The 487,108-nt window shown below is 50.6% G+C and overlaps 280 protein-coding genes and 1 non-coding gene across 281 annotated transcripts in view; 139 read left to right on the forward strand and 142 right to left on the reverse strand.

Moving 5' to 3' along the window:
• Window positions 1–266: 266 nt before the first annotated feature.
• On the reverse strand, window positions 267–1,169 carry BCR37DRAFT_250240 (uncharacterized protein). Its single transcript, XM_040866616.1, has one exon. The coding sequence runs from the start codon at window positions 909–911 to the stop codon at window positions 441–443; it is 471 nt and encodes a 156-aa protein (XP_040726532.1). The 5' UTR covers window positions 912–1,169; the 3' UTR covers window positions 267–440.
• On the reverse strand, window positions 1,013–1,599 carry BCR37DRAFT_250157 (uncharacterized protein). Its single transcript, XM_040866615.1, has one exon. The coding sequence runs from the start codon at window positions 1,406–1,408 to the stop codon at window positions 1,115–1,117; it is 294 nt and encodes a 97-aa protein (XP_040726533.1). The 5' UTR covers window positions 1,409–1,599; the 3' UTR covers window positions 1,013–1,114.
• Window positions 1,600–1,790: 191 nt separating this feature from the next.
• Window positions 1,791–2,810, reverse strand: BCR37DRAFT_386140 (uncharacterized protein; the record flags this gene model as incomplete). Its single annotated transcript, XM_040870416.1, has 1 exon — window positions 1,791–2,810. The coding sequence occupies one exon, from the start codon at window positions 2,808–2,810 to the stop codon at window positions 1,791–1,793; it is 1,020 nt and encodes a 339-aa protein (XP_040726534.1).
• An 853-nt stretch (window positions 2,811–3,663) lies between these two features.
• BCR37DRAFT_345024 (major facilitator superfamily domain-containing protein) lies at window positions 3,664–5,220 on the forward strand (the record flags this gene model as incomplete). Its single annotated transcript, XM_040867596.1, has 1 exon — window positions 3,664–5,220. One exon carries the CDS (start codon window positions 3,664–3,666, stop codon window positions 5,218–5,220), a length of 1,557 nt encoding a protein of 518 aa, XP_040726535.1.
• Window positions 5,221–5,597: 377 nt separating this feature from the next.
• On the forward strand, window positions 5,598–6,763 carry BCR37DRAFT_377501 (peroxisomal adenine nucleotide transporter 1). The gene has a single exon (XM_040868844.1). The coding sequence runs from the start codon at window positions 5,712–5,714 to the stop codon at window positions 6,699–6,701; it is 990 nt and encodes a 329-aa protein (XP_040726536.1). The 5' UTR covers window positions 5,598–5,711; the 3' UTR covers window positions 6,702–6,763.
• A 94-nt stretch (window positions 6,764–6,857) lies between these two features.
• BCR37DRAFT_344839 (uncharacterized protein) lies at window positions 6,858–8,021 on the forward strand (the record flags this gene model as incomplete). The annotated part of the gene is made up of 1 exon (XM_040867589.1): window positions 6,858–8,021. A coding segment is annotated over one exon (1,164 nt), but the record flags the coding sequence as incomplete, so codon positions are not given.
• A 554-nt stretch (window positions 8,022–8,575) lies between these two features.
• BCR37DRAFT_345373 (WD40-repeat-containing domain protein) lies at window positions 8,576–10,279 on the reverse strand (the record flags this gene model as incomplete). The annotated part of the gene is made up of 1 exon (XM_040867620.1): window positions 8,576–10,279. The coding sequence occupies one exon, from the start codon at window positions 10,277–10,279 to the stop codon at window positions 8,576–8,578; it is 1,704 nt and encodes a 567-aa protein (XP_040726538.1).
• BCR37DRAFT_250351 (uncharacterized protein) lies at window positions 9,928–11,660 on the reverse strand. Its single transcript, XM_040866618.1, has one exon. The coding sequence runs from the start codon at window positions 11,307–11,309 to the stop codon at window positions 10,302–10,304; it is 1,008 nt and encodes a 335-aa protein (XP_040726539.1). The 5' UTR covers window positions 11,310–11,660; the 3' UTR covers window positions 9,928–10,301.
• Window positions 11,661–11,957: 297 nt separating this feature from the next.
• Window positions 11,958–13,330, reverse strand: BCR37DRAFT_391536 (Dihydropteroate synthase-like protein; the record flags this gene model as incomplete). Its single annotated transcript, XM_040871023.1, has 2 exons — window positions 11,958–12,813; window positions 12,849–13,330. 2 exons carry the CDS (start codon window positions 13,328–13,330, stop codon window positions 11,958–11,960), a joined length of 1,338 nt encoding a protein of 445 aa, XP_040726540.1.
• Window positions 13,331–14,142: 812 nt separating this feature from the next.
• Window positions 14,143–14,760, reverse strand: BCR37DRAFT_386146 (uncharacterized protein; the record flags this gene model as incomplete). The annotated part of the gene is made up of 1 exon (XM_040870417.1): window positions 14,143–14,760. The coding sequence occupies one exon, from the start codon at window positions 14,758–14,760 to the stop codon at window positions 14,143–14,145; it is 618 nt and encodes a 205-aa protein (XP_040726541.1).
• Window positions 14,761–14,916: 156 nt separating this feature from the next.
• BCR37DRAFT_344923 (pterin-4-alpha-carbinolamine dehydratase) lies at window positions 14,917–15,243 on the forward strand (the record flags this gene model as incomplete). Its single annotated transcript, XM_040867592.1, has 2 exons — window positions 14,917–15,041; window positions 15,084–15,243. 2 exons carry the CDS (start codon window positions 14,917–14,919, stop codon window positions 15,241–15,243), a joined length of 285 nt encoding a protein of 94 aa, XP_040726542.1.
• Window positions 15,244–15,370: 127 nt separating this feature from the next.
• On the forward strand, window positions 15,371–16,959 carry BCR37DRAFT_250304 (uncharacterized protein). The gene is made up of 2 exons (XM_040866617.1): window positions 15,371–15,504; window positions 15,553–16,959. Exon 2 carries the CDS (start codon window positions 15,583–15,585, stop codon window positions 16,468–16,470), a length of 888 nt encoding a protein of 295 aa, XP_040726543.1. The 5' UTR covers window positions 15,371–15,504; window positions 15,553–15,582; the 3' UTR covers window positions 16,471–16,959.
• A 489-nt stretch (window positions 16,960–17,448) lies between these two features.
• Window positions 17,449–18,123, reverse strand: BCR37DRAFT_386148 (uncharacterized protein; the record flags this gene model as incomplete). Its single annotated transcript, XM_040870418.1, has 1 exon — window positions 17,449–18,123. One exon carries the CDS (start codon window positions 18,121–18,123, stop codon window positions 17,449–17,451), a length of 675 nt encoding a protein of 224 aa, XP_040726544.1.
• A 1,399-nt stretch (window positions 18,124–19,522) lies between these two features.
• On the reverse strand, window positions 19,523–20,812 carry BCR37DRAFT_335685 (glycoside hydrolase; the record flags this gene model as incomplete). The annotated part of the gene is made up of 1 exon (XM_040867195.1): window positions 19,523–20,812. A coding segment is annotated over one exon (1,290 nt), but the record flags the coding sequence as incomplete, so codon positions are not given.
• A 627-nt stretch (window positions 20,813–21,439) lies between these two features.
• BCR37DRAFT_250142 (ergosterol biosynthesis ERG4/ERG24) lies at window positions 21,440–23,253 on the reverse strand. Its single transcript, XM_040866614.1, has one exon. The coding sequence runs from the start codon at window positions 23,136–23,138 to the stop codon at window positions 21,708–21,710; it is 1,431 nt and encodes a 476-aa protein (XP_040726546.1). The 5' UTR covers window positions 23,139–23,253; the 3' UTR covers window positions 21,440–21,707.
• Window positions 23,254–23,274: 21 nt separating this feature from the next.
• Window positions 23,275–28,679, reverse strand: BCR37DRAFT_412452 (uncharacterized protein). Its single transcript, XM_040872226.1, has 2 exons — window positions 28,194–28,679; window positions 23,275–28,158 (listed from the first exon to the last, which is right to left on the reverse strand). Exons 1-2 carry the CDS (start codon window positions 28,605–28,607, stop codon window positions 23,347–23,349), a joined length of 5,226 nt encoding a protein of 1,741 aa, XP_040726547.1. The 5' UTR covers window positions 28,608–28,679; the 3' UTR covers window positions 23,275–23,346.
• An 8-nt stretch (window positions 28,680–28,687) lies between these two features.
• Window positions 28,688–30,626, reverse strand: BCR37DRAFT_250139 (chaperonin Cpn60/TCP-1 family). Its single transcript, XM_040866613.1, has one exon. It carries the CDS (start codon window positions 30,396–30,398, stop codon window positions 28,755–28,757), a length of 1,644 nt encoding a protein of 547 aa, XP_040726548.1. The 5' UTR covers window positions 30,399–30,626; the 3' UTR covers window positions 28,688–28,754.
• Window positions 30,627–31,004: 378 nt separating this feature from the next.
• BCR37DRAFT_345094 (uncharacterized protein) lies at window positions 31,005–32,036 on the forward strand (the record flags this gene model as incomplete). The annotated part of the gene is made up of 1 exon (XM_040867601.1): window positions 31,005–32,036. The coding sequence occupies one exon, from the start codon at window positions 31,005–31,007 to the stop codon at window positions 32,034–32,036; it is 1,032 nt and encodes a 343-aa protein (XP_040726549.1).
• A 26-nt stretch (window positions 32,037–32,062) lies between these two features.
• On the reverse strand, window positions 32,063–33,073 carry BCR37DRAFT_333590 (glycoside hydrolase superfamily; the record flags this gene model as incomplete). The annotated part of the gene is made up of 1 exon (XM_040867107.1): window positions 32,063–33,073. A coding segment is annotated over one exon (1,011 nt), but the record flags the coding sequence as incomplete, so codon positions are not given.
• Window positions 33,074–33,840: 767 nt separating this feature from the next.
• Window positions 33,841–34,703, forward strand: BCR37DRAFT_339613 (uncharacterized protein; the record flags this gene model as incomplete). The annotated part of the gene is made up of 2 exons (XM_040867336.1): window positions 33,841–33,933; window positions 33,972–34,703. Coding segments are annotated over 2 exons (825 nt in total), but the record flags the coding sequence as incomplete, so codon positions are not given.
• Window positions 34,704–35,276: 573 nt separating this feature from the next.
• Window positions 35,277–35,350, forward strand: BCR37DRAFT_t12. Its single transcript has one exon. It is a non-coding gene; the product is annotated as a tRNA-Asn (tRNA).
• Window positions 35,351–39,948: 4,598 nt separating this feature from the next.
• On the forward strand, window positions 39,949–41,155 carry BCR37DRAFT_251096 (uncharacterized protein). The gene has a single exon (XM_040866621.1). It carries the CDS (start codon window positions 40,176–40,178, stop codon window positions 40,851–40,853), a length of 678 nt encoding a protein of 225 aa, XP_040726552.1. The 5' UTR covers window positions 39,949–40,175; the 3' UTR covers window positions 40,854–41,155.
• Window positions 41,156–45,435: 4,280 nt separating this feature from the next.
• Window positions 45,436–47,317, forward strand: BCR37DRAFT_377525 (uncharacterized protein). The gene has a single exon (XM_040868845.1). The coding sequence runs from the start codon at window positions 45,849–45,851 to the stop codon at window positions 47,214–47,216; it is 1,368 nt and encodes a 455-aa protein (XP_040726553.1). The 5' UTR covers window positions 45,436–45,848; the 3' UTR covers window positions 47,217–47,317.
• Window positions 47,318–49,586: 2,269 nt separating this feature from the next.
• On the forward strand, window positions 49,587–51,276 carry BCR37DRAFT_377528 (notchless-like protein). Its single transcript, XM_040868846.1, has one exon. It carries the CDS (start codon window positions 49,717–49,719, stop codon window positions 51,220–51,222), a length of 1,506 nt encoding a protein of 501 aa, XP_040726554.1. The 5' UTR covers window positions 49,587–49,716; the 3' UTR covers window positions 51,223–51,276.
• BCR37DRAFT_377529 (Glucanosyltransferase-domain-containing protein) lies at window positions 50,737–52,726 on the reverse strand. The gene has a single exon (XM_040868847.1). It carries the CDS (start codon window positions 52,655–52,657, stop codon window positions 51,230–51,232), a length of 1,428 nt encoding a protein of 475 aa, XP_040726555.1. The 5' UTR covers window positions 52,658–52,726; the 3' UTR covers window positions 50,737–51,229.
• Window positions 52,727–53,099: 373 nt separating this feature from the next.
• On the forward strand, window positions 53,100–56,891 carry BCR37DRAFT_355636 (chromosome segregation protein sudA). Its single transcript, XM_040868189.1, has 2 exons — window positions 53,100–53,388; window positions 53,425–56,891. Exons 1-2 carry the CDS (start codon window positions 53,188–53,190, stop codon window positions 56,830–56,832), a joined length of 3,609 nt encoding a protein of 1,202 aa, XP_040726556.1. The 5' UTR covers window positions 53,100–53,187; the 3' UTR covers window positions 56,833–56,891.
• Window positions 56,892–56,938: 47 nt separating this feature from the next.
• BCR37DRAFT_250985 (uncharacterized protein) lies at window positions 56,939–58,151 on the forward strand. Its single transcript, XM_040866620.1, has 2 exons — window positions 56,939–57,102; window positions 57,139–58,151. The coding sequence occupies exons 1-2, from the start codon at window positions 57,044–57,046 to the stop codon at window positions 58,043–58,045; spliced, it is 966 nt and encodes a 321-aa protein (XP_040726557.1). The 5' UTR covers window positions 56,939–57,043; the 3' UTR covers window positions 58,046–58,151.
• BCR37DRAFT_250936 (uncharacterized protein) lies at window positions 57,932–59,538 on the forward strand. The gene has a single exon (XM_040866619.1). The coding sequence runs from the start codon at window positions 58,258–58,260 to the stop codon at window positions 59,089–59,091; it is 834 nt and encodes a 277-aa protein (XP_040726558.1). The 5' UTR covers window positions 57,932–58,257; the 3' UTR covers window positions 59,092–59,538.
• BCR37DRAFT_251430 (uncharacterized protein) lies at window positions 58,704–60,256 on the forward strand. The gene has a single exon (XM_040866622.1). It carries the CDS (start codon window positions 59,148–59,150, stop codon window positions 59,982–59,984), a length of 837 nt encoding a protein of 278 aa, XP_040726559.1. The 5' UTR covers window positions 58,704–59,147; the 3' UTR covers window positions 59,985–60,256.
• Window positions 59,569–61,688, reverse strand: BCR37DRAFT_377534 (integral peroxisomal membrane peroxin-domain-containing protein). Its single transcript, XM_040868848.1, has one exon. The coding sequence runs from the start codon at window positions 61,647–61,649 to the stop codon at window positions 59,985–59,987; it is 1,665 nt and encodes a 554-aa protein (XP_040726560.1). The 5' UTR covers window positions 61,650–61,688; the 3' UTR covers window positions 59,569–59,984.
• Window positions 61,689–61,766: 78 nt separating this feature from the next.
• BCR37DRAFT_407703 (putative aldo-keto reductase) lies at window positions 61,767–62,760 on the reverse strand (the record flags this gene model as incomplete). The annotated part of the gene is made up of 1 exon (XM_040872123.1): window positions 61,767–62,760. The coding sequence occupies exon 1, from the start codon at window positions 62,601–62,603 to the stop codon at window positions 61,767–61,769; it is 837 nt and encodes a 278-aa protein (XP_040726561.1). The 5' UTR covers window positions 62,604–62,760.
• On the reverse strand, window positions 62,720–63,749 carry BCR37DRAFT_377536 (uncharacterized protein). The gene has a single exon (XM_040868849.1). It carries the CDS (start codon window positions 63,396–63,398, stop codon window positions 62,949–62,951), a length of 450 nt encoding a protein of 149 aa, XP_040726562.1. The 5' UTR covers window positions 63,399–63,749; the 3' UTR covers window positions 62,720–62,948.
• On the forward strand, window positions 63,661–65,324 carry BCR37DRAFT_377539 (uncharacterized protein). Its single transcript, XM_040868850.1, has 6 exons — window positions 63,661–63,773; window positions 63,810–63,859; window positions 63,895–64,580; window positions 64,618–64,700; window positions 64,769–65,225; window positions 65,264–65,324. The coding sequence occupies exons 3-5, from the start codon at window positions 63,947–63,949 to the stop codon at window positions 64,847–64,849; spliced, it is 798 nt and encodes a 265-aa protein (XP_040726563.1). The 5' UTR covers window positions 63,661–63,773; window positions 63,810–63,859; window positions 63,895–63,946; the 3' UTR covers window positions 64,850–65,225; window positions 65,264–65,324.
• On the reverse strand, window positions 64,777–65,377 carry BCR37DRAFT_377542 (uncharacterized protein). Its single transcript, XM_040868851.1, has 2 exons — window positions 65,264–65,377; window positions 64,777–65,225 (listed from the first exon to the last, which is right to left on the reverse strand). Exons 1-2 carry the CDS (start codon window positions 65,335–65,337, stop codon window positions 64,985–64,987), a joined length of 315 nt encoding a protein of 104 aa, XP_040726564.1. The 5' UTR covers window positions 65,338–65,377; the 3' UTR covers window positions 64,777–64,984.
• Window positions 65,378–65,438: 61 nt separating this feature from the next.
• On the forward strand, window positions 65,439–66,427 carry BCR37DRAFT_251510 (uncharacterized protein). The gene has a single exon (XM_040866623.1). The coding sequence runs from the start codon at window positions 65,491–65,493 to the stop codon at window positions 66,361–66,363; it is 873 nt and encodes a 290-aa protein (XP_040726565.1). The 5' UTR covers window positions 65,439–65,490; the 3' UTR covers window positions 66,364–66,427.
• A 413-nt stretch (window positions 66,428–66,840) lies between these two features.
• On the forward strand, window positions 66,841–67,548 carry BCR37DRAFT_251512 (uncharacterized protein). The gene has a single exon (XM_040866624.1). It carries the CDS (start codon window positions 66,998–67,000, stop codon window positions 67,445–67,447), a length of 450 nt encoding a protein of 149 aa, XP_040726566.1. The 5' UTR covers window positions 66,841–66,997; the 3' UTR covers window positions 67,448–67,548.
• A 4,694-nt stretch (window positions 67,549–72,242) lies between these two features.
• BCR37DRAFT_377552 (uncharacterized protein) lies at window positions 72,243–73,415 on the reverse strand. The gene has a single exon (XM_040868852.1). The coding sequence runs from the start codon at window positions 73,068–73,070 to the stop codon at window positions 72,336–72,338; it is 735 nt and encodes a 244-aa protein (XP_040726567.1). The 5' UTR covers window positions 73,071–73,415; the 3' UTR covers window positions 72,243–72,335.
• Window positions 73,156–74,421, forward strand: BCR37DRAFT_251573 (Endonuclease/exonuclease/phosphatase). Its single transcript, XM_040866627.1, has one exon. The coding sequence runs from the start codon at window positions 73,380–73,382 to the stop codon at window positions 74,181–74,183; it is 804 nt and encodes a 267-aa protein (XP_040726568.1). The 5' UTR covers window positions 73,156–73,379; the 3' UTR covers window positions 74,184–74,421.
• A 5,532-nt stretch (window positions 74,422–79,953) lies between these two features.
• BCR37DRAFT_251542 (uncharacterized protein) lies at window positions 79,954–80,827 on the forward strand. The gene has a single exon (XM_040866625.1). The coding sequence runs from the start codon at window positions 80,342–80,344 to the stop codon at window positions 80,678–80,680; it is 339 nt and encodes a 112-aa protein (XP_040726569.1). The 5' UTR covers window positions 79,954–80,341; the 3' UTR covers window positions 80,681–80,827.
• A 398-nt stretch (window positions 80,828–81,225) lies between these two features.
• Window positions 81,226–81,989, forward strand: BCR37DRAFT_251617 (uncharacterized protein). Its single transcript, XM_040866629.1, has one exon. It carries the CDS (start codon window positions 81,448–81,450, stop codon window positions 81,883–81,885), a length of 438 nt encoding a protein of 145 aa, XP_040726570.1. The 5' UTR covers window positions 81,226–81,447; the 3' UTR covers window positions 81,886–81,989.
• BCR37DRAFT_251583 (uncharacterized protein) lies at window positions 81,955–83,477 on the reverse strand. Its single transcript, XM_040866628.1, has 2 exons — window positions 83,475–83,477; window positions 81,955–83,433 (listed from the first exon to the last, which is right to left on the reverse strand). The coding sequence occupies exon 2, from the start codon at window positions 83,059–83,061 to the stop codon at window positions 82,024–82,026; it is 1,038 nt and encodes a 345-aa protein (XP_040726571.1). The 5' UTR covers window positions 83,062–83,433; window positions 83,475–83,477; the 3' UTR covers window positions 81,955–82,023.
• On the reverse strand, window positions 83,458–85,671 carry BCR37DRAFT_251546 (uncharacterized protein). The gene has a single exon (XM_040866626.1). The coding sequence runs from the start codon at window positions 85,471–85,473 to the stop codon at window positions 83,854–83,856; it is 1,620 nt and encodes a 539-aa protein (XP_040726572.1). The 5' UTR covers window positions 85,474–85,671; the 3' UTR covers window positions 83,458–83,853.
• A 72-nt stretch (window positions 85,672–85,743) lies between these two features.
• BCR37DRAFT_251721 (uncharacterized protein) lies at window positions 85,744–86,366 on the forward strand. The gene has a single exon (XM_040866634.1). The coding sequence runs from the start codon at window positions 85,843–85,845 to the stop codon at window positions 86,317–86,319; it is 477 nt and encodes a 158-aa protein (XP_040726573.1). The 5' UTR covers window positions 85,744–85,842; the 3' UTR covers window positions 86,320–86,366.
• BCR37DRAFT_251672 (uncharacterized protein) lies at window positions 86,333–88,021 on the reverse strand. The gene has a single exon (XM_040866632.1). The coding sequence runs from the start codon at window positions 87,856–87,858 to the stop codon at window positions 86,347–86,349; it is 1,512 nt and encodes a 503-aa protein (XP_040726574.1). The 5' UTR covers window positions 87,859–88,021; the 3' UTR covers window positions 86,333–86,346.
• On the forward strand, window positions 87,996–89,595 carry BCR37DRAFT_377572 (regulator of chromosome condensation 1/beta-lactamase-inhibitor protein II). The gene has a single exon (XM_040868853.1). The coding sequence runs from the start codon at window positions 88,092–88,094 to the stop codon at window positions 89,535–89,537; it is 1,446 nt and encodes a 481-aa protein (XP_040726575.1). The 5' UTR covers window positions 87,996–88,091; the 3' UTR covers window positions 89,538–89,595.
• A 115-nt stretch (window positions 89,596–89,710) lies between these two features.
• BCR37DRAFT_344939 (uncharacterized protein) lies at window positions 89,711–90,554 on the forward strand (the record flags this gene model as incomplete). Its single annotated transcript, XM_040867593.1, has 2 exons — window positions 89,711–89,900; window positions 89,944–90,554. 2 exons carry the CDS (start codon window positions 89,711–89,713, stop codon window positions 90,552–90,554), a joined length of 801 nt encoding a protein of 266 aa, XP_040726576.1.
• Window positions 90,555–90,593: 39 nt separating this feature from the next.
• Window positions 90,594–91,973, forward strand: BCR37DRAFT_251661 (uncharacterized protein). Its single transcript, XM_040866631.1, has one exon. It carries the CDS (start codon window positions 90,769–90,771, stop codon window positions 91,585–91,587), a length of 819 nt encoding a protein of 272 aa, XP_040726577.1. The 5' UTR covers window positions 90,594–90,768; the 3' UTR covers window positions 91,588–91,973.
• On the forward strand, window positions 91,973–93,704 carry BCR37DRAFT_251687 (uncharacterized protein). Its single transcript, XM_040866633.1, has one exon. It carries the CDS (start codon window positions 92,359–92,361, stop codon window positions 93,406–93,408), a length of 1,050 nt encoding a protein of 349 aa, XP_040726578.1. The 5' UTR covers window positions 91,973–92,358; the 3' UTR covers window positions 93,409–93,704.
• BCR37DRAFT_251644 (ADP-ribosylation factor family-domain-containing protein) lies at window positions 93,534–94,324 on the forward strand. The gene is made up of 2 exons (XM_040866630.1): window positions 93,534–93,740; window positions 93,817–94,324. The coding sequence occupies exons 1-2, from the start codon at window positions 93,659–93,661 to the stop codon at window positions 94,278–94,280; spliced, it is 546 nt and encodes a 181-aa protein (XP_040726579.1). The 5' UTR covers window positions 93,534–93,658; the 3' UTR covers window positions 94,281–94,324.
• A 43-nt stretch (window positions 94,325–94,367) lies between these two features.
• Window positions 94,368–95,468, reverse strand: BCR37DRAFT_345200 (glycosyl transferase family, a/b domain-containing protein; the record flags this gene model as incomplete). The annotated part of the gene is made up of 2 exons (XM_040867607.1): window positions 94,368–95,189; window positions 95,241–95,468. 2 exons carry the CDS (start codon window positions 95,466–95,468, stop codon window positions 94,368–94,370), a joined length of 1,050 nt encoding a protein of 349 aa, XP_040726580.1.
• Window positions 95,469–95,622: 154 nt separating this feature from the next.
• Window positions 95,623–97,972, forward strand: BCR37DRAFT_377576 (condensin complex subunit 2/barren). The gene has a single exon (XM_040868854.1). The coding sequence runs from the start codon at window positions 95,633–95,635 to the stop codon at window positions 97,895–97,897; it is 2,265 nt and encodes a 754-aa protein (XP_040726581.1). The 5' UTR covers window positions 95,623–95,632; the 3' UTR covers window positions 97,898–97,972.
• Window positions 97,973–98,060: 88 nt separating this feature from the next.
• Window positions 98,061–99,504, forward strand: BCR37DRAFT_251748 (uncharacterized protein). The gene has a single exon (XM_040866639.1). It carries the CDS (start codon window positions 98,394–98,396, stop codon window positions 99,219–99,221), a length of 828 nt encoding a protein of 275 aa, XP_040726582.1. The 5' UTR covers window positions 98,061–98,393; the 3' UTR covers window positions 99,222–99,504.
• A 93-nt stretch (window positions 99,505–99,597) lies between these two features.
• BCR37DRAFT_391568 (uncharacterized protein) lies at window positions 99,598–101,799 on the forward strand (the record flags this gene model as incomplete). The annotated part of the gene is made up of 1 exon (XM_040871024.1): window positions 99,598–101,799. The coding sequence occupies one exon, from the start codon at window positions 99,598–99,600 to the stop codon at window positions 101,797–101,799; it is 2,202 nt and encodes a 733-aa protein (XP_040726583.1).
• A 40-nt stretch (window positions 101,800–101,839) lies between these two features.
• On the reverse strand, window positions 101,840–102,696 carry BCR37DRAFT_251745 (ML domain-containing protein). The gene is made up of 2 exons (XM_040866638.1): window positions 101,929–102,696; window positions 101,840–101,890 (listed from the first exon to the last, which is right to left on the reverse strand). Exons 1-2 carry the CDS (start codon window positions 102,429–102,431, stop codon window positions 101,881–101,883), a joined length of 513 nt encoding a protein of 170 aa, XP_040726584.1. The 5' UTR covers window positions 102,432–102,696; the 3' UTR covers window positions 101,840–101,880.
• A 47-nt stretch (window positions 102,697–102,743) lies between these two features.
• On the reverse strand, window positions 102,744–103,723 carry BCR37DRAFT_377579 (uncharacterized protein). The gene has a single exon (XM_040868855.1). It carries the CDS (start codon window positions 103,504–103,506, stop codon window positions 102,808–102,810), a length of 699 nt encoding a protein of 232 aa, XP_040726585.1. The 5' UTR covers window positions 103,507–103,723; the 3' UTR covers window positions 102,744–102,807.
• A 420-nt stretch (window positions 103,724–104,143) lies between these two features.
• On the reverse strand, window positions 104,144–105,219 carry BCR37DRAFT_377580 (uncharacterized protein). The gene has a single exon (XM_040868856.1). The coding sequence runs from the start codon at window positions 104,776–104,778 to the stop codon at window positions 104,527–104,529; it is 252 nt and encodes an 83-aa protein (XP_040726586.1). The 5' UTR covers window positions 104,779–105,219; the 3' UTR covers window positions 104,144–104,526.
• Window positions 105,210–105,745, reverse strand: BCR37DRAFT_391570 (phosphatidylinositol/phosphatidylglycerol transfer protein; the record flags this gene model as incomplete). The annotated part of the gene is made up of 2 exons (XM_040871025.1): window positions 105,210–105,222; window positions 105,264–105,745. The coding sequence occupies 2 exons, from the start codon at window positions 105,743–105,745 to the stop codon at window positions 105,210–105,212; spliced, it is 495 nt and encodes a 164-aa protein (XP_040726587.1).
• Window positions 105,746–105,824: 79 nt separating this feature from the next.
• BCR37DRAFT_252046 (clathrin light chain) lies at window positions 105,825–106,873 on the forward strand. Its single transcript, XM_040866641.1, has one exon. It carries the CDS (start codon window positions 105,942–105,944, stop codon window positions 106,626–106,628), a length of 687 nt encoding a protein of 228 aa, XP_040726588.1. The 5' UTR covers window positions 105,825–105,941; the 3' UTR covers window positions 106,629–106,873.
• On the reverse strand, window positions 106,677–109,072 carry BCR37DRAFT_251739 (ABC multidrug transporter Mdr2). Its single transcript, XM_040866637.1, has one exon. The coding sequence runs from the start codon at window positions 108,921–108,923 to the stop codon at window positions 106,725–106,727; it is 2,199 nt and encodes a 732-aa protein (XP_040726589.1). The 5' UTR covers window positions 108,924–109,072; the 3' UTR covers window positions 106,677–106,724.
• Window positions 109,073–109,140: 68 nt separating this feature from the next.
• Window positions 109,141–110,718, forward strand: BCR37DRAFT_402155 (uncharacterized protein; the record flags this gene model as incomplete). The annotated part of the gene is made up of 2 exons (XM_040871890.1): window positions 109,141–109,225; window positions 109,271–110,718. The coding sequence occupies 2 exons, from the start codon at window positions 109,141–109,143 to the stop codon at window positions 110,716–110,718; spliced, it is 1,533 nt and encodes a 510-aa protein (XP_040726590.1).
• A 31-nt stretch (window positions 110,719–110,749) lies between these two features.
• BCR37DRAFT_251924 (uncharacterized protein) lies at window positions 110,750–111,535 on the reverse strand. The gene is made up of 4 exons (XM_040866640.1): window positions 111,427–111,535; window positions 111,351–111,381; window positions 111,155–111,223; window positions 110,750–111,110 (listed from the first exon to the last, which is right to left on the reverse strand). Exons 1-4 carry the CDS (start codon window positions 111,427–111,429, stop codon window positions 110,782–110,784), a joined length of 432 nt encoding a protein of 143 aa, XP_040726591.1. The 5' UTR covers window positions 111,430–111,535; the 3' UTR covers window positions 110,750–110,781.
• A 2-nt stretch (window positions 111,536–111,537) lies between these two features.
• BCR37DRAFT_377585 (t-SNARE) lies at window positions 111,538–112,737 on the forward strand. The gene has a single exon (XM_040868857.1). It carries the CDS (start codon window positions 111,670–111,672, stop codon window positions 112,684–112,686), a length of 1,017 nt encoding a protein of 338 aa, XP_040726592.1. The 5' UTR covers window positions 111,538–111,669; the 3' UTR covers window positions 112,687–112,737.
• Window positions 112,538–114,610, reverse strand: BCR37DRAFT_251735 (PP-loop family-domain-containing protein). The gene has a single exon (XM_040866636.1). It carries the CDS (start codon window positions 114,311–114,313, stop codon window positions 112,694–112,696), a length of 1,620 nt encoding a protein of 539 aa, XP_040726593.1. The 5' UTR covers window positions 114,314–114,610; the 3' UTR covers window positions 112,538–112,693.
• On the forward strand, window positions 114,611–115,878 carry BCR37DRAFT_251734 (uncharacterized protein). Its single transcript, XM_040866635.1, has one exon. It carries the CDS (start codon window positions 114,908–114,910, stop codon window positions 115,739–115,741), a length of 834 nt encoding a protein of 277 aa, XP_040726594.1. The 5' UTR covers window positions 114,611–114,907; the 3' UTR covers window positions 115,742–115,878.
• A 793-nt stretch (window positions 115,879–116,671) lies between these two features.
• Window positions 116,672–117,422, forward strand: BCR37DRAFT_377588 (uncharacterized protein). Its single transcript, XM_040868858.1, has one exon. It carries the CDS (start codon window positions 116,719–116,721, stop codon window positions 117,316–117,318), a length of 600 nt encoding a protein of 199 aa, XP_040726595.1. The 5' UTR covers window positions 116,672–116,718; the 3' UTR covers window positions 117,319–117,422.
• Window positions 117,423–117,564: 142 nt separating this feature from the next.
• On the reverse strand, window positions 117,565–118,284 carry BCR37DRAFT_377590 (uncharacterized protein). Its single transcript, XM_040868859.1, has one exon. It carries the CDS (start codon window positions 118,183–118,185, stop codon window positions 117,778–117,780), a length of 408 nt encoding a protein of 135 aa, XP_040726596.1. The 5' UTR covers window positions 118,186–118,284; the 3' UTR covers window positions 117,565–117,777.
• Window positions 118,285–118,797: 513 nt separating this feature from the next.
• On the forward strand, window positions 118,798–119,718 carry BCR37DRAFT_340065 (mitochondrial carrier domain-containing protein; the record flags this gene model as incomplete). The annotated part of the gene is made up of 1 exon (XM_040867352.1): window positions 118,798–119,718. A coding segment is annotated over one exon (921 nt), but the record flags the coding sequence as incomplete, so codon positions are not given.
• A 421-nt stretch (window positions 119,719–120,139) lies between these two features.
• Window positions 120,140–120,521, reverse strand: BCR37DRAFT_252272 (bola protein). The gene has a single exon (XM_040866642.1). It carries the CDS (start codon window positions 120,423–120,425, stop codon window positions 120,177–120,179), a length of 249 nt encoding a protein of 82 aa, XP_040726598.1. The 5' UTR covers window positions 120,426–120,521; the 3' UTR covers window positions 120,140–120,176.
• Window positions 120,522–120,617: 96 nt separating this feature from the next.
• BCR37DRAFT_402157 (PHF5-like protein) lies at window positions 120,618–121,006 on the forward strand (the record flags this gene model as incomplete). Its single annotated transcript, XM_040871891.1, has 2 exons — window positions 120,618–120,638; window positions 120,686–121,006. The coding sequence occupies 2 exons, from the start codon at window positions 120,618–120,620 to the stop codon at window positions 121,004–121,006; spliced, it is 342 nt and encodes a 113-aa protein (XP_040726599.1).
• A 17-nt stretch (window positions 121,007–121,023) lies between these two features.
• BCR37DRAFT_377594 (uncharacterized protein) lies at window positions 121,024–124,873 on the reverse strand. The gene has a single exon (XM_040868860.1). The coding sequence runs from the start codon at window positions 124,611–124,613 to the stop codon at window positions 121,068–121,070; it is 3,546 nt and encodes a 1,181-aa protein (XP_040726600.1). The 5' UTR covers window positions 124,614–124,873; the 3' UTR covers window positions 121,024–121,067.
• On the forward strand, window positions 124,784–126,481 carry BCR37DRAFT_377595 (Abscisic acid G-protein coupled receptor-domain-containing protein). Its single transcript, XM_040868861.1, has one exon. It carries the CDS (start codon window positions 124,847–124,849, stop codon window positions 126,374–126,376), a length of 1,530 nt encoding a protein of 509 aa, XP_040726601.1. The 5' UTR covers window positions 124,784–124,846; the 3' UTR covers window positions 126,377–126,481.
• A 25-nt stretch (window positions 126,482–126,506) lies between these two features.
• Window positions 126,507–131,327, forward strand: BCR37DRAFT_365615 (uncharacterized protein). The gene is made up of 2 exons (XM_040868270.1): window positions 126,507–127,420; window positions 127,472–131,327. Exons 1-2 carry the CDS (start codon window positions 126,839–126,841, stop codon window positions 131,159–131,161), a joined length of 4,272 nt encoding a protein of 1,423 aa, XP_040726602.1. The 5' UTR covers window positions 126,507–126,838; the 3' UTR covers window positions 131,162–131,327.
• Window positions 131,328–131,534: 207 nt separating this feature from the next.
• Window positions 131,535–132,587, forward strand: BCR37DRAFT_334633 (Pre-mRNA splicing Prp18-interacting factor-domain-containing protein; the record flags this gene model as incomplete). The annotated part of the gene is made up of 1 exon (XM_040867148.1): window positions 131,535–132,587. A coding segment is annotated over one exon (1,053 nt), but the record flags the coding sequence as incomplete, so codon positions are not given.
• A 169-nt stretch (window positions 132,588–132,756) lies between these two features.
• Window positions 132,757–134,412, forward strand: BCR37DRAFT_345167 (ribonucleases P/MRP protein subunit POP1-domain-containing protein; the record flags this gene model as incomplete). The annotated part of the gene is made up of 1 exon (XM_040867604.1): window positions 132,757–134,412. A coding segment is annotated over one exon (1,656 nt), but the record flags the coding sequence as incomplete, so codon positions are not given.
• Window positions 134,413–135,362: 950 nt separating this feature from the next.
• Window positions 135,363–136,044, forward strand: BCR37DRAFT_377600 (uncharacterized protein). The gene has a single exon (XM_040868862.1). The coding sequence runs from the start codon at window positions 135,474–135,476 to the stop codon at window positions 135,774–135,776; it is 303 nt and encodes a 100-aa protein (XP_040726605.1). The 5' UTR covers window positions 135,363–135,473; the 3' UTR covers window positions 135,777–136,044.
• A 309-nt stretch (window positions 136,045–136,353) lies between these two features.
• Window positions 136,354–137,109, forward strand: BCR37DRAFT_391586 (uncharacterized protein; the record flags this gene model as incomplete). Its single annotated transcript, XM_040871026.1, has 1 exon — window positions 136,354–137,109. One exon carries the CDS (start codon window positions 136,354–136,356, stop codon window positions 137,107–137,109), a length of 756 nt encoding a protein of 251 aa, XP_040726606.1.
• Window positions 137,110–137,198: 89 nt separating this feature from the next.
• BCR37DRAFT_334645 (uncharacterized protein) lies at window positions 137,199–138,164 on the reverse strand (the record flags this gene model as incomplete). The annotated part of the gene is made up of 1 exon (XM_040867150.1): window positions 137,199–138,164. A coding segment is annotated over one exon (966 nt), but the record flags the coding sequence as incomplete, so codon positions are not given.
• A 4,613-nt stretch (window positions 138,165–142,777) lies between these two features.
• BCR37DRAFT_345191 (TAFII28-like protein) lies at window positions 142,778–143,098 on the forward strand (the record flags this gene model as incomplete). The annotated part of the gene is made up of 1 exon (XM_040867606.1): window positions 142,778–143,098. The coding sequence occupies one exon, from the start codon at window positions 142,778–142,780 to the stop codon at window positions 143,096–143,098; it is 321 nt and encodes a 106-aa protein (XP_040726608.1).
• On the reverse strand, window positions 142,780–143,788 carry BCR37DRAFT_355706 (nuclear movement protein nudC). Its single transcript, XM_040868190.1, has one exon. It carries the CDS (start codon window positions 143,698–143,700, stop codon window positions 143,173–143,175), a length of 528 nt encoding a protein of 175 aa, XP_040726609.1. The 5' UTR covers window positions 143,701–143,788; the 3' UTR covers window positions 142,780–143,172.
• Window positions 143,789–143,799: 11 nt separating this feature from the next.
• BCR37DRAFT_377608 (uncharacterized protein) lies at window positions 143,800–144,442 on the forward strand. The gene has a single exon (XM_040868863.1). The coding sequence runs from the start codon at window positions 143,868–143,870 to the stop codon at window positions 144,270–144,272; it is 405 nt and encodes a 134-aa protein (XP_040726610.1). The 5' UTR covers window positions 143,800–143,867; the 3' UTR covers window positions 144,273–144,442.
• BCR37DRAFT_345218 (RNA-binding protein) lies at window positions 144,403–145,019 on the reverse strand (the record flags this gene model as incomplete). Its single annotated transcript, XM_040867609.1, has 2 exons — window positions 144,403–144,783; window positions 144,828–145,019. 2 exons carry the CDS (start codon window positions 145,017–145,019, stop codon window positions 144,403–144,405), a joined length of 573 nt encoding a protein of 190 aa, XP_040726611.1.
• A 98-nt stretch (window positions 145,020–145,117) lies between these two features.
• On the forward strand, window positions 145,118–145,507 carry BCR37DRAFT_377611 (uncharacterized protein). Its single transcript, XM_040868864.1, has one exon. It carries the CDS (start codon window positions 145,191–145,193, stop codon window positions 145,425–145,427), a length of 237 nt encoding a protein of 78 aa, XP_040726612.1. The 5' UTR covers window positions 145,118–145,190; the 3' UTR covers window positions 145,428–145,507.
• An 8,938-nt stretch (window positions 145,508–154,445) lies between these two features.
• On the reverse strand, window positions 154,446–154,845 carry BCR37DRAFT_377622 (uncharacterized protein). The gene is made up of 2 exons (XM_040868865.1): window positions 154,751–154,845; window positions 154,446–154,724 (listed from the first exon to the last, which is right to left on the reverse strand). The coding sequence occupies exons 1-2, from the start codon at window positions 154,756–154,758 to the stop codon at window positions 154,478–154,480; spliced, it is 255 nt and encodes an 84-aa protein (XP_040726613.1). The 5' UTR covers window positions 154,759–154,845; the 3' UTR covers window positions 154,446–154,477.
• A 490-nt stretch (window positions 154,846–155,335) lies between these two features.
• On the reverse strand, window positions 155,336–156,073 carry BCR37DRAFT_332475 (uncharacterized protein; the record flags this gene model as incomplete). The annotated part of the gene is made up of 1 exon (XM_040867062.1): window positions 155,336–156,073. A coding segment is annotated over one exon (738 nt), but the record flags the coding sequence as incomplete, so codon positions are not given.
• A 1,138-nt stretch (window positions 156,074–157,211) lies between these two features.
• On the forward strand, window positions 157,212–158,138 carry BCR37DRAFT_377646 (uncharacterized protein; the record flags this gene model as incomplete). The annotated part of the gene is made up of 4 exons (XM_040868866.1): window positions 157,212–157,469; window positions 157,543–157,709; window positions 157,800–157,941; window positions 157,992–158,138. 4 exons carry the CDS (start codon window positions 157,212–157,214, stop codon window positions 158,136–158,138), a joined length of 714 nt encoding a protein of 237 aa, XP_040726615.1.
• A 1,015-nt stretch (window positions 158,139–159,153) lies between these two features.
• On the reverse strand, window positions 159,154–161,313 carry BCR37DRAFT_377663 (uncharacterized protein). The gene has a single exon (XM_040868867.1). It carries the CDS (start codon window positions 160,884–160,886, stop codon window positions 159,507–159,509), a length of 1,380 nt encoding a protein of 459 aa, XP_040726616.1. The 5' UTR covers window positions 160,887–161,313; the 3' UTR covers window positions 159,154–159,506.
• A 202-nt stretch (window positions 161,314–161,515) lies between these two features.
• Window positions 161,516–162,076, forward strand: BCR37DRAFT_391594 (uncharacterized protein; the record flags this gene model as incomplete). The annotated part of the gene is made up of 1 exon (XM_040871027.1): window positions 161,516–162,076. One exon carries the CDS (start codon window positions 161,516–161,518, stop codon window positions 162,074–162,076), a length of 561 nt encoding a protein of 186 aa, XP_040726617.1.
• A 98-nt stretch (window positions 162,077–162,174) lies between these two features.
• On the forward strand, window positions 162,175–162,961 carry BCR37DRAFT_252692 (yeats family-domain-containing protein). The gene has a single exon (XM_040866643.1). It carries the CDS (start codon window positions 162,273–162,275, stop codon window positions 162,927–162,929), a length of 657 nt encoding a protein of 218 aa, XP_040726618.1. The 5' UTR covers window positions 162,175–162,272; the 3' UTR covers window positions 162,930–162,961.
• A 32-nt stretch (window positions 162,962–162,993) lies between these two features.
• Window positions 162,994–164,503, reverse strand: BCR37DRAFT_402160 (uncharacterized protein; the record flags this gene model as incomplete). Its single annotated transcript, XM_040871892.1, has 3 exons — window positions 162,994–163,730; window positions 164,007–164,346; window positions 164,483–164,503. 3 exons carry the CDS (start codon window positions 164,501–164,503, stop codon window positions 162,994–162,996), a joined length of 1,098 nt encoding a protein of 365 aa, XP_040726619.1.
• A 171-nt stretch (window positions 164,504–164,674) lies between these two features.
• Window positions 164,675–165,550, forward strand: BCR37DRAFT_345050 (uncharacterized protein; the record flags this gene model as incomplete). Its single annotated transcript, XM_040867597.1, has 1 exon — window positions 164,675–165,550. A coding segment is annotated over one exon (876 nt), but the record flags the coding sequence as incomplete, so codon positions are not given.
• An 8-nt stretch (window positions 165,551–165,558) lies between these two features.
• On the reverse strand, window positions 165,559–166,207 carry BCR37DRAFT_252708 (benzodiazepine receptor family protein). The gene has a single exon (XM_040866644.1). It carries the CDS (start codon window positions 166,045–166,047, stop codon window positions 165,568–165,570), a length of 480 nt encoding a protein of 159 aa, XP_040726621.1. The 5' UTR covers window positions 166,048–166,207; the 3' UTR covers window positions 165,559–165,567.
• Window positions 166,208–167,451: 1,244 nt separating this feature from the next.
• Window positions 167,452–169,408, reverse strand: BCR37DRAFT_377669 (putative splicing factor 3a subunit 3). The gene has a single exon (XM_040868868.1). It carries the CDS (start codon window positions 169,085–169,087, stop codon window positions 167,570–167,572), a length of 1,518 nt encoding a protein of 505 aa, XP_040726622.1. The 5' UTR covers window positions 169,088–169,408; the 3' UTR covers window positions 167,452–167,569.
• A 109-nt stretch (window positions 169,409–169,517) lies between these two features.
• BCR37DRAFT_377670 (uncharacterized protein) lies at window positions 169,518–170,130 on the reverse strand. The gene is made up of 3 exons (XM_040868869.1): window positions 170,031–170,130; window positions 169,846–169,985; window positions 169,518–169,794 (listed from the first exon to the last, which is right to left on the reverse strand). The coding sequence occupies exons 1-3, from the start codon at window positions 170,050–170,052 to the stop codon at window positions 169,741–169,743; spliced, it is 216 nt and encodes a 71-aa protein (XP_040726623.1). The 5' UTR covers window positions 170,053–170,130; the 3' UTR covers window positions 169,518–169,740.
• A 264-nt stretch (window positions 170,131–170,394) lies between these two features.
• BCR37DRAFT_377673 (terpenoid cyclases/protein prenyltransferase alpha-alpha toroid) lies at window positions 170,395–171,169 on the forward strand (the record flags this gene model as incomplete). Its single annotated transcript, XM_040868870.1, has 1 exon — window positions 170,395–171,169. A coding segment is annotated over one exon (564 nt), but the record flags the coding sequence as incomplete, so codon positions are not given.
• A 2,088-nt stretch (window positions 171,170–173,257) lies between these two features.
• BCR37DRAFT_386211 (uncharacterized protein) lies at window positions 173,258–174,247 on the forward strand (the record flags this gene model as incomplete). The annotated part of the gene is made up of 1 exon (XM_040870419.1): window positions 173,258–174,247. The coding sequence occupies one exon, from the start codon at window positions 173,258–173,260 to the stop codon at window positions 174,245–174,247; it is 990 nt and encodes a 329-aa protein (XP_040726625.1).
• A 1,293-nt stretch (window positions 174,248–175,540) lies between these two features.
• On the forward strand, window positions 175,541–176,573 carry BCR37DRAFT_377674 (terpenoid cyclases/protein prenyltransferase alpha-alpha toroid). The gene has a single exon (XM_040868871.1). The coding sequence runs from the start codon at window positions 175,692–175,694 to the stop codon at window positions 176,256–176,258; it is 567 nt and encodes a 188-aa protein (XP_040726626.1). The 5' UTR covers window positions 175,541–175,691; the 3' UTR covers window positions 176,259–176,573.
• A 1,145-nt stretch (window positions 176,574–177,718) lies between these two features.
• BCR37DRAFT_377675 (uncharacterized protein) lies at window positions 177,719–178,057 on the reverse strand. Its single transcript, XM_040868872.1, has 2 exons — window positions 177,883–178,057; window positions 177,719–177,798 (listed from the first exon to the last, which is right to left on the reverse strand). The coding sequence occupies exons 1-2, from the start codon at window positions 178,010–178,012 to the stop codon at window positions 177,737–177,739; spliced, it is 192 nt and encodes a 63-aa protein (XP_040726627.1). The 5' UTR covers window positions 178,013–178,057; the 3' UTR covers window positions 177,719–177,736.
• A 275-nt stretch (window positions 178,058–178,332) lies between these two features.
• On the forward strand, window positions 178,333–179,605 carry BCR37DRAFT_377676 (uncharacterized protein). Its single transcript, XM_040868873.1, has one exon. The coding sequence runs from the start codon at window positions 178,500–178,502 to the stop codon at window positions 179,466–179,468; it is 969 nt and encodes a 322-aa protein (XP_040726628.1). The 5' UTR covers window positions 178,333–178,499; the 3' UTR covers window positions 179,469–179,605.
• A 209-nt stretch (window positions 179,606–179,814) lies between these two features.
• BCR37DRAFT_402162 (thymidylate kinase-domain-containing protein) lies at window positions 179,815–181,269 on the reverse strand (the record flags this gene model as incomplete). The annotated part of the gene is made up of 3 exons (XM_040871893.1): window positions 179,815–180,208; window positions 180,249–180,466; window positions 181,228–181,269. 3 exons carry the CDS (start codon window positions 181,267–181,269, stop codon window positions 179,815–179,817), a joined length of 654 nt encoding a protein of 217 aa, XP_040726629.1.
• Window positions 181,270–182,585: 1,316 nt separating this feature from the next.
• BCR37DRAFT_345165 (peanut-like protein 1) lies at window positions 182,586–183,789 on the reverse strand (the record flags this gene model as incomplete). Its single annotated transcript, XM_040867603.1, has 2 exons — window positions 182,586–183,631; window positions 183,681–183,789. The coding sequence occupies 2 exons, from the start codon at window positions 183,787–183,789 to the stop codon at window positions 182,586–182,588; spliced, it is 1,155 nt and encodes a 384-aa protein (XP_040726630.1).
• Window positions 183,790–183,989: 200 nt separating this feature from the next.
• BCR37DRAFT_391606 (programmed cell death protein 2) lies at window positions 183,990–184,844 on the reverse strand (the record flags this gene model as incomplete). Its single annotated transcript, XM_040871028.1, has 1 exon — window positions 183,990–184,844. One exon carries the CDS (start codon window positions 184,842–184,844, stop codon window positions 183,990–183,992), a length of 855 nt encoding a protein of 284 aa, XP_040726631.1.
• Window positions 184,845–184,939: 95 nt separating this feature from the next.
• BCR37DRAFT_386217 (signal recognition particle receptor beta subunit-domain-containing protein) lies at window positions 184,940–185,665 on the reverse strand (the record flags this gene model as incomplete). Its single annotated transcript, XM_040870420.1, has 1 exon — window positions 184,940–185,665. One exon carries the CDS (start codon window positions 185,663–185,665, stop codon window positions 184,940–184,942), a length of 726 nt encoding a protein of 241 aa, XP_040726632.1.
• Window positions 185,666–186,030: 365 nt separating this feature from the next.
• On the forward strand, window positions 186,031–186,867 carry BCR37DRAFT_345173 (uncharacterized protein; the record flags this gene model as incomplete). The annotated part of the gene is made up of 1 exon (XM_040867605.1): window positions 186,031–186,867. The coding sequence occupies one exon, from the start codon at window positions 186,031–186,033 to the stop codon at window positions 186,865–186,867; it is 837 nt and encodes a 278-aa protein (XP_040726633.1).
• On the reverse strand, window positions 186,735–187,664 carry BCR37DRAFT_377681 (uncharacterized protein). Its single transcript, XM_040868874.1, has one exon. It carries the CDS (start codon window positions 187,604–187,606, stop codon window positions 186,893–186,895), a length of 714 nt encoding a protein of 237 aa, XP_040726634.1. The 5' UTR covers window positions 187,607–187,664; the 3' UTR covers window positions 186,735–186,892.
• A 44-nt stretch (window positions 187,665–187,708) lies between these two features.
• On the forward strand, window positions 187,709–188,561 carry BCR37DRAFT_253095 (uncharacterized protein). The gene is made up of 2 exons (XM_040866648.1): window positions 187,709–187,951; window positions 187,991–188,561. Exons 1-2 carry the CDS (start codon window positions 187,787–187,789, stop codon window positions 188,354–188,356), a joined length of 531 nt encoding a protein of 176 aa, XP_040726635.1. The 5' UTR covers window positions 187,709–187,786; the 3' UTR covers window positions 188,357–188,561.
• Window positions 188,562–189,587: 1,026 nt separating this feature from the next.
• BCR37DRAFT_391611 (uncharacterized protein) lies at window positions 189,588–190,079 on the forward strand (the record flags this gene model as incomplete). Its single annotated transcript, XM_040871029.1, has 1 exon — window positions 189,588–190,079. One exon carries the CDS (start codon window positions 189,588–189,590, stop codon window positions 190,077–190,079), a length of 492 nt encoding a protein of 163 aa, XP_040726636.1.
• A 1,136-nt stretch (window positions 190,080–191,215) lies between these two features.
• Window positions 191,216–192,611, reverse strand: BCR37DRAFT_412518 (uncharacterized protein). The gene has a single exon (XM_040872227.1). The coding sequence runs from the start codon at window positions 192,596–192,598 to the stop codon at window positions 191,549–191,551; it is 1,050 nt and encodes a 349-aa protein (XP_040726637.1). The 5' UTR covers window positions 192,599–192,611; the 3' UTR covers window positions 191,216–191,548.
• Window positions 192,612–195,655: 3,044 nt separating this feature from the next.
• On the reverse strand, window positions 195,656–196,672 carry BCR37DRAFT_377688 (uncharacterized protein). The gene has a single exon (XM_040868875.1). It carries the CDS (start codon window positions 196,437–196,439, stop codon window positions 195,948–195,950), a length of 492 nt encoding a protein of 163 aa, XP_040726638.1. The 5' UTR covers window positions 196,440–196,672; the 3' UTR covers window positions 195,656–195,947.
• A 612-nt stretch (window positions 196,673–197,284) lies between these two features.
• On the reverse strand, window positions 197,285–197,654 carry BCR37DRAFT_377690 (uncharacterized protein; the record flags this gene model as incomplete). The annotated part of the gene is made up of 1 exon (XM_040868876.1): window positions 197,285–197,654. A coding segment is annotated over one exon (248 nt), but the record flags the coding sequence as incomplete, so codon positions are not given.
• Window positions 197,655–198,082: 428 nt separating this feature from the next.
• Window positions 198,083–199,242, reverse strand: BCR37DRAFT_377692 (uncharacterized protein). The gene has a single exon (XM_040868877.1). The coding sequence runs from the start codon at window positions 198,996–198,998 to the stop codon at window positions 198,513–198,515; it is 486 nt and encodes a 161-aa protein (XP_040726640.1). The 5' UTR covers window positions 198,999–199,242; the 3' UTR covers window positions 198,083–198,512.
• An 877-nt stretch (window positions 199,243–200,119) lies between these two features.
• On the forward strand, window positions 200,120–200,744 carry BCR37DRAFT_377694 (uncharacterized protein). Its single transcript, XM_040868878.1, has one exon. It carries the CDS (start codon window positions 200,502–200,504, stop codon window positions 200,703–200,705), a length of 204 nt encoding a protein of 67 aa, XP_040726641.1. The 5' UTR covers window positions 200,120–200,501; the 3' UTR covers window positions 200,706–200,744.
• A 242-nt stretch (window positions 200,745–200,986) lies between these two features.
• Window positions 200,987–201,646, reverse strand: BCR37DRAFT_377696 (uncharacterized protein). Its single transcript, XM_040868879.1, has one exon. It carries the CDS (start codon window positions 201,566–201,568, stop codon window positions 201,056–201,058), a length of 513 nt encoding a protein of 170 aa, XP_040726642.1. The 5' UTR covers window positions 201,569–201,646; the 3' UTR covers window positions 200,987–201,055.
• Window positions 201,647–201,973: 327 nt separating this feature from the next.
• Window positions 201,974–202,771, reverse strand: BCR37DRAFT_377698 (uncharacterized protein). Its single transcript, XM_040868880.1, has one exon. It carries the CDS (start codon window positions 202,351–202,353, stop codon window positions 202,069–202,071), a length of 285 nt encoding a protein of 94 aa, XP_040726643.1. The 5' UTR covers window positions 202,354–202,771; the 3' UTR covers window positions 201,974–202,068.
• BCR37DRAFT_377699 (uncharacterized protein) lies at window positions 202,484–203,482 on the forward strand. Its single transcript, XM_040868881.1, has 3 exons — window positions 202,484–202,822; window positions 202,859–202,988; window positions 203,182–203,482. Exons 2-3 carry the CDS (start codon window positions 202,883–202,885, stop codon window positions 203,427–203,429), a joined length of 354 nt encoding a protein of 117 aa, XP_040726644.1. The 5' UTR covers window positions 202,484–202,822; window positions 202,859–202,882; the 3' UTR covers window positions 203,430–203,482.
• A 1,647-nt stretch (window positions 203,483–205,129) lies between these two features.
• Window positions 205,130–206,692, reverse strand: BCR37DRAFT_337647 (P-loop containing nucleoside triphosphate hydrolase protein; the record flags this gene model as incomplete). Its single annotated transcript, XM_040867270.1, has 1 exon — window positions 205,130–206,692. A coding segment is annotated over one exon (1,563 nt), but the record flags the coding sequence as incomplete, so codon positions are not given.
• A 349-nt stretch (window positions 206,693–207,041) lies between these two features.
• Window positions 207,042–207,869, forward strand: BCR37DRAFT_407781 (uncharacterized protein; the record flags this gene model as incomplete). The annotated part of the gene is made up of 1 exon (XM_040872124.1): window positions 207,042–207,869. One exon carries the CDS (start codon window positions 207,042–207,044, stop codon window positions 207,867–207,869), a length of 828 nt encoding a protein of 275 aa, XP_040726646.1.
• Window positions 207,760–208,839, reverse strand: BCR37DRAFT_377703 (SURF1 family-domain-containing protein). Its single transcript, XM_040868882.1, has one exon. It carries the CDS (start codon window positions 208,747–208,749, stop codon window positions 207,892–207,894), a length of 858 nt encoding a protein of 285 aa, XP_040726647.1. The 5' UTR covers window positions 208,750–208,839; the 3' UTR covers window positions 207,760–207,891.
• A 159-nt stretch (window positions 208,840–208,998) lies between these two features.
• BCR37DRAFT_345324 (mitochondrial 39-S ribosomal protein L47 (MRP-L47)-domain-containing protein) lies at window positions 208,999–209,523 on the forward strand (the record flags this gene model as incomplete). The annotated part of the gene is made up of 1 exon (XM_040867615.1): window positions 208,999–209,523. One exon carries the CDS (start codon window positions 208,999–209,001, stop codon window positions 209,521–209,523), a length of 525 nt encoding a protein of 174 aa, XP_040726648.1.
• Window positions 209,524–209,709: 186 nt separating this feature from the next.
• On the reverse strand, window positions 209,710–212,416 carry BCR37DRAFT_391618 (Nup93/Nic96-domain-containing protein; the record flags this gene model as incomplete). Its single annotated transcript, XM_040871030.1, has 2 exons — window positions 209,710–212,212; window positions 212,253–212,416. The coding sequence occupies 2 exons, from the start codon at window positions 212,414–212,416 to the stop codon at window positions 209,710–209,712; spliced, it is 2,667 nt and encodes an 888-aa protein (XP_040726649.1).
• Window positions 212,417–212,521: 105 nt separating this feature from the next.
• On the reverse strand, window positions 212,522–213,229 carry BCR37DRAFT_345063 (uncharacterized protein; the record flags this gene model as incomplete). Its single annotated transcript, XM_040867598.1, has 1 exon — window positions 212,522–213,229. One exon carries the CDS (start codon window positions 213,227–213,229, stop codon window positions 212,522–212,524), a length of 708 nt encoding a protein of 235 aa, XP_040726650.1.
• A 110-nt stretch (window positions 213,230–213,339) lies between these two features.
• BCR37DRAFT_252858 (uncharacterized protein) lies at window positions 213,340–215,008 on the reverse strand. Its single transcript, XM_040866645.1, has one exon. The coding sequence runs from the start codon at window positions 214,859–214,861 to the stop codon at window positions 213,380–213,382; it is 1,482 nt and encodes a 493-aa protein (XP_040726651.1). The 5' UTR covers window positions 214,862–215,008; the 3' UTR covers window positions 213,340–213,379.
• Window positions 215,009–215,166: 158 nt separating this feature from the next.
• BCR37DRAFT_338327 (exosome complex exonuclease RRP40) lies at window positions 215,167–215,835 on the reverse strand (the record flags this gene model as incomplete). The annotated part of the gene is made up of 1 exon (XM_040867296.1): window positions 215,167–215,835. A coding segment is annotated over one exon (669 nt), but the record flags the coding sequence as incomplete, so codon positions are not given.
• A 78-nt stretch (window positions 215,836–215,913) lies between these two features.
• On the forward strand, window positions 215,914–217,362 carry BCR37DRAFT_252860 (uncharacterized protein). The gene is made up of 2 exons (XM_040866646.1): window positions 215,914–216,116; window positions 216,160–217,362. The coding sequence occupies exons 1-2, from the start codon at window positions 216,090–216,092 to the stop codon at window positions 217,300–217,302; spliced, it is 1,170 nt and encodes a 389-aa protein (XP_040726653.1). The 5' UTR covers window positions 215,914–216,089; the 3' UTR covers window positions 217,303–217,362.
• Window positions 217,363–218,548, reverse strand: BCR37DRAFT_252861 (nicotinamide mononucleotide adenylyl transferase). The gene has a single exon (XM_040866647.1). The coding sequence runs from the start codon at window positions 218,323–218,325 to the stop codon at window positions 217,423–217,425; it is 903 nt and encodes a 300-aa protein (XP_040726654.1). The 5' UTR covers window positions 218,326–218,548; the 3' UTR covers window positions 217,363–217,422.
• Window positions 218,549–218,627: 79 nt separating this feature from the next.
• Window positions 218,628–219,630, forward strand: BCR37DRAFT_253790 (uncharacterized protein). Its single transcript, XM_040866651.1, has one exon. It carries the CDS (start codon window positions 218,743–218,745, stop codon window positions 219,457–219,459), a length of 717 nt encoding a protein of 238 aa, XP_040726655.1. The 5' UTR covers window positions 218,628–218,742; the 3' UTR covers window positions 219,460–219,630.
• Window positions 219,631–220,165: 535 nt separating this feature from the next.
• BCR37DRAFT_253788 (uncharacterized protein) lies at window positions 220,166–220,747 on the forward strand. The gene has a single exon (XM_040866650.1). The coding sequence runs from the start codon at window positions 220,321–220,323 to the stop codon at window positions 220,636–220,638; it is 318 nt and encodes a 105-aa protein (XP_040726656.1). The 5' UTR covers window positions 220,166–220,320; the 3' UTR covers window positions 220,639–220,747.
• Window positions 220,748–221,093: 346 nt separating this feature from the next.
• On the forward strand, window positions 221,094–222,440 carry BCR37DRAFT_334772 (uncharacterized protein; the record flags this gene model as incomplete). Its single annotated transcript, XM_040867157.1, has 1 exon — window positions 221,094–222,440. A coding segment is annotated over one exon (1,347 nt), but the record flags the coding sequence as incomplete, so codon positions are not given.
• A 1,329-nt stretch (window positions 222,441–223,769) lies between these two features.
• BCR37DRAFT_332157 (stress-activated map kinase interacting protein 1-domain-containing protein) lies at window positions 223,770–225,101 on the forward strand (the record flags this gene model as incomplete). Its single annotated transcript, XM_040867052.1, has 2 exons — window positions 223,770–224,399; window positions 224,451–225,101. Coding segments are annotated over 2 exons (1,281 nt in total), but the record flags the coding sequence as incomplete, so codon positions are not given.
• Window positions 225,102–225,250: 149 nt separating this feature from the next.
• Window positions 225,251–226,585, forward strand: BCR37DRAFT_407782 (putative N-carbamoyl-L-amino acid hydrolase; the record flags this gene model as incomplete). The annotated part of the gene is made up of 2 exons (XM_040872125.1): window positions 225,251–225,882; window positions 225,926–226,585. Exons 1-2 carry the CDS (start codon window positions 225,280–225,282, stop codon window positions 226,583–226,585), a joined length of 1,263 nt encoding a protein of 420 aa, XP_040726659.1. The 5' UTR covers window positions 225,251–225,279.
• Window positions 226,586–227,560: 975 nt separating this feature from the next.
• On the reverse strand, window positions 227,561–228,373 carry BCR37DRAFT_386239 (uncharacterized protein; the record flags this gene model as incomplete). Its single annotated transcript, XM_040870421.1, has 1 exon — window positions 227,561–228,373. One exon carries the CDS (start codon window positions 228,371–228,373, stop codon window positions 227,561–227,563), a length of 813 nt encoding a protein of 270 aa, XP_040726660.1.
• Window positions 228,374–228,711: 338 nt separating this feature from the next.
• BCR37DRAFT_330764 (HSP20-like chaperone) lies at window positions 228,712–229,158 on the reverse strand (the record flags this gene model as incomplete). Its single annotated transcript, XM_040866993.1, has 1 exon — window positions 228,712–229,158. A coding segment is annotated over one exon (447 nt), but the record flags the coding sequence as incomplete, so codon positions are not given.
• A 542-nt stretch (window positions 229,159–229,700) lies between these two features.
• Window positions 229,701–232,107, reverse strand: BCR37DRAFT_402172 (mannosyl-oligosaccharide glucosidase; the record flags this gene model as incomplete). The annotated part of the gene is made up of 2 exons (XM_040871894.1): window positions 229,701–232,046; window positions 232,069–232,107. 2 exons carry the CDS (start codon window positions 232,105–232,107, stop codon window positions 229,701–229,703), a joined length of 2,385 nt encoding a protein of 794 aa, XP_040726662.1.
• Window positions 232,108–232,271: 164 nt separating this feature from the next.
• Window positions 232,272–233,033, forward strand: BCR37DRAFT_409536 (uncharacterized protein; the record flags this gene model as incomplete). Its single annotated transcript, XM_040872155.1, has 1 exon — window positions 232,272–233,033. One exon carries the CDS (start codon window positions 232,272–232,274, stop codon window positions 233,031–233,033), a length of 762 nt encoding a protein of 253 aa, XP_040726663.1.
• On the reverse strand, window positions 233,033–234,102 carry BCR37DRAFT_377710 (cyanate hydratase). The gene has a single exon (XM_040868883.1). The coding sequence runs from the start codon at window positions 233,637–233,639 to the stop codon at window positions 233,163–233,165; it is 477 nt and encodes a 158-aa protein (XP_040726664.1). The 5' UTR covers window positions 233,640–234,102; the 3' UTR covers window positions 233,033–233,162.
• On the forward strand, window positions 233,949–235,659 carry BCR37DRAFT_253779 (uncharacterized protein). The gene has a single exon (XM_040866649.1). It carries the CDS (start codon window positions 234,259–234,261, stop codon window positions 235,549–235,551), a length of 1,293 nt encoding a protein of 430 aa, XP_040726665.1. The 5' UTR covers window positions 233,949–234,258; the 3' UTR covers window positions 235,552–235,659.
• A 97-nt stretch (window positions 235,660–235,756) lies between these two features.
• BCR37DRAFT_386245 (uncharacterized protein) lies at window positions 235,757–237,052 on the forward strand (the record flags this gene model as incomplete). The annotated part of the gene is made up of 1 exon (XM_040870422.1): window positions 235,757–237,052. One exon carries the CDS (start codon window positions 235,757–235,759, stop codon window positions 237,050–237,052), a length of 1,296 nt encoding a protein of 431 aa, XP_040726666.1.
• A 110-nt stretch (window positions 237,053–237,162) lies between these two features.
• BCR37DRAFT_377712 (uncharacterized protein) lies at window positions 237,163–238,942 on the forward strand. Its single transcript, XM_040868884.1, has one exon. It carries the CDS (start codon window positions 237,310–237,312, stop codon window positions 238,813–238,815), a length of 1,506 nt encoding a protein of 501 aa, XP_040726667.1. The 5' UTR covers window positions 237,163–237,309; the 3' UTR covers window positions 238,816–238,942.
• An 85-nt stretch (window positions 238,943–239,027) lies between these two features.
• Window positions 239,028–240,302, reverse strand: BCR37DRAFT_386247 (uncharacterized protein; the record flags this gene model as incomplete). Its single annotated transcript, XM_040870423.1, has 3 exons — window positions 239,028–239,060; window positions 239,125–240,113; window positions 240,170–240,302. The coding sequence occupies 3 exons, from the start codon at window positions 240,300–240,302 to the stop codon at window positions 239,028–239,030; spliced, it is 1,155 nt and encodes a 384-aa protein (XP_040726668.1).
• Window positions 240,303–241,243: 941 nt separating this feature from the next.
• On the forward strand, window positions 241,244–243,093 carry BCR37DRAFT_377714 (uncharacterized protein). Its single transcript, XM_040868885.1, has one exon. It carries the CDS (start codon window positions 241,328–241,330, stop codon window positions 242,780–242,782), a length of 1,455 nt encoding a protein of 484 aa, XP_040726669.1. The 5' UTR covers window positions 241,244–241,327; the 3' UTR covers window positions 242,783–243,093.
• A 254-nt stretch (window positions 243,094–243,347) lies between these two features.
• BCR37DRAFT_253978 (uncharacterized protein) lies at window positions 243,348–244,782 on the reverse strand. The gene is made up of 4 exons (XM_040866652.1): window positions 244,357–244,782; window positions 244,166–244,318; window positions 243,724–244,126; window positions 243,348–243,685 (listed from the first exon to the last, which is right to left on the reverse strand). Exons 1-4 carry the CDS (start codon window positions 244,629–244,631, stop codon window positions 243,428–243,430), a joined length of 1,089 nt encoding a protein of 362 aa, XP_040726670.1. The 5' UTR covers window positions 244,632–244,782; the 3' UTR covers window positions 243,348–243,427.
• Window positions 244,783–246,597: 1,815 nt separating this feature from the next.
• Window positions 246,598–247,369, reverse strand: BCR37DRAFT_254008 (uncharacterized protein). The gene is made up of 2 exons (XM_040866653.1): window positions 246,790–247,369; window positions 246,598–246,743 (listed from the first exon to the last, which is right to left on the reverse strand). Exons 1-2 carry the CDS (start codon window positions 247,149–247,151, stop codon window positions 246,635–246,637), a joined length of 471 nt encoding a protein of 156 aa, XP_040726671.1. The 5' UTR covers window positions 247,152–247,369; the 3' UTR covers window positions 246,598–246,634.
• Window positions 247,370–247,894: 525 nt separating this feature from the next.
• On the reverse strand, window positions 247,895–248,221 carry BCR37DRAFT_333907 (uncharacterized protein; the record flags this gene model as incomplete). Its single annotated transcript, XM_040867121.1, has 3 exons — window positions 247,895–247,923; window positions 247,969–248,095; window positions 248,135–248,221. Coding segments are annotated over 3 exons (243 nt in total), but the record flags the coding sequence as incomplete, so codon positions are not given.
• Window positions 248,222–249,021: 800 nt separating this feature from the next.
• On the reverse strand, window positions 249,022–250,063 carry BCR37DRAFT_377720 (uncharacterized protein; the record flags this gene model as incomplete). The annotated part of the gene is made up of 2 exons (XM_040868886.1): window positions 250,016–250,063; window positions 249,022–249,973 (listed from the first exon to the last, which is right to left on the reverse strand). A coding segment is annotated over exon 2 (430 nt), but the record flags the coding sequence as incomplete, so codon positions are not given.
• Window positions 250,064–250,243: 180 nt separating this feature from the next.
• BCR37DRAFT_377721 (uncharacterized protein) lies at window positions 250,244–251,615 on the forward strand. Its single transcript, XM_040868887.1, has one exon. It carries the CDS (start codon window positions 250,295–250,297, stop codon window positions 251,297–251,299), a length of 1,005 nt encoding a protein of 334 aa, XP_040726674.1. The 5' UTR covers window positions 250,244–250,294; the 3' UTR covers window positions 251,300–251,615.
• A 1,473-nt stretch (window positions 251,616–253,088) lies between these two features.
• Window positions 253,089–253,916, forward strand: BCR37DRAFT_377722 (uncharacterized protein). Its single transcript, XM_040868888.1, has 2 exons — window positions 253,089–253,169; window positions 253,190–253,916. Exons 1-2 carry the CDS (start codon window positions 253,122–253,124, stop codon window positions 253,445–253,447), a joined length of 306 nt encoding a protein of 101 aa, XP_040726675.1. The 5' UTR covers window positions 253,089–253,121; the 3' UTR covers window positions 253,448–253,916.
• A 101-nt stretch (window positions 253,917–254,017) lies between these two features.
• On the reverse strand, window positions 254,018–254,650 carry BCR37DRAFT_377723 (uncharacterized protein). Its single transcript, XM_040868889.1, has one exon. It carries the CDS (start codon window positions 254,309–254,311, stop codon window positions 254,111–254,113), a length of 201 nt encoding a protein of 66 aa, XP_040726676.1. The 5' UTR covers window positions 254,312–254,650; the 3' UTR covers window positions 254,018–254,110.
• On the forward strand, window positions 254,568–255,165 carry BCR37DRAFT_377725 (uncharacterized protein). The gene is made up of 2 exons (XM_040868890.1): window positions 254,568–254,690; window positions 254,729–255,165. The coding sequence occupies exons 1-2, from the start codon at window positions 254,664–254,666 to the stop codon at window positions 254,885–254,887; spliced, it is 186 nt and encodes a 61-aa protein (XP_040726677.1). The 5' UTR covers window positions 254,568–254,663; the 3' UTR covers window positions 254,888–255,165.
• Window positions 255,166–255,269: 104 nt separating this feature from the next.
• On the forward strand, window positions 255,270–256,821 carry BCR37DRAFT_377726 (uncharacterized protein). The gene has a single exon (XM_040868891.1). It carries the CDS (start codon window positions 255,360–255,362, stop codon window positions 256,434–256,436), a length of 1,077 nt encoding a protein of 358 aa, XP_040726678.1. The 5' UTR covers window positions 255,270–255,359; the 3' UTR covers window positions 256,437–256,821.
• Window positions 256,822–257,148: 327 nt separating this feature from the next.
• BCR37DRAFT_377727 (uncharacterized protein) lies at window positions 257,149–257,582 on the reverse strand. The gene has a single exon (XM_040868892.1). The coding sequence runs from the start codon at window positions 257,482–257,484 to the stop codon at window positions 257,158–257,160; it is 327 nt and encodes a 108-aa protein (XP_040726679.1). The 5' UTR covers window positions 257,485–257,582; the 3' UTR covers window positions 257,149–257,157.
• Window positions 257,583–258,503: 921 nt separating this feature from the next.
• Window positions 258,504–258,879, forward strand: BCR37DRAFT_391642 (uncharacterized protein; the record flags this gene model as incomplete). The annotated part of the gene is made up of 2 exons (XM_040871031.1): window positions 258,504–258,713; window positions 258,763–258,879. The coding sequence occupies 2 exons, from the start codon at window positions 258,504–258,506 to the stop codon at window positions 258,877–258,879; spliced, it is 327 nt and encodes a 108-aa protein (XP_040726680.1).
• A 1,012-nt stretch (window positions 258,880–259,891) lies between these two features.
• BCR37DRAFT_386255 (uncharacterized protein) lies at window positions 259,892–260,650 on the forward strand (the record flags this gene model as incomplete). Its single annotated transcript, XM_040870424.1, has 1 exon — window positions 259,892–260,650. One exon carries the CDS (start codon window positions 259,892–259,894, stop codon window positions 260,648–260,650), a length of 759 nt encoding a protein of 252 aa, XP_040726681.1.
• A 673-nt stretch (window positions 260,651–261,323) lies between these two features.
• BCR37DRAFT_386256 (uncharacterized protein) lies at window positions 261,324–261,781 on the reverse strand (the record flags this gene model as incomplete). The annotated part of the gene is made up of 2 exons (XM_040870425.1): window positions 261,324–261,710; window positions 261,749–261,781. The coding sequence occupies 2 exons, from the start codon at window positions 261,779–261,781 to the stop codon at window positions 261,324–261,326; spliced, it is 420 nt and encodes a 139-aa protein (XP_040726682.1).
• Window positions 261,782–263,195: 1,414 nt separating this feature from the next.
• On the reverse strand, window positions 263,196–264,026 carry BCR37DRAFT_377731 (uncharacterized protein). The gene has a single exon (XM_040868893.1). The coding sequence runs from the start codon at window positions 263,781–263,783 to the stop codon at window positions 263,535–263,537; it is 249 nt and encodes an 82-aa protein (XP_040726683.1). The 5' UTR covers window positions 263,784–264,026; the 3' UTR covers window positions 263,196–263,534.
• Window positions 264,027–264,165: 139 nt separating this feature from the next.
• On the reverse strand, window positions 264,166–266,272 carry BCR37DRAFT_377743 (uncharacterized protein). Its single transcript, XM_040868894.1, is given in 9 exon segments — window positions 264,166–264,351; window positions 264,402–264,440; window positions 264,487–264,519; window positions 264,563–264,589; window positions 264,634–264,635; window positions 264,660–264,822; window positions 264,871–265,188; window positions 265,723–265,802; window positions 265,814–266,272. The coding sequence occupies 8 exon segments, from the start codon at window positions 265,780–265,782 to the stop codon at window positions 264,205–264,207; spliced, it is 789 nt and encodes a 262-aa protein (XP_040726684.1). The 5' UTR covers window positions 265,783–265,802; window positions 265,814–266,272; the 3' UTR covers window positions 264,166–264,204.
• Window positions 266,273–266,279: 7 nt separating this feature from the next.
• BCR37DRAFT_377778 (uncharacterized protein) lies at window positions 266,280–267,115 on the forward strand. Its single transcript, XM_040868895.1, has one exon. The coding sequence runs from the start codon at window positions 266,320–266,322 to the stop codon at window positions 266,644–266,646; it is 327 nt and encodes a 108-aa protein (XP_040726685.1). The 5' UTR covers window positions 266,280–266,319; the 3' UTR covers window positions 266,647–267,115.
• A 3,980-nt stretch (window positions 267,116–271,095) lies between these two features.
• On the forward strand, window positions 271,096–272,199 carry BCR37DRAFT_386259 (uncharacterized protein; the record flags this gene model as incomplete). Its single annotated transcript, XM_040870426.1, has 3 exons — window positions 271,096–271,448; window positions 271,485–271,887; window positions 271,915–272,199. The coding sequence occupies 3 exons, from the start codon at window positions 271,096–271,098 to the stop codon at window positions 272,197–272,199; spliced, it is 1,041 nt and encodes a 346-aa protein (XP_040726686.1).
• Window positions 272,200–274,911: 2,712 nt separating this feature from the next.
• Window positions 274,912–275,338, reverse strand: BCR37DRAFT_254462 (uncharacterized protein). Its single transcript, XM_040866654.1, has one exon. It carries the CDS (start codon window positions 275,288–275,290, stop codon window positions 275,048–275,050), a length of 243 nt encoding a protein of 80 aa, XP_040726687.1. The 5' UTR covers window positions 275,291–275,338; the 3' UTR covers window positions 274,912–275,047.
• A 39-nt stretch (window positions 275,339–275,377) lies between these two features.
• On the forward strand, window positions 275,378–277,010 carry BCR37DRAFT_377788 (uncharacterized protein). The gene has a single exon (XM_040868896.1). It carries the CDS (start codon window positions 275,549–275,551, stop codon window positions 276,623–276,625), a length of 1,077 nt encoding a protein of 358 aa, XP_040726688.1. The 5' UTR covers window positions 275,378–275,548; the 3' UTR covers window positions 276,626–277,010.
• Window positions 277,011–277,339: 329 nt separating this feature from the next.
• On the reverse strand, window positions 277,340–279,416 carry BCR37DRAFT_377790 (uncharacterized protein). Its single transcript, XM_040868897.1, has 2 exons — window positions 279,153–279,416; window positions 277,340–279,062 (listed from the first exon to the last, which is right to left on the reverse strand). The coding sequence occupies exon 2, from the start codon at window positions 278,931–278,933 to the stop codon at window positions 277,437–277,439; it is 1,497 nt and encodes a 498-aa protein (XP_040726689.1). The 5' UTR covers window positions 278,934–279,062; window positions 279,153–279,416; the 3' UTR covers window positions 277,340–277,436.
• A 176-nt stretch (window positions 279,417–279,592) lies between these two features.
• BCR37DRAFT_377791 (L-Aspartase-like protein) lies at window positions 279,593–281,669 on the reverse strand. The gene is made up of 2 exons (XM_040868898.1): window positions 281,202–281,669; window positions 279,593–281,154 (listed from the first exon to the last, which is right to left on the reverse strand). Exons 1-2 carry the CDS (start codon window positions 281,311–281,313, stop codon window positions 279,782–279,784), a joined length of 1,485 nt encoding a protein of 494 aa, XP_040726690.1. The 5' UTR covers window positions 281,314–281,669; the 3' UTR covers window positions 279,593–279,781.
• Window positions 281,492–282,508, forward strand: BCR37DRAFT_397474 (kinase-like domain-containing protein; the record flags this gene model as incomplete). Its single annotated transcript, XM_040871731.1, has 1 exon — window positions 281,492–282,508. One exon carries the CDS (start codon window positions 281,492–281,494, stop codon window positions 282,506–282,508), a length of 1,017 nt encoding a protein of 338 aa, XP_040726691.1.
• An 8,043-nt stretch (window positions 282,509–290,551) lies between these two features.
• On the reverse strand, window positions 290,552–291,652 carry BCR37DRAFT_254594 (uncharacterized protein). The gene has a single exon (XM_040866657.1). It carries the CDS (start codon window positions 291,460–291,462, stop codon window positions 290,707–290,709), a length of 756 nt encoding a protein of 251 aa, XP_040726692.1. The 5' UTR covers window positions 291,463–291,652; the 3' UTR covers window positions 290,552–290,706.
• Window positions 291,653–292,015: 363 nt separating this feature from the next.
• Window positions 292,016–292,201, forward strand: BCR37DRAFT_377820 (uncharacterized protein; the record flags this gene model as incomplete). The annotated part of the gene is made up of 1 exon (XM_040868899.1): window positions 292,016–292,201. The coding sequence occupies one exon, from the start codon at window positions 292,019–292,021 to the stop codon at window positions 292,172–292,174; it is 156 nt and encodes a 51-aa protein (XP_040726693.1). The 3' UTR covers window positions 292,175–292,201.
• A 149-nt stretch (window positions 292,202–292,350) lies between these two features.
• On the reverse strand, window positions 292,351–293,287 carry BCR37DRAFT_254581 (SCA7, zinc-binding domain-containing protein). The gene is made up of 2 exons (XM_040866656.1): window positions 292,907–293,287; window positions 292,351–292,864 (listed from the first exon to the last, which is right to left on the reverse strand). Exons 1-2 carry the CDS (start codon window positions 293,145–293,147, stop codon window positions 292,611–292,613), a joined length of 495 nt encoding a protein of 164 aa, XP_040726694.1. The 5' UTR covers window positions 293,148–293,287; the 3' UTR covers window positions 292,351–292,610.
• On the reverse strand, window positions 293,288–294,178 carry BCR37DRAFT_254569 (uncharacterized protein). The gene has a single exon (XM_040866655.1). The coding sequence runs from the start codon at window positions 293,972–293,974 to the stop codon at window positions 293,429–293,431; it is 546 nt and encodes a 181-aa protein (XP_040726695.1). The 5' UTR covers window positions 293,975–294,178; the 3' UTR covers window positions 293,288–293,428.
• Window positions 294,179–299,153: 4,975 nt separating this feature from the next.
• BCR37DRAFT_377826 (uncharacterized protein) lies at window positions 299,154–299,574 on the reverse strand (the record flags this gene model as incomplete). Its single annotated transcript, XM_040868900.1, has 1 exon — window positions 299,154–299,574. A coding segment is annotated over one exon (165 nt), but the record flags the coding sequence as incomplete, so codon positions are not given.
• BCR37DRAFT_377827 (uncharacterized protein) lies at window positions 299,375–299,758 on the reverse strand. The gene has a single exon (XM_040868901.1). It carries the CDS (start codon window positions 299,741–299,743, stop codon window positions 299,417–299,419), a length of 327 nt encoding a protein of 108 aa, XP_040726697.1. The 5' UTR covers window positions 299,744–299,758; the 3' UTR covers window positions 299,375–299,416.
• A 1,974-nt stretch (window positions 299,759–301,732) lies between these two features.
• BCR37DRAFT_377828 (uncharacterized protein) lies at window positions 301,733–302,241 on the forward strand. The gene has a single exon (XM_040868902.1). It carries the CDS (start codon window positions 301,850–301,852, stop codon window positions 302,069–302,071), a length of 222 nt encoding a protein of 73 aa, XP_040726698.1. The 5' UTR covers window positions 301,733–301,849; the 3' UTR covers window positions 302,072–302,241.
• A 2,411-nt stretch (window positions 302,242–304,652) lies between these two features.
• On the forward strand, window positions 304,653–304,964 carry BCR37DRAFT_391652 (uncharacterized protein; the record flags this gene model as incomplete). Its single annotated transcript, XM_040871032.1, has 1 exon — window positions 304,653–304,964. One exon carries the CDS (start codon window positions 304,653–304,655, stop codon window positions 304,962–304,964), a length of 312 nt encoding a protein of 103 aa, XP_040726699.1.
• Window positions 304,965–306,575: 1,611 nt separating this feature from the next.
• Window positions 306,576–307,574, forward strand: BCR37DRAFT_386267 (uncharacterized protein; the record flags this gene model as incomplete). The annotated part of the gene is made up of 1 exon (XM_040870427.1): window positions 306,576–307,574. One exon carries the CDS (start codon window positions 306,576–306,578, stop codon window positions 307,572–307,574), a length of 999 nt encoding a protein of 332 aa, XP_040726700.1.
• A 1,820-nt stretch (window positions 307,575–309,394) lies between these two features.
• BCR37DRAFT_254759 (Alpha/Beta hydrolase protein) lies at window positions 309,395–310,775 on the reverse strand. The gene has a single exon (XM_040866658.1). It carries the CDS (start codon window positions 310,675–310,677, stop codon window positions 309,616–309,618), a length of 1,062 nt encoding a protein of 353 aa, XP_040726701.1. The 5' UTR covers window positions 310,678–310,775; the 3' UTR covers window positions 309,395–309,615.
• Window positions 310,776–311,791: 1,016 nt separating this feature from the next.
• BCR37DRAFT_254772 (NADH-ubiquinone oxidoreductase complex I, 21 kDa subunit-domain-containing protein) lies at window positions 311,792–312,649 on the forward strand. Its single transcript, XM_040866660.1, has 2 exons — window positions 311,792–312,351; window positions 312,396–312,649. Exons 1-2 carry the CDS (start codon window positions 311,915–311,917, stop codon window positions 312,460–312,462), a joined length of 504 nt encoding a protein of 167 aa, XP_040726702.1. The 5' UTR covers window positions 311,792–311,914; the 3' UTR covers window positions 312,463–312,649.
• Window positions 312,601–314,014, forward strand: BCR37DRAFT_254762 (uncharacterized protein). The gene has a single exon (XM_040866659.1). It carries the CDS (start codon window positions 312,837–312,839, stop codon window positions 313,938–313,940), a length of 1,104 nt encoding a protein of 367 aa, XP_040726703.1. The 5' UTR covers window positions 312,601–312,836; the 3' UTR covers window positions 313,941–314,014.
• BCR37DRAFT_254778 (DAD family-domain-containing protein) lies at window positions 313,962–314,556 on the reverse strand. The gene is made up of 2 exons (XM_040866661.1): window positions 314,093–314,556; window positions 313,962–314,050 (listed from the first exon to the last, which is right to left on the reverse strand). Exons 1-2 carry the CDS (start codon window positions 314,452–314,454, stop codon window positions 313,984–313,986), a joined length of 429 nt encoding a protein of 142 aa, XP_040726704.1. The 5' UTR covers window positions 314,455–314,556; the 3' UTR covers window positions 313,962–313,983.
• Window positions 314,557–314,623: 67 nt separating this feature from the next.
• BCR37DRAFT_377838 (Rdx family-domain-containing protein) lies at window positions 314,624–315,349 on the reverse strand. The gene is made up of 2 exons (XM_040868903.1): window positions 315,273–315,349; window positions 314,624–315,218 (listed from the first exon to the last, which is right to left on the reverse strand). Exons 1-2 carry the CDS (start codon window positions 315,335–315,337, stop codon window positions 314,909–314,911), a joined length of 375 nt encoding a protein of 124 aa, XP_040726705.1. The 5' UTR covers window positions 315,338–315,349; the 3' UTR covers window positions 314,624–314,908.
• A 142-nt stretch (window positions 315,350–315,491) lies between these two features.
• BCR37DRAFT_397483 (uncharacterized protein) lies at window positions 315,492–316,607 on the forward strand (the record flags this gene model as incomplete). Its single annotated transcript, XM_040871732.1, has 1 exon — window positions 315,492–316,607. One exon carries the CDS (start codon window positions 315,492–315,494, stop codon window positions 316,605–316,607), a length of 1,116 nt encoding a protein of 371 aa, XP_040726706.1.
• Window positions 316,608–316,659: 52 nt separating this feature from the next.
• Window positions 316,660–317,364, forward strand: BCR37DRAFT_344853 (uncharacterized protein; the record flags this gene model as incomplete). Its single annotated transcript, XM_040867591.1, has 1 exon — window positions 316,660–317,364. One exon carries the CDS (start codon window positions 316,660–316,662, stop codon window positions 317,362–317,364), a length of 705 nt encoding a protein of 234 aa, XP_040726707.1.
• A 1,724-nt stretch (window positions 317,365–319,088) lies between these two features.
• BCR37DRAFT_345089 (acyl-CoA N-acyltransferase) lies at window positions 319,089–319,568 on the reverse strand (the record flags this gene model as incomplete). The annotated part of the gene is made up of 1 exon (XM_040867600.1): window positions 319,089–319,568. The coding sequence occupies one exon, from the start codon at window positions 319,566–319,568 to the stop codon at window positions 319,089–319,091; it is 480 nt and encodes a 159-aa protein (XP_040726708.1).
• Window positions 319,569–319,717: 149 nt separating this feature from the next.
• On the forward strand, window positions 319,718–320,263 carry BCR37DRAFT_391662 (ADP-ribosylation factor family-domain-containing protein; the record flags this gene model as incomplete). The annotated part of the gene is made up of 1 exon (XM_040871033.1): window positions 319,718–320,263. One exon carries the CDS (start codon window positions 319,718–319,720, stop codon window positions 320,261–320,263), a length of 546 nt encoding a protein of 181 aa, XP_040726709.1.
• Window positions 320,264–321,511: 1,248 nt separating this feature from the next.
• Window positions 321,512–322,816, reverse strand: BCR37DRAFT_377841 (uncharacterized protein). Its single transcript, XM_040868904.1, has one exon. The coding sequence runs from the start codon at window positions 322,495–322,497 to the stop codon at window positions 321,553–321,555; it is 945 nt and encodes a 314-aa protein (XP_040726710.1). The 5' UTR covers window positions 322,498–322,816; the 3' UTR covers window positions 321,512–321,552.
• A 1,537-nt stretch (window positions 322,817–324,353) lies between these two features.
• BCR37DRAFT_377843 (uncharacterized protein) lies at window positions 324,354–325,513 on the reverse strand. The gene has a single exon (XM_040868905.1). The coding sequence runs from the start codon at window positions 325,094–325,096 to the stop codon at window positions 324,794–324,796; it is 303 nt and encodes a 100-aa protein (XP_040726711.1). The 5' UTR covers window positions 325,097–325,513; the 3' UTR covers window positions 324,354–324,793.
• A 230-nt stretch (window positions 325,514–325,743) lies between these two features.
• BCR37DRAFT_377844 (uncharacterized protein) lies at window positions 325,744–326,366 on the reverse strand. Its single transcript, XM_040868906.1, has one exon. It carries the CDS (start codon window positions 326,273–326,275, stop codon window positions 326,042–326,044), a length of 234 nt encoding a protein of 77 aa, XP_040726712.1. The 5' UTR covers window positions 326,276–326,366; the 3' UTR covers window positions 325,744–326,041.
• A 318-nt stretch (window positions 326,367–326,684) lies between these two features.
• Window positions 326,685–327,873, reverse strand: BCR37DRAFT_254919 (uncharacterized protein; the record flags this gene model as incomplete). The annotated part of the gene is made up of 1 exon (XM_040866662.1): window positions 326,685–327,873. The coding sequence occupies exon 1, from the start codon at window positions 327,672–327,674 to the stop codon at window positions 326,688–326,690; it is 987 nt and encodes a 328-aa protein (XP_040726713.1). The 5' UTR covers window positions 327,675–327,873.
• Window positions 327,874–329,211: 1,338 nt separating this feature from the next.
• Window positions 329,212–329,943, forward strand: BCR37DRAFT_254928 (uncharacterized protein). The gene is made up of 2 exons (XM_040866663.1): window positions 329,212–329,288; window positions 329,329–329,943. Exon 2 carries the CDS (start codon window positions 329,407–329,409, stop codon window positions 329,767–329,769), a length of 363 nt encoding a protein of 120 aa, XP_040726714.1. The 5' UTR covers window positions 329,212–329,288; window positions 329,329–329,406; the 3' UTR covers window positions 329,770–329,943.
• Window positions 329,944–330,116: 173 nt separating this feature from the next.
• BCR37DRAFT_386279 (uncharacterized protein) lies at window positions 330,117–331,139 on the reverse strand (the record flags this gene model as incomplete). Its single annotated transcript, XM_040870428.1, has 1 exon — window positions 330,117–331,139. The coding sequence occupies one exon, from the start codon at window positions 331,137–331,139 to the stop codon at window positions 330,117–330,119; it is 1,023 nt and encodes a 340-aa protein (XP_040726715.1).
• A 1,749-nt stretch (window positions 331,140–332,888) lies between these two features.
• On the reverse strand, window positions 332,889–333,390 carry BCR37DRAFT_377845 (uncharacterized protein). The gene has a single exon (XM_040868907.1). The coding sequence runs from the start codon at window positions 333,257–333,259 to the stop codon at window positions 333,062–333,064; it is 198 nt and encodes a 65-aa protein (XP_040726716.1). The 5' UTR covers window positions 333,260–333,390; the 3' UTR covers window positions 332,889–333,061.
• A 671-nt stretch (window positions 333,391–334,061) lies between these two features.
• BCR37DRAFT_377846 (pyridoxal phosphate-dependent transferase) lies at window positions 334,062–335,431 on the forward strand. The gene has a single exon (XM_040868908.1). It carries the CDS (start codon window positions 334,198–334,200, stop codon window positions 335,380–335,382), a length of 1,185 nt encoding a protein of 394 aa, XP_040726717.1. The 5' UTR covers window positions 334,062–334,197; the 3' UTR covers window positions 335,383–335,431.
• A 148-nt stretch (window positions 335,432–335,579) lies between these two features.
• On the reverse strand, window positions 335,580–335,807 carry BCR37DRAFT_336199 (CCAAT-binding transcription factor (CBF-B/NF-YA) subunit B-domain-containing protein; the record flags this gene model as incomplete). The annotated part of the gene is made up of 1 exon (XM_040867218.1): window positions 335,580–335,807. A coding segment is annotated over one exon (228 nt), but the record flags the coding sequence as incomplete, so codon positions are not given.
• Window positions 335,808–336,038: 231 nt separating this feature from the next.
• On the forward strand, window positions 336,039–337,590 carry BCR37DRAFT_254937 (dolichyl-di-phosphooligosaccharide-protein glycotransferase subunit). The gene is made up of 2 exons (XM_040866664.1): window positions 336,039–336,270; window positions 336,315–337,590. The coding sequence occupies exons 1-2, from the start codon at window positions 336,114–336,116 to the stop codon at window positions 337,493–337,495; spliced, it is 1,338 nt and encodes a 445-aa protein (XP_040726719.1). The 5' UTR covers window positions 336,039–336,113; the 3' UTR covers window positions 337,496–337,590.
• A 60-nt stretch (window positions 337,591–337,650) lies between these two features.
• Window positions 337,651–338,193, forward strand: BCR37DRAFT_377849 (cytochrome b-c1 complex subunit 8). Its single transcript, XM_040868909.1, has 3 exons — window positions 337,651–337,706; window positions 337,753–337,951; window positions 338,017–338,193. Exons 1-3 carry the CDS (start codon window positions 337,685–337,687, stop codon window positions 338,066–338,068), a joined length of 273 nt encoding a protein of 90 aa, XP_040726720.1. The 5' UTR covers window positions 337,651–337,684; the 3' UTR covers window positions 338,069–338,193.
• Window positions 338,100–339,679, reverse strand: BCR37DRAFT_377850 (cytochrome oxidase assembly protein-domain-containing protein). Its single transcript, XM_040868910.1, has one exon. It carries the CDS (start codon window positions 339,609–339,611, stop codon window positions 338,154–338,156), a length of 1,458 nt encoding a protein of 485 aa, XP_040726721.1. The 5' UTR covers window positions 339,612–339,679; the 3' UTR covers window positions 338,100–338,153.
• Window positions 339,680–339,754: 75 nt separating this feature from the next.
• BCR37DRAFT_377851 (SCA7, zinc-binding domain-containing protein) lies at window positions 339,755–340,885 on the forward strand. Its single transcript, XM_040868911.1, has 2 exons — window positions 339,755–340,388; window positions 340,431–340,885. Exons 1-2 carry the CDS (start codon window positions 339,833–339,835, stop codon window positions 340,682–340,684), a joined length of 810 nt encoding a protein of 269 aa, XP_040726722.1. The 5' UTR covers window positions 339,755–339,832; the 3' UTR covers window positions 340,685–340,885.
• Window positions 340,886–341,102: 217 nt separating this feature from the next.
• Window positions 341,103–341,288, reverse strand: BCR37DRAFT_377853 (uncharacterized protein; the record flags this gene model as incomplete). Its single annotated transcript, XM_040868912.1, has 1 exon — window positions 341,103–341,288. A coding segment is annotated over one exon (153 nt), but the record flags the coding sequence as incomplete, so codon positions are not given.
• A 363-nt stretch (window positions 341,289–341,651) lies between these two features.
• On the forward strand, window positions 341,652–343,376 carry BCR37DRAFT_254942 (uncharacterized protein). The gene has a single exon (XM_040866665.1). It carries the CDS (start codon window positions 341,842–341,844, stop codon window positions 343,249–343,251), a length of 1,410 nt encoding a protein of 469 aa, XP_040726724.1. The 5' UTR covers window positions 341,652–341,841; the 3' UTR covers window positions 343,252–343,376.
• Window positions 343,377–343,925: 549 nt separating this feature from the next.
• Window positions 343,926–344,784, reverse strand: BCR37DRAFT_255022 (uncharacterized protein). The gene is made up of 2 exons (XM_040866666.1): window positions 344,671–344,784; window positions 343,926–344,615 (listed from the first exon to the last, which is right to left on the reverse strand). Exon 2 carries the CDS (start codon window positions 344,566–344,568, stop codon window positions 344,101–344,103), a length of 468 nt encoding a protein of 155 aa, XP_040726725.1. The 5' UTR covers window positions 344,569–344,615; window positions 344,671–344,784; the 3' UTR covers window positions 343,926–344,100.
• Window positions 344,785–348,788: 4,004 nt separating this feature from the next.
• BCR37DRAFT_377859 (uncharacterized protein) lies at window positions 348,789–349,256 on the reverse strand. Its single transcript, XM_040868913.1, has one exon. The coding sequence runs from the start codon at window positions 349,201–349,203 to the stop codon at window positions 348,796–348,798; it is 408 nt and encodes a 135-aa protein (XP_040726726.1). The 5' UTR covers window positions 349,204–349,256; the 3' UTR covers window positions 348,789–348,795.
• A 129-nt stretch (window positions 349,257–349,385) lies between these two features.
• Window positions 349,386–350,714, reverse strand: BCR37DRAFT_377860 (nucleophile aminohydrolase). The gene is made up of 3 exons (XM_040868914.1): window positions 349,925–350,714; window positions 349,544–349,880; window positions 349,386–349,498 (listed from the first exon to the last, which is right to left on the reverse strand). The coding sequence occupies exons 1-2, from the start codon at window positions 350,549–350,551 to the stop codon at window positions 349,755–349,757; spliced, it is 753 nt and encodes a 250-aa protein (XP_040726727.1). The 5' UTR covers window positions 350,552–350,714; the 3' UTR covers window positions 349,386–349,498; window positions 349,544–349,754.
• On the forward strand, window positions 349,395–349,724 carry BCR37DRAFT_345355 (Tim10/DDP family zinc finger-domain-containing protein; the record flags this gene model as incomplete). The annotated part of the gene is made up of 2 exons (XM_040867619.1): window positions 349,395–349,498; window positions 349,544–349,724. The coding sequence occupies 2 exons, from the start codon at window positions 349,395–349,397 to the stop codon at window positions 349,722–349,724; spliced, it is 285 nt and encodes a 94-aa protein (XP_040726728.1).
• A 7-nt stretch (window positions 350,715–350,721) lies between the features above and the next one.
• Window positions 350,722–351,867, forward strand: BCR37DRAFT_255325 (proliferating cell nuclear antigen). Its single transcript, XM_040866669.1, has 3 exons — window positions 350,722–350,878; window positions 350,920–351,311; window positions 351,360–351,867. Coding segments are annotated over exons 1-3 (792 nt in total). The 5' UTR covers window positions 350,722–350,876; the 3' UTR covers window positions 351,758–351,867.
• On the reverse strand, window positions 351,844–352,132 carry BCR37DRAFT_391674 (mitochondrial distribution/morphology family 35/apoptosis; the record flags this gene model as incomplete). Its single annotated transcript, XM_040871034.1, has 2 exons — window positions 351,844–351,866; window positions 351,910–352,132. The coding sequence occupies 2 exons, from the start codon at window positions 352,130–352,132 to the stop codon at window positions 351,844–351,846; spliced, it is 246 nt and encodes an 81-aa protein (XP_040726730.1).
• A 605-nt stretch (window positions 352,133–352,737) lies between these two features.
• On the forward strand, window positions 352,738–353,877 carry BCR37DRAFT_345340 (uncharacterized protein; the record flags this gene model as incomplete). Its single annotated transcript, XM_040867617.1, has 1 exon — window positions 352,738–353,877. A coding segment is annotated over one exon (1,140 nt), but the record flags the coding sequence as incomplete, so codon positions are not given.
• Window positions 353,878–355,314: 1,437 nt separating this feature from the next.
• On the reverse strand, window positions 355,315–357,219 carry BCR37DRAFT_255164 (uncharacterized protein). Its single transcript, XM_040866668.1, has one exon. It carries the CDS (start codon window positions 356,948–356,950, stop codon window positions 355,532–355,534), a length of 1,419 nt encoding a protein of 472 aa, XP_040726732.1. The 5' UTR covers window positions 356,951–357,219; the 3' UTR covers window positions 355,315–355,531.
• An 18-nt stretch (window positions 357,220–357,237) lies between these two features.
• BCR37DRAFT_377865 (uncharacterized protein) lies at window positions 357,238–358,327 on the reverse strand. Its single transcript, XM_040868915.1, has 3 exons — window positions 357,684–358,327; window positions 357,417–357,633; window positions 357,238–357,366 (listed from the first exon to the last, which is right to left on the reverse strand). The coding sequence occupies exons 2-3, from the start codon at window positions 357,471–357,473 to the stop codon at window positions 357,250–357,252; spliced, it is 174 nt and encodes a 57-aa protein (XP_040726733.1). The 5' UTR covers window positions 357,474–357,633; window positions 357,684–358,327; the 3' UTR covers window positions 357,238–357,249.
• A 103-nt stretch (window positions 358,328–358,430) lies between these two features.
• Window positions 358,431–359,448, forward strand: BCR37DRAFT_255162 (uncharacterized protein). The gene has a single exon (XM_040866667.1). The coding sequence runs from the start codon at window positions 358,605–358,607 to the stop codon at window positions 359,262–359,264; it is 660 nt and encodes a 219-aa protein (XP_040726734.1). The 5' UTR covers window positions 358,431–358,604; the 3' UTR covers window positions 359,265–359,448.
• A 209-nt stretch (window positions 359,449–359,657) lies between these two features.
• BCR37DRAFT_377867 (uncharacterized protein) lies at window positions 359,658–360,267 on the forward strand. The gene has a single exon (XM_040868916.1). It carries the CDS (start codon window positions 359,700–359,702, stop codon window positions 360,129–360,131), a length of 432 nt encoding a protein of 143 aa, XP_040726735.1. The 5' UTR covers window positions 359,658–359,699; the 3' UTR covers window positions 360,132–360,267.
• A 1,449-nt stretch (window positions 360,268–361,716) lies between these two features.
• On the forward strand, window positions 361,717–362,046 carry BCR37DRAFT_377871 (uncharacterized protein). Its single transcript, XM_040868917.1, has one exon. The coding sequence runs from the start codon at window positions 361,828–361,830 to the stop codon at window positions 362,008–362,010; it is 183 nt and encodes a 60-aa protein (XP_040726736.1). The 5' UTR covers window positions 361,717–361,827; the 3' UTR covers window positions 362,011–362,046.
• A 59-nt stretch (window positions 362,047–362,105) lies between these two features.
• Window positions 362,106–362,618, reverse strand: BCR37DRAFT_377874 (uncharacterized protein). The gene has a single exon (XM_040868918.1). The coding sequence runs from the start codon at window positions 362,591–362,593 to the stop codon at window positions 362,345–362,347; it is 249 nt and encodes an 82-aa protein (XP_040726737.1). The 5' UTR covers window positions 362,594–362,618; the 3' UTR covers window positions 362,106–362,344.
• A 707-nt stretch (window positions 362,619–363,325) lies between these two features.
• Window positions 363,326–364,128, forward strand: BCR37DRAFT_377903 (uncharacterized protein; the record flags this gene model as incomplete). Its single annotated transcript, XM_040868919.1, has 4 exons — window positions 363,326–363,330; window positions 363,511–363,703; window positions 363,755–363,931; window positions 363,982–364,128. 4 exons carry the CDS (start codon window positions 363,326–363,328, stop codon window positions 364,126–364,128), a joined length of 522 nt encoding a protein of 173 aa, XP_040726738.1.
• A 1,416-nt stretch (window positions 364,129–365,544) lies between these two features.
• BCR37DRAFT_386292 (uncharacterized protein) lies at window positions 365,545–366,990 on the forward strand (the record flags this gene model as incomplete). The annotated part of the gene is made up of 1 exon (XM_040870429.1): window positions 365,545–366,990. The coding sequence occupies one exon, from the start codon at window positions 365,545–365,547 to the stop codon at window positions 366,988–366,990; it is 1,446 nt and encodes a 481-aa protein (XP_040726739.1).
• Window positions 366,991–367,128: 138 nt separating this feature from the next.
• BCR37DRAFT_377916 (uncharacterized protein) lies at window positions 367,129–368,447 on the forward strand. Its single transcript, XM_040868920.1, has one exon. It carries the CDS (start codon window positions 367,486–367,488, stop codon window positions 367,783–367,785), a length of 300 nt encoding a protein of 99 aa, XP_040726740.1. The 5' UTR covers window positions 367,129–367,485; the 3' UTR covers window positions 367,786–368,447.
• Window positions 368,448–369,465: 1,018 nt separating this feature from the next.
• BCR37DRAFT_407859 (uncharacterized protein) lies at window positions 369,466–370,372 on the forward strand. Its single transcript, XM_040872126.1, has one exon. The coding sequence runs from the start codon at window positions 369,754–369,756 to the stop codon at window positions 370,207–370,209; it is 456 nt and encodes a 151-aa protein (XP_040726741.1). The 5' UTR covers window positions 369,466–369,753; the 3' UTR covers window positions 370,210–370,372.
• A 769-nt stretch (window positions 370,373–371,141) lies between these two features.
• BCR37DRAFT_377918 (uncharacterized protein) lies at window positions 371,142–371,677 on the forward strand. Its single transcript, XM_040868921.1, has one exon. It carries the CDS (start codon window positions 371,344–371,346, stop codon window positions 371,596–371,598), a length of 255 nt encoding a protein of 84 aa, XP_040726742.1. The 5' UTR covers window positions 371,142–371,343; the 3' UTR covers window positions 371,599–371,677.
• Window positions 371,678–372,909: 1,232 nt separating this feature from the next.
• BCR37DRAFT_377919 (uncharacterized protein) lies at window positions 372,910–373,819 on the forward strand. The gene has a single exon (XM_040868922.1). The coding sequence runs from the start codon at window positions 373,375–373,377 to the stop codon at window positions 373,807–373,809; it is 435 nt and encodes a 144-aa protein (XP_040726743.1). The 5' UTR covers window positions 372,910–373,374; the 3' UTR covers window positions 373,810–373,819.
• Window positions 373,820–374,015: 196 nt separating this feature from the next.
• Window positions 374,016–375,469, forward strand: BCR37DRAFT_377923 (acyl-CoA N-acyltransferase). The gene is made up of 2 exons (XM_040868923.1): window positions 374,016–374,151; window positions 374,196–375,469. Exons 1-2 carry the CDS (start codon window positions 374,091–374,093, stop codon window positions 375,416–375,418), a joined length of 1,284 nt encoding a protein of 427 aa, XP_040726744.1. The 5' UTR covers window positions 374,016–374,090; the 3' UTR covers window positions 375,419–375,469.
• Window positions 375,466–376,503, reverse strand: BCR37DRAFT_391679 (uncharacterized protein; the record flags this gene model as incomplete). Its single annotated transcript, XM_040871035.1, has 1 exon — window positions 375,466–376,503. The coding sequence occupies one exon, from the start codon at window positions 376,501–376,503 to the stop codon at window positions 375,466–375,468; it is 1,038 nt and encodes a 345-aa protein (XP_040726745.1).
• Window positions 376,504–376,832: 329 nt separating this feature from the next.
• BCR37DRAFT_386296 (uncharacterized protein) lies at window positions 376,833–378,039 on the forward strand (the record flags this gene model as incomplete). The annotated part of the gene is made up of 2 exons (XM_040870430.1): window positions 376,833–377,004; window positions 377,048–378,039. 2 exons carry the CDS (start codon window positions 376,833–376,835, stop codon window positions 378,037–378,039), a joined length of 1,164 nt encoding a protein of 387 aa, XP_040726746.1.
• A 37-nt stretch (window positions 378,040–378,076) lies between these two features.
• On the reverse strand, window positions 378,077–379,944 carry BCR37DRAFT_391681 (CTP synthase; the record flags this gene model as incomplete). The annotated part of the gene is made up of 2 exons (XM_040871036.1): window positions 378,077–379,863; window positions 379,908–379,944. The coding sequence occupies 2 exons, from the start codon at window positions 379,942–379,944 to the stop codon at window positions 378,077–378,079; spliced, it is 1,824 nt and encodes a 607-aa protein (XP_040726747.1).
• A 244-nt stretch (window positions 379,945–380,188) lies between these two features.
• On the reverse strand, window positions 380,189–381,153 carry BCR37DRAFT_377927 (sorting nexin-3). Its single transcript, XM_040868924.1, has 3 exons — window positions 380,852–381,153; window positions 380,786–380,807; window positions 380,189–380,717 (listed from the first exon to the last, which is right to left on the reverse strand). Exons 1-3 carry the CDS (start codon window positions 380,924–380,926, stop codon window positions 380,368–380,370), a joined length of 447 nt encoding a protein of 148 aa, XP_040726748.1. The 5' UTR covers window positions 380,927–381,153; the 3' UTR covers window positions 380,189–380,367.
• Window positions 381,097–381,816, forward strand: BCR37DRAFT_391683 (Pre-mRNA-splicing factor Cwf15/Cwc15; the record flags this gene model as incomplete). Its single annotated transcript, XM_040871037.1, has 1 exon — window positions 381,097–381,816. The coding sequence occupies one exon, from the start codon at window positions 381,097–381,099 to the stop codon at window positions 381,814–381,816; it is 720 nt and encodes a 239-aa protein (XP_040726749.1).
• A 185-nt stretch (window positions 381,817–382,001) lies between these two features.
• Window positions 382,002–382,418, forward strand: BCR37DRAFT_391684 (uncharacterized protein; the record flags this gene model as incomplete). Its single annotated transcript, XM_040871038.1, has 1 exon — window positions 382,002–382,418. The coding sequence occupies one exon, from the start codon at window positions 382,002–382,004 to the stop codon at window positions 382,416–382,418; it is 417 nt and encodes a 138-aa protein (XP_040726750.1).
• Window positions 382,419–382,923: 505 nt separating this feature from the next.
• Window positions 382,924–384,030, forward strand: BCR37DRAFT_391685 (galactosyl transferase GMA12/MNN10 family-domain-containing protein; the record flags this gene model as incomplete). Its single annotated transcript, XM_040871039.1, has 1 exon — window positions 382,924–384,030. One exon carries the CDS (start codon window positions 382,924–382,926, stop codon window positions 384,028–384,030), a length of 1,107 nt encoding a protein of 368 aa, XP_040726751.1.
• Window positions 384,031–384,093: 63 nt separating this feature from the next.
• BCR37DRAFT_377931 (galactosyl transferase GMA12/MNN10 family-domain-containing protein) lies at window positions 384,094–385,373 on the forward strand. Its single transcript, XM_040868925.1, has one exon. The coding sequence runs from the start codon at window positions 384,213–384,215 to the stop codon at window positions 385,275–385,277; it is 1,065 nt and encodes a 354-aa protein (XP_040726752.1). The 5' UTR covers window positions 384,094–384,212; the 3' UTR covers window positions 385,278–385,373.
• Window positions 385,374–385,470: 97 nt separating this feature from the next.
• BCR37DRAFT_355866 (glutathione S-transferase-like protein) lies at window positions 385,471–386,497 on the forward strand. Its single transcript, XM_040868191.1, has 4 exons — window positions 385,471–385,610; window positions 385,770–385,909; window positions 385,951–386,079; window positions 386,121–386,497. Exons 1-4 carry the CDS (start codon window positions 385,511–385,513, stop codon window positions 386,451–386,453), a joined length of 702 nt encoding a protein of 233 aa, XP_040726753.1. The 5' UTR covers window positions 385,471–385,510; the 3' UTR covers window positions 386,454–386,497.
• A 56-nt stretch (window positions 386,498–386,553) lies between these two features.
• BCR37DRAFT_377934 (pyruvate dehydrogenase E1 component subunit alpha) lies at window positions 386,554–387,859 on the forward strand. The gene has a single exon (XM_040868926.1). The coding sequence runs from the start codon at window positions 386,569–386,571 to the stop codon at window positions 387,808–387,810; it is 1,242 nt and encodes a 413-aa protein (XP_040726754.1). The 5' UTR covers window positions 386,554–386,568; the 3' UTR covers window positions 387,811–387,859.
• Window positions 387,860–387,881: 22 nt separating this feature from the next.
• On the forward strand, window positions 387,882–390,821 carry BCR37DRAFT_255744 (Retinoic acid induced 16-like protein-domain-containing protein). Its single transcript, XM_040866670.1, has 2 exons — window positions 387,882–388,732; window positions 388,871–390,821. The coding sequence occupies exons 1-2, from the start codon at window positions 387,944–387,946 to the stop codon at window positions 390,638–390,640; spliced, it is 2,559 nt and encodes an 852-aa protein (XP_040726755.1). The 5' UTR covers window positions 387,882–387,943; the 3' UTR covers window positions 390,641–390,821.
• Window positions 390,683–391,307, reverse strand: BCR37DRAFT_345301 (rer1 protein-like protein; the record flags this gene model as incomplete). Its single annotated transcript, XM_040867614.1, has 2 exons — window positions 390,683–391,065; window positions 391,115–391,307. 2 exons carry the CDS (start codon window positions 391,305–391,307, stop codon window positions 390,683–390,685), a joined length of 576 nt encoding a protein of 191 aa, XP_040726756.1.
• A 222-nt stretch (window positions 391,308–391,529) lies between these two features.
• Window positions 391,530–394,788, forward strand: BCR37DRAFT_377938 (uncharacterized protein). Its single transcript, XM_040868927.1, has 3 exons — window positions 391,530–392,070; window positions 392,123–392,183; window positions 392,231–394,788. The coding sequence occupies exons 1-3, from the start codon at window positions 391,594–391,596 to the stop codon at window positions 394,726–394,728; spliced, it is 3,036 nt and encodes a 1,011-aa protein (XP_040726757.1). The 5' UTR covers window positions 391,530–391,593; the 3' UTR covers window positions 394,729–394,788.
• Window positions 394,769–395,209, reverse strand: BCR37DRAFT_391692 (uncharacterized protein; the record flags this gene model as incomplete). The annotated part of the gene is made up of 2 exons (XM_040871040.1): window positions 394,769–395,136; window positions 395,182–395,209. 2 exons carry the CDS (start codon window positions 395,207–395,209, stop codon window positions 394,769–394,771), a joined length of 396 nt encoding a protein of 131 aa, XP_040726758.1.
• Window positions 395,210–395,308: 99 nt separating this feature from the next.
• Window positions 395,309–395,989, reverse strand: BCR37DRAFT_377940 (uncharacterized protein). The gene has a single exon (XM_040868928.1). The coding sequence runs from the start codon at window positions 395,794–395,796 to the stop codon at window positions 395,626–395,628; it is 171 nt and encodes a 56-aa protein (XP_040726759.1). The 5' UTR covers window positions 395,797–395,989; the 3' UTR covers window positions 395,309–395,625.
• On the reverse strand, window positions 395,959–396,897 carry BCR37DRAFT_407901 (uncharacterized protein; the record flags this gene model as incomplete). The annotated part of the gene is made up of 1 exon (XM_040872127.1): window positions 395,959–396,897. A coding segment is annotated over one exon (777 nt), but the record flags the coding sequence as incomplete, so codon positions are not given.
• Window positions 396,898–397,014: 117 nt separating this feature from the next.
• On the reverse strand, window positions 397,015–397,742 carry BCR37DRAFT_407905 (uncharacterized protein). The gene has a single exon (XM_040872128.1). It carries the CDS (start codon window positions 397,613–397,615, stop codon window positions 397,244–397,246), a length of 372 nt encoding a protein of 123 aa, XP_040726761.1. The 5' UTR covers window positions 397,616–397,742; the 3' UTR covers window positions 397,015–397,243.
• Window positions 397,743–398,228: 486 nt separating this feature from the next.
• On the reverse strand, window positions 398,229–399,131 carry BCR37DRAFT_377941 (uncharacterized protein). The gene is made up of 2 exons (XM_040868929.1): window positions 398,407–399,131; window positions 398,229–398,357 (listed from the first exon to the last, which is right to left on the reverse strand). The coding sequence occupies exons 1-2, from the start codon at window positions 399,034–399,036 to the stop codon at window positions 398,289–398,291; spliced, it is 699 nt and encodes a 232-aa protein (XP_040726762.1). The 5' UTR covers window positions 399,037–399,131; the 3' UTR covers window positions 398,229–398,288.
• A 7,006-nt stretch (window positions 399,132–406,137) lies between these two features.
• Window positions 406,138–406,438, reverse strand: BCR37DRAFT_377949 (uncharacterized protein). The gene has a single exon (XM_040868930.1). It carries the CDS (start codon window positions 406,359–406,361, stop codon window positions 406,149–406,151), a length of 213 nt encoding a protein of 70 aa, XP_040726763.1. The 5' UTR covers window positions 406,362–406,438; the 3' UTR covers window positions 406,138–406,148.
• A 524-nt stretch (window positions 406,439–406,962) lies between these two features.
• On the reverse strand, window positions 406,963–407,853 carry BCR37DRAFT_377950 (uncharacterized protein). Its single transcript, XM_040868931.1, has one exon. The coding sequence runs from the start codon at window positions 407,568–407,570 to the stop codon at window positions 407,388–407,390; it is 183 nt and encodes a 60-aa protein (XP_040726764.1). The 5' UTR covers window positions 407,571–407,853; the 3' UTR covers window positions 406,963–407,387.
• On the forward strand, window positions 407,796–408,430 carry BCR37DRAFT_255835 (uncharacterized protein). The gene is made up of 2 exons (XM_040866671.1): window positions 407,796–408,268; window positions 408,312–408,430. The coding sequence occupies exons 1-2, from the start codon at window positions 408,020–408,022 to the stop codon at window positions 408,381–408,383; spliced, it is 321 nt and encodes a 106-aa protein (XP_040726765.1). The 5' UTR covers window positions 407,796–408,019; the 3' UTR covers window positions 408,384–408,430.
• Window positions 408,431–408,463: 33 nt separating this feature from the next.
• Window positions 408,464–409,207, forward strand: BCR37DRAFT_407914 (uncharacterized protein; the record flags this gene model as incomplete). Its single annotated transcript, XM_040872129.1, has 1 exon — window positions 408,464–409,207. One exon carries the CDS (start codon window positions 408,464–408,466, stop codon window positions 409,205–409,207), a length of 744 nt encoding a protein of 247 aa, XP_040726766.1.
• Window positions 409,208–409,552: 345 nt separating this feature from the next.
• On the forward strand, window positions 409,553–410,084 carry BCR37DRAFT_377953 (uncharacterized protein; the record flags this gene model as incomplete). The annotated part of the gene is made up of 3 exons (XM_040868932.1): window positions 409,553–409,717; window positions 409,746–409,906; window positions 409,928–410,084. The coding sequence occupies 3 exons, from the start codon at window positions 409,553–409,555 to the stop codon at window positions 410,082–410,084; spliced, it is 483 nt and encodes a 160-aa protein (XP_040726767.1).
• Window positions 410,085–412,708: 2,624 nt separating this feature from the next.
• Window positions 412,709–413,733, reverse strand: BCR37DRAFT_255847 (uncharacterized protein). The gene has a single exon (XM_040866672.1). The coding sequence runs from the start codon at window positions 413,410–413,412 to the stop codon at window positions 412,873–412,875; it is 540 nt and encodes a 179-aa protein (XP_040726768.1). The 5' UTR covers window positions 413,413–413,733; the 3' UTR covers window positions 412,709–412,872.
• BCR37DRAFT_377957 (uncharacterized protein) lies at window positions 413,265–413,943 on the reverse strand. Its single transcript, XM_040868933.1, has 2 exons — window positions 413,502–413,943; window positions 413,265–413,457 (listed from the first exon to the last, which is right to left on the reverse strand). The coding sequence occupies exon 1, from the start codon at window positions 413,781–413,783 to the stop codon at window positions 413,511–413,513; it is 273 nt and encodes a 90-aa protein (XP_040726769.1). The 5' UTR covers window positions 413,784–413,943; the 3' UTR covers window positions 413,265–413,457; window positions 413,502–413,510.
• Window positions 413,944–414,021: 78 nt separating this feature from the next.
• Window positions 414,022–414,471, forward strand: BCR37DRAFT_377958 (uncharacterized protein). Its single transcript, XM_040868934.1, has one exon. The coding sequence runs from the start codon at window positions 414,055–414,057 to the stop codon at window positions 414,316–414,318; it is 264 nt and encodes an 87-aa protein (XP_040726770.1). The 5' UTR covers window positions 414,022–414,054; the 3' UTR covers window positions 414,319–414,471.
• A 112-nt stretch (window positions 414,472–414,583) lies between these two features.
• Window positions 414,584–415,798, forward strand: BCR37DRAFT_377959 (uncharacterized protein). Its single transcript, XM_040868935.1, has one exon. It carries the CDS (start codon window positions 414,883–414,885, stop codon window positions 415,774–415,776), a length of 894 nt encoding a protein of 297 aa, XP_040726771.1. The 5' UTR covers window positions 414,584–414,882; the 3' UTR covers window positions 415,777–415,798.
• Window positions 415,799–416,910: 1,112 nt separating this feature from the next.
• On the reverse strand, window positions 416,911–417,228 carry BCR37DRAFT_391696 (uncharacterized protein; the record flags this gene model as incomplete). The annotated part of the gene is made up of 1 exon (XM_040871041.1): window positions 416,911–417,228. One exon carries the CDS (start codon window positions 417,226–417,228, stop codon window positions 416,911–416,913), a length of 318 nt encoding a protein of 105 aa, XP_040726772.1.
• Window positions 417,229–417,380: 152 nt separating this feature from the next.
• On the reverse strand, window positions 417,381–418,249 carry BCR37DRAFT_255909 (uncharacterized protein). The gene has a single exon (XM_040866675.1). The coding sequence runs from the start codon at window positions 418,033–418,035 to the stop codon at window positions 417,559–417,561; it is 477 nt and encodes a 158-aa protein (XP_040726773.1). The 5' UTR covers window positions 418,036–418,249; the 3' UTR covers window positions 417,381–417,558.
• Window positions 418,222–418,891, reverse strand: BCR37DRAFT_256489 (uncharacterized protein). Its single transcript, XM_040866678.1, has 2 exons — window positions 418,405–418,891; window positions 418,222–418,347 (listed from the first exon to the last, which is right to left on the reverse strand). Exon 1 carries the CDS (start codon window positions 418,801–418,803, stop codon window positions 418,465–418,467), a length of 339 nt encoding a protein of 112 aa, XP_040726774.1. The 5' UTR covers window positions 418,804–418,891; the 3' UTR covers window positions 418,222–418,347; window positions 418,405–418,464.
• On the forward strand, window positions 418,739–420,436 carry BCR37DRAFT_255852 (ferritin-like domain-containing protein). Its single transcript, XM_040866673.1, has 2 exons — window positions 418,739–419,348; window positions 419,396–420,436. The coding sequence occupies exons 1-2, from the start codon at window positions 419,022–419,024 to the stop codon at window positions 420,395–420,397; spliced, it is 1,329 nt and encodes a 442-aa protein (XP_040726775.1). The 5' UTR covers window positions 418,739–419,021; the 3' UTR covers window positions 420,398–420,436.
• Window positions 420,437–420,475: 39 nt separating this feature from the next.
• BCR37DRAFT_345292 (uncharacterized protein) lies at window positions 420,476–421,516 on the reverse strand (the record flags this gene model as incomplete). Its single annotated transcript, XM_040867613.1, has 1 exon — window positions 420,476–421,516. One exon carries the CDS (start codon window positions 421,514–421,516, stop codon window positions 420,476–420,478), a length of 1,041 nt encoding a protein of 346 aa, XP_040726776.1.
• A 110-nt stretch (window positions 421,517–421,626) lies between these two features.
• On the forward strand, window positions 421,627–422,616 carry BCR37DRAFT_377967 (uncharacterized protein). The gene has a single exon (XM_040868936.1). The coding sequence runs from the start codon at window positions 421,702–421,704 to the stop codon at window positions 422,503–422,505; it is 804 nt and encodes a 267-aa protein (XP_040726777.1). The 5' UTR covers window positions 421,627–421,701; the 3' UTR covers window positions 422,506–422,616.
• A 268-nt stretch (window positions 422,617–422,884) lies between these two features.
• On the forward strand, window positions 422,885–424,885 carry BCR37DRAFT_402199 (ABC1 family-domain-containing protein; the record flags this gene model as incomplete). The annotated part of the gene is made up of 3 exons (XM_040871895.1): window positions 422,885–422,912; window positions 422,991–424,730; window positions 424,764–424,885. 3 exons carry the CDS (start codon window positions 422,885–422,887, stop codon window positions 424,883–424,885), a joined length of 1,890 nt encoding a protein of 629 aa, XP_040726778.1.
• A 345-nt stretch (window positions 424,886–425,230) lies between these two features.
• BCR37DRAFT_333854 (uncharacterized protein) lies at window positions 425,231–425,923 on the reverse strand (the record flags this gene model as incomplete). The annotated part of the gene is made up of 2 exons (XM_040867118.1): window positions 425,231–425,643; window positions 425,686–425,923. Coding segments are annotated over 2 exons (651 nt in total), but the record flags the coding sequence as incomplete, so codon positions are not given.
• A 1,340-nt stretch (window positions 425,924–427,263) lies between these two features.
• BCR37DRAFT_345263 (uncharacterized protein) lies at window positions 427,264–428,658 on the forward strand (the record flags this gene model as incomplete). Its single annotated transcript, XM_040867612.1, has 1 exon — window positions 427,264–428,658. One exon carries the CDS (start codon window positions 427,264–427,266, stop codon window positions 428,656–428,658), a length of 1,395 nt encoding a protein of 464 aa, XP_040726780.1.
• Window positions 428,659–428,734: 76 nt separating this feature from the next.
• Window positions 428,735–430,012, forward strand: BCR37DRAFT_344968 (FAD dependent oxidoreductase; the record flags this gene model as incomplete). The annotated part of the gene is made up of 1 exon (XM_040867595.1): window positions 428,735–430,012. The coding sequence occupies one exon, from the start codon at window positions 428,735–428,737 to the stop codon at window positions 430,010–430,012; it is 1,278 nt and encodes a 425-aa protein (XP_040726781.1).
• Window positions 430,013–431,783: 1,771 nt separating this feature from the next.
• BCR37DRAFT_377973 (uncharacterized protein) lies at window positions 431,784–433,053 on the forward strand. Its single transcript, XM_040868937.1, has one exon. The coding sequence runs from the start codon at window positions 431,828–431,830 to the stop codon at window positions 432,587–432,589; it is 762 nt and encodes a 253-aa protein (XP_040726782.1). The 5' UTR covers window positions 431,784–431,827; the 3' UTR covers window positions 432,590–433,053.
• Window positions 432,996–434,013, forward strand: BCR37DRAFT_391705 (uncharacterized protein; the record flags this gene model as incomplete). Its single annotated transcript, XM_040871042.1, has 2 exons — window positions 432,996–433,131; window positions 433,550–434,013. The coding sequence occupies 2 exons, from the start codon at window positions 432,996–432,998 to the stop codon at window positions 434,011–434,013; spliced, it is 600 nt and encodes a 199-aa protein (XP_040726783.1).
• Window positions 434,014–438,272: 4,259 nt separating this feature from the next.
• On the forward strand, window positions 438,273–438,437 carry BCR37DRAFT_340766 (homeobox KN domain-containing protein; the record flags this gene model as incomplete). Its single annotated transcript, XM_040867375.1, has 1 exon — window positions 438,273–438,437. A coding segment is annotated over one exon (165 nt), but the record flags the coding sequence as incomplete, so codon positions are not given.
• Window positions 438,438–438,669: 232 nt separating this feature from the next.
• On the reverse strand, window positions 438,670–439,481 carry BCR37DRAFT_377977 (uncharacterized protein). Its single transcript, XM_040868938.1, has one exon. It carries the CDS (start codon window positions 439,375–439,377, stop codon window positions 438,814–438,816), a length of 564 nt encoding a protein of 187 aa, XP_040726785.1. The 5' UTR covers window positions 439,378–439,481; the 3' UTR covers window positions 438,670–438,813.
• A 112-nt stretch (window positions 439,482–439,593) lies between these two features.
• Window positions 439,594–440,262, forward strand: BCR37DRAFT_344954 (Rof/RNase P-like protein; the record flags this gene model as incomplete). Its single annotated transcript, XM_040867594.1, has 1 exon — window positions 439,594–440,262. The coding sequence occupies one exon, from the start codon at window positions 439,594–439,596 to the stop codon at window positions 440,260–440,262; it is 669 nt and encodes a 222-aa protein (XP_040726786.1).
• Window positions 440,263–441,152: 890 nt separating this feature from the next.
• BCR37DRAFT_255869 (Isochorismatase-like protein) lies at window positions 441,153–441,860 on the reverse strand. The gene has a single exon (XM_040866674.1). It carries the CDS (start codon window positions 441,752–441,754, stop codon window positions 441,161–441,163), a length of 594 nt encoding a protein of 197 aa, XP_040726787.1. The 5' UTR covers window positions 441,755–441,860; the 3' UTR covers window positions 441,153–441,160.
• Window positions 441,861–442,016: 156 nt separating this feature from the next.
• On the reverse strand, window positions 442,017–443,552 carry BCR37DRAFT_335916 (AFG1-like ATPase-domain-containing protein; the record flags this gene model as incomplete). Its single annotated transcript, XM_040867205.1, has 1 exon — window positions 442,017–443,552. A coding segment is annotated over one exon (1,536 nt), but the record flags the coding sequence as incomplete, so codon positions are not given.
• A 237-nt stretch (window positions 443,553–443,789) lies between these two features.
• BCR37DRAFT_409567 (TIP41-like family-domain-containing protein) lies at window positions 443,790–444,692 on the forward strand (the record flags this gene model as incomplete). The annotated part of the gene is made up of 2 exons (XM_040872156.1): window positions 443,790–443,879; window positions 443,937–444,692. Exons 1-2 carry the CDS (start codon window positions 443,844–443,846, stop codon window positions 444,690–444,692), a joined length of 792 nt encoding a protein of 263 aa, XP_040726789.1. The 5' UTR covers window positions 443,790–443,843.
• Window positions 444,693–444,997: 305 nt separating this feature from the next.
• BCR37DRAFT_255957 (glutathione S-transferase) lies at window positions 444,998–446,760 on the reverse strand. Its single transcript, XM_040866676.1, has 2 exons — window positions 445,487–446,760; window positions 444,998–445,446 (listed from the first exon to the last, which is right to left on the reverse strand). The coding sequence occupies exons 1-2, from the start codon at window positions 446,267–446,269 to the stop codon at window positions 445,303–445,305; spliced, it is 927 nt and encodes a 308-aa protein (XP_040726790.1). The 5' UTR covers window positions 446,270–446,760; the 3' UTR covers window positions 444,998–445,302.
• BCR37DRAFT_345221 (CTD kinase subunit gamma CTK3-domain-containing protein) lies at window positions 446,467–447,202 on the reverse strand (the record flags this gene model as incomplete). The annotated part of the gene is made up of 3 exons (XM_040867610.1): window positions 446,467–446,799; window positions 446,841–447,017; window positions 447,059–447,202. Coding segments are annotated over 3 exons (654 nt in total), but the record flags the coding sequence as incomplete, so codon positions are not given.
• A 269-nt stretch (window positions 447,203–447,471) lies between these two features.
• On the forward strand, window positions 447,472–448,938 carry BCR37DRAFT_331604 (WD40-repeat-containing domain protein; the record flags this gene model as incomplete). The annotated part of the gene is made up of 1 exon (XM_040867027.1): window positions 447,472–448,938. A coding segment is annotated over one exon (1,467 nt), but the record flags the coding sequence as incomplete, so codon positions are not given.
• A 15-nt stretch (window positions 448,939–448,953) lies between these two features.
• Window positions 448,954–451,405, reverse strand: BCR37DRAFT_256822 (uncharacterized protein). The gene has a single exon (XM_040866679.1). The coding sequence runs from the start codon at window positions 451,147–451,149 to the stop codon at window positions 449,152–449,154; it is 1,998 nt and encodes a 665-aa protein (XP_040726793.1). The 5' UTR covers window positions 451,150–451,405; the 3' UTR covers window positions 448,954–449,151.
• Window positions 451,232–451,698, reverse strand: BCR37DRAFT_256238 (uncharacterized protein). The gene has a single exon (XM_040866677.1). The coding sequence runs from the start codon at window positions 451,605–451,607 to the stop codon at window positions 451,314–451,316; it is 294 nt and encodes a 97-aa protein (XP_040726794.1). The 5' UTR covers window positions 451,608–451,698; the 3' UTR covers window positions 451,232–451,313.
• Window positions 451,699–451,922: 224 nt separating this feature from the next.
• BCR37DRAFT_377986 (mitochondrial and cytoplasmic arginine-tRNA ligase Rrs1/Mrs1) lies at window positions 451,923–454,182 on the reverse strand. The gene has a single exon (XM_040868939.1). The coding sequence runs from the start codon at window positions 454,039–454,041 to the stop codon at window positions 452,182–452,184; it is 1,860 nt and encodes a 619-aa protein (XP_040726795.1). The 5' UTR covers window positions 454,042–454,182; the 3' UTR covers window positions 451,923–452,181.
• Window positions 454,183–454,258: 76 nt separating this feature from the next.
• Window positions 454,259–456,441, forward strand: BCR37DRAFT_377987 (uncharacterized protein). The gene has a single exon (XM_040868940.1). The coding sequence runs from the start codon at window positions 454,599–454,601 to the stop codon at window positions 456,231–456,233; it is 1,635 nt and encodes a 544-aa protein (XP_040726796.1). The 5' UTR covers window positions 454,259–454,598; the 3' UTR covers window positions 456,234–456,441.
• Window positions 456,442–457,922: 1,481 nt separating this feature from the next.
• BCR37DRAFT_377991 (uncharacterized protein) lies at window positions 457,923–458,192 on the reverse strand. The gene has a single exon (XM_040868941.1). The coding sequence runs from the start codon at window positions 458,099–458,101 to the stop codon at window positions 457,946–457,948; it is 156 nt and encodes a 51-aa protein (XP_040726797.1). The 5' UTR covers window positions 458,102–458,192; the 3' UTR covers window positions 457,923–457,945.
• A 3,110-nt stretch (window positions 458,193–461,302) lies between these two features.
• On the forward strand, window positions 461,303–462,801 carry BCR37DRAFT_407931 (uncharacterized protein; the record flags this gene model as incomplete). Its single annotated transcript, XM_040872130.1, has 2 exons — window positions 461,303–461,692; window positions 461,713–462,801. 2 exons carry the CDS (start codon window positions 461,303–461,305, stop codon window positions 462,799–462,801), a joined length of 1,479 nt encoding a protein of 492 aa, XP_040726798.1.
• Window positions 462,802–463,499: 698 nt separating this feature from the next.
• Window positions 463,500–464,283, reverse strand: BCR37DRAFT_257006 (uncharacterized protein). Its single transcript, XM_040866680.1, has one exon. It carries the CDS (start codon window positions 464,132–464,134, stop codon window positions 463,733–463,735), a length of 402 nt encoding a protein of 133 aa, XP_040726799.1. The 5' UTR covers window positions 464,135–464,283; the 3' UTR covers window positions 463,500–463,732.
• Window positions 464,284–464,767: 484 nt separating this feature from the next.
• BCR37DRAFT_377994 (uncharacterized protein) lies at window positions 464,768–465,235 on the forward strand. Its single transcript, XM_040868942.1, has one exon. It carries the CDS (start codon window positions 464,818–464,820, stop codon window positions 465,157–465,159), a length of 342 nt encoding a protein of 113 aa, XP_040726800.1. The 5' UTR covers window positions 464,768–464,817; the 3' UTR covers window positions 465,160–465,235.
• Window positions 465,236–466,305: 1,070 nt separating this feature from the next.
• BCR37DRAFT_377995 (uncharacterized protein) lies at window positions 466,306–466,711 on the forward strand. The gene has a single exon (XM_040868943.1). The coding sequence runs from the start codon at window positions 466,353–466,355 to the stop codon at window positions 466,566–466,568; it is 216 nt and encodes a 71-aa protein (XP_040726801.1). The 5' UTR covers window positions 466,306–466,352; the 3' UTR covers window positions 466,569–466,711.
• Window positions 466,712–467,213: 502 nt separating this feature from the next.
• BCR37DRAFT_257024 (uncharacterized protein) lies at window positions 467,214–468,815 on the reverse strand. Its single transcript, XM_040866681.1, has one exon. The coding sequence runs from the start codon at window positions 468,734–468,736 to the stop codon at window positions 467,360–467,362; it is 1,377 nt and encodes a 458-aa protein (XP_040726802.1). The 5' UTR covers window positions 468,737–468,815; the 3' UTR covers window positions 467,214–467,359.
• Window positions 468,816–469,573: 758 nt separating this feature from the next.
• On the reverse strand, window positions 469,574–470,352 carry BCR37DRAFT_377997 (uncharacterized protein). Its single transcript, XM_040868944.1, has one exon. It carries the CDS (start codon window positions 470,289–470,291, stop codon window positions 469,812–469,814), a length of 480 nt encoding a protein of 159 aa, XP_040726803.1. The 5' UTR covers window positions 470,292–470,352; the 3' UTR covers window positions 469,574–469,811.
• A 2,411-nt stretch (window positions 470,353–472,763) lies between these two features.
• On the reverse strand, window positions 472,764–473,628 carry BCR37DRAFT_257034 (uncharacterized protein). Its single transcript, XM_040866682.1, has 2 exons — window positions 473,409–473,628; window positions 472,764–473,362 (listed from the first exon to the last, which is right to left on the reverse strand). The coding sequence occupies exon 2, from the start codon at window positions 473,357–473,359 to the stop codon at window positions 472,880–472,882; it is 480 nt and encodes a 159-aa protein (XP_040726804.1). The 5' UTR covers window positions 473,360–473,362; window positions 473,409–473,628; the 3' UTR covers window positions 472,764–472,879.
• A 120-nt stretch (window positions 473,629–473,748) lies between these two features.
• BCR37DRAFT_378000 (uncharacterized protein) lies at window positions 473,749–475,273 on the reverse strand. The gene has a single exon (XM_040868945.1). The coding sequence runs from the start codon at window positions 475,105–475,107 to the stop codon at window positions 473,908–473,910; it is 1,200 nt and encodes a 399-aa protein (XP_040726805.1). The 5' UTR covers window positions 475,108–475,273; the 3' UTR covers window positions 473,749–473,907.
• A 1,565-nt stretch (window positions 475,274–476,838) lies between these two features.
• BCR37DRAFT_257050 (uncharacterized protein) lies at window positions 476,839–477,717 on the reverse strand. Its single transcript, XM_040866683.1, has 2 exons — window positions 477,484–477,717; window positions 476,839–477,437 (listed from the first exon to the last, which is right to left on the reverse strand). The coding sequence occupies exon 2, from the start codon at window positions 477,432–477,434 to the stop codon at window positions 476,955–476,957; it is 480 nt and encodes a 159-aa protein (XP_040726806.1). The 5' UTR covers window positions 477,435–477,437; window positions 477,484–477,717; the 3' UTR covers window positions 476,839–476,954.
• A 106-nt stretch (window positions 477,718–477,823) lies between these two features.
• On the reverse strand, window positions 477,824–479,347 carry BCR37DRAFT_378003 (uncharacterized protein). Its single transcript, XM_040868946.1, has 2 exons — window positions 478,245–479,347; window positions 477,824–478,203 (listed from the first exon to the last, which is right to left on the reverse strand). Exons 1-2 carry the CDS (start codon window positions 479,179–479,181, stop codon window positions 477,983–477,985), a joined length of 1,158 nt encoding a protein of 385 aa, XP_040726807.1. The 5' UTR covers window positions 479,182–479,347; the 3' UTR covers window positions 477,824–477,982.
• Window positions 479,348–480,826: 1,479 nt separating this feature from the next.
• BCR37DRAFT_257073 (uncharacterized protein) lies at window positions 480,827–481,795 on the reverse strand. The gene is made up of 2 exons (XM_040866684.1): window positions 481,558–481,795; window positions 480,827–481,511 (listed from the first exon to the last, which is right to left on the reverse strand). Exons 1-2 carry the CDS (start codon window positions 481,572–481,574, stop codon window positions 480,857–480,859), a joined length of 672 nt encoding a protein of 223 aa, XP_040726808.1. The 5' UTR covers window positions 481,575–481,795; the 3' UTR covers window positions 480,827–480,856.
• A 102-nt stretch (window positions 481,796–481,897) lies between these two features.
• BCR37DRAFT_378005 (uncharacterized protein) lies at window positions 481,898–483,422 on the reverse strand. Its single transcript, XM_040868947.1, has one exon. It carries the CDS (start codon window positions 483,254–483,256, stop codon window positions 482,057–482,059), a length of 1,200 nt encoding a protein of 399 aa, XP_040726809.1. The 5' UTR covers window positions 483,257–483,422; the 3' UTR covers window positions 481,898–482,056.
• Window positions 483,423–484,520: 1,098 nt separating this feature from the next.
• BCR37DRAFT_378006 (uncharacterized protein) lies at window positions 484,521–486,098 on the reverse strand. Its single transcript, XM_040868948.1, has one exon. The coding sequence runs from the start codon at window positions 486,023–486,025 to the stop codon at window positions 484,685–484,687; it is 1,341 nt and encodes a 446-aa protein (XP_040726810.1). The 5' UTR covers window positions 486,026–486,098; the 3' UTR covers window positions 484,521–484,684.
• A 41-nt stretch (window positions 486,099–486,139) lies between these two features.
• BCR37DRAFT_378007 (uncharacterized protein) overlaps window positions 486,140–487,108 on the reverse strand; it is a 1,152-nt gene continuing 183 nt past the window's right edge. The window contains exon 1 of the mRNA XM_040868949.1: window positions 486,140–487,108. This exon is cut by the window's right edge and continues 183 nt beyond it. Within this exon, the coding sequence (XP_040726811.1) occupies window positions 486,277–487,086 (810 nt within the window). The 5' untranslated portion in view covers window positions 487,087–487,108 and the 3' untranslated portion in view covers window positions 486,140–486,276.

A 487,108-nucleotide genomic window follows, 5' to 3' on the forward strand; every position in this document is an offset into this window, starting at 1 on the left:
CGAGGGCGCACACATGGGGGAGATTTCTGTGTTGCATAGGAACTGTCCTTCGAATGGCTTTTCAGGGAACGGTTGGACGACTTCTGCAGTGACTCGACAGGAAACTTGGGTGCCGCCAAGCTCTACATGGACGAGGCCGTAGCCTTCGCCAAAGGATATTTTGAGCGGGCGGAAAGCATCGGCTGCGCGTCGATCGAGCCGCAGGCCTTGTTGGAGCGCATCAAGCAGGAATGTCTGCTCTGCGAGGGATGGCTCCAGGTCACGCGGCATGGAGCACACGGACTTGCTGGGTCTGGCTACTGTTGTAGTCTTTTGTCTCTTGACTCGTTTCTGTCGCGTTTTGAAGCAAAATTTGACTTCAGATGGAAACGGCGCCAGCGCAGGAAGAGAGGCAGTAGGCTCCCTTGTCGGTGATGTACAGCATGCGCATGATGGAGACTTCACATGATTGTGCATGACGCAGCAAGCACTACGGCAGCCGCAGCGCCTGTCATGGCTGCTTTGTGGCTTTTGCTCAGGCCCCTCACAGGATTGCCATCCTCATCCAGCGCTGGTGGGACATGCATCCGCGTATCCCTGACACCATGCAGCTGATGTACACCCGGCCGATAGCTCATTGCGCTGTGCGGCTTGCTGGGCATCAGGAATGAACGCCTGCTGCCCTGAACGATGGGGTTCTCCGGGTGAGACCTGCTTGTACAAGCACGCACGGCATCTTCAAAAGGAGACTGCGCAGAGGGAGCAGGCAGTACAGCAGGTCGTTCAGAGAGATGTCTCGGTGGCGGCCGTAGCCTGGACGGCTCGAGCTGCCTAGAGCGCGTGTGGCGTGACTGATAGGGAGGAGCAGTGAGGGCTGCAGCGGCCTCGTAGTCTGGCAGCTGGGTCCTGATGCTCGCCGAGTCAGAGTCCATGACTGTGCATGGCAGGTTCTAGCAGCTATACAGTAAATTGTCTAGCCACTCTTGTAGTCCGTAGCTGAGAGCTTTTAGAGCAGTGAGAGCAGTGAGAGAGTCTTGAGTCTTGCTCTGAGCTTGATTTGCACAGTCACATTCTAGCAGCTATATCCATCATCGACCTCGTAGCAGTAGTATCATCACCCTCATCAACACGAATCTCATCTCCTTCTGCCTCTTGCCTTTCCCCATCCACTCCGGTGTTCCAGTGCTCCCTGCGTGACTGCTGCGTAAACACATTTTCGCCTGCGCCGACGACACCGCGACCACGACAAGACAAGACACAGCTCCCCCTTCCACGCACAGCCTAGACGACAGCCAAGGATGCAAATCTTCGTCAAGACCCTCACGGGCAAGACCATCACCCTCGAGGTCGAGTCCTCAGACACAATCGACAATGTCAAGTCGAAAATCCAGGACAAGGAAGGCATCCCGCCTGACCAGCAGCGTCTCATCTTTGCTGGCAAGCAGCTCGAGGACGGCCGCACGCTCGCAGACTACAACATCCAGAAGGAGTCGACTCTCCACCTCGTCCTCCGTCTCCGTGGAGGTATCATCGAGCCATCGCTCAAGGCGCTCGCTTCAAAGTTCAACTGCGACAAGATGATCTGCCGCAAGTGCTACGCCCGTCTTCCACCGCGAGCAACAAACTGCAGGAAGAAGAAGTGCGGACACACATCGCAGCTCCGTCCCAAGAAGAAGCTCAAGTAAACTTGTTGCCTACGCTTATGCTACTGGCAGCTCAATGGCCTATTTAGCAAAAACTCTATGCATGTCTATCGTTGCCCTTTGCTTGCTGATTTGAGTGAATATTGACTACAAGAAGAGACCCTTGGACTACAAGAAGAGACCCTTGATCCAGCTCATCCATGATCGAGTGCTTTGAAAGCCATGCATCACCCGCACCTCCATGACGCTCTCCCACTTACTGACGCTTTTACTGCCAGAATGCCGCTGATTCGGTGCAAAGGCCGTGACAGGCAACACAAGCACATCCTTGACTTGCTTGGGCCGCTGCAGGTTGTGAAAGGTAGAAGGCTCAACGCCCAAGTACTCCAGCACAGCCGTGGTAAAGACACCGGGTCCCGTGTTGCGCACAAGATCCAGCTTGCTCAACTCGAGTCGATTGAGCGGTGTTTTACGCTCTTCTGCCAATGCGCGCAATTGCTCAATAGCTAGCTCTGCCGCGCGTTCGAGTGCAGGATGACCAGGTCGTGCCATAATGGTCCATTGTACAAATTGGAAGTTGAGAGCCCATCCCCATTTCGCCACCTTGCTCTCATCGAACGTAGGCTCATCCACTTCAATACCAATAACAAGAGAGATGTCCCGCTCAGAAAACTCTTCGGGAATCCAGCCAGACACTGGACAAAGCGCAGTCGTGTCAATGTCAGTATAGACACCGCCAAGTTGGTGTAACACAAAGTAGCGAAAGAGATCTGCCCTGGCAACCGGCGACAGGAGCGACGTATACGCATCATAGGCATGGGAATAATGCTTTCGCACAAACTTGAGCGCTTCTGCATCGGTAAAGTGCTGGTGATCGTCTGCAGGATTGGCATAATACCAACTCAATACGGCAGGCGTCGCATCATTGTGCGGTGAAGTCTGGTAGATGACCTTTGGGAAGCTCAAATCAGGCTGCGTCGCCGTCCGGTGCGTGTCAATGACATTGGCTACACCGGTTGCGAGCTCTGGTTCTTTGGCCTTGCCAGTCTTGTCTAGCTTCTGCGGTGGGTTCGCATCGTGCGTCAGGTTCGTGCCGCCGGCCTTGGGCTTGGCAATATAAAAGATGAAAGCAAGAAGAGCAAGAAGGATGAGAGAAAGACCTCTTGGCGAGACACGCTTCCGTATCATAGATTACAAGCTTGTTGTGGTAGCAGGAAGACAATTTGGAACTTTGGCGCTATGGTGACACTGTTGTACACGACTCGCGGAAACGGGACTGCCACAGTAGCCAAGGCTCAGCCTTTATGAACATGTTCACGTATGCAAGGCTCAGATACTGGTCCATGGGAATGATAAAGCACCTTCGACGTTCGTCAAAGTTTAGCAAGCTCACGCTCAGCTACAGCTGCAGGCTGCAGCTCTTCAACCAGTCCTTTGTTCCATACCTCACATACCAACGGGAGCGATCCTACTGGCCCTGAAAGATCGCATCAGACTTTGTCATGCAATGTGAACACTGCAATCGACTTCTAGGCCGCAACCAATGCCAAATTGGGGCCATGCCGCCTTGGAAGCCCAAAGTCTTTTTCTTGAGTGATGACTGCACTTAGCAGTGAACATAGCAATAGTGGCAGAGCATAGCCTCCATGCTCAGACGGTGTCAAGACTCAAGCATAGACCTGACCTTGGTTGAGATGCCGTTGCCCGAATTTCCCGGAATTCAGTCCATATTTTAGGCTGCAAACTTCGCTCGAGCAGATCAACCTTGGCAGTTCTCCATGTTTGGTTGTGAATCAGGGTCGATGTGCTCCTGTCTCCTGGACCCTTCACCTCCTCCGCTATCGCTACTTTACTATCAAGCTGGCCAAAAGTGCCGTAGTTGAGTCAACTTCCAGTCTGCTGCTCAGTTCAATCGCGGCCCATGGCGTCTTTTAGCAAGGCCGACCTGCAGACCATCACAGCAGAGCTCGAGCTGTCGCATGTCGTATCCCGGCAAGGTAATGTCTTTGCCAACTCTCTGCCAGCGACGCCTAGTGCATCAATGCCGCAGTCTAGACGAGCCTCTTTCGATGAAAACTTGGAGCTCGTAGAGCCCAGCCCAGTGAATGATCCGATTGACGATGGCACGAAAAGACTGATCCAAGCAAGACCTGTCCAACTTCGCTCGCAAGCCCACGAAGTGCTCTTCATCTTGATTTGTGCATCAGGCTCTCTTCTCACAAACATCGCTTTTGGCAACATGACAGTCTCGTTGCTCGATGTCCAAAAATCACTTGATTTGGATGAAACTGAGCTTCCTTGGCTTCAGGGTGCGTATGCTTTGGCAAATGGCTCTTTTGTGCTTGTGTTTGGCGGCCTGGCAGACTCTCTCGGTGCAAAGCGTGTCTTCATCTGCGGCTGTCTGTGGCTAGCAATTTGGTCTCTAGTTGCCGGCCTAGCAAGCAGTCCCATCCAGCTATTTGTGTCGCGCGCCATGCAAGGCATCTCTGGTGGAGCACTCGTCCCTTCTGGTCTTGCACTCCTCGGATATGTCTACGAGCCTGGCCGTCGCAAGAACCGCGTCTTTTCCATTTACGGTGCAGCAGCACCCATTGGCTTCATCATTGGTGCAGCTGAGGCAGGCGTGTGCATTCAGGTCGCCAACTGGCGCTGGACATTCTACATCAACAGCATCCTCGTAACGCTTGTTGCCATTGCAGCATGGTTCAGTATTCCCCCAGATGAACATCCAGTCGGCAACTTGCGCCGTTTCGATTGGCTTGGCTCGGGTGTGGCCATCGCAGGCATTGTTCTGGTCGTCTTTGGTCTGACAGATGGTCCGGTTGCTCATTGGACACCCTATACCTACGGCCTCTTGATTGTTGGTGTGCTCCTGCTAGCACTCTTTGTTTGGATCGAAAAGAAGGTCTCAGACGACCCAGTCATGCCACTCGAGATGTGGTCTACTCCTAGCTTTGGCTGGTTGATGGCAGCCACTGTGCTTGGCTGGGGCGGATACGCTTGCTGGCAATTCTACGCTGGTCTCTTTTGGCTCAAAGTTACGCAAGCCTCTCCACTCCTGACTGCTGCCTACTTCTCCCCCAATGCCGTTTTTGGTGTTGTAGCCACCATGGTCTGTGCAAGCACGCTGCATATCCTACCGGGTCACTACATTTTTGGCATTTCGGGCATGTGCTTCTCTGTTGGTCCTGCCCTGTTTGTGCTACTCAGCTACAAGCCGCATTTGTCGTATTGGGCAGCTGGCTTTCCAGCACTCATTTTCACGACATTCGGGCCTGATCTCAGTTTCTCTTCAGCAAGCATCTTTGTTACAAGTCACGTTAAGCGCAAGTATCAAGGAAGTGCTGGATCCGTGCTCAATGCGATTTTGCAGGTAGCCATGTCGTTGGCTGTTGGGCTTGGTGGTATCGTCGAGTCGCAAGTGGTGCAGGCACGAAGAGACCCACTCAACCCGGATTGGCAGCCGAGTCTGGACGATGTTTTGGCATCTTATCGTGCTGTTTGGTGGTTTAGCCTGGCCTTGAGTCTAGCGAGCTTGCTCATGACTTTGCTTTTTGTACGCATCGAAAAGACGAGTGAGAAGAAGCACCTGGCTTGAGATTGCAGCTGAATGACGTAGATATCAGGAGCATTGATATAGACGACAGATACGTGTCTACACGAAGATGTAAGTCAGCTGCGGTTGAGATATGACGAGGTTGTGACGCAACACGACCGGATTCGAAAAGAAGCCGATGTCGTACTATGACCCGGAGTATGAGCTAAGACTGAGCAGGCTTGTAGAGTAGCAGTAGCTGTAGTAACGGCGGGCGGCCGGGTTGCCGAACCTACGACATTATATTGAGCTGATCTGCAGTTGACAAAGAAGGTGCTGAGAGCAATCACCTACGACGGCCTGAGACTAGCTGATCTGAGCCAGCCCCAGGCCTCAGCTTGCAGCCCCAGCCTGCCTGCAGCAGATGTTGTTTGTGGTGTTCGGCGTCGTCGGCCTGTGCTGCCGACTCCTCGCCGCCTGTTCTCCGCAACTCCACACCAGAGACCAAGCACATCCATATACAAAGCCTCGACCAAGCTTTTCTCTTGCTCAGTATGCCCGAACAGTCCCTGCCTCTTGTTCTCGAGCCTCTCTCCCCCTTCGGAGATGCGCTCGCAGGCTCCCTCGGCGCAGTCTTTGCCAATGCTGTGGTCTACCCACTCGACATCATCAAGACCAGGCTCCAGGTCCAGCGCAGAAGCGAAAAGGCCGCAGAGAATGACAAACGTGCAGATGGTGCGGAAGCAGTCATTGACGGAGACCACTACACCTCGGCCTTTGATGCATTCCAGAAGATGCTTAAGCGCGAGGGCGTCCGAGGCTTGTATGCCGGTATCGCGGGTGGCCTGGTTGGCACTGCCTCGCAGAACTTTGCCTACTTTTATTGGTATACCTTTGTGCGCGATACCTACACTGCGCGTATCCCTGTCATCTCAACGGCTATGGAATTAGTGCTTGGAGCGGTGGCAGGAGCCCTTGCAACCATTTTCACCATTCCCATCAGTGTCTGCACAACTCGCCAACAGACAGCCAGTACACTGCGTCGCAAGTCTCTCTTTGGCACAGCAGCAGAAGTTGTAGATGAGGATGGTATTGCAGGCCTTTGGCGCGGATTGAAGCCTTCCCTTATTTTGTGCGTCAACCCAGCCATCACCTATGGTCTCTTTGCAATTTTGAAGAAGCGCATTGTGGGCGAACTGGGCAAGCTGACGCCTGGGCAGGCATTCGGTATCGGAGCTCTCTCCAAGACCGTTGCAACGGTCGTAACTTACCCCTACATTATGGCCAAGGTGCGCATGCAGCACAAGAATGAAGACCCAAAAATCGCCGCTCAGCAGAGCAAGCTGAGTGCGCTTGGCATCCTTGGCAAGATCTTGAAGGAGGATGGCTTTATCGGGTTGTACAAGGGCATGGATACGCAAATATTCAAGGCCGTCTTGACGCAAGCAATTCTCTTCTACTTCAGGGAGTTGTTTACGCGGTACACGATGGTAGCCTATGCGCTCGGCAGGCGGCTGGCCCAGCAGCGGGCGTTGAAGAAGTAGAGGTAGATACTTGAGTAGATAGTGCGTCGGGAATAGATAAAGTGACACAAATATTGAGCAACCTCCCGTTTTCTACACCGCCGTCTACATCTACTTCTGCATCTACTTCTACATCTCGATACTGCTACTTGCACTTTAGCTCATGGCCCTGCGCCCATGTTCTCTCAGATCATAAATGACTACGGCGACCGCGAGTCCTGGCACAGGTCGCTGGTCGATTTGCGCCGGTCGCTGCCTCTGCTTGCTGCGCTGATTGCGCCGTTGTCTGTCCTGCTCGATATTCCTGCGCTCTCTCAGCCATGGTATGGCAGCGAGTCAAAGCGCATCACAGACGACAAGGTCAGCTTGATCCTCTCCGCCTTTTCCTTCTTCTTCAACCTCATTGCAAATGTCTTGCTCATGCTACGTTTCAGCGTCAAGACGGATCGCGCAGTCACCCTGGCGACCAACTGGTCCATTGTCTTCTGGATCCTCAAGCCAGTGATTGCGATTATCAACCTCGTCATCTTCGGCATCTACAGAAAGCAGACAGATGGAGCAGTTTACCTTGAGGGCTTCTGGTGCGCCGTCGTCTCTTGCGTCTTGGCAGCCTTATCTGCGCTTTGTCTCTTGATCAACTTTGGCTTTGAGTTCAACAAGCGCGTCCGTACGCTCAACAAGGAGACACGCAAGAAAGGTCGTGGCTTCATGATCAACGTGACGCTCTTTGTCTCAACCCTTGCTGTGCAAGCCCTTATCTTCTCGCGAATAGAAGGCTGGACTTATCTCTCTGGCATCTATTTCAGTACAGTTACAATCTTGACGGTTGGTTTTGGCGACCTCGTCCCGACACAAACATCCTCCAAGATTCTCCTATTCCCCATTGTTGTGATTGGCGTCGTCCACTTTGCGACGGTGGTCACTGGCATCATTTCCTACTTTCAAAGCAGAACAAAGCTCAGGCATAAGACCTCTCGCCGCAAGTATCGTCAGAAGCGTCTTGAGATGGAACGTGCTCCAGATACGCCAGACTTGATTGCAGAGATGGCGCTCCTTGAAGATCACCAGCGGCAAGAAGAGCGTGATGCCCAAATTGTCGACCTGTTCTACTCGCTCTTGACTTTTCTGACACTCTGGCTTATTGGTGCTGTCATCTTTTCCAAGCTAGAGGGCTGGACCTATGGCAACAGTCTCTACTTTGCAAGCGTCTTCTTCCTAACAATAGGGTTTGGCGACTTTGCACCCAAAACGAGCGCAGGCAGGGTGGCCTTTGTCATTTTTGCAGTGATTTCCGTTCCCGTTATCACCTCCTTCGTCGTTCAGACACTCAGCAGTTCTCTGGATCTGATGCGTGGCCAGTGGAAGACGCGCAAGAAGATTCAACAGCAGCCAGAGAAGCAGCCAACGCCACACGCGGTTCTTGTGCGACAGGCCAGCCATGAGATCCACTTGAAACGCAGCCGATCCTTTGCCGAGTCCAAAACGTCTAGCAAAGCCGAGCTCGGCAGCGATTTGATTGATTTGATGCTCAAGATGGATGTACAAACTAAGAAATTGCTGAATATGACATTATCTGGGCACGACAAGATTGTGTTGCGTGCGGATATATTCGTGCAGGCCAGGAACAGCGATCAGCCACATGACATTGCTGCTCGGATATTTGAGGCGGAAGATGTGTCTGCAGAGCTCAGCAACTACCGAAAATTGTTCGCCCAAGCGGTAGCGACGGCGAGTGCTCTAAAGGGTCTGACTGGCGAAGACCGTCGTGCATTCGAGCGTGTTGCTGAGTCATACGATGGAACAGAGCATTGGCATGATGTCGACTCCTCGCACGACATTTCGATCGAGTTTTCAAGTGAGGGCACACGCACCATCACCTTTCTGGATCCGTGAGCTTAGACAATCATATCCCCTGGCATCAACGGTCGCAGTTCTCTGACTGGCTGCTCGACTTGGTCGCGAGGGAAGAAGGAAATGACTTCGAGACAGCTGCGGTCTTCGCGCATGCACATGACTACTGCAATGTCGTCGCTGAAAGCAACACGCCAGACTTGTTGACTTTGTTCCGTGAGTTCCCGTACGAGTGCACCCGTTTCGAGGTCCCAGACTTTGGTCAAGCCGTCACTGGAACCGCTCACAATGCGATTGTCATCGAATTGTAGGGTTGTGACAGAGTTGTCGTGCCCAGCGAGGTGGTGAATACACTTCATCGAGTCGAGGTTCCATACACGAATACTCCCATCTGGTCCTCCGGTTACAAGCAACGGATGCCGCATCTGTAGCTGCCCAACCAAGCTTGTATGGCCGGAGAGCTTACCAAGGCACTCGCCCGTTTTGACGGACCAAACACGAATGGTGGCATCGAGCGAACCGGTTGCAATGATGCTGCCGTTGAAACCGATCGAGTAGATTTGCATGGCGTGTCCCGAAAAGGTGCGCAGTAGTGATCCGTCTGCCAAACTCCATAGCTTGCACGTCAAGTCGTAGCTGCCGGAAGCGACCATGTCGCCACTTACTTTAAGACATCTGACTGAATCTGTATGGCCAATGAGGACGTGCTTGCACAAGCCGGTATCGTAGTCCCAGACACGGATGGTTGCATCACGACTGCCGCTCACGACGAGGTGTTGACCAGACACGGCGGACGTGCTTGGTATGGCCTTGGCGATTTCGATGCAGCGAACTGTGGATGTATGACCACGCATGACGCGGAGGCATTTGCCAGAGGGCAGATCCCAGCTGCGTAATACTTTATCACATCCGCCAGAAACGAGGGTATCGCCAATGACATCGAGTGTCCAGACTCCCGATTCATGCCCGCTGAGTGTCCGTAGGAAGCGGCCATCTCTTGCAAAGACGTAGATTTTGGCATTATCCAAGCCAAGCACGATATAGTTGTCTGTCAACGTAGACCAAGTGACTGTTGCAAAGTCATCTGTAATGTGTCGAGCCAGAGTTGTGCCGCCGGACCGCCAGTTGGCGTCAATCATGTAGCGCTGCTTGAAGTGCGACTTGTACGAGGTGGGGATGGCCTTCCTATCCGCTGCTGCGCCCGTTGAGATGCGCGTTGTGGTCTGCAGGGGAATCACACCGAGGCCCTCTGGCGCGGAGAAGTACGGGCTCTCGCCTGTGAGTGTGGGTGTGCGCTTGATGCTGGGTGTGGGCAGGGACGAGAGGCGGCGGTATCGATGAAGCCTGCAGAGGCGCTTCCATGCGAGGTCGTCGTTGAGCAAGGCATGCCAGTATTTTGAGACCTGGGCGGAGCGTGCGAGTGTCTTTGGGTCGTCGATGTAGGTCAAGATGCGGAGTGCGAGCTCGACGGGGAGGCACTTGAGGAAGTCCTTCTTGAGGCGCGGGGAGACATAGGCCGCGACGGAAGCTAATTCATAAGATGTACATAAGTTAAGGAGCTCTGCGAGGTAGCGCTGGCGCTCGATGGACTTGAGGGCGGCGAAGTGCGCCCGTGTGTCGCGGAGGACTGGGTCTTCGGCGTCCTGCCAGAGGGGGATGCGGTCGACGGGAGCTGGGGATGCTGCGGGTGTCGGTGGTCTGAGGCCTGGGCGTATGACTGGGGATATGGGGGAGAGGCTTCCTTCCATGGTCTGTTTGGTGGTGTTGGTGCTAGATGTAGCTCACTTTCACCGCCATTTCGAGTGTTTGCCAGATCTTGCGCAACAGAAGCAGCGACCGACCACGCAGGAAGCGCAGACAAGCAGCAAGCACAAGCAGCAGCAGCATCACGGCACGCAGCAGGCGCATGTTGGGCAGGGCCAGGCGATCCAGCAGGCGCCGCACAGCTGAAACAGGGATGGCAGCAGCACGGGCCTTGTCTTGCGTGACAGATGTCTCATCGTCTGCGTCCTCAGGCCTAGTAGCAGCAGTAGCAGCAGGCTCTGTCGTCGTAGAGGCACTCCGCCCCTTGTTGCTGCTCCCAGCCGTACTCGCACCCTTGCGCTTCTTCCTCCGTCGCCGCTCCTCCTTCTCAAGCCGCACCCTCTCCTCCTCCTCCCTGAGTGCAGCAACCGACGCAGACACCTCTGCATCCTGAATGTCCCCGATCGCCTGTGTCCACGCATCCTTCTTCTCCTGCGCAATATCGCTCGAGGCAATGTACTCTAGCGCATAGTCCCACTCCTTGCACTTCGGCAGCACATGCAGCGCATACAGCTCCATCGTCTGTTCATACGCAGATGTCTCTGGCTCCAGCGTCGAGAGGTAGTCTTCGACGCGCCTCTGCAGCTGTGTAGGGTCTTGTAGATGACGCACACTCGACATGATCAAGCTCGCCATCACATCAAATGGCGGCTTCCCATCGAAGCGTGCATACGTCTCATCCCACAGCGTGCCTTCTTGCAACCGGGCCTGCACACTGCTTCCCTCCCTCCCAAATTGATCCTTCAACCCACTTGCATCCAGTGAGCAGGTCGAATCAAGGACAGCCATGTAGAGCAGCCATACTTTGCGCGCGTACTTGCCCTGTGGCTGCTGATGAGCCGTGCGCAAGGTTGCGACGGCTGAAGCAAAGTCGCGGTCGAGATACTCGTGAGTAGCTTTCGTATACAGCGCCTGTACTGCAGAATCATTCCTGAGGGAAGCTGGCTTGCTGGGAAGTACAGGCAGCGACGGCATCTTGAGCGTGTGGGCGTTGCACTTGCTGGAAGTGGAGTTGCTGGATGCGACCTCATGGACCAGGACTACTCAGCTACTCAGCTACTCTGCTACTCAGCTACTCTGCTACTCAGCTACTCAGCTACTCATCTACTCATCTACTCTGCTACGTACATACTCAGCTCGTGACTGCAGGCACATGCTGCTCCTCTGGCCACAAGCTCCCACAGAGGCCCTGGGCAAATTGTCTGACCGCTTTGCCAAGATACTGCAGGCTCAACACACAGCACGCTACAGCTTGGTCTACCGTGTCCTGCGCAGAGGCACCGACAAGCTACTCGCCCTCACAACTGGCGACGACAAGCTTCATCTGATGCGTGACGATGTCTACTGCGTCCTTGGCAGCGACTTTGGCAATATCCTAGCAAAGCTCAAGCTATGGACAGAACGCCAGACCTACAAGATTGAAGGCACCACATTTGTCCTGGACGGGCAGACACTCAAGCTCGGTCAGCTCAGCCAAGGACCCACGACCCGTGGCCTTGTTCTGGAGTACGATGGTGACATCGACAAACTGCTTGGTCCGCTCCGGTCATCCTTGTCGCGCGATGGCAAAGAAGCAATGCTCTCCAGCACACTCACATTTCCACAATCCTACCTCGACCTGCTTCAGCGATTGTAGAGCATGTCTGCCATCCTGACCGCTTCACGCATACTCTTGTCATGCACACGCACAATCCGTGCACCTTGCCGAATACTCTGTGCAACAGCCACCGCAGTGCCAATCTGTCGCTTGTCAGGCTCTGCTACGCCCGTAATTTTGCCAATGAAGCCCTTGCGACTTGCTCCTACCAGCCAGGGAATCTTGCCACCCAGTGGCGTCTGCATCAATTCAATGTTTTGTTCAAGAGTCTTGCTGAAGGACAAGCCAGGATCCAGCACAAGATTCCAGGAGCGGATACCAGCGGCAATGGCAGCTTGATAGCGTTGCATGAGTTCTCGCATGACTGTTTCTGCAACACCATCAGGATACTCGCACAGCTGCTGCATGGTCTCGGGTGTACCACGCATGTGCATCAAAATAATAGGACAGCCAAGTTGTGCAGCTGTTGGCAACATGCCAGGGTCAGCAACGCCGGCACTCACATCGTTGATGATGGTTGCACCCGCTTCATATGCCGCTCGTGCTACGGATGCATCGAATGTATCAATACTAATGGGCATTGTGACACCAGCTTGACGCAAAGCGCCAATGACTGGTACAACCCTGGAGATTTCTTCTTGCGGCGAAACGGGCACAGCACCCGGTCGGGTGGATTGTCCACCCACGTCAATCATGTCTATACCATCCAGATCTTGGCAAAAGTCAGCAACGCGATCGAGCGACTGCTGGCCGCCGTCAGAGAAGGAGTCGGGCGTGGCATTGTAGATGAGCATGAGGTTTGTCTTGGGTTTTAGCCAAGGTTGGTAGAGCGGCAGACTCGTCTCTGGCTGCTCGTACCCGTGGGCAGAGAGGTTCGTAATGCTACTGTTAGTCGTAGACTTGAAGAAGAGACATACTCCGATAACGGCACTTTGACAAAATCACGTTCAGCAATTCCAATGTGAGGGATGGTCAGGTCCTGCGTCTTGACAATGTCCTTGTCATACAACAAGACATCGAGATCAATCGTCCGTGCTCCTTTTTCTATAGTCTTGACTCTGCCAAGCTCCTTTTCGATCTGCTGGCATGCCTTCATGAGCTGGTGCGGCGACAAAGAAGTCAGCACACAAGCAGCTCCATTGAGAAACGCCGGCTGATTAGTCACGTACATGGGAGCAGATTCATACAACATGGATGTATTGATGACTTGAATGCCGCGGGCATCGAGCTGGTCTAGTGCTTGCTGGATATAGCGTTGCCTGTCTCCGAGATTGGAGCCCAGAGCGAGAAAGGCAGTGTGCAGCTGCGGCAGTGTACTCTGCTGCCGTACAAAGCGAGTGAAAATGCTTGAGCATGTAGCTTGGGATGTAGCAGGTCTCTTCAGAGTCTGCCTGAGCATTTTCTGGAGCAGCATCCTGGTAGAGTGGTTGGTCAGGGTCAGGGCCATGTCGTCGTGTCCTTATTACCAAGTCTACAGAGTACAGGAACACTCTACATTAGCAGCTATGGACTCGCCCTCAGTCTCACTCGATATCCAAGGCGCCTTGACATGCTCCAGACAGCGCTACCTCTTCCGCGGCATACGCAGACAGCACCAGACACTCAAGAACCTCGCCTTGCTCGACAAGCACGACAAGCGCATCACGGCCCTGCGCGAGGTGTGCCATTTCTTGCTGTAACTCAAGCTGATGCGTAGAGACTCGATGCAGCAGAGCAGGATCTCTTCAACCTGCGGCATGCGCTGCGTGAGGAGGAGCAAAAACCAGCTTGGCCATCATGGACCTGCAGCGACAAGACCTGGCACAAACCGTACGTGCAGCGTTCGCCGTCTCAGGTTTCGGTTGATGTAGGTGCATCATGTAGGATTGCTGTGCTGACGATAGTACACGATGGAATCACCCCGCGCACCCACACAAGTCTCACCAGCCAGACGTTCATGGACACCGCGGACATCGCCCCTCAAGCAGCAGACCAATCCCTTCTCTACACCAGACGTAGCAAGTGTGCCAACGTCGCCCGTCATTGTTAAAACCGAGCAGCTGCTTGATCCGTTTGCTCAACGAGCTCCACCGCCAAGACTGCATCTTCCTATCAAGACCGTTGCTGTTGCTGCAGTCCCAGTCGCTACGCCTATTGCAACATCGGCCATCAAGCAGAAACGTCATTCACTGCTTTTTGATAGCAAACAGCGTCTCAAACGCGTGCTGCGTCTCAAGGTGTCTTCTCCGGTTGCGTAAAACCTGTCAACGCGGTCCAGTCTACATCACCGCTTGTATCAAACAGAGAGTCTTCATTTGGATTGTAGTCAAACCGCGGTTGCGCTTGTCCGTTGAAGAAATCTTGATCCTTAGAAATGGCCGGCATTGTCTCAGTGTCCATAGCCAACGCGTCCTCTGTGTTGCCTTGTTCCTGCTTCACTATGGGAGCAAGCGGCATTGCCAGTGGAATAGGCTGCAACGTGGACGGCCCAGGCCGCATGTAAGGTTCCTTATCCATCGGCACAGGCAGTTTCATATTGCCCTCGTCATCATAGTCATCGATGCGCACACGTTCTGAATCTTCCAGCGTCTGGCATATTCCTTCCAGATTCTTGACAAGCGAAACAACATCTCCCTGAAGCTTTCGTGCACGCTCCCGGAATTCATCCTTGTGCTCCTGCGGCTTGTTGCGGCGTGTGAGGAGCGGCGAGATGAGGGCTGGAATTCCGCGACGCAAGTTTTGGATTTCATCTTGTATGGAGGCGAGCTTCTGGACGTGCGAATAGTGGAGCGAAGCTGTTTCTGAGGCAGATATAGACGGTGTATGCGTGCGACCCAGCCCTGGCTCCATGCCTCGACTGCGGCCCAAGTGCTCAGGCAATGTTTTGGTCTTGTTGTGGTGTTGAGTCGTGCTTGAGCCTTGACGACGACCACACTCAAGCTGCTCGTCCAGTGTTGATATAGCTGAGAACAGTGCTGGTTTACTGCTGTCTCAGCTGTCTTCTTGATGTCGACGTCCAAAGAGATACTCGCGGCTGCCAGTCAGCTGCACAAGTGGACGCTCAACGGCAACAAGCTCGAACGTCAGCTGTGCTTCAAGGACTTCAATATTGCTTTCGGCTTCATGACTAGGTCAATACCAGTCGGCTTTTAAATACCAAAGCTCATTACCAGGGTTGCTATGAAAGCAGAGCGTATGAACCACCATCCGGAATGGAGTAATGTCTACAACAAGGTCAATATACAGCTCACAACGCACGATACCTCTGGACTGACTCAGAAAGACATCAAGCTAGCACAGTTCATTGATCAAGCAGCAGCGGAAGTGATGTAGACGTCTAAAAAACAACAATCGCAAGGTTCTCTTGCGTCGAGTCTGTGAAGATGGCTCATTGCGGTTACCATGAACTCATTGCTGGGCCTCTACTCTGCAGGACTGTCTTGCGATGTATGCAACAGCACTGACTCTATGAATGGAGAGTATAAGGGAATACCGTCCACGTCTCTTCGCTTGGAAGCATGACTTGCTTGCTTAGACAACATCCATGGAATCACACGTCAGCCGGTGGCATCTTGACAGCTCTGTGTTTACAAGGTAAGTTGAAGTTCTCCATAAGTTTCAGCTTGACGGCTGACTTGGCAGATAGATTGATCACAGAAGCACAGCAATTCTATGGAAAAGGCAAAAGGCCGTGACGATCTTGAACTAACTCATGCGGTTGACCACGACATCTGTACGACATCTTGGAAGCACAAGTCCACTATCGTAGTAGTTAGTGGAGCAAGCGAAAGAGTTTTGACGAGTCTAAAGCCACTTGCCTGGCAAGGCTTGACCGGTCTTGATGTCCGAATGGATAACGAGGCTCACTTCCATGCACACCTGTGTTTCACTGACACCCGTGTAGCCTTTTTTCTTGATGTGGAGAAGCAGGAAGCCAGCATGTCCGACATCTGCATTTTGACTGCAAGCAACAATCACCAAGTCTCCCTCGGAGATGTCCAGAGTCGAGACGGACCCAGTCTTGCCATGTTTGACGAACCAGTTGTGGCCGTCTTTCTGTGCGGTAGCGTCGTCAGTATCATAAGCAAAGCGAAAGTCTTTATCGATGCTGATGCTCTGGTGATTCTGCGACGTCTGAAGTCCAAATTCAGCGAGCGAGACGCGGACGAAAGGAACAGGGCCATTCCAAGAGCCCTTGTCAGTGAGCACCTTCAAGGTTTCAGGCAGTCCCCTTGTCGGCGCAATGACGAGATGACCGTTGACGGGCACGATTGCACCATCTTCGAACTTGTTGACAAAGGGAGCAAGATCTGGGGAGTCCGTCGGAATCGAAGCAGTCAGCTTGAACGGGCCTCTATTGTCCAGCGAACCGGGTGGGATCAGCTGGCTGAAGGCAGTGTGCGTGGCCCAGAGGAACACGATAGTGGCAGGTGTGATCATATTTCGCGAGGTCGAATGATGTTTTGTACGGCTGATAAGGACTTCAGCTTGGATATGCACTGCCTTTATATGTGGAAAACCTGGGCGAGAATCAATCTGCTGACGTGTACTAAAGTCTAAGGATAGTACCATGTGGCTGTGCTGTCAGGCGGCCTATTGGCTAGGCCTGATGGCGAGCATGAACGCACCCGAATGTTGCACCTTAGCAGCGATGTAAATTTTGAAAAGCCAGGGGTATATGATTTCTGCTGCACTGGAATTTCTAGGGCAAGTAAATGCACGCGACCATGGTCTGCTGTCCACCGGAGTAGCCGTAGTAGACTCGCCAGACAACTTTGATGTCACGACGTGGTAGGCTGGCTGTCTCAACGAATGATCAGACTGGAAGAATGCTTATATTCATCATTTCTATCGATCGGACAGCAGGCCGTCAGCCATATTCGTGAATTATTTGCAGGCCCATCCACATGCTCATAGACGGAGCGTAGCTCACAGACCATGTGATTGAGTTGAGTCACTTTGTTGTCAACATACGATTCATGCTACCATGCGGTTGCCATGCTGTAGAGTTAGGTCTAGAACTACATGGCCACATGGCGGTATTACTTCACCTTGCCAAGCCATCAAATGCCTCAATGAGCCCATAAGCTGACAAGATGTGGTTCTAATAACTCTCAAGCTTCTTGCGCCAGCTGATGGGTATGGTTGATGAATACATTTTGCCGCTGAATCCAAATCTCGTTCAGCTGCTGTACCTTGAGAATTTTGTAAAAGAGCACAAACGGAAGGTGTGCATGTGCACGACAGCCACGAACAAGGCTCAAGGGCTTCTCACTGCTCGAGACGACGTCTGAAATCTTATCATCTTTACCCGTTTGTTCCCACCGAGCAGTCAAATTGAGAAAATGCTTGTAGAAGTCGTCCCACAAAAAAGCTGATTATGTTCAAGTCGTACCATACCAAGGTCAAGGTGACAAAATCACAGCTCGCAGTCAGGTCTATAGAGTTGAAAGATAAGAATGCGATGAGGTATGAAAGTAAAGATAGAAAGTTGGAGGAAAAGAATGCGTTTTGAGCGGCTATCAAGCCCGAACTGGTCTAGTCCCATTTTCGGGGTAATCTGTCACGATCATCCGACGAGTAGGTCAAAACGAGATCCACGGCAGAGCATTTAGAATTGCCGGTGCTTTGTGCTTCGAGGGGTGTCTTGAATTTGAGTGGCATGAAGTCGGGCTGGCCATCATGGGAGCCTTCAATGCAAGCAACAAGAAGGAGGTCGTTGTGCTTCTGTGTATTTGGTGTGAGATACCAGACATTTGTCTTCTTGTCCAACGAGGTCGTCCACGTCAAGTCCAGAATCGAAGCTTCAGAATCATCGTAATAAAGGCCGTTCTTTCCATTGGACGCATCATTGACTGCGTGAATGGTTTGCTGGGAGATATTGTGGGGTTTCTGTAAAGTGGGAAGACCAAGCTCAGCTGAAGAGCTCAGGACGAAAGGAACAAGCCCTGTCCATGTCCAACCCCCGTTAAAGGTGACCTGCAGCTTGCTGTTCTTCTTGGGTGCAAGAACAAGTTGTCCCTCATGAGGCACAACTTGCCAGCCTGAGAACACTTGACTGATGCCGTGGTCCACATCCACGGAAGACGAGTCCGGCTTGGAAATGAGGGAGGCTGCCAAAGTAAATGCGCTGTTACTTGGCGTAGGGGAAGAGGGCTTGCTGAGGACACTGTAAGCACCCAACGAAATGAGAATGGCGCTAGACTTGATCATGATGGCTGATTTGCGATGATGTGTCTTGATCTGCTGAGAAGATCACGACAAGAGCCTGGCTTTATAGACGAACGGTGCAGTGCTGCTGCAGGTCCTAAAATAGGCACGCTTGAGTCTTTTATACCGAATGAGACCAATTGTTTGGCGGTGCGGTCACATGCACACGATCATGGTGTTTCGTAGCAAGGGAACACCCATGGCCATGCTTCACGCGATAATCTTGTAGCCGATTGGCCCGGTCCAGCTGTGGCCATGAAGTCTGAAGTCCAGGCACCCCGTTCGCCTGAGAAAGAGGCATCATCCCCAGTTTACTGACGATAAGTTGAGAAGTTGTGCATGAGTGTGCGGCGGCTCTGCCGCGTTGCACCTGTGGGCAACTGTTGGAAAGCACTGAAAGCTCTTGCAATGGAGTTGAAATCAGCAACATACATAAGTAGCCTTGATCTTGTCAATTTCAGGAAACTTGACGAGTCGATTAGCTGAAGAAAAGCCTGCGTGGATAGTGGTAGCGCAGGGTGATGCATACCCGCGGCCGCATGCCTCGGAAATGAGGCAGACATGAATATATCACTCAGTTGTGGTTTTGTTTGTGAGCGCGGGTCTAGGCTTTAGTCTGGCCTCAACTCTAGAGTCTAGACAGCATGAGTGATCCGACGATACTACCTTGAACCTCCGAAGCATGACCCCTGAGTAGAGGGGCATTCGTGAAGGTGAATCTGATGCATATGGTGGCCCATATTGGTGGGTGCCAGCTAAAGTTTAACAGACCATGTGTCGATTTGGCAACTCACCAAGTCACGCTAGCCAGTGCTTGAGAGCGTTGGAAGACGCAAGCTCGAGCACTCACCTTGAGGTGCACCAGTTCGGAGCATGAGTGGAGCCAGTAGTGCAGTTGCAGATCATCCAGCTGAATCTCAATTGCAACACAACTCAGTGTAGCGTAGCTGCTGCGGCTGCTGCTCTATTCCGTGCCGAGCGTCTGCCTTCGCCTTGGTCTTAGTATCCGTGAGCTTGAGGAATCGTGTCAGGCTAGTGCGCGCTCTTGCAATCTTGCAATTGTTGTAGTGCTCGCTTTGACGTTGAGCGCGCCACCTGCTGCCTCGTCAACCTCAACTAGCAGCGCTGCTTGGCCGCTACTGCCGCTTGACATTCACTACTTCTAGAAGCCAAACTGTATAGCCGCTAGCTGTAAGCCTGGCAAGTCAAAGCAAAAGGTCAATTGACGGCAGTGTGCGACCTTCGTTGCAGGACTAACAAGGGCACAGCCTCCGACAGAGCTGACAGATGTTTGAAACTGGCTATCTACAGAAACTTACATTAGAACTGCATATACCCTAGATGACACCTGCCAAATCTTGTACTATGGTGGCGAAGAAGGACTGAAGACAGTCGTGGCCATGTAATGGTTGTAGTTGTACTTGGTGATGGTGTTGCTAATAGGTCCCGGTCCATTGAGAATCTGTCCATTAGGCAAGGTGATGAATGGTGTTCCTTCCTGGAAGTTGGTAAAAGCCAACTGCGACAGGCCTGCTGTGTTGACGGTGAAAGTCTGCACCTTGCTGCCGGAGGTGAGAGAAAACGAGAATGGCACATCGGTTGAGGTGGCGAGTACGGTGATGTATATGTTGTCTGCTAGGGCACAGCCCTCGGCTGGCGTATTACCCGGTTGTCCACAAGCTGGCTTTGGCAGTGAGTCACCAGATGCCACTGCGTTCATCGAGTGCGGCCTATATGAGAAGAAGATCCGATTGATGAACTGAGCAGGTGGCGATCCGTTCTTGTACGTCTGAATAAAGTACTGAGTGATGGGCCCAAGGGCTTGGTGATTCATGTTGGGCGTCAAGGTCCAGTCCCTGGCCGAGGAAGAACCTTCTTGGTAGTAGTCGCCAACTGTTGGATCCAATGAACCAATGTAGTGTGACTCGCCATAGTCGTTCCAAGAGACAATCTGAACCATATCGGGCATGGCTGTGATGATGTTCTGCCACCTGGCATTATAAAGGAAGTCGTCTCGGTAGATGAAGTTTTTGCTGCCGTAGTGTGTGAAGAAGAGAGGAGAAACGCCAGCCATGTGCACTTTGCCAGAGTAGTACGAGTATGGGTCATTGCCAAGCGTGCCGTACCTGACACTGGTGGAAGGGGATGCATTGTCTCGTAGGTACATGTAGTAATTGAGTGCATCGGTTGTCTTGGTCCACATCTCCCAGGTTGAGGCACCATCTAGAGCATCCCAACCTTGAACAGTGGCGCCACGCCCGGTGAATACAGGAACAAAGAAAATGCCAATATTTTTGGACAGCAGGTAGTTCTTGAAGTACAGCCAGAGGCGTGCAGGCTCTGTTTGTTGGCCACTTGAGTAATTCTCTCCGGTGAAGGTCGTGAGGTAGGAGCGGCCACCCATCTTGTACTGCGCGGGCGAGTTGGCAAATGGCACAATGAATGTATTCGCAAGTTGCTCGGGCGTAAATGAGTAGATGACGGCCATGTCGAGCGAGATGAAAACCTTGAATCCGAGATTTGACGCTGCTTGGTACATGGTGGCCACTCGAGCTGGCTGCCAGTCTTCAAAGCCTACATTGAGAATGAAACCGTCAATACCCATGCTTTGGGCAATCTGAATCTCCTGCTGGAACCAACTCAAACCTTGGCCGAACGTGTTGCCAATCATGAAATGAGCAAAGACTTGTCGGGTGTTGCGGGCAGCCACCACGGGCGTGTAAGGGCTTGCAAAGGCAACGGATGCTGCTGCTTGCGCCATGGTTGAGGATGTCGTGGGTGGACGTGTTGTTGTAGTTGTCGCTGGACGTGTTGTTGTGGTTGTTGCTGAGCGCGCTGAAGTCGTCGAAGTCGTCGCAGGACGTTGTCTCGCTGATGCGGGCGTTGTTGTGACTGGAAGTGGCCTAGCACTGGCAGGCTTTGTGACAATGGGAGCAGGAGGTGCACGCCGGAAGAGATGATTGCCATCAGCTCGGGCGCGAAGATAGTCAATCAGGCCTGCATCGGCCGTGGCTACGAGCAGGATGGTAGAAAAGAGCGTGGTGAGCTTCATGGCTCAGCTGGTAGCTGGTAGCTGATGGCTAGTAGACAGTAGCGAGCTAGTAGCTAAATAGAAAAGAGCGTCGGTGGTCGAGGAGACCGAAGGAGCAGAAGCTATCTTATAAACAATGAGCAGAGCTGCAGAGCATGTCGCATAGACCCGTCAACCGTAGCGCAAGTTTGGCCCGGTCGCGTCTCTTTTGTGGTCCGTTTGCGGCGCGTCTTTCCCGCTTCTTGTTGTGCGCTCCTGTGTAACCTGCAACTGGCCAATCCAAAGTCGCCGTCGGCCCGTCGCCAGTTCGCTTCAGAGATCAAATTCCTCGGCCAGATTCATGGACTCATCATTCTGATTCATTCATAGATGGGATGGGCCGATGCTTCCACTTCCGGATTGACACTGTACTTACAACTGGACTTGACTGACTCAGACTGTCAGACTGAGCTTGACGCCGGCCTGAATTCCCTGGCAGGAATAAATGTCTGAGAGAAGTGACTGCTATGAGACCAGCTATTGATACTACGGTCTTTCGTTGGCTATTGATATCCGCCTAATAGATGCCCGGAATCATCTTGTACTTGACGCGAGCACAGTACTCATCCCAGTACTTGCCATACTTGGCCTTGCACCTGTCCTCCGACCTCAGGATACGGTGGTTGAGCAAGATGAACATGTAAACCACATAGAAATACCCGAGCAGAGCGTTGTGCCCAGTACCACAGCACAAGCACATGGCAAGGGAGATGAGCAAGTCGCCAAAGTAGTTGATCTGGTGCGCCAACCCCCACCAGCCAGACACGAGAAGGAGCGACTTGTGAGACACACCGTCGGATGTCTTGTACGTAGTTCGGATCACTTCTGCTGGCTTGCCCCAAATGTTGCACTTGCCATCACTTGAACGAACAATGTCCTTTTGGTGGTTTGTAGCACGGAAGATGTAGTAACCAACTAATCCAATAGCCAAAATAGCAACGACAGCCCAGTTGGCAAGATCGAGAGGGTTGTAGTAGAGGTACTGCGCCTGCAAGGTGTACATGAGTGGCAGCCAAACAAGATCTCCCCAAGCAAGGTAAAAGCCCATGTGGTCGTGAGCAATGTCAATCGTTCGCAGATACCAATCCTCGTTCCAGAAGAAGTCAATCACATACAACGCGTGCAGGAAGATGACAATCCACATCGAGTTGGTCACATAGCCGATAGACTGGTACTGAGCAGCGGCAAAGGAAATGTCAATCATGGTCCAGGCAATGATGCCAGGACGTCCATTGAAGAAGAGCTTGAAGTCAAACATCTCGCCAATGCGAGGGTTGAACTCAATACCCATAAAGTAGTCGTAGATGGCGCTACCAGTGAATTTGCGGTCCTCGGCATGCGAAGGCGCGACGTAGGCCTTGATGTAGCAGAACGTAGTGAGGCCGTAGCCAGCCAAGTTAGCGAGCACAAACAGAGCAGACCAGTTGTCGGCAATAATGCTGAGCTTCCAGTAACCAAGGTAGGCACCACCCACAAACAACACGTGCGACAAGAGGTAACAGGAGAGACCATTGACATAGTAAGGAAGCAAGTGACCGGCGGGCGTACGCTGGCCATAGCCAATGGAGCCAGGCACCGTCACGTACAAGACTGCCTGAAAGACGAGCCATCCAGCGTAAATTTGAGCGGCCTTCCAGGTTGGCATGGGCAGCCACGTCGACAAGAGCTGCTTGATGTGTTGCCAAGAACCGGCCTTGGCCACTTCAAGAGGCATGGTGAACATGTTGCACTGGTAGTGCGTGCATGATGCCAAGAACCAATTCGTCATGAGCGGGCAGAGCATGAGCATGAAGACGGCGCCAAACGTGGTGCCCCAGCTCGTTGCACCCTGTCGTCCCCATGAACTGGTTGGGGATGAGGGCTTGCTTGCGGCTTTGGCAATCTCTGCTGGGCTGACTTCGACATTTGCCTTCTCAGGCGATGTCTGACTGCGGCGATTGACCACCATCAGAGAAGTGCTTCCAGTGGTGTTGTCAAAAGCTGGACGCGACTTTTGGACTGTTGGGCGTTTTGGTGCTGACTCAGGAGATCAGGCCACAAATGTGAACTATCTCAGCAGCACTCCTGATCAGCAAAAGGAGACACAATACATATGTCTACAAAGCATGCAGCGCTGAACTCAAGTACTACAATTTCAATCAATCGCTCTTCGCTTCCTATCCCTCAAGAATAGCCGGCAGCAAGTTGCTCCCGGACGACGAAGTCAGACTCCGGGCCTCTTCGTCAGTCACGTCCTCAATTTCCTCATCCGCAGCCCCAAACACATCGTGATATTGTAAAATCAAGTTCCGCATCACGGTCTGCACTTTGCCAAGGTCATTCATGCTATTGGCAAACGACATGGCAGAGGGCACCGGCTGCAAAACATTCGGCCCAAAGACAATGGCCAAATTGTGAGCATACATGTGGTTGGTAGACTCATAGTCCGTGATTTTCTGCAAGTGTTCAAGCAGCCGTCGCAGCAATGCAAAATTGGGGGCCGGCAACTTGTAAATCAAGTCTCTGAGTTTTGCGTGTTTGCCTGTTGGATCCTTGATGTCCACTGTTGCAAGGAAGTCGGCATACAAGTCATAAGTCATGACTGGCTCCGGCAGCTCGCGCAGCCACAGCTTGAATGCACCAGCGATGGCGTGTATGTCTGACCACTGCTCGTTTTCCAGTTCGACCGGCCTACCTGTATCGAAACACTGCTTGAGCCTATTGACTGTGGCAAGCGAACCAGATATGCGATAGATGCCAACCTCGTCAAGGCCTTTTCTCTCAATAGCGTCCATGAGTTGCAGCGCTATGCGCGGAATGGAACAGTCTTCGCGCGCACAAAGCACATCTAAATTGACGCCAAACATGGCTGTCGATACATTGAGCACTTGCGAGTTGCGTGGACTGAATTGCGGTACCTCAAATGGCCGTTTGCGGTCTTCCAGCATCATGCTCTGCCGCTTGCGAGCACCGTCGATGGATGCCCAAGTCAGCCTCTTGACCCATTCTTCTGCTTCATGCAGCGTAGGTGCTTGAACGTAGGTCTCGATGCCGTCCTCAGAACGAATCATAAAGGTGAAATCATACTTGCTGATTAGGCGAATATGCGCCTTGACGAGATCCGCAGTCAGCACGGGCTTGGTCCCCTCGCGTATACTGCAAGTCTCTGGCAATTCTGCAGGGGGTACAGTGCGTACAATCGGCATCTTTTCCGCCCATGATCCAGTAATGGCAACCGATAATGGCCGTACAGCACGTAGCAGGCTGTTCATGCCATAGCGAGAGCGTGTTGCCGAGGGTCGACGCGATGCTTCGAGCGAGCGTTGGAGTTCCATTTGCTTGCGCTGCGCCGCTCTGCGAGACTCTTTGAGCAGCCGCTCCACGATCTCTCGTTGCTTGAGATCTCGACGAATCTTTTCCTGTTCAAAGACAATCAAATTGCCAAAGACGCGGTGAAGCCGCTTTTGCTGATTCTCCTTATTGGCAGCATCGCGCACGGCACGTAGTTCGTGGCTCTCCACGGGTACAAGCAGAAACCTGAAGTCATTGCCAGTGTCGGGTCTTGAAGTGAAGGGTCCAAGCAAGTCCAGATTGGCGAGCAGATTGTAAATGTACTGCCTCTTGTCAAAGTTGAGCAAATGTGGGCTCGTGATGAGTGTATCTGGCAAGCAGCAAGCAATTTCGAGCATGCGCTCGGTCAACCAGCATGTACAAGGCACGAGCGGTCCGTCAGTTATTTCCACTTGCACGCGTGAGACGAGTTCCATGATGCTGCCGCAGTAGTCGCCATTGCCAAGCGTCTCTGAGATCTGTGACCAAGCAAGAGAGAAGGCGCGACTAGTGGGATGAACAAGTCCAGCAGCAATAGCAGAAGCTGCAAAGGAGGGAACAATTTGGATCTTTTGTTCTTCTGTGCCAGAGACAATGTCAAATGGTCGCATGCGAGCGCCACTAATGGCCAACATTTGCAAGAAAAAGGTTATTCGATTGCTGCGTAGAGCAGGTTCAATGGTCGGGTCCGTTACTTGGGCAACGACCCAGTCTCTCATATGCATGTGCACGTCAAACAGGACGCGGATTGGTGATGGGAAGAAATTCACAAGAGGCTCTTCTGTGCCAGACTTGTTGAGATGTTGTAGCAACGATGCGCAATCAGCAATCTGCAAGTCGTGACTGCCGGTGTAGTCGAGTGGCATAAAGAAGGCTTTGGGGTCGAGCGATTCGAATTCAAGCAATTCATAATAGCGCATCCAGTCGCCTAAGGTGGCCGTTTCCAGAACTGCCTCGATTAGAGAGTCAAGTGCAGTGAGTACTCTGGCAGCGTCGTCTGATGAAGATTCAAAAGTAATGTGAAATGGCGCTTCTGCTGGCTCAAGCCAAGGCCAGGCGCTGGGCGTGTGGTGTATTTTCAACAACTGCCTTCTAAGTTCTTTTGCGTCGTCTGCAGGCAGTGCTGCAAGCAGCGGCACAAAGGCATCCTGTACTGCGGTACTGAAAAAGTCGCTTGCAAAGTGTGTTTGCCAAGACGTGAGAACTTGGAAGACGCCGACTGGATGGAGACTTGCGCGTGCAGTGAGTTGCTGCATAAATTCATGAGGTGCACAATAAGAGCGCATCGAAGCGAGCAGCATCTTGATGTACTCCGCGCGATCCAAATATATTTGATCCAGGTTGATGGCAGGGCCAATCAGCGGCAGGAGTGTGACGTCCTTCAAATTCGTCAAGTCAGACACTGCCAGGTCAACGAGCATTGCAAGGGATGCCGCTTTAACCACGCATTCACGTTGTCCGCGTTTGCTGCCTGGACGACTGCCTGGCTCTTCCTCCATCAATAGTGAGCTGCGCCGCGAAATGATGGAATCGCGTTTGCGAGTCTCCATAATGATGCTTTGAGGCCTGACTTTTGCTGCACGCTTGCCTTGTGCAGCATTGCGCAAGATGAATGAATCATCAGAGGCTGTTAGCTGATTGTCTTGCACGCCCGTCAAATCCTTCAGGTGCCGTAGCATTTTCCAGTCGCTGTTGGAGGCAGCATGGCGCGCACGCGTCGTTTCGTCCAATGCATCAAGACCTGTCGTGTAGTGACCTGCACGCTGAGTGGGTGGAAAAGAGTTGAGACGGCGAAGACCGGTCGCTTTGCTGGGAAGCTTACGCGTCGGATCGCTGAATTGGAGCAAGTCGCTCGGATCAAACAGGCGGTAGGTCGGAAGCAGATCTGTAAAGAGCAGAGGAAGAAAGGCTGCCGTGCCAGGTCGGAGCTCACACAAAGTCTTTCTCTCGTGCAAGTCGTCAATTGCAAGATTAGGCTCGCATAGGAAGGATGTGTCAAGCAGTGCCGGACTGCAGAGGTCTCGGGTCTCCATGGGTAGCGTATTGAGCCGCTTAAAACACTCCTGGAAGCTTGCTAGTCTTGGCGTTGACGCTTTCAGGGCAACCTCATCTTGAAAGACTTGCCAATTGTCGAGCGCATCCGTCACTGCTTCGTACGCCGCGGCCACTTGATCGAGCTGAACATGCTCACCCTTTGCCTCGTCGCGAATTTTGTCTACTGCATCGCAGAGGTCGCCATAGAATGGGACAATCTCATGTGCAGCAGCAGTTGTATTGGCAGCACTCGGCGCCAAGACATGCGCACTGGCCATGTCTGCAAGCGTTCCGCCCAGTGTACGCCTGAAGAGATCGCGCACGACAGAGCCCCACTCCCTTTCGACCGTCATGCGCACACGCGCATCCATCTGTGTCCACATCTGCGTGAGACGCGCCACAGAAGGCGCACATATGGCCATGACAACCGCAAGCCAGCCCGTCATGTCGCCGGCTTTCTTTGAGGCAAGAGCGATTTTGATCCATTGCATACAAAGAGCAGCCCGCTGCTCTGTATCAATTAATGGGTCCAATAGTTGTTGAAGTACAATAAACGTAATGAAATGCATTTGCCGTGCACTAAACAAGAGTGGATTGCGTGTCAGCTGTGCGAAAAAGAGAGACTCATCGCTCGAGGGGTTCCAGGCTTCAAAGAAGAAGCGATGAAAGAGGTGCAGTTGCGTGGCAAAGATAGAGGGGTTAAGTGAGAGAACCACACTGATTGTCAAACCTTCCTGCAGATCAGCGGCGTCCGCTTGACACTCTGCCGACTCCATACTAATGACACTCAAGAGGTTGGCGCGTCTCTTCCATAGATCGTCAACGAGGGCTGTTTTTTGCGACGGCTCGCAGCGTTCAATGAGCTTTAGGATGCCTTCAACGCAAGGCGCGTCGAGCAAAACAGAGGATGCAAATTTGAGGATGCCCTGGACAAGAGCGGCAGGACTGCTCGTCATGTGCTTTCGAAACTCAGCCAAAATATCTTGTACAGGATGCCAGAATCCCATGGTTTGCAAGAGGAGTGTGGACTGCGGGTTGTCTGGATGCTCTAGTATATGCTTGCACAAAGCAGTGGGGGTGCCAGAGACAAGGGTGCCATCCTCAAAAAACAAGCCTTCTTTTGGCGAAAGGAGCATTGGTGCTGTTGCAGGTCGGGAGCTTTGTCTAATGGCTTGCTCAAATTCATTGATGAATTGTGTTGGGTTGAGATATTTGAAGCGTCGCGTCAAGTCTGCATAACGCAGCTGAAGAAGTTCGTCAAAGCCGGTACTGTATATGCTTGCTTCACAGTGCAAAACACTCATCCTCGTCTCTAGGGTCCAGCCCTCGAGGCGTTTGTGCACTGCCTTGTGGCAGAGGAGTAGTTCGCCGTCAACAATAAACGCTATGCGTGGACTGCCCTCTTCCTGCAGTCGATGGCTCGACGAGAAGCGCTGTGGTGTTGTAGACTTGAGATCAAAGAGGATGTTTCGAACGGATTCGTCAAAGTCTGCTGGATGGAGTTGCTCCTCCTGCGTGCCCATGAGGGCGGCTGATAGACCTGAGCGTTGGGACATGTGTACATCAAAGGCGCGAAACGGTACATCAGACGGCGGCTTGAAGAAGTAGAGCTTGCTCTCTCTCAGCTATTGTTAGTCGTGTTGCCAATAAGGGGCCATACATAGATGCGCGACAGTTTCCACTGCGCTTCCTTCTTGCTCGACTTGCGATTGACCCAGCCGGATTTGGTGATTGTATGGCCTGCAAAGGGCGTTTCCTCTACAGGCCGCAGAGTCTTGTCTTCTAGCACGTCGTCGCGACTGACGAGCTGCGTGAGGTCATTCATACTCCGTGACAAGGCTTTGTATTGTCGACTGGCAAGCGAGGTGCGCAGCGGGCTACTGGATATAGAGAGCGAGGCTCCAGGGACTGCAAGCGAGTCGCGCACAGAGCCAGACGATGAAGAGGGCTCAGGCGAGCCGGTTGCGACGCGCCGTTTGCGACCAAAGAAGGAGGTGAAGCCACCGCTGCCAGACGCGGCTTTCTCATCGAGCGAGCTGGATGTGAGGTCCTTCCTGCTCTTTGAGGATGGCATGAGGCCTGCGGTGGACCCTATGTAGTGACGGCAGGGGTATTATGCGGTGTTCATGACGATGATGCTGGTTGCTGCGGTGCTTTCGGGGTTTCGTGTTGTTGGCGACCTGTTCAGGGCAACTTAACCAGCTACAGCATGCTACATCGCCTACTCGTCGTTGTCCCAGCCCGCAGACTGCTGTGGCACCTTGGGCCCGCCTGCCACTTTGCTCATGATGATCTGGTCTACGCTCAGCACCGTCAACGCAGCCTCGGTCGCCAGTTTGATGGCCCATGCCTTGGCTGCCAACACATCCAGCACACCGGCCTTTTTCGCATCCACCATGCCCGTCTCGCTCTCTTCTACATCAAGCCCAATCAGACCATGCTCGTGCTTGTAATGCGCTGCATGCAGCCTTGCAAGCACTTCAGAAACATCCAAGCCGGCGTTTTCTGCCAATGTCCTGGGGATGATCTCAAAAGCTTGTGCATACTTTTTGATGCCATGCTGCAGCAGGCCAGGTGTTCGGTCGCCCAGTGCTTCGATCCGCTTGAGGAGTTCCATTTCTGTCGCACCAGCGCCAGGCACAAGCCGTGAATCTTTGACAAGTGCCTTGACTACATTGACGCCATCGTCAATAGCACGCTCGATATCATCCAGGTGATTTTGGGTCGCACCTCGAATCACAATCGTTGCCGTCTTGGTTTGTTCATTTTCCTGCCTGAACACAGTGACGCGGTCGCCGCCAATCTCAATCGTTTCAACCACATCTACCGTGCCCGTCTCTTCTGGCATGGGCGCGCCGACGCGTGCGAGGGGTGTAGCGCCAATCACGCGACACAGACGTCGCAAGTCGAACTTTGAGAGCACCTTGATCACGAAGATGCCGTATCGGTTGAGGTAGTGCAGCATGAGGTCACCCAGGGCAGATCCCGTCACCACAACGCGAATACCAGCATCGTACAATTCCTTGACAATCGCCTCGAGCTGATTCTCTTCTCCTTTTGTAAAATCCAGCATCTCCTTTGCGTTGTGAAGCAAGACTGTGCCTTTCGTCTCTGTTTGTGAAATGTCGAGTGGGCATGTAAAAACGGCAACCTTGGCCTTGGATGCCTTTTTGACGACACCTTCTGCTTCTCGTGGAAAGACCATACCTTTGATGACGCGAGATTGCTGCAGACTGGAACCGAGCACTTTGACGACACGAATCGAGTCGACATTAAAGTTGGCCGGGTTTTTGGGGAGGATAGCGAGGATTGCTTCACTCACAAGCTCACCGAGTAGCTCTTCGTTTCCATATTGCTTTGCACCGATAGCAGTTCTGACGGCTTTGGCGAGTTGCTTTTCATCGCGCAAATCACCAATATCGTCCACTGCCAGCTGCTCAATCGTCTCTTGACAAAATTTGCCGGCCACTTCAAAGCCTTGAATGACTTCTGAGGGATGCAGGCCAATTGTCAGCAGCTGACCAGCCTGGGCAAGCAATTCTCCGGCAAGAATGATGACGAGGTTGGTCGCGTCGCCCATTTCCGCCTCTTGCTGCTGGCTCGCCATCACCAGGAGTTTTGCTGCTGGGTGAATGACTTCGAGTTCACGCATAATGGTCGCTGCATCGGCCGTCAGGATGACCTTGGAGAGGTGGTTGATGATGATTTTATTGCGTCCATTCGGGCCAAAGGATGTACGCAAGATTTCAGTCAGTTCGTGTACGGCGGCAATGTTTCTCTGCACGGCATCCTCGACGCCCTGCGAGGAGCGATAGCCGTCTTTGAATAGCTGCTGGCCAGGAGGCCGCGGTACTTTGAGGGACATGATGCTCTATGGTCTACTGCTTGCTCAAGTTTTGAGTTGAAGAAATTCGCGTCCGCACGTGCACCCCTGAATGACTTAGATCCTCTAGTTATACATGTGTAGCATTATGTACGTGCTTGGGTGTTGGAACAATGAGCTGATCTGCTCTCCTCTTGTCTGCTGTATGCCATATGACTGTATGTCCAACCACATCACCGGTCGCGGGTGCCTATTGTCAATAACCTCCAATGATTCATCCACATACCTGCCGCACGATCCTCTATCGCCCTGAGATCATGAAAGAGATCACGCTGCTCCTCCCTCAGACGCGAACACTCATACTTGAGCGCTTGAATTTCTGCCTGTGTCCCTCGCTGTGCCATACTCGCCGCCAATAAACCCCCCGCCAACGATGACGCTCCAAGCGCTGTCACTTGAAGGCCTGCTTTCCGGACTGTTGCAAGAGCAAGGCGTGCCATGTTCCAGCGCGTTGACGGTGCTGGGAGAAGACTGCAGTCAATATACGAGTCCGAGTCGGTGTTTGGCGGAAGAACGCGGGATACAGGCGCCGGCTCCACAGCGTCTACGAGCAAAACGACAAGCAAGTACAGCAGAGACCACCACTGCATGAGACGGGCTCAGCTACTCGCAGCGCATAAACAAGCTGCTCAACCAGAGCATGTCACTGCCTTTCGAGCTGCTGAGAAAAAGTATAAATCAAGGGTCCCACCACCCGACTATAGCCAGATCATCGAAGTAGCTACGTTGCCTGGAGAAGCAATCCAAGTAAGCTGCGTGATTGATGGACAAGAGCTCTTTGGGCAAGACCTCAAAATATGCCTGCTATCAGGGCATCCCGGCATTGTCATTTTGCCAGGCGCTTTAAAACCAGAAGCACAGCGTTTGCTTGTCGAAAAGCTCCTCACCAACACTGCCAAGGCGCCGAATGCTTGCAATCTAGACACACATTATGTCATGCCTAAACGCGGGCTATGGGCTTGCTATCAAGATGCTTTGGACGGTCACGACATCCTGATCCAAGCCAAACATGAGCTGGAGCCCACCACCGAAAAGCTGCCAGACGGTCGTCGCTTGATCGACGGGACGCCAGACTTGTCCATGTCGGCGAAAAAGCCTGCTCCTCCATCGCAAACTGTGCAAAGCGAACTTGCTTCCACACTCATGGCCAAGCTACGTTGGACAAATCTTGGTCTCGAGTACCACTGGACCAGCAAGAGTTATCAACTTACTGATCCAATACCTGTGCCACAAGAATGGACAGACCTCTCTCGCGCAGTCGTCTCTGCTTTAGGCCTCGACTTTCAACCGGAATCCGGCATTGTCAACTACTACCAGCTCAAGTCAACACTCATGGCTCACGTGGATCAGTCGGAAGTCGCTCAACAGCCTCTCGTTTCTGTATCGCTTGGTCATTCTGCAGTCTTCTTGCTGGGTGGCGAATCGCGTGATGTGCCGCCCACCGCCCTCTACCTGCACTCTGGCGATGTCCTCGTCATGAGTGGCCCAGCTCGCCGCGCCTTTCATGGCATCCCACGCATCATTGAAGGTTCACTGCCTGCGCATTTTCAAAATTGGGGTCACTATACAACGTACCTGAGTACAACGCGTATCAATGTCAACATTCGTCAAGTTTTTTGACAAACTTGCGCCTGCGGAAACGACCAATCCATGAGATTCTGCGACAACAGGGACTCGGCACTCCAACCATTGTTGGGACTGCCTCCTTTGTCATTCACCTTTAAACTCCAAAATGCACCACCTGCCTGCTGTTCCCATAAACGTTGCTGAGTTTGCCAAATGGAAGACCGCCAAGCGTCTGTATTTTGGTAGGCGCCTCCCACAGACAAGCTATATTCGCCAATAAATACTGGCAGTTTTGATTTCGTCTTTGCTACAGCACATGCTTGTTGCACGGCCCGCTCAGAGTTGGACAAGGCGCCCGTGTAGTACTCGTGCACATCCAAGACCCAGTTGTCTTTATTGTTTTTGCCGTAATCTGACCAAGACTTGATGCCCTGGAAGCCATCGTGAAACATGATGGGCATGCTTGCGTTTGTTTTTTGCACAATTTGCTTGGCGGACTTGAGGTAGGCTTCATACGTTTTGCGGCGGTCTTTGGTTGTGATGTTGGGCTCATTGCACAGCTCAAGCGCAGCAACCGAGCCTCGATATGGGGATGCTTGAATGTAGCGCATGGCCGCCTGCACCACATCGAGACTTTTCTGCTGATTTGCTTTGCTAAACCATCCAATCTCGCCTTGATGACCTGAATGGTCCTTTGCATTTTGAGAGCCAGGGAGGCCATGCAAATCCAGCACCACATACAACCCATGCAACGACGCCTGCTCCATAATGCGCGTGACGTGGTCCATCTGGTTGCTCATGACATAGGGCTCATCGGCCGCAGGTGCAACAAGAGCCCAGTGTCCGATAGGTATCCGCAGCAAATTGATGCCCGCCTGCTGCAACGCTTGGATATCACTCGCTGTGACATAGGTTGTCCAATGCGCCTGCAGCTGCAATTCACAAGCTTCTTTTCCCAAGGTTGCACAGAATGACCATTCATCTGCCTGTGCACCGGGCGCCGCTTGTTGATAGTAGCCTGAGTCCATCCATTCTTCTAGAATGAGCCAGTTGCCGAGATTGACGCCGCGCGCTTTGAACGTCTGCCAGAATGGATTTGCCGCTGCGTGGACACTCGCAAGGAGCACGAAGCTAGAGAGGATGCGCATTGACCAAGGTGTAGTCTGCAGGCATCTTTCTGTCTGCAGCTGCCATGAGATGAAGGCATCCTGGTGGTGGTCGGCTCAACTGAGACACGCCCAGCCCCCGACGACCAAATGCGACGCAGGCATCAGATGGCAGGCCGCTTTGCTCAGCCATGGATTTAGCTTTGCCTAGTGCGCATCGGGTGGTCCTACTAGCTTGAGCATTCATCTTGTTCGTAATGTCAGGTGCGAATGGCGAATTGACTTCTTGCTGATGCATTTCGACCCCTTGCAAGTGGCAGTTGTCGCAGTGGGTCGTAGCGTCGAAAGGTATGATACTTGCTCGTATGGACTCTTTTGCCCATCAGGAGCAGCCCTTTATTGACTGCTCGGGTCATCTCAGCTTTGTCATGAGTGAAGAAAAACATGGATCCACACTGGGCGTCTGGGTGTCGCGCCTTACTCGTAAGCCAGAGCGGCTTATAGCTCGAGGTGAATTGTTTCGATTGACGTGGTTCTTCCTCGACGCTGTTGAAAGGGTCCTCCGTGTGAGCTCAACTGGCTATGAGGCAGACATCGAATACTGAAGCATTCTAATAGGACATCTTTTGTGGTAGCAGACGCAGCACGTCACGATGTCGGGTAAAATGTCGCTTAGCAGATGACAGCTCGATGACAGCAACCAACCACCCAACATGCCAGGACTCCTCTATGGCCTCATCTATGGCAACAAGTACACGGCCGACAAGATTCCTGACCAAACAGGCAAGACAGTCATCGTAACAGGTGGCAATACGGGCATTGGCTACGAGACGGCGCTTCAGATTGTATGCAGACACTCATTTGACAGATAAGCTGATACCAGGCTCTCCACGGTGCCAAAGTGTACATTGCTGCACGTTCAGAGTCTCGTGCTCAAGGAGCCATCGAGAAGATTCGTGCACAGAAACCAAGTGGCTCGGTCGAATGGCTCAAGCTGGATCTGCAAGATTTGGCGAGTGTTCAAGCAGCTGCCAAGGCATTTAGCAGCAAGGAGAGCAAGCTGGATGTGCTGTACAACAATGCAGGCATCATGGCATCACCTTATCAACTGACCAAGGACGGTATTGAGAGCCAATTCCAAACCAACCATATTGGTCCGTTCCTGTTCACCAATCTCCTACTGCCCAAGCTCAAGCAATCAACTGACGCCCGTATTGTCGTCACCTCTTCATCAGCACACAGTATGTATACTGCCAATGAAGATTCCTACACAAGTCTCGAGGAAGTCAACAGCCAGCACGGCTCTACCTGGACACGCTACGGTCAAAGCAAGCTCGCCAATGTCTTGTTTGCCATGGAGCTGGCCAACAAGTTTCCAGACATCAAGACGAACGCCTGCCATCCAGGTGTCATCAATACCGAGCTGAGTCGTGGTCCAGGCGCTTCGTATGGCAAAGTCGTGCAGAAAGTCATGGAGGGCACCATGTGGTTCGGCTCATCGGCTCTAGGTGCAGTTCTGTCGCCACCTCAGGGAGCCCTCACACAGCTCTTCCTGGGTACTGCATTGGAAGTCAAGAGCCAATCCATCTCTGGCAAATACTATCAGCCTATTGCAGTGGAGAAGAAGCCAGAAGCATCGGCCAATGCGGAGCAGGCTGCCAAATTGTGGAAGACGAGTGAAGCAATCTTGAAAGAGAAGGGTTTCAGCTTGACGCTATAATGAGGTATTGAGATTGCTATGATTGTACTATCTAGTAAAAAGGATTACGCATTGGGACTGCCGGCTTGTAACTTCCATGTAGCTTGGTTCCCGTTGACTGCCAGTCCGACTTTGGCCCAATTTCTTGTCTTACTGTTTTATGGGTTCTATCCCTAGTCGACCAAGATAAAATGATAGCCTTGTGCTGCTTCATTTTTACTTACCAAATGTGTGCTTTGGTAGGATCATCTACTTCTACCTCTTCTGTTGTCTAGTGTCTGCGAGGTCGACTCGCTCTGCCCTGCCTAGCCACTTCTCAGCCCAGTCGTTACACCGTGACTCCCGCATCTCGATCCTTTGATAGTGGCAAGTTTTGAGGTTTGCGACCAGGTAAAGGATGAACCAGCCTTTGGAACTTGCGAATATCAAAGAAAATTTTCCAAAGACAAATTGCGGATATATAGAGTCAAGGTATGCAAAAGTCATCCAGCTCGTGTAGCTCAGTTGGTTAGAGCGCGGGACTGTTAATCTCGAGGTCCCTGGTTCAAACCCAGGCGTGAGCGGGCAATCTTTTTCCTGAATGATCTTTTGAGCATTTCGACTTTCAGATGGAATACATTTATATGGTGTCTAGACTGGTGCCAGGCCATGCGACTAGCATGCACGCGAGAGAAGAGCCATCTCAGAACTGAATACTTATTGTGTAAAGCTACAGAGCAGGGGTATGACGACGTCGTCGTCCCGGCCGATTGATGAGCCTGCGTGCAAGCGCGTAACGTACCGTGTATAGTGGATGCTGGTCTGGCAGCGCGAAGACATCAAGAAATAATCGTTCAGCGGCAGCTTAGGAGAGAGAATTGATCGCATGTAGCTGGCATAACGTTGGTGGAGATACAGCGCGTTGGAGCCATTGCTGGAGAATACGCTATGTTGCTGAAGATGACAAAAATGTTGTATCCATTGCTTCAGAAGGCGAAGGGACGTGAGCCATGGTTTCCGGGTACATGTGGTTCTCTAGTGGCAGCAACATTCAGGGTTAATGCATAAGATGGCAGCAAAATTCAGGGTCAATGCATAAGATGACTTCTAAATGGTCGCAACTGTAAAATTGCGAAGATCACATGCTACATCAAGACGATGCTACACCACAGCTGACATATACTTCAATTGGTTGCAGATAAGTCTCGAGGTGATCACGAGATATGTTCATGCTGGATGAATCATCATCAATCAATTTTATGCACATTGACGCATTCACTTGTCTCAACACTCTTAGTCCTCCGCTCAGAGAAAGGAGCGTAGTCATCATCGTCGCCCTCTGGTTCTCCCAATCTCACTGTTAGCCTTGCTTCCTTATTGAGAGACGAGAATCAATAGCCTTAGGTGCTCACAATCATAGGAGAAAAGTGTGTTGTTGAGCCCTGCTGCAGATTACAGGCTTCTCAACAGCAAAGTCCATATTTACGATGTGAGAAATCAGGGGCAACCAACCATATGAGAGATGAACTGGTCACCCACCGCACAACGCTCTTCCAGACGCTTGACCTTGCCGTCGTAATGATATGCAGTATGCCATTCCGGAATTATTGCTTCGCTGTGGAGGGTCCGTACTCAAGATCAGGCGTCAGTGCTGCGTCTCTACGGGAATATCGCTGGTGAGGAGCGGTGCACACAAGTGACTCGCGGATGACTCGCAGGTGATGGACCGATGACGCTGGTGAAACCCTGGAGCAAGCCGGAACACCACTTCCAGATGCTGGTGGGGAACCGGGGATCTACGGAAGACAAATAGCGGACGCTAGTGATTACTGTTGCCTGCACTATAGCTATGCATATAAATAGCACGTCCATGTAGACACATACACTGGCATTTGCCCAGTCTATGCACAACGATAGAGATGGAAGCAATCCAATCCATGACATGTACCAAACCGCGTCGATCTGCATGGTCTGACTACCTGCAAATGGGTCCATCGTTCTGAATACGGTAGCCCTCTGCTATATAGCGAGAGCGGCCTTGTCTCTAAGGCTTCAGAAAGCAAGGAAGTCGAGCCGTCAGTGTGATGTGCTCAATGTGAAGTTGCAATAATCAGCTTTGCAAACACATCTTAAAACAATGAGCTCCGACAAGGACGTAGCTTGGTCTCTTGAGGGCGTAAATACACGCCTGCTGCAGCTAGGAGAGAGAATCCTCGGGCACGCAGTCAGTTAGACAATTTTTGACATCAGCAAGCAACGCAGGCTCAGACTCTTTCGAGTGCCATGTAAAGCGACGCAGGAGGCGCTTCAGAGGAGTCAACTTGATGCTTTGGCTGCTCTCAGGTGCCGCTACTGCTTGACTGACGGAGATGGCTTCCGACTCAAGGTCCGAGGCTCTTCTCTCGCGTGCACGCTGTCGCGTGGCGTGCTACCAAATTAGCGCGTGTACAAAAGAAGATAAGCTACCCATTGCTCAATACGCATAAAGGAATGTAAGCGCGTCTCTGACGAGCGATGATCAAGCGATGCGCAGAGAGTGCAAAGTTCAGCATCGCATTGTAGGCAGTAGAGTGCCGTTTCGTGCGGGCCTATTAGGACGTGCCGCGCTCGCAGACAAGCGTTGGCTGGTACATTCATCGACTGATGATAGAGTACATATCACAGCAATAGCAATAGCAGTAGCAGTAGCAGTACTCGGGGAGTAGGTATCCGACGGAAAGTTTTCCGGAGTTTACCTGAGGTCCTGAGCCAAACAGGGCATCACCGTGAGAAATTTTCCAAGCACAGCGGATTACCGGAGCCAACCGACTTCCAAACTTGCATACCGCAGGACTACCAGCGGTTATGAAGAAGCGGATCACTGAGCCACGCTGAAAGGCAGACAATACACAGTCAAACTCTATTATCAAGTGAGCAAGGGCCAACACTCGCTGATGATCAAGTTTAGAGGCTATTTATACTGGGTTCGATAGCCCTCAGCTGCCCCGAAGAGTGCTTCTGCTTTCATCGGCGCTGTTTTCGCTTATGCAGCTTGCCTGCTCTTTTCTTGTCGAGCTCTGTTCTCTCTATTAGGCCGATAGGTCCAAGCAGACGGCAAACTGGCACAATGACCTGCAATATATGTCCTTGCTCGCTGAGAGACATTGCGCCGCACGACAACTTGGTCTTCAAGACCCTGATATCGCAAAATGCCTGCCGTCGTGTTCAAACAGACAGAGAGCTTCCTCATAGCTCAATATCAGATTGTCGTCAACCTGAGGCGCTTCACGCGAGTGCTCACTGAACGCGACCTTGCTTCGTGAACGGAGGTCGTCCGAACTGCTTGTCGCAGCACACTTGACAATGAAGGTCCTTGTAGTGCCCTGACGACTAGCCAATTCGTATCTTTGCCATGATCAGTCAGCGTTTGTAGACACAAAACTGAAAGAGTCTAGCGCTAGGCTCTAGCGGATCTTGAGCTTCATTGACTTTGGCGCATTTCTCCCTTCCTGCAAGCCTTGTCGCTTCAGGACGAGATAGGATGACCAGCACCTGTATTTGCTTCACATCGTCTTGCTGCTTGTACACAACACCTCACTGCCCTTGAGCTTACATGTGCGAGCTTGTGGCATGTCACGCTGCTCGGTCACTCTTTTCAAGACATGTCGCCCTGCACTCGCGTAGGCAGTGCATGCTGCGAGCTCGATGCCTTTCATGGACCAAGACAGGAAGAGGAGTCTCCCAGAGACAGCCTGAACAGCTACAACAGGCGCGCAGAATCTATTGAGCGTATTATTACACCACTGAGATTCAAGCACACGGCGATTGACGTCTCTAGAGCCGATAACCCTTTTACAAAGACTCTACGACTCGCAATGGGCCTCCAACCACGAACGCCATTGCGCGACGCCACGTCAAATCCATCACTGCACATGCACGATACGTGATGGACACTCAGTAGATTGTGGTCGATGCGCAAGGCAAGACGGTCACACGGAATATTAAAGGCACCGTGTACGGCAAGCGGACCCGCCTGTACACTGCGCGCTAACGAGCGTCTTCCATGGACTCGTACAGGTATTTGAATTGCCAAAATCGATGGCTACAGGATCGAAATCTTGCGATTCATCATAAGCGAGCATCTCCCCTTCGCAGACCTCGAAATCGGCGTCAAAACCATAGACGCTGCTATTGTAGGCGAGATGGATTCGATTCCAAGCAAAGTGCTGTGATTGCTGGATGCGTGAAACTTGGTCGTGTATGCGTTGACAGAGGCCTCTGAGTGATTCTTTGCTCGTACTGACTCGCCGTCGGGCAGAACTTCGTCAGAGATAAGAGAGAAGGAGCAATCTGATCGGCGAAGAATAGATCACGAGCGTAAGGTTGAAAGAAGTCAGAAAGACCAAAAAGATGAGTCAACGATCAGTCTACGGCAAGCGTCTTCACTGATACATAAATATTGGCAATCATCGTCAGTACTTTCATCATATCCTAGTGCGCTCAATGAACAGCAAAGGAAGGCTTCAATCGACGCAGGCTTTCTGAAGGGCCTTCACTTCTCAAGGAGCATGAACAATGTGCCCCGTTCCACGCAGCAGCATATACGTACATTTGCTGCTACTACCGCTGTCTGCAGCTGAGCAATTGACACATGACGATGACTCTCAGAACGGATCAAATGAGGTAACATTGCATCACATGCATGCATGCGCCCATCATACATAACGATTGCAAGCTAAGAGCTGTTCTGTTGATCTTGCTACCCCCTCCTGAAGAAGACATCTTGCGAGTTTTTGCTCTTCACTTGACAACATCTGCGCCAAGACAGCCATTCGCGATACATCATGTTGCGCGTCAACTTGGGCGGCCGCTTCAGACCAGGCCTGTTGTTGGTCTTTGTGTTGCTCTTTCCATTATTCTCATCGTTCACGCCCAACTCTGGTTTGGTCGCTGCAGGAAGGCCAAAGGGCAGTAAAAATAAACCGAAGGAGCATGTTACCAATAATGCGCCCAAGAAATGCTATAGCATGAAGATGTCGGTCACGCAGACTATCAAGGAGGGAGTAACTGACTCGCAATCATGCAAAAATCAATGTCTAAATCGCTACAACCACTGGCGAAATCATCTTGGCCACCATCTGAAGGGGAATAGTAGGTGCTTGAAAGCGCGCCCATGTCTTGATGGCAGGGCCTTTTTGTTCGACTTCGGACTCAACACGGGCACATCATCCGGCGCCTGCCAATCGTCAAGCTGTCCTTCGCTGATTTGCTCTTGCTTTACACAAGCGACGTTTTGGCGAATTAAGCAGCCACTATCATTCTCGCTAGCGCCATGGGAACTCAGTATGGAGGCCGCTTTCGGTGACCCCGATAAATTTTCTGAGGAACTTTAAGAATGTTATCAACGACGGAAGAGGACTACTCACCTGTATGCCAAAGTTCTTGATTCCAGTCATGCTCGAATATTCCCCTTCTGCAACATGGCTTCGACGGCCAAATGCAATATTTACGACAAAGACGGACCTCTCTTGCGACGAACTAACGACCGATGAGAGAAATTGTGGGTGCCAAAAGGCCCTAGGACGCGATGACAGAGAAGGTGAAGCCAGCACAGCCTTACCTCACCCGTTTGATCTGAATCAGCCGGCACCTGGATCTAATCAAAGCGATTTAGATTTTGCGGCCCACTTCGATAGAGTCCGGGAGTCTACAGCAACTACCCAGCAATTGGAAACGCAATTCCGTACCGCTCTTCATCCTGGAAATGACCCAAACGGCCAGCAGGATTACCCGTATAACCGTGGTAGTCTCCAGTCGATGCAGCAGTATGCGCCTCAAACTGGCTCTGACTCTCCCTATGGACCAGCAGCCCATTTCAATTCGCATGTGGGTTACAATTCTGCACCAGGACAACACTCAAGTGGCTACGGAGATGACCCTCAGACCAGTTACCAGGAGTACTCCTATCAGGGCCAGAACTCAGGTCGCGATGACAACCCTAATCAGGATGTTCTGCCGGACCTTGATGCAGCATTCAATTCCGATCATCGGCAAAGTCCTGATTGCTACCGAGGGCCCGATGGCGGAGTGAACTGTGCTTTCGAGTAGCTTAGACTTTGTCGCCTAGTTACAAGCCCTTTGACTAGATACTGACTAGCTGCATAAGTCTCTAGTCCATTCATACGCATTCCATACTCCAATTTATTCCAAGCTTCTTTCAGCAACAAGATTCAATCCACCATTAGCTCGAGCATAATGATTGTACAGAGGAGACGAGCCAGAGAAAGAAGGCGCTTGTGATGAAGAGGGGACTTGGACAGAACTAGGTGTAGAGGATGAGATTGTTGCCTCAGGAACAAGACAGCTGCAGAACTCCGTCTTTTATTTCCATCGAACATGAGCGGAAGAATGACAGGAAAGAAGAAATAAGAAAACAAAGATCAATGCAAAGATTTCAGGCCTGCGATTAGGAAAGAGACGGAGTAGGAGACAGCGTGATGAATGTCGTCGAAGGCTACGCAAGAAAAGACAACGTGATAAGTGTTGTCGGAAGCGAGATGGTCAAGGGCACGAGTAAACACAGCGTGACAAAGATTGATGAGGGGCGGAAGGTGGAAGAACAAGAGTCAGTGTTGTGAGCTGCCAGAGCAATTGAAGAGGACTTGCCATTTGCCAGGTTGAAGACTGCGTGTTTATTTTAGACCCTTCCTATCAAGGCGCTGCGTCTCGAAGCGCAACTCTCGGAGTAGATAATTGGACGTTGAAAGGACCAGGAGCATCGGGGTGGCGAAGGTGGAGCTTCAAGACGATAAGCATCAGCGAAGGTCTTTTGACAGACTCGAGCATCCTTGAGATGGGCCTTGAATCCTTCTCAAACAAACTCGGGACGATGAGCCATGTCATAGCTAGAAGCACTGCGAATATCGGTAGTGGCGAAGTGAAGTCGGCGAAGAAAGGTGTTGTCTTGATGGGCGCATGAGCCGAGTTGTAGGCAAATCCGGCTCTTGGCAAGAGCTTGACCCAGTTGTCTTGGTCGACATGAGGAAGCTCTGAAGGTGTTGTGCTAGAGTGGTATTTTCTCGCTCTGCATACGTTTGAAATAGGCGTCGGACAGATGTGCTTTGACAACAGGGTCGAAATGACCAAGGAATACTTTACAGAACAAGGAGACAAAGACTGAGCGGCGGTCAGGATCGATTTCGAGTAGCATGCCCTGATGAATGAAGTTGCATTTTTTGAACACCGCTGCGAAGCCTGCTGCGTCGATTGCCTCATGATAAGGTGAAAAGCGTGCCATTTGGGGAGCCGATTGACAACAATGAGAATGGAGTCAAAAGAGTCAAAAAGTGGTGGCTTGACAACGAAGTACAGCGAAATAGACGACCACGGAGTGTCTGGAATAGGCAGAGGTTGCAAGAAGCCATGAGGCTTATGACGCAATACTTTGGCGCGAGCACATGTGTCGCAAGTTGCATTCACTTTGGACATATGCGCGCACCGACGGCCAGTAGTACTGCCGAGAGAAAAGGATCAAGGTCTTGGCAAGACACCGATCACCGAAGATAGGCAAGTCATGGTGTTGCTGGAGGAAAGCTAGCTCGAGAGCAGCGTCTGAAGGGCTGTACACACGACCTTTGTAAAACAGAAGACCGTTGTCAAGAAAACAAGGCTTTTCAGCAGTGTCACGTCTCAGAATGGGCAGGAAGAACGGCTTGACGTCGAAGGAGACTGCGAGTCCGAGATGTACGCTGCAATGATGCGAGCGCGAAAACGGTTGTCCGAGACACTGGGACTTGATGACAGAGTAATGACATGCCTTGAGGCTGGCAAGTTCCGAAGAGTGACAGTGGCAAGTGAAAATCTTCCTGGCGAACAAAAAGACATTGTGCCTTGTGCGTGTTGGATCGCGACGCCCGCGAAAGGCCTGAGTTCCTTGCGACGGCTGAGTGTAATGACCACGCAGATCTGATCACCTTAGCCCGCAGCTGTTACACTGCCTGGTTCGGTCTCGCTGGCAGTTCCCTGTGTCTTTGTTCTCTTTGTTCTCTTTGTTCTCGCTCGTACTCTCACGACGAACATCTCATCTCAACCTATCAGCTACGCTGCTCACATCTCGACCTATCAGCTACGCTGCCCACACGTCATCCAACCTGGTCTCATGCAGAGTTCTCTTGCTCTCGCTCTGCTCTCGTTATCTCGCTCTTCTCGCAATCCGCTCTCTCGCGTGAGCCTGATGGACATAAGACGACAGTTTTCTGCTGTCTTCTGCTCTTTAGTTTACAATTCATTATCTACCCTTAGTCCTCGTCAAAGTCCTGTCCTCAGCGCAAGCCATCTTCGTCCCTCATCACCTAGATCCTTACACTGAGTACATCAGGTCTGCCTTGCTGAGCACCAGGTCGATAAGTGATACTGTTATGAAATCTGTACATGAAGACAGACCAGTGGACTTGTCGTGAATTGAGAAGACGGTTGGTGTTGACGTCAGAGAGGTACCTTTCAGCTTTGATAAAGAGGTTGTGCTCGTCGAGAACTTTGAAAACAGAGAGAACATGCCCATTGTGGCCATCCTAGATGAGGACATCATCAAGATAGCAGACAACGAATTTCCCGACAAGGGTAGATGCGCCAGCTGGACTTCTGGAGACAGAGATGTTGCCGAGCTAGAATTGCTCATCAAATGTATTCCTAGGGAACCTGCGACTTCTGTGCACTCATAGAATGAAGTGCGTTCGCCGGAGGCGACCTGCCATCGTGGTCAAACTGTTATGGAGCTTCCACATAGCTCACTATCGCATTGTTGTCAACCTCAGGCGCCTCATGCGTCTGCTCACTGAACGCGATCTTGCTTCGTGAACGGGGGTCGTTCGAATTGCTTGTCGCAGCACACTTGACAATGACGGTTCTTTGTGATGCCTTGACGACTAGCCGCTTCGCATCTTTGCCATGATCAGTCAACGTTTGCAGGCTCAAAATTGAAAGAGTGTAGTGTTAGCGCATCTTGAGCTTCATTGACTTTGGCGTTTTGCTACTTTCCTGCCAGCCTTGTCGCTCCAGGACGAGATGGGATGACCAGCACACACATCTGCTCTGCTTCGTCTTGCTGCTTGTACACAACACCTCCACTGCGCTTGAGCTTACATGTTCGAGCTTGTGCCATGTCAAGCTGGTCGATCACTCTTCTCAATACATGTCGTGTAACGATCACGGCCTGACGAGACAAGGCGTACCGATGAAAACAGGTAGCGACCGAAGAGGTAGTTGGTTTCAGCGTCAGAGACTTGCAAAAACGGGCTAGTCCTCAACTGTGAATTGATGTTGCTGACAATGCTTCAAAGGTGCGAGAAGCGCTCCTTTTATACTTTGCCAGCCTCGAGCGAGGACATGACGAGAAAGAGGTGGGCGCGGACAAAGACGCTGTGAGCGTGGAGTGTTCGTGGAACGGAAATAGACATCCACAGCTGCGAGCGTGGTGTGTTTGTGATGGAACCAGACATTGATGCTTGAGAGCAGATGTTGGAGCGTAATCTACGAGACGAAGTTAGTGAGACGCTTGAGAGGCCCCATCAGAAAGGTGGATACGTCGGGCTGTTTGATAGTGCTGAGAGCGGGATTGAACCGTCGGGATGGAGAAGTGTCAGGAGTACTGGGAACTCAGGAGAGGTAGCGGTAGCCGAGAAGAGAGGACGACGAGATGGAGGCGCGGGAAGGTCAGTCCGTGACATGTTGCCCTCTACTCGCGTAGGCAGTGCACGCTGCAAGCTCGATGCCTTTGACTGACCTAGACAGGAAGAGGAGTCTCCCACAGACAGCCTGTACAGTTACAACAGGCTCGCAGAATCTGTTGAGCGTATCATTTTATACACTGAAATTCAAGCGCACGTCGAATGACGTCTCCAGAGCCGATTGTCCCTCTACCAAGACTCTACGACTCACAATGGGCCTCCGGCCTCAAACACCATTGCGCGACGCCACATAAAATCCATCACTACACATGCACGATACCTGATGGACACTCAACAGATTGTGGTCGATGCGCAAGGCAAAATGGTCACATGGAATATCAAAGGCACCTTGTACGGCAAACGGACCCCGCTGAACACTGCGCACTCCATAGAGCGTCTTCCGTGGACTCGTACAGGTATTTGATTTACCAAAACGATGGATACAGGATCATAATCTTGCGATTCATCATAGCCGAGGATCTCTCCTTATTGCGACCTAGGTAGATTCGCGCGCAAGCATAGTGCTGTGATTGCTGGATGCGTGAACCTTGGCCGTGTATGTGTTTACAGGGGGCTCTGAGTGCTTCCTTGCGTGTACTGACTCGCCGCCGGGCAAAATTGGAACAGAGATAAGGGAGATGGAGCATTTTGATTGCCGGAGAGCAGATCACGGCGCGGGCGTAAGGTCGAAAGAAGTCAGAAAAAGCAAAAAGGTGGGTCAACGATTAGTTTACTGCCAGCGTAATTGCTCATCTGTAGATACTAGCAGTCATTGCTAGTACTCTCATTACATCCCAGTGCGCTTCAATTGAAAGCACTTGAGTGCCTCACTTGTTAGGAATTCAAGTGCATCCCCTGATCACTTGCTTCCGCTGTTATCTCTCTGCCACGTCAGCGCTCATGCACGTGACCTTTAGTTTAGTCTTAGCTGGCAAGAGTGCTATACTCTTGTCCCCTATTCGAATCAAGTCTTATCTGCAGCTGCCCTGCGTGCCTGTGTCTATCACCTACGACTACAGCCTCGCATATCCGCCAATCTCGATTATCACTCGACGCAGGTTTTCTGGATGGGGGCCACTCCTCAAGGAGCATGAACAACGTGCCCCTTCCCATGAAGTAGCATAAGGGCATATCTGCGGCTACTATCGCTGTCTGCAGCTGGAACATGGACCAATGATATCGACAATTCAAGCGTATAAAATGAGGTTACAATGCGTCACATGCATGTATGCACCAATCATGCGTGACAATTGCAAGCTGAGTGCTGCTGTAATGACCATGATATTCCCTCCTGAAGAGGAGAGCACACCCTGCAAAAATTTGTTCTTTACTTGCTGGCTTGCAACATCTGCACCTACACATCCATTCGCGCTACAGTATGTTGCGCTTCAACTCAGGCGGGCGCTTCAAACCAGGCCTGTTGCTGGCCTTTGTATTGCTCTTCTCCTTACTCTCATCATTGACGCTCAATTCTGGTCTGGTCGCCGCAGGAAGGACGAAGGGCAGTAAAAATAAGGCGAAAGTAGCGACAGGCGAAGATCCTTGGTTAAGTGGTAGCAAGGATACCAAACAGGACAAGGCGGTTGCCCCCAAGAAGGGACCCTCAAAATGCTACAGTATGAAAATGTCAATCATGAACACGATGAAAGAGCAGGTTTCTGATCTACAAGACTGCCGCAAGATATGCCAAGACTACATCAACGATTGGCGCACTGATCTTGGGCGCCTCATGTCGGGGCGCATGCATTGCTTGCAAGAACTTCCATGTGTCAATGGCTGGAGCGTTTCTACCGACTTTGAGTCTAGCCACGTGAGGTTTGGCCTCAGCAATATGGCCTGCCAGTTGCCTGAATGCAGACTGCCTTGCACATGTCTTGTACAATCGGTGTTTTATCGAATAAGGCAACCATCAAAATTTGGAACGTACGCGACAATCCCGAGAGAGGTCATGTTCGGTGACCCCCTCACACATTATTTGGCTCTTGAACACGTTGCAAACGAAGGAGGTAACCTCGCCTGTATCCCAAAGTTTTTGTTCCCGAAACTTTTCGGAGCTGAAGGCTTTGACTCCATCGTTAACACCAGGCCAACATGGCATCGACAAGCACTACCCGAATTCTCGGTAGAGCTGGACCTCGATTGCAACCCAACTCATGCGGTGAGCACTTGTGAGTGCATAGGGACGCGAGAGGTGGGTGAAAATTGCCAAGCCAGTGGGGACAGGCAGGGCGCACATGATGCCGGTCAGTCCAGTCATGAGCCTGGACGCGACGCAGGCCGAAATTTCCCGTTTGATTTGAATGAGCTGGCACCCGAAAATGATCAAAGCTATCAGCGTATGGCAGATCACTTCGATGAAATCCGGGAATCTGAAGCATACAACCAGCAATTTCGTACGGAGATCCGCACCGCTTTTGATGCTGAGATCAACCTGAACGCTCAGCCGGGTGATCCTTACGCGTATCCCAGCAACTATTTCCAGCCCATGCAACAGCTGCAGTATTCACCTCGTCCTGGCCATCCCGCCCATTTTGACAATGTAGCCCATTTCGACTCGCATATGCATATGGGTGGCTACGAAAACGACCCTCAGACCAATTATGGGGAGTACTGGCGTCAGGACCAGTACACAGGTGGCAACGATGACTCATCTCGGCCTGCAGATGGGCAACAAGGTCTTGACCTAAATCAAATTCCCCCTTGCTACGACACACCCGATGGCAATCGAAACTGTGGGTACATGTAGCTTAGACTTCGTCGCCAAGTCACAAGCTCTTTTATCCAATACCGACTAGCTGTGTCAGTCTCTAGTCCATTCATACGCATTTCATACTCCAATTTAAGTTTCAGTTTTCTTTGACTGGCAAGTTCCAATCCATCATCAGCGCGAACACAGATATTGTAAGGAGTGGACGAGCCGGGAGAGACGGGGCTTGTAAAGAAGACAGGGCTTGAACAGAGGCATGTGTGGATGCTGAGGTTATCAACTGAGGAACAAGACAGCAGAAGGCCCCCTTAACATCTCTATCAAGCTTGAGCGAGGGAACTGACAGTGAATGGATACAAGCGAGCAGGAGCCGACGTAGAGACGTTAAATCTGCGAGATAGGAAGAAACGCAGCAGGAGACAATGTGGTGAATGTTGTCAACGAGTAAGAGCGGAAGATATGGTAAAGTGATAAATCTTGTCGTAAGCGAGACGGGAAAGAGCACGAGTGAACATCACGTGAGGAAGATTGCTGAGAAGCGGAAAGTAGAAGAGCAGAAGTCAGTGTGGTGGCTTGTCAGAGCAATTGGTGAGGAAATGCCGTGAGCGGGGTTCAAGAGTGCGTGTTCATGACAAAGCCTTCCTATCAAGGCGCTGCGTCTCGAAGCACATCTCTGTGGGTAGGCATTCGGAGTTAGAAGGGAACAGGAGCCTCGGAGTGGCGAAGGTAGCGCTTCAAGATGAGATCGATCAAAAAGAATCTCTTGAAAGGCTAGAGCAACCTTGAGATTGGCCTCAAATCCTTGTCGAACAAGCTTAGACGTTGAACCATGTCATAGCTAGAAGCACTGCGAATATCGGTAGTGGCGAAGTGAAGTCGGCGAAGAAAGGTGTTGTCTTGATGGGCGCATGAGCCGAGTTGTAGGCAAATCCGGCTCTTGGCAAGAGCTTGACCCAGTTGTCTTGGTCGACATGAGGAAGCTCTGAAGGTGTCGTGCTAGAGTGGCATTTGCTCGCTCTGCATCCGTTTGAAATAGGCGTTAAACAGATGTGCTTCGACAACCGACAACAGAATCAATATGCCCAAGGAATGCCTTCCAGAACAAGGAGTCAAAGACTGAGCGACGATCCGAGACGATTCCGAATGGCATGCCCCGGTAAGTGAAGTTTCTATCCATAAGCACCGCTGCGAAGTCTGCTGCATCGGATAATAATGAATAAAATGTGCCGTTTTGGAGCCGATTGACAACAACGAGGATAGTGTCAAAAGGGGCAGAAAGTGGTAGCTTGACATTGAAGCACAGCGAGATAGACGACCACGGAGTATCTGGTATAGGCAGAGGTTGCAAGAAGCCATAAGGCTTATGACGCGATACTTTGGCGCGAGCACACGTGTCGCGAGTCGCAATGTAACTTTGGACATATGCGAACATCGACGGCCGGTACTACTGCCGAGAGGAAAGGATCAAGGTCTTGGCAAGACACCGACCGGAGATAGGCGAGTCATGGTGTTGCTGGAGGAAAGCTAGCTTGAGAGCAGCGTCTGAAGGGCTGTACACACGATCTTTGTAGAAGAGAAGACCGTTGTCAAGAAAGCAAGGCTTTTCAGCAGTGTCACGTCTCAGCATGGGGAGGAGGGACGGCTTGACGTCGAAGATGACTGCTGAAGGGCGTGGAGAGCGTCTTGCACCAGCGAGTCCGAGAGGGACGCTGCAATGATGCGAGCGCAAAAGTCGTTGTCCGGGAAACTAAGACTTGACGACGAAGTAGTGACATGCCTTGAAGTTGGCGAGGTCCGAATATGTGACAGGGACAAGCGGAAATCGTCCTGGCGTGCAGAAAGACATTGCGCGTATTTGATCGCGACCCCGCGGAAGGCCGGAGATTATCACAACGACTGAGTACATCAGGTCTGCCTCGAGAGCACCAGGTCGAAGAACCATGTTGTTATCAGATCTGGACATGAAGACAGACCAGCGGACTTCTCGTGAACTGAGAAGGCGGTTGATGTTGACGTCAAAGAGGCACTTTTCAGCTTTGATGAAGAGGTTGTGCTCGTCGAGAACTATGAAAACAGAGAGAACATGCTCATTGTGGCCGTCCTAGTTGAAGACATCATCAAGAGAGCAGACAACGAATTTGTCGAAAAGGGCAGATGTGCCAGCTGGACTTTTGGAGACAGAGATGTTGCCGAGCTAGAATTGCTCATTCAAATGTATTCCTAGGGAACCTGCGACTTCTGTGCACTCATAGAATGAAGTGCGTTCGCCGGAGGCGACGTGTTTGGAAGCCGAGGAACTTGTGATCGTAGGAAGCATGGTCAAGAAGCGGGCAGCCTTGATCTTGGAGTAAAGAGGGAGATAGGCATGATATTTGCCAAGCAAATCTTGCCCGACGTCGTAGTAGCAGTCGAGACGTATCGCAAGTGAACTTAGTGAAGTAGTCTGGCGTGTTCTTGGCGTGCGACAACTCAAAAAAAGTCAAGAAGCGACAGAGCAAGCACAAGCACAAGCACCAGCTCCATCAGCACAACACCAGACATGGCCACCGTCCTTCCACCGCCCTCAAAACGGCAGAAGCGGGAAGCGCAAAACCCAGAGATCGATCTTCTCCCGCAAGACTTCCCCTCTGTCCAGATCTCATTCGAATCAGCCGATGGCCAGGCCTCAGAGACGCTGCTGGTGCCCGGCACAGCCTCGGTCGCGGACCTTGAGATGCTCATTAATATGCATGTTGCTCCGTCAGAGGATGGGCCGGTGCCGTATACCTTTAGCGTGGATCAAGTCAATCTGCAACGCGACTTGTACCATGACTTGTTCAAGACGGATCGACACACAACAGAAGATTTGCTCAAGGTGGTGTATACGCCTCAATCTGTCTTTCGCGTACGTCCCGTCACTCGCTGTACGGCAGAACTGCCTGGTCATGGTGGTAGTATTCTCGTGGCTGCCTTTGCACCGCACACATCATCGCTTTGTTGTACGGGCGCTGGTGATAATACCGCCAGAATATGGGATTGTGATACGGAAACGCCAAAGCATACACTCAAGGGCCATACAGGCTGGGTGATTGCTGCGAGTTGGGAGCCAGAAGGGACGTGTGTTGCAACAGGCTCGATGGATAATACTGTACGTGTATGGGATAGCAAGACGGGGACTGAGGTGGCTTGCCTCAAGCGGCATACCAAACCTATTCTATCACTCTGCTGGGAACCGCTCGTTTCAAATGCACGTCTAGCAACGGCGAGTAAAGATGCTACAATCAAAGTCTGGCATGTCGCCAACAAGACGGTCGATCTCAGCCTCTCTGGCCATAAAGGACCCGTGACGAGTGTGCGATGGGGAGGAAATGGTTGGCTCTACTCTGCTTCGTATGACCAGACCATCAAGATTTGGCAGGTTTTGCCAGGGCATACAGGGACGACGGGAGGTAATGGACAATTACTGCATACTTTGACGGGTCACGCTGCTCGCATCAATCACCTGGCACTCTCAACTGATCATATTCTACGAACGAGCTATGATCCAACCACAGGCAAGATCCTCACCTTGCAGGAACGACAAGCACGATGGCAACAACATATCGCTGCGTCTGCCGGTCAATGCGAACGTCTCGTCTCGTCGTCAGATGATTTACAAACAATCCTCTGGCAACCTCTTCGACAAACCTCCTCAAAAAGTGGGATCCGCCTGCATGGTCATCAAAAAGTCGTCAATCACGCTGCTTTTTCACCAGATGGCGCGTGCCTTGCAACGGCATCGTTTGATGGTTCCATTCGACTTTGGCATGCGACGACGGGTTCGTTTCTAGCAACCTTACGTGGTCATGTTGCTGCTGTGTATCAAGTGGCGTGGTCGTCTGATTCACGCCTGCTCGCATCCTGTTCTCACGATACGACCGTCAAAGTCTGGCAAATGAGTGATCGCTCCTTGAAAAGCGACATGGCGACGTCTGCCGGTGAGGTGTTTGCACTGGATTGGAGTTGTGATGGGAGAAAAGTCGTTTCTGGGGGTGCAGATAAAAAGGTCCGCTTGTTTAGTCACTAGTTCTAGTCTAAAAAAGTACAAAACCAGCAGTGAATGCAGCAATGAGACTGACAACAGCCAATGCACCGGATGCAGATCCCATCTTGAGTGCCGAGGAACGTGCCGTTGTGGAAGCACTCGAGGAGCCGGTGGCACGCGCAGAACCTGTTTGTTGCTGTAATGCGGATCCCGTGTTGGAACCAAACAAGCTAGCGAGGTTACCAACGGTGCCGGATGACGATGCTTGCGTGATTTGCTTGTTGGCAACGGCATTGCCATTCTGGTCGTTGATGGCGAGAGCGCCAGAGGTGGGCAAGGAAACAGGGGTGATGGTACCGGCGCGTGCAGACACACCTGAACGAATCAATCGGTTGACTTCTTCAAGGGATGGCAGTGTGCGTGAGCCATTGAGGTAGGTGTAGGCACTGGCTGGTGGACAGGTTGGGTAGGCTCCTTGCGTTGCTGGGATGCTTGTTGGTAGGCCTGTTGCTTGTGCGAGTTGCGAGGAAAAGGCAACATAGTCTGCACGGTAAGCGACTGCGCCATCAGACGAGACATTCACGAGTCCGTAGTTGTTGGCTTCTTGTGTGTACTCATACACGAGACCACCGGAAAACTTGGGCGTCATTTGAGAGCCATAGATGGCACCCACCTCGCCAAAGGACCGTGGACGCACTTCATTGCAACCGTACTCGGAAAAGAAGAGGGGCAGGGTGAAGTTGCTGAAGCCGGCAATGAGCTGATCGTAGCCAGAGGATTGGATGGTTTGCTGTCCGCACCACTGATACGAGTTGATGGCGTAAAAGTCATTGACACCATCCGAGTCTGTACCGCACGACATGTAGGTGGCGATTTCTTGACGGTACTTGATATCGTCAGCAGCCGAGTAACCTACAGGGATTGGACGCGTGAGGTGAGCACGGATATACGCCTTCATGTCGCGTGTGATGGCTTTGACATAGGGAGGTGATGCGAGGGCAGAGACATCGGAGTTGATGAGCTCATTGCCGGAGAAGAAGCCGAGGGTATTCCTGTATCCGCCAAAGACGGTGATGGTCTTGAAGACGTGTTCGGCGTAGATGGAGTTGTAGGTGATGTATGGGGTATCCCTGTTGAGGTACTGGCCTTCGAGGGGGGAGTTGACGTCGAGAATGAGATAGATGCCGGCTGCGTCGTACAGGGACATGCACGCGTCGTGGTTGAGTGCATTGTCGACTGAGTAGACGCGAACTGTGTTGAGACCTAGTTTTTGGAAGACGGCGACATCACGGAGACAGATGGAGATGTCTGAGAGTGGGTCTTTGCCTGCTTCGACGGCTGATGCGCCACCTGGCTGGTAGTCGACGCCCTTCATGAAGAAGCGCTGGTTTGTGGCTGCGTCATAGAATACATTGTCCCTGACGACAATTGGGTTGAGGGCAGCAACGGAGGCAACGAGAGTGAGGAGAGAGAGCATAGTAAGTATATATGAGGTATACTTCTGGTGTTGTGTAACTGTCTGTGTCACTTTCTGTGTTGTTGCGTCTCCTTTTATGTTTTTTTATTTTTCTGAGGCTGTGCACCCGCAGCACCACTAAATACGCTATCATTAGTATTCATCACTGTGTATACTGGACTATTTACAGCAGACGGGCCGGGAGCGCACAGGGGCCATCGACAGCGAGGGATTGCAGGGATTCAACCTGGTCGACGACTGTTGCACTGGTGGGGCAGTACTCTCACCACCAAACAAAGCCCGCCATCGCCTTCCCCAGCCAGAGTCAGACATAGTCCAATACTTATATATGGCGTCTGAGCCCATCCCATCGCTCCCTCTTCCATATGTTGAATATGCTTCCTCCCAATTTCAGTCGCGAAATCCCCGTCACGTGCACCATGAACAAAGACGCGACAACTTAGACAACTTAGACAACTTAGACAACTTAGACAACTTAGACAACTTAGACAACTTAGACAACAGCGACAGACAACAGCCCATGTAGCAGCATGGTCTACATCAAGCAAATCACTGTCCAGGGCTTCAAATCATACAAAGAACAAGTCGTCATCGATGGCTTCTCCCCAAAACACAACGTCGTCGTCGGCCGCAACGGCAGTGGCAAGAGTAACTTCTTCGCAGCCATTCGCTTCGTCCTGAGTGATGCGTACACCCATATGAACCGCGAAGAGCGGCAGGCATTGCTTCATGTATGTCTCTTATTGCACTGACGCGCTAATCAATAGGAAGGATCAGGCACAGCAGTCATGAGCGCGTATGTCGAAGTCATCTTTGACAACACCGACAACCGCTTCCCTACAGGCAAAGACGAAGTCATCCTACGTCGTACCATTGGTCTCAAAAAAGACGAGTATGCGCTCGATAAAAAGTCGGCCAGCAAAACAGATGTCATGAACTTGCTGGAAGCGGCTGGCTTTAGTCGCTCCAATCCCTACTACATTGTCCCACAAGGTCGCGTCACCATGCTGACGAATGCCAAGGACAGCGAACGTCTTGCCCTGCTCAAGGAAGTCGCCGGCACGCAAGTCTATGAGCAGCGCCGATCAGAGTCCCTCAAAATCATGGATGAAACCCTACAAAAGCAAACCAAAATCAATGACCTCCTCGAGTATATCGAAGAGAGACTCGGCGAATTGGAGGAAGAAAAGAAGGAACTCGGCGCGTTTCAAGAGCAAGACAAGATGCGCAGGTCACTCGAGTATACCATCTATGCGCGCGAACAAGATGAAATCAATCGCGCACTCGACCAACTCGATGCAAGTCGCGATCAAGGTCTGGGTAGTACGGAAGAACACGCGCAACACTTTGTCGCGCGTGAAGAGGAAATGATGGAAGCTGCTGCTGGTATCGCACGTTTGCAACAAGACATCTCGCTGTTACAGCGTGAACGACAAGAACTCATGCAACAACGACGTGAGGAAAACAGACGTCTTGCACATGCTGAAGTCTTGCTCGAACGTCTTGAACAAGCGCAACAGGCCTCTGCCCAACGACAACGTGAAATGGCGCAAGAACTCGATCGTCTCTTTCAAACAATCACGCAGAAAGAGCAGGAGCGTGACACAATCAAGCCTGCATTAGCACAAGCCTCTGCAGCGGAAGTACAAGCAAAGCAAGCGCTTGAAAAGGTCGAGACGGAAGCAGCACATCTCTCCAGCAAGCAAGGTCGTCATGCGCAATTCAAAACAAAGGCAGAGCGTGATCGCTTTCTACAAGCTGAAATGAAGGACTCGCAAGCAGCTCTCCATCAACGCCAGCAGATCGCCAAGCAAATCGCGGAAGAGACAGCAGCACTTCAAGCTGAACTTGCAAAAAATGCTACAGCCGTCTCGCAGAGTCGGGATGCCATGTCTGGCCGTGCGGGCCACCTGGAGCAACTTGCAAAAGAGATGAGTGAAGCCAAGACTGTACGTGATGCACTTCAAGATGAGCGCAAAACGTTGTGGCGCGATCAGCTCAAGTGGGAGTCCAATGAAAAACAGGCAAAGCACGAGCTCGACGCTGCAAGGCGGACACTGCAGTACACCATGGATCGATCCACGTCAATGGGTCTTGCCGCTGCTAAGCGCATTGTAGACGAGCGCAAGCTGACAGGCTACTATGGTCCTCTGTGCGACTTGTTTGAGGTGGAAGAACGCTACCGCACTGCAGTGGAAGTCACTGCCGGCAACAGTCTTTTTCACATTGTCGTTGATAATGACGATACAGCCAGTATCCTCTTGGATGGCATTAGCAAGCAAAAACAAGGTCGCGTGACATTTGTCCCACTCAACAGGATTCGCGTCAAGCCCACCACCTTTCCAGATGCTGCGGATGCTGTGCCCATGTTGAGCAAATTGCAGTATGATGCGCGTTACAAGTTGGCCATGGAGCAAGTCTTTGGCAAGAGCATCTTATGCCCCAACATTGAAGTTGCAAGTCGTTATGCTCGCAGCGAAGGGTTGAATGCCATTACCCTACAAGGTGACAAGTCTGATCGTAAAGGTGCATTGACGGGTGGTTTCCACGATCGTCGCAAGTCACGACTTCAGTGCGCACGCGCCGTTTCCGACTGGCAGGCAAAATTGGAAGAAGCAACCACCAAAGCACAAGGACTGCATCGTGCCATTCTCGTCAAGGAACAGGAAATCACGCGTGCTGAGTCTGATTTGCGAAAGTTGACGCTCCAACAAACGCAAGTCGAAGGAAATCGTGAGCCATTGCAGCAAAAGCTCGCTGCGCTTGCCAAGGAGGATGCCGCCATCAAGGCATCGCTTGCACGAAAGGAAGCAGCATCAGCAACGATTCAACTTGAGGAGACACGCCTCAAGGCAAGCATTCAAGCCATGTCTGCAGAACTCCAATCAAGCTTCACGCGTGACTTGACGCAAGCTGAGGAAGATCGCCTTGCACAGTTGACGAGTGACGGTGCAGCACTCCGCCTCAAACTCAATGAAGCCGCTGCACGCCGTGTTGCACTCGAGGCAGAGTGTGATGTGCTTGAATCCTTGTTGCGCGACAACTTGTACCTCAAGCGTGATGCACTCGTGAGTGGAAATTCTCTCGCGGATGTGGATGCAGAAGGCGGTCCTGCTGTTCAACAAGCAGCACGCACACAAGCACTGGCGCATATTACACAGCTTGCAAAGCGAATTGACGCGCTTGAAGCTGAGATTGAATCACGAGAGCATGAACAAAAAAGTCTACAAGAGCATCACTCTGCGTTGCAAGAAGAAAATCGACAAGCAGCCAAGCAGATTGAACACGAGAGCAAACGCCTCGAGAAGAGCATGCAGAAAAAAGCGTTGTTATTGCAAAAGAAGGAAGTCTGCAATCGCAACATTCGAGAGTTGGGTGTCTTGCCTGAAGCGGCCTTTAGCAAGTACGCATCGACTGCGTCTGAAACACTAGTGCGCAAGCTACACAAGGTCAATGAAAAGCTCAAGGGTTTCTCACATGTCAACAAAAAGGCATTCGACCAATACACCAGCTTTACCAAGCAAAAAGAGTCGCTGCTCAAGCGCAGGGATGATTTGGATGTCTCGCAAACCTCAATCCAAGAACTCATCGAAGTCTTGGATCAGCGCAAGGACGAAGCCATTGAGCGAACATTCAAGCAAGTGAGCAAAGCCTTTGCAGAGGTATTTGAGAAGCTTGTCCCATCTGGTCGTGGTCGTCTTGTGATACAACGCAAGATGGATCAAGACACGCAGGAGGAGGAAGGCGAAGAGGATGACGACGCAGAAACGCGCCGTCGTTCAGTGGAGAATTACGTTGGGGTGGCTATCAGCGTCTCCTTCAATGCACGCGATGCAGCGCCCTCGCAGCAGCAACGCATCCAGCAGCTCTCTGGTGGACAAAAATCATTGTGTGCGCTTGCCCTCATCTTTGCCATTCAAAAGTGCGACCCAGCCCCATTCTATTTGATGGATGAGGTGGATGCTGCATTGGACGCACAGTACCGTACGGCCGTTGCTGCGATGCTGCAGGAGATGAGTGAGGAGGGACAATTCATCTGCACCACCTTCCGGCCCGAGATGCTGGCTGAGGGAGACGAATTCTTTGGCGTGTTTTTCGAAAACAAGGTGTCGAGTGTCAAGCCCATCAGCAAGTCTGATGCTCTGCAGTTTATCGACAGCGAGGCCCCGAGGTAGGTCTAGAGTAGCAGCAGTAACGTACAGACTCAATACTCTCAGTAGCAGCAGTTCCCCTGAACACGTGAATCGACCGAAACTTTGACAGAGACACCCAAGAGCCAGGTGAAGAGCCAGGTGAAGAGTAGATCAAGAGCAGGTGAAGACCCAGACAGCCACAGACGCTCTTTACATACTGCAAGACGCATCATTGGGCTTCAAGTGCAGCGAGATGAACGGCACCGCAGCGATGCATGGCGAGACGGCACAAGATATCGCCGACATCCCATCGTAGGCTATCCCGTCTGCTGCACCAGCTAACAGCAGATACCTGTACAATCAAGGCTTCCGACGCGGTGCATTCAGTGATACACGACTCGTGCTGCACCCTTCACAACGCCTCCTGGCACAATTCCACACAACAGGTCAGCAACCACCTGCGTTTCCAGTCTACAGCCTGCATGCACTCTTACTAGCTCGCTCCCCGACGCTATTTGCATGCCTTGCACGACAGGGCAACCATCCTCCTCCGTATACGCTGCATCTAGAGTTTGACGATGCGCATCTGACGGTGGAGGGACTGGATGTGGCGTTGGGGACGTTGTATAGCGGTGGATCAGGACTACCTGGCGCTGTGCTCTTGCATGAACAAGACAGACCTGCAGCGACCACGTCAGTGTCGGTGTCTGGCTCACCGACTCCTTCACAGACGAGTAGCGGCTTGCATGTTGGATTGCTGGCTGCTGCTCAGCTACTTGGACTTCATGGACTCGCACAGCAGGCATGGCAGGCATGTACGACGCGTTGGCGAACAGAGGAAGGCGTCGCAGAGGGTATTCGCTATGCCTTGTCTATGGGATACTTGGACTCACCGGCGCCGGAAGCAGGTGCCGACACTGGAGGAAAACACGCTGGACGAGTGCTGCTGGATGACTTGCTAGAGCAGCTTGTTCGGGCATTGCCAAGTGCCGCTCTCGAAGGCGTCTTGGTGTCACTGCCCTTCCCACTTGTGAAGCAGAGTTTGGAGCATGAACAGCTGCAGCTCTCGAGCATGGACCGACACAACTTTGCACGTCGCATCGTTGAGCAGAGGAGACAGGCGGGTGTTTTGGCACCAGGCGTGGAGGAGTCGGTGGTGATGGCATTTGGCGGAGACTCGCGCAGTGGTGGCATTGAGATACTGAGGCGGGAGCGAGGTGCACGCAAGAAGCAGCTCTGGCGTGCGCCGCAGTGAGGTCCATGGCTATGTTCATGATCATGTCATGTCCATGTCCATGTCCATGTCTACAGCTACAGCTACAGCTACAGCTACAGCTACAGCTACAGCTACAGCTACAGCTACAGCTAGTCGATGATGTCTGGACGACGTAAAAGATAGAACACCAAGTACTAGCACGCAGCAACACCTCAAGACCAAGGCAGCAGACAAGGACGCACAGCTGAGGCATGCAAGATGGACAAGACTTTGTTCATCCAGACCGTAGAAGCGTCCCTGCCCTCGCCGCAGCCGTTGCAGACGTAGACAGCGTCAAGGACGAGGGGGGCTACAGACGAGCTGGGTCGCGTCGCTCGCCGCCTAGAGAGACGCGTAGACCATCTCAGTCGTATGGAGATCGCGACGATTACAGATACCGTCGAGACAGACGCAGGCAGTCACCCTCACCAGCACGCTCACATTCACGTACAAGGGACTACGCACGATCACGCAGTCCATCGCGTCGGTCTCCTCGACGCAGCCTCTCACCACGTCCAGCTCAGGCATCTCGAGCACGTCGTCGACCAGTACCAGAAGATGCCCAAGAAAAAACGCGTGGAAAGCGTCTCTTTGGATCACTACTCGGCACACTTGGCTCGGCGCAACGCCAGCTGAGCTCGACTGCCCAGCAAGCACGCCTTGCACAGCAGCAAGAGATCCAGCAACGACAGCAACAACGCCTTCAGGAAGAAGCAGACCTGCAGAAACAGCAAGCGCAAGAGGCACACGCGTATCGTGCTCAACAAGCAAGTCTCGAGGCAGACTATGCGAAACGCCGTCGTTTGGCGTACTATCTCTATACGGAAACGGAACCCGTCTTACGCTACTTGCCAAAGATGCTCTCGGATGAGCAGCAAGAGATCATCGCAAAACAGGTGGACCAGGTGGAGCAGGAACGAGCAGATGCATTGAGCGCATTCGAGCTGCGTTGGCAAGCGCAGCACATCTTGTCACCACAGCTGCAAGCAAAGGAAGCACCGTCTGCTGTGGATGTGCCATTGCAGGTGCCAAAGGCTGATTTGTGACTGTGTGTTGTGATGTCAGCACGTACAAGTCGTCGACGTCTCGATACTCTACATCCATGTCAAGTGCGCCGTCGCTGCTCATCTTTGGCGGGGCTGGATTCCTCGGTCAACGTGTGGCACAGTCTGCTATTGCAAAAGGCTGGCAAGTCACTTCCATCACCAGGTCAGGCGCACCGCCAGCTACAGGACAAGACTGGGATAAAGTGCGGTGGGTGCGCGGGGATGCATTCGAGCCGGCGAGCTATCAAGCAGAGATTGCAAAAGCAAATCACATCATCAGCACTATTGGCATTTTAGACTATCGCGGAATTCGCAAGCAAAAATCGTGGCGCTATCGTGTAGATGCGATAGGGTCGACTTTTTACGATGCAGTCAAAGACACGACAACCTCAGACGCTCTCAACATTTACGACCGACTGAATCGCGACAGTCTCAAAGCAATCGTTGATCAAGTATACAATGGCAAATCGGCAAATTTACAAAGCTTCGCGTACGTCAGCGCAGCAGATGGATTCCCTGGTATTCCAAAACGCTACATAGAGAGCAAGCGCCAGGCAGAGCAATACTTGCAGCAACAGTCAGCATCGGCTCCCTGGCGAACCATCATCTACCGACCTGGCTTTATGTATGCAGACTCGTCGCCGTTGTTGTCGACGCTTTCACGTGTCGTGGGCGTCACCTACGCACTCAACTCTTCTTTGGGCGTCAGCAACAAACTTGCAAGCCTAACGAACGGACGATTATCACTTGGTGCTGCTGGTGTCAAGCCATTACCCGTGACGCGCGTTGCTGATGCCTTGGTGGAAGGATGCGCACTCGCCGAGGGGACCTTAGATGTCTACAAGATTGAAGCCTTGGCGGATGTTCGCTGGCGTAATGACATGATCAAGTAGCTAATCCAACGATTGAGCACTCTGTATACTACTCCGTGACGTCTTTCGCCGAAACAAGGGCCGCTTGACGGCTTGCTGTGGAGTCACCGTCTCACCCACCATGACGAGCTCTTTCCCTCCACCAGGAACACTCCGCCACTCTCGTTTCGGCAAAGACACGGGCTTCTCGCGCTCTCTTGCAAACTTTTCTGAGATGCTCGTTGTGCTTCCTGTATCACTGCCGTTCAATAAGCCCGTTCGTGCTTTTGATGGCGAAAAAAGAACCTTGCTTGGGTCGATGGTGTCAAAGGTCGACTGGCTCAGCAGACTGGTGGAGCGCGTTCTCCCTGGTGCATTCACTGTTAACGTCTCCTCCACCACCTTGACCTCGACTTCGCTGTCACTGTCGCTAGGGCTATCGCTGCTTTCATGCACAACAGCCTCTGGCACCTCTGTGTCCGTTTCACTCGACTCCAAGCTCTCCGTACACTCTGCATTGCGAATCCACTTGCGTTTGCGCGTATACTTGCCATACTCTTCCTTAGCACTCGGCTTGCGCCATGCATTATCGAAATAGATCCAACCCTCAGCATCCCTACCCCTACCTTTTTCAACGCGCCACGTAGAATCAATCCATGCCCACGTCACGGTGCGCGCTTTACCATCCTCCCCAATTGTTGTCTTTGCCGATGGTAGACCATAATTTGGCGGCGCTGGACATGTCCGTTCATCAAGATCTGTGAATGGCGCCCGTTCATGCGGCAGTAAGGATGGTGTCCAGCCGAGTCCTAGCCAACGCCGTTGATTCTCAAGCACAGCGAGGGTTGTTGTGAAGCGTGATCCACCAGCCGTGACGATCGCAGGCTTCACCGTCGGCTCAAAGACAACAGAGACGGGCGATTTGCTGAGTTTGTCGAGCATTTCTGCCTCTCCTGGTAGCTGCTCAAGCCCGAGAATGGCAGAGACTGCCCAACGTACTGTGTTGAAGCGCCAGAACACTGTGCGAATGGTTTGAAACCACGGACTTGTAAAGGTGAGCAGCAATGTGCCAACCACAAGAATGATAGCACGCGGACCAAGGAGCCAGGTGAGAAGCAGGTAAATGGGCGTTGAAAACACGAGCCTCAAACCAATGACTGACGACCGCTGAGGGTTCTCCCATCGAAATAGACTCATGATTGGCTCAAGATGGCTGCCTAGTAGGTGAAAGCGCGCCCGCAGTACATCAATCTCGTAGAGTGTTGCGTCAATGACCCGTTGCGCATCGCCAATGGGCTCTTCAAACTCTTCGCCCTTTTCCAAAGCACGCATAACACGTTTTGTCGCCGTCTTCTTTTTGAGGTAGCCAATACCGAGAATGACTAGAACGGCCCAATTGGCTGCATATCTGCATACAAACTCGCCGTAGAGGACAACAAGCCACCACATGACGAGCATGAGAAAACTCGACCAGTGGTCTTCACTCGTCCATGTGATCCATCCAAGCGCTGTATTCAGACCACTGACTATCGGCGCCAATTGTGCTAGTGCAACAACAATACTCGGTGGTGTCTCCTTGAGTATATCTGCGCTTGGATGTTGAATATGTTGCGTCATGCCTGCCGGTGAAGACTTGCTATCGAAGGATGCATAGATGGCGCGCTTCTGAGTGCTGATTCTTGGCCCGGACATCTCTTCGAACGCCATGCAGGCGATAGAGTACTATCAATATAGACAGAGACAGTCGAGCTCTGCTCAGTTGGTCGTGCGCTCGATTTTCATGACGTTTGCGGAGACGGCGCCAGTCACATTTACTCTATTCATCTACACGCTCTTGTCGCCTATAGGGTCCCAGTCAGTGACTAGGTACTCATCCAGCCCGTCCAACTCTGCCATGGTTGCATCCGACAACTCAAAGTCCCAAAGTTGTGCATTCGACTTGATGCGCTCCACATGCGTCGACTTTGGCAAAGGGACATAGCCATGCTGTAAGCTCCACCTGAGTAGCACTTGTGCAGGTGAGCGTTCATACTCCTTGGCAATACTCTGTAGTGTCGGGTCCTGCCATCGCTCAGCACGCGCCAATGGGCCCCATGCCTGCAGCACAATATCATGCTCCTTGCAAAATTGAACAAGGCTTGTTCGAGTCATGAAGGGATGCAGGTCAATTTGATTGACGACAGGCTTGATCTTTGGATTGCTGTCAAAGAGCTCACGCAGGTGCCGCTCGCCAAAGTTGGAAACACCAATAGACTTGATGAGGCCAGACTCGACGCCGTCTTCGAGTGCTCGCCATGCATCAAGTCTAGCCTGCTTGTTTGGATATGGCCCGTGTAGGAGATACAAATCAATGTAGCCAAGTCCACATGCTTCAATTGATTTGCGAATATCCTTGCAACCCCGTTCAAAGTTTGTGTTGTGCATTAGCTTGCTTGTATAGAAGATGTCTTGTCTTGGGATGCCTGAAGCTCGGATGGAGTCACCGCACTCTGATTCATTGCCGTACCACTCTGCACTGTCAATGTGGCGATAGCCTGCTTCGAGTGCTTCTAGCACATTTTGGCGGCACTGCTGGCCAGAGACCATATAGACGCCAAAGCCAAGACGTGGCATGGACAAGCCATTATTGAGAGTCACTCTAGAGGTCAAGGATAGAGACATCGTGACAATAGCGTCAACAGCGTCAACAGCAACAGCTTACAAATTTGGTACAAGTGGAGAAAGTCAGCCGTTGCGGTTGCGATTGAGTCTTTAAATTCAGATGAAAAAGACATCTACTGAGAGTCTGTAATGGATTTTAGTTTATAGACAATGCGCGAAATGTAGAAGACATGTTCTTTTGGTAGGTCGACGGTGATTTGTATGATCTCAGCAACGCTCGTGTGAGGCCGACGCAGCCGTATGTCGGCAAGTTGAGCTTTGTGGACGCAGCATTCGAACAGTGCATGTTGCAGAGTTTCCACAACATCGCCGGTTGGCTTGCATGCCGAACAGGAGCGATCGGGCTCATTCCTGTGACAACTTTCCATGGTGCAACAGGTGTTGGGCTCTGCACCAGTCTGAACACCTACTGGACGGAGTTCTGCCAGAATTCAAAGACTCCAAGACACAAACCGCGAGCAGTGGACTTGAGGGGGGTGTGGCTGGGATCGACACACTTGTGAGAGGTGTTGAAATCACTGGAGGACCAGCACTAATGTTGTTCTTCGTGCAGATCGCCGTCTCCATCCGTGAAATTGATGCAAGCATCGCAGCAGTCTCGAGACTGGCCTCTCGCATGATTGCCTCGACATCACGTGTTGCTAAACGAAATGCGCCCACCTCAGCTTCCAATACCTGGGCGGTCACTGTAATCGCTTCTGTCTTGGTCGCCATTGTTGTTGTCTTTGTTTTGTTTTGTTTATGGCGCTGACTTGTTTTGTGCTGGTAAAGCGCATGAGATAGATACGGAGGCATTATGCATAGGACGCTTTCTGCGATGCCGTACGAGATCGTGCAGGCTTCCTAGGTCCTTCAGGCTCCACTTCCTTTGAGGGCATGTTGTGATGTGAGGCACGACGAGCCATATTTGTCTACTCTGATGCACATTCAGACCACAGCATACGCTGCCCCATGCATCCTGAAACATAACGGCCGCTGTTGCGACAATCTTTTGGACTACACACAATTCCAGTCGCAAAACTGTTTCGAGCCGTTTCTTCTTTGCCAACGGCTTGCATATCAAACCATGCGGATCGCTCAAACGCTGTCCACCTTGCAGTCATGGCTAAATTCAGTACTCTTGTTTTGTGCGCAGTCGCTGGCGTCTCTGCACACTCAGTCATCACTGCTGTATGTCTCCATCACCCAAGCAAACGCTGACCACAGGTCTTGACCGACAGCAAGATCCAGGGAATCGGACTTGGCGTGGATGCAACGTAAGTTTCTTCTTAGCTGGCCTCTCTAACGATAGAAACTTTCGCAACTGCGTACGGATATCCTTGGAGTCCACGAGCTAACAACAGATGGATGTCATTCCCTGCCAACAAGACTCTCCCATCATGCGCGACGCCGAGCTGGCAGCCAACAACTTCGGTTCCTGCGGACGTACCCAAGCCGGTGGCAATATCGACACGTCTACTGCCATTGAACAACACATTGATGCCAAAATGGTGCCGGAAGTGACGAAAGGCTCAACAGTAACGCTCCAAATGCATCAAGTCAACGGTGACGGCGCAGGCCCTTATCAGTGCGAGATTGACGAGACGGGTACTGGCTCAACATTCGTCAAGGTGAAGGTTCTCAAAGACGTGCCAGGCGCTGCAGGTCTGTCAGCCACGCGTCAGACATCGTATGACATGAAAATCCAGTTGCCGAGTGTGCTTGCGTGCCAAGGTGGCAGTACCGGCCGCGTGTGCGTCATGCGATGCAGGAACAGCGCGTTCGCAGGGCCCTTCGGTGGCTGCTTCGCAGTGTCCCAAACAGATACAGAGGGTCGCAAGGATATGTCGCCGAGTGGTGTCAAGACAAAAGCCAAGATTGAGGCGATTGAGAAGCAAAAAGTTGAAGCGGCAGCACAGCTTGGTGCAATGAAAATGACGAATCTTGTGGGTGTGCCCAAGGTCATGATGGCTGCTCGACAAAAGGATGGCCTGATGCGTATGCAACCCTTGGATGGCACTAGCTAACACATCAGAGCTCATGCCTGGACAAACAGTGCCTGAAGGCCACACTGCAGAGAAGACATCGCCAGCCTTCATCCCAGTCAACGTCCAGAACGTAAGTCGAGGCTAATTGCCAGTGCTTGATCCTTGGCGGTAATTCAACAGATGTTGACAATAAAGTAGATCCCAGATCCAGTGGATGGCAGAATGAGCGCTCAGCCAAGTCCAGACCAGCTGGCGGCCATGAAGAAGCAGAGCCCGTAGACTTGCTTAGCGCACAGGTATGCTGTTGTAACTTTGTTCTTGGTCTCGACGACGCTTCTCTAGAGTTGGCCGAACAATCATAGCGTATGCCAAGAGGCCGCCGCTTTCGTTAGCTTAGACTCTCACAAGGCCAGCTTACGTGATGAGTATAAAGCCAATAACGATCCCCTCGTCTTTGCGCGACTCTCGCTGGAAGCAAGATTGCGTAACTACAATGTCCGACTCGGTATCATCCACAGACGGGCACGAAGCAAGGCCTGATTTGGTCAAGCAAAAGATGCGAGTACAGTCAGTACAAGGCTTGGCAGGCGTTGCCAGGACATCTTCGGTGAGAGGCACGATAGCAGAGGATTTGCCGCATGTGCATTTACAGTAGCTGAACGTTAGAACAGATGTCGCTTGACATTGGCATACGAGAGTGGTTTTGCAGCGTAGACTGAGAGCAGTGCACAGCTGGTGAGCAGCAGGATAGATTTAAGAGCTAGCATAGTCAGCGGGCTACAGCTCAACACAGCAGCTGAAGTGGTCTGGTCGTTGCAGTTGTTGAAGCGTGCGACCTCAGGATTTAAAGCGCGACAGTAAACAGCATGCAAGGACTACTAGACTAGTATTCATTGTCCTACCCAAGGCCTGTTCCTCCAATGCCATGGCCCTGGCAGTCAGAGAGTGCTCCGGTTGATGGGAAAAAAGAAGCACTAGCTCAAGAGACCAATACTGTGCTCGACCCACGCACCTGGCTCGACACCAATGTGCTTGTGCCTGTCCTGCTTCTGACCTCTGCTTCACTAGGCGCCTACCACTTCTACAGACGCGGTCTCAGACGCTACCCGACCATTGATCACCTCCCTGCTCAAATATATGGCTCCAGCAACCCGAAAGCACGCTCTCGCAGTCTTCTTGGCTATGTGACCTCAGTTGGCGACGGCGATAATTTTCGCTTCTTTCACACACCTGGCGGGCGTTTGACTGGCTGGGGCTGGCTGAGATCTGTGCCCACCGACAAGAAGGCTCTGCGTAACCAGACCATTCATGTTCGTATTGCTGGGATTGACGCGCCAGAGCTGGCTCACTTTGGCAATCCTGCGCAACCATTCGGCAAGGAAGCGCTCGACTGGCTGGCTAGCACCGTCCTTCACAAGCGTGTGCGTGTTCGAATACATTCGCGTGATCGATTTGATCGTGTCGTCGGCAATCCAGAGATGCGTCAATGGCCCTTCATCTGGATCAAGCGCGATGTTGGTCTCGAACAAATTAAGGCTGGCATGGCAACAGTGTTTCGACAGGGCGGCGCAGAGTATGGTGGCTTGATGGATGCTATGGAACGTGCTGAAGGAGTAGCTAAAGCTGCCAAGAAGGGCATGTGGAGTCAGGGCAAGAAGCTTGAAACGCCTGCAGCATACAAGAAGCGGACGCGTGGAGAAGACCATGAAGTTGTCACGTCAAAGACACCCAAGATGGCAGCGCAGCAAAACAACAGCCTACTCGCCTGGCTCAAATGGTCGATTGGCAAGTGATGCTACTTCTTCAAATTGACAAACTTTTGGTAAAAGAAGGAGGGCGTTGATGGCTGCTTTCTTGCCTCTGACAATGACGGCACGTCTTTGCGTGATGCGCTGGATCCTGGCATCTCTTCAGGCTTGCTTAGTGTGCTTGACAAGCGCACAACGCCTGGAATCTTTGGAGGCTTGTGTTGCTTGATTTGCACAACCGGTGTTGGCGGCAAGGCAGTGGACGTGTACCAAGGTGGCTCAACCTGAGTCGTGTTTCTTGCATCGTCTGGCTCAACGTTTCGCAAGACTGGCTTTGACTCAAGAAATGCATTGATTGCCGCATCCATGCGCGTCACGGCGTCTGTCCAATCGGTCGACAATTGCATACAATCTGCGCCATGTTCGCCGTGCTGCTGCGTCAAGCCTTGTGTGGGCATGGGAACCGACACAATGCGTGGAAGCGTCCGAGAAGAGCGATACGTGGCAAGATCCTCCCTTGACAGGCTGAGTTGCGTAGATTGGCGACTCATCCGATCTTGCTCTCGGAAGCGGCGACTGCGCAGATCAAGGACTACAGTCGAATTCATGCTGCTTTTCCCCTGGTGCGAGCTCTGCTTACCCTGTGGCGTCGCCGTGTCTCGCTGAGATGGCTCAATAAATGCTGGCGACAGAGGAGTCTTTGACAACATCATCGAGTCTGGCATCGACAACACACTTGCTCTGGATCTCATTCCACACCTGCACACAGGGATACGCGACGCATCGAGCGGTGGGTTCTCCTCAAATCCAAGTCTACATGGTCCGAGCACCTCATGTCGTTTCAAGGTCTGTGTTTCAGGTGTATCATGAAGGCACCTCTGCGTCCGATGACGTCGGCTGTATCGTTTGTTCTGTGGTCTTACGCTCTGCTCACGCTACCGCTCCTTACAGGGCTTCACTTCAAAGCAATGACGCGGGTTTCATGTTCGTCCTGCTCGTTATTGAATGTAAGAGGAGTATAAAGGCCCCTCATTGGGCGAGTATGAAGGATAAGCTTGTACGTTCAGAGCGTCATTGTGCCGCACTCTTAGGTTGCATATTGCTCACGCGCAGACTGCCCAATTTATGACTCTGCTCTCAAGGCTTGGACGAAGTCTTTGTTTGGCAACATGATACTTGCTATCGATACTGTGGTAGAAGGAAACGTATCATGTAGACAAAGATAGATAATCTTGTCTTCATGATGAAAGGATGAAGAACTTTGAGATAAGTGCCCTAGGTATTCAGAGAAGGGAAGAAGGGCGCACGGCGCTGTTCAAAGAGGGGCAGCTCAAATGCTTGGACAATATGTAATCGAGATTGGCGGATATGCGAGGCTGTAGTCGTAGGTGACAGACACAGGCACGCAGGGCAGCTGCAGATAAGACTTGATTCGAATAGGGGACAAGAGTATAGCACTCTTGCCAGCTAAGACTAAACTAAAGGTCACGTGCATGAGCGCTGACGTGGCAGAGAGATAACAGCGGAAGCAAGTGATCAGGGGATGCACTTGAATTCCTAACACTCCCTCTATCTCGATAAAGCGAAGTGCTTAGACGAGGCCGAGAAGCAGTCGTTGCGTCTCCAATGCAGGACGTTGAAGGAGCTTGGTAAGGAGATCGGCTTTTTGCAGTTTTGTGCCGACGTAGTGTAGCTTGATCTTGCCTTGCTCAATCAGGGATCGAGTGTGATGGTACTTCACTTCGATGTGCTTACTCTTGGCGTGAAACACAGGATTGTGTGCCAACTTCAGCGCAGCCTGATTGTCCCCAAATAAATTGATGGAACCGTCGGAGTTGAGCACATTGCTGATCTTGATGCCGAGCATGAGCTCGCGCAGCCAGAGAGCCTCTTTTGACGCGTTGGAGAGGCCAATATATTCGGCTTCCATGGTCGATGTGGCAACAATGTTTTGGCGCTTTGACTGCCAGGTGATTGCAGCTCCCCCAAGCATGAACACATAGCCAGATGTGCTCTTCCTTGTATCCAGGCACCCTGAGTAGTCAGAGTCAGAGTACCCAGCAAACTCGTCGTTTCCGTCGTATCGCAGTCGCAAATTGCGAGTCGTGAACAGGTACGCGAGGACGCCACGAGCCAACTTCATGTGAGAAGTAGTCGGCTTGGCAGAGAAACGACCTAGAACACCGACAATATAGGCAACATCGGGTCTGGTCGAGATGGCTATCCACTGAAGCTCCCCAACAATGGATTGGTAAGCAGTTTTGTTGGCCGGCTGGTCGTCAGTCGGCTGGTGGGTAGTGCCGTCAGTGGTGAGAATGGTGCCGACACTGGCTGGCAGGTGCCTTGGATGGCAGTTGGCTAAGCCGTGGTCGGTGGCGATCGATTCAATATAGGTGGATTGATCGAGAGTGTATACGCCGTTGTTGTGTGAGACGCGCATGCCGAGAATGGAATTGGCAGGGCCGAGATCGGACAGCTCGTAGCGTTTGGTAAGAGCCTTGAGAAGATGCTCTTTGTGCGCGATGTCCGAGAAAGCCATCAGAATGTCGTCGACGTAGACGCAGAGCAAGGACGCGTTTGTCTGATGCTGATAGATGCCAAAGTCGTGCATCGAGCGTTCATAGCCAGCAGCAGTGAGGGTGACGTGCAAATCATCGTTCCAGGCTTTGCCAGCTTGTTTTAGACCGTAGAGAGCCTTCTTGAGCCTAACGAACGGGAAGTTCTCGTTGGAGAAACCTGGAGGAGCGATCATGAAAATCTCCTCAAACAGGTTTGCATTGAGGTAAGCGGTGGCAATGTCAATCTGGTGAAGATGAAGCTTGTAAATTGAAGCGAGTGCGATAAGCATGCGCACAGACTCCAGTCGAGTGACTGGAGCATACGTCTCGTTGTAGTCTACGCCAGCTTTCTGAGAGTAGCCCTTAGCGACAAGACGCGACTTGCGCTTGTCGAAAGTGCCATCAGCGAGGATCTTGTTCTTGAAGATCCAGCGTGCCCCAATGGCCTTTCGGCCTGGAGGTAGCTTAGCGACGTACTCAAAAACTCCTTTGCCTTCAAGAGAGGCGAGCTCGCGTTCCATAGAGGCACGCCATTCAGGTGCGTCAGAGCGGGATAAAGCTTGTTTGACAGTTACAGGAGCTGGGAGAACATCTTGAGCAGTAAGCATAAAAGCATATTCATCAAGCTCGTCATCATTAGTAGTAACGTCAAGACCGCTAGTAGCGATAGCTTCGAGCTGCTCGTCAGTAAATTCGACACTTGCAGCATTGCCGCTAGCTATAGCTTCGAGCTGAGCGTCTGTGAGCTGACGAGGATCGACATCCTTGTTGACAGACAGTTCTTTTGCCACAGCATGATCAAAAATGACCGAGTGGTTGAGAACAACTTTCCCAGTGGCAAGATCTAAGACTCGCCAAGCTCTGGAAGTATCACTGTAGCCCAAAAACATAGCTTTGTTGGCGCGCGCATCCCACTTGTCCTTGATTCGCGAGTTGTGTGACCAGCAAATGGTACCAGGAGTCCTCATATGCGAGCAATCTGGTCGTATGCCATACCACAGTTCGTATGGCGTCTTGTCGAGACCAGTATGAGGCGAACGATTGATGGCGTAGACGGCTGTGGAGGTCAACTCAGCCCATAAATTGCGCGGGAGAGGACCAACCGTCTCATCAAGAAGCGATGAGCGAGCCTTTTCGACAAACGTGCGAATGTGGCGCTCTGCAACACCATTCTGCTCAGGCGTATGCGGAACAGTTGTTTGGTGAGTGGTGCCTTGCGTAATGAGGTGCTGGCGAAAGCTCCCCTTGAACTCGTTACCTCCATCAGAGCGAACAATTTTGACTTTGTCGCCAACGTGATTGGTGGCAACAGTTTCCCAAGCTTTGTAGATGTTACAGACGGTGTCTGCAGTGACATCTTTCAGCATGTACGCCCAAACGTACTTGGAAAACCCGTCAACAATGATGAGAAAATATCGTGCATCATTGATAGAATTGGTGCGCATTGGTCCAGCAACATCAATGTGGACTATGTCAAGCCGCTGAGTGGCAGAATTTGCCACAGAGGGAAAGCTCGAGCGCTTGCTCTTTCCAGCTGCACAGCCAGAGCAATCGAAGTATTCCGGGTAGACCAGATCGTCGGGAAATCCGTCGACAAACTTCGAAAGTCGTTTCATGTCCTTGATGGACATATGGCAAAGTCGTCGGTGCCACTCAAGGGCATCCGTCGGTGCCTTTTCCTTTGTGAAAAGGCCAAACTCACTTGCCTGAGGCTGGACTTTAGCAATTGTGCCGTCTAGGACAAAGCCTTTACCGACACGCCTGCCAGTAGCGACGACAACACTGTCTTTGAGGAGGGCTGGTCCATGTTTGGCCGAGAACAGTACGTCAAAACCGTCCTCATTGAGTGCGCTCACTGATAAAAGATGTTCAGTGAGATTTGGCACATGCCAAACTTTGGACAAGGGCACCAAGCTGGTTTGATCTGGCACGGCAAATGCAGCATGCCCAAAACCAGCGGAGATCATCTCTTCGCCATTGGCGGACGTGATGCTAATGGAAGCATCATGAGAGAGATCAGAGATCAACTCTTGCGACGGTGTCATATGCGACGTGGCACCGGAGTCGATCACCCAGCTACGTTCAGCTAGGGTTGTTTCGCGAGCAAAGTATGCCGTGTTGGGATTTGGCTTGCCCTCAGACTGTGATTTTGATTCAGTTGGAGGGCTACTTTGCTTCGTCTCAGATGAAGGCTTGTGAAGAGAATGCCTTTTCCTCGGCTTCTTTGAAGACTTCTGCTTCAATTGAGACTTATGCTCTTGAGCGAGCATCCCTTTTTCCGTTGATGATTGGTAAAGGGTTTGGGAAGCGTCAGCGGCTGAGTCTGCCAGAGACTTGTGCTTGCCGTGCGTCTTGAGATAGTCATCCGACTGTATCTTGAAGCGCACTTGCTGCACAAAACTGCGGCTAGAGTGTGGTCCATCCGAGGAGAGTGTGTGCAGCGTGAGGTCCTGCAAATCGCCTGGGAGTTTGGCGTAGATCATGGCAATTTCCATGTCTTCGTCAAACGTCTTGCCGGTGGGATCAAGGCTGCGCAACTGGGCAATGGTGGCTTGAACGTCCACCATCAGGGTCTCAATAGCTGAAGATGTGGTATTGCCAGGAGGCAAAGAGAGCTTATTGAGCTTCGTGACCAATTGCAACTTTCGCAAAGTGTCAGGCTGCTTGTGTCGAGACAAGACAGTCTTGAAAGCAACGCAGGCGACTGCGATGTCTTTGATTGCTTCCAGGTCAGACCTGTCGAGACCTCCTTTCAGCAAGAAAAGCGCCTTGCTGTTCTTGTCCCAAGTTGGTTCAAGATGCGACCATTCTTCAAAGGTCGCAGGTGCAAGATACCCTTCAGAGTTGATGTAGCACGGACCAGTGTAAGGCTTTGTGCTTTCATCCTCGCTTGATTCCTCCTCCATCGATTTGGACTTGGAGCGAGTCGAGGGGGCGCTATAGGCTTTTGGAGCCTTAAGCTTGTCATCTTTCATGAGGGCTTCGAGAGCGGCGATACGGGCCTCAGCGTCTTCGTCGGCCTTCTGCATGGCGTCTGCGCAGCGTATTGCTGCTTTGACGCGGCGTGCGTGTATCTCCTGAAAGATGTAAGTCTCAGCGCCAGCCTGCTGAGCGACAAGCAGCAGCTCATCCTTCCAAGCACTTAGGCCATTGCTGATCCTCTTGGTGTTCCTTAACACCGCGTTGCTAGACGGGCCGGAACGTTGACCCGAAGCAGTAGCGTCTTGCTGCATAGCAACAGTGCTCATAACCTAATCGAGATTGGCGGATATGCGAGGCTGTAGTCGTAGGTGACAGACACAGGCACGCAGGGCAGCTGCAGATAAGACTTGATTCGAATAGGGGACAAGAGTATAGCACTCTTGCCAGCTAAGACTAAACTAAAGGTCACGTGCATGAGCGCTGACGTGGCAGAGAGATAACAGCGGAAGCAAGTGATCAGGGGATGCACTTGAATTCCTAACAATATGCCTTCAACTTGAATCGGTCTTGCCTGCAAACTGTCCGGCACTCGCTGACCACGAAGCCACTATAGTTAGCTGTTTTCATCCAGGGACGCTTCCTTTCAAAACACCAGGCTGGCCAGTTTAGGACGCAATCCAATCTCATCCAGCCTGGTTTCGCCAAAGATGACTCATCACCAGCCCAGAGATTCCATCCGCACACCATATCGGGGATCATAGCTTTTGGATGCGTGACTCCTTGACCTAGTGGGCCAGCAGCCTTGCAATAGACTGCCCCACGCCTATCATCAACACCTGGCGGGCCGGGGGTTTGGAACCATTGTTTATCAAAGCCTGGCAGATCAGCCTTGGCGACGAGATAGCAGAAAGCATTGCTGACCAGGTCCGAAAGATGGCGTCTATATGCCCCGTCGTTGTACCAACCTGGAATCATGTGCTTCTGGGCGCCCCCTGAAGTTTGAATTGTGTAAACTGGCAAGTTTAAAGGGTTCCCTGCAGAAGGCGCCTCTGCCAGCCTTACAGGTTCTACCTTAGCAAGCATAGTTCTTATGCTGCTATTCACGAATTTCGTGAAGAAGTAGGTTTGGTCCTTGAAATCGCCTGCTGGAGAGTACTGACTCCAGTAGTCCAGCAATGCATCTGCATCTGCAACTGCTGCTGATGCGACAGATGGTAGCAGTGACAGGCACAGCAGCTTCCAGCAAGCGACCAGGTAGAAGCAAGCGGCCATGTCTGTTGTCTTCGCGGCGATTGAGCTTCGCGTTGATAGGAATGGAGGAAAGATGCCAGCAAAGTGCGAAAGATGCGTCTTTATGCTACGTGGTCTCCAGCAAGACAAAACTCTTGCAGCAGTGCCCCTGAGCCCATGGTCAGCTGCTACCTTGGAAATGAGCAGACTGTAAGGGCTCGGCCTAGCTAGGCCACAGATTGAAAGTAGCTAGACTCTGCTTATTGCTCAGTGCAGCAGTTCTCCGCGGCCTAGGGAGTCAAGGCTACATGTGAATCTGTGAGTCTGTGAGCCTGTGAGGTATCGTCCTGGATGGAGCAGATGGGTGTACATGTACATATGTGGATGTCGTCGACGTTCGAATTCGCAAGTTGCCAGGTTCACGGACATTTGGGCAACCGACCGCGGGACCTGGCGGCCATCTATGTGCTCAATGCCAGAGACGACCTGGAAGTGGAACACAGACTCGACCTCATGGACGACCAGGATGCAGTGTGCATTGACATCAAGCTCAAGGAAGCCTCCAAGGCGATCACATTAGTTAATGTGTACAACCAGGTGCCAATGGGACAGGCTGAAGACGCCTCGCAAGCGATGGAAGCAAGCGAGTACACATTGAAAAGGATCTGGAGCGCGCTAAGAGACCTTCCAAGAGACGCTATCATCACGGGGGATATGAATGCGCATCACCCTCACTGGAACGAATTTACCCAGCGACCAAGGCTACATCAGGAACTCATGAGGCTTGTGAGCGAACGAGAGTTCGTTCTACAGAATGATGGTTCATTTACGAGACGTGGCAATGCAGGGCAAGTCGACACTATCATCGACCTGACGTTTGCGCGAGGTTGGGCCCTCTCAGGCATGGCAGGATGGCGAACCAGGCAAGACCTCACCACAGGATCCGACCACGAAGTGATCCATCTCATGGTTGACTTACCAAAGCCGATCTCCCGACACCGACTGGCAACGCAGCAAAACGGAGACCATCCACTCAGATACAACCTGAAGACTCTCAGCCCGAGAAGTCGAAGGAACTTGAGCAAAGCCTACGAGAAGCGCTGGTACATGACAGTCGGGGCTGGGACTTGGAGGCAGCAAGTGCAGAGGACATAGACGAGGCCGCTGCGCGTCTTGACCAGGCTATTGCAAAAGCACTCAGAACCACTTGCAGACCTACCTCGGCACTGAAGGGACGCAAGAGATGGTGGAACACAGAACTAGACCAACACCTTGCGGAGCTCCACACGAAGCGCAATAGGTCTCTGCAACATAGGGACCAGCCGACACGCCAAGATTACAAAAGAGCCCGCAACAAATGGAGAAGGCTGGTGCGCGACACAAAACGCAAGTGTTGGCAGGAGTTTGTAGAAGAGGAGACACCAAATCGGGCTTTCGAGGCACGGCGCTACTGTTTGGCAAAAGGTGGGACAAGCATCAATTGCCTCACCACAGAGGAAGGTGGCGAAATTCGTACAGCCGTGAGCTTCCAGGACAAGGAAGAGGTACTCTATCGACAACTGTTTCCACCGCCGCCACACACAGAAGCCTTCAGCCTCCCAGCTGGCTACACGACAGAGCACCACTGGGGAATGGTGACGGAACAGGAATTATCAACAGCGGTATACCAGAACTCCACTAGGAGCGCAGGGGGCCCAGATGGTTACAATCATGCTTTTATCCAACGGTATTATGATACCCTGAAGATTGCGCTTGCGCCGATCATCAGAGAGTGCGTCCGGATAGGACACCACCCAGAGACCTGGAAACAGTCCATCACGGTGGTCTTGAGAAAGCCCAACAAACCAGACTATAGCAAGCCAAGAGCCTACAGGCCTATAGCGCTGCTCAAATGTATCTCAAAAGTCTTGGAGAGACTACAAGCAACGAGGTTTCACACTATCATGGAGCAAGCGAACTGCTTTCATCCATACCAGATGGGAGCACGCAAGCACCGTTCAGCACTAGACGCCGTCCACCTACTAGTGAACGAAGCCGAGGTTGCAAGAAGCACAAAACAGAAATGCTCAACGCTGTTCATGGACGTGGCGGGGGCATTCGACCATGTGTCGAAAGACCAGCTTCTGAGACGAATGGCAGACAAAGGTCTCCCTGAAGAGATGATCCAGTACACGGCGGCCTTTCTCTCTGGTCGATCCACACGGATTTCTTTTGACGGGCGAACCGCTCCACAAAGGATGATCACTACAGGCATCCCACAAGGGTCGCCGCTCAGCCCGATACTCTTCACGCTGTATATTGGGCCAATATTTGCTAGCATTACGAGAGCATGCGAATCGGAAGTAGACGGCGAAGGCGCAAAGTTGACTTGCGGCAGCTTTATGGACGACATCAGAATTACCATCACGTCAGACACCTACGAAACAAACGCAGCTCTGTTAGCACTGGCGCAAAAAGAGGCTGTAGACTGGGGAAGAGCCAATGCAGTAGCATTTGACACCAGCAAGGAGGAAGTCATACACTTTTGGCAGAAGCCAAGGCGGGCAAGGCAAAGGGCAGTCCCATGTGCCACACAAGAGGATAGTCCGACAACGCAGCACAACGCAATACCAGAAGACACTCAGGTTGCGCCTAGGCAAGGGGCAGTGACAAGAAGCCTAGCAGCAAGAGCCGGTGAAACCGCGACCAGAGCGGAAGTCCCCTCGCAAGAGGGCTTCACGCACACGCAAACCAATGAACCACCCACTGAGGCGGTAGTCACCTCGGATGGAAGGTGCATCACCCCAGCACCTTGCATAAGATGGCTAGGAGTGTTCATCGATCAGCGCTTGAAGTTCGATCAGCACATCAAGATCAAGGGAGAAAAAGCGGACAAAGCATGGCTGGCAGTCTCTCGCCTAGTCAAAGCAGAATCGGGCTTGTCGGTGGCAGCAAGCAGGAAGCTGATCGTGACGTGCGTGCTACCAGTCATGGAGTACGGGTGCACGCTTTGGGCCACGAAGCGGCAGCCTAACCGAACCATGGAGAAGACGATCAACAAGGCAATCATCAAAACACTGGGAGCAACCAGAAGCACTCCCAGCAAAGTGCTACACCTTGACTGCAGAATTCCCACCTTAAAGGCACACACAAAGGACGCAGCCAGGAGGGATGCGGCGCGGTGGCACACTCTCCCCAAAAACCACCCGCTCAAGCAGATCGTCACAGGCCCGGCAGGTCAAAAAGGCTTGACCATAAAGAAGGCCGTTCACCAGCTGAAACAGATATGCGAGCCAAAGCATATCGAACGCTTCGACTATGAGGCACACCATTCAAGACTTCCTAGGCTGAACCCCGACTTGATCCAAGTCACGGTAGACAAGTCGATGTCCAAAGACGAACAAGCCAAAGCACACGTCATATGCGCTGCATACAAGCAGCCAGACACGCTGTCTCTATACAGCGACGGTTCATGCACTGACAAGGGATGTGGTGCGGCAGCGGCAGTAGCAGCATACTGCAACAACAGACTCATCTCGCAAAAAGTACAAACGCATCGGAGGGAGCTGATATCGTATGATACCGAACTGATTGGCTTGGAGATGGCAGCAAAGTTGGCCGCAGAACTGGTGGCGCGCAACACGGAGTTGGCCTCAATCTACATCTTTTCAGACAACCAGTCTGCGCTAGACTCCCTACAGAGCACAGCGCCAACAACGGGCCAGAGTCTCAGACTGAGGGCACAGAGGGCACTTGTCCAACTCAGCGCATGTGGGAGACCAACAAGACTAGTGTGGCTGCCGGGCCATTGCTCTATCCCAGGCAACGAGAAGGCAGACCAGCTGGCAAGGGAGGCGGCAGAAAGCAGTCCGACCATGCCAGACATTACGCGCAGTACAGATATCGGCATTTCGCTGTCATATGTCAAGGCCATGCGGAAAAAGAAGATGATGGAGGAATGGGCCAAAGAATTCCACGCATGCAAGAGAGATGGCATTACACCGAAAAGTGTTACAAGGTTTGACAAGTACAGCACCTTCGACGCGAAAAGCTTGAAGCTGCCCAGCTGGACAGCAAGGCCAAGACACGTCGTTGCACGCATAATAGGGTTGCGCAGCTGTGCAGGCTATTACGGCAAGGGCATGTGGACGAGAGCAGAGAGACGCTTACGGGTGTGCGACTGCAGACCCACACGCCCGCTACCAGAGACAAGGGAACACTTGCTGTACTTTTGCCCAAAATGGGCGCAAGCGAGAGCAGCTCACATTGACTCCGACCGAGCAAACAGATCGATCAAAAGACTCCTAAACGACCCAACACACATGGAATCCTTGGCGGACTTCCTACAAGACTGTAAAGCAGCAACTCGCAAGGAGCTTTTCAGACGAGACGCCACTCCAAGTGGCACAGGCGAACAAGCGAGGTGGAACCAGATCAGCTCAGACGCAGCCCACCAATACAGCGACATGGCAAGCGTACACGTCCCAAGCACGCCCATGGGCCCTCCGGACGCACCAGCCATCACCCTTAACCCCTCACCACGCTAGACGAGGTGACCACGTCGAACTGCCCCGAAGTAGGACAGCGAGACAGCGATGTTGCCCGCTATATAAACAAATATTGGCTTAGGCCAGATCGCCAACAATGACGGAGCAGGAAGTGCCGCAACCCATTGCGCGCGAGGACAAGTATTGGAAGAACCATACACGTGAGGCGTGTATCTTTCAAAGACAGAACAAGCGGCGGTGCCGCTGAGTTCCTATATAGGCCATAGAGTCCTGAGAGGAGTAGGTAAAAGTCTTCCACGTGATGCGAACCTCCAGATGGAGCGGCACGCTTTCACAAATGAAACACCACAAATACAAAGGCTAGTATTGCGGCCGGTGGTAATTCAAACTGATTCTAAGTCTGCTGGAGCTAAAACTACTGTCTAATCTATCTATAAATATCTGTTTAGAGGCGCTTATGCATTGGTTTCGAACTGAGGCGCCCAGATCGTGTGAAGGTGACATTTCCAGGCTCTGCACTCAAAGTCTTCCCCTCTACCATGAAACCCGCGGCTTCAGTCAATTTCGACCCTGGATTCTCTTCTTGATTGACCACAGCTGACTTGTAAGCCTGATTGGGCTTCTTTTGAGCTTGCTTCACAGCATGGCTGGCCAGAGAAACAGCCTTCTTTTCCGCTGCGGCGGCTTCCTTAGCAACTTTGGCTGCAGCGCGAGCCTCCCGTTTCTGTTGAGCCTCAGCTTCCTTGTCTGCCTTTTTGATAGCCCTGGCTGTCTTTTCAGCCGCCCTTTGCTCGACTAGCATGTCCCGTTCTTGTGCACGCTTAGCTTCAATGTCTCGTGCATGCTGGACCTCGATAGGGCCAACAAATAAAGCGCCTGTCCGTCCATCGGACCTCAGCTGCTCCCCAATCTTCAGCTGTCTTTTCTTCCTTGGCTGATTTCGCTTGGCAACAGCCTTTAGCTGCGAGTTCTCCAGCTTTACGGCTTCATACGCTGTTTGGACCTCAGAAAGCCGGTGCGCCAGGAATTGGAGGAACTTTTGCGATTTTTGATCAGCATTGGCAGTTGTCTGCACCAAGAACCGGCGCATCTTCGTTGGTCTGGACACAGTACATACTCCAGTTGGTGGTCTTGGACTATCGTGCTGTTGTTGGGCTTGAGCGGGTAATGGAGTCGCTGGCCTTTTGCGCAAAGGACCCAGGGCTATCTCCGGATTGAACGGCCAAATGCCAGTCTTTTCCCAGGCAGACTCGATAGTCTTCTTGACAAAGGTCTTCTGATAGGCCAGCCAAAAGATGGGAAAGAAATCTCGCTTCTTGATCGAGCACTGTCCTCCTGAATCTGTGACCATCTGATTGAGGCCTTGGCTATAGTAACTGGCCAAAGGGCTGAAGCAGCCAACATCCAAAGGTTGCAATCTATGCGTCGAGTGAGGCGGATAGAAGGCAAGGTAGATCTTCAGTTCAGTGCACTTGCTGATGAATTTTGTGTTCAGGTGCGAGCCGTGACCATCAAGAAATAAGAGTCTCCAGGAGCGTCTGGATTTGCGTCGCGACTCCTCGTCGAAAATGTCCACGAGCCAGTGCATGGCGAGCTCATCAGATGTCCACCCGTTGGGCGAGCTTGCAAAATAGCAATTGTGCTCATCTGTCTTGAAATCCTCGATCCAGGCATTTTGAATGTCGCCGGAGTCAGCCTTGTAGATAACAGCAGGCGATAAAGTCGTCCCATCAGCACAGATTGTCGCTAGAATAGTGACCCATTCTCGGTTACCATCCTGCCCAGCTCTGGGAAGCTCATCGAGCTCAGATTTCTGCTTAGCGAACACCCGGCGTGTCTTCTGCGAGACTCCAATCATGAACTCTTTCTCGTCCATATTGTACATGTTCTCCGCCGTGATGTTGTTTCTCTGAATAACAGCAGCCAAACCATTGAAGTAAGACTCATAGCTAGTGAGACTATCAGCCTTGTGACGAGCTAAGTCGATATTCTGAAGATATCGGCTGTCCAAAATATTGTTGTGGCGCTGAACAAAGCGGCTTGCCCAATTTTTTGAAAGCGGTCGGCCAGCCAATCTCGAAGCTAGCGAGGTTATAAAAGCTGGTGGGGGTGGAAGGCAAAGATCACTCAATTGCTTGATCTGATCTATGATCATTTTCTCCTGATGGTTGGAGAGCGCCTGCTTGTTTTCCTCCCTGCGGGCTTTGGAGGTGGATAGGCCATGAAATCGACGGCTGAGGGCTGGTCGACTAATTCCATGCTTTCTAGCTATCCTTGCTAATACAGGAGCGTCAAATGCGCGTGCCTCTGCAATTGCAAGCTCCATCTATTCTAAACCATGGATAAAATGCGTAAGTTGTGAGCCTATAATTGACTTTTTGACGCGTGCCGCAACCAATTAAAGTCCGCATCACGTGGAAGACTTTTATGTAAGACAACGGAACAAAAAAAAAAAAACCTGTAGAGTAAACGAGGTCGACGAAGCACTCGTAATCACTGGCTCCCCTCTACGGGCAAAATCCGAGCTCTTTCATAATTCTGCTGCGAGACGTATTAGGTCTACGGATATACTTCCTTTACCTTCAGATTTGCCATGCGTTCTGTCTTACTATCCACGCTTTCTTCTGAACGTGTTGCTCCTGCGCATCGCTCTTTCTATGCTTTATCTTGTTCTAGTGCACGTTGTCGATGCACATGGCCACTCTTCTTGTCTCGCAGGCCATTCAACGCAACTCATCGCACCAGAGCTGCCTCACTTTGGCGATCCTGAACGATGGTTTGGCAGAGAAGCGCTAGGCTGGCTGACTAGCACCGTACTTGACAAGCATGTGCGCGTTTGGACTCACTCGTGTGATCCATTTGGCCGTGTGGTCGGTAATCAAAAATGCATCAAAGGCCTTTCATCTGGTTGGCATGGCAACAGTGTTTCGACAGGGAGGTACAGAGTATGGCGGCTTGATGGATGCTATGGAACGTGCCGAAGGAGTAGCTAAAACTGCCAAGAAGGGCATGTGGAGTCAAGGCAAGAAACTTGAAACGCCTGCAGCATACAAGAAGCGAACGCGTGGAGAAGACCATGAAGTTGTCACGTCAAAGACACCCAAGATGGCAGCGCAGCAAAAGAACAGCTTACTTGCATGGCTCAAATGGTCGATTGGCAAGTGATGCTACTCCTCCCAATTGACAACACTTTGGGTGAACAAAGGATGGCGTTGAAGGCTGCTTCCTTGCCTCTACCAATGACGGCACGTCTTTGCGTGTTGTGCTGAATCCTGGCAACTCTTCAGGCTTGCTTCGTGTGCTTGGCAAGCGCACAACGTCTGGATTCTTTGAGGCTTGTGTTCCTTGATTTGCACACCAGGTATTAGTGGCAGTGCAGTGGATGTGTACCAATGTGGCTCAACCTGAGTCGTGTTTCTTGCATCTTTTGGCTGATCGTTTCGCACAACTGGCTTTGACTTAAGATATTTGTTGATCGCCGCATCCATGCGCGTCACAGTGTCTGTCCAACCGGTCGACAGTTACATACATTATGCACCACATTTGTCGTGCTGCTGTGACAAGCCTTTTGTGGGCATAGGAACCGACACAACGCGTTGAAGCGTCCGAGAAGAGCGGTGCCAAGATTCCCCTCTGACAGTTTAAGCTGCGTTTTCTGACAGTCATTTGATCTTGCTCTTGTCAGCGACGACTGCGTAAAGCAAGGACTACGGTTGCATCCATGCTGCTTTTCCCCTGGTGAGAGCTCTGCTCATGCTGTGGTGTCGCCCTATCTCGTTGAGATGACTCGATAAATGCTGTCAACAGAGGATTCCTTGATAATATCAATGCATGTGGCATCGACAACACACTTGCTCCAGATCTCATTCGACACCTGCTCATAGAGGACTGCGAAGCATCGAGCGATTGAGTCTCCTCAAGTCAAAGTCTACATGGTTCGAGCGCATCATGCCGTTGCAAGGCTTGCGGTTCGTGTGTCTCCGGGTTCAGGCACATCATGGATACACCTCTGCCACCTAGTTGAACCTTTCGCACTGTGGCCATGCTTCCTGCCAACGGCTGCCTTTATAGTTACGGCTTACAGGGCATTGATATATAAGGCATGTTCTCATGCTCATTGCTGGTCGTGTGACAGACATGCAGACGTCTGGACTGTGTCAGTGCTAGGACTAAGCATAAAGTTTCATACAGTTGGAGGAGTCGTTGCGTCGCAAGTTCTCAAATTTAGATGGGCAACTTGCCCTCTCTCAAGACCACTCACTCAAAAGTTGACACAAGAGGCTCGAACAGATCGCATGAGAATAATTGGAAATGCTATTGATACGGTGTATCGAATACGGTCCATCAGTTCAAAGACTTTGTCTACCTGAATATTGGTTGATCAGAAAGGCACAAGCGCCGACAGCACGACCACTGAATCTGATCCTCTTGCAGTCACTCTGCTGAAGTTCGTAGCAATGACGGTTGTGCGCACCATGATGAATCCCACCTTCGCAGGGTTTGGCAAGTTAGTGGCAATACCCGGGTAGCTTGTAGCTCTTGGGATGATTTGGGCAGTTCTTGACCATAATGTCGTCCTCACAAGGTATGAAGAGCCGTTCGGCAGGTTTTGAGTGCTGCTCGTCAGCTTTGAACGGTCGATGACAGCTGAAACCTGGCTTGGAGCTCAGAGTAAAATTGGCCCAACCATGTTGTTCGCACATCTGACATGTCAAGCAAGGTTTGTGCATCGGGTTCTTCAAAGATGTCAACACGCGACATAATTCTGGTTCGAAAAAACTCGGATCATCCAAGTGGGGGCAGTTCTGGAACCATGCAGGCATTTGTTGTTGCTTGATGTAGTTGCAGACTTGACTTGTGCAGACATCCTTGGGTTCTGTGTGTAATGAATTGAGAGTTTTCATCCAAGGCTGATCAGGATGCAAACACCACTTGTCCAAGTCATTGAAGCATGTCAATGTGAACCAGCCTTTCATCTTCTCGTTGCCTTGACCCACAACCTGCCATCCACACCGCGACATTGGAATCATATTCTTTGGATCCCCAGCCTCGCCATCTTTCGTTTTTGTGCAAAAAATTGCCCCTTTGAGTCCCTCGTAGTATGGCACCTCTGAGGGCCCGGGTGTCTGAAACCATTCATCGCCAAGGTTAACGTCAAGGTCGGCTTTAGAGACGAGATAGCAGACGGCATTCGAGTCCTGCAGCTCGTGACCGGGACCGTAATTGGAAAGACCTCCGAACCAGCCTGGAAGAACTTGAAGTTGAAAGTCACCTGGCAACTGCACCATGGGTAATGAAGGGCTTGTGAAACTGGCGAAACCCTCAGGGGGCGGAGTCACTACTTGTACTTTGGCTTCGATGATTTGTGGCTTGCCGCCGTTGAATCTCATGAAGAAGTAGTTTACGGTCGCATAGTCCTGTGCTATATAGCTATACCAGTAGCCGGGCAGTACGTCAGATGCAGCTGTTGCGTCAGCTGACATAACTGACAGTAGCAAAAGCCACAGCAGCTTCCAGCAGGTAAGAAGCAGGATGCCGGCAGACATGTCGCGTGAAATTGCAGCGGTTGGTGTGTGCAGCTGGGATGAGAATGCGATATTGAGCTGGAGCCCTGCGTCGAGAGAGTTGGAGCTGAGAGTGCTTTTGAAGAGCGGCAAAGGCGAATTTATGCCACGTACGCAGCAAAATTCAAATTTCCTATTGCCCCTGAACTCATGGTGAATAACGACTTCGGAAATTGGCCAAGACTCATGCGAGAGCTCGGGCTGCTTAAAGCAGCTAACTCAGGGAAGGAAGCGACCAACTTCTCTGGCGAATTCTGAGTCTAGACTCTAGACTAACATCCGTGCTCCTGAGAAGCGTGAGGTAGCAATCGGGTGAGTCTTTGCGATTGCAGACTTAGAGACTTGCCGACTTGTCTACGAAGCTCAGCGGTTGAATGTCATAGTTTTGAACAAACCTTAAACCCTGATACTGATCGACTTGGCAACTTCAGTTTGTTGGAAGGGAGTAGAACATCAAAGAGAACATGGCACTGGTTTTGTCGCGTACATCGGCAGACAAGTCCCACGACATGATTCTAGACCGTAAGGAGTGCAATATCTGAATGCTGTCTGCAAACATGCACGGCCTACCATTGCGCTCATGCTTGGCGCAGCTGCAAGATTCGCTCGTGGCCAGGCCCTACCCCTGAATTTATTTTGAGATGACACTACCAGGTGCTCATAGAAGATGGCAAGACGCAGAGAAGATGGTGGGACTTCTACAGCGGCAGTTGAGTATGCCCTTAACAGCTCTCATCACTGGATGTGTTGAACAAAATGCATTGTTGATACAAATTAAGCGTTTGGCGCCTTGTGCCGTCCAGCTAGTTTATCAACAGCCCGTTCTCTGCCTTGCCCCTCGACTGAAAATGAGGAGGTTCGCGAACTTGAAGTGAATGAGCTTGCTTGTCGTAATCGCAGGTTGCCCATGCCGTCATCCTTCTTGCTCCGCTTCTCCTTCAACTCCTTGAGACGATCGTCATCTTGCGCCAATGCATCAATATGCAACCCCTCGAAATTGTGCTCCAAGAACCGCTTTAGGTCGGGAAGTTTGGCTGCATCAGGCATAAACGTGCCGCTAGAGTTGTCAATCACCAAGGTAAAGTCAGAGACTTCATGCTTGTGACTTGAACCTGGCCGTACCTGGCCATTCTTGTTGAGTGCTTCATTGATTCTTTCCTGACGCGCTTCTTCACGCTTCTTTTTGGACGGCAGTTTGAGTGTTTCCGCGAGTGTTTTGCTGTGCTTGCGTTTTGAGAGGCTATTCATGACATCGACTTCACCCATCGACTGGATATTGGCTGTTCCTTGACGTATGTGTAGAACGAGTGATTCATCCTTAACGATTGTCTGTGGCATGACTGCAGACCCATCTTCGTCTTCCTGGCTCGATGACTGGTGATAGGCATGTTCCTGCGCGTTGGCGGCACTCTCTTCTTTTTGTAAAAAGAAGAATTCACCAGAATACACCACCTCTGTAGCGGCATTCGAGTGCATTGCATGCTTTGAGAGATGGTTGATGGCGAAACGCGGTCCAGTCTGTGTGAAATGCATCACGCCGTCGCCTGTGATGGCATAGGTGAATATGCCAACACCAGACCCAGCATTCGTCATTTCAAGGAATCGCGCAGCTGCATCTTTTGGATCGACACTACCGACAATCGTACGTGCATCAAATCCATAGATGGCGGCATGTTGAGATTGAAGTGCTCGACGGATAAGTTTACCGCGAACACCGGAACTGTACATCATGACAATTTCTTTACGCTTCTGTGTGTACTGGAAGCGCATGTCGGGTATGTCGCGAAGGTGAAGACGGTAGGCGAGAAAACAAGCGACTCTGGTTGTTTCATCCTTGGTACCTGCAAGACGCCCTAGTAGTGGAGAGAAGTGGATAGAATACCGGATTGGACCGACCAAGGCAGGTTTTGGCCGAGCTTCCTCGTCCTGTTTGACAGTCAACTTGATTTTGACAAGAGCAGATTTTGCCTTGAGATCTTGAAACAGACCAAAGGACCAGAGATAGGTCAGGATGTAGACTTTGGCGGATGCTTTGCGTTTCCGGACTTTGAGAACAATTTCTTGTGGTCCCTTATCGCACATCTCTGCCAGACCCTTCATTGCAAACGAAGCAACACCCAGTCTGTCATTGTTCATCTTGCGAGGATCCTCATCGAATACTCTGAGTTTGAGTTCACTGTCCTCTGCAATACCACCGACATGCCACGTATCTTGATCTTGCCAAGACGGGTTCCGCGTCGCACGGCAGGTACTTGTACGGTATTGTAGTTCATTGGCTGTCTTGTGGCCGAGGATGGCAATGATGTAAGGATCAGAATTGGCGCCCCAGATGTCGCCTATCGGTAGATTCTCGCCAGATACGAATTGTATCTGGCACTCGTAGGTAGGCGACATGTCAGCTTGTAGCGCTAGTGCTGGTCAACAGGCGTAAGGGGTCCAGCAGATGGAGACTGCAGAGTGTTCCTGCTGAGCTCAGGAGCAGTGATGCAGCTTGTTTCAGGAAGTACAAACAAGAGTCTATCTAGCAAACAGAGCAGCAGTCAAGCAGAGCCAGTAGAGCAAGTAGAGGCAGTACACTGAGTACAAGTAGTATGAGGACCAGCTCGAGTCTTTGATGGCTGGACAAGAAACGCCAAGACAAAGTGCACGTGACCCAGACAGCAACAGCTACAAATCTATAAGACTATAACTATTGACTATATCCAGGCCAACAAGCCATCCAGCGCCAGTCTCTTCAAGCGCCGCCATCAAACTACAACAAAAATGTCCTGTGGTGATTTCATCCTTCTGGTCATCAGTTTGATATTCCCTCCACTTCCTGTCGCCATCAAGCGCGGCCTCTGCTCCGTTGATCTCCTCATCAACCTACTCCTCTCCCTCCTCGGCTTCCTCCCGGGCCTCATCCATGCATTCTACATTGTGCTCAAGTATCCAGAACACCTGAATGGCGCGTCTGTCAGTGATCTAGAGCAGCAGCGACAAAGCGGCGCACATGTGCGTCATGTCTATCAGCCCGTCGTGTCAGGATCTGCACATACGCATCAAGGACAGCCACAGCAGGTGCATGGAAACATGCAAGGTGTCTATGGTACGCCTGGTGCACAACCAGCAAAGAAGCAGCAGCAGCAGCAACAGCCTGCGAATTATGGCGCAGTGCAAGGATCGAGTAGTACGCAAGCGCCACCTGCTTACACGCCAGGCACGGATAACGCACACTCTGCTGGTGATCGCAAGACATAATCGTTTTATAAACCTCGTTTCAATCATTTATTCATAAGAGAGCTTGCCCATTTCCCGTGCCAGGGAAGCTTCATGCGTATCGCGCTGTGTTGTGTCATCTGCTGTGTTGCGTAGCAGACCATGTACGCGTGGCCGCGTGCGTTCTTCGCGCCAGGCGAGGTCAAGCAACGTCGTCCATTTCGCAGCCATCAAACTACCACAACGATCTCCGAGCCGATCCAGACACGTCACCACCCATTTCCTTCCTACATGACTCTGCAAATGTCGACCAGCAATGAATAAGCAGCTAGAGAGGTAATCGAGTGTTGCAATATTGGTTGTGCTGCCTGCTGTCACGAGTGGCGCTGCGAGTTGGCAAAGCGTCATGGCTTGTTCGTGGATTTTGGCAAGTTGACCAGGCACGATACTCCGCTGTAGTCGTAAGATGAGTGTTTCTGCATAGAGGCAGTGAAGTAAGATGGCAGCATCACCCCCTGTTGCACACGTAAAGCCGTATACAAAACAATCTGTTGGAGTGTCAGTTGAGAAGGTCATGAGGGACAGTGGAAATTGCTGCCGCCAGGTCGCCAGCTGCGCATCAATCAGATCCAGCTGGTCGTCTGTAGCATGCGCCGTTAATCCTGCCAACATGACTTGGATCTTCATGAGCTGTGCAAGTAACATGCTCATCTTGCCATCGAGGCCGAGGAGATGTTGTGTATCGAGGAGGTTTGGATGCCAGAGCAAATCTTCCACATCCAACACACTAGGCGTCTCTCGCAACCATGCCGCCATGCGATCATGTCTGGCCACTGTCCAGAAGAAGAAGCGACCAACCGGATGGGATGAGTCCCAGCCTGCTTCACGCAACCATAGTTTTGCACTCAGAATCCGAGCCGTCCATTCTTCAACATTACCAGTGAGGTAATCAAAGACGAGCAAGCAGCATGTTGTTGCTAAACACATTTCAGTGTCTTCATTCTCTAGTACCGTACGATGCAACAGACGGCGTTCAGCATCTGCACGAAGCTTATACACCGCTTGTAATGTTTGCTGATCGAGTGCTTCAGGTGAGATGGGCGATAAGGCTGTACTGCGAAGATATTGAATACCAGAGACTGCCAAGATCGCTAGATGCAGTGCCGGAAAACTCACTGATTGTCGAAGTACAGTTTGTGACCAATACGTGACGTCGTCTTGCATGAGTACTGGGCTGCACAATAAGGACGAGACACAAGACTGCCAATGTGCCAGATACCGATGGCGTGTTTCGATTGAGATGCCAGAAATCTTGAGCAATGCAAGAAATGAGCGCATGAGAGAGCTCACCCCTGTTGTATCCACCAGCATGTTTTGAACACGTAGCAGGATAGGATGGTCAATGAGGTCAATTTCCATTTGCTCGCCTGGTGGTACATCAGAGAGCAGCGTTGCAATGAGCGCATGGGAGTTTTGTATTGTATGGCGGCGTCTGTGCCGTGCGTGCGCTGGCTTCTTGATGGAGAGGGCCGATAGAGATGCGGCGACATGATCTACAGAGTCTTTTGTCGGCTTGCCCATCTTGCGCCGAGTCAATCGGCAAGCAGAGACATGGACTTGGAGCACGAGCAGCTGAGTGAGTTGGCCAATGCCTAGCTAGAGTGTATGAGCAATATATCAGCAGTAGCAGCAGGTAGTAGAGCACTAGTAGTAGTCCGTTTAAGTCGCTACGTAGCGTCAACTCTCTCGCACGCTTTCAACTTCAACGCAAACAACTCGCGACCACCTCGACAACCTGCTCCAACAACCTAAGCATGGCTCCTGCACGCGCTACAAAGCGTAAAGCACCAAGCCCTGTACTCAGTCCCTCAGCAGCGAGAAAAGCAGACCGAGCAGCCCTCCTCGCAGCCTCTGCAAAAGGCCATCGAAAGCGAGACTCTGTCGCTTCTTCTCGTTCTTTCGCCTCTGCCCCGGCCCTCAATGCGCCGCCAGCTGCTATTGAGAGTAAAGCATTGCTGGATGTGTATGTCTTTGGAACAGGCAGTATGTGTGAATTAGGACTCGGTCCTGATGCGAAAAACAAGACTGTCAAGCGGCCACGATTGAATCCATTTCTAGCACAGGAAGAGGTGATTGATATTGCTGTGGGTGGTATGCATGCCGCTGCACTTCTTAAAAATGGCAAGATTATGACGTGGGGTGTGAATGATCAAGGTGCCCTGGGTCGCGATACGAGTTGGGATGGCGGTCTCGTGGATGCAGACATGGCGGATGATAGTGACAGTGAAGCGGATCAACTCAACCCCAAGGAATCGACACCCACAGTTGTTGAACATGCACAGACATTTGTGAAGCTTGCAGCGAGTGATTCGTTGACGGTCGCTATTGATGCGGATGGCCATTTATGGGCTTGGGGTACATTCAGGTGTTCTGATGGCATCTTGGGATTTGATGCGCATGCCAAAGTGGCTGCACGACCACAACGACTCGTGCTGCGAGAGACCTTTACAGATCTTGCTTGTGGCACCGATCACGTTCTCGCACTCAGTACCTCTGGCAAAGTGTTTGCTTGGGGCAACGGCCAGCAATTCCAGCTGGGTCGACGCGTTGTTGAGCGTACACGACTCAACGGTCTTGTGCCGCGTGAGTTTGGGCTCAAGAACATTGTGGCCATTGGTTGTGGCTCGTACCACTCGTTTGCAAAGGACAAGGACGGACGTGTGTTTGCGTGGGGTCTCAATCAATTTGGACAATGCGGTATCACCATGCAGGAACTTGGTGAAGATGGCGCTGTGATTGCTGTGCCAACGCTGATTGATGGCCTAGCAGGCATGGATATCAAGCAAATCACAGGCGGCGAGCATCATTCAGCTGCCATCACAACAGACGGTGCATTATTGGTTTGGGGACGCCTTGATGCGTGTCAATTGGGACTCAAGCGTGATGCACTCCCAAGCACAGCTGTGAGCGATGCCTCTGGCAAACCACGCTATATTCCTACCCCGACACCGCTTGTGTTTGATGGGACTACAAAAGCGGCTCACATTGCATGTGGCACGCACCACAATATCCTGGTGGATGAGCAGGGTCATGCCTGGTCCTGGGGATTCGGCGAGTCATACCAGGTCGGACAGGGCCCGCCGGGAGAGGATGTCGAGGTGCCGACTCGGATTGTGAATACGGCGACAGAGGGGAAACAGATGTGTCTGGCTGGTGCAGGTGGCCAGTTTTCGCTGCTGTGTGCACTTCGGCAGCCGTAGTGCTCGGCCTGCCATGCTATATTCCTGTATTCCATAGGATGCCTTCTCTTCTTGGCTGTATGAGCCTGTATCTTTGCTGTATGTGACTGTTGTTTCTCCTCCCTGCGTCATCGAATCTCCAAGCCAGAGACCAAGCAAGACCTGAACCTATCCCAAGGATAAGACTACACATCATGTACAAGGTCACAGCAGAAGACATCTCACTCGACGTGACCAAGGAGCAGGTCAAGCAGTTCTTTGCCTTCTGCGGCCGCATCGAGGATATTGAAATCACAAAGGGCGCCAACCACCAAACTGCCATTGTCACGTTCGAGCGTGCCAGTGCCGCCAAGACTGCACTGCTCCTCCAGCATGCCCAGCTCGGTATGTTTCTTTCTTCTGTATGAGGATGCATGCTAATAACAAGGCCTGAACCAGATCAAAGTCTCAACAGATGACCACAACCTGGACGACAGGGACTTGGCCGCACACGAGGAAGGCAGTGATGTTCCCCAGGAGCACAAGCCCCGTACAGCCATCCTTGCTGAAGTTCTCTCGCACGGCTATGTCCTCGGTGACACGGCCATTCAAAAGTCCATCGACTTTGATAAACAAAATGGCATTTCAGCAACCTTCAAGACGTACCTGTCGTCACTCCAGGAGAAGGCCTCGCAGCTTGACTCGCAATTCAAGGTCACTGATAAGGCAAAGCAGGTCGATGACAAGTTTGGCATCACCGACAAGACGAAATCGCAAGCAACGGGCATTCAAGCGACGTTGCAGCGATACTTTGATTCACTCACACAACACCCTGTTGCTGCAAAAGTACTCTCTTTCTACTCTGAGGGTGTGTCGTCTGCACAGGATATCCACAATGAAGCCAGGCGATTGGCAAATTTGAGGCAAGGCAATGAGGAAGGCAGTGGTGTCGCTGCCAAAGCTGGTGAGGTGATTCACGAGTCTAGAGAGAAGGCCGCTGATGCAGCTGCTGCCCATGTCCCTGAGGAGAAGGTGCCTAAACTCGGCTCGACTGCCTAGGCCTCTATCCTGCCTTAGATCTGTCCTGTAGCTTTCGTAGAATTTGAAATCCAAAAAAGACGACGCAACAGACGCGACCGACAAATACACACATGGGCGGCTACTTCTCGTCCTTCTTCAAGGGCCTTCTAGGGACGAAAGAGATTAGGGATTTGATGCACGTACGATTGTCGGTAGTGTCGATCCAAAAGATGCAGCTGCGCGATTCCTTGAAATGACGAATGCTGGGTCTGGTGTTGGGATCTTCACCTATGCCATTACAGGCGACGGCGTGATGCATTTCACACAGACTGGACCGCGTTTCGCCATCAACCATCTATCAAAGCATGCAATGCACTCAAATGCAGCTACAGAGGTGGTGTATTCTGTTGAATTCTTCTTCTTACAAAAAGAAGAGAGTGCCGCCAACGCGCAAGAACATGCCTACCACCAGTCATCGAGCCAGGAAGACGAAGATGGGTCTGCAGTCATGCCACAGACAATCGTCAAGGATGAATCACTTGTTCTACACATTCGTCAAGGAACAGCCAATATCCAGTCGATGGGTGAGAACGATGTCATGAACAGCCTCTCAAAACGCAAGCACAGCAAAACACTCGCGGAAACACTCAAACTGCCGTCCAAAAAGAAGCGTGAAGAAGCGCGTCAGGAAAGAATCAATGAAGCACTCAACAAGAATGGCCAGGTACGGCCAGGTTCAAGTCACAAGCATGAAGTCTCTGACTTTACCTTGGTGATTGACAACTCTAGCGGCACGTTCATGCCTGATGCAGCCAAACTTCCCGACCTAAAGCGGTTCCTGGAGCACAATTTCGAGGGGTTGCATATTGATGCATTGGCGCAAGATGACGATCGCCTCAAGGAGCTGAAGGAGAAGCGGAGCAAGAAGGATGACGGCATGGGCAATCTGCGATTACGACAAGCAAGCTCATTCACTTCAAGTTCGCGAAGCTCCTCATTTTCAGTCGGGGGGCAAGGCAGAGAACGGGCTGTTGATAAACTAGCTGGACGGCACACGGAGTCAAACGCTTAATTTGTATCAACAATGCATGTTGTTCAACACATCCAGTGATGAGAGCTGTTGAGGGCATACTCATCTGCAGCTGTAGAAGTCCCACCATCTCTGCATCTTCTACGACCACCTGGTAGTGTCATCTCAAAATAAATTCAGGGGTAGGGCCTGGCCACGAGCGATTCTTGCAGCTGCGCCAAACATGAGCGCAATGGTAAGCCGCGAATGTTTGCAGATAGCATACAGATATCGCACTCCTTACGGTCTAGAACCATGTCGTGGCTCGTGGCACTCGTCTGCCAATGTACGCGGCAAAACTAATGCCATGCTCTTTTGGGAACTTCCACTCCTTTCCACAAACTTAAGCAGCCAATTCGATCAGTACCAGAGTTCAAGGTGTGTTCAAAACTATCACTTTCAATCGCTGAGCTTCGTAGACAAGTCGGCAAGTCTCCGAGTCTGCAAGCGCAAACACTCACCCGATTGCTACCTCACGCTTCTCAGGAGCACGGATGTTAGTCTCGACTCAGGTTTCGCCAAAGAAGCTGGTCGTTTCCATCCCTGGTTTAGCTGCTTTGAGCAGCCCGAGCTCTCGCGTGAGTCTTGGCTAATTTCCGAAGTCGTTATTCACCATGAGTTCAGGGGCAATACGAAATTTGAGTACGTGGCATAAATTCGCCTTTGCCGCTCTTCAACAGCACTCTCAGCTCCAACTCTCTCAACGCAGGGCTCCAGCTCAATACCACATTTTCATCCCTGCTGCTCACACCAACCGCTGCAATTTTACGCGACATGTCTGCCGGCATCCTGCTTCTCGCCTGCTGGAAGCTGCTGTGGCTTTTGCTGTTGTCGGTTGTGTCAGCTGACGCACTGCCTGACTTCTGGTCTAGCTATGAACCACAGAACTATGCGACCGTAAACTACTTCTTCATGAGATTCAACGGCAGCAAGCCACAAATCATCGAAGCCAAAACACAAGAAGTGACTGCACCCCCTGAGCCTTTCACTGATCTCACAAACCCTTCATTACCCATGGTGCTGTTGCCAGGTGACTCTCAACTTCAAATTGTTCCAGGCTGGTTCGGGGGTTCCCACGATTACGGTTTCGGTCACGAGCTGCAGGACTCGAATGCCGTCTGCTATCTCGTCTCTCAAGCCGACCTTGACGTCAACCCTGGCGAGAAATGGTTTCAGACACGCGGGCCCCCAGGGGTGTCATACTACGAAAAACTCAAAGGGGCAATCTTTTGCACAAAAACGAAAGATGGCGAGGATGGGGACCCAAAGAATATGATTCCCATGTCGCGGTGTGGATGGCAGGTTGTAGGTCAAAGCAACGAAGCTTACAAAGGCTGGTTCACATTGACATGCTTCAATGACTTGGACAAGTGGTGTTTGCATCCTGATCAGCCCTGGATGATCACCCTCAGTTCAACACACACGAAACCCGAAGATTACTGCACAGGTCAAGTTTGCGACTACATCAGGCAACAACAACTAGCTGCTTCTGGGTGGTTCTCGCAATGCCGTCCTTTGGATGATCTATTCAATAATGGACCAGAGTTATTGTGTCGCGAGTTGGCATTTCTGAAGGATCCGATGCGATATCCGATTCGGGAGCAGCACCCTTGCTTGACATGTCAGATGTGCCAAAAGCATGATTGGGCCAATGTTCCTCTGATCTTCGAGCCAGGTTTCAGCTGTGATGGGCTCTCAAACGCTGGCAAGCAGCGCTCAAAACCTGCCGAGCTGCCTCACATACCTTGTAAGGATGACATTATGGTCAAGAACTGCCCAAATCATCCCAAGAATTACAAGCTACCCGGGTATTGCTACTACTGATTTGCCAGGTACTGCGGAGGTGGGACTTATCATGGTGCGAACAACCGTCATTGCTACGAACTTCGGCAGAGTGACTGCAAGAGAATCAGATTCAGTATACGTGCTGTCGGCGCTTGTGCCTTCCCAGCCACCCAATATTCAAATAGACAAAGTCTATAAACTCTCTCCTGCCTTAGACCTGTTTTGTAGCTCTCGTAGAATTTGAAATCCAAAAAAGACGACGCAACAGACGCGACCGGCAAATACACACATGGGCGGCTACTTCTCGTCCTTCTTCAAGGGCCTTCTAGGGACGAAAGAGATTAGAATACTCATTCTAGGGCTAGATGGAGGTACGTCTTCTTCAGCAACGAAGCGCATCGCTGTGCTTGTCGGTTCTGCCTTACATCCCATGCTAATACACTGCAGCCGGCAAGACAACCATTCTCTACAAGCTCTCTATAGGTGAAGTTGTCGATACGGTCCCCACGATTGGCTTCAACGTCGAAACCGTCACCTACAAGAATCTCAAATTCAATGTATGGGATCTCGGTGGCCAATCGAGTATTCGGCCTTACTGGCGGTGCTACTACGCTGATACACAAGCCGTCATCTATGTGATTGATGCAGCGGATACAGATCGCATCTCCATTGCAGGTGAAGAACTGGCAGCCATGTTGGGAGAAGAAGAACTGGCAGAGGCAAACTTGTTGGTGTTTGCGAATAAGCAGGATCAGCAAGGCGCGTTGACGCCTGCTGAAGTCACGACGCGGTTGGGATTACATTTGCTCAAGGATCGGAATTGGCGGATTGAAGGGTGTAGTGCCATTGAAGGGACAGGACTGGCAGAGGGTCTTGATTGGTTGGTAACGGTGATGAAGGAGGGAGGCTGAAGGGCTTCTTCTATGGCCCCAAATTATCTGCATCCCTCTTCTAGCATTGTATGCGTGTATCATCTGTTGAAGTACCTGGCGTCCCTGTCATAGCGACGCAGCAGCTGTGCTTTCATCGCGAAACGTATCCAGCGCCTGCTTTGCCCTACCTGAAGCAATACTCTCCCTGGCCAACCCAACAGCAGCTCGTTTATCTTTCGTGACGCCAGCAATCACCAAGAGTGCCGCACAATTCAACAAGACATAGTCCAAGATTGCATCCCCTGCCTCTCGCTTGCCATCCAAAATCTCAGCCAGCGTCGTTGCATTGTCCGCAGGTGAACCACCCGCCACGCTACTCAGCGGATGCCGACTCAAGCCAAATTGCTCAGGTGTCTGAATGTCCTGAACGATCCCCGACTCTGGCGTATAGATCCAACAATCCGTCTCTCCGGCCGGTGAGAGTTCATCGAGTCGTTCCCGACCGCACACAATCATGCAACGACCATGTGGATTGAGTTTTGCGAAACTCTCTGCAAAGACACGGCCAAGTTCCGGTGAGTGAACTCCAATGATGCGTGCGTCGATCGGTGCTGGATTGAGGAGTGGGCCGAGGATGTTGAAGATGGTTGGGTGCGTGAGGGTTTTCCTGACCGGTGCTACGCGCGCAAGCGCTGGGTGCCAAATAGAAGCTAGTAGAAACGTAAAAGGACTTGTGAGGGATGGGATATGCTGAGGCTGGAGGAGTAATTCACAACCATACGACTTGAGGACATCAGCTGATCCTGAAGTGGAGGTAGAAGCCTTGTTGCCGTGCTTGATGACACGAATTCCAGGGACACCTGCAGCAACAACAGCAGCAGTCGTGGAGACATTATACGTGTTATGACCATCCCCGCCAGTGCCGACAATATCCACACAGACTGGATGCTGCGTAGCTGTAGACAGAGCAGCGTCTTGATGAGCGAGCATCGCATCCACTGCATCTTTGCGTGTATGCGTGCTGTCAATATGCCACTTCAATGCAGCATCACGCAACACAAGAACAGCAGCGGCAATGACATCTGGATGCCTATCAAGCTTTGTCTCATGTAGCTTTGTGAGGAAATGAGCAATGAGATCCGGTGAAGCAGATGGATCTAAGATTTGTGTGAAGCAGCTGGAGATGAGGCCGGCTTCTGGTTTGGGGCCAGCGAGAAAGTCTTCCATGCGGCAGTCTATGCTCTGGCTTGATCAGCCTCCTTCTCAGAACAGCAGCACCGAGTGCTCGAGTAGTTGGTCGCAGAGTAGAACTACTAGAGATGACTTGTTCTCTCACGATTCTGCAGCAACCAAAAGCGAAGAAAATCAACAAACGCAACAACACACCAACCATGCCGGCAAAAGCGCGCAAGTTCGCGCAGCTCTCCCCTCAAAAGACGCGGCAATCGCCCGCAAAGTATGTCAAGCTCACTGAAGTCGACGATGCAGAAGAGCGACGCGAAAGAACCGCGTCTAAACTCGCCAAGACACAGCAACGGACACAATCCATCTTGAATGAATATGTTGGCCCAGCAGGCGCGTCATCGCCGTCCTCACGGAGACTATCAGGCTTCAATCCAGACGGAACTGTCTCTGCTATGCCAAGAATGCCTATTCTTGCCAATTTCGAGGAGTGGATGAAGTTGGCGACAGACAATAAAATCAATGCTGGCAACTCGTGGAATTTCGCGCTGATTGATTACTTTCATGAGATGTCTCTGCTGAAGGATGGCGACAACATTAACTTCCAAAAGGCCAGTGTCACGCTGGATGGGTGTGTCAAGATTTACACGAATCGCGTTGATTCCGTTGCTACAGAGACTGGCAAGCTTCTTTCTGGCTTGTCATCCGGCAAACAAGCCGCCGAATCGGCTGATGCAGACGGTGATGGTGAAGATGAGGATGCCGATGAGGATGAAGAAGGTGCCGCGCGTAAAGTCAAGAAGAAGGCCAAGTCTTCAGGCGGTAGCACACTCGTCAAGGACTTTAGCGCAATTCAAGCAAAGAAGCTTGATATGGAGTTCTTTGTTGATCCACTCTTCAAAAAGACATCTGCGGAATTCGACGAAGGTGGTGCAAAGGGTCTATTGCTCAATCACTTGAGCGTCGACCGCAATGGTCGTATCATCTTTGATGCATCAGACGCGTCAGATGAAGTGGTGGAAGAAACGGATGACCAAGTCTATGATGTGGATCTAAACGCACTCGGCCAGAAGTTCTTTCCAGAGCTGTTCGGCCATGAAGGCGACTCGACTGCCGATGCACTCGCTGATCTCCACCTCTGTCCATCCCTCAAGGGCTTCACAACAGACTCGACAGTCCTTGACATTCCCCTTCTTGCAAGTCTCGCAAGCGAGGCAGGACAGCATGCAATAGACAGTGACGCAAACGAACCTGATCATGACTATGGTGATGGCGGCTACGATGACGGCTTTGATGGCAATGATGGCATTTCTGGCATTGTCGATGTCTATGATACAAACGAAGAAGCTGAATTTGGTCAAGTCAATGAAGTCTTTTCTGAACAACTCACACATAATATGCCGGGTCGGATGCAAGCAACAAGCGAAACAGCCGTCTCTCATACAGGCCAATCGGATCAGCATCACATGTATGCACAATTCGACGACATGTTCAGCAAAAATTGGGCTGGACCTGCACACTGGAAGATTGCGCGACTCCAAGCTCAGAGCAGTGCTGCAGCAACGGGTAGTGTGGTCAAGAAACCACGCAAGGAGAAAGAAGTCACGACGGTTGACTTTCTCACTGCCGAGGGCGAGGTGGATGAAGAGGTCATTTTCACGTCAGGTGGTGCGACGACCATGCTACCGAAAACGCAATGGTCTAGCAAGACGCGAAATCTATTACCAGAAGACAAGCACTTCAACTCAGAAGCCCTGTTGAGCCTATTTATGAAGCCACAAGCCAAATTGTCCGCTAGGCAAACGATGCAACCAGCAGCAGAAGGTGAGTTTGTGGATATGGACGAGAACTTTTGGGCGCAAAGTGGACAGGAACCCGTACAACAAGGACAAGCGTTTGATGCGAATTTCTTCCAGGACGGCGAAGATGCTGGCCTTGGTGAGATGCATGGCCACTACGATGACGATGACGATGGTGGTGATGCATTTGCTGATGCAAAAGAGGATTTTGGACCCACGCCAGAGCCATTCTTGCAGGACGGTGAGCCTGGTGCAACGCAGCTGAGTGATGCTGCCGACTTTGGCAGTCAGTTGCAAGCACTAGGGAAACGCTCAAAGCCAGAGTACGTCAATTTCGCACGCACGGCAAAGAAAGTGGATGTGCATGTCCTTAAGACCAATATTTGGGACAAACTTGAGCTTGTTGGTGCAGATGAGACGCCTGCACCTGTTGACAAGCGAAAGACGACATCAGAGAGTGCAGTGGTAGGGGAGGAACGCAAGTTTACAGAGATTGTGCAGTCCCTGACATCTGTCTACCCGGAACGCCAGATGTCTGACATTTCAACCAGCTTCTGCTTCATCTGTTTGCTGCACCTTGCCAACGAGAAGGGCCTCGAGATTGTGGGCGAGGAAGGGATGCGGGAGCTGACTGTCCGACGTGACGAGACTGTTCAGATGGTGGAGGCCGTGTAGATTGGCTCGAAGCAGCCTTGCCGGTGTATCATATTGTAAGATCCATGTTCTATGTGAATGAACAGAGCTGTGCTTGTCTTCCAAGCTGTTACCAAGTGAACAAGAGCGTCTTCCAGCCTTGTCCAAGTTGTCCTGTGTCGACTTCGTGCGAATCTGAATTTGGGAAGCAGGAAGCAGCCCAAGAGCAACAGCTGTCAACACCACCAAATCAGGCCGGCCTACTCGTTTTGACTGGACCATGAGCAGCGGTACATCCATCCTTGCCCTTCATACTCGCAGCTCATCTTCCAGATTTCCGCACGCCAGATTCGCGTCGCCCGAGACCCGCAAAAGCGAGGACCGCATCTGATCCATATTCACGCGATGTAAGGCCCGCTCTCTTGCATGCTACGACCCTCTCTAACGCGTTCAGCAGGGCTCAAGTATCTCTTCTAGATTCGGCTCACATGGCAACCTACCACCCGGAGGACCGCGACGCTCCGCACCACCCTTGAGTATGGGCGACTTTCGAATGAAACCCTCCTACAGGCCTTCATCTGGCCTCGGCAGTGCCAATCCCCTATACGATCTCCTCGACTCGGATCGCAGGCCTGGCTCGAGACGGCGAGGACGATCACGTTCACGCTCCCCACCACCTTCGCGGAGAGGCGATCGTGACTTGATGTCGGAGTTGAGAATGCGTGATCCTCACAGCGGTGACTTGCTACGGCGTAATTCAGCACCTGCGAGGCAACTTGATCAGAATGATTTGTTGCGTTCATCACAGTCTGGACGGGTGGAATCAGCTGCGTCTCGACCTGCTGCAAAAGATGCTGTGCGGGAACCACCTAGAGGCACTGGCGGGCCTGCTGCATCGAAAGTAAGCAAGGTGAGCAATGCAAGTGCGGACAAGGGCGAGACGAAAGTATCCAGTTCCGTCTTGGCAGGTGCGAATGCACCGGTCTACTCGGCAAAGCCCATGAAGACCAAAACCTTGTCTATTCGCGGAGTGAGCTCAACGAGTGTGCAAATTCAAAATCTCGCACCGGGAACGACACTGCGGGATATACAATCTGCAATCAAGTCAGAGGTCGGGGTGGATGTGGACCCAAAGGACTGTCATGTGTTTGCAGTGAAGGGCGGTACGTTCTGCGTTGCAGAGATCAAGTTCCAGGATCGCAAGACGGCACTCAAGACGATTGATGCATTTGATAATGCAGTGGCAGATGGCTATAAACTGGAAGTCTCGTTGTTGCTGGATTCGCCCGAGTACGAAGCGGTCCGCAATATGTCCACCGTCTCAGGGACACAGCACGTCGGCGGTGGCCAGTCGGGTACTTGGTAGGCAGCTGATCATCGTAGAGCAGACTCAGGCAGCCGACGAGCAGATGCTCTTTGTACTTTGGTATCCTGATGGGCCTGTGCGTCTTCCTTAATCTCGCACCGCACAGACCACGATCACGACCCAACGACGCCCGTTTGTGCTTTCATGGCTCTTGCCAACATCAAAGCGATGGGCCCAGACAAGCTCCCTCTGCGCTTATACGCATGCTCTGTAAATCTCTAGCTGCAAGCCACTCGGCCAGCTGGCAAACACAATCATCCCGGTCTGTGCGAGAAGATGACCTCCTGACCATCTCCATCATGCTTTTCTGCGGCCGCTTCTCCTTATCTGGAGCTGGCCTCTTCTTCAACGTCTACCATCTTTCCCTGCTACCTAGATGGCTCAGTCAGACGTATTGACGACTCCAGGTCACTCTCCATCTGCCCCAGTTAGCAGTGGACCGATTCCGAGACCTACACTACCAAACAAGCCCCTCAGCAAAACTCAGCGCTTCTCAAAGTTGCTGAGTGGGAAGCCAGACTCCCTACGCTCAAAGTCTTCGGCATCGCCTATGCCAGATGGCTCCTCTACAGAGCAACTTCCTCTGCCGAAAACAAGCAACTCGAGCTTCTTCCGGCGTTTGTCGCGCAAATCCAACCTGAGTCGGCAGCATTGTCAAATTTGCGATGAATCACTGGGTCTCTTGGTCTCTGGCGAACGCGTTTTGACATTTTTGTACTGTCATCATTTGGTGCACGGTCATTGTTTGAAGGATCAAGACAAGTACTCGGAGAGCCTGGTGGAAGCGCCATGTCCACTGTGCTGCAAGATCAAGGACTCCATCAAGCTGGAACCGCCCATACAAACTTGGACGCCAAATACTGTCAGTTCCCTGCCAGTCTTGAGTCCTACCCGAAGTAGCACGGGGACAATTGGTTCCAAGTCTGTTGCTGCATCCATCAAAAGTGCCGATGCTGCCATGCCTTCATCAGGTGTGCCTCCTGTGCCAAAGACGCGTATGCCATCAACAACTCAGGAAATCAAGCGTGGTATGCGTGTGCCATTTCCCTATGTATCCATGGAACTTGCCATGACAGACTATAGGGATATGAAGCATGTGTCTGCCGATGCGACAACAACGCTCACAGAACTCATGCTCACAGTCGCGGTGCCTGAGAAGTGCGCCAATCTCGACAATAATGCCGTATTGACGCCACCATTGACTGCGCCTGGTCTCAATCCAATGCGCGTACACAGTCCTGGTACGGCACACTTCCCAATCGCTCTCACTATCATTGTACAGCTCGAAGATGGTGATCTTGATCAATGCTCGACCCTCAAGTCGACTTTACTAGACTTGTGCGAGCAACTATCACCGTTTGATGAGGTTGGTATCATTGCTTTCAATGCAGCAGAGGAGTATGCCCAGGTATGCAGCCTTGTTGGCTCGACTCATCTCACGGATCTCATTCGATGCATCAAGGGCATGGCGCCCTCTTCCAGTTTACGAGAAGGTCGAGAGGCTCACGGCCTTCCAGTTTCCGGCCAGTGGCAACGCGGTGATCTCAGCAAAGTCTTTGAAGTGGTTCTTTCTTGGTTCAAGCGAGACAAACGACCAGTCTTGCAGCAACAAATCTTCTTCATGTCCAACCTCGTCCCAAATCTGCAACCTGATGTGATGGGTAGAATCGCCCGCCAGCGCATCCACATGCACGTCTTTGCTATTGGTGTCCAGCATGATAGCTTGGCCATGTTTCAACTTGCACATCAGACTGGTGGCCAATTCATTGCGGTACCAACATTGCACCAGCTAGCGCAGCGTGCACTTGCCTTACTATTTGGCATCTTTTCACTCGCATACACACAGCTGGCAGTTGATGTGGAACTCTTAGACGAAGCCGGGCAGACTGTACCATGCTCTATGTCTTCTTCGCACATGCGTTTCGATACACGACTCGTTCATCAAGGTCTACGCATGCATTTTGGACCCATCTGCCATGGCGAGTCTCGTCAACTTTTTATCAAAGTCAACAGACCAGCCAACATCTTCTACTGTCAAATCACACTGCGTGGAAAATTCACCAATAAGCAACGTACTTGGACCGGGCTCAACCATGTCGTCTTGCCTGTACCCGTTGAGTGGAAGAAGCCGTCGCATGCATTCCAATTTCGAAAGCTGGAGGAAGTCGCTGGGGCTATGCTCTTTCATGCCGTTGACCTTGCTACGCAGGGTAAAGTTGATTTTGCAGAACGCGTTATGGATGAGACGCGTCGGGTATTGCTCAAACAAGCTGAAGCACACATTACTGCCGCCTTGGGAAATGAGCAAGGAACCGACACTGAAGGGGAAGAGGTGGCAGGCTTGATTTTGTCTCTTGAGGGCGACCTGGACGATTGGCTCAATCAATTCTCAGCGGCACAAGATGAGACGCCCTCTTCACAGCAACATCTTCTCGCGTTGGGCTTAGAGATGGGACGAACACTATTGTTGCAGCAAGCATGGACACTAGAAACAAACTTGAGTTCAGTCGCTCGGTCATACGCATGCAAAGTCAAGTTACTCAAGGACATGATTGATATGGCCGACTCTTGCTTCTGAAGTAATGGAATGCATTTGTAGCGCTAAACTTAATACAGAGGCTGACGGCTAGTTCATAATGAATATCATTGCTGCTTTATCTTAGTTCATGCTGTTGTTAGCTTCGATCAGTAGGTCTGGAAGACGTACGTGACTTCACCCGTGATGCAAGTCAGGGGTCGTTCGTCTGGCGTGAAGAATTGAGCAGTCATGGTGTAGCGACCTGCGGGGATACAATATGGCAAATCGACTTGAGTGAGCAAGAAGCGCTCGCCGGCTTTGATGGGGCACGTCAGCGTAGTTTTGCTGGCCAGTGCGCACAAGTCATAGGTCTTCTTGACAATGCGAGTGTGGTCAAGCAATACCATCACGTCCACAGTTGCACCACAACTAACGTCTTCCTTAAAGAAAGCGCTGAGACAGAAAGATACTGTGTCACCCGAGGAGGGATGCGTGGGTGTCACAATCAGGCGCTGGACAACCACAACCTGAGTGTCGACCAAGCTTGCTTCGCAGAGACGGAAAGGCGATCCACCGAGAATCAAGCCCTTCTCGGGACGTGGACAAGAAAGACAACGAAAATCAGCCGAAGCCGCGCACGCCAGGATGAGTAGAGAAAGCCTGACGGAAATGACCAAGATTGTCCAAGACATGCCTTCAATGAGAGGTGTGCTGTAGCAAGGGTCGCAGCTGCTATGGCTTGCAAGGACGAGAAGTCCATCAGGCGGCTATGTATGGAGACTCAAGCAGCGGGCATACGTCACTTCACCTGTTTGGAGGATCGAGCATCGATAGCAAACTTGAGGGTCTATGGCCAACAATCAATCGACAGTTGCTTCAGCTGATTCAGATCCAGCTAGCGTTCAGATGGCACAGCCGATCCTCCACACCAGCAGTACTACCCCGTGTCTTATATGCAAGCGGCAATATAACAAAGATCTGGACAGAAGGGAAAAGAAAGATTAGCTATGATGAACTTGAGAAGTGTTTGCCAGGACGTGATAGTCAGCGTCCTTCAACGAATGTGCCTCACTGTCGCTTGACATTTTTGCACGCATCCGGGAGCTCGACAAGCGGGGGGTTTGAATTCCAGTTTGCCAAAGGGTTTTGGCAGAAGAGCGCAAGGTTGGATTGGCAAAAGAGAGAAAATTGTATCTCTGTTCCCGGCGTGTCATCTATCCAACACCTAACTTCTGGGCCCACAGGCAGGGGGTCATACCATTCTTGAATAGACGAATGAGACGTGCAATACAGTCCAAGTGCCTGATCCTCATGCTCTGGAACCTTTAGACGAAACCACTCATCACCGGGAGCAAGAGATTGTGCAGTCTTTCGCAATTGAGGATTTCTTGCGATTTCATTAATGATGTTTTGACGATTAGTCAAGTAACAGAGCCCCGGATTCGACTTGTCCCCTTTTGGATTGTCCTTTGAGATTGGTCGTTCTACTGTTGGAATCTTGAGCTTATCAGAGCCTGTATAGCCAACTTTGATGAAGTGACCGCGATAATCGCTTGCGCGGGTGAGGAAATACATTTTCGTTACAAGATGAACAGGACCATGTTTCGCTGCATGAACGTTTCTTGGGAACTCAATAGCATACGGATACTTATATGTTGTGAAAAAAAGGGATTGACCAAAGACGGATGTCGATTGCAGATTCAAGCTGAGACAAAAGGCGAAGAAGTGAAGTGCCAGCGGGCGAGAGACGTGGTTCAACCAATGCATCCGGCTGCTTGTGGTGTGTATTGTTGCGGGTCAATTGTGTATCGATGGAAAATCGCCGTCTGTAGTTGCAATGAAAGTTGGCTGCAGCTCAAGAATTTATATCGACGTGGTGTTCGCGACTCCTCACGAGTGTATTTGCCGAAGCAGCACGGGACCCTATTGCTCCGTATTCATTTAGCCTTATCTTGCAGACTGCAAGTGTGAGCAAATGGTTGTGTCTTGCTGTAGCGCAGCAAACAACGCTTCCGAAGGCAAATGTGCATGCAAATAAAAATGCAAAGACACATACAAACACAAACACAAATGCGGAATCTAATGAGAATTGGCGGATATGCGATGCCAAATCCGTAGGTGATAGACACAGGCACGCAGGGAAGCTGCAGATATGACTTGAGGGGGATAGGGGATAAGAGTATATGCTCTTGCACGCTAAGACTAGACTGAAGGTCACGTACTTGAGCACTGATGTGGCAGAGAAATAACAGCGGAAGCAAGTGATCATGGGATGCACTTGAATTCTTAACAAAGTCTGCGAAAGCATTAGTACTGCTATGAAAACAATGGCAAACAATGCATTGATAATGGTCACCAGACATTTCTTCACACCTATAGCTACAATCACAGGCGATGATGGTCATATAAAATGGCGACAACATCGCATGGGGGTGACTTTGACGAATTCTCAAGCCAATAAACTTCAGGGCTTTACCATTTCTGGAAAGTCAATTGACACAGTTGCAACTTAGGCTTGCTGTGATTCAGGAGTCCTCCACCAAGGAACAGACATGTCAAGCGCTGCTTCTCTAGGCTGGCACGTAGAACGACAACTTTCTGTGTTCTCGGTTGCAACAATACAGAGACTATGTATTGATATGATAGGAGCTGATCATAAGCCATAGGCAAGTCATGAGGAACGTCTCTGGTGCCGTATAGGAAGACAGATAACCAAGCAAGTCTTATCTCGTGATTGAAGCCTTGTCCATTTCGCGCAAGAGGGCCTCGGCTCTGTCCGTAAAGAGCTCACAAAGTGTGGCTCGTTGAGCCATGGCCAATACTTGAGACGTTGAAATTGCTAGATCGGCAATCGAGTGCTCGGGTCAGGCTCTTTCGAGACCAGACTGGGTTAGACAAGAGCAACGCACTCAGGAAGGATGCCAGTGTCATAAGTGCTAAGCTTAGACGTGTATGCAAGAAGGCCGGCTCGAATCGTGGCTGTATATCATTTCTCGTCAGCCTGGTCTCGGCCAGCTGATTACCACCTGAACGAAGCATGTCATGGTCGGTGCTTGTACTGCTTCGTCAGGACTGGCAGGCTGCTCGAACGGCTCGTTCATCGTGGCTGAATCTTGTGAAGAAGAAATGGAAGATGATTCACTGGGTAAAGCGAAGCATCTCGCGGCAGAGTATCTGTTGTCAATTGTCAGTCTTGAATAGATAAGGTTGGCAGCTGGAAATCAAGCGCCCTTTGAGTTTTCGAATGGCAGAGGCGTAACAAGCTGAAGCTCTAGGGTCTGTTGTGCAGCGATGAGACTTTCCAGATAGCAGCCATAGTCAATGAAGCCGAGTCCGAGGATATTGCTAGTCAGAAAAAAAGAGAAAGCAAAACAAGAACCAGATCACTATAAATACAGGCGCTAGTGCTGAGCTGGTTGAAATCTGGGCCATGAACTTGTGTGGAGACTGTGCAACGACGCGCGAGCACTTCACGATGTGAATCTAGTGGTTAGCGACCTGCCAAGAAGGAAAAGAACACATACTGCACATGTGCTGAGAGACAAGTGATCTGCTCGCCATCTTCCGTGAAGACCTGTGCTTGCACCGAGTATTTGCCCGGTGGAATGACCTTTGGCAGCTCGACCACGCGTTCGAGCGCCAATGGACCTGCTTCGATAGGGCAAGCGAGATCAATCTTTTCTGTTTGTTCACACAAATCGAGTGTGGTATGGAGGAGTCTGATGAGTCCGTACTTGACGATGATGTCAACATAGGCGCCTTGCTGGATGTCTTCCTTGATGCTGCCTTCTGCGTAGATGGTGAGGTTTTGACCGCGCTCTGGTGGGTTGGGGGAGAGCTCGAGTCTGTCTATGCTGATGAGATCATCCTTGGGCGGTGGGACCTGGCAGTAGTCGATGGGTGAGTTGCCGGGGATGTAGGTGTGCAGCTCGTTGGCAGTGACTCTTGGTGTGCGCGCTGCGAGGGAGAGTGCAGGGAGAAGCGCTGCGACGAGGGAGAGTCTCATCGTGTGTCTTATCGTGTGCTATGAACTAGTCTACTGCTTAAGTGCTCTCTTGTAGTGTTGGTCTGGGGAGGAAATGGCACAGACTCACTCGCTCGCTCTCTCTGGTTGAGTTCCGTCACTGCATCACGTGCTGTCTGTATAGAAGCAACAACGCAACAAGACTCCATAGTGAATAGTCCATCCACCACCAGCATCAATGTCCTCAGACTTCCCGTCCCTCGACGAGTTCGAGCAAGGCAACACAGCAGCACGGCCACACACAGACTCACAACCACAACAAGACGACCTGGGCTTCTCCGACTTCACACACGGCCATGCATCTGCAACCTCCACCAAATTCCCAGATATCGGTGAGGCAGGCGACTTGCTCAATGCAGAGGAAGACTTTCAATCTGCCTTTCCACAGCTAGAGCAGCAACCGGCACCCTCAGGCATGATTTCAGCACCTACAGAACCCTATGTCCCCGGATTCCAAACTGCCGCTACAGCCGCACAACCCTCCTCAGACTTCACGAGTGGCGAGGAACCAGAGGTTGTTCGAGAATGGCGAGCTAGGCAGCAACAGCAGATCGAGCGACGCGATGCAGAATCAGCAAAGAAGAAGGAGAAGCAGATTGCTGATGCGCAAAAGCAAATTGATGACTTCTACGACCAGTACAATGCGAAGCGTGATAAATCTGTCGCTGCCATTAGAAAGGAGCAAGAGGCATTCTTGGCAAAGCGCGATGAGACGACGAGCGGTGGAACGAGTTGGGAGCGTATAGTCAAGTTGATTGATACAAAGGACAAGGCTGCCGTTCGAGGCAGCAGGGATGTGAGCAGGATGCGTGATTTGCTGCTAGATTTGCGCAAGGATGCGGATGCACCTTCAGCGGGACTGTAGTTGTCGCTTTGCGTCGCTTTGTAGATGCAAAGAGATGCTCAACTGCTGATGACTGGAGATGATGTTTATGTTGGTACAATGCTTTTGCTTTTGACATTACTGAAGAGGATTCCACTTCTCCTCTTCCTGCTTCGCCTTCTCCTCACCTGCTTCAGACCGTTCAGCCCTCTCCTCATCCTCAGGCTTCTTGCTCACTTCACCTTTGCTCGTGCCATACCCAGTCGATCGCTGAAACTCCATCAATGCACTGAATTCAGTACCAGGACGTGACAATTCCGCATACGTTCCTTCTTCAACAACCGTTCCATGCTGACCGAGCACAATAATCCGATCTGCCCGTCTAATGGTCGCAATTTTATGCGCAACAGTCAGCGTGGTGAGGGTTTCCGTTCGCATGAGGCCCTGAATCGCATGATCCACAGCCACTTCACTCTTCCCATCCAACGCACTCGTCGCTTCATCCAAGATCAAAATACTCGGATTCTTGAGCAATGCACGCGCAATGGCAATACGCTGTTTTTGTCCACCACTCAACTGTGCACCACGCGTCCCAACATTCGTTTCAAGACCTTCCGGGAAATCTGCCACAAATGAACAATTCGCCTTACGCGCCGCTTCAAGCACAGCACCGCGTGATGCAGAGGGATGCGCATACGCGATATTCTCTGCAATCGTGCCGGAAAAGAGAACGGGTTCTTGTGCAACAATAGCGATTTGCTTGCGTAGCCGTTTTAGGTTGTAATCACGCAAATCTGTCCCATCAATCCGAATGGCTCCTTGGGAAACATCATAGTACCGTAGTAGGAGTTGTGAGATTGTTGATTTACCACCACCAGAGGGACCACAGATTGCGATATTCGTGCCTGGCTTCACGCTGAAGGACAAGCCATCAAAGATCTTGATGGCTGGACGGGTTGGGTAAGCAAAGCTGACATTATCAAATTCAATGATTCCCTTGACGTGTGGTATTTGTTTGCCAACGGTGCTTTTGATGGAGGGTTCACGGTCGAGTAGCTCAAAGAGACGTGTTGCTGCACCCAGGCCTTTCATGAGTTCTGAGTAGAAGCCAGACATTCCAACGAGGGAAGAACCCACATACCCAGTATAGAGCAAGAAGGAAGAAAGCTCACCAATAGAAATAGCACCAGACGTCACCATCTGTCCACCAATAGATAGGATTGCTAGAATGGTGAGATTACCAGAAAGCCCCGTACTCCCGAAAAAGACACCACTTGCAATCGCTTCCTTCTTTGCGAGGTTGAAAATCTCTCGCACACGCTCGCTGTATCGTCGTACTTCCATCTGTTCTCCCGCAAATGCCTGTGCAGTACGGACGTTACCGAGTCGCTCTTCAGAGACTTTCGTCAAGTCACCCAGTGCTTCCTGAGTCTTTTTGGAGAGTTTCCGGACATACCGACCGTAAAAGATGGCGCCGAGGGCGATTGGTGGAACAATACACATCATGATGCCTGTGAGTTTAAGAGACACCCAAGCCATCATACTCAGACCCGCCGTGGCACTCACAACGGCACGCAAGCCATCACTGACATTCTGAGTGAGTGACTTGCCAACAATCGTGGTATCTGAAGAAAGTCTTGAAATCAAGTCACCATGTCGATTGGCATCAAAGAATTCACCATCCTGCGCCATGGTGCGTCTAAACAAACGCGTCCGTAGCTTTGCAACAATACGCTCGCCAATGATCCTGAGAAGCAAAACACGACCAAAGTTGGCCATACCACCCACCACGAAGACAACGCCAAGTGTACCGTAAAATTGCGTCATGGTGAGCCCGAAAATCATGGGATTCGGCTCTGTACTCGTTGCAAAGTCGAGAATCTTGCCAATGGTGAACGGAATGGACATACTGACACCGCTACTCATCAAAAGCAGCGATACTGCCGCTGTAAAGGGCAACGCCTCGCCTCTTGCTAATCCAAAGAATTCCTTTGCGCTCACCTTTTTCATTGCAGCTTCTTCATCGCGTGTACTCAGCTTGGCAGACAAATTGACTTTTGCAGCAGCTGCTGCTCGGTCTGTAGGTTTGAATTCGAGTTCATTCTGCTGCTGCCGCTTGTCACTCGCCTCTGTCGTGTCTTGTTGCGTTTGCTTCCATAATCTGGTCGTATGCCGAAAACCTCGCGTTTGTATAGACAGGACTGTACTTCTGCATGTTGCAACAGGTAACAGGGACGATTGACTTTGTAGCCGTGACGATGAGAGGCTTGCTATGCCTAGATGTCTGGCGCCATTGAGCCGAAGTTGGGCGGGGACACGACTTGCTCTGCGTATCATCGAGGGTATAGATGATTTTTTCTCGAGACGGTCAAGCGAGTGTGATGAGCTGTTACGAGGCCCTGTCTACCAGACGATGGATCCCGAGTGAGGATTGAGTGAGGATTGAGTGAGTAGATGGTCGTGGTTGTGTCTCGTCGGCTTCGAGATGTCATTTGGAACAGCAACGACCAACACGACGCAGACATTGTCAGACAAGTTGAGACAACAGCTCAGGATGGTCATGGACTACTCCAAGTGGGACAAGCTAGAGCTGAGCGATGACTCCGACATCGAAGTCCACCCAAATATCGACAAGAAGAGTACGGCCTCAGCGCATCCATCGCCACGACGCAGCTAATAAACAGGCTTCATCAAATGGAAGCAGCGCGATATTCATGAGAAGCGCGAGCAGAGAAAGCAGCAAATCGCGCTATATCGCTCAGAAGTCACAATGAATAGCGCATTGAAGGGGCATATTGAATCATTGATGCATGCGCTCAAGGAGCAAAGCAGCAAGGAAGCACCTGCAACCATTGTCGCTCAGTATATGCAGAGCCTGCCTTCAGAACCGCCATCGCCCGGCGCAACCAGCTATCGCGAGATGCTGGAGAACCTCCTCAAACAACTCGATGTGGAGGTGGCACCGATCCGCGAACAAGATCGCGCTTCCGCCCTTTCGCATAAACTCTCTATGCACCGTGACAAGTTGCTAGGTATTGTCTCTAAGCGTGAGGGTGAGATTCGCAAGTTGGAGGAAGAGGACAAGCATAAAATCACGTCAGAGGGACTACGCGATGGCTTCAACTATTCGAGTGTGACGAAAGTAGAGCCTGAAGCGCCCATCAAGGAGTCCTTCCTCAAGAAGCATCCAGTCAAGCAAAAGCCAGTAGAGAAAGGAAAAGAAAAAGCCAAGTTGCAAGCGATTGAGACGTTGAATCCACATGCGACTCCTGCAGATATTGCAAGAGATCAAGATGTGAGTGCAGGCTATGAAGCGGATTCAGATGTCGAAGTGGAGGATGCAGAAGACTTGCCGGATCATATCGAGCCTTCCGCTGTGGGTCGTGAGTTTGGCCAAATTGCCACAGGTGATTACGATGCATCGCTCAAGTTTATTGGCAAGCACAGCAATATCTTGCGTGATGAGACTGAAACGGATGGTCTACTCATTGATGCGTACTACGCAGAAATCAAGGGCAAGTCAGTACTGGCAAAGCAATACATTCATCAAGGCTTGCTCCTGCAATATTGCCGTCAACTGGGACGTGATGGGGTTGGGCTCTTCTTCTCAAGGATGAAGGATAAGCAGCACCGTGCATCAAAGCTCTTCTTAGATGATGTCGAGCAGACGTATGGCCGCATCAAGGTGCGTGCTCAAGAGGCCATTGAGGAAGACGCAAAACTTGCACAAGGTGGCGATCATGAGCCCGGTGTGCAGATACAGCTGCATGCCGTTGACCCAGGCACGCAAATCACGATCCAAGTACCGCCTGCAAATCACCCAGATGCAGATATCCAAGCGTGTCGTGCCATCTTTGAGAGTTTTCCGCCAAATTTGCAAAAAGCACTCGAGAGTGGCAAGCTGGCTGACATCAATAAAGTGCTGGGCACGATGCAAGTGGAAGAAGCAGAGCAAGTGGTCGAGTTGCTTGGAGAAGGTGGCATGCTGGCCATTGAGGAGGAGATTCTGGATGCCACCAAGCCAGACTTCAAGATGCCAGAGCGCATCGCGAACACGCAGGCTGGGGCTGATGCAGAGTCAAGCAAGACTGGAGGGGATACCGGCGTGAGTGCCGTGGACGACGTTGACTAGCATAACAGCGATGAGCTTACAAGAACTAACGGTAGCGCAACCACGAAAATAAGGGCTGCAGCTTTACTTGGCCATCATCATCTTGACAAACTCCTCGTAGTTGATGGTGCCGCTATTATCGACATCCGCCTCCCGAATCATCTCATTCACTTCCTCGTCTGTGAGCTTCTCGCCCAGGTTCATCATGACGTGCTTCAACTCTGCTGCTGAGATTTGACCATTGCCATCCGCATCAAACACCTTGAAGGCCTCCTTGATCTCTTCCTCGGAATCCGTGTCCTTCATCTTACGCGCCATCATTGTGAGGAATTCTGGGAAATCAATTGTGCCATTGCCATCGGCATCCACTTCATTCACCATGTCTTGCAGCTCTGCCTCTGTCGGGTTTTGACCTGTTTGTTAGTCTACGTGAGCGACCTGTAAGAAGAACGCGTACCGAGCGATCTCATGACTGTGCCGAGCTCTTTGGTGGTGATGTTGCCATCGCCATCCTTGTCAAACAGGCCTAGCGCGTTAGCTTTGTTCCTCTGGCCCCGACATGCGCGACAACAGAAATGCTCCTAGAAAGCGCCTGCCGCGTCGATGCAGTCAGAGGAGGAAGCGTGACGTACTAAAGGCTTCCTTGAACTCGCTGATTTGTTCTTCTGTGAGATTTTCGCTAGACTGTGTCATGTTAGCTGTATATCTGGATGATGATGAGGGATGGACCATGATGGGCAGAGTCTCTGGAACACTGGCACGCTGGCTTGTGTCTTGTTGCTGTGTTGTGTCGTGGATGCGGCCTTGGTTCGTGCTCTTGCGCCGTGGACTTGACACACAACGAGCAAGCAGTCTCAACTACAGCGACGACCACTTCCCATCTGCTCAAAAGACCATTCATGCTGCTCTGAATGACAATCATATGCTAGGCTCCTGCTCAATCTGATAGATTCCAATTCTGCTGCCTAGCTCATGGCGTCCCGAGACCGGACAGGCCTCTTTCTCTCCTTCAGAGCAGCTTATGACCATAATGCGTCCTCTGCTTTTCGCGGCTCTCGCTATAGTCTAGACCAAGATGAAGACAGGCAAACGCTCCTTGCTCAGTCTGGTCTAGACTCTCTCGCAAAATCAGATACAGTCATTGCAATGGATGTACTGCCACCACGCTGGGTCGACATGACCGACGAAGTCGATGAACATCTCGCCAAGATTCGCAAGATTCAGCAGCAGCAGCTCGAACCGCTCCATCGTAAGCACATGCTGCCTGGCTTTGACGATCGCACGGGGGAAGAACGCGAGATTGCAAAACTCACAACAGACATCACCCGCTTATTTGCACAATGCAGCAGGCTCATCAAGCAAGTCCAGCGACAAGCACAAGAACCTGACATACGCGATGTGGATCGCTTGATGGCACGTAACGTGACACAAGCACTCGCTGCGAAAGTGTCTGCTGAGAATGGAGAATTTCGCAGAGCGCAGAGTAAATATCTCGCTCGCATGCGTGGCCATATGCCTGCGCGCACGCTTGCCGTCGAACAAGATTCAAGGAGAAGAAGTGATGCCGAGTCGAGTGTCGGTCTGTCGAACCAACAACAGCAACAGCAGCAACGGCAAAAGGGCGGTCGAATCGATGCAGTCATATCGCAGCGTGAGCGCGAAATCGATGCGATTGCACAGGGCATCACTGAGATTAGCCAAATCTTTCAAGAGCTCAACAGTATGGTGATTCATCAAGGAACTTTGCTTGATCGGATCGACTACAATATCGACACGATGCATGTCAGTATGCAGCAGGCATCAAAGGAACTCGTTAAGGCAGAGGGCTATCAAGCGCGTTCAAGGAAACGCAAGCTTATGTTGCTTTTGGCATTGCTCATCCTTGCGGCCATCTTGGTACTCATCTACAAGCCTATTGCAAGACGGCGCGCCTCGCCACCCATCATTGAACCACCAAATGGTATTGAGCCAGAGGTACACTTCAAGTAGACACAGTCTAGTTTAATGCCATATCATGAATTCGTTCTGGCTCGAGCAATCGGTTTAGCTTGTAGAAATGTGCTAAGTTGCACGTCCATTCAATTCCTGAATCAAATGCAAGGCTGGCAGATGGAAGAGCAAGGAGCTGACCTGTTTCGCCGATGATGACCGGCAGTGTAAAGCGAAGCGCGCCACGAGCTCGTTTAAGCAGACGGTCAAGCTCAGCTTCCTTGTTCTGTGTCTTGGCCAAATGCCGCAGAGAAGTCATGTCGCTCTTCCTCAAGCATCGTAGACGCAGTCTTGAACCTTGTCCAGATATCCAAAAGCGACGATCCCATAGAATTGGTTCTTGAGTGAGATCGATCTCCTCTGATGCTTGCCACGGTTGTCTCCAAACTCGGCAGAGGTCGCCTTTTCGCTGCCAGACGAGACCAGCTGCAGTGACCTGACTTTCCTTGGCATCGCACAGCAATGTGAAAACGGCTTGCATACTTTCCAGCTTCACCGATGTTGAAGGTGTCACAATCTCTGCCAAACCTTGCAATGCAATAAGCACTGCATCCCTGCTAAGCCTGTTGAGCGCCGCGAACCGAAAAGAAAGCATGCCAATCTGCTCATCAACAGACACATCACAGCGACCTAGCACTTTAGCGATCCGCAGCTCGAGATCCCGTCGGTGTATTTGCAACTCGGAAGAGAGTCTGACCAAATTTGTTGGCTGCAGCGCGACAGGCAGTTGCATATTGGGCGTTTGAAGCAACTTCCGCACTGCATTCCGCATAGTGAGGCTCGTATCAGCATTACTGGCGTCTTCATACCATGCTTCTCCCATGGCCTCGCATGTTGCACGCAGTCTCGCTTTGGGTAATGTCAAGAATGGTCGGACCAGTCGAATACTGGACGCGCCATGAAGACTGCACCCGGAAGCAGGATTCCAAGCAAGTGGTCGAATGCCAGACATCCCACGCCAAGACGCGCCTTGTGCTAGTCGCATCAGCACCGTTTCTGCTTGATCATCAGCATGGTGAGCGAGAAACAAATGTTTGGCGTTGTGACGCAAACAGCCAGCCGTCAGCGCTTCGAAACGTCCTTGACGAGCCAGCTTCTCTACACCTTGACTTGTAGACTCGCGGGATCGTCTAGATAGGAGTGCTTCAGAGATTGTATCAGGTAGTTTCAGAACTTCATGCCGTATGCCGTGATGCTCCATACGAGCGTGTAGTTCTGCTGCTTCACTGCTCGACTCTGCTCTTAACGCATGGTCGACAGTCAATGCAACAACATCATCAAGTTGTTGCCGCTGCTTGTAAAGCTGTGAGAGGACTAGCAAGAGAGCGAGCGAGTCGACACCGCCTGAAAGGGCAAGCGCAATACGTGGAAGCTTTGTGGTCGGGCACAACTGGAGGATCGTTCGTATGCATTGGTCAATTTCAAGGGCTGATATACATGGAGCTTTGGAGTACATACAGCGAGCAGGCAGTACGCACCTCCTTAGTGAGCAGGGCCGATTCTGTGACAATAGAGAGGCATCAATTGTGGTTGTAGTACAACTTTGCGCAACTGGCACCATAACTGCAACAACCCGGCTTCTGCACACAGCTGCCTCTTCAATGTGCCAACAGAGGACCCACTTCATGGCAAGCGACTCCGGTCGTGTCTTCTCATGACTCTGGTCACTCACTTGCCCGTGAAATAGCCTGAAGCTGTGGCGCCCGCCAAAGGACGCCTCATTACTAGGAGCCTGTAAGGAGGTGTTGACTTGCGCTTGGAACGTATAGCGCAAATATCATCAAAAATGGCAGCCGTAGACACCCCGAATGCTGCTTGGCAAAGTTCAGGAGCTCCTTTATTTCACGCATCGCAGACGGGCATGTGCTTGAAGGCAAGTTCGCGTGAGTCGCGTCCTTCGTATGCAGAGCTCCCCCATTGGCTTCACTTGCTCTGCTGAAGCATGTTCTTCCTCGCATTGGGATCATCTCGCCGCGAATCTTGCATCGTCCCCTATCTTCCCTCGGCAAAAGCGCGAGCAATGCAAATAAACAAACCCCTGGTCAATCGCCAAAAACAGTCGCGGAGCTTCAGCTGAAGAAAGAGGCTCCGTGCTGTCGCACATTTGATCTCTGTTTGCCACTCAGTGCCAGCAGAGCAGGTTCCAGTCCTTCGATCTCCCATTTGCGCTCTTTGACCATTGACCACCACCGACGGCCTTTTACAACCAGACAGTATATCGATGGGTCGCCTCAGCCGTTTCACTCAAGTCCTAGATCGATTGACACTGCTCAATGCCTTCATCATTCGCGCAGGAATGGCTCCTCAAGTGCTTGGTAACCCTGTGTCTCAGCCAATTGCACAGACACGCAACAACGACATGCTACCTCAATATTTGGGTGCACAATTTGGACAAGAATTCTCAATGAACCTACCAGACCCAACGACTGCCACCTTCCTCGTCCGACAAAGCACAACAGAAGGATTCAGCATTGTGAGCCACAATAACTTTCAATGTGATAAAATCCCTACCTGTCTGTTCCGTCAGTGGTCGCTTGACAGAAGGAAAGTAGATTGGTATTATACTTATGGTGCTTGCACTTTGATTGCCAACAGGGGCCACCAGGCAGCTGGACTTCATTCGTCTTGGTTCCAGCTCTATTTTAAGCCATGGCGGACTCCGGTTGCTATTTATTGCACGAATTCCACCACACTTGTTGGTGCTGTGTCCCTCTGGCCTGAATTGCGATGCACCTGGGGTGCGGCACGTCGTAACAGTGTGTGTAAACCGACACAGTTCGAAACAGGCGTCACTTTCAAACTGGTGTGCAAGTTGGACATGGACGTCTGGTGTCTGGACTCTGCGCGATCATGGATGAAAGATGTTACAGTCTCGCCATCCCCACAGTGTCGAACGAGTGTCTGCGATGCTCGGTTCAAGAAAAGCAAGTACCCTAACTTGTTCTGCAGCCTATGCATAAACAGTCGCGACAAGAGTTCACAGTGCCGAGCTGCATTTGATAATCATGGCAGCTGTTTCTTTCTCAACAAATTCATAGGAAAGGGCTGCATCTGATACGGACGCCACGATCACTACGGCCGAAGCTTATCTATCACTTGAATGGAACGCTATTCAGGCGCTCGCTGTAGGGCTATTGGCCATACAATCAGGAAGCGTGCTTTTCGTAGCTGTCTATCATGGGACTCCTAAGCATTGCCGAAGCCGTTGTTTGACGGACGTATATTCTCCTTGCGGAAAGTACTTTCTCGCAGATTTGTCTAATGATTTCCTGAAAGTAGAATATGAGGACAAGCAGGTGGCAAACCTCGGCCTATCAAAACCTTGACTTCTCGTATACATAGCGAAAAGAAACAAACAAAGTTGTTTCTCGCAATATGAGGACAAACAGGTGGCAAACCTCGGCCTAGGAAACCCCTTGAATTCTCGTATACACAAGAGGAAAGAAACAAAGTTGTTTCTCTTTGTCGACCATCTGCCCCTGCCACGCCAGCAGCAGGTTAAAATGGCTCTTGCATCCTGTCTGCCCTCCATCACTTCTGACCATCACCAGCACAACATCTCAGCATCATGGGCAGCATCGTCGCCGTGACTCTGATCCTTGGCCGACTAGCCCTTCTCAATGTCTTCATCGATTCTGCAGTACTCTACACACCTCAAGTGCATTATTTTGCCACTCCACACGTGGCACCCATCTGAAGTTTGTCTTTTGCAACATTCTCCTGAAAATGTGAAATGAGAACAAACAATGGGCAAGCCTCGACCCAGGACACCCTCTTGATTTCGTATACACACGAGGATGAGGAAAAGTAATGTCGTTTTGTCACTCAAATGTTCTCCTAACGCGGCTGTGCAGCGAGCATCGAGTAACGAGTATCAAGAATTCTCTTGGCAGGAGTGGACTTGAGCGGCCGGCGGTCGCTCTAGCCTTTAGGGGTGTCTGCCCCTGCCACGTCAGCAGCAAGATAAATGGAGCTTGCATCCTGTCTGCCCTTCATTGCCTCTATCAACCAGCAGCAAAACAAATCAGCATCATGAGCAGCATCATCGTCGTGACTCTGATTCTTGGCCGACTAGCCCTTCTCAATGTCTTCATCAATTCGGCAGTACTCTACACACCTCAAGTGCTTGGCAATCCTCTTCCCCAAGTGGACCAATCCTACATTGTCGGTCAAGACTACACTGTTGTGAAGGATGCGTCTTTGGCATATTTCCTTTGGCGCAGCAACAACACAAGTCCTTTGCAAATTGCTGGCAAAGATGCTGGTTCGTGTCACTCTATCCCGGCCAGCGACTTCATGTACCTCGTGCCAGCGCCTCCGTCACTACCGACAAACGCCCAGGTTCACGAGGAATGGACTCCTGGTCAATGCACTTTGATTGCGAAGGACCAAGAGCCTGCTGCAGCCAATTCGCACCCGGAATGGTTCAAACTTTCGTTTGCTGACAAAACTGGCCTCGCTGTTTATTGCGTCCGTGGTATGCGAATGGATCTTACACCTGTCATTTCCAGATTGGATTGCAAGTGGATGGGTTCGAAAGAAGGCTACTGCAGTCATAATGATAAACTTGAGGAAGTGAAAAACAATCTGATCCACTTCAACCTTGACTGCAAAGTGGAAAAGAAACGCTGATGTCGACGTTGAGATCCAAAGCGACTTTGGATGCAGGCTCGTACAAAACCTTCTACATTGTTCTGCGGTAGATGAAGTTGTGAAAAACACTTGATGCAGCCGAGATAGGTCTTTTGACTTCCTCAATTACAGCTTTATAGAAAGTATTTTTAAGCCAAAGCCTTGCAAAGACCGCAGATGTTCAAGTGCAGGAATCACAAGCTGCAAATGCCGATGGATGCATTCACGTATGCATACTAGCTGCCAACCGAAACTTATCAAGCTTGATCTTGGGTCGCGTTTGTGAGCACTCAGTCTTCGTGAGTTTGAAGACAATTGCTCAGAGATGTGATTGCTATCAAGATATCGAAACTAGATTCAAACCAAAATGTGCCATGCCATGCTAATGCGTGATGTCCAACTGGATGTGCGAAGCACTTCCGTCTTTTGTGCAAACGTGCCATCCTACCTCGTCTTCCCTCAACAGCGACGCTTCGAGCATGTCTTTGCGTAGTGACCTGGACCATGACACAACCCGCACTTGCGTGTCTTGGGTCGGCCAGTCTGCTTGCTTGCTCGCTGCATGACAAAGTCAGGATCATGTCCATCAGAAGACGATTCTTGGACGGAGGTCCTGTGATGATCGATTTTTGAGCGCGTATGCTGATCCAGCTGATCCAGACTGAGCTCTTGTAAGGGTTTTCGTGGCTTCATGCTAGTTCTAGTCCTGGCGCGCTTGACTGAGAGTGCTTCAGCTGAGGGTGACGAGGAGCGCTGACGCCCTGACCGTGAGGATGAGGGTGATTGAGCGCGACCAGAGGTGATGTAGACGACTGGAAGTCTTTGAGAGAGGTATGGCTCTTCTCTGAGCTTTCCGAGGAAGGGCATGCTGGTCTGTGTTGTGTGTAGCTGTGGCTGTAGAAGAACGATGAGAGACAGAGTACTCAAGCAGCTGTAGAGAACGAGAGCAGGACGAGACTTGGAGGTGAGAGGTCAAGGGAGGACTATGCAGACTATGGCGGTCGCATCTCATTGCATCCTCTCCGTCGCAGCATCTTGTTGGAACTCATACGTCGTGCTCATTCAACGCAGGCGTGAGGAGCTCGAGCTCTGTACCTAGTCCATCAGCACTGACTCTGATCCTGCTGCGGCTAGCTTCTCGGTCAGTCACCGCCAAGCGCCTTGATCACCAGGATCTCTCAGTATCTGACCAGGCCAGGCAGTCTGCACGCATCCTGGGGGCTAAAAGCGTCACCCGTACAATGTACAGCTTGAGACGATGCGTCAGTCAATGACTCTACTCTCAAGCACGAGTCCCCATGGGATAAATCTATGAGCATCGAGACACTCTCCCTTCAGAGTCTCTCTCTACCTCGGCTCGTCCTCCGCAAAAGTCAAAAAAGATGAAAATTGACTTTGAGACGTCATTCTGCAACTCCACACCAGGCAGCCATCTCCATCGTCTGCTTCTCTCCAGAATACCAGCGAGACTCAGCAGGTATGGCAGAAGAATCAGTGCCGCCCATCATTCATGCACTCTCAGGCGCAGTTGCTTCCATCTTCTCCAATACGGCCGTGTATCCGCTCGATTTCGTCACCACACGACTCCAGACTCAGGAACAGGGTCCTGCTGCAGCCTTAGAGAAAGGACAGCCGCAAAAGCAATACACTGGCTTGCAGGATGCATTTGAACAGATCTATCAGAAGCATGGGCTGGCAGAGTTCTATCGGGGCCTTGGCGCAGACAATCTGTCCACGATGGCCTCGACATTCTGCTATCACTTTGCGTACAACTTTATCAGAGATCGCAGGGTTGCAGTCCATACGAAGCGTCGTGGTGGACACAAGCCCAGTGTCCTGTCTATGATGGAGGAACTGACCATTGGCGCTTCTGCTGGCGTCATCTCGAGGTTCGTGACCTCTCCAGCGAGCAATATCGTCACACGATCGCAGACGCAGGACGGTGGCACAGCGATGGACATCGTTCGTGACATTTACAATGAAAAGGGCATCACTGGTTTCTTCTCTGGCATGAAGGCATCTGTCATTTTAGCAGCAAACCCATCGATTGCCTATTACCTCTTTGAAGTACAAAAGGCATTGCTTTTGCCAAAGTCACGCAGAGCATCACCGAAAGCAGTGGAAATCTTCCTCATGTCAGCAACAGGCAAAGCGATTGCTACTCTATTGCTCTATCCAGTTATTCTTATCAAAGCACGCACGCAAGCACAACGCGTCAAAGTCGGCATCTTTGCCATGATTCGTCGTATCTTCACTAAGGAAGGCGGTCTTGCTGGCTTCTACAAAGGTGCACCGACACAAGTACTCAAGGGGTTCTTGTCACAAGGTATATTGATGTTGCTCAAGGATAAGATTGCAGCACTCATTGTTGCTGGATACCTAGCAGTGTCTCGAAGGAAGCATGTACCGACTGGAAGTGGACGTACACTTCACTTTGCCGATCCGCCCAAACAGGACGTCAATGGGCTTATCTTGGCAACCAAGGATATCATTGAGGAAGCAGTGGACAATGCAGTTGACAAGGCCAAGGAAGTCGCACATGATGTGGCAGAAATCACACACCTGGATCGTATAAGTGATTTGGCTGAAGCTGGACGTGAGAAGCTCGGCAAGACGCTTGAACACGCTGGTCAGATGATTGCTGGACACAGCACGGGACAGACTACTGGCACAGTCGCAGGAGATGGCGCATCGGGCCTGAAGGAAGGCGTTGAATGGGCGCAGCAGCAGCGAACGCGCAACATCGAGGGTATTGAGTGGTCCAAACAGACCAAAAAGCCTTGAAGCTTTGTGCCTCGCATATTTATTGTATGACCATCTGTTTAGCGTTACGGCCTTCCATCTTATACCTGATTACATCAATCGACACTCGTCTTGAGCTGAAGAGCGTGCATGTTTTTGATCTCCTCCTTCAAAATGCTGTTGACGAGCCGTTGCTGTTTGATGACATTGAGGCCTTCAAATTGCTTGCTAGAGACTTCGACGGCATAGGCGGATCCACAGCCGCCAGAGACATCCTTGACAGTCAGTCGAGTCGGCGATAGATGTTCTTGTAGCTTGGTGTAAATCTCTTGGTCAGCATCTTCTCTGTGGCAGGCAAAGCACATACTTGGCGTTCGCCTTGATCTGTCGGTACAGCAGAGTAGAATCGCCTCGCTGTAGCAGTGATTGTCCGTCTAAGCATCTTAGGAGCTAATTGAGCTTGATCTCCAGCTTTTGTCTGAGTGCATGAAGTCATCTTCAAGTCAAAAAGTCGCGACCAACTCAACAGCAGCACCTTCGCCACAACACAACACGCTATGTCAAAGCATCATCCAGACGTAACTTCCTCATCTCCTCCCTGGGTCACAGTCGCTAACACCAATAGCTTGTCATGTGTAAAAAACAACCCGGTATCGCGCTCGGTCGACTCTGTGCAAAATGCGACGGTAAATGTGTCGTCTGCGACTCTTATGTACGGCCACAGACACAAGTTCGGACATGCGACGAATGTGCCTTTGGTAGAGATGCAAACAAATGTCTCATTTGCGGCGGCGAGGGAATCTCAGATGCGTACTACTGTGCAGCTTGTACGAGGCTTGAAAATGATCGCAATGGATGTCCCAAGATTATCAACCTCAGTTCAAGTTCAAGAGACTTGTTTTACGAAAAGAAGAAGCGGCAAAAGAGTGCATATAGCTTTGCGTGAAGCGGCCTGCTGACAACGGATTTGCAAGGGAGATTGATTTATGTATGTACAAAGCATATCACTACCCACCCTCCTCAAATTCCTGCATTGCATCCTGGAAGGATTCAATCGACAACGCACCAGGCGATGTTGGACGTGCCAGAAAGTGAGCCAGCGAGACGACCTGGCCATGTGCAGCTCTGCCCTCACCAGGGCTCGAGGGACGATGACCCACATCAGGCCATATCCGTACACCATCGCCATGGCTATCCAGGGTCGGCGACACGGGCGACACGAGCGCAACAGGCGTCTGTACCACAGATACTTTCCGACCATGCAGCAAGAAGGGACCTGAACGCAAAGACGTTTGTGATGCCAAATTGGAACCCTCTGCGTTCTCTGCTGCACCACTCGCTTTGCTATCCTTGGATGCGCGTCGCTTGATCACTGGGAAGGGCGATCGATGTGGAATCTCGAGACTCAGCGTTGGTGCCGTTTGAGGTCTATTGCTGGGCTGTCCTTGACTTGTAGACTTGTCCATCCCGTCAGCCGACCCAGCCGAATGCACAGGCTGACCACGATGCCCATTGCCGAACCTGAAGGGCGACGTAGGATCAAGCACATCTGAACCGTCCATCAACACTGCATCTGCATCCGCCTCTGCTAAATCATTGCGAAGCCTCGTTGACGTACCGCCTCGTGCATCATGCGATGCGAATTGTCGATTCACACGTTTCAATGTATCTGTAGATGCTCGTCGTATCGTATGCCCGACTGAGCTCAACTTGACCTTACTCGGTGACAGAGACAGCGAAGCGCGTGAACCTGGCGCACCACCACTCGTCGTACTGCCTTGAACACTCCCATTCGGCGAGCCAGTACGCATAGGCACAGTAAACGCTTGCGCCTTCGGATCCAACTCTAGCTCGAGATCCTTGACGAGGATATCACGATGACACTGCGTCCGTAAAGTCTCTTGCCGCTGCCATGATATCTTGGCGGAACACGACGCGGCCGCTGAAATCAGATGCTGACGAGTTCGTGGTAGAATGGGCGTCAGGGTTGCCAGGCTGCGTGCATGTCTGTAGAATTGCTGTAGCTGGACTTCTCGCTCAATCAGCTGTGCATCCATCTCTGCAATCTTTTGCCGTATCAGATTTTGACGCGCTGCAACGACCTCAGGTAAACGATCGACGCTTCCTGGAAAGGGCTGAGCAATACTGTTGAGTGTGGACGAAGAGCCATGTCTTCGTGCGCGACGACCAGCTTTTGATTGTGCTTCAGCAGCGGCATTTGTCTCAATCCCACGAATCGTAATACCAGCCGTATGGAAGGCAGCCGTATAATTGATCTTAGCAATCCAATCATTCATCTCTTCCTCTGACGTTGCCGTCAATTCTGCCAGCTCCCCGCCACGCCCAAGAAAGGAGAAGTGCGTCTTCTTCTTGGCGTCATGGTCATGAAAGGCAACCGTATGGGCAGTTGGCATGTACGTGTCTGGCGAGTAATTGTGCACCGGTGGCGTCAACGTCAGCAATTCCTGTTTCTTGTGTTCAAGCGTTTGTTGCATATAATGCCGTACCCAGCCGAGATCTTTGAAAAACAAGAGTTGCGACGCTGTCAGCATGACACCCCATTCGCGATACACGGGTTTTGAGTTGGCGCGCTTCTGCTCCTTCTTTTTGAGCATACCAATCTTGGTGATTTTTACATCCACGAGACCCGGCTCTGTTGCGAGGGGATCTTGCTGGCCGTCTTCACTGATGTACGCTTCGGGTCTTGATCGCTCAGAGACGAGTTGAAGTCGTGCTGCATTGACAAATGCCGAATGGAGTTTCGCCACGTTGATGACGGGTAGGGTGCCAGTGTAAGAAAGCGTCATGGGCTTTGACAAGATGTCTGTCAACTGCGGCCGCAGCGACGACAAGTTCCTCTCCATAATCAGCGAATAGACATCAACGCTGCGCCGAGAGAAGCTTGTTGTTGAAGCTGGTAAACTGGTTACCGAGCCACCACGCAACGCACCAAATTCTGTCGGCGTCTTGGCTGATTCTGGCCCAGGCGAGGGACTCATATCATCTTCGACAAGGATGAAAGGCGTAGAAACGATATTGTCGTAGAAATAGTCGAGGATGTCTGAATTGACTTCATCCGTTTGATCTGACGTTGTGTTTTTGATGAATTGCTGTTTTGTCATCTTGTACTTATTGGCCTGGTTGAAGCGATCCGTGTGTAGCATGATGAGGGCAAACGTAAGAATATGCGGCGTCTCACGAGATCTGAACAATCGTGGATTGCAAATCTGGTAACGCTCGGAGAACGTATCAATCACGCGATCAATCTGCTGCGTCTCCCGAGGTAACTTGGTCTCCATCAAAAACTTGCGTAATGCCATATCCAAGGGATCTTGGCTAAAGTCGAACTTTTGCATGTACTGCTTGAGGCAAGCAAGGTGGAAGGCGTCATCAGACGAGGCTAGGACAGAAGCAATAACATTGTGATTCATTTGCCCTTCAAGCCTCTCCAAAAACGCATGCGGACTCTCTTCAGGAAGACGTAGCGGCATGACTGGTATTTGCGGCTTCTCCTCCAATGTTTTTGCAGGTGATAAAGGCGGCAACGGTGATGTTCCGCGCGAAACACCGCTTCCACCACCAACAATGGGCAGTGTCAGTGAGAACAACGGATCCTCAGCATCCCTACGCAACTTGCTCATTGAGAAGAACTTGGAGACGCGTGTACCGGATGATTTCCGTGCAGATGCTTGGCCGCCATACGTCAGACTTCGACCGCGAGACTTTCCATGCAGACTGCTACTACTACTCGTCGGCTCAATACCTTGTTCCAAAGCAGGTCCACTTCTAGACAATCTCGCTGGAGCAGGACTCGAGCGTGCTGACTTGAAGGAGGTCATGGATCGCATGGAGTGTTGACGTGTAAGTGATAATCGATCGAGTGGATTCGCCAACTCGAGTCTTGGCGAACCTTGTGCTGCCAATGTTGCTGAAGCAGCGACAAGTGCAGTAGCAGGCGCCTTTTGTGATGGTGCTGTGCGGAGTGAAGCTGCTGAAGAGCGTGTTGACATGTTGGGCCGTTTGATGGATTCGAATGTCGCTCGAATACCTTCAAACGTAAGTCGTGACGTCTCCCCACTAGCGCGTTGAAAGGAAGTTGAAGCATCTAGGGATTTCCGTAGAGGTAATGCATGCATTGCCTCTGCGCTATTTGCCGTACTCGCCTTTTTCCGTCTCGGTAAGCGGAAGAAGCTTGAGCGACGCGCGTGCGGTGCATCAGGAGACGTTCGCGCAAAAGAAGGCCGTTTTGAATCGAGTGAGGGCCGTTGCAGTGAATTGTTACCTGTCCGTACAGTAGCTTCCGAGCGACACTCATCTTGCTTGGGCGTTTCTGATGAGATGCGCGGTGAGGTTGCTGTTGTTGGGCGTGATTCGCCTGGGATGTGTAGCGCAATCTGCGGCGGAGTCTCAGAGACACGCGATCCTGGTATAGGCGATGAGGCACCCTGTCTATCAGACGCAGCAGCAGCGACACTCTGTCCTTCTTTCCGCTTGAACCAGCCAAACGCTGGTTTGTGTTGAGGCAAGGGTTGTGAGTCTGTCATGAAGCTCATGCATTATTTCATGATGGATTGCCAGAAATGAAGAAGAGCAGAGAGAGAGAAGGCCTGATTGATGCCGGCAAGCGCGTCGAGTATTGAATTGTGTCGCGCGATGTATCCAGCAGGTGGGTCTTGTTCGCGCCTCTCAGCTTTGTGGCTGTAGTACCAGTGTAGTCCTTCAGTTGCGTCTTACTGCTGGCCCCTGTTGCCCTTGCCTTTGCTTGTAGGCAGACACGTACGCGGTGATGGGTCTTGTTTGTCTGGCTCTCTCTCTCGTGTCGTTGAAGCTCCGAGACCAAGAGACCAAGACATTGACCAAGACACACAAACACAGGCGGCCAGACGATAGCATCAGCTCCAGACAGACCTGCAGCCTCGACGGCCCTCATCGCACTACTGAGGCGACCCTACTCATGGACTATGACAAGTGTTTCGCCATTGTCTACCTGATCGGCCTCGTCGCATCCTTCACCTGGCTCTCCTACCACTATGCCATCCCGCACTACCTGGCGGCCGCTCAAATAGGAACGCTCGTGCAGGCGACCTGCGCACTCACGCTCGGTTTCTCTTTCCTCATCTTCTTCCTGATATGGGCTGAATTTGGAGACTGGGTGCCGAGTATACGTGCATTGGCTTGGCAGTCCAGCATCGCCTGTTTGCTAGCGCTCATGGTCCTCATCCTACCTCTCCTCATGAACTATGGCTTTTTCTCTGAGGGGACAGGTGTCTCGGCGCGCTATCGCTATTTATGCACATTGCTTGCACTTGGCGCAGAACTCTACCTCTTCTACAGGCTCGGTGATTTCCTCCCCTCGCAAACAATCAGTCACAGTTTCTTGCAAGCTTGTGTGATTCGTGTGGGCATCTTGGGGATCCTGACCATGGCGCTGTTATCTGGGTTTGGTGCAGTCTCTGCAATTGAACAAGCAGTCTTACCAAGACGCGCCGTGACGGAGACAGAAGTGGCACGTCTACAAGAAGCTGTGCATATGGCAGAAGATCAACTTGAGATGAAGGTACGAGCTCTCGAGAAGCAAGAGGCTAGGGAGGCAGAAGCGCAGCATCGTGGGTTTGTTGCACGGTGGATGGGTGCTATTTCTCGGAACAGTGAAGTGGAGGAGATGCGACTGGGTGTGCTTGGGATGCAAGAACTCCTGGCATCATTACAGGCCGATGCAGCTACTGGACAAGCGACCTTGGATGATCAACAAGCTGCCAAGACGTGGCGTGGGAAGCTATTCAAAGTGCTGGATGTGCTCTTCAGTCTCTACTGCGTCTATCGGATTGCCTTTACACTGTACAATCTGACGCCGTGGAAGGGCCAAGCATTAGACCCTGTTTCGCGGGTGCTTGGCTTACTTGCAACACACTACGACGAAGACATTGATCGAGTGACCTTGACACGGCAGATTGGGTTTCTGCTGAGTGGTGTGGTGATTGCTGGTAGTTTACGGGCCTGCTTGATCAGTTTAGCCAGACTGAGCAAAGTCCTACCGCATGTCATCAACCAGCGATCCATGGCGCTTGGGTTTGCCAATATTCTGGGGTCTTACAATATTGCCACTGCGATCATGCTCTGTCGCAGTGTGCCGAGCGACTATGGCAAGACGATCTTGGGTAACTTGGGTGCTGCGCTGGATCAAAGCCAGTTTGAGGTGATCTTTGACCGGTGCTTCATCCTGGGTACGTTTGGGACGACGGTGATTTTGGTACTGCAGCGTAAAATGGGGGGTGTGAGCGGGGATTTGGAGGCTGGGGTTGAGAAGAGGCTATGAGGAAGTGTATACTGCTATAGAGATAGATGATGACGTACAGACAGCAGAGTATACTCAGTAGAGTAAGTATAGTAGAGTATAGTATAAGGCAGGGTTAGCTCAGCTCAATTTTCAACTTTTACCGCGAGCAAGAGACACACTCAAGACCCATTCCTTCCCCCCCATCCGGCCCAGAGTCATTCACGGTCTCGGGCACGTAGAGGGAAGTCCAGTCTAGCAGTATCCCATCGAGGGCACTTGCATCAGGTCTCACACCCACAAACAAGCGACACAACCACTCTCAATCCAGGGAGGAGACAGGGCCAGCGAGAAAAAAAAAGTTCCAACCCGAGCTCAAGCGTAAGAGGCCTTCTACCTCAGCGGCCTCTCTTCCTCTAGCTTGTACTCAAGGGAAGCAAGTCTCTCCTTCTGTATCCAAAAGGGACCGAGAGCATTTCCAGCAACAGAGACGCGCTTGACCGAATGAGCGACTCCAAGGCGTCTTCTGCACAAGACAAACCACGCACCCAGCAAAAAGCTGTCTTTAGCTATGCCAGAGCTGCACAGGGAAAGCAAACGGCTCAGGCGGCTCCAGTAGCTGCATCGCCTGCATCTGAGCAAGGTGCGAATGGTGGCAAATCAAACACGCCCAGTGCTGCTGCGCCGGCTGCTGTAGCGGCTCCTTCTCCAGCACAAGGAACACCACCTGCTGCATCTACGCCTGCCGCTGTAGACACAAAACCGGAATCAACGGCAGCAGCTTCGACCCCCGCAGCACGAGATTCAAAAGCGACGACCGGCCCAGCCTCAACCGGCGGCAGCGGCCACCAGAAGGGAGCGAGCAGTGGCGTGCACATGCCTCCTCGTAAGCAAGAATCAGGCACACCAGCGAGTGTCCAATTTGGTAACTTCTCAAATGCCGCTGGACCCGGCACACCTGGACCGGTCTCACAAGAGTCACCGGCACCTGGCAAAGCACAACCCGTTGCATCAGGAGGTGCACCGCCGCGTGTCGTTCAGAAGCAGGACATCCCTCAATTCGGCTCCTTTGAAAACAATGAGAATGTAAGAGAAAACCCCTGTCCCATCCTCCAGTACATGACTAACGCATATCAGAAGCCAGTGCATTCACGCACAAACTCTGAATCGTCTGAATTCAGGCCAAGCGGTATGCCCAACTACAACCAGGGCCCTCAGCAAGGCTACTACGGACAAGCACAACAAGGCAGCTACGGCTATCAATCAGGCTATTCACCAGCTATGCCAGGTTATCGTGGTCCTCACCGTGGTGGCATGAACCAATTCAACCAACCACGTCATACACCCGGCCGTCCTTCACAAGCAGGAGCACCTGGTGGCCCTGCCGGTAATAACGCAGCCATGGCATCTCCTCGTCCAGGCGGTGCAGCTGTCAATAGTCCACACTCAACACCACAACAGCAACATGCTCAAATGTCGGGCATGGGTTCACCCATGGGATCACCTATGTATGGCAATTACGCACAAATGCATGGACAAGGTATGTATGGCTACCCAAACTTTTCTCCTGCGTATTCCGGACAAGGCGGTTATGGCGGTTACCCACAATCCGGACATCTGCAAGGCGGACAACAACCAGGTGGTTATATGAATCAACAAGGCAGAGCTATGCCGTATGGCGGTCCACAAACACCGGGTGGTTCACAGCAAGGGAACCCCGGTGGCAACCAATACCAGAACCCAAACTTGCAATCACTTGTGCCGCGTGCTGGTGGTGGTGGTGCATCCTTGTCGGATAGGTCGACTGGCACACCTCAACAATCTACCGCACCAACCTTCACCACACCCCGCAAGTCTGCTGCTATTCGCATCACACGACCTGATACAAAGGAAGAAGTCATCTTACCCAAAGCTGAACCAAAACGTGCATCTGCTGCAACGCCTGCTACTGCTGCTATGACGGGTACGACTGTGCCTGCTGCATCAGCAAGTCCTGCACCTAGCAGCACGAAGACTGATCGTCCTGCGTCTTCTGCAAGTATCCCAAAGAGTTCAACACCGGCACCGGCTGTTGCCGTACAAGAAACACCAGAACAGATCAAGGCAAAGAATGAAGCAACTCGACTAGCATTCGCTGAAAAAGTGGCTGCACGACGTGCTGAGAGTTCTGCGAAGGTGGATGAAGCCGCTGCTGCCCAGAAGAAGGAGGAAGACTCAACAGCCGCTGCGGCTGCTACTGCTGCGGCTGCTTCTGCTCAAAAAGAAGCGGATGAGAAGAAGGTTGCTGAGAAGGAAGCTAAGGATAAGGCTGACAAGGAAGCTGCTGCTGCTGCGACGGCCGCAAAGGCAAAAGCAGATGCTGATGCGAAAGCTGAGGAAGAGGCGAAAGCCAAGACTAAAGCTGACGAAGAGGCTGTTGCCGCTGCTAAGAAGGCTGAAGAGGAAGAAGAAAAAGCCAAGAGTCAAGCTGCTTCCAAGTCTGCTGAGCCTGAATCGTCTGCCTCTGCTTCGCTCGATACGATTGCTGAGCCAGCTGCTGCGGATCAGACGTGTGATGTCGTGGAAACGAAGCATGTGGACGAGGATGCCAAAAAGCTCACTGTGGATACCGCCAAAGCCACTGAACCCGCTGCGCCTTCACAAATGCTCGCTTGTCTCGAAAAGTCAAGCAAGATTGATGACTTGAAGAGCGTCATATACCCAAGTGGCATCAATGCGCCACTTGCATCGCTCAATGCCAATGCCACGGGCGGCAAGTTCAAGTACGACAAGGAGTTTTTGCTGCAATTCCAAAAGGTCTACACAGACAAGCCCATGTCCAATTGGGATGAGCGGTTGAAGGAGACGATTGGCGATATGGATAGTCGTGGCGGTAAGCCTGGTATGGGTGGTCGTTCTGGCTCAAATCGTGGTACACCCACCACTGGCTCACCCTTCAGTGGTTCTGGCCTACCAAACTTCAACCCAAAGCCCCTCGGTAGCTCAGCAGACCGGTTTTCACAGTCTACCAAGATGTTGTCGAATGGTATTGATCCAAAGCTTGCATTGGGTACTCAGCCATTTGAGCGTGGCGCAACGTTCAAGCCCGGAATGGCGCGTACCAATACACTCCCTCCACCACGCGCAGATTCAAAGCGTGGCGGTAAGCCAGGTGCGATGGGTGGTCGTGTGCCAAGTAATCGACCAGACAAGAATCAAGTAGGCGCACCCACCATTGCTCCGGAAGATGTCAAGCCTCTCGCGAACTCTGGCAACAGGTGGCAACCGAAACGTGCGGCTGCCGAGTCTGAGCCTCTACCGGGTGGCGAGGATACACAAATGGCGCCAGAGATGGTACAGCGTAAAGTCAAAGGTCTCCTCAATAAGCTTACGGTGGACAACTTTGATCGTATCTCGGATCAGATTTTGGAGATTGCAAGTCAATCCAAGAATGAAACAGATGGACGGACGCTGCGTCAAGTGATTGCACTCACGTTCGAAAAGGCAACGGATGAGGCGCATTTCAGTAACATGTATGCTCGCTTCTGCCGCAAGATGATGGAGACGATTGATCCTTCCGTCAGTGATGACAGTCTCAAGAATAAAGACGGTGTGCCAATCACCGGAGGTGTCTTGTTCAGAAAGTATCTGCTCACGCGTTGTCAGGAAGACTTTGAGCGTGGTTGGAAGTCACAATTGCCGCCTAAGCCTGAGGGCGAGGCACAAACTGAAGAGGCAGCCATGTTGTCTGATGAGTACTACATTGAGGCTGCCGCAAAGCGTCGTGGTCTTGGTCTCGTTCGCTTCGTTGGAGAAGTCTACAAACTTGGCATGCTCAACGAGAAGATTATGCACCAAATTATCGTCAAGTTGCTCTCGAATGTCAAGGAGCCTGAGGAGGATGAGGTTGAGTCTGTTACAAAGCTCATCACTACAGTCGGTGCTTCATTCGATGCGTCAGAGCGCGGAGCTTCTTTGATGAATGCGTATGTTGTGCGTTTGGAGGAGATGGCGGAAAACAAAAACATTTCTTCTCGTCATCGCTTCATGCTCATGGATGTGCTTGATTTGCGCAAGGCCAAGTGGATCGGTGGTGCTGACACCAAGGGTCCAAAGACCATTCAAGAGATTCACGACGAAGCAGCGAGAGCGGCAGCTGCCAAGGAAGCTCAGCGTGGACCTTCACATCGGGGTGGACCTCCTGGTGGCGGTGGCGGTCGAATGGAGTTTGGTCGCGGGGATGTCCGTTCTGGCTCGAGACGTCAAGAATCACATGGCCCAACCATCACTACTTCTGCTGATGGATGGAAGTCTGTTCGTTCTGCGGGTGATCTCGCCTCATTTGGCAAGTTTGCCGATCGTTCTGCATCGAAGCAGTCGTCGTTTGGTCCTGGTGGCAGTTTGGCGCAGAATGCTAGAAATACGGCGCCTGGACGGAGTGCCGCTGGCTCAAGGAATCCATCGCATGCTGGTACTTCGAGGGAGGACTCGCGCACCATGTCGCAACAGCCTGCGAATGCGTTTGCTGTGCTGCAAGGTGATGATGGTGAGCCCAAGGATGAAGAAGAGACGGCTGCTGCGACAGAAGAGTCTTCTGCAGGTCGGCCGCGACTCAACTTGCTACCAAAGGGCGCGACGCCCGGTGAGGAGGATGGCGAGGCGACACCCACGGAGGATGGTTCAAGTCGGCCAAGACTCAGTTTGTTACCAAAGGGAGCTACGTCTGGTGAAGAGCCAGTCATGGCACCCAAGTCGACTGATGAAGGCTCCGAGAAGGACGACACGGAGGACGCAGAGAATGAGGATGAGCCAGCAGAGACGGATGAGGCTGATAATGAGCGCGACTAATGTTCATGGGAGGCTCGACAGCATTGACGTGTGTGGACAAGCATATTATTCACATCTTTCACCCGCAAAAGCGTGCCATCTCTCGCATTCAGCTGGTACGCAACTTAGACTATGCATAGCCTTTTGATTTGTTTTAAAGTATGCAAGGAATTCAATACATCATGTCGTGAGTGAGCACATGTTGTGCAGTTGCCAGGCCATGTTCTATCGGCCATTCTACATGCTGAGAGTAGAGCCAGCTGGTCGTTGCCTTCCCGTCGCGTCTTTGCAGCAATTTCAAAACTAGGAATGCGACAAAGACCGTTGACTGCCGTAGAACAAGCTCGGGATGAGCGCAGGGACGGCGCGTAAGGATACGAAGGGCGCAGAATTAGATGCAGAGGGCAACAAGGTCAACCCGCATATCCCGTCCTTCATCTCAAAAGCACCTTGGTATCTTGATACAGGTGCTAAATCATCCCTAAAACACCAGCGGCTCGATTCGGACGGCAGCCAGGGAGCAGCTCAGTCTGGCTGGTATGATCGGACACTCAAGACCACAGGTCCTGCTGCAACAAAGTATCGTAAAGGCGCTTGCGAGAATTGCGGCGCGTTGACACACAAGACGAAAGAGTGTCTTGAGCGGCCACGGAAACGAGGCGCGCGCTGGACAGGCGAGGATATACAACATGACGAGGTGATTCAAGAGGTCAAGATGACTTGGGATGGGAAACGCGATGTGGCGAATGGATATGATTTTGATTCCCATGCGCAAGTGCTCAAGGAACGGTTTGACCGTGTGGATGCAATGCGCAAGGAGAAGGGCCTTGAAGGTGCAGTCGACACGGCTGTTGGCTCAGATGAGCTGAATCCAACGAAGCTGACGGACGTGACAAAAGCAGCAACAAGCAATCACATGCGCCAGCGTGAAGACGTGGCCAAGTACCTGAAGCCAGACTATGATGTCGACAGTTACAATCCAAAGGCGAAGAAGGTACGGACAGAAGACGAGCGGCAGTCGGCTTTCACGCGAGCTGCAGACCGGACAGGCGATGTGGCAACGTTTGAGACGCTTCAGTCATTTGCATGGACGGGTGAGCATGCTGCAAACGCTGTGCATGCAAACAGTACACCGTCTCAGGCTGCTCTTCTATTCAAGAAGCAGCAGGAAGCGAGACGGATAGCGGCAGAAGCGCAGAAGGAGGTGCTTGCCGCACGTTATGGTAATGTCACACAAGCGCTGCCGAAGAATCTAGTTGAAGAAGAGGCTGCAAATGGGTCGATGAATGCGGATGGTACAGAAAAGGTCACGGTACGCAAGTCACGGTACCAGGAAGATGTGCTCAAGAACGGCCATTCATCTGTCTGGGGCTCTTGGTTTGATGCCAAGACATTTAGCTGGGGGTATCGATGCTGTCACAATACGCTCGAGAATGCGTATTGCACTGCGACAGAGTAGCAGCGTCTGCATCTACTAATGTACATGTATATTCACCGTCCATGCCTTCCTGCCCCTGGACTTTCTCAAATTTCAAATTTCAAATTCATCGCGCTGAAGACCACACCCGAATGTCTGACATCCATCTATCTGTCGCGTGAAGCGGGCCTGGAGCAGGATGGGCGTCAAACGCGCTCGTGAAGAGCCTCTTTCTGCAGGCGTACATCGAAAACGGCAGAGGAACAGAGACGCCCGAAGTATTGCAACACAGTCGGCTTCACAGTCACTGCGACAAGGCGCGCTCCCTATACAAGACTTTCTCAATGCTCGACGCTTTGAGATCCGTGCGCTGCGAGATTCTATGCGCAAATCACGAGAGTCTAGCGTGCAGCGAGCTTTCCAAAGTCTGCCACGCTACCTGAGACGACGTGCCGCAAGCCACAACCCGAAGCGTGTGCCAAAACGACTGCGATCGCGTGCGCGTGCAGAGATTGACGATGCCGATGGAGGTGCAAGTAAAAACAAGCGCGTGCCCTTCAAGCGCAAACGAGGACGTCGCGAGACCATTCGCAAACTTGCACAGCTCAGAGAACGCAAAGTGGAGGAGCAAACTGAGCGACTGGAAGGTACACCGTTGCCAGCATTCAAGGCAACCGAAGGCGGTCGCTTCTGCAAGCGTCAGAGAAACAAAACTTGGCTGCCGAGCCATCTATGGACAAGCAAGCGTGCACACATGCTCACACGCTGGGGATATGCATTGCCGCAGTCTCCGAATGAAAAGACGTATCGTTCAACACATCGTGCTTCCAAAGCTAAAGGCGTCATCATCTTCGATACATCGTACATGTGCACTCTGATACTACAAGGCAGAGCAGCCCACATTGCTTCGCTGCTGGACGATTTGACACGGTCCAAAGAAGCTGGTGGTTTGCGTGCACGTCGTGGTACCCGTGCTGTTGAGGCGCATGCATTCAATAAGACCTATTTGTGTCCAATTTCTGTTCTTTGGGATGGGTCATCAACAGATACGCACGCTCGTGTGCAACTTCGTCTCCATCCAACAGCCTTTGCATCCGTCTGGCAAGTACTGGTTCTTATGCGAAAAGAGAAACAGCTGTATCTCGTGCGCATCATTGATGCGCGCTTTTCTCTCGGGTCCATTGAGCTTGTTGGGCCCATGGCAATCAACACACTGCTTACGGTTCTCAAGTCAAATGCCGATGATGAACACACCCGTGTCTTCAAGTCTCTTCACGGTCTGCTCCCAAAGGAGGTACCAGCGAATGTTGTGTTGCCACTCCTTGTTCGAGACTCTCGCAGACAATTTCCGCCGCGACCCATTACTGAGCCGGCCAAGTCGCACAATAAGCACCTCAATGAGTGGCCTATTCAAGGACCAAGCTCGCAACTATTCCTTGTGGACCAGATTGACCAATGCAATCGTTCCCGCCCCTCGCAGAGCGACATTGACAAGAGCAAGTCTGAATTACCCAATGACACTATCCCAGTTTTGTTAACCCGCACTCGGCTTGGGTTTTGCTTACAAGCACCTTGGGCCACCATCACGGACTTTTGGTACTCATTCAATCATATCCCACATGTGCGTTTTGGCGGCGTTCAAGAATACAAGCAAGTTCACTACGAGTCATCCGTACCGCACTTTCCGACCGACTTCCCCGGTACACATGCTGGTAATGCAGAAGCGAAACATTTGCGTGATGAGCTACAAGTTGCTCACCTGCGTCGACCACCTGCCAAGCGCCAAAATTGGGACAAGTCTATCGATGGCAAGCCAGAGCTGGGCGATCCATTCGCGTGTGACTGGTACTTTCTGCTACAGCAACATGCCAATGCGCTCAAGGCATCAAAGGCTACGGCAGAGAAGAGCATGGAGGTGACCCACATTGACGCAACATTACTCCCTGTCTCTCAACCTGCCTTCTTAACTTATGTTGATGGCTCGACGAAGCAATTGTGCAGCTCGCCAGTCTCACAAACTGACACTGACAGCATGTACATGGAGGTTGATGCGGTATTGCCAGCAAGCATTCATGGTCAGCACACGCAGGTGGAAGATTCCTTCGCTAGTCGATCAATCACAGCGCCCTCGGCTCTCGCGAAAACGAATGTACCAGTCACCGTACTTTCACCTGTTCTCATTCATGCATGTGAGCTACCTATGCTTGTCGATGAAGGACGTTCACATCCACGTGGTATTGTTCAAGTCAAGATCACCCTCACAGGACGCGGCTGTCCGAGTGCGCGCGCACGTATCTACAGCGCTGTCGAGTGTTCCGGCTCCATCAAAAGCTACCAGCCTGGAGAGCTAATTGGCTTTTTGACCACTGGCAACTTTGATCTTGGAAAGGGCAAGGCTACGGGTCTGGGTTGTCTACTCCTAGATGCAGTGCTTAAGGCCTCTTCGGATGCACGGCAATTGCAGGGACGGTCCAGCCATGAAGCTCGTATCGCAAACGGCTCAAAGTCAGGGGTATGCCAAGGCCGCTGTTTTGTTAGAGATGTTGGAACGGGAAATTTCAGGGGGGCAACATGGGCGCTGACTAGTAGTTTCAAGCGAGCATAAGTCTAGGCCTGCTCTATTTGGTTCCTCCTATTTCGATACATGCCCGGAATTTGACAAGTGTTCAACATGCAGGTACTTGAACCACGTTCTTGTCCCTGAACAAAAGGCTTGGTCATCACCTGATCAGCTGCAGTCTCCTGTATATGCCGTCAGCTATAGAAGCCCAAATTGCTCTCTTGCCAAACCAAGACGCATACCATCCACTTCATCTTGAAGTCCCAATTGAAAACGTTCATTCAGGTCAGGTACGTAAAGTCCTGTCTCAGACCTCTTGTCCTTGTTCTAACTCCGGTAGTTCAAATCAAGACAACATGGTCAACACTGCTGTCAATTGGTTGCTGGTCATGGTGGCTCTTGCCACGGCCGAGACTTTGACCGGGTACACGCCAAATTGTGGGATGGTTCAGGTGGGTCAGACCATAGTCTTACGAGATGGACGAATCGGAAAAGTCACTCACCAGGCTTGCCAGGCTTCCGCCAGGTGCGCTTTCTCATCTGACGGGACCGAATGGTGTTCAGGATGGAAAGAGTCAAATCAAATGACCTACATCAAATGCATCCACTCCGCTACTGGACCTGGTATGCCTGAATGCAGTTGCTCTTGCAACTATTAGCGGTTCTGACAGCTGCAGCTGCAATCTAGTTAAACTCACTTGTGGCTAGAAAGAAATGTCGATGCTTTCACGTAGTTCAATCGTTACTATCAACGAGAGTCAACCATGAGATGAGCTTGGTAGTCTGGTGTTTCATATCTGCAGCTGGGTAGTGTCGGTGAGTGGAAGTGCAAACACGACTGAAGGTCAAATACTCCTTTGCCGCCGATTTGCCACTCCATTTGTCTTTGGCCTGATCTTCTATGGCCTGAGTTCTGGTCCGCCTTGGATCTCCTTGTCACCAGACTCTTGCACACGCGTAGCATCGGTGGCATGTCCCTCTGCGTCGGGCTTCAGGATACATTTGTCCTTCTTGAGGTCTTCTGGTAGTGGCAGTCCTGACGTGTCGACATTCGCACCAAATTGCTTTGTAGCCTTGAGCTCATTCTGGATCTTTGCATCTGACATCTTGATTGACTCTTGTGGGTGATGGAAGAAGAGGCCCTGGGGATGTCTCTCGTGTTATATATGCCACCCCGACTGTGTTGCCATCTCGTCATTGTTGCATCACTTTCACGTCATGAACCACGACCGAAGTATGCCCGAGACAGCGACCATGACATACTACCTCTACGACATCAATAACGTCGCCGGGAAGGACGGCAAAGCTATTTGCTGGTCTCCCAATACATACAAGCCGAGGCCGATTTTCCAAGTCAAAGGGCTCGACTATGAGACGCGCTGGATCTCTTACCCGGACATCAAGCCGCAGATCGGTCATCACGGTCAAGCAGACGCCGAAACACCCATTTGTCCAATTTTGCTGGACACAAGCACAGCATCAGGAGAGAGTGAAGGAACTTGGGTACCCGAGTCCTTTGAGATTGCGCAGTACTTGGAAGAGAAGCATCCCGAGCCGACCATCTTTCCAGGTGGCAAGGACGTCCACAAGCGGCTGCTAGACTACTGCGCAAAAGAAGTACTACCACATGCTCTGAAATGGATGCTTGACAAAATCCCACCAAAGCTGGATGAGCGTGGTGGTCGCTACTTTTCCGAAACGCGCTGCAAACGCTTCAATGTCGAGAGTCTTTCCGACATCTCCAAGAATCGTGACGCACACCTCGTAGGCTTGAGAGCCGGTCTGACTCCATTGTTTCATGCAATTCGCCAATCTGGAAAGTTCTTGACGGGTGAAGACTTTGGCTATGCAGATATCGTTCTGCTTGGCATCTGTCAATGGGTCGAGACAATCGTACCTGATGAGCTTGACATGTTTCTAAACATTGACGACAGTGGCAACTTCAAAGCTTGGCGAGAGCTTTGCAGACCCTTTGAGGGCAAAATGGATTGATGGATCGATGTAGGCTCAAACAATTCATTCAATTCTCTGTACATGTCAGATCTCTATAGCAGCTGCATGAACATCTCTCATCGTGCACTTTCCGCCTCCAAAATACGCTTCGACCAAGCCTTCAAGATAGGCGGTTGCTCCACCACCACCGTCAGCGCCTCCAACCACCTCTGCTTCTCCTCTGCATTGTCGGCATAGAAATCAATCACTTCACCATTGGCAAATCGTAAGCGGAATCCCTCAGCGACATACAAATGCCCCTCTTCACGTTCAGCAAAGCCTGATTTTCGACGCGTTTGACGATCTCCCTTGCCAACCACGACATCGGGCTCCGTCAATGCTGCTGCATCGGACGTAACATGTGTTGCTTTGGCGACATTGATGGTGGCTCGGATATGACCTGTTGAGCTGTGATAGGCTGTCAATTTGCTGCCAACGAGCTTGAATTGTCGTCTGCGCCAGTACGGACAATCACCACCTTGTTGAGACAGAAAGCCAGTACACGATTGAGTTGTGTGCCAGGCTGCATCACGCATATCACGAACCGCTTGACCCAAACTCGTTGGCAAAAATGGCAAGTCGTTGGCTTCCACGGGTGGGACGTACAGGACTTGTAACTCAATCTCACCAATCTTGTACGGTTTGCGACGACGTGTTGGTGTACCCTTGCTTGTACTCGCGAGACCTGTTGCTTCAATGGCCCATTCATTCAGAACCGGTACAACCATGGAGTGCGGCCTGCCATAAGCCTTGTTGACAAATGTTGAAAGTGCCAAGTATGCACGGGCAAACGAACCATCTGCAGCGACATACCCAGCCAATGACAGACTCGTCACACTGCCAGTCAACTTGTGCTTCCTAGGCGACTGCAGCAGCCTGCCGAGTGTAGAAGCTGGCTTCTTGGGAGACATGGGAGGCTCGTACTTCGCTTGCAGCGTCAAGATGAACTCGAGATCCGCATCGGCAATCAACTCAAATTCTTGCTGAATCTTGGCCTCCCCTGCCAATGTATGCCATGGTGTCGTGACGCAGTGTTTGCCATTATCCAGGGTACAGCAAAAGAAACTCTCCTCACCTTTTGGTATGGGCAAAGTCAAATTTTTCACTTGAACAACCTTGACGAATAATCGACCACCATCCTGCAGCGGCTGCAAGGGCATGGGCGTGCCGGCACCGTCAAGACGCGGTGTACCAGTCACATTGACAGGAACGCGTGAAGTCTGTCGTCTGTGCGCATTGTAATTCTCACTTGCCCTTGATTTAGAGGAAGCAGCACTTGCCGTTGTATACACTGAACTCGATTGTCGTGTATGACCCTTTGTAGGTGATGATGAACGTGTCGCTTCAACTGCATTCACTTGATCATCTCCATCGCGTGCATGAACGACGCGAGATTGCTGACGAACGACGTAGCCGCGTTTTTGTTTCTGCATGACGGTGTCAAAGGCTTTGTTGATATCACCAAACGACAAGTCTTCGGGTAGTGAATTGAGTACAGGCTGTAACATGGGCGCTGAGTGGGAATGCACTGAAGTCGATTGCGCAGCCAACATATCAGGTCGTTCATCTGTGGGTGTGATGCTTGCTGTGACACTACCATGGCGCACTCGACCAATAGTCGCATCAGCTTCAGTGATGGACGCTTCGAGATCAGCACTGACTTGACGACGACGAGTGGCAAGTTGTTGTGTCCCGGCAGGAGTTTGACTTGGTCGGGTCCTTAATCTTGCACCACGAGACGTGATCGTAGCCTGCTCTTCCTCCAACGACTCTTGCGACTCTGCCCAACGATCGAGTTTTGACGGTGTCGACTTGATTGGGCTCGATGGAACGACTGTGCGAGAGGTAATGGGTGTTTCGGGCCGTTTCTCTGGCGTCATGTATTCCTCGAGACCAAGAGATTCAGTATCATCCAAATCCAAACTCAATGAAAGTGGTTTGAGGTCCAGAAAGGTACTCTGTCGTGGCGTCGACGGTGCTGGTGAGACTGTCCCTTCAGATTCTGCAATACTAGCAGTCTCAACATCAGTCTGTGCGAGATCCGGTTGGAATTCTTGCGGAATGACAGCAGGTGTGGGCAAGGCATCAAAGTCTTGGCGTCTCGAGGCAGTCACCGTCTCTGTAGGCCGCATGGGCGAATATTGATGCACCACAATGTCTGGCTCAGAATCAACATCCGACTGACCATACTCATCACCATCATAGCTAATGGGCGTGGCAAACTTATTGTCGACCGCAGCAGCAGTTGAGGCATCTTTAACAATTGGCCGTTCAGGAATGAAGAGACGCTCGACAGGGACGCCGGGTGATTGCAAGTCTTCAGAGACTTTTCGTGGAAATTCGCCAAAATCATCACTAAGCGGACTCTCTGGTTCAACTGCAGGTGGCGATGTCGGCTGTGTTGGTGGTGCCAAGGACGAATGCGGTACCAGCGCAGGCAGCGGTGTTTCCTTCTTTGGCGACGCAGCAAGTAATGCCTTGCGCTGTGCAATTTTATTGCGAATCGATTCACGACTAATTGGATCTGGCGACAAGAATGGCGATGGCGCAGTCGGCGGCATGGGTGAGAGATTGGGTGTTGAGGTGACTGACTCTGACAAGTCTTCCACTTTGTACGATTGGACTGCGCTCTCCTCTTGATCCGACATGTCTGCCGAGATTCGCTCTGCATGAGGTCTGATTTGTACATGGTCAGCATCGAATGAGGCTGTTGACTGGGCGCGTGGAGCGTTGTGTAGGTGCAAGCCAAGACCCGCATACGCGTGACGTTGAGCCTCTTGCTCAGATGCCAGTACTTTCTGCTCTGGTTCGGAACGCTGTGCTGTTGGAAGAGTAGGAAGAGGCCGTGGTGGAAGGGGCACAGCAGGCAGTGAGCGTGAAGGTGTGCTCATCAAGTCTGCTGTTGAATGTGCAGCAGGACGCCAAGGCTGCGGGCGATCTTCCTCATCTGTGCTCACGTCGAGGTCACTATCGTAATCTCGACCTGCGCGTGTTGAAAAAGGGGAAGAGCCCGTGTCAAAGGAGCAGTCTGACATGTGCCGTACCTCGAGTGATTCATTGAATGTAACTGACTTTGAGCGCGTCAAATCTTGTCGTGCGAGCTGCGGATCAACAAGTGACGACTTTGTGGGAGATGCTGAACGCACACGGTTGACGTTGTTCGCGTCACTGTCCTGTGTTGTTGTTTTGACATCTGGGGAGATACGTGGCGATCTGCTTGACTGCACAAAGGGACTATTGGCGACCAACTTGTCCGGAAGCTCGATCGTCCGTGGTACTGCCGTCTCTCCACTCATACGCTGCTCGAGCTGCCGTTTCCGCTCCATTGTTGTCGCGAGATTGGTCATGGTTGGGGATTGTTTTGAGCGCGGCGATACTTGCGGGCTGCTTTCTTTCGCCTGCCAAAATGAGCGCACATTTCCAGGAGCAGACATAATGGCCGGATGAGTGTGCTGAGCGGGCCGGGCGAGGCCTTGCGCTCGAGGATGGATGTGGTTGATGAGGGAGTTGTGTCGTTGCGTTGCAGAGGAAAACAAAAACAAAAGAGAGCGTGAGATTTGTTGTAAAGCGACAGAATTCCCTTTATAGCGTCTACTCATCTACTCCTATACCTGAGCTGTCGTGGCTTCAATTGCTTGGCTTTCCTGCCTCATGTCTACTTCCTGTGTCATGAAAATATAAAGTAGCTCAAAGCGTGAGACTCCACGTCAAGCTGACAACATCGTCTAGCACCTCTAAAAGGCTCAATAGATACGGATGAATCATTCATAGCCAGCTCGACCACACTCCATGCCCAGTAGATAGAAGAGTCTAATCGAGATTGGCGGATATGCGAGGCTGTAGTCGTAGGTGATAGACACAGGCACGCAGGGCAGCTGCAGATAAGACTTGATTCGAATGGGGGACAAGAGTATAGCACTCTTGCCAGCTAAGACTAAACTAAAGGTCACGTGCATGAGCGCTGACGTGGCAGAGAGATAACAGCGGAAGCAAGTGATCAGGGGATGCACTTGAATTCCTAACAGAGTCCAGCCCTTTCAAGTCTCAAGTTCTCAGCGTTGATCCATCTTCCTGGCTAGCCCGACCGCGTGGCTGCTCTAGGTAACATCCAACATCGTGCTGCACAGGCGCCATGCTCCGCATGCGAAGCGCGACAAGACAAATGGAGATATCGGGTTCATTCGGCTTCCTCCGTGTTCATCGGCACAGTGCATTGTTCGATGCACTTCTAGCCTGGCCTATTAGTTATGTTCGAGCTCCGGGGTTCGATGAGATTGGCAGTCCGATACGTGAGATGTCCTCCAATCGGCAAAGACTTCTGCAAGCAGCCTAGGATTCAGGTTCATTGAGCTGCAGCATTGTCCTCTAGAAACTAGTTTTGTTCAGCTCAGGGGGTACACGATGCAATCTCCGAAATTGTGTCTGATGACAGGGCCTACCCCTGAAATTGCGAATATGTCTAGCTTTTTTTTCTGTGACATGAAAGTCATAGGTAGAGGCAGCGATGGAAGTTCGGCGACGCTTTCTGTAAGATAGAGCAAAGCCTCATCAAGCTTTCCAAGTGTGCTGCGCGAACACAGCTGCAGATGAGCAAATCCATCTCCACAAAGCCAGCAGGCATGTCAGCGGCCGCCATGTCACCCGATAGGAGAGTGGCCACGTTGCGTACTACTAGCCGTCAGAAAAACAGTGAAACATTGTGTTGCATGATAGCAACACATTTGCTGCACTCATGCTGCTGACAGCTCTGCCGCAGGTAACATCTAGACTTGTGATCCTTGCAGACCGCGCGCAAGTAACCACGCCAGAGCTATATATGTAAAGCTTGCGGATGCAGCGGACTGCCAGTCGCCTCACACCCAGATAGATACTGGGAAGGTCCATTCAAGTGCTGGGAATTCGAATGTTGTCAACATATGACCATACCTGAGCCCGATCGCCCAGGCGACCCACGAAGGCGCCCAGGCCATCCTGGGCACGGAGACCCTCGACAACCATGAGATTGCCTTTACAAACTTGGTTTTATGCTCCATTGCCAACCAGTCTGAAGCGATCATTTTTTGAGGACAAGAGCCAGCTTGACGAGTGCCCTTCTGTTAGTATTCATAGCTCATTTACGATCTATTCTCCTCTTCTCCTCTTTAGCATGTCTATTGTGTCTGGTGATTTGGTGTGGAAGTTGATTCGGTCATCAACTGCCAAAGTATTTCAACAGCCAACACCGATAGTGATTGACGTGTGCCACAGCATCGCTCACTGCTCAGCCATGACAGAGCCCGTCTTTAAGCTCCTAGGTGCATCACGGAAGCACAGTCGCACCGACTCGCTCTCCGCGGAAGCAGCCAAGAAACTCACACAACTCCAAATACCAACAACGTCCACCTCCGCCGCAGGTCGCGATGCATCGCCTGCGCCAGGCAGTGCAAGACCTGGTGCGAGTCGCGCACATAGTCGAGCGACGTCTGTAGGTGGAACGCCTGAACCCTCAAATGTACGCTTGAGTGCTGCCAGACGTGGGACAACGGCGGCTGGTTCAATTGCTGGTGAGACGGCGACGGCGCGTGGTGAAGAAGAAGCAGAGGAGAGTGACTTGGATGAAGGTGATTTCGGCAATGCAACAGCAGCAGCGGCTGTCAGTCAGCAAGAAGCGATTGCAGAGAAAATGAGGATGCGGATACTACTCGAGAGCTTTGATGAGCAGCAGATGGCGCGCTATGAAGTCTTCCGACGTGTGGGACTCAATAAGAATGCCGTCAAGCGGCTTGCGAACCATGTTCTGAATCAGTCGGTCACGCAGAACGTCGCTGTGGTCATTGCCGGTGCGAGCAAGGTGTTTGTTGGTGAGCTGGTGGAGCGTGCAAGAGCAGTACAGAAGCTACGAGGGGAGACGGGGCCCGTGTCGCCTGATTGTCTACGGGAGGCGTATCGACAGTACAAGCTGACGGGCCTTGTACCGCAGAGCAAACCGCCGAAGCGCCTGTTCCGGTAGGCCGATCCTGTTCGACGACATATCTCTTCCTCTTGTCTTTCAGCGACAGCGTCCATATCATACTTAGCATCCCATCATCCCATCTTGGCCTTTGAAAAGTCCATCTCTGGATGCTCCCGCTGAAACTTGGCCAGCATGTCCTGCTTCTTGAGGTCGTCACTCGATGGCTTGCCCATCTCCTTTTGGCGTTGGTCAAACATCATCTTCTCGACCATGGCGCGTGTATCGCCATCAAGATCCTCCAGCTTGCTGTTCTCCGGCTGGATCTTGGTTGTATCAATCTTGGCATGTCCCTGGATGACACACTCCCACCAGCTCGTGCCATTCAGCTTCTCTAAGTGAATCTGTACCTCGCGCTGGCTATCAATCGTCCATGTCGAGTCGTCCACCTTGACATCTTTGGCAAGACTCCCAGAAAACAAGACTTGTCCCTTGAGCTTGACACTCAGTTTAGAGGGCAAGATTTGGATATCAAGGTCCTTGCCACGCGTGCCTTGCGGAACAGGGACCGTGATGGAGACTTCTTTCAAGGTCTGTGACCAGCTGTATGTGCAGCCGTCAAGCTCGACTGTATGCACTGCACCTTGAGCAATCTCTGACATGGTCTAGCTTCTTCTCACACAGCAGCAGTATCAAGCAGCAGCCGTCCAAGTGCAATATTTTGTAAGTGTCCAGCTGCTGTCGTCGTCGTCGTCGTCGTCCAAATTTGCAGCGACCAAGACGACAAAAAGACAGAAACCATCTGTCCTGTCGCCTGTGTGAAGCAGGCATGGCTAGTCTAGCACTTCAGTCAAGCGCTTCTATATCTCGCAGCATCGTCACTCGTGTCGCATCCATCTGCTTCGACCGGCGGCCAACAGCAAGAGATCCATTGACACAAAGACATGCGAGACCCGCTTCTCTCGCGGCAGCACTCGCCCTCGGCATCTCTACAACGATTCTACACGACCTGTGGGATTCTGTCCTTCGCGCAGTCCCCAAGAAAAAGACGACACATAGCAAGACGCGCATGCGATCAGCTACAAAAGGGCTGAAGGATAAACTCAACATCAACAACTGCTCGGCGTGTGGACAACCTAAACTGGCGAATACATTGTGCGGATCTTGTTATCGGGAGGTACGGCATCGTTGGGCCAAAGAAGCTTCAGGCGCCGCGGGAATAGGGTCGGCGTAGTGCCAGTCAGTCTTGACACGGCAGTGTGAGACACAGTTCACTTGATGTGTGTCGAGAGGAACACAGAGGCGAAAGACAATGATACGCTATGCATGCTGATGGAAGCTTCGTAGCAGCTTCAAAACAAGGTCTATCTGTTAGTCAATTGAAACTGAATAAAGACAATCCTTACGCTCTCATCTCTGAGGAACTCGCCGAGATCAGTCTGATGGAAGGCAACAACGTCTGTCGGCTGCAACTTGCGAGAATCTACCGTTGACCGGGCCGTGACGCCAAAGCCAAGCGGCGCATCATTCATTGAGAAGATCACCACGCCTTGATGTTCAGGTGTATCTTCAGAGATGCGGCCAACGTGCGCCTTGAGAACATGATTGCCATAGAGATATGGCATCTCGCCGTTCGCCTTGACCCAGATTCTATACTTGGCATGTCGTGCGATCACATCCAGCGCCGTGACATGCAATCGAAACTTGCCAGTCTTTGTGAATTTGCCCAATGGTGTGCCCAGTGCCTACTGTCAGTCTTTCAGTTCTTGTTTACACGCATGCAACATACGACCAAGTTCTCCCTTGCGACACTCGTAGCGACCTTCATGATGCGCTCACTGACATAGTAGCATCGATCTTTTTGTATCCGGAAGCAATGTGGATCCTCCGGACGATCAATGAGGTGTGTGATATTGCGTCCAATGTACTGCGCAAGCTTTTCAAACAGCGTCCGTGTCTCTGTCTCTGTCAAAGGCCGCATGGCTGCTTCTTTGGGGTCGAGCGATGTCGCTGCTTGAGAGAGTGCAAGTTTCTTCACAATTTCGCGAGATGGACGGGCAGGCATGTCGCAAAGGTGCCAAAGGGTGGCAATGTCAATGCCCATTGCCGTTTACCATGAGATCTCCTTGCCTGCCCTAGACTCCACAAGGCAATGAATGAAGGCATATCACTACTGGCACTCGACGAAATTGAAATTGAAATTGTAAATATGCTGGTGAACTCTATCTCGCTTCTGGTCTTCGCATCCAACCAATCGTTGAACTCAAAGGTATGGCACAGGTGGTTGTCCATTGGGGTCTGTCCCGCAGGCCAGCTGCTGAGTATAATCATCCTGCATTCCTTCTTCTTCTTCAGCAGCAGCTTCATTCATATCTGGCACGTACCTTAGGCGAGTCAAACGGCATCCAGACCCGTCTGTGCCGTGTGTGCACGAACATTCGTTCTCATCAGGTTGCGGCACGCTGCAGAGAACGTTATGTTTGATCTCAATCTTATGATGGTTGGTGTCAAGTTTCCACTGCCCAGATATGCTTTTGATGAAATTGTGAGGAAGACAGTTATAAGTCAGTGATTTGACTTTCTCTGCATCGGCAGCCTCCAAGATGGGCTTGTAAGGCTCGTAGAACTTTTTCCTTGTCGCAAGATTCGGCAGCGTTGTTGCCGATAGTTGCCTTATTCGAGTCGCGACTAGTTGCGTGTAGCAGGTGCAAATTGTCCGTGCAGCTGGCTCGAGCCCAGCCGAGGAACATTGAGCTGAAGAATGTGGGCCTGCTGGACAAGTGCCGGATTTTGTCGCCTGTTCGGAACTGGTAACTTGGAAAAGCCTGTTTTGAAGGCACAGCTTCCCGAGTACGACACTTTTGTATTGTCCAGATGGATACATGGCAAGGAGAGTGCCCGATCTCCAGTTTTGAATTTCGGTGGAACATTTCGTTTCACAATCTTGCTTGGGCGTTAGGGAAAACACACGCTTGAACGGCACCGATAATCGATAGCAAAATGTACCACTTTTATCCAACGCGATAGCTGCGCCTTGGAATCTAGAAATCCTTTCTATCTCCCCTCCTTCCGGCGCGCCCTGAGCAGCACCACCAGATGCAGTCGCTTGCTCGGTGGCGGGAGATTTCGACTTAGATCCTCCACCTTTTGTCCTCACTGCACTGGCAGCGCCATCGAAGCATGGAGTTGGCAAGAGCAACAAGCAATAGAAGACAATGAATGAAGACCACTGAGCAAATGAATTGATGTGCGACATGAGGAAGCAAGCGATGATCAGGACTTCGATAGCTGTTGGCAATAGTTCAAACGTGTCCTTTGCGACAAAGCAGCAATCGCAATTGCGACAAATGAAGCATCCCGTGGGTGCAAAAAGCTGCGTGTGCAGTGCAATGAGCACAACATCCCGCAATTACAAAGAACTGCATGTGCAGTGCATTGAGCACACTTTGTCGTCACATGACACCCCTGAAAAGGCAATCACTGGCTCTCTCAAACTAAGACGCTTCAATTGCCAAACAGAATGAAACAAAGCACATCCCAGACCATGAAGCCTGCAGGAGAAGGGGCCCTGCTAGATATCTCAATGACTTTAAGTTAATTCAAAAAGAAGTCAGACTCTCAGAACTTGACGTTTTGCCAAGTTCATTCCAACCTTCTCCAACCTTTGGATTTGAGCGGCAATATTCTGAGTCAGCCTCAAGCCGTGCGCATCCTCGTAAGCTGCTGATTACTTAAGTCTCGATATCTTCTGTTATGGACACGCAGACTTGATCTCCTCATTTGGCAGCTCGCTACATTGCCTGCTTGTTCAGCTTTCTCAATCGCAAATTTCACTTCGACCTAACCCGCTCCTCACCACGATGTCGGATGCTCCATATCTATCTCATCTCGCAGCTCTGATCAACTTATGTCGACAACTATGGTCTTATCCCATTTCTTGCCATACGTTCTTCTGACCAAGCCTGGTAAACATAAGAAGAAAGCCTTGTGCTGTTTGTTGCTCAGTTTACAATCTGTCATCAACACCTGGATCACTATCCAAGTCTTGTCTGCAGCACAAGCAATCTCGCCACAGTTCTGCTCATTCATTCTTTACCTGTTGCAGCCTCAACAAAGCTTGCAGAGGAGACCGCAGTAAGTCCCTGCCCTAGTATTTTGCCCAATTCTTGGTTCTGACTGGGCAATCCAGATGCGGTCTTTTGTTCACAACTTTGAATCTTGACGCCAAGTGAAGTGAATAGGCGGACAGCAAGACAAAGGGAGTGATTCTGTTGTGTACAGGTCTTGAGTGGAGACGCAGGCGTAGATGATAAATTGTAAAACAACAATCAAAACAGCAGTAGGATGTCTTCTTGTGTCTACTAGGTCCGAGGAAGAGAGTGTCTTGCGAATAGTAGCCGGAGCACGCAAAAGCTTGAGGAAAAACACAGACAAAGAAGAGGGAAAGCAGAGCGAGGGTTTCAAACCTGGATTGATCAAAGCTGCGAGGCGAGGCCAATCGTTGAGCTTTGAACAGCGTGTGTGCGAGGGAAAGCTGAATAGCTGACAGGTAGATACAAAATACCGGAGTTGGGAGCAACTTTCGAATCAGCAGGCAATGAAGTGAGCTGCCAATCAGGAGCAAGTCCACATGTTCATCACATTGAGGAGCTCTTGTTCAAGCTTGACGACACGGCCGAGGATAATTACCCTACGCTTGCTCACTAGGTCGTCAAAGTGGAGTCATGCATCATCAGACGCACCACTCTTGAAACGCGAACACTTGAAGCGCGATCAATATCCTCTTTTTATCATTCTCAACGATGAGGAGCGGGCTTGACACCATCACTGTTCTGTCAGACCTATTCGGAGATCACATCGTATACTCTCTGAGCCAAAAGTGCCTAGTCACCTAGAGGACAACGCTGCAGCTCACCAAATCTCGACTTCTGGAGTGTTTCCTGAAGTCAGTGCCCATCAAGAGCCACATTCTGAGCCCGACATTGGACCCCGCAGGATCTCGAAGCTCATCTATATGCTGAAGGGGTGCGGGATTAGACGAAAGTCACAAATTCGAGGACTCCCAAAAATAGCCAAGCTTGAGACACTCCCTAGGAGCAATAGAGAATCTGTGGGCCGAGCCATTCAGGACTCTGAACTTCCTGTGCTGCTTCTGCCTTCTGTCTCCGTCTGTTTTCGACCTCTCCAGTGTCTCCACCTCCTGAGCCCCTCCTCTTTCGTCTCATCCGCAAAGCCTTCGGTTTCTTGCCAGTCACTATCTCCCCTGGAAAGCTCCCTTGACCCGTTTGCCCTTCTGGACTCCAGTGCTTCATGTTGCCTTCATCAGCGCAGCAAAGCAGCTTGTGTAAACCGAGGGTGCTTCTCATCCATATCCCTCGACAGCACGATCCAGCTGAGAGGCTCAATGAGTAAAGAAATTGAGTCTGCCTCTGAAAGTCACGCCTCCTCTCTGCATAGCCATCGGTTGTCATCAAGAATACCATCTCTTTGTCGTCGCAGAGCTCTGCGGCTTCGACCTCATACTCGGCACCATGTGACTTACAAAATACAATCCTGTCCTCGTCTGGCTTGCCTCCACCATCCAGTTTCCAGCCTCGTGTAAAGCACACATCGTTCAATCGCCTGATCTGCACAATGACGCTCCTCCAGATGGTGCCAACGTCATACAAATCGACATAATGTTGCTCAAATGTTCGAAATCTCAGCGAAGACTCTCGATCGACATTCTCAGCATCAAGCTCATCGAGATCTACTACGACCTCGAGTAGGATTCTTCAGGCGCGTTTCTTGGCAAATATCAGGTCTATCTTCCTTTTCAATCCAAGGTCAAGGCTTCGAATTCCCCAACCACGCCTCCGACGATCACGAGTTCTTCTACTTCCGATACCGTCGCCTCCAGCGAGCGCACTTCAATCTATGAGTGTACAGAAGTCGCAAGTCCTCAAGGAATACTTCAATGAACCATTGAAGCTCGCAGAATCCTTTGTCTCCAAGAGTCCAGTTAGCGCAACTGCCTTTTTTGTCGGGAAGAACAAGGAAGAATCCCTACACTTGTTCATCGACTATCGCAGCCTCAACGCCATTCTAATCAAAAATCGAGGTCCTCCTCCCTTCGTCATGTCAGATTCAACCACAACATCATTGATCGGCCTGGTGCTCAAAAAGGCAGACCTGATACACTCAGCCATCGCGAGGACCTTGTCAACTCCAAGGCATATCACTATTTTGTTGTCGAGTCCCAGGTTCCGGGACACTGTCTTTCGCGCTCGCATCATTGCAGCGTATCTCTCGGACGCGCTGATCCTAGACGTTTGTAACGACTTGGCATCTGTCAGTCCTTGCCAACGCTCTCAACGCTCTTGAGTAGTGTCCCTCGGCGTCAACCCGTCCTCTTTGTCTTTCGACTTCAAGCCGTTCGCCCTGATCAGCTCCTGGAACGTCAGATAATGCTGCTGAACAAACTTATTCTTTTGACAACGGTCTTCACTTTTACAAAAATGGTGTGAAAAGCACTTCAGACGCTGCTCTCAAACTAACTCTCTTCCAGCTGCACCACCATTTGCCTATGCTGGTCCTTGAAGTGTTGCCAAAATCTCCAACCTTCTCCCTCGAAGGTACTATTGGCCGTCGATGCGCGCTCATGTTGAGGTTTACATTGCGACTTGCGACACATGTGCTCTTACTAAAGCATCTAGCTAAAAGTCTTATGGCTTCTCGCAATCTTTGCCTATTCTAGAGACTCCTTGGTCTTCTATCTCGCTATTGCATCGTCCAGCTATCGCTTTCCAAATTTCTCGACTACAACCTCTTCGTCGTCGATCGCCTCACCAAGGCTCATAACCTGATTGACGGTAAGCGGATGACAGCTAACTGATTGCGATGTTTGCGTGATCGGGTCTAGCTCTTTCCATTTCTTATCATGAGGCAACCGACGGAGCAGGCTTCGCAGCGGTGTTCAAGGGAAGGACCTTCACCTACTATGGTAATCCACTCGATACTGTCTGTGACCGCAGCTCAGCCGTTGTCTGCTTGTTCTGAAAAGCATTTCTTGGCCACTTCGACCCCATTGTCAAAGCACGACCCTGTTGTCAAAGCGCAAATGTCTACCACCTATCACCCTTGAGTGGTTGGTCAAGCAGGGCGATCAAATGCAACTTTAGAGCAATGCTTCCGTCGTTCCACTAAAGCCGAGCAGGATACTTGGGTCTTGGGTCAAGCTCTTGCCCACAGCCGAATTTGCATACAACTCAATTTATGCGCTCATCAAGACAACGGCTTTCTTTGTCGACTGCTCTTCGCTAATATCAGTCATCGCAGTACTACTAGCTACGACATGGTTAAAGGCCAAAAGCCTAACCAAGCTTGTTTGACACGGATTCAAGGCTCATCTCAAGGATTTCCGAGCCTTTCGCCTTTCAGAAGATCTTCGCTGATCGTTATCGTCCTGAAGCTTCACTTTCGCCAAGTCAATGCCTCTACTCCCATCTACGTCCCATTGCCTGAACATAAAGGTGTACTTCCAGACGCAGCGCCTCGATGAGAAGAATCCGTAATGATCACGCAGTTCTGGACCACGCACACGGCAGCTTTTCTCGAATTGCTCTGGCGACCCACAACACTGACTTCCGTTCTTCTACCTTCCGCCTCTCAACAATTTCTGTCACGTTGCATTTCATCGAGCATTACCTGTCTCGCTTGCGCCAACACTCATCACGTTTTGTTCTCGTGCTCTTACTCGTTGACAACATTCACCATGCTGTCTCCTGCTGCATTTTTTTCACTATCTCACAAACCTGTTCTCTCTATGTCGGCTCCTGCTCTTCTGTTTCCCTTCACTGACAGTTCCCTCGCTCAAGCTAAATAAAGTTGGAAAAAGAGCCTTCGGCTGCCTTGTCTATCATCAACACCTACATCTGTTCAAATCCGGACTTTATTACAAGCGCCTTCCCTTTCTAGCTGTTCCTTTCTTCCAATATCTATGTTCGAGCTGATGATGGATTGCATTTTGTCATGAAAAGCAATCTGGAATATGAATTGGAGTTATAAATGCGTATGAATAAATTAGAGACTCGCGCGGCTAGTCAACATCTGGTCAAAGAGCTCATGACATGGCGACAAAGTCGAAACTACACGTATCCACAATTGCGTTTGCCATCGGGTGTGTCGTAGCAGAAGGGATATTGAGCTAGGTCAAGCGCTTGCTGACCAGGTGCGGGCCAGGATGAGTCATCGTCGCCATCCATGCACTGGGCCTGATGCGATTCTCCGCGTATTTGGTCTGAGGGTCGTTTTCGGAGCCACCCATATGCCAGTGGAAATGGGCTACATTGTCAAAGTGGGCGGGATGACCAGGACCAGCTGAATACTGTTGCATGGGCTCGAATCCCTGTTGATCGTTCAGGTCGTTCCGAGCACTAACAGCGGTGTGTAATGACGTATCAAGTCGTGAGTTGTTTGCTTCAGCTTCTCGGATTCCATCGAAGTGGTCTGCCATACCCTGGTAGCTTTGATTATCTTCACTGGCAGCTTATTGAGATCAAACGGGTGATTCCGGTCTGCGTTACGACAAGAATCCTGACTGTATTGATCGGCATGAGGTGCGTCCTGCTTCTCCGCACTGACTTTGCACCATCTGTCACCGCTCGTAGGCACGTCCTTCAGGCACGAGCAATCTTTCTCACCAGCGACTTCTGTGCAAGGGTGGTCCCTCAATATCGTAAACTGAGCATTTTTATTTCTGTCTCGCTGCCAAGGTGGATTGCCTTGATCGAGAAGCTTCGGAATCAAAAAAACTGGGAGACAATTGTAGAAGTTCCATATATTGTTGATTCCTTTGTGAAATTGGTCAGGGTCACCGAGAGCCACCTCTCGACTCACACCATACCTTGCCAAATCGTCCAGTCTATTCTCCGGTGGCTGCTTTATTCGTCAAAATGTCGCTTGTGCAGAACATGAGCAAATCAGCTTGGTGCAGCGCCACGATTGACAGGTGTCGGGATTAGTGCCCGTGCCAGGTGGGATCTTGGCAGAAAAACTCCTGCCATCAACACATGGAGGCGCTCTAACGCAACCTCCTGACGATGTTTTAATGTGACCTGAGATGCAACGCCGGTAAAGGTTCGAGCATTGATTGTCGCAATCCTTCCGCGTGGTAAAAGGCTGTTTGATTGTCTTCATGATTGAAATTTGCATTTGATAGCATTTTGGGAGCTCGTTGTCGGGAACACGCTGCTTGCGCTCCTTTCTCTTCTTGCTAACCTTCACCCAGATCTCTTTCGCCTAGAGCTGGCTTCACCCCACTTTTGCTGTCTTTTGGCCTTCCTGTAGCGACCCAGACCAGGCTTAGGCGTGAATGATGACAGTAAGGGGAAGAGCAATACGAAGACTAACAACAGGCCTGGTTTGAAGCGGCCGCCTGAGTTGAAGCGCAATATACTGTAGCGCGAATGGATGTAATGGTGCAAATGTTGCAAGGCAGTGCAAGTGAAGAGCAATTTTTTGCATAGTGTTCTTTTCAGGAGAGAAAAACAAGTCAACACGGCAGCTTCAAGCTTGCAATTGTCATGCACGATGGGCGCATATAGGCATGTGATGCGGCGTGAGCTCATTTTATAGGCCCTGAAAATTGATGTCATTGGTCCATTTATCAGCTGCAGACAGCGATAGTAGCCGCAAATGTGCGTATATGCTAGTTCGTGGGAAGGGGCACGTTGTTCATGCTCCTTGAGAAGTGACTCCCTTTCAGAGTGCGAGGATTCCCGAATGCATTGGTAGAAAGAATTCGGTTGACAGCCAGAGGCAAAGGGTCTACAAGCTGTAACTGCAGACACCTTGAAGCTCGACGATATGGCCGAGGGTGACTCCGTACGCTTGCTCAGCTTGTCGTTTAAGTAGAATTCCGCGTCATCAGACGCATCACTCCTGACTTGTGACAATATTGTTTCTTCATCAAGCTCATTGACGAGGTGCGGGTTCGATACTGGCCCTGCTCGACCCCTGGCTCCGCTCCGCTCAGCTGCAGAAGCGTGCGTCGAGATCAACGCCTGTGGCCCTGTGTGACGAGCTCTGCCCGTACTGTAGTGACAGTCACAGATCTAACTTCTTGCCAGTCACCATCTCCCATAATGAAGACTCTCTGAACTGGTTTGCCCGTCTGAACACCGGTGCTTTGAGTAGCTTCATAAGCGCAATTGTGATCCTCGACAGCGTGATCTGGTTAAAAGGCTATTCGGGTAAAGAAGTCGTGTCAGCCTCTCAAGACACGGCTCCTCCCTGCATGACCATCGGCGCGGTAGCCACCAAAAGAATCATATGCATCCCTTCATCGTCGCTGAGCTCTCTGGCTTCGACCTCATGATCAGCATCGTTTGGCTCGCCAAATACAGTCCTAGTATCGTCTGGCCTGCCTCCGTGATCCAGTTCCCGGCCTCGTACAAGGAGCACATAAGTCACTTGCCTGTTGAGCACAAAGCCGCTCCTCTAGACTCTGCCAACGTCATTTCGCGCATTTGTTTCGTTCACTTCACGAAGTCTCTCGATCGATGTTCTCAGCATCTAGCTCATCGACACCTGCTACAACGTCGTGCCAGTTTGTAACGAACACGCAGCCTGAACCTTCGCATCCGACTACTCCACACCACATGCTCTGGCAGCTCATCACGGCTCTATCACATCCCGCTCTTCAACTGCGCTTACTACCTTAGCACGTTGTCTATAACCACGCGCTCAGCTGAAAGGTCAAATTACACTGCTGAACAACCTTGTAATCTTGACAACGGTCTTCTGTGTTACAAAAATCGTGTGTACAGCCCTTCAAACGCTGCTCTCAAGCTAGCTTTCCTCCATTAACACCATACTCGCCTATCTCCGGTGATCGGTGTCCAGCCAAGACCTTCAACCGTCTCAACCTTTTCCCTCGAGCAATACTACCGGCCGTCGATGCGCGTTTATATCCGGGAATACATTGCGACCTGCGACACATGTGCTCGCACCAAAGTATCGCACCATAGGCATCATCGCTTCTTGCAAGCTCTGCCTATTCCAGAAAGCCGGCGGTCTTCTATCTCGCTGGAGTTCACTGTCAAGCTATAAGCCTCTGAATCTTGTGACTCCAACCTCGTTGTCGTTGGTCGCCTCACCAAAATGGCACATTTCATTCATTAGGCTCCGCAGCGGTGCTTATGGATAGAAATTACACTTACCAGCCCTACGGAAAATTTACCGGAGTGTACCAGAGCCAACCGGCGGATTACCGTGAGAAATTTTCCAAGCACGGCGGATTACCGGAGCCAACCGACTTCCAAACTTGCACACCGGAGGAAAACCAGCGGATATGGAGAGGCGGATCACTGAGCTACGCTAAAAGGCAGACAACACACAAGTCAATCACTGTTATCAAGTGAACAGAGGCCAACATCCGCTCATAATCAAATCTAGAAGCTATCTATACTGGATTCGATAGCCCTCAGCTATCCATAAAGAGTGCTTCTGCTCTCGTAAGCGTCGTTTTCGCTTAAGCAGCTTGCCCGCTCTTTTCTTGTCAAGCTCTGTTCTCCCAAATAGGCCAATTGGTCCAAGAAGACGGCAAAATGGCACAATGACCTGCAATATATGTCCTTGCTTGCTGAGAGACTTTGCGCCGCACGACAATCTGGTCTTCAAGACCTTGATGATCGCAAAATGCCTGCTATCGTGTTCAAACAGATAGAGAACTTCCCCATAGCTCACTATGGCATTGTCGTCAACCTCAGGGGCTTCATGCGTCGGCTCACTGAACGCGACCTTGCTTCGTGAACGGAAGTCTTTCGAACTGCTTGTTGCAGCACACTTGACGATGAAGGTCTTAGTGGTGCCCTGACGACTAGCCACTTCGCATCGTTCCCACATTTTGACTGAGTAGTCCGGACCAAGTGGTCGGGAACGTTGAGCAATGCCATTGTTGGTGTACCAATTTGCAAGCAGAGCCGTCTGTTGGCTATTTAGTGAACGCACCTTGGGTTGCCCTTTAATAATGACAGGGGGAACACTTGAAGAGATCTGAGCGGCGTCGTTGCCAAGTGCCTTTCCATTGTCCAGCAAGAGCACATACCTGAAAAGTTCCTGTTTTTCTAGGCAGTTTTGCAAGGTTACGAACGGTTTGCTTTTTGACGTGACCATGGCGTCCAGCGTGCCGATGAAGCGTCCAGTTGCAAATTGCCAGAAGACAAAAGTAGGTCCTGGCGAGCGTATATAGTGGGCCACGTGAAGAAGAGAATGCAGCTGCGAGGTGCACACGCTCAGAGATGTGCTGACATCCGAGAGGTACTCTACCTCGACATGCTCCACATATTGGCGAAAGAGCTCTTCAATTTCATCAATCTGCGACTGTTGGAGCCGAACTTTGAGAGACCGGCGCACAGCTTCAACAAAAACAAGCCAGCCATCAAGAAGAAATTGTGGTAGTCTGCCGTTCAGGAGAATGGGACTCCATATCAGAATGAAATCATACCATTGGGATGCTTTGAAACTCCGAAAGTGGGCAGAAATATCTCGCGGCTTGCGAGCAACCGCCACAGGCACTGAAGAGCCTGCATTGGCCATCTCTCTGCCGATCTGCTCAGCGTCTGACCTTGACAACAGTTCTGATTTCAACCAAAGAGACCACATGTGTCTGGCTTGATTGGAGAAAAGATGCATCACATCCAAGCCAAAGGAGTCAGAGAAATGTACTGTTGGTAAAGCGAGAAAAACAGATCTGCCCTTGATACCATGGTCCTTCTCAGTCTGATCATCGCGTGCGGAGTTGACAAGATCAATTTCCTTGCGTACATCGCGCCTCAATGCAATTTGGCGTGAGTGGTCGATAGTTGCGAATCGTGCTTTGACAAATTGGCGCTCTTTGAGGGGAAAGTACATGTGTCTACTCGCAGCCGTCTGATCCGCTTGAATTCGGCAAAGACGGCAGGGACTTCGCCCATTCGCGCCTTTGAATTGCATCATCTTGGCAATAGCTGGCATATCCCCAGTCACGATGGTAAGATGGGCCTTGAGAGTAAATGATTCCTCACGAAAACCATCCCAAGCCTCGACGCCATTTGACAAACATTGCAGCTCCTGAATCATGGGGTACCAAAACGAATGCATGTCGCGGGGTTCTTTTGGTCCAGGGATAAGAAACACAATCATAGGCTTTTGGAACCTGGTATTGGGCGGGTAATTGTTGTTGGTCACAACACCAGGCCAGATCGAATAATCTCTTTGCTTGGTCAAGTTTACGCCATCTGTGCTGAATGAAAGAGCCAGCTCTCGAGGGTCCCCAAAGTAGCCTGTCTTTCGCAAACGTTTAAAGTGCTTGGAGGACCAAAAGTCAAAAACTTGTCCACTATTTTGCCCGCCGGTAGCTTCAGCAGTATACTCTTGCATCTCTCGACTGCTGACCGAGCAAGCCATTTCAAGCAGTAGCCGATTTGTGAGAGGAAAGTAGAAGTAAGTTGCTACCGGTACCTGGACAGAATCGCCGTCAGCATTGACTTCCAACCGCCAAATTGACGCTGAACAACAAGGGCACAAGCCGTCTGCTGGAGTTCCAGTTTGCTGCGGAAAAGCCATGCAGTCATTGACACAGCAAGGCAACTTTTGTGGAGCGAGATGGACCAATTTGCGGAGCGCTTTGATCGTCCGGTACGGGCTCCAAACGAGCGACTCGCCAAGTACCTTTTGGTACTTCTGGTGATCATGCGAGATGTATGGCTTTCCTCGACTCAATACTGAAAGAGTGTAGCGCTAGTGGATCTTTGGAGTCGTTGACTTTGGCGTTTTGCTCCTTTCCTGCCTGCCTTGCCACTTCAGGACGAGATGGGATGACCAGCACACGCATCTGCCCTGCACCGTCTTGCTGCTTGTAGACAACACCTCACTGTCCTTGAGTTGACACACGCGCGAGCCTGTAGGATCTCAGACTGCTCCATCACTCTATCAAGACATGTCCTCCTCTACTCGCGTGAGCAGTGCACGCCACAAACTCGATACCTACGACTGACCTAGATAGGAAGAGGAGTCTCCCTCAGACAGTCTGGACGACTACAACATGCTCGCAGGATCAATTGAGCGAATCGCTATACCATTAAGATCCAAGCGCACGTCGCATGGTGTCTCTAGAACCGAAAGTCCCTCTACAAAGACACTACGACTCGCCATGGGACTCTGGCCACGAACGCCATTACGCGATGCCACATGGAACACCATCACGGCACACACACGGTACCTGATGAATACCCACCAGATCGTAGTCGATGCGCAAGGTAAGACGGTCACCTGGCGCCACCGCAACGTCGGGAAGCTTCAGACAGTCATCCACAAGTTGGAAAAGGCCTTCCCTGTCCTGGAACGAGCTCATGGACACTGGATTGCCTTGACCATCTGTCAGCACCACGCGAAGGTGGTGAATGAAGCGGTGAGAGTGTCCCTGTACCTTGCAAGCTCTTGACTGACGCACCCACAGACGCGCAAAGCGAAAGTCTACAGAGGGAAGACTACTGCTGCTGCTTCTTCCCAAGACGATGACCTCAGCAACGCGCACGACGTTGTCCATGGAGCGTCATCTGCTCGCGTCGATGACGAGAACACTCGCTGCGAGACACCCGCTTCCGTCCTCTCTGAAGACGATGATATTGACGAGGCTGCATCGAGAGTTGTGGGTTTCTCCTTTTGCCTGATGTACCTCACTAACATATACAGTTGCAGCCAACTTCGTCTCAGCACAATGTGGGCCTATCATGCGGAGAAAACATTGGCTAACAAGATGTAGCGTCAAGCAAACAAGAATGCGCATGTTCCCAAGGCAAGTCCGTCCCATCTTTGATGTTATAAGACTGACCAGTGGCCAGAAGTCAAGCAAAGATCGATCCACCTCCTCGTCTCGCAAGGTATGCACTTCTGCTATTCCTACCATGACATACTACCGATGCATTTCTAGTCTGGAAGAACATCAAAGCTATCACGCAGAGCACAGGACGCTGAGCAAGGCAGCACTACTATGACCAAGGCCAAGACTGCAGCATCACAAGCAAAAAAGGCGCGCAAGTCTGCCAAGAAGGCCAAGAAAGCGGCAGCACGTCTGTAGTGTGTCGTAGATGGTCTAGTTGCTACACCTACTGTCGCTACAGCATCTATTGAGCTCACCCGCTGGCAGGTGGTATCCTCTGGTAATCTTCCGGTTGACTCTGGTAAAGGCGTGCTTATTTCCGCCGGTAGTCTGCCGGTAGTCTGCTGGTAGTCTGCTGGTAATGCTGCGCCTGCGAGGTTAGGGATTTTCCGCCGGTATTCCGCTGGTATTCTTCTGGTAATTTCCGCCGGTAATCTGCCGGTCCAAATTTTCCGTAGGGCAGGGCATGCCATTTGAAACTGTCTCTGATCGTCACTCAGTCTTTGACTGCTTGCTCTGGAAGGCATTCCTTGGGCATATCGATTTTGTTGTCGAAGCACATCGGTCTAACGCCTATTTCAGAAAGATGCAGAGCGAGCAAATACCATTCCAGCACGACAAATACAGTGCTTCCTAACGTCTATCAAGACGACTGGGTCAAGCTCTTGTCCAGAGCCGAATATGTCTACGACTCGGTTCATGTGCCCGCCAACACATCACCTGTCTTTGCCGCAATCCTTCGCCAATGCCATTTCTCGCAGTGCTATGAGATCCAACATGGTTCATTGTCTAAGCCTGTTCGACAAGGATTCGAGGCCCATCTCAAAAATGCTTTAGCCCTTCAAGAGATCTGATCGTTCCCATCTTGAAGCGCTACCTTCGCCACTCCGAGGCTCCTGTTCCATTCTACATCCAACTGCCTACCCTCGGAGATGCTTTTTGAGACGCAGCGCCTTGATAAGAAGGCTTTATCATGAACACGCAGTCTTGAACCCCCCTCACGGCGTTTCTTCACCAGTTGCTCTGATAACCCTCCACACTGGCTTCTGCTCTTCTACTTTCCGCCTCTCAGCAATCTTTCCTACGTTGTGCTCACTCGTGCTCTTACCCGTCTCGCTTCCGACAACATTTAACACGTTATCATATCTTCCGCTCTCACTCGTTGACAACATTCACCAAGTGGTTTCCAGCTACGTTTCTCCTTATGTCGCAGACCTGACATCTCCACGTCGGCTCCTGTTCTCTTGTTTCCCTTCATTGACAGTTCTCTCGCTCAAGCTTGATAGAAATGTAAAGGGGGCCTTCTGCTGTCTTGTTCCTCAGTTGATAACTTTAGCGATAAAAACATGCCTCTGTTCAAGCCCTGTCTTCATTACAAGCTCCCTTTCTCCCCGATTCCTCCATTCCTTACAATATCTACGTTCGAGCTGATGATTGATTTGAACTCGTCAGTTAAAAAAAACTGAAATTTGACTTGGAGTATAAGATGCGTATGAATGGAATAGGAACTTGGACACCTGGTCAGCATTTGGTTAATGAGTTCGTGATTCGTCGACCAAGGCTTAGCTACCTGAATCCACAGTTCCGCCCACCATCGGGTGTGCGGTAGCAAGCGGGATATCCTTGCGGCCAACTCGGGTCAGCAAACGGTTCAAGATAGGGCAGCTGGTTCTCCGGGTCATTGGTCTGAGGGTCATTTCCGTAGCCACTCGAGGGTTGCCCTGGCGCAAAGTTGTACTGGCCCTGATGCAAGTATCCAGGGTAAGTGCTCTGAGGGTCGTTTCCGTAAACACCCATTTGCGAAGAGAAGTGGACTGCAGGTGCATATGGATAGGGGTCATGGCCAATTTGAGGCACATACTGTTCCATGGGCTCGAAATCCCTGCGGGTATACGGGTATCCCTGTTGATCGTTCGGGGCATTCCAAGACTGAAACGTGCTGCGTAACGACGTATCACGTTGTTGGTCGTATGCTCCAGCTTCTCGGATTGCGTCGAAGTGGTACGCCATACCCTGGTAGCTTTGATCATCTTCAAGTGGCGGCTGGTTCAGATCAAACGGAAGAATCCGGTTTGTGTCGCGGCCTGGCTCATGGCTGGACTGACCAGCATCATGTGCGCCCTGCCTGTCCTGTCTGGCACGGCAATCTTCACCGAGCCCTCGCGCCTGGCCGCACCCACAACTTACCTCCTCTGATGTTGGATCGCAAGAGAGATTCCACTCTGCCGTATACTCGGGTATTGGTAATCTGTGCCAAGAATCTGCGGGCACACCAGATCTGAGGATCGTCCACAACAGAAACTTTGGGATGCACTTGAATCGATCCCCGATGTTCTCGATGGGCTGAACATCATCCCAATGAAGCATAGGGTCACCGAACATGGCGTGCTTCGGGATTGACGCATAGTCTCCGAAATCCAATGGTTGCCGTATTCGCCAAAACATCGCTTGTACAATACATGTGCAAGGCAGTTTGCAGCCAGGCGATTGACATGCGCTTTTGCTCACGTCATACATAAGGTCGGTATTTGTCAAGTCGGTTGAAACGCTCCAGCCATTGACACATGGGAGTCCTAGCACACACGGCATGTGCTCTTTCTTCCCGAAACTCTCGCGCCATTTGTGAATGAAGGTTTGGCAGATCTCATGGCATTCGTCTGAGCCAGAAGTCTGCTCCTCCATTGTCTTAATGATTGCAATCTTCATTCTGTAGCATTTCTTGGGCCCCTTCTTGGAAGCAACCGCCTTGTCCTTTTTGGTATCCTGGCTACCACTTAACCAAGGATCTTCGCCTGTCGCTACTTTCGGCTTATTTTTACTGCCCTTTGGCCTTCCTGCGGCGACCAGACCAGAGTTGAGCGTGAATGATGAGAGCAAGGAAAAGAGCAATACGAAGACCAACAACAGGCCTGGTTTGAAGCGGCCGCCTGAGTTGAAGCGCAACATGCTGTAGCGCGAATGGTTGTATTGGTGCAGCTATTGCAAGGCAGCGCAAGTGATGAGCAAATTTTGGCAAGCCGTTCTTTTCAGGAGAGAAAAACAAAGTCAACACGGCAGCTTCAAGCTTGCAAATGTCATGCACGATGGGCGCATATAGGGATGTGATGCGGCGTGACCTCATTTCATACGCTCTAAAAGTCGATGTCATTGGTCCATTTCCCAGCTACAGTCCGCAATAGTAGCCGCAAATGTGCGTATATGCTACTTCGGGGGGAAAGGCACGTTGTTCATGCTCCTTGAGAGATGGCCCCCCTTCAGAAAGCCTGCGTCGAGTGAGGCTTTCCTTTGCTGTTGATTCGTGGCGACTAGGACATCATGAGCGTACTGACGGTTATTGTCAATATTTGTATATCAGCAACTACGCTTGCAGTAGAGTAATCGTTGACTCACCTTTTCGCTCTTTCTGACTGTCTTTCGACCTTTCCCCCGTGCTGACTCTCCGCCAATCAGATTGCTCTATTTTTCCTTATCTCTGTTCCGATTCTGCCCAGTGGCGGTCAGTACAAGAAAGCACTCGGCGGCCTGGATACACACACACACACGACCAAGGCTACGTATTCAGCAATCACAGCACTATGCTTGCGCGCGAATCTACCTCATCCAGCAACAGCAGCGTCTATGGTTTTGACGCCGATTTCGAGGTTTGCGAAGGGGAGATGCTCGACTATGATGAATCGCAAGATACCGAGCCTGTAGCCATCGATTTTGGTAATCCATTTACCTGTACGAGTCCACTGGAGACGCTGTTTGAAGCGCGCAGTGTACAGGCGAGTCCGTTTGCCGTACAAGGTGCTTTTGATACTCCCGGCAAGGGGAAGGGGAAAGCTGTCTCTGGATTGACGGCACAGGCGAGTGCAGCAACAGCAGCAGCTACGGCGACAGTATCCTATGCAGACCGTGATCAATATCACCCAGAGTCCGCGCGGCAGGAGATTGTCGAGCAAATCATGACACGGGGCGCTGGTTTGAGTGGACAGATTGCGGCGAAAACACTACAGCATTCATCAGAGCAGTGGAGCAACTATGCGGATGTCTGCAGGAGTGTTGCCGAAGTGCTCAGAGTGCAAGGATTCCCGAATGCACTGGTGGAGAGTGTGCGGTATGGCAGCGAGAGGCAGATTGTCTACGAGCTGTGATTGCAGGCCTCCCTGCTGCTACCGAGATGACGACTGATGATGATGCCTGGACTTACTTCTGGCAATGACTTATATACATAGTGCTATTGCGTTCTTCCTACGACTTGACACTTGACCAACTTGATCCTGTCTGGTTGCTCTTGACGACGACACAACACACAGTCGCTACATCCTAAATACTCCTTCTGCAGAGGCCATGGCTCCGGCCCGTGTCTCAAAGTGCAGCATCTACCGACCCATCCTCATAGGCAACACGGCCGAACCCCTCGGCGACCGTCGTAATCCAGCCTCCGACCATACCCATACCTGGACCATCGCCGTCAAGGGCCTCAACAACGCTGACCTCTCACCATTCATCAAGAAGGTCATTTTCAAGCTACACGATACCTACCCGAATGCAGCACGGTCGATTGAAGCGCCGCCGTTTGAAGTGACAGAGACAGGATGGGGTGAATTTGATATTCAGGTGAAAATCTTCTTTGTGCAGGAAGCGTCAGAGAAGCCAGTGACGCTGTATCATCGCTTGAAACTGCATCCCTATGGACCTGAGGTTGAACGGCTCAAAGCAGCAGATCAACCGATTCCACAGGGGATGTTGCATGTCTCTAGTTGGCAGTATGATGAAGTGGTGTTCAATGAACCAACGGAGCAGCTGTATGACATCCTCACACGCACAACGGGGCCTGGTGCTGGCGGCGGCGGTGCTCTCTTGCCGCTTGAAAAGTCCAAGGATAATGTCTTTTGCCAGCGCAGTGAACAAGAGGAACTCGATCGACTCGAGAGTGCCATCAGTAAAGTGGATGCACAGACACGTCTATACAGAGACAAGATCCTGGCCATGGAGAAGAAGTGAGATAGTTGATTGATGTATACATGCATGCATAGCGATGGCGTTCAAATAATGTAGAAAAACTCACTCATCCTCGTCTCTTTTCACTCTCGAGACGCTGATACAGCATGTACAGCGCCAGCTGATTCTGCTCTGCTGTTCCTTCAATCGTAATCAACCGTTCTGTGACACGCGCAGGGTCTGGTTCATTGACCTTGACATGTGATCCTGACAAGTTGCGGATCTCATTGATCTTAGACCCTTGCTTGCCAATAATGGCACCCACCATGTCATTGGGGATGTAGATCTGCTGTGTTACTTTTTCCTTTGACTTGGAAACACCTTTGCTCGTTGCTGTCGCTGACGCCGTGCCTGCTTGTGCGTCTGCTTGCGGTGGTGCAGCAAAGGTACTTGGTGGAATTCCATAAGGATTACTGGGCGTCATCATGGTATCGTTTGGCTCGATCCGTCGAAAAGACTCTGGATGTCCATAGATCCCACCGAGCGTGACTGGTTGATACGCTACCGTCATGGCAACATGAGAAGAAGCAAGACCCACCTGCATCGTCTCTGTGATTTGTTGAATCGCAAGACGAATAGCTTCTGCTGGACCACGCACCACCACGCACCGTTCAGAGGAGAGCGGCAGGTTGAATTCAGATGCTTGGATGTGTGCGCCCGTCGCAGACATGATTTCACGAATCCGTGCACCTTGCTTCCCAATAATGGCACCAAGATGCGCATGTGGGATAACAAGCCGTAGCGTGAATGGCTTGACAGTTTGATCAACAGGATTGACTTCGTCCTTGATGGATGTCGCTTGTGCTTCAGGACAAGCGGCAGCAGCTGCGTTTGCCTCTGCTTTCGCTTGTTCTGCTGCTGCAAGTGCTGCTTCAGCTTCAGCTTCTGCTTTCGCTTCTGCTGCTTTCGTCGCTGCAGACTTGCGACCTCCTTTCTTCTTTGGTGCAGGCTTAGCAGGTGCCTGCGATACTGCCTCTTCTACAGCGGGTTGCGTCTCTTCTGTCGCAGCAGTGGCAGGCTGGGCAGCAGGCGCTGTGGGTGAACTAGCAAGCGCTGGCTGCAACACCTCTACCAGCTGACGATAGGCATCCGCAATGACGCCAGGCGTTCCCGATACTGATACAACGCGCTCAATAGTCCCCTTGACGTGTTCAGACACCGATACACGCGCTGTTGTGCTTGTTCGAATGGCTGCAATGGTACCTCCTTCCTTCCCAATAAGACTGGCTGCTTCACGGTTTGAAATGAGGGCTTTGAGGGTGAGTGGAGGGCTTTGATCGGGTGAGTCCCGTTTTTGCCTGCGCGATGTGGACGCGTCTTGTGGGTCTTCTTCTGCGGGTCTTTTGGACATTTTGGGGGAATGGGTGCGTTGTGAGGGGGATGGACGTGGATGTGATGGTAGGACGGGGACTGGCTCCGACTGTGTAGTAGAGAGAGTAGAGAGAAGAGAGAGAGAGTAGAGAGAGTAGGGAGCGTGCTGTTGTTTGTTCCAGCGACACCACAAGCTACAACCAAGTACCACAACTAAGTATATACTGTCACTGTCAGTCTGTCACTGGCTCGCAGCTAGCCAGCATGGACAGGACAGACACCTTTCGTCAGTTTGCTGCTCTTCACGGCCGCAATACAGAGACACCAAAGCTCAAGCCAGACAGAGTACCCGATGCTTTCATCCGTGAAGCACAACGTCTCGTATGTCCCTTTCTACCGCTCTGCTACGAGCATACTGACTCTATGACCAGCTCGAATCGATGCGCGAGATTCAACACTACCTGACACGCATACGTCGTGCCTACCTGAGTGTATCAGACGACAAAGGCCATCACAAACCCTCACTCGCCTCCCTCTCCTCCGTCGCTTCATCCTCCACAGGCGAGATTCATCATCTCACAGACAAGCAGCGTGATGAAATTGATTATGAAGTCAAAACAAGTCTACGCGATGCTCTCAGTCGCGTTCAAGCGCTTGAGTCCGTTGAATCGAAACGTCGTGCACAACTGGAAGGTACCTCGCGTTTTGCAAGATGGTTGCGGGATCCAGATGTCGATGCACAGGCTGCTCAACTCGGTGCGCATCATGTCTCTATGACGTGGTATCTCAATCACTTCCTGGTAGGTCTCTCCAATCAGCATGCAGAGCAACGGACCATTCGCTTTGAACGGGAGGAAGAGAAGCGACGACTGGCAATGCCGTCTTCGAAGCGCTTTCAAGCGCCTGCGTACGGGTATACCCTTGATCCAGCAGAGCAAGCGGTCTCTGAGCAAGAAACAGAAGCTGCCTTACTAGAAACACTCTTGAGTCCTGCACAGCTACAGCAGTTTGAGGGAGAAAACACCAAGATGATGCAGGAGTTTGAGAATAGCTTACAGCAGATTCGCACAACGCAGGCGAAACTTGCAGAGATTGCGGAACTCTCGACAGAGTTGCAGCGACACTTGGAACAGCAAACAGATATGACGGATCGGCTGATGGAAGATGCGACATTCACGTCAATGACGGTGCGTCAGGGCAATGAACAGCTTGGCAAAGCAAGAAAACGAAATGCATGGTATACCAAGTTTGTGGTGACAATCTTGCTTGTCCTTAGCTTTGTCTTGCTCTTCTTGGACTATTATGCTTCATAATTCTGCTGCATCTTTGGCTAGTTGAGGTAGACGAGGCCAGCATTGAGGTATGTAGCAAATGAGACCCATGCCAAATTTGCCCATCCAACAAGACCGGCACGATCGTCCGCTTGCTGCCAATGACCCTGCAACGTCAACAACGTTCCCCACAAGGCCACGATATCCGCTAGAGCAAGCGAACGTTGCGCATATCCAAAGAACATGGGCATCCAAGCGAAATTCAACACAAGCGAGAGGGTATACAGTCCGCGTGCTTTGGAGTCATGGCGGGCCAGGTAAGAAGCGATGCCCATGCCTGCATACAAGGTCGTCCAGACAGGACCAAATAGCCATGCTGGGGGTTTGAGAGGTGGTTGACGGAGTGTGCCATATTGGTTCTTGGTCTCGGCTGCAGTGAAGAAGCCAATGGCACTACCAACAGCGATGGGGAAGCAGGTTGCCACGTAGGGGTTTTGGAAGAAGATGCTTGGAAGCTGGAAGGAATCGAGGAAGGACATGACGCGTTTGAGTGTAGGTGTTGCGTGTGTGATGAGTTGTCGATGCTCAAATCCGGGGCAACTTGGTAGAACTGGGCCACTCGATCTTTCCAGTGAATACAGCTAAGAATCGGCTATGAGGAGCGTCTGATAGGAAAGGCCCATCATGAGAGATGGCAGGAGGCAGTGTTTGAGCTATAAAGTTGACTATATGTCTAGGCTTCTTAGAACCACGGAAGCATCAACCATGGACGTGCTGTCCATGCCCCACAGCAGACTAGAGATCGATGAGCTGTGAAGGCCATATTTAGCTTGCCAAGTAGAGGACGCGAGTCCACGTCGATGTCGAGTGCGTCTCCTCAACCAGTTGTCGAATGCCTCTGCCCAGCTGCGACAGAGCCAGCACAGTCCTTTGTCGAGCACCGCTGGGCGATGACAAGACAGCTCTTAAACGCACCTGATGAAGATAAGGTCTCAAAGTCATTCCAAGTGCCAGCACTGACCCGGCAGACTCGACATTTGCAAACACGCCACGTCCATTTGCCGACGAGCATCTCGATCGCCCACTGTCGAGATGATTCCAGCCGCTGAGTGCAAGCTACCCATACAGCTGCTTTGTCATTGATCGGTGAGCTGCCTCACATGTTTGAGCAACTTTGTGGCACCTTGTGAGTGTGGGTGTTCGGGCCCGCACGTTTGTGATATGGGCAAAACGTGCGTTACCGAAGTGGCCGTGGTCCGTGGATGAAGGTTTTGATGCGCTTGATCTTGCAGACGAAGCGATTCATGGGCCATGACCGGCGATACCGTCTGCTCGAGGCGAGCAAGAGCTGCAAGACAGAGTCTGACAGACGCGTCTTTTGTCCCTATGAAGGGCTCGTCGGCCTGATTTGCGCGCGCTTTCACCAGGACATGTGCTCGTTCTTGAGGAACTCTGCGCGGCGCTTGACTTCCTTCTTGCTCTTGAAGTGGTTGTAGATATGGATGAATATGCAGCAGATCATTGCGTTGGTTGTCGATGGAGAGGAGGAAGAAGCAGGCTCCTTCTGTCTCTTCCTTTTCACGCTCTGCAGCAGTCTCGCCGTCTCTTCTTCTGCATCTTCGCTTCCTCTTCCTCCTTCGCCTTAAAACGGGCCATCCGCACTGATTCCGCAGCCGCACGCAAATGAAATCCCTGGCCCCACTTGAACCACTTCGGAGTTGTTTCTCGACGGCCAGCCTTCATCCAGCTAATTCAGCGAGGAAGTCGAATGTCTCAAAGTAAAAGTGTCGTAGACGAATATTATTCGAGATTGGCGGATATGCGAGGCTGTAGTCGTAGGTGACAGACACAGGCACGCAGGGCAGCTGCAGATAAGACTTGATTCGAATAGGGGACAAGAGTATAGCACTCTTGCCAGCTAAGACTAAACTAAAGGTCACGTGCATGAGTGCTGACGTGGCAGAGAGATAACAGCGGAAGCAAGTGATCAGGGGATGCACTTGAATTCCTAACAAATATATTATATCTCCAAGGCAACAGGCAGTAGGCGACAGCATCTGGTTACAAAATCCCCTGTGCAACCAGATCCTTGTACACCTTCTCGCTCATCACATTGCCACTCTCATCCTCCATCTCAACCGCAGCATCCATCTTCTTCCGCTCAGCGTCACGCACCTCCTCCAGCCGCTGTGCCAAGTTCAACGCATCCTGAATCTGCGTAATCTGGTCATACAGCAATCCTCCATTCTCAATACCCAAACACCGCAGACCATGCAAGTGCCGTGCTTCATTGAAATGCTTGTCAAACGCGCGGCGTCCAGCATACGTGTGATTGCCACAAATCTCACAACTGTACTCAACACCCAACCCATGTAATCGCCATAGCCAAAATGGAATCGGCTTACCATCCCATCCAAGCGGTAGCTTGAGTGGGTTATAAAACTTTTCCCCAGCATCTTCTGTTTCATCAACCTCTTGCATCGTCCCATCGGCGCCAACGTGCTGGCGTGCTGCAAGCGGCGCGTACAGAGCTTGCTCCTGCTCTTGTACCCATTCCCGATCTGTGAGTGTTTGTTTCCGTACAACGTTTGCGCGTGTCGCTTGCTTGTTGCTGCTAAACTTCACGGCAAGCTCATGAATCAGGTACTCGCGTTTCGCAACAGCCGTCTTGGTATCATCATACATGCCTGGTATACTGTCGCCTGTTGCTGTTGTATCAACCATCTTGCCCTGCTTGGCAAGCCCAGCTTGATGCTTCTTGGACTTGAGATGACCATCATACACTGTTTGTTTGGCATACCGCTTCTGACAAATCTCACACCAGATGCCTTCTTCTGCAGCAGGTTGTGTTGGTTGCAGACTGCCATTCACATGGCTTTCCTTGCGTGCTTCGTCAAAGGCCTTTTCCATCTCTCCAAGAACCTGCTCATGCACATCCAATGGCACGGCCCGTCGATAGAATGAAATGAGATAGCCTAGCAACGCTGCCAAGTACGCCGGGTACGTAGGATCCTGCTTCACCGCTGCAGGGAATGCCTCAAAATCATCAAACGTCTCCAAGTAACGCGTATAAGAAACAGGTCGATTGCGCTTGAGATTGCAAAACTGTGCATGCAAGGTGTTCAAGTCAAAGAAACGACCGAATCCCTCTTCACCGCTGAAGAGCCGTGATATCCGGTCTTCTGCGCCGTCTGCTTCGTCTTCAGCGTCGGGAAGTTTGATTGCATAGAGCGCGGCGAGGTCTTCGACGGGTTCGTTTGGGTAGCGCTTGTGGTATTCCTTCAATTGTGCATACTGCTCATAAAACCCTTCCAGGCCTGCACCTGGTTGTGTCGCTGCTTGCTTGGAGACACTCAATCGCGCGACCTCTCTTGACCGCGCACCATCCGTATCATCGTAGAGCGCCTTGAGCGTATGTGAACGCACTTGAATGAGTTGCAGGAAATCGGCGACTTCATGGTCGAGTTGCAGTTGGTCCTTGATGGTGCGTGGTTGATAGAGAAGACGATCGCAGATGGCTTGTTCAAGGCGTTCGAGCTCTTCGTGAAGATTACGCTGTTGCTCTATCGTCGAGTCCATCGGCAGCACGCGTATTGCATATGTCGTCTGGCTTGATGGATACAGTTTGCCTTGTCAACACATTCTACGGTTTCTTACACGAAGCAGCGGTAGAGAGGCATTGACATGATTGACTATACAAACTATGATAAACATCCTCCCAGTGTTCTTTTACGCGTACACTGTCTTGAGATGCAGAATACTCGAAAAAGAAAAGAGGGAAAGAAGTGATCAAGTCGCCGTGAGGAGACAAGAAGAAGGGTTTCCAAATATTGAGTGAATGGCATGATCGGCGCTACAAACGGATATCTTTGGTAAAAGGCAAAAGATATGTTCTTTTTGGCGCGCCGTGCCTGGGGGAGTGGTCAAGGGAGCGGGTCGTTGGGTCTTCTTATACTTTCAGCACAAGAATTAATCGCACGCTCAAGATGCTCAGGCAAGTCACATTTCACTCATTGTCACTGGCAGGACATGGCGTAGTTGCGGATAGAGTCTCAAGCAGCATTGGAGAGAATGATCGTGATGTGAATGATCTAGGTGCGCTGGATAGCCGGTCAACATCAGACTGACACTGACCGCTTCAGAACCAGTCGTATAGTATAATATCGTCTGTCTTTGCTCCATCTGCATCTGTACCGTCTTCAACCTCATAGCAAGATACAGAAGAGAGCAGCCTACTTCTCGGTGATTGACTCTCCTCGAGTCTTGCCGCGCAGCTGCCACTTTCCCTAGATAGTATTAGCATCGTCCTCAGCCTATCGCTACAAGCGCAACCATACCTCTGTCGCATAGGCGAGGTAGTAGAGAGCAACGGGGAAAGCAACGCCCCACATCGCTACCTGTCGTGTTGATTTGCTCGTCCACCGAAAGTTGCGGTATAGGTCGTGTCGCATCTCCACCCATCTTTCAATCGCGGGATCTAGTGTCAGCTGAAGCTCTTGATTGATGAGACAAGGCGACTCACCCTTCTTGAGTGTCTCGCCCATGCTTGCTAGCAGAGAGGAAGCAGACTAGAGCGGAGTTTGTGGTTGCAGGGCTGTTGCTTGTTGCACTCACAAAATAGCCGAGCCTGTTTCTTCTGTTTCTCGACTTCACGAGCACAAGTTTGAGTGACCTTGAACAATGCCCATTGTCCCTATGCCATGATAGAAACAGTCTTGCTACCTTCAGCACTGTCATATCACCGCTATACTCATGGCAGATCAAAAAGCCAACGCTAAGCATGCCAAGTACTTTGCTATGTGCAAACAGATGCTGCCGCATCAATATGTCTCCAACGACTTGAATCAAACAATGCTCTCTTTCTTCACCGCTGCATCTCTGCACTTGCTCAAGCAAGACGTTCAAAACCGTACAGAAGCTATTGACTGGGTCTATCTGCATCTGAGACACGGCGGCAAAGGCTTCCGAGGCGGACACAACGCTCAACTGCCCGCATCTAGTCCAGGTGCCTGCTATGACCCTTTCCATCTGCCGGCCACGTATTTTGCACTGCAACTGTTGCTCACCTTGGGCGATGACCTCTCACTTCTGGACGCTAGTGTTCTGATGTCTGAGGTCGCCGCTTTGCAGCTCGCTGATGGTTCCTTTCCATCAGCACAAGGCAACCTTGACGCAGACACAAGATTCACATACATGGCCTTTGCAATTCGCTATATCCTTCAACATCTCGTTAAGGAGCCTTCCACAATAGACTTCGATACTGAAAAAGCTCTCCTGTTCGTCAGCCACTGTCGCAACTATGACGGTGGTTTTGGAGGCTCTCCAGGCGCAGAATCACATGCCGGTCTGACATGGTGTGCACTTGCCGCCATTCATCTGCATGAACCGCACAGACCAATAGCACAAGACCCATCCTACACACAGACGATTCATTGGCTCCTTCAAAGACAAAATGCCGATGGCGGATTCAATGGCCGTTTCGGCAAAGTCAGTGATGTGTGTTACTGCTTCTGGGTCACTGCGAGCTGTTGCATCCTTGGCGTTGCAGACTTGCTAGACCAAGATGCACTCGACGCGTACCTCGAAACGTGTCAGACTCCCTATGGCGGGTTTGGGAAAGCAATTGGACAGCCACCGGATCTGTACCATGCGTATCTCGGGGTGTGCGTAGCGAGTCGCAGTATCTTCGACGCTTCTTCTATTGCTGTGGCACTGTCACTTTCTCAGGAAACGGTCGACAAGCATCGCTATGGTGTTTGAGCTCATCCCGCTGGCTAGTACGACTAAGCGAAGCAAAGGATTACCCTCTCGTTTACTCCCACTTGCAAATCCACTGTTTACATCATGCTCTATCGACGCTCCGTCCAGCGGCTTGTTGTGACAATCGCAGGCAACCCCTGCTCAAGAAGTCGACTGGACTTGGATCTTCCCGCGGAGTCCAATCAATAATGAGACTAGTGCTCATCTTGCAGCGCACACAACAAGGCACTACCATCAGCTGCATTGCTACATGATTGCTTTTATATCCACTTCGCCTCAGCCTCAGTCTGTCCCAATACTTTCGGGATTCTCATTGCAGCCCTTCTCGTTGTGAAATAACGCGATTTCGGCCAGCAGTGTAGAAGTGGAGTTCACCAGGGCACCATTTTGTGATTTCGTCAGGCACGCAAGTATCAGCATCTATTAGGACGGCCAATAATCCCATTTCTCCACCAAGACGGTTGCATGTCGTCCGAAATCTGCTTGCAATAGCATAGGTCCTGGTTTCGCTGCTTCCGATGGTCAAATTCACCTACAGCCCTTCTGTTTACAACCATTTCACTCCAACTGCAAAATTCTATAGTTGACCTTGCTACTTGCTCAACTGTCGACAACAATGCATACACTTTGCTATCGCGGCTTTTTGCTGCTGCCGCTACTGTGGGTATCAAGTACTCTAGCTACAAGAAATTGGCGGGCCAGTTTGGATACTGCTCGATATGTGGAATGTTTGTCTCAGCTTCGTTCCCGTCCATAACAATGGCGTTGGTGATTTGAGGGTTTTCGAGGCAGAAGCTTGCAGGTTGACTGAGACGGTGTGAGCTTTTTTTCCTTCGTAGCAATTTTTTCCTCCATGCGGTACAACTGCCCAAATTCGGCAAGGTACGCTGCGTGCCAGGTCTTGAAGATCATTTCAAGATCAATTCATCGAACAGTGCGAGCTGTGTAAGCTGAAACCAGTGGAGGGGCTTGGCATTCATACGCAACAAACCTGAGGATCTTGTCACTTCACTTTGAGTTTGTTCTCCCAAAGTCCAATCTTTGAGCTCTGAAGATGATGCCGTCACAAATGTCTTGCCGGCACAATTCTGCCAGGCAATTATCATGTAACAAAAGACTATCTGGGCAAAGACAGAAGACAGCATCTCGCACAGAGCTGAATGGTGCAGCGGCGATGTGAAAGCAAAGGACTACGGGTTGTAACGAACACGCAGCCTTGAACCTCGCATCCGACTATCCCGCACCGCATGCTCTGACAACTCATCACGGCTCTACTACCTTCCGCCCTTCAACGACGCTTACCTCCTTCTCACGTTGTCGATCGTCACGCGCTTAGCTTCCTCGCTTCCGGAAACGCTCTGTCACGTTGTCCTTACTCGCGCTCTTACTCGTCGATAACGTCCACCACAACGTCCCTTGTTCTGCCCCTTCCTTATCCTGCAACTCGGACATCTCATGCAATCTCGCTTCCCTTTTTGGTCCCCTTTCTGGTTGAAAGTCGGCTCCCGTGGGCTCTACCCACATCATCGCCCTCCACTCTCATGCTCGTACCTGGTAGACATAAGTAGGCAGCCTTCTGCTGTCTAGTTCCTTAGTTCAGAATTTCTATTTTTGTCACCTACATCTCGCCCAAGTCCTGTCTTCAACACAACATCCATTCCGTCCTTCTCGCGCTCCCTCACACAGGTGTCGTCCCTATTGAATGTGATGACAATCCCGAAGTACGGAAGGAATGCTCTTCCATGAAGCATAAAATGCATGTTGACGCTACATCAGCACGTGCGAATCAGGTTATCATGAATCACACTGCTACTGCACATAAGTGCTACAATTTTCAGCAAACGTAGTATCCCATGTGTTCCTCCATTACAGGCTCCTGTTCAGGTGAGTTTCAAAAGAATGCGCCCTTCTGCCACTGCTTGTGAACCTAAATACTGCTGACTGCAACATCTTCAAAGACATCGATCTCAGCTGCTTCTAAAATTCAGAATGCTTTCACGAACCTGCAAGAACGCTACTTCTCGAACCTTTTGGGAGGTCTTGTTGCAAATGGCAATTTTATTCCCTGCAGGATCGCGCTTGTTCGTCACCTACTTGAGCTTTCCCTGCGAAACATCAGCTGTCCATCGAAATCCAGTGAATTTGTTTGATTGGGTCAATCGATTTGACGATCAGATATTCAGAACAGCGAACCAGCAGAGTCTAGAGGATTGCTACGAGGCATCGTTTACTTTCATCAAAACAATCAGAGTGTTCGCATCGTGGAGTCCAAAAGACTGCTTTATGGCTTGTACAAATCATTTCTTGGAATTGAGCCAGGCTGTTGATCATCATGTGGACACGCCCAACGGTCGGTATTGTCTGGCTAGACTCGATATTTGCTACAAAGATTCTTCAGCTACTCTGATGAATGCTTGCTTAGCAGGAAATGAGCTGAATTATTGCCCGGAAACGCATTGCATTTGCACGACCAGTGTCTGGTTTGCAAGCATCGTCAAGCCCCTTAGATCACGGTCCGCCGATTTCCGAAGGACCCTCGTTGAGCCTCCTGAAGGCTATCGAACTGTGCCTATCTGCCATCCGGATGAAGTCGATCGAGTGTTGAGCATCGCAATCAATGGCTTTGATATCGATACGCGACCAGCAGAAGAACCTCTTTGGGTAAGTGTTGCTCAAGTAAAGAACTATAAAATTTTTTGCGATGCACACTCTGTGAGACGACAAAGTTCGGTCTACAAAGAACTTGAGGGAGTCCGCAGGGGGGAAGCCTCGATTTGCAGCTGCGTGCGCTTCGATCCGCAGGAAGAGCTTCCGTTCGGAAAATATCGGAACCACGAATGCTTTACAAGCTCGAAGGTGCGGGTCTTCTCCTCGAACGTCACGGTAACAACACCAGAAGATGCTGTGAAAGATATTCCACCTCTCATCGAATACATATTTGACGAGTCGTCCCAATGGATTCCTCAACATTACCTTTAGTACTGCTTGAAACAATAGCAGCATCTAATGAGATGTCGTAGAAACTTGAGCTTTACCAAGTTATTCTCTTTCACATTTGACAATTGTGCGCTCCAACTTTTGATTCCTGAACAGAACACACGCTTAAGCCCTGTTTGATTGCAGCCCATAAAGATCTTATCTGGCCGCATATTACAGGTGTGCGACCGCATTTGAGGCCTCGAGTAGGGCCTGGGTTTGGTCAATGCATGACTGTGATGAAGTGGCACAATACAGTAATTCTAGTCCACAGATGCGAACGGCCGTCTCCTGCGGTGAAAGGGCGCATGGGGTTTCGATCGCCCAGCCTGCCATTGTAGACGTCTCTTAGTACCCTGACCTCAAGGCATTGGTAGAAGCTTGACCACAGTAAAACTTCACTGTGCCCGCCAATCTGCGAGACCAATTATTCAAAACTGGTTCCATGTCAGCCATTCGCCATGTCTCGCCACCTGCTTTGACCGCGCTAGGACAGCTGGCCAGCATCGGACTGACACTGACTGCTCGAAACCAGTCGTATAGCATAGCCGAGCCTGTGCTGCTCTGTCTGGCATCTCCACCATCTGCATAGCAAGCTACACAAGTGAGCAGCCTACTTTTCAATTCCCGACTTTCCTCGAATGTTGCCGTGCAGCTACCACTTTCCCTTCACACCATTAGCCTCATTCTCAGCCTACAATCACAAGCGCAAGCATACCTCTGTCGCATAGCCGAGATGATAGAGAGCAAAGAGGAAAGAAGCGTCCTACATTGCTACGTATTGAGTTAATTTGCCCGTCCACCAAAAGTTGCGGTACAGATCGTGTCGCTCCTCCACCCAACGTTCAATCGCAGGATCCCATACTGTCAGCTAAAGTTCTAGATTATGGAGACTAGACGAATCACCCTTGTCGAGTGTTTCGCCTATGCTTCCTAGCAGAGAAGAAACCGACTAGAGCAGAGTTTGTGGTTGAAGGGCTGTATCAGTCTGTTGCAGCAGTGTTGCTTGTTGCACTCTCAAAGTAGCCGAGCCTGTTTCTGTTCTTTATCTTTAAGTGACAGGTCTAAGCAACTGTCTAAGTAACCTTAAGAATGCGCATGGTTCCACGCTATGATGGAAACAGTCTCTCTTCCTTTAGCAATGTCATATCACAGCTTGATACATGGCAGACCGAAAAGCCAACGCCAAGCATGCCAAGTACTTTGCTATGTGCAAACAGATGCTGCCGCATCATATGTCTCCAACGACTTGAATCAAACAATGCTCTCTTTCTTTACAGCTGCATCTCTACACCTGCTCAAGCAAGACGTTCAAAACCGTACAGAAGCTATTGAATGGGTCTATCTGCATCTGAGACACGGCGGCAAAGGCCTTCGAGGCGGACACAACGCTCAACTTCCCGCATCTTCTCCAGGTGCCTGCTATGAGCCTATTCATCTGCCGGCCATGTATTTTGCACTGCAACTTTTGCTCATCTTGGGCAATGACCTTTCACATCTGGACGCTAGTCTTCTGATGTCTGAGGTCGCCGCCTTGCAGCTCGCTGATGGATCATTTCCATCAGCACAAGGCAACCTTGACGCAGACACAAGGTTCACATACATGGCGTTTGCAATTCGCTATATCCTTCAACATCTCGTTAAGGAGCCTACTACAACAGACTTCGATACTGAAAAAGCTCTTCTGTTCGTCAGCCACTGTCGTAATTATGATGGTGGATTCGGAGGCTGTCCGGGCGCAGAATCACATGCCGGTCTGACATGGTGTGCCCTTGCCGCCATTCATCTGCATGAACCGCACAGACTAATAGCACAAGACCCATCCTACACACAGACGATCCATTGGCTCCTGCAGAGACAAAATGCCGATGGCGGATTCAATGGCCGTTTCGGCAAAGTCAGTGATGTGTGTTATTGCTTCTGGATCACAGCGAGCTGCTGCATTCTTGGCGTTGCAGACTTGCTAGACCAAGATGCACTCGCCGCGTACTTTGAAACGTGTCAGACTCCCTAAGGCGGGTTTGAGAAAGCAATTGGACAGCCACCGGATCTGTATCATGCGTTTCTCGGGTCTGCGTAGCGAGCCGCAGTTTCCTCGACGCGTCTTCTATTGCTGTGGCTCTATCACTTTCTCAGGAAACGGCCATCAAGCATCGCTATGGTGTGTAAGCCCGTATCGTTAAGTACGATTAAGCGTTCTATGACTATGCAAAGATTACTCTCTCATTTACGCCCAGCCGTATATTCACTGTTCACAGCATGCTTCGTCGATGCTCGATCCAGCGACTGGTCGTGACAATCACAAAACTTCCCTCCTCACCAGCTTGACTAGACTTCGATCTGACCGGTCTGTCCAATCAGTGATGACTCTGATGAGGCCAATTCTCATCTCGCATATCAAAGCGCACACATCAAGAACTACAATCAGCTGCATTGCTACATGATTGCTGTTAAATCCACTTTATCTCGGTCTTAGTCTGTCTTAACACTTGCAGAATCTTCATTACGACCCTTTCCATCCTGTATGGCTCGTCTGGGGCTGGCGATGCTGAGTTGAAGTACTTTTTGAGTGTCACTTTTGTGGTACTCCCTCTATTTGGACGGCCACTAGCTCCCTTTTTCCTCACGATGAAGCATGTTGCCCAGCCTCTGTTTGTAATAGCATCATATTTGTATCCACTGCTACCAATGTGTTGAAATTACCGCAGTCCCTTCTGTTCATAATCATTTCTCTCCAACTGCAAGTTTTAATATCTGTAACTACTACTTGATCGACTGTCGACATGAATGTATACACATCGCTTTTTTTTGGCTTTTTGCTGCTGCTGCTGCTGCTGCTGCTGCTGCTGCTGCTGCTGCTGCTGTCGCAACCGCTGTGCTGTTGATCACTATAGCTACAAGAAATTGGCAGACCAGTGTGGATATTGCTCGATATTGATAGTTTTGGAATGTTCGTCTCAGCTTCATCCTTGACCATTATAATGACGCTAGTCACTTGAAGATCTTCGAGGCAGAAGCTCTTAGGGTGAATGAGACAGGATGAGCTTTTCCCTTCGTGGCAAACTTTTGTACTACGAGGTCTAGTTGCCCGGATGCGTGCCAGGTAAGCTGCGTGACAAATCAGTTTATCCGGCGACACAAGCTTGTAGAAAGCTCGCATTGGTGAAGAGGTTTCGCTTTTCATGCACGACAAGTCTGAATGTCTTATTTTCTCTTTCTCCACATCCAAATCATTGAGCTTTGAAGATGATGCCGTCACAGATGTGTAACGATCACGACCTGACGAGACAAGGCGTACCAATGGAGATAGGTGGTGAAGGGGTAGTTGGTTCCGGCGTCAAAGACTTGCAAACAAAGGATAGTATTCAACTATAGACTGATGTTGCTGACAATGCTACAAAGGTGCTAGAAGCACTCCTGTTATACTTTGCCAGCCTAGAACGAGGACATGATGAGAAAGAGGTGAGCGAGGGCAAAGACCCTGAAAGCTTCTCAACGCAGACACCAGACCTGTGTTGAGAAAGACATCCACGCTGTGAGCATGGATTGTTTGTAGGACGGAAATAGACATCCACACTTGCGAGCATGATGTTTGTGGGACAGGAATAGACGTTCACACTTGCGAACATGTTGTTTGTGGGACAGGAATAGACATCCACACTTGCGAGCATGATGTGTTTGTGACGGAAATAGACATTGATGCTTGAGAGCAGATGTTGGAGTGTGATCCACGAGACGAGGTGAGTGAGACGCTTGCGAGCGTGACATGATGGAGCGTGGTCCACGAGACAAGGTGAGTGCGATGCTTGCGAGGCCGCATCAGGAAGGTGGATATGCCGGACCGTATGATAGTGCTATCAATGTACAAAAGAGTATCTAGGCAAAAACAGCAAGCAGTATCTTGCACTCAGCTGGACGATACAGCGGCGATATGAAGGCAAAGCACACTACAGGTGATGTCTCTATTGAATTTGGCGACAGTCCCGAAGTACGGAAGGAATGCTCTTTCATGCAGCATAAAATGCATGTTGACGCTACATCAACACGTGCGAATCAGGTTATCATGAATACACTGCTAGTGCATATAAGTGCTACAATTTTCAGCAAACGTAGTATCCCACGTGTTCCTTCAATGCGAGCCCCTGTTGAGGTGAGATTCAAAAGATTGCGCCCTTCTGCAACTGCTTGTGAACCTAACTACTGCTGACTGCAACATTGTCAAAGACATCAATCTCAGCAGCTTTCAAAAATCATAATGCTTTCACGAGACTGCAAGAACGCTGCTTTTCGAACCTTTTGGGAGGTCTTGTTGCAAATAGCAATATTCTTCTCAGGATCGCGCTTGCTCTTCAGCTACTTGAACTTTTCCTGCGAGACATCAGCTGTCTCTCGAAATCATTGTAACATGCCTGCAGGATGGGTCAATTCATTTGGAGAGGACATCTTCAGAGCAAAAAGCCACCGGGGTGAAAAGGATTGCTACGAAGCATCGTTTACTTTCACCAAATCAATCAGATTGCTCGCACTGGAGAGCCCAGAAGACTGCACTACGGCTTGTTTCAGTCATTTCATAAAATTGGGCGAGGCTGTTGATGATTATGTGCTCACGCCCGACGGCTCCTATTGTTTGACTACAATCAATGTTTGCTACAAAGACTCTTCAGCTACTCTGATGAACGCTTGCTTCGCAGGAAATCAGCTCAGTAATTGCCCGGAATCGCAATGCATTTGCACGACCGATATCTGGTTTGCAAGCGTCGTCAAACCCATTAGATCAGGGTCTGTCACTGTGCCTCCTGGAGAACATCCAACTGTGCCTTTCTGCCATCCAGATGAGTTCGATCGGTTCTTGAACATTGAAATCAATCGCTTGGTCATTATTGAAAACCCAGAAGAAGAATCTCTTTGGTTCAGTGTAGCTCGAGTAAAAAACTTTGCAATTTCTTGCGATGCAAACTTGAAAAGACGACAAGTGTCCGTCTCGGCTCAAATTCAGCAAGTCAGAAGGCGAAATACCGCGATTTGCAGCTGCGTGCCGTATCCGCAGGCAAAGCTTCCGCCCGGAAAATATCGGAACCACGAGTGCTTTACAAGCTCGAAGGTGCAGGTCTTCTCCTCGAACGTCACGGTAACAACACCAGAGGATGCTGAGAGAGATATTCCACGTCTCATCGAATACCAAATTGACGACTCGTCCCAATGGATTCCTCAACATTACCTTTAGTACTGCTTGAAACAATAGCAGCATCTAATGAGATGTCGTAAAAACTTGAGCTTTACTAAGTTATTCTCTTTCACATTTGACAATTGTGCGCTCCAACTTTTAAGTCCTGAGCAGAACACACGCTTAAGCCCTGTTTGACTGCAGCCCACAAGTATCTTTTCTGGCCGCAGATTTCAGGTGTGCGGCCGCGTTTGAGATTTCGAATAGGGCCTGGGTCTGGTCAAAGCATGACTGTGATGAAGTGGCACAATACAGTGCGTTCGATCCACATACGCGAATGAACGCCTCACATGATGGAGAAGGCCCATGCATGCTTGATCGCCCAACCTGCCATCATAGGCATCTCTCAGCATACTGACTTCAAGGCATTGGTAGAAACTTGGCGACAGTGATGCTTCACTGTGCTTTCAATCTGCGAGGCCAGGTCATCAATACTGGTATTTGCGTCAAACATCTGCCACGTCACGCCACCCGCTTTGGCCATCTCTAGAAAAGCTTGCCGGACCTTGTACTGCAAATCAGCCTTCTCGTAACGTTCTTCGCCAAAGCCTCCTCTTTTGGCAGCTGTTTCTACCGATAGGTCCAAAAAGAGGACAAGATCTGGCGATGGGAGGCCGATATCGCAGGCGCGACACCAAGTTGGGTTGAGGCCCTTGATGATACTGAAAGCTGCGCCAGAGTAAATGTAGCGGTCCAAGACAAGTGTGATACCATTCTCAATATCTTGACGCATAGCAGATCTAGAAATTAGTTGTAGTTGTGAAAGCTGGACATGCACACTCTGCTTCCCAGCGATTCGCAGAGAATAGGAGATGAATGGCTCGATCGTCCAGATCGGCCTCAGATGTGAGATAGGCATGTATCATCTTGCCAATAGTAGTTGATCTGTCGGGAAACTTGAGCAGCTTGCATGACTCTGGGCGTTGGGCATTCAATGAGTCCACTAGGAGCTGGCATTGTGTGCTCTTGCCAGAGCGATCCAGTCCTTCCACAACGATCTCATGTTAGCGACGGTATCAAATGGAACCTCATACCAGCTTCCCTCTTCCAGCTGTTCGGCCCGACATCGTCGTTGTGGTCGACTTTGAAGTCGCGTCTTCGTCGTTGGCGCGCTTGAAATTCGCGTCGACGTCTTTTCAGTGCAAGAACTACTCGAGCTCGTCGCTTATGCATCCAGCTGCAGGCAGCCATGTCCAGCAGTACAGCTGTGCATTCCTTCCCTCCTTTCTATGCATGCTATCTGCTTCGCTCTTTAAAAGCACGCTATACCAATCGCACATATATCGGAAGCACCCCGAATCCTGCTAGAGTACGCTTCATCTTCCTGCTCACTTGGCCGAAGCTTACGAGATAGAGGCTTCGACAGCACAATGGAGAGCTGACATCCGGAGCTCGCAAAACTTCTCGCTATCGGTATGCTAGTCATTGCTCCATACATAAACTGACACTCAGACCATGGGAAATGGTCGCTATTGTGCATGGCTTCCCATCACAAGTCGCCGCCTTACAATTTGAATGGGCCTGGCAGAACCCTCATCTCTCCAGGCAAATGTCTCGTCAAGATGCTCAAGAACAGGGTGTCTCAGCAAGTCCAAGCAAGCGATTACGCAGGACAACACCGACGTCGGCAACAAAAGCCGCATCTGCAGCCGCACGACGAGGTCCAAAGCTCAATGTAGCATCGCAACTATCAAATCTACACAAGATGTTGACACTGAATGCATATCGACGCTGGCCGCTGCACGTCAGGGTCTTTCACGCAGATGTTTGGACGCTCTGGGAGAAGCAATGTGGTTTGCATTCTGGTCGAGCTGCCAAGACGCCATCTGTTCCGCTACCTGAATGGATTACGGCAGAACTGGACCTCACGCAGACTTTGCCAACTTTAGCTTCTTCTGATGTGCTGAGTAATGACGAGCTCCCAGCATCCCAAACAGCCAAGCGGAAAAAGGCAAAAAGCAAGGCTGCTTCTGGTACAGACGACCTGCCCAAGCAGCGGACTCGAGGTGGTGTGCAAAACTTAGATGTCCTTGACTTCCCAATGCAACAATTGGCTACAGCCCAGCTGCAGCAGCTGTCTCATTCCGCTGTTTGCATGAGCTGTGCAACCGCCATCGCTTTGCCAGACGCTGCAACACAGGCACGAATTCTAATGTGTCCAAAATGCAACCAGCCAGCACACCTCCACTGTCTTGCAAAAGAGTTTCTGACAAACGAGAGTAGTCCGTCTAATGCCTGGGTTCCAGTCGTTGGTGCATGTCCGTCCTGTCAGTCATCGCTTGTTTGGTCATCCCTCGTCAAGGCTGCTGCGTTTCGCAAACAAATGCGACAAGCCGGTGCCAATAGCTTGGCTGAAATCGATGAATCGGGGTTGGCAGTCTCTGAAGATGACTTGTCGGATACGATGAGTGATGCTGGAAGCGTCTCTAGTATGGCTTCAATGAGTAGTCAACGAGCAGCAATCAACACTGGCAAGCGTCCTGTGAGACGCAGAAGCAGGTCGCCCGTCTCTGCCAATGATGAGGATCTTTCGTTGATTGTGGAAGAAGCTCAGACCCTACCTTCCAAGGCAAGAAGGAGACGGTCGCCATCTCCTGTACGAGTAACGGATTTGTCGGGGATCTGTCATGGTAGGCCTAGTGTGGTGAACTCTGTGGAAGGAGTAACTACGCCTTCCAAGAAGAGAAGGAAGCGGTCGCCAAGCCCTGTTCAAGTCACGGACCTGTCGGGGATTAGTCCTGATAGGCTTGGTATGGTGAGATCCATGGAAAGAGCTCAAACACCGGCTCTCAAGACAAGAAGGAAGCGGTCGCCCACTCCTGCTCAAATTATGGACTTCAGTCATGCTGGGCCTGTCGTGGCGAACCCCGCGGAAGTAGCTCAAACGCCAGCTACCAAGACCAGAAGGAAACGATCACCCGCAGCTGCTCCTGCACACGTCACAGATCTGTCTTAGGTCAGTCATGTGGACCTGCGGTGATGCGTCCTGGCAAGGGCAAAGCCGTTGCGGCACCGAAGGCCAAGAGCCCGCGTTCTCGAGAGCGGCAGTGATAAGGACACCGTCTTGATGGTAGATTAAACAACGTCGTAAAAGTGGAAAAGCTAAAGCATGACTATCTATCGTCGCCTGCCAGTCGAACCAGACGCATTCGACAGCATTTCAAGTTCCTGCTCAGCAGCCTTGTTGGCGAGATGAGACGTCTCGAGGTCCTTGTTGAGTCGATCACGCTCGCTGATCAATCGCTGTTCCCAAGCTCGGAACCGGGCCTCCTCGACCTTGACTTGCTCAGTGAATCGCTTTCGCAACTCTTCCTCCTCCTGCCTGAACTTTGGGTTCTCCAACTTTCTGGCCTTTGCTTCACCAAACTTACGCGTCTCCATCTGCGATGAGCGATAGAGTTCATAGTGCTGATCCTCTGTCGTTGAAATGAGATCCAACATGTGTGTGCGAATGAGCAGGGATCGCAATTTCTTAAAGTCACAGTGGTCGTCATTCTCCACCTCAGCGACACCCCAGCTGTACTGACGTCCCTTGACCACGCGACCATCGTGCGTTTGGACATCCTTATCAGAGCCAATCACAGCATAGGGAATGGCTCCCTTGAGGACCTCTGCGTGTTCAGCGGCAGGTGGGTCGTCGCTGTCAATGGGCGGCGTGAAGATTTGGATACCTTGCGCTTCAATGCATGCTCGAATGCGCTGCTTGAACTTGGCCAAGTCACTTGGCGTGAGGGTATCCGCTTTTGCAATGATTGGAATGAGATTGACTCGGGAGCCTAGTTTCTTCATGCACTCAATGTCAAGAGCCTTGAGGGTATGTCCTGTTGGTCGGAGGAAGTAGAGACACACATGCACACGCATATCCACTTTTGTACCGCGCTGAGGTTGCTGCTCCTGTCGCATGAAACTCTCGTGCTGATCATCCAGGAACTCCACAATAGGCTGCCATGCATCACGGTTATTGACAAAGTCGCCAAATCCAGGCGTATCCACAACATTGAGGTTGACTTTGAAGTTCTTCTCCTCCAGCTCGGCACGCGTCAGCTCAATCTCTGTTGTCTTTTCTGAGGTGCGGTTGTGGCGCTTGCGGTTGTCTTGATAGGACTTGATGGTTGTGCTAAAGAGCGTATTGAGCCAAGTGGTCTTGCCAAGTCCTGATTCACCTATATTGTTAGACTGGCATCGGCGCGTGAGGGGGGTTTGGGGACATACCAGCAAGCATGATGGTGAGGGTTGCCCCTTTCATGGAGATGATGCGATGGCGCTGATTAGGCAGCGCGGCCAAGCCAATCTGAGGCGGTACAACATCTGGAGCACCCATACTGGTCAGGCCCTGCCGCAGGAGTAGAGCTAGCTGGTTCGGGGGTAAGTGGTTGACGTGGTCGTGGGTCGTCGTTGTTGATTTTCGCGCCGCAAACAAATTTGGAGTTGAATATCAGTCAACTTGGACTCAACTATGGACTTTGGACGGGTATGGAGGAGGGCCCATGCTGAGAGATGTTTGGGGATGTGACGGGTGCGCTAGAAGATGCTGGTGCGCATATCATACTCCTGTCGCCAGCACACTTCCTCCGCATATCCCTCATTGCCCAGGCGACATGCTTCATTGCACGTATACACATTTAGCACGCCATAGTCAATGCTGTCCTGCTTCGTCTCGTCCTGTCCAAGGAAAGAGATGGCCGTCGGCATCATCTGAAACTCGAGAGATCTTGCAGCACCACATGCACAGGCAGGGATATCCTTGTCTGCCAGTTGTTGTGCATCGGCAATCCACAAGGCTGCTTCGTGTGAACTTGCAAGCAGCTGCTCCGTCCTGTAGTACCGCAAGACTTGCTCTGGTGCCTTTTGCAAACGCTTGCTAAACTTGTAGAATGCCCCATCACCCTTCACTTTGGTGTACTTTTCGCTGCCATCATTCTCAACGAGCACCGCTGCGTGCTTCTTGTCCTCCTTCTCTTTTGTGGAAGCAACGTCTGCTGGTTCAGACTCGCTGACAATCTCATTCAACGCAAACTGCTCATCCTCTTGACTGCTCACTGGATGCAAGTCTGTGGTCGTTGATTGCGATCGCAGCACTTTGATACTCGGTGACCAACCTTGTTTCGCACACTTGCCATTGACACACGTGAGCAGGTACAAGACGCGCATCCACGCATGCGGCCGTTCATCTGATTCAGGTGCAAAGAGCTGTAGAAAGAGTCGCATGCGTTTCTTGCATACGGCGCACAACAGCCGTTCATCATCTTCTGCTAGAATGGGCGATGACGCTAGGCTTGCCATGGGCCCGCCGAGTCGAGAAATAGTTGCATCGCGTAGTGTTGCTTGTATGTATTTCTTGCCTACGGGCTCTGCATAGCCTAAGATGACGCCCATGTCTGGTGTCGTTTGTCGCAAAAGAAAGAGTCTTCGTCAACTTTTTTTTTGAGGCGCCGAAGTTGAGTTGAGCCGTGGACATCAAATAGATCGCCTCAGTCGAGCCAGTCAGACAGAGTCTGCATGCCTTGTCCCTTGAGCACACTCCCACAAAGCACCTCGATGCCTTCTCCCGCCAGTGAAAACCGTTCATCCGACTCAGCAAGCCATTCCAAGGCCTGCTCATCCCGTTCCTCCTCCATGGCTTCCATACGCACTGCACCACCCATTGCTCGTCGTATTTCTGCAATAGCCTCTTCTAGCGCTTTACTGACGCCTTGCTTGTCCAGTGCCGTGAAGAAGTCTGATTTGTTGGCCAGCACAAGCACCGACTCGAACGGCAAGTTCTTTTGTCGCACCATGGTCAATGTATCCAAGAAACGCTGAGCGACAGCAGGTGCTTGTTTAGAAAGCGCTGATGCATCGAGGACGAAAATGACGCGCGACAGCTTGCCTAGACCTTGAGCAGTCGTCATCAACCCGCTCAATTTCGGGTGGCCTGGGACGTCGACTAGTTGACGCGTCTTTTGCCCCGCAGAGACATAGCGTGCACTATTGATGGCTTGTGAAGTGTATGTTGGCTTGATGGTAGCATGGCCATATGCTAGTCTTTGCAGCAGGGCAGTCTTGCCTGCAGCAGTAGGCCCAGTGATGAGCACAATGGATTGTTGTGCAGTGAGCGGGAGAGTCAAGATCCCTTGCTGTGATTGTAGATAGTAGAAAGCAGCAGCAAGGATGATAGCAAGCAGGAGCGATGAGAAGATGAGCAGATAGAGGCCCATGGCAGCAGGATGGTCTCGTCGTGTCAAGTCAAGAGACAGCAAAGAAGCGACTTGAGGATTGCAGATGGGCCCACAAGAGCGGCTTCACAAAATCACTCGGCTTTCCGGGAGGATGCCTCCAGGGAGGATAGCAAGGGCCATGACAGTTCTGTAACGACGATTAGTACTGATGAGCCCTCTTGCGCAAGTGAGTCTAGCGAAAAGGCAGCTTACATAAGCGGGCACAACACGCCAAATTCCAACTTTCGGAGCGACGAGATCTTCAGACACATCCAGTGACATCCTCCTCAGAAGCTCGCCATTGCGCATCGCCCTGTTCTTGGCTTTCGTATCTAAAGAAGCTCTCTAAACTGCTAGCTGACGCCATGGATGGCGAGACGGCCGCTTTCCTCGTCTTTGACTCCCTAGACAATATCCCATCAGAGCTCCTTCACTTGCTCGATGAGCTGCGCTCGATTGATTACAAGTCTACTGAATGGATGCGCAAAATTCGTAGTCGCGAGCACCACATCAGTAAGCATATACGCTCGCATGGCTCACTAGAGGTCTTTCCAAAAGAAGACCAATATATACCCAAAATGCGCACTGATTTTGCAAGAGCCATCGAGAAGACGTATGAGAAGGAGACTTTGGCAAAGCGCGCACTTGAGCTGATTGATCGGACACTCAAGAAGCTTGATGAGGAGACTCGCAAGATTGTATTGATGGAAGGAAGTGGTGGGACTAATCTGAGCTCAGGCCTCGGTACACCCACCGTTGCTGCTGCATCGCCGCTAGGACAAGCTGCGTCTCCTGCCTATGTCCATACCTCCATCGCAACACCTTCTCAAGCGCCGAGCCCAGCAGGAACACATGCCACCATCAATGGTCACGCTACACCCGTCAAATCCCTCAAACGCGCAAGAACAGGCTTACCGCGCCCGCTTCCTAGTTCAGCACTCGCAGGCCCGCCGCTCTTACCAAATGGATATCCAGCGCCTCCAAAAGACCGTGGCCTGGATCACGAAGATGATGAGAATGGAGAAGATACGACAACCTATTGTTTCTGCGAACAAGTATCCTATGGCGAAATGGTTGCATGCGACAACGACTCTTGCGCTCGAGAATGGTTCCATTATGGCTGTGTTGGCTTGAAGGAGCCACCAATTGGGAAGTGGTACTGTAGCGAGTGCGTCGAGCAGAAGAAGGTCAAGCGATCGTAAAATGTACATATTTACAAAGATTTATCTAGAGCTTCGCCTTGGGCTTGGCTTGTACCCGTCTGGCAAGTAGCGTCCAAAGACCCATCGTCAATCCAAACGGCGGAACAAGCCATTCCAGCAAGCTAACAACTTGGTATGGCTTGATTTGGTCGAGCAAGGCACCGACATTCGTTTCCAAGTCTGCCAGGGATCCATCATTCTCAATCACTCGATCAGCTCTGTCTCTTTTGTCCTGCATGCTCATCTGGGAGCGCATGCGTGCTTCTGCATCTTCCTTCGTGAGGTGTGTATCGCGCTTCTGCAAGCGATCCAGTTGTAGACTGTCTGAACAAGCAACACACACCGTCACACCGCAATACGCATCAAGCCCGCCCTCAAAAAGCAGCGGTACATCGAGTACGCAAATGGCGGCGCCGCGAATATATGCGCGTAGCGTCTCATAGAGCATTGCTTTCTGAACAGCAGGATGAGTGATGCTATTCAACACCTTGCGCGCTTTGTCATCACCAAAGATTCTTCTGCCAAGAGCAGGTCTATTCAGAGACTTGTCAGGAAGGAGCAGATCCGGTGTATCTGACCCGAATGCCTCGAGAATGGCATTGTAGGCAGGCTGATCGGGCTCGACGACTTGCCGAGCAATGACATCAGCGTCGACAATGGGGATACCTTTTGAGCGGAGGAGATTGGAGACTGTTGACTTGCCCGTAGCGATGCCGCCTGTAAGGCCGACGATGAGCATCTTGAGCAGGGAGATGGACTTGGTTGAGTAGAGTTGGCAGTAAGCTGTTGATGTCGATTTCCCCCGCAGCGACATTGGCTAGACATTTTTGATTTTTGAGGCATTCAACCACTTCAAGAGCTCATATCACCAGGCCTCATCGAGTAGAACGCCTCAGTACCTCAGATACATAAGATCATAATGCCGCCCAAACGTGTCCAAAAGGAAGACTCGCGCGCAACAAACGGCTTCAGCGCCCATGCCGATAAAGGTGCCGCAGACGATATGCCCAGAGAAGCACGGGCGAAACGCGGCGCACACTATAGAGAGTACCAGGAAGACGCGAATGGGACCCTCATTCCACTGGCAAGTCTATCTCTTCCGAAAAGACATGCTAACAGCTAGTTCGAAGTCGATTCGCTGGACCATGCTGCCTTGCACAAGTATCGCAAAGTACACCACCTTACACTACCCCGTCACCTCGATTCATCTGCTGGACCAGTCGCTGGAAGCGGAACAGCATCGCCTACAGCTGCAGCATCAGCCATGAACTCCTCAGATGCGATGCTTCCTGCCTCTGCAGCGGGGTCGGCATCACTGAGCATGCTGCCAAACCGGTATACACGCGTCGAAAAGGAAGAAGCGCTTCTCTCGGCCGTCAAGCGACACTGGCAGTCCCAACAAATCAAGGAGAATGATGCGATTGTCAGTTTTCTGTACAGCGCACAGAATCAAGATCGATCTTTCAAGATGCGCTTCAATACGGGATAGCCTTTGTCTACGTTTCCACAGCACGCATCAGTCATCATATGACGGCCGTTCGGAACGGCGATGGCAGGTTCGGTGCATTCGTTGAGGCCTTAAAGTGCATGAACGATGTACTGTCATCGTCACGAGAGCGGCATAAGTGCCGTACCTCTGCGTCCAGCACGGCCCACTCTATCGATCCGATGAATATAGCTTTCAGTCTTCCGAATAAGTACTATAACTGGACTATTGAAGACCTTTGCTGAAAGGGAGGAGACGAGCAAGCCTCACATGCTGTCTCAAGCTCTGTTCCTCCTCAAATTTCCTTTCACGACGCTATGCATCTAAACCCTGAAAAGGTCACCTTGCAAGCATTTTTGCCCTTCAGCTACAAAGTCTCAGCTGCGCCAACACATCCGCTCCACCATCCGTCATGTCGCGCTTCACATCAGCCGTTCGTCTGAAGTCGGTCGTTGTGTTGCTTCTCCTAGCGCTTGTCTGCCCATTGTTTCCCTCAATTGCGCCCAATGCAGGTCGCGCCGCCGCAGCGCCTGTAAGAACCTCTGGCGAAGTTCGCGGGCCAGGGGCTCTCGAACCTGGACGAGAGCGCGAAGACCCCGAGAGGTCCAACAAGAAGTTGAAGAAGAACACAGGGTCATGGTCTGACCTAGAAACTCGCATCTGCTATAACATGACGGTGCCTTTGCAAAAGGTGATCGCCATCTCCATGAAGAGAGATTGCAAGCAGCAATGCTCCGCCGCAGTCACAGATTGGTATGACAAGTTTGGGAAACCTGCATGTTCGAGGTCGCAACATAGCTGCGTGAAGTCTGACGTATGCATGCGTGAGAGGTCCTATTCGGAGCGTATGCCATCCAACATGGCAGGCTCAGGTTCTTGTGCAGGTCAGTCATCAGCTCAACGTCCAATTGCAGAGAAAAAGCAATGTTTATGCTACATGGAAGCACATTTTTTTCGCATTCTTCAGCTCACGGCAAACGTAGCGGCTAGGACTGATTTCGACCCTTACGTGGTTAATCCAAGTGATGTCAGTCTGCCGGGCGCGGTTTGGACCGATACTCACTACAGCTGCATTCCGAAAAGGATACTACTCAAGTTGGTGAGAGGCGGTTGGGATAAACAGCCCTCAGCCGAATACACAGTCGTGACAGGCCGTTCCTGCAAAAAGTCGTCTGAAGAATATGAATGCAACTGCCGTGACAATCCTGAGTTTGCTGAAACGAGATGCAGGCTGATGCGCACGAGACATGATGCTGATCCAGCTCTCATTGAACAGCCTCCTACAGCCGCAGCCACAACTGACCACGACCACGAACGCGACAATGCGCTTGCCTTGCTCCAGAATCAGCAATCCAACCAGTTGGACCAACGCGCGGATGACAGCGACGTCACTTCCCATGAGCTGCCCGATCTCAATGTCAGCTTGCCTCCACAAGATGACGACAACGACAATGCACTCGAAGAGCTGCTGGACCTGAATGAGTCACCTCAGGATGACGACGGCGATGACAACGTCAAAGGGATGCCAACCCTTGATGACAGGTCACTCCCTCAAGGTAACGACAAGAACTCGCCTAGCTGTGCAGTTCAGATGCAACCGGTCTACCAGCCTGAACTTGGCATCTATGGAACCGGGACGTATCTGATGACTTCGCAAGCCGAAGATACCTGCACCAGTCCTCAAGAAGACAACGACAAGTTCTGTGTTCCAGATCTCAATTTGTAGATAGCTAGCAACGTCCCGTGCAACTTCTTCAAATCTGTCGCCATATTCATTGGTAAATCGCGATAATGAATAACTCTACGCTCCAACTGCAGTGGAGAATATCTTGAACCAATTGACATTGTTCTATCATTTCATTGCAATGCTGCAGCCTACATCTCCACGGCGCGCATCAGACTCGGCTTGACAACCGTTCGAACTGGCAATAACGGGTTGGCGTATCCTTCGCGACAGTCTTAAGTCAATAAAACCAAGGCAGTGTTCCCGTCGTCGTTCATTTTTGCGACCAGTACGGCCTATTCTATCAATACGATGAATATAGTTTTTAATTCACGAGTGTCAAGCAGAAGATCGAGGGCCTAACATACTTGAGAAATAAGCTGTAGTTATGAGTGCTCAAGGGTGAGCCAGCGCCTTTTTCAGAGCTTAACAAAGATGATTGCACTGAAGATAAGATTCCCCATAAAAACGATCTCAAGAGGCGCATCTTCAGCGTGTTGTCTAAAGGTGCACTGAGCGATTTTCCTGTGGGGCGAATCTAATGGCAGATGCTCCAAACAGGTTACGGCACCCATGTGGCGAACATCTCACTGCAAGAAAAAGCACTGATCCACTCATCCGCGTATCACATGGTTATGATGCCCACAAGTTCGTCAGCGTGATGATGAACGCAGCAGTACCAGTCAGAGGGCTGGAGCACAAGTTGGAGAACAAGGAGCTCGTGGAATCTACATTGCAAGCTCTTCCATGCATGGAGTTGGGAGTTATGGCGATCACATCACGCATGAAATCGCTTTGTTCATCCCAGCTGACGCGTAGGACTGGGCCAGTCAACTTAATCTTGGATGATGATAGCAAGCTGCATTCTCGCGGCAACGACGGCATTACTCTGTCGGAGTCTGTCTGTACAGGCTGGTCAACATGTCGTCCTGGAAAAGTGCATGCAAGGGCCACCTTTCAATTACAATCTGCTCTCCGTCAGCAAACTGACATCTTCATGAATGGGCGGGTAAGATAGACAGAGTGCTTGTGCTAGAGATAGAAATTTGATAGAAGTAGGAATAGATGATGAGTTGTGAAGGAAGGGCGAAGACAGCAGAAGGCTGTCTCTTGATGTTTTTCAGGCTCAAGCGAGAAATTTTTCAGGCTCGAGCGAGAAATCTGACAGTGAAGAGGGAACGAGAGTACAGGAGCTGACTTGGAGATGTCAGGTCTGCGACACAAAGCAGAGACGTAGGAGACAACGAGGCGGGCGTTAACGGGCAAGAGCGCCAGAAGAGATAAGAGGATGATATTGTTGGGGAGCGAGAAGGGTAAGAGCACAAGTAGAGATAATGTGACAAGCGTTGATGAGAGACGAGAGACGAGAGGAAGAAGAGCAGAGAATAGAGTCTTGAGCAGCCAGAGCATATAGAGAGCAATGCCATGTGTAGGGTCCAAGACTCTGTTTTTATAACACAACAGAGCAGGAGCTAGGGGCCAGGAGGGCAATATCCGGGTTGGGGGTCTTTGGGGTCAAGGCACACCTCATTCTGCTCGAGACCGAAACTTAAAAATGTCTGTGTGCACTCCAGGTTGAGATTTGGCTGTTGAGATGAGCCAGCTGCAGTGAGAGGTGCAACTGGATCTTCAGCAGGCTCTTTGTTGAGATCAATGGTAAAGATCGATTGTGTAAGAGGCACTTGTAAGACTACCTCCCTCTGGAGAGTAGCGGTACATTGCGTCGACTGACTCGACTTGCTCTTGGGACCTGGTTTTTTGCAATGACAAAGTCTTCCTCGCTCTGCTGTTCCTGGGGAATCTTGATCGCAATCGACCAAAGGATCCCAAGCCGCGTGTTGCAAGACCCAGCCTGCCTGTGTCAAGAGCCTCGCAATGAAGATGTAGTGGCAGCTGTACCACGAATGTTGGAGTGTCGGTTGGCCATTAGTCACCCATCTCCTCACCAGGTACAGGTATCGTGGGTCAACATGGTGAACTCGGAAGGCAATGAGAGTCGCTTCACATTCACATTGAAATACGTTAGGCGGACACAGTGACAGTGTGCAGGCTCGCTCAGCCCAGAGCGCAGCGGAGAACTCAGCGGAAACGAGGGTTGTGTTTACACAAACGCTGGACTGGAAACAGCCGCGTTTGTGTAAATATCTTGCATTGATGTTCCACAAATACTCTCGGTATAAAGTTGCCTTTTCTTCGCATGCCAATGCACATCCAACCTCGCTGTTGCTCGAAAACTTCCCGAGGAGCTGAAGCTTCAAGCCATAGCATTTGTAGACTTTTGCCGTTGGTGTACTTGAAGGTGTTTGTGTCTGTTTTTGTGCCTTGCTTGGACCTGCCCCATCGTCATCTCGGACGCGTTTTTGGCCGCGGTTTGTGTTCTGAGTCGTTGTTGATGTTCCTTCTTGCTTGCCTGTCGTGCGGCCTGGCTCTCCTGCGGCTGCTGCAGTCGGAGATGCGTCCGATGGCGCAAACTTGCCAATGAGGAGAAGACTTGAGTACAACAGAAAGATGAAACGCTTCATTCTTGCTGTTATCGGAGTGTGTCAAGTCCAGGGTCTTTGGACTCCAGCGACTGCCAAAGATATGAAGAGAGCCAAAATATGGCAGTGATGAATCTGCAAAATGATCTGCATCGTCAAATTGCAACGATGCCTTGATGTCGCAACCGTGAGCAAAGACCTTCAACTTGCATCAAGGCGACATTTGCAAACAAAGCAGCACGTTATGCTAGCGTTGTATGTAACATCGGATTCAATGAAGCCCCTGAATTCTACTCGACCATGTATGCGAATGCGAGCATCGACCAAATTGTCGCAGGTCATATGCAGTGCACGTGGCTGCGACGCGAACTGTCTTCATATATTACTCCAAAACAGTGGACCGAGACAGCGATTTTATTGCATTGGTTTTCCCGGAGCATGTTTGAGGGAAACCTTGACGCGGTTTGAGTCATGCGTAAGGTGTGACTTTCGTTTCGGAATGTCGGGGTTGAAATTTTCAAAGTGCTTGTAAGGCCTTACGTCGCTGCTCCTCCATTTTCACCACTCAAGCAACTATACGTATGTAGTAGGCCTGAGAATGAGATGTGGAAGAGATAAAACTATACTTAAAACATAAGAGATGCTTCTCAATAGCGTGCTGCCAGCTCAGCAAGCACGTGCTTCCTCCCTACATACCGCGTTCCATCTGAACAAGGCATTCCCATCGTCTTTGTGAGGGCGTAGCACCTGCGGCCTTACATGTTCCCCAAACGAGTTAAAGGCTCGTCCCCGAGTCCCTAAGATGCAGCCGAGGTATCGAAAACCACGCGAGGATTGTATGGTTGGTGTAAGTCGGGTCGGTCTGCAACGATCTCTTCTGGAAGAGTGATGGTGGCGCCGGGTGTCGCTTCGACCAACTTGGTAACGCTGAATACATCATGACTCCTCCATTTTGGCGGCAAGGCGAGGCGATAAGCAAGAGGACCGATGCGCTCAAGCAACTTCGACGGCCCAAAGTAGCGAGGGCTGAGCTTGTTGCTGTTGTCGCGACCACTAACCTTGGCCGCCAGGTTCTTCGAGCTGAGTAGCACCTCATCACCGACTTGGAACTCCGTCAGCCTGTGTCTTTTGTCGTATGAATCCTTCTGACGAGCTTGTGCAAGAGCGATGGCACCTATTGTAATCGAGCGAACGTACTGCAGTTCCGCGAGAAGGTCCTCAGCAGAGACAGGTTGACCATTGTTGAAAGACCAAGCCGGTGGGCTAGCTGAGAGGTAGTCGCGCGGTAAGAGGCCATAAAGGACGCGGCAGGGCTCCTGCTGCAGCGACGTATGTTTGCTCATGTTGATTGTGAATTCCACCTGAGGCACAATTTTGCCCAAGAGTGCTGAGCATAGTCGACGCAATGACGAAGGGCGACCTCGACAGTCTGATTGGTGCGCTCTGACTTGCCGTCTGCCTGCGGGTGATATGCGGTAGACATGGCTCTCTCGACCTTCGCTAGTCGACAAAACTGCGTCCACCACTCACTCGTGAATCGAGAGTCGCGGTCAGACACAATCTTGCACACGACTCCATGGTAACGCGCCACCTGATTCAAGAAGAGCTGTGCAAAAGCCGCGGCTGTGACCGTTTTGGCGCAGAGAATGATGCGGACAACCTTGCTGAATAGATAGGTGACAGTCGCGAAAGCGTCGTAGCCGTCTGAACGTGGCAAGCCCGTGACGAAGTCGACCGACACAGTGTGGAATGGATGAGGAGGTGACTGCAGTGGTTGAAGAAAACCTGCTTTTGGTTGACGACTGTCCTTATTCTGTTTGCAGGCCGCGCACTCGTGACAAATCTTGAGACACAACGTATGCAGAACGGGATGCCATAACGAACGTCGAAGGGTATTGTAGGTCTTCTTGTGGCCGGAATGATTGAACGACTCATGACAGTCCGTGATGAGCTTTTCCAACATCGACAGGGTGGGACCCAGCGGGTGCCATCAGACAGATGTGCGAAGAGCTTGCCAGATACTGGATCGACGGTGAGACTGCCAAAGAACGTGTCCGTGGTGTGTGCTGATGTCCTCTTGGCGGCCTTGTAGATGCCGCACATGTGCCTGTCCGCAGCAAAAAGAGCTGGCCATTGTACGTCGGCGTCAGCAATACTAGCCGTGGTGTGCACATCGATAGACTCGTCTTGGAGAAGGCGGGAGAAACCGTCAACGTTACCATGATAGACACCAGGGCGATGAGTGACCTTGATCTTGTCCTTGTAGTCATTCAGAATAACAGACCAGCGGGCGAGCTTACCGTTGTGTCCAGGTTGTAACTTGGTGTCCAAGAGCCACTGTAAGGCCGCGTGATCTGTGACCACCTGCAAGTCAGCGCCAACCAAGTAATGGCTCAACTTGGTGAGTGCCCATATGATGCAGCTGGCCTCGAGCTCTGTCGGAGCATAACTCTTCTCGCTCTTCTTCAATGTCCTCGACAGAAACAACACTAGGCGCTCCTCTTTGCGGCCAACACATCCTGCAAGTAGCTGATGAACAGCTACCCCATAGCCATGATGAGATGCATCGCAAAAGAGGATCAAGGGGCGACTAAAATCAGGCGGAGCAAGCACCCGTGTCGCCGTGATTGCCGCCTTCAACTGCTTGAGGGCCTCGTCACACTCAGTGGTCCACTCAAAGCGCTTTGCTGCCAGCTGCGTGTACGGTATATCGGGCTTGGAGCTAGTACCATGTTTGCCAGACTTGTAGACCACATTGAACTGGGAAGAGACAGCCACTTTCGCGTTGACAAGAGGGCGAGAGATCTGAGCGTAGTTCGGGATAAAATGACGATAATAGCCGATTGTGCCCAACAGCGTCTCCAGCTCCTTCAAGGTCCTTGGTGCTCGTAGGTTGAACATAGCCGCAACCTTGTCCGCTTGCGTTGCTAGACCGAGCCTGCCGACCTTGTGACCCAGCAATGAGATGTTGTCGTAAGCCACATGCAGCTTAGTCGCACTGAGCGTGAACCCACGATCACCGATGGCCTTGAGCACTAAGTCCACGTGCCTCGCATGATCGGACATTGACTTCGACCACACAATCAAGTCGTCAACATAAGGTACCGCAAATTGCCATCAATAAGGGGCAAGAATCTCGTCCATCTTGCGTTGAAAAAAGGCAGGTGAGTTTTTGTAACCCATCACCGAGACCTTCAGCTGTTCGAGGCCTCTGTGGGAAGCAAAAGCCGTGATGTGACTTGAGCCCTCCTTGATTGGAATCTGATAGAAGCCTTTGGTCAAGTCGAATGTCGAGATAAACTGTGCGCCGGCCACGGCCGAGAAAATCCCGTCCTGGCGGGGAAGAGGTAAGGGTCTCGCTCGATGCAGTCGTTGACCTTGCGAAAGTCGATCACCATCCGTGGCTTGCCGTGAGAGGGCAAAACAACGACTGGGCTGGACCACGGTGAAGAGGATGGTTCAATGCGATCGCGTCGGGCCATCTTGTCCAGGTAGAGTCCAGAGTTGCCTTAGCTGCGGGAGAATTGCGATACGGTGCAGTGCTGATCGGCTTCACACCAGCCTTCGGTACAGTCTTCATAGCATCGCCATCATTGAGGAGACCCCATGCCTTTCGAAACACCCTAGGATGTTTGCGCGGGACCTGCATAATGAGTTCCCGATCGTGGTCATCGAGCTTAGGATTGACGTCTATCTCGTCGACTCCACCCTCACCCGTTTCCTCCGACTCAGTTGTAAGACTGACATTGACGGCCGGATTGGCAGAGAAGTCGACGTTGTAGCAGGTAGTGTCGTCCTCGAGCTGTTCCGCAGTTCCCACAGTGATACCCTTTCGAAGCAGCAGTGCTGCAGCACTGGCCGTGCTCCAAAATTTGCGACCCATGCCATCGTACTCTTTTCGCCGAGGAGCTGATTTGCAACCTTGCACGACGAACGCAGGGCGCTGTCGCCAAAATCACAACCCACCAAAAGCACATCGCCATACAAAGAGGGCGCCTTGATTGGGACCAGTGCTTGAGGGCCCGGAAGGATATTTGTGGTCTGTGCAGCCACCACTTTGCCAGATGAGAAAATACGCAGGGGCCCAAAGACGCTGCCTGATTCCGCGGTGAAAAACTCTTTAGCTGGGTCCAAAACCATGCCGTACCGACTCAGCGTATCCAAGCCGATCAACAACCACTTCTGAAAACCAGGAACAATGTGGCCAAATACCTCAAGACGAAAAGCCGAACCAGTCACTGTCTTGATCAGAATATTGAAGGTGCAGCCAAGTTTGGAGAGAGTCCTCATTCCGGGTACAAAATCACCGAGCGGGCGATGCGAGTCGTCTTTCTCTATAAGCTGCACGTCTGGATGATACGTCTCCAAGTACTGCGAACTCACCAGTGTCACCGGGCTTCCAGTTTCAGCAATCCGGTATTGCCAAGCATCACCTTCCCGAACCAAAACCTTCACGCTTTCAAATCTCTTGTAATCGTGTTCATCGACAACGCCACCGACATCACGAGCATGCAAAATTGGAGGATCCCGGGAGTTGCGACGGATCCCGCCGTCCACTAGGTATACCATGCCGCGGTCGTCATGGTCCACCAAGCTTATCGACGATTCCGCCGCCATAACCTATTCTTGATGTTTCTGGCATCCATCCGACATCTCATCACACTCATCCTGGTCGAGAGGGCCGGAATCGAGAACCGCAATCTCAACCTGACATTGCGCGAGTGATAAGTACGACACATCTTGCACCAAGGGACACCTTGATCATTCCTGTTGGGAAAGTTATTGGCAGTAACGACAGGCTTAGAAGAGGCCTGCTCCACCTCTCTGAGCGCTGGCACGGAACGGCTGGGTCATGCGATCGAACTCCTTGACTGAAAAACGGGTCCCCTGGATCGTTTTCGGTTTTTCTGGACCAACATGGCCTCTTGGAGGGCAGCCACCGACTCGTTGGCGCTCGGAGGCTTGTCGTCTGGCAAGGCCGACTCTGGCACCCGAAGACTGATGCAAGGGAACTCGTCTTCTTGATCAGCCTCCTGGCAGATAAACTGGAGCTCCGCGATCCACTCCTGAACATCGTCCTTTGATGGATCGAACATCCGGGTTTGGTGTAGAGTGGCCAGGGCCACTGACCGCGATGCGGCGAACTGTTTGGTGATCAAATCGCACGAGGCTTGGGGTGTGGCGGGACCCCCTTTTTTGCTATTCCTCAAGTGAAACTGTTGGACAGCTGCCGACTTTGACTCCGTCAATGCGGCATTGATTGCCATCACAACCCTAGATATCTTTACTCGAAACCACTCTGTAAGGCCTTAGGATTCTTTTGTCGCTGCTCCTCCACTTTCACCACTCGAGCAACTATACGTATGCAGTAGGCCTGAGAATGAGATGTGGAAGATATTAAAGTATACTTAAAACATAAGAGATGCTTCTCAATAGCGTGCTGCCAGCTCAGCAAGCACGTGCTTCGTCCCTTCATACCGCGTTCCATCTGAACAAGGTACTCCCATCGTCTATGTGAGGGCGTAGCACCTGCGGCCTTACAGTGCTGCAGGTACTTTGCAAACAACCGTGGTCACAAAGAACAAGTGATTGAGCAGCGATGTCACAAGGCTGTCTCTTGATATTTTCAGGCTCGAGCGAGAAATCTGACAGTGAAGAGGGAACGAGAGTACAGGAGCTGACTTGGAGATGTCAGGTCTGCGACATAAAGAAGAGACGTAGGAGACAACGAGGCGGGCGTTAACGGGCAAGAGCGCCAGAAGAGATATGAGGATGATATTGTTGGGGAGCAAGAAGGGTAAGAGCACAAGTAGAGATATTGTGACAAGCGTTGATGAGAGAAGAGAGACGAGAGGAAGAAGAGCAGAGAATGGAGTCTTGAGCAGCCAGAACATCTAGAGAGCAATGCCATGTGTAGGGTCCAAGACTCTGCTTTTATAACACAACAGAGCAGGAGCTAGGGGCCAGGAGGGCAATATCCGGGTTGGGGGTCTTTGGGGTCAAGGCACACCTCATTCTGCTCGAGACCGAAACTTAAAAATGTCTGTGTGCACTCCAGGTTGAGATTTGGCTGTTGAGATGAGCCAGCTGCAGTGAGAGGTGCAACTGGATCTTCAGCGGGCTCTTTGTTGAGATCAATGGTAAAGATCGATTGTGTAAGAGGCACTTGTAAGATTAGCTCCCTCTGGAGAGTAGCGGTACATTGCTTCGACTGACTCGACTTGCTCTTGGGACCTGGTTTTTTGTGGTGACAGAGTCTCTCTCGCTCTGCTGTTCCTGGGGAGTCTCTATCGCAATCGACCAAAGGATCCCAAGCCGCGTTTTCCAACTCCCAGCCTTCTTGTGTCAAGAGCCTCGCAATGCAGATGTAATGGCACCTGATCGCCACATGTCCGCAGGATATCGGCTGGCGTTGTGTCACCGATCTCTCTATCAGGTACATGTATTTTGGGTCAACATGGTGGATTCGGAAGCCAATGAGAGTCGCTTCACATTTACATTGGAAAAATGGGCCATTGACTTGTTCGTTGGGTGGACACAGTGACAGTGTGCATGCTCGCTCAGCCCAGAGCGCAGCGGAGAACCCAGCGGAAACAAGTCTTGTGTTTACACAAACGTTGGATTGAAAACAGCTGCGTTCGTTGACATGTCTTGCGTTGACATTCCTCAAATACTCTCGGTATAGAACTGCCTCTTCTTCGCATGCCGTTGCACATCCAATCTCGCTGATGCTCGAAAACCCCTTGAGAAACTGAAGCTTCAAGCCATAGCATTTGTTGACATTTGCCGTTGGTGTACTTGAAGGTGTTTGTGTCTGTTCTCGTGCCTTGCTTGAACCTGCCCCATCGTCAGATCGGACGCGTTTTTGGCCGCGGTTTGTGTTCTGAGTCGTTGTTGATGTTTCTTCTTGCTTGCCTGCTGTGCGGCCTGGCTCTGCTGCGGCTGCTGCAGTCGGAGATGCGTCCGATGGCGCAAACTTGCCAATGAGGAGAAGACTTGAGTACAACAGAAAGATGAAACGCTTCATTCTTGCTGTTATCGGAGTGTGTCAAGTTCAGGGTGTTCGGACTCCAGCTGCAGCGACTGCCAAAGATATGAAGAGAGCCAAAATATGGCAGTGATGAATCTGCAAGATGATCTGCATCGTCAAATTGCAACGATGCCTTGATGTCGCAACCGTGAGCAAAGACCATCAACTTGCCTCAAGGCGACATTCGCAAACAAAGCAACACGTTATGCTAGCGTTGTATGTAACATCGGATTCAATGAAGCCCCTGCATTCTACTCGACCATGTATGCGAATGCGAGCATCGACCAAATTGTCGCAGGTCATATGCAGTGGCTGCGACGCGAATTGTCTTCAAACTACTACTCCAAAGCAGTGGACCGAGACAGCAAATTTATTGCATTAGTTTTCCTGGAGCATGTTTGAGGGAAACCTTGACGCGGTTTGAGTCATGCGTAAAGTGTGACTTTCGTTTCGGAATGTCAGGGTTAAAATTTTCAAAGTGCTTGTAAGTCCTTAGAATCCTTACGTCGCTGCTCCTCCACTTTCACCACTCAAGCAACTATACGTATGCAGTAGGCCTGAAAATGAGATGTGGAATAGATTGAAGTATACTTAAAACATAAGAGATGCTTCTCAATAGCGTGCTGCCAGCTCAGCAAGCACGTGCTTCGTCCCAACAAACCGCGTTCCATCTGAACAAGGTATTCCCATCGTCTATGTGAGGGCGCAGCACCTGCGGCCTTACAGTGCTGCAGGTACTTTGCAAACAACCGTGGTCACAAGGAACAAGTGATTGAGTAGCGATGTCACTTCCCATAAGCTGCTCGATCTCAATGTCAGCCTCCACAAGATGACGACAACGACAATGCACTCGAAGAGCTGCTGAACCTTAATGAGTCACCTCAGGATGACGACGGCGATGACAACGCCAAAGGGATGTCAACCCTTGATGACAGGTCACTCCCTCAAGGTAACGAAAAGACCTCGCCTAGCTGTGCAGTTCAGATGCTACCGGTTTACCAGCCTGAACGTGGCATCTATGGACCCGGGACGTATCTGATGACTTCGCAAGCCGAAGATACCTGCACCAGTCCTCAAGAAGACGACGACAAGTTCTGTGTTCCAGATCTCATATTGTAGATAGCTAGCAACGTCCCGTGCAACTTCTTCAAATTTGTCGCCATATTCATTGGTAAATTGCGATAGTGAACAACTCTACGCTCCAGCTGCAGTGGAGAATATCTTGGGTCAATTGACACAAGAGGCCAATTGTTCTATCATGTCATTGCAAGGTTGTAGCCTATGTCTCCACGGCGCGCATCAGACTCAGCTTGACGACCGTTCGAACTGGCAATAACGGGTTGGCGTATCCTTCGCGACATTCTTCAGTCTATAAAACCAAGGAAGTGTCCCCGTCGTCATTCATTTTTGCGACCAGTACTGCCTATTCTATCAATTCGATGGATATAGAGGAGATTTCTCAAACGCTGCTAAGACCCAGCGTATATTTGCAGACTGAGACGACAGTGCCGCTCTATATGGATACGGTAGTGAGGACCGTGACGCAATGCCTTGTTTGGCCGTGGCCGCACAACGACCTTGAACCTGGTCGATATCGAGGCCGTAGTCGTGCCGGCTACTGCCAAAGCTGTGATCGTTTCGGCGAAAGACACGCTGGGTCTGTGGTTCGCGAGCTGCAGACCACGTTGCTCTCTGACACTACCACCGCTCTGAAAGTGAGCGGCCCTCCGCAGCTGACAGGCTACAAAACAAAACCAAGCAGGGCACAGGAGGTAGTGACAACTTTGATGCTTGCTCTGATGCCGTGTCGTTGATTGCAAATAAAGGCTTGATTGACCAGAGCGACGATGTTTAGACAAGGTGCAGCTCATCACATTACCAATGAAATTGCTTTGTTCATCCCAGCTGACGCGTGGGACTAGGCCGGCCAACTTGATCTTGAGAGATGATAGCAAGCTGAATCCTCGCGGCAACGACGGCATTACTCTGTCTGTACTCGAACTGCCCCGAAGTAGGACAGCGAGACAGCGGTGTTGCCCGCTATATAAACAAATATTGGCTTAGGCCAGATCGCCAACAATGACGGAGCAGGAAGTGCCGCAACCCATTGCGCGCGAGGACAAGTATTGGAAGAACCATACACGTGAGGCGTGTATCTTTCAAAGACAGAACAAGCGGCGGTGCCGCTGAGTTCCTATATAGGCCATAGAGTCCTGAGAGGAGTAGGTATGTAAGACAACGGAACAAAAAAAAAAAAAACTCTGTCTGTACAGGCTGGTCAACATGTCGTCCTGGAAAACTGCATGCACGTGCCACCTTTCAATTACAATCTGCTCTTCGTCAGCGAATTGACATCTTCATGAATGGGCGAGTAGGATAGGCAGAGTGCTTTTGCTAGAGATAGAAATTTGATAGAAGTAGGAGTAGATGATGAGTTGTGAAGGAAGGGCGAAGACAGCAGAAGGCTGTCTCTTGATACTTTTCAGGCTCGAGCGAGAAATCTGACAGTGAAGAGGGAACGAGAGTACAGGAGCTGACTTGGAGATGTCAGGTCTGCGACACAAAGCAGAGACGTAGGAGACAACGAGGCGGGCGTTAACGGGCAAGAGCGCCAGAAGAGATAAGAGGATGATATTGTTGGGGAGCGAGAAGGGTAAGAGCACAAGTAGAGATAATGTGACAAGCGTTGATGAGAGACGAGAGACGAGAGGAAGAAGAGCAGAGAATAGAGTCTTGAGCAGCCAGAGCATATAGAGAGCAATGCCATGTGTAGGGTCCAAGACTCTGCTTTTATAACACAACAGAGCAGGAGCTAGGGGCCAGGAGGGCAATATCCGGGTTGGGGGTCTTTGGGGTCAAGGCACACCTCATTCTGCTCGAGACCGAAACTTAAAAATGTCTGTGTGCACTCCAGGTTGAGATTTGGCTGTTGAGATGAGCCAGCTGCAGTGAGAGGTGCAACTGGATCTTCAGCGGGCTCTTTGTTGAGATCAATGGTAAAGATCGATTGTGTAAGAGGCACTTGTAAGATTAGCTCCCTCTGGAGAGTAGCGGTACATTGCTTCGACTGACTCGACTTGCTCTTGGGACCTGGCTTTTTGTGGTGACAGAGTCTCTTTCGCTCTGCTGTTCCTGGGGAGTCTCTATCGCAATCGACCAAAGGATCCCAAGCCGCGTTTTCCAACTCCCAGCCTTCTTGTGTCAAGAGCCTCGCAATGCAGATGTAATGGCACCTGATCGCCACATGTCCGCAGGATATCGGCTGGCGTTGTGTCACCGATCTCTCTATCAGGTACATGTATTTTGGGTCAACATGGTGGATTCGGAAGCCAATGAGAGTCGCTTCACATTTACATTGGAAAAATGGGCCATTGACTTGTTCGTTGGGTGGACACAGTGACAGTGTGCATGCTCGCTCAGCCCAGAGCGCAGCGGAGAACCCAGCGGAAACAAGTCTTGTGTTTACACAAACGTTGGATTGAAAACAGCTGCGTTCGTTGACATGTCTTGCCTTGACATTCCTCAAATACTCTCGGTATAGAGCTGCCTCTTCTCCGCATGCCGTTGCACATCCAATCTCGCTGATGCTCGAAAGCTCCTTGTGGAACTGAAGCTTCAAGCCATAGCATTTGTCGACATTTGCCGTTGGTGTACTTGAAGGTGTTTGTGTCTGTTCTCGTGCCTTGCTTGAACCTGCCCCATCGTCAGATCGGACGCGTTTTTGGCCGCGGTTTGTGTTCTGAGTCGTTGTTGATGTTTCTTCTTGCTTGCCTGCTGTGCGGCCTGGCTCTGCTGCGGCTGCTGCAGTCGGAGATGCGTCCGATGGCGCAAACTTGCCAATGAGGAGAAGACTTGAGTACAACAGAAAGATGAAACGCTTCATTCTTGCTGTTATCGGAGTGTGTCAAGTCCAGGGTCTTCGGACTCCAGCGACTGCCAAAAATATGAAGAGAGCCAAAATATGGCAGTGATGAATCTGCAAAATGATCTGCATCGTCAAATTGCAACGATGACTTGATGTCGCAACCGTGAGCAAAGACCATCAACTTGCCTCAAGGCGACATTCGCAAACAAAGCAGCACGTTATGCTAGCGTTGTATGTAACATCGGATTCAATGAAGCCCCTGCATTCTACTCGACCATGTATGCGAATGCGAGCATCGACCAAATTGTGGCAGGTCATATGCAGTGGCTGCAAAGCGAACTGTCTTCATATACACCTCCGAAGCAGTGGACCGAGACAGCTATCTTATTGCATTAGTTTCCCTGGATCATGCTTGAGGGAAACCTTGACACGGCTTGTCATGCGTAAAGTGTGACTTTCGTTTCGGAATGTCGGGGTTGGAAATTTCAAAGTGCTGCAGGTACTTTGCAATCCACCGTGGACACAAACAACAGTGATTAAGTAGTGTTGCCTAATTTCTTTTTTGATACCTTCAGCCCCGCCATCTGGAAATGGTAGCCGCTACGGGAACTGAAGCCGTTAGAACTATCTCCCTCTTTCGAAATAGGTCAGGGACTTTAGGCCGTGTCACGGAGCTCTAGGCCCGAATGACACTATCCATCAGGCAAAGAGATCCATCTGGAACAAGCATCTTGAAGCATCCAGACGGCACAGCTGCAGGGCACGCATGCGTCACTAACTAGGATTTCACACTTGACGTGTGTGAGTCGAGCTGAGCAGTGCCTGAACGGTACACGAGCGAAGGAAGTCTCAAGACAAAGCTGGTAAGTCAACGAATCATGTGACAGCTGACGAATGCCGAGCAGGGCCGGACAAAGACCAGAGGCCCATATAAAGGAAGATGACACGTTTTTTCTCGCTGGCTATCTGTCGCAGAAAGGGACTGCTCGCTGTTCTGGCTTTTTGCAGCTCCATTTGGAAATGACTGCTTGCATACAGATGGAACAGACTGCCAGTAATGATGTAGGTGTGCAATTCGACAGTGGTAGTAGTCACAACATCCATGACACCGACAAGGCAAGTGTGTGCAATCGCCGGCGCATGACTCCATTGACATTATCTGGACGCTTTATGCAGCGGCTGACGCATAGGGTGTTGTGCTTGTGTTGGAATAACTCGTCACCTAGATTGTGACTGTTGGTCCATGGGACGATCAATAAGGATAAGCAGACTGTAGAGTCAGGTGTTGCATAACCTGATAAGAGAGCAGAGGTGAGATCAGCTATTAGCCTCTTGAAAAGAAAACATTGTTGTCTCAAGGGCACATGATGTGATCACTGCGTGAGGTCTGACGCATGCCTTCGTGAGCGGTCCTATCCGGAGTCGATACTGTCCAACGTAGCAGGCTCGGATTTTTGAGCAGGTTTGGTCATCAGCTTCAACCAACTTTGTCGTCATATCCGTTGGTAAGCTGCAAATGGAAGGCTCTATGCCACAAATGAGAACATCTTGAATCAATTGACACTGTCCCGTCATTCCATTGCGAGATTGCAGCCTATGTCTCCACGGCGCGCATCAAACTCGGCTTTACGGCCGTTCGAATGGGCAAGGGAAGGTTCGGCGCATTCTTCGCGACAGTCTTGAGTGCATAGAACAACTCGCTGTCCTCGTCGCCAATCAACGTAAGTGCAACACCTTTGCGACCAGCACGACCTGTTCGACCGATGCGGTGGACATAGTCTTCAATCGTTTTGGCCATACCAAAGTTGACAACAAGCGTGACACCTGGCACATCAATGCCGCGACCCGCAAGATCAGTTGCAACCAACACATCCGCCTGTCCTGAACGCAACTTTGCAAGCGACGCTTCACGTTGATCTTGCGACTTGCCACCGTGCAGTGTCACTGCATGCCACCCACAGTCGTTGCATACGCGAGAGACATAGTCACATAACTTCTTGGTGTTGACAAAGACAATGACGGGCCGGTCAAACTCGCCACTTGCCAGAACTTGTTCGAGTCGCTTCTTGCGACGTTCATCGCCAGTACACATTTCAATGCGTTGTTCGACCGTGTCGACGACTTGTCCCGCATTGCCAATGATGACGGTCGCTGGCCGCCGCAGATACTTGCGAGCAAGCTTCTCGACTGCTTGAGGCATGGTCGCTGAAAACATGACAGTTTGTCGATATCGTTCTTTGCCACCAATCATGGCCGTCATTCGCGTTGGGTCTTCCGCAGCATCCGAGTCTGGCTTCATGTTGTGAACTGGCAGTGCATCGAGAACCTCGTTAACGGCCTCTTCGAATCCGAGGTCAACCATTCGATCTGCTTCATCCATGACCACGTATGTACACTGAGAGAGGACAAGTACATGTCGTTCGAGACAATCTAGTAGTCGCCCAGGAGTGGCAATCACAATCTCACAGCCTTTACTCAGATTGAACGACTGCTCTTCAATGGATCGACCTCCCACAATCGATACGACGTTGAGACCCAGACTGCTGGCAAATTTGCGCGTTTCCTGCTCAATTTGCTGGGCAAGCTCTCGTGTCGGTGCTAGTACAATCGCGTAGGGTCCATCATTGCGATGAGAGGGATCCAGTGCTGGTAGAGATTGGATGTAGACCAGCATGGGGAGCACAAAGGAAGCCGTCTTACCAGACCCCGTTTCGGCAATCCCAATGATATCACGCCCTTGTAGGCCAATGGGTATTGTTGCTCTCTGAATAGGCGTAGGCTGATCATAGCCGACTTGTTTTATCACCTCCATCACAGGTCTGGGGAAATCTGCTTCCTCCCAATGCCTGATGGGTTGCGGAATCGCACTGCCTTTTGTCTGTATTGCATAGTCTTCCTTGAAGATACGCCAGTCTCGCTCACGCATCTCAGCGAGTGTCTTGTCAGACCAGTGACGGTCGTCCCACCCTTTCTTGTCTGCATGACGCTTTTCAAAAGCAAGCAACTCTGCAGCTTGTTCAGGCGCACGTTCATGAATTGCGCGTGCATATGCTTCTGACGTTTCTGCAGCAGAATCTGCTAACCCACCGAGTGTGCCTCTTCCGTAAAACCGAGGAGCCTGACGCTGATTATAGAGAGGATCTTGGTCAGCGTGCGTGGTATCATCACCGCCATCCCAGTCAAATACGACTTTGCGAGGATCGTTCACTTTTCGCTTCTTCTTGACGGGTCCTGTACTTGTTCCATAGACGGACGAGGGAGCACTTGACCGAACGATCCGATCGTCTGAGACTGCATAATCCGGATTGAGCTTTGCAGGAGCTCCACGGCGAGCCTCGACCTCTTGAGCACGTCTAGCGAGTGCCAATGCAGCTTTTTGTTCAGCACGTTGAGCAGCTGTCAAGAACTTGGGTCTTCGAGCAGCTTCTTCACTTTGTTTGAGTTCAGCAGCAAGAGCAGCGACATCAAGCGGCTGCCGTGACATAGAGGAGCTCTCTTCGCTTGTCAATCTGTATACTTGTAGTCCACGCTCAACTTCAATTTGGCGTCGTCGCAACTTCAAACTCGCTACACCGCAAGATCTGGACGACATGACCAAAGCCGGCCAGGACGACGCAGAGGAGCGCGGCTCGCTCTCGCCAGAGCTTGTCGCAGAGGATGATGCTCTAGATGATGTCTCCTCCGACTCTGACGGGACCTATATCATCGAAGTCGCGGAAGACGAGGAAGAGAGCCATGTCACCATTTGTCGCTGGAATGATACACCCTCGGGCCCGTGCAACGAGAACAAAGGGGATACAGACGGTCTTGTGAAGCATCTTCATGAAGATCATTTAGGCAACAGACGTCCGAAGTACACTTGTGAATGGGATGACTGCACACGTAAAGGTCTACCACAAACCTCGCGTTTCGCCCTTGTCGCCCACCTTCGCTCACATACCGGTGAAAAGCCATTTTACTGCACTATCCCAGAATGCGACAAATCATTTACGCGCAGTGATGCGCTGGCGAAACACATGCGAACGGTGCATGAAACGGAAGCACTGAGGCCGAGTGATCCAATTCCAAAGACACACCCGGCACATACGCAGTATATTTCTGCCATGGCGGCTGCAGGCATCAAGAGTATCGGTTCACGACCAACACTCAGTGATTTGCTGACACCGGATGGTGAGTTGTGGGATGATAATGAGCATGAAGGAACAGACGAGGAGGAAGAAGGCCTCGATATGCGAACACGATGGAAGATTCTGCGAAGAAAGTATGGATGGCTGCAAAAAGACCTCGTCAAGCTAGAAGAAGAAGTCAAAGCGGCTTCGTTGCAGCTCAACAACGAACGGATTGAGAAGGAAATGGCTCTGGAAGAGGTGCTGAAGGGTGAACTGCAAGAGCACGAATGGTCCCAAGTGATTCGCTGAGCAGTACTTTGACTATTGCATGCTATGAAGCAGACCGTCTCGCGCGGGTGAACGCCGTTGTCGGTGCTTTGCGGAAAAGGGAGACGCTCATGGCGCTCGTCGCCAATGCCAACGCATACCAAGTGACGATGTACTGCATGTGGTTGTTGCGGAGCAAGACTTCATGTGGCTTGCCAACAGGGATACCCTGCTCCTCCAGATCGTCAGTTGCATACGATGCGTCAATAGTCTCTTCCACAAGGATAGGCTCGCATCCTGTATGCGCCGACATTTGTTCAATATCGACATAGTAGTATTGACCTTTCACATCATTATTCGCAGGTGTGAATAAGTTCTTGTTGGTTGTTCGCCGTAGTAGTCCAAAGATGCTTGTGGTACTTTGTGGCAGTCCAGCTGGTCGGTCTTGTTGCCGTGCGAGCGTCTTGCTGATCCAGCCGCGATTGACAAGCAAGCCTCGTTGAGTCTCAAGCTCCCTAAAGGGCGTTACGACATGATAACCAGTCTGGCCGTCTCGCTGCCGCGGACCAACAAGCATCTCTCTATCATGCTGAAATGTACCACGCAGTTGCACAGGCACAGCATCACCCGCTTCTGCGGGCTGCTGCAAGAGTGGATCAATCTCATTCAGGGACGCGAGTGCTGGTCGCCTCAATTTCTCCTCCACCTCGTCAATTAGGTCCAGCTTCCACTGTCGCCGCTGTACTTGCCACGTTCCAAGGGCAAAAGCCGTGATGGGCATGACGATGATGAGGTAGCGGATACGAGAGGAGGGACGAGGAGCATGTCTCGTAGCGCTAGAGAATGAGCGAGCAGAGTAAGCTGTAGAAACACCTGATTTGCCAGCAGAGACGAGATTCATGCAGCATCTTGACTTGAACATGATTTACAGAGCACACAGGGAGCTTCTTTTGAGCACACTATGTGGTAGACACAGGAGAAGAGCCTCTCGACTGTTTCGTCTTGGTCGTGGTCGCTGATGTAAGCGAAAGTTGAAAAGATTCACCGCGAGCAGCAGGCACAAACAACACCCAAGAGCATCATGTTGAAGCAGCCGTGCAGGGCCTTCGTGCAGCATGCATGTGGACCATCGCAGTTCATCCGGGCCTTCTCAGCAACGCACATATCAAGTATGCGGAGAAAACCGCAGACACACCCATTGCTACCTGTACCCAATGCGAAGAAGAAGCCAATCCCGACGCCGGAGAACCACCCGCTCTGGCAATTCTTTCGTCCAGACAAGCAGACCATGACGTCGCCTGCAGAAGATGCCAAGCATGGTCGCAGCTGGACCGCACAAGAGTTGCGTCGCAAATCCTTTGACGATTTACATGCTCTATGGATCATCTGCTTGAAGGAGCGTAACATAATGGCGACGCAGAGACATGAACGGAAGCGTCAACAGCTGCCAAAGGCTGGTGCAAAGGAAGCGTCCAATAGAGATTGGACAGTAAGGCGGACGATGGCCGGCATCAAATTTGTGCTGAATGAACGCTTCATCGGCTGGACAGAAGCGGTCGAGCTGGCGAAGGCAGAAGGGCTCATCGAAGCTCCACCTCAAGAACAGCTCGAGACGCCAGCTATACAGGAGAAGGCATATGATGCTGTATTGCAAGACTCGGTTACCCCTGCCAGAGAAGAGCGCGTCTCAGCATAGATTCGAGTGTCGAATCACGACATGTTTGACACTACGAGGCCATTGTCATTGGATATTAAGCTGGAAGTGTTTCTGGGTTTCAATTGCGTGTCTTCGAGTGACAAGTCTCTCGACTAACGACATGACATGAGATGGTAGTCTTCATCTATCAGCCTACATATTGATACACCGCAGAGCACTGCCACATCAAACGAGCAGTTCAGCGTCCATCAAGTGCTCAAAGACTTCGCTTTCGATAGAATACCGAATCATGCCAGCAAACAGAACCACATTCTTCGCCTTTTGCTTCACCTGCCGTGCCTTTGCTTGCCGCGTCGCATCGCCGAATGCGCCTTGTTGGACGGTATGCAAGACTTGCTTCAAGCATCGAATGCTCAACGTCAAGACCGACGGCACATTACGCGCAACACTTTCTTCCAGCATTGAAAAATCTTGAGCTTGCTTTTTGATGGCGCCGATTGGCAAAGCTTCCTGCATTGGGATGATGCCAAGCTGTGCAATGAGTGCCAAGCACTGCTCCACCTTGCCTTGTCCGTATGCTTGACGAACGGAGACCATTCGAAGTAACAAGTCTACTGTTGTCTTGCTTCTTTGAGAAATTTGGCCATTGATGGCTGCGTTGCCATTGTACAGGGCACTCATGTTCCTTGCAAGCACTGCAGGATCTTCAGCATGGACCGGCATTCCAGGCCCTTCACTCGGCGCAGCCTGCATACCATAGTTGGGGTCAAGCAATGCTTCGCCAAGCGTCTTGCAGATCATAGCCACCACGGTATCATACTGTTCCGACAAGTGATACAACAAAACGGCATCTGCAATCCTCCCTTCCATCGCAGCAGCCGTTGCAGCTTGTTCGGAGATGGTACGCAGATACTCACGATCATCATCCAACGCCAGCAATGCTTTGCGTTTCTCAACAAACCCAGGGGCGCGTGTCCCATCGACACGCACATCACCGAGCAGCACGGCAAAGTCGCGTGTCTCAAGAACAAGCTCGCGTGTTGCTTCATGACAGGCTTTACGGAGAATACTGCCATCCCGGAGATCACTGCTCAGGCTGATCAGACAAAGATACTCCACTGCGGTCGTGGATGCTCGATGTTGAATACCACGAGCATACAGAATAGCCATAGATGTGAAATCAATCGCTTCACCAGCATTGTCTGGTGTCGATAAGAGGTTGCCCGCGGCCGCTTCTGGTGTAGCCACGCGTAAGAGACCGAAGTATGCCAGAATTGCAGCAAAATGCACGGCATCCGTCCAGCTGTGGCTAGCAAGGTAATGCACCGCACGCTCGAACTGTCCAGATAGCAGCAAAAGCTGGAAATATAGGAGCGGATTGCTGCCCTTTGGATTGAAATGTCGCGAACCAAAACGAACGAGGGTTGCTTGCAAGTCGCGTAAGCCGAACTGCTCATAAGCGGGTCCGGACGTGTCTGTTTCTCTGCACAGCACGAGTTGTAACCACATCCAATCTTCAGTCACTGGCAAGACTTCGGGTAGACTACGGCGTGCAAGGTCGCAGCGACCGATGATCTTGTAGAGCGCGTGCTTGTATGGGTCTGAGGCTTCGGAAACGTACTTGATTGTTTGATTGTATTCGGAATGCAGTCGATCATGCAGCTGGCGTGGCAGACGCCGTTCCTCATTTGCAGCATAAGCCTTGAGATAGAGCACGAAGTTCTTTTCGAGGCGCGAGATGTAGCTCTCATTCTTTGTAGCAAATGCCACAGCTTCGTCCAAAAAGCCTGCACGGAGCAAGAAGAAAAGGACTGCCCAGATTGGAGTACTGTTGACGATCTCAACATTTGACTGTACCCATTGGCCATTCTTGGCGAAGCGAATATTGGCATAAGCTTTGATTTTAGACTCAACGGATGGCACGCCGCCTAGTCGTGCTTCTTGTGGGTTTCGAGCAATCTCGCGCTCCACCATTGCAAAGAACTGGCTCTCCAAAAAGCTTCGCGCACCTTTTGTCAATTGCCTGGTGAGCTGACTATCCGTTGTAGGCTTCAAGGCATACTGCTGTGCATACTCCCGTGGCTTGAGAAGCTTTCCGACGCTCTCGCGACCGTGCTCAGAGCGTTTTTCATCGACAATGTATGCGAGTGCCTGCCAAGCATCTGCCATTTGCTGTGTCCTGACATCTGCGCCAAGCGTGCGGACCAATTGGCTCATAAGTGTGCTGACAGCAATCGGTTGCTTCAGCATTCGATGTTCATTGAGGGAGCTAATGGCTTGTGCGAATGTCTGTTCCTTGGCCTCCCAAGCACCAGCGCCGGCGTCCATTGACTGGCCTGCTGTGTCGACATCGTCAAACTGTAGCTGGTAGGCACGCCGACGCGCATTGACCGATTTGCCAAATTGACTTCGACCGAGTGACTTGTCCTTGACGGGTTCTTCTTGAGCTGCATTCTTGTCGCCGCTGAATTGCTGCATGAGCCGTCTCTTTCGCGTCTCCCAGCTCGTTGCAAGGTGTTTATCCATAAAAGCCTGGAAATCCACTTGGGCCTGCTGCTTTCGTGCTTCAATGATCTTGATGATGGACTGCTCACGGCTGTTACGGACGTACGCGTCAATGTCCGTCTCGACGGATGCAGTGGCTTCTTGCACGTCTTCCACTTGCAAGGAGTTAATGGCTCGGCTTGTGTGCTCGGCATTGATACCGCTGCCGGCAAGGAGATAGTGTCTGTATGTCAGCATACGCTTGCGACCATGAAGCAGCCTACGCTTTTGTGTAATTGCCGCGTTGATTCGTTGCCAGACTTGCACATTTGTTGCGCAGCTCATCCAGTGTCCACTGCAGTTTCGGGAGGTCCGGGTGCAAGATGCGATCAAGAGATGAGTTGAGCAGCTTGCTCCTCTCCAGGAGATCGTCCAGCTCGACCGTCATTGCTGGTATGTGTACAAGAAGTAGTCTTGGTCGTTTCTCCTTTGGCGCAGACGTAGAAGCAGTCACATTGCGCTATAGATATATTTAATACTGAGCAGAGGAGGCCTACTTGGTCAGCTCCCATGCTTTACTGATCTGGCCCACTGCTGCAACAAGGCCCAGTGCACCCACCTGCCGCTCACTCAGTCCAATCCCCTGATATGCACTCCAGTGCAGCGTCAAGGGTGCATAGGCCAGGTTGATGATGACTTCCCTCAGCCAATGGACTCGGGCCTGCTGCTGCTCCTTTGTCTTGATTCTTGCACTTGACTGTAGGGAAGGTGTGGATTGACGCTCGAGCATGAGCTTGTACAAGTCCAGAAAGACATGGGCTGCCCACATTCGGCAGGACCAAGTCCATAGCTTATTCTCCGTCTGCTTCGACAATGGCAGGATACCGTGCTGTGAAAGGTACGCTGCATTCTCCATTGGCTGGTAGGCAAGATTGACAAGGACCTGTATATCCTCAATCCAACTTGGGATAGGTCCAGTTCTAGCAGAAGCAGGCTTGTTATAGACGCCAATACCCCAGCTGTGTATAGCAGGGTAACCAACCAGTCGAGCAAAGATACGGTAGTCTGAGCACAGATCACGCAGCCTCTTTGCACTGAGCAGTAACTGAGCCGTAGTCAGCGCTTGCCCTGTGACGAGTGCTTTAGGGTCCAATGTGCGTTTGACGAGGGATGGCAACACAAGCGTTAGCGAATACTGGACCAGCATGAGAATGCGATCAACACCGCCGGCAGAAGAGGCTAGCTTTGCAAATCGCTGCATCAGCACAGAGGACGATGACTTTGGCGAGAGCGCCGAGACAGCAGGCATATTGCAGCTTGGACAAGTTGGTTGCACAGAGAAAGTGTCGTCAATTGACATTCGCCGTGTTTTGAGAATGAAGCTGCAGGGGTCACGAATGTTGACTACGCTTTACATGACAATACAGCAGGCTGGCTTTCGCTTGATTGTACAGAAACTCGCCGGCTTCTTGAGATTCCAGTCCTCCTCCTCTTCCTCATCATCATCATCATACCACACGTTCGATTTGGCCTCCGATTTGGGACTCCGCTGACCATCTTCCGACCCAGCTGGCGATTTCGGCGGCGACTCAATCAGCAACTTGCCACGATGCTCGAGCAGCATCTGCTCAACAAAAGCTGAATTCCCATTCTCATCCGCTGTATCAATATCTTGCGCTGTCAAAATCAATGCAGAATCATACGGTTTCGTTGCAAGCAATACATCCACCGTATATTTGAGCTCATTTTGATACGACTCAAAGGAACGAGGCCCTGCACCAGCAGTTTGTTGACAACCCAGACCATGTGTCACCTTCCGTGCACCCGTCGTTCGCAGCAAGAGATTCGCAGCAGCCCAGCCGTGCTCTTCTGACAACGTCTGTGACGCCCCTCGACGAAGAAGTAATCTTGCAATGCCAAAGTTCTCAAACATAATGGACAGGTGAAGCGCGGTATAATCGCCAAGGACACGCAAGTCAAGCGTTGCAAGTGGGTGCGCCAGTATGAGCTTGACGACCTCTTTGTGATTATTGCACGACGCGAGCGATAATGCAGTGTGGGAGCGCTCGCCCAGTTCTCTTGTATCTGGATGAATCATGGCAACAGTCAGAAGCTTCTGAACAAGTAATAGATGGCCGTATCGAGCCGCATACGGAAGCAACCTGCCTGCACGCGCAACAATCCGTTCATGCTTCAGCATAGGTGAGGCAGCGAGCGTATGAATGAGCGCCTCGGACGAAATGAGACTGGCGTGGCGACACCAATGATCCAGAATATATTTGAGCAATGGCTGATCTGCGCAAAGCTGCATCGTTGCTTGTTCTTCAAGATTTTGTGCGCCAGGAACTTGTGCCATGTATCTCAAACATATCTCTGTGATGCGATAATGTGAGTCTCGAGGTTGCATGTACAGATAATGAGAGACTGGTAGATTGGCAAGATAGGCACGAATAGCATCTGTCCGCAAGATGGCAGTTTGTCGGAGGCTTGTTTGCCAGCGGACATGACCACAGGGGCCTGGTACAGCAAAGGACATGGGCAACATTCTAATGTCAACACTTGCAGGAAAGTGCGTGACGAGGAACGTCTCGAGGTCTTCAACTGCACCAGGTCGCAGGCGAAGACCATCAGAGGTGAAGCTGAACTGAACAAAATGCCTTAGCTCAGACATGGTCAGTGGCCGTTGAGCAAGTAACAGCCATCGAAGAATTTCCTTGATGAGTTGAGTCCCACCACGAGCGTCGCGTTCTTCCCTGTCGAGGTCTAGCTCCTGTCGCCATGGCTCCGTTGCTGGCAATGTGCGCAGGATGCTGCGATAATTGACAGGTGGCAGGCGGAGTGTCAGTGGTCTCGTCTGAGACATATTCTTGTGTCTTCTCACAACAAGAGACATACTTTTCGTTCTTGGGATACCGAATCCGATGAAGACACCGGCCTCATATACCAAAACACCAGTGAGCCGACGAAATTAAGGGCCCGTGCTTGATTTTTACAAAGGCCCGAGCGCTCTGCGGAGTGGCAGCTTATCGTTGCCTCGTCTAGTTGTTCATTGGAGAATATCTTGCATGGCTGTTGTACGCTCGGACAGTCGTGACCTTGATAATCTGCACGTCGCACCGTGCCACAGCTCAGGCGAAGGCTCCTGACACGCGACATGATTGTGCTTGAATAAGCGGTCGCTTCGACTCATTGCGTGCTGAGGAGTGCTCTGATATGCGATCGTGTTTCGTGCTCGACCATGGTCTCGGTCTGTAGAATACAATCGCGCACGAGCAAGATGGTCTTTGTGTCTTCTGCATTCACCCATACTCTGCCGTTGAGGCCAACAGCCAGCTCAAACGATAGTTGCGCGCCGAGCATCTCAAGCACGACATTATTGGGTGCAAGTAGACGTCTGCATAAACCTGTGGACAAGCCCTTCATGAGATACCCACCCTTGAGTTCACCGAAACCACCTGCTTTCCCCTCTGCATTCATACACTCAATCTCGGGTTCCATGACTGAGCCACCCGTCACGACACGCGCATAGACCAACGATCCAACCACGAGATTTGGCTTGTTCTTGCGATTGACGTTGAAAAAGGCTAGAGCACCCAAAGAACCGGTCAATGCGCCACCAAGATCGACTCGATAACCCTCTGCGAAACGCGCCGTGACTTGCGCAATGACACTGTCTTGTGATGCTGGGACATAGCGTTTTTGACTGGATGCGACGAAGGGGACACCGTTATTGGTGGTGTGTAACTTGCCTGCCTTAACGACGATGACTGGGCCGTCTGGCAGTGCGCGGAGACCGGGCCCCAACTTACGAGGGGCAGATTTTGATTGTGTAGCTTCGAGAGCAGCTCCTGGTAGGACGACAGACATTGCAGAGAGTCCTGAGCAGCAGACAGTAGCTAGGAAGGAAGGTGTAGCTGGTGGATGATTGTGAAAATTGAAATTCGGCGACAAAAGCGACCGCGACAAGACTCAACTTGCGACGGCTCGAGCGACAACATTCAGTAGCGCTCTGTTTAAGGCCACAGAGTACAATAGGAAGAGGCCCTAGCTTATTGACTTGTCTAAGTTGCTACTCGCCCAATATTTCTCGGAAATTGCCACTTGGCGCATCTTCCGTCGCCATGTCCAAGCAGACACTCTCGCAGATCGTACGGCGCTCTTCATGCAGCCCTTTTGACTAACAAAGCCCAGTACAGCAAATTACCGCGCGCGGATCTTGTCTTTCTTCTCGGCATTCGCGACTTGGACACGGCAGGTGTCCCTTCTGAACTCGTGGATCGCCTCACTGACCACGACCTCGCCACCTTTCCAGCAGCAGCGCGCCTCGACTCGTTAAGAGCACAAGAAGCCTCTGCCCTATTGGCAAATACCACAGCGATACGTATTCGTGAAGGCGCATCCCGTCATACACCCACACACGTCTGTGATCCACAAAAATTGAAAAACCTATGGTTGCCACCAGAGATATGGACGCTTGTGGTACGTCATACGAATGACTGGGAACTAGGCGCTGCTCTATTCGTCTCTGAGATTGGCATTCGACGGCCTGCAATCTGGGATCATGCTACGGATTTGGACTTGGCGGTCTTGCATAATGATTTGAAGCAACTACAAGTCCTGGCGCGTCGTGCGCCGTGCTTGAAGATACCGCGGCATGTGATTGATGTGGTGCTAAGATTCGAGTATATTGGTATACTGGAGTGGATCTGGCGTAACGTTCCCACGACTTTTCAAGCGGAACAGATTCCCTTACTTGCGAGTCGCTACAACAGTCCAAAAGTATTACAATGGTGGAAAGACACCATGCAACCAGATCAACTACATTATACGGAAAGCTGTTTGGATGCAGCGTCTTCCTCTGGCAGACTTGACGCACTCAACTGGTGGAAAAACTCTGGCCTTCCTCTCAAAATCGGTCGTGTCTTGGACTTTGCATCCGATGAAGGCGCTGTGGCTGTTCTTGAATGGTGGAAGCAGTCAGGTCTCAATTTCCGATACTCCAAGTTTGCCATGCGTCATGCTTCACAAAATGGCCATGTGCACGTTCTTGAATGGTGGCTCAATTCAGAGCTACAGCTATTCTATGATGCTAGCTGTTTGGACTATGCAACGCGCTTCAATCGAGTGGCCGTGCTGGATTGGTGGAGCAGGTGTGGTCTCATGATTGAGTATCGCATCATGGATATTGAAGAAGCGCTTGGTGAAGCGGTTGTCGGTGGGCATGAGTCGCGTCACTGGTGGCGCGTTCAAATGGGAATCGACTTTGGCGTCAATAATAGTGAGTGGATGCGATACAGGATCCTGAATGAAGCAGCGACATATCGTCATGCTTGAGCTGGCCTGAGGTCCGCTGTTGACGAAGACCATGATTGAATGTTGAGTAATTTGGCCATCTGTGCATCTGGGGAAGCATTAAGTAGCAAATCGTGAATGACGAGATCAGGCTATGCTTCTTCATTTTGATATTTGCGTGAGGAGCTTCTCCCAATTCGGTTTCGCGTGCTCCTCGCCAGTCGCCACAGACGTACTACCTTGCCGGTGGAATGGACGTGAGTAGAGTCCATTCTCTTCAATGTAATCCACCACACTTTCTGGCAACAGGTAGCGAACACTGTATTCCTTGCGAAGCAGCAGCCTTACTTTTGTACTCGATACATCATTGAGCACCGTCTGCTCGACTTGATGGATGTTGTTGCTCCAGGCAGACAACGCGCTCGTTGCCTTTTTGATATCAGCTCCCATACGCTCGACGATGAAGGCACCGTAGTTGCCAAGAATGTGGTTCAGGTCGTTTGCGTCCCAAACACCTTCGTCAGACATGGTCTTGAGCAGATCGGATCCAGCAAGCAACATGATTTTTACTCTCCGCTTAACAGGCATGCCCGTCTCTGGATCTCTCTCTCCCTGACGCACCTCCACGCCGCCCATGCGTGTATTTATCTCATAATCAAAATGGTCCAGCACAAGCGCTGTCGGTGTATATGCCGCTTTTGTGGCCTCCCATGGATCTACATCCCAGCGATCGCTTGTCTCTTCACAGGCGAGTTTCACCATATTCAAGCGATGTTTTGCAGGTGCAAGGCCTTCCTTTTTGTACGCATCCGAGACGGGTGAGAAGTATCCGCCCATGAGCTCGAAATTGGTCGAATGCCGCGCATAATCTGCCGCTAGCTCAAACATGCGTAAATGAAGGTGTGTGATGGGCGAAAAGGAACCACAGGCAACGAGAACGAGCGGTTCTCTCGTTGAATCTTGAAGTGTCGTCCGTAAGCGGGCCGTCGGGAAGCGATAATGCGTCTCTTGATCAGGAGATGCCCCTGTAATTGTGTTCACATGTTGCGCATTGCTTGAGAGCATGGCTGTAGAGAGTTCCGAGCCGTGACCCAATAGATGATGTTCGGATAATGCTTGGCGCGTGGTCGTGTCAACAAAACAAGACTGAGCGGGCAATGTATCGGGCCCTACAGCGGAGAAAAAAGCAGCTTCTATGCGATGAAGTTGTACAGCAATGGACGCGTCTTGCCGTGCGAATGGAGCTCCCTAGGCGCCTGTCTTGTGCCTCGTGTCCCTTGTCCCGTCGTCGCTGCTTTTGTGTCGTTTCTCAATTTTGATTTTGGCAGCTGGGTCACGTGTGCTGAAGGTGCTGCCCCAGTCACAAAATCAGTTCACGCAACCTCAACCAGACCAACATAAACCATCTGTCTGCTATCTGCTGTCTGCTATCTGCTATCTGCTACTCCTCGTCTACTCTCTCCGTCTACATGGTAGCTGACTATGCCAGACAGACAAGCTGAAGAGTACCCACTGCTGCTTGAAGACGGCGACATTGCAGCACTCCTAGCTCAAGATGCCGCAAACTTGCGAGCAAAGTACAACCGTCACGGGATCTCTGCCTACCTGACTCCTGCTAAAGTGGAACGACCCTCTTCTACAAGGGTCAATACGCGATTCTTGCAGAATACTGTCAGGGATGTACGAGGTCACAACGCCATGCTGGCAAAGCGTGAGCGTGATGAACGACTCAACATGAAGAATCACCCATTGAAAGACATGATAGGTCAGCCAAAATCTACTCCAGGTCCCTCTGAGACCGCGGCCAACCTATCTCTCAGGAAGCAAAGGCGGCCATCTGAGTCTGGACGCGACATTGCAAATGTTGATTTGGGCGGGGAGAGAGTCTTGCGGCGTGACGGGTCGAGATCTTCAGCTCCGTTGGAACAGAGAGGATCCGGTCATTTTCGTTGTCGTCGCTCTGCAAGTCCCAAAGCGCGTATGCAAACGGCTTTAGGTCATCTGTTGAAGAATTCACCGACTTGCTCAAAGCGTTCACCAAAAGATCATACATCTTCAAGTCTCGAACAACACAGGCAGTCCAGGTCCTCAGGTGATGCGCAACGGCAAGCTGCGTCTCACCATCCCGGACAATCAGGCCAAACGAGCACGGCGAAAGACGACTCTGCTCACTGGCGTTGTGGAGGTGGATACCTCTGATTTGTCCTGCGACTGTTCCAAAGATCACGTCAAAGGCACAAGCGGTCGCTAGAACAGTCTCTACGAGATCTAGATCGTCCTGTCTCCATCGTCTCGTATCGTGTTTCTCAAAGTCACGATCTCAAACGTTCACCTGGCAGTTGTACCGATCTTCCTCTTCGAAGCAGTTGATCTAGGCTTACATGATGATCTGCTGAAACGGCCGCATTTGTCAACACGCACACTTGATAGTCAGTCACAAGCTCTGGCCAAAGGACGCTGCCTCGCCGCGGGGGCTGACTCTGTCTCACCAGCCACATCTGGCCGGCACCTCCGACGAATAGATTGCAACTGCACTGGACTATGCGCAAATCATGGTCTGTCCTCAGAGTGTCTGTGTGCTGTCTTCATCGTGAGAAGCTTGCGCTCGAGGATCACATGCAAAGAAGCTATTCGTGGCCCGGCGCCAGGAGGACTGAATTCGACTTCGACATGCTACGGTTGGCTGATTTGATGCACTGGTGTGTACGTCACATGTATACTCATAACTGCTACCGCCGAGCTACAACTTAGTCTACAATGGCTATGAATCCTATGATGCCAAGGAGACAATAGTAAGGCCATTCAATTTCTTGTCAAGTTGAATTACTGTCAACTTTTAAGGCGGGTCCGCACGCTCAATTTCAACGGCTGCCAATCACATCTTCACCAGCCATCTGTGACGCAGATTCAAGTTCTTCCAGAAGTTCGTTGTAGAGTCGTACTCAGGCAGCAGCGATTCTTGCTTAGCGTTGCTGAAGCCTCTGTACAACGACATGGACGACGACCTTTGCTGAATTGGTCGCATCTAGGGCAACAGCTTGACCAGATCAGGCAAGTGTGATGAACCCTTATTGCCATGTCATTGCCCAGCAGCAGGGCTTCTCGAAGCTGTCTCTCGTAGATTTAATGTATCTAGCAGGAGAGTCTAAAAGGCGGCCCGCTGCATGGGGCCCTGAAGATCATAGATTGATCTTGGGGCCGCCGACCCGATTAGGTTGGATCCAGAAACCAGGACCACCACTGGCCCACCACTGGTCCACTGCCCACCAGCCTGCACGGTGCACCAGACAGACCTTGGTGAAAGTTCGGCTAATTCTCTGGGCAGATGAGACACCACGCCGCCTACGGTTATTCCATGGCCACGATGTGCACTCATAGAAGCCCAGGCGGTTCAGGCGCATTTGGACTGCTGTAACTTGTAAGCTCAAATAAAACGCTCTTATCACTGCAAGGACTCGCCATTATCTGGACTAGTGCTAGACTTTGCTGAACCGCTTGTACCGCATTAGGTCAAACAAGTCGCTTGCCAAAGAAGCCCTTCTTTTCTCTTTAGTCTTTGCTCCACCAGCCTCAATTCTACCAGACCCACGACTGACATGCGGTCCATCCGGGCGAGGCCACAGGGCTTTCCCGCTTACTGTCTTGGGCCCACTAGGTGCCCTGGATCCGCCAATGTCTACAATGATCCTCGGCCGCTCACATGGCACAAGACAAGCGCTCGTCTGAATCAACAACGCTCCATTACGCTTGGCCTACCGCCGATCCCAGGCGCACCTGACGAAGACGACACAAGTAATAAAGACGGCGATGCGCACAACTCCTCTCTCAAAGACAAATTACTCGAATCTGCTCTCACCACCTTTGCATCGCTAGCTCTCCTCGGACTCAGCGGCTATGCTTATCACCGGTATTATAAGTATGTCACCCTCGACAAAATCACCCATGCCTTTCAAGCTGGAGATCCTGCGCTCGATTTCCACCACAATCGTCACCACTTCGAGAGTGCCAGCGAGGGCCTCGAGGGTGCTGCGGACCACCAGTTTGTCATCAGAGACGAGCAGTCTGAGATCGATGCCATCGTCCACGGCAAGCGTGCAGGATCTTATTACTTGATCATTGGTGAGAAGGGCAATGGTAAGAAGGGAATGCTCCTCAATGCGATGCACAAGTCGCAAGGTGAGCACTGCTCCATCATGGATGCTAGCTCGGATCTGGAGATCTTTCGCATCAGGCTCGGCAAGACGCTAGACTATGAGTTTGCCGAAGATTTCATCGGCGGGCTGTTCAGCATCAAGGGTCAGCGCGACGCTGGACCCATTCTCGATATTGAGCGCGCCTTTAATAAGTTGGAAAAGGTGGCCATTCGACATAAACGCGAGTCGGGCGCTAGTCATCGTCCACTCATACTCATCTTCAACAACATGCATCTCATCCCAGACAATGAAGAAGGCAATGTCTTGTTGGAACTCCTCCAGCAGCGTGCTGAGTCGTTTGCTTCCTCTGGTCTCATGACCGTTGTCTTCAACTCTGATGAGTACTGGGTGTATGAGCGTCTCCGACAGAACGGCCGGCACATGGAGCTCCTGCCTGTCCGTGATTTACCTAAGGAAAAAGCACTCAATGCATTCAGCAGCTATCGTTTCCGACTGCATCGTCACGTCTGCTCACAAGAAGATCTCGAGGCAGTCTGGCAAGCTGTGGGCGGTCGTTTGCGCTTATTGTCTAAAGTGGCAAAGGAAAAGGACATGCATGCCAAGCTGCGGCAGTTCCTTCGCCATGAAAAGACTTGGGTGCTGAATCAGAGCGCTCTGATTCCAGACTTTGACGATGATGTGCTCGATGATGGAAAGTGGCAGGCTGGTACATTTATGCTTGCTCAAGCACTCGTGGAGGAAGAGAAGAATAATCCGCCTGGCGAGATGGAGGACCTGGTGTCGCTGCCTCTCTACCGATGTCGCCAGATCCTTACACGCGCTGACTTTATGCAAAAACTCGACGCCCTCAACATCATCACAATCGATACTGACTGCAATGTTCGTGCTGATTCGCGTGCCATGATGCAAGCATTCAGGGAGATTGTCGGCGAGGAGGACTTTCAAGCGAATTTGGATAATGTCATGGACCGCTGTAATGCTGTCGAGTCGCTGCACAGGACGCGAGAGTTGGTCTTCAAGGGTATTGATGAGAATGAAGACCTGCAAAAGGGTGTCGTCAAGGTCTTTTATGAAAAAGTGGCCAAAGCAAGTGAGGATGATGCAGATGAGACGGGCGAGGAGAAGACCCGCGCTCTCAAGTATATCGATGGCAATGTCACTGCCGAGGAAGACGATGACGATGTATTTGTAGTGGCCTCTCGTCGAGAAGACTAGTCTATACACTAATCCTTGTACTCTTTCCTGCTTGTTCCTGTCACTTCCAAACTCAAATGCGACGGACCGCGTAATTTGCAACGACCCCGGACAACGGCCTGTGCGTTGACCTCATCTATCACAAGGCAGTATCGCTTCCAATGCGCCCAGCTCCCGCGCATCTCTGACTAGCCGAAAAGAGAGCGGGCTGCCATGCTGCAAGACCCAGACCTCCTCATCCATCGCCTGCGCCAACGCTACCTCACACAAATCCAAGATGACGCTGGCTTCCGCGTCTTGAGGCTGCATGAACCGGCGCGTCACAAAGCAACAGCCTTCAAGATTGCTGGAGGTGATTTGGAGATCTTTGAGAGATGCACGTCGCCTGATATACCAACCCATGCAGAAGCCCTTGCGAATCGTTTTGGTAATGGAAGGCATGCCTCAGATTCAACTAGCGAACGGCCAGGTCTTGCGCCGGAAGTGAGTTCTTCTACGATCCGGCCTCGGCCTGTAGCGCAAGAGCAAGCCAGTACGTTTGATGGGCTGGATGAGACTGGCCAGCCTAGTATGGATGCGTTTGAAGCCGAGCTCTACAAGGACCACAACTTGTCTGATCAAAGCGATGTTTCCGATAGCGGCGGCAGTGCTACCAGAACACATTACAGCTCAAAGCAAAAGCATGTTCTCATGATGAACCTTCACAAGAAAGTCGCTGCAGATCCAAAGGGCAAGCAAGTGCTCAATGTCAGACGGCGCGGCATCAGTGATGCTTCGGTGACTTACAGAAATCTATCTATTCCCATGGTGCCGAAGATTGCGTATACAGAGCCATCAGCTGGCGAGTTCAAGCCTAGCTCACAGTCTCTATTCAGTGATGAATTGAGCGCACTGGCCGACGAGCACAGCAATCCTGATCCTGATGCTGATTCAGAGATTGGTCTTCAAGGTGCGCCGACTAGTCCAAATATAATGAATTACCACGATGCCTTCTCACGCAATTCAATGCTGGCTGCCGTGGAGGATTCAGAATTGAGTGCATCTGATGGAGAAGCCATGACACAAGAACGTCTGAGCAAGCCTGCTGCCAAACCAAAAGTGGAGGCGAACGGTGACTCGAATGCTGTACATACACCCGCACTCATCTCAAAGCGTTTGATTCCGCGGACAACTGCTCCTACGGTCTCAGGCCTCAGTCTGCTGATCAACGCAAAGCAAAACACGCATACAGACCCATTGGAAGCACGCTTTGGCGCGTTGGATGGTAAAGCGGAGCCGGAACCACTCATGCTCAAGCTTTATCGGCCAACTGGTGTCAACCCATCAAAGCCATTCAGTGTCTGCATCAAGCCTTCAGCAACTGTCTTTGAAACGATTGGCTTTGTCTTGCTCAAATATCTCGAGAGCGAGCAGCAACCGGCCCTGACAGAAGAGCAGCGAGATCCAGATTGCTGGACGCTGCGTATCGTTGAGGATGATGGTGAATTGGATGAAGACTTTCCAGCACTTGATCGAACACGACCCATTTCGAAATTCAGCTTCGATGAGTTTGCCTTGGTGGAAGCGACTCCTGCGCAAATGGAAGAGTACAAGCAATCGCAAGGCACTTCGACTCCCACAAAGTCTACGCGCCACGCGCATACACCTGCAGAGCACCTTCCACCACCCGACCCTGCATTTTTGTCACCTGAACGAAGCAGTCATCCAGGGTCAAGCTCTTTGTCGAGTGCGAAACCGGGTGCGACCTTGGGACAACCCACCAAATCGTTTGCCAAAACGCCAGGGACCCCGGTACTGCTCAAAGTGAAGCTTGCAATGGATACCTCCCAAGCACACCAACAGGATCAAACCACCATTCTCAACGTCACAACGGAAACCTATCTTGGTGATGTGCTCGATCAAGTTTGTCGGCGGCGAAACTTGGACAAATACATGTACTTGCTGCGACTGGCAAGTGCTAACGTGATTGTGCCAACGGATCGCACTATCGAGTCTCTACAAGGAAGGACAGAGTTGGTCTTGATACGAAAACGCGCTAGAGATATACTGCATGACCCCGGCATGCCTCGCAGTATGACGCCTAATGCCCCCATTGTTGCTGCCCCTTTCGCGTACAGCGCTTCGAAGCTTGGCACAAGTGCTGTGGTACAAGGCGATGCATCACTCGTCCCTGATTTCGTCAATGCCAACACCTATCAACGCTGGATCGTTTGGCGTCGGCAGCCGATGTCCTTCATGGGCCGTCATGAGCGTATGCTTGCAATCGATGGCGAGTATGTACATATTTCCCCGACAGAGAGCAAGACGATGTTCGAGAATGCCAAAACAAGCAGCTTGCACGTCGGCCAGATTGTGGTTTGCAAGCAGTCGCGGCGGATACCCATGAATTTCAAAATCATCATCATCAAGCAGGGACAGACGAAGCGGTATGATTTCGAGGCGTCCAGTATCAAGGAGTCTGAGGTGATTGTGTCTAGAATACGGACACTGATGCGGAATACGCAAGTGACGAGACGGCTGTACTAGATCCATCCATATGTGCCTGCCCATCTGATGCTTCGGAACTTGCCGACGCGACTCCACAGTTGGATCCGGCGACGCGACAGGCAAGCAAAGGTATCTACCAGTTCTAAGCAGACTCATGTCGGCGAGTCGTATTTTTCGTCGAGGCATGGCATCTACTTCTTTCGTCAAAATCAACGGACAGCGGCTCATGGAGTCCCTGCATCACAGCTGCCAATGGGGTGCCATTCCCAACTCAACAGGCATGCGACGCCTGTCTCTTGATGACAACGACAAAATTGTCAGAGACTGGTTCAGGGAGCAAGTCGAGGGCTTGGGTTGCAAGTATCACTTCGATGAAATGGGCAACCAATTTGCTATCTTGCCCGGTAAGAACAATGAGCTGAAGCCAATTGCCATGGGTAGCCATCTGGACACTCAGCCAGCAGGCGGCAAGTATGATGGGATCCTCGGCGTTCTTGCAGGTCTGGAAGCATTGAAAACAATCAAAGATGCTGGCATTGTGACGCACTCGCCGCTTGCACTCATCAGTTGGACCAACGAAGAAGGTGCTAGGTTTCCCATCTGCATGGTCTCTAGTGGTGTTTGGTCCGCTGAAATTCCCCTTGCGAGGGCTCATAACTTGGCAGACCTGGACGGGAAAACTATGAAAGAAGAATTGGAAAGGATTGGGTATAAAGGGGATACTCAATGCTCCCATGAAGCTACCCCTATCGCTTGTCATTTTGAATTGCACATCGAGCAAGGCCCTGTAAGGAATCTTTCTTATCTTTGTTGAACAATGCTCACAATAGATTCTTGAAGCAGAGAAAAAGATGATTGGAGTTGTGGAAGGCGTGCAAGGCATGCGATGGTATGAATGCACCGTCAAAGGCCGTGAAGCGCATACCGGAACAACGCCGATGAATGCACGCGGTGATGCTCTGTTGACCGCTGCAAAGTGTATTGCAAACATCAATCGCATTGCAGTTGCACATGATGGTCTCGGCACGGTTGGTGTCATTCAATCTTGGCCTCAAGCCGTCAACACTATCCCGGGCACCGTGAAGTTTAGCGTCGATTTGAGACACGCACAAGATGACAAACTCGACACACTCGAGGCTGCTGTGAGAAAGCAGCTTGAACAACATGCCAAGGAAGCAGGCGTCAAGCTTGAATTGAAGAAGACTTGGGATTCTCCTGCTATCAACTTCCATCCGGACAACGTCTCTTGTGTCAGGCAAGCTGCTGAGGCTGCTGGACTATCTTCGAGGCCGATGCGATCTGGAGCAGGCCACGACAGTGTCTATACAAGCAAACGTGTTCCAACGTCCATGATTTTCTGTCCTTCGAAGGATGGCATCTCGCACAACCCGGCCGAGTATTCCTCTGATGAGGAATGTATCGCTGGAGCTCAAGTTTTGCTTGGTGCTGTCTTGGCATATGACAACCTCGTCAGATCGCGCGCGGCTTAGCTCTTTGTTGTGCTGTCCAAGCTGTCCATGCGTCATCAAGCTGCTTTCTCAATGCAAATGGTTCAATATCACGCTTCATGTGGTCTACAAGCTCAGTGCACGATGGTCGCTTGTCGCTAGTCATCGCTTGGTTTGATCCTGGTGCTTGACCTGATACTGATATGAGCTGAGCCTGTTGCTTGTCGTTGACAACGGGTATGTTGATCGTTTCGTCAGTGTCATTGTTGAGCGTTGCAGATGCTTCTGTCAAAGATCGTCTGCGTCGGCTAGTGTGCTGTGGTCTGTTGTTCTTCTTTGGCTCCAGGTATTTGTTCTTCTGTGGCGACTTTGCCTTGCCCGGCTTCCCGGGATTCGGATGACCTGTAATCACTTTGGATCCAGGGACGTTCCCTGGCAAATGTCCTTCCCTCGATTGGCCACTTGCTCGACGTTGCAAACATTCTTGACCTGTCAACACCGAGTGGTATCTCTGGTTCAGTTGTTGCACCAGTTCTGGCAATTTGACGACTGAAGTCATGAAACTTTTGCATGCAGTCTCCTTCTGTGGTGTGCTCTTCAGCGTTGCTGAACATGCCCGAGAGCCTGTGTTGGCCGGATTGAGAGACGTCACCCATGCTTCCAGCGCATTCGAGCTTTTGAACACGCCACGTCCAGAGGTAGTGTCTGTATCGGCTGACCTCTTGACAGCAGCCGCTATCGTTGACAAGATACAGAAGTGCGAAAAGACGACGAAGGTTCTGGTGGACCACATGGGAAGTATATGCCTAGGCTCAGACATCAGCGGTGCGAAGTCATATATCAAAATGGATAACAAAGATTTGTTCATAATCAACAATGTCTTATAGCAAGCATACGAGCAGGACAAGCATACTAAAGTCTGTTGGCAATAGATGAACGGTTTGTCTACGGAGTCACGAACTTTGAAAATCTTGTTAGACTTCATCTAGTCTATTTATTGATGCTGCATCACCTTGCTCAGTTCTCGCTGACAGACGAGGGAAGAGCAGCTGGCGCACTTACTGGTGCCGTCAAATCAGGCATCGCAGGTGTAGGTACAGCTGGTGGTTGCTCACTCGCGGTCTGGGTTGTCGAGATGCCTGGAGAAGGTGGCAAGTCGGACGACGTGGGTCCAACTGCACCAGTTTTGGAGACTTGCATCTTAGCAACCCACTCACCATATGCGCTTTGCAGGTTGGCGGCGAGCTCAGAATCGCCATAGAGAATGATGTATTCTGTCAAATCGAGACAAGTTGGTGGTTGTTTCTTGGAAGGCTTATCCTTGGCGTCTCCAGCAGACACGACAGGTGAAGCGACTGTATCAGCTTGCACCGAAGATACGACACCTTGATTGTCAGGGACGTGAGTTGTTGTCGCATTGGCATCTGTGGCAGTCATGACATGCCATGCTTTGATCTCATCAGCCAAGCTGACCTCTCCTGACATGATGGACCCATACTCCTGTACCATCTTGGCCTTGATAACGGGCTTTGTAGCAACAAATATCAAAAACGCATTGCATTTTGCTTCTTCCTCGCTGACGGGCTTGCCTGGTTGAACGGCATTGCGAAGGTAGCCAAGCTGATAGCCAGGATAGAAGGCAGGATAGTACGCATAAGGCTGATAAAAGTTGTTGGCCAAACCATAACCACCTGCACCGTACCCATAGCCTAGACCGAAGCCTGCGTTGAGACTGGCGTCAAGCCCAAAGCCGAGTTGCCTCTTTTGTGGCGCATTGGCTGGCGCTGCATCAGTGGAGGATAGGAGAGAGACAAGTTGAAGAAGCTGCATCTTGTAAAGTACGGAGTGTAAATTTGATGAGCTGGAAGCACATGAGAGGATAGCTTTATAGCATATCCAGGTGCAGGAATAGATTGCAACGAGTAATCAGGTTCACAAGAGATAGATATGTTTCAGATCAAGAGCAATCGCCAGGTAACAAGAGATTTCTGAAGCAGAGGACTACATGAGAGCTAGAGAGTATTGAGCTAGAGAGTACTGAGCTAGAGAGTAATTGTTGGTTGAGGTCGTCAAATTGTTTCGTCCAAAAAATGCCGTCGCAAATAGAGTGAAAGGGAAGCAGTCGCAATCAAGCAGAGACAAGAGCTTGTCTAGGCGATGGTAATGCGCTTGCGGTGCTTCTCCTCAGCGAGCTTGGGCACAGCAAGCTTGAGAAGGCCGTGATCAAGGGATGCCTCGACTGCATCCTGATTGACGGCAGTAGGGAAGACAATCTGCCTCTGGAAGGACTGCGAGATGCGCTCGTTGCGCCAAACACGAGGCTGCTGGATGTTGGTAGAGACTTGCTTGTCACCAGACTTGGAGACTGCCGTAGAAGCCGGCTTGCCGTTGCCTTGATCCTGTTTTGCTGCTTGCTGCTGCTGCTGCTGCTGCTGACCTTGATCGGTGGACAGCTCCTGCTGCTCAGGTCCCTCGCGCGTCTCCTGCTCGTACTTGCCGCTCAACAAGAGGGTGTAGTCATCCTGGAATTGCAGGTTGAGAGACTCTTTGGGGAAGCCAGGCACCTCTGCTTCAACCTTATACCTCTCCCCTTCCTCTGACAGCCTGACACGCGGGACAAACTGGTAGTCCGTGAAGGTACTGCTCGCAAGACTCGTGCCTGGCCAGGAGGAGCCAATAGCACGATCGATCTCGTTGAAGAGAGATCGGAACTCGTTGGAGAAGATGGAGGGCTCACTGCTGAAGAAACGTGCGAGAGACATGTCTGTGTGTGTTGTTGTCTGGTCCTTGATGTGATCGAGTGGTATCTTGCTTGGAGTCCAGCTGTTCCATGTACCCTCTATATAGCATGCCCGTTGTTCGATCGATTTCGATCACTTGGTCATGTCGCTTCGATCTCTTTCTAGAATACTCGACGTCATGAACGTTGCATGGACTGGAGGTAGTGGACTAGGAGTCAGCTTCTGCAGAGTTCTAGCAGCTTCGAGGACGGGCTCGATCAGTCTCCTGAGAGCTATTGACTCCTGTAACAGTCGATTAGCTACCTGATCAGTAGTCACTTTGAGCTCTAGACCGCGACCATGAAGCCCAGGGGTCCGACAGGGTAAAATTGAAGAAGAGCTGGATGAAGTGAAGAGCTGGATGACTGTGCTATCGTCTAGTATTGCTCGGCCATGATACTCACAACCAACGACGTCCATCCGGTAAAGCCCTTGGTACGCTGTCCAGCGCCCGTCTCGGGGTTGTACTGCTCCCATAGAATACCACTCTTCTGCCACTCATCAAACACCGTCTTGACTACATTCTCGCGCAGCTCGTCATAGATCTCCCTGGCTAATGCTTGGTGAGGACCAGGCACGTCGATATAGTGGCGATACAGAGACGAGAGGAGGAGATAGTTGATGTTGATCCAGATTGGCCCTCGCCAGTAGTTCTCGCCCTTACCATAGTACTCGTCCTGCGCCGATAGACTGCGTATACCGTGTGGTGACCAGAGATGCTCTTCACTGCGAATGAGCTTGAGCACAGCCATCAGATGCGGGTGGTCAGCTGGTAGCAAGCCAAGTAGAACTGGAAAGATCGAGATGTATCCCAAATGACAGACTGGTGCGCTCTCTTCAAACGCATCAATCGTCTGATCGCAGTACGCTTGGTCCTTTTCACTCCAGTACAGGTCATCCAGATTTGCAAGAACATCCCTCTCAATCTTGGCAAGTTCAGCAGCATCATCCTCTTGACCAACTTGCTCTGCGATGTTGCGCAACAACTTGGTCATTAATGCAATCCAGCTGTGCAAGTCTAGATGCAACTCTCCGGGATGCGGCGGCCGTGCACGCGGATAGTCATCAATACCACTCGTAAGACAATGATCAGGTGTCCGTCCACGCCAACGATACGCTTCTTTGGTGGAAGTTGCTTCACGATCCCACAACTTGATTTCACCACGTTGTGTACGCCTGAACCAGTCATAGTGACGCTTGAGATTCGGATACAAGTCAGCCAGGAAAGTCTTTGCAAGTGTAGGGTTGTTGAGATAGACAGAATCAGTCTTTGGCTTTGCTTGGTCGTCGAACGTTTGCTGAAACTCGGCCTTGTATTCAGCTCCACCAGACTGTGCTTTGAGCTGCTCCAAAAAGTGGTCAATGGTGATGAAGAGAGTTGGCGGATTGGCATAGTGCGGGTACTGTGTGCGAAACTCTTCAGGTACCTTGGAACGCGCTTCCTCACCCAGTATCTGTTCGCGTCCGATCCATCCATCCTCGTCAATCAGATCGAACCACGACTTGATAACCTCGAGTGACAAGTCTGTATCGTACAAGCTAATTGGAAGGAGATGGAAGCCTTCATCCCAATAAAAGCCACGGGGAAAGAATGCACGGCTCGGTACAGATGTGAAGAGCTGGGCAGGACCTTCCTCTTTGCCTGGGCTTGCAGCGAGTTGAGCACTAGCAGACTCCCAAAAGTGCTCTTCGTCTTCGTTGTATGCACCAGAGTACGAACGATCCACGATGGACTTGCCGTGGAAGTAACCAATGCCGCCCATCAGGTTGGATAGCAATACTTGGCCAAACTTGTGGAACTTGGCATTGTTGAAGGGAGCCTTGAGCTTGAAGACTTGCGAAAATTTGTCTTCAAACGTGCTCTTGAGGTTGGAGATACCCTTTGTAACATCGTCACTGCTCACCTGGTCATCCCAAGACCTGTAAATCACATCAAACTCAAAGGCTCCTTCATACACCCGTTGTAACATATGCATATTGGAGCCAATCGGACAGGTATTGTTGAGTGCATAGATCGCCCAGGGTTCAGGCAGCGCCTCGCCATATGTCTCTTGAATCTTGCTGATTTGCGGCCTCAAGAGCGATAGAAGTGCCTCCTTTGCCTGCCAAAGAGAACCTCGCTCCATGATGAGACTCATGAAGGAGGTTCTCTGCAAGTCCTTGATCTCGCCATACGGATGCTCTGATTCTGGGTGGGTGTTGAGACCTTCAGGGCCTTCATTCATCTCCAGTGCAAATTGACCGAGTTCTTCTGACTGGCCCCTGAAACGAACAGTGCCTTCAAGTCCATGGACGGCATCTGTCCGCTCTGATCCTTCGAGCACAGTCACACCCTCATCAAGCCCTGCGTAAAAGACAATGGCGGTCTTGACATCCGGTGCAGCATCATCCCTAGGTGTACCCTTCACACGTACAGCCCAGTTGCCGCCATGATGATTTCCAGGCAGCTTGACAAACTCAGTTGTAATGTCAATAGACATGGCAATATCTCGAATGACTTGCACACCTCCCAAACGAGCATCATACTGCTCCCACCCATACGACCCCATATCATCGCCTTGCTCGCATGCATGTCGTAGATTGGGGAAGTTGTTGTAGTCATCTACATTCGCCCACATCAAGCCTGCCATGAAACTGTCTGGTGCACGGTTGCGGACGCCAAAATAGAGATTGGGACGGTACGGGCCCCAGTATAAAGAACCATTGGATGCCTTGATGGCATTCTGTTGGGCCTTTTCCTCTGACGTGGCTGACGCAGAGGCCAAGAAGGCTAGCAGGGGCCATGATAGAAGGCTGGCCTTCATCTGCTGCCAAGTGACGAGGCCAGGCGTGGGTGAGGTGTGGTAGCTACGTGTTCATTCGATTCACCTCGTCGCGTTTCAAATTTGGTGCGTCCACTGATCTGCTCGCGAATCTACATCTACACATCAGGTGCAAACTTAGCTACAATGGCCGAGAAGCAAGCTATCCTCATCACAGGTGCATCAAAAGGCCTCGGATATGCCACTGTGAAACAATTGCTCGATCAAGGTCACCATGTCGTGACAATCTCGAGGTCAACAAGCTCACTTGATACACTCAAGCGGAAGGTTGAAGGCCGCTTGCAGGTCATTCAGGGCGATGTCTCTGATGCGGACGTATACAAGCAAGCTATCGGAGTTGCAAGCTTAGCATGGGATCTTGCTCTGACTGGCATCATCTTCAATGCAGGCGTGCTTGATCCCGTGACAAAACTCGATCAGGCAGATGCAGCAGATTGGGCTCAGTGCTTTCAAACAAATCTCTTTAGCATTGTTTCAGCTCTGCCAGTTATGCTGCCGCATTTGAGGTCTGGAAACGCTGCGGAGAAGCCCAAGATCCTGCTCATTTCTTCTGGTGCAGCTACAGGATCCTATCAAGGCTGGTCTGCGTATGGTTGTGCTAAAGCAGCACTGAATCATCTTGCTCAAGATTTGGGCGTCGAGGAGCCAGACATCACAACACTGGCCGTTCGACCTGGTGTCGTTGCAACAGACATGCAACGTGCCATCAGAGAGCAGCATCAGTCAGCCATGAATCCTGACCAGCACAAAAAGTTTACGAAGCTCCACAGCGATGGGGAGTTGCTTGATGCAGATACTGTCGCTGCAGTTCTTTCAGAACTGGTCTTGCGTGCGGATCACAGGCTTTCTGGTCAATTCATCGATTGGGCAGACTATAAGGAACTTTAGGTTGGCTTCTCGACATGTCTGCAGAGGTGTACTGTTATGATAAATCTGTATATGCTCGCCTATGTCTCATCAGTGTGTATGCTCTGCCAAACGTAAGTTCTACAAAAACGTATGCATCCACCCATCAACTCAGAACCTCTTGTATGGCAGGAACTTGCCACGCTGCGTGATCTTGACCCAGTCAGCCCCGTCAACGGTCTCCTTCTCAATCTTTGCATCGTAGGCAATGGCAGACATGATACCATCGCCAAACTTTTCATTGATGATACTTTTGAATGCAGGAGCATATGCCAACACCATCTCCACGAGTCGATAATGCACCGGGTCCCGCGGTGGCATCTCCAATAGGTCACATTTGTTTGGGAAGTAGCCATCGCCAATGCTTTCCTCCAGCAATTCCTTCTTGATGTCCAATGCTTCCGAAAGGGATTTGATGTCCTCAGCTGCAGGCTTCGCCTGACCATAGAATAAGCTTGCGACCCAAACCTCGTTACGGCCCATCTTGGAGCCAAGTTGCTCAAAGCTGAGCTTCTTGCTCTGCTTGGCTTCGAACAAGGTTCTGCTGATGGCCGGAAGGCGTGCAAGGATCTTCTGGTCGATAATCATTGCGTAGTCTGGATTGTGTAGAAGATGATTGAGAAGCTTCTGCTAGAGATGGTATGAGAATGATCAGAGCTGCAGCTGGCCCTCTTCTTATGGCCTTTCCCCAGGTTACGTCGTCGCCTCTTCTCCACTCTCCGGACCGCGCGGAAGTCGCAAGAAGAAGATCAGCGCGGGATTTCAGATCCACGGCCAACTGGATCTAGAGGCAGCGCGTATAGACTAAGCAGATGCAGGCCGCTGCCAAGCCCATCTGTGAGCTAGAAGCAGGCAACGAAATATGGCTCAATACGTTAGCTACAGCGTGGATAGAGCCGGGCAATGCTGAGTGCTGGACAAAATTGTGGTGCCAAAGCTAGCTCTGCACGTAGCGTATTTGTATGCGTGTAGCCAGCCGTCATGATGACCAGGCCTTATCCTAGTTGTATTTGTCCTTAGACAGACAATGGCTATATGCGTGGACACTGGACACCTCGAGCCTGCCAGCCTGGCGATGCAAATCACAAATTTGACACTTCGTCTCCAGACAACACATCTTTAGGCTTTAGCTTCAGAGTGCTAGTACGCCCAAGGCGTTGAGGCCAGATCTGAAGGCTGCTTCAAGTCTGATCACATTGCTGTCTTCATGCCGCCCTCCATCAAGAAAATAGGAGCTGCGCTAGCTCCAGGCGAAGAGCAATGCCCACTCTGCAAAGCTGTGACAAGATCTGATCAAGGCCTGCAAAAGCATCTCAAGCTGACATGCTGGCGCCATTACAAGTCTCCCATCTGGGTGGCTGCTCTCAAGACGACCTATGCTGCCGAGAGTGCAGACTACCGGGTCAAAGTCGCTCAACAAGCTATAGCAAAACGTTTTCAAGCGCAAGATGCCTTTTTGGCTGCTCAAGGCGTTGAAGGCATTGCAGCGATGACTGCACGCAATTTGTCCAGTATGACTGAGGGTATGACGCTAGCAGCTCAAGCAGCTATCAGAAAGCGCAAAGCCAAGGAGATGGAGGCAGAAGCCAGCTTTACGTTGGAGCAAGAGACTGATCCAGCCTTGGCCTTGGAACTGCAAATTGCATCCTGTATATTCTGCAAGCGTGTTTTTTCAACCAAAAACATTTATCGCAATCATCTGCATTACGAGGAAGCAAAGCACTTCAAGTCGCGCATCTTCATTGAGGAAATGGCTAAAATGTACATGCCGGGCTTCGCTATTCTCCGTCTACCGACCAACCTTGAGAAGATTTGGATCAAGCAGAAGGAGCAAGCGCTCGCGGACAAGCAAAAAGCGTCAGAATCGGCTTCGCCTGTTGTTGCGACTGCGCCGTGGATGAATATGCTCGATTGCGTGCTGTCTCAATCCATTGTCGCTTGGTACGTTTGGTACCTTGTCAGTGAAGTGCCTCGATCAATACGCTCGACCTGCAAGCTCAACAATAAGCCTCCTCCATTTGCAAACATGCTTGTCAAGATTGAAGAAGCCATACAGAATACAAGCGAAGCGGGCTGTATTCCAGGAGAGGATCTCAAGCTTATGCGAGACTTGTGGAAGTCAGACCCTCGCTTCAAATCAGCCTTCAAGCGCATGTCAGCAGCACTCAAGCTGCAAATGGCAGGCGCGTCCGATGCCCTCAAGGAATGCATTCAGAAGGACATCAAAGTATATCGTGGAGTCTTGCTCGCCTGGCTGCGAGGATTGCAAGCGTCATGGCAGCATTTCGCATCAATGGTTACCACGCATGTTGAACATCAGTCATGGTACAAGGATCGAGCAGTGACGACCCCTCAGCGTGTTGCTGAGCTTCGAAAACACTGGGCCTTTTGGCAGCCTTTATTTTTGGACATGGACTTGACGATGGATCGAGAGGAAGAACGCTTCAAGCGTGCTAAAGCACTTGAAGTTACGTATCGCTCCAAGCGTAGTACATCTTGAAGTCATCACGCTGCCAGGCTTCCTTAGCATGGGTCTAATAGAGCTCTAAGTAGAATGCCTCCTAAATAGACGGTCGTAGACTAGACCGTTGCTCAAGTCCATCTCGACCTTTTATCGACAGAACCACACGACCAAGTTGACGACCACAAACAAAAGAGAAACTTCTACATGGCCCCGTGACGAGCCGCATCAGGGCTGCTGAACGATGGGATCGGACCGTCGTCTTCTATGTCCCTTCTGCCAAAGGCGATTCAAACTTCACAGGCATTTCCGTTACCACCTGACGCATGTCTGTTGGCGACATTGCGCTGATGACGACTGGCTCAAGGTCTTTCGATCGTCCATCAAGACACCGTACTCGGATGCGGCTGAGCGAGCACTTCGGCAGGTGGCACTGAAGCATGAAAAAGAATTGCGCGAGACTGGATCATTCCCTCAAAGTGTCGACTTGTCCAAACCGATGCCATGGCAGAGCGTTCCCATGAACGCAGAATACGATGATCTCGAGCTGTCTGCTGGATCAACGGATGACGAATACCCAGAATCCTCACAACAGAATGCTGAAAGAGCTCGACGATGTTTGTACTGCGGCCTCACTATACCTTCCCAACTTGCATACCGCGAGCACTTGAACGAAGTCGAGTATGAGTACTATGAACAAGCGGACTGGCGCAAAGAGATCTTTTCGACATTTCCAAACAAGATGTCAAGCGGTGCGCCTGTGAGCTACATCTCTTTTGTCCGGACCATCAAGAAACGTCTTGGCAAGCATATTGAGCCTTGGCGGTGTTCGAAAAATGTCGCTAACGTCGTCCGCATGAAGGCAGATGGGATATACGCCAAATCTCTTTTGGACAATGTCCTCTCAGAGACAATCTTAGCATGGATTGCTTGGTGGATTGCATTGGAGAATGTGCAGAACGTGCAAGTGACGGCTGAGCTTGTCCTTCTCAACGACCTCGAGTCCCTTGCTGTGCAGATCCGCTCACGCCTGTCTATCTTTCACGACGAGGGCGCCCTTCCTGAAGGACATCTTGAACAGATTCGCCTGACGTTTGAGCAGGATGATCGATTTTGCGAGGCGTATGAAAAAATGGAAACGGCAGTACAAGAAGGCAGGCTTCGTCAGTACATTGACGATCAATTTGAGTGCTGGCACGAATTGGTCATGGCATGGATTCTCAATGTCGAAAAGGCCTGGTCCTACATCAACAAGGAAGTCCTGGATCATGCAGCTGATCAAATCTGGCGCGATGCAAGTGGCCAGCGAGAGTACACATGGCCACGAGATGCCGTATCACTCTTCAACGAAAATGAAGCATATCAAGTCACTGTGATACAATGTCTTGGAACACACTGGGCATTCTGGCTACCTGTCTACTGTTCGTTGCAGCTGTTTCTCAATCAAGGTGAACTGGAAATTGAACGGGAGATGCTTCGGCTGCGTGTCGTGTATGCTCTAGAAGTAGCGCCGCTACCCGTTGAAGCCGCTGTTGAATAGATCATAGGGATAGCAAAGCTCACCCATATGGACCGCATCCCTGCAGACTAGATGAGCCAGAAAATGAGCGAACCCTTGCCTGGTCTCGATCCTGTCCATGTGTACGAAAATTCAGCCATGCGACAATGTTTAAGACACACAACAACAACTGCCAGCAGGCTTGAAATAGCTCGAAGATCTCAAACCTGCTGTTAGCTCAGCGCCAAGGTATGCGCCAGGTCATCAGCTCTCTGCTAGTCTATACACGGCTCTGCTAAATGACGACTCCCAGGCGTCCTTCTGCTATTGAATGTCCCTTCTGTTGCGCCCATTTCTCAACAACCAGAAACTTGCGCAAGCATCTCATCCTCTACTGCTGGAAGCATGCTGAATCGAAACATTGGCTTACAAATGTCACTCGCTCCTATACTTCGGCTCAGGCAGATGCGATTGCTGCAGGCCACCAAGCCGAATGCATCAAACGCATTCGTGCTTTGCGTTTGGCCAACAACCAAGCTGGAGAAGCATCGCATCCAAGTGATCAAGCACAATGGGTTCAAGAAAGAGGGGAGACGGAGCATGTTTGTCCTTTCTGTAATGAGGCTTCAAACAGCTTCATGGGTGCGAGAAATCACCTCGTCAAAATGCACGCAGACCAATACAAGACCAAGCGGTTTCGCAAAGCGCTGCATTCCTTGTATGAGCCGAGGCAAGCAGACGCACGCTTGAGGACTATGTTACGCAAAATTGCCGCTGCTGCGTCATGGGCGAGTAAGGAGGCGCGCCAACGTGCAGAGAAATCATCAAGTAGTGATTCTGAAGAGGCAGAGGAAACTGCTGTAGCGTCGAAGAGCAAGGACAAGATCAAGGGCAAGCTTTCGAATCCTCAAATGACAATCGAAGCTCAATCAAGGCCAGCGAAAGCAGTCTATGTTGCATCTAGCGCCTGGGAGCCACTCAGGGAACATGTCTCTTCACCTCCCCCAGAGCCTATTCCTACCATCCATCAGCAACAATCATACTTTGCTCAATTTCCACAGACAGAAGAGACTGACACACCGAACAAGTCGTTCATGGACTGTGTCTTATCAAAAACGATTCTGATTTGGTACGTATGGCTGATTGCCAGTCGCTTGCCCTTTCAAGTGCAAGTAACGGCTGAGCTTGTTATGCTGAGACCATTTGATGGCGTTGTTTCGGCAGTTCAAGAAGCACTCGAACGAACACATGCGGATGGTCAGATCGGGCTGGATGATTTGCAAGAGATGACGGATTGTTGGGGAGGCGATGAGCAATTTGACGCAGCTTACGAAGCTATGAAGGCAGCTGGAGAGACTTGTGATGGCAAGGCATCCCATCCCGATAATGAAGGCGGGCAGGATCTACCGCGTCGATATATGCGGCAACAGCTTGGAATGTGGTCCACATTGCTCCTTGGCTGGATTCAGAGGATTCAAGACACCTGGATCAAGCTTGGCAATCGCATTGTACAGCATGCAGCTGAGCAGACATGGCGTTCGATTCAAGACGACAGAGAATATCGATGGCATGCAGACGGCACTTCACTCTTCCAGCAGTCAGAAGGTTCGCAACTGACAATCGTTAAGTGTCTCACAGCACATTACAGTCATTGGCGGCCGCTGTTCGTTGAGTTGTCCCATTTCGTGAATACCTCAGAGGAGAAGCTTGATGCAATATTCGACACACTTGCCGATTCTTATGCCAACGACATTGCGCCCTTGTCCATCGAGCGCATGACCAAGATTGACGAAGAAGAACTTTGAGCGATACACGCGAAGTATAGAGTATAACTATGCACGACTGATGATAGTAACGAAATATTCCAGATACGCATTCTACCATCACCCATCAAAGACTGGACGTGACAGAGCAAAGTCTTCAGGGGCACAAAGGTCATTTCTGGGTGCAAATCCGAACGATGCACCCAGCAAGCCTCGTATCTCTGGTTGTCCAGTTCTTGTCCCGTTTTGCTGAACTATAGAAGGCTCTCGACTCGAGCACTCTTCTTCTAACGATGTCGGGAAAAGGCCATGCCCGTCACGAGTCTCTGATGTGCCAGACGTGTTGCTGACGATGGATGCCGAGTCCTCGCCGACTGCGCTGTTACTCTTCTTGCTGATCAGCGAGCTTGCACCCGAAAGTACTGTGGACGTTGCCTGAAGTCTCAAAGGGACAAAGACGGCGGTGGGCCGGTTGTTCCGTGCTAGGCTGCACTCGCCAGTTCCTGCCTCCATTTTTGTCGCTTCCATGTCCTCCGTGTCTCCGTCCCCGTCCCTGCATGCTTCAACAGCCTTGACTTTGCATGCAGGCTTCTTCTGCGGATACTTATCCAAGCATTGATAAGCCAACTTTAGCTCTCTGACCGCCACATCTTGATTCTCATACGTAGAGACAAACTGTAGGCACCATGACTTGTCGCGGTAGTGACCCGATTCGGCAAGGCATAGATGCTCTCGATATTGCTCGAGCGTTTCGAAGTGTCCGAAGCAAAAGACGCAGCCCGGCAAGTCTCGATGCATTGAGCGCGTGATACGTGATGACATTGACAATCTTCGCTTCTGGTCTGCAGCATGAATTGCGCTGGACTCTGCTGCTTCTGTAGGATCAGGTGCTTGTGAGGCGTGATTGTCTATCTGTCGTCGCAAATCGTGCGCGGCCGTCGTGTCTTGCTGAGCCTTCTTGGCTAAGATACTGCGCTCGGGCTCACTCACATTCAAAAGATCTTTGTAGGCATCTAGCCATGTACCGTATGGAGCGAAACGGTAGCAAATGCGCTTGAGGTGCATTCGACAAGACACTTGACCTTTACGTTCAGTCCGGCAAAATGGACATCGGAAGAAGCTTTCGGTATCGACTGTTTTCATGCGCACCATATCGGAAAGATGGTCATGCAAACATTGTCTGGTCACCAGCAACGGGCGGAAGGCGTCGAGTTGAGTGGGCAGTATTGGAGCTAAAAATTTACCCCTGATTTCGAATGTCGTAATCAACCACACCACAACGAGCAAAATGGCAGCATGATTTAACGGACTCTGCACTACAACTACGCGAGCGACGAGACCTAGATATGCTTTTCAGCACTCGTGCAGCAGTAGCTTTGGACGGCTTATCAGATACCCTGATTAAGTCGACTTGGACGAAACGAAGGGTCGGGGTTTTGTGCATGTTGAAGTTCAGAGTAGGTTTGAGACCAAGATTCCAAATGAGGGATTTGTATGTAAAGGCAGACTGTAGCAAACAGGGTAATCATAATGTCATATGTAGCATTGATTCATCGAGCGGATATATTGGCACTTGTGCGAACTTATGGCGGCAGTGATACAAAAGATCTCACTATGGGCCAGAGAGCAGGCATAGCCATTGAAGCTGCAATAAAGAGTACATCTCAATCTCTGTGAAGGCATATGCTATGCAAGCGCCGTGATTCAGCAGGCAGAGCTGTTGGAGCCGATTAAGCTGAGCGTCTCTTTCTTCTGCATCTACCCTCTTCTGCATCTTACCCCTGCAGCGATACACTTCTATGATCTACCCAAGGTCATGTCAATCACATACAAGCCACAGAGCCGTCTTTACCCAGCAAAAAAGCTTCAGCTGCTCGAGAGGTGGTGGACAGAGAGGCCAAACGCACAAACACGAATCAGGGACGAGAAGAACACCAGTGATCCAGCCCTCAAAGCACCTGAGAGAACCGTCCAAAAAGTCAATGCCACTGGAACGTAAGGCCAGTAAATCACTCAAGGGTTGAGCGACTCTGAAGCTGATTTGAACCTGGGATAGCGTGTTAAAAGGGGTTGGCTTCATGCTCGGAGAACCGATGTTGTTGCTAGCTGCACTGTCAGGAGGTCCTCAGAACAGTACCAGTGATACACAAGTCCAGATACTTGAGATCAAAATGCCAGCAAGACTCGAGGAGACATGCTAGCCAGTGGTAAGAATAGTATGGTTGTCCCCAGCAGAACAGGTCAATCAATAGCGCCACACCCACCAGTCACACAGCCCTCGGCACTATCGAAGCAAGCTCTGCGAGACCCTCGCATAGCTCTCGAGCCAAAGCACCTTATAGCATCGCATACAATAGCTTTTGAGCAGCAGTCAAAGTTGGAGCAGCTAACTTTGAATGGTTGTCGTGGTCGCTGCGACACGTGGGATTCGCGAAAGTTCAGCTCCCACAAAAAGATGGAGCAACAGCGTCAACACTTGATGAGCTAGAACGGCCTTTGATACCTCCTCATAAGCTCTCACGAACTTAAGCTCTGGCGACACTATCTAGCTATTATGATAAACTCAAATGAAGAGCCCATGGTCTGCCCTTTCTGTTTGCAAAATTGCCGAGAAGCTTGGAGCGCCAAAGCACATATAGAGGGAGTTTGTCAGCGATTCTGCTGGCTTCCCGAGTGGCTCGAATTCTACGGGCGCTGTAGACCGCTGCTAGATTCTGCAGAGATACTGGAAGCACGAGAGCATGTTCGTGCACAACATAGCGTCGTGGACCCAGACAGCGGGAAAGACACCTTTGGTATGTTACAGTGTCAGATATGCATGGGATTTCTGCGTAATGGGGAGCACATGAGAAACCACTTACGTCACAAAGAATACCTTCATGTCAAGTCGATGCCGTGGTTCTTGTCATTGAATCTGGTCAATATCAAACAACCACCGTCTCGTTACAAGTCTCTCATGGTTTCTTTTATCCAAAGACTTTTGAAGAGAATGCAAGAAGCGGGAGAAATGCCATTCCCGGTGGACCCTGAGCTCAAAAAGCATCCTGCCTATGCCTATTATTACACTCGCACGAGCTTACAACCATCACCGGATCTACGGACCCCAGTCTTTGGAATCGAAGACTACCCTTCGACGACACAGATGGCATTGAAGAAGAAGAGACAAAAAGCCGATTCTGAGGACCATGCACGACCCACCACTAGTGAGTCGCCTAATCTTAATCGAGTTGCCAAAGTCGAGCCGCGGCATCAAGAGGAAGATGGCAATGTGGTACCGTCAACGCAGCCATCAGAAGATATGCAGGCCGAATGTGTGGTGGATAGTATCTTGAGCGCCCATATGCCTTTTGTCGACTTGCTGCTATCAACAAACATCTTCTTCTGGTACGCCTGGCATCTTGTCCAAGATATCGTGCAGGGTGTCCAATCGACTGCAGAACTCTGCCTACTGCGACCCTTTGACTCCATCAAAGAAGTTGTTGCAGAAAATGTGGATGAGGTCCTACGTACTGGCCAATTTACCTCAGAGCAAGTAGCGGACATGCAAGAGAAGTGGAACAGAGACGCTCGTTTCACGGCGGCACTCAGCAGGCTCCCGAGAGGCGGTATCTACTGGATCGAGGAAAGTTTGCGTGGAACAGTTCAAACAGTTATGGATTGGGTTGAGGCAGTTCAGAAGACCATGCTTGCCATTGCTACAATCATTGTGGAGCACTCTGCGCAGCAACGATGGAGAGATGCCGTTGCTCATCGCACCTACCAGTGGGCTGGCGACACACAATCTCTACTGTCGCGCACGGCGACAGTGCAGCGGACCATCTTACAGTGCTTAACTGTACATTGGATTCACTGGCAGGATCTCTGTCTCGATATGGAAGTGCATCTCAAGTACAACGCATCGAGACTGCAGAAGCGTTTGCAGCGGCTGCGTGAGGAGTACGATACTGAAATTGCTCCGCATGCCGTACGGCCGCCTACCGCAGCTGATGTAGGACCCGACTCTGATTGAGGCGGTTGCGTCGCACGAGGCTTTAAGGACTATAATTTGTTAAAATCGCTATAGCAGACAGATAACGCGAGAAGGCGTGATATTTCATACCGACGTACATTCTTAGGCAATTAGTCCTTCCTACACGGTAATGGCAGCACTCGCTGACGATGCTGTGCCTCCCGCATGACGGCTCGCGGAAGCATTTGTCTTGGGTGCACCAGTATCTGGAAGGACTCGTACAACCGCAGTATTTGGATCCACCAAAGCGACCAGATCGAGATTCGTGAATTCAAGGTGTTCACGGTGAATGTGATCGATAATGTCCGAAATGGAGCGCAGTGCCACGAATTTATCGTTACAGTTGCCTGACCTGCAACGTATCTAGACGCCATTAGCAAAATCGAGCAAGACATAAGAGCTTGGCGTACCTGCAAATTATGGGCATAACTGTCTGGCACAATGTCGAGTTTTCGGAACGTGCACTTGTGGATAATTTCGCCCATTTTCACATGCTCTACATGGGAGGAGGCAGCGTACTCATTGATGAAGTAGCGCAAGTAGGCAGCAACGCAAATAGATGTCTTTTCCTGCTTGAAGTAGACTTTGTTCAAGACACGGTCGTCGGACGCTGCAGGCTGCACGTCGAGATAGGCTTTGTAGACTTCAATGGCAGCTGGGTTCTGATAGTGTTAGCAAATTCCTGCCGTTGAGACGACTTACCAGCTCGTTGATGAAATTGATGGCCGCATTACACTGTCGTTGCTTCTTGGCAATTCTCCGTTCAGACTCAAGTCGAGTCTTTAGCTTGTCGCTATACAGCCTTACATCTTCTTTCGTCGAGATGTAGGGCGGTGTACGACTAAAGAAGGTCTCGAACATGTTTGGCACATATTTTGCCAGCTCTTCCTCGATATTTGTTTCCTGCGTGTCAGCATGGACTGACTTTCACGGATATATACATTGAAGATCATGTAGATTCGCTGGCAGATGCAAAACTTTCGGGCGTAGAGAGAATGCTGGCGCGCAAGAGTTGAGATATTGCCGCGATTGGTCAATATGATTTCGATATCGCGCCTGGCCTTAAGACCAACTGCCAAGTTCCGTTTCTCATCTTCCAAGAAAGCTGCAAAGGAACGTCCGGAATCGATGAATGCGCCGCAAAAGTCTTCGACGTCTTGCACCCTGAATCTGGAATTTCTAGGCGGCATGTTGCGATGGAAGGGTTGATCTGAGGCATATATGCAATTCTCCACCAACCTCAACACACAATCAGGACCCAGCCCTGTCAGCTCTTCCGCCGTCGCGATTGCCTGCTGGAAACTGATTGTACGGTCCTCGAAGCACGGCCTACAGGCGACGTAACTAGGGTCAGCAGTGAGCTATACAATGGACAGCCCGCACTTGTAAGGAACGTATGGCCTAGAATTTCCCCTTGCCGAAGCGCAGAATTGGCAGATTGGTGCAACAGTCAGACGAAGCAAATCTCGGTGTGTCATGTAGGTTGGGAGCTCATGCTGAAGGGCTAGAATGTCCTTACACTTCGTCTCAAAGAGTCTGCTGGTCAGTTGAGACCTCATAAAGAGGCAATGTACCTGTCGCTGCGTTTCAAATGCTCTTGAAAGAACGTGGAGATACCTTGAAGCTTGAAGAGCGAGATTGGGTCCAGGTAGGAGAAGATGTGCGATAGCAATTCATACGGTAGAAGAGTGAAGTAATCTTTAGCCCTTGCAGCTTCTTCATCAGCTTCTAGCTGGAGCTGTGCAGATAGATCTTCCGCTGCTTTGCACTCTGCAGCTGCTTGTGCCTTCTTGCTAGGCTTTCGTTTCTTAGCAGCACTTGGCTGAGCTGATGCTCCAGCGGCATTCATGGTCAATGAAGAGAGTGCGCGCTGCAACAAGCGACAGCAGTGAGCTTCGACTATGTAGACTGGCCCTCAGGCGTTGAGCTGCGCTGCAAGAGCTTGAGGAAGTTGAGAGATCGGTCGCGCAGTTGCCCTTGACAGTGCTTGACTCGAGTCGTCTGCGCGCCTGGAATCGCGATCGAAAGCTGCACGTGGCTCGAGTTCAGCAGCAGAATGCCACCATACAAGCCCACAGCACAGTAGTGACAGTCGTCAAGAAACTACGCTCTGCTACCCTCTACTTGCTCTTTTTGTTCTTCTGCTGCAGTCAAGCTCCTCTGATCATGTACTATGAATGCTGATTGCTGTCTACAGCACCTCAATTCCTGCTAGAGATCTGACTGCTCCTGCACAGCTTGCATGCCCAAGCGAGCAGCGCCGACATACGCCTGTCCATTTTGCACACATCAGTTTTCTGACCCTGGACAGGCAAGAGATCATCTCAGACGCTCTTGGTGTGGCTTGAATCACGAATCAGAAGCCTGGCTCGCCTGCTATGCAGCAACCTATACCGGTTCCAAGGATACACGTCGACGCAGCATTGAAGCACGCGCCACGACTGTAGCCTATCTACGACAAATTGGACGTCGTGCGATTCTGGGCAAATATATGTCTCCGAATAGGATAAAGTCTTGTCCGTTTTGTCAGCAGTCTTTTGCTCGATATGGGACTTTTGAGAGTCATCTGCGGAATGAGTGTAGCAGTCAGGGCAATGCGTTGGAAAGGCTCAAAGCTATGATACCCAACGACTTGCCACTAGAGGAAAAGTCTCTAAAAAAGTATGCATCAGGCCACTCACCACCCACCTCAGAGTCAAGCGCTGTCTTACTCCAGAAATCTCTTCTCGCGTCAAATCAGATTTACGGAGAAGGTGCCCGACAATGTGTCTGTGGTAGTCAGCTTGGATCTTTGGATACCTATCGAAAACATCTCGTTCGCGTTTGCTGTCATCGTGTTGAGGAGCCGCAGTGGCAACTTGAGTATAGCAAGTGCATGCGTGAGCAGCAGCCTGAATCTAGAGCACATTTACTACAACAAGCAATGGATCGGGCACGGTTCAATGCACTCCATCGGAGGTCAGTGCGAGCACCAAGAACCGTTCAACACGTACAGAGGAAGCATCAGCAGGGTGAAGAGGAGAGTGAGAGTGAGAGCGAGTCTGCTCAATCAACTATGGATGGGAGTGATGGCACAGAAACGGCACATACCCCGCAGAGCATCGAGCCTGGTGAAGAATCCGAATGGTCTTTGTTTGATGAGATGTCAGATGTTCAAGAAGATCATCAAATGGATGAGATGATGGGCGTCATGAGTATTGGCTCACATGCATTGCTTGATCACATCACCTCGCATTGCATCGTTTTGTGGTATGCTTGGTATCATGCGTGTCAAGTACCGCGAGACATCATCTCAACTGCCGAACTGAGTCCAGCCATGCCTGATCGTTTCGCTTGTCTAGCAGGGAATGTCGAGATCGAGCTACGTTCACTACGAGAGAAGGGTGTCATTTCCAAGAGTATCCTCAAAGCAATGTCATCGTCTGTGAACCATCAAGGTTTTCGCGATGCCGTGCAAGTCATGCAGGACTCCCCAGACAGGGACTTCATTAGGCGTCAGTGTGATGACTGGCATGCGCTCATTATGGACTGGTTGCGTCAGATCCAGTCAGCATGGTGTAGGCTGCGCAAGAAGGCTCTTGCTCATGCTGCTGAACAGATTTGGTATGATCACCTTGGCAATGCTTGCAAGTGGCAAGTCGATATGCCACAGCTCATGGAGAAGCCGTGTAGCCCTGGCAACAAGGTGGTTCTTCAAGGACTTGTTCAGCACTGGGAACATTGGCAGTCCATCTTCCTCAAGTCGGATCTCTACTTGGGCGCTTCATCGGACGATTAGATGTGTTTCCATGGAACAGGAATGATGAATGGTTTTGCCTTGTACATACACGTATAAGTAACCATGCATATTCTCTACGTTGACTGCTTCTTCTCCTTCTTTCCCTTTGACTCCTTCTTTGCCTTCTTGTTTGCCTTGTCCATACGCTCAATGGCCTCCAAATCAGGTGGCACAGTCTTTGCACTAGTCCATTAGCAAGCTTCCATCAGCTAGATTTATGCACACTCACCCAACAGACTTCTCGAGCGGTGCAGCACGGAACGGTGAGTTGGACTTGATCTCACCGCTCCCATCTTCATTCGTAGCCATGGGATGATCCCGTCCTGGCTCACTACTCCCCACAAACTCTGGCTGTTTTGGAAATTGTTGACCACCGGGAGGTGTCGAAGCTGGTGCGTCATGCGGCGCTTGCGTCGATGTTCCCGTCTCTTGCGTTGGTTCAGGTGCTTTGCGAGAACCTGAGTGTTGTTGTGCTTGGATATCCTCGACGGAAGTCTCACTGGTTTTCAGAGATACTGGTGTGCATGAGAAGGGTCTTGCTCGGATGGTTCTTGAGAGGAGTCTTGTTGAGAAGATGGTTCGCTGCATCATGAGTGCTCGTCTTGGTGGTCGAGGCTGCCAGTAGAGATGTCTTGACTCTTGACTCTTGATCCAGACGTCATCAGGAACGCGGGGAAAGTCACACAGAGACCTGGACAGGACTACTATAGTGCGTAGTAGTCTAGTAGACAAGAGCAGACAAGAGCAGGGAAGAGCATAAGACTCGAGACATAGCAAGGACACAGAAGGACAGCAGAAAGAATCAAAGGTAATGGAGAGCGAAACTAACAGAGTCGCTCACAGTCGATGCAAGCGCACAGAAAGCAGCAGGCATAAGCAGAGAGAGGTATGGAGTGAGTAAGGCCGTTCTGACGCTCTCAACGACGAGCATGCCATCAGAAGGACACCCAGGATCGCGGGAATTACTGTGGGTGTTGCATGTAAGGCGCATGATCATAGCCATCATGAGGTCCACCGGGTCCCTGCATCATGGGATGATACGGTCCACCGGGCCCATACATACCCTGAGGCGGCATACCACGCAGACCAACACCTCCTTGCTGAGGCGGCATACCGTAATGCGGGCCAGGCGGCATCGCACGCGGATCATAGGGACCACCGTGATGGCCAGGGTGCTGAGGAGGGCCACCAGGTGACATACCAGGAGAGAGGCCTTGTCCATGATGTTGCTGGGAAGGTTGTTGATGATGCGAGGATTGTCCAGAGACGCTGTTCTTGCTCTCGTCGTCCTCTTCTTGCCCGTCTTGCTCTTCACCACCTTCCTCACCTTCTTCGTCCTGAGCATTGAGACACTGCTGAATCACTGCATGATGTTAGCTTGACGTGTCCATGCACAGAAGCAGCATACGGTTCTTGCCCTCTGACTTGGTCACGAGCGGCTGTAGCTTGGGCGTTGTGAACGTATAGACGAGCCCAGTCTCCGAGACAACGAGTAGGAGGACTTGTGTGCCAGTCAACACAGAAAGCTCATACGCCTAGAGGTGAGCGAGAATCAATAAACCTGTCCTGCTTACCTTCTTCATAATACCGGCCTTGCGCTTCGAAAAGGTGATGTGTCTCCTACCCTTATCTGTGATGAACTTGATTTCAATTTTGCGGCGCTCAGTGCCTTCACCATCGTCGTCGTCGTTGTCTGCACTGGCGCGTGAGCCTGGAGAATGGATATTAGCCAACAGCGTCTTGTATAATCCACCAATCTCTCGTCTTCCGTCACCGGTTGCCTGTATTCAATCTGCCACCTCATCAATAACAACAGGACACGCACACCACGCAAAGGCCGACGAGCCCGTCCTGTGCGCTGGTGAGTGAAGACAGTAAGCAACAAGTCATGGCCTCGTCGAAGGACGGCCCAAAAGGGAAAGACACGCGCCTGCTTGTTTGGGGTGTGGTCCCTTCCCAAAACGGGTCCTCGTTAAAAGGGCCCGTGTTGGGTTCTTTCTGGTTTCGTTGTTGACAGGCCCGGGCGTCGGAGACATAGGAGAGGGAAAGTGGATGAGGACTTACGCTTGGGCGCTGGCTGTGCTGCTGGTTGCGAGGGCGGATACGGGTAGCCTGCCTCTGCGGACGACATGGTGCTTGCTTTGATGTATCTGGTGCGCTGTGTTTGTCCCTCGCTCGCTCTTCTCTTTTGGGCTGCGTGCTCTCGATCGAAATGGCCGCCGCTTCCACTTCCTCTTCTTGGACTGAAATGCCAGTCACAAATTTGGTTGCTGGTCTGTTTCACTAAATCATCTGCTGATGTCTATAGCTAAGTACCCTGCAAAGCCTTCACTTGTCTGGCCAAGTAATGCTCGTAGCATATAGACTACACGAGGTGCAACCGCCTTCCGGCAATTTTGTCAAGAACTATTTGCGCAAAGCGAACAGGTATTTCAGGTATATTACCACGAGCGCATGCTTGAATATAACATGCAGAGACCAGACCGGGCAGCAAATCGCACCGCTCGATTGTTCGTCGATCGTCTAAGAGCGAAAATGCGTTTACTCAACTATCGGAATCTTGCCAACTGACCCGAATTGCCCAAGGGCTTGCAAGTCTTTTTCTTGCGACAGCAGCTATATCAGACACTGCAGCAGCTGTAGGAGGGGATGATGAAACTATAGATGATCTGGCTGATGAAGCTGTCATTATCGGGGTTGGCATCCCTCCAGTATGTTCGGCACCAGCTTTTCTCATCCCAGAGCTCAATCTGCTGTCCTCCAATCGCACGCAAAGACTTTCGTTCTCAGATCCTGATGATGAGATCAATAAGCTGCACGGAAGTCATTCGACTACGGTACCAGCATCTTGCCACTTTTGCATGCTGTAGCTCTAATCTGAAAGATGCGATTCAGCTCAGAACAGAGGCTTACATAATCTTGGATGTAAAAATGTGCTGCAGTGGTATCGCCTCATTCTATAACACAAGCTTTGTATAAACTACATCCCTTGTGACTGAATCTTTCGCTCGTGTACCGTCTCGGCGCTACTAATCTAGACTCACACAGACGAGTATAAAAGGTTAGGTTTGCTTCGTGCACGTTGTCGTCTAGGTGCTTCGAGATGACTGTGTCGGATGAATCACCTTCAGTGTTATTCTGGCCTAGAGACTTCTTGCCAAGCCTAACGCTCTGATCTGTTTCGAAAAAGGGAGACGGCGGCCACCATTTTGGGGTGTCGGGGCGCAAAGTCTGAAAGAAAGAAATTAGGTAGTACTTTTCAATCACGGTTGTTTCGAAAGCATCTACAGGTTTTAACCCGGATATCCCGAAATGAAAGTCACACTTTACGCATGACTCAAGCAGTGTCAAGGTCCCCTTCAAGCATGATCTAGGAAACTCATGCATGACTCTTACTGTGTTCCGGCCGCTGCCTTGAATTAGTAGCTTCAAGAGACAGGGGTACAGTCACAGACTTGCGATGATATAGCCGGCGTTCGCATGTTCAAGTACGACTGAGGATGTTCATAAAGTTCGATGTCACATACGACACTAGGACCGCGTGTCATGTTGTTCTTGACTGCCACCTTGATGGTCTTTGCCCACAATTGCGACATAAAACAGAGAATCACGCGATAATGCCATCGTTGCAACTTGGCGAAGCAAGGGATTTTGCAGAAAAATCACTACTATCCTCTTGGCAGCGACTGAATGTCAGCAGACCCTAAACTCCACACACTTCATTGACAGCAAGGATGAAGTGCTTCATCTTCCTGTTGTACTCAAGTCTTCTTCTGTTCGGCAAATTTGTGCTATCAGCCGCATCTCCAGCTCCAGCAGCCGCAGCAGAACCAGTACGCACAGCAGGCAGGCAAGGAGGAACAGCAACAATTGGTCAGAACACGAACCGCGGCCAGAAACGTATCGGAGATGACGATGGGGCAGGTCCAAGCAAGAAACAAAGAAATCCTCAAGCACGCGCAATCACACCTGTGGCAAAGGGAACATGCTATGGCTTGAAGCTTCAACTCCTCTCGGTCTTTGAAAGAAGCAGCCAGGAGGAATGCGATGTGGCATGCGGAGGCGAGCGACAATTATACCGAAATTTCTTGAGAAGGACAGGTTCGAAACATGCCGGACCACAGAGTTGTATTCAGTCCAGTATTTGTGTGAACACAAGACTCCTCTTTGTCACGGAATACTGCTCTCTGTCACTGTATCTAGCCAACAAACAACAATATCAATGTCATTGTGAGGCGACTCTCATTGCCTTCCGAGTCCGCAATGTCAAACCATCAAACATGTACTTACTGTCTAAATACATCGAGAAGCAGCGTAACTCATCACTGCAAGGTATCCGGCGCTATCACATCTTTGTGGCGGATCGATTGACTAAACCGGGTTGGAAATTGCAATCTGCAGCTTGGAATCCTTTGGTAAATTGCAATGGTACCTCCTCGGAAGCAATCGAACGAGAGAATCTCTGTGCTTGCACCGATAGGGGTAGGAAGCTTGACGGTGGGGAATGTACCGGTGATATTGCGGCACAGATGACCATACGAGTGCCGCCTCCGATCACTGGCATTGATCTCAATAAAGAGCCCGAGCAAGATTCAGCTGCAGCTGCCACTGGCTCATCTCAACAGCCAAATCACAATCTGCAGTACACACAGACATTCTCAAATGATGATCTCGATCCAAATGAAGTGTGCATTAACCCAACAATTGCTCAATTTGGTTATTGCTCTCCAGGGCCTTAGCTTCACTGTCAAGTGATAAAAACGCAGTCTTGGGATCGACGCACGGCAGTTCCTCACAACATGATTTGGCAATTGACACGCTAGCTTATGCTCTTCTTCTTTCGGCTTTTCAACAACATCTATCATGTTCTCTCTACTCACGCTCTCATTCGTCTCACTCCCGACACCACTCAACAGGTTATTCTCTCGCGTTCGCACTCGTCGACATTCACCACGTTGTCTTTTGATCCATCCCTTCTTCATCTCGCAACTCTGACATCTCCAGGTCGGCTTCTGCTCTCTCGACATTCATCCTCTGTTATGTTTCTCGTTCGAGCCTGATATAAATAAGAGACAACCTTTCTGCTGTCTTCGTCTTTAGCTTACTACTTTTCATCTACCCTTTTTTCTACCATCTACCTCTACTTCTGTTCAAGTCCTGTCTCTCGCACAAAAACTCTCTCTGGTTTGCTAAGCCACTTCGTCCGTTCCAAAAAATGTCGACTCGCTGCAGGGGAGCAGGTTGGATATCTTAGGTGAAGATTGACACGTATGTGAAGTCTTTCAAGACACTATACTGGAAGTTCTGCACTCGAAGAGCGATGTGACCGCTGTCAAGAGGATCGTGCTTGCTAGTATTTCCCAGGATCAAGTTGGCAGGCGTATTCTCCAGAGTCAGCTGCAGACTTCAGCCCCGGTATCCTGAAATGAAAGTAACATTTTAGGCATAACTCAAGCAGTGCCAAGGTCCCCTTCAAGCATGATGTAGGAACCTCATGCATGACTCTTGCTATCTTCCGATCACTGCTTCGAAGTAGTACATTAGCTTGAAGACAACTTCTTTTGCAGAACTGACCTGCGGTACTTTGGTCGACGCTCGCATTCGCATACACGTGCAAAAGAAACTCAGGGTGATCATAAAACTTGATGTCGTACACCACGCTAGAATAGTGTGTCTCTTTGTTCTCGACTGTCACCTCAATAGTCTTCGCCCGCAATTGCGACATAAAACAGAAAATCATGCGATAATCATGCAATTGTTGCAACTTAGCGGAGTAGACCACTTTGCAGACAAATTACTGTCACTTTCTCGGAAGCTGCTGGATGTCCGCAGACTCTAGATCCAACACACTCCATCGACCGCAAGGATGAAGTGCTTCATCTTTTTGTTGTACTCCAGCCTTCTCTTCATTGGCAAATTTGCACCCTCAGCTGCAACTCCAGCTGCAGCAGCCGCAGCAGAACCAGGCCGCACAGGAGGCAAGCAAAAAGGAACACCAACTACGGGGCAGAACACAAACCGCGGCCAAAACGGATCGGAGCTGACGATGGGGCAGGTTCAAGCAAGGCGCAAAAGCAGGCTCAAGTACCCACAGCTACACCAATGCCAAAGGCCTACACATGCTATGGCTTAAAGCTTCAGTTCGTTCGGATATTTGCCAGCTCCAGCGAGGATGAATGCGCTACGGAATGCAAAAAAGAGGGAAAGGCATACCGAGAGTATACCAGAAATGGGAACATGAGACCTACCGGCTCCGATAGGTGTTTTCAGTCGAGCGTTTGTGTAAGTACAACAATTCTCTCCGCTGGGCATTCCGCTGCACTTTCCGCTCTGCTCAAGGTTCCACTACCTTGCACGACGGCAATTTGTCCATCCAACGAACGCATCACGTTTCAATGTCAATGTCAAGCGACTCTCATCGCCTTCCGAATCCACCATGTTGACCCAGTATACAGACACCTAGTGAGGACGTGGGTGAAAAAGGAATTCGAGAGGACCAGTGATGAGAGTAACAGGCTACAATCGCAAATCAAATGTCATCACATCTTCATCGCGGAACGCATGAAAAAAGAAGGCTGGACCCTGTACAAAGCGTTTTGGGATCCTTTAGTTGAGTGTGATCTGGGGAGATCCAGAAAGGCCATGGAGAAGACCGTTGTCCCTGCAACAAGTCAGGTCCCAAGAGCAAGTCCGCAATATGTACCGCTACTCTTCAGAGAGAGGTAGCCTTACAAGTGCCGCTCATTCAATCAATCTTCACCATCGACCTCAATAAAGAACCCGCTGAAGATTCAGCTGCAGCTGCCACTGGCTCATCTCAACAGCTAAGCCCCAACTTGGAGTGCACACAGACGTTCTTGTATCTGGTCTCGAGCAGAATGAGGTGAGTTCTGCCCCCGAAGACCTTCAGCCCGGCTATTGCTCTCGACGTTTTTAGCTCCTGTTCTGCTGCGTAATAATCGCAGCCTTGGAGCCGGCACACCGCATCTCCTCACCACATGCTCTGGGATCTCTCACCACGCTAGCTTGTGCTCTACTTCCTCTCGTCTCTCAACAGGCCTGTCATATCGTCTTCACTCCTACTCTTACTCATCTCACTTTCGACAACACTCATCACCTTATCTTATCTCTTTTTACCTTTTCACTCGTCGACATTCACCACGTTGCCTCTCGTTTCGTCTCTTCTTTACGTCACAGACCTGACATCTTCGAGTCAACCTCTGCTGTGTCGTCTTATCTTCACTGTCAGTTTCTCGCTCGAGCCTGATAGATATCAAGAAACGGTCTTCTACTGTCTTCATCCCTAGTTTACAATTTCCCATCTACGTCTACTTCTGTCCAAGTCCTATTACCAGCATAAGCACTTTCCCTGGACTGCTCGTCCATTGCGTACATAATGCTTAAGCTATAGAATTGTTATGGTCGACAAATACATGCTGCTATAGCATTGATTAGGTGCTCGTCATACGCATCTTCTACAGCGATTATTGCGGCAGCTACAGCAATCAAACATTGTTTACCAAAAGCTTCTTTTCCAGAAGAACGAAAAGCTAACATGCAGTGAAGCGCTTTCTTCGGCGCTGCTCGCCTCTGTAGAGACCTATGGCTCTCTCAAGACCAGAAAGGTAATCCCAATTGCAATACATGATGACGTCTAACGACCTGAGCAACGCTTCCATGACAACAGCAATCGAGGCACAAAAAGTGCCTGACAGAGGCTGATCAGCAGTAGACCGACGATTCTGGGACATAGAGCATTGTAGAGCCAGTTCGACAATTGCCAAGTGTATCAAAGGCCATGGAGTCGCAAAGGAACCAGCACAGCGAGCAACTTCATTCAGCAGCAGCTGCACGCGACCAGCGAGTACGAACTTGGTCCTTTGCTCTATATGAACCTCTGTTCCCAATTCAGTCCTTCTTGACATGTCTCAGCTGTCATTCATGTGCGAATAATGGTTGCGAATGATGTCGTTAACTTATCAGCTTGTCTCGAAATCAAGGGTTCCGCTCTTGTATCTCAGACACTGCTGATCTAGACTTACACATGACGAATGTTAAATTCTAGGTAGTGATTCGTGCACGCTGTCGTCGAGGTATTTCAAAATGACTGTGGCAGATGAACTACCTTCTCTGATGGTTAGTGTCATTCTCGCCTAGAGGCTTCTTGCCAAGACCTGACGCACCTGACCTTCTCCGAAAAGGGGAGACGGCGGCAGTCATTCCGAACCGGCTACCGTTTTGGAATATCGGGGCTCATGGTCTCTAAGAAAGAGACCAGGCAGTACTACTCAATCAGCTTGTTTGTGACCACGTTCGAAAGCACATAGAGACTTCAACCCCGATATCCTGAAATGAAAGTCACACTTTACGCATGACTCAAGCAGCGTCAAGGTCCCCTTCAGGCATGATCTAGGGACCTAATGCATGACTCTTGCTATCTTCCGACCACTGCTTTGAAGTAGTTGTTTGAAGACACCTTGATTCGCAGCCACCAACCTGCAGTTCTTTGGTCAACGCTCGCATTCGCATACACGCGCAGAAGCAATTCAGGGTCATCATAAAATTTGATGTCGCACACCACGCTAGAATAGCGTGTCTCTTTGTTCTCGACTGTCACCTCAATGGTCTTCGCCCGCAATTGCGACATAAAACAGGAATCATGCGATTATCACGCCATAGTAGCAACTTAACGAAGCAGACCACTTTGCAGACAAATCACTGTCATCTTTTTGGAAGCTGCCTTGGAAGCTGCTGGGTGGTCGCAATCTCCAGACTCACCACACTCCATTGACCGCAAGGATGAAGTGCTTCATCTTTCTGTTGTACTCCAGCCTTCTCTTCATTGGCAATTTCGCACCCTCAGCAGCATCTCCAGCTGCAGCTCCCGCAGCAGAACCAGGCCGCACAGCAGGCAAGCAAAAAGGAACACCAACAACGGGGCAGAACACAAACCGCGGCCAAAAGCGCCTCGGAGATGACGATGGGGCAGGTCCAAGCAAGACACAAAAGCAGGCTCGAGCACCCAGAGCCAAACAGACGCCAAAGGTCTACACATGCTATGGCTTGAAGCTTCAGTTCAAGCAGATATTTCCCGACATCAGCGAGGATGAATGCGCTACGGAATGCAAGGAACGTGGAAAGGCATACCGAAAGTTTCTTCACGAGACCGGTACGAGACGCACCAGCCACAAAAGTTGTCTTGAGACCAGCGTTTGTGTAAGCACAACAATTGTCTCCGCTGAACAATCCGCTGAGCTTTCCGCTGTGCTCGCTGCTCAACGACGTTGCACACCGGCACTGTGTTCACCCAACGAACAAATCCAAAAACAAACATTTCAATGTCAATGTCAAGCGACTCTCGTTGGCCACCGAATCCACCATGTTGACCCAGTAAACATGCACATGTTCAAGACATGGGCCAAGGAAGAGCTCCGGAAGCAATCAATCAGCAGGGCTTCAAAGAAAATTCAATGCCATTACCTCTTCGTCGCGGCACAAATGACACAGACAGGCTGGCTTTTGCACAAAGCGGCTTGGGATCCTTTGGTCGAGTGTAAGAGTGCCTCTCCGGGAACAGTCAAGAAGGAGAAGCTCTGTCCTTGCATGACATCAAGCCCCAACAGCAAGTCCGCGAAGTGTACCGCTTCCCTTCGAAGGGAGGTAGTCTTGCAAGTGCCACTTATTGAGTCGGTCTTTCCCATTGATCTCAACAAAGAGCCCCTTGAAGATTCGGCTGCATCTGTCACTGGCTCATCCCAACAGCCAAATATCGACCTGGAGTACACACAGACATTTTCAAATAATGATCTCGACCCAAATGAAGTGTGCATCAATCCAACAACTGCTCAATTTGGTTATTGCTCTCCAGGGCCTTAGCTCCTGCTCTGTTGTACTACAAGGACGAAGTCTTGGACCCTACATATGGCAACTCCTCACTACATGCTCTGGCAACTCACCACGCTAGCTTTTGCTCTTCTTCCTTTGTCTCTCAACAACGCTTCTCACGTTCGCTCAACTCGTGTTCTTCTCCGCATCACTCTCAGCAGCCCTCATTACATCATTTCCGCTCGCACTATTACTCGTCGTCATTCACCATGCTGTCTCTTGTTCCGTCTCTTCTTTATCTCGCAGACCTGACATCTTCAAGTCGGCTCCTGCTCTCTCGCCTTTCACTCTCTGTCGGATTGCCCCTCGAGTCTGATAAGTATCAAAGGACAGCCTTCTGCTGTCTTCGTCTTTAGTTTACAACTTATCGTCTAACCCTACTTCTATCATCTACCTTTACATCTATCTCAGTTCTTTCTCTAGCACAAGCGCACTCGCTGTCGTTCTAGCCCATTTCTTATGATTCAACCCGGTGATGAACAGAAGACTGACGCGGGCGACAAACGGTAGAGTATGGTGCTGATGACAAAAGGGCGATGATTGACGCGTAGTCAACTGTTTATCAACGGTTGACGACCGGCAATCGCTGGTGACTAATACGCAGCTAGCTGCAAGTGGCGAGCCAGGGCTTTGCATGGACTATACATAGCTCTAGAGCAAGGAAGGCTTACTATGTACTTCCAGCTGTTGTGCAAGGTGTCTTGCACGCTTTCTACGCTTCCGTGCGTGTTCCACCTCGCCGACAGCGGCGGCGCGGTAATTCCTGCCATTCGCTGCAGCCTAAAACAGCTGAGCTTTCACCGTCACTGGCCGGTCGCGTATGCCCTGTAGCGGCCATTTTGAACCAAGTCCTGCGAAAACAGAAGGAATGTATCGTACGACGTGATCGTGCGGTTTCCGTCTCGCTGTCGTCGTCTTGCTCATCGTTTGGCGCAGTGATTTGTGCGTTGCGACCTGCCTGTCGCGCCTGCGTGTCGTCGTTTTGCTCGTGGTGAGGCGCGATGAATTGTGTGTTGCGTCGTGCTTGTCGTGCCTGCATGTTGTTCTCGTCGTCGGTCTCCTGCTGCTCAGCCTCTGCCTCTGCCTCTGGCAGACACTTCTTGTGCCGCGACTGCTGTAGTCAGTAGGAAACCCCTGCGTAAATTGTTGGGCGTCATCACGTACGGCAACTTGCAGATTCTTGGCACCATGCTGAAAGATAGCCATGGAGATCTACTTCGCTTGTGGCCTAGCAAGCGACGGAAAGTCCCGTTCAAGATGACGAACAGCCTTCCACAGCTCGGCATGGTCGCGTTATTGCCAGCTGACGGCATTGCCTCGCTCGTCCTTGAGAAAGTCATTTGCATCTCTGCAATGGCGAGCAGCGCCGAACATGGCACTCTACTGCGTGTTGATTGCCGCGCTTGATAGCCACAGACACAACGCTTTGCGAATTGATTCAACAGCCTGGATCTCAGTACGCTTGGACACCATTCTTCGACACGCGTCGTGATCGTGCTGGGGCCTTGATCATGCGTGTATTGTGTGCAAGCCGTTCAATTCGGTCTAGCTCGTTCTTCTGAATGAGTTAGACACAGAAAAGTGTATCAAGAGAGATAGAGACGTTGTCAGATGAAGCCATGGGGTCTCTGTTGACTGTGTCTGCTGCGATGCCAGCTCGCCTCTGCTGAGATCTCAGCCTCAAAGCGCTGTGTATGCGGTCAACAAGAACAAAAAGCTAACTTGCAGTGAAGCGCTATCCCTGACGCTGCTCACCACTGTAGAGACCTAATGTCCTCTCAAGGGCCAGCGAGGCAATCCCGTGAACTGGTATCAACGCGACCATGCCGAGCTGAGAAAGGCAGTCCGTCACCCTTGAACGGCACTTTCCGTCGCTTGCTAGGCAACAAGCGAATTAGATCCCCATGGCCATCTATCAGCATTTTACCAAGAATCTGCAAGTTGCTGTACGTGATGACGCCCAACAATCTACGCGACGGTGTCTACTGACTACAGCAGTCGCGGCACAAGAAGTGTCTGCCAGAGGCTGTGTAGCAGGAGACCGACGACGAGAACGACATGCAGGCACGGCAAGCACGACGCACCTCACGAGACATCCCACCACGCCATGAGCAAGACGTCGGAACGCAGGCACGACAAGCACGACTCACTATACGCTACATCGCGCCTCGACATGCGCAATCGGCAGGTCGCAACGTACAGACCACTGCGCCAAACGATGAGCCAGATGGCGACAGCGAAGTGGAAACCGCAAAACCAAGTCGTACGGTAAGCTCATTCTGCTTTCGCTAGTCTTAAATCATGCTGACTACTATAGGGCAAGCGCGACCAGCCAATGCCGGCAAAAGCTCAACTGCTTCAGGCTGCTGCAAATGAAAGGAATCACCGCACCGTCACTGCCGGCGAGGTGGGAGACACACGAACTCGTTTGTGATGCACTTGATTTCAAATTTGCGGCGCTCAGTGCGTTCACCATCATTGTCGTCGTTGTCTGCATTAGCATATGAGCCTAGAGAACGGGTTTAAGCCAACAGCGTCTTGTATGATCTAACAACCTCTCGTCTTGCGTCACCGAGTGTCTGTATTCAGTCTGCTGCCTCATAAATGACAGCTATATGGGTCTCTGCTCCCAGTCCTTCCGGGGTCTCATCAGCTAAAATTTATTCATCACCTGCAAATGTGCGAATCTTGATTCAAACATGACCAGTGTGGAAACGTAGGTAGTGGTTCGTGCACGTTGTCGTCGAGGTATTTCGAAAAGACTGTGGCAGATGAATCACCTTCTCTGATGGTTAGTGTTATTCTCGCCTGGAGACTTCTTGCCAAGACCTGACGCACCTGACCTTCTCCGAAAAGGGGAGACGGCGGCAGTCATTCCGAACCGGCTACCGTTTTGGAATATCGAGGCTCATGGTCTCTAAGAAAGAGATCAGGCAGTACTACTCAATCAGCTTGTTTGTGACCACGTTCGAAAGCACATAGAGACTTCAATCCCGATATCCTGAAATGAAAGTCACACTTTACGCATGACTCAAGCAGCGTCAAGGTCCCCTTAAGGCATGATCTAGGACCCTAATGCATGACTCTTGCTATCTTCCGACCACTGCTTTGAAGTAGTTGTTTGAAGACACCTTGATTCGCAGCCACCAACCTGCGGTACTTCGGTCGACGCTCGCATTCGCATACACTCGCAAAAGCAATTCAGGGTCATCATAAAAGTTGATGTCGCACACCACGCTAGAATAGCGTGTCTCTTTGTTCTCGACTGTCACCTGAATGGTCTTCGCCCGCAATTGCGACATAAAGCAGAAAATCATGCGATAGTTACGCGATTGTTGCAACTTGGCGAAGCAAAGGATTTTGCAGAAAAATCACTACTTTTATCCTCTTGGCAGCGACTGGATGTCAGCAGACCCTAAACTCAACACACTCTATTGACAGCAAGGATGAAGTGCTTCATCTTCCTGTTGTACTCAAGTCTTCTCCTCATCGGCAAATTTCTGCCATCAGCCGCATCTCCAGCTCCAGTAGCCGCAGCAGAAGCAGGACGCACAGCCGGCAAGCAAAAAGGAACATCCCCAACGGGTCAGAATACAAACCGCGGCCAAAAACGCCTCGGAGATGACGATGGGGCAGGTCCTAGCAAGACACCAAAAAAAGTTCAAGCACGCGCAATCACACCTACGGCAAAGGAAACATGCTATGGCTTGAAGCTTCAACTCCTCAAGATCTTTTCGCGCCGCAGCCAAGAGGAATGCTATGTGGCATGCGGAGACCAGCGGCAGGTATACCGAAATTTCTTGAGAACGGAGGGGTTGAGACCTTTAGCAGAGGGTTGTATTCAATCCAGAGTTTGTGTGAACACAAGACTCCTCTTTGTCAAAAAGTTCTGCATTCTGTCACTGTGTCTAGCCAGCGAACAACCTTATCAATGTCATTGTGAAGCGACTCTCATCGCCTTCCGAATCCGCAATGTCAAACCATCAAACATGCACTCACTAACTCGATACATTGATAATGTCGAGGAGCAGCGGCAGTCATCATTGTATGGTATCAGCTGCTATCACATCTTCATGGCAGATCGATTGACTCAACCGGGTTGGGCCTTGCAATCTGCAGCTTGGAATCCTTTGGTGAGTTGCAATGGTACATCCTCGGGAGCAATCGAACGAGAGAATCTCTGTGCTTGCACCGACGGGGGGTAGGAAGCTTGACGGTGGGGAATGTACCGGTGATATTGCGGCACAGATGACCATACGAGTGCCGCTTCCAATCATTGGCATTGATCTCAATAAAGAGCCCGATCAAGATTCAGCTGCAGCTGCCACTGGCTCATCTCAACACCCAAATCACAACCTACAGTACACACAGACATTCTCAAATAGTGATCTCGACCCAAATGAAGTGTGCATTAACCCAACAATTGCTCAATTTGGTTATTGCTCTCCAGGGCCTTAGCTTCACTGTCAAGTGACAAAAACGCAGTCTTGGGATCGACGCACGGCAGTTCCTCACAACATGATTTGGCAATTGACACGCTAGCTTATGCTCTCCTTCTTTCGGCTTTTCGACGACATCTATCATGTTTTCTCTACTCACGCTCTCAGTTTTCTCACTCCCGACACCACTCATCAGGTTATTCTCTCGCATTCGCACTCGTCGACATTCACCACGTTGTCTCTTACTCCATCCCTTCTTCATCTCGCAACTCTGATATCTCCAGATCGGCTTCTGCTCTCTCGACATTCATTCTCTGTTATGTTACTCGCTCGAGCCTGAGAGACATAAGAAACAACCCAATGCTGTCTTCGTCTTTAGCTCACAGCTTTTCATTTACCCCTACTTCTATCATCTGCCTTTGCTTCAGTTCAAGTCCTGTCACTCGCACAAAGAGTCTCTCTGGCTTGCTAAGCCCCTTCTTTCATTCAAAAAGATGTCAACTCGCTGAAAGGGAGCAGTTTGGATATCCTGAGTGAAAATTGGTACGTAAATGAAGTCTTTCAAGTCGCTATGCTGGCCCTTTGGAACTCGAAGAGCAATAGGACCGCTGTCAAGAGGATCTGGCTTGCTATCATCTCCCAGGATCAAGTTGTCAGGCCCAATGTCACGAGTCAGCTGGCCGAACGAAGCTATGTGATTCGTAACGTGATGAATTGTATCGTTATCAACCGTGCAAACAACGTCACTCTGGTTATCCAAGACTATATTTGCAATCAACAACACGGCATCAGAGCAGGCAGCAAAGTAGTGACTACATGCTGTGCCCTGTTTGTTTTTAAATTGATGACGATTGGGGCACTCACTATCAGCCCGGCGAGAGAATTGCAGGTGAGCATTGGTGCACCCTATGGGGTAGCTGCTGATAATAAGTTGGTGACGGTGTGAAATGCTGAAGCAAGCCGGATCACCACTTACGAAGCTGTTAAAGACCAATGCTTACCAGAAAACATATGGCGAAAGTTGGTGATCACCATTGCCTACACTAGTTCTATAGCTATGCTTTCAAGTAGCACGTACAAGTGGTTACATATGCTGGCATTTCATCAGCTCATGCGTAACGATTGAAAGACTCCTCAAGACAATCCGGTTACAAGGCGTACCACCACATGATTCCTCAATCTGCATGGCATGTATATCTGCACATTACACCATCGTTTTGAAGCCGTAATTTTCTAAGCTTCAAGAAGCAAGGAAGTCGTGTCGTCGGTGTGCTGCAGCTGTGCTCGTTGTAAAGTTGAACTTGGGGTCTTGAACTTTGGCCACTCTGCGAATCTCGCGCTACAGTACAACTCATGGTCGACGCCCATGCTTCGCTTCAGATGCGCATTTCTGCAGCCTCTCTTTCTTGAGTTCTGTCTCTCAAGTGTGTCTGGCCAGCAAAATGCTGTTCTACGTAGCCCGGTAGGGTGCCAAGCGAACGGAGAATCCACAATTTGACCCTGGAATCTGCCACAGCAAAGCGAGAAGCGCGCTCACTAGCTTTTGCCAGATATGATCAGCATGCTAGAGTCTTACTCAGTCCTTTTATCCAAGAGTCTTTCTCTCTCGTTGTCTACGAACCAGCTCAGCAGCCTCAAGCTGTCATCGCAGCAGGTACAGCCAGCAACGATCCCATGGCTTTATCTGACAACGTCTCTATTTCTCTGATACACTATGCTGTAATTAGCGCATTCAGGAGGACGATCTAGACTAACTTGAACGCCTTGCGATCGATACACGCATAATGAAAACACCAGGACGACCACGACGCGTGTCATCAGATTGTCTCAAGCGTACTGAAATCCTAGCCTCGAAGCGCTGAGTATGTGGCCAACAAGAACGAAAAACTAACATGCAGTGAAGCGCTATCTTCGGCGCCGCTTGCCTCTGTAAAGACCTGTGGCCCTCTCAAGGACCAAGAAAGTAATCCCAAAACATGATGATGTCCAACAGCCTGTGCAACGCTTCCATGACAACAGCAATCGAGGCACAAAAAGTGCCTGACAGAGACTGATCAGCAGTAGACCGACGACTCTGGGACATAGAGCATTGTACTTTGGTCGACGCTCGCATTCGCATACACGTGCAGAAGCAACTCAGGGTCATCATAAAATTTGATGTCGCACACCACGCTAGAATAGCGTGTTTATTTGTTCTCAACTGTCACTTGAATGGTCTATGCCCGCAATTGCGACATAAAATGGGTTATCATGCGATAACCACGCGATTGTTGCAACTTAGCGGAGTAGACCACTTTGCAGACAAATTACTGTCTCTTTCTCGGAAGCTGCTGGATGTCCGCAGACTCTAGATTCAACACACTCCATCGACCGCAAGGATGAAGTGCTTCATCTTTCTGTTATACTCCAGCCTTCTCTTCATTGGCAAGTTCGCACCCTCAGTAGCATCTCCAGCTGCAGCTCCCGCAGCAGAACCAGGCCGCACAGCAGGCAAGCAAAAAGGAACACCAACAACGGGGCAGAACACAAACCACGGCCAAAAACGGATCGGAGCTGACGATGGGGCAGGTTCAAGCAAGGCACAAAAGCAGGCTCAAGTACCCATACCCACACCAACGCCAAAGGTCTACACATGCTATGGCTTGAAGCTTCAATTCTTTCGGATATTTCCCAGCATCAGCGAGGATGAATGCGCTACGGAATGCAAGGAAGAGGGAAAGGCATACAGAAAGTATACGAGACAGGAGAATATGAGACCTACCAGTTCGGATAAGTGTTTTCGGTCCAGCGTTTGTGTGAGCTCAACAATTCTCTCCGCTGACCATTCCGCTGTGCTTTCCGCTCTGCCCAATGTGCCGCCATCGTGCACGACCGCCATTTGTTCATCGAATGAGGGCATCAACAAAGACGCGTTTGAATGTCAATGTCAAGCGACTCTCATTGCCTCCCGAATCAAACATGTTGACCCAGTATACAGGCACCAAGTGAAGACATGGGTGAACGAGGAACTAAAGAGGACCAGTGATGAGAGTAACACGCCAGCAAAAGAGAAGAACCCGCCCTACGGAAAATTTGGACCGGCAGATTACCGGCGGAAATTACCAGATGAATACCGGCGGAATACCGGCGGAAAATCCCTAACTTCGCAGGCGCAGTAATACCAGCAGACTACCGGCAGACTACCGGCAGACTACCGGCGGAAATAAGCACGCCTTTACCAGAGCCAACCGGAGGATTACCAGAGGATACCACCTGCCAACGGGAAGCTCAATAGATGCTGTAGCGACAGTAGGTGTAGCAACTAGACCATCTACGACACACTACAGACGTGCTGCCGCTTTCTTGGCCTTCTTGGCAGACTTGTGCGCCGTTTTTGCTTGTGATGCTGCAGTCTTGGCCTTGGTCATAATAGCGCTGCCTTGCTCAGCGTCCTGTGCTCTGCGTGATAGCTTTGATGTTCTTCCAGACTAGAAATGCATCGTTAGTATGTCATGGTAGGAATGGCAGAAGTGTATACCTTGCGAGACGAGGAGGTGGATCGATCTTTGCTTGACTTCTGGCCACTGGTCAGTCTTATAACATCAAAGATGGGACGGACTTGCCTTGGAAACATGCGCAATCTTCTTTGCTTGACGCTACATCTTGTTAGCCAATGTTTCCTCCGCATAATTGGCTCACATTGTGCTGAGACGAAGTTAGCTGCAACTGAATATGTTAGTGAGGCACATCAGGCAGAAGGAGGAACCCACAACTCTCGATGCAGCCTAGTCAATACTATTGTCTTCAGAGAAGATGGAAGCGGGTGTCTCGCAGCGGGTATTCTCGTTATCGACGCGAGCAGATGACACTCCATGGGCAACGTCGTGCTCGTGGCTGTTATCGTCGTCTTGGGAAGAAGCAGCAGTAGTAGTCTCTCTGTAGACTTTCGCTTTGCGCTTCTGTGGGCGCGTCAGTCAAGAGCTTGCAAGGTACAAAGACACTCTCACCGCTTCATTCTCCACCTTCGCGTGGTGCTGGTAGATGGTCAAGGCAATCCAATGTCCATGAGCTCGTCCCAGCACAGGGAAAGCCTTTTCCAACTTGTGAATGACCGTCTGGAGCTTCCCAACGTTGCGGTGACGCCATGTGACCGTCTTGCCTTGCGCATCGACCACAATCTGGTGAGTGTCTATCAGGTACCGTGCATGTGCCGTGATGTTGTTCCAGGTAGCGTCGCGCAATGGCGTTCGTGGCCAGAGTCCCATTGCGAGTCGTAGTGTCTTTGTAGAGGGACTATCGGTTCTAGAGACGCCATGCGACGTGCGCTTGGATCTTGATGGTATATCGATACGCGCAAGAGATCCTGCGAGCCTGTTGTAGTCGTCCAGACTGTCTGTGAAAAACTCCTCTTCCTATCTAGGTCAGTCAGAGGTATTGAGTTGCAGCGTGCGCTGCTCACGCTAGTAGTGAATAACCTGTCTTGAGAAGACTCAGAAAAGTGATCGAGCACCTTCAGATGCCACAGGCTCGGATGTGTAAGCTCAAGGACAGTGAGGTGTTGTCTACAAGCAGCAAGACGGTGCAGGGCAGATGCGTGTGCTGGTCATCCCATCTCGTCCTGAAGTGATAAGACAAGAGTGAAGCAAAACGCCAAAGTCGACGATTCTCAAGATTCGCTAGCGCTACACTCTTCCAATTTTGAGCCTACAAACGCCAATTTGTGATCGTGGCTAAGATGCGAAGTGGCTAGTCGTCAAGGCACCACAAAGATCTTCGTTGTGAAGTGTGCTGCGAGTGGCCTCCGTTCACGAACGAAGGCCGCATTCAGTGGGCAGACGTATGAAGCGTCTGAGGTTCACGACAATGCAATATTGAGCTATAGAGAATTGCTCTGTCTCTTTGAACATGACGGCAGGCATTTTGCGATCATCAAGGTCTTATCAAGGTCTTGAAGACCATATCGTCATGCGGCGCAAAGTCTCTCAACAAGCAAGGACACATATTGCAGGTCATTGTGCCAGTTTGCCGTCTTCTTGAATGAACTGGCCAATTTGAGAGAACAGGGCTCGACAAGAAAAGAGCAGCAGGCAAGCTGCTTAAGCGAGAACGGCGCTTACGAGAGCAGAAGCATTCTTTATGGGTAGCTGAGGGCTATCGAATCCAGTATAAATAGCTTCTAGATTTGATTATGAGCGGATGTTGGCCTCTGATCACTTGATAACAGTGATTGACTTGTGTGTTGTCTGCCTTTTGGCGTGGCTCAGTGATCCGCCTCTCCATATCCGCTGGTTTTCCTCCGGTGTGCAAGTTTGGAAGTCGGTTGGCTCCGGTAATCCGCTGTGCTTGAAAAGTTTCTCACGGTAATCCGCCGGTTGGCTCTGGTACACTCCGGTAAATTTTCCGTAGGGCCGCCAGCAACAGCGATCAAATGCCATTACATCTTCATCGCGGAACGAATGAAAAAAGAAGGCTGGACTCTGTACAAAGCGGCTTGGGATCCTTTAGTTGAGTGTGGTCTGAAGAAGATACAGAAAGGCCATGGAGAAGACCGTTGTCCCTGCAACAAGTCAGGTCCCAAGAGCAAGTCCGCAATATGTACCGCTACTCTTCAGAGAGAGGTAGCCTTACAAGTGCCGCTCATTCAATCAATCTTCACCATCGACCTCAATAAAGAACCCGCTGAAGATTCAGCTGCAGCTGCCACTGGCTCATCTCAACAGCTAAGCCCCAACTTGGAGTGCACACAGACGTTCTTGTATCTGGTCTCGAGCAGAATGAGGTGAGTTCTGCCCCCGAAGACCTTCAGCCCGGCTATTGCTCTCGACGTTTTTAGCTCCTGTTCTGCTGCGTAATAATCGCAGCCTTGGAGCCGGCACACCGCATCTCCTCACCACATGCTCTGGGATCTCTCACCACGCTAGCTTGTGCTCTACTTCCTCTCGTCTCTCAACAGGCCTGTCATATCGTCTTCACTCCTACTCTTACTCATCTCACTTTCGACAACACTCATCACCTTATCTTATCTCTTTTTACCTTTTCACTCGTCGACATTCACCACGTTGCCTCTCGTTTCGTCTCTTCTTTACGTCACAGACCTGACATCTTCGAGTCAACCTCTGCTGTGTCGTCTTATCTTCACTGTCAGTTTCTCGCTCGAGCCTGATAGATATCAAGAAACGGTCTTCTACTGTCTTCATCCCTAGTTTACAATTTCCCATCTACGTCTACTTCTGTCCAAGTCCTATTACCAGCATAAGCACTTTCCCTGGACTGCTCGTCCATTGCGTACATAATGCTTAAGCTATAGAATTGTTATGGTCGACAAATACATGCTGCTATAGCATTGATTAGGTGCTCGTCATACGCATCTTCTACAGCGATTATTGCGGCAGCTACAGCAATCAAACATTGTTTACCAAAAGCTTCTTTTCCAGAAGAACGAAAAGCTAACATGCAGTGAAGCGCTTTCTTCGGCGCTGCTCGCCTCTGTAGAGACCTATGGCTCTCTCAAGACCAGAAAGGTAATCCCAATTGCAATACATGATGACGTCTAACGACCTGAGCAACGCTTCCATGACAACAGCAATCGAGGCACAAAAAGTGCCTGACAGAGGCTGATCAGCAGTAGACCGACGATTCTGGGACATAGAGCATTGTAGAGCCAGTTCGACAATTGCCAAGTGTATCAAAGGCCATGGAGTTGCGAAGGAACCAGCACAGTGAGCAACTTCTTTCAGCAACAGCTGCACGCGACCAGCGAGTACGAACTTGGTCCTCTGCTCTATAGGAACCTCTGTTCCCAATTCAGTCCTTCTTGACGTTTCCCAGCTGTCATCAATGTGCGAATATTGGCTGCGAATGATGTTATTAACTTATCAGCTTGTCTCGAAATCAAGGGTTCCGCTCTGGTGCCTCAGACACTGCTGACCTAGACTTACACATGACGAATGTAAAATTTTAGATAGTGATTCGTGCACGCTATCGTCTGGATGCATCAGATCGAGTGTATCAGATGAACATACTTCTCCGACATAGTTGAGCTTGATCTTGCCTTGCTCAATCAGGGACCTAGTGTTATGGTATTTTGCTTCGATGTGCTTACTTTTGGCGTGAAATACGGGATCCTGTGCCAATGTTAGCGCAGCCTGGTTGTTCCCAAACGGATCGATGGAGCCGTCAGACTTGAACACATTGCTAATCTTGTTGCCGCATGAGCTAGCGCAGCCAGAGATCTTCTTTTGACGTGTTGGATAGGCGACGTTTTGGATAGGCCAATATACTCGGCTCCCACGGTCGATGTGGCAACAACGTTTCGGCGCTTTGACTGCCAAGTGATTGCAGCAATGCAGCTCCCCCAAGCCTGAACACTACAACATTATTTATCGACCTAGGGCTCAGCAAGGCAGACTCGATGCACTCAGCCTAAGCTCCGGCCTTCCGAGGGGGTCGCGAATCAGCTCGCACGATAATGTTCTTCAAGCCAGGACAACTTTCACTTGCTCCTGTCACTCTTCGGACTACGCCAACTTCAAGACAAGCCACCTCTGAGTCGTCTGCTCACGATTATCCGGACGACCACTTCCGCGCTCGCATCGTTGCAGCGCATTCCGCTGATCCACTGGTGCAAGGCGCTCTCGACGATTCAGCAGGCTTCTTTGACGTCAAGCCGTCCATCTTCGCCAACGCCTAGTCTTCTTTCTTCGCCAGCACTTTCTAATGCAGCTTATCTCACTGCTGACCAGCCATTGATTGGACCACGGCCTTCTTTCTACGAAGATCGTGTGTAAATCACTTCAGATGCTCCTCTGAAGCTGGTGATTGTCCAGCAGCATCTTGAGTCGCCTATCTCCGGTCACTGGGGTGTCGTCAAGACTCTGGACCCTGTTTCTCGGCAGTACTAATGGCCGTCAATGCATGCTTACAATCACGAATACGTCGTAACCCGCGATAATTCTACGTGTGCTCGCGCCAAAGTGTCGCGCTACAAGTCTTATGGCTTGCTCAAGCCTCTGTTTAGTCCAAAGACTCTATGGTCCTCTATCTCGCTAGACTTCACCGTCAAGCTCTCCTCTTCGGCCTCTCTCAACTCTATTCTCGTTGTCGTCGATCGCCTCACTACTAAAATGGCACATTTCATCCCTTGCCATGAGGCCACAGACGCAGCAGGCTTCGCAACACTTTTCATGAAGAGAATCTTTACTCGCCATGCCAGGCCACTCGATTTTGTCTCCGATCGCGGCTCTGTCTTTGTCTCCTCGTTCTGGAAAGCGTTTCTGGGTCACTTCGACCCTGCTATCGAAGAACACCTAGCTACTTCCCAATCACCGTCAAACAAGTTGTCAGACAGAACAAACAGATCTCACTCTCGAACAATACCTTCGTTGCTTCACCAATGCCGATCTAGACGATTGAGTCAAGCTCTTGCCAAGAGCCGCATTTGCCTACAACAACTCGGTTCATGCGTTCATCAAGACAACACCCTTCTTTGCCAAATGTTCTTGCCATCCTCGGTCTGGCCTACATTTTGATGCCAGTACCGATTCTCGCAATGCTACCAGCCACGACATGTCTCAACGTCTCATGCTTGTTCAACAAGAACTCAAGGCTCATCTTAAAGATGCTCAGCCTGCTCAAAAAGCCTTCGCTGATCTTCATCGCCTTGAAGCTCTTTCCTTAGAGCTCGGCCAAAAAGTCTGGCTTAATGTCAAAAGCGTTCAAGCACTGCAGAAATAAGGCAAATTCTCTTACAAGAATCTCGGTCCTTTTCCCGATAAGAGCAACAATTCACGCCCGGCCCTCTTCACTTCGTATTTGCGCCCCGTTGCGAATACACAATGTGTTTTACCCAAGCCTCTTGTCTCCAGTTCCCCACGACAAGGCCTATTTGAAGCGAACTCGAGGAGCTTCTGAACCTATCGTCGTTGGCAACAGCCTGGAGTGGGTATACGATAAGGTTATGGCGATTCGATCACGCGGCAGCGGCTTCCGAAACATGATTTACTACGAGGGTTTCCCTCACAATGCAGACGAGTGAATCCCGGCTCTAAAAGCCTACCAGAATGGTCCAGTCCTCGTCTAAGACTTCCATCTCCGCAATTCCGATGCTGCTGTCCCATCCTACGTCAAGCTACCCACTCGTCAAAGTGCGCTTTGAGACGCAGCGCCTGGAGAAGGAGTTTCTGTAACGAACACGCAGCCTGAAACTGCGTATCCGACTTCTACGTGCTGTGGGAACCTCTCACAGCTCAACTGACTTCCGCCTTTCAACGACGCCTACCTACTTAGCACATTGTCGATCGTCGCACGCTCAGCTTCCTTGCTTCCGACACCGCTCTGTCGCGTTGTCTCTCTCCGCTGTCTGACTCGTCGATAAAGTCGACCACGTTGTCCTTGGTATGCCTCTTCCATAGCCCGGACATATCCACTGCGCTCGTGCTATCTCGCTTCCTCTCTTTTCTATCTGTTTTCTAGCTCCGAGTCGGCTCCTGCGGGCTCCGCCCACATCATCGCCATTCGCTCTCATGCTCGAACCTGGTAGACATAAGTAGACAGCCTTCTGCTGTCTCGTCCCTCCTTTTACAATTTCTATTCTCGTCACCTACGTCTTCGCTCTAGCCTCGTCTTCAGCACAAGCACTCGTTCCCTCTTGCTCGCGTACCATTTCACTTTTGTCATTTTGGCCTAGATGTTTATTGCCAAGGTCAAACATACCTGACCTAATTCGCAAAAAGGAGACAGTGGCTTTTATTCCCGTGACGGCCACCATTTGGGGATGTTGGAGCTCAAGGTCTAAACGAAGGAAATTAGGTGGTACTCAATCACAGTTGTTTGTAATCACAGTTGTTTCGAAAGCACCTGAAGACCTGAATTTCAGGGTCCCTCAAAGAAAATTACACTTTCCGCATGACTCAAGCATTGTCAATTTCTCCCTCAAGCATGATCCATGAAACTCATGCATGAGTCTTGCTATCTTTCAGCCTATTCTCTTGAGGAAAACTGGATCCGCAGTCACGGACCTGTGATAAAGATTTGATTTCGCTCTCATTCGCATACAAGTACAACTCAGGGCTTTTACGAAATACAGGGCTGCATACGACGCTCAAGTAGCGTGTCACTTTGTTTCTGACTGCAGCCTTCATGATTTTGGCCCAATTGCGACACGAAGCAACTGCAGAAAACCACGCAATAAAGGCATCGTTGCAATTCGACAATGCGGATCATTTTGCAGCAAAATGACCGCCATGTTCTCGAAACTTGCTGGAGTTCGCGGTTCCTTGACTCGACACACTCCATCGACAGCAAGGATGAAGTATTTCATCTTCCTGTTGTGCTCCAGTCTTCTCCTCATTGGCAATTTCGCGCCCTCAGCTGCATCTCCAGCTGCAGCAGCCGCAGCAGAACCAGGCCGCACAGCAGGCGAGCGACAAGGAACACCAACAACGGCTCAAAACACTAATCGCGGCCAAAAACGCATCGGAGACGACCAGGGGGCAGGTCCAAGCAAAGCACGAAAACAAAATCAAAAATCCGCACCCACAAGTACGGCAGAGGACACATGCTATGGCCTGAAGCTTCGAGTGTTCAGGTTTGTCCCGAGCAACAACAAATCTGATTGCTTCAGGCTATGCGCACAAGAACGACAAGACTACCGAGATTTCTTGAAAAAGAAAAATCTGAGACCCACGGCAGAGGGCTGTGTGATATCCCGCGTTTGTGTGAACACAAGAGTGCTCGACGTTGAGCCAGCCTGCCCATCGTCACTATGTCCGCCCACCGAACGACCCGACGAAACAAACTATCAATGTCCATGTGAAGCTACTCTCATCGCCTTTCGGATTCGCCATGCTAAACCATGGAACATGCCTGCAGTAGAGAAATACTTCGACTTTAGACGGAAGTTGGGGGTGGGCCCAGCAAATTGTATCAGATGCCATCGAGTCTTCGTCGCGGAACGCATGACAAAACCGCACTGGGTCTTGAAGGAGGCGGTCTGGGATCCTTTGGTCGATTGCAAACAACCTCCTGTAGGTACAGCTGCGGCCGTGCAATAGAATTCCTGCAAGTGCAGCTATGCAGGAGGCAAAGATGGCACCGGTGGGCGATGTACCGCTGATCTGTTCAACAAGACGCCCTTACGAACACCACTTTCGATGTTTTATGTTGATCTGAACAAAGAGCCCGCTCAAGATTCAGCTGCAGCTGCCACTGGCTCATCTCAAGAGCTAGCCTCCGACCTAGAGTTTACACAGACATTCGCCCTTTCCGATCTCAACCAAAATGGGATGTGTATTAACCCGACAATCGATCAACCTGGGTTTTGCTCTCGACGTTCTTAACTCAAGCTCTACTCTTTGATGAACACGCAGTCTTGGGCCCTGCGCACAATATATCCTCACCATATGCTCTGGCAACTCAAAAGCACGCTAGATTCTGCGTTTCTTCCTTTCGTCTCTCAACAAAACTTCTCACCTTGTCGCTACTCGGGCTTTCATCCGTCTCGCTCCTAACAGCACCCATCACGTCGTCTCCTCGCGCTTTTACTTGTCGTTCATCACATTGTCTCCTGTTCCATCTCTTCCCCATCTCGTGAACCCGGCGTCTTCAAGACTGCTCCTGCTTTATCGTCTTCTCTTCACCGGCGGTTTCCTCGCTGGAGTCTGATAAAGGTAACGAGGTAGCCTTCTGCTATCTTTGTTCTTAGTTTGCATCTTATTATCTACCCATCATTCTATCATCTATCTCCACTGCTGTCCAAGTCCTGTCTCTAGCACAAGCACTCCCTCTGGCCTGCTGGCCCATCTTTCACGATACAAAAGATGTCAACCTGCTTTTAGAGAGCAGGTTGTGAGTTGAAGGTCTGAAGCAAGCCGGAAAACGACTTACGACGCTGGTCAGGAGCCGATGCTCGACAGCACACAAATGACGAATGCTGCTATCACCATTGCCTGCGCTATAGCTGTGTGTTGGAGTGGGACGTCCGAAGGAATACATATGCTTGTATATGGTCAGCTCATGCGTAACGATTAGAAGAGTCCTGGAGACAATCCCGTTCACGACGAGTACCAAATCACATAGTTTTTTGATCTGTATAGCATGTTCACATGTTGATGGGAGCAGCATTCTCAATGCGGTAGTCCTTCGCTGCCCATCGAGACCGGCCTTGTTTCCAAGGCTGTCTGAAGCAAGAAAGTCGAGTCAGCGGTGTGATGTGCTAGTTGTGAAGTTGAACTTTGTTGCTTTTGAAATTTCGCCATTCTGCGCATCTCGCGCTCGCTACTAGCGACAGTACGATTCATAGTCCCTGCACACGTCTGCAGCGCTCCACTCTAAACGCGTGTCAATGCAGTGTCCCTTGCTCTGCGTCTGTCTTTCAAGTATGTCTGACCGGCAGAGTCAGATCTTAAGCGATCAAGCAAATGGAGACCAAACAAACACTCTGACCCTGTACTCTGCCACAGCAACGCAAGAAGCGCGCCTACTTTCCCTGGCCACGGATGATCAGCGGTGGACTGATGAGGAAGATGACACGCATGCACGACAAGCACGACGCAACTCGCCAAACTTCGCTTCATACAACGAGCAAAACGACGACACGCATCCACGACAAGCCTTTCACAATGCACTGAACATAGCCTCAAACAATGAGCAACCCTACAACCACGTCTGACGGTACGCTACTTCTGCTCCCTCTTGTCTCAATCCATACTGACTGGCGCAGGTCAAACTCAATCGGCCAATGACGGCAAAATCTGAGCTGCTTCAGCTTGCAGTGAATCACAGGAAGTACTGAGCTGCCACTGCCGGCGAGGTGAAACCATCATGGAGGCGTCTGTAATGAACTTGATCTCGAACTTGCGGCGCTCAGTGCCTCCAGAACTTTCGTCGTCGTTGTCTACATTAGCACGCGAGCCTGATGTATGGGTGTCAGCCAACAGCTTCTTGTACAAACCACCTCGTACAAACCACCTCTATCTCATTATCCGTCATCGCTTGTCTGTTTTTAACCTGCCATCTCATCAATCACAACAGGACGCACAAATCACGCACAGGCCGATGAATCAGTCCTGGGCGCCGGAGACTCGCCAACTGACCCCATTGGCCTCAGGGCTTGCAAGTCTCGTCTTTGCATCAGCAGCTACATTCCAGGCACTGTGTGTTTGTAGGAGGGGATGATGAAGACTCCCGATAAATTTGGCCAATGAAGCTGTCATCATCAGGGCTGACATCCCTCCAATAGTTCAGCACCGTTTTTTCCACTCCAGAGCTCAATCTGCTGTCCTCAAGTTACCCCAAAGATTCTCGCGCTCAAGGCATGATGGTGAGATCAATCAGCTGTGCGGAAGTTCTTCAGCTGCTTTACCAGCATTTTGCCACTCATGCATGATGTAGCTATAATCTGAATGATACAATTCAGCTCCAAATATAGGTTTACAGAATCTTCAATGTATGTGCTGCAGTTGAATTGTCTCATTCTATCACGCGAGCTTTGCAAACTACATCGTCATCGTATCTTTGAGCCCAATTTCCATGATGAATGTCCCTTACCTTTCCTTCTAAATCTGCTGATTAGTACCTGGCACTCATGGCACTGCCATCGATGTTGCTGTTATGGCGCTCGCAGAGCATTTGCTGCAGCTGTAGCTGGAACATAGAGCATTGTGAAGCCAGTTCAAAAATTGCTCAGCGTATCAAAGGCCAGGAAGTTGCAAAAACACCGTAACATCGAGCAAGTCCTTTCAGCAACAGCTGCAGGCGACCAGCGAGGAGAAACCAGGTCCCTTTCTTCATACGAATTTCTGTTCCTTGTCTATTCCTTTTCAGATTTCGTCAGCCGTCCATCACTCGAAATGAAGATGTTGACTTACCAGCTTGTTTTGGATGAGAAGGTCTCGATCGTGTACTGTTCAGACATTTCTTATCTTGATTTTCACATGACAGGTGTAAAGGCTTAGTTAGATAGTGGCTCGCGCAGATTGTCGTCTAGGCGTTCTAAGATAACTGGGGCAAACGAACCACCTTCTCTGATAGTCAGTGTCATTCTAGCCTGGAGACTTCTTGCCAAGGTCTGACGCACCTGACTTTCTCCGAAAGGGGAAAGACGGCGGCTGTCATTTCGAAACGGCCACCATTTAGGGATGTCGAGGCTCATGGTCTCAAAGAAAGAGATTAGGTAGTACTACTCAATCATGGTCGGTTGTGACTACGTTTGAAAGCACGTAGAGACTTCAACCCCGTTATCCTGAAATGAAAGTCACACTTTACGCATTGCTCAAGCGGTGTCAAGGTTTCCTTCAAGCATGATCTAGGAAACTCATGCATGACTCTTGCTATCTTCCGATCACTGCTTAGAAGTAGTACAGTAGCTTGAAGACGAATCGATTCGCAGCCACAGACCTGCGGTACTTTGATCAACGCTCGCATTCGCATACACGTGCAGAAAAACTCAGGGTCATTATGAAATTTGATGTCGCACACCACGCTGGAATAGCGCGTCTATTTGTTCTCGAATGTCACCTGATTGGTCTTCGCCCGCAATTGCGACATAAAACAGAGGATCATGCGATAATCGCGCGATTGTTGTAACTTAGCGAAGCAGACCACTTTGCAGACAAATTACTGTCACTTTCTCGGAAGCTGCTGAATGTCCGCAGACTCTAGACACAACACACTCCATCGACCGCAAGGATGAAGTGCTTCATCTTTCTGTTGTACTCCAGCCTTCTCTTCATTGGCAAATTCGCACCCTCAGCAGCATCTCCAGCTGCAGCTCCCGCAGCAGAACCAGGCCGCACAGCAGGCAATCAAAAAGGAACACCAACCACGGGGCAGAACACAAACCGCGGCCAAAAGCGCCTCGGAGATGACGATGGGGCAGGGTCAAGCAAGACACAAAAGCAGGCTCAAGCACCCACAGTCACGCCGACGCCAAAGGTCTACTTATGCTATGGCTTGAAGCTTCAGTTCCGTCGGACATTTTCCGACATCAGCGAGGATGAATGCGCTACGAAATGCAAAGAAGAGGGAAAGGCGTACAAGAAGTATACGAAACAGGAGAACATGAGACCTATCGGTCCGGATAGGTGTTTCCAGTCCAACGTTTGTGTAAGCGCAGAAATGCTCTCCGCTGACCGTTCCGCTGCGCTGTCCGCTCTGCTCAAAGATCCGCTACCTTGCACGACGGCAATTTGTTCATCCGACGAACGCATCAACAAAGACGCGTTTCAATGTGAATGTCAAGCGACTCTTATTGCCGTCCGAATCAAACATGTTGCACCAGAATGGGTGCACCTATTCAAAAAATGGAGGAACAACAAACTTGCTAAGGTCAGAGATGAGAAAAACAACCCAGCAACGATGACCAAATGCCATTACATCTTCATCGCGGAGCGCATGAAAAAAGAAGGCTGGATGCTGTACAAAGCGGCTTGGGATCCTACAGTTGAGTGTGATCTGGAGAACAGAAGCCAAGGAAAAGACCGTTGTCCCTGCCACAAGTCAAGTCACAAGAGCAAGTCCGCAATATGTACCGCTACTCTTCAGAGGGAGGTAGCCTTACAAGTGCCGCTGTGGGAATCACTCTTCACCATCGATCTCAATAAAGAACCCGCTGAAGATTCAGCTGCAGCTGCCACTGGCTCATCTCAACAGCTAAGCCCCAACTTGGAGTGCACACAGACCTTCTTGAATTCTGGCCTCGGGCAGAATGAGGTGAGTTCTGCCCCCGAAGACCTTCGGCCCGGCTATTGCTCTCGACGTTTTTAGCTCCTGCTCTGCTGTGTGATGATCGCAGCCTTAGAGCCAGCACACCGCATCTCCTCGGCATTTGCTCTGGGATCTCACACCACGCTAGCTTGTGCTTTACTTCCTCTCGTCTCTCAACAGGCCTGTCATATCGTCTTCACTCTTACTCTTACTCATCTCTATCTCGACAGTACCCGTCACCTTATCTCTTCTCGCCTTTTCACCCTTCAACATTCACCACGTTGTCTCTCGTTTCGTCTCTTCTTCATGTTGCAGACCTGACATCTTGGAGTCAACTTCTGCTCTCTCGTTTTCTTTTCACTTTGGGTTTCCCGCTCGAGCCTGATAGATATCAAGAGACGGCCTTCTGCTGTCTTCGTCCTTAGTTTACAATTTTCAATCTACTTCTACTTCTGTCCAAGTCTTATTTCCAGCATAAGCACTTTCCCTGGACTACTCGTCCATTGCTTATATAATGCTTGAGCTATAAAATTGCTATGGTCGACAAATACATGCTGCTATAGCATTGAATAGGTGCTCGTCATACGCATCTTCTACAGCGATTACCTGCGGCAGCTACAGCAGTCAAACATTGTTTACCAAAAGCTTCATTTTCCTTATCTTACTTGTGATTTCAATTTGCCTCAGAGCAATGTTACAAGGCTTGGTTGCACACAATTGGTATCCATTACTGTAGATGCAACTTTTGCATGTCCACCGGATTGGCGTAGACAATTCAATTTCAAACTCATTTCTTATAATGACCTATTGGCTACATGGAAGACATAGATGAGAATCTTCAAACTACGAAGAACTCGCTTCAGTGATATTTCTAAGAGTACAAAGACTCTAGATGGCTCAAACGAGCGCGTTTTACAGTCACAGGCAATGCCTCATCCTCACTGCGTCGACGCTTGTCGCAGACGCGCGTGACGAGACAATATGTCTCTTCGTCATCACCCGTCTCTTCCAATAAGATGGAGCCAGCCGGTGAATCACCATCATTCTGCAACGAGACAGGCGTCAATGGGCACTGCTGTACAGTATCCTCCTTGATTGCCGATGACACGGTGCATGGATGACCACACAATACGAGTGGTGAGTCTTTTGGTGTGGTCTTGACAAACTCATCAAAGAATGGACAAGTCGAGAGGTTTCCAGCAGCAACAACGTGATCTTCCAATGTTGCTGCGATCGTCTCGGTCGTCCAATGCAGAGGTGGTGTTGTCAATAAGACGGGCGCAGAGTAAGACCGCATGGGTGTTGCTGATGCTGCCTTTTCTGCACACACGGTGAGTTGTGGTCCAGCAAGGGGTGATCCACACACTGCGATGACGTGTGTTAGATCTGCTTCAGCGGCTGGAACGAGTTGCTTCTCAACAACAAATTGCCAACGCTCTCGACAGAGTAGGATATCACCAAACAACAAGTTATCCCTAACATCTGTCACAAAGCGTTCCAAGTATTGCGCCCAGAGCTGAAAGCCTTGTTGACTGAGTGTAAGATTCCATCCAACAATACGCAGGAATTGACGTTCTCGTAGGTTGAGCAGGTCGATGGGTACACCAGAGATTTTTGACCATGCTCGATTTGAGAAATTGCGATCCTGTAAATACTTGCTGGCGAGAATCAAGGCACTCAGAAAGTTGAGACGCGGACAGGGACAACGGTCTGCTGCGGGGAGTTGCATAGCAGAAGGAGATTGTTGATCTCTGCAGAGTCGGAGGCAGTAGAAGAGGGTGAGTTGCATGGTACTCAAACTTGTCTTGCTGACGCGAATGGTAGTGGTGAGGAAGGCGTTGAGTTCAGCGCGTTTTGCGTGACATGCGGCAGCATCACCCCTTAGGGGCCAAAGACTTTCGACAAACAAAGTCGCCATATCAACAAGGGAGTCAACATAGGCGTACTTGCGTGCCGGCTCACGCGACAGCTTTGGTGGAAGCCGACCGGGAGCGAGAAAAGTGGTCGTGTGAGTGGTAGTAGTAGTGGTTGTAGCAATAACACAGCCATCATCTGAAACTGGGCTCGGGTAGCGCAACGCTGCGCTTGCCAAAGTCTGGTCGAGATGAGGGTTGATGGATGCTTTTGCGATAAGATGGGTGCTCGTGCGTTGCTCTCCCATATGAGCAAGCACGGCTGTGGTTGCACAGGGCGAAAGACACAAGGCCGCTGCTACTTCTTGAGCAGGGCCTGAATGTGGCATTCGCTTGTGCAGATGATGAGAGGGCGCGCTTGCTTCGGTGAAGAGAAGAGGCGCCTCTGATCTGGGACGCTGGACGAGGCTCGGATTTATTTTACTATGACCGGCCGAGCGGTCGCCTGGCTGCATGATTCCTGTAACGATGATTGACGGGTGGTTTCCTGATGGCGATGTTTTGGAGGGACGAAGGGCGTTGCTTCCTGCAGCGTAGCTCGTAGGTATCTGATTGCGCGAGATGTAGATGCTGATACTTTACTGCTGGGGTATGTTAGCGCTGGTCAGTGACGAGGTGGCGGCAATGTCCGAGGAGTCGAATATGGTTCATGTCGCTGCGCAAGTTGAACATACCTTGAATAAGTATCTAGCAGGCAACAGAAGGGCTTGTTGATGCTGGTAGCAGACCCTGTGGCGAAGCTCTCTTCGCTCTATCGCCTGTGCCTCTCTTGTGTGTTTCAATCGAGTACGATCAATGCGCGCACCTAGGCGACATTGATGCGGACTGCGGACAAGAAGAGAGTTGCGCGGACGGTCGCCATGATGGCCGGTATGATGACGATGAGAGTAGTAGAGGGGAGGGGGAGGGAGGTGTAGGGCGATGGGGAGGGATGGGAGCTGATGGAAGCTGAATCTGTTGATGGGTTTGGTCGGGGAAATTTGCGCCCTGATGCTGACAGATATCCGGGAGTCAGTAAGTCAGACAGAGCTTTGATTGGCTGTCGGGGAAGGAATTTGGCTCGTACGAGTTTGCCATCCGAGCCGCCCCAACCGCACAAAACTCCCTGACTGTCAGTAATTACGCATTATCAAGCCTGATGCAGCTGCCTGATAACAGGATCTACAGAGCGGTTATTCCTGACCGACTGTCTTCTGCTGAGTTCACTGCCAAGTCTCCTACTCAGTCTCCTGCTAAGTCTAGTGCTAAGCCTGGTACTAAGCCTAGTACTAACTTTTACTCGTCTATAGTCTACTAGCATGCCCTACTTTGGCCCCAACATCTCTGACGGCTGCACCAGCTCATCAAATTTGGCCTCATCGCCAAACCCGAGACCCACAAACTCCTCCTTCAGCGTCGTGCCCTTCTTGTGCGCAGTCTTGGCAATCTTGGCTGCATTGTCATACCCAATGTGGGGATTCAGTGCCGTCACCAGCATCAACGACTCATTCATGATCTGTGCAATCTTCTCGCGATTGGCCACAATGCCCACCACGCAATTCTTCGTGAAGGACCGCGAACCATCTGCAATGAGCCGAATAGACTGAAGCAAGTTCTTGATCATGACAGGCTTGAACACATTCAACTCAAATTGTCCCATCGATCCACCCACGGAAATGGTCGTATTGTTGCCCATGACCTGTGCGCACAACATGGTCATCGCTTCGCACTGTGTTGGGTTGACTTTACCCGGCATGATGGACGAACCTGGCTCATTCTCAGGCAATGACAACTCTCCCAAACCGCATCGAGGTCCTGAGCCCAGGTATCGAATGTCATTCGCAATCTTCATGAGCGAACAAGCAATAGTATTGAGTGCACCAGACGCCTCAACAATCGCATCATGTGCAGCGAGCGCTTCAAACTTGTTGGGCGCAGTCTCAAATGGCAGACCCGTCAACTTCGTTACTTGTTCAGCAATCTTGACATCAAAGCCCTTCTTTGTGTTCAATCCCGTACCCACAGCAGTACCACCTTGAGCAAGACGTGAAAGACGCTTGAGTGTTCCCTGGACACGCTCAATACCATACTCGAGTTGTGTAGCATACCCGCTAAACTCTTGACCGAGCGTAAGGGGTGTTGCATCCTGGAGATGTGTACGACCAATCTTGATGATATCGTCAAATTCTTTTGCCTTGGCGTCCACTGCGCCGTGCAACTCTTGCAGTGCCGGAACCAAGTTGTTTGTGATTTCCATAACGGCGGCAATGTGCATAGCCGTTGGGAAGGTGTCGTTGGACGATTGTGACATGTTGACATGGTCATTTGGGTGTACTGGCTTCTTTGAACCAAGCTCACCACCTAGAATCTCAATGGCACGGTTGGAGATGACCTCATTGGCATTCATGTTACTCTGTGTGCCAGACCCTGTTTGAAAGACAACCAGCGGGAAGTGATCCAGCAATTTGCCTGAAATAACCTCATCCGCAGCTTGTTGAATAGCTCCACCAATCTTGGGGTCCAGCCCATACTCAATGTTGACCGTGGCTGCGGCCTTTTTGAGTATGCCAAAGGCTTTGATGAGCGGCGGTGGCAGGCGTTCCGTGTCACCGCCAATGTCAAAGTTCATGAGCGATCGTTGAGTTTGTGCACCATAGTACCTGTCACTAGGGACTTGCAGCGGTCCCAATGTATCACCTATGCTAGTCAGTTCATCTTCTTTGGTCGTAGATGGTGCAACATACTCTCTTGCCTGTAACTCATGATGCTGGCCGTTGCGGAAAAGGTGCGTGCGGGTTTCTGCAGCGAGCGGATGAGAGGCCTTGTGTGGGCTAGTCTCGAACAGGTCCTGAGCATATGTCCCGTCTCTTATGTCGTTCAGCTGGCGAGGTCAGATGATGAATGTGCCGCAAGCTGATGAGCAGACCGGCGAAAGTTCCCGAGTGACTGCAACGACCAACGCGAGAGTCAAGGGTTGTCTTGTCTTCATCAGGCTGCCTCTCGAGCTGCTGAAAAGGCTATCACTATTGCTAGAATGCCAGCTGCAGTGGCCAAGTACCAAAAGCTAAATAAGCTCGGCGAAGGCACATATGCCGTCGTCTGGGCGGGCAAAGAGCTGGCTACAGGTAGGCAAATCGCCATCAAGAAGATCAAAGTCGGCCAGTTCAAGGAAGGCCTCGATATGTCTGCTATTCGTGAAGTCAAGTTCCTACGTGAAGTCAAGCATGAGAATGTCATTGAGCTCATTGACATTTACTCCAACAAGCAGAACCTCAACCTCATCCTCGAGTACTTGGAAGCAGACCTTGAGCATCTCATCAAGGATCGCAGTATTCTCTTTTCTACCGGAGATGTCAAGAGCTGGATGCTCATGACGCTGCGAGGCCTACATCACCTTCATGCTCGCTTCATTCTGCACCGAGATCTCAAGCCAAACAATCTACTTCTCTCAACCACCGGTGTTCTCAAGCTGGCTGATTTCGGTTTGGCGAAGGACTTCGGCGCTGCATTCGTCAACATGTCCCCGAATGTTGTCACTCGCTGGTACAGAGCACCTGAACTGTTTCTTGGCGCAAAGCAGTATGGTCCCGGCATAGACATGTGGGCAGTCGGCTGCATCTTCGCCGAGCTTCTTCTCAGAAATCCTTACATGCCGGGTGAGAATGACATGGGTCAGCTTGATCTCATCTTCAAAGCACTCGGTACACCGTCAAAGCAAGACTGGCCAGACGTCATCCACCTGCCGCAGTACGTCGAGTTCAGAAAACACGAGAGACCTGATCCACGTCAACTATTTACAGCTGCTTCAGAACAAGAGATTGATTTGATGCAGCAAATGCTCACGCTCGATCCACTCAAGCGTCCGACGACTACAGATGCTCTGCGCCATCCCTACTTCAAAGCCCTCCCGCGACCAACTCCGCCCGAGCAACTACCCAAACGCGGTGGAGGCCTCGACAAGGTGTCAGCAGATCTCAAGCGCAAGCCAGGGAATCTCGACACGCCAGATCGCTCGGACGGAGCAAGCAAAGTGGCACGAAAATTATTCTAAGGAATGGTCAATCGCCAGCGAGTTTTCAATGCGCCATCAGAGACCTTTGCTGTGAGCAAGTCGACACCAAATCCACGCGCCTCGAGGTCTTGCTGGGCCCAAGCGGCAGCCACTTTCCAGAGGCTTCCCGAAATCTCCTCTGGCGACGTTCCAATCGCCATCTTCCACCACTTGCGACTCCGCACACTCTCAAAGTCGACGTAAAGCTGACCATTCAGTCGCTTGAGCTCATCAACATCGCGCTCGATACAGCGCACAAGCGCAGCGCCCATACGTCGCATCAAGGCGAACCGTGCGAGCTCGGCTGCGCGTGTTCTGGACGATGTTGCTTTGGTTGAGGTATGGCCATGGTCAAGCCGCTTTGCGACTTGCTGCGCCGTAAACTGATGTGCTGGATCGAGTAGACCTTTTTGACTCTTCTGGACATCTTCAGCACCGATGTAACTTTCTAACGACGAGTCTGTCAACTCGTCGTCTTCAAGGCCTGTGTCTGAAGTCTGTCTGGCTTGCAACTTGTTCTTGTTCTTGTGGATCAGCTTGTGCAGACTACGATCGCAGCCTTGCAAGACTGCATGCTTGGTTTCGCGCAGCAAATGGCAACCCACATCTCTGACTCCTCGCACGGCCACTGCGCCGGCCTTCATTTGACCGCGAAAGACTTGGCAGTATGTGGTCGCCTGTATAATTGTCTTTCTCTCTTGCGAGATGCTAGAGCCTGCTTGCGACATGATACTCGTCGTGCGTCGATACCAAGCGCAGATGCCTTAGGTATATCGAAAGCACCCGAGCACGGCCCTCCTATCTGCAGTTATACGTACTGATCGCAAAGCACGCGTCTCTGATTGTGTTTCAGAGAGGCACTCTATTTGTCTTGGCTGAGCAAACAAGCTGAATGTTATGGCCTGGTGCTTGTCTTGTTGTGTTTGCAACTGCTTTACGGTCGTCCTTCGTCTTGTTTCAACGAGCGCGACAGCTTCATGCTCACTCTGAGCAAAAGCTCTGCAGACTTGCGCCTTGTTTGATCAGCAAAGATGAGACGACTGCCCTTGAATCCGGTTCTACATCAGAACAGTTCTTCTGGCAATTGACGGAAACGTTTGAATAGCTAATGTCATAAAGATACTTTTACGAAAGAGGTGCTCGAGGTTGGCTATGCCTGCTGCAAGAATGCAAACGGAAGTCAACGCTTTTGCTCCATTTCACTGAATCCAAGCGTCACAATAAATTTGTCGCTTGTCATCTATGACTTTTGAGCAATCACAGGTGCGGGTGCCTCCTTGGTGTGCACAGTGACAACCGCCGCTCATCTGGTCATCGAACTTAAGATGATTTGTAATGCCAGTTTTATCTTCAATACGCTTCAAGATTCTGGCCTTCACCTCATCTTCGTTACACGTCTTTCCACTTGGGAGCATCAAGCTTGTGTGAACCCTCATAGCCCCGATGCGAAGCTTGCAGTGGCAGTACTTTGACGTATACTGACTATCCCTGAATGGGTTAGCATCTGGAGTGAATATGTTGCCTTATAGTACATTGCAAGACAAACCCCATCATGTGACGAAGGGCGAACAGGACAGGACGAATGCTTGTGCTGAAGACAGGACTTGGGCGAGATGTAGGGGACAAGAATAGAAATTGTAAACTAAGGAACAAGACAGCGGAAGGCTGCCTACTTATGTCTACCAGGTACCAGCATGAGAGCGGATGGCGAGGATGGGGATGGAGCCCACGGGAGCCGACTCTCAGCAGGAGAACAGTGAAAGAAGAGGGGAAGCGAGATTGCATGAGCCCAGTGGAGATGTCCGAGCTGCGAGATAAGGAAGAGACAGAACAAGGGACGACGTGGTAGACGTCGTCGACGAGTAAGAGAGCGAGTAAGGACAACGTGACAGAGCGTTGCCGGAAGCGAGGAAGCTAGGCGCGGGACGATAGGCAACGTGCTGAGGTGATAAGCGTCGTTGAATGGCGGAAGGTAGAAGAGCCGCGATGAGTTGCTAGAGCATGTGGTGCGGGAAAGTCGGATGCGAGGTTTAAGGCTGCGTGTTCGTTACAGAACCTCCTCCTCCAGGCGCTGCGTCTCGAAGTGCACTTGGTCGAGTGGGTAGCTTGACGTAGGATGGGACAGCAGCATCGGGGTTGCGGAGATGGAAGTCGTGAACAAGAATCGGAGCATTCTGGTAGGCCTCACGAGCAGGGATCCACTCGTCCTCATCGTGTGGGAAGCCTTCGTAGTGGATTTTGTATTGGAAGCCGCTACCGCGTGGTTGAATAGCCATGATTTCATCGTAGATCCATTCCAGGTTGTTGCCGACGACGATAGGCTCGGGAGCTTCTTGAGGTCGCTCCAGGTAGGCCTTGCCGAGGGACTCTGGTGATTGATGAGGAGACAAGAGGCTAGGGTGGAACACATTGTGTATTCGCATCGAGGCAGGAAGACGGAGTTGGAAGGCTCGGTCGTGGATTGTGTCGGTAATGGGAAAAGGACCGAGATTCTTGTGCGAGAATTTGCCTTGTTTGTGCAATGCTTGGACGTTCTTGGCGTTGAGCCAGACTTTCTGGCCGAGCTCGAAGGGAGGAGCTTCAAGACGATGACGATCAGCGAAGGCCTTTTGAGCAGCTTGAGCGTCTTTGAGATGATCCTTGAGTTCTTGTTGAACAAGCTTGAGACGTTGAGACATGTCGTAGCTAGTAGCATTGCGAGAATCGGTAGTGGCATCGAAGCGTAGACCAGACCGAGGATGGTAAGAATAATTGGCAAAGAAGGGTGTTGTCTTGATGGACGCATGAACCGAGTTGTTGTAGGCAAATTCGGCTCTTGGCAAGAGCTTGACCCAATTGTCTTGATCGGCGTTGGTGAAGCACCGAAGGTATTGTTCGAGGGTGGAATTTGTTCGCTCTGTCTGACCATCTGTTTGAGGGTGATAGGCAGTAGACAGATGTGCTTTGACAGCAGGGTCGAAGTGACCAAGGAACGCTTTCCAGAACGAGGAGACGAAGACAGAGCCACGATCGGAGACAATATCGAGTGGCATGCCATGGTGAGTGAAGATTCTGTCCATGAACAATGCTGCGAAGCCTGCTGCGTCGGTGGCCTCATGGTAAGGAATGAAGTGAGCCATTTTGGTGAGGCGATCGACGACAACAAGAATAGAATCGAAAGAGTCCGAAGGTGGAAGCTTGACGATGAAGTCTAGCGAGATAGAGGACCATGGAGTCTCTGGAACAGGCAGAGGCTGGAGCAGGCCATAAGGCTTGTGGCGCGAGACCTTGGCGCGAGCACACGTATCGCAAGTTGCGACGTAATCGTGGATGTAAGCACGCATTGACGGCCAATAGTACTGCCGAGAGACAAGGTCGAGAGTCTTGGCGACACCCCAATGACCGGAGATAGGCGAGTCATGATGTTGCTGGAGAATAGCCAGCTTCAGAGGAGCATCAGATGGGACGTACACACGGTCTTTGTAGAAGAGAAGACCGTTGTCGAGAGAAAAAGGCTGGTCAGCAGTGAGATGGGATGCATCAGAAGGTGCTGGCGAGGAGGAACGACTTGGCGACGGAGAAGATGGACGGCTTGACGTCGAAGGAGGCTGCTGAAGTGCGTCGAGAGCGTCTTGCACCAGTGGATCAGCGGAATACGCGGCAATAATGCGAGCGCGGAAGTCGTTGTCTGGGAAATTGGGAGCAGACGGCACAGAGGTGACTTGCCTTGAAGTTGGCGAAGTCCGAAGAGTAACAGGAGCAAGTGACAATTGACCTGGCTTGAAGAAAGTCATCGTGCGAGTTGATTTGCGATCCCCCTCGGAAGGCCGGAGGTCCTCGCGACGGCTTAGTGCATCAGGTTTGCCTTGTTGAGCACCAGGTCGATAGACGATGTTGTAGTTGAACCTGGACATGAAGAGGGACCAGCGTACTTGACGTGAACTGAGAAGTCGGTTCGTGTTGAAGTACTCCAAATTCTTGTGGTCGGTGAAGACAGTGATGGCATGTGCAGAGCCCTCCAGATAGTGGCGCCATGCTTTGAAGCAATCAAGAATTGCCAACAACTCCTTGTCGTAGATTGGGTAGTTGCTTTCTGGAGGCGAGAAGGTGCGGCTGTGGAAAGCCACGGGTCGAAGGATCCCGTTTGTATCGGCTTGGGACATGACACAGCCAAGTGCAAAGTCGCTGGCGTCAGTCTCAATGACCACTGGCTTGTCTGCGTCGAAATGAACGAGGATAGGGGCAGAAGAAAACAATGATTTGAGCTGAGTGAATGCCGCGGTAGCTTGATCGTTCCAAAGGAACACTTTGGTCGCCTTGCTTGTGAGAGCGTAGAGCGGCTTGACCATCTTGCTGTAGTTGGAGATGAAGCGACGGTAGTAGTTGGCGAAACCACAAAACACTTGGACGTCGTGGACTGACTTTGGTTGAGGCCAATTGATGATGGCGTTGACCTTGACGGGGTCCATTGCAATGCCGGTGGGAGACACGACATAACCAAGAAATTCGACCGTGTCGACGTCGAAGACGCATTTTTCCGCTTTGACGAAGAGATTGTGCTCGTCGAGAACCTTGAGAACTGATAGAACATGTTCAGTGTGCTCGTCCTGCGTTTGGGAGTAGATGAGGATGTCATCAAGATAGCAGACGGCGAATTTGTCGAGGAAAGGTTGAAGCACAGTGTTCATCAACGTCTGGAAAGAAGCGGGAGCGTTGGTAAGTCCAAAAGGCATAACGTTGTACTCGTAGTGCCCGTAACGAGTCTTGAATGCGGTCTTCCATTCATCTCCCGGCGCAATACGCAGTAAGTTGTATGCGCCGCGGAGGTCAAGCTTGGTGAAAATCTTTGCATGGTGCAATTGATCCAAGGTTTCAGAGATGAGAGGAAGAGGAGCCCGATTCTTGACGGTGATGGCATTGAGGCCGCGATAGTCGATACAGAGACGCAGAGACCCGTCCTTCTTTTTGACAAAAAGGGCAGATGCGCCAGCTGGACTTTCGGAAACAGAGATATTGCCGAGCTTGAGCTGTTCGTCCAAGTATTCCTTGAGGATTTTCAGTTCCTCTGCACTCATGGGATAAAGCGCCGTCGAAGGAGGCGAGGTGCTCGGGAACAAAGGAATCTTGTGATCGTAAGCAGCATTATCGGGAAGGCGGGCAGCCTGAATCTTCGAGAAGATGCGGAGAAGGACGTGATATTTGTCCGGTATCGCGCGTAGCAGGTCTGGCTCGACGTCGGAGTAGATGTCGGCGAGATCGATGTGGAGAACATCGTGAGTTTTTGCTAGCCGGGCGAAAGACTTGAGCGACACCATGTGGATCTGCATGACGTTGGCATTGACTGGAGGAGCGGCATCGTGTTGGACAGGCGATTGATTGATGTGCGCCTTGCACGAGGCCGGGAACTGGACTGTGGACGCAGACCAGTCGATAACAGGATTGTGCTTCGCAAGCCAAGTGGTGCCAAGAATGAGATCGTAGCCGGAGAGCTCGGCAACGACGAAGTGGTGGCATTCTTGGTGGTTACCAATGGTCATGCGAAGGGGAGACGTGAATTGAGAGGCAGACTCGAGTTCCTTGCCCGTAAAGCCTTTCAGCGGGATTGCGCTGTCAAGGGTCACGGTTGGGAATCGGCCTCGGGCCACACAAGCTGCGCTGATGAAGCAACTTGTTGCACCGGAATCTAGGAGGGCAAACGTGTCGAGGGACCTATCACCATGGGAGACGGTAACAGGCAAGACACTTTGCGGATGAGACGAGAGAGGAGGCAGAGAGATGGAGAAAAGACAGAGATTTGCGCTATCGTCTACAACAGACAAAAGCGAAGGCGCGTGAGGGTCCTGAATGGCCCGGTCCCAGGAGTGCCCTACTGGTTCCTGCCGGGTCCATTTGGGGACTGCCGAGGCTTTTTTGGACACTTGTCTTGCCAGTGACCTGCTCCACCACAGTAAACGCAAAGGTCGTCCCGGATGCGTTGTTCTTTTCGCGCTCGCCTCTGAGCGGGAGTCAAGGGCCGGAATGTGGCGGAGTCGATTTCCATCGGCTGAGGCGCCTGCGACGTCGAGGCAACAGGGCGAAGGCGCTGCTGCAGAGGTTGATAGGGGTGGTCGCGTTTTGCGACTCTGGCGAGGTCCGCAGTGGAATTGTTCAAGCGCCTTGCGAGATTCTCGCGCTTCTGGATACGCGACTCCACCTTGACAACCTGCTGCGCTAAGGCCGCGTAGTTGTTGTCGACCACCTCGTCGAGCTTGAAGAGGGCTCGGTGAACTTCTCGTTGAGTGTGCCGAGAAGCATGTCGCACTTGGTCTCCTCAGTGATATTCAAGATCAGAGTGAGACGCTCGAACTCGGCCAGGTGGACGCTGACGGAGGTCTCCTTTCCTTGCTTGAGGGTGGCGAGCTGCTTCTTTGAATCTGACACGGGATCGCGGACTGCAAAGGACTGGATGAGGGCGTCGAGAACTGCATTGGCATCTGGCAGTCCAGGAAACGAGATGAGGCCAGTTGTGGGGTCCGCCACTGCACGCGCGTCGCGCCACTTCGCCGCATCGCCTTGGAGGAGTTGGAGAATCCAGGCGATGGCTATGCCCTCATTTGGGAAGAGGTAAGGGCAGGCCTGCATCTTGAGGCGACAGGATGCGGCGAAGTTGCGCACGTCTTGACCAAGAAGATCGGCGTCGAAGGGTTTAGGGTCCGCGATCTTGACGGCAGTCTTGGCCCAGTTGGCTGCTGGTGTGGGTGCAGGGACGGGTGGTGAGGCGGCTGCTGAGGCGGTAGCAGCTGCGGCGAAGGCCTCGAGCTGTGCAATGCGCTGCATCATGGTCTCTTGCATAGCAAGAAGAGCTTGGCGAGAGGGAAGCCCGTCGGCCTGAGGCGAAGGCACATCAGACTGGGCGGAAGGTACGTCGGGGACTGACGACATACTGGAGTGCCTGTACAAGCTTTGTTGAGTTTACAAAGTGTGACGAAGGGCGAACAGGACAGGACGAATGCTTGTGCTGAAGACAGGACTTGGGCGAGATGTAGGGGACAAGAATAGAAATTGTAAACTAAGGAACAAGACAGCGGAAGGCTGCCTACTTATGTCTACCAGGTACCAGCATGAGAGCGGATGGCGAGGATGGGGATGGAGCCCACGGGAGCCGACTCTCAGCAGGAGAACAGTGAAAGAAGAGGGGAAGCGAGATTGCATGAGCCCAGTGGAGATGTCCGAGCTGCGAGATAAGGAAGAGACAGAACAAGGGACGACGTGGTAGACGTCGTCGACGAGTAAGAGAGCGAGTAAGGACAACGTGACAGAGCGTTGCCGGAAGCGAGGAAGCTAGGCGCGGGACGATAGGCAACGTGCTGAGGTGATAAGCGTCGTTGAATGGCGGAAGGTAGAAGAGCCGCGATGAGTTGCTAGAGCATGTGGTGCGGGAAAGTCGGATGCGAGGTTTAAGGCTGCGTGTTCGTTACAAATTGCTGCGTGCATCACTACTCGGCTGAGTCGCAAAGAACAGAAAGAACATCATCCATGACTCAGATACTGCCATCAGATGAAAGGAGCAGGGCGCTGTTCATGGCCAGCACCGGAACCAGGAGCACACCTACTGCCAGCATCACCTTCGTCGCGCTTCGTTTCTTGGCGTTTCTTGAAAGGCGCAAACTGAGCTGGATTGCAACTTGTCGATGTCCCACACTGCTGCTGCTCATAGGTTGAATATGGATCTCCTGAATACTGACCTGTGTGATAGTTTGGCTGAGATGCGTAATGGTCATCAGATGCTGCACATTGGTTAGGCTCCCGAAGTGGATAGTTGGAACATGGGTCTAGTTGTCCATACTCTGAAGTACCTTGTTCACTCTGCTGGATAAGCGAAAATTGATTGGTCCAAGCTCGCACCTGGTCTGGAAGATCACCAAGACCATTCCAAAAGTCGGGTTCCAGTTCCTGCGATCCTGTCTCAGGTGGTGGTGCAAAATCTGCAGAATTTAACACGTGCGGTTCAATGTCGTCCATTGAATGACTGGTTGCAACATCAGGTTGAGTGTCCTTGGTGACTGCATCTACCCGAGCCTTTTTCGACTCTCTCGCACGTTGTGATGGATGTTTTTCGAGTACAGGTCTCTCTCCGCAGAACAAAGGCCTGAATTTGTGCTTTCGAGAATCACCAAATGCCTTCGCAAGGTTCGAACAGTAGCACGTCAAACCCCAGTGTATAAGATTGCAAGGTAGGTTCAGTTCGATGATTCGTACGTGCTCTTCCAATCAGGAAAGTCCGGCGTCTTGAACCCTGATAGTGACCAGCGCCGAACCATTTCTTCTGGATGACATGTGGGTATCCCTCCAATTTCCATCGGTTTGTCTCGACTCTCTATCCAGGAACTCTCGCTCCTGAACGGAGTCACAACATACCTGTCGCCACCTGACTGGATCAGAGGCATTCTGATTCTGAGTTGGTTGGATATCTGACAGGCACAAGTAACTGTACAGGAGTTGTAGTCGATTGATTGCAAAAATGCGTCGTCTTGGATGACCGCTGTAAGCTTGTCGCTTTGTATACATGAGTGACGCATCAAAAATTGCTGAGTCCTTGCCGAAGAAAAGAACGCTTTCTTGTATTTTTCTGCGGCATTCTTGCACTTTTTTTCGCATTTTTTCTTATGTTTATCGAGGGCTGCTGCATTACCGCAGGTCGCTGGATCCACCTGACGCGGAGCGAATGATTCAATGACTAGAATCATATCGTAGCATCCGCGCTCAGATTCATTCGTGTAAAACCGAGAAATAAATTCATTTTGGCCTGTCGATGTAGGCGCAGCGCCCTCAATCGGAGGTTGTTCCTTGTTCGAAACCTTTGTTTCAGATGTACCGATTGACTTTTCCTTTGACCTCGTAGGCGCTCCAGCAAGATGATACAGCAGGAGAGCCATGCAGAGTGAGCACAATGCGAGCCTGATTGGCATAGGCCAGACGTGCCATCGTAGCTGCATATTGATGATGACGTGTAAGATTGACGGTCGAGAGGGCTCACGGTGAAGCAGACGATATAGACAAGCGGGAGAGACCTTTAGATGGGGTTATAATGATGCGGCAAGATCAGCGTCTTCAGAGATGCACCACCATGAGGCATGAGACGACGATATTCCCATTAAAATTGCTTGAAACGTGTCACTGTCCCCTGCCGGCTCGCATTTGCTACCCAAACTTCACGTTCAGGCGCCATGCGTCACATGATGTTGCATTTATTTGCAGTTGTGCGCAGGCTCCGGATGTTGAGAAGGCATTGATCATTCCACGGCCAGGGCTTGATGCCTTGCAGAAAGAGAGCCATCCACCATGTTAGGATGAGTGACATCAGCCAGGCAAATTTATGGGGCTGCAATTTCTGGTCAAGATGGCTCAGCGTGGCAGACGATTTCAACAAGCCGTAAATCTTTTGCATGGGAATTCATCGATGCAATGCCATCATCGTCCTGAGAGACGGAAGCCAGTGAGGCATTATACAGCGACGATCCCATCCATGTTGCTTCGGATGTGTCGCTTGGCATGCGTCCTGCGGGCTCGCATATGCGAGGCATTGCTACCCAGCCTTCGCGTGCAGGTGCCTCGTGTGATATGATGTTACATGGAATTGCAGTCGTGCGTGTGCCACTGATGTTGAGTAGGCGCGAAAAATGTAGCGGGCCGGAAGCCTTGCAGTAGGAGAGCGGTTCATCATGTCAGCGTGAGTGGCATCAGCCGGACATCTTTTGGAGCTGCATGCCTCAGAATGTGGTGAAGTCAATAATAATTAGCTGTCCGGATTGTGAGCTGTGTTTCAAGGTCATGGTCGACAAGGCGACAGCGCCGATGACTTGCGGCAAGAGCGCACACAGAGCAGGGGCAATGGGGCATAAAGGCATGTGCACAAGGTATTGAGGAATTGAAATACTCCAATGACGATGTGCAGGGCGACATGCTGTTATTTTTCTCATCGATTGTTGCCTTGTATGTCTCCTGTCTGCAGTGCGCACATGTATTCCGCAAATACTGTATTGACTTTTGCAGAGAGACTTTTACAGGGCTCTGAAGTCTTTAGATAGAAGGGAAGAATGCGCAGAGGATAGGCAAGACCTCCATATGGCAAGAATGCTTATGTCTAGGAGCACTGAAAAGGAATGAACTTGCCATGACTTGCAAGGTTGCCACTTTGTCCTTGCCGCAGCGCAGTACTCATCAGCTCCCGCATCTTGAGAAACCGATGCCTGCGGCGGACCGGCATGAGAGCCTTCATCTGTGCTGACTTTTGAGTGGCGCGGCTAATGGCTTCCATGACAGCCGCCACTTCCTCATCCGAGTCAACTGGCAGGTTGCCCTCGTCTGTGTCTTGAAAGGCTTGATCGGCTGCTGCCTCTGTAAAGTTAGCACTGGTAGACGAAAGAGGATCGATCGTACTGAGTGATAGTTTGGCGTGGTTCTTTTTCTGGTATTGCGCCAAGAGAATGTCGTAAGGCTGAGTTCGTCCAGCAACAGCACGCTTGCTCCCCATTGAGTGCGACTTGCACGTCAAACTGCGTGCGCACAGTCCACACTGTGGCAACGGCACACCACATTGCCTCTCGACATCCACAGGGCCCTTGGGTTTGGCTTCCGACTTTTTCGCCTTCTTACTCTCCTTCTTGACCGGACTCTCCATGCTCGTTTGTGTCTTTTGTGGCGCCTTACGCGCACCTCCCGCGGTTTCGGAGCCAGCAACACTCCCTTCATCATCCAATCCAGCAGCTTGCGCTTTCCGCTTCTTGGCGCTTGACTTGTCTGTTGTCTTTTTTGCTGGCTTACCGAAGGAAACACCAATTGCCTTGGTGTGATTGGTGTAGCATCACAGAAGCTGTTCGAGTAACAAGTCAGCACGTTCACTCTGACCATCATGCTGAGGAACAGTGACTGCCAGAATTTGACGTAAAGATGAAACCACGGTCAGAAACAATGAACGTTGGGAGGCCAGAATCCAGGACAATGCGATTCATGAAGGTCTTTGCAAGGAAAATGAATCAGTAGCCTCGACGTAAGAGATGAAGGAGATAGCAGACCATGGCGTGTCTGAAGAGGAAGTGGAGTGCTTGCCAAAGGCATTACATCGATTTGCCGTATCGCGTGCACACGCGTACGTGTCACACAGTGCGCACGTACTGCTTCACATGAAGCCGTATGCCGGACCAGAAGTATGTCGTGGAAGAAGCACAAAGGTTTTGCCAACATCCCAGTGTCCGACCAAGATAGAGGCGTGATCTTGTCGTAATAATGAGAGTGGGAGCTCCTTCTTGCTGTCAAGAATGTAGATCTTGTCATCGTGATAGATCCTGCTATCGGCCAAGGGGTAACTATCGTCCAAATCCTGGAGGGTTGAGTCGTTGAGTTCCTCCAAGACTGTCCGGGCCTCAGCGTGAGAATCGTCAGCAATGGCAAGTTGCGCAAGCAACTCGTCTGCCAAAGTCCTGACATGAGCTCGCGTTCGAATATCATTCATAATCACTTGATTGGTCTCTGGCAATAGTCTGACATGATCCGACAGGTGAGCATCCCCTAGCCTTAAGCTGAGATGTTTTCAACAAGAAAGCGCGTCTGGGAGTCCTTGAACCTTTCCAGGCCGGAAAAGATCTTGCAGCTGTAATCAGCGAGTAGCTCAACCACCGAGCTTGATGGCGATTCAGCTTTATAAGTAACGTTGTGAACTAGCCCAGATTCATGAGATTTGTCCAGACGCTGATGGGATGAGCAGATCTGCTCGATACCGGCGCCAAGTCTTGAAGGCGACGACGATCGCCAACAGCTCTTTGTCGTCAATTCGTATCTCAGCATGGACAAAGGTACGACTGAAGAAAGTGACAGAGCGTATCGAGCCTTCAACAGACTTTTGTGACAGGACAAAGCCTAGTGCGAAGTGTAATCTTGGGCGAACAGAACAGGACGAATGCTTGTGCTGAGGACAGGACTTGGGGAGGTTGTAGGTGGCGAGAATAGAAATTGTCGACTAAGGAACAAGACAGCAGAAGGCTGCCTACTTCTGTTTACTAGGTACGAGCATGAGAGCGGATGACGATGATGTGGATGGATCCCACGGGAGCCGACTCTAGTAAGAGAACAGATGACGAAGAAGGGAAGCGAGACTGCATGATGAGCCCAGTAGAGATGTCCGAGCTGCATGATAAGGAAGAGGCAGAACAGGGGACGACGTGGTGGACGTTGTCGACGAGTAAGAGAGCGAGTAAGGATAACGTGACAGCATTGCCATAAACGAGGAAGCTAAGCGCGGGACGATAGGCAACGTGCTGAGGTGGTAAGCGTTGTTGCAGGGCGGACAGTAGTAGAGTCGCAATAAGTTGCCAGAGGACGTAGTGCGAGCTAGTCGGATGCAAAATTTAAGGCTGCGTGTTTGCTACATAACCTCCTCCTCCTCCAGGCGCTGCATTTCGAAGAGCACTTGGTCGAGTCGATAGCTTGTCGTAGGATGGGACAGCAGCATCGTGGTTGCGGAGATGGAAGTCATGGGCGAGAATCGGGGCATTCTGGTAGGCCTCGCGAGCACGAATTCACTCGTCCTCCTTGTCTGGGAAGCCTTCGTAGTGGATTCTGTATTGGAAGCCGCTACCGCGTGGTTGGATAGCCATGATCTCATCGTAGATCCATTCCAGGTTGTTGGCGACGACGACAGGCTCGGGAGTTTCTTGAGGTCGCTCCAGGGAGGCCTTGCCGAGGGACTCTGGTGATTGATGAGGAGACAAGAGGCTAGGATTGAAAACATTGTGTATTCGCATCGAGGCAGGAAGCCAGAGTTGGAAGGCTCGGTCGTGAATTGTGTCGGTAATGGGAAAAGGACTGAGATGTTTGTGCGAGAACTTGCCTTGTTCATGCAATGGTTGAACATTCTTGGCATTGAGCCAGACTTTCTGGCCGAGCATGAAGGGAGGAGCTGCAAGACGATGACGATCAGCGAAGGCCTTTTGAGCAGCTTGAGCATCTTTGAGATGGGCCTTGAGTTCTTGTTGAACAAGCTTGAGACGTTCAGACATATCGTAGCTAGTAGCGTTGCGAGAATCGGTAGTGGCATCGAAGCGTAGGCCAGACCGAAGATGGTGAGAATAATTGGCAAAGAAGTGTGTTGTCTTGATGGACGCATGAACCGAGTTATTGTAGGCAAATTAGGCTCCTGGCAAGAGCTTGACCCAATTGTTTTGATCGGCGTTTGTGAAGCACCGAAGGTATTGTTCGAGAGTGGGATTTGTTCGCCCTGTCTGACCATCTGTTTGAGGGTGATGAGCGGTAGACAGGTGTGCTTTGACAGCAGGGTCGAAGTGACCAAGAAACGCTTTCCAGAACGAGGAAACGAAGACAGAGCCACGATCGGAGACAATATCGAGTAGCATGCCATGGTGAGTGGCAATTCTGTCCATGAACAATGCTGCGAAGCCTGCTGCGTCTGTGGCCTCATGGTAAGGAATAAACTGAGCCATTTTGGTGAGGCGATCGACGGCAACAAGAATAGAGTCGAAAGAGTCCGAAGGTGGCAGCTTGACGATCAAGTCTAGCGAGATAGAGGACCATGGAGTCTCTGGAACAGGCAAAGGCTGGAGCAGGCCATAAGGCTTGTGGAGCGATACCTTGGCGTGAGCACACGTATCGCAAGGTGCGACGTAATCGTGGATGTAAGCACGCAATGACGACCAACAGTACTGCCGAGAGACAAGGTCGAGAGTCTTGGCGAAACCTCAATGACCGGAGATAGGCGAGTCATGATGTTGCTGGAGAAAGGCCAGCTTCAGAGGAGCATCAGATGGGATGTGCACACGATCTTTGTAGAAAAGAAGACCGTTGCCAGAGGAAAAAGGCTGATCAGCAGTGAGATGGAATGCATCAAAAAGTGCTGGCGAGGAGGGACGACTTGGCGTCGAAGAAGATGGACGGCTTGACGTCGAAGGAGGCTGCTGAAGTGCATCGAGAGCGTCTTGCACCAGTGAATCAGCGGAATACGTGGCAATGATGCGACCGCGGAAGTTGTTGTCTGGGAAATTGGGAACAGACGACACAGATCCGACTTGTCTTGAAGTCGGCGAAGTCCGAAGAGAAACAGGAGCAAGTGAAAGATGACCTGGCTTGAGGAAAGTCATCGTGCGGGTTGATTTGCGATCCCCCTCGGAAGGCCGGAGGTCCTCGCGATGGCTTAGTGCATCGGGTGTGTCTTGTTGAGCATCAGGTCGATAGACGATGTTGTAGTTGACTCTGGACATGAAGAGGGACCAACGTACTTGACGTGAACTGAGAAGTCTGTTCGTGTTGAAGTTCTCCAAATTCTTCTGGTCGGTGAAGACAGTGATGGCATGTGCAGAGCCCTCCAGATAGTGGCGCCATGCCTTGAAGCAGTCAAGAATTGCCAACAACTCTTTGTCGTAGATTGGATAGTTGCTTTCTGGAGGCGAGAAGGTGCGGCTGTGGAAAGCCGAGGGTTGAAGGACCCCGTTTGCATCGGCTTGAGACATGACACAACCAAATGCAGAGTCGCTGGCGTCAGTATCAATGACCACAGGCTTATCCGCGTCGAAATGAACGAGGGTAGGAGCCGAAGAAAAACAATGATTTGAGCAGAGTGAATGTCGCGGTAGCTTGATCGTGACATGGACAATCAGCTAACAAGGCAGACGGGCGCCGGTAAATCCTTCACCGTGATGGGCACAAACTTTGGTCGCCTTGCTTGTGAGAGCGTAGAGCGCAAACCATGGCGTATCTGAGTGGAGTGCTTGCCATAGGCATTTCGTCGAGTCGCCGTAGCGCGTGAACATGAGTCACACAGTGCGCACATACTGCTTCTCGTAAGCTCGCATGCCAGGCCAGAAACATCGCTCCATGCCATGTGCAAGACGACGACACACGCCTCGGATGTATACAAAAGGTAGGTCAGATGCTTGTCGAACTGGGGTTTGCCTTCCAAGTAGGCAACAAGCAGTCTAAAGCAGCTTGTCGGATATTCTGAACGATATTTCGATGAGACCGAGCAGGGAAGACTGGATTTGCCGTTGTGGTCGTGCACAACAGAACAGCGCAAATTGTAGCGAGGGCCTGATGCTGAAGCATGTTGCGTAGTCTCGGATCAATTGATGCTTTGAAAACGCGATAGAGTCGCAACATCAATCAGATGGGATGCCAACTACCTCATGACCAGATTTCGTTCCAAAGTTCATAGCATAAATGTAAGCTCACAAGCATGTCCGTCAGAGTCTCGACTAAATCTGGTTGAAGCTTCGAATTCATGTTAAATTGCAACTACAAACATAGTTTCAGAATTGCTGCGTACATCACCACTCGGCTGAGTCGCAAAGGACAGAAAGAACATCACTCATGACTCGGATACTGCCATCAGATGAAAGGAGCAGGGCGTTGCTCATGGCCAGCGCCGGAAGCAGGAGCACACCTACTGCCAGCATCACCTTCGTCGCGCTTTGTTTCTTGGCGTTTCTTGAAAGGCCCAAACTGAGCTGGATTGCAACTTGTTGATGATCCACACTGCTGCTGCTCATAGCTTGGATATGGATCTCCAGTATACTGACCTGTGTGTTGATTTGGCTGAGATGCGTAAGGATCATCAGATGCTGCACAGTGGTCAATCCCCCAAGGAGGATAATCGAAACATAGGTCTGATTGTCCATACTCTGGAGTACCCTGTTCATTCTGCTGGATAAACGAAAACTGATCGGTCCAGGCTTGCACCTCTGCTGGAAGATCACCAAGATCGTTAAAGAAAGACAAATCCAATTCTTGCGATACTGTCTCATGTAGTGGCGCCGGACCTGCAGAATTTCGGACGTGTGCTTCCATATCGTCCATTGAATAACTGGTTGCACCATCAGGGTGAGTTTCCTCGATAGCTGAATCTACCCGAGTCTTTTTTGGCTTTTTCCCCCGCGGAGACGTTTTCTTTTCGGTTTTAGGTTTAGGCTTCTGTCCGCAAATCGAAGGCCTGAACTTGTGCATTTGCCCTTGCCTTGGTGTACCTGCAGCTGGACAATAGCAATCCACATTCCAGTGTATAAGGTCACAAGGAATGTTCTCTGCGGTGACTTTGTGCGTACTCAACCATTGAGGCGAATCCAATGGTGTAAATCCCTTGACTAACAAAGCCTCTAACATATCTGTTGGATGGCAAGTCTTTTTCAGCGCTGAATTCACGGATTTCCTGCTCAAAAATGGAGAAACCATAACGAACTTGCCCCTAAAATCTGTCGCTTTCAAAGGCATTTTGACTCTGATCTTGTTGTGAATCTCACATGTGCACTGAGCCTCACAACGACTTAGGCTGATGTCTAACCTGGGGACAAAGTCTGAGATATCAAGTCCTGCCTTGTCGCTTTGTAGGCAACCTTGTAGATGAGACTTTCCCATCCCAAATCCAGCGAGGTAAGCTTTCTCGTATTGTAATCTGTACTCGTCGCACAGAGTTTCGCACAGTTCCCTGCCTGTATCGAAGACTGCTGCATTTCCGCAGCTAGCTGGAGCCAAGGCCACCGAATAGATCGTTTTAAGAATGACAGTCATATTGAAGCATTTGCGCTCACTGGCATCTGTATAAGGCCACATGTTGACGAAAAGTTGAAGTTCTTCCGACTCTTCCGAGGTAGGCGCAATACCACCAGTCGACGTTTGTCCCTTGCTCGATGCACTTGGTTCAAGTGTATCGATCGACGTTCCTTTTGACCTCGTAGGAGCTGCAGCAAGATGATACAGCATGAGAGCCATGCAGATTAAGCACAATGCGAGTTTGATTGGCATAGGCCCGATGTGCAATCGTAGCTTCATGTTGATGATGACGTATAAGATTTGCGGTCAAGAAAGCTCACCGTAAAGCAACCGATTTTGACAAGTGGTAGAGACTTTAACATGGGGTTCCATGATGCGACATGATCAGCCTCTTGGCGGCTACAAACAATCAGGCATAAGCAACGCAGGTCTTATCCACGTTGCTTCGAGCGTGTCGCTTCGCTTGAGTCCGACAGGCTTGCAAACGCGAGATGATGCTACCCAAATGTCTCTTTCAGACGGCTCGCGTGATATGATGTTACATTCACCTGTAATCATGCGTGGGGCTTCGTTGTTGCAATGGCGCAAAATATGGAGTGGACTGAATGTTTTGGAGGAGGAACCACCCGTTATGTCAGCATGAGCTGCACCAGCTGGAGGTGCTTTTGTAGCTGCCTTCCTGAAGATATTTGATGATGGCCAACAAGAATCAGCTGTCGAACACATGAGCTACGCTTGAAGGTCTCTGTCCAGCAAGGCGGCAATGCCAAGTGGGCCGATCGTTCACGACAAAAATGCATGCAGATCAGGGGCGATGGGACATAAAGGCAGGTGCGCAACAAATTTGGAAATTTAGCATACTCCAATGAGGACAAGAGGGGAAACAATGCCGCGACATGCTGTCGCTTTTGCTCATTGAGTGTCGCCTCGCATGTCTCCTGGCACATTTCCATCGAAAATGCGGCAACATAACGACTGGGCTAAGGGTCGACTAGGCAGAGCAGACCTAGTCCACTTCAAAGACACTAGACAACATCAGAGGTAGATAGAGAGGATCCTTCCGAAGCACAAAACTATCAAATGAAGCACAAGGTACCAGATAGGTTACCTTTGTATCTTCATTAGACGAGGGATCAGGCAGTACGGCAAAAAACAAGGTCCACGCCCCAAAGAAAGTGACTGAAGTCGAGCCAGACGAGTCAAACACGAAAAGATTTCTTGAGGTGTGCATTTGGGGCAAGGGTCTGAAGCTAAAGGAGAGAGAGAGAGAGCAGCTTGTTCAAGACGCTGAACGGGAGAATCCCATGATTCTAGCAGAGAAGGCTTGATCGAGCATTGTGCTCATGGGAACAGCGCAAAGATGTAGCGATGGGCCTGTGAGTCATCTGAAGATGTCTGTAGGAGCTTGTTGAGCACTTGAAAGCAGCATCATGGTTCAATCCAGGACACGACCCTCACATTAGCGCGTCGTCCTCGATGCGAGAAAGGTGGCGATGGAGCAGTGGGTGTGAATTGATGGAAGTTGTGGGCAGGCAATGACATCTTGGCGTAGACAGACTCGGCAGGTGTCCAGTGATTGTGAGCGTCGCTGTGGCTTGTTCAATGCACGAGTCACTTCCATTGATCTCGTCGAGCTTGCAGTCTACGACGGCATCAGCTTTCCGTTCTCTGTGCACATTGATTTATGCAGGAGGGGTCCGAGGCTGTGAACGAGATAGATCACTAATGAATCCGTTGTAAGGCTCGAGCAGATCAGGTGAATAGACAGGCTGAATGAGAATATTGCGTCGAAGGTCAATATTGACGGCAGTGTTGTTGATATAATGTGTCATGCGGAAAGGTTTGGCGCGAGTCAACTCGAGCTTTGGCAATGGTCGATCACACGTACGATAATGGCGGGCGTGTAGCCAACTCGACTGCAAGGTTGAAACGCTGAGAGAACTGGTAGTCGAGAGCCATAGACTTGCTCCTTGTACTTGTTCTGTGTATCTTTCATGTGGTCCTGGAGCTCGTCGTGAACAGACATTGAGCGAGCAGTCATGAGGTGAATGAAGAGATGTAAGCCGAGCTCAGCCAGGTCAGAAGATGTCTTGATGGTGTCCCTGTGGTTGACGTAGCAGAACTTGGCTGAAGGATGAAGGGAACACCGATTGTCTTGGTGTGATTGGTGTAGCATCGCAGAAGCTGTTCGAGTACCAAGTCAGCACGTTCACTCTGACCATCATGCTGGGGTTGATAGGCAGTTGGCGAAAGAGATTTGACTTGTGTATCAAAGTGGAGGAACAGTGACTGTCAGAACTTAGAGATGAAGGAGATAGCAGACCATGGCGTGGCTCATAGCGGAAGTGGAATGCTTGCTATAGGCATCACGTCGACTTGCCGTAGCGCGTGCACATGAGTCGCAGGTGCGCACGTATTTGCTTCACTTAAGGTCTCATGCCAGGCCAGAGGTATCGTCGTGAATGAAGCCTACAAAGCTCGCCGTCAAATCGGCGTCCGGCCAATGTAGACTCTTGATGTTGTCGTAGCTAGGAGAGCATGAGCACTTGTTGTCACGGATTGATCTCTACGCTTCTTCCTCCAGCTTCTATGATTCGAGACGAATCCCTCGAGGGGGGAATTCCGCCACGGACTGATCTCTCCGCGACTCCATCTCGTCTTCATCTCTTCGGCTATGACGCTGTTCTCGGGTTACCATGGCTGTAGTGCCATGATCTCCAGTTCACGTGCTCCGCTACCTCTCCTGAGTTCCCAGTACCTGACATTTATTCATCCCATTGGTTCTTTCAAGCTCATAGCGCTATCATACGGCCCGGCGTATCCACCTTCCTGATGTGGCCTCCGCCGGCATCTTACTCACCTCGTCTTCTTGGATCACTTCTTGGATCACGCTTCAACATGTTACGCTCGCAGGCGTCTCACTCACTTCGTCTCGTGGATCACGCTCCAACATCTGCTCTCAAGCTTCAATGTCTATTTCCGTCACAAACACATCACGCTCGCAAGTGTGAATGTCAGTTTCTGTCCCACAAACAACCCATGCTCACAGCGTGAAAGTCTCTCTCAATACAGGTCTGGTGTCTGCGTTGAGATGCTTTCAGGGTCTTTGCCCTCGCCCACCTCTTTCTCGTCACTTCCTCGTTCGAGGCTGGCAAAGTATCAAAGGAGCGCTTCTCGCACCTTTGTAGGATTGTCAGCAAGATCCCTCCATAGGCAATCCTATCCATTGTTCGAATTCCCTGTCGCCGAACCCACCCCACAACCTAAGCTTCCTGTCTCCTTCAGTACGCCTTGTCTCGTCAAGTCGTGATCGTCACAGCAAGCATAGCCATCAGAGTCTCATTCAAATGTGATTGAAGCTTCGAATTCATGTTAAATTGCAACTACAAACATAGTTTCAGAATTGTGTGACGAAGGGCGAACAGGACAGGACGAATGCTTGTGCTGAAGACAGGACTTGGGCGAGATGTAGGGGACAAGAATAGAAATTGTAAACTAAGGAACAAGACAGCGGAAGGCTGCCTACTTATGTCTACCAGGTACCAGCATGAGAGCGGATGGCGAGGATGGGGATGGAGCCCACGGGAGCCGACTCTCAGCAGGAGAACAGTGAAAGAAGAGGGGAAGCGAGATTGCATGAGCCCAGTGGAGATGTCCGAGCTGCGAGATAAGGAAGAGACAGAACAAGGGACGACGTGGTAGACGTCGTCGACGAGTAAGAGAGCGAGTAAGGACAACGTGACAGAGCGTTGCCGGAAGCGAGGAAGCTAGGCGCGGGACGATAGGCAACGTGCTGAGGTGATAAGCGTCGTTGAATGGCGGAAGGTAGAAGAGCCGCGATGAGTTGCTAGAGCATGTGGTGCGGGAAAGTCGGATGCGAGGTTTAAGGCTGCGTGTTCGTTACACATCATCGGCCATGCAATCCTCCGGATGATCGTTGAGGTCTTTGACTGCATCTCCAAAGGTTGCCTTCTGGCCGGGCCAGAAAAGTGTGTTGATAATTTTGTCCTTGTATTTCTTGTCGCAAAGTATCGAACAAGATTCAAACGAAGGGTTCTCGTTCGTATTATAGGTGTATGTGAATGCCAATTTTGTACACTCATGGCTCGAAACGCGCGCAGTCCACGAAGACACCAGCACCATAATTATCGTCCAACGCAACATTGGAGATGTCGTTGTGAAGACACTACCAAGCTGAGACTTACTGATCGTTGATTGCAAGCTTGAGCACATCTGATCCTGCCCACTGCCCAGTAGCAGCAGGCGTGTCAGACTTGTCGAACCACAAGAGACTACAGCTGGTAACAAAGGCGCTAGGAATCAGCGACGTGGCCTTAGGCTTTTGAAGGAAATGAGGAACTTGACTCCTTGCTCTCATTTCGGCTGATCTTCTCAAGCAGGTGGCAGGCACACGCGAAATGTTTTGCAGATCAACAAACATTGAGCGATTTCGGCCCTAAACGACTGTCAGACCTATTCGCACTTCACATCGCGTTCCCGTTTAGCCAAAAGTGACTGCAGTTGGACCCTTTGAAAACAAGGCTGCAGCCCATTCCAGATACCTAAGCTGCCTCCACTGCCTCCCAGGAGTAAGTGCTCATTGTCAGACCTATTCGGACTTCTCCTCGCATTCCCGTTGAGCCAAAAGTGACTAGTCCCTAGAGAACACCGCTGCAGCCCTTTGAGGCCGAATTCAAGGCCTCTTCCAGGAGTCAGTGATCATCAGGAGACACCTCCTGTGTCCAACTTCGAATTCCGCGAAGTTTTGAAGTTCACTTACATCCAACACTTCGCTCAGTTTTAAATTCCCGCGACAGCTATCCTGCAACCTACATTGTGCGGTGAATTGTAATGACCACGCAGATTTGATCAGTGTAATGACCACGCAGATCTGATCACCTTAGCCCGCAGCTGTTACACTGCCTGGTTCGGTCTCGCTGGCAGTTCCCTGTTTCTTTGTTCTCTTTGTTCTCGCTCGTACTCTCACGACGAACATCTCATCTCAACCTATCAGCTACGCTGCCCACACGTCATCCAACCTGGTTTCATGCAGAGTTCTCTTGCTCTCGCTCTGCTCTCGTCATCTCGCTCTTCTCGCAATCCGCTCCCTCGCGTGAGCCTGATGAACATAAGACGACAGCCTTCTGCTGTCTTCTGCTCTTTAGTTCACAATTCATTATCTACCCTTAGTCCTCGTCAAAGTCCTGTCCTCAGCGCAAGCCATCTTCGTCCCTCATCACCTAGATCCTTACATGAATCAACCGGTGGTTGTGTGCTTCGAAAGTCTTTCCGAACTTGAATTTTACGACCACTACGCACCGCCAGCACAAAGCTCATGCATGACCTGTCAGTCCTATTTGGGATTTGCATCGCGTTTACAGTGAGCCAAAGTGATCAGTCAGCTCTGCGGCCATTCTGCTTCTTGTATGTTGAGCGTGACAGGCTCATTCCAAATATGAGCGCAAGCTCTGCTGAATTGCGTCACGCTTGATCAGCAAGGACAAGACAACTGCTCATGGTTCGAGTCTACATCAAAACAATTTTCTTGGCAACTGACGGGAAGCTTAGATTCGCTAAACTGATAAAGCTACTCTTACGAAAGAGGTGCCCCAAGTTATCTCTGTTTGTTGCAAGAATGGAAACGGGACTCAACGATCAACGCTATTGCTCAACTGGGATGCATCCAACCAGCACACTGAAATTGCGGTTTGCCGTCTTTGAGCTTTTTGCAATCACACGTATTTCCTTGGTGTGCACAGTGGCAATCGCGACTCATTTGCTTGTCAAAGCCAATGCCAGTAAGACCAGTTTTGTCGACGATTCGGTCAAGGATCTTGGCCTTCACTTCATCTTCATGACACTCCTTCCCATCCGAAAGCTTCAAGCGTTTGTGGACCCTCATGACCCCAATATGGATCAAGCAGTTGCAGTGCGTATGCGTGGTTGAGTCAGGCTCTCTGGATACATCAGCATTTGGAGTAAAAATGTTGCCTTAGCGTACATTCCAAGACAGACTCCGTCGTCGGCCATGCACTCTTCCGGATTTATGTTAAGATCTGTGATTGCATCTCCGAAACTTGCCTTCTGGTTGGGCAAGAAAATCTTGTCGATAATCGTGTACACTCATGGCTCGAAACGCGCGCAGTCCACGAAGACACCAATACCATAATTATCATCCAAATCAATATTGAGGATTTCGCTGTGAAGACACTACCAAGCTGAGACTTACTGATAGTTGATTGCAAGCTTGAGCACATCTGATCCTGCCTAGTAGCTGCAGGAGTGTCAGGCTTGTCGAACCCGAAGAGACTTCAAATGGAGGCGAAGGCGCTAGGAATAAGAGATGTGGCCTGAAGCTTTTGAAGGAAGTCGAAAATCTTGACTCCTTGATCTCATTTCAGCTGATCTTCACCAGGCGCACGTGACTGATTGCGAACAAATAAATACTGAGCGATCTAGGCCTAAGGTGGAGAAGATCAAAAAGATTTATGGACTTTCGAACACATTTTGACCAGATTGTAACAGACACGTGCACGGGGCAACAATCGAGCTTGCAAAACCATAGGCGGCTCAGCCGTTCAACTGCGTACCTACTTGTAGTTTTCATCGCGACATCGAGCCAATAGGATGGGCCTCTATAAAGACAGCTTCAATACAATGTGGCAGCTCTGGCAAACGATTTTCAGCTATATGCTATGGGCTACTCAACTGAGTATGCCTCCTTGAGCAGAATTCAAATTCCGCTAAATTCCAGAACTTTAGCCCCTTATATTAAACGGCTGCAGCTGCAAAGGAAATGGCCACGTTCACAGTGCATGCATTTGATTCGTACTCTAGATCAGTCCAATTGGTCAACCTCGGTCGACTCTCGATAGAAGATCTACGCCACCGACTCTACTATGATTCTCTGCTCGCAGTCTATCGCCCTCTGAGGAATGATTTCCTTTGACTATACAAAAGCCATTGCCGCCAACGAGCTACTGTGAAGGAGGTAGCTGCAGCCTGCAGCCTCATGCATGCAAGACAGTTGAAAATCGCATGACAAATGATCGGCAAAGGTTAGTCGCAAAAGCTGCAGCGACAATAATTTCAGTCAGCTGCTGATCACAAAACAAGCGCGAGGCTCGCAAGTTGCAGAACATAATTGGCAAATTTTTGATGGCCCCTGAGAGTTGCAATTGAACAGCTGAAGCCACAGCCGCTCAGCTGTTAGAACTGCAGCCGAGCCTCACTTGGGAGTACTGCCCCATTTCGCGTATGCACTTTGTTACGCATACGCAATAGCATGCTAGTCTATTTGCAACTATACTACAGCCAAAATCAGGCCTAGATCCAATCTGCAAGAAACTTTTGACCCTTAGATAGCTACAAAAGCTCTTCTAGACCTGAACAGCTGCCACAGCGCGTGAACAGACAAACAAAAGGGGAAAGGCCAACACCATAGGCCTAGCCTCCTAGGACTACCTTGGCAGTCAAAAGCAGCGATCCTTGATTGCAACATCTAGCGACTCTACCATACAGGTCTTCGCAAGCCCGAGTCAAAACGCAGAACCACAGTATGTTACCCTTAGTTTTGATGGCATACGCATCACTACTAGGCCTGTTCCTAAGTGTGTGCACTCTTCCCGAACCAGAACCAGTACCTGCAGCTGCAGCTGTAGCCGTACGCGAACGAGGCTCGTCTTCGGGGCGGAACGCGAACTCGAAAGCGCCTGTGGACCCATGGAGTCATGCACACGTTCTTTCAAAACCTGAGGCCGGGTCAACACAAAACCAACTTCACATGGACCAAACCGTTTCGAATGCATCTGGTGGTTTTGAGGAAGAGAACAAGTGTTACCATCTCCAGTTTGAAGCGCGATACATATTGAATCGGGAAATCATTGTCAGATTCAACGAAGTGAAGTGCAAATCAGAATGCAGAATTTCCATACCGTCTTATTTTCAGCACATCAAAACGAGACTGCAGCACGCTCATGGCTGTATTAAATCGGCAATTTGTATGAATTACAGGACATCAACGGCGATTGAGCCTATGTGTTTCGAAAGACGCGAAGCTGCTTCGAAAGGATCAAGTTGCACTTTGGATAGTTGCTTTTGTTCTGTCACAGTGAATTTTTGGCGTGTAAAGCAGAAGAGCCAAGATCCCAAATGGTTTCAGCCTACACCGGCTGGACAGAAGGCTCCTCTATGTCATCCAGCCTGGGTGATGCAACCAGGTAGGTTCGACACCACGCGGTGGTCTTCATCACATGTGCAGTGGGTCGTCCTGGAGCATGGTATCAGATGTGACGAGCCTTTACCCGATGAAAAAGCTTGCGGTTGCGTTCACATCAACCCCGGAGGCAGAGCTTGTAAAGAGATCGAGCATATCAAATACACTCGCTGCGGTCTTGAGAATCCGGGACCAGATGGAAATTGTCTATGCGATGCTGGAAGAGAAGATCATTGTGCAGCGACGACCGTAGTGGAGCCGAACTTTGCGTCATGGAATGCGACAGATATGTATGAACAGCTCCTTGATCTTGATTATCTGGCGCAGCAGCTTCAGCAGTAATGCTTTCATTTGAGATTGACAATTCACATCATGAGTAAAAGCTTTTCAACAAGTAGTCGATCAGTGGAACGCAGCCACAGTTATACTTTGTAGTGATTCGACACTGCATAGCATCTAGCTGCAGATCGTCCTTAGCCACACTGCTCCTAACATATGCATGCATGATCTTGTAGTGCATTCACCGTCACACTGATATGTTTGCCAATGGAATGCTTTCAATGGATGAAACTCTGAGTAGTTAGCAAGGCTGAGGATTGCACCAGAACACCAATTGCAGATGCTCGCCAGCCCATTCGGCTGCCGGAGCTACCCCAGCCCTCGGCACAGGCATCATCGACGCTGAAGCAGGACCCTTGCTCGAAGATGAGCCTAGTTCGCCCAAAGTCGAACTCGTTTGCGACTGCCTGCCCGCAACAGTTTGCAACCTGCTGTTGTAGCCGACTCTGGCCCTCAAACATTAGCCTGACGGGCAGAACTTTTGGATCAATTGCTGGCGAAGCTAATCGGCTTGACTGCTTTTGCCGAGCCGCGTCCACCTCTTCAGCAGCTGCCTGACCTTTCAAAGCTTCCATACGTCGAAGGCCGCCAATTTCGCGATATAACCATGTGGTGGTGGGTCAAGTCGTCATGAGATGCGAATCCTGGTTCAGGGCTGAATCTGTGCTTGACAGCGCGAATCTTTCAAGTTGATCATGTGCTGGGACAACTTGCCAGCAAAGCTGCCAGATGGCGTGACTAGGTCAATATCAACAGGAAGTTGAGTGCCTTTGACAACAACGACACTGCTCCTGGTGTCACTGCCATGTCTGCCTATGGCGAAGAAGGTTTCAGAGACTCGAGCTCTTTTTCATGGGCTCTGTGACACGTACAAGGCAAGCACAGGCAAGGGCGACGCACTGAGTGAAGGAGCCTCAGTTTTAGGAACGACACACCATTGTTTGACTTGGCAAGAACCAGAAACCAGACAGAGAAGCTGACTTGACACTAGGCGAGTGACAGAAGCAGTTCTTGGCCACATCGGACCAAGAGTTGGCCAAGAAGTTGGTTGAGCATGTAGACAAGACGTCCAAGAACATTCATCTTGACTGACTCGGCTTCTTCAGCATAGACTCGTTCTTGAACCAGTATTCGGAATCCAGGATGAGTTGCTCCACTGCAGGATTGAAGCAGTCGTCGCTCAATCTGCGTCCTTCTCATCTTGTGAGGTTCGACAGATCTGTCGTTTCGCCAGCAAGTCTGAATGGGCCGTTCAATTTACGCATCAGAGACCACAAGTCGTCTAGGCAGGCCATCAAACTTGGAAAAGACCGTTGTTGACTTCTTCGCATGATCACAGGATCCAGCACTGAGCTCAGCGCACCTTGTTAAGCTTCCAAGTTTTCAACAGTCTTGAGAATTGGTTGCGTTGGCATGTTGCTCATGTCTGAAGGCGATGTTTCGCTCGCTGCCAAAACGGACTCGGTGGCCGTAGAAGTTGAAGCGTCTTCGAGTGAGGATGCTTCAGCGTCGACGATGTATGGACCGAGACGGCAGAGGAACTACCGGAGCCTAGCCAGCTTGACCACGTCTAGTATTCATCATGTGGCCAGAATGATTTGAACTTGTTATTCGCCGACATGAGGTTGGTTCAACAGATTGTGAGAGATCACCTTTAGCTGATGAATGATACGACAAGATCTTGTGAGCGTTTGCTGAGACAGGCAGGATACTCAAGACTGGCTACCGGCTCGGCGAAGTATAGCAGCTGCAGAAACTGATCTCGACGAGCTGAGGACTTCAAAGTTTTCTGCGAGCAAAAGCAGGTGCACCAGACACAATCAGCTCTACAGCATGATGGTGAAGTAGAATCCAATCACGTCCGAGGAAGTTGAAGAGGGCAATGTAAGAAGCTTGCGATATTGAAATCTACAAGAGAAAGGGCAATTGCGTGCACATCTGCGAAGAAAGAGCAATGCAGACGATGGAAGCGACGTCAGTAGGTACTGAACACTTAGTCACCCACCCAGGTAACAAGAGGCTTGCCAAAGTTGCAGTTCGTCCGTTACTTGCCACCGTGAATCATCTTCTTCTCAATCCAAGACGACACCCTCTCGAGCCCACGCTCATACATGGCGGGATCCTTGCATAACTTCCTGCTCAATGGCCAATCATGCACACCTGCAGCTTCTTGATACATCTCACAATCCTTGAAGGACTTTTCATTCTCCTTGTGCCACGACTCAATCGATGTCTTGAGCTTCTCTGAGCCACCGTAAACAATGATTGTGGCCGGCAACGCAGCAACATCTTCTGGTCGTCGCAAGAATGGGTTGAGTCCCTTGTGCCTGAATGCATCTTCATAGGAGATGTTTGGCCCCATGTAGGCTTTGATGCCTTGCACGGCAAACAAATCTGTCACGTAATCCGTCTTGCCGTACACGTAGTACGAGTCGTCCTCTTTGATGTCGATGGGGACAGGACTCTTGACGACGCCTGCTTGATGAAGAGAGACGACAGGGAATCCCCAAGGAGAAAAGAGGACTGCACCACCGAATGAAGCTGCGTCGTGGTGCTCATACATCGTTTGCAGAGCCAAGTTACCACCTGCCGAGTCACCAGAGATGAAGATGCGCAGTGGATTGACTTTGCATCGACGTACAAGATAGTCAATAGCAGCCAGACACTCTGTGTGCTGTGTTGGGAAGTGTGCATCGGGGGCTAATGTATAATCAACCGTGAAGATGCGGAAGTCCTTATTGAACTTGCGTTTATGGTGTTGCGTCAAGTCGCAGCACCATTCAGACCACATTTTCGTGTGGCCTACAGTGAAAGCACCGCCGTGGATGTAAAGCATGATGGGCCCGTCACCAGCTGTGATTTGCTCTTCAGTCATGTGTTGCACACCGGGTCCCCACCATGTCCCCTTTGTCGTGCCGGCCGTAACACGCTTTGCCAGAGAACGACGCTTGAGGTGGTTCTGAGCCACAAGACTGATGATGAAGCGTGCCCAGGAGGGTTTGAGGTCGAGGATCTTCTTTTGCGTTTCAATGTACTTTTCGTACGAGTCGCGCGCTGTCAAGAACATGACGAAAGTCGAAAAGGCATCTTGGATGAAGTCTAGCATGGTGTCTGACACTCTCTAATGCTGGCCGTCTGGATAACACTGCGTCTGACTGTCGGCTTTGTGGTGTTTTGTCTCCCCGCACTTTGGACGACGGCGGATGGAGAACGAGATGGAGAGCAGGAAGTCAAGTCAAGGCACAGGAGAGCAGGTGCAGGTAGTGACGAAGACCAGGAAGGAAGTGAGCAGGTCAAGGGACCAGAGCTAGACTACTGCCATCCACTACCATACCAAATACCCAGTCCGTAATCATCGCAGCGCCGGATCAACCACACTGTTGGCCGCACCCAGCGCATCAGCCAATGCATCCTCCATCGCCCTGGGCCCTGCATTGGCATTCCCGCGCGATGCACCCGTGCTCAGACGACTCTCCATCCAGTCACGAGGTTTCTCGCCCTGCTCTTTCGCCTTCTTTGCCTTCCTCAGTGAGCGATATACCCTGTGATATTCCAATTCAGCACCATGTGCCAGCCTCAGTGCCATCATGATCTCGTGGCATGTAATATCTGGCTTAGCATCGAGCAATGGCATGATGCGCATCCTGATCCACTCAATCGTCACAGGCGCATTGCGTGCATTCGACATCTCTACCGGTGCACAGTGAGCGCTATGCGGCACATGCGTAGCAATCCTGAAACTCCCATCCTCTGGATTCTTACACGCAGCACGTAATCGCCACGGACAACCCTCTGACTCGTGCTTGCTACACTTCCATCCCATGTGGGACCTGTTGGAGTCTGTCAATTTATATTGGAAGCGAGCGCGAATGGCCCAAGTCGAGAGCGCGTCCAGCAGCAATTTCTTGTTGGCAAAGCGTGTTCGTTGTGATAGCTCATCAGGAATAGGACCCAGTAGTGATGTGCCATCATCGTCACGATGATTATCCACAGGAGAGCCTGGGTCATCCTCTGCGGCTGACTCTCTGTGCTGTGTTTGCTCTGATTCTGGGGTCGCATCGAGCTTCAGGCGCTTCTTGGCGCGTGGCATCTTGGCAGCAGCAGTCAATCAGTAGACAACAGGAGAAGCAGCAGTAGATATAGCAGAGTAGTACGCGCAGAGAAGAGGAGACTCGGGATGGGAAGCTTCAGCTCAGACTCAGAGTGCTCCACTGGGCCACTGCTCGTTGTGTCGCCTAACCCAAGCAAGACAACGAGCAAGGACAAGGACAGGCGCTACTCAGACTGCTCCTTCTACGTCTACTTGTCCTGCTACAGTAGGAGACAGAGAAACGCACGTCAGCATGGCACACACAGCACAGCAGCTCATCACGCCCTTCCCCGTCATCGACACAGACCCACACTTCTTCCGTGTCATCCGCTATACACGCGCCTCCGACTGGCTCTATGCAGCAGGCCTCGCAGCAGGCTTCCCCGGCGCTATGACTTTCTGGGAGAGACAAGAGCGTAGTACACCCAAAGCATCCTGGCCAAGCGTCATGCGCATGTCCTGGTCCATCGGCGCAGTTGGTGGGTTTCTACTCGCTTATAGTCGCAGCAGTCAGCGATTCTGGGGATGGTCGGAGAATGAACGGGAACAAGCGAAAGATATGGAGGAGATGAAGGGTCGTGTAGCGGCTGGATTGAAGCCGTATGGCGACAGTGAACTCAGCCCATACATGCAAGGTGTTGCGGCGCGAAACTCGACCTTTTCGGGACTCTTTGTGGGCTTGATGCCTTGGTATGTTGATTAAGGGAACAAAGAGGATGGAAGCTAACGTGCAGGTTCAATATGGTCAATCACGAGCACCACGGCGTCGATGCGTCAAAGTACGGCGAAGTCAAGAAGTAGGCTTGAGCCTTCATACTCAGGAGCGAATCGACCTTTCAAATGTCTTCTGGATGATACCTGTGAACATTGAAGTACTTGATTGACTGGCCTCTTTCTTGATGCAAAACCTTCGTATGATTGTGAGATGTATATTCACCTTGTTGCATACTGGACATACTTCTTGTCCAAGTCTTTCATCAAACGCGATAGATGTCCTTCATGCCTCAATCGAACCTATGAATGTGTAAGCCTCCTTGATTTCCGAGTAGATGCTAGTATACGACTAGATAGAGCCTCGACAACATCTCGACTCTGTGCTCAAAACTTGATCCAAACACAACACAGCTCAGGACCAAAGCTACAGCTACAGCTTCTACTCTGCCGTCTGCTCTTGCATGAGCAAACACGCTCGCTCGCATCTCAAACAGCTCTATAAAGACCCGCTTCCAGTCGTCAATGTCATTCCTCTGCCTCCCATCACACCACATAACCCACTCTCTGTCTTAATTTGTCTCTGGCACTATCTCACTTATTGCCCGCCGCAAGCCGATCGACTCATTGGCAAACTAGACCAAGCAACACGCTCAGTATGGTTACTAGATCAACGCAGTGCACAACGAGCCTGGTATGCTGGATTCTTCGGCAAGGGTACTTTTTCCCGCTCTGATCCAACGTGGCATATTCGTGTTCAACGCCAATTAGGCATCCTCGGACCAGATGAACGGCTCGTCTCTGAGGAAATCACGGCGAGACGGCGCATTGCAAGACAGGCTATGAAGACTGAGCGTGCAAAAGTTGAACGAGAAGCAAGAGAACGGATCCTCAGAGAAGAAAGCGGCTTGGGACTTCTTGAGGATGAGAAGATGCTGGATGAGGCTGTTTTCCAAGAAGTCTCAGCAGTTCAACCATATCTGGCGCGTCCGGTTCTGGATGAGCCTGTCGTGGAGTCTATCCCAGACCTCGAGCACCTACAGCTCTCCCTCCACGAGGCAATCTTTCTCGCAGTGGCTTTGGACACGCTAGACATACAAGACGACGACCATTTCATCGACAAAGCATCGCTCCTGCCGATTCTGATCCAAATCGCTCTTCCAAACCAATCACAAGTCAAGCAAGTTCCAGCCAGTGAGCCATTCTTACTACGCTACGCGGCATATCATCACTATCGCGCCCACGGTTGGACTGTCAAACCAGGCATTAAATTTGGTATTGACTGGATCTTGTATGATCGTGGACCCGTCTTTTCACACGCAGACTATAGTATCGTTGTGGTACCTGATCCAATACACGCAGATGTACAAGAAGACACACGGCCGTGGTGGTGGTTGCATGCTGTGAATCGGGTGAATGCACAAGTCAAAAAGACAGTCATCTTGTGTTATATCACGTTTGATGCGAGTAGACCTGTCAGGCTTGATCAGGGATTGAAGAGTATACTTCAGCGGTATACGATTCGCGAGGTGAGTATCAAACGTTGGAATGCAGGGAGGAATAGATAAAAAAAGTCATATTGATGGCGTGAGTAGCTCAGACTTGCCCAGACTAGCCAAGGAAGTTGACAACTGCAAAGTGTAAAACAACACTCGCAAAGATAAAGTCGCCAAAAGCACTGTGATTGTTAGCATGTGGACAGCATTGGCAGAGAGCTTACCGTTCTGGTGAGACTTGAGGGAAGGCAGCCGTATTCGCTGTGTTTGTCTGACTCCTCAAACCAGCACAGAGCACGAACTGACCGATTGTAGCGATAAAGCCTGCCAGAAAGGCATTGAATGGGTAGTTACCCACAATCAAGCAGTACATGAATTGCAAGACACCCGTAGCAATGAGAAATGCCATAAACATGTCAATGAGCTTGAGCTGCTGCGGTGTGCTCTTCAAGTAAGACGACCAGAGATCATTGACGATCTGGGCATAGTAGTTGGTTGCTAGTCGCTTGCTCTGGAGCTGTTTGATTGTTGCTGACGTGTCTTCCTTCTTGGGTGTCGCCAAGTGCACAGTCTTTCTTGGCGCCATTTGCACGAGCTTGTCCTACGCCGCAGTCAATAGGCCTCTCCTATCTGATGAGGTAGAGCAGGTCAAGTTGTCGTGGTTGGTTGTCGCGTTGAAACTTGACAGCAAAGCGAAATGCATACGCGCGACACCGACAAGCAGCAACCAGGTTGAATCAGCCTTGTACCAGGGCCTGAGGCATCTACAATATATGCTGCGAAGATAAAGACACGAGTCATGACTGCATTACTTCAGAAGGGCGTCTTCTATGTCCCTTGGAGCAGACCGATCCGAAAAGGATGTCAGTTCAAGCACAGCTCATAGTTGGGGGGCTGAAGCGCCGTTTCGTCTGATAGAGAGGTAGCAGGGCTTGACTCCTCCATATAGATGACACTGATATGCGTAGCAGAGCAGACACTGGCGATTCATATCAGCGAAGGCGATGATCCGCCGCAAATCGTCCTTGCGACGCTCTTCTTCAACAGTCCGTGCATACTTCCTTCGTCTGCTCACCTCCCGTCTTGATCACATCGCCTGAGCCATCTGCTGTTGCTCTTCCCTTCACTGGCTTGTCTGAATGCCCCAAGTCTTGCTCCGGATTGATGATGTTGCGAACAAGTTGCTTCAGCTGCTTTGCCTCTGGGAAACCACCTTCATCTTTGCGGTTCCATATGCAAGACTCCTTCCCCTCATGCGTGATGGTCACAACGAAGTGCCCGCCACTCGCTGGTATGAGGGCAACTTCTCCAATCACATCTTGGAACGTAGTCAGCAGCTCCTGCGCAAACCTGATAACAGGAACTTGTCAGTAAGACAGCTCGAATCTCATGAGATAGCCTCACCATGCAGCCCTGAGCATCCATCTACACTGCGTGCAATACTCGATAGCGACTCTTGGTTTCGTCATTGTCTTGCTTCGTTCAAATTTGAAATTTCGTTTCTTTTTTTTTTTTTGTTCCGTTGTCTTACATACCTACTCCTCTCAGGACTCTTGGAAATTTCGTCTTGAGCAATTTTCCACTTTGACCAAACCATCAAGCTCAAAGACTCCTCCTGCTGTCATGCGTGCTGCTCGTGTCAGGCCCGCTGCTATCTTGCCCTTTCTCTATCCTCACACTTGGAGATGCTGCTATAGCGCACAAGCTACAAACTCTCACCATGATGCGTCTTCGAGTATTCCTATGCCGACCGTCAGTAAAGAAATGGAAGCCATCATTGCTGAACGGCAAGCTCAGAAGCTACCCATGAAGCGGCAGACGCCTGTACGCTCTTCGCATGAAGGTACAATGACATTGGGAGAGCGCGAACGCTTCTCAAAGATCTTTGAAACAATTTTGTCCACCAAAGCTTCACTGTCGCTACCCAAGGATGAGACGACCTTTTCATTCCATCCTGATCCCGTCAAACAAGTCTCTGAACGATCCGCTATCAGCAGTCACGTCGAAGCATCTGAGCAAGCTGCAAGAGACCACCTCAAAGCATACCCGCCAGTCTTGAGACAGGAAGCAGAACAGGCAATGACAAACTTGAAGCAACGAAAGCTAGCACGACAACGACAGCTCAAGTCGAGTGCTCTCCGGTCTGCACCATTGTACAAAGCACTCAAGGAGCAGCTTCTTGAGTGCACAGACTCTCTCCTCCTGGAAGACTTTGTTCACGAACACATCTTTGGGCCACTCAGACGCAACGAGATTGACTTGGCAGACAAAGCGAAACGCAAGTCATCCATGGCCTTCTGCAATGCATATCCGTTGATCCTTGCAGATGCCATGCGAATCTACAGGCTCTCCTACAATGACCCTGCAGCAGCGATTGACTTGTTTGATCGTGTCAAGGCACATGGTATCACGAGTATCGTCATTGGCGCAAATACTCTCGTCTACAATGAAGTCCTGGCTGCTCGATGGGAAGGCTGGCGCGATGTTGAGTCTGTACTTGTAACGTTGGAAGAGATGGAGCAGAATGGAGTCCGTTGGGATGATGGGACTGCCAATATTTTGAAGAAGGTCAGCCATGACATCTTGACAGAAACACGCGCTGCCGGTGGTGCAGGTCTGTATTGGCAGAGTGAGGATCCAGTCAAGCTTGAATCTTTCAACAAGATTCGATCGAGTATTGTCTTGGAAAACACCGAGAGGACTATTGAGAAGCTCAAAGAGGTGAAAATTGAAGAGTAGATTTCGACACGTACAACCTAACTAGCGACCCTATCTACCCGCTATGTCTAGAATGATTCGTCATACTCGTCTACGTTCTCCTTGCTCATATCAAGCTGCTTCAGCTGTCCAGGAATCCCTTGTACGCTCTTACTTAGACAAGAAAGCTACCGGCTCGTTTGATGCAACGGTCAATATCTTGACTATGGAGATGCTACCAGTCTACACCACTGGCCGTCGAGAGCGTGGCCTCATGTCTCCGGGAAAGCTAGCTAGTCTCAAGCTGCCGCATGCAGACACTGGCGTGATCCCTACCGTGGTTGAAGCACTGCGAGGTGGTCAGACCACGGTACATACACCAGGCCAGCTTGTTGCTTATCCCATTTTCGACCTCAAAGCATATGATCTCTCCCCTCGATGCTATGTGCATCTCCTTGAATCTAGCATCATTCAAACGCTTGCTCAATACAATATACAAGCGAAACGGACAAGCAATACAGGCGTTTGGGTTTCAGAGCAAGCCAAAATCGCAGCAATTGGTATTCACCTACGTCGCAACATTACAAGTCATGGTATCGCCCTTAACATCTGCAACGATCTGTCTTGGTTCTCGAGAATAGTGGCTTGTGGCCTTGCAGGCAAGCAGACGACAAGTATGGTGGAACAAGGCGTAAACAACGTTATTGTACAAGATGTGGCAAGGATATGGATTCAGCAGATGGCTCAACTCCTCAAGATTGATGCAGCAATGATTGACACTACAGAGGCTTCCCCCTAGACCTTCTTTTTCTTCTCCAATGTTGGTTTACTGCGGCAACACCAAAGAACCCACAGCGTGCCCAGTAAGACGACGCCAAGCGTACCGGCCGTCACCCTGCTCAACTCGTCTGCATCAGCAACCGCAATTTGTGCCTGGAAACGAGACGGTCCCACATCATGATAGAACCGGAATTGATTAGAGTCGCCTAGCAAGGCCGTCAGTAGCGTCGTTGTGTCAAAAGGGTTGTCGCTAAACGCTGCATCGGGTTGTGGACACCTGCTAAAGACTTTTGGTGCTGGTAGGGTTACCGATTGGTTGTGACCGCCTTGGTTCGGCGACAGATATCGCGCGTGTATTGGCACTTTCACCTCTAGAGGACTAGATAATGGCAAGTCAGCCACAGCGAGAGAACCCCAACCGGAGGTACGCCACACTGGTGCTTCCAGATCATCCTCACCATAAATGTGCCACATGTCTGGCATGCTTGCTTGCAGCTCAAAGGTATCGAAGAAGTAGGCTTTCGGAAGCTTATAGAGTGCATGCATCGAGCAACCTTGCTGTTCAAGCTGTGACATGTGCTTTTGAAGGGGTTGCGAGTTGAGAAACTCAGTCTTGAGTGTCAAGTGCGAGCCTGCTCCAATCAGCGAAGAGCGATAGCGGATAGAGGTACGGCCGTGCGGCTGGACTCGTTGATCGAAAAAGATGGTGAATGGCGTCAGGTCTTTCGTATCTGTCGCTCCCTGCCGTGACTTGAGAAAGGCAGAGAGGCCTCGAAACTCAGAGTCTGGTAAATCACGTCGTTGACGCTGGACAATTCCTATCTCTGGCCGTACTTGAGGATTGGATTCTAGATGTCTTGCCACGACTGTCCTGTCTGATGCGGCAACAGACTGTATTGCGCGAACTGTTATATACTGTTCGTCGCAGTCCATTTCCATCTGTACGAAGGTAGCTGCTTCAATCAGTGCCTGCAAGTCGGGAAAGCTGGTCGATAGGTACGACTGAATTGGCGCAGGTGCTGCCGTTGCGTTGAAGAACAGCTCGACGCCCCTGACTGAAAAGAAAGCTTTCTTGCCGTCTGGAGTCTCGAGCTGCTGGCCTGTCATGACTTCTAATAGCTTGTAGCCTTGGAAAGCAGTCTCTTCCTTGCGTACAGTTTCGTGATGGCGAAGCTGAATGGTCAGGCCATCAAACAGGTCAGTGTAGAAGAGATCTCCGAGCAATGCATTCTCTGTACGATATGTGAGCTGTAGCGACCGAACACCCTTAAGTACATCGAGAATCTGAGGCTCTAGCGGCACACGGAGACGCGCTTCATAAATGCCCTCAAATTTACGCAGCGTGAAGGCATCATCAGAGAAGGCCCAGTGATCAGACAGATCATCAACATTGTGCTGCGTGTGAAAGGTATGTCTCAAGGAAGATGCCATCCCCAGCAGCGTCTAGTCGACCTGCATGTAGCTTGAAGTTGTGGATAAATCTATGTCCGGTTCAAGTCAGGGGAGTGGACGAGACGCAGTCACAGATTATGCAGCAATGCTAGAATACTATAGATAAGCTTGAGCTATACCCACTGTTGACGTTTACGCTGCAGCCGTGAGAACATACGTGCATGATGCCAAAGTCCAGGTTGAGAAGTGCGCGAAGAATCAGTACAGAAGCGCTCGATTCAGCTGCTTTCACAAGTGAGTACCAGCTTGGCAAGCTCGCTTGTCATATCAAAGCACAAAGCAGCTGCAGTCTCACCGGGCTTGCATCTCTTTCCGAAGCAAGTAGGCGCCTGATGGTGTCACTGGCTTCTTGTAGTAGTTCTCCTCGAGTCTTTCGTCGCCATAGCCCAGCTTCTTATACCACGCTCTTGCCTCTTCGTTGTCTTCCTTGACATGCAGCGATACGTCCTTGCCCTTGGCTTCCCTGACGGCATCCTCTATATAACGCAACATCTTTTCGCCAAGTCCACAACGGCGATACGGCGCGAGAACACCGAGTGTCTGTATATAGAAGCGCGGCCCATTCTTTTCTGGTGTGATGCGCACTGAGAAACAACCAACCGGTATGTCGTTGAAGTAAGCGAGCTTCGATAGCGTCAGGACCGGATTGAGAGCGTCCTTGTAAAAGGAAGGCGCAAACTCTTGAGGAAAGATGACCTGGTGCAGTTTCTTGAAGGTGCCAATGTGGTTGTGGGTGAGATCATCGACTGCAAGGCGCCGCGGAGCTGGCATCGTGGAAGCTGAAACGGAGCCTGGCCTTGTGCGCTTGCTGCTGGTCGCTGCGATGAGTTTGCCGTGGTCTGCGCGTTTGTTTGAGACGATTCCAGGCGACGCGACTGAAGATCAAAAAGCTCAGTAATGGCCTACGTACTACTCGAGAGATGGGCCTATTGACCATCATCCGCAAGCAAAAGCTGAGAGATAATGCGCTGCGTATTCTCATTCTTGGTCTAGACAATGCTGGCAAGACCACGCTGCTCACATCGCTCCTGGGAGAAGACATCTCTCAAATCTCACCCACGCTCGGCTTCTCTATCAGAACTGTCCAATTTGGCGGCTTCAAGCTAGACATATGGGATGTGGGGGGCCAGAAGACTCTGCGCTCTTACTGGAGGAACTACTTTGAGTCTACAGACGGGCTCATCTGGGTCGTGGACGCGACTGATCACGACCGCATGCAAGATTCTCGCGAAGAGCTGCACGCCCTGCTCACAGAAGAACGGTTACTAGGAGCAGATCTGTTAGTGCTTGCAAATAAGACAGACATCCTTGGATGTATGACGAGCGCACAGATAGAGCAGGCCTTGCTCTTGGGTGCTATCCGCGGCCATCGATGGCGGATCTTCGAGGTGAGTGCTTACACTGGCAAGAATGTCAAGGAAGGCTTTGAGTATTTGGTCAGTAATGCAAGTCAGCGAATTCTGTGAGTATTACCGCTACGTCTGCGTAATCAGGAAGCCCAACGCCAGATGACTCGGTATGAGATCAGCAGCACAACGAGTGTCTTGTGATGTGCTCACCAGGTGTAGCGGAACTGGTACGACCGGCATATGTTTACTGAGGTGTGTTTCCCCAGGTCGCGTCAAGGAGCTACCGCCCTACTGCTCTTGTGTCTCCAGCTGAACCCGTCGTCATTGGTGACGATCGATACCCCGAGCCTTCTGCTTGGATCAGTTTTTGACTGTGAGCGCCTGGCCTTTCTACACAAGTGCAGAACATGGAAACTCGTTGAGTATTTGAGATCATTCTCAAGCTCGCTACGCCAAGTATGCGGACAACCTACTCGCTGTACAGAGCTCAACTATGACTACCGACACTCGCGACCAGCTGCATATCACGCGCGATACGCGTATTCTCGTCCTTGACTTGGCACTGGCATCTACACGCGCTCATTCTCCCGGGATATCTACATGCCCAACACTATCAGTCTCCATCAGTACTTCCGGCATATGCATCGACCTGTCAATGTCTGTCTGGAAATCTTCGAGTTACTGCGATTCTCTAGGGCTGAGTAAAAAGTAAGCTGGCGAACTGACGCTACATTGTTCTCTTCTCAGCTGTCACTACCACGATCAATTGCACCCTTACTACGCACATATGTTGTACTAGATGTGCTATGATCAAAGCAGAATCAATTTGTCTCTCCCTTTTGCTTTGCATCCTCTCAGCCGGCGCAGCTGCAGGAAAGAACGCAAAGCTGCGAACGTACCTGCATGCACGGTAAGGCGGAAGTCCTCCTGATCTCTTTGCAGATTGACAAGTTTGGTTCTCACAGGGTCATCACCACTCCATATATGCAAGTCAGTGCATTTCGCATTCAACGATAGCGTGTCATATCAAGCTTATAGGTGCGCTCGAGCACTTTCTCTTGAGCTTTGTTTAGCCTTGTAGCCTTCGAGTGACGAAGTTTCTATCACACATTAGCTCTACCTCTGATTTGACTTCTTATGATGACTCTATTTGACACTCGGCCGAGTCTTTTGAAGGGCTGCTGGAATGTAGAAACTTAAAACCATCAGATCTTGTCTCAATCTCTAGCAATATATTGAGATCTTGGATTTTGGCTGAAGCTTTAGATGCAGCCCATATTCAGCTGCAGGTCGCGTAGCCTTCGAAGCGAAGTAAGTCTAAGCTTAAGATAATTGCAAATTGTACGAAAAGACTCGATACATCGTCTGACTCTGGGCGCACTGGGGCCGCATGAACTGCCACGAGTCTAATTCCATCCGTGAGCGTTCAAATAGGCCTCTACTTGATCGTACAATTCTTGAAAGGACGCGGATCCGTCAGCTGTACCTGAAGTCAGGGCCACACCTCCAGTGCCATCTGAAGATTGACCATCTCGCGCCGTACATTGACAAGCCCCATCTGGTCTCGCGCATCGACAGGTTGGGTGGATGGTGATGGATCGACAAGTGCCTTCAAGATTGGTTTTGCAGTCACATCTCGTTTCTTCAGGTAAAAGTTTGGAGCAACTGAGGTTGACTTGCACAATAGCTGAAGAGAGCACCTGCCACGGGGGCATCGCAAACGGCTTCATCATAAGCACTTTCCTGGGGCTACAATTCGGACTTGCGCGCTCACCTGGCTGTCGTTGACTTTGCCCTAGAGCCATGGCAATCCAAGCAGCATCTCCGTTACCATACTGCTTTATACGCCAAATGTTCACTGTGGCTGCACATGCACATTCTGCCAAATGACAGACAGGATTAGCCATGGCTTGCTCTGCAGCACATACAGGTGCAATCATGCTAATGTTCCTCGAAGCCACGCAGAGTTTCGATTGATAGCAATTTTCAGTTTTCCATTGTGTAGCCTGATTGTGGAACGCAGTTGAATGAGAATCTAGTGATTCTTTGCACCTATTCTCGCAAGCTTTCTCTGTTAATCGACGATTCTTGGACAAGATTGCCTTCATGTGAACCCGCAGATGATAACATTGTCTGTCGTTCCTTTCCCAACTGTCATCAGGCTTGGTTCTTTTACGCCGTTCAGAATTTTGCTCTGAAGCCTGTTTGTTCTTCTTGGAAGATTCACGAAGGCCTGTTTCCGTGGTGGAGCCCGAAGACGATCCCCTCATTGCAGCAGTTTCCATTCTGTAAATCATGAAGAAGAAACCTAGCAGGTACAAGAAGGACATGAAAGACCGGAGCTTCTTCATTGGCGATCCTATGCAGGTGTAGACTAAGTAAGCTTGTGTGCTGCACTGAGTGATTGTGTAGGCAGCAAGGCGCAAACAGGCCACGTCGCTAGTTGAAGTTGTTTGTGACAGAGCAGGGGTGCTGGCAGCAGTCACGTGGGTCAGGAGTGCATTACCTGAAATAAGTATAAGAAGATGAGAAGTAAGAGATGACGCAGGAGCAAGGAAACCACGTTTTCATATCACAGAAGGAGCGCGATTTGTAGCCTAGTTTGAGTATGCAAAGCTCGTCAGGGGGACTTCTGCGGCTCTGGCCGATATATACTGATCTTGTGATGGGAGTTGGCGGATATGCGAGACTGTAGCTGTAAATGACAGATACAAGCACGCAGGGTCGCTGCAAATTTGACTTGATTCGAATAGGGTACAAGGGTATAGCACTCTTGCCAGCTAAGACCAAAGTAAAGGTCACGTGCACGGGCACCGATGTGGCAGAGAGATAACAGCGGAACTAAGTGATCAGGGGATGCATTTGAGTTCCTATCACCTTGAGCCAAGTCTCACGTGGACTATCCAAGTCGCATGACATCGCCCTTTTCGTTTTGTTCAGCCGTCTTCGTGACATATTGATTGATGACTTGGCACATTTTGACAGCTGCGTGCTACGACCAACTTGTTCTCCTTTACTTCTCGCGTGCAAGTTTAGACGTTCATTTCCACTGTTTGAGCTTTGGAGCACAGCATTCCTAGAAGCTGGAAAATTGGTGAGGCCACATCATGTGCATTGCGTTTTGTGAGATTCGTCAAATCGTCAGACCTATTCGGAGTTCGCATCGCACTCCAATGAAGGCAAAAGCGACTGGTCCCTAAGAGAAAGGGCTACAACTCTTCTCTTGGATAAGACCTTACAGGATTCAGTGCTCATCAGAACATATTTTCTATACCAATTTCAAATATAGCACCTCTCGAAGCTCATTCATATCCAGCACTTCATCCAGCTTCGCTGCAGCTTCCGTTTGCGATGACACTGTGCTTCGAGAGCATTTCCCTAGGCCTAAGAGTTACGGACTGACAAATCAACGTCCTATTCTTGGTTTCAGATGCCTGATCACCTGAAACCCCTGATTGCATCTAGCGGCTTGTCTTCCGTGCACAACTACAGCGTTCGATCTGGACCTCGTCATCAAGCTCGTGGTTCATACCGTTCAGCATCTTCAGCACTTGCTTTCTTTCTTCTGGCGCAAGACTCTTATTCTCATCTGACCAACCTGAGACATCTTTTCGTCTCTTGGCGCGTCTGGCTAGAAGTCGCCCGCAATCTTTGGGACTTTGGCCCTGTTTCTTGTCTTACTGTTTTATGGGTTCAATTTCCAGTCGATGAAGATAAAAGGACAGTCTTCTGCTGCCTTGTTCTTCATTCAGCGACTTTATAATCCGGTAGAATCATCTATATCTACCTTTCTGTTGTCTAGTATCTTCGACGTGGATTCGTCCTGCTATGCCTAGTTACCTCCCAGCCCAGTCGTTACACCTCTCAGCCAGGTCATTACATTAAGTATATTTTCTGCCACCACCATGAGAAAGCTTCAGGGCTGATACACCGGTGATAAAAGTGAAAACAGACGCAGTAAGATGAATGGGCGACCAACGGTAGACTACGGCGCTGGTGACAAGAGGGCGATGATGGATACGTAGTAAGCTGGCGATCAACGGATGACGACCGGTCCTTGCTGATGACTAGCACGCAGCGAGCTGCAGATGGCGAGAATTTAAATGGATCAGACATAGCTCTTGAACACGGAAGGCTTACTATGTACTTCTTATAAGTGTTGTGTAAGGTACCTTGCACGCTTGCTACGCTTTTTCGCTTGTATCATCTCGCTGGCAGTGGCGGTTTGGTGTCACTGTCATTTGCTGCAGCCTACAGCAGCTGAGCTTTGGCAGTCTTTGGCCGGCTGCGTTTGCCCCGTAGTAGTCAATAAAATACAAGACCAGCGAGAGCACAAGTAGTGTACCGTTCGACGTGGTTGAGCTGTTCCTGTATCGCTCTCGTCGCCTTTGTTTGGTGCGTTGCGGAGTGCTTGTCGTGCCTGCGTGTCGTTGTTTTGCTCGCAGTGTGGGTCTTGTGCATTGCGACGTGCTTGTCGTGCCTGTGTGCCGTTTTCATCGCCATTCTCCTGCTGCTCAGCCTCCAGCGGACCTTTCTTGTACCGCGACTGCTGTAGTCAATAGGAAGCCGTTGCGTAGATTGTTGGGCGTCATCACGTACGGCAACTTGCAGATTCTTGGTACCATGCTGATAGATTGCTATGGAGATCTACTTCGCTTGTGGCCTAGCAAGCGACGGAAAGTCCCGTTCAAGATGACGAACTGCCTTTCTCAGCTCGGCATTGTCGCGTTGTTGCCAGCTGATGGTATTGCCTTGCTCATCCTTGAGAAAATCATTTGCATCCCTGCAGTGGCGAGCAGCGCTGAGGATAGCACTCCACTGCATGTTGGTTGACGGGCTTGGTAGCCACAGACACAACACTTTGCAAATCGATTGGACAGCCTGAATCTCAGTACGGTTGGAATCATCCTGTGACACGCGTCGTGGTATTCGGGCTGGTGACTTCATCATGCGAATATCGTGTGCAAGGCGTTCAAATTGGTCTGGATCGTCCTCCTGAATGCGCCAGACACAGCGTAGTGTATCAGAAAAGGTGGAGACGCTGTCGGATGAAGCTATCGGTTCGTTGTTGGCTGTACCTGCTGCGATGTCAGCTCGAGGCTGTCGAGCTGGTTCTGTGAACGACGCGGAGAAGACGCTTGGATCAAAGACATTGAGCAGGACTCTGGCATGCCGATCATCGGTTGCAAGAGCTAGTAGATGCGCTACTTCTCTGCTCTTGTAGAGTCAAGGTTGAGAATGTCCGCAGTCCATTCGCTTGGAAGATTGGACCCTACCGCGCTTGCGTGTGCAGTGACTATGAATCGTTCTGTATTCTGTAGCGAGTAGCGCGAGCTTGAGAGTCGCAGAGTACAGTAAGATTAGCCGGACTCCAAACCAACAGAGTCCAAACTCACAACGAGCACATCGCACCGACACCCCGACATTCTGGCTTCTTGAGGCCTTGGGATCAAAGGCGCTCTCGTTGAATAGCAGACGAATACGGCTTCAGGACGATGGTTCCATATACAGGTGACTATGCCATGCAGATCGAGTAATCATGTGATTTGGTACACGTCAATGTTAGCATTGCTTCCATTTCAAACCTTGTGCATGAGCTGGACGAATGCTAGTATGTATGTCTAAATGGACGTGCTATCTTTATGCATAGCTATAGTAAAGGCAACAGTGATCACCATCGTCCACTATTTGTGTTCCGATGATCGCCGATTCTTCACCAGCGTCTGGAAGCGGTATCCCGGCCTGCTACAGAGTTTCACCAGCGTAATCGGTTTGTTATCTGCGAGTCATCCGCGAGTCACCAGTGTGCACCATTCTTTACCAGCATCTTTCCCGTAGGGTGGAAGCAATGGACATCGAGCCGGTTCCGAGTGGGAGACACATAATGCGACTGATTCAGCGAGCGCAGAGACAGAGGGAGAGCCTGAGGTTGGCATCAAAGGAAGAGACTGGCTCGAGAGGAAAGCCATCAAGGACAGGACAGATGCCAGCACACGGAGAAGTTGCAGTAGTGAGCGAGAGAAGTACTTGATACAGGAGCGCGCATCGAAGGTAAGTTGTCAACACAACGTGAGCCGGCGTAAGTAGAGAAGGCTTGCACAGGAGGAGAGAAGGCATACCAATAGCCATGAGAGCTTGCACGATGCTTTTAGCCAGCCAAGTGCAGCCTGTTGGGGGCAGTATTGTTGACTGTATGTGTTAAAATTTGGTTTTGTAAGGCCGCAGGGTGAGCTGCGACTTGTGGCCTCACTGATCAGATGGCGCGGGACGTGTCCCAGTACTCGCTGTGCTGGAAATTCCTATATATGCTACTACAGCGGAAGTGACTCAGAATCATCAGACCCTGTCTCAACTTCTGGCAATATCATTGAATTATGGGTCTTGGCCTAAGCTATAGATGCAACCCATAATCAGCTGCAGCTGCAGGCCGTGTAGCCTTCGAAGTCGATGCAAGCTTATGACGATTGCAAATTGTACGGAATGAATCACTACATTGTCTGACTCTGGACGTGCTGAGGTCGTCTGATCTATCACAAGTCTTTCATTCGTCGTCGTCGAGATAGCGCTGTATCTCAAGGTACAAGTCTTCAACAACCGTAGACTCGTCAACTGCAGCTGCACCTACGGTGGAACTCACGTCTTCAGTGCCAGCTAGATGTTGACTATCTCGCGCCGCACATTGGCAAGTCCCATCTGATTCCGCGCATTCAGAGGCTTCGAAGAGATCGACGGTTTGACAAGTACCGTCACTATTGCCCTTGCAGTCACACCTTTGTTCTTCTGGTGATAAATCGTCGCAAGAGAGGTTGGTGCTCACAACAGCTGAAGATGGGTCTTTACGCGTTTCCCACCGGTGAGCATGGAACGCCCGATTCGAAAGCACTTTCTTAGGATGACAGTTCGGAACTGAACGCACTCCAGGCTGTCGGTCACTTGTAAGTTGAGCTTCGGCAATCCAATCGTCATCTCCTGTACCAAATGGCTTGATACGCCAAATGTTCACCGTGACCGAACAAAGACATTCTGCCAAAAGGCAGACAGGATTAGCCATCGCTTGCTTTGCAGAGCATGTAGGCGCCATCACGCGAATTGCCCTCAAAGTCATACATGGTCTCGACACATAGCAGCGATCAGGGCTGTGATTCGTGGTGAAAGCCCTGTGAATGTCAATTGCACGAGTTTTGATTTCATTCTTGCAGTCCCTTTGACAAGCTTCTGCTGTTGTACGACGAAGCTTGTCTAAGACTGCTTGCATTTGTACTCGCAAATGATAACATTTGCGCCCGTTCTTAACCCACCTGTCGTCAACAGGCGCTCCTTTCTTCCCACGTTCACTATTCTTCTCTGCAGCTGAAGTCTGCTTGTTCTTGTTGACAGACGGATAAGGGCTTTTTTCCTTGTTCGATGCCGACGACGATCCTCTCACGGCAGCAGCCTTAGGCTCTGGCTCAGCTGCAGCCATACTGCAGACCATGAAAAACGAATGTAGCAGAAACAAGAAGGTCATCAGACACTGGAGCTTCTTCATAGTCAGTTTAAGAGAGCTGTAAATAAGTGAGAAGGTTTGCGGCGCTGAGCGATCTGTGCTGGTTGTAAAGACAAGATCAAGCCACGTCGCTCATTTGAAAAGCGCTACTTCCAGGGACAGTTGATTTGTTTGATCATGCGAGAATTGTCAGGGGTACTCTCGCTGCTCAGCTTGATAACAATGATAAGTCACAAGGGGCCCTGAATTAGGTGTCACGTGGACCATCTCGCTCGTTTGATCTTGCCCTTTCCGGTTGTATCAGCCATCGTCGTGACATATTGATAACTTGGCAAGTTTCGTCAGCTGCAGGCTATGTCCAAGCTGTTCAATTTTTTTTTTTCGCTCATGAGTATGGAAGTCTATAGTTCTAGCTATATTTGGCTGTCTGAGGTTTATAAGTCAGCCTCCCTGTATGCTGGACAGTTGATGATGCTACGTCACGTGCATTGTATTTGTATGAGACTTTACTCCTGGCAGCCATGACCAGCGAAAAGTAGACTTGAGTGAATACGTGGGAAAGAGTGGTGGAAGACGATGGCTATTACACCAAAGTGTCTTGATCAAGAGTAGAGTCAGAGGTAGAGGTTCAGCTTGGCGTCAAGGATAAGACTGAATTGAGAATAAGAGGGTGCTCCAGTACAGAGAAAGAAGTAGAGAGAAGTTAGTGCTGCAAAAACCGGCATGGAAGGTCAGCTGACGATACACCGTGAGCTGGTTCAAGCAGAGAAGACTTGCGCAAGGTGAGAGAAGGCATACCAACAGCCAGGAGAGCCCATCTTCGCACAGAGACAGCTTCGCGAGGCAAACAAGTGCTTGCAGCAGAGATGCACTTGCTTAGAAGCTAGCTGTAGATGTCAGTAATGTGTTAGAGTTTGCATCACGATGCTTGTAACCCAAAGCAGCCTGTCAAAGACAGTGTTGTTGACAGAGTGGGTTGAGGTTTGGGTTGGAAATCGAGGCTTTCGAAAATTGAGAAGTCATCAGCACACTGCAGCTGTCACAGTTGCAAGCCAGTGTATGTAGGCTCAAACTTGAACGAGTGTTGCGCTAGCGAGTGTTGAGTGCCGTCATCTTTGGTGTTTTGCCTTGTCCACCTAAAGACGAGCTGGAATAGATCCAGGACAGTGGACACATCAGCACACCAGCTTCTTGCTACTTGTAGACATCATCTTGCTGTGCATGAGCTTATAGATCCAAGCCCAGGCTATCTAATGCTGCCAGATCGCTTCTGCCATGGCCAAGACATGTCCCGTTTCATTCCCGAAACAATTATCGTTGCAAGCTAGGTACTTTTTACCGACCTTGACAATAAGAGAAGTCTCCCACAGACAGCTTGGGTAACTACAGCAGGCTTGCAGAATCTAATGAGTGTATTTCACTGACAGCTCAGTACAGGTCGCACGGCTTTCTATCACCGATTTATCCTCCTCAGAGACGATATGACACACGATGAGACTGTGGCCACGCACGTCATTGCGCGACGCCGTATGGAACGCCGTCACTAGACAGGGGCGATAAATTATGGTCACATACAAACTTATGGTTGAAGCGTAAAGTAAGATCGTCTTGTGGCGCCACCACAACTTTGAGAAGCTCCAAATGGTCATTTGCGAAGTGAGAAAGGCTTCCCGTCCTGGGATGAGCTCATCAATAGTGCCTTGACCATCTGCCAGCACCGCGCGAAGACGGTAAAAAAGCGATGAGAGCATCTCTATACTTTGCAAGCTCTTAAATGACGTGTCCAGAGAAGCGCAAAACGAAAGTTTACTGGGAGGCCACTACGGCTGATGCTTCCAAAGACGATGACCTCAGCAACACACACGAAGAGGCCAATAGAGCGTCGTCTGCTTGCGTCGATGACGAGGACCCCACTGCGGAACATTCATTTTCATCTCCTCTGAAGATGGTCACGACGAAGCTGCATCGAAAGTTGCGGGTTCCTCCGTCTGCCTTATTTACTCCACTGACGTATGCAGTTGCAGCCAACTTCGACCTAGGACAATTTGATCTTTCCAGGCAGAGGAGACCTCGGCTAACGCAATGTAGCGTCAAGTCGACAAAGAGTCTCGTTTTCCAAGGTGTACCTAAGGGCTAGCTGCTACACTTACTGTGCCATCTATGGCAATCGTCCAGTTGGCTCTGATAAAGGCGTGCTTAGTTTCGCCGGCAGTCTGCTGGTGGTCTGCTGATATTGTTCCGTCTGTAAAGGGATGAATTTCTCGCTGGTATTCTGCTTGTACTATCCTGGTAGACTCTGCTGTTAGTACGCTGATTCAAAACTTCCGTACAAGGAACATCTTTACGCTTAGACTCGCTCATTCCCATTCAACAGCATCTTCTTCTTCTTTTTCAAACCAGCAAAAGTGTCATAGCTAACTGAAAAGGTTCTAGGCAATTATCAACCTAAAATGTCCACGCAAGAAGCGCCAAGTTGAATTCAACTCAATCGAAGTCGACTTCAAGTTCATCTTGCAGCTGATTGTAAATGTCTTGCCAGAGAGGGTCTTGCCTTGTATCTCCGATGTCTGCCGCTTCGGAAGAGCTTGGGTCAGCTACTGAACATTGACCTGCATCATACACCTGGTTTGGTGCACATCGACATCTTTTATCCGGGCCCGGGTTGTTGACAGCGCAGCTACTGGTTTCGCCAGTTGTGACGGCGTGACAAAGTTTATCACTCTCAATCTTGCAATTACACTCCCGCTCTTGCTCTGCTTGCGAAGGGCTCTTGCAATCAACATCCTTATTGACGATAATCAGGGTCTGACGTTGTACCTTCCACTTGGTGTCATATTTCTCGAATGTTTCATACACCTTGGATGGACGACACAATGGGTTTCTCCACCCTGCTTCAACAAGTTTGAAGAATTCGTCTGTTGCTGGACCATGCCGTTTGACGCGCCAAACGTCCACAATCATGTTACAAAGACATGCATCCAAATCGCAAGGTACGCCCATTAGAGCAGCTGCTTGTCTGAGAGGGCAAATTGGATGCGTTATGTTGATCGTCCTCGATCGAGCGCAGAAACCGGATTGAATGCAATTTTTTGACGATTGATAGGGCCAGTGCTTGCCGATATCTTTCATGAGAGTGACGTAGCTGGTCATGGAATCGATGCATGTATTCTTGCACGTTTGTTCGTGAAATTGGTCATGGTTCCCTGGACTCAATATGTGCATCATCTGGAATCGCATATGGTAGCATCGCCTTCCGTACGTTACCCATGGACTTTTCTGACTTGAACCAACCTTGGCTGATTTTGGCTTCGCTGCAGGAGGACTTTGCTTGTCAGGGTTTGGACGCTTCCTTGAGGTCGACTTTTCCAAGCTTGTGAGTGAGCTTGAGCTTGAGCCTGAAGCCCTTCCAGCAGCAGCATTGGGAGCCGAATGTCCTTCAGGGCTAGCCAACAGATTGAGAAGCAGGGCAAGCAGAGATACATAGGTCGTGATGACCCATAAATGCATCTTGTGTCCTATAAGAGGTGGAAAGTTTGAGGACCAAGCGTATCGTGTTTCAACTGCATTTCTTGATGCGCAGCGCGGACACGACTACTGGTGTTTCGTCTCACGCGAGAGTTTGGCACCACATGTGTGAGGCATCCCCCTGATCTGCTCGATTTACGACGAGCAAGGTAGCATCACGTGACTTCCCACCAATATTGGCAATGTTTCTGCCAGACTTCCTGAAAATATTTACGTGCGTTTTTCAATGTTGTGAAGTTTTAGTTTATGACATTACGATGTTTTCGGCCTTACCCATGGCAGTCTACCACGACTCCTTACGCAATCTGCAGTAGAGTGCCGCGGGCACAAATAACGTCAGAGTAAGACCCCTCTCTCCATAGGGCTACCTCTAAGCACTAAGCTTTCAGTGTGGGCGCGACATATCGCGCGTTAATTCTTTTGCATACTGCTGTTGCGACCTTGATGGCGAGTTCCGTCTGCTTTGTAGATGGCTGCAAGATGGCATGAATTACTGCAGCTCAGACTAGGCTTGTGAGATCGCGGCCTGCTCATCGCCATGATCCGGGCAATCCAGTAAGGCGTGTGCCAGGTCCTCTTTACTTCAAGGGTTGGGCGGCAAAAAGGACAGGAGCGAGCTTCGCGAGGGATATTCAGTGTGTCTCTGGCTCTGGACTGCACCTTTCGGCCTCGTCTGATCATCAGGGAGTCGTCTCTGCATCGCAGTCGAGCAATGAATTGCGCGTTCCTGCCATCTGCCATTGTGTATGGCGTCCTCTGCTGGAAACTTTCGAAGTCGATGTCTGGCAAGTGTGCGTAGCAAGCTTATCCTTTGATAGTCTTCTGCCAAGTTGCGTATTCCAGCTGCATCCATAGCCAGTCGGAGACTTTCCTTGGGCAACCTTCCTGATCTTGCGAGAGTCCAGCTTGGTCTGTCAATGCTTTGACCTGTGCATATCAAGTCTTCTTTCTGGGGAACTTCTCAGCATTGGTCTTCGTCCGGCGCAGAGCTAGGTCCACAATTCTCTCGTCCGCAATGCCCTCCAAGTAGCATCTGTACTTCACCGCGATTTTTATTGTATAGGTACTCCTTTACTGGACCATGACTCCCCATTTCGGTCGAGTTGACCGGAATCTTCAATCGACCATCTGAAGCTTCAACCATCTAAAATCAAGCTTCAGCAGCGACGAATGCCGTGACGCCAAGCGAAGTACAACAGTGAGTCTTCAATACCCAGGATACCGACCAGAGAGGAGATTGTCAGCTTTGAAGCAAGTCCAGCGATTTTAAATGATGGCATAAAAAACAGGGCGCACTGTCACTTCTTAGGGCAGTTTTGGTTCAATGTAGTTCCAGATATCAGCAAGCTGACGTTGCAATGATTTCGTTAGCCTTCTAGACTCCTTTCTCATACCAGCAAAGTTGAACCCTACGCGACGATTAGACAGGTCAGTGACATGGAGTTGTAGGGCCATTTGTTGTTTGCATCTTGTCGAACTGTCAAAGCTTGTGAGCTGAATTCAACGGCATCTTCTTCTTCTTTTTCAAAAAAGCAAAGGTGTCATAGCTAAATCAAAATGTTCTAGGCAATTATGAACCCTAAATGTCAATCCAGGAAGCGTCAAATTGAATTCATCTCAATCGAAGTCGACTTCAAAGTTCATCTTGCAGCTTGTTGTAAATTTCATGCCAGGGAGCACTTTGCCAAGGATCTTCGAAACCTGCCGCTTCAGAAGAGCTTGCCTCAGCTCCTGCACACTGACCTGTATAATCCAATTGATTTGCCGTACACTGACATCTTCCATCTGGGCCAGGATTCTCGAGAAAGCAGCGAGGTGTCTTGTTGGGCTTGACGACATGACAAATTCCACCGCTTTTATTCTTGCACTTACACTCCAACATTTCTTGTGAAGCGTCTTCACAATCAACATCCTTGTTGATGATGGTTATGGTGTCGTGCTGAACCATCCACTGGGTAGTCTGTCTTTCGAACATTTGAGTCATCTTGGATGGATGACACAACGAAGTTCTCGACCCTGCTTCGACAAGTTTGAAAAATTCGTCTGTTGCTGGACCACGCCGTTTGACGCGCCAAAGATTTATTTCCATGGTGCAAGCACATGCATCCATATTACAGGTCATGCCCAAAGCAGAAGCTGCTTGTACCGCAAGGCAACTTGGCTGCGTTATCTCGATTGTCCTCGACCGAGCGCAGAAACCAGCTTGAAGGCAAGACGATTTTTTTTGCTTGTCCGACCACTTGCGGCGATCTTTGAAATTTTCGAGGTATCCTTTGATGGAGCTGATGCATTTGGTCGTGCAGGTCTGCTCACTAGATTCCTTGTAGTTTGCTGGACTCAAGACGTGCTTCATGATAAACCGCATATGATAGCATCGCTTCCCATTTTGTTCCCATTTATCGTTATAACTTGAACCAGCCTTGGCTGATTCTAGCTTCGCTGCAACAGGACTTTGCTTGTCAGGATTTGGACGCTTCCTTGAAGTCGACTTTTCCAAGCTTCTGCCTGAGCTAGAGCCTGAAGCCCTTCCAGCCGCAGCATTGGGAGCCGAATGTCCTTCAGGGCTAGCCAACAGATTGAGAAGCAGGGCAAGCAGAGATACATAGGTCGTGATGACCCATAAATGCATCTTGTGTCCTATAAGAGGTGGAAAGTTTGAGGACCAAGCGTATCGTGTTTCAACTGCATTTCTTGATGCGCAGCGCGGACACGACTACTGGTGTTTCGTCTCACGCGAGAGTTTGGCACCACATGTGTGAGGCATCCCCCTGATCTGCGCGATTTACGACGAGTGAGGTAGCATCATGTGACTTCACACCAATATTGGCAATTCCTTTGCCAGACTTCCTAAAACTATGCACGTGCGATTTTTAATGTTGTATACTTACTCCTTTACTGGACATCGACTCCCCATTTCGGTCGAGTTGAGCGGAATTTTCAACTCTCCATCTGAAGCTTCATCCGATTAAATTCAAGCGACAGCAGCGACGAATGCCATGACGCCAAGTGAAGTACATCACTGAGTCTCTCAATACCCAGGATGCCGACCAGAGAAGAGATTGTCAACTTTGGAGCAGGTCCTGCGACCTTACCGACAGCAGTCATGCAACAAGCTGCAAAGGACCTCGTCAACTACGAAGACTCTGGTATGGGTATTGGCGAGCTCAGTCATCGTTCATCTACCTGCGCAAACTTGCTGAAGCGTATTCAAAAAGATCTTACAACGCTCTTATCGATTCCAGACACGCACAGTGTGTTGTTCATGCAGGGTGGCGGCACTACGCAATTTTCAGCGACAGTGTACAACATGCTTGCGTATTGGATTGCCAAGGATGGGAGCGCTGGTGGCCAGCGTATCTGCGATTACCTCGTGACGGGCTCTTGGTCTGCCAAAGCTGCTAGCGAAGCGAAATGTCTAGGCGCCAACATCAACGTTGTCACAGACTCGCGGGCTTTAAGCAACAGTGGGAAAGCGTTTGGCGACCTAGCAGCCGCAGACACATTTCAGTATACGCCGAAAGACAAAGCTGCATTTGTGTGGTATTGCGACAACGAGACGATCGATGGTGTTGAGTTTCCTGGGTTGCCTGAAGGTGTTGATCCAGATGTGCCACTGGTATGTGACATGTCGTCCAATTTTGCCTCACGGCCAATTGATGTGTCCAAATACGCCGTCATCTATGCTGGTGCTCAAAAGAATGTCGGTCTTGCAGGACTCACTGTACTGATTGTCAAGAACGAGTTTATGCAGCAACGTGCGGAAGCAGACGCTCAACGTCAAGCTGGTGCGCAAGTGACACCGATCATGTTGGATTATCAGACGATATGGAAGAATGACTCGTTGTACAACACGCTGCCCATTTTCACGCTCCATGTCACGGGCCTGGTCTTCGCGCATCTGCTTGCAGAGGGTGGGATTGATCATCTCGAGCGTGTCAACAAGGAGAAGGCTGCACTGCTCTATGGTGTGCTAGATGCGGAGGAATCGATTGTTGTGGTTCCAGCAAAACATGTACGAAGCAGGATGAATGTGTGCTTCAAGTTCACAGGTGCTGAAGCAGCTGAGCGAGAGTCTGCCTTCCTCAAAGCAGCAGAGGCGCGAGGAATGGTGCAACTCAAGGGACATCGCAGTGTGGGTGGACTTCGTGCTTCGTTGTACAACGCCATCAGTCTGGTGGATACACAAAAGCTGGCGAAATGCATCGAGGATGTATGTCGCGCATAGCCAGTAGCTCAAGAATATAAACTAAGAATATGAAGAAAGAGGGCCTGCGCTACAGAAATGCTTGGGAGGAGGTATCCAGGTTAGACGCCATCATGCTTGATATCTGGCCTGGCGTATTGAAGTTCTTCCACTTCAGCAATCGGGGCAGGCACGCGTACTTCGTCTTGCAAATGCTGTTGGGGCCCTGTTCCCGCCGCTGCACTTTGATCTTCTTGCTCCTTGAGCGCCGCGATTTCCGAGGCCGTTAAGAACCGACCACTTGCGCCTCTCGGCCTGCGCATGGCGTGTTTATGTCGTGACTCATGCAAGTATGGCTTAGCCTTGAGCGCCTTGATACTTTCTTCGAGCTTCGCACGCGCTTGCCGACGCTTGAGGATGCGATGATACTGCTTTGCGTTGACAAAGAGCGGGTCGTCCTCTGTTGGGCCTAGTTCCTGCTCATTATTGTTGTTGTGGTCGAGTGTGGGGCTGTTGTCGTTTGTGTGATGAGCATGCGCATGAAGGCCCGCCTGTCCCTGTGCAGCCTGGCCTTGATGCTGGTAGTAGGCATATGTATCCATGCCTTGCTGGCGGTCTGAGGCTGTCTGGGCCTGCTTATTGACCCGACTGTCCTGGTCTGAGGGTGTCGAAGTGCAGGGAAGCTGTTTTGTGTGCGGTTGCGCCTTGATTCTTGACACGACACCAAACCTGACCAGCGACCTACTCCTCCATCTGCCCTCAGTGCACCTGCAATGCGGCTGGGAACCTCAGTCTCAGGGCTTGTTGCAGCAGCACTCGCAGGGCTGGCTGCTGTCTCTGCGAAATCAGCTGTAGGCAACAGGCTTGCCGTCATATTGGACGCAGGCACACCAAAAGACGACTACAGCGCATTCTTTGGCTCTCTTCAGCGTACATCCAGTCCTGATACACAAGAACAATCACTAACTAGACAGAACGCGGCTTTGATATCCACTATGCAGAGCCAAAGAGTGACTTCAGCTTCTTCCACCTAGAGGAACGCGCATACGATCACGCCATCCTCTTCCCACAAAAGTCAAAAGGCCTGGGCCCTGAACTCACTCCGCAAGCACTCTCTCGCTTTGTAGAGGCAGGCGGAAATTTGCTCATTGGCGCTTCGTCCACCATGTCCCCTGCAATCCGTGACTTTGCACGCGAATTGGGGATCGAGTTGGCGGATCGTGATAGTCTCATGGTGGACCACTTTAAGGCGGACAAGGAGGCTAAAGATGACAAGCACACGACATTGTTGCTGGATGGGTTCGTCAAGAGCCCCATCTTGTCGTCTGAGGTGGTGAAGGGTGCTCCCGTCATCTTCAAGGGAGTCGGTCATGCACTTGGCAATAGCCCTCTTTTGCAACCAATCCTACAGGCAGACTCAACAGCCTACTCATACGATACAAAGGAAGAGTTTGAAGCTGCCGAAGCACCATGGGTCGCAGGCAAGCAGGCCTATCTTGTGAGTGCGTTGCAAGCACGCAACAATGCACGCGTCGTCGTGGCTGGCAGTGTTGACTTGTTCTCTGATGCTGCGATGACGCGTATTATTGGAGGCAAGCAGGCTGGGAATGCCCTCTTTGCGCGTGATGTTACGCAATGGGTCTTTCAAGAGAAAGCCGTCATTCGTGCCTTTGGCTTGCGACATGCACTGGCCAATACGACGTTTGAGGAAACATTGCCATCCATGTACCGTGTCAAGAACGAAGTGGCGTTTGAGATTCAGATGCAGCAATGGAAGGACGATCGATGGGTGCCGTACACAGCAGCTGATGTGCAGCTTGAGCTGATCATGCTGGACCCATACATCCGCGCCAATTTGGAGGTTGCAGGGACGACGACGGAGGCGACGCGCTACATAAAGACATTCATGCTACCAGACCACTATGGCGTGTTTCACTTCAAAGTCAACTACAAGCGTCCTGGACTCAGCTATATTGAAGAGCGTCAGCAAGTGACTATTAGGCACTACAGGCACGATGAGTACCCGCGCTTCTTGTCTGCTGCATGGCCATACTACGCCTCAACAGCAACGGTGATCGCTGGCTTCTTGGTCTTTTCTGGCTTGTGGCTCTTCAACCAGCCGACTGCCATGCCTGATGTCAAGAAGGCTCAGTAGTCCAAGTCTTCTACTTTTTCTTCGATGCATCTCTGCTAGCCTCCACTTCATAGACACTTTCCACTAGAGGCTTCTACTGATTTTTGATTCTTGCGTAAGCGAAAATAGTCACGTGCATTTCTCGAAGACGGCGGAAAGAGCGCAAGAGACGTCGACATCAAGCAAGAACAACTCAAAGCACAAGCAATCATGGGCGGAGGACACGGATACAGTATGCTTCCATGCTGCTTGAAGGCACTATGCTAACATCCCTCCAGTGGGCGTCTGGGGCAACTTTGGCGGCCCCAAGCAGAAAGGTATGGCAGAGTATGCCATTTCACCACTCCGACAGCGTGCCTTTGCCGGTGCTTTGAACGGTGCCATCTTCAATACCTTCCGTCGCACAAAGTCGCAGATCCTTTACTTTGCACCCCCCTTCATTGCGGGCTATTACCTCTACACATGGGCTGGTCAGCGGTATGTTTTTAATTCTTTCGCTGTTTTGCAGCAGCTGGGTATTGAGGCAATAGCTAACATGACAGCAACGAGTATCTCAACTCCAAGGCCGGTCACGCCGAGTTTGGAGACCATTGATTCATTCTCAAGCATTCGTGCGGGTTCCATAGTCAAGTCATTCAATACTACGCATGGGATCAATGATCAATGATCAAATCTATCTCTATGACGATGCCTGCATGACTCCAGCGCGTGCATTAGCCTGCTGCCTTGCCACTTTCGTGAATGTCATGGCCGATCGTGTCGCTGCGGGTACTCTCAATTTCGCCGCCAAGACCACCACACCCGTCAATACAGCCAGTGAACCTGCTTGATGCGCTGCTGCGAGTGGTGTTGGTACGAGATACCAAAGAGTGGTGATGCCGAGTGTCGCTTGCATGGACACAAGCCCTGCCATCCATGCTGCACCTGTTGTGGCCGTCTTGGGAAGTCTTCCACGACGCGCACCGAGGATGGCAAGGGCAAGAAGTCCCCAACCTGCCGTGAACGTCGTCATTGCCAGTATCCTGTGATCAAGCTGTGCAAGGACCGGATTCTCAAACATATTGTGGATCCAGACTTTGAATTCTGAGGGTGCCGGTTCTGTTGATGCGAAACCAACACGCGGTGCACCTAGACTAGGCAGCGTACGGTCCTTGAGTTCATTGATGGGTGGAATGTAGCTGTTGCCCATGTATGGAAAATCATTGTAAATGAGACCCGCATCGAGCCCAGCAACGAATGCACCTGAAAGTGCGGTCAAATAGGTGAGTGCACCAAAGGCCAATACGGCGCGTTGGAAGATAGGCAAGCCCGTGAGTGCTTTAGGTGTAGCTTGACCAAGTGCTGGATTACTCGGTGCCAAGAGTGTCAATCCCGTGTGCAGCATACTGAGGTAGACCACAAAGGCTGTTCCTAGATGTGTGGCAAGTCGGTATTGAGAGACACGAGGTGTCGTAATGTCCTCATCTAAGCCAGATCGTACCATCCACCAGCCAATGAATCCTTGAAAGCCAATCAACGAAGCAATACCTGCTAGCTTCAGCTTGAAGCGTATCGGATAGCGTTTGGTGGCAATCAAGGCAAGTGCAGGAACAGCAAAGACGAGTCCAATCGTGCGACCCAGTTGACGATGCGACCACTCCATATTGTAAATGAACTTGAAGTCTTCTAGCGACAAGTCGGCGTTCAAGATCTTGAATTCAGGAGATTGCCGATACAGGTCAAACTCGGCCTCCCACTGCGCTTGATTGAGAGGTGGCACCGATCCAGTGACGGGTTTCCACTCTGTAATAGACAGCCCAGATTCGGTCAGACGTGTCAGGCCGCCGAGTACGACGATACTATAGACTAGGCCAGCGGTGCCGAGCAGCCAGTACCCGACTTTGCGTCCAGGCTGCTCAGTCTTGCCATCCTCGACATGAGCTTGTTTCATGAGCGGATAAGCATCCTCTATCCGCTTGAAACCTGAGGGATTCGCATTGGGTGCAACGGACGCTGAAGGATCTAGCGTTACAGCAGCATTCAAGCGAGCCGTACAAGGCGAGAAGAAGCGTGCACGAATACAAAGAGCTGGTGCACGACTTATTGTGCTTTGGGCGAGACAAGGCGCCCTTGCTGCTCTGCAGAGGGATTTGAGCATGAGCGTAATAGTCTTACTCTAGGTCAATAGTGAGCAAGCTGGAAGAGATCTTCGAGTATGTCTTGTAGCTGCTCAAGTGAATCTGCTTACATTTCAGACTTTCTGAGCAGCGACGTTGGGAGGAGCTCACACAAACACCACATCAACCACACAAGCCCAAGACAAGTAGCTCCATTGCAAAGTTATCCCTACCGCTTATCTCATAGTCTATTCTGAGTCCCATGTCTACGAGTAGTACTCCTCTTGCAGCTGGCAAGGCATTCGCCAAACCCAAATCAAAAATGGCGCGCGATGTAAGCGCTGCGGGGTCTGATGTTGAATCGCTCGCCAGTGTCGCGTCTGGCATGACGAGCGCAAAGAAGGCAGCGCAAAAGGCTACAAAGAGCGCAACGGGTAAGCCAGCAAAAAAAACAACAGACAAGTCAAGCGCCAAGAAGCGGAAAGCGCAAGCTGCTGGATTGGATGATGAAGGGAGTGTTGCTGGCTCCGAAACCGCGGGAGGTGCGCGTAAGGCGCCACAAAAGACACAAACGAGCATGGAGGGTACGGTCAAGAAGGAGAGTAAGAAGGCGAAAAAGTCGGAAGCCAAACCCAAGGGCCCTGTGGATGTCGAGAGGCAATGTGGTGTGCCGTTGCCGCAGGGTGGACTGTGCGCACGCAGTTTGACGTGCAAGTCGCATTCAATGGGGAGCAAGCGTGCTGTTGCTGGTCGAAGTCAGCCTTACGACATTCTCTTGGCGCAATACCAGAAAAAGAACCACGCCAAACTATCACTCAGTACGATCGATCCTCTTTCGTCTACCAGTGCTAACTTTACAGAGGCAGCAGCCGATCAAGCCTTTCAAGACACAGACGAGGGCAACCTGCCAGTTGACTCGGATGAGGAAGTGGCGGCTGTCATGGAAGCCATTAGCCGCGCCACTCAAAAGTCAGCACAGATGAAGGCTCTCATGCCGGTCCGCCGCAGGCATCGGTTCCTCAAGATGCGGGAGCTGATGAGTACTGCGCTGCGGCCAGGACAAAGTGGCAACCTTCCAAGTCATGGCAAGTTCATTCCTTTTCAGTGCTCCTAAACATAAGCATTCTTGCCATATGGAGGTCTTGCCTATCCTCTGCGCATTCTTCCCTTCTATCTAAAGACTTCAAAGCCCTGTACAAGTCTCTCTGCAAAAGTCAATACAGTATTTACGGAATACATGTGCGCACTGCAGACAGGAGACATACAAGGCAACAATCGATGAGAAAAATAACAGCATGTCGCCCTGCACATCGTCATTGGAGTATTTCAATTCCTCAATACCTTGTGCACATGCCTTTATGCCCCATTGCCCCTGATCTGCGTGCGCTCTTGTCGTAAGCCATGGGCCCACTTGGCGCTGTCGCTTTGTCGACCATGAACTTGAAACACAGCTCACATTCCAGACAGATGATTGTTCTTGACTTCACCACACTTTCAGGCATGCAGCTTCAAAAGATGTCCGGCTGATGCCACTCACGCTGACATGATGAATCGCTCTCCTTCTGCAAGACATCCGGCCCGCTCCATTTTTCGCGCCCACTCAACATCAGTGGCACACGCACGACTGCAATTACATGTGACATCATATCACACGAGGCACCTGCATGCGACGGCTGGGTAGCAATGCCTCGCATATGCGAGCCCGCAGGACGCATGCCAAGCGACACATCCGAAGCAACATGGATGGGATCGTCGCTGTATAATGCCTCACTGGCTTCCGTCTCTCAGGACGATGATGGCATTGCATCGATGAATTCCCATGCAAAAGATTTACGGCTTGTTGAAATCGTCTGCCACGCTGAGCCATCTTGACCAGAAATTGCAGCCCCATAAATTTGCCTGGCTGATGTCACTCATCCTAACATGGTGGATGGCTCTCTTTCTGCAAGGCATCAAGCCCTGGCCGTGGAATGATCAATGCCTTCTCAACATCCGGAGCCTGCGCACAACTGCAAATAAATGCAACATCATGTGACGCATGGCGCCTGAACGTGAAGTTTGGGTAGCAAATGCGAGCCGGCAGGGGACAGTGACACGTTTCAAGCAATGTTGATGAAAATGTCGTCGTCTCATGCCTCATGATGTTGCATCTCTGAAGATGCTGATCTTGCCGCATCATTGTACCCCCATGTAGAGGTCACTCTCGCTTGACTAAATCGTCTGCCTCACCTTGAGGCCTCTTGTCCGCCAATCTTACACGTCATTATCAAGATGCAGCTGCGATGGCACGTCTGGCCTATGCCAATCAAGCTCGCATTGTGCTCACTCTGCATGGCTCTCCTGCTGTATCATCTTGCTGGAGCGCCTACGAGGTCAAAGGGAAAGTCAATCGGTACATTTGAAACAAAGGATTCGAACAAGGAACAACCTCCGATTGAGGGCGCTGCGCCTACATCGACAGGCCAAAATGAATTCATTTCTCGGTCATTCACGAGTGAATCTGAGCGCGGATGCTACGATATGATTCTAGTCATTGAATCGTTCGCTCCGCGTCAGGTGGATCCAGCGACCTGCGGTAATGCAGCAGCCCTCGAAAAACACGAGAAAAAATGCAAAAGAAGGTGCAAGGCTGCCGCAGAGCGATACAAGGAAGAGTTCTTTCGCCCGGCAAGGCAGAAGACTTTTTTCGTGCGTGACTCATGTCTACAAAGCGACAAGCTTGCAGCGGTCATCCAAGATGACGCATTTTTGCAACCAATTGGCTCCGACTCCTGTACCGTTACTTGTGCCTGTAAGATATCCAACCAAATCAGAATCAGAATGCCTGTGATCAAGTCAAATGGCATCAAGTTTGTTGTCACTCCGTTCAGGAGCAAGATTTTCTGGACTGCCAGTCGAGAGAAACCAGTGGCAATTGAAGGGATACCCACATGTCATCCAGAAGATATGGTTACGCGCTGGTCACTATCAGGATTCAAGACGCCGGACTTTCCTGAATGGAAGAGCAGGTACGAAGTCATCAAACTCAACCTACCTTGCGATTATATACAGTGGGGTGTGACGTGCTACTGTTCGAACCTTGCGAAGGCACTTGGTGATTATCGAAAGCACAAATTCAGGCCTTCGTTCTGCGGAGAGAGACCTGTACTCCAAAAGCAACCATCACAACGTGCGGGAAAATCGAAAAAGGCTCGGGTCGATTCAGCCGCCAAGGGACCTCAACCTGATGATTTTGCAGGGCCTACAAGACCAACTGAGCCAGGATCTCAGAGATCGTCAGCCGCCGTCATTGGAGGTCTTGATGATTTTGATGATCTTGCGGATACTTCACAGGTCCTAGATTTGTTCAGGCCCCTTTGGGATATCCAGCCGAATGAAAACGGTGTACCACAGTTTCCACAACAAGGCGAATGCTCCTACTATGCACCTTTGGAGTCTGACCAGTGTCAAGCATCTCATGATCCTTCCGCAACTCGGCCAGATCAATACATGGGTCAGTATTCAGGCAACCCGCGTACAAGCTATGAGCAGCAGCAGTGTGGAACATCGACAAGTTGCAATCCATCTGGATCTCTATTGCAGAAACGCCAAGAATCAAAGCGGGACGAAGGCGTTGCTGGCAGTAGGTGTACTCCTGGCTCCGGTGCTGTCCATGAACAGCGCCCTGCTCCCTTCATCTGATGGCGCTGTTCGAATCGCACTTGAAGTTCTTTTATCTCTTGCGACTCAGCCGACAGGTGATGTACGCAGCAATTCTGAGAACTATGTTTGTAGTTTCAATTTAATATCCATTCGAAGCTTCAACCACGTTTGACCGAGAATCTCATTGCGATTATGTATTCATGCTATGGCGTTCGAAATGGACTGTTGCCATCTGGACTGGTCGATGATCATTGGTCAGAGGGTGAGGTAGCTATAGTTGGCATCTCATCTGAAGGATGATGCGACATGTCTCGACTCGAGATGTCGAATAGCCTCGACACTAATTCAATGCTTCAGCGTTATGTCCTTCTTTGCTGGTGGTGGTGACAGGGACAGCTAAGTCGGGAGCTCTACCGCTGTTGCTTACGCGGAAGGTGACCTCGGTATGGTTCTGAACCTCTTTCAATGGTATACGCTGCGATGGCTTAATGCAAAGGGCTACTTTACGATTATAATATGCATAGGCAATGCGTACCATACCGATTACATCGGCAGAGTCGATCACGGGTCTAGTGATCGCTCCTAGACACAAGCATTTTTGCTATAAAGAAGCCTTGCTCATTCTCTGAGCATTCTGAGCCCGATGTGGAGGCCTCCAGAGCCCTATACCACTCTCATTAAAAGTCATTGCATGTCAAGGACTGATTCCTCTTGATTCCCCTTTCCGAGTTCTATCCAGTTGCAGGCCTTTGCTACGTCTCGCGCTACTCCCTTCTGCACAATCACAACCTCCGATCAAGTCTTCTCTGCTCGGTATCATGGAATTACTCATTCAGCATCTCCAACAAGTTGCTTCAGACTGCTTGTCGCCCACTTGGAAGCCAAATTTCATTTTGGCACGCATCTGGTCTGCCGTACTGTATTCAAAGTCGGTGCTGCCACAATGGAAGTTCGTTCTCGATCGTTGTCCAAGGCTAGCGGCCTCGCCTGGCGAACTCCAGGCTCACAACATCTTGTTGTATTCAAATATCTAACGGTCAGATGGCCTGACGGGACGGGTACAGCAGGCTGCCACACAGTATCACACGATAAGATTGTCCAGCCTACCCGCGAAGGTCCTGAGAATGCTTGAATTCCGACGAGCTTGCAAAGAGCATAAGGGCTAAGAGGGTGCCAAACCATGGTTCGAGCAGCCAAAGCTTGAGGAGCGAGAATCGCTTGTCGGAGGTTGGGCAGTTCGAGTTGGTTAGCACGGCGGAGCTGATTCATATCGCTGGCCAAGGCATCGACCTGATGATAAGAGTGGTGCTGGTCACTGGCCACGATCTGATTGACTTCTTCGTTTGTCATACCCATGGGAATGACTGAGTGAGATTACATGACATGAGTAGTACCGGTATTGTCTGTTGTCCTAGTGTGAGAGACTCTGGTATAGATTCACCAAAGTGTCGTGCCTACCCGAGCGCCTGTCCCCTCAATCTGCAGACAGTGATCGTCGACGATGACTTGCAATTGACGACAGAATGAGATCTTACTTTTCATTCCGAGGACTCAGCGAGGACATGCTCAGCTTCCTTCTTGATTGGATGATGCAATGGTAAGATCATCGACTCCTCCGTCATCTTCGAAGGAGCAATAATCAAGTTGGAATGGGCGATATGCTTAGTTGCTGCTTTGGTACCCTGATGGAGACGTTCAAGTCTTGATGACGTTTCAGGCGCAACTACAGCCAAGATGCCAAGTCACTCTTTAAGCATTGAGCTCCTCATAAAGAACACTTTTGAGTTCCACTGGTCTCTTGAGGCTCACTCTGCCTTTGACACTCTCAAGGAGTCCTCTACGTCTGCTCCGAATCTCGTCCACTTCGGACCCGACAAACTTGTCTGCATCAAGACAGACGCCTCCGGCTCCCAAAAAGGCTGGCAAGTTTCACAAGAGTCCGCTGACAGCTTGATGCGCTCTGTCATCTTCTTCAGTCACACCTTTGTTCCTGCTGAGATCACCTACCAGATTGACGGCTAGGAAATGCTCGCGATCGTCGCGGCCTTCAAGACTTGGCGTCAGTTCTGGAAGGTCTGCTCATCCCATCAGCAGATGACACGATCTATCACAATGACAAGATGTACGTTCTTGACGGCAAGTGCTCATGCTCTCGTAGCTACGACAACATCAAGAGTCTACATTGGCCGGACGCCGATTTGACGGCGAGCTTTGTAGGCTTCATTCACGACGATACCTCTGGCCTGGCATGAGACCTTAAGTGAAGCAAATACGTGCGCACCTGCGACTCATGTGCACGCGCTACGGCAAGTCGACGTGATGCCTATAGCAAGCATTCCACTTCCGCTATGAGCCACGCCATGGTCTGCTATCTCCTTCATCTCTAAGTTCTGACAGTCACTGTTCCTCCACTTTGATACACAAGTCAAATCTCTTTCGCCAACTGCCTATCAACCCCAGCATGATGGTCAGAGTGAACGTGCTGACTTGGTACTCGAACAGCTTCTGCGATGCTACACCAATCACACCAAGACAATCGGTGTTCCCTTCATCCTTCAGCCGAGTTCTGCTACGTCAACCACAGGGACACCATCAAGACATCTTCTGACCTGGCTGAGCTCGGCTTACATCTCTTCATTCACCTCATGACTGCTCGCTCAATGTCTGTTCACGACGAGCTCCAGGACCACATGAAAGATACACAGAACAAGTACAAGGAGCAAGTCTATGGCTCTCGACTACCAGTTCTCTCAGCGTTTCAACCTTGCAGTCGAGTTGGCTACACGCCCGCCATTATCGTACGTGTGATCGACCATTGCCAAAGCTCGAGTTGACTCGCGCCAAACCTTTCCGCATGACACATTATATCAACAACACTGCCGTCAATATTGACCTTCGACGCAATATTCTCATTCAGCCTGTCTATTCACCTGATCTGCTCGAGCCTTACAACGGATTCATTAGTGATCTATCTCGTTCACAGCCTCGGACCCCTCCTGCATAAATCAATGTGCACAGAGAACGGAAAGCTGATGCCGTCGTAGACTGCAAGCTCGACGAGATCAATGGAAGTGACTCGTGCATTGAACAAGCCACAGCGACGCTCACAATCACTGGACACCTGCCGAGTCTGTCTACGCCAAGATGTCATTGCCTGCCCACAACTTCCATCAATTCACACCCACTGCTCCATCGCCACCTTTCTCGCATCGAGGACGACGCGCTAATGTGAGGGTCGTGTCCTGGATTGAACCATGATGCTGCTTTCAAGTGCTCAACAAGCTCCTACAGACATCTTCAGATGACTCACAGGCCCATCGCTACATCTTTGCGCTGTTCCCATGAGCACAATGCTCGATCAAGCCTTCTCTGCTAGAATCATGGGATTCTCCCGTTCAGCGTCTTGAACAAGCTGCTCTCTCTCTCTCTCCTTTAGCTTCAGACCCTTGCCCCAAATGCACACCTCATGAAATTTTTTCGTGTTTGACTCGTCTGGCTCGACTTCAGTCACACTCGTTGGGGCGTGGACCTTGTTTTTTGCCGTACTGCCTGATCCCTCGTCTAATGAAGATACAAAGGTAACCTATCTGGTACCTTGTGCTTCATTTGATAGTCTTGTGCTTCGGAACGATCCTCTCTATCTACCTCCGATGTTGTCTAGTGTCTTTGAAGTGGACTAGGTCTGCTCTGCCTAGTTAACTCTCAGCCAAGTCGTTATGTTGCCGCATTTTCGATGGAAATGTGCCAGGAGACATGCGAGGCGACACTCAATGAGCAAAAGCGACAGCATGTCGCGGCATTGTTTCCCCTCTTGTCCTCATTGGAGTATGCTAAATTTCCAAATTTGTTGCGCACCTGCCTTTATGTCCCATCGCCCCTGATCTGCATGCATTTTTGTCGTGAACGATCGGCCCACTTGGCATTGCCGCCTTGCTGGACAGAGACCTTCAAGCGTAGCTCATGTGTTCGACAGCTGATTCTTGTTGGCCATCATCAAATATCTTCAGGAAGGCAGCTACAAAAGCACCTCCAGCTGGTGCAGCTCATGCTGACATAACGGGTGGTTCCTCCTCCAAAACATTCAGTCCACTCCATATTTTGCGCCATTGCAACAACGAAGCCCCACGCATGATTACAGGTGAATGTAACATCATATCACGCGAGCCGTCTGAAAGAGACATTTGGGTAGCATCATCTCGCGTTTGCAAGCCTGTCGGACTCAAGCGAAGCGACACGCTCGAAGCAACGTGGATAAGACCTGCGTTGCTTATGCCTGATTGTTTGTAGCCGCCAAGAGGCTGATCATGTCGCATCATGAAACCCCATGTTCAAGTCTCTACCACTTGTCGAAATCGGTTGCTTCACGGCGAGCCCTGTCGAACGCCAATCTTACACGTCACCATCAAGATGCAGCTACGATGGCACGTCTGGCCTATGCCAATCAAGCTCGCATTGTGCTCAATCTGCATGACCCTCATGCTGTATCATCTTGCTGGAGCTCCCACGAGGTCAAAGGAAAAGTCAATCGGTACGTTTGAAGCAAAGGCATCCGATGGGGGACAATCTTCGCATGATGGCGCTGCGCCTACATCGACACGCATAAATGGACCTCAAGTCGACGTCAACTACTGGTTTTATCAGAAAGATTCTGATCGCAAATGCTACGATTTGACCCTTATCATCTCATCAGCTTCTCCAAAAAAAGTGGATTCAGCGACCTGCAGCATCCCAGAAGCCTCACAAACAAGCAAGCAGAATTGCGCAGCTTCTTGTTCGCAATCCAAAGAAGATTATATGCTAGGTTATTTCGCTCTATTCAAGGCACAAAACCAAAAGGTACGGTCCGGGGTCTGCCTTCAAAGCGACAAGGCCAGTGTAGTTGCAACTGATGCCTTTCAATTCGAAGCCGAATTACAAATCGACCCGTTTACCTGTCAGGTTTCTTGTTCTTGTCAGATATTCAACAAAATCAAAGTCAGAATGCCTGTGGTCAAGTCAGGTACAAAGTACTTTGCTGTTTCTCCACTCTACAGTAAGGACTTCTGGAAGGACTCACAGAACAGCCCAGGGCGCTATGGAGACGAGACAAACACTTGTCATCCAACAGATATGCTGAGCAAATTGTCAGTACCAGCTTTTACACCGTTGGATCCACTTGCAATTGTTTGGTTGAGCAGGTACGAAGTCACCGCGGAGAGGACTCCTTGCGACCAAATACACTGGGATCAAAAGTGTTTTTGCAAGAAGGCATATGTTAAATGGACGGAGCACTATTTCAGGCCTTCGGCTTGCGAAGAGAAACCTGTACCAGAGTCCGAAAAACCACCATCACAACGTGGAGGAAAATTGAAAAAGGCTCGAGTAGATCCAGCCGCCGAGGGACCTCAACCTGTTAATGCGAACAGCCATTCGTTAGACGGCACTACAGCGCACATTACACATCCTGCAGGCCCGACAACCTGAACTGTGGCAGGATCGCAAGAGGCCTTTTCCTCCATCTTTGGAGATCTTGGTGATCTAGCCGGGTTTTCTGATTTTTACAACGAACTTTCGTTTGTCCAGCCAAATGAAAATGGTATGCCACTATGTGTTCCAGACGGATGTTTTTACTCTCCCCCTTATCCTTCTTTGGAGCCAGAACAATGTCAAGCATCTCATGGCCCTTACGCAACTCAGCCAACCGAACACACAGGTCAGTATTCTGGAGATCCACATTCGACCTATGAACAGCAGCAGTGTGGCGCATCGACGAGTTGCAATCCAGCTCATTTTGGGCCTTTCAAGAAAGGCCAAGAAACAGGGCGCAACGAAGGTGATGCTGGCAGTAGGTGTGCTCCTGATTCCGGCGCTGGCCACGATCAGCGCCCTGCTCCTTTCATCTGATGGCAGTATCCGAGTCATACTTGATGTTCTTTCTGTCCTTTGCGACTCAGCCGAGTGGTGATGTACGCAGCAATTCTGAGAACTATGTTTGTAGTTGCAATTTAACATGAATTCGAAGCTTCAACCACATTTGATTGAGACTCTGATGGATATGCTTGCGGTTTGATATTTATGCTATGAACTTTCGAACGGACTCTTGTCATGAGCCTTGAGGTGGTTGACATCCCATCTGGTTGATGTTGCGACATTTTCTCGACCTCAGACAACGGACCCGAGACTACGCAACAAGCTTCAGCATCATGTCTTTCTTCGGTGGTGGTGCCAAGAACAGCCAAGCTGTGAACCCGCAAGCTGTTGCTCAGGCGGAAGGTGAACTCGATATGATCATGGATCTCTTTCAACGGTATGCGCTGCGCTGGTTCGGTGCACAGGGCTAATTTACGTGCAGGCTAGGCAATGCGTGTCATACCAAGTGCATCAACAAGACCTATCACGAGTCTGATCTCAATAAGGGCGAGTCTGTGTGTATTGACAGGTGCGTGGGTAAGTACTTCGCCACCAATGTCAAGATTGGAGAGAAGCTGCAACAAAAGATGGAGCAAGGCCAATCGATGGGTATGGGTATGTAAAGGGTTCGTTGATTTGAGATCCTAAAGATACTATGATGTTTCCTCTTCCTCCTTCATGAGTCCTTCTTTCTTGAGCAAAGCGTCGATCTCCGTTGCGGACCAGATGCGGTGTTGTACTTTGCCTTGTGCATTCTTGCCGACTGTTGCGAATTCCACTGTCTTGTTAGCGCTTGTGATGGAATCATGAAGGAGCGCATACCCTTCTCGCTAGAGAGCGTCGTGCTGTCCATTGTTTTGCTGAGCACCTTGACGGCAAGCGCACACGCCTGCTCCAGATTCATGTCTGTGTTGTAATCCTGCTTCAAGAGAGACTGTGCCGATGTGTTGTTTGCACCGACACTGGTTGCCTTCCAGCCGCCATAGTTACCGGATGGATTGGATTGATAGAGTTGAAAGCCGTGAATCTTGTCGTAGCCGGCATACACAAAACTGACACCGAATGGCCGCAGTCCACCGTACTGCGTGTAGCCTTGCTTGAGGTCGCATAGTTTCCTGACGAGCTGCTCGACGGGCATGTTTTCATTGTATGTCATGAGGGACTGTTGGGCAGCTTGACGCGCATAGTTGATGAGGATATTGGCATCTGCAGTATAGCCCGCGACACCGCAGAGGATATCGTCGTTGAGGATGTAGATCTTCTCTGGTGAGGTGTCTTGCTCGAGGAGCTTTGAGGTGACCTTCTTCTCACTGGCGAGGACGACGCCGTCTGTGCCTTGGATGCCTAGGACTGTGCCTGCGTGGGAGATGGCCTGCATGGCATATTCGACCTGGTAGAGGCGGCCTTCTGGGGAGAAGGTTGTGACGCGGGAGTCGTACCTGCGTGCCATGCTGGGCTATGCTAGGCTATGCTGCTATACGGTATTGCACAACAGCACTGAGAACAGCACAACAGAGTAGCAACTTACTAACGAGCAACGACACGCAGAGTGGCCGCGTCATTTCCCGAATTTCCCTCTGCTGGCATTCTGGGAATTTCTGGCTGCTGGCTGGCTGAACTTCTGGCTGGCACTCTGAATTCTGGCTTCTGGCATCTGGCATTGTGCTGCTGTGCTGCCAACTCGCCGCTGCAATTGTGTCGTCCACAACGCGAAATGTAAAGACGCGACAGAGGGCACCACCACCTCCTACTACTCCCCCATCCAGACTTCCCAGATGTGTGTTCCTTCCATATATATAAGACCCATACTGACTCAAGGCTCGAGGCACGACTCGCCCAAGGCGCAATCCTCAAAAAAGTCCTCGACTCAGTCAAGGAACTCGTCTCTGATGCAAACTTTGACTGCTCAGACGCAGGCATCTCCCTCCAGGCCATGGACAATTCCCATGTCGCTCTTGTTGCATTGACCATGAAGGAGGATATGTTTGAGCCATACAGGTGTGACCGAAACCTCGCACTCGGTGTCAACCTCAACTCCCTCTCCAAAGTCCTCAAGTGTGCCCTCAACGAGGATGTCATCACCCTCACTGCTGTCGATGAGCCAGACAAGTTGACCCTTCAGTTCGAGAGCAGCAAGACGGAGCGATTCTCCGAGTATGAACTCAAACTCATGGATATTGACCAAGAACATCTCGGTATTCCAGACACCGGTACGCGCGCAACACCTTGCCCATCACACAAACAAAAGCTAATCACAGAATACCAATGTACCGTACAGATGCCCTCTGCTGAATTCGCTCGCATCACGCGTGACTTATCCGCCATCTCCGAGAGTGTCAAGATTCAATGCAACAAGGAAGGCATCACCTTCTCCTGCGAGGGAGACATCGGTACAGGTTCCGTCACGGTCAAACCAAATGGTGGTATTGAAGATCAAGAGGGATCCGCAACAACCGTTGCGTTGTTGGAACCAGTGGCCTTGACCTTCTCACTCAAGTACCTCATCAACTTCACAAAAGCAACACCACTCTGTTCGAGTGTCAAGCTATGCATGTCGGACGAGATTCCATTGCTGGTGGAGTATCAGATTGGTTCGGCTTCCAGCAGTCTCAAGTTCTTCTTGGCGCCGAAGCTCGGTGATGAAGACGATAGCTAGAGTCGTACATATACCATGAAATAGCATGAACTGGGGTGAACGCCAAAGAAGTGCAATCGCTATGCATGTCTACAGCAAGTTGTGGCCTACTTTGACTTCCACCTGCCGCCTTCATGTTAGCCTACTACACATCCATCGACAGAGACACATACCATCCTCAAACGGCGCCTCCCGTCTCGCTTGCTCCAACAAAGGTAGAATCTGCTTCTCCGCCATCGCCTTCTGTACACACGCCTTGTAATCAATAAACAAGTCCTCACACTCATTCAAGTTGGATTTGCCCGCTAGAAACTGGTTCGTGTACCAGTCGTTGAAGCACTCATCGTACTCCTTCTTCAACTTTGTGCATTCTGGGCCACCTATACTTGCACTCATCTCGCTTTTGTTGCTGTCGTCGTCGCCACTTTTGACGTCCTACTTTTTTTTTTTATGATCAAGACACCCGATACAAGCAACAAGTACAAGCGGGAGAAGGGCTCAGTCGGCTTAGTGGGCGTCGTAGCTTCATGGCAGCTGCAAAGTCAATCACTAAGAAAGAAGCGCCGCAAGCAGGCAAGCGAAAACGACAATCCGGTGCGAGTAAACGAAAGGCGAAACGGGAAAAGACTACCAATCAGCAGAAACAGCTTGCTGCTGCTGCTGTTGCGTATGCGAAGCGCGATCAAACGAAAACCACACTAGACAAGAAAGAGGACATGGTCTTGGCTGAGCCATTTGATGTGGGTGACGGGGAGTCGCCTGTAGTGCCCCGGGATACGAAAGAGTCAAATCGTGCTCCTTCTCTCGAGACGCAGGCGCCGACGCTAGTTGTTTCTGAGATATCTGATGAAGCGGCTACGCCTATATCGACACCTGGCGGTAATGTACTGGCGACTGCACGTCTCCTCAAGGAAACGGCACGCAAGGCGCAACAAGCAAAGCAACAGCTATTATCATCCAGCAACACGCTTGCTGCCAATTCCGACTTCATCTCCTTCTCCATGGATGCATCAGAAGGTGAATCTGTCGCAGATGATGCAGGCGACGATGCAGCGTCAGAAGCGGAAGAAGTGACCATCTTCTCAAAAGTCGCAGAAAAGCTCGGTGCATTTGTCAAGGACTCCAAGGATACCGTTGCCAATAAGCGGAAACGACAGGCCATCAATGAGGAAGAGTCGGGCACGCCACAATCTAAAGCTGCAAGAAAACGAGCACGCGTGTTGATGGAAGAAGATCCCTACCCTTGGTTGCAAGGAAAGGATTATGCACGGGAACAAGAACCATCACGGATACTCCATCGCGAGCTACAAGACTTCATCAAATTTGTTGAGCCGACTGCTGGAGAGCATGCACTCAGATCACTCGTTATCTCGCGGATACGCAGGCTGGTGACGGCGAAATGGCCCACTGCGTCGGTTCATGCGTTTGGCTCCTTCGAGACTCGACTATACTTGCCAACCTCAGACATCGACCTCGTCTTGCTTTCTTCCGGTCAACCAGGCGATCCTGTCTATGAACAACCAAAACACCTCAAGAAGCTCGCACACCTCCTCGTCAAGGCAGGGATCGCGCGGGATATCCAAGTCATCACCTCAGCTCGCGTTCCTATCATCAAATTTGTCGACAAACTCACTCAAATCCATGTCGATATCAGTTTCAATAAACCAACAGGACTTGTTGCTGCAGGTGTCGTCAAGCGCTACTGTCAACAAATGCCAGCGCTGCGACCACTCGTCATCTTCATCAAACATTTCCTCAACATGCGAGGCATGAATGAAGTGTATCTCGGTGGTCTTGGTAGCTACGCCATTACCTGTCTTGTGATTTCCTTCCTGCAGCGGCACCCGAAGATTGCGAGTGGACAAATCAAATCAGAAGACAACCTCGGTGTTCTCGCTGTTGAATTTCTCGAGTTGTATGGAAAGCGCTTCAACTATGATGTCGTCGGTATCAACATCAATGGTACGGGCAAGTATTTCAGCAAACAAGCAGTGGGTTGGCAACGACCGGGTCAGACATACCTGCTCAGTATCCAAGACCCAACAGACGCAGAGAATGATATCGCAAAATCATCGTTTGGCATTCTCAAAGTCAAAGGGACACTTGCTGGTGGTCATGATTTCTTAGTACAACGGCTGTATGATGTCAATGACCGTATCAAGGACCGGAGACGCTCTTCACAGGGCTCTGGTGCTGGTGCGGAGGGTATCTTGAGTGCTGTTGTGAGTATTGATCAAGATATGAAGGATTCTCGTCATCATCTTGCAAGTTGCTTCGATCAGGCAGATGTCAAAGAGATGCTGCAAGAGATGACGGAGCTGGAAGAGCAAGCAGTGACTGAGGCATCTGTGGCAGAAATCAAGCTACCAGCCAACACCGCAAAGAAGGATACCGTCTTCGTTGCTGTGGAAGATGATGACGATGAGGACGACCTCATTGACAATGACGGGTACAAGTTCAACAAGCCGACTGGCTACAAACCGCCGTCAGCGCCAAGCGACGTGGATGACTTGTACAGCAAGCTCAATCAGCCTGCCCAAAGAGCACCAACTGCGCCAAAGAGTACAAGCAAAGGACATCAAGGCGATGCATACTTGATCGAGTCGTCTGATGAAGAACAAGTCAGCAAGCCAGTGCAGCAGCCTGTAGTGATTGACTTGGATGGTGAAGACAGCAAAGCCAAACAAGTTGACAAAGCGGCCCGAGCAAAGTTTTGGCAGGACAAGGGACAAATTATCGCTGCTGATGAGCCGGACGATTCAACATAAGATATCTGTACATTGTTGTAGATGCTGAGCGTCGCTTTACTGTTGTACTTGCTCTACCCGCCTTTCGTCGCATTGACGCGGCGCAAGTGCGACTGAAAGGCGCTATACATCTACTGACAAGCACATGAAGGTCCAGTCTTGCGTCTCAGCCAGCTAAGCTCGCATCATGTACTGCTGCTTGGTCCGCATGTCCGTTTCTGAGGTTTTCTGCTCGTCACGCTCGATTGTGAAGTGCAGCAGAGCTGTTTCAGTCAGTCACAGATGTAACCATGCCACGACTGTGTAATCAACAGACTAGCTCTCAAATCGACGGGCGATTTAATCTCAGCCATGATCTCGCGATCGCCGATATCAGTACCAGAGGGGAGGCAGGGTCGACGCCAGTCATTTTGCATTCAGACGCCTCTGGTGACCGCTAGCGTGGCGCTCGGGGTCAGGCATCTCCTTGAAGCTCCATTGCAAGGAGACCAAATCTGGACGGATACATTCTTGGAGCGCGACGATGCTTCTGGACTTAAGGAACGAGATCTGCCTGACCTACTCGAGCTCGATGTGGTGTGCTGCATGATGATGCATCCGTCGCCTCAAAATTAGCCGACTGCTCGTTTGACAGGCCTGACCTGCGACCAGGCTCAGAAGGAAGTCCGTCGGAGCTCGATTCGATCGCACAGCTCTACACTCAGGCCGTTCTAGGTCTTTGTTCCACGTCTGATGCCGCATCTCACCGGCTGCCAAGCTCAAAGCTGACTTGTCGTCCATGCAAGGACCCGTGTCTCCCTAAGCCGCGGACTTCCTGCAACTAATGGCTCAAGCAGCTGAATGATGATTCTTGTGAAGCATTCAGAGAATTGTTGTGTGGTGATCGTTATTCATTACTTATCTGCTCTGCGTATCAGGGAAGCTGCACTTGTTGCACTGGGAATGACTCTATTGCACTTCGCAATCGAACTATACTATACTTTGGTAGGACAGAGGCTAAGATACTGCAGCTTTAGTCAGTGGACCGAGGAGCGAATGAGCCCTTTCATCAGATCCACCCACTTGGTTGATTACGATCATCAGCATCCTTAGGCCTTTCATCGCCAAACACGGCTTGTATCAAGTCATTTACTTGTTGCACTGTGACACTGCATTTTTGGGTGTTCTCTGACGTATGTGCAGATGGCTGCAACGAGGAACCGACAGGCTGATCGTTGATACACTGCTCGCTGCCATGACTGACCGGAGAGCAAAAGGACAAGTCATTCGGCGGCAATATATCTGCAGGGAAGCAACATCCGCGGCCGTCTGCATCAAAAGTCATTCTTTCCGAGACACCATAAGCATTCTGTCGCGGTAAATCTGGTAAGCTGTTCATGAACTGTTCAACAGTCGAACAATGGTCACTGCAGCTGGCGTCGACGGGGACAGGCGCATGACTCGCTGGTATTGGTTGGGTTGAGCTCGGGGCGTGTGAGTCACCAGATCCAAGAGAGCTCCCACTTGGGATACAAGCTCTTGCAATTGGTTGCTGCAATGTGTTGCTTTTAGCAGGCCTTTCTGAAGGGCATGTTGATGCCATTGTTGCCGCCTCACCTGGTACTTCACATTTTCCCGGCGCAAAAAGGTGAAACTGGCGGTTCTTGTTGCAAGGGCAGTACCTGGCCATCGCCTTGCAAGACAATCCTGTCTCGTGGATAGAGAAAGGCTCAACCTTCCATCCTTCGTGTTGCATAAACAACGTTGGCCTCGAAACCCATTCGAGTATATCTTCGGGGTGACAATCTTTACCAGCTAAGCCTTTCGTCTGCCTAACAGATTTCCAAAAGTCTTTTGGCTGCTTGGGAGACAGTTCAGCGTATGGTGGTCCACGTCGCACTCTGGCAAGGCTGACCAAAGGCATTCTGATGTTGTCGATGTAGTTTCGCATTTTGCAGCTACAGCTGGCAACGCAACCTGATGAGCCATCGAGGACGCTCTCCGCAAGCATCTCAACCTCGATCTGCACAGAGTCTGCCGCCAAGAATTGCACGCAACTGAACGGCTGCAGAGTAGAAAGGCTCGAAGTATATTGGTTCGTGTAATGATCTCTTTCATCTTTGCATCTATCCTTACATGCGTTCGAATATCCGCATTTGGCTGATACACTGATCAATTTGAAAAAGACGAAAGCAGCACTGTAGCACTTGCCGTCTAGCGCCCGATCAATAACTCGATAGTCTTCGCCCTCTCTAGCCTCAACAGGAAAACTCTCTTTCATTGCCGATTTCGAAGATTGACCTGCATTTGTCTTGACTCCCAAGTTTGCCTTGCTTGCAGCTGATTTCTTTTTCGGAGCAACAGGTGACTTGTCGGCTTTTGCTCTTCCAGCTTCGACTGTGCCCTGATGGAAGAGTGCTTGGAAGAGACAAAACAACACGAGCGCTCCAGTAGCCAGTCGCAGCGTGATCAAGCCTTGATCAAACATGGTTGTAGGCGGAGGACATTGTAGTGGGTGAGAAAGTCAATTAAACAATTGCAAGTGCACAATTGCAACTGCAACGGCGAAAGCTAAACTTGACACGCTGTCAAATTTCGCACATGCCCTACGGAAAATTCGGACCGGCAGATTACCAGCAGAATTCACCGAATGGATTACCAGCGGAAATAAGCACGCCTTTACCAGAGCCAAGCGGACGATTACCAGAGGCTACCACCTGCCAACAGGTGAAGTTCAATAGATGGCGTAGCGACAGTAGGTGTAGCAATCAGACCATCTACGATACACTACAGACGTGCTGCCGCCTTCTTTGCTTGTTTTGCCGCAGTCTTGACCTTGCTCATGGATGTGCTGCCCGGCTCTGCGTCTTGTGCCTTGCGTGATAGCTTCGATGTTCTTCCAGACTAGAGATACATCGTCAGTATCTCATAAAAGGAGCAGCAGAAGTGCATACCTTGCGAGCCGAGCAGCCTTCTGATTGTCCTCTGCTTGACTTCAAGTCACTGGTCATGCTACGGCAACAAAGATGAGACAGGTTGATCTCAGGGGATAAGCCATTTCATCGACACGAGCAGACGACGCTCTACGGGCATCGTCGTGTGTGTGGCTGAGGCATCGTCTTGGAAAGCATCAGAAAGAGTAGCCTCCCTGTAGACCTTCGCTTTGTACTTCTGTGGTCACGTCAGTCAAGAGCTCGCAAGGTGTGGAGAGACCATCTTACCGCTCTGTTCACCTCCTTCGCGTGGTGCTGGTAGTTGGCCAAGGCAATCCAATGATTATCTTTCACCGGTTTGGGTCAACGCGATTGTGATGCAAAGTTCATTGGTGTGGCCACGGGTCTGTAGTCTGTTCAGTCAACTCGAGCCAATATCTCGCGAAAATAGCAGCTTTGGCCTGGAGTAATGGTGCCATCAGGCAATAGCGAATCTTCATGCCAAGAAATTGTAAGGAGGTCGTCGACATAGATAGCAAGTATTAGCAACCACGATTTTTCCACCTTGGAGCCAGAAGAGGCTCTCCGCCTGAAGAGTCTTGTCGTGGCAGAAAATCGCTGCGCTGAGAGGACTTCAGTCAAAGCTATATGAACCACATGCCTTTATGCTGCCTTACCCCTGATGTGCATGCGCTTCGGTCGTAAGCGATGGCCCCATTTAGCACTGTCGGGTAGCCGAACAAAGACTTTCAAACTCGGCTTATGTCCTGGACAGCTGATCATTGACCGTCACCACAAGCTTAAGGAATGCAGCTCTGAAAATGACTAGCTGATGCCACGCACGCTGAAATCATAAATGACTCTTTTTCTGCAGCTGTAAGAACCTGCCATCCGGCCGTATACATGTTTTGTACCTTCTCAACATGCCAGCTGGTCTGCGCACAACTGCGAAATGATGCAACATCAGGTCACGCGAGGCGCCTGAACGTGAGAAATTGGGGTAGCGAATGCGAGCCGACAGGGCACATTGCAACGTTTCAAGCAACGTGGATGGAAATGTCGTTGTCTCATGCCTAATTGTATTGCATCTCTGAAGACGCTGATCTTGTCGCATCATTGAAACCCCATGTAGAAGTCACTCCCGCTGGTCTAAAGCGTCTCTTTCCACGTAAGCCCTCTTGACCGCCAACCTTACACGTCATCATCCAAATGCAGCTACGATGGTACGTTTGGCCTATGCCAATCAAGCTCGCATTGTGCTCAATTTGCATGGCTCTCATGCTGTATCAGCTTGCTGGAGCTCCCACGAGGTCAAAGGAGAAGACAATCGCTTCATCTAAACCAAGGACATCGAGCAAGAAACAATCTTCGACTAATGACGTTCCGCCTACATCGACAGAGCAAGGTGAATCTCTTATTGGCTCCAAGGACAAGATTCATGCGAAGAATCTTCAGCGCGGATGCTACAATATGACACTGACTGTCGAATCGATTTATTCTCCACGCCGGGATTCTTCCAGCTGCAGGAGTGCATCAGCCTCAGACAAAGGCAGGGAGCAGTGCAAAAGAGAGTGTGACACTTATGCACTAACATACAAGCAAGATTATCTAGCTTGGGTGTCAATAAAAAGGCTTGTCAGGTCATATACTTGCCTACAAAGCAAAAGGGCTGGACTTGATCTATCTAATGTTTCTACAGCAGTGATCGGGTCGAATCCTTGTGATGTTCAGTGCAAATTGACAACACGATCAGGGTCAGAATGCCCACGTCGGGTGCAGGTCGTAGCGAATACACTGTTGTTTCCGCTAAAGCCGACTCAAAACCCAAATGAGGGAGGAAGAACACTTGCCATCCGCTTCTTATGCTGAAAGCTTTGTCATTGCCAAAATTTCAACCAACGAGTTCACCTAGTTGGCTGACCACGCACAAAGTCACCGCAGAGCGCATACCTTGCGACCTTATACACTGGGATCAGGACTGCTATTGTAGGGCATCGCGGCTCACGGCAAAGCACGGCTTCATGCATTCAATTTGCGAATATGAACCTGAATCAGAAGGACAACCATCCCGAGATGCGAAAGAGTCGAAAAAGGCTTGAGTAGATTCAGCCACCAAGGGACCTCAATCTGTCGATGCGAGTAGCCATTCGTTAGACGGTACTACAGCGCACATTCCACATCCTGCAGACCCGACAACCTCAACTGTGGCAGGATCGTAAGAGGCCTTACCCTCCAACAATGGAGATTTTGGTGATCTATCCGAGTATCCTGATTTTTACAACGAACTGTCGTTTATCCAGCAAGATGAAAAGGGTATGCCACTACGTGTTCCAGACGGATGTCTCTACAATTCCCCTTATCCTTCTTTGGAGTCAGACCAATGTCCAGCATTTCATGGCCCTTACGCATCTCAGCCAAACCAACACACAGGTCAGTATTCAGGAGATCCACATTCGACCTATGAACAGCAGCAGTGTGGCTCATCGACAAGTTGCAATCCAGTTCAGTTTGGGCCATTCAAGAAACGCCAAAAAACAAAGCGCGACGAAGGTGATGCTGGCAGTAGGTGTGCTCCTGCTTCCGGTGCTGACCATGAACAGCGCCCTGCTCCTTTCATCTGATGACAGTATCCGAGTCATACTTGATATTTTTCTGTCCTTTGCGACTCAGCCGAGTGGTGATGTACGCAGCAATTCTGAGAACTATGTTTGTAGTTGCAATTTGATAGAAATTTGAAGCTTCAGCCACGTTTAATTGAGATTTCCAATGATATGCTTGTGAGCTGACGTTCATGCTATAAAATTTGAAATCGACTCTTGCCATCTGGACTAGTCGATGATTGTTGGTCAAAGCGCGAGGTAGTTGGCGTCAGTAGCGGCCGTTGATTGAATTCGAGAGCGCGACCTGCCGTCAAAATTTGGTTTTCGCGAATCGCGACGAGGACAAGCACGCGGACACGCGACTTGCGTAGATATACAGCACAGTAGCAGCGGCTGCAGGAGACGATGGCGGAGCAACCAGAGGACTGGACAACGGACAGCACAGCAGCTCTCTCTTTGCATCTATGTATGTTTCATCTTCTCGGTCTCAGTAGTATGGCTAATACCTAGTTGATGGCCCAGGCCACGACCAGGAAACAATCTTGCAGCCAAAGTGGACGTATGCGCTCTTTGGGGAGACGGAGCAGATCTTTGAGTACAAGAAGCTGCGAATACGACTATACCTCCATGCTTCCACTCTCATCGTTACGACAAGATCACGACTCTATCTTGGTCGGACACTGGGATGTTGACAAGACCTTTGTGCTTCTTTCACGACGCACTTTTGGTACGGCATGCGAACCTATGTGAAGGAGTACGTACGCACTGCCTGACTCATGTGCACGCGCTACACCAACTTGACGTATTGCCTATGGCAAGCACTCCACTTCCGCATTCAGACACGCGACGGTCTGCGATCTCCCTCATCTCTTACGTCGAGGCTACCGAATCAATTTCCTTCGCAAAGACCTTCATGCATTGCACTGTCTCAACCTATGGTCTCTCAACGTCTATCGTCTCTGATCTTGATCCCATCTTCACGTCCAGGGTCTGGCAGTCATTGCTCCTCCAGTTTGATCCAGAAGTCAGATCTCCGTTGTCTACAGCCTGGCAGCCTCAGACTGCTGGGTGAGCGTGCCAACATGATACTCGAACAGCTATTGCGATGCTACACAAATCACGCCAAGACAATCGGTGTTCCCATCTTCCTTAAGCCGAATCTTTCTACAACGATATTCACGGTCTGCTATCTCCTACATCCATTACTTCGAAGGTATCGGTGCATTTGCCTTCGCAAAGACGTGCATGGATCGTAGTGTCTCAATTTATGGTCTTCCAACGTCTATCATCTCTGATCGTGGCCCCGTCTTCACGTTCAGGGTCTGGCAGTCACTTCTCCTCCTGTTCGGTCCACAAGTCAGATTTCCGTTGGCTATAGCCTGGGCCTCAGATTGATGGTCAGACTGAATGTGCCAAGATTCTACTCGAACAGCTTTTGCAATGTTCCATCAATCACGCCCAAGTCAATTGTCCTTTTTTCTCAAGCCGAATTTTGCTGCAACGATGCTCACTCGAACACCGTCAAGTTGTTTCCCTTCTTGGCTGTACGCGGCTGGCACCCTTGCTTCACTGCTCAACTGTGTCCTTAAACTATCTCTACAAAAATTATGAGATGGCTTCCCGTTTGAAGACTTTGCACGACGAGCTCAAGGTCCACATGAAAATTGCAGAGGACAAATACAACGAATATGTCCATCGCCCTCGACTACCAGCTCCCTCAGCGCTTCAACTTGGCAAAGATTTTGGCTACACAGCCGCCACGCTACTGTCGTGCGTCTGATTGGCCATCACCAAAGCTTGATGATTCCACTCGAGCCAAATCTTCTCGAATTATGCGTTCTAACAACAACACTGCCTTCCGCATCGACCTCCACGTGATGTTCTTATTCACTCTATCTATTCAGCTGGTCTGCACGAGCCTTACAACGAAGCGACTTGTAGGCTCTCTCGTTCACAGCCTGTTCTCCCTCCCACAAGGATCAATGTGCCCAACGAATGAGAAGTCGCTGCCGTAGTGAACTGCAAGCTCGACGACAAGCAATGGAAGTACCTTCTGTGTTGGACTCATTACAGCGCCGCTCACAAGCCTACGGAAAATTTACCGGAGTGTACCAGAACCAACCGGCGGATTACCGTGAGAAATTCTCCAAGCATGGCGGACTACCGGAGCCAACCGACTTCCAAACTTGCACACCGGAGGAAAATTAGCGGATATGGAGAGGCGGATCACTGAGCCACGCTAAGAGGCAGACAACACACAAGTCAATCACTGTTATCAAGTGAACAGAGGCCAAAATCCGCTCAAAATCAAATCTAGAAGCTATTTATACTGGATTCGATAGCCCTCAGCTATCCATAAAGAGTGCTTCTGCTCTCGTAAGCGTCGTTTTCGCTTAAGCAGCTTGTCCGCTCTTTTCTTGTCAAGCTCTGTTCTCCCAAATAGGCCAATTGGTCAAGAAGACGGCAAACTGGTACAATGACCTGCAATATATGTCCTTGCTTGCTGAGAGACTTTGCGCCGCACGACAACTTGGTCTTCGAGACCTTGATGATCGCAAAGTGCCTGCTCGTGTTCAAACAGATGGAAAACTTCCTCATAGCTCACTATTGCATTGTCGTCAACATCGGGCGCTTCATGCGTCTGCTCACTGAACACGACCTTGCTTCGTGAATGGTGGTCATTCGCAGCACACTTCACAACGAAGATCTTTGTGGTGCTCTGACGACTAGCCACTTTGCTTCTTGGCCACGATCACAAGTTGGCGTTTGTAAGCTGAAAACTGGAAGAGTGTAGCGCTAGCGAATCTTGAGTGTCGTCCACTTTGGCGGTTTGCTCCATTCTTGTCTTGTCACTTCAGGACGAGATGGGATAACCAGCACACGCATCTGCTCTGCACCGTCTTGCTGCTTGTAGACAACACCTCACTGTCCTTGAGCTTACACATCCGAGCCTGTGGCATCTGAAGGTGCTCGATCACTCTTTTGAGTCTTCTCAAGACAGGTTATCCACTACTAGCGTGAGCAGCGCACGCTGCAAGCTCAATACCTTCGACTGACCTAGATAGGAAGAGGAGTTTCCCACAGACAGTCTGGACGTCTACAACAGGCTCGCAGGATCTCTTGAGCGTATCGATATACCATTAAGATCCAAGCGCACGTCGCATGGCGTCTCTAGAACCGATAGTCCCTCTACAAAGACACTACGACTCGCAATGGGACTCTGGCACGAACGCCATTGCGCGACGCCACCTGGAACAACATCACGGCACATGTACGGTACCTGATGGACACTCACCAGATTGTGGTCGATGCGCAAGGCAGGACGGTCACATGGCGTCACCGCAACGTCGGGAAGCTTGACAGTCATCCACAAGTTGGAAAAGGCTTTCTCTGTCCTGGAACGAGCTCATGGACACTGAATTGCCTTGACCATCTGTCAGCACCACGCGAAGGTGGTGAATGAAGCGGTGAGACTGTTCCTGTACCTTGCAAGCTCTTGACTGACGCACCCACAGACGTGCAAAGCGAAAGTCTACAGAGAGAAAACTACTGCTGCTGCTCCCCGAGACGATGACCTCAGCAACGCGCACGACGTTGTCCATGGAGCGTCATCTGCTCGCGTCGATGACGAGAACACTCGCTGCGAGACACCCGCTTCCGTCCCCTCTGAAGACGATGATATTGACGAGGATGCATCGAGAGTTGCGGGTTTCTCCATTTGCCTGATGTACCGCACTAACATATTCAGTTGCAGCCAAGTTCGTCCCAGCACAACGTGAGCCTATTATGCGGAGGAAACATTGGCTAACAAGATGCAGCGTCAAGCAAACAAGAATGCGCATGTTTCCATCGCAAGTCCGTCCCATCTTTGATGTTATAAGACTGACCAGTGGCCAGAAGTCAAGCAAAGATCGATCTGTCTCCTCGTCTCGCAAGGTATGCATTTCTGCTGCTCCTGCCATGACGTACTAACGATGAATTTCTAGTCTGGAAGAACATCAAAGCTATCACGCAGAGCACAGGACGCTGAGCAAGGCAGCGCTACTATGACCAAGGCCAAGACTGCAGCATCACAAGCAAAAAAGGCGCGCAAGTCTGCCAAGAAGGCCAAGATAGCTGCAGCACGTCTGTAGTATGTCGTAGATGGTCTAGTTGCTACACCTATTGTCGCTACAGCATCTATTGAGCTCACCCGTTGGCAGGTGGTATCCTTTGGTAATCCTGCGGTTGACTCTGGTAAAGGCGTACTTACTTACGCCGGTAGTCTGGCGGTAGTCTGGCGGTAGTCTGGCGGTAGTCTGGCGGTAGTCTGGCGGTAGTCTGCTGGTATTACTGCGCCTGCGAAGTTAGGGATTTTCCGCCGGTATTCCGCCGGTATTTTTCTGGTAATTTCCGCCGGTAATCTGCCGGTCCAAATTTTCCGTAGGGCAAATATCAAGCACCTGCCAAGACTTTCTACGCCAAGATGTCACTGCTTGCTCACAACTGCCACAAACTCATCCTCATGATCCGCAGCCACCATCCGCGCATCGGCAAGGACGCGTCTAAGGTCGTCCCAGTTGGACTGTACTATACTACTGCTTTCAGGCGTTCGAAGGGCCCCTCTAGACATTTTTAAAAGTACAACCAGACCCTTGCTACATCTTTGCGCTATTCTCTTGCGCTTATTAATAAAGCTCGGTACAGCGTTCTCTGCTCGGAATTGACCGTTTCACCCGTTGGACCTCTTCAACAAGGGGCTTGCTCGCTTCTAGCTCCTAGCCTTTGCTTCTAACTCATATCTGAAGACATCTCTTTGTATTTGACTTGTCTAACCCTCTACCTTGCCTAGTCATCCCTCAGCCCAGTCATTAGATTGCCGTGTTTTTGAGCTACATGCGCGCAATATAAACAGGAGGCATGGGATGCGGCACTTTTTGAGCAAAATCTACAGCATGTCGCGGCATTGTCGCCCTCGACGTCCTCATCGGGGTATCCTCATTTTCCTCTGCGTTGCGCACATGGCAGTGCCACATGCCTTCATGTGCCATTGCTCCTGATCTGCTTGCGCTTCTGGCGCGAGAGATGAGCCCATTCTGCATTCTAGCTGGCCAGACGCCTTCCATCCCAACTCTTGTTCCCGACAGCTGGATATTCTTGACCGTCACCAGACAGTCTCAGAGAAGCAGCTCCGAAGTCATGTCTGGCTGACGCTGCTTACGCTGAAATTATGGGTGGCTCTCTTTCTGCAAAGCATCCCCTCCGCTCCATATTTTGCGCCTTTGCAACATCGGACTCCCGCGCACGACTGCAAGCGGATGTAACTTCATATCACGCGAGCCGTTTGGAAGTCATTTTTGGTGCAACTTCTCGCATTCGCAAGCCTGCAAGACGCATGCCGAGGTATATGCTTGAAGCATCGTGGATGGGATCATCGTTGTCGCATGCCTCACTGACTCGTAGACATGTCGCATCATTGAACACCCCTTACAAAGGCCTCTCCCAGTTGTCGAATCCGTCTGCTTCACGGCGAGCCCTCTCGGCCGCCAATCTTATACGTCACCATCAAGATGCAGCTACGATGGTACTTCTGGCCTACGCCAATCAAGCTCGCATTGTGCTCAATCGGCATGGCTCTCATACTTTACCATCTTGCTGGAGCTCCTACTAGGTCAAAGGGAAAGTCAATTGGTTCATTCGAACCAAAGACATCGAACAAGAGACTACCTTCGACCGATGATATTGCGCCAACGTTCACAGTCCCGGCTGAAGCTCGTCCTGAGGTCGACTATTGGCCTATCACAGCCGAATCTGCACGCAAATGCTACAATTTGACTCTGATTCTTGAATCAAAGTATCTGATACCTTCAGGTTCGGCGACCTGTGGTAGTGTAGCTGCCTCCGATAGCGGCAGAGAGTTATGCAAAACCACATGTAATAACTACACACTACAATACAAGCGAAGCTATTTCCCTTGGCTTGCGAAGAAGAATCTTTTCAGGGCTGCGTCATGCGTCCAAAGCGACAAGTCTGCAGCTGACATATCTTACGACGTCTCTGCAGCAGAGAACGGATTGGGTCTCTGTTCTCTTACTTGTACTTGTCAGATAGCCAACAAGATCAGAGTCAGACTGCCCACGCTCGGAGCGCTTGACAAGTCCATCGCTGTGTCTCCATCCATGAGCAAGAAGTTCTGGGGATTCAGTCAATTTCAGACTCGTACTTGTCATCCAGAAGACATGTTACGGCCCTCGGCAGCCTTGTCACAAGTACCGGGATTCACACCATCGGATTCACCTTCTTGGCAGACAACGTACCAAGTCACCGCAGAGAATATACCTTGCGACATTGTGAACTGGGAAAAGAAGTGCCTCTGTAAAAAGTTAAATGGTAAAGAGTTGGAACACGGCTTCAGACCTTCGATTTGCAAATATGAACCTGTACCCGAAGGACAACCAACACAAAATGCGAAAATATCGAAAAAGGCTCGGGTAGATTCAGCCACCGAAAAATCTCACCTAGATGGTGCCGTCAGCTCCTCAGCAGACAGCACTACAGCGCACGCCTCGAACCTTGCGGGCTTGACACCACTACCAAGCGCGCTAGGATTGCAAGACTCGATATCCTCCATTTTTGGAGATCTTGGTGATATACACGGGTTCTCTGGCTTTTACAACGAACTGTCGGTGATCCAGCCGAATGAATATGGTATGCCACAGAAACTACAATCAAACATATGCCACAACTATCCACCTTGGGAGTTTGGCCAATGTCCAGCAGATCATAATCCTTACGCATCTCAGTCGAATCAAAATACAGTTCAGCATTCAGAAGACCTAGATGTAAGCTTTGAACAGCAACGGCAGTGTGGCTCATCGACAAGTTGTAATCCAGCTCATTTTGCGCCTTTCAAGAAACGCCAAGAAACAAAGCGCGACGAAGGTGATGCTGGGAGTAGGAGGTGTGCTCGTGCTTCCGGCGCTGGCCATGAGCAACGCCCTGCTCCTTTTATCTGATGGCAGTATCTGAGTCATACATGATGTCTTTTCTGTCCTTTGCGACCCAGCCGAGTGGTGATGTACGCAGCAATTCTGAAAAATATATTCGTAGTTGCAATATATTATGAATTCGAAGCTTCAACCACAATTAATCGACTCTGATGGATATGCTTGTGATTTTACATTTATGCTATGAACTTTGGAACGGACTCTTGTCATGAGGTAGTTGGCATCCCATCTGATTGACTTCAAGGCGTCAATGAATCCGAGACTACGCCAGAAGCTTCAGCATCGGGCCCTTGCTAGGCTTTCTGCTGATCTGTGGTGCACAACCACAACGGCAATCCAGTCTTCCCTGCAAGGCCTCATCGAAATATTGTTCAGCATGTCCGACAAGCTGCTTTAGACTGCTTGTTGCCTACTTGGAAGGCAAAGTCCACTTCGACAAGCATCTGACCTACCTTTTGTACACATTCGAAGCTTGTGTTGACGTCTTGCACACAGCGTGGCACGATGTTTCATGTTTGCATCGTGCTTGTCGTGCCTGCATGTCGTTCTCGTCTTCGGTTCCATGCTGCTCAGCGTCAGCCTCTGTCAGGCGCTTGTTGTGCCTTGATTTCTGTTGTGAGTGGGGATCCGTTGCGTAGATTGTTGGACGTCATCACGTACGGCAACTTGCAGATTCTTGGCACCATGCTGATAGATGGGCCATGGAGATCCAGCTCGCTTGTGGCCTGGCAAGCGACGGAAATTCCCGTTCAGAATGACGGACTGACTTCCTCAGCTCTGCATGGTCGCGTTGTTTTTAGCTGACGAGATTGCCTCGCTGGTCCTTGAGAAAGTTGTATGCATCCCTGTTGTGGCGAGCAGCGCAGAGGACACCAATCCACTGCGTGTTGGCTGCCGCGATCGATGACCAGAGATAGAAGACTTTGCAAATGGATCCGACAGCCTGGACTTCATTACGCTTGGAATCATCCTTTGACACGTATCGTGGTCGTGCCGGTGCCTTTGCGTATATCGTGTGCAAGGCGTTCAAATTGGTCTAGAGCGTTTTCTTGAATGCGTCAGACACAGCAAAGTGTAACATGGGAGACATGAACGCTATCACAGGAGGCCATGAGATTGTTGATGATTGTACCTGCTGCGATGCGAGCTCGAGGCCGATGAGCTGGTTCCGCAAACGACGAGGAATAGACCCCCGAATCAAAGGCATTGGGCCACACTCCAGCATGCTGACCATCTTTGGCAAGAGCTAGTAGATATGCTACCTGCTTTCCTGTGGCAGTGTCAAGGATGAAGATGTTGGCTGTCCATTTACTTGGCAGATTGGATTCTACCGCGCGACGCAGGACAGCATCGATCTGACTTTGCTGGTCAGGCACACTCGAGAGACAGAAGCAAAGGAGGAGACTGCAGAGATGCGCATCTAGAGTGAAGCGTGTACGGCGACCATGAGTCGTACTGTAGTCAGCTGTAGCTGGTTGAAAGTCGCAGAGTGGCCAAAGTTCGAATCAACAAAGTCGAAATTTACAGTGAGCACCGCACAACGACGACTCGACTTCCTTGCTTCCTGCAGCCTTGAAAACAAGACACCTTCGATGGATAGTAGAAGACTGCTGCATTCAGAACGGTGGTCTCATATGCAGGTGTTCATGGCATGCAGATCGATCGAGGACTTTTGTGGATTGGTTCACTTGGTAAATAGGATGGCTTCCATTCCAATCGTGGCACTTGAGCTGGACCAATGTTAGTACATTTGTCTAATTAAACGTGCTATCTATATGCATAGCTATAGGAAAGGCAATAGTAATCACCAGCGTCTGCCAATTGTCTTCCGTCGAGCGCCAGTTCTTCACCAGCGTCTGGAAGTAGTGTTTCGGCTTGCTCCAGACAATCACCGGCGTTACTGATTTATCACCTGCTAGTCATTCGCGATTCACCAGTCTACGCCAGTTTTCGCCAGCGGCTCCCCCGGTAGGGTGGTGTCAGTAATACCGGTTTACATTCAATAAACTCTACTGTTTGTAGTTCTAAGTCTCTGTTGCCAAAATCACCCTCCTACTGCGCTCCCTATCTCCAACGCCACGTCTTGCCTCGGCTAGTCATAATCGTTGCAGTTGTGTGTCGGTCTGGTGAAGCTCTGGCAGTCCCAGAGGAGCTTTCTCGTCTAGAGAATTTCCGCCTAAAGTCAGGGATGCTCACCTGTCGAATGATGTCAAACTTCTCTGCTGAAGACAATGCGATTAAATTTGGATGCTATGCTGGTCGAGCGCGAGGTCAAGTCATGACTGTGGCAGACGAATCGCTCGCACATCTTATCACTGCTACGATTTGGACACTGACACTCGTGGAATCTCGGAGCAGCTCAATGACACAACTGAGACTTTCATGGATGTCGACACAGCACAGGTACTCTTCGGTCAATGACGCGATACAGCACGATGCCAGGGTGCACATTCTTGAAGACAATTGCTCATGCTCTCATGGTTACGACAATTAAGAAGACTCTACATTGGCCGGACGCTGGTTTGCCGGCGAGCTATTTGAGCCTCGTTCACGACGATACCTCAGGTCTGGCATGAGAACTTATGTGAAGCAATACGTGCGCACCTATGACTCATCTGCAGGCGGTACGGCAACTCGACGTATTGCCTATGGCAAGCACTCCACTTCTGCATTCAGACACGCCACGGTCTGCGATCTTGCTCATCTCTTACGTCGAGGCTACCGAATCAAATTTCTTCGCAAAGACCTTCATGCATTGCACTGTCTCAACCTATGGTCTCTCAACGTCTATCGTCTCTGATCTTGATCCCATCTTCACGTCCAGAGTCTGGCAGTCATTGCTCCTCCAGTTTGATCCACAAGTCAGATCTCCGTTGTCCACAGCCTGGTAACCTCAGACTGATGAGTGAATATGCCAACATGACACTCGAACAGTTGTTGCGATACTACTCAAATCACGCCAAGACAATCGGTGTTCCCATCTTCCTTCAGCCAAATTTGGTTCGCCGATACTCACGGTCTGCTATCTCCTACATCCATCACTTCGAGGCTATCAGTGCATTTGCCTTCGCAAAGACCTGCATGGATCGTATTGTCTCGATTTATGGTCTCCCAACGTCTGTCGGCTGTGATCGTGGCCCCGTCTTCACGTCCAGGGTCTGGCAGTCACTTCTCCCCCAGTTCGGTCCACAGATCTCCAATGTCCGCAGCCTGGCAGCCTCAGACTGATGGTCAGACTGAACGTGCCAACGTTACACTCGAACAGCTTTTGCAATGGCCCAAGTCAATTGTCCTTTTTTCTCAAGCCGAATTTTGCTGCAACGATGCTCACTCGATCACCGTCAAGTTGTTTCCCTTCTTGGCTGTACGCGGCTGGCACCCTTGCTTCACTGCTCAACTGTATCCTTAAAGGATCTCTACAAAAATTATGAGATGGCTTCCCGTTTGAAAACTTTGCACGACGAGCTCAAGGTCCACATGAAAATTGCAGAGGACAAATACAACGAATATGTCGATCGCCCTCGACTACCAGCTCCCTCGGCGCTGCAACTTGGCAACGATTTTGACTGCACAGCCGCCACGCTACTGTTGTGCGTCTGATTGGCCATCACCAAAGCTTGATGATTTCACTCGAGCCGGAACTTCTCGAATTATGCATTCTATCAACAACATTGCCTTCATCATCGACCTTTCACGTGATGTTCTCATTCACTCTGTCTATTCAGCTGGTCTGCACGAGCCTTACAACGAAGCGACTTGTAGGCTCTCGCGTTCACAGCCTGTTCTCCCTCCCACAAGAATCAATGTGCCCAGCAAATGAGAAGTCGCTGCCGTAGTGAACTGCAAGCTCGACGACAAGCAATGGAATGCCTTCTGTATTGGACCAATCACAGCGCCGCTCTCAAATATTGAGCAGTTGCCAAGTCTGTCTACGCCAAGATGTCACTGCTTGCTCACAATTGCCACAAACTCTTCCTCATTATCCGCCGTCACCATTCGCGCATCGGCGAGGACGCGTCTAAGGTCGTGTCCAGCTGGACTGAACTATACTACTGCTTTCAGGCGTTCGAAGGGCCCCTCTAGACATTTGCAAACGTCCAGCCAGACCCTTGCTATATCTTTGTGCTATTCTCACGCGCTGATTCATAACGCTTGATACAGCGTTCTCTACTCGAAATCAACCGCTTCACCCGTTTGACGTCGGGAACAAGGGGATTGCTCTCTTCTAGCTCCTAGGCTTTGCTCCTCGCTCAGATCTGAAGACATTTCTTTGTATTTGACTTGTCTGGCTCGACATTGTTCACACTCTGGGACCCTTTCTTGTTATTCTGCTTTCTCTTCTGGTCGAATAAAGATAAAAGGATGGCCTTCTGCTGCCTTAAGCTTCATTCTTCAGCTTTGTGCTGTGGTCAGAGCATCTCTCTCTTACCCTTGTGTTGTCTAGAGTCTTTGAGACGGCCTCGCTCTGCTTTACCTAGTCATCCCTCAGCCCAGTCATCAGATTGCCGTGTTTTTGAGCTACATGCGCGCAATATAAACAGGAGGCATGGCATGCGGCACTTTTTGAGCAAAATCGACAGCATGTCGCGCCATTGTCGCCCTTGTCGTCCTCATTGAGGTATCCGCATTTTTCTACGCATTGCGCACATGACTTTATGTGCCATTGCTCCTGATCTGCGGGCGCTTTTGGCGTGAGGGATCAGCCCATTCTGCATTCTAGCTGGCTAGACGCCTTCAGTCCCAACACTTGTTCCCGACAGCTGGATATTCTTGACCGTCACCAGACAGTTTCAAAGAAGCAGCTCCAAAATCAAGCCTGGCTGAGGCTACTTACGCTGATAATATGGGTAGCTCCTTTTCTGCCAAGTATCCCGCCCGCTCCATATTTTGCGCCTTTGCAACATCGGACTCCCGCGCATGACTGCAAGTGGATGTAACATTATATCACGCCAGCCGTTTGAAAGTGATTTTTGGTGCAACTTCTCGCATTTGCAAGCCTGCAAAGCGCATGCCGAGGTATATGCTTGAAGCATCATGAATGGGATCATCGTTGTCGCATTCTTCACAGACTCGTAGCTCTGACGGCATTGATCATGTCGCATCATTGAACAACCTTTTCAAAGGCCTCTTCCATTTGTCGAATCCGTCTGCTTCACGGCGAGCCCTCTCAACCGCCAATCTTACACGTCACCATCAAGATGCAGCTACGATGGCACGTCTGGCATATGCCAATCAAGCTTGCATTGTGCTCAATTTACATGGCTCTTATGCTGTACCATCTTGCTGGAGCTCCCACGAGGTCAAAGGAAAAGTCAATCGGTACGTTTGAACCAAAGGCATTCGATGGGGGGCAATCTTCGAATGCTGGCGTTGCGCTTATATCGACACTCATAAATGAACCTCAACTCGACGTTAACTACTGGTCTTATCAGAACAATTCTGATCGCAAATGCTACGATTTGACTCTGATCATCTCATCAGCTTCTCCGAAAAAGGTGGATCCAGCAACCTGCAGCAGTCAAGTAGCCTACCAAATAAGCAAGCAAAATTGCAGAGCTGCTTGTTCGCGTTCCAAAGAAGATTATAGTCTAGGTTGGTTCGCTAAACTCAAGCAAAGAAAAGCGCCTGCTGTGCCAAATGGCTGCCTTCAAAGCGACAAGGCCAACGTAGTTGATGCGTTTCAATTCGAAGCCGAACTACAAATCGACCCGTTTACCTGTCAGGTTTCTTGTTCTTGTCAGATATCCAACAAAATCAAAGTCAGAATGCCCGTGGTCAAGTCGGGTATTAGAAAGCACTTTGCTGTTTCTCCACTCTACAGTAAGGACTTCTGGCACAACCTACAAAGCAGCCCGTGGGACTATGGATTGGACATCAATTCTTGTCATCCAACAGATATGTTGAGCAGCTTGTCAGTACCAGGTTTTACACCGTCGGATCCACTTGTTTGGTTGAGCAGGTACGAAGTCACCGCGGAGAGGTCGCTTTGCGACCAAATAAACTGGGATACAAAGTGCTTCTGCAAGAAGGCATATGCTAGGGAGCACTATTTCAGGCCTTTGGTTTGCGGAGAGAAACCTGTACCAGAGTCCGAAAGACCACCATCACAACGTGGGGGAAAATCGAGAAAGGCTCGAGTTGATTCAGCCGCCAAGGGCCCTCGTGTGAGCAAGTCGAAAAAGGCTCGAGTAGATTCAGCCACCGAGGGACCTCAACCTGTTGACGCAAACAGCCATTCGTTAGACGGCACTACAGCGCACATAACACATCCTGCAGGCCCGACAACCTCAACTGTGGCAGCATCGCAAGAGGTCTTACCCTCCTTCTATGAAGATCTTGGTGATCTATCCGGGTTTTCTGATCTTTTGAACGAACTTTCGTTTGTCCAGCCAAATGAATACGGTTTGCCACAGTTTCCAACATGGGACGACTGCTTCTACTCTTCCCCTTATCCTTCTTTGGGGCCAGAACAATGTCAAGCATCTCATGGCCCTTACGCATCTCAGCCAACCGAACACACAGGTCAGTATTCAGGAGATCCATATTCGACCTATGAACAGCAGCAGTGTGGCTCATCGACAAGTTGCAATCCAGCGCAGTCTGGGCCTTTCAAGAAACGCGAAGAAACAAGGCGCGACGAAGGTGATGCTGGCAGTAGGTGTGCTCCTGCTTCCGGCGCTGGCCATGAAAAGCGCCCTGCTCCTTTCATCTGATGACATTATTCGAGTCATACTTGATGTTTTTCTGTCCTTTGCGACTCAGCCGAGTGGTGATGTACGCAGCAATTCTGAAAACTATGTTTGTAGTTGCAATTTGATAGAAATTTAAAGCTTCAGCCACGTTTGAGATTCCCAATGATATGCTTGTGAGCTTACAATCATGCTATGAACTTTGGAATCGACTCTTGCCAAATGCGACATTTGGACTGGTCGATGAATGTTGGTCAAAGCCCGAGGTAGTTGGCGTCAGCAGCGGCCGTTGGCTGAATTCGAGAGCGCGACCTGGCGTCAAAATTTGAATTTCGCGAATCGCGACGAGGACAAGCACGCGGACACGCGACTTGCGACTTGCGTTAATATACAGCGCAATTGCAGCGGCTGCAGGAGACGATGGTGGAGCGGCCAGAGGACTGGACGACGGACAGCACAGCAGCGCTTTCTTTGCATCTTTGTATGTTTCATCTTCTGGGTCTCAGTAGTATGGCTAATAACTAGTTGATGGCCCAGGCCACGACCAGGAAACAATCTTGCAGCCAAAGTGGACGTATGCGCTCTTTGGCGAGACGGAGCAGATCTTTGGGTACAAGAAGCTTCGAATACGCCTTTACATCCATGCTCTTACGCTGCAGACATGGCTTGATGTGAGATATGAAGAGCAATTGGCGGTGTCTCTGGGGGTGCATATGGAGCCAGTTGAGGAGATTCTATTGAATCATCTGCCGCATCAAACAAAGGTGTGCATCAACGGGAAGGTTGTTTCATCAGATGCTTCTCAGCTCAAGACTGTGGACGTCGCCGCATGGAAGAAGGCGGTGGTTTCAGAGTCACGGAGTGGCACGCAATACAAGAAGCCAATACACTTCTACACTCGCGCCGGCAAGACTTTTGCTATCCTCAAATTGGCTCTGCCAGACTCACAAGATTGTGTTTCCTGGATGCAAATCTTCTCTCTCCTGTACATTGAAGGCGCAAGTCTCATTGACGAAGAAGATGAGCGATTCGACGTATTTGTGGTATACGAGACTCAGGACGGCCAGCCGATACGATTTGTTGGCTACTGTACATGCTACAAGTACTACTTCTACGACAAAGCGACACATGCCTTTGATGTTGTTCGCTATCGCATCTCGCAGTTTCTAACGCTGCCACACTTTCAAAAGCAAGGGCATGGTGGCCAGCTGTATGATACCATCTTTGCTGATTGTCAACGAGATTCGAAAGTCCTTGAAGTCACGGTCGAGGACCCATCAGAGGCATTCGACGACCTACGCGACCGACGCGACTTTTCCAGACTGCTGCGTGAAAGGACACTGGAGACTCTTGCTGGACAAGGGTTGATTCCGTCTCCTGCGGCCATTAGTGATGCCTCACGCAAGGCCAAAATGGCACCTGCTCAATTTCGTCGCATGCTAGAGCTCTACCTCTTGAGACAAGCGAATGCGCCGAATAAGGGCAAGCAACCTGCTTCCAGTTCATTTGGCAGACAACTGCGTCTGTTCATCAAGCGGCGCATATACAAGAAGAATGCAGCGGTGCTGAAGCTACTTGATCCATCAGAGCGGAAGAGGAAGTTGGCAGAAACGTATACGGCGCAAGTTGAAGACTATCGTCGGATCTTGAAAACTTTGAAGGTGGAGTCGCGAGAAGCGGGCAATGGAATATCCGACGCGTTGAACGGGTCAGCAGAGCCAGCGAGCAAGCGTGTTCGCGTTGAATAGAGTCGTTCATATTTAGCATTACATGGCATTCGAATCTAGCCTAGCACCTACATGAGCGGCTTCTTCAATGGCCGACGACCCTTGGCGTCAGCATTCCGTGCATAGAGCCATTGATGCTTCGTGTTGGCCGTTGTTGCATTACGTTTTGGTGCGAGATCTGTACGTTGCTTGGCGAGCTTCTTGACAAGGACATTGCCGCGCTTCACTTGCGTTACCTCCCTGTCGAAGCGTTTGTGAACTGCTTGGCTTTGACTTCTGTGTTCTTTTTGCATAGACGTGACTTGCTCTGAGGGTGGCTGCACAGCAATTGGAGCAGCATTGAGAATCTCGTCAGGCAGGAAACGAGGTATCGCTTGCTTCTTTGGGGTCGCCTGTGTTGCAGAATCCTCTTCCTCGAGTCCTTCGATTGATGCCTGCGGGAGTGATGGAGCAGAAGGCCGCTTCGACGCTTTTGACTGGTCCTTCTGCTTCTTCAAAGCAGCATTGCGCGCTTGACGTTTCCGCTTCGCCTCGTCTTCTTTTCTCTTAAGGGTTGTAGCGACTGCATCTTCATGCGCCTTCACTTGATCCGCCTGCACTTTATTGGAAACAGCCTCGGGCGCATCATCTTCGTCGTCGCTGTCGTCGCTTTCGCCAGAAACAGAAAGAGACGGAATGGCTTCAATTGCATGCGCGCTGTCTAGCTCGGGCGAGATAGTGGCACTAGCTGTTCCCTCCTGATCGGCTTCATGAATGTCATCACTGGCCGCGTGCTCGTCAGCCGTCTCGAACGCATCATCACTCTCGACCTCCCGATGGGTCGCTGCAGAGGACAGCTTACTCTTGCGCAGATCAGCAAAAACCTCTTGTCGCTTTCCAACAGGCGTCGCCGGACTCATCTCACCATCTTGACGCTTCTTTCGTAATGTGAAAGGCGTCTCTCTTGCGTCTTCAAAGCGATCTGCAGCGCCTCGCGGTGTATCTGTTTCGGGCGCAATCGATTTCCGCTTTTTGCTCTTTGGAAGCGGCGCGGCTCCTGGATCGACGACTTCGACTTCATGGGAGTCATGCATATCGATCGCAACGAGTGCTTCTGAGGGCGGCATGCTGTGCCGAGTAGAGACCATGTTGAGCCGCTTGATCGTGGCAGTTGAAGTCTCGGTTTGGTGTCTTTCACTTTTTTGTGTTTTCGCACGCCAGAAGAGTCAGGAACAGGACCATCACGACGAGTGCTAGTTGCTATCCAGCTGACCATCCATTGTCACTGTATCTAGCTTACATGGCAGCTAGGCTTGCTCGGAGAGCTAGCTATATAAGAAGGTTTACAAGGTTCTACTCTTCTGCTGCTCCGTCGCATGCTGTATCTCATCAAGGTCCTTCCACTGTGACGGTCTCAAAGACCCCATTGCCTACTACATCAAGCCAAGCTCGTGAAATGACACAAGACACTGCTAAAGAACCAATTAACTGGACATCACTGCTTACATCACTATCTCCCGAGCAGAAAAGTCTTCTCTTCGGTCCACGTGAAGTCTACGATGCGGCCTATCGCAAGGACAAGGTCATCGTCATCTCATACGACGAAGTCTTGAAGATGGCAAATATTAGTATGCTTCTTTCAAAATCACCTGAGTATCGCTGATTGAATAGTGAAAGGTGCAGATATGACACATCTCAGGCTCCAAGATGTCTTTATCGTTGCTAAGATTATGCGTCGAGCACCACCACTGCAAGACAAGCAGCTCCAAAGCTGTCGCATGGTTCTTTCAAGAAGATTTATGCTATGGGCTGCTGATGCTGGATATCCTGAGGCGCAACTCTTTTGGTCTGAGGAAGTCATGTCACAGAACAACGTGCCAACGGGCGTTAGAGATAAAGCTTTGAAACTCCTCACCAACATCGGACGTCAAGCCGTTCCGAGAGCCGAGTCAGTTCCACTCAAGTCTCTTCGTCCTACAGATACTGTTTTTCCAGTCTCAGCAAGAGCGAACCATCTCCTTGGTCGGTACCTCTGGGCTGCCGGCGATCTGACCAAAACCACCACAAAACGTGACGAATGTCGCGATCGTGCAATGCAACACCTTGAACGCGCCGGCGAAGAAGGTCATGCCGAAGCTTACGTGTATATGGGTGTTTTCAATAGAAGAGCCGGGAAAGCGAGAATGTCGAAACGGGCATTTGAAAAGGCCCATGCGCTTGGAAGTGCGTTAGGGACGTGGTTGCTTGCTCGAGCAACGAGCGACACCAAGTTACGAACATCCTTATTGGCAGAAGCAGTTGGACTTGGCTCTCATCACGCAGCCTATGATTTAGGCCATATGTATCGCAAGCAGGGACAGGATGCACTGGCGATAGAGTATTACACCATGGCTGCCGAGGCAGACGTTCAGCCAGCTCAAGCCAATTTAGCAGAGTTGCTTGTCAAGCAAGGCGAGTTTGACGAGGCTGAGAAGTGGTTCATCAGAGCTTCTGTTGTTCGCGCGCCTGACCCGAAGAAGGAGACGAGAACCGGACAAGATGGTGATATCTCATTCCATTCTCAAAGGCGGCTTGAACAGATGCGAAAGACTCAAGTCTACAATGACTACCAACGTGCAAAACAGAAGAAGCTTGACGAAGGGGGCAGCTGCACAATCATGTGATGAGCAACAAAGACAAACTCTATCAATGGCTGTCTCTCTATTCACGCTTCTTCTGCGTCGGTGACGAGCCGTTTGCGTTGACATTACGAATCTCTGTCATGCTGATGCCACCTTGTTGGGACGAGAAGGATCGACTGCGGCCGGAAAACTGCGGCAATGTTCCTTTGCTAAGGAAGTCATCGAGCACTTGCTTGCCTGAAGCAGCAGCCACAAGTCCCAAGAAGGGTGGTGACGGGGCAAGCGGCCGAGTGAGGTATTCCGGGTGATATTGTACACCAATGTAATAAGGATGTTCCTTGAGCTCAAAGATTTCCATTCGCAAACCCGTCTCATCCTTGCCAACAAACGTCAAGCCAGCCTTTTCAATACGCTCGACGTACTCAGGGTTGATTTCGTATCTGTGTCGATGACGTTCTTGCACGACTTGGTCCATCTTGTAGAGCTTCCGGAGCTTTGACCACTGTGTGTCGGGTTGCATGTGTGTACCTCTCAGACCAAGTCGCATATTACCACCCATCGTGTCCTTGTCAATCTCTGGCATAAATACAACAAGTGGTTCCGTCGTATCTTCCTTCAATTCCGCTGAATGCGCATCCCGAAGACCCATCACATTGCGCGCAAATTCAATGACTGCAATTTGAAGACCAAGGCAGACACCCAAGTAAGGGATTTGATTTTCTCGCGCCCATTTAGCAGCTGCAATCATACCTTCTGTGCCACGCGTACCAAATCCACCAGGAACAATGATGCCATCTGCGCTACAGAGCATATGCCAAGCGCGATGATAATTTTTCGGTTCCGTGCCACTTGCTTCATGCTCCAAATCCGACGCATCGACCCATTCGAGAATGAGCTTACGGTTGCACGCTAGAGCGGCGTGTTCGAGTGATTTGACCACAGAAATGTAGGAGTCTTGGACTTTGGTGTATTTGCCGACGAGCACAATGGTGACTTTATCAAAGAGTCTGTCGTGCGCTACGGTCAAGCCTTGCCAACGTTGCCAAAGCCGACTGCCTTTTTGCTTTTGTGCATCGGTAATTTCAATCTTGTCGAGACAAAGACGCTTGCCGAGTGATTTGATGAGTTTTTGGTCCTCCAGAAGGAGTGGGACGTGATAGGTCGAGGCGACATCATGAACGGCAAGGACCTGATCCGGACCAACATGGCAAAACATGCCAATCTTTTCAACACTTGCGCGTTCAAGAGGTTGTGGGCAACGACAAGCGATAAAGTCGGGCGTCAGACCGAGTCCTCGCAGATCCTTGATGGCCGCTTGTGTTGGCTTGGTCTTTTGCTCACCCGAGACAACAGGTACAAGGGAAACGTGGATGAGGGCAAAGTTTTCATGTCCGACGCGGAACTGGAACTGTCGCAGTGCTTCAACAAAGGGCGCGGATTCAATATCACCGACGGTACCACCAAGTTCGATGATGCAGACATCAGGCTCCTCCCCTGTTTCATCGATGGGGATCTTGGCGACGCGCTCAATCCAATCTTGGATGGCATTTGTGATGTGCGGCACGACTTGAACAGTTTTACCTAGATAATCGCCCTTGCGCTCGCGTTCAATGACTTGTCGGTAGATTTTACCAGTCGTGATGTTGTTTTCACGGGTCAAGGTGACATCGAGGTATCGCTCGTAGTTGCCAAGATCCAAGTCTACTTCACCGCCATCATCCAGGACGTAGACTTCGCCGTGTTCGATAGGCGACATGGTTCCTGCGTCGATATTCATGTACGGGTCAATCTTGATAGAGGTGACCTTAAGGCCGAGTGTCTTGAGCAAGAGGCCCGTACTGGAAGCAATGACACCTTTGCCGATGCCTAATGATTAGCTCTTTAATATTGAGCGCGGACGCAGAACGGACCTGAGATGACTCCTCCGGACACTGCGACATATCTCATCTTTGTAATACTTGGACCTGCGATGGGCTCTATGTCACGGGGACTGGGGCCCTCGCTGCTGCTCGTCTGCTGGTCTCTTGGTCTGCTTGTTGAGTCGCATCAAAAATTTATTTCGCGTCAAATTCACAGAGCACAAGGGACAAGGGACAAGGGACTTCATCTGCTGGAAGGTGCATGGCCTCAAGCCAGCCACAAGCACGTATAGCGTCGTATGCACTTGATGAGAAGCTCATGACTTGGTCGGAGAGGGAACAAAACATGCTCAAAGGCTGAGAGGCCAGTTCGCAGCTCAATCGTGCTCAAACAAGAATCGCTCATTCAGTCATAATCTCATTCAATTCACCTAAAGCACAGCTAGGGCTTTCTCTTGTCACTCCTCAACATGCACAGCTCCTTAGATGTACCGATTGAGGTCCTTGAACATTAGCAATGGCTTGTGGAACTGACTAATTGCAAGCTTACCAACTGTGGGTCTTGGATAAAGGCACAGAGACACTTGGATCCTGTCTGTAGCAGTGGGTGGCCCGACACAATCTGCAAGAACCGCTCAAGCCCCTCTCGACGATGTTCAATCACTTCATCGCTGAATCGATTGGTGAAGACCTTGCCTGGCAGTGAGGGTAGCGTAACACGCGATGATTCTCGCTCTAGTATATCTCTGAATTGCTCAAACTCTGAGTATCGACGCCGAACAGACGAATGCTTGAGCTTGAAGGCCGGGATATTGGTGCGACAGATGATTTCATAGTCCGTGTACATCTTGCGGCCGATACCTATCGACACATATCAGCAGCGGATCATACACAATGCCGTCATCTGGATAGTTTGGATAGAGACATACCATGTGTCATTGGATTGCAGACCTAGATGATCATGAGTACACAGCAAGCGATGGGGTGCGCCATACCTCAATTTCAAGAAAGTTCTCAGGGACGCCGTACAGCTCGTCGGCCGTCTGATGTCTGATCTCCTGTCTGTACATAGCTGTCTCTCTGTAGCTGTATGCGACGCCGCTCGTCCTCTACTGCTGGTGTCTGTTGAAGTGTTTGTGTGCTGCCAACTTGCGAGCGACGACCACGACGACGACGACGACGACGACGACGACGACGACGACAACGAGCGCTACTTCGAGTCTAAGCTAAGAAGAGCGCCATGACCACAGCACACAGGCCGACCTTCGATCCGGCAAAGGGAGATGCCGCACAAGCTCCAACCCGTCTTTATTCGTCACAATCACTTCCGGCGCATCGTGTGCTCAAGTACAGACAAGCGGGGCAAGGTACAGAAGCGGAAGCCCATGCCGCGCAAGAGCAAATGCGTAATGAGCTGCTAGCCAAAGAGGCAGAACACTATGACAAAACACGACCTGTGAAGAAACGTCCCGTAGAGGAGAATTTGGCTGTTGAAGCACCACCAAAGCTGATTGGCATGGGCAGTGCTGTGGAAGAAGAGACGCAGGAGGAGAAGCGGCGGCGGATTTGGGAAGAGACGAAAGATATGGATGCAGATGACTCGGATGCAGCAGATGAGGCGGGTCAAGGTAGTGAATCGGAAGAAGAGTCTGATGATGAAGACGAGACGGCCGAGTTGATGCGCGAACTTGCAAAGATCAAAGCTGAACGTGCAGCAGAACAGGCACGCAAGGCTCAAGAGGCTGAAGCAGATGATCAAGCACAGCGAGAGGAAGCCATTGCGTTTGGTAACCCACTCTTGAACCCAGAAGCAGGCGATGCATTTGCTGTGAAGCGTCGTTGGGATGAAGACGTTGTCTTTCGTGTTAAGGAGAAGGATGAGAGCGGCAAGAAGGACTTTGTCAATGATATGCTTCGCAGCGACTTTCATCGCTCATTCATGAAGAAGTATGTGCGCTAGGCTCTTTGATGAGTGGAGCTGCATGTGATGGCTGTCGATGCCTCTCAGGAGACATATCTCATCATTGCGACATTGCAACAATCAAACATGGATTTCTCCTGGCGTCCATCAAACTGGCCACGTCCGCTGCAAATTACTTCACCGGCAGGTCAGTTCCTCAACCATCATCTTGTCCAACTTCATCAATGATTCCTTTGTGGTTCGGACAATCCAGATCAACGCAGATCATCGCGCAGATTCTACTGCTTGGAACCATTCTATTCCTACTACGACAAATTCCGCGCCTTCCCAGCAACAAATACGACAACGCCGTTGAATGGCCAGAAAAGGAGCCGACGAATGTGAAACACGTTTATGATTCTGTCAAGCCGACACCTGCTCAGCCTGATGTTGATAGGGTGACGAAACATGGCTCTGGCAAGTCGACGCCCGCGAAGGATGTGTTCGGCAAGTCAACGCCTGCAAAAGATGTGTTCGGCAAGTCGACGTCTGCAACAGATGACGTGAGCAAGTCCACCTCTGCTAAACATAACTTGAGCGATGGAACACATCTCAAGGGGAACACGTCGCATGTTAATGCCACAACTACGCGCTCGTCTTAGTCTTGGTCGCCGCCTCTTTGGAATCGGCGCGCATTGGAGATGGGTATGCGGCAAGGCTGGACGACGTGAGGCGTCATGCTAGGCAACGAGGACTATGGAGTGTCAAATTGTCTCACATCTCTGAATCTGCAATTGATTCTCTTCTCTATTCTTGTCTCCTGTTCAGGGATAGTCGTTGCAGACTGATAACAATTGTGCTCATGTCAAATTTATCTGGACTTCGCACCGCATTCTCATTTCGTCAAAAGACACCTTTGCTACCTAATTTCGGATCTCGAAGCTTGTTTATATCTAACAGCCTAGTAACAGGCTAGGAACAGCTCAGTGCTCATGTCCCTGGTCTCAATACGATACATGGCAGGGAGACAAATATTTGTGTCAGAGCCGGCTCTAGCCCCCAGGGGCCATCCTATTAGCCTTGCTGGCCTTCCAGTACGCTGCCTTTTGGATCTGTTTCAATCGCAGCAAAGGACCAACTTGTTCGAAAGAGGACGCGCCCTTCGCGATGAGTTTTGCTTTGCATCGACAAGCTATGTGGCGACGGGGTAAGGTCCTGGTTGGTGTTTTGCTATTCATTTTCATCGTCACGACAAAGGTGAACCTTGACAATCGCAAAAGAGATTCATCCAGTACTCCTCCAAGGGAACGTTCGCCAACGACGACAAAGGTGAACCTGGACAATCGCAAGACAGACTCATCTGGTACGCCTCCAGTGGATCATTCGCCAACGGTGACGCCGACACCTGGATCGCCTGCAAAAGTAAAGCAGCGTGTGGCCATGGTGACTTCTGTGAACTACAGATGGAACTGGGAAGGTGCGCAAGAAGCATTCGAGCTGTCAGCTCAAGAACGTCAAGCGTATGCTGCACTCCATGGCTATTCCTTTGACGTGATCGACGTGCGCAGTTTCAAACAGGATTTAGTGGACCCATCCTGGCATGTGCAGTGGATGAAGATTCCTATTGTGAAACACATCTTTGAGAAATACCCAGATGCTGATTGGGTGTGGTGGCTCGATGCGGATGCTATCATTATGGGCAACCAGGATCTCGACAGCTATTTGTTTGACCGAATCGAATCGCTACAGGCCGAAGCACGGCAGTTCCACAGCGACAATCGTCGTGAACAGTACGGGATGGCGATGTTCAAGTATCTCCACAACATCACCTTGGCAGAGACTAACTTGATTGTCACACCGGACATGGACACGCCGATGATCAATATTGGGAGTTTTCTCATTCGCAGAAGCGAGACATGGACAGATATGTTGCTTGACCTTTGGGCGGATCCTCTTTTTCACAAAGCAGCCGAGGACAGAGCGATTGGATTCCAGGAACAAGGCGTCCTTGCACACCTCATCCAACAGCACAAGACTATCGCGAGGCATACAGCCATGGTGCCGATGACGAGCATCAACGCGTTTGCGTGGGCTGGACCTTGGACTTGGCGTCCAGATTCGCTTGTGATGCATGAAGCGGGATGTTACGTCCATGCCTTGTGCAGACACTGGATGCGAGAGTACAGAGCTGTCAAGAAGGGTGAGAAGGACCGCGTGGGCCTAGAACGTGCGATCAGAGATACTGCTTGGACAGCGAAGGAAGACAAAGTATAATCACAATGAGCAGCATGCACGATTGTAGATGAGCTTGGTGAAGATAAGTAAAAAGTTGTGGTGGTGGTTTCAGCTGATACTCGAATTGTTTCGTTCAGGGGCAGCATCAAGACCAAGAAATCGCCCAACAACTTTAACGTAGACCCCGAGACAAGATCACAAATACCTCGTTCCTTTGTCTCATGGGCTATTCGGTACGTCGACACTGCAGGCTCGCTGTCTTCGCTGTCTCGGTGCTTTGCTTGCTCGGCGCACCCATTTATGTGGCCTACTACTATCTCTACGGCAGCGCATTCTCAAGCCTCTCGTTAGCTAGAATAAACGCCTTTGCAGCGTTATCTGCTGGCGATGTCTTACTGAGCGACCTTTTACGACGTCCTCTTACGATGCAAGCATCAATCGACGAGATAGGAATCCTCGAGAAGAGCAGACAAAGCGTGGCACTCGTGACGGCCAGCAACCATGATTTCGCATGGCAAGGTGCAGAAGCTGCCTTTTACGACACAATCAAGGAACGAGAAGCGTATGCAATGGTACATGGCTACTCGTTTGATGTTGTGGACTTGCGCAACTTTACGCAAGATGCAATTGATGCTACATGGCCTGTCGTCTGGCTCAAGATTGCAGTACTGAGGGATACTTTCCAGAAACACCCTGATGCGGACTGGGTATGGTGGCTTGACGCGGATGCCATCTTGATGGGGATGCAGGACCTCGACACCTATCTGTTTGACCGACTTGAGGCGCTGCAAGATGAAGCACGACGTGTACAGAGTCTCAACAAGCACCCGGAGGATCGTATGGGCGTCTTTGAATATACTCAACGACTCTCTCTGGCAGAAACGAACCTGATTGTTACGCCAGACATGAATACACGGATGATCAATGCAGGCAGCTTCCTCCTACGACGGTCTGCATGGACAGAGATGCTTCTCGAGCTGTGGACGGATCCATATCTGTTTGCAGCAGCAAAGGATGATACGATTGGGTTCCAGGAACAAGGCGTCCTTGCACACCTCATACAACAGCACACGACTATTGCGAGGCATACAGCCGTTGTGCCGATGACGAGCATCAATGCGTTCCCCTGGGCTGGACCTTGGACATGGCACCATGGTTCGCTTGTGATGCATACGGCAGGATGTTGGGTACATCATCAATGTGAGCACTGGATGAAGGAGTATAGAGCCGTCAAGGAAGGCCTGAAGGAGCAGGTTGAGCCTCCTGCAGAGCAGAGTGAAGCATGATGTGGCTACTTTGGGGATATTCAAGCGTAGTACGGATTCTATTAGGAGCTTTCAGAGCAGAGCTGGGTATACAGTGAATGTCTACTCAGCTGAGTGTCCACATGTTAAAATGTTTCTGTGTCGTTGCGGTTCGGCGATTTCTACGCGGAGCCGCCGGGGAGGACAAGGCCGCAACTCTCTCATCTATACACTCCTGCTCTCTGCTCTACACCTCTGCTAGTACCTGAATCTCGATGGCAGATATCACCGCTTCCCAGGCATCAAAGAAGCCCCTTGTATTCCATCATCTCGAGGATTCCCGATCGCAGCGCATCTTGTGGTTGCTCGAAGAGCGTATGTCTCTCATCTCGAGTCTTTGCGCCTCTCGGTCCAGTGTGCTCATGATGTGTATTCGTGATTATTGATGGACTCAGAGACGCGATTCGAGGCTCTATAATGGCAATATACTGCCATACGAGCGCCTAGTACATCATGCTGATGCTAACAAAACAGTCAAGGTCCCATATGAGCTGAAAGAGTACAAGCGCATTGGTGGCCGTGCTCCAAAGGAACTCACAGCTGTCCATCCGCTCGGCAAGTCTCCAGTCATTACCGACAATGGCAAAACCATTGCCGAATCTGGTGCGATTGTGGTGCGGCTTTCTGCTATACCCCGCAATTTGACTGACTCCAGGACTACATCATCAAGAAGTACGATACAAACAAGACTTTTGCACCGCAGACTGAGGATGAAGAGTTGCAGTACAACTACTGGCTACACTTTGCCGAGGGGACGACCATGACGCCTCTTGTCTTGCTTTTGGTATGCGAGATCATGCTTGTGCGTCTTGCTTACACTGCTAGATCTTCGATACTGCTTCCAAGACGGTCCCCTTCTTTGTTCGCCCACTCGTGAATGGCATCTTTGGTGCCATCAACAAGCAGTACACCTTTCCCGAGTGCAAGAAGAACTTTGGGTTCATTGAGCAGACACTGCAGAAGCAGGCCTTCTTTGCAGGTGATCGGATCACTGCTGCTGACATCCAAATGTCTTTCCCCATGGAGATTTGCGATCGCGCAGGTGTGCACGAGCAAGCGTACCCTGCCATCTATGCGTGGCGCAAGAAGATGGGTGCCCGTCCTGCATACCAGGCTGCGCTCCAGAAGACATCGCTGGCCTATGCCTACAAGCTGTAGTGTCTTTGTTGTAGCAGCAGTTGTAGAAGCAGTATATGTGACTGTGTCTGCCATCCCGCGCCCAATTCAACAGAAATACAAAACTCAACCAATCTGACAACATCCACACTCAAGCATGCTCAGGACAAGGCTCACTGCCCTGCGTGGCCTCGCAACCCGACAGCCCATCCATGCAACTCCCGCGAGACTGGCCGCGCGTACAGTGACGACGGATGCTGCCAGTTCCGACCACAAACCGCATGAGTCTACGGAAGACAGCGTGGCTGTCAAGTTGAATGAAGATTCCTTCGACATGTATGAGCTGGATGCGCCCTCTCTCGACATGCACGTCTCGAAAAAGGAGCTTCTCAAGATGTACGAAGACATGGTCACCGTTCGTCGATTGGAAATGGCGGCTGATGCGCTATACAAGGCAAAGAAGATTCGTGGATTCTGCCACTTGTCGACTGGGCAGGAGGCCATTGCTGTGGGTATGGAGAAGGCCATTACACTGGAAGATGCCATCATCACGGCTTATCGCTGCCACGGATTCACCTACATGCGCGGTGGGTCCATCAAGTCCATCATTGCAGAATTGCTCGGCCGCAAGGATGGTATCTCCTACGGCAAGGGCGGATCTATGCACATGTTTGCCAAAAACTTTTACGGAGGAAATGGTATTGTGGGTGCTCAGGTCCCCGTCGGTGCTGGTATTGCCTTTGCCCAAAAATACAGGGAGCAAAAGAATGCCACATTCACCTTGTATGGTGATGGTGCTTCCAACCAGGGACAAGTCTTTGAAGCGTACAACATGGCAAAACTTTGGGGTCTGCCTGCCATTTTTTGCTGCGAGAATAACAAGTACGGTATGGGAACCGCAGCGAACCGATCTTCTGCATTGACGGATTACTACAAGCGCGGTCAGTACATTCCTGGTATTCGTGTGAATGGCATGGATGTATTGGCTGTGAAGCAGGCGTGTGCCTATGCGAAGGAGTACACATCAGAGGGTCGTCCGCTTGTTATGGAATTCGTCACATACAGGTATGGTGGTCACTCCATGTCTGACCCCGGTACCACGTACAGGACTCGCGAGGAGATTCAGCAGATGCGATCGACCAATGATCCAATTGCAGGACTCAAGGCAAAGATTCTGGAATGGGGTGTGTGCGAGGAGCAGGAACTCAAGGATCTTGACAAGTCTGCGCGTGCTCGGGTCGATAAGGAGGTCAAAGAAGCTGAAGCATCACCTGCACCCACGGCAGACCTCAAGACGCTGTTTGAGGATGTGTATGTGCGTGGATCTGAGCCAGAGACCTTCCGTGGTCGCACTGTAGGTGAAGTCTTGAGCCGCAGTGAGTTGTCTGGACACAAGTAGAGCAGCAGAGTAGCAATCGCTTGATTTTTTGTCATCTGAAGAGTGTCGCATATGAAACGGCGCACAGTCACTTCCATGAGAACCACAACACGCTCATGCTTGAGTACGCTGCGTGATCTCACGCGATGCTTGGATGAGCAGCTTCTTTCGCTTCCTCTATAGTCCTTCCGTGGCTGACAAGCCAGTCAGTTATGCTTCGCTCTCACCTGCGCAACGCTTTACGCAATTCAAACTGACTTGGCTCACTGTTCAGCGCAGTAGTGCACTCTCTGGCAGGCATGAGCGACAGCAAACACTCATCTCTCTTGTCGATACGCTTTCTTCGATTCTACATGACGAAGTGACGAGACAAGGCAGAGGGCAGCGAGCGTCCTCGACAGCCGGAAGCTATGGCAAATCTTGCTTAGAGTATGCTCTACAGCGAGACGTCTTTGGCTGGTTGGTCGAGCTTGCCATTTCTCAAAAGCTTGGACAAGATGGAGAGCTAGGGCTAGCTAGATCTGTGGCTGGCTTCTTGACCAGCCTGGTAGAATCTCAAGACGACGACTTTTTAACGCACGAAGTTGTCTGCAAAGCGCATTTACGACTCCTTCGATTTCTGGGACATCTCAGAATACCGGCTGATAGCGAAGAGGCTAGGGAGTCGATGATGGAGCTGCTCTTTGCGATTTGTCAAAAGATTCGCCATTTCAGACCATTGCTGGCCATGTTTTTCGATGCGGACGCTTGGCGAGCACGGAACGATAGACCCAATGCTGAATCTTGCCAAGAAGATGAGTTCCTCATTTTTCATCTCTTGGCAAGTCAAATGCATCGTACAGGCCGTGCTGGCGATTTCGCACGCGCTGGCTTACTGATGATTGTTGAATCTGCGAATGATTCTGATGAGGTCCAGCGATGGATTGCTGAGTCCGATTTCCCGATCAAATTGACGGTGGCACTGGGTGCAGACTATACTATGCTGAGTGCAAAATTGGGACCATTGTATGATGTGAAGCAAAGTCTCTTGCTGGCCAGCAGCAGCATCAATACAGGTCAAGAAGACGTTTCTGCACTCGACACTGTACAAATAGACGGGCGAGATGGTATTGGCAAGTTCCTCGACAGTCTCCGATATTGGCAAGATATTCTCAATGCAGCGATAGGAACAGACTTGAGGCAGGCTCTGCTCGACACTTTTCAAATCCTCTTCCTGCAAAGCATCTTGTATCCATCGCTTCTTGGCACGGAAGCAGACGATGCAGCTTGTTTTTCTTATCTCGCGTCCATCATGCGCATCATCTCTCACCCAGACTTGGTGGATGTGACACTTAGCTACCTCTTTGCAACAGATGCCAGCAAGCAGACCTCGAACGCCGCCAAGCGTGCAACCATCATGATCCGCCAACAACTCGAGTTTGCGCCATCGCTCTTATCCCTCAGCGACATGATTATGGCCAACTTGAAGTCTTCATCCACAGAGACACGCGTTGCCACCATTCATCTTGTGGAAGCGCTGATGCGGGATCACTGGCACTATTGTATCCACTCACTCATGAAGACTGTTGCTGTTCCGAAAGGTCACGCAACCATTGGCCATCACAGGAAGGAAATGGCTATTCTGCAGGGTTTGACTAGTACCTCTCAAGAATTGAATGCAAGTCAAGCATTCGATTGCTATCTACAAGACACATTTGTTCATTTGGAGGCTCAGAATATGTCCATTGATGCACTATTTGAGGCATCCAGCGTTCAACACAATCTCACATCAGGTCGACAATTGCCAAAACACTTCTTCCACAGTATAGCGCCAGAAGATCCATTACTCTGCATCCTACTCGGTCTACTTGCAAACTGGTTCACAAACGATGTATCCCTCAATCTAGCACTGACAGGTCTTTTGCATGCATTGGCATCGTGCAGGTATCGTAGTCTTGCCGGTTGGTTGTTGTTTGCACCTGCTGATTCATGGCATGGCGAGCCAGGTGCGATTGCACCAGATTATACAATGCAGTCACCGGAGGACATCGAGGACGCCGCTTTACTGAAGGAATTGAAGGAGACGGAGGAATTACTCGGGCATGCGCAAGGATTGGAGATTGACGATGATGCATCTGATGATGAATTGGCGTTTGCTTCAAGTGAGCGCAGACAAGCTACTGAACAGGCATCTTTGTTGCCAAGCTGGACGCGGTTCCCTCCTTTGTTGACCATGCTCAAGACTCTGAGTGCTCAACGACGTCACTATCAAAGCGAAAACGACACACTCGAGACAGAAATTGCAGAACGCAGGCGAGCTTTCACGAGTGTAGAAGAAGGTGGCGAGGTTATCCAAGCAATGCTTGTTGCTGAAGCACTGGCCAGTCCGACAGCACAGTCACCATCTGCACAGAAAGCAGAACAAAGAAGCTTCTTGTCGCCGACATTGTCAAGAAGATTGACGGCACCGTCTATCCTCAGACGCATGACGAGCAGATCTTCTGTTCCCAGCACGCCATCGAAGCCAAGCAGCGGCACTGATAAGACATGTAGTTCACCATTCGCTGAACATTTCAGTACGACACAACGGTTGGTGCCTGCATTACATCCAATTGAGTTTCATACGTTGGCTGGTGGCAACTCGCCTGACTCACCCACAGATGGTTCTGCGCCAAGTCGTGCAGATGGCCCGTCTAAGCCAGATAGCCAGCGGCGCATCAGTCGACAGAGTGCTTCATTGGATCCTGGTCAATTGGCAACGAGCAGACTCATCAACAACATCATCTTGTTTGAGGAATTGGTCAAGGAACTCACTAGTATCGCACAGGTTCGAAGAATCTTATTTGAGCGTGATGCTTGTCTATTCACCTAATGCATACACAACTTCCCACCAGCCTTGCCCTTGTGATGTGCTCTAATTGCTGGAGAATTTTGCCTTGCCGAGGTCGAAGGGGATGTACTTGTACTTGACCATGTGTTGAATTTGACGTCGCATGGTGAGGAAGAAGAGGACAATGAAATACATAAGCAGGATGGGCCAAAACACTGGAATGTCAAAGATGGGCACCCATGACATGAAGAAGCTGAGGACGGCTGCTTTCGTTGCACTGAGCCAAAATTTGAATTCTGGCAATCTGCGGATAAAGGGTTTGTATTCATCTGACTGGCGCGTCGGCAGGTTTGATTCGCCATTCTCTGCATCTTCATCTGCAATCTCTTGCTCGAGACTCGGGTCAAACTTGGGTGTGAGGAATGCGAGAAAGAGGTTCAGGAGGTAGATGCCTAGACCGTAGGCGACTGGAGTGGTTAGCACAAAAGCACACAGTCAAATGAGAGTAAAGCGTACTGATATACCAGCCTTGAGCATAGACAATACGAAGCATGAATAGCACCAGGAGGCCGCTTGTCGCGGCCCACCGAATACCGAAATGCGGCACGGATTGATCGAGTGTGGTTTGGTAGATTTGAAAAGCACGTAACCTGAGCGCGTTGTACTTTGCCATCAGCGCGTTGCCGTCAGCATTATCGGGCCCGTCCATGGCTGCTTGAGTACACGAGCAGGCTTGGGCCTCTTACTAGAATGCGCCGTTCAAAGCTTCCTCTTGTCGGCGTCCTGCTCTGATGTGGCAGAAAGCGAAAGTTCGAGGACGCGACGAGAAGAGCACGTGAGCAGTCGAAATGGCAGCCCATCTGAATGCTGCTTCTCTGTTTTGTCGCCGGCATTTTTGCGCATCCGGAGCAACGGTAGCTGCTGACATTGCCATCTACACAAACAAGCTTCTGTATTACTGTATACTTAGTGTGCCTGGCTGCTCGAGCTCAACTATGGGCTCTACCAGCTCTGGATCGTTTGTGCATGCTGCTGCTCCCAAGACCTCCAAAGCTCACCAGTTCTTCACCTCTGACAAGTGGACAAACATCAAAATTGGCTTTCGCCTTGCAGCAGGCGTCACCATTGCGCTATGTCTGCCCCAAAATGCAAAGATATCGGGCCTCTTCTCAACAGTGGGCTATGTGCTTGGCATCTTTACTCTTCTGTTTCAGATTCAAGCGACCACGCGAGCTGCAATGGTTGAGCGTGTTGTTCTAGCCGGGACATTCACGGGAGCTATTATACCCTTCTGTATTTTGGGCTACTTTTGTGCAAAATCTGCAAAAGACCCAGCAACAACACAACAGACGCTAGTCGCATACGTCACTGCTCAACAGCAAGGCATTGTGCGGGGCCCAGACATATTCTATCAAGGCAGAGCTGCTGCGGTCGCTGCAGTCTTTCTCTTCATTCTTACGTGGGCAGCGAATGTACGTCTTTAATATTCATGCATCAGTACACTAACAGTACACTAACAATCAGGTGTTGAAGACACTGTTCATTGCGCAAACGTTTACAATTTTCGGCGGAGTCATCTTAGCTGGTCAGTGCTTCATTTGTGTTACCAAAGACGGCCCGCTAACTCTCCAGGTATCATATTTATTGAAGGCTGGCTCTTCCCTAGCTGGGACCAATTCTACAGCCTATTGCGTCAGCTCATCTACGCAATTTACGCATCTCTAGCCATCGCATTCGCGTGCAACCTGCTCATCTTTCCTTACAACGCTCGCGAAGCATACCTGTCCCAGGTGGACAAGTTTCTTAGCACTGCAGAGCAAATGACATCCTGCCAAACAGATCATTTTTCGACTGCACATCGCCGCAGTCAAGCAGAGAGTGAGAAGGTAAAGGACGGCGCAAGTGAAGGCTCGCATGAAACAAAACAGCCGAAGAAGAAAGGCTTGGCTGGGCTCCTTGGTCAACGTGAGAAGCCAAAGCCAACACAAATTGAGAAGCTGAAGGGCCTTCGAACAGCGTTGACAGGTTTGGCAACGGCTATTGTTCAAGCAAAGACGCCAGCCAAGCGTGAATTCGCATATGGTCATCTCAAAGTCAACGACCTTGAGTCATTGGCAAAGTCATGCCAGTCATTAGTTGTTCCATTATTTGGCCTGAACTTGTGGTCTCAGATATCAGACTTGCTTCATGGAGATATCTCTGCAGCTGACGACGAAGTCCGAGAGGCATTCATCGAGGCAATTGGATTAGAAAACACAGATGAGGTCGATAAGGAAGAGCTGTTTCGTCACATGGAAGACCATGTTCTACCGCGCTTCAATCGACTGACGTCCTTGTGTTCAGCCAGCATCTTGCACATCAAGCAGGGACTTCATCTTGGGCCGTGGAAACGTCCAGCATTCTGGCTACGTCCTTTCATCAAGTCGCCTGCCCCTCATTCAGGCCGCGACGACAATTTTACAGCAGAGTTTGAGGCGGAGATCAAGCAATTCTGGGCTTCAAAAAGCTCTTCTGGTAGTGCCTTGCACAATGGAGGAGAGGGAAATCGCCGGCTATTGTCCATCGTGTACATGGACTCAACACTATACGATTTGGCCAACAAGCTACTCAGCTTTTGCAAATGGATCGACTCACTTCATGCCACAGGGGTCATGTCAAAAAGACACTTCATCCGCCCATCTGTCAAACGCTACAAGAAAGCTCTGCGAAAAGCATGGGTCGGCATTTCTCAACATGCAAATCCTCCAAAGGACGGTTTGAGCAGAGTCAAGTCTGGTATGCTCGGCGCTGATGATTCAGCTCGCTCTAATGAATCGAGTGACAGTGCATCAGCCTTGTTCCTAAACACTGGAAATCCAACGCTCATTCCGCGCACGTCTCTGTTGTCCAAGGTTGGCATGTTCTTCTACCGTATCCTCAAATTCTTGGAGAGCCCAGTCTCCCGTTTTGGTTTCCGTGCAGCAATAGCAATGACGGTGTCGGCTTTGCCTGTGTATTTTCCGGATTCATGTCGAGCCTTTCTGGAGTACCGCCTCTTATGGATCGTTTTCACAGTGCTGCTAGGTCTACAGCCCGTGCTCGGCCGTGGCGTCTTTTCGAGCGTCTTGCGAGTCGTGGCCACCATTATTGGCGGCGTGCTAGGATTGCTGTGTGTTGAGATTGGCAGGGTACCAGGTGGTATTCTCGTGGTCTTTTTCATTACGCTTTTTCCACAATGCCTTTTACTCATGGCTCAACCACAGCTCATGTTGCTACCAGTGTTACTCTCTGCCATCACTGGCGAACTGGTCGTTGGTTACTACCTCACCACAGTCAACTTGCCACGCGCAACCTTGGAAAGATCAGGCCAGATTGTTCTTGGCGCTCCAGCTATCATGGGCTACAGAATATTGCTTACTCTAGCTGGCGTTGTCATTGCATTGATCTTCTCCGTCTTTCCTGCATTGCCAACAGGGCGCACCCTCTTGAGGGATGTTACATCACAGCGCTTCTTTACTATAGCAGACCTCTACATGCTTACGTCACTGCGCGGTGCAGGAAATCGATACATCTTGCCAAACGGCATCGAAAAGGCGATTGGAGACTTACAAAAAGATGGGATTGGCTTGTCTGCGAATGCACACCAGCTGGTCATGATGACCAAATTTGAACCGTCGCCCAGAGGCACCTTCCCGCAAGGCAAGTGGAATGAGCTCATTACTCTGATCGATAACCTCAACACCTGTCTCGCTGTATCCAATGCGCGGTTCTCTGATGTATTAGCGGCCGCACCGGAGCTGGAAGTGTCGAAATTGCTATTGCATTCTGACAGTGACAAGTATTTTCGTGTTGTTACGTCTATTCTGTTTGCGCTTGGCAATTCTTACAACTTGTGGCAACCATTGCCGCCTGTCTTGCCATCACCCATGAAGGCACATCTGGATACGCAAAAAGGAATGTACAAGTTCCGGCATATTGTTGCAAGAGAGGCGGCCACGGATGATGCTGTTGCACAGTTTGGTGCGTACCTTGTCACGAATGCGATGATGACGCATCTCTTGGAACGGATATTGCGTTTGACTGGTGAGTTGATTGGTGTCAGCGGATATAAGAGTTATTTGCAGTCGCACAAGCGGCAGCATAAAGACTAGTACTTGTTGTAAGGCGTGGGTAGTTTTTGTACATGATTGATTAGAGTTCGTCCTTCTTCAGGCCAGTACTGAATGCCTTGAGGTCCTCAAGCTGGATCTTCTTGAGAGTAGAATCCTCAGTAGCATCCAAGACGACACGAGGCACCCCTGCTTTGCTCAAATCTCCAGCTTTGTAAGCATCCAGAGCCTGCTTCCATCGGCTGACACATAAGCACCACTTGCAGTCTTGCGTCAATCCAATTGTACGCAGGTCGTTACCAGCTTCTGCAGAGAACTGGAGGAACTCGTCAGTCACGATTGCAGCGACAGCATGCTGCCCATAGTCCTGTGGCGAGGTGCGACAATAGCCGTCGCGGAAGAAGCCCGTCTTCATGAAGCTTGGGCCGCCAAAGTAGGCGAGCGGCTTGCCTAAAGGAATGAGCAAAGCTTATAGATGCGTTCAGCTGTACGTACCGAGAACATTGAGTGAGCTTGTTGACATGTTTGGATGCGGTCCTTGACTCGACCGTTCATTTTTGCCTGTGAGATTTTGATGATCGGAGTGCTCGGCTAAATTCCGATGCCAGGCCAGTGCTCTACACCAAAAGCTTAGCAAATGCCTAACTTCAAACTACAGACACTGGTCTGTTCAAATCTGCCCTAGTGCAGCAGACTCAACATGCTCCAAGTAATGAAATGGTGCTGGGTACTTCTGCTACAGTCAAGAAGATGTAGTTTCATGGGGCAAGATGATGGAGTCTGACCATTGAAATCTTAGGCACCTGCCTAATACTCATGACAGTCGCTCTTTCTACTCAGAGCATGGAGAATTCGAGAAGTCAATCACGCTGCACTCTTTGCTTACTCTTGGCGATGCTATTTCCAGACGCACAATCTCTACCTTCTACCCGGTGTCTTTCACTCCGCTCTTGGTTCTTTTGATAACATGCACATGCGGAACTTTGCTCCGCCCCCTAATTTGCTTTCAGAAGCCATCGCGAGGACGAGGAGCCATAAGATAATCTGTGCAGCAAAAGCTCCGATGATGACGAGAATGGTTGTCTCGGCGGCTGCATTGTAGAAGGTCATATGTTGTATTGAGCTCCATGATGGCCTCTTTAGTGAGCCAAATCGTCTTGCAGAGTGTACCACACCAACTATGATTGGCTGCCGACGATCAAGCAGAACGGGCAATTGATTGCCCTTGTGCTCGGATCAACTGGTATCCAGTCATGGAGGGCAACTCACTGAAACCGCAGTTCAAATTGTTATGCTATATCGAGTCGAAAAATCGAAGCTAGTTCACCTAGGTAGAATGGACTCCACAATGAGCACTTCAGTAGCATGTGTCAGTCTCAGCTTTGTTGAAAAGAGGTCTATTAGGAACTTGAGGACTTGTGAGTTGCTTTGCCATCAAAGAAAGCTCATAGGAGCACTTCCTGTGTTGGACTGACACATAGGAGGGCTGTTTGGCAGATTATCTGCATCATTCTTTGTGGTCAAGCCGGTGGGGCATTCAACTAAATTTTCGTCCGTGGCCGGCAGTCCGAATTCATTCATCCACGAGCCCGATTGGTAATCGGAGGATCCTTGCGCCAATCTGTGGAATTGCTGATCTTGTGAATTGTGTGCTGGCGAAAAATGAGTGCTTTGGCTTGTACCTGATGTTTGAGCCGCCTTTCCATCCAAACAGACTGTGCCTGGCGGCGCAAGACACGTTTCTCTATTCGAACGGTGATATTGCTTTGGTGTTGGACCACCCGGTGTACAAGTACGAGGCCTCCAGCTGCAGGTGTGCTCGTCCACCGCACTTTCGAAGTTTTTGCAATAGCATTCCTGGCCCCACCTGATACAGTCGCAGGGAATGTTCTGAGCTTCAACTTTGCCTTCTAGCAGGCTCACTTGCCAACCATCTCCCAAATCCAATCGAGCGGGCGAGAGTAAGAATATATCGATCATATCTTGCGGGTGACAGGTGGGCTTGTTGAACTTTGCCCTTTTGGCGGTCTCCCAATACTGTTTTGTTTGATTTGGTGAGATTTTGATGTTGTCTCGGTCCACCGGCATTTTGATGTTCTCAAAGTTGTGAAGTATTTGACAACCACAGTCCAAAGAGCAAGAACTAGATTTTATCCGCTTCCAACTGCCACCAGCAATACCAAGACTGATGCGACCTGGATCGCTTTGCAGACAGACATTTCGTCGCAAGCCTGTCAATTTGAATTTGTGCTTGTAATTCTTTTGGTAAATTTTCTCCATCCCCGTGCACAATTCTTGACACGACTCCCGAGCCAGTCCATTGGCTATTTGTAAGGCCTTAGGATCCTTACGTCGCTGCTCCTCCACTTTCACCACTCAAGCGACTATACGTATGTAGTAGGCCTGAGAATGAGATGTGGAAGAGATTAAAGTATGGAAAAGGTAAGAAGAGAGCATATAAAGGAGCTGCCAGCACAGCAAGTCCGGGAGCACGTGCTATGCCATCTGATTGGTGAGGCCTCCGAGCTGATGTGAGGTCGCATCTCACCCTGCGGCCTTACACTATTCCTCGATCGCGAACATGGCAGGTTTTGTCAGGCACTTCTAGGCTGAACATTTTGAAAATGGCAAAAGTCGCGTTGTAACACATGCGATCTTCATCCTTCTCTAGAATCCAAAAGGTTGTGTTGAGTTCTGGGGGTATTTCGAGAGAGTCTGAGCCAGGCCAGAGCTTGCTTGCTTCAGAAATTGCAGCGGTGCTTGCTTTAGGGCCTTTTGCGTTTCCAGCGACTGATTTACCCTTCGCCTTTGGCCTGCCAGGCACAGCAACAGCTGCTGCAGGCTTATGCAGTGGCAGGTAGACAGAAAAGAAAAACGCAACAATTGCCAGTGTAGCCGAAGCCATTCGAAGGGATCGTTCGAGTCGCATACTTGGAGATCACTGCTGATAGATGCTGTGAACTTGCGATCAGTGGGAGCCCAAAAGAATTGGTTTCAACCGCGGCTGAAGTTGCGTATTGTCAACTGGCAGGCGTTGTCAGCAGTTCAGCAGTAAGATTTTCAATGCCTATATAAAAGGTACCCTAACCACGTGGGGCAGATTCTGTGCTCGAACTCTCCATTTTCTTGTTGGTCTTCTCGTTTTTGATTTGCAGTTGAACAAAGCCGAGACGGCAAGATATCTGCTGAAATATACCTATCAACAAAGATATCTTGAGCTCCACATACTCTGAATCATCACTAAGATATTCTCTGTAATAAAAGCTCGGGGCATTCAATGTTCAAGGTGAATATAAAAAGAACTTGCATTACAGGAAATTTTCACGGCTTATGAAGCGGTCAAAAACGGTGTAAGACTGGCGCAGGTGATAGAAAGGCGATGATTGACGCGTAGTAAACGGGCGCTCAACAAGTGACGACCGGCGATAGCTGGTGATTAGCACGCGGCGAGCTGCATGAGGCGAGTCAGGGCTTTGAATAGATCAGGCAAAGCTCTAGAGCAAGGGAATCTTACTATGTACTTCCTACAGCTGTTGTGCAAGGTGTCTTGCACGCTTGCTGCATTTCCGTGCTTGATCCATTCCGCCGGCAGTGGCGGCGCTTCAGTCCCTGTCATTTTCTACAGCCTGAAGCAGCTGAGCTTTTGCCGTCCTTGACCGGTTGCGTTTGCCCTGTAGTAGTCAGTATGAGACAAGACCAACGATAGCAGAGGAAGTGTACCGTACGACGGGGCTGTGTGGTCTCCCGATCGCTGTCGTTGTTTTGTTCATCGTTACACGCAGTGAATTGTGCGTCGCGACATGCCGTTCGCGCCTGCGTGTCGTCATCCTGCTCGTGATGAAGCTCGATATATCGTGTGTTGCGTCGTGCTTGTCGTACCTGCGTGACTTTCTCGTCGTTGGTTTCTTGCTGCACTGCCTCTGCCCCTGCCAAGCGCTTTTTGTGCCTCGATCGCTGTTGTCCGTAGGGAACCGTTGCGTAATTGTTGGACGTCATCACGTACGGCAAATTGCAGATGCTTGAGACCATGCTGGAGATGGCCACGGAGATCCAATTTACTTGTGCCCTAGCAAGCGACGAAAAGACCCGTTCGAGATGACGGACTGCCTTCCTGAGCTCGGCATTGTCGCGATCTTTCCAGCTAACTAGATTGCCTCGCTGGTCTTTGAGAAAGTCATATGCGTCACTGTAGTGGCGAGCAGCGCCTAGGTTAGCACTCCACTGCGTGTTGGTTGCCGCGCTTGATGGCCACAGACACAGCCCCTCGCGAATGGATTCGACAGTCTGGGTTTCATTACGCTTAGACTCATCCTTTGACACGCGTCGTGGACATGCCGGTGCCTTTATCATACGTGTATTGTGTGCAAGCCGTTCAAATTGGTCTATATCAACCTTCTGCAGCTGAATGCGTTTGATACAGAGTGGTGCAACAGAAGAGATGGACCGTCATTAAATGAGGCTATGAGGTTGCTTTGGCCGCACCTGCTGCAATGCCAGTTCGAGGCTGCTGCCTGGTTCTGTGCACGACGAGGGTAAGATGCTTTTATCAAAGACATTGCGCAAGACTCTAGCATACCGAACATCTGTAGCAAGTGCGAGGAGGCGCACTACTAGCTTTGCTGCGGCAGAGTCAAGGATGAGATGTCAGGATGATGGCTGTTCAGTGTTCATATTTGCTTGGCAGGTTGGACTCCATGTGCATCGCTCTATGTATAACAGTATTGAGCTGACTTTGCTCAGACATACTTGAGAGACAGCATCAAAGGAAGAGAGTTCTCGGAGATGCGCGTCTAGAATAGGGCGCTTGCGTGTGCTGTAACTTTGGATCGTACTGTAGCGAGTAGCGCCTTGGGGCGGGCACAGTGGCCAAAGTTCAGAAACAAAAGCCCAACTTCACGAGCACATACACCGACGACTTGGTCCCATATGCATGTCAACATGTTAACTTTGCTAAGCTGATCTAGAGGTCATGTGGAACGCGTGTGTGCATAGTTGTCTTCATGACGATTCCGATCGTTGTGTATGAGCCGGACGAATGCCAGCTTCTGTGTCTACATGGATGATATATCTCAATGTATAGCTACGGTCTAGGAAATCATAATAAACAGCGGTCGCTTTATATTTGTCATCGATCACCGGTTCTTCACCAGCGTCTGTGTCGGCAACAGGAGATGCAAATGTGACAATTACTGCTGTGTATGTTGAGCAAATTGATGCGTGTCGGTTTGGGTCTTGTTCCGTGTGTGGCTGGCTGAATTTGATGTTGTAGTGGCAAGACGTGCGTATGAAAGAAGCAAAGTTGAATGACGGAAGCTGTGATCCGGAGCTGCGAGGTGTCGATCGGCGCTCTTCGATACGCATCTGAAGCCTTGATTGCTGCAGTCTTGTCATCGTCTGTAAGCGTCTTTTGGTCCTTCTCAGTATGCTCAACAGTTGCCAGTTGCCATAGTGAGCATGGTGAAGCTATTCAACCACCTGCTGTTAGATTCTTGAGGCGTTTTTGCTGTTTTGCGCTCTGTGGTCGCAGTTTTCTTGATCGTACCGGAGACGTGACCAAATCCCTCCTGGTCTCCATCCTCCTACCTCTGTCCATGACTGCCTAAGAAAAAGCAGTGAGAGGTACTGTCAGGTTAAATCATAGGAGGGACAATGAAATCATCTCCAGCGCGTAAAGAACTTGAACATACGGCGCAGCGCAATAGGATATCGTACAAACATCAGTCATGCTCATGTGAGGAAGGCTCGCGCTGGCCGCAACTGTGTAGTTCCAGTGGGTGTGGTGGGATTTAGCTAAAAAAAGCTACGTCGTATTCAGCTCAACTACTGTCCTCCATTATAAGAAGGAAGCAAAACAGAGAACCCACCCGCACAAGATTTTCCTAGCTCTCCACGCAGAACAACGCTTTAGTGCTGTAAGGCAATTGGCAGGTCATAAAAGACACAGCATATCTCGTCGATCCCAGTGCTAGTCTCAATAGTGATGCTGTTCCCCAGCGTATTCGTAGCAAGGATTGCCGTAGCAAGCCTACCACAAGACCAGACAGGCTGGCCAGCCCAATGCTTTTTCGAAAAAATCCCGAAAAAAGCTTCGAAGCAAGCCGTTTCGACTAGTATGGTGAGATCCACTCATGGTGAGAGCGAGAAGGGGACACTCCCAAAGTGGGCATGCTGGACTACGCGGTCAGGAAACAGCGTATCGGGACCGGCACAGGAAGAACGAGGGCTCCATTCGGGGACCAGGCAGAACCCCGACCGATTTGATAATCAATGCCGCAAGGGCCGGCAATGATGCAGTAGGTGGTCGTTATTTGCCAGAAAGTAGACTGGAGGGAGCTGTACGCTTTAACCGCATGCGCCAAAGGTATAATAAGCTCAGATGAGACCTCCGGGGCCCCAGGTTGACTTTGGTGTTGACCTAGTTGCTGCCATTTGTTGTTGGGAGACGACAGATGCTCCAAGAGAGTGGAAGGGAACTCTCTTACCTGTTTGATTGATGTTTGAGCCCGAGCAGGAGTGACCAGGCTCTTCAAGACGACAAGTCGGTGTCAAAAACAGGGCGAAAAAATTTTATCACCTGCCAATTTTGCACGAATACAGCGGACAGGTGCCTGCTGATCTACCGTGCTTGCAAGGAGGCGCTGCCGTTCAGCGTGAGTCTCCTTGTCTTTACGCTGACTGACCGAATCCCCTGCTCTGTAGCGTCATCCTCAGAGCACGTTTCCACCAAAAAGTGACTTTATGATGTGTTGGTTCGGGTGGTGTGCAAATTTGTCTGGCGCGCGATGACAAACATCAAATTCCAAACCTGTGGCCACAAACCAACTCACCCAGCTGCTGCAGCTTCAATATTAGCTTGCCAAGATCCGGCTTGAAAGACTCTCATTATCACTGTCATCTGAGATCAACTTATTGTCTCCCTTCTTAGGACTTCAGCTGGCCAGCCCTGGATTGCTATTGTAACGCCGATGAAGGTTGGCAAAAGCAATTGCGAGCAAGGAGATCAGACTGGGACTTTGATTATCAAACTGGATTTTCATGGTCCCTTTTTTTGTGCAGAGCGGATCATTTCAAGATCGGAGATCAAGATCTATTCTTGTGCGCACCTTTACCTTTCACAACACCACGCTTGTCAGTAGGACCAGGCAGTATCTACCACGGGAATGGACTCTAATTCCTTGCAGGTCTTTCACAACGGAACTTTCGGAGGCTTCTACAACAAGGTCATTGACATGGTACGGCTTATGGCTCTTCAATCACGACAGTTGGCCCTCGCGCTCGTGTTCAGTACCCGTGTACATGCACAAATCCGCATTTCACATCGATACTCTCGCGTGATTCGCATACACAGGACTACCTATATACGTTCAGAAACTTGTGTAGGAGCTGAAGAGCAGCGACCATAAAAGTCTTCCACGTGATGCGGACTTTAATTGGTTGCGGCACGCGTCAAAAAGTCAATTATAGGCTCACAACTTACGCGTTTTATCCATGGTTTAGAATAGATGGAGCTTGCAATTGCAGAGGCACGCGCATCTGACGCTCCTGTATTAGCAAGGATAGCTAGAAAGCATGGAATCAGTCGACCAGCCCTCAGCCGTCGATTTCATGGCCTATCCACCTCCAAAGCCCGCAGGGAGGAAAACAAGCAGGCGCTCTCCAACCATCAGGAGAAAATGATCATAGATCAGATCAAGCAATTGAGTGATCTTTGCCTTCCACCCCCACCAGCTTTTATAATCTCGCTAGCTTCGAGATTGGCTGGCCGACCGCTTTCAAAAAATTGGGCAAGCCGCTTTGTTCAGCGCCACAACAATATTTTGGACAGCCGATATCTTCAGAATATCGACTTAGCTCGTCACAAGGCTGATAGTCTCACTAGCTATGAGTCTTACTTCAATGGTTTGGCTGCTGTTATTCAGAGAAACAACATCACGGCGGAGAACATGTACAATATGGACGAGAAAGGGTTCATGATTGGAGTCTCGCAGAAGACACGCCGGGTGTTCGCTAAGCAGAAATCTGAGCTCGATGAGCTTCCCAGAGCTGGGCAGGATGGTAACCGAGAATGGGTCACTATTCTAGCGACAATCTGTGCTGATGGGACGACTTTATCGCCTGCTGTTATCTACAAGGCTGACTCCGGCGACATTCAAAATGCCTGGATCGAGGATTTCAAGACAGATGAGCACAATTGCTATTTTGCAAGCTCGCCCAACGGGTGGACATCTGATGAGCTCGCCATGCACTGGCTCGTGGACATTTTCGACAAGGAGTCGCGACGTAAATCCAGACGCTCCTGGAGACTCTTATTTCTTGATGGTCACGGCTCGCACCTGAACACAAAATTCATCAGCAAGTGCACTGAACTGAAGATCTACCTTGCCTTCTATCCGCCTCACTCGACGCATAGATTGCAACCTTTGGATGTTGGCTGCTTCAGCCCTTTGGCCAGTTACTATAGCCAAGGCCTCAATCAGATGGTCACAGATTCAGGAGGACAGTGCTCGATCAAGAAGCGAGATTTCTTTCCCATCTTTTGGCTGGCCTATCAGAAGACCTTTGTGAAGAAGACTGTCGAGTCTGCCTGGGAAAAGACTGGCATTTGGCCGTTCAATCCGGAGATAGCCCTGGGTCCTTTGCGCAAAAGGCCAGCGACTCCATTACCCGCTCAAGCCCAACAACAGCACGATAGTCCAAGACCACCAACTGGAGTATGTACTGTGTCCAGACCAACGAAGATGCGCCGGTTCTTGGTGCAGACAACTGCCAATGCTGATCAAAAATCGCAAAAGTCCCTCCAATTCCTGGCGCACCGGCTTTTTGAGGTCCAAACAGCGTATGAAGCCGTAAAGCTGGAGAACTCGCAGCTAAAGGCTGTTGCCAAGCGAAATCAGCCAAGGAAGAAAAGACAGTTGAAGGTTGGGGAGCAGCTGAGGTCGGATGGACGGACAGGCGCTTTATTTGTTGGCCCTATCGAGGTCCAGCATGCACGAGACATTGAAGCTAAGCGTGCACAAGAACGGGACATGCTAGTCGAGCAAAGGGCGGCTGAAAAGACAGCCAGGGCTATCAAAAAGGCAGACAAGGAAGCTGAGGCTCAACAGAAACGGGAGGCTCGCGCTGCAGCCAAAGTTGCTAAGGAAGCCGCCGCAGCGGAAAAGAAGGCTGTTTCTCTGGCCAGCCATGCTGTGAAGCAAGCTCAAAAGAAGCCCAATCAGGCTTACAAGTCAGCTGTGGTCAATCAAGAAGAGAATCCAGGGTCGAAATTGACTGAAGCCGCGGGTTTCATGGTAGAGGGGAAGACTTTGAGTGCAGAGCCTGGAAATGTCACCTTCACACGATCTGGGCGCCTCAGTTCGAAACCAATGCATAAGCGCCTCTAAACAGATATTTATAGATAGATTAGACAGTAGTTTTAGCTCCAGCAGACTTAGAATCAGTTTGAATCACCACCGGCCGCAATACTAGCCTTTGTATTTGTGGTGTTTCATTTGTGAAAGCGTGCCGCTCCATCTGGAGGTTCGCATCACGTGGAAGACTTTTACTATATTCAAACACGCACAAGAAAAAATCCATTTTCACATCTACTGCTTTATACTTATTCGAGCTCAACAGCTTGACAGCCGCGGATCAAGTGCTTATACACGAGCAATCTTCATTGACGAAGAGTAGAGAGCTATGATGCATTGAATAATTTGTGAGTCTCTCCTGAACCATAGGTAAGTTACAGATATACTTGATTCGTTGTCTTGCATAGAGCTGGTATGCTTGGTCAGCAGCTAAAGGCTCCAGGCTAAGAGCTTTGATCAAAACATCATTTGTAGCAATGATGCAAGTCGTTTGGTTATGCAGCTACAGATGAGCGTGAAGATACGATGGGCCTGTGACTGGCCTCGAACCCTGTTGCTGGCCTCAAACCGAGCTCACATTGGCCTGCTGCAGATGCCAGACGACCGATGAAAAATCTCAATACCTGACCTCATATGCGCCAGAGAAAGTCTTCATAGAGCCGAAAGCTCGAAGTTGCAAGCTGATGGCAAATTTCCCACGATTGCGCAATGCGCACAATTTTCTTGACACGTTTCCTTTTCATGTTTTCGATTGACACAACACGCTCTCATCTGTTGCAGCTACTAGATCAGCGCACTACTACACTCAGCTAAACCATGATCATTGAGCTTTGCATGCGGCTCCGTTCATTGCCTTCCAGCTCTTTGTCACTGACACTGTTGCTTGTAACGCGAATCGGCCTGCTTCAGCTGCCGCTGCAGCTAAATCAATTCTTGCCAATTCTTGGGGTGGCTGTTCGCGGCTCTACCAATGCAATGCCCGTCAACAACGCAGACTATCGTGCTCGTCAAAATCGGCCTGCTGAGGATCTGAAGATCAAGCTTTCCCGGGCAAGGTCTTGGATGCCCAGCAGGAAGGCGGTGTATCAGGAAGAAAATGCTATAATGCCACTTTTGATTATCTCGCATTTGATCTAGTAAAGGCAAATGACCACGGAAATTACGAAGCTGGAAGGCTCGAATGCAGGGAATTTTGCCAGGAGGAGATTGCTCAATACGCAAAACAGATTTTCTCCGAACTCAACAAGCCTGTAGGACCCAATCATATCAGGTGTTCTCAAGATCAGTCATTTGCATTCAAAGTCCAAGAAAACATTTATCACCCCAAGGGAGCCTCTTGTGCTGACCGTCGTCAATGTCCTTATGCGCCTTCGACATGTGCTTGTCGAGTGACTGTTTTCCTGAAATCTATCTCGATGATCAAAATCCAGCAAGGAAGAGGACCGGTTTATTACTTATCGCCGGATGTCAGTTATGCTAAGTTGCATCTTAGCCCGTTCGAGAAAGAAAAAATGATATTTCGCAATTCGCACGAGTGTGCTGTGGATAAAATGGCCGAACGTCTGAAGCCGATGACGACAGGCGTATTAGACTGGACAAGGGCGAAACCTGTGGTGGAAGCGGAGGGAATTAAATGCGAAAACCCGGGCGGACATTGTTCTTGTGCCAAACCAAGCCGTGATGGACTTCATACGCCTTGGGTATGTGAGGAACACCGAATGGAAAGCAAGGTTGAGGTATGTTCAGTCATTGATGCCTTCCGAACACAAGGCACAGGTCATTCGCATCGGCCATCATCGTCAAATGTCCAAGAACAAAGGCAACAGTCGGATCGTGGTAAGACGCAGGACTTTGGCTATGCACCTTTTTTGCCAAACAACACCTTTTTTGAAGGCCCACCTCGTTACTTCACAGCCTACTCAAGGCTTTGCGAAGCACCGCATCCTCAAGATGCTTCCACCTCAAACCCAGCTTCGCAACCAGGTACAAATCTTGCGCAATGCTTTCCGATTCAATCTTACTACGAATATCATCCAGCCGCCTTTAGCTTCGACCTAAATGACCCCCCTGCTCATGATCCAAGGTTTTTTCCGGCTTACGACCCCAACTCGCTTACAAGTGCAGCGCCAAATCCCAACGCGGGTGCCCCTTCCAACCCGGGCACATCGTCCTACCCTGATTATGTGCGAACTCCGGCAGATGAAGCGTATTATGATGACTTTCACGGCCGAAACAACTGGCCGCCATCTTGGCGCTAATGAAAAGCAAGATCGAACTATAGAAGAATATTATAGACTCTGCATAGATATCCTCATTCTTCGTCATTTAGCTGGCTCCTCTAGCTGTCGGCGTGACTCCTACAATACTGAGGAGGGGGCCGACACTTGTTAGGTAAGTTAATGTTCCGCCATTGATTGTAAGCGTCGCTATAGCCAGTCCAATGCAGAAGATACTTCCATTGTTTGTTCTCGAGCTTGCAGTTCACGACGGAATCGACTTCTCATCTGCTATGTCTATTGAGTTTTGTAGGCTGGGGACAAAGCTATGAAGGGGGAAAGCGCCAGTCGACTTGTTGTGGCAGACAAGGCGAGAAATCTGGATGAACGCCCTACGGAAAATTTACCGGAGTGTACCGGAGCCAAGCGGCGGATTACCGTGAGAAATTCTCCAAGTACAGCGGATTACCGGAGCCAACCGACTTCCAAACTTGCACACCGGAGGAAAACCAGCGGATATGAAGAGGCAAAATAACTGAGCCACGCTAAAAGGCAGACAACACGCAAGTCAATCACTGTTATTAAGTGAACAGAGGCCAACATCCGCTCATCATCAAATCTAGAAGCTATTTATACTGGATTCGATAGCCCTCAGCTACCCATAAAGAGTGCTTCTGCTCTCGTAAGCGTCGTTTTCGCTTAAGCAGCTTGCCTGCTCTTTTCTTGTCGAGCTCTGTTCTCTCAAATAGGCCAATTGGTTCAAAAAGACGGCAGACCCGCACAATGACCTGCAATATGTGTCCTTGCTTGCTAAGAGACTTTGTGTCGCAGAACGACATGGTCTTCAAGACCTTGATGTTCGCAAAATGCCCGCCATCGTGTTCAAATAGAAAGTGAACTTTCCCATAGCTCACTATCGCATTGTCGTCAACCTCAGACGCTTCATGCGTCTGCTCACTGAACGCGACCTTGCTTCGTGAATGGGTACTAACTTACCTGGCTCGACAATGCTTTGCGAATGATTTCGACAGCCTGCAACCCAGTAAGCTTGTAACCATCCACGGACACACGTCGTAGTCGTGTTGATGCCTTGATCATGCCAGTATCGTGTGCAAGGCGATCGAATTGGTCAAGATCATCTTCCTGAATGCGTTTGAGTAGCGCAGTGTATCGAACGAGATAAAGACGTTGTCAGATCAAGCCATGAGTCTGTTGTTGGTTGTGCCTGCTGCTTTGCCAGTTCAAGGCTGCTGAGCTGGTTCCGTGAATGACTCGGGGAAAAGTCTTGGATCAAAAGCACTGAGCAAGGCTCTAGCATGCTGATCACCTGTTGTAAGAGCAAGTAGACGCGCTACTTGCTTCGCTCTGATAGAGTCAAGATTGAGGTTGTCGGCTGTCCATCTGCTTGGCAGACTGTTCATTTGCTTGGCAGACTAAACTCTGCCGAGCTACGCAGGACAGCATTGATCGGACTTTGTTGGTGTCAGGCATACTTGGAAGATAGAGTCAAAGAAAGGAAGGGCAGAGATGCGCGTCTAGAGTGGAGCGCTGCTTACAGTGACCATGAGGCATACTGTAGTCTGTAGCTGGTCGAGAGTCGCAAGGTGGCCAAAGTTCAAAACCAACAAAGTCCAACTTCACAACGAGCACAGCACACCGACGGCTCGACTTCCTTGCTTCTTGAAGCCTTGGAAATAAAGCCACTCGCGTTGGATAGCAGAGGAATACGGCTCCAGAACGACGATTTTATATGTAGCTGACCATGTTATGCAGATCGAGGGATTATGTGGTTTGGTATACTCGGTAGATAGGATTGCTTCCAATCCAATCGTTGCTCATGAGCTGGATGAATGCCAATGTAAAGTTCAAATTGGAAGTGCTCTCTATATGCATAGCTATAGTGCAGGCAACAGTCATCATCAGCGTCTGCTATTTGTATTCCGTCGATTGCTGGCTCTTCACAAGCGTCTGGAAGCAGTGTTTTGGCTTGCTCCAGTATTTCACCAGCATTACCGGGTTATCAGCTGCGAGTCATCCAAGAGTCATTAGTGCGTACCAGTCTTCACCAGCGATTTTCCATGGGGTTGCTGGCCTCAAAACGAGCTTCCATTGGCCTATTGCAGATACATGACAATCAAGAGTCTCCATCCCCCATCTTCATATGCGACATAAGAAGGCTTGGTGGCCCCAGAATCTTGAAGTTGTAAGATAATGGCAGATTTCCCACGGTTATTGCGCACATTGCTTCTTGACTTCTTGACACGTCTTCTTTTCACGTTGTCGAATCCGGGATCCTGGAGCACGTTCTCATCTGCTGCAGCCACTACAGTCATCCAAAACATCATCACCGAACTGCTCATGCCGCTTCAATGTCCCAGCTCCTTGTCGCTGACACTACTGATTGTGCTGCATATCAGTCTTGTTCAGTTGTCGCTGCAGATAACTCAAATGCTGTCAGCTTTTAGAGTGTCTATCCCCGGTTCTGCGAATGAAACAAACGACCTCAATCCAAGTTGGCCTGGAATCTCTCTAAGCTTTGAAGATCCCACTCTTTGGAACAATCTTATCGCCGCTTTTGGCCAGGAACAAGTCTTGGCTCTGCCGCACAACCATTTGACAAGGAGGCATTGCTACAGTGCCACTTTCCCTTATATCGTATTTAAGCCATTGAACAACGCTGAGAATACTGGTATCGCTGCTACACAGGAGAGCTGCAGAGCTTTTTGCGAGAACGAGATGATGCAATATTCAATGCAGCTTTCCGCCGAACTGCGACAGCCTGTAGCTTCTGATCGCAGCAAATGTTTCCAAGATCAGTCGTTTGCATTCGAAGTGCAAGAAAGCATTCATCATCACGCCGGAGCCTCTTGTGCCATTTCAGCGGCAGAGAATCGTGGTCAGTGTCCTTATGCGCCTTCGACATGTGCTTGTCGTGTGGTTGTCCGGTTGAAATGAATCTTGATGACCGAAATTCAGAGAGCTGATGATGAGTGGGTGTTTTACTTGTCGCCGAGTATCAGTCATGCTATGTTGACAACATTCACAGGAGTCATAAGGCGCAACTCGCATGAGTGTGCTTTGAATGAAATGGTCAAACGTCTGCATCCCTTGACGAGTGACTCGATTGTCTGGCTTAAGGGGCCTTCAGAGCCTGAGGTCGAACAGGACAGGATCCAGTGCAGATCTTCGACCACAAGATGTGTCTGCGATTACGTCAAAGGCCTAAACAATGAGCGTTTATTTCGGCCTTGGTTGTGTAGGAAACACCCGTGGCAAGAGCGCATTGAGCAATGTCCAGTTATGCGCTTCTCTCAATCACACCGCACAGATCAGTCGCAATGGTCATCATCATCCAATTCCCAAGATCAATGGCAACAGTCGAATCGTGGCAACGGTCAGGGACTTGGTGATGCGACACTTACACAGGACCCTTTCCCTGACTTTGGCAGAAAGCCCTGCAGAGATGTCTTAGTTATTCCAAGTCTACCAAGAGCTGTGCGAGGCTCCGAATCCAAAAGGAGGGTCCACCTCAAATCCATCTTCGCAACCGGATGCAAACATTGGGCAATGTTGGCCAATACCACCTCTTGATTACGGGTATTTTTCAGCCGCCTATAGTGGTGAGACTTCAGCCCTGGCTTCTGACCCAAACGCGTGACCTGCTTTTGATCCAAGCTTTTTTCCGACTCACGACGCAAACACGCTTACAAGTGCAGCTCCAGATCCAAACGCGGGTGCCTCTTCCAATCCAGGCACATCGTCGCACCTTTCGTATGTGCGAACTGCGGCAGATGAAGCAGCTTATGATGACTTCTACGGCCGAAACAACTGACCGGCATCTTGGCGCTGATGAAAGGCAAGATTGAACTATGAAAAATTATTCTAGACTCTACCGCATAGATATCCTCTTTATTCGTCATTTCGCTGGCTCTTCCAGCTGTTGGCGTGGCTCCTTCAATACTGTGGAGAGGACCTTGCCTTTCAAACATAGTATCGACACTTGATTAGCAAGTTGATGTTCCGCGGCATACACCAGAACTGTATTGAAATGTCAGTGATTCCGGCTTTTATAGATCTATGATCAATTTGGGCTTTGTCAAGTTTTCCAGCTTTTTTTTGATCTACTTAGGCTCTAAATCTTGAAGAGGTTCAAGAGCCCCGCTTGATCATTGGCCTTACGGCTGGATCTAGTCTGAGCTTGTCATAGATACATATGTAACCATCCTCAATCGCAAGCATGCCCCAACCAACATTCTCCAAAAGCATATCAGCATAATGGGTGTAAAGTGGGTTGCGAGGTGACTACGCAGAGCAGAGCGAGTCCTCGTCGAAGATACTTCATAACAGGATTGGTATATGTAGCTGATCCTACCACATACTTTGCTGGTTAATGAAGAACAAGGCAGCAGAACTTCGTCATTTTAACTTCACAAGCTAGAGATAGAACCCAGAGGACATTAGACAAGAAACAGGGCAAGACTTTCAATGACTGTGGGCGACATCTAGCCAGACACGCCAAAGTACGAAGAGATGTCTCAGCAAGGTAAGGCTAGGATAAGAGACCTGAGTCAGAAGAAAGCAAGCAACTGTTGAAGATGCTGAAGGAGTGATTCCAAAATCCGGATGGTCAGGTCTAGATCAGTCGCTGTGGGTGAGCACAGACGAATGGCCGCGAAATGGAACCAGGGGTTTCAAGGGACGAGGTATCTGTAAACAAGAATAGGATTTTTTCGTTCGGTCCGTAAAACGATCTTCCCCCTTAGCGGATGGTCATCGATGCCCGGAAGGTGGCCCTGGAGCAGTGAGGTTCAATTGGTGGACATTGTGAACAAGCAGTGACAAGATGGGTCAAACAAACTCGGCAGGCACCCATCGATTGCCAGCGTCGCTATAGCAAGTCCAATGCAGAAGATGCTTCCATTGTTTGTTCTCGAGCTTGTAGTCCACGACGGAATCGACTTCTCATCTGCTACGTCTATTGAGTCTTGTATGTTGGGGACGAAGCTGTGAACGAGTAAAAGCGCCAGTCGACTTGATGTGGCAGACGCGGCGAGAGCGCTGGATGAATAAGAACATCCCGTGGAAGATCGAGGACAAAGGCGATGTCGTTGATCGAGCATAGGATGCGAAAAGGCCCAGCACGGTCGAAGTCGAGTTTGGTGATGGTCGACTAGACGTGCGATAATGGCGAGTGTGTAGCCGAACTTGATCTCCAGGCTTCAACGCGTAGGAGACTCGTAGTCGAGAGCGATCATCATACTTCTTGTACTCAACCTGTGTAACCTTCTGGTGGACCCTTGAAGTCGTCGTGAACAGACTTCAGACGAGCAGCCATGTCGCGACATGCTGAGGTAGTGCGGAATCAACATGAAAAAAGAAGCGAGAGGGCCAACCGTGCTCAGCGAAGGGGTTAGATCTCTTGATGGTGTCCAGATGAGCACTGTTGTAGCAGGACTCGGCTCGGGGAAGAAGGGAGCACCGATTGTCTTGGGCGTGGTTGATGTAGTGTCGCAGGAACTGTTCGAATATAGAGTTGGCACTTTTAAGCTGGGCGTGATAGGTTGTAGCCAGAAGAGACCTGACTTGCGATTCAAGATGAAGGAGCAGTGACTGCCGGAACTTGAATGTAAAGATTGGATGGCAGTTGGAGACTCTACTGTTGGGAGGCATAGTTCGACACAACGCGATCCATGAAGGGCTTTGCGAGGGAAGCTGCGCTGGAGCCTCGACATAAAGGATGAAGTGAGCTTTCTTGGCGAGGCGGTCAACAACAACCAGAATGGGTCACAGTCCTTGAATAAAAGAAGTTCGGCAATGAGTCAAGGGAGATAGCAGACCATGGTGTGTCGTGAGTAGGGAGCGGATTGAGCTTGCCATAGGATTTGTGTCAAGTTGCCTTTGCTTGTGCACAAGCGTCTTAAGTGCACACGTACTGCTTCACATAAGCTCGCATGTCGGACCACATATACTGTCGCGAAAGGAGCTCAAAGGCCTTGCCGACACCCAAGTGTCCGGTCAAGATAGACTTGTGATTTAGTCGTAACAAGGAGAGCTAGAGCATCTTGTCGTTAAGAACGTGGACTTTGTCATTGTGATGAATTGTGCGATCAACCAAAGAGTACCTGTCGTCCAATTTCTGGAGAGATATACTTGCGTCATTGTGCTGCTCCAACATTCTACGGGCATCAGCGTCCAAATTGAAAGCAGTGACAAGTTGCCCAAGCAACTTGTTTGCCACAGTCCAGACATGAGATCGCGTTTGAACAGCATTCAGAATTGGTTAATCAATTGATTGGACTTCAGCAGAGGTCTGACATTGTTCTTCGATAGGTGAGCGTCCTTTTCCCTTGGGCGACCCCTCCCTTGAGCGGAGATTCTCTCAACGAGACGAGAAAGCGCGTCTGAGAGTCCTAGAGCCTTACCAGGCCGATACAAGAATCTGAAACGGCGAGTCAGCGAGCAGCTGAGACGGCCAAGTTTAGCGCTGATTGAGCTACCGCGTGGATGTGAAATGCTCTAGATTCTTGTAGTCAGCTCAGACGGTGATCGCATGGGCGGAACCTTCCACATATTGAAGCCAAGCTTCAAGGACGGTGACAATAGCCGACAATTCCCTGTCGTCAATCTGGTAACTGATTTCCGTAGGAACAAAGGTGCGACTGAAAAAGCAACCAGGTGTATCGAGCCATCGGCGGACTTTTGTCATAAATCGTTGCCTGTTGCTGAGTCAGAGGCGTCTGTCTTGATGAAGATCGGCTTGTCAGGGTCGAAATGGACAAGGACGGAAGCAGTTTGGCGCAGCGTTTTGTGCGTTGCGTCGTGCTTGTAGTGCCTGCATGTCGTTCTCGTCGTCGGTCCCCTGCTGAGCCTCTGTCAGACGCTTCATGTGCCACAACTGCTGTTGTCAGTAAGGAACCGTTGAGCAGGTTGTTGGGCGTCATCACGTACGGCGACTTGTATCTTCTTGGCACCGTGCTGAAAGATGGCCATGGAAACCCCGCTCGCTTGCGCCCTGGCAAGCGACAGGAAGACGCGTTTAAGATGACGTACTGCCTTCCCTGGCTCGACAATGCTTTGCGAATGGATTCGACAGCCTGGATCCCAGTAAACTTGCAACCATCCGCGGACACACGTCGTGGTCGTGTTGATACCTTGATCATGCGAGTATCGTGTGCAAGGCGATCACATTGGTCAAGATCGTCTTCCTGAATGCGTTAGAATAGCCCAGTGTACCAAAAGAGATAAAGACGTTGTCAGATCAAGCCATGATTTTGTTGTTGGTTGTACCTGCTGCTATGCTAGTTGGAGGCTGCTGAGCTGGTTCCGTGAACGACTCGGGGAAAAAGCTTGGATCAAAAGCACTGAGCAAGGCTCTAGCATGCTGATCACCTGTTGCAAGAGCTAGTAGACGCGCTGCTTGCTTCGCTCTGGTAGAGTCAAGATTGAGGATGTCGGCTGTCCATTTGCTTGGCAGACTGAACTCTGCCGGGCTACGCAGGACAGCAGTGATCGGACTTTGTTGGTCAGGCATACTTGGAAGATAGAGTCAAAGGAAGGAAGGGCAGAGATGCGCGTCTAGAGTGGAGCGCTGCTTACAGTGACCATGAAGCGGACTGCAGTCTGTAGCTGGTCGAGAGTCGCAAGGTGGCCAAAGTTCAAAACCAACAAAGTCCAACTTCACAACGAGCACGGCACACCGACGGCTCGACTTCCTTGCTTCTTGAAGCCTTGGAAATGAAGCCACTCGCGTTGGATAGCAGAGGAATACGGCTCCAGAACGACGATTTTATATGTAGCTGACCATGTTATGCAGATCGAGGGATTATGTGGATTGGTATACTCGGTGGATAGGATTGCTTCCAATCCAATCGTTGCACATGACCGAGGGATGCCAATGTAAAGTTCGAATGGAAGTGCTCTCTATATGTATAGCTATAGTGCAGGCAACAGTCATCATCAGCGTCTGCTATTTGTATTCCGTCTATCGCTGGCTCTTCTGGAGCGTCTGGATCGTCTGGAAGCGGTGTTCCGGCTTGCTCAAGTATTTCACCAGCGTAACCAGGTAATCAGCTACGAGTCATCCACGAGTCACACGTGCGTACCAGTCTTCACCAGCAATGTTCACGTAGGGTCGCTGACCTCAAATCGAGCTTACATTGGCCTACTGTAGAGAAAAGACAATCAAAGAAGAGTCTCAACCCATCAGTTTTATTTGCGACATAAGAAGGCTTGGTAGCCAAAGAAGCTTGAAGTTGTAAGCTAATGGCAAATTTCCCACGGTTGCGCACACGTCTTCTTTTCAAGTTCGGAAAACTGGGCTCCCACAACACGCTTCCATTTGCTGCAGCCACTACAGTCATCCTAAACAGCATCTCTGAGGTGCTCATGCGGCTTCAAACTTCCAGTTCTTTGTCGCTGACACTACTGAATTTGCTGCAAATCAGTTTTGTGCAGATTCTCAGCACAGCCAATGTTTCCAAGATCGGTCGTTTGCATTCGAAGTCCAACAAAGCATTTATCATCCCGCGGGAGCCTCTTGTGCCGTTTCAGCGGCAGAGAATCGTGGTCAGTGTCCTTATGCGCCTTCGACATGTGCTTGTCGTGTGGCTGTCCGGCTAGAATCAATTTCGATGACCAAAATCATGCTCGGCACTAATGGGCTGGTCTTTTACTTGTCACCGGATCTCAGTCGTGCTACATTGACAAATCGCCCATTCACAGACCATATATATCGCAATTCGCATGAATGTGCTATGGATCAAATGGCCGAACGCCTGAAGCCCTGGACGAGAGGCTCGATCGTCTGGTTGAAGGAAGCTTCCGGGCCTGTGCTCGAACAAGAACACATCCAGTGCCAATCTTCGGCCAAGAAATGTTACTGCGCTAAAGAAAAAAGCGTGATGAGAGAGCGTCAACTCCGGCCTTGGATGTGTGAACTTCACCCGGGGCGAGTCCGCATTGAGCAATGTCCAGTGATAGGCTCCTCTCAAACACACGACACAGGTCAGTCGCAATGGCTTTCATCATCCAATTCCCAAGATCAACGGCGCAAGTCGAATCGTGGCAAGACTAAGGAATTTGGTAATGCGACACTTCCGCAGGATCCTTTCCCTGACTTCGCAGAAACTCTCGATGAGATGAGTGAATATTTCAGTGTCTACCAAGAGCTGTGCGAGGCTTCAAATCCGGAAGGACGGTCCACCTCAAATCCATCTTCGCAACCGGGTGCAAACATTGGGCAATGTTGGCCAATACTACCTCTTGATTACGGGTATTTTTCAGCGGCCTATAGTGGTGAGACTTCAGCCCTGGCTTCTGACCCAAACGCGCGACCTGCTTATGATCCAAGCTTTTTTCCGACTCACGACGCAAACACGCTTACAAGTGCAGCTCTAGATCCAAACGCGGGAGCCTCTTCCAATCCAGGCACATCGTCGTACCCTGATTATGTGCGAACTGCGGAAGATGAAGCAGCTTTTGATGACTTCTACGACCGAAACAACTGGCCGGCATCTTGGCGCTGATGAAAGGCAAAATTGAACTATAGAAAAATATTCTAGACTCTACCGCATAGATATCCTCTTTATTCGTCGGTCCGCTGGCTCTTCCAGCTGTTGGCATGCTTCCTTCAGTTCTGAGTAGAGAACCTTACCTTTCAAACATAGTAGTGACACTTGATTGATAAGCTGATTTTACGCAGCATACCTCTGAGCTGCACTGCAAAGTCATGGATTACAGCTTTTACATGGTCAATTTGGGCTTTGTCAAGTTTTCCAGCTTTGGTATGATCTACTTAGGCTCTAATCCTTCTGAAGATGTGGCTAAAGAATCCCGCTTGATCATTGGTCTTACGGCTGGATCTGGTCTGAGCTTGTCATAGATACATATGTAATCATGCTCAATCGCAAGCATGCCCCAACCAACATTCTCCACACGCATATCACCATAATGGGTGTAACGTGGGTTGAGAGGTGACTACGCAGGGCAGAGCTAGTCCACGTCGAAAATACTTCATAACAGGATCAGTAGATATAGCTGATCCTACCAAATACATAGTTGGTGGATGAAGAACAAAGCCGTAGAAGGCTGGCCTTTTAACTCACAAGCGAGAGATGGAACCCATAGGACATTGAGACAAGTGTTAGGGTCAGACTTTCAAAAATTGTGGGCAACATCTAGCCAGACGCGACAAAGGACGAAGAGATGTCTCAGCAAGGTAAGGCGAGGATAAGAGACTTGAGCCAGAAGAAAGCAAGCAGCTGTTGAAGATGCTGCAGGAGTGATTCCATGATCCGGATGGTCAGGTCTAGATCGGTCGCTGTGATTGTGCGCAGAAGAATCGCCGCGAGATGGAACCAGGGGTTTCCATAGCGAGGCATCTGTAACCAAGAATAGGAATTTTTCATTCGGTCCGTGACATGGCCTCCCCTTTAGCGCGAAGTCTTGGATGCGCGAAAGGCGGCCTTGGAGCAGTGAGGTCGAATTGATGGACTTTAAAAACAAGCAGTGACAAGCTGGCTCAACTACACTCGGCAGGGGCCCATTGATTGTGAGCGTCGCTGTAGCCCGTCCAATGCAGATGATACTTCCATTGACTGTTCTCGGGCTTGTAGTCCACGATGGTATCTACTTCCCAGTTGCTATGTCCATTGGACCTTTTAGGACTGGGATGAGGCTGTGAACGAAAGAAAGCGCCAGTTGCTTGTTGTTGCAGAACAGGTGAAGAATGGATGAATGAGACCATCACGTGGGAGGTCAAGACCAAAGGCAGTGTTGTCGATCGAGCGTATGAGGCGAGAAGTCCAGCCGAATGGTCGATCAGGTGGCGAGTGTAGCAAAACTTGATTGCCAGGCTTGGACTCGTAGGGAACAGGAAGAGGTAGTCGAGAGCGATCAGTATACTCCTTGTACTTGTCCTGTGCATTCTCCATGTGGGTCCTAAGCTCGTCATGAACAGGCTTCAAACGAGCAGCCATGTGGTGATTTGCGGGGATAGTGCCGGATCAAGATGAAAAGTGAAGCGAGAGGGCCAACTGCCCTCAGCGAAGAAGGTATAACTCTTGATGGTGTCCTAATGAGCATTGTTGTAGCAGAAATCGGATTGAGGAAGACGGGAGCACCAATTGTCTTGGGCGTAGATGATGTAGCATCGCAGGAAATGTTCGAATATCGAATTGGCACGTTGAGGCTGAGAGTGACAGACTGTAGACAAGAGAGAACTGATTTGCGAATCAAACTGAAGGAGCAGTGATGGGCGGAACATTCCACATGATGACGCCAAGTTTCGAAAGCGGTTATACCAGTCATCATTTCCTGATCGTCAATCTGGTGACTGTTTCCAGCAGGGACAAAGGTGCGATTGAAGAAGCAATCAGGTGTATCGAGCCATCGGTAGACTCTTGACAAGAAACGCAACCTAGCGCTAAGTTAGAGGCGTCTGGCTTGATGAAGATCGGCTTGTCAGGGTCGAAATGGACAAGGACGGGCGCAGACGTGAAGGGCTGCTTTAGAGAGTCTCGCTTGCGACAACTCAACGCATGAAGCCTCGTTCTCGAGGACCAGCCTAGATCTGCAAGAGCGATAACTGATGAGACTACCCTGGATCTTCTCGAGTTATGTTGAAATTTGAGCTGCGATCGTGGTTGACCAATGCCATCGCCAAAGGCATGCAAACAAAGGGGATTTTGCGATCGAACTCCAGGACAGTCTGCTCTACTGACCGTCCATAGGATGCGAAGAACACAAGTCTGACTCTGTCCACGTTTCGTTCCTCTTGGGGTCATGAAGGTGACATTCAAAGACCTTGACAAGCGATCCTCATGGGAATATCAATGTCACTTGAAAGAGTGTCTCGTAAGGTAGCGCGCCTTGGTGTGAAGATATTAAGATGACCAGAGAGTCATTCGCCACTTTCCTGAATAAGTTGTATGGATGGCGAGGTTTCCAACAACAGGAGCAGGTTTCGCGGGTATGGCACGCCCTCCACAGCACAACTACCTTTTTGACGGGCGTATCGCTATGCAGATGAGGATCAAAAATCCCAGAGCGAGGATGATTGTAAAAAGGCCTAGAGGTCGTGGCGAATTGTCTGCAAACTCACAACCCAACCAGGTATTGGCGTGAGATTACTGGTGGTAGAAGGAAGAACATACAAGACGCTCCTTGTATGCCTAAAGAGCGGGTCTAGTGGCTCATAGGTATTGACCAGTGGTCTAAGCAACCGTTTGCAAGTTATTGGCAACGGCAGATTGCTTGAGAAGGGACCCGGCACCCGGCAACTGCAGTAATCTCATCAACTTATCGATTTGTTCAGAGTCGAGACTATGCACTGTCATGACCAGAGCTGCAAGGTAGAGAGTGGCTAGTTCTGTCCCTACAGGCTGCTCCGTCTCAGGCAGTGGCAAGCTGCAGCTGGCGTGGTTTGATGGGAGAATTGTGCCTGCAGTTGACGGAACAACCCCCGCTTGCTTACCTAAACCCTCGACGGCGTTAAGAGCGACTACCACCACCAAATGTCTAAATTGAGACGCTCCGATCTGCCATGAGCTCATACTTTGCCAGCTATGCCATCATATGATGAATATTGGCTGCACTCCTCATTGAGATGTGCGATCCGGCGGTAATCGAGCTGCCGCGCCGGCTACCGCATGTGTTGTCGATGCGCTCATTGTCTCAACCTCGTCTCGATGTCATGGGAGTGCCGATCAGTGAATCATGCTTAGAGCGATTATAAGAAGACTAGACTCACTGCCTTTTGCCATGCCCCAAGATGGCCAGGTTGACACTTCTTTTGACAAGTTTCGCAATTGCCACCACGGCTCAGAGCACCGGGTCTCTCGGTCTCGGCGAGCCAAGCACTTCCCTTGTTGACTCTGCTACTTCGACGCAGACAGGCTCTATACCTGCAGAGACATTTGGTCAGACTGGCGTCAACGCATCCTCCTACACCTATGTGGCAAATGGTAGTTTGACTGTGCCTCAACCCAAGCCATATACGCCTGCAGGTGCATTTGGCAACAACGGCTCCCTTCCCGTCTATCATCCTTTGTCAGACTTTGACTACCAGAGCTTGAGTCTGGCTCTCTACCAAGAATGGGTATATACGTCCATGGCACATTTGCAAAACGGGTTCTAACAAGCTAGATTGAACTGGATCTCTTCCATTATGGCCTTGCAACGTTCTCAGATGCCGAATTTGACGCAGCCGGTATCGATCAGAATGGCAGATTCCTGATACAAACACTCGCAGATCAAGAAGTCGGACACGCCACACTCATTTCAAACATGCTGGGAAGTTCAGCGCCCGAGCCATGCGAGTATCAGTACCCCTTCACCACTGTCAAGGGCTTTATTGATTTTTGCGCAAGACTGACACGTTGGGGAGAATCGGGCGTCTATGGTTTCCTGAATCGCTTGGATTCCCGCGCTGCTGCACAACTCCTTCTGCAAAGTATCGCCACTGAAGCTCGCCAGCAACTCATCTTCAGACAACTGGATGGTCTTGAACCTGTTACGGAATGGTTCATCCCTGGCGCTACGCAGAGCATGTCGTGGACACTCCTTGCACCATACATCAAAGGTTGTCCTGCTCGCAACTTGGGACCTCGTCGACTCGCCTGGCAAAACTTCCCGGCCCTCAACATCACGAATGGTCCCTCTGTGGTGCCACCATACAACACGACAGAAGTATTCAATGCGTCCCTGACACCATCGCACAACCGCACAACGCCCATCTCTGCACCGTTTCGCAATGTGTCGATGACTTATGACGCACCAGGCCAGCTTGTCGGTCCCAACAGCTCGTATGTGACGTCGACGGGTACGTTGTTGCCGCCTACATACGTTGCGTGGATCTCACAGCTCAATGTGACGTTCTCGCCATTTGTCATGACGGGCAACAACTCTGGCTATACATTGCAGCCCAATGGCACCATCTGGCCTGCTGTTTATGGACAGTCGCCACTCGTTGATAACGTCAAGAAGTTGGGTACTTTGAATGATCCATCGTCAAAGGAGCTACTCAATGGAACTGTCTTTGTGATGCTTGTTGATGCATTGACGCCTGCACTCAATTTGACGCCATTCAATTTGAGCAACATTAATCAGCATATTGTTGCTGGTCCTGCAATGTACCTGGTGGGCTAGGGGGCTAGGTATCAACGAATCTTGGTATTATATACAAGCGCTATCAAATCATATACATTATCGTTCAGTAGGTCTTCCTCAATCATGCATGCGCACAATAATCTTGCCCTGGGTCCTGCGTGACTTGAGCTGATTGAAAGCCTCTACTGCTTCAGACCTCTTGAAAGTCGTCAAGTTTACTTCAAGTTTCCCCTCGCTAATCCACGTTGCACACTGTCGAAAGTCTTCGAGCTTATTCTCCGTAAACAAAAAATGAAACTTGCGAGTACCGCCACCGAGGAAGCTTGGGAGGAGCTTGCGAGAGGCAAGATTGAGGGTTGCTTGGATATTTTGCTCAACCCCAACCTGCACGAAATGACCAGACTCCTTGAGGAAGCTGCTGGATGCCTTGTACAGATCACGTGGGGAACCGATGTTGTCCACAACATGATCAAACTCTCCAAACTGAGCAGCGCGTTCTCGAAGACTTGTTAGGATATCGCATTGATCATACGCCAGCACCTCTTCAGCGCCAAGTTGCTTACAAAACTCTGCATTCTTGGAGGAACAAGAGACGGTGATGTGAAGGCCCAAGTTACGAGCAATTTGAATGCCATAACTGCCTGTACCACCACTTCCACCATTGATGAAAATGCGATCTCCCTTTTTTGTGAAGGGAGCGATACATTGGTAGGCAGTGAGGCCTGCAGTACCAAAAGCAGCGTATTGATCCAATCTTGCACGATCTTCCGACTTGACATCACTGTCTGGGACGGGACAGCAAGCTGAGACCGGCGCAATCATCTGTTCGCCGAGTGATCCGTGCACAGACGGTTTAGGGAGCCTGCCAAAGACGAGTTGTCCATTGCGAACGCTGTCCACGAGAGTACCGGATTTGATAACTTTGCCAAGAAAGTCCAACCCGGGTGTACTCGGAAATCCAACGGCAAGTTTCCCAGCGATGGGCACTTCAAGGAGCTTGTAGTCGACCGGGTTGATGGAGGCCGAGTAGACTTGGATGAGGAGTTCGTCCTTGTCGATAGGTTTATCGGCGAGGGTTGGGATCTCGTCGAGTGTCAGATGCATTTCGATGCCTCCGCTTGCTGCATGTGCCTGCCAGGCCAGGACTGTCTCTGCCATCTTGTTCCTTAGTCGTTTAAGCAGTCTTGAGCAGTAAGTAGCTTGAGTAGTTTTGAGCAGTAAGTAGTAAGTAGTAAGTAGTCTTGATCTTGAGCCGCGATTCGATGACAACACGACAAAGAGAGCGACAACAAGACACAGGGACAAGTGTCGGACGACGGAGCAGAGAGAAGAGTCGAGACAGGATGGAGATACAGAGAGGAATACTGCGGCCAAGCAAGTCAACCACATCCTTGCGCCCGCATGCACTGCGCCGATGCCAGACATCCGAGGCACTGCTCCTTGGCACGGGACATCTGCCAGAGCGCACCCTCGACTTGCCCATGCGCGCGCCTACAGCGCAGCAGGAAGACCGTGGCGACAGTAGCAGTGATAGCTTCCACTGCAACATCTGCCTAGAGTCTGCGCGCAATGCCATTGTCACTTCTTGTGGCCACCTCTTTTGCTGGGCCTGCTTATACAGCTGGCTCATCACGCCCGCACAGCTCCACTGCCCGATGTGTCCCGTCTGCAAGGCCGGATGCGAAGTATCCAGTCTGACGCCCATCTATGACAACGCCGATACATCGCAGGACTTGCCTAGTCCACCACAGCTAACGGCCAGCAAGAGCCGGACCTTCTCAAGCAGCTCCCAGTCGAAGCCCAAGAATGTCTTTGACCAGTGGCTCGTGCCGCACATTCATCCACCATCACTGGCCATCTTGCCGGATGGATCTGTTCCTGCGCGTCCTGTTGCGCGACCCAGGCCAGTCAACAGGAAGCAGCCACGCTACCCGCCGCATGCCAATACAAGTCATGTCCACACCGCTGGTCTTTTTGGGGGCGCTCATCCGATCGTCTTGTTTTCCGCAGGCATCACAACACTCTGCGGTATGCAGTTCTTTCAGAATGGAGGCTTTGGCAATGACCTGGCGCAGGAGACCTTCAACACGAGCAGGATGCTGACACTGCTGGCCTTCTTCATCATTGCCGGGGTCTGGTTCCACTGACCTGGGCATACTCTCCTTTTTGGTTCTTTTGCTTCTTGCCTCTTGCAGCTAGCGCCGGCATCCTTGCTTTCTCTCTTCCCATCCGTATATCATATAATCCATTGAGTCCATCTTGTCCCTGACTATCTGAGTATCTGTGACTGGCGCTTTCACATGTCGCGACCATGACGTCCACAACCTCAACACATCCGCCATCCGCCAATTCAATATACTGCCGCTCTGTTGCATGTTGAGACAGGGTCTCCGTCTAGATTCGCTTCGGAGAGGGCCTACATGGCTGCATCTGTCGGTCTCAAGGCATCGCCTGGTGTTGCGCTCTAGCCAGCTGCGCACTGTCCGAGGATATACAGCAGCGCCTCGGGCTCGGCATCCATGGGCAATGCGCTGGACTCTGCTAGCCCTCACAGGTATTGGCGCTGGATCCATTAATCTCATCCTATGGAACAGTAGACCGGCGATACAGTGTGAAGCAGAACAATTACCAGTCCTCACGAACGAAGAGCGGCTGCTAGAAGAGTCCGAGAAGGAATGGGATGAGCTATACAATCAAGTCCCTCAAGATCGCAGCTTCCTCTACAAAGCCTATCGCTCACTTGCTATACCATTCCGCGTCTGGGTATTTGAACCGCTAGCGACGGCATTCCGCTTCATCCACCTCGTCCTTATCTTTACACCCGTCTTGGTTGCCATCCCTATAGTCTTTCTGGGATCCATCAAAGCTGGCTCGCATGATAAGTCTGGCGCCGTGCTCTGGTATCGCTTCCTCGTACACCAAATGGAACTCGCTGGACCTACCTTTATCAAACTCGGTCAATGGGCAGCCAGTCGAACAGATATCTTCCCAGATGCCATGTGTGAGCTCATGTCGAAACTCCACTCCAACGTCTCTGCGCATCCTCTCTGGCAAACAAAGCGCATCATTCGAAAAGCCTTCAATGGACTACGGTTTGAGGAGATTTTCGAGGAATTTGAGGAAAAGCCGTTAGGGGTCGGTGCCATTGCTCAAGTATACCGTGCAAAGCTCAAGGCCAATCTCCTACCAGACTCTAAAGCGGCCTCGAAACATGTCAAGCAGAAAAGACGACTGACACCCTTGGTTGTACAGACGTTGCCACAATCGCCACCGAGTGGCTCCGTTGCCATCAAAGTCTTGCATCCGCGTGTTGAAAAGACGGTGCATCGAGATTTACGCATCATGAAGTTCTTTGCACGGATTCTGAATGCGATTCCTACACTTGAATGGTTTTCCTTTCCAGACGAAGTGGATCAATTCAGTGAGATGATGCGGCTGCAGCTTGACTTGCGTATCGAGGGCAACAACCTAAGCAAGTTTCAAGAAAACTTCAAGAGTCGCAGTCAAGTCACGTTTCCATTCCCCTATCACGAATACACGACACGCTCTGTGTTGATTGAAGAGTACGCACATGGTCTACCACTACAATACTTCTTGGACGCTGGTAGTGCCTTCAACAGTGATCTTGCAGATACTGGACTCGATGCCTTTTTGCATATGCTGATTCTCGATAACTTTGTGCATGCAGATCTACACCCTGGCAACATTATGGTTCGCTTCTTTAAGCCAGTGACACAACCCTTTCTACAGCAGGTATCGGAAATCTTCCATTTAAATGATGCAGCCTCGCAGAAGCGTATTCATGGCATCATGCATGATGATGAAGCAACCGATCTTGTGGTTGCACGGATGAAGCCGCTCAGGCATGACAAAGCAGCATGGTTGGCTGAACTTGCAAAAGTCGCTAACGAAGGTTTTCGACCACAACTCATCTTTATTGATACAGGACTCGTTACTGAATTAAATACCCTCAACCGCCGCAACTTCCTAGACCTCTTCTCAGCAGTGGCGAGTTTTGATGGACATCGAGCGGGGACGCTGATGGTGGAACGTTGTCGACAATCGAGTGCTGTCTTGGAACCTGAGATCTTTGCCCTCAAGATGCAACATCTCGTGCTCAATGTCAAGTCGCAAACGTTCAGCCTTGGCAAGATTCGCGTGGGTGATATTTTGAATACAGTGTTGTCGATGGTACGAGACCATCATGTACGCATGGAAGGCGACTTTATCAATGTCGTGTTGAGCATTTTACTGCTTGAAGGAATTGGTCGTCAACTTAACCCAGATCTCGATTTGTTCAAGAGTGCCATTCCATTTTTGAGAGAAGCAGGCAAACAAGGTGTGAAGCAAGCAGCAGCCGGCGATACACAGGGTATGGGACAAGAGGGACAACCTGGCCTTGCAGAGAAACTCACATGGATCAAAGTCTGGCTGGGTTTGGAGTTGCGAGAGATGTATGTGGCTAGTACATCGGCTGCGCAAGTGGAGGAATTGGTTTCACATGATGTATTCTCGACTAATGTTTGATACAAGGGGCAATCGCACGTAATGAAGGTCAAAGAGACGGTATCAAGTGACCTTTGCAATGAGTTTCCCGAATGGTGATTTACTGCGTTTGGGTTTCGGAGAGATATCCGCACCAAGCGTCGATCCTGCAGACGGTGCACGACTTGATGATGAGACTGCTGGAGACCGCGATACGCGTCCATCTTCGGATGTCACCACAACAGAAGGCGCTACCGGTCTTGTTGCTTGTTGTCTGCCTCGATCGTCCTCCATAGATACCTTGACGGTCGGTACAGCCGTCTTGAGAATGAGCGATGGATGGCTGACCGGTGCCGTTGCAGCAGATGTAGGCCTACTCGCTAGATCCGCCTTACTGAAGATTTGTGTCAAATCTTCGAAACTGCTCGTCTTTTCCAAAATCTCGAGGTAGCTGCGACGATTAGGATCCCGTTGACGTTTTGACTTCATCTTGTTTCGTTTACGATCTGGCCGTACAACAATGACTGGGATGGGTGAGTTTTGGAGACACCATTTTGACATGGAGCCAGGCAAGACGCCTGCAATCCCATTCAAGCTGCGTCCGCGTGTACCAACGATGAGGGAGTCTGGATGGTAGAGATGAATCATATGCATTAGAAGCGTCTTGACATTCCCAACAGCAAGCTCAACAATGATGCTGATCTCCTTGTCTTCGTCATTCTTCTCGACGACTTGGTCGATGATCTTGCGTGCTTCCATACGATACGGCTCAACGGTCTTTTCATCTGCTAGTTTGCTTTCTGTGCCTGTCAGCTTGTATCCTGTACTTCTCTGCAACTCACTTGGCTCGACCACGCGCAAGGCGATAATCTCATCCCCGTCATCCGCAAACGTATCAATCAACCATTCAAGCGCCGATGTCGAATACTCGTTATTATCAAATCCAATGAGAAACGTACGCGACCGGCGCGTATACTTGTAATCCTTATGCTTCATCTTGAGTGTCAATGAGTAGATGCTGGCATCAGGGTTTGAGAAGGTATCGAAGGAGACGCGCTTGGTGAAGCGTCCATCGGGTGGCGGTGAGCTATTGGCTCGCCGTCGCGCAGAGCTGCCTGTGTTTGACTTCTCCGAGAAGGAGCTGCGTAGACTGGACTGGGAGTTGTGACGAGCGCGGAAGGAGGATGGCGTGGGGCCTTGGCTCGAGGTGGTTGTGTCGGGCGGCGTGTGTTGCCTGCGGATGACTGGAGGAGCGGCAAAGGAGATGGACATGAAGAGTAGATGGCTTCCCTAGATACACGACTCTCGACAGATGGAGCGCGCAATGAGGGCCCGCTTGTGTAGATGTCGTGGGAGTCGCCTCGGGTGTGTCGTCGCTGTTTGTGCTTGTCAATCTCCACAAACAGAGAAATATGGAGAAGGGAAAGGGAGATGCTACGGGATAGATGCTGGGCTGTGGATGCTAGTAGAGGTGCTCAGTGGAGTGTCTCGTGTCCATTGAGCGTGCTTGACCGGCCGCAGAAGGGCCGTCATTTTGGTGAGTGTCCAGGAGATTGAGGACAGTGGCTGAGCTGCTGTAGCTACTCGGTACGGCAGACAGAGGCATGAGTGTGTCAGGACAAACACCAGTCTTGCTTGACGATAAAAGGTTCTTTGTAGCAAAGCGCCAGTCAATGGTAGCTGTGAGCAAGGGTGCATGATCCAGCTGCTGGCTGTCTCAATACCTGCCCATTGGATCCTGAGTCAATCAAAGAACATCGATGCTTTTGTAGATGCTTTCGTAGAGGCTTTCGTAGAGTTAAGCATACAGATGCTCAATGACCCATCAGTCGCGCATCTGGCGGTGCCCGAGCACCAGGCATGATCTTGATTTGCCGCCTATCCTTCTTTGCATCCTTTTGCGTCCCTTGATCATCCGCATACACCATTCCCGCGACCCTGTTTGTTGATTTGACGGGACACGGCAGTAGACTTGGCAAGGCCACGGTCAACACGGCGCCTGTCGCGACTGTGTAGAAGAGGGAGTTGGTCAGTTTTTGCTTTTGAGCGTAGGTGAGCGACCGGAAGAACATGGCGATGTGTTCCTGCTGTGCTGCTTGACTACTTGAGCTGAACCAGAGCAGCTATGAGGCAGGGCCCGGTGCAGAGAGAGAGAACTTAGAGAGAAGGATGGTGGAATCGAGAGCAAATTGAGCCCGAGAAGACGTAGAAAGGCCGGGTAAATTAACAGTCACATCTACGACCATGTTACATAGACCATAGTCATCTATAAGAGCAGAGGAATGCGGCCAGACAAGGGCCCTCATCTCTTGTATACTATTCAACCCAGCAGTCTCCCAAATGCTCGTCCTTCACAGCTTGCAGCCCGCGATCCAACGACTCAACTTGCACGACACAGGTCAAGGTATCGCGTGACCTGGATGCAGCTCTCTCTGCTGCTCCTCCCGCTCTTCTCAGCAGCAGTCGCTGAGCCAGATCCATTCTCATTCCAAGCGCCCTTTCTCAGAAAGCCATTCCGACCAGCAGCCGCACACACAGCAGCGACATCTCCTAAAAGTTACGACGGTCATGTTGCGCTCAGGGTCCCCTACACTACATCAGAAGAGGTGGCCATCCTCTACAATGTCTCCAGTCACATGAACCTCGATATCTGGTCAAAAACGCCTGCATACGTGGATATTGCATTGCGTGAAACACAGCTAGATGCGCTCTACCGACAAATTCCAGCATCCCTGTACGAAAACGCACGACCTTTGGTGCGCAATCTGGGCCAATCAGTCAGGCGTAGCATGCCAGATGCTAGCAATGACTTTTTGAGTACCCTGGCAACGACGACAGACATTCATGACGCCTTCTTTAGCGATTTTCAAACAATCGAAGCAGTCAATGCCTTGATGACCTTGCTCGTGGCCATGCAACCTAGCCATACGTCGCTCGTCAATCTAGGCAAGTCTTTTGAAGGTCGTGACATTCTCGGCGTCAAAATTGCAAAGCCTGAGCAGAAGAGTACAAAGAAGAAGAGCAAGAAGCAAGCGAAACGAAAACTTGTTTTAGTCACGGGCGCTCAACACGCTCGCGAATGGATCTCAGTGTCAAGTGTTGCCTATCTTGCACATGCCCTTGCAACAGGCAACAATGGTGATGCACAAATTGCAGAATTGACAAATCACTTTGACTGGGTGTTTTTGCCAACGCTCAATGTGGATGGATACGACTATAGCTTCCAGGACCGACTCTGGCGTAAGAATCGCCAACCCACATCCGTTCCATTTTGCAAAGGAATCGATCTCGATCGGAATTGGGACTTTGGATGGGATGAGCAGCAGCATGTCCTCTCCAACCCATGCAGCGAAAACTATCAAGGCGCAAAAGCGTTTGAAGCACAGGAAACAAAGCTCATGTCACAATACATGACTTCTCTGAAGAAGGAATACAATGTGCTTGGCTTCTTGGACTTGCACTCGTACGCACAAACCATTCTCTACCCCTATGCACTTTCCTGCAAGCTCAACGTCCGCGACGAAGAAACCTTGCTAGAGCTTGGCATCGGTGCCAGTCGTGCCATGAAGCACATTTCTGGTGAAACGTATCAGACTGAATCTGCCTGCAATCAAGATGGCCACATCCTTGCTGGTGTCAATTCCGGAGCTGCATTGGACTGGGTGTATCACTCCGGTGTCGAGTGGAGTTTCGTTATCAAGTTGAGGGATACAGGCAACTACGGGTTCTTGGTACCAAAGGAAGAGATTGTACCCAATGGTGAAGAGATGCTTGCTTTCCTCAAGTACTATGGTGAATTCATCTCTACCAGGTAGTCTTCCAAGACTGTTCTTTTGTAACGACATTTTGTTCAAATTTCATGCATACCCTTCAACCACCTCCCTATATGTCATGTCTGTAGACTTTCAAATCATCGGTTGCGGTGTCTTTGGGCTCTCTCTTGCTCTTGAGCTCAAGCATCGCCTGCCAGCCGCTACAATCCGCCTCTTTGATCGATATGAACCGCCAGTATCTGATGGTGCGAGTGTTGACACGTCACGCATCATTAGAGCAGATTACGCAGACCCAATCTATGCCGCTCTCGGCATCGAAGCCAGAGCTGCTTGGCTCGCTGATATGGAGCTTCAAGCGTGCTATCATGAAACCGGCTTCATCTTGACTGTTCAAGGTAACGATGATCGAGGCTACCTAGATAGCTGCCTTGCCAATGTCAAAGCAAGCGGTGTCGCAGCTACAGAATTGTCTCATACAGACATCTTCACTCGAATCAAACAAGATGGCTCACATGCACAGCATCAGCTACGGGGGTATGCGAACCCTATTTCTGGCTGGGCAGATGCAGAAGCAACGATACGTGTGCTGTATGCGCGACTCAAAGCGCAGCCTGGTGTCTATTTCGTGTTTGAGCAGGTGATGCATTTGCTCTACGAAGGCGATACTGTGTCTGGCCTCCAGACAGTCTCAGCGGAGCAGTATCATGCAAAACAAACAGTCTTGGCAACAGGCGCCTGGCAACTCCCTGATGTCGCCGTTCCCACCCTTGCTACTGGCCAAGTCCTTGCTTGGATTGCGCTCTCCGACGAAGAAGAGCAGCGTTTCAGTCACAACTTTCCTGTTCTCATCAACTTTTCCTCTGGCTGGTTCGTATTGCCTGCTTACAAGGGTGAACTTAAGATTGCTCGACATGCACTAGGTTATACAGCAATGCGAACGATTGGAGAAGGCTCTATTGCTCGTACCATCTCGGTACCACGAACAAGCTTAAGTCATCCAGGTCAGCAGATTCCTGAAGAAGGCGAGCAAGCCCTTCGACAGGGACTTGAGCTCTTCCTGCCTAACTTGGCAAAGCGGCCATTCAAGCGGACGCGAACGTGTTGGTATTCGGATACACCCAAGGGTGACTTTTTGATTGATTGGCATCCCTCAAAACGCAACTTGTTCGTTGCCATGGGTGGGAGTGGTCATGCCTTCAAGTTTGCACCGTTGCTCAGTAGAGAGATTGCAGACATCTTGCTGGATACACAGCACAAAGATCCAAAGTTGGCAACGGTCAAGGCACAGCGACGGCAGAAGTGGAGTTTCACTGCAGCACAGGAAGCACTGGAGACGGGCACAGGGGATGATTCTCGCGGTGTCGGTGGTCATTTGGAATGGGATGATATCGCTTGAGCTGCAGCTACAGCGGTGAGTTGCATCAGGCAAGTCGTGAGCTCAAAGTTCTCGACTGGCTGTTGATTTTTTGATCACTGCTCACGAACAATACAGCTTCAGGTGCTCATATAGCGCGAGTGGTATAGACTGCGATTGCAATCTCTCCACCTCTGAAAACAAACAGGCTCTGCTCTCGTTCACATCGCGCAATCGCGGATCAGCTCTAGTGTTTGTAGCTAGAAGACTTGTCGTGTCGCAATTGTGAAGTTTGTTTGCAAGATCGAGTCTATGGTCAACCTTTTTGTAGTTGTCTCAGCTGAAATATAGCGACCGATTGCTAGATCACTTCAGTCGAGGGTGATGATTTTCAACTGGCTTCGCAGGCAATGGGCTCTTGATAAAATGTTCGTAAAAGTGAGAGGAACTGGCAAGCTTCCGGCGGATTGACGCACCTGTGCTCCTGAGAGCAGCCATGCCACGCTGTCGGCTGACGCGTACTGGATCAATCACAAAGCCTACGATGGACTAGACCCTGACCAAAGATGGCAGTGTGGTGCTTCATCAATGAGTTTTACCGCTCAGCGATGCAATCAGCCCACACTTGGAGCTCTGAGACTGAGATACATTATCGCCAAATTTGGCTGCGCCAGCAGCCTAGAATCAGTGCAATCAAGGGCAAGCTGGGCAACAGCCTGATCAGTGCTCATTGCAGTCGCAGTGAGACTCCAGACCTGAATATGTCAAAGAGACGTCCTCTCGAGTTGCAACGTTGCCTGATCTTCGTATCGAGGTAACTTATCTGCTGACACGTCTTGCAAAGGTCACCGTTTCTTTCACGCGGCAAACAAGCACACCTTTGAGGGGAATTCGCCAGCAACGACAACATTTATCTGGCAACGGGCTTGCCACCTCGTCTTGACGTCATCTAGACAGCGCAAAGCAAGTGAAACTCAATGGCTTGCCAATCTTGATCGGACCTAATTTACGACGCGCTTGATGGCATTGGCGCGTCTTGGCGCTAGAACGTAGAACAGACAATTCCTCCGCGCACGCAACATTGTTCGGAGTGCGCACAGCTGACTCAGTGTCACAATTGTATCCACGATGTTACCTGCATGAACAAAATGTTGCAAGAAGGCGCCATGTGGCTCTAATTTGCTCACTGTCAACCAGTTCTGTGCGTGAAAACTGCAAGATAATCTCGTTTGTTTGTAGCTGGCAAATTGCTGCCAGCATATCAAGTTAAGCCATCTTACTTGGTCAAGCTGGCCTCTTCTGAACCTCGTCTTGCACTCCATTGTGCCTCCAAACATGCAGATGTACAGTCTTGCATGGCTGATGTCCATCGCGCTCGCACTTGGCATGATCATGGTGACAATCTTGCATCAGTCCGCAGTCGAGGCCACAAAACCGAAAAGCACAACAGAAAAGGCGAACCAGGGAGTTCAGAAAGGCAGGGGAGATAGCATCGCTGGTGGTATTGAGAAACCGAGTCGTGCAAAGAATAGGTTGCCAATTGACGCCGTGGAGGGTGAGCACTACTGGCTCTTGCAGAAGGATGAAGAAGGACATTGCTACTCTGCAACCTTTATGATCAGGAGGGTGATCATTGTTACGGAAGAATGCGAGATTGTTGACGTGGAGAAGAAAAAGGTTAAAGAGTTGGATCTTATGGCGAAATGCGGTAAACAATGCGCTGATGAAGGGGTCAAATACAAGGAAGACTACAAAAAGCTTGTTTCCCCCGCAAAGGCAGCATCTTGCGTGCAAAACAAAGATTCGCAAATTCGGACTTCCGTGACGGCAGATGACGCCAAATGGGTTCCAATTGCAATGAAATGCTCGGCAAGCTGTCACTGCGAAATATACAACAACATCTCGCACATCAGGATGCCTTCCTACAAGATCAACAACCAGCTTTTTGAACTCTCCCCCCTGAAGGATGCAACCTACTGGAAGTTTCTCACACGAAGAAAGCTTTCCGACATGCACAATGACTGCCATCCAGCTCATGTCCGTGAAAACCGGGTGTACAAGCCTGGTCGAAATGAGGAGCAAAGTCAGTGGATTCCGGGTCCCTATACTGTCGAGCACATTCGAATTCAGTGTTTGCCGGTAACTGAAAAGACAATTTGTCCATCGCGGCGCAAAAAGGCTCCTGGACGCTCTAAGTATACACCTGGAGTCTGTCCACCTGCAGGCTTACTCCAACAGGCACCGTCAACATGCTTACCGCTTGAAACCTTGATGAGGCCAGATTTGCCACAACAAAGCGAGACAGGAGTACCAGAGGAAGTGCCCAATCAAACAACAGGGTGCTACACAATGATCTTCTCACCTATGAGCCCCGGTTTCGGTCAAGATACTTGCTCAGGTGATATTGACGATCTGACGCGTTGTTACGCCAGCTACTTTCAATCTGCTGATCCCTCGAGCTCATTGCAACCACCATCGCAGGAGACGGAAAGCATGGACGAGCTACTGCGGGAGATCGGGATGTTGGCACAAGAGGTCGGTGGCGGTCCTTCTACTGGTGATGATTCTAGCCAAGCAAAGGATGATGACAAGCGCAAGATTGCACTTGGATATCTCTAACGGCAGTCGCCAACATCAACATTCTCGCCATCTGAGCCTACAGGGGCGAAAAGTGGCCTGATTCTCTTCTACTTCAGGCCTTTTGGCTTGTCCGAGGACTTTGTTAACCCAATTGCAACAGCATTATTATCTCTTAAATTTTCCAAATTTGCAGTTGCAAGCGATGCTCTAGCGTGCTTTGTATTGTGCTTGTGCCGGTCTTCATCTCGTCACTTGGCCTGTGACTGTTAGTCCATGTGACTAATGGTCCATGTGATTGATGGTCCATGTGTCTAATAGTAAGAATGAGCAGACTGTAGAGCTAGGCGTTGGAGAGTGTAAAGAAGAGCAGAAGTGAGGTCTGCTATTAGTCCCGAAGGAATTATGATACTGTTGTCTAAGAGGTACTGAGCAGTGCATTACCAGTATGGGCTGCAGTAGCAAGAAGCACCTCGTCACGAGTGTCGAGCCCTTCGATGAAGTAGACAACAAGGCACGTCCCGATTTCAAGCAGAAAATCGAGGGCATGACAAAATTGCAAGATGAGCTGTATATGCTCAAACGTGAGCCAGCGCCTTCTTCACAGTTGGTGAGGGGGCATGCAAAGGTGGCAGCATTGGAAGGAGGCGATGAGATCGCCCATATACAAGAAAACGACCTTGAATGGCGAATCTTCAACATGTTGTCCAAAAGTCCCTGAGCATTTTCCTGTCGGTCGAGTACATCAGCGACAAATGGTAAAACCTCGAAACGGCTTACAGCATCCCGGCGGCGGACATTGTGCTTCAGCTTCGAGAGTTGGCGCAGGCCATATAGTTTGGAGGCCACAAATTGGTCGGCGTGATGATTAACCCAGCAGCAAGAACCGGGAAGTTGGGCCACAATTTGGTGCTTGTGGAGTATACCTTGCGAGCTCTTCCATGCATATGTAGTTGGGAGTCTTGGTGAGACCCTCTGCTGGCTGCCAACCACAACTAACAGAAGTCTTCCAGGAAATCACTCAAAACGCTGGTAGGTACCCGCGTGCACTTGTGGAGGGAGACGACGGTGCTGTCACCCTTTACGGATATGGTTGTGACATCCGCGATGCAATGGCTCTGTTTGGTTGTGGCTACCACAACGACCCTGAACGTGAACGTGATCGAGGTCGAGGCCATAGCTGTGGCGGCTACTACCAGAGTGGTGGTCGTGTTGACAACAACCAACGAGGTGACTTTATTAGAAACGGCCGTGGTAATACTCAGAATCAGCGACTGTGCTGGGTCTGTGCTTCGTCAGACCACGTCGCTATGGAGCGCCCGGACGTTTACCAAAGCAAGAACAAGCAGGGCCTAGCAGGTGGTGTCAATATTGATGCCTGCTCTGATGCCGGGTCGTTGCATGCAAACGTTGACTTGATTGACCAACAAACTTGTTTTGTTCACCAGCTGATTCTTTGCAATTGACCGGTCAACTTGATCTTGAACGATTTTAGCAAGCTGAACTCTAATAGCAGCGGTCGCATCACTCTTTCGGTGCAGGACGATCATCATGTCGTCTTGGAAGACTGCATGTGTATGTCAGATATGAGATAAAATCTGCTCAACGTCAGCAAATAGACATCTTCTGGACACCAAGTGTCTTTAAGTGCTGATGATTGGACGTTGCTGCGAGATGCCAAGGTCATGACTCGGGAATTTCGACGCAACAAGCTCTTATGGCTTCCGCCGTTGTAGCAGTAGCCCTTTTGGCAAACAGCGGATAGCGACTTGTGGCACAGGTGACTTGCACACATTGGCCATCGCACGTTACATAGTTTTGCAGATGTACCGCATGGAGTGCCGACGTCTTGCGAGGCAAGGACGACAGAAAGTCATGATTGCTTGGCAGGAAAGACCATCATCGCAGTCCACTTCCGAGGAAAGGCCTAAGTTGAGCTGCTCAATCATCGAAACTTGTACACAGTGTCACTATGTTAGCGTCCTCTCGACTTGCCTGGTGGCCTGGTTACGAGATGGCACGGCATTGGTTCGCCGCCGAATACGGAGCTGCCGCAACGTGCGCTTGACACGCTCTGACGAGCGAAACCTTACTCCACGACTGACTCGCGTCTGACATTTCGCTACTGGTATCGCAATCCACGAAGTTTGTTGAATCTTCTGCCGGGCACATGCACAGGAACCAGCAATAATTCGTTCATGCGGTACACGTTGGTCAATACCGCATGCGGCCGTCATTGAATGACTTCTACAAGAAAGTCAGTTCTTTGCAGCGCATGAGCTGACACGCGTCAACTCGGACTCAGTCGGTCCTCGAAGGGATCATCTGTCAAGCTCGAGTCAGTCTTAGTCAGACGTGGCAATTTGGCACTTGCATCCGTGTGCACAAGTCATGCTGTCGTCTTCATTCGCCGTTTCAATTCAGCAGTCTAGAGTCTAGACGCTCTGCCTCTGGCCGGCGGCCGCTTGCTCATGTCAAATTGTTCAAGAGCTGACCTTGACAGAAGCAGACTATGAGCGCATGATATACCACAAGCGTCCAAGGACTAGGCAATGTAGGCATTTCTTCATTCTTCAATAGCGTGTGCTGGCCGATACGCATTGCTGGGCCATGCGGCCCCTGCCCGTGAGTCATGAAGCAAACGTACCGAATCACTGACCAGGGACCACAAGTCCACAACCATGGCAGCTGTTGTGAAAGATCATCGTACATGTCTCTCGCTTTCATCATGAGCATTGAGCACCGGTTAAGATCGGGCCCTAAGTATGACATCGCTGATCTATACCTGAAAGCGCAGGCGGGCCGCCTGTCTTTGTCTTGACTTTGAGTGGTCTATGTTGCCCTAATGGCTGAACAGACTACGAAACTTCATCCAGCCTAGTTGCCGTAGGAGATCTTGGACCAAGCCAAAGCTATATCATTCAAGCAGCATCCTCAGTGTAGTCTACTCTACTGTAAGTATGGCAGGCTAGCAGCTATCAGCTAGTCATGGTGAAGCAAGCATGTGCGCAGCAGCGTGCGGATGACAGGGCCTCCGACAGATTTGACAGCCGTCAATGCAGCCTATTGGATTTAAGATCGGGCCATCAACGTTGCCGACTCTGGGACCAATCCTGGCAATTCATGGAGTTTTCTCTTCAAGATCAGCGCTAAATCGCCCGTCTCGGTGAGACGCCCGTCAGCTTCGTTTTTCCTGGTTCGATTGCGGCCTTAAGCGTGACACACTGACGAGTCAGTGACGACGAGCCGCTGCGTACGAGTTTTTCCCTGTTGAAGCGGAGGCACCTTGGCAGGGCCGCCCTGGCCGCAGTAACAAGCTGTCAAGGAAACGTCAACTGTCTCGGGCCCGCTCCCTACAGGCTACAGGGCTTGCTACTCAACCGGTTGACAGCAGCAGCGATAGTCGGCCCGAGCCGTGTAGTCTACTCCTCTCTACCTGCCTAATGTAGTCCCTTGGGCCCTTCATGATTCATGTAGCTAATCTGACAAGGACGCCAAGTTGCCAAGTTGCTACGATCGTAGCGTCAAAGCGTCCGGCCGTTTCCTGTTGTGTGACGTCTGACGTGTTTCAACTGCCAACTTGGTTACGAGGAGGCATCCATTGCTCCAACAGGACAGCCACAACTCGTATATACAAGACTGTAGCTGATTGCTAGACAGTGCTATTCACACATCAAGATTTGGTTGTCTGTGTACCTTGGCAATTGGCAAGCTTCTGAGGCCTCGAGCTTGTCACTTGTAAGACCGTGACACCCGTGCTTATATGGTAACACGGTTACACCATTTGACAAATTCCGGCCTTTTCCCTGCTCAAGATGACCGACGTCGACCGTGGACAATGAAACTCGGAATACAGTGCTGACTTTGCTGAGTGCTCAACATGAACTATAGGCTATAGCCTATTCTATCAGCTAAGGGACAAGCGCGTTGCATTCTTCCAGAAGCTGAACCAGATCCGATCTAGATCTTGATTAGCGATGTAGACGCGCACATGGGCCCCACCTGAGCCTTTCTTGTCTATCAAGCTGTGACTAGTATTTGAACAAGAGCAGACCTAGAAGGCTAGACTATACATGAGAGTAATAGGCCTACGCTGCTGCTTCTACAAAGACAGCTGACTACTGCTGCTACGGCATCGAAGGGCCGTGTCAAACCAAATGCCAGGTGTCAGGGTCGTATCTTCAGGGATTTTATTTCTCCGATATCCGCTGCGTGCTGATGGAAGCAGGCTGAAGTTGCACCGTGCAAGGGGGCGTTTTCCTTCGCTTGGGGCAGTTGATCGACGGCTTGCTGGCGCTTGGCGAGATGTCGTCGTGGTGGGTCCAGGGCCCGGAGCTGCCGCTTGCTTGCTTGTCGGTGTCTTTGCTTGCCCGTTTCCTTCATCGCCTGACTGACGTGCACCACCAAGGCGTCGTAGTAGATGAGATGCTGTATAGCCCGGCAGCTCTCTTTCCTTTCCTTCCTGCTACCATCCAGTGCAGACATCCATCTCACAAGGCATCGTGCTCCTGAGCAAACAGAGCAGCAGCACCGCACACCTTGCGCAACGGTGCCAGCAACAGCGTACATACCACAACACACTCAGACGGGGATTCTAAATCGGACCGCGTTTGACTCAGTTTCATCCTCCTCGTCCCTCCTCTTCTCTTCAACGGGCCCTGCTTCCAGTCTTCACCAGGGCCGTCCCTTCTCATCCTTCTTTGTGTGCGCTCTTCTCTAGCGTACCTTGCGTGCAAGCTGCATCGAAGGCCTACGCTGTACCGTGCCTCTTCTTCTCTCTTCTAGTCTCTTGACTGTGCGCCCCTGTCCGCTCATCACGCTGGAGCCCATCAACTTCAACTGCGACATCTTCAGCAAGCCGGCGCGCCGAGACATGGAAGTCATGTCCGATGCGCAAGACAGTAGCTTCAGGCTGCCTTCTCTCACAAGCGTAAGGACCTTCATTTATATGGTGCAAAGTGCTAACCTGTCGCAGCTTATTCCCGAGGAAGTTCCTCAACAGTATAGCCGCTCAGACCCAAGATGGCCAGGGACGGCACCTCAACCTACAGCGCCGTATGATCCTCTAGAACGTACAGGTGGCAGCAGTATGCAGCCTGGCTATGACTACAGCGCCTACCAGCCCGGCAGCTACTTTGGTCCTAGTGCTGCCCGTGACCAGCATCATCGCGGTTCTCTCTCTTCTGCATCTTACGTGGAAAGCTCAAGACACTCGAGCCAGTCTACTGCTCGTAGCTCACTCTCTTCAGGCCCTGACGTGCACGGTCGTCAGCCTATCCCAGCCTGGTCTGATGCAACAACGCATACACAGCCTTTTAGCTATGGTACACCTGCTCTGCAACTCTCTCCTGGAAGTCGCGCACTTGCGTATAAACCAGAGTTTTCACCACCTTTCCCAGTGAATCATGCAGTTCCTGCTCAACGCACGGGGCCGGGTCCGTTGCCTTCAATCAGATACTCACCCAACTCGAGCTATGCTTCCCTACGACGTGATTCAGTGGCGAGTAGTATTCAAGATGAGCAGGATCATCGTCGAGACAGTTATCCACACATCATGGGCGGCGGGCATAGTCCCGGCAGTGGCAATGCACAATTGCATGATGCACGACGTGGTTCACACCCAAGCATGTCCTTTGCACCGTACTTGACAACGCGACCTACTGCATCGACGGAATCTCTACCTTCCACTGCATCGGCTATTGATTCTGCTGGGAAGCCCAAGAAGCGACGTGGTAATCTGTCACGCAAAGCAACCAGTATGCTGAAAACTTGGCTCAACGAACATGTTGAACACCCATACCCATCAGAAGATGAGAAACTGGCCCTGTCGGAGCAGACGGAATTGACCATTGCACAAATCAGCAACTGGTTCATCAATGCACGTCGACGGATCCTAGCACCTAGGTTTGCATCCAAGAACCAGAGTGCCGTGTGGAATGAGATTAAGATGAACCATCATATCCATGGTGGGCCAATGCCAACAGAGGGGACACTGGATCAACAGCAGCAGCAGCAGGTACAGCTGCAGCCTTCGCATCTACCGCCGAGCGTGAGCTCAGCAGGTGAAGGCGAGTCGCCAGAGTTGAGTCATGCAGTGCGCGATACGCCGCTTGCTCCAGCGACGGCATAATCTTGCTCTTTGACTTCTTGCAACCTACTTCATTTGCTTCTTTTGCTCCTCTTTAACGATAGTCGCTCTCTCTTTATAGCCCTATTAGCCCAAGACAGGTCAAACAACATCTACTAGTACACAGGCTATGACATGCTTAGTCTTCTCGAAACCGGTCCTCAAACGTATTCGACGCACCCAGTGGTGCGATATTGTCACCCACTGCATACGTCGCCTTGTTCTCATGCTCCTTCTGCCGTGCTTCCTGAGCACGTTTGCCCCAGCCGCCACGACCGTTATCCCAATCTTCCCTATACTCATCCCTCACTTGCCCTCCTGACCGTCCACGTCCCCATTGTCTACCTTCACGATATCCTGGATCCAAATCACACCGTATCAACCGATCATCCAACTTAGTTCCACTCACAAACATCATACAGTCTGCTGCATCACTGTGATTATAGTACTCGACAAAACAAAAGCCACACGGAGACTTTGTATTTCTATCAAGACCCATAATGATGCGTTTGATTTCACCGCATTTCGCAAAGAGTTCGTGGATTTGTTCTTCTGTTGTGTAGAAGGAGAGATTACCGACATACAGTGTTGTTGACGTGGCCAGGTCGGCGCGTTGAGAGGATTGACGATCACGGTAGGAGGAAGGTTGGTCGAGTCGTTCGAGGAGCTGGTATGTCGCTGCTGGGCGTGTCATGGTGGCCATGCTGTCTAGCGACTCAGTTGACGAGTTGATGACTTGGCTTCTTGTCGTCGTTGCTTTTTGAGTTGTAGCTTTTTTCCTGGGCGACGACGACTCGACGAGGGAGACCAGGACCCGGACTGCACGCTCAAAAGATTGTTGATTGCTATAAAACAGCTCCTGCTACTGGCTACGATGGAGAAGGATCCACTGCTGCAACCACTGCCAGAAGCTGCATCTATGCCATCAAGCGGTGCATCTGCTCGCGTTGCTCAAGACTTGCTCAATGCTACAACCCTCACTGAAGCACGCAAGCAAGAACAATTCCTCACAAAGATAGAGCACAAGATGCTCCTCCTTGAAGCAACGAGATCAGGCGATTCTCGTCTCATCAAAGCACAAAAGGAAGCAGCACGTATTGCAAAGAAGCGAAAGCCGAAACCTTTCTCTGCACGTGAATGTAAAAAGTCCGGTTGGGATACTATCCCGCAGTCTTCGCGAGACCCACAACTCTATGAAGCCTTGAATGCGCTTTGGCAAGGGTATATGGCGGAGATTTGGGCGGGTGGGCCGCCAGAGGCGAAGCTGCTCAAAGCCGATTATCATGGTGCGCGTGTCACGGTCATTCAATCGTCTTGTCCAAGTCATGTCTTCACGACTGGTATTGTCATCAAAGAGACACGCAATACGTTTGTGATTGGTACAGCAAGTGGTCGTGTCGTGACAATCCCAAAGCGAGCGACGGTCTTTGAGTTTGAAACGCAACTGCCGAATGCGAAAGCTGCGAATCCGCCAAAAGAACCAGACACGTCGACCGTCAAGTGGCAAGTATTTGGTGAGCATTTCGGATATCGAGCCGCTGAACGTGTCTCGAAAAAGTTCAAAGGCCGCAGTACCATTGATTTTTGATTCTGGTCAAACAAGCGTCTTGTTTCCATACAGTTTCAGAATCTCCCAAGAGAAGAAGATCTCCCAACACGTCATGCTCGCTTCAGACGTTTACAGATGAAGCAGGTTCTACTGCTGAGCTGTATATCCTGCTTGGTATTGGCGCAGAGCGATAGTGTCACTGTGGCATTGACACTGCACCCGCATCATCGCGCGGATGGACGCATGGCCCAGTCAGACAAGGATTTTGCCATGACTGCCTCTGCAGCTCAATCTCAACACGACAAGGCGAGTATGCCGCAGCAAGCACCGCTAGGCATCGCAAAGCAATTGGCAGGTCCAGTTGCGTCAAGCCTGCAATCAGGACAACCTGCACCAAGGAATGCAACAGCTCTTGGTAACCCTAAGAATGCAACACTACAGTCCACGAGCACGCAGAGCTTCAGTAGCCCTGCGACCACACAACCAATTGCGCGACCGGTTCAACAAGTTCGCGCGGAGCAGTCTGGCAGCAGAGTCAAGTCTGATACTCATCCACTCAAGACCCCTATCCTGGTTATTGCTGTGCTTGCGGTTCTCATGGCCGTCTTGCTTGCTATCATTGTCATTATACAGATCCGCAAGCAGTGTATTAGACGGCGAGACGATGGTTACGCATCACACAGCTCATTTGATTGTACCAGCAGCGCACAATCTTCGATGAGACCAGCAAAAGAGCCGATGCATACTGTCAGAGCATCTCGGATGACGCCTTCGACGGCGCCAACGATGCTTGAGCGCTTTTCCCATCTACCAAGCGAGTACCTCGCTCACAAGCCTGGTGGTGTACGCGAGTCAACAGTCGTGGCGGATGATAGTATCAGTCAGGTCATGGTCAAAATAGCACAAAGTCGACGTATATAAGCACCTATAACAATCGCTAGATTGAGCAGCCAGGCAGTGTCTTCATGGCTGCTGCCGTCGCTTCTTTTGTTTCCTTAACGAGTGCGGCGATTTGCTTGAATTCAGGGATTCCGGCATCTCGTACAGCTTGGTAGATGAAACTCTCTGAGGTCGTAACGGTCGCACCGGCTGCAGCGAGACGGCGTAACGCAATGGGTACTTCACTTGCATTGCAAGAAGAAACACCATCAGAGATGACAAAGACCTCATGTCCATGCGCAATCAAATCCAATGTCGTCTGCGTCACGCAGATATGCGATTCAATACCAACAATGATAATTTGCGAGCGTGCTGGTAGTTTTGCAAGGACTTCAGGGATCGCCATGGAGAAGAGCGTCTTGTCCATATCCAACAAGGGTTTCCGCCCATCCTGCAATTTCAACTCATCCACCGTATCGCCCAGTTTCGCACGCAGCTGGGTCGTGTAGACAACTTCCCAGCCGAGGATGCCAGAAGCCTTCAATAGCTTCGAGCAAGTCTTGGAGACATGGCCGAATTCATGGATTGCACTGACAAATTTGGTTTGCATGTCACACATGAATAGGATCGGTTTTGCGGTAGGGGCAGCCATTGAGCCTGATGTATGTCTTGCGACCTGAGCAAGTCTTGAAGCCAGCTTGAGGGAGTGTACGGCCTGGGATGGTTCAGGCTTAGCTTTGCTCTGGTCCTATTGTGTCTGATTGCGGGGGGAAAGTGGAGATGCATTCAGATAGAGAACTCGACTACACATTTTTCTACAGAACAAGTACAATGTACATATGGTCCCTCTTTACACTAACCCATCACTTCTTCCAGTCATCCGGATTACTGGATGCCCGCTTCCCATCCCGTTGCACCATCTGCCAGAAATGCTCCATGGAAAACCGGGGTGGAGGCTGTGGATGGACCCTGAATGGCGATGCACCATGCTTGAACTCAATCGGGCGCTTCCCATCCCTGGCTCCCAGGCGCGTTCGATCTGACAACGTCAACTCCCATGTTCGTTCTTCCGCTTCATTTGGCAAATGCTGCACTTTATCCCACCATTCTTTGCTTGTCATTTCATACAAACGAGATGCAGCTCTGCCAAAAGCGAATTGCTCATCTTGACCAGTGAATGCGTTCAACCTTCCGAAATCTTGTTTGGGCATGGCCTGTTGAACAGCATCTCGTTGATCCTCGGGCTTGGTCGCTGCATAACTAGAGACATTAGGTCTGTTGGGATTCGTCACATCGTAGTATGTCTCTGAAAACGCTTCACTAGCAATCGAATCTGTGCTCGCCATACCACCTGTTTCTGGAAAGAAGAGCTGGTCAGGTGTTGCTTCTGCTCTGATGAGAAGTTTGCACTTGCTCTCATACAAGGCATCAATCAGAGAAATGAATCGTCGCGCTTCATTCTTCTTGTTGAGCATCAAGATAGGAACTTTATCGAGTATGATCGTCGTATATTTTGATGCAATACTGATGTAGTCTGCAGGACCCAGATCAGCTTCACAAAGGTAAGAAAAGTCAAATTTGACAACCCCATCCTGTTGCGCGGGAATGGCGACTGTCCTCGAGTGAATATTGATGGTTGTAGAGGTAGGTGAAGGCATGAGCTCTGCAACAACTTCCTCCATCGGTCGTGTTTCTTGATTTGGTGCGTGATACATGGCCAGCTGATCTGTGACTTCCTTTCTGAAGTCTCGACCACTGCGCATGTCATGGACAACACAGCGTGTTGATAGGAGTTCTGTGAATGACTTGAACTGTTCTGCTTGAAACGAGCCAGAGTATAAATCTTCGGGCATTCGGTTGGATGTACAAATGAGCACACCTCCCATTTTCCAAAAGTAGATGAGCACACCCTTGAGTATGCGAGCTGATGCTGGATCTCCTAGTTGAAACTCATCAATGGCGAGAATGGGAGATTCTTCAATGAGTTCGTAGGCAATTTTGAGCAAGATGTATTCATCGTCGCGTTCTCGATTGAGACGAGCAAAGAGTTCAAGCATGAAAGCATTATAGTGCCATCTCTTCTTCATCGGTAAGAGAATATCGATGAGCATACTCTTGCCCGTGCCCACGGATCCTGATAACATCAAGCCTTTTGGACTATCGATATTGAGCAATTCCTCTTCCCACGAGAGTTGCTTGACAAGTGCACCATCACTTGCACTTGATAGAAACTTGCGAACAGGATTGATGGTTGGGCTCTTTCGAAGGAGTTTCTCAACTTGCTTGATCTTGCGAGCAAAATCAACCGGTGGGACATACCCATCAATGCGTCTATAGAGCTTTTGGAGTTCCTTGACGGCTCGTAGCTGAGAGTCGTCGGGACGAAAGTAGTTGACTTTGAGGAGTGATTGATAGTGTAGGAAGGGGTCACTCATGACGATGCCTGTAGAGTAGGCATGGCAGGCTGCACAGCGCTTGATTACATGAGCGAGATGTCTTGGACGCAAATGGTTTGGCATGATGTGCTATTGAGCAGCAGAGCAGATCCGTATGTAGCTTCAATGCTTGAGGCTAAGGGGAGCCTTGAAAGACGTACAGAAGCTAGAGATGGTTGTGGGATCTGATGCGGTCGTTAATGACGCGCGACGTCTGGATGCTGTCAAATTCGAAGTTCAACAGACGCGACTGCAGCGAGTTGACAACGACTCAAAAGAAGAGAACTGAGCTAGAAAGTAGGCGGCATGCTTGATGTCACTCAAGATACAGAGCTTATTGCTGTACAACATCAAGAGCCAGTGCCGCATACCTTGACCACATCAAAGTTTGTCAAGCAGCTGGACATTCGTGGTTGGCGCATCACAACAGAGCGTCGGCCCATCTCCAATGCAAAAGAGATTGAGTCCCTCCAAACAGCTCTGGATATTCCAATGCCAGAAATGATCTTTGGCAACAATGTAGTACGTGTTGCTTGTCCAGCGCTGGGTATAGATCTCGCTTGGTCGGCTCACGAAGCACTGGATCAAGTAGACAAGCACGGGACAAAGCTCAAGGTGGTCTACTCTGAGCATTGGAACAAGACGAGAGATCAGCACTCGGAAGACATCAAGCATGTCACAAAGCCATATGATTGGACCTACACTACAGCCTATGCTGGTAGCTGCGAGCAATGCACTTGGCAAGAAACTGAAGAAGGACTGCCTATGGCGCTTCTGAAGCGACAGGATCCTATATTGCTCTACGACGAGGTTGTCCTGTACGAAGATGAGTTGGCTGACAATGGCACATCACTCTTTTCAATACGTGTCCGTGTAATGCCGGATCGTCTACTGGTTCTTGCACGATTCTTCCTGCGACTGGACGGCGTATTGTTTCGCATCAGAGATACACGGCTATTTTGTGAATTGGCAGATGGCAAGGTCTTGAGGGAATATGTATCTCGTGAAGAGGAATTCGACAAGGTCAAGGCTCAAATCCCGCCGTATCAGCAAGACGAAGCAGGTACCTTGCTTGATGATGCAAACTGGGTCCTTGAGCGATGTCCCATCGTTGAAAGACGCATGGAGACACTCAAAGCGAGCAAGACAGCTTGATGATCACTTGGGAGGAAGCGACAAGATATAAACTTGCATCCAGCCACACGTCTTACGTTACCGATATCCACCCCTGCAACTCAAGCCGAGCATCACCAGCACTTGTCTCATTACTTACAATCAACAACTTTTTCAGTAGCATGGCTGACGATGATACGACCATATCTTGATCTTCCTCTAAGGCAGCCTGGTGCCTCTCGATCCCTTTCATATTGCGCTTGTGTAGTGCCTCTCATTCTGCTATATCCTTCTCATGACCAGCAGCTTCGAACTCTTGTGACTGCAGGACTCGATCGAAGTTGCCAAAGACACTTTCAACACGCTCCAGTCCTCTCCATCACTTCTTCGAGCATCTCTTTCTCTTTTCGTGCTTCAGTCATTCGGTCAAAAAGCCATTTTTGCAAGAGAAGCCGACCCCTTGGCTGATACCTACCAAAAGTATCCGCACACGCTGAGAGTGTTCATCAATGATTATACCTGCTGAAGTCACGTCTGAGCCTATACCACAGCCCAACACTGCTCATCATTGACCGGGCAGATACTTCTCTATGAACACTTGTACTGCAATGGTTCGCATCTCCGGTCCCGAAGCGACTCTGTTCCTCAACAACTACGACGGCGGCTCAACGATATGCGCGGGACAGATTGGCAGCACAGGTCCATCCAAGTTGTAGTACGCACGGATATGTGTAGCATTCGTCCATTTGCGGAAGGCAGGGTACTCATTGCTGTAGTAGAGACTCTGAAGCCACCGCTAGCAAGTCAGTAAAGCAGCTTCAACATTGCCAACTTACATGAATATTTGGATAGTCGTGCCTGAGAAAGGCATAGTTGCACTTGAAGAGACCATGGTAGACGTAGTCATATCGCACCATGGTTGTAAAGCACCGTACATCTGCCTCCGTCAATCGATCGCCGACAAGGAATCGCGAACGTCCAAGCACATCCTCAGCCTTGTCCATGTGGAAGTTGAGGGCAAAAATGTGTTCATCATACACTTGCTGCTGCACGGCAAAGCCCGCTTTGTAGACACCATTGCTGATGTACTTGTGGACCCATTCGTTGGTATGATCAATCTCAGTGCACAAGTGTTCCGGGTAGTAGCGCCTGCTTCGAAAGGGCTCCGGTACAAGAGAATCAAAAGCACTCTCAAAGATGCGCATAATTTCCCCTGAATCATTATTGACAATACGCCGCGTCTTCTTGTCCACCAATATGGGCACTGTGAAACGTGCACCAGGACTAGGATGAGGATCGTTGTACCTGTAGATGTCTGCCGTGTAGCGCGCCTGAAAGATGGGATCCGCATGGCAACCTTCAACATCGGGTCTGAATTCCCAGCCATAATCAGCACCTGCCAGGTTGTAGTAGGTGATGCAGTGGTCCACGACACCTTCGAGTCCCTTGAGTGTCATCATGATGAGATCGCAGCATGACCAAGGGTCCAACAAGGATGCGTAAAGGATATAGCGACCTTGTTCTGGCGGGAAGGGGGAAATGCGAGGGTCGCGCGAGATTGTATGCCTGTATTGAGCCGGATGAGGTCGAAAGGCGCTCTGATAGTAAGCTCGGTGCATAACAGCGCAGTAGTATAGTTTGCCGGATGTCGAGGGCCTTGATGCGGAAGTCGGGCCCTTTTAAGATGGCGACGTTTTCAGTGACGATATGACGATCGATCCAATGTGCAACTGTACCCAAGACTAGCAAGAGAAGAGCATCGAGACGGCAGACATGATGTGCTCCTGGGAGAACGCTGTAGGACCAAGACAGAATTTCAAGACTGGCTGCTGGCACACAAGGCCAGCTCGTCGCGCATCGTGGCCTGATCATCGTCGTTGAGATCGCTCGTTGCCTCCCAGGCATCGCTGAACTCTAGCTGCGGGTCTCCGGCTGGAACAAGCCAGAGAAACTCACGGAGCCGCTTGTGACGCTCTCGATCTTCCTCTATCCGACGCAGGATGTCTTCTCTTGATATCTTGATGTCCTCCGTCGCGGCCGACTCGCTTGATGGAACTTGGCCTGCTTCTTCCCGAGCTTGCAGTTTCTCCTCGTGCTGCGTGTAGACTTCCTCGTCGATGAACTTCTTCTCCTTCATCTTGCGCAGAAACTGCCATTAGTGTCGATGAAGACGGGAGGTAGGCCACTCACCACGCGTGTTTGCGCAACATTGGCCGTTCCTTGAAGACCAGACGGAGCAACAGCTTGGATGACCTGGGTAAGATCCCGCTGGACCATATGAATGTAGGCTTCATGACCGGATCGCTTTGCTACTTCGCATAGAGTCTCGAGGAAGAACAAGATGTTGATTTTGACATTGAAGGACGTCTATTGTCAGAGGTCGTAGATTAAGAGAGGATAGATCATACTGTCGCCATTTCCAACTCTTCCAGGATACATGAGAAGAGATCCTCATCAAAGCTCTTGTGCCTAAGAGCAAACTGTGCAGTCTTGAGCTGCGATGCCTGTGATGCCTGCAATCGCTTGAGCAGGTCCAGGAACTGCATGCGCCCTGCTGTTAGTCTTGGATATCCTAATAACCAGCAGGCCCTGATTCCCTACCCTCGAATGGATCCATGGCTGCTTGTCGCGTCTTGTAGCAGCTGGTGAATCTCCTTGACGTCGCGACTTTTCTGTGGATTCAACGACGACCAAAGGCACAAAGCACAAGGACAAGAGCTAGATTGCGTAGTTCATGTCATTCTATCGCCAGGATAGGCAGGATAGACAATACGGCTTCCAGAACCATAATAACGACGATGGGCAGAAAAAGCTAGCAACACGACGGACGGTAGATTACGGCAGTGGACTTGCACGGCATGTACAGCTTCGCAAGTCCGGTGCTCAGCAGCCTGCCATCAGACCCACACGGCATCATGTGCTCGACATATTCCCACCAAGCCTCGACAGTCGAAGTGACCCTGCGGCGACGTTGTGTTGCAAGTATGCACATACCTCCGGCAATAAGAACAAGCATCCCATCAACTGTGTTCGCTGGACATCAGACGGCCGACGAGTCTTGACTGGCTCGACCTCTGGCGAAATGACACTATGGAATGGGCTGACGTTCAACTTTGAAACTATCCTGCAGGCGCATGAATCGGCGGTGCGGGCAATGGAGTGGTCGCCGAGTGGAGATTGGTTGCTTTCCGGAGACCACGAAGGCTTCATCAAGTACTCTCAAACCAACATGAATATCGTCAAGGTCATTCCTGCGCATACGGAAGCGATACGAGATATAGCCTTTTCTCCTGGCAGCAACAAATTTGTCACTGCCTCAGACGATGGCTCCATGAAGCTCTGGAGTTTCAATGAAGGCGTGGAAGAAGCAACCTTCACAGGTCATGGTTGGGATGTGAAAACGGTGGATTGGCACATGTCCAAGGGTCTCATCGTTTCAGGCTCCAAGGACAATCTCGTCAAACTCTGGGATCCGAGGACAGCCAAGTGTCTATCAACTTTGCATGGACACAAAAACACAGTATCCAAAGTCATGTTTCAACGCGTGGACGGCGATCTGCTTGCTACATGCTCAAGAGATTCGTCAGCGAGAGTGGTAGATCTCAGAATGATGCGTGACCTGCGAGTACTGCGTGGCCATGAAAAGGATGTAACGACTTTGACATGGCATCCAATCACGCCATCGCTCATCACAACTGGCGCGCACGATGGCGCTCTCAGTCATTACCTACTCAATGAAAGTGCCAAGAATGAAACCAGCAGTATCACGAGTTCTGCTGCTGTTGCCCAGCCGACCATGACAATTCCGTTTGCGCACGAATCGGCCATCTGGTCAATGGAGTATCATCCCTTCGGCCATCTACTGGTCACTGGCTCAAATGATCGTGCCACTCGATTCTGGGCGAGACCGAGACCGGGAGATGACTTGACGTTCCAAGATCGCTACCATGTCGGCGAGGAAAAGGCACTGCAAACAGCCGAAAGCAGGCGTCGATTGCGTCAAGAGGAAGAGGCAGCCGGCAACGAAGACGGTGGTCTTGTTGATCAGCAGAATCCAGTCTTGGGTCAAATGCCATTTGCGTCCTTACCTGGACTCGGTGGCCTGAATGCTTTGCCACCTGGACTCATTGCCTCTGCCAATGGCATGAATGGTAGCCCTCAACGGCCACAAAGCAATGGAATTCCAGGGTTTGGTAACTATGTGCTACCATCAAGCCTACCAGGAATTGCTGGACAAGGAGCTGGCTTTGTACCACCACCGCCACCCAATTTTCAGCTTTTGCCACCAGGTGTGCCGCCACCCGGTATGTTTGGCATGCCACCCTTTCAAAATGACCCACCCGCTGGCGACGGCATGATGAACCCAGACCGTATGAAATTTCTTCAACAGCAAAGGTATTAGTTGAATCAGTCTTCATGATCATTACGGTATGTTCTATACATGTAGATTTGATGCAGTCATTGGTGATGATATCGTGGTCTGTACTGTGTCGTAGCGCTCTTAAGTACTTGTGTGAGTGGCAGAAATGTCAGTCCCTTGGAGCTCAAGAACTTCTTCTTCTAGCGGGATTGCACTGACCGGCGATACCCTCTCAATCTTGAGCTGTGTCGGAAAGAGACCTTGAAAGAATGCCGCAAATCCCTTGAATGCTTCATGGATTTCCTGCTCATCATCAGAGAGAAAATCATCATTAATGCAAGTGAATGCAGCAACACGAATGGCGTAGAGATTATTTGCCTCTAAGGCATTGTGCACCATGTAGAACGAGCCATCCGGTCGAGCAGTCGTATACGCATACTTCTTTAAGGCACGTAAAGCCATTTGTCTGTATTTGGAGGGTGTGCCCGTCTCTGCCTTGCGCGGGAGAATCACATCGAGGCCATGCTCTGCATTGTCCAGCAGATATCGTATCAAGCAATCACCGCACGTCACAGTGACGTTTCTCAGATTTTTCATCACTTGTTCCAGTGAGATTCTTGCCAGACGGTCGGCATCAAAGCCGAGACATGTCAAGTGCGTGTAGGTGGCAGAACAGACGCTTGCATCGATTGTAAGGAGATGAAACGGCCCATCCATGGACGACCACAACAAGCCCTGTGCCTTGACCGCTGGTAATCCAGCCTTTTCCAGGTTCTCGTCGGCGTGCTGTGTGGCCCAAGCTTGTGTCTCCCAGCTCAGACTGCGTCGCTGCGCCTGTTTGCCTGCTTCAATTTCTGCCAAGAAGGCTTGAGCTTCGTCCATGCTTAAGTAGCCATCTTCATCTCTATCCATTCGCCACAAAATCGACCATAGCATTGCTTCGCGATGCATCTCAATGGTGAATTGATTGTGCATATACCAGCCATACAGCTGATGTGAGTCGTAGCGTTGTCGCGAAAGAGGAGTCAAGGTCCCTGCTCTCGGAAATGTACTCATCGCCTGATTCATGATTGATCTGGAAATGATTTTCTGGTGGTGCTGTTGAATAGGTCGCATGCGACGACCAAAGCGCTGGTTGAGCATGTAGCTTGTATACTGTGCAACCAGTATTTCTCCGCCCATGGATTCGTCAAGGACCGGCTCATACGCTTGATCGAAATGTAGGATATCATTGTAGTTGTTGAGTGTCATACCGTACAAGTCAGATTGAAAATCAGAAGATGCCACGGGTGTGCCAAAGAACATGTCATCGGAAAGGGCAACGAAAAAAGGGGTCGTGTTGAGATGGCTGAGCTGCGACTCTACACTGACGCTGTTGAAGGTCGGCGCGCATTGCGGGTGATCCATGATGTCTTCATCTGCAACCACCTCCACCTGGACCTCCGCATCACTCACAGTAGCATCCAGCCATTCTGGTTGTTGCACATAAGTTTCGCCTGTTTCCATGCTTCTCAATCGCTTTGAGACAATCAGGATGCGCGACAGCCACGTCGGAGCAAAGCGCACGGCAGATCGGATCGAATAGCGTAGCTCATCCCATGATCGGTGTCGAGAGCCCTGCGCTAATTGCCACTCCGGTAATCTGTCTTGGTGAAGGGTCGCGTATACTTCATCATATGGTGCCTTGTGAGCTTGAAAGTCTGCGGCTGACCCGTTGGCCCAAGTGTAGACCAAGTCGAAGCGAGGTGTTGGCAGCTGGAGTCCGGCGGGAAGAATACCGTGGCTGATCCAGTCGTCTGTCCAGTCAAAGAGTTGTTCGTCTGCGCCAAGCTGCGCAACCTCGAACCAGTCGACTTCGGGTAGCTGAGCAGCATAGTCCTTGACGGACAGGCAGTCTGGCAAGTCATCCGGCATCTGATCGGGGTAGAGGCCCTGGCCATCTAGCGATTCATACTCATCCAGGAATACGTCTGAGTAGCAGTACAAATACGTCTGCCAGCTGTAGAACGACATGGTGATCAAAGCAAAGACCAACAAAGTCATCCGGCTGAGACGGCGCGACTTGAGTAGATCTGTGACAGACCCGCGGCGACTGCGCATACCTGCAAGGTCCTTCTCAAGGTCGACCGAGAACGACATGGCTACTGCTGGGACGTTGCTCGCGTCCTCGCCGATTTGGTGTCGTACGACCTCTTTGCCTGGTAACGGTACACCCCTGGGCCTCTTACGTCACGGGATCGCAGAAGCAATACAAGAGACAATGACAGCAAGCAGGATCGGCTGTTAGGCAACTGCGTAGTACCTCAGTAGACGCTGGAACCTCCCGACTTCCTGCAACAAGAGCGTTTGGTTTGGTGTTGACGTCCACGGCCGTACAAGCCATCGGTTTTGATACTTTTTAGCACAAGAGGTGCCAAGATGTATTGGACAATCAAGGGGCACAAGCAGATTGCACTTTTGTCTTTCCGCCGCGATTGAGGACAGCGGAAACACCGTGCTTTCGAAGTCAAGCAAGCGCACAGTGCGCTAACAGCGCTGCCGGTGAAGTTACGACATGGCGTTGAGCGGCGATCGAGAGTCCTGGGAATGAAGAGCATTGGCCCAAACTGGCGAGGGCCGTTCAGACTGACGGCTTGGCATTACAATGCTTTCTCAAGCTGAAACCTCTGGGCCGCTAAATTGGAGCTTGAAAGGCCCGAAGAATGGCTTTTGACAGGCATGCAAACAGGATAGATGACATGACAAGATCTGAAGCAGGATTATACTCTTAGCTTGAAGATGCTTGACTTTGGTAGCTGCTCCACACCAGCAGATATCGTGTGCATCTCGGGTCTTGGCTTGGGAGGTCTGTGCAGTTGCCGAGTGCCAAGACATTCTGTGCGGGATTTGGCGATTCCTGGGCAGAAAAGAAGGAACTTTGGACTCGACTCGTATGGGCATGACTGGACACACGAATCATTGAAGCCCCGCTAGGGCCGCTACGACTCCTACGAGTGTAGAATGACCAAGGATTATCGGCTACACATACCCTTTCTAAGCTTGACAGCGGCTCGGGACTCGGGCGCATCGGCCTCTTCAAACTTCAAGTAAGAAATGCCGAGCTCGTGCTCCAAGAGACAGTGGCCCAACTTCAAACAAGTCGTGTGAGCCATCCAGTATCAACGAACGGCTCTACATACGCTCCAACGGCTTGAGACCCAACAGTCGCATGCCGTTGCCAAGCACAATCCGACAAGCAACGTACAGGGCCAGTCGTGCTTGTGCCAAATCATGCGGCTGATTCGACACCCACAACTTGTCATACGCTCCGGAAATGCCATGACATAGCCTGAAGAGGTATGTGACAATGTTGGAGGCTTCCTGTGTTTTGTACGTGTTTTGAACAACAGAAGGCCAGATCATGAGCAACTTGACGAGATCCTGTACGATCGGCTCCGTCAAGAGAGTAAAGTCCGCGGATGCCAAGTCGGCCTCCTTGAATTCTGGATTCTTGCGTTGCACTGAGCAAAGTCGCGAGTGTGCATACTGAAGGTAAGGACCCGTATCGCCCTCGAAACTGGTCATTCGGTCCCAAGCGAAGGCATAGTCGTTGATACGCTTTCCAGACATGTCTTGAATCATGACGGCTGTAATACCAACAACATCTGCAACATGCTCTGGATCCTCAATCTGATTGAACTTGACCTCGTTCTTCTGCATGACCGCATACATGGTCGCCTTGGCCTCTTCCAGAATTTGGTCAAGGAAGACTGCTGTACCTTTCCGGGTAGACATACCCAGAACCATACCAAAGTTGACGTGCTGCAGACGATCCGCAAACTCATAGCCCATAAGCTCACAAATCTTGAACAACTGAGCGAGATGCAAGTCCTGCTGAGCAGCAACGACATAGATCATCTTGTCAAACTTGTACTTCTCCCACCGGTCTTGCACCTCTCCAATATCACGGGTGAGGTAAAGTGTGGTGCCGTCTCGCTTCTGCACAATTGCTCGGCCAAGTTTCTTGTTGGCTGGAATCAGGTCGACCAAGAGCGCACCCTTCTCCTCAACAATCAACTCCTTCTGCTTCAAGAGCTCCATTGCATCGTCCATGCGCTTTTGCGGCACTTGTGACTCGCCAGAGTAGAAATCGTAGTGGATGTTGAGCCGGGCATAGGTCTGCTCAAGCTTGACAATAGACAAGTCACGAAACTTGCGCCAGACTGCAAGTTCAGCTTCTGAGCCATCCTCCATGGCTTTGAAGTAGGCGCGGGCACGATCATGTAGCGTCTCGCGAGGCTCATAGGGTGTACCTTCTTCTTCGCACTTGACCTTGCGAGCCTTTTCGGCGTCTTCTTCAGCCGTGGCTTGTGCGTTGATTTGAACGTAGACATCGTAGAGATGCTTGATGGCATCTTGCTTCAACTCTTCTTCATTGCCAAATGCTTCGTAACCCAATGCCAACAAGCCGTACTGCTTCCCCCAATCCCCTAAATAGTTCATGCGAACCACTTCCCATCCCATCGCTTCATGCAGATTGGCCAAGAATGAACCAATAATAGTAGAGCGCAAGTGTCCTGCATGAAAAGGCTTGGCGATATTGGGTGATGAGAACTCGACTATTCCTTTCTTGCCCTTGAAGGTATCAAACGTACCGTACTTCTCGCGCTGCGCAAGGATATGTGGGACCAAAAAGCTCACCGACCGCTGTGTTGGGAATGTGAAGCGCATAAAGATGCCCTCTGATACAGCAGTGACAATGTCCTTTGGAAAGGCCTCTGTCCACTGTAGTGCTAGATCTGCTGGCTTGGCCTTGGCTTTGCCAAGCTTCGGAATAGGCAGGACAAGGTCTTGCTGACCTTTTGCCGGCGCCAAGTCCAATGCCGCATAGATTGTATCGCGAGGATGTTGGGAGATAGCCGCAAGCTGGTCCGCAACGTACGTCTTGTAGAGGTCGATGGGGTTATGTGTAGGATCTGCAGACTTTGGGAAGGTAACCGTGGTGTCGAGTCCAAGCTTGCGAAGGCTGTCGGATAAGTCTTGCGTCGCCATTATGCGCGTCGAGTATCGCTTTTGATAGACAAACGGAAGCAAGGAAGACAATGACCTTCTGAGCAGACTGCAGGAGATGGCCGTTGTAGATCTGAGCTTGGACTAAGCTTCACTACGTGGATATTGATATTGAGATATTGATGGTCCTGTCGCCAGAAAAGTGGATGTAGCGTGAGACAAGTTGGCTAACGACGCGCTGCCCACTAGAACAGTAGCACTTCGCTGTAAGACTCTCAGACTTCTTAAGGCTCAGAGGGCTAGATCATCTCCTCGAGCTTTGTTCCATCACGCGAAAGTCTGCAGGGACTCTCAATTCAATGCTCCTTGGCTATGCTCCTGCCTGACGACAACGATTTTTCTGTCAACAGGCCAGCGCGCAAGCTCAAGCTTGGGATGAAGGCTTGCTGAGCTACAGCTGCCTAAAATCTGATTGTTATATTGGAAGCTACAGTGTCGTCACTTGACATCCTATGAAAAGGGTTCCAGCCGCTACAGGCCCACAGCAGTCGTGAGGCCATGCGCACCCCTGACTCGAATGACATCGTGAAATACTACCAATGCATGGAGCAATTCCAGGGGATTCGCCTGATCCTATGCCTCGTCGAATGGGCTCCTTTACTTGCGATGTGCATTTCATGCCAAACGGCGGATTCAGACACGTCTGCTTGATCCTACCTCCTGTGCGCAATCGACCGAATCTCTTCTCAAGACTCTCACAAGCTTTCGCGCCAGCCATTAGCATAGCGAGAATGCATTATCGCAACTCCTCATCACTGATGACATTCACGTTCACACTTGTTTCACTCTTGTTATTGGTCATGCACCTGGAGCTGCAGCATGCAGCAGCCGAAGCTGGCCGATCTAATGGTCAAAGCTCCCACCGTGGGCAGGAAAGTGCTGTCGATACGCGAAGCAAAAAGCCCGGTCGCGGAGAAGGACAATCGACAACCGGTGGAGTCAGCACCTCAGCGACTGTAGCGTCGGATCTTCCACATGCAGTGGAAGGCATTGACTACTTTCCACTTGCCGCAATTGACGGGGTGCGCAAATGCTACAATGCAACGTTCTTGATCTCGCATATCCACACATTTAAGGAAGCTCCAGAGTTCTGCGCAATGGACGAGCCACACCGTCAAAACCACATTACGGAAGTATGTGAATCGTGGTGTTTCAAGGAACATGCAGCTTACAACAATTCGCACACCAATTACATCAAAGGGCACGTCAGAAGTGACACATGCATCCAGAGCTTCAACATTCAAATCACGAAAGAAACCATTCCTGACATGGCTTCTGCTTTTCCGGACCCATGTGCGTTCAGCTGTCGGTGCAATTTATTCAATTATGTCGAGCGCATCAAGATGCCATATTTGAGTCGCATGGGCCAAGTGTTCGAGCTGTCGCCCTCCAAACCGAAGTCTTACTGGCCTCATGTTGTGGAACTTTCATGGAAACGTTCAAACCCGACTGGCACATCGACCAGGAGGTGTCATTACGAAGATCTTTTCGAACAAGTTGGTTGGACGTCGGATATCAAGCGTTCCGAGGGAGACACTCCGGCAACAGTCAAATGGCAGGTCGAGTGTCAAGTGAGTGCACAAAATCTACCCTGCGACAGGGTCACTTGGAAGCGGCATTGCTACTGTAGGCCAAATAATGCCAGACACTTGTTTCGACCCGGACAATGTGAAGATGGTCACGAAAATCCCAGGCCACCTAAAAGGAAGAAGTCAAAAGCAAAGATGCAGATTTTGGATGCAGGCGGCGCTAAGCCAGTAGATCAATGCATCGCGCCTATTGCCCACGGAAGTACTCCTGCCAATAATGCATTTCGAGCGGACGCATCGAGTTCAGGCCAAGCAGCATTGGCGGGCAACAGTGCAAAACCTGCCATGGCAGACATGCGACTGGATCCAAATGACTGGGAGGAATGGATAGCAACAATGTCGAATGTGGAGCAGAATCCAACGACCGGACTACCAGTAGATCGGAACGTCGTGACAATGCAGTCTTGCAACAATCATGGTCTCTTCAACCATCCAGGGTTTGAACAACCGCATGCAGATATATGCGTGGCTCCGAGCCATGAAGGCCAAATGCAAGGGAGTCATGATGAAGGAAGTGATGACAGTCAGGATGGTTCGCAAGACGACGAAGCTGACTCTTACCGGCGTCCCTTGCACTTCATCTAATGGAAGGGTCTCTTTTCCAGCCGCAGATCATTGAATTTCTACCTAGCCCTGGCATTCAGCACCCTTGGACCTACTGTCGGAGGTGATGCTCTTGTTCAGGCCATCAACTGTCGTACCTTGCTTTTATCGTTCAGCGTAACGCACGCATTCGAATTGGAGTTCCGCTCCTATTTAGCTCCAGATATCGTAGTATTCCTATCATTTACGCCTGGCACGTAAGCCCTTCAAGCTGAAAAGATCAGCTACTACAGCTGACTACCAGACGAATTTCATTCTGAGTTGTATATGCATATTGCTTTTTGGTTGCGATCGCTTGTCAAGGATGTCAGTTCATTTTGCATGCGCAAACATCAATTCAGTCATAGACACTTATAGCTCCTTAGTCAGGGTCAGGGTATAGAACAAGTCACACAAATATACGAAAATGGAGTCGTGGACGACGGGGAGGTTCTACAACTAGTCACACAATTATACGGAAATAGAATCGCGGACGAAGAAGGGATTCAAGAAGCAGAACTCAGTCAAGAGGATCATAAACTTGAGGGCACAAACCTAGAAGATGTATAACCAATGAGTAAGGTAATGGATGTCGCAAAATTATGGAAGTCTTCCACGTGATGCGAACCTCCAGATGGAGCGGCACGCTTTCACAAATGAAACACCACAAATACAAAGGCTAGTATTGCGGCCGGTGGTAATTCAAACTGATTCTAAGTCTGCTGGAGCTAAAACTACTGTCTAATCTATCTATAAATATCTGTTTAGAGGCGCTTATGCATTGGTCTCGAACTGAGGCGCCCAGATCGTGTGAACGTGACATTTCCAGGCTCTGCACTCAAAGGCTTCCCCTCTACCATGACACCCGCGGCTTCAGTCAAATTCGACCCTGGATTCTCTTCTTGACTGACCACAGCTGACTTGTAAGCCTGATTGAGCTTCTTTTGAGCTTGCTTCACAGCATGGTTGGCCAGAGAAACAGCCTTCTTTTCCGCTGCGGCGGCTTCCTTAGCAACTTTGGCTGCAGCACGAGCCTCCCGTTTCTGTTGAGCCTCAGCTTCCTTGTCTGCCTTTTTGATAGCCCTGGCTGTCTTTTCAGCCGCCCTTTGCTCGACTAGCATGTCCCGTTCTTGTGCACGCTTAGCTTCAATGTCTCGTGCATGCTGGACCTCGATAGGGCCAACAAATAAAGCGCCTGTCCGTCCATCCGACCTCAGCTGCTCCCCGATCTTCAGCTGTCTTTTCTTCCTTGGCTGATTTCGCTTGGCAACAGCCTTTAGCTGCGAGTTCTCCAGCTTTACGGCTTCATACGCTGTTTGGACCTCAGAAAGCCGGTGCGCCAGGAATTGGAGGGACTTTTGATGATCATTTTCTCCTGATGGTTGGAGAGCGCCTGCTTGTTTTCCTCCCTGCGGGCTTTGGAGGTGGATAGGCCATGAAATCGACGGCTGAGGGCTGGTCGACTGATTCCATGCTTTCTAGCTATCCTTGCTAATACAGGAGCGTCAGATGCGCGTGCCTCTGCAATTGCAAGCTCCATCTATTCTAAACCATGGATATAACGCGTAAGTTGTGAGCCTATAATTGACTTTTTGACGCGTGCCGCGACCAATTAAAGTCCGCATCACGTGGAAGACTTTTAGTGGAAGTGAATATGAGGCGATCCGAGCAAAATACCTTCCACCAGTGCCAAGCATGTAAAAAAGAGCGTGTCCTTAAAGGCGGATTAGACAGGATGCTGGTAGAGATGCCGTGAGCACCCCTGTGTGCTCTGTGCTGTTGCATGGTCGTGTGTTGAATGATGAAATAGCGGAAAGATGATGAAATGAAACAGTACTGTTCATGCCAATAGATAAGAGTGATGGTGTCATTGCGCTGAAGAATAGGGGAATCAACGCCAGACTGGAGCTTGAGAGGATTGAGCCTGATGCTGAGCCGGTGGCATACCGCGTCCAAAAACACCGATTGGTAATTGCTGACTAGCATGACTTGTAGTGTGACCATTTGATGACGCCAGATCAGGCGGTGCAAGTGGTGCATATCCATTATTCACAAGATGTCCCGGAGCACCCATATGCGCATGCTGTCCCACCAATGCACCCGATTGACCATGCTGTTGATGTTGTTACATTGTATGTGAATGATGATGATGATGATGATGATGATGATGATGATGATGATGATGATGATGATGATGATGATGATGATGATGATGATGATGATGATGATGATGATGATGATGATGATGATGATTGCTGTTGAGGCACAAACCCTTGTCCTGCATCCATCCTCCGCACACCTAGTGGATTCTAACTGAATGTGAGACGAATGCCTCCATCGAGACTGCCACTCGAAATGACACTTTGCAACAGCTTGAGTGCTTGATTAGCGTAATGAACATCCTCAAATTCCACAAAACACATAGGTCCATTCGATTTGGTGGGGTAGCAGAGACGGCGATATCCCTGCTGACGAGAAATCAAACTCTTGAGTTCTTCCTCCGTTGTTGCAAGCGGTAAATTGCCCACATAGAGCGTATTGAAGGGCGGGTTTCGATCAGCTGGATTGGTGTTGATGCGGGTTGGAGCAAGTCGAGTACCAATCACGAAACCAGTAGTCGCAGGATTTGAAGCTGCATACGCATTTTTCATCATACCAGTGTCTCGTTTCGTAGAGGCATGATTAGATCTCATTCCAGTATGCTGATAGGTGCCAGCGAAAGGTGGTGCATCACCATTCAAAATGAGACGAATCAAGAGATTTGTCAATAGAAGGAAATCCATGACTCAAAATGGGACTCATACCGCCTTGTATATCATTGCGTTTGACAGTACTTCGCCAAAATCAAGAGGAACACTACTCGAGTTCAATCCAGCAAATCAAGTGGCGGTTGTTGAGCATGACCAGACGTCATGGGTCTTGCGTTGGCATGATGCGCGTCGAGTAACGCTTCTAGCAGATAAGCGGAAGCAAGGAGGACAATGACCTTCTAAGCAAACTGGAGGAGATGGCCATTGTAAATTTGAGCTTGAACTAAGCTTTACTACCTGTATATTGGTATTAGGATATTGATGGTCCTGTCGCCAGGAAGTAGATGGAGTGTGAGACAAGTTGGACAGCAACGGGCTGCGCATTAGACTTAGAGGTGAGACTATCTTAGGCTTATAGGGCTGGATCGTCTCTCTGAGCTTGTTCTCTGACGCAGATGGGACAACTTTATCGCCCGCTGTTATTTACAAGGCTGACTCCGGCGTCGTTCAAAATGCTTGGATTGAGGATTTCAAGACAGATGAGCACAATTGCTATTTTGCAAGCTCGCTCAATGGGTGAGCATCTGATGAGGTCGCCATACACTGGCTCGTGGAAATTTTCGACAAGGAGTCGCGACTCAAATCCAGACGCTCCTGGAGACTCCTACTTTTTGATGGTCACGGCTCGCACCTGAACACAAAATTCATCAGCAAGTGCACTGAACTGCAGATCTATTTTGCCTTCTATCCGTCTCACTCGACGCATAGATTGCAACCTTTGGACGTTGGGTGCTTCAGCCCTTTGGCCAGTTGCTATAGCCAAGACCTTAATCAGATGGTCACAGATTCAGGAGGACAGTGCTCAATCAAGAAGCGAGGTTTCTTTCCCATCTTTTGGCTGGCCTATCAGACGACCTTCTTTACGAAGTTTATCGAGTCCGCCTGGGAAAAACCTGGCATTTGGCCGTTCAATCCGGAGATAGCCCTGGGTCTTTTGCGCAAAAAGCCAGCGACCCCATTACCCGCTTAAGCCCAACAACACCCCGACAGTTCAAGACCGCCAACTGAAGTATTTACTGTATCCAGACCAGCAAAGATGTGCCGATTCTTGGTGCAGACAATTGCCAATACTGATCAAAAATCGCAAAAGTCCCTCCAATTCCTGGCACACCGGCTTTCTGAGGCCCAAACAGCGTATGACGCCTTAAAGCTGGAGAACTCGCAGCTAAAGGCTGTTGTCAAGCGAAATCAGCCAAAGAAGAAAAGACAGCTGAAGTTTGGGGAGCAGTTGAGGTCGGATGGACGGACGAGCGCTTTATTTGTTGGCCCTATTGAGGTCCAGCATGCACGAGACATTGAAGCTGAGCGTCCACAAGGACGGGACATGTCGAACAAAGAGCGGCTGGAAAAACAGCAAGGTCTATTAAAAAAGCAGACAAGGAAGCTGAGGCTCGTCAAAAACGAGAGGCTTGCGCTGCAGCCAAAGTGGCCAAGGAGGCTGCGGCAGCGGAGAAGAAGGCTGTTTCTCTGGCCAGCCACGCTGTGAAGCAAGCTCAAAAGAAGCCCAATCAGGCTGACAAGTCAGCTGTGGTAAGTTAAGAAGAGAATTCAAGGTCAACTTTGACTGAAGCCGCGGGTGTCATGGTAGAGGGGAAGCCTTTGAGTGCAGAGCCTGGAAATGTCACCTTCACACGATCTGGGCGACTCAGTTCGAGACCAATGCATAAGCGCCTCTAATCATACATTTCTAGATAGATTGGATAGTAAATTTAACTCCAGCAGAATGAGGATTAGTTTGAATGACGACCGGCCGAATTATTAGCCCCTTGTGTTTGTGATGTTTCATTCGTGAAAGCGTGCCGCTCCATCTGGAGGTTCGCACCACGCGGAAGACTTTTACAACGGTCAAAAATTCTCAGTCACCTCGAGCTTAAGATGAAGTATTGCAAATCTCCAGCTGTCCAAGGGATCTCATGGTTGTTGCGGAAGCTACGGTGTCGTCTCTTGATATCCTATGGATAGGATTCTAGACGCTACGGGCCCACAGCAGTCGTATAGCCATGCGCGTGCCCCTGATTCGAATGATATTGCCAGATACTACCATCGCAAGGAGCATTTCCAGGGGATCTGCCTGATCGTATGCCTCGTTGAATGGGGCCCCTTACTTGCGATGTGCATTCCAGGCCAAACGGCTGAATCAGACACGTCTGCTTGCTCCTACCTCTTGGGCGCTGTCGACCGAATCTCTTCTCAAGACTGTCACAAGCTTTCGCGCCAGCCATCAGCATTGCGAGAATGCATTATCGCAACTCTTCATCCCTGATGACATTCACGTTCACACTTGTTTCACTCTTGTTATTGGTCATTCACCTGGAGCTGCAGCATGCAGCAGCCGAAGCTGGCCGATCTGATGGTCAAAACTCCAATCATGGACTGAAAAAAGGTGTCGACTCGCAAAGCAAGAAGCGCGGTCGCGGGAAGAAACAATTGGCAAAACTTGGAGGCAGCACCTCAGCGACCACTTCAACGGGTCTTTCACCTGCAGTTAAAGGCCTTGACTTTTTTCCGCATGACGCAGGCAATGCGACACGCAAATGTTACAACGCAACGTTCTTGATCGAGTATATCGGTCCATTAGCGACGGACGAAGCAGTCTGCGCAACCGAAAAGCCTTCCAAGATAAAAGCCTTCCAAGATTCAATGCAGAGGACTGTAAGTCTTGGTGTTCACAGCAACATGAAGCTTACGAAGCGAAGCAAGTCCGGTCCTTCTCTAGAGATGTTTCACAGAAGACTTGCATCCAGAGCCCCAGGCTTGATATCAAATACTTTTCCAAGACCTCTGTCATTTCGGGTTCATGTGCAATCAACTGTCACTGCACCATTCTCAACTACTTCGAGCGTATCAAGATGCCAAAATTGAGATACAAGGGTGGTCATTTCGAGCTGTCGCCTTCCAAACCAAAGTCTTACTGGAGTCAAGTTCCAGCGTTATCCGGAGACCCTCCGGAACCGACTGGCAAACCAGCCCTAGATTGTCATTACGAGGATCTGTTCGAAAAAGTAGGGTGGGTGTCGCAGATCATAGATCCTACGACAGGCACCCCGTTAGCAGATTCTGCGACAGGCACTCCGTTAACAGTCAAGTGGCAGGTCGGATGTGATGTCAGTCAACAAAATCTACCTTGCGACAAGGTTGAGTGGGGTAATTTTTGCTTCTGTGAGCGAAGGCTACAACCAAAGAAACATCACTTTGTTCCTGGACTATGTGGAGAAGGTCCGAAACCACCCAAAGAATTCAAGGGATCCAAAAAAAGCAGCTCAGGAGCGAAGTTGGATACTTCGAGGCCAGCCGGCTCTGACCAGTCGTCAGAGCATTGCCTCGCGCCTGCTACCCGCGGAGTTACTCCTGCCGATAATCCAGCTCACGCAGACGCGTCAAGTTCAGGCCAAGCCGCATTGGCGGGCAACAGTGCAGAACCTGCCACGGCAGACCTGCGACTAGATCCAAATGACTGGGAGGAATGGATAGCAACAATGTCGAATGTGGAGCAGAATCCAACGACCGGACTACCAGTAGATCGGAACGTCTTGACAATGCAGTCTTGCATCAATCATGGTCTCTTCAACCATCCAGGGTTTGAACAACCGCATGCAGATATATGCGTTGCTCCGAGCCATGATGTCCAGAGGCAAGGGGTTTGGAGCAAGGAACTGATGGAAATCAAGATGATGATATCGCCGGCTACGCTGATCACTTTTCGGCTGAGCCGCCCGCCTTTATCTAATGGAAGAGTTTCTTCTCCAGCCGCAGATCATTGAATTTCTACCTAGCCCTGGGATTCAGCACCCTCGAACCTACTGTCGGAGGTGATGCTCGTCCAGGCATCAACTTTGATACCTTGCTTTTATCGTTCAGCGTAACGCACGCATTTGAGTTGGAGTGACGCCCCTAATTAGCTCCAGATGTCGTAGTATTCTTATCATTTACGCCTTGTACTAGCTGGAAAGGTCAGCTACTGCAGCTGACTACATGAGATAATTCATTCTGAGTTGTATATGCATATTGATTTGTGGTTGCGATCGCTTGTCAAGGATTTCATTCCGCTCTGTATGCGCAAACATCGATTCAGTCATGCACAACTATAGCTAAGTTTTACTCAGTCTGGGTCTACAACAAGTCACACAATTATACGAAAATGGCATCGCGGATGAAGAAGAGATTCAAGAAGCAGAATTCAGTCAAGAGAATCATAAACATGAGAGCACAAACCTAGAAGATGTATAACCAATGAGTAAGGTAATGGATGTCGCAAAATTATGGAATAGAAGAAGTGAAGATGAGGCAATCCGAGCGAAATACCTTCCACCCGCGCCAAGCATGTAAGAAAGAGCGTGTCCTTTGACGCGTATTAGGAAGGATGCTGGTATAGATGCCGTGAGCAACCCTGTGTGCTCTGTGCTGTTGCATGGTCGTGTGTGTTGAATGATGAAATAGCGGGAAAATGGTGAAACAAAACAGTACTGTTCATGCCAATAGATAAGAGAGATGGTGTCAATGCGCTGAAGAATAGTGGAATCAACGCCAGACTAGAGCTTGAGAGGATTGCGTCTGATTGTTTTGATTGTGTCTCATGATGAGCCGGTGGCATACCGTGTCCAAACACACCGATGGGTGCGTGTTTGTTGACTAGCGTGACTTGAGTGTCCAATTGATGACGCTAGATCCGGCGGTGCAAGTGCTGCGTATCCATTATTCACAAAATGTCCAGGAGCGCCCATCTGCGCATGCTGTCCCATCAATGCACCCGTTTGACCATGCTGCTGACGTTATTGCAATGTATGTGGATGATGATGGTGATGATGTTGCTGTTGAGGCACAAACCCTTGTCCTGCATCCATCCTCAAATTCCACAAAGCACATGGGTCCATTCGATTTGGTGCGGTGGCAGAGACGTCGACACCCCTGCTGACAAGAGAACAAGCTCTTGAGTTCTTCCTCCGTTGTTGCAAGTGGTAGATTGTCCACATAGCGCGTGTTGCAGGGCGGGTTTCGATCAGCTGGATTGGTGTTGATGCGGGTTGGAGCAAGGCGAGTACCAATCACGAAACTAGTAGTCGCAGGATTTGAAGCTGCATACGCATTTTTCATCATGCCAGTGTCTCATCTTGTAGAGGCAGGATTAGATCTCATTCCAGTATGCTGATAGGTGCCAGCGAAAGGTGGTGCATCGCCATTCAAAATGAGGTGAATCAAGAGATTTGTCAATTGAAGGGAATTCATGACTCAAAATGGGATTCATACCGCTTTGTATATCAATGCGTTTGACAATACTTCGCCAAAAACAAGAGGAACACCACTCGAGCTCAATCCAGCGAATCGAGTGGCGGTTGTTGAGCGTGACCAGGAGTCATGGGTCTTGCGTCGGCATGATGCGCATCGAGTAACGCTTCTAGCAGACAAATGGAAGCAAGGAAGACGATGACCTTCTGAGCAGTCTGCAGGAGATGACTGTTCTAGATCTGATCTTGTACGAAGCTTCACTGCCTGGATATTGATATTGCGATATTGATGGTCCTGCCGCCAGAAAGGTAGATGGAGCGTGAGACAAGTTTGGACAACAACGGGCTGCGCACTAGTATTTAGCGGTGAGACTATCTTAGGCTTATAGGGCTAGATCGTCTCCTTGAGCTTGGTTCCTGACGCATGAAGCTTCAAGGACTCCCTACTCAATGCTCTGTTGGCTTTACTCCTGTCTCGCTGCAATGATCGAGAATTCTCAGTTGCCTCGAGCTTAAGATGAAGTATCGCAAACCTACAGCTGTCAACGGGATCTCATGGTTGTTGTGAAAGCTACAGTATCACCAGTTTGCATTCGGCATTTGGACGCTACAGATCAACAGCAGTCGTTGGACTATTCGTATGCCCCTGATTCGAATGATATCGCCAGATACTACCATCGCATGGAGCATTTTCAGGAGACCCGCCTGATCCTATGCCTCGTCAAATGGACTCCTTTACTTGCGATGTGCATTTTCTGCCAAACGGCTGATTTAGACACGTCTGCCCGCTCTCACCTCTTGTGCGCTATCGACCGAATCTCTTCTCAAGACCTTCACAAGCTTTCGCGCCAGCCATCAGCATTGCGAGAATGCATTATCGCAACTCTTCATCCCTGATGACATTCACGTTCACACTTGTTTCACTCTTGTTATTGGTCATGCACCTGGAGCTGCAGCATGCAGCAGCCGAAGCTGGCCGATCTCATGGTCAGAATTCCAATCGTGGACAGGAAAGTGCTGTCGACTTGCAAATCAAAATTCCAGGCCGCGGAGATGGACAATTTGCAACCGGTGGAGGCAGCACCTCAGCGACTGTAGCGTCGGATCTTCCACCTGCAGTGAAAGGCATTGACTACTTTCAACTTCCCGCAGTTGACGCCGCAGCTAAGAGGGTGCGTAGTTGCTACAATGCAACATTCTATCTTTCCCATATTTTCCCATTGTGGAGAGATGAAGCAGTGTGCGCAATTGACATGCCGAATCTTTCAAGCCTCACTACAGAGCAATGTAAGGATTGGTGTCTAAAGCAACATTCAAAGTACAAGCAGGAACAAGATCACGACGTCAGGCGCCTTAAAAAGGACAATTGCATCCAAAGTTTCAGCGCCAACATCGGCGTCTCTTACGAAACTTATCTTGTTCCGGTTTCCTGTACAATCAACTGTAATTGCACATTGGTCAATTACCTCGAGCGTATCAAAATGCCATGGTTGAGCTTGGGTAGAGGGTATTATGAGCTGTCGCCCCACAGACCAAAGTCTTACTGGCGTGGATTTTTCGCATTGGGAAATGACCCGCCCAGCCTTTGTCATTACGAAGATATAAGCAAAAAGGTTGCTTGGATCTCGGACTCTACGCATCCTGTGACAGGCGAGAAGTCAACAATCCAATGGCAGGTCAAGAGTGAAGTCAGTAAACACAATTTGCCCTGCGACAAAATTGATTGGGATTGGTCATGCAATTGCTTGCATTCGGCAAGTATGAAAAAGAATGTACATTTGTTTAGGCCTGGAAGATGTGAAGAAGGTCACAAAGTCCCAAAGGGTCACAGAAAAAGCAAGAAAAAAGCAAAGATGGCTGTTTTGGATACAGTCGGCACCAACCAGCTGATAGAGCAATGCCTCGCGCCTGCTGCCCACGGAAGTACTCCTGCCAATACCGCAGTTCACGCACACGCATCGACCTCTGGCCAAGCAGCATGGGTGGGCAACAATGCATGGCCTACCACAGCAGATCCGCAACTGAATCCAAATGAGGTGATGGCATGGATAGCACAGCGATCGAATGTGGAGCAGGATCCGCAGACCGGGATGCCAGTAGATCGAAACGTCTTGACAATCAGGTCCTGCAACAACCCTGGTCTCGACAACCCTCCTTGGTTTGACCAACCACATCGGATGACATGCGGTCCTTCGAGCCATGAAGGCCAGATGCAAGGGAGTCATGATGAAGGAAGTGATGACAGTCAGGATGGTTCGCACGAAGACGAAGCTGACTCTTACCGGCGTCCCTTGCACTTCATCTAATGGAAGGGTCTCTTCTCCAGCCGCAGATCATTGGACTTCTACCTAGCCCTGGGATTCAGCACCCTCGAACCTACTGTCGGAGGTGATGCTCGTTCAGGCATCAACTTTGATACCTTGCTTTTATCGTTCAGCGTAACGCACGCATTTGAGTTGGAGTGACGCCCCTAATTAGCTCCAGATGTCGTAGTATTCTTATCATTTACGCCTTGTACTAGCTGGAAAGGTCAGCTACTGCAGCTGACTACATGAGATAATTCATTCTGAGTTGTATATGCATATTGATTTGTGGTTGCGATCGCTTGTCAAGGATTTCATTTCGCTTTGTATGCGCAAACATCGATTCAGTCATGCACAACTATAGCTAAGTTTTACTCAGTCTGGGTCTACAACAAGTCACACAATTATACGAAAATGGCATCGCGGATGAAGAAGAGATTCTAGAAGCAGAACTCAGTCAAGAGAATCATAAACATGAGAGCACAAACCTAGAAGATGTATAACCAATGAGTAAGGTAATGGATGTCGCAAAATTATGGAATAGAGGAAGTGAAGATGAGGCAATCCGAGCGAAATACCTTCCACCCGCGCCAAGCATGTGAGAAAGAGCGTGTCCCTTGCCACGTATTAGGAAGGATGCTGGTATAGATGCCGTGAGCAACCCTGTGTGCTCTGTGCTGTTGCATGGTCGTGTGTGTTGAATGATGAAATAGCGGGAAAATGATGAAATAAAACAGTACTGTTCATGCCAATAGATAAGAGAGATGGTGTCATTGCGCTGGAGAATAGTGGAATCAACGCCAGACTGGAGCTTGGGAGGATTGAGCCTGATGCTGAGCCGGTGGCATACCGTGTCCAAACACACCGATGGGTGGTTGCTGACTAGCATGACTTGTAGTGTGTCCATTTGATGACGCCAGACCAGGCGGTGCAAGTGGTGCATATCCATTATTCAGAAGATGTCCCGGAGCGCCCATATGCGCATGCTGTCCCATCAATGCACCCGATTGACCATGCTGCTGATGTTGTTGCAATGTATGTGAATGATGATGGTGATGATGTTGCTGTTGTTGCGATTGCTGTTGAGGCACAAACCCTTGTCCTGCATCCATCTTCCGCACACCCAGTGGATTCTTGCTGAAACTGAGACGAATGCCTCCTTTGATACTGCTACTCAAGATAACACCTTGCAACAGCTTGAGTGCTTGAATGGCATAATGAACATCCTCAAATTCCACAAAGCACATAGGTCCATTCGATTTGGTGCGGTAGCAGAGACGTCGGTACCCCTGCTGACGAGAAAACAAACTCTTGAGTTCTTCCTCCGTTGTTGCGAGTGGCAAATTGCCCACATAGAGCGTATTGCAGGGCGGATTCTGATCAGCTGGATTGGTGTTGATGAAGGCAGGACCGAGTCGATTACCAACCACGAAGCCGGTAGCGGTAGGATTCATAGCTGCATACGCATTGTTCGTCATGCCAGCGTGTTGCTTTGCAGAAGCAGGATTGAATCCTATGCCAGCATGCTGATAAGTGCCAGCGAAAGGTGGTGCATTGCCATTCAAATGAGGCGATCCAAGCGATTTGTCAATAGAAGGGAATCCATGACTCAAAATGGGACTCATACCGCCTTGTGCACCATTGCGATCGGCAGTCCCTCGCGCAAGATCAGGAGGACCACCACTCAAGCTCAATCCAGCAAATCGAGTGGCGGTGGTCGAGCGTGACCAGGCGTCATCTTCCTTGGCCGTCGGTGGTGGCAGCATACTAAACCCTGTAGGCGGCGACTTGGCCAAATCACCACCGACAGACGCAAAGCGCGGCGATGTAGGCGACCAGACAGTACCGCCTGCACTTGTTGAAAAGTTGGTAGGTACGGAGCTTGAAATGACACCAAGCGAGCCTTTGGGTACACTGCCATAGAACTCATCCATACCAAGAGAATTCGAGGGTGTGAGGCTAGGCACAGCATTGATGGGCGTCAGATCCGGCTTATCCTTGACGTAGCTCGAAAGTCGGCTGTGCTGCATCGAACCACTACTGCCTGTTGACTTGCTGCTCGTTGACAAAGTTGCGGGCGGTGTTGGCACATCCACACCGTTGCTGCTAGTCGAGCTCTTGGCGGGTGTAATGTCAAAGATAACTTGGCTGTATGCCGCAACGGACGCCATCTTTGAGCGCGCTTTCGCGGCATTGTTGCTGGAGTTGAAGCTGGCGGTACCCGTTCGCTAGTCATGTTAGCTACTGTCGACCCAGATATTGTGAAGCACATACCTCGCCTTGCTCTTCCTTCAACGACGACTCAATATAGCCATCGGCAAAAGTAAACAACCCGGCGAATTCGCGTGCCGATAAGTCTGTAGGAAGCTGTCGACAGTTGAGCACTGCGGCTGGCGATAGCTGTTGCTGTGCTTCTTGCGACGCTGATCCACCGGACGACTTGCGCGGCCAGGCCGGGACAACGTCATCTTCATCCTCGTCATCGTTGAGAATACCGTTTGGTAGCAGTGTTGGATGTGTGAGAGTATCATCGTCTTCGTCATTCTGGAAGGGGAAGCTATGCTCGGACGGATTTGAGTGCGATGAAGAACTGTTGTGTCGCGACATGCTGGATGGCGTCTCGAAATGTGTAAAGGATGCTGAAAGATACGCCGGTCGTGGAGCCTTTTTGTTCCACTAGACTCTTCTACTGATCTTTGGACGTACAGAAGAGCCTAAAGGGCCAGACGAATACAGGGAGAAGGGGCCGCGGTGTCGCCTTTTTGTTTGGGTATGCGACGCGACTCGTTTGATAGGCCGATCGCAACGGGGACACGTAGTCTTTGCGTAACGTCCCTTGTGTGTGGTACGCCAGCTGGACTGATGCGCGCACTGTTGAGGCCTGAATGCGACTAGGAAAGCGCAGAGGCGGCGATGATTTGACCTGTGCTGACGGGGGTGAGGGGGAAGTTGCTTGATTGTGGGTGGAGTTGTGTTGAGGGCGGGCGCTTTCTGGTGTGCAACAACCAAACAGCAGAGAGCAGACGGCGTGTAGACTCAATCCAGCTCAGACGCAGGCAGGGTTAGGCAGTGCTTACACAAGGGCCGTCGCCTGATTGTCAGCATCACAATTGCAGTGCTATAAAAGCTAAGATATATGGGTGGGAAGCTAATCAAGTCGTGTAGCATCGAGTAACAAAGCCTGACACACTGAGGTCAGTTCTGAATAAGTCGGCATCTCGCTTCTGTGTAAGCGCCTGAACCTTGTCAATAAAAAGGCCAAGGCTTGTCGAATGTTGGGTCTTGGCCTTGATCTTGCCCTGGATACTGCCATTGATTCTGCCGCTGGTGTTGGCCTTGGTTTTGCCCTTCGCCTGGTCCTGGATTCTGCGGCTGACTTGTCCCTGCCGCTGGATCTTGCTCTTGGTCCGATCCTATGCCTTGCCACTGACTTGTCCCTGCGGCTGGATCCTGCCATCGGTGTGGCTCTTGGTACGCCCCGTGAGATGACCCAGCAGCCGAGTTGTAACCATATTGATCATCTTGGGCATCGTGGCCGTAGTAGAATTCCTGAATTTGCGGATCGTTTTGGTACGCAGGCCAATTCAACGGATTGTCCTCGACAGGAAGCCGTGCCATAGAATATTGCTCGACATCAGCATTTGGAAGAGGCACGCATTGCTCAAAGTTGATTGGACAGATTCCTTCTCGGTGTCCCGAGGATGAGCCTTGTCCAGGAGCAGGCATATTTTGAAGACACTCTGCACTAAATGAATCTCCCAATATCTCAGCTGCAAAGGCTGAATAATACACCACGGTGTCGTCACTGTCAAGGTGGAATGGATCTGCCGTGTTGTTGAACTGCTGACAAGGATCATGCTCCGAAGTTCCATAGATTTGATGCGGCTGCTGATGCGACGATCCAACAACTTGTCCGTGAGAGGACACTTGAGACCGACAAATTTGCCACTTCACAGTCATTTCTTTGTGGCCTTCGCATTGCTCAGGTTCTGGCGGCCCTGATCTCCCACTCTTAAAACAAAGGCATGCATTTGCGTTTGTGGCCTTTCGCTTCAAGCCGCAGTTGAATCCCATTGCGTTGACCTCGTAATGCCTCGCGAACCATGTGGCAGACTCGCTCGTTGGGACCATAAGTTTCGCGATGTTTTCAATGCTACACCTTCCGACGGGTTTGCAGGAAAACCAGCGTTCGGGTATGCCAGGCTTTTGTAATTTTTTTAATTTCACCTCTGGCGAGACGTAATATTGGACTGACTGGCCTTTCCCAATTGGTGATACTATAATCCTTGTCATCAAAATCGCCGGCAGGTGGAGAGTGAGTTCACAAGCGCATGTTGATAATCGAAAAGGACATTTCAGGTATCCACAGAGATCTCCTGGCTCATGAATGACGGTGACTCTGCTGCACAGTGTAAAAGATCGAGCTTGCAAACATTTCGAGGACCAGGACGGTATGATCTGAGGGAATTCACCATAAAGCCTTTTTGCATAGCTGCTCAGCTCTCGCTCACATTGAGACTTGCAATACTCCTCCCCCTCTTTTGATCCAGAACCTCGAGGAAGGGTTTTTTCCCAGCCAGACTTCAGCAATCCGAGAAATGAAAACGAAGCGTTGTAGCAGAGAGGATTTTGGAAGAGAAAGTCCCCGGCAGGAAACACGTTCTTTTTACCAAACCAGTTCTGGAGCTGTTGATAGTCAGGAGGATGATAATCAGACACAGCATCACTTGCACCTCCTTCGACAGGATCTTTGCCTTTACCCTTGTCGCGAGCAGCCTCTCCAGAAGCGCTCGACAGGGGTCCAAGAGCTTGTAACGACAGCATGAGATGCGTCAATGCTGCGAGAATAGTCAAGAACGACAGAATTGCTTTGAGACATGATGCAGCAGTAGACTCGCGCGAGAAAATGATCATCTCAGGAGGCAGAAGTAGCCGCAGACGACAGACAGTATGTAGTTGCAGTCTGACTTGCTCGACTGGCGGATGTTGTTGAGCAGTCAGTAAAGTACAGAGGAGTAGGGCTTGGCTTGCTACTTTGTCTCCCTGGCACATATCGTGTGCTTTCACGTGTTGGTCACCCCTTAGTCTTCAAAATGGGAAATAAGGACCATGAGCGTCTTCTCTGCTCCTCATCCGTATTCTGCCGCAGCTGCTTGATCACGGACAATTCACGTCATCACGGTATTACGCATCATTCCAAATAGATGTGATGGCGTTTTCCACTATAGAGGCATTTTGGGGTGTTGTGAGAATGAGGTGTGAAGTTGCCGATTCCGACCCCTTTGATTCAGCCTTCCTCCTGCATGATCATCCTATTGATCCTTCAGCTGTGTGCTCAAACTGACTTTTCCCTTTTGGTCCTGGACAATTTGAGTCCGGAAGGTCACAAGGACTGAACTCTTTGATACGGATCTTTCTGAAGCTGTGCTGCCACGCAGCAGTGTCTTCTCTTCGTTCGCGACCCGGAACACATGCGACAGTCGTGCTCCTTAATTCAAGATATGCACTTTCGACAAACATACAACGATTCCCGTCATTGTAGTTTGCCGTCACTGACGACAAGCCCACGTTCGACTCGGGGTTATGCGCTGGGACAGTAGGTATAGGCAGCTACGAGGTGTCAAAGCTGCAGTACATGTGGCCATACTCTCACATTTGGAGGACACCGATCCTGTTGCGTCATGGAGTCAGCTTCAATCGAATGAACGGCGTTGATAGGTCAATACAAAGTCGTTGATGTCCAGACCTTTGTGAGGTTGAAAGGCTTGCAAGTCAACCTTGGCTTCACGTGTAGAAAGTACTACCACAATAGCTTGGTGATATAATTGCTTGACTCGGGAAACTACTGGAAGCACGACGAATCACAAACAGCATCTGTAGCCGAGCAATCGCAAGTGCAACAGAAGGAGCTGTTTTGTGAATGAATGAAAAGCGAAGGGGGAGCCAAGAGCGGCGTGCGCAAGCGCGTCACACTTCGAAAGACCAGACGCGATATGGCTGTGATAGCTCCAAGAGTGAACCTATAGCCCGTGGGCCGGAGTGCGAGCAGCCCAGCCAGGCTTTAGAATCGCAGCGCCCCTAGTACTTCGAGCCGTGCGTTCATCTCAAGTCCAATGTTGCAGCCCACCTCGTAGGCGGATTTTCAGGTGCGAGAGAGCAAACAATTTGAGAGCCTGAAGCAGTCAGCGGAGCATAATCCCTCTGGTTGAAGAACAGCAACCTGGCCGCGCAAGGAAACGTGAAGGTCGCGCATGCAACATATGTTTTCAATGAAAGCATGAAAGTCCATCTGGCGTTTCAGCACATCCACAAGTTCATCCAATTCGCATTTGCATGAACACGCACAATTCTTCTTTGCAGCGCCAGCTTGATTTTGACGGACGCGAAGCGTGGCGATGAGGCGACCAGATAGTCCCGCCGGCACTTGTTGATAAGTTGATGGGTACGGAGCTTGAAATGAGACCGAGCGAGCCCCTCGGCACACTGCCATAGAACTCACCCATACCAAGAGAAGTAGAGGATGTGAGGCTAGGCACAGCATTGATGGGCGTCAGATCCGGTTTATCCTTGACGTATCTCGAAAGTCGGCTGTGCTGCATCGAACCACTACTGCCTGTTGACTTGCTGCTCGATGACAAAGTTGCGGGCGGTGTTGACACATCCACACCGTTGCTGCTGGTCGAGCTCTTGGCGGGTGTGATGTCAAAGATAACTTGACTGTATGCCGCAACGGACGCCATCTTTGAGCGCGCTTTCGCGGCATTGTTGCTGGAGTTGAAGCTGGCCTTACCCATACGCTAGTCATGTTAGCTACTGTCCACCAAGATATTTTGAAGCACATACCTCGCCTTGAAGCACATACCTCGCCTTGCTCTTCCTTCAACGATGACTCAATGTAGCCATCGACGAAAGTAGACGACCCGGCAGATTCGCGTGTCGCCAAGTCTCTATAAAGTTGTCGACAGTTGAGCACTGCGGCTTGCGGGATTGTTGCTGTGTATCTTGCGACGCTGATCCACCGGAGGACTTGCGCGGTGAGGGGGAAGTTGCTTGATTGTGGGTGGAGTTGTGTTGAGGGCGGGCGCTTTCTGGTGTGCAACAACCAACAGCAGAGAGCAGACGGCTTGTAGACTCAATCCAGCTCAGACGCAGACAGGGTTAGACAGTGCTCACACAAGGGCCGTCGCCTGATTGTCAGCATCACAATTGCAGTGCTATAAAAGCTAAGATATATGGGTGGGAAGCTAATCAAGTCGTGTAGCATCGAGTAACAAAGCCTGACACACTGAGGTCAGTTCTGAATAAGTCGGCATCTCGCTTCTGTGTAAGCGCCTGAACCTTGTCAATAAAAAGGCCAAGGCTTGTCGAATGTTGGGTCTTGGCCTTGATCTTGCCCTGGATACTGCCATTGATTCTGCCGCTGGTGTTGGCCTTGGTTTTGCCCTTCGCCTGGTCCTGGATTCTGCGGCTGACTTGTCCCTGCCGCTGGATCTTGCTCTTGGTCCGATCCTATGCCTTGCCACTGACTTGTCCCTGCGGCTGGATCCTGCCATCGGTGTGGCTCTTGGTACGCCCCGTGAGATGACCCAGCAGCCGAGTTGTAACCATATTGATCATCTTGGGCATCGTGGCCGTAGTAGAATTCCTGAATTTGCGGATCGTTTTGGTACGCAGGCCAATTCAACGGATTGTCCTCGACAGGAAGCCGTGCCATAGAATATTGCTCGACATCAGCATTTGGAAGAGGCACGCATTGCTCAAAGTTGATTGGACAGATTCCTTCTCGGTGTCCCGAGGATGAGCCTTGTCCAGGAGCAGGCATATTTTGAAGACACTCTGCACTAAATGAATCTCCCAATATCTCAGCTGCAAAGGCTGAATAATACACCACGGTGTCGTCACTGTCAAGGTGGAATGGATCTGCCGTGTTGTTGAACTGCTGACAAAGATCATGCACCGAAGTTCCATAGATCTCATGCGACTGCTGACGCGACGAACCACCAACTTGTCCGTGAGTGGACACTTGCAGCTGAGACCGACAATCTATTTTTGCCAGAGTCATGTCATTGTGTTTTTGGCAGCTTCCAGGTATATCAGAGCATAAGCAACCACTGAAGGTGAGCAGCGTCGCACTGCACTCGAAATTCTTGTTTGTGACCTTGTGAGTCTCCTCCATCCATGTGGTCGACTCGCTTGATGGAAGCACATATTCTGCGATGTTCTCAATGTTACAATTTCCGCGGGATGAGCATGAAAAAGCGTGATTTGGTATTTTACGCCTCAAAATCTCTTTTTTTTCAACCTCTGGCGAAATGTAATATTGGCCTGTACGTCCTCCCTTGATTGGTCTTGCTGTGATTCTCGTCATGAAGATAGCCGGGAGGTGAAGAGTGAATCTACAAGCGCATGTTGATGATCGATAAGGACATGCCAGGAATCCACAATGAGCTCCCGGATCATGAATGACGGTCACTCTGCTGCCCAGTGAAAAGTATTTAGACCTCACACATGACTTTGACGTTTTGAGGTCAGATCTAAACATTTGATAAACCTTCAGTGCATGATTCTGCAGCTCGAGCTCGCAGTGTCTGGCGCAATACTTCTCTCTCGTTTTTGGATCTGACCTCTGATCATAAGGAAGTGTTCTTTCCCAGCCAGTCTTCCGCAGTCCAAGGAATGAAAAAGAAGCACTGTAGCAGAGAGGACGAGCCGCAGGTGTGGGCCCGGCAAGAAACAGGTTCGTTTGACCAAACCAACTCCGGAGTTGTTCACTCGAGATGGCGTCATCAAACACAGCTTCACTTGTACCTCCCTGGACAGGATCTTTGCCTTTACCCTTGTCGCGAGCAGCCTCTCCAGAAGCACTCGACGGGTGTCCAAGAGCTTGTAACGACAGCATGAGATGCATCAATGCTGCGAGAATAGTCAAGAACGACAAAATTGCTCTGAGACATGATGCAGCAGTAGACTCGCGCGAGAAAATGATCATCTCAGGAGGCAAAAGTAGCCGCAGACGACAGACAGTATGTAGTTGCAGTCTGACTTGCTCGACTGGCGGATGTTGTTGAGCAGTCAGTAAAGTACAGAGGAGTAGGGCTTGGCTTGCTACTTTGTCTCCCTGGCACATATCGTGTGCTTTCACGTGTTGGTCACCCCTTAGTCTTCAAAATGGGAAATAAGGACCATGAGCGTCTTCTCTGCTCCTCATCCGTATTCTGCCGCAGCTGCTTGATCACGGACAATTCACGTCATCACGGTATTACGCATCATTCCAAATAGATGTGATGGCGTTTTCCACTATAGAGGCATTTTGGGGTGTTGTGAGAATGAGGTGTGAAGTTGCCGATTCCGACCCCTTTGATTCAGCCTTCCTCCTGCATGATCATCCTATTGATCCTTCAGCTGTGTGCTCAAACTGACTTTTCCCTTTTGGTCCTGGACAATTTGAGTCCGGAAGGTCACAAGGACTGAACTCTTTGATACGGATCTTTCTGAAGCTGTGCTGCCACGCAGCAGTGTCTTCTCTTCGTTCGCGACCCGGAACACATGCGACAGTCGTGCTCCTTAATTCAAGATATGCACTTTCGACAAACATACAACGATTCCCGTCATTGTAGTTTGCCGTCACTGACGACAAGCCCACGTTCGACTCGGGGTTATGCGCTGGGACAGTAGGTATAGGCAGCTACGAGGTGTCAAAGCTGCAGTACATGTGGCCATACTCTCACATTTGGAGGACACCGATCCTGTTGCGTCATGGAGTCAGCTTCAATCGAATGAACGGCGTTGATAGGTCAATACAAAGTCGTTGATGTCCAGACCTTTGTGAGGTTGAAAGGCTTGCAAGTCAACCTTGGCTTCACGTGTAGAAAGTACTACCACAATAGCTTGGTGATATAATTGCTTGACTCGGGAAACTACTGGAAGCACGACGAATCACAAACAGCATCTGTAGCCGAGCAATCGCAAGTGCAACAGAAGGAGCTGTTTTGTGAATGAATGAAAAGCGAAGGGGGAGCCAAGAGCGGCGTGCGCAAGCGCGTCACACTTCGAAAGACCAGACGCGATATGGCTGTGATAGCTCCAAGAGTGAACCTATAGCCCGTGGGCCGGAGTGCGAGCAGCCCAGCCAGGCTTTAGAATCGCAGCGCCCCTAGTACTTCGAGCCGTGCGTTCATCTCAAGTCCAATGTTGCAGCCCACCTCGTAGGCGGATTTTCAGGTGCGAGAGAGCAAACAATTTGAGAGCCTGAAGCAGTCAGCGGAGCATAATCCCTCTGGTTGAAGAACAGCAACCTGGCCGCGCAAGGAAACGTGAAGGTCGCGCATGCAACATATGTTTTCAATGAAAGCATGAAAGTCCATCTGGCGTTTCAGCACATCCACAAGTTCATCCAATTCGCATTTGCATGAACACGCACAATTCTTCTTTGCAGCGCCAGCTTGATTTTGACGGACGCGAAGCGTGGCGATGAGGCGACCAGATAGTCCCGCCGGCACTTGTTGATAAGTTGATGGGTACGGAGCTTGAAATGAGACCGAGCGAGCCCCTCGGCACACTGCCATAGAACTCACCCATACCAAGAGAAGTAGAGGATGTGAGGCTAGGCACAGCATTGATGGGCGTCAGATCCGGTTTATCCTTGACGTATCTCGAAAGTCGGCTGTGCTGCATCGAACCACTACTGCCTGTTGACTTGCTGCTCGATGACAAAGTTGCGGGCGGTGTTGACACATCCACACCGTTGCTGCTGGTCGAGCTCTTGGCGGGTGTGATGTCAAAGATAACTTGACTGTATGCCGCAACGGACGCCATCTTTGAGCGCGCTTTCGCGGCATTGTTGCTGGAGTTGAAGCTGGCCTTACCCATACGCTAGTCATGTTAGCTACTGTCCACCAAGATATTTTGAAGCACATACCTCGCCTTGAAGCACATACCTCGCCTTGCTCTTCCTTCAACGATGACTCAATGTAGCCATCGACGAAAGTAGACGACCCGGCAGATTCGCGTGTCGCCAAGTCTCTATAAAGTTGTCGACAGTTGAGCACTGCGGCTTGCGGGATTGTTGCTGTGTATCTTGCGACGCTGATCCACCGGAGGACTTGCGCGGTGAGGGGGAAGTTGCTTGATTGTGGGTGGAGTTGTGTTGAGGGCGGGCGCTTTCTGGTGTGCAACAACCAACAGCAGAGAGCAGACGGCTTGTAGACTCAATCCAGCTCAGACGCAGACAGGGTTAGACAGTGCTCACACAAGGGCCGTCGCCTGATTGTCAGCATCACAATTGCAGTGCTATAAAAGCTAAGATATATGGGTGGGAAGCTAATCAAGTCGTGTAGCATCGAGTAACAAAGCCTGACACACTGAGGTCAGTTCTGAATAAGTCGGCATCTCGCTTCTGTGTAAGCGCCTGAACCTTGTCAATAAAAAGGCCAAGGCTTGTCGAATGTTGGGTCTTGGCCTTGATCTTGCCCTGGATACTGCCATTGATTCTGCCGCTGGTGTTGGCCTTGGTTTTGCCCTTCGCCTGGTCCTGGATTCTGCGGCTGACTTGTCCCTGCCGCTGGATCTTGCTCTTGGTCCGATCCTATGCCTTGCCACTGACTTGTCCCTGCGGCTGGATCCTGCCATCGGTGTGGCTCTTGGTACGCCCGTGAGATGACCCAGCAGCCGAGTTGTAACCATATTGATCATCTTGGGCATCGTGGCCGTAGTAGAATTCCTGAATTTGCGGATCGTTTTGGTACGCAGGCCAATTCAACGGATTGTCCTCGACAGGAAGCCGTGCCATAGAATATTGCTCGACATCAGCATTTGGAAGAGGCACGCATTGCTCAAAGTTGATTGGACAGATTCCTTCTCGGTGTCCCGAGGATGAGCCTTGTCCAGGAGCAGGCATATTTTGAAGACACTCTGCACTAAATGAATCTCCCAATATCTCAGCTGCAAAGGCTGAATAATACACCACGGTGTCGTCACTGTCAAGGTGGAATGGATCTGCCGTGTTGTTGAACTGCTGACAAAGATCATGCACCGAAGTTCCATAGATCTCATGCGACTGCTGACGCGACGAACCACCAACTTGTCCGTGAGTGGACACTTGCAGCTGAGACCGACAATCTATTTTTGCCAGAGTCATGTCATTGTGTTTTTGGCAGCTTCCAGGTATATCAGAGCATAAGCAACCACTGAAGGTGAGCAGCGTCGCACTGCACTCGAAATTCTTGTTTGTGACCTTGTGAGTCTCCTCCATCCATGTGGTCGACTCGCTTGATGGAAGCACATATTCTGCGATGTTCTCAATGTTACAATTTCCGCGGGATGAGCATGAAAAAGCGTGATTTGGTATTTTACGCCTCAAAATCTCTTTTTTTTCAACCTCTGGCGAAATGTAATATTGGCCTGTACGTCCTCCCTTGATTGGTCTTGCTGTGATTCTCGTCATGAAGATAGCCGGGAGGTGAAGAGTGAATCTACAAGCGCATGTTGATGATCGATAAGGACATGCCAGGAATCCACAATGAGCTCCCGGATCATGAATGACGGTCACTCTGCTGCCCAGTGAAAAGTATTTAGACCTCACACATGACTTTGACGTTTTGAGGTCAGATCTAAACATTTGATAAACCTTCAGTGCATGATTCTGCAGCTCGAGCTCGCAGTGTCTGGCGCAATACTTCTCTCTCGTTTTTGGATCTGACCTCTGATCATAAGGAAGTGTTCTTTCCCAGCCAGTCTTCCGCAGTCCAAGGAATGAAAAAGAAGCACTGTAGCAGAGAGGACGAGCCGCAGGTGTGGGCCCGGCAAGAAACAGGTTCGTTTGACCAAACCAACTCCGGAGTTGTTCACTCGAGATGGCGTCATCAAACACAGCTTCACTTGTACCTCCCTGGACAGGATCTTTGCCTTTACCCTTGTCGCGAGCAGCCTCTCCAGAAGCACTCGACGGGTGTCCAAGAGCTTGTAACGACAGCATGAGATGCATCAATGCTGCGAGAATAGTCAAGAACGACAAAATTGCTCTGAGACATGATGCAGCAGTAGACTCGCGCGAGAAAATGATCATCTCAGGAGGCAAAAGTAGCCGCAGACGACAGACAGTATGTAGTTGCAGTCTGACTTGCTCGACTGGCGGATGTTGTTGAGCAGTCAGTAAAGTACAGAGGAGTAGGGCTTGGCTTGCTACTTTGTCTCCCTGGCACATATCGTGTGCTTTCACGTGTTGGTCACCCCTTAGTCTTCAAAATGGGAAATAAGGACCATGAGCGTCTTCTCTGCTCCTCATCCGTATTCTGCCGCAGCTGCTTGATCACGGACAATTCACGTCATCACGGTATTACGCATCATTCCAAATAGATGTGATGGCGTTTTCCACTATAGAGGCATTTTGGGGTGTTGTGAGAATGAGGTGTGAAGTTGCCGATTCCGACCCCTTTGATTCAGCCTTCCTCCTGCATGATCATCCTATTGATCCTTCAGCTGTGTGCTCAAACTGACTTTTCCCTTTTGGTCCTGGACAATTTGAGTCCGGAAGGTCACAAGGACTGAACTCTTTGATACGGATCTTTCTGAAGCTGTGCTGCCACGCAGCAGTGTCTTCTCTTCGTTCGCGACCCGGAACACATGCGACAGTCGTGCTCCTTAATTCAAGATATGCACTTTCGACAAACATACAACGATTCCCGTCATTGTAGTTTGCCGTCACTGACGACAAGCCCACGTTCGACTCGGGGTTATGCGCTGGGACAGTAGGTATAGGCAGCTACGAGGTGTCAAAGCTGCAGTACATGTGGCCATACTCTCACATTTGGAGGACACCGATCCTGTTGCGTCATGGAGTCAGCTTCAATCGAATGAACGGCGTTGATAGGTCAATACAAAGTCGTTGATGTCCAGACCTTTGTGAGGTTGAAAGGCTTGCAAGTCAACCTTGGCTTCACGTGTAGAAAGTACTACCACAATAGCTTGGTGATATAATTGCTTGACTCGGGAAACTACTGGAAGCACGACGAATCACAAACAGCATCTGTAGCCGAGCAATCGCAAGTGCAACAGAAGGAGCTGTTTTGTGAATGAATGAAAAGCAAAGGGGGAGCCAAGAGCGGCGTGCGCAAGCGCGTCACACTTCGAAAGACCAGACGCGATATGGCTGTGATAGCTCCAAGAGTGAACCTATAGCCCGTGGGCCGGAGTGCGAGCAGCCCAGCCAGGCTTTAGAATCGCAGCGCCCCTAGTACTTCGAGCCGTGCGTTCATCTCAAGTCCAATGTTGCAGCCCACCTCGTAGGCGGATTTTCAGGTGCGAGAGAGCAAACAATTTGAGAGCCTGAAGCAGTCAGCGGAGCATAATCCCTCTGGTTGAAGAACAGCAACCTGGCCGCGCAAGGAAACGTGAAGGTCGCGCATGCAACATATGTTTTCAATGAAAGCATGAAAGTCCATCTGGCGTTTCAGCACATCCACAAGTTCATCCAATTCGCATTTGCATGAACACGCACAATTCTTCTTTGCAGCGCCAGCTTGATTTTGACGGACGCGAAGCGTGGCGATGAGGCGACCAGATAGTCCCGCCGGCACTTGTTGATAAGTTGATGGGTACGGAGCTTGAAATGAGACCGAGCGAGCCCCTCGGCACACTGCCATAGAACTCACCCATACCAAGAGAAGTAGAGGATGTGAGGCTAGGCACAGCATTGATGGGCGCCAGATCCGGTTTATCCTTGACGTATCTCGAAAGTCGGCTGTGCTGCATCGAACCACTACTGCCTGTTGACTTGCTGCTCGATGACAAAGTTGCGGGCGGTGTTGACACATCCACACCGTTGCTGCTGGTCGAGCTCTTGGCGGGTGTGATGTCAAAGATAACTTGACTGTATGCCGCAACGGACGCCATCTTTGAGCGCGCTTTCGCGGCATTGTTGCTGGAGTTGAAGCTGGCCTTACCCATACGCTAGTCATGTTAGCTACTGTCCACCAAGATATTTTGAAGCACATACCTCGCCTTGAAGCACATACCTCGCCTTGCTCTTCCTTCAACGATGACTCAATGTAGCCATCGACGAAAGTAGACGACCCGGCAGATTCGCGTGTCGCCAAGTCTCTATAAAGTTGTCGACAGTTGAGCACTGCGGCTTGCGGGATTGTTGCTGTGTATCTTGCGACGCTGATCCACCGGAGGACTTGCGCGGTGAGGGGGAAGTTGCTTGATTGTGGGTGGAGTTGTGTTGAGGGCGGGCGCTTTCTGGTGTGCAACAACCAACAGCAGAGAGCAGACGGCTTGTAGACTCAATCCAGCTCAGACGCAGACAGGGTTAGACAGTGCTCACACAAGGGCCGTCGCCTGATTGTCAGCATCACAATTGCAGTGCTATAAAAGCTAAGATATATGGGTGGGAAGCTAATCAAGTCGTGTAGCATCGAGTAACAAAGCCTGACACACTGAGGTCAGTTCTGAATAAGTCGGCATCTCGCTTCTGTGTAAGCGCCTGAACCTTGTCAATAAAAAGGCCAAGGCTTGTCGAATGTTGGGTCTTGGCCTTGATCTTGCCCTGGATACTGCCATTGATTCTGCCGCTGGTGTTGGCCTTGGTTTTGCCCTTCGCCTGGTCCTGGATTCTGCGGCTGACTTGTCCCTGCCGCTGGATCTTGCTCTTGGTCCGATCCTATGCCTTGCCACTGACTTGTCCCTGCGGCTGGATCCTGCCATCGGTGTGGCTCTTGGTACGCCCCGTGAGATGACCCAGCAGCCGAGTTGTAACCATATTGATCATCTTGGGCATCGTGGCCGTAGTAGAATTCCTGAATTTGCGGATCGTTTTGGTACGCAGGCCAATTCAACGGATTGTCCTCGACAGGAAGCCGTGCCATAGAATATTGCTCGACATCAGCATTTGGAAGAGGCACGCATTGCTCAAAGTTGATTGGACAGATTCCTTCTCGGTGTCCCGAGGATGAGCCTTGTCCAGGAGCAGGCATATTTTGAAGACACTCTGCACTAAATGAATCTCCCAATATCTCAGCTGCAAAGGCTGAATAATACACCACGGTGTCGTCACTGTCAAGGTGGAATGGATCTGCCGTGTTGTTGAACTGCTGACAAAGATCATGCACCGAAGTTCCATAGATCTCATGCGACTGCTGACGCGACGAACCACCAACTTGTCCGTGAGTGGACACTTGCAGCTGAGACCGACAATCTATTTTTGCCAGAGTCATGTCATTGTGTTTTTGGCAGCTTCCAGGTATATCAGAGCATAAGCAACCACTGAAGGTGAGCAGCGTCGCACTGCACTCGAAATTCTTGTTTGTGACCTTGTGAGTCTCCTCCATCCATGTGGTCGACTCGCTTGATGGAAGCACATATTCTGCGATGTTCTCAATGTTACAATTTCCGCGGGATGAGCATGAAAAAGCGTGATTTGGTATTTTACGCCTCAAAATCTCTTTTTTTTCAACCTCTGGCGAAATGTAATATTGGCCTGTACGTCCTCCCTTGATTGGTCTTGCTGTGATTCTCGTCATGAAGATAGCCGGGAGGTGAAGAGTGAATCTACAAGCGCATGTTGATGATCGATAAGGACATGCCAGGAATCCACAATGAGCTCCCGGATCATGAATGACGGTCACTCTGCTGCCCAGTGAAAAGTATTTAGACCTCACACATGACTTTGACGTTTTGAGGTCAGATCTAAACATTTGATAAACCTTCAGTGCATGATTCTGCAGCTCGAGCTCGCAGTGTCTGGCGCAATACTTCTCTCTCGTTTTTGGATCTGACCTCTGATCATAAGGAAGTGTTCTTTCCCAGCCAGTCTTCCGCAGTCCAAGGAATGAAAAAGAAGCACTGTAGCAGAGAGGACGAGCCGCAGGTGTGGGCCCGGCAAGAAACAGGTTCGTTTGACCAAACCAACTCCGGAGTTGTTCACTCGAGATGGCGTCATCAAACACAGCTTCACTTGTACCTCCCTGGACAGGATCTTTGCCTTTACCCTTGTCGCGAGCAGCCTCTCCAGAAGCACTCGACGGGTGTCCAAGAGCTTGTAACGACAGCATGAGATGCATCAATGCTGCGAGAATAGTCAAGAACGACAAAATTGCTCTGAGACATGATGCAGCAGTAGACTCGCGCGAGAAAATGATCATCTCAGGAGGCAAAAGTAGCCGCAGACGACAGACAGTATGTAGTTGCAGTCTGACTTGCTCGACTGGCGGATGTTGTTGAGCAGCCAGTAAAGTACAGAGGAGTAGGGCTTGGCTTGCTACTTTGTCTCCCTGGCACATATCGTGTGCTTTCACGTGTTGGTCACCCCTTAGTCTTCAAAATGGGAAATAAGGACCATGAGCGTCTTCTCTGCTCCTCATCCGTATTCTGCCGCAGCTGCTTGATCACGGACAATTCACGTCATCACGGTATTACGCATCATTCCAAATAGATGTGATGGCGTTTTCCACTATAGAGGCATTTTGGGGTGTTGTGAGAATGAGGTGTGAAGTTGCCGATTCCGACCCCTTTGATTCAGCCTTCCTCCTGCATGATCATCCTATTGATCCTTCAGCTGTGTGCTCAAACTGACTTTTCCCTTTTGGTCCTGGACAATTCGAGTCCGGAAGGTCACAAGGACCGAAATCTTTGATACGGATCTTTCTGAAGCTGTGCTTCCACGCAGCAGTGTCTCCTCTTCGTTCGCGACCAGGAACACCTTCGACAATCGTGCTCCCTAAACAAAAATATTTTCTTTCAACAATAGTTACAATACACAACGATTCCCGTCATTGCAGTTTGCCGTTACTGACGACAAACTACGATGACGATATGTCACGCCAGCATTGTGAGATGATGCTGGAGAAGAAGGTCTAACAAAGCATGCTTTCTAAAATTAGACCTGCATGGTACACTGCTTGCACATTGTAGGTCCTGGTGTTTAAATCCCTGGGCACTTGAAATAGAAACATGCTTTGATCACGTTGAGATGCAATCTACATCTAATCTGTCGGCCTGTCGAGATATCACGCAATGATAACAATTGCAGCTAGTGTCAATGTACTTATGAAATTGAACTTAAACAAACAGCAAGCTTGAAGTTGCAAATTAGCAGTCGCAAGCATGAGCCGGCGGATTGGTCATCACATGAACGTTCGAGGTTCATTTTCCTTTGTATTGAAGCTTTCCAGGAACATCTGCATTTGCAAATCATATTCGGTATCTTCAAGCTCTTGGCATTGCTGTCCAGAAGTAGAACACTGACCCATAGTGGAATCTGTGGCTACGCAGTGATTGACGGTAGTGCCGAACTGGTCCATGTTGCGGTAGAGCTCCAGACACTCATCAACCAGGAAATCGTCTGTCGTGTTGACAATCTGCTGGGAATGCCCTTGACCAGAATGTGGCATCAGTAGCTGCCCATGATTGAGGCCACCTTCCCTGGAGGAAGGCAACGCTGGCTCTTGCAGTTGACTTTGACAATGTCCAGCTGTGAAGGTTTGTGCTTGGCAATGCCATGTTAAGAAATCCATGTTGTGAATATGGCATAGTTGCGGATCTGGGAGAGGTCTATGCCCATTTACCATTTGTGACTTTTTGGACCGTTTGGAGCACGCACAGGGATTGCGATCAGTCTCGCAAGGGCGTCGTTCTTGAACAATCTCGGAAGCCACTTGCACCCAGACAACTTGATTATTTGGGCGAAAGATGTGCGGGCCCAAGAACTCTGGAATGAGTCGGTCGATCGAACACTCACCCTTGCCGGCGGTCAAGAATTCGAGGAGCCGACTCGACTCTAGTCGTTGATGGCTGACACGTGGCGATACGTGATAAAAAACTGCATCGCCAAAGCGGACTTTTGACCACAGAACAGAGTCAAGCTTGAGATCGAATTGACAAGCGCATGGAGATCCTGGAAACAAGCATCTGCCTGAAGCGAGCTCCGGGCAATAGAGACTTGCCGGATGAGTGATGGTCCACTTGGAGCACAACTTGAACCAGCGATTTTTGATGCATTTTGGAAGCCCCTGGCCAGGCTTGTCATCCCATCTTGCAAAATGCCCCGACAGCGCTTGTGCATACTCCTTCAATTCTTTTGCACACCAGTCCGCGCAAAGTTTCTGCAACATGACCTCGTCATCAGCTGAGCTCTTCTGCGGGTTCATTGCTACCCAGAGGGGTTCCATCATGCCAACAAATGTGAACTTTGAATCGTAACAAAACTCCTCACCCGTTTTTGCGACAAAGATTTCATCGCGAGAGAATTGATCGAGCAGAGCCTTGCCTTGAGCTGCGGTCAATGGTACCCTCCAAGCTGTCTGGCCAGTTCCAGTGTTGTAGTCAACAGATTTGCCCTTATTGCCGTCTCGAACAGGCTCTGCAATTGTGGTCGCGAGCTGGAAGAAATGCAGCAAAATGGTGATATTTGTCAACAATACCAGCACTTTGAACATGATCGACGGAGACCTCGAGCTGGCATGCATTGTTCTAGGTTGTGCAGCGCTGAATGTGTTTCGCCAGTTGTTGGATGTGTCGATGTTCTTGCAGCAAATACAACGATGGGTCAAATATTCTAAATTGCCAGCGTGGCATAAAATTTGGGCGGAGCAATTGAACCTCTACGTGGCTACGTGGCCAGCTGCTAGTGCTCAGAGCCACAGTCAAGACTAGACAATAAACACCAACACTAAAGACAGTACGAGAATGTAGTCTAGCGTCAAGCGCAGAGAACTTTTCACTTTCTTCGACTCATCTCCTTGATGGTCTTGAGCATATTATCGCGTACCTCCACAACGAGCCTGTCAACATCGGCAGCTGTCAAATCTTTCGTCTCAATGGGTTCGAGTACCTTGACTGGGATGACGCCAGATTCGAGATGCTTGCGCTTCCAGCTAAACACATGACTGTAGTTGCCAACAACAATCGGGACAATCGGCACGCCTGCTTGAATGGCGAGATGGAAGCATCCTTTTTTGAAGGGCAGCAAATCCGCTTCTGTGAACGCTGAACGTGTGCCTTCTGGGAAGATCCAAACATTTTGCTTTTCCTCCTTGATTTGTCGAACAGCCGTATCAAAGGATGCCACGGCATTCTTGCGGTTTGCGCGATCAATAAAGACAGTACCACTGAGTGTCATGAATTGTCCCAGGAATGGCATATACTTGAGCTCCTTCTTACTCGTGACTGATGTGTGTTTTGGAAACATCCTTCCGAGCATCAAGACATCCAGCTCTGTTTGGTGGTTGGAGATGAAGATGGCCGGCCGCGTTGACATGCGCTCCTCATTCTCCACGGTGAAGCTGATACCGAGCATGGGAGATAGCAATAAATCAAATGATCGAGCAACAGTCCATTGACTGAGAGATTTGAGGCCAATGACTTTGAAGACGAGGGATGCCAAGACGCCATACGAAGCGCACACGATCATGGTGACAATGGCAGTGGCATAGCGCGCAATAAACCGAGTTGCCTTGAAACGTGGGCCAAGCAGGGCGAATGTAAAGAAAGCCAGGCCGGTATAGCCAAAGTAAGTGGAGAGTGCCATGTTGCGTGCTGCTGGCCTGCGG

Source organism: Protomyces lactucae-debilis (assembly GCF_002105105.1).
Source record: "Protomyces lactucae-debilis strain 12-1054 chromosome Unknown BCR37scaffold_5, whole genome shotgun sequence".
Taxonomy (NCBI): domain Eukaryota; kingdom Fungi; phylum Ascomycota; class Taphrinomycetes; order Taphrinales; family Protomycetaceae; genus Protomyces; species Protomyces lactucae-debilis.

Excerpts from the sequence above, each read along its gene's own strand:
- BCR37DRAFT_255852 (XM_040866673.1), top strand. The coding sequence starts at position 419,022 with ATGGCCAGGTTGACACTTCTTTTGACAAGTTTCGCAATTGCCACCACG. Across the intron at positions 419,349-419,395 it reads TGGCTCTCTACCAAGAATGG|ATTGAACTGGATCTCTTCCA; the intron begins GTATATACGTCC and ends CTAACAAGCTAG.
- BCR37DRAFT_253788 (XM_040866650.1), top strand. The coding sequence starts at position 220,321 with ATGAACCCTTATTGCCATGTCATTGCCCAGCAGCAGGGCTTCTCGAAG.
- BCR37DRAFT_377580 (XM_040868856.1), bottom strand. The coding sequence starts at position 104,778 with ATGCTTCGTTCAGGTGGTAATCAGCTGGCCGAGACCAGGCTGACGAGA.
- BCR37DRAFT_377973 (XM_040868937.1), top strand. The coding sequence starts at position 431,828 with ATGAAATGCTCGGCAAGCTGTCACTGCGAAATATACAACAACATCTCG.
- BCR37DRAFT_377534 (XM_040868848.1), bottom strand. The coding sequence starts at position 61,649 with ATGGCGTTCGAAGAGATGTCCGGGCCAAGAATCAGCACTCAGAAGCGC.
- BCR37DRAFT_377919 (XM_040868922.1), top strand. The coding sequence starts at position 373,375 with ATGAATACGGTTTGCCACAGTTTCCAACATGGGACGACTGCTTCTACT.
- BCR37DRAFT_377608 (XM_040868863.1), top strand. The coding sequence starts at position 143,868 with ATGGCTAGTCTAGCACTTCAGTCAAGCGCTTCTATATCTCGCAGCATC.
- BCR37DRAFT_377501 (XM_040868844.1), top strand. The coding sequence starts at position 5,712 with ATGCCCGAACAGTCCCTGCCTCTTGTTCTCGAGCCTCTCTCCCCCTTC.
- BCR37DRAFT_377692 (XM_040868877.1), bottom strand. The coding sequence starts at position 198,998 with ATGTACCTGATAGAGAGATCGGTGACACAACGCCAGCCGATATCCTGC.
- BCR37DRAFT_377721 (XM_040868887.1), top strand. The coding sequence starts at position 250,295 with ATGAAGTGCTTCATCTTCCTGTTGTACTCAAGTCTTCTTCTGTTCGGC.
- BCR37DRAFT_251745 (XM_040866638.1), bottom strand. The coding sequence starts at position 102,431 with ATGTCTTGGACAATCTTGGTCATTTCCGTCAGGCTTTCTCTACTCATC.
- BCR37DRAFT_250240 (XM_040866616.1), bottom strand. The coding sequence starts at position 911 with ATGGACTCTGACTCGGCGAGCATCAGGACCCAGCTGCCAGACTACGAG.
- BCR37DRAFT_257034 (XM_040866682.1), bottom strand. The coding sequence starts at position 473,359 with ATGGGTAAGGCCAGCTTCAACTCCAGCAACAATGCCGCGAAAGCGCGC.
- BCR37DRAFT_255325 (XM_040866669.1), top strand. Across the intron at positions 351,312-351,359 it reads TCTCGGTATTCCAGACACCG|AATACCAATGTACCGTACAG; the intron begins GTACGCGCGCAA and ends AGCTAATCACAG.
- BCR37DRAFT_377663 (XM_040868867.1), bottom strand. The coding sequence starts at position 160,886 with ATGTTGCGCTTCAACTCAGGCGGCCGCTTCAAACCAGGCCTGTTGTTG.
- BCR37DRAFT_251096 (XM_040866621.1), top strand. The coding sequence starts at position 40,176 with ATGCCAAAGTTCTTGATTCCAGTCATGCTCGAATATTCCCCTTCTGCA.
- BCR37DRAFT_377867 (XM_040868916.1), top strand. The coding sequence starts at position 359,700 with ATGAAAAGGGTATGCCACTACGTGTTCCAGACGGATGTCTCTACAATT.
- BCR37DRAFT_250351 (XM_040866618.1), bottom strand. The coding sequence starts at position 11,309 with ATGCCGTCGCTGCCTGTACTTCCCAGCAAGCCAGCTTCCCTCAGGAAT.
- BCR37DRAFT_250304 (XM_040866617.1), top strand. The coding sequence starts at position 15,583 with ATGGAAAAGGCAAAAGGCCGTGACGATCTTGAACTAACTCATGCGGTT.
- BCR37DRAFT_377572 (XM_040868853.1), top strand. The coding sequence starts at position 88,092 with ATGGCTCCTGCACGCGCTACAAAGCGTAAAGCACCAAGCCCTGTACTC.
- BCR37DRAFT_377844 (XM_040868906.1), bottom strand. The coding sequence starts at position 326,275 with ATGGCTATTGGTATGCCTTCTCTCCTCCTGTGCAAGCCTTCTCTACTT.
- BCR37DRAFT_377957 (XM_040868933.1), bottom strand. The coding sequence starts at position 413,783 with ATGCCTGACCAACAAAGTCCGATCACTGCTGTCCTGCGTAGCCCGGCA.
- BCR37DRAFT_377791 (XM_040868898.1), bottom strand. The coding sequence starts at position 281,313 with ATGCTCAGGACCTGTTCGAGACTAGCCCACACAAGGCCTCTCATCCGC. Across the intron at positions 281,155-281,201 it reads CATGAGTTACAGGCAAGAGA|GTGATACATTGGGACCGCTG; the intron begins GTATGTTGCACC and ends TGACTAGCATAG.
- BCR37DRAFT_377871 (XM_040868917.1), top strand. The coding sequence starts at position 361,828 with ATGCGTTCTAACAACAACACTGCCTTCCGCATCGACCTCCACGTGATG.
- BCR37DRAFT_377699 (XM_040868881.1), top strand. The coding sequence starts at position 202,883 with ATGTATTTTGGGTCAACATGGTGGATTCGGAAGCCAATGAGAGTCGCT. Across the intron at positions 202,989-203,181 it reads GTTGGGTGGACACAGTGACA|CTCCTTGTGGAACTGAAGCT; the intron begins GTGTGCATGCTC and ends GATGCTCGAAAG.
- BCR37DRAFT_377590 (XM_040868859.1), bottom strand. The coding sequence starts at position 118,185 with ATGCCCTTCCTCGGAAAGCTCAGAGAAGAGCCATACCTCTCTCAAAGA.
- BCR37DRAFT_255162 (XM_040866667.1), top strand. The coding sequence starts at position 358,605 with ATGCAGCTACGATGGTACGTTTGGCCTATGCCAATCAAGCTCGCATTG.
- BCR37DRAFT_254462 (XM_040866654.1), bottom strand. The coding sequence starts at position 275,290 with ATGCGAATGCGAGCGTTGATCAAAGTACCGCAGGTCTGTGGCTGCGAA.
- BCR37DRAFT_255909 (XM_040866675.1), bottom strand. The coding sequence starts at position 418,035 with ATGACCCCAAGAGGAACGAAACGTGGACAGAGTCAGACTTGTGTTCTT.
- BCR37DRAFT_377579 (XM_040868855.1), bottom strand. The coding sequence starts at position 103,506 with ATGCATTGGTTGAACCACGTCTCTCGCCCGCTGGCACTTCACTTCTTC.
- BCR37DRAFT_377696 (XM_040868879.1), bottom strand. The coding sequence starts at position 201,568 with ATGCCGTCGTTGCCGCGAGGATTCAGCTTGCTATCATCTCTCAAGATC.
- BCR37DRAFT_377941 (XM_040868929.1), bottom strand. The coding sequence starts at position 399,036 with ATGATAAAGGCACCGGCATGTCCACGACGCGTGTCAAAGGATGAGTCT. Across the intron at positions 398,358-398,406 it reads CCACACAGCCCCGTCGTACG|GGCAAACGCAACCGGTCAAG; the intron begins GTACACTTCCTC and ends TGACTACTACAG.
- BCR37DRAFT_377542 (XM_040868851.1), bottom strand. The coding sequence starts at position 65,337 with ATGCTAGCTCTTAAATCTATCCTGCTGCTCACCAGCTGTGCACTGCTC. Across the intron at positions 65,226-65,263 it reads TACGCTGCAAAACCACTCTC|CTACTGTAAATGCACATGCG; the intron begins GTATGCCAATGT and ends TCTAACGTTCAG.
- BCR37DRAFT_378006 (XM_040868948.1), bottom strand. The coding sequence starts at position 486,025 with ATGCATGCCAGCTCGAGGTCTCCGTCGATCATGTTCAAAGTGCTGGTA.
- BCR37DRAFT_377874 (XM_040868918.1), bottom strand. The coding sequence starts at position 362,593 with ATGAGGAAGTTTTCCATCTGTTTGAACACGAGCAGGCACTTTGCGATC.
- BCR37DRAFT_254937 (XM_040866664.1), top strand. The coding sequence starts at position 336,114 with ATGCGGCTGGGAACCTCAGTCTCAGGGCTTGTTGCAGCAGCACTCGCA. Across the intron at positions 336,271-336,314 it reads ATTCTTTGGCTCTCTTCAGC|AACGCGGCTTTGATATCCAC; the intron begins GTACATCCAGTC and ends CTAACTAGACAG.
- BCR37DRAFT_254762 (XM_040866659.1), top strand. The coding sequence starts at position 312,837 with ATGAGCAAACACGCTCGCTCGCATCTCAAACAGCTCTATAAAGACCCG.
- BCR37DRAFT_251672 (XM_040866632.1), bottom strand. The coding sequence starts at position 87,858 with ATGGGCAAGCCGACAAAAGACTCTGTAGATCATGTCGCCGCATCTCTA.
- BCR37DRAFT_251583 (XM_040866628.1), bottom strand. The coding sequence starts at position 83,061 with ATGTCTGCCGGCATCCTGCTTCTTACCTGCTGGAAGCTGCTGTGGCTT.
- BCR37DRAFT_355636 (XM_040868189.1), top strand. The coding sequence starts at position 53,188 with ATGGTCTACATCAAGCAAATCACTGTCCAGGGCTTCAAATCATACAAA. Across the intron at positions 53,389-53,424 it reads AGCGGCAGGCATTGCTTCAT|GAAGGATCAGGCACAGCAGT; the intron begins GTATGTCTCTTA and ends GCTAATCAATAG.
- BCR37DRAFT_377986 (XM_040868939.1), bottom strand. The coding sequence starts at position 454,041 with ATGGCGACGCAAGACTTATCCGACAGCCTTCGCAAGCTTGGACTCGAC.
- BCR37DRAFT_377967 (XM_040868936.1), top strand. The coding sequence starts at position 421,702 with ATGGAGATACAGAGAGGAATACTGCGGCCAAGCAAGTCAACCACATCC.
- BCR37DRAFT_377528 (XM_040868846.1), top strand. The coding sequence starts at position 49,717 with ATGGCCACCGTCCTTCCACCGCCCTCAAAACGGCAGAAGCGGGAAGCG.
- BCR37DRAFT_355706 (XM_040868190.1), bottom strand. The coding sequence starts at position 143,700 with ATGTCAGAGATTGCTCAAGGTGCAGTGCATACAGTCGAGCTTGACGGC.
- BCR37DRAFT_377588 (XM_040868858.1), top strand. The coding sequence starts at position 116,719 with ATGAGCAGCATCATCGTCGTGACTCTGATTCTTGGCCGACTAGCCCTT.
- BCR37DRAFT_377723 (XM_040868889.1), bottom strand. The coding sequence starts at position 254,311 with ATGTCCCAGAATCGTCGGTCTACTGCTGATCAGCCTCTGTCAGGCACT.
- BCR37DRAFT_251430 (XM_040866622.1), top strand. The coding sequence starts at position 59,148 with ATGTCAAGTGCGCCGTCGCTGCTCATCTTTGGCGGGGCTGGATTCCTC.
- BCR37DRAFT_377845 (XM_040868907.1), bottom strand. The coding sequence starts at position 333,259 with ATGTGCTTGCACCATGGAAATAAATCTTTGGCGCGTCAAACGGCGTGG.
- BCR37DRAFT_256822 (XM_040866679.1), bottom strand. The coding sequence starts at position 451,149 with ATGTCGTTCTCGGTCGACCTTGAGAAGGACCTTGCAGGTATGCGCAGT.
- BCR37DRAFT_377600 (XM_040868862.1), top strand. The coding sequence starts at position 135,474 with ATGGTCAACACTGCTGTCAATTGGTTGCTGGTCATGGTGGCTCTTGCC.
- BCR37DRAFT_255164 (XM_040866668.1), bottom strand. The coding sequence starts at position 356,950 with ATGTTTGATCAAGGCTTGATCACGCTGCGACTGGCTACTGGAGCGCTC.
- BCR37DRAFT_377859 (XM_040868913.1), bottom strand. The coding sequence starts at position 349,203 with ATGTTAAATTGCAACTACAAACATAGTTCTCAGAATTGCTGCGTACAT.
- BCR37DRAFT_412452 (XM_040872226.1), bottom strand. The coding sequence starts at position 28,607 with ATGCCATCCTCAAAGAGCAGGAAGGACCTCACATCCAGCTCGCTCGAT. Across the intron at positions 28,159-28,193 it reads GGAAACTGTCGCGCATCTAT|CTGAGAGAGAGCAAGCTCTA; the intron begins GTATGGCCCCTT and ends GACTAACAATAG.
- BCR37DRAFT_377698 (XM_040868880.1), bottom strand. The coding sequence starts at position 202,353 with ATGGCATTGCTCTCTATATGCTCTGGCTGCTCAAGACTCTATTCTCTG.
- BCR37DRAFT_377788 (XM_040868896.1), top strand. The coding sequence starts at position 275,549 with ATGAAGTGCTTCATCTTTCTGTTGTACTCCAGCCTTCTCTTCATTGGC.
- BCR37DRAFT_250157 (XM_040866615.1), bottom strand. The coding sequence starts at position 1,408 with ATGAGACGCTGCTGGTCAGGCGGGATGCCTTCCTTGTCCTGGATTTTC.
- BCR37DRAFT_255847 (XM_040866672.1), bottom strand. The coding sequence starts at position 413,412 with ATGATCAAGGTATCAACACGACCACGACGTGTGTCCGCGGATGGTTGC.
- BCR37DRAFT_377676 (XM_040868873.1), top strand. The coding sequence starts at position 178,500 with ATGCTTTCACGAGACTGCAAGAACGCTGCTTTTCGAACCTTTTGGGAG.
- BCR37DRAFT_251687 (XM_040866633.1), top strand. The coding sequence starts at position 92,359 with ATGTCTGCCGGCATCCTGCTTCTCGCCTGCTGGAAGCTGCTGTGGCTT.
- BCR37DRAFT_252708 (XM_040866644.1), bottom strand. The coding sequence starts at position 166,047 with ATGTCCTTCCTCGATTCCTTCCAGCTTCCAAGCATCTTCTTCCAAAAC.
- BCR37DRAFT_251924 (XM_040866640.1), bottom strand. Across the intron at positions 111,224-111,350 it reads TCTCACAGAAGAACAAATCA|GCCTGTTTGACAAGGATGGC; the intron begins GCGAGTTCAAGG and ends CTAACGCGCTAG. Across the intron at positions 111,111-111,154 it reads CACAGTCATGAGATCGCTCG|GTCAAAACCCGACAGAGGCA; the intron begins GTACGCGTTCTT and ends ACTAACAAACAG.
- BCR37DRAFT_377828 (XM_040868902.1), top strand. The coding sequence starts at position 301,850 with ATGTGGCCTCCGCCGGCATCTTACTCACCTCGTCTTCTTGGATCACTT.
- BCR37DRAFT_377950 (XM_040868931.1), bottom strand. The coding sequence starts at position 407,570 with ATGCTAGAGCCTTGCTCAGTGCTTTTGATCCAAGACTTTTCCCCGAGT.
- BCR37DRAFT_253779 (XM_040866649.1), top strand. The coding sequence starts at position 234,259 with ATGCCGCCCTCCATCAAGAAAATAGGAGCTGCGCTAGCTCCAGGCGAA.
- BCR37DRAFT_377529 (XM_040868847.1), bottom strand. The coding sequence starts at position 52,657 with ATGCTCTCTCTCCTCACTCTCGTTGCCTCCGTTGCTGCCCTCAACCCA.
- BCR37DRAFT_377987 (XM_040868940.1), top strand. The coding sequence starts at position 454,599 with ATGCATGGAGCAATTCCAGGGGATTCGCCTGATCCTATGCCTCGTCGA.
- BCR37DRAFT_377838 (XM_040868903.1), bottom strand. The coding sequence starts at position 315,337 with ATGACGAAACCAAGAGTCGCTATCGAGTATTGCACGCAGTGTAGATGG. Across the intron at positions 315,219-315,272 it reads TGGATGCTCAGGGCTGCATG|GTTTGCGCAGGAGCTGCTGA; the intron begins GTGAGGCTATCT and ends TCCTGTTATCAG.
- BCR37DRAFT_412518 (XM_040872227.1), bottom strand. The coding sequence starts at position 192,598 with ATGAAGCGTTTCATCTTTCTGTTGTACTCAAGTCTTCTCCTCATTGGC.
- BCR37DRAFT_256238 (XM_040866677.1), bottom strand. The coding sequence starts at position 451,607 with ATGCTCTTCATTCCCAGGACTCTCGATCGCCGCTCAACGCCATGTCGT.
- BCR37DRAFT_250936 (XM_040866619.1), top strand. The coding sequence starts at position 58,258 with ATGCAAGATGGACAAGACTTTGTTCATCCAGACCGTAGAAGCGTCCCT.
- BCR37DRAFT_377841 (XM_040868904.1), bottom strand. The coding sequence starts at position 322,497 with ATGAAGAAGCTCCGGTCTTTCATGTCCTTCTTGTACCTGCTAGGTTTC.
- BCR37DRAFT_377916 (XM_040868920.1), top strand. The coding sequence starts at position 367,486 with ATGTTTCATGTTTGCATCGTGCTTGTCGTGCCTGCATGTCGTTCTCGT.
- BCR37DRAFT_255835 (XM_040866671.1), top strand. The coding sequence starts at position 408,020 with ATGCAGATCGAGGGATTATGTGGTTTGGTATACTCGGTAGATAGGATT. Across the intron at positions 408,269-408,311 it reads TATTTCACCAGCATTACCGG|TCTTCACCAGCGATTTTCCA; the intron begins GTTATCAGCTGC and ends AGTGCGTACCAG.
- BCR37DRAFT_256489 (XM_040866678.1), bottom strand. The coding sequence starts at position 418,803 with ATGAGCTCATGGCAGATCGGAGCGTCTCAATTTAGACATTTGGTGGTG.
- BCR37DRAFT_407859 (XM_040872126.1), top strand. The coding sequence starts at position 369,754 with ATGGTCTCTCAACGTCTATCGTCTCTGATCTTGATCCCATCTTCACGT.
- BCR37DRAFT_251734 (XM_040866635.1), top strand. The coding sequence starts at position 114,908 with ATGGGTCGCCTCAGCCGTTTCACTCAAGTCCTAGATCGATTGACACTG.
- BCR37DRAFT_254594 (XM_040866657.1), bottom strand. The coding sequence starts at position 291,462 with ATGCAGCTACGATGGCACGTCTGGCCTATGCCAATCAGGCTCGCATTG.
- BCR37DRAFT_377977 (XM_040868938.1), bottom strand. The coding sequence starts at position 439,377 with ATGGCCACCATGACACGCCCAGCAGCGACATACCAGCTCCTCGAACGA.
- BCR37DRAFT_257024 (XM_040866681.1), bottom strand. The coding sequence starts at position 468,736 with ATGGCGTCCGTTGCGGCATACAGCCAAGTTATCTTTGACATTACACCC.
- BCR37DRAFT_377539 (XM_040868850.1), top strand. The coding sequence starts at position 63,947 with ATGGATGTCATTCCCTGCCAACAAGACTCTCCCATCATGCGCGACGCC. Across the intron at positions 64,581-64,617 it reads ACAAAAGGATGGCCTGATGC|AGCTCATGCCTGGACAAACA; the intron begins GTATGCAACCCT and ends CTAACACATCAG. Across the intron at positions 64,701-64,768 it reads TCCCAGTCAACGTCCAGAAC|ATCCCAGATCCAGTGGATGG; the intron begins GTAAGTCGAGGC and ends ACAATAAAGTAG.
- BCR37DRAFT_377595 (XM_040868861.1), top strand. The coding sequence starts at position 124,847 with ATGGGTCTTGTTTGTCTGGCTCTCTCTCTCGTGTCGTTGAAGCTCCGA.
- BCR37DRAFT_377949 (XM_040868930.1), bottom strand. The coding sequence starts at position 406,361 with ATGACGAAGAATGAGGATATCTATGCAGAGTCTATAATATTCTTCTAT.
- BCR37DRAFT_251721 (XM_040866634.1), top strand. The coding sequence starts at position 85,843 with ATGTCCTGTGGTGATTTCATCCTTCTGGTCATCAGTTTGATATTCCCT.
- BCR37DRAFT_377669 (XM_040868868.1), bottom strand. The coding sequence starts at position 169,087 with ATGGACTCGACGATAGAGCAACAGCGTAATCTTCACGAAGAGCTCGAA.
- BCR37DRAFT_377552 (XM_040868852.1), bottom strand. The coding sequence starts at position 73,070 with ATGGCCGCTTGCTTCTACCTGGTCGCTTGCTGGAAGCTGCTGTGCCTG.
- BCR37DRAFT_407905 (XM_040872128.1), bottom strand. The coding sequence starts at position 397,615 with ATGCGACTCGAACGATCCCTTCGAATGGCTTCGGCTACACTGGCAATT.
- BCR37DRAFT_377851 (XM_040868911.1), top strand. The coding sequence starts at position 339,833 with ATGTCTACGAGTAGTACTCCTCTTGCAGCTGGCAAGGCATTCGCCAAA. Across the intron at positions 340,389-340,430 it reads CCACGCCAAACTATCACTCA|AGGCAGCAGCCGATCAAGCC; the intron begins GTACGATCGATC and ends CTAACTTTACAG.
- BCR37DRAFT_251542 (XM_040866625.1), top strand. The coding sequence starts at position 80,342 with ATGTGCGCGTTTGGACTCACTCGTGTGATCCATTTGGCCGTGTGGTCG.
- BCR37DRAFT_377790 (XM_040868897.1), bottom strand. The coding sequence starts at position 278,933 with ATGCAGCCAGGCGACCGCTCGGCCGGTCATAGTAAAATAAATCCGAGC.
- BCR37DRAFT_378000 (XM_040868945.1), bottom strand. The coding sequence starts at position 475,107 with ATGTTTAGATCTGACCTCAAAACGTCAAAGTCATGTGTGAGGTCTAAA.
- BCR37DRAFT_251739 (XM_040866637.1), bottom strand. The coding sequence starts at position 108,923 with ATGATACGCAGAGCAAGTCGTGTCCCCGCCCAACTTCGGCTCAATGGC.
- BCR37DRAFT_377923 (XM_040868923.1), top strand. The coding sequence starts at position 374,091 with ATGGTGGAGCGGCCAGAGGACTGGACGACGGACAGCACAGCAGCGCTT. Across the intron at positions 374,152-374,195 it reads AGCGCTTTCTTTGCATCTTT|TTGATGGCCCAGGCCACGAC; the intron begins GTATGTTTCATC and ends GCTAATAACTAG.
- BCR37DRAFT_355866 (XM_040868191.1), top strand. The coding sequence starts at position 385,511 with ATGGCAGATATCACCGCTTCCCAGGCATCAAAGAAGCCCCTTGTATTC. Across the intron at positions 385,611-385,769 it reads CTTGTGGTTGCTCGAAGAGC|TCAAGGTCCCATATGAGCTG; the intron begins GTATGTCTCTCA and ends CTAACAAAACAG. Across the intron at positions 385,910-385,950 it reads CCGAATCTGGTGCGATTGTG|GACTACATCATCAAGAAGTA; the intron begins GTGCGGCTTTCT and ends GACTGACTCCAG.
- BCR37DRAFT_252046 (XM_040866641.1), top strand. The coding sequence starts at position 105,942 with ATGTCCTCAGACTTCCCGTCCCTCGACGAGTTCGAGCAAGGCAACACA.
- BCR37DRAFT_377525 (XM_040868845.1), top strand. The coding sequence starts at position 45,849 with ATGTTGCGCTTCAACTCAGGCGGGCGCTTCAAACCAGGCCTGTTGCTG.
- BCR37DRAFT_254772 (XM_040866660.1), top strand. The coding sequence starts at position 311,915 with ATGGCACACACAGCACAGCAGCTCATCACGCCCTTCCCCGTCATCGAC. Across the intron at positions 312,352-312,395 it reads TTTGTGGGCTTGATGCCTTG|GTTCAATATGGTCAATCACG; the intron begins GTATGTTGATTA and ends GCTAACGTGCAG.
- BCR37DRAFT_377843 (XM_040868905.1), bottom strand. The coding sequence starts at position 325,096 with ATGATGAAGTCACCAGCCCGAATACCACGACGCGTGTCACAGGATGAT.
- BCR37DRAFT_250985 (XM_040866620.1), top strand. The coding sequence starts at position 57,044 with ATGAACGGCACCGCAGCGATGCATGGCGAGACGGCACAAGATATCGCC. Across the intron at positions 57,103-57,138 it reads GATATCGCCGACATCCCATC|ATACCTGTACAATCAAGGCT; the intron begins GTAGGCTATCCC and ends AGCTAACAGCAG.
- BCR37DRAFT_251644 (XM_040866630.1), top strand. The coding sequence starts at position 93,659 with ATGGGCGGCTACTTCTCGTCCTTCTTCAAGGGCCTTCTAGGGACGAAA. Across the intron at positions 93,741-93,816 it reads CATTCTAGGGCTAGATGGAG|CCGGCAAGACAACCATTCTC; the intron begins GTACGTCTTCTT and ends AATACACTGCAG.
- BCR37DRAFT_254759 (XM_040866658.1), bottom strand. The coding sequence starts at position 310,677 with ATGCTAGACTTCATCCAAGATGCCTTTTCGACTTTCGTCATGTTCTTG.
- BCR37DRAFT_252692 (XM_040866643.1), top strand. The coding sequence starts at position 162,273 with ATGGCTCCGGCCCGTGTCTCAAAGTGCAGCATCTACCGACCCATCCTC.
- BCR37DRAFT_377681 (XM_040868874.1), bottom strand. The coding sequence starts at position 187,606 with ATGCTCATCGTCGGCCTTACAGGCGGCATCGCTACGGGCAAGTCAACA.
- BCR37DRAFT_253095 (XM_040866648.1), top strand. The coding sequence starts at position 187,787 with ATGCCGCCCAAACGTGTCCAAAAGGAAGACTCGCGCGCAACAAACGGC. Across the intron at positions 187,952-187,990 it reads ATGGGACCCTCATTCCACTG|TTCGAAGTCGATTCGCTGGA; the intron begins GCAAGTCTATCT and ends GCTAACAGCTAG.
- BCR37DRAFT_250142 (XM_040866614.1), bottom strand. The coding sequence starts at position 23,138 with ATGGTGGTCAATCGCCGCAGTCAGACATCGCCTGAGAAGGCAAATGTC.
- BCR37DRAFT_377940 (XM_040868928.1), bottom strand. The coding sequence starts at position 395,796 with ATGACCTTCTACAATGCAGCCGCCGAGACAACCATTCTCGTCATCATC.
- BCR37DRAFT_252861 (XM_040866647.1), bottom strand. The coding sequence starts at position 218,325 with ATGCTCTCAAGCAATGCGCAACATGTGAACACAATTACAGGGGCATCT.
- BCR37DRAFT_377727 (XM_040868892.1), bottom strand. The coding sequence starts at position 257,484 with ATGCAGGCACGACAAGCACGACGCAACACACAATTCATCGCGCCTCAC.
- BCR37DRAFT_251546 (XM_040866626.1), bottom strand. The coding sequence starts at position 85,473 with ATGTCGCCTACCTACGAGTGCCAGATACAATTCGTATCTGGCGAGAAT.
- BCR37DRAFT_255022 (XM_040866666.1), bottom strand. The coding sequence starts at position 344,568 with ATGGGTATGACAAACGAAGAAGTCAATCAGATCGTGGCCAGTGACCAG.
- BCR37DRAFT_255957 (XM_040866676.1), bottom strand. The coding sequence starts at position 446,269 with ATGCACCGAGCTTACTATCAGAGCGCCTTTCGACCTCATCCGGCTCAA. Across the intron at positions 445,447-445,486 it reads ACGACTATCCAAATATTCAT|CGGTGGCTTCAGAGTCTCTA; the intron begins GTAAGTTGGCAA and ends CTGACTTGCTAG.
- BCR37DRAFT_377731 (XM_040868893.1), bottom strand. The coding sequence starts at position 263,783 with ATGCCCTCATTCGATGAACAAATGGCGGTCGTGCACGATGGCGGCACA.
- BCR37DRAFT_251573 (XM_040866627.1), top strand. The coding sequence starts at position 73,380 with ATGGAGCAGATGGGTGTACATGTACATATGTGGATGTCGTCGACGTTC.
- BCR37DRAFT_251617 (XM_040866629.1), top strand. The coding sequence starts at position 81,448 with ATGGTTCGAGCGCATCATGCCGTTGCAAGGCTTGCGGTTCGTGTGTCT.
- BCR37DRAFT_377959 (XM_040868935.1), top strand. The coding sequence starts at position 414,883 with ATGACCAAAATCATGCTCGGCACTAATGGGCTGGTCTTTTACTTGTCA.
- BCR37DRAFT_377865 (XM_040868915.1), bottom strand. The coding sequence starts at position 357,473 with ATGACCAGTGACTTGAAGTCAAGCAGAGGACAATCAGAAGGCTGCTCG. Across the intron at positions 357,367-357,416 it reads AAGGCTGCTCGGCTCGCAAG|TCTGGAAGAACATCGAAGCT; the intron begins GTATGCACTTCT and ends ATGTATCTCTAG.
- BCR37DRAFT_377576 (XM_040868854.1), top strand. The coding sequence starts at position 95,633 with ATGCCGGCAAAAGCGCGCAAGTTCGCGCAGCTCTCCCCTCAAAAGACG.
- BCR37DRAFT_377958 (XM_040868934.1), top strand. The coding sequence starts at position 414,055 with ATGTTATGCAGATCGAGGGATTATGTGGATTGGTATACTCGGTGGATA.
- BCR37DRAFT_377710 (XM_040868883.1), bottom strand. The coding sequence starts at position 233,639 with ATGATTATCGACCAGAAGATCCTTGCACGCCTTCCGGCCATCAGCAGA.
- BCR37DRAFT_255869 (XM_040866674.1), bottom strand. The coding sequence starts at position 441,754 with ATGGCTGCCCCTACCGCAAAACCGATCCTATTCATGTGTGACATGCAA.
- BCR37DRAFT_253978 (XM_040866652.1), bottom strand. The coding sequence starts at position 244,631 with ATGAATGCCGCTGGAGCATCAGCTCAGCCAAGTGCTGCTAAGAAACGA. Across the intron at positions 244,127-244,165 it reads AGGCCATACGTTCCTTACAA|TTACGTCGCCTGTAGGCCGT; the intron begins GTGCGGGCTGTC and ends TGCTGACCCTAG. Across the intron at positions 243,686-243,723 it reads GAATCTACATGATCTTCAAT|GAAACAAATATCGAGGAAGA; the intron begins GTATATATCCGT and ends GCTGACACGCAG.
- BCR37DRAFT_377994 (XM_040868942.1), top strand. The coding sequence starts at position 464,818 with ATGGTTGTTGTGAAAGCTACAGTATCACCAGTTTGCATTCGGCATTTG.
- BCR37DRAFT_377743 (XM_040868894.1), bottom strand. The coding sequence starts at position 265,782 with ATGCCTGCCGTCATGTTCAAAGAGACAGAGCAATTCTCTATAGCTCAA. Across the intron at positions 265,189-265,722 it reads TAGCTCAATATTGCATTGTC|CGCACGTCGCATGGCGTCTC; the intron begins GTGAACCTCAGA and ends TCAAGATCCAAG. Across the intron at positions 264,520-264,562 it reads TAACTTCGTCTCAGCACAAT|CGTCAAGCAAAGAAGATTGC; the intron begins GTGAGCCAATTA and ends AACAAGATGTAG.
- BCR37DRAFT_254569 (XM_040866655.1), bottom strand. The coding sequence starts at position 293,974 with ATGATATTCGAACGCGAGCTCATGTCAGGACTTTGGCAGACGAGTTGC.
- BCR37DRAFT_257006 (XM_040866680.1), bottom strand. The coding sequence starts at position 464,134 with ATGATGAAAAATGCGTATGCAGCTTCAAATCCTGCGACTACTAGTTTC.
- BCR37DRAFT_377850 (XM_040868910.1), bottom strand. The coding sequence starts at position 339,611 with ATGCTCAAATCCCTCTGCAGAGCAGCAAGGGCGCCTTGTCTCGCCCAA.
- BCR37DRAFT_377611 (XM_040868864.1), top strand. The coding sequence starts at position 145,191 with ATGAATGAAGGCATATCACTACTGGCACTCGACGAAATTGAAATTGAA.
- BCR37DRAFT_251735 (XM_040866636.1), bottom strand. The coding sequence starts at position 114,313 with ATGAAGTGGGTCCTCTGTTGGCACATTGAAGAGGCAGCTGTGTGCAGA.
- BCR37DRAFT_377725 (XM_040868890.1), top strand. The coding sequence starts at position 254,664 with ATGACTGTGGCAGATGAACTACCTTCT. Across the intron at positions 254,691-254,728 it reads TGGCAGATGAACTACCTTCT|CAAGACCTGACGCACCTGAC; the intron begins CTGATGGTTAGT and ends GAGGCTTCTTGC.
- BCR37DRAFT_377860 (XM_040868914.1), bottom strand. The coding sequence starts at position 350,551 with ATGGCACGCAGGTACGACTCCCGCGTCACAACCTTCTCCCCAGAAGGC. Across the intron at positions 349,881-349,924 it reads CGACGCTCTCTAGCGAGAAG|GTGGAATTCGCAACAGTCGG; the intron begins GGTATGCGCTCC and ends GCTAACAAGACA.
- BCR37DRAFT_251512 (XM_040866624.1), top strand. The coding sequence starts at position 66,998 with ATGCTGGCGACAGAGGAGTCTTTGACAACATCATCGAGTCTGGCATCG.
- BCR37DRAFT_378003 (XM_040868946.1), bottom strand. The coding sequence starts at position 479,181 with ATGTTTAGATCTGACCTCAAAACGTCAAAGTCATGTGTGAGGTCTAAA. Across the intron at positions 478,204-478,244 it reads TGCCCAAGATGATCAATATG|AGCCACACCGATGGCAGGAT; the intron begins GTTACAACTCGG and ends GGGCGTACCAAG.
- BCR37DRAFT_257050 (XM_040866683.1), bottom strand. The coding sequence starts at position 477,434 with ATGGGTAAGGCCAGCTTCAACTCCAGCAACAATGCCGCGAAAGCGCGC.
- BCR37DRAFT_254942 (XM_040866665.1), top strand. The coding sequence starts at position 341,842 with ATGCAGCTGCGATGGCACGTCTGGCCTATGCCAATCAAGCTCGCATTG.
- BCR37DRAFT_377712 (XM_040868884.1), top strand. The coding sequence starts at position 237,310 with ATGACGACTCCCAGGCGTCCTTCTGCTATTGAATGTCCCTTCTGTTGC.
- BCR37DRAFT_252272 (XM_040866642.1), bottom strand. The coding sequence starts at position 120,425 with ATGTGCTTTGCCTGCCACAGAGAAGATGCTGACCAAGAGATTTACACC.
- BCR37DRAFT_377714 (XM_040868885.1), top strand. The coding sequence starts at position 241,328 with ATGATAAACTCAAATGAAGAGCCCATGGTCTGCCCTTTCTGTTTGCAA.
- BCR37DRAFT_377778 (XM_040868895.1), top strand. The coding sequence starts at position 266,320 with ATGAAAAAAGAAGGCTGGACTCTGTACAAAGCGGCTTGGGATCCTTTA.
- BCR37DRAFT_377694 (XM_040868878.1), top strand. The coding sequence starts at position 200,502 with ATGTCAACCCTTGATGACAGGTCACTCCCTCAAGGTAACGAAAAGACC.
- BCR37DRAFT_377594 (XM_040868860.1), bottom strand. The coding sequence starts at position 124,613 with ATGAGCTTCATGACAGACTCACAACCCTTGCCTCAACACAAACCAGCG.
- BCR37DRAFT_377726 (XM_040868891.1), top strand. The coding sequence starts at position 255,360 with ATGAAGTGCTTCATCTTTCTGTTGTACTCCAGCCTTCTCTTCATTGGC.
- BCR37DRAFT_377849 (XM_040868909.1), top strand. The coding sequence starts at position 337,685 with ATGGGCGGAGGACACGGATACA. Across the intron at positions 337,707-337,752 it reads GGGCGGAGGACACGGATACA|TGGGCGTCTGGGGCAACTTT; the intron begins GTATGCTTCCAT and ends ACATCCCTCCAG. Across the intron at positions 337,952-338,016 it reads TACACATGGGCTGGTCAGCG|CAACGAGTATCTCAACTCCA; the intron begins GTATGTTTTTAA and ends CTAACATGACAG.
- BCR37DRAFT_377703 (XM_040868882.1), bottom strand. The coding sequence starts at position 208,749 with ATGTTCAAGTCAAGATGCTGCATGAATCTCGTCTCTGCTGGCAAATCA.
- BCR37DRAFT_255744 (XM_040866670.1), top strand. The coding sequence starts at position 387,944 with ATGAGCAGCTTCTTTCGCTTCCTCTATAGTCCTTCCGTGGCTGACAAG. Across the intron at positions 388,733-388,870 it reads TTGCTGAGTCCGATTTCCCG|ACTGTACAAATAGACGGGCG; the intron begins ATCAAATTGACG and ends TCTGCACTCGAC.
- BCR37DRAFT_377827 (XM_040868901.1), bottom strand. The coding sequence starts at position 299,743 with ATGTGTTCGACAGCTGATTCTTGTTGGCCATCATCAAATATCTTCAGG.
- BCR37DRAFT_252858 (XM_040866645.1), bottom strand. The coding sequence starts at position 214,861 with ATGTCTCTTGTTGTGAGAAGACACAAGAATATGTCTCAGACGAGACCA.
- BCR37DRAFT_377927 (XM_040868924.1), bottom strand. The coding sequence starts at position 380,926 with ATGTACAGACAGGAGATCAGACATCAGACGGCCGACGAGCTGTACGGC. Across the intron at positions 380,808-380,851 it reads AGAACTTTCTTGAAATTGAG|GTCTGCAATCCAATGACACA; the intron begins GTATGGCGCACC and ends ATGATCATCTAG. Across the intron at positions 380,718-380,785 it reads CTGCAATCCAATGACACATG|GTATCGGCCGCAAGATGTAC; the intron begins GTATGTCTCTAT and ends ATGTGTCGATAG.
- BCR37DRAFT_377675 (XM_040868872.1), bottom strand. The coding sequence starts at position 178,012 with ATGTCACGCTCGCAAGCGTCTCACTCACCTCGTCTCGTGGATCACACT. Across the intron at positions 177,799-177,882 it reads TGGATGTCTATTCCTGTCCC|ACAAACAATCCATGCTCACA; the intron begins ACAAACAACATG and ends TATTTCCGTCCT.
- BCR37DRAFT_377991 (XM_040868941.1), bottom strand. The coding sequence starts at position 458,101 with ATGACACCATCACTCTTATCTATTGGCATGAACAGTACTGTTTCATTT.
- BCR37DRAFT_377931 (XM_040868925.1), top strand. The coding sequence starts at position 384,213 with ATGGGCTATTCGGTACGTCGACACTGCAGGCTCGCTGTCTTCGCTGTC.
- BCR37DRAFT_254928 (XM_040866663.1), top strand. The coding sequence starts at position 329,407 with ATGACGTGTCCAGAGAAGCGCAAAACGAAAGTTTACTGGGAGGCCACT.
- BCR37DRAFT_250139 (XM_040866613.1), bottom strand. The coding sequence starts at position 30,398 with ATGTCCCTCAAAGTACCGCGGCCTCCTGGCCAGCAGCTATTCAAAGAC.
- BCR37DRAFT_377938 (XM_040868927.1), top strand. The coding sequence starts at position 391,594 with ATGGGCTCTACCAGCTCTGGATCGTTTGTGCATGCTGCTGCTCCCAAG. Across the intron at positions 392,071-392,122 it reads TTCTTACGTGGGCAGCGAAT|GTGTTGAAGACACTGTTCAT; the intron begins GTACGTCTTTAA and ends ACTAACAATCAG. Across the intron at positions 392,184-392,230 it reads CGGCGGAGTCATCTTAGCTG|GTATCATATTTATTGAAGGC; the intron begins GTCAGTGCTTCA and ends CTAACTCTCCAG.
- BCR37DRAFT_377846 (XM_040868908.1), top strand. The coding sequence starts at position 334,198 with ATGCCGACCAGAGAAGAGATTGTCAACTTTGGAGCAGGTCCTGCGACC.
- BCR37DRAFT_365615 (XM_040868270.1), top strand. The coding sequence starts at position 126,839 with ATGAGCGACTCCAAGGCGTCTTCTGCACAAGACAAACCACGCACCCAG. Across the intron at positions 127,421-127,471 it reads CCTTTGAAAACAATGAGAAT|AAGCCAGTGCATTCACGCAC; the intron begins GTAAGAGAAAAC and ends AACGCATATCAG.
- BCR37DRAFT_252860 (XM_040866646.1), top strand. The coding sequence starts at position 216,090 with ATGTCCAAGCAGACACTCTCGCAGATC. Across the intron at positions 216,117-216,159 it reads AGCAGACACTCTCGCAGATC|TACAGCAAATTACCGCGCGC; the intron begins GTACGGCGCTCT and ends AACAAAGCCCAG.
- BCR37DRAFT_377934 (XM_040868926.1), top strand. The coding sequence starts at position 386,569 with ATGCTCAGGACAAGGCTCACTGCCCTGCGTGGCCTCGCAACCCGACAG.
- BCR37DRAFT_251748 (XM_040866639.1), top strand. The coding sequence starts at position 98,394 with ATGGGCGACTTTCGAATGAAACCCTCCTACAGGCCTTCATCTGGCCTC.
- BCR37DRAFT_377722 (XM_040868888.1), top strand. The coding sequence starts at position 253,122 with ATGAAAAAAGAAGGCTGGACCCTGTACAAAGCGTTTTGGGATCCTTTA.
- BCR37DRAFT_254581 (XM_040866656.1), bottom strand. The coding sequence starts at position 293,147 with ATGGAGAGTCCGGTCAAGAAGGAGAGTAAGAAGGCGAAAAAGTCGGAA. Across the intron at positions 292,865-292,906 it reads CCACGCCAAACTATCACTCA|AGGCAGCAGCCGATCAAGCC; the intron begins GTACGATCGATC and ends CTAACTTTACAG.
- BCR37DRAFT_253790 (XM_040866651.1), top strand. The coding sequence starts at position 218,743 with ATGCCAGACAGACAAGCTGAAGAGTACCCACTGCTGCTTGAAGACGGC.
- BCR37DRAFT_377995 (XM_040868943.1), top strand. The coding sequence starts at position 466,353 with ATGCCAGTAGATCGAAACGTCTTGACAATCAGGTCCTGCAACAACCCT.
- BCR37DRAFT_254778 (XM_040866661.1), bottom strand. The coding sequence starts at position 314,454 with ATGGCGCCAAGAAAGACTGTGCACTTGGCGACACCCAAGAAGGAAGAC. Across the intron at positions 314,051-314,092 it reads CCTCAAGTCTCACCAGAACG|TGCTTTTGGCGACTTTATCT; the intron begins GTAAGCTCTCTG and ends TAACAATCACAG.
- BCR37DRAFT_254008 (XM_040866653.1), bottom strand. The coding sequence starts at position 247,151 with ATGATGCAGCGAACCATCTTCTCAACAAGACTCCTCTCAAGAACCATC. Across the intron at positions 246,744-246,789 it reads CCGCTCGAGAAGTCTGTTGG|TGCAAAGACTGTGCCACCTG; the intron begins GTGAGTGTGCAT and ends CTAATGGACTAG.
- BCR37DRAFT_377997 (XM_040868944.1), bottom strand. The coding sequence starts at position 470,291 with ATGCCTGCTCCTGGACAAGGCTCATCCTCGGGACACCGAGAAGGAATC.
- BCR37DRAFT_251661 (XM_040866631.1), top strand. The coding sequence starts at position 90,769 with ATGACGAATGCTGGGTCTGGTGTTGGGATCTTCACCTATGCCATTACA.
- BCR37DRAFT_377536 (XM_040868849.1), bottom strand. The coding sequence starts at position 63,398 with ATGCCTCCGTATCTATCTCATGCGCTTTACCAGCACAAAACAAGTCAG.
- BCR37DRAFT_377674 (XM_040868871.1), top strand. The coding sequence starts at position 175,692 with ATGTATTTTGCACTGCAACTTTTGCTCATCTTGGGCAATGACCTTTCA.
- BCR37DRAFT_378005 (XM_040868947.1), bottom strand. The coding sequence starts at position 483,256 with ATGTTTAGATCTGACCTCAAAACGTCAAAGTCATGTGTGAGGTCTAAA.
- BCR37DRAFT_377670 (XM_040868869.1), bottom strand. The coding sequence starts at position 170,052 with ATGGGCGAGACACTCAAGAAGG. Across the intron at positions 169,986-170,030 it reads GGGCGAGACACTCAAGAAGG|ATCCCGCGATTGAAAGATGG; the intron begins GTGAGTCGCCTT and ends AGCTGACACTAG. Across the intron at positions 169,795-169,845 it reads ACCTCGCCTATGCGACAGAG|GGAAAGTGGCAGCTGCGCGG; the intron begins GTATGGTTGCGC and ends AATACTATCTAG.
- BCR37DRAFT_377585 (XM_040868857.1), top strand. The coding sequence starts at position 111,670 with ATGGCGTCCCGAGACCGGACAGGCCTCTTTCTCTCCTTCAGAGCAGCT.
- BCR37DRAFT_377688 (XM_040868875.1), bottom strand. The coding sequence starts at position 196,439 with ATGGGTCGCAAATTTTGGAGCACGGCCAGTGCTGCAGCACTGCTGCTT.
- BCR37DRAFT_251510 (XM_040866623.1), top strand. The coding sequence starts at position 65,491 with ATGCCATGGCCCTGGCAGTCAGAGAGTGCTCCGGTTGATGGGAAAAAA.
- BCR37DRAFT_377918 (XM_040868921.1), top strand. The coding sequence starts at position 371,344 with ATGGCCTTCTGCTGCCTTAAGCTTCATTCTTCAGCTTTGTGCTGTGGT.